Source organism: Sturnus vulgaris, chromosome 3 (assembly GCF_052056855.1).
Source record: "Sturnus vulgaris isolate bStuVul1 chromosome 3, bStuVul1.hap1, whole genome shotgun sequence".
Classification (NCBI taxonomy): Eukaryota; Metazoa; Chordata; class Aves; order Passeriformes; family Sturnidae; genus Sturnus; species Sturnus vulgaris.
The window spans coordinates 91,349,206-91,828,123 of record NC_142245.1 but is presented as its reverse complement, the minus strand read 5'-3'; the positions used below and the strand labels follow the sequence as shown (position 1 = coordinate 91,828,123).

The 478,918-nt window shown below is 38.5% G+C and overlaps 6 protein-coding genes across 10 annotated transcripts; all 6 read left to right on the top strand.

The window, feature by feature from the left end:
- The first annotated feature begins 3,329 nt into the window (after nt 1–3,329).
- LOC106849090 (elongin-A-like) lies at nt 3,330–62,424 on the top strand. 3 transcript variants are annotated; one of them, XM_088162274.1, is made up of 12 exons: nt 3,330–3,384; nt 10,420–10,476; nt 12,147–12,259; nt 13,330–14,032; nt 15,424–15,523; nt 16,349–16,522; nt 17,065–17,162; nt 17,923–18,103; nt 18,435–18,558; nt 20,192–20,310; nt 20,430–20,568; nt 21,126–21,270. In XM_088162274.1, the coding sequence occupies exons 1-11, from the start codon at nt 3,358–3,360 to the stop codon at nt 20,489–20,491; spliced, it is 1,758 nt and encodes a 585-aa protein (XP_088018400.1). In that variant the 5' UTR covers nt 3,330–3,357; the 3' UTR covers nt 20,492–20,568; nt 21,126–21,270. The 3 variants fall into 3 exon arrangements, with proteins under 3 accessions (XP_088018400.1, XP_088018399.1, XP_088018398.1); XM_088162273.1 differs by lacking the exons at nt 3,330–3,384; nt 21,126–21,270 and adding exons at nt 3,826–3,921; nt 62,313–62,424; XM_088162272.1 differs by lacking the exon at nt 3,330–3,384 and adding an exon at nt 3,826–3,921 and having other exon boundaries at nt 21,126–21,271.
- Nucleotides 47,121–116,654, top strand: LRRC1 (leucine rich repeat containing 1). Its single transcript, XM_014869498.2, has 14 exons — nt 47,121–47,316; nt 62,313–62,430; nt 76,704–76,782; nt 79,931–80,020; nt 93,495–93,551; nt 95,160–95,223; nt 95,954–96,028; nt 97,762–97,906; nt 100,509–100,627; nt 101,614–101,697; nt 110,708–110,823; nt 111,783–111,955; nt 113,475–113,611; nt 115,434–116,654. The coding sequence occupies exons 1-14, from the start codon at nt 47,158–47,160 to the stop codon at nt 115,590–115,592; spliced, it is 1,575 nt and encodes a 524-aa protein (XP_014724984.1). The 5' UTR covers nt 47,121–47,157; the 3' UTR covers nt 115,593–116,654.
- A 3,489-nt stretch (nt 116,655–120,143) lies between these two features.
- Nucleotides 120,144–146,108, top strand: LOC148224479 (uncharacterized). Its single transcript, XM_088162271.1, is given in 7 exon segments — nt 120,144–125,307; nt 125,309–125,537; nt 127,585–127,821; nt 128,366–128,455; nt 129,118–129,195; nt 130,916–131,011; nt 144,002–146,108. Coding segments are annotated over 7 exon segments (1,137 nt in total). The 5' UTR covers nt 120,144–125,053; the 3' UTR covers nt 144,155–146,108.
- Nucleotides 146,109–146,553: 445 nt separating this feature from the next.
- On the top strand, nt 146,554–254,573 carry MLIP (muscular LMNA interacting protein). 3 transcript variants are annotated; one of them, XM_088162269.1, is made up of 14 exons: nt 146,554–147,332; nt 194,088–194,246; nt 196,134–196,493; nt 202,444–204,069; nt 209,302–209,370; nt 218,840–218,905; nt 218,988–219,071; nt 219,167–219,226; nt 220,917–220,961; nt 223,468–223,512; nt 229,366–229,491; nt 244,577–244,630; nt 252,149–252,183; nt 254,256–254,573. In XM_088162269.1, exons 3-13 carry the CDS (start codon nt 196,209–196,211, stop codon nt 252,173–252,175), a joined length of 2,487 nt encoding a protein of 828 aa, XP_088018395.1. In that variant the 5' UTR covers nt 146,554–147,332; nt 194,088–194,246; nt 196,134–196,208; the 3' UTR covers nt 252,176–252,183; nt 254,256–254,573. The 3 variants fall into 3 exon arrangements, with proteins under 3 accessions (XP_088018395.1, XP_088018394.1, XP_088018396.1); XM_088162268.1 differs by lacking the exon at nt 146,554–147,332 and adding an exon at nt 177,789–178,220; XM_088162270.1 differs by lacking the exon at nt 146,554–147,332 and adding an exon at nt 184,166–184,332.
- A 4,220-nt stretch (nt 254,574–258,793) lies between these two features.
- TINAG (tubulointerstitial nephritis antigen) lies at nt 258,794–296,374 on the top strand. Its single transcript, XM_014869499.2, has 11 exons — nt 258,794–259,274; nt 264,291–264,354; nt 265,402–265,491; nt 267,042–267,156; nt 272,720–272,843; nt 274,534–274,684; nt 280,051–280,231; nt 280,676–280,721; nt 284,699–284,804; nt 294,423–294,468; nt 295,582–296,374. The coding sequence occupies exons 1-11, from the start codon at nt 258,905–258,907 to the stop codon at nt 295,696–295,698; spliced, it is 1,410 nt and encodes a 469-aa protein (XP_014724985.2). The 5' UTR covers nt 258,794–258,904; the 3' UTR covers nt 295,699–296,374.
- Nucleotides 296,375–425,308: 128,934 nt separating this feature from the next.
- SACK1B (scaffolding CK1 anchoring protein B) lies at nt 425,309–475,953 on the top strand. The gene is made up of 4 exons (XM_014869482.2): nt 425,309–425,780; nt 456,153–456,317; nt 464,375–464,499; nt 466,524–475,953. The coding sequence occupies exons 1-4, from the start codon at nt 425,337–425,339 to the stop codon at nt 468,886–468,888; spliced, it is 3,099 nt and encodes a 1,032-aa protein (XP_014724968.2). The 5' UTR covers nt 425,309–425,336; the 3' UTR covers nt 468,889–475,953.
- The last annotated feature ends 2,965 nt before the right edge of the window (nt 475,954–478,918 follow it).

Here is a 478,918-nt window from a genome sequence, read left to right as displayed (position 1 = left end):
GCTTTCAAAGATTATGGCTCACCTCCTGATACATTCTCACAGATGTGAACTTTGATCTTCTGCCTCTCAAGTGTGTATCCTAACTTGGGGGTTATACTGAACACTGGAATAATTTATCCTTGCCAGGCAACCTCAGCAATAATATAAACCTCCACATCCCAGGAGAATTTCATCCCGTGGGAGAGATAAAAACAGTGCAAGTGTCTGCATGGGAAGGGAAGAGTACTGGGGGAAATGGAAGTCTGAGAAGAGGAAATTTTTCTCTTGGCTGTGCTTTGTATAACATTTAATCATACAGATTTGTTTGGCTGCCTTCAGACTCAGATGGGCTTTTACAACAACTGCTGCAAAGTAACACTTTTCATTTTGAACCAAAGGCCATCACTGCGTGGGTGGAGCTACAAAACATCACAAGGTAAGAATGCAAAAAACAGAATAGCAAATTAGAGTCAGTAAAATGTGTGAAATAAGAATAAAGGAGAGGGACATAAGGCTCAGCCTTCCCAATAACAACAAGGTAATCAGCTTTCCTTTTGAAAAATAGGGCCACAGCTATGAAAAACTACGGACAAAGCCTCATTTTCATAGAATCATGGAATGAATACCAAAGATCACCTGGTCCCACCTTTCTTGACAAAACCATTGTCTTGACAACATGGCCCAGGCAAATCTTACAAGTGTCCAACCTTGAGGAATCTACCACTTAGTTCCCTGGGGAGATTATATTCTCATTGTGAAAAATTTTCCTCTTGTGTCAAATCATAATCTCCTCAGGAGTAATTTGTAGCCATCTCCTTCATCTTTTCATCGTGAACCATAGTTACTTAGTGTTCCCTTTTCTAACAGCTCATGCTCAGACTTCTATAAATTTTCATAATTTTAAGATGCCCTAAAAGGCCAACTTTTTAAAGAGAAAAATTATATCTTTCTTTTGTTATTTTTCAGTTAGTTGTTTGGTTTTTTTATAAAGGGGACAATTGTCCTCCAGAATGAACATACTATAATGGTGTGTAGAAAATATTTTTCTAATTTTCATATCTTTAAAATTTGCTATCATATTGTAAAATAAATTTAATTTTTATTCAGTCTCTAACAATGTGTTTCCAACATCCTTATAAAATTCACTGTTGAAAAACAACAGAAACACCAATGGAGAAGCATCCTTACTGAAAAGAGTTCTAATTTCCAAAAAATACTGAACATGTTTTGAGCTAGGCTGTATAGAGAAAACCATCTTGTGGGGATTGAGTCAACATCTCAGTGTACTAAATCTAAAATAGTCAAACATCTCATATAGTTCTGAAACTTTGGTTCTATGTTAGGACAAGACCCACAAGACAAGCCTTTAGGCAGTTATAACCATATTTCCCAATCCATGCACGATCATTACTGCACTGTTTCTGGAAATGGAAAGCCTTATGTTTGAAGTCAACATGCTCTGATTTGTTGGTGGAACTCAAGTGTCACACCCGTGGCCATGTGGAGATGTACCTTGGTCAACTAAAGATGTTAACAAAACTCAGGCTCAGCTCTAGTCTGTGTATGCCAAATACCATACACCTCAAACCCCAAATTGAGTTCTCTATGATAAATAGTTATGAAAAATATCTTCAAATGCACTAATCTGAATGTATTGTATAATCATACCAGTAATGCCTTTAGGAAGGGTAAAATTCCTTATCATGAAAGCATACTGGATTTCAGTGAGACCTGCAGTCTTTTCAAAAAAGAGATGGAAAAGAAATGTGTTTCTTTTTAAAGCTGCTGAATAAATGTAAAAACATTGCTAGGAACAAACACATAGTGGCTCTGAGGAGCTGTGTTCAGCAAGGCACCCACTCCCAGTGGGTCATTCAGACCTCCCCCTGTACTTGATCATTTGCTCCCACTTCCTTGCCTAGTTTTGCCCACTCAAGCCTCATTGATCCATCCCCTGATATTCTCACCAGGCTCTTCTCCTGAGCTCAAACAAAGCCTTTTCCTCTTCCTGGTTTCAATCTTTCCTTGGAAACTCACTAAGCACTGGCAGTAGGGCATAGGGACGTCCTTAAAAGTGAGAAGAGAGTTTGCAAGCCTTCAGCAGAGCTGAAGTACAGAGCTGGGTACAACACTCTCCTTGAGCATGTACTGTCAGAACAACTTTTGGAGCTATATTTGTGTGTATGTCAACCCCACGTCTTCCTAACAGGAGTCACACATCAATGCCAGACAAACAAATCCTTGCAATAATCAGCATTGGCTGCAGTTTTGAAGGACTGAGTAGACTTCGAATTCTTTCCTCTTGACAGTTATGACAAGCAATACAGAAAATGCTTCAGTTATGTCTGGCCTAAAAATATTTTTATTGTTTTAGGGAAACTTTTGAGATTTTACATATTGTCTTTGCTGTCATGAATCACAATCTTTCAGAATAATCGGGCAGCAAGAACATCTTCCTCATCCCAGGAAATCCAGTAGTTTGATAATTAGGCTTTCAAACAACACATGGGAATTCCAGCTTCAATCACATAATCTATATGACAAACCTGACCTTTAATTTCCCTACTCAATAATGACTTTAATCATAATGCTGGTGTGGGCTGAATTTTTCTGAAGACTTCTTCTGCATAAATACCATTTTGTATAAATAATGTTGTACTATTTGGGCCAGAAAACTGAAGAGTAACTAGTTGTGAATGGCCTGTTTTAAGGTAGAGGTGATGAAGTCTCTACATACTGTGAAGATGAGTTACTTATTTCTGTAAAATGAAAACATGACTATGGTAACTGGAGAGACAGTCTGCATCAGGGACCTGGATTTATTTTTTCCATTTCCAACCTGAGTGCTCTACTGTATTGCCCTATAATCTATTTTGGTTTCTCTACTGATGAATTTGCTATAAAGTGTGCCAAGCTGTAATAAGATCTATATTGCAAGAGCAGTAATCCTAACATGCAAACTTTTGCCTACTTAAAATTCCGTTGTAGTTCAGACTGGTTGCACTTTTTTTTAACACCTCCCTCAAACACCACTTTAAAGAGTGAAAGGTGTTCTGTGTAGCTATTTTTATTACATCCACAGTAACGTCACAGGAAATTCTGCAAACACACATTTTTAGGACGGACTTATTCAGCTTGGGAGTCTTACAAGCACACGCTCAGCCCCAGCAAGCTCCATGGCACACATCTCGTTTCAGGTGTGCAGTACACACAGCAGTAAAGCCTGATTCCCTTGATTCCCTGTCGTAAGCTTTTTAGGTAATCCATGGGAGAGCCCTGCTGAAAGCTGGAAAGTTGCAGGGCCCAAAAGGGCTCAGTCCCCTTAAAAAAAAAAAAAAAAAAAAAGGGCAGCCTCGCTGCCACGCACAGTCACCAGGGATGCCACAGGCCTCGGGGTTACTGCAGGTAACAGGACAGATGTTCACCAGCAAGTGACACTGTCCGTGTCCCAGCTGCCGCCCGGGGCCGCTCCCGAGGCTGGCACGGCCGCCCCGATGGCCCTGGCAGGGGCACAGCGCGGGCCGCGGCGTTCCCTGGGCAAGCCGCTCCCTGCCCCAGCTCCACGGGCTCACCACAGCTTCGCTGTGCTGGCTCGGTACCGCAGTGAGCGTTCGAATGGACTCCAGCGGGGCAGAGAAAAGCATCCAGTCCGCGCTACTATTGCTGGTAGCTGGGCAGCGAACGACCAGCCCGGCCGGGACGAACGGCCAATGGCGGAGCGGGCGCGGATACAAAAATGCGGAGCGGCGGCGGCGGGGCAGCCCCGGTGGCGGTGCCGAGGCTGAGAAGGGGCGGAGCGGCGGTGCCGGTACCGGTGGTGCCATGGCGGAGAAGGGGCGGAGCGGTGGTGCTGGCGGTGCCATGGCGGAGAAAGGGCGGAGCGGTGCGCGCAGGGTGCTGGAGCTGCAGGAGAGGCTGCGCTGTGCGCGGGAGCCTGCCGAGGTAGCCGGCTCGGCGGCCGAGCGGGGCCGCTGCTGGGCTGTTCTTTCTGTACTCATAAGAGTTTTTCTGTGTGAAATTAGTGCCTCTGCTTGGTTTTTGCGGCACACATCAAAGAGCAGCGGGGGCTGTCACGCCCTGCCTTGTTGTTCTTCTGGTTCAAGAAGGACTAAGCTGTTCTTCTAAAACAACCCCTGTAGGGTGGCCAGGCTGCTCAGTAGCTGCGAGGAGTAGCTAAGGGACACCTGAAGCAGGCAGAGATGAGTGGGGAGTGCGGTCAGAGCAGATGCTGTGGCTGCGCCGGGCACTGGAGGCGCAGAGAGGACACCCCGAGACTGTGGGACAGGGGGACCAAGGCACAGAGGGGACATCCCCCGGGGCTGTGGGAGCCGAGGGGACATCCCCCGGGGCTGTGGGACAGAGGGACTAAGGCACTCCCCGCTCTCTGAGCAGCAGCCGGCACTCCCGAGGAAATGAAAGCAAAGTAGCATATGCCAAATTGGTCTCAGTGTTTTACGAAATAAATTATATTTGACTGAAGAAGGTGTATTCAAAACAGTGATGCGGTTTTTTCTTTGATTTCTTTTTTAGGAGGATTGTATTTGCTTTGAAAATACAGGACACTTTCACCTTTATGGGTTTCAAAGGCATTAAAACTTGATATAAGTTTGTGGTTGGAGGCAGAGGGCAGCAGTAAAAATGGCACTGTATTTAGTAGTTGATGAAAAGCTTAGCTGTTACTCATGTCTGCACTGTGTTTTCAAAGTATGTATGTGTGCATATAGAAGAAATACTGATTTTAAAATTCAATAATGGTTTCTCTTCTTGAATGCTTGTGATGCAGACAATATTTGTCTAAAATGCAAATATCTGTGCAGGTGCTTCTTTGGAAGTTTTAATTTACAGTTCAATGAACCTAAGATCTCTTCCTGTGCTACAGAAATGATCAGCTATTACAGAGTCTGAATTTGTACTTGGGATTAGTGTGGATACGCTATTTGAACAAGAGGTAGCAAAGGAGAAGAAAAGAAACTATTCTAGAGGTAATTAGTTTTAAGTGATCTCAAACCAGTAAGTTTCAAAGCATTCTACTAAAGTGAAAAATGAGAACAACTCTGGCTGACTTTCTTCGATAAGGGAGGAGATAGAATGTTTTTATGTAGCATAGCTGCAAGTAGGTGCTGCATAAAATGGAGCTAATGGTGGTGCTGTAGCACTTCTGTCCCTGGTAAAACTGTCTAGTGAAATAGAAGTATTTATGTGTAATAGGGCCAAAGGAGGGGCAGAGAAAGTGAGAAACTGATAGCTGTAAATTGGCAGTCATGAAAGGTACTCCTAACAGAAGTTGAATCTAATAAGAGAAATTATGTGGTTAGTATCTTTATAGGCAAAGAGGAGAGTTCTAGAAATGTTTGAAAAGAATTACGAGTCAATATTACAGATGTATATGTAGGTAAGCGTTGTTGTTGTCAAATACTTCTGTTCCATACTGAGAATAATATTTGTCTTTGGACTTTTTAATATTCCTCAAAAGTTTTTGATAACCATGCAGAACATCAATTGTCCATTTCAAAAGCTTCTTAATGTGTGAGGTTTGATAGCTACCTACTGGTTTTCAGAGAATTGACAAAGGAAAGAACAGGTATTGAATGGTGCTTATGGTTCTAGGGAAGGTACAACAAAAAAGTACTGTGCTACTGTGTAAAAGGCCAGTAAAATGGTCTTCGTTGGCATTGATCAAAAAGGAACACACTGAGCAACTGCATGATGTTAAGATGGAACTGATGTATAATTAAAGGTTGGTGCCATGATCCATACCACTCAGTGAGATGTTACATAGATATGTTCTGCCAAATTTATCTCAATTTGTATTTGGCTGACGCTCATTGTCATAAATACATGCAAGCTTCAAAGCATTTGACTTGCTTCTGTATGATGTTGATTAGAGTAGCAGTGTCACCAGCCCGATATAATACATAAAACTGATTTCAGTTGCGCTTGCCAAAAATAAGTGCCAGACCTCATCAGGAAGCAATGTTGGGTTATGGGTTTGTGGTGGTTTTTTTGGGGGGTAGGAAGGTGATTATGCATCTTTTTATGACTTGATGCTACTGAAATCTTCCTTAATTTAGAAGACAGCAAGCATTGTAGGGAAATGCTTCACATACTGAAGTAATTTGTATCAAATGAAGAGAGTTCCTTCTAGAAACCAAGTTTGATCATGTGGTATGCTACATTCATTTGAGCAACACATGTTTTGCCATGGCTCAGTGGAAAGTCACAGCTAGGAGCTATGAATATAGGTCACTCAGGATAGGAGACTGTATTTTGGAAAGCATTGACTCAGAAAATGATTTGGAGTTCTGATGTATTACCAGTTGAGCATGAAATTGCAGTAGAGTGCTGTGGCTTATAGAGTAAATGCTACCTCTGGGTAGCTTAGCAGGGTTATGTTATTATTGCTATATAGCATTAGAGGGACAATTACAGGAATATTATGTCCTGGTCTGAGGATTTTTTTAAAAAACAACACTGGCCAAGCTGGAAAGATAATAAGGTAGCCAGAGAATGGCTGTAGCTCTGGCTAGCATAACTTAATGAAACTAAAGAGCCAAGGTAAAGTGTGTGGTTAGTATTTCCATTTATTTCTGTGTTGTGTAAGATGATCTGAATGATCATCTCCTTTATGATGATCTCTTTTAGTGTAATGAGATGATCTCCTTTAGTGTAATTAACAGATCATTAGATTGAGTAGCTGGAAAAAAAAACTAGGTAATTGTTTTAGGTTAACTGTTTTGTTTGGGTTTTTTTTTGTTTTGTTTGGGTTTTTTGTTAGCTGAGGGCATAGGGATTATTTGCTTGGGACAGAGTTGGGTTTTTCTAAGGTGTTTTCCTCAAAGTCCTGGTGCTCTTTCAAATGAGTTTTCTAGCTCAGCTGGAAGTTATTGACTTGATAGAATTTCATGGGATTTGCTATAGAAGAGAAAAAAGCTAAAGAATGATAGAGAAATGCAGCTATTGAGCAAGGAAGGAGAGAAAACAGGAGTTACTGTGGAGAAATGTTGTCAGTCCCCTGAGGACAGATGGTCTGGGAACCTTTTAATGGGTTCCATCCTTCCTGAGGTTCCAGGCTTGGACAGGAAAATAAGAGGAGACTGTACAACACTTGTTTAAAGGACGATGGAGCAACACTGGTATAGTGGGAAATGACCAAACCCAGTGCACCTGGCAGCCGTTGTTACCACTTTGCTTTCAGTTTTGGCTGTGGAAGATTGTTTGCTTACATGCTTTTTTCCCATTGCTCGCTACCACTGGTCTCTGCTTTCCAAATTCCAGCCTTTCTCTTCTTCCCTGCATCTCTACTTGCCTTTGTTCCTACTGTCATCTTTGCTTTTGTCTCACACCACTCTGTGGGTGCCAGCTTTCAGTTTGTGCAAAAGCCTTTGCCTGTTTATATTGCATGAAGACCTAGGTCTTGTTTTTTCTTGGAATGTATTTTATGGAAAAAACCCCAGTTCTAAAGGGTTTTGATCATTCTTTATATATCAGTATTTAGGAATTATGTAGACTAGTCTAGGAATTGTATATGAAGGTGACTTTTCTTCAAAATTTTTTAATGAATTTGGCAGTCTTTTTTAAAGTTGATAAAGTTTTTCCATGAGGATATAGCTGGTAGTGGTATATGAGGTAAAATAGTCTGAAAACCAGTGGGGGGTAGCATATGTATTGTGTGTGTATGGAAGGTCTTCTATAAAGAAATTACCAGATCCAGTCCAGTTTGATAAGAGCCAGATAGGCCACAAATGCTATGGTGAAAGAAATGGTTAGAGAAAGATCCTTCAGTAGTTAGTCTTTGTTTTGTTTTTGAAGTCCTGCTCAGAACAGACTTTATCATTTTGCCTTATTTTATGCAATAATTATAATGGTATACTAACATAGGTATCGTGACAACAAAATTTGTGTTTCTAGCAAGATCTGGTTTTGGTGACAGACTTTACTGTGTCTTGTGCTTAACAGTACACCTTTCTTCAAAGCCCAATGGATACTGGAGCTTGGTATTTGTGCTTTGTCTTTGGTAATCAGAAATCTCTAGCAAACAGGATAAATATAAAGTTTCTCTGCTGCTACAGATGCTTGCCACAAATTATATTTGCTTATTTTCTGATTGTGTCTGTAATCAAGTTTGGTTCTAAATCCCAAGAACCTGGAGATGTGTGATTCCTCCTGGGAGGCTGGATGTGGCCATTTACTTTGTTGAGTTACAGAATGGAGTCTTGTACTCGTCCTGTGTATGCAGAGCTGCTGATTCCCCTGCAGCATGAGCTGTTCCCTGCTTATAAGTGGTTGGTATCACTTCTAAAAACCTTATCAGTGTGTCTGATCAATTTTTTTCCTATTTTTAAAAGATGAAACTGTTATTTGTCTTAATTTTCCAAGTGTGATATACATTTCAAATGAGCAGTGTGGTCTGTAGTTTAGAAAACTTTGAAAGTTTTGTTTTTCACTAAAATGTGTTGACTGCTTTTGAACATGCTTGTTATCTAGATACTTTTGTAATTTAGCCTGTTGGTTTGAAATTGTATGAATAGTAATTGCCTGCTTCCTGAATTTTTTTCTTCTGGAGTAAACTTGACTTTATGAGTTAACTTAGTCCAAAATCTATCAAGAGGAACTATTCAAAACCCCTATTCTCTGTATCTTGATGAAAACATCCGTTAGTATTCTTCCAAAAATAGTTTTGTCTCTCGCAAAATAAATGGGATTTATTCCCAGAGGTTTGCACTGCTTGATTATCTAGGCATGTTAAATATCACAATATAATGCATCAGCAGTGGGTTACTTCCTTTTACATTGAAAAATAAATTAAATCAATGAGGATGTATGTTCTTCTAATTAAATAAAAGTGAACTAACTTGACAGTAATAATCTCATGCATTAGAAACTATGTTAACATTGTGAGCAATTGCTGTTTTTCTTGGGGGAGTGCCTTATTTTCAAATAAGCAGAACTTCATCTGGCTTTTGTGCTGGTTCTGAAATCTTGGTGAGGAAGCTGTTTTTGTTTTAGCCATTTTGTAGCTAGCTGAACTTTTTGGGAGAGATTTGATTTGTTATCTCTGGTCCTTGCTGTATATCTTACCTTCTCTCACATTTTCCCAGGCTGTGAAGCATTTCTTCTGTGCTTGTCTAGACTTGGAAGCACTGTTTCAGGGTGGATGATTTACAGAAGAACTATAAGCCAGGAGTGTAGATAGAGCCCACTGAAAACAATGAAAATCAGTGTCAAGTGTGGGATTCCACTACTCTAATGCATTATAGGAACAATGAAACTTAGAGCAACAGTAGAGCAATATATCCCTGGAGTCTATTTTGTAAATTGTTTCCTTGAGCTTGCTGCTAATTTTTAGTACCTCTTCCACCTCCTGTAATGTCATTTCAGAAGCAGTATCTAATATAATAAATGACAGTTCATTGGTTATTTAAGTCAATACAGCTGTTATTGTTGTCAGAAGATTTCTGGGTAGCGTGTTTTGTGTTCCTGCTGTTACACCGAGAAGTGTCAATGATCTGAAACACTTGACTGGTATTTCAGGATTTGTGAAAGCCCTCTGAAATGCTGCTATTTCAGTTGTACATTAATTCTGTTGTCTCTATAACATAGCTTCATGTGTGTGGTTGGGAATGTTTTAGTGGCAGCACTAAATTGGAGAGTGCTGTTCTTAAACGATGACAAATTTGCTGTGTATGATTAGCTGCATGACTCTGGGGTGATATATACCCATTGCCAAATAAATTGGGTTCTATTGCTGTTGAAATGTATACTTTGTTATTAAAACACTTCTCATAAGAAGATGAGCATTTTGTATGTGGAAAAATCTTTCCTGCTTTTATGGAAGTGTCGAGTTTTATAACAGGTGTAAGCTTTGACAGTGCAAAAGAAAACAGTTCTAGCTCGAGCTTGTTTTGTTAGAATTCAAGTTGCAGTTATGTTTTCAAAACCTTATTTTGTGCAGTCTGGGCTCACACCAGCTCTATTGTCCTTTCTTGGCCTGGATTGATGAAGTAGTGCTGCTGACTGTCAGGCTTGCTAATTTTTGCTTGGTGACTTTGCATAATGCAGCTTTTGTACTGGTTCTGTGGCAAATGAGGGCCACTGCTGCAGGATGAGTAGTCATATATATATGTAGCCTCTACTAGTGTGTTATTGATTTTTACTGTAATCTCTGTAGCAGTAAATTCAAACTATGTACTGGATTTTCTGTTACTGAAATTGAGGAGTTGGCAGGAGTGTACTGGTTCACAGTACAGACTGCAAACACTGCCCTGATGTGCAGTAAACGAGTGCTTACGTTTTCCAGGAGTTACTGGATGTTCCTTTTAACCCTTTTAATCCTCTTAACTATTGTGTATTTTTGGATGAAGCATGTGAATGAGGATGAGAAGAACAGAGAAAGATTTCCAAGTATTTGTTTAAAACAATAAATCTAATGTTTCCTTCCAGATTATAAAAACACTTAAAGTACTACAAGGTTTGGATTTATCGCTGGATATTTTAGAGGTAAGTGATCAATAATAATACATTAAACTCTTCTATAGTGAATTACTTTGTAAATGTCAAGAGTATGTATTTGTAGAAGTGGTAAATATGTTGCATTTTATAATTTTGAACTTGTATCCTATTTGGTTAGATTCATTTTCCAAAAGCTGGTCATCCAACTTGATAAATGCAGTATTATGTCAACAATGGTAGTACTGAGCAGGAAACTGAGCATGTCGAGGACACTTTGCTAATCAGGTTGGCTTATTTTCACGTAAAACTGCCTTCAATCAATGCTTAAAGCAAATATGGGTGAACCATTCTTTAGGTCAATTGTCTAACTCTTCTATCTCTCATTAGCAGCTCAAAGTTAATTTCTTTCATTTAAAGAGCAGGAATCCCAAATAATTATTCCTGTGACTTTTATCCTCCTCCAAGCTGCATCCTATCAAATTCTATATTAGATATTCTCACAATGGTCTGTGAAGCTTCCAGCTATTGTAAGCAATGTGTCTGTATTTTGAAAAGAAGAAAAATAGGTTTTGTTTGAAGAGTAAGAAGAAAAATACGGTTGCCAAGATATTTGGATGGTCTATTCAGGTAAAGGCATTTGCCTGCCTAGACACAGACAGACTTCTACTGAAATGAAGCAATATTTATTTTGTTTTCCAATAAAAACACATAATCTCATATTGCAATTAGTTGTTTAAAATGTTTAGTTGCAGATGATTCATGTTCACAGAAATTTTGCATGCTTTATAATGGGACAGACTTTGATGGAAGCCTTCAAGTCAAATAGAGGAAAGTGATACCTTACAGTGGAGGGCTCCACATATTTTTAATGCATTTGAAGAACATAAATAGCTTTATGAAGTAGTCCCACCAGATTTCTTCCATCTGTTTGCAATAACTGACTTACCAGGTTGCTTAAATTATATATGAGCTAAATATACTTGAAGTGAATGTAAGGAAGCCCTTTCTAGAGGCTGAGCTGATTATGTGGCAGTAACGTGTATAGCTCAGACTTCACAGGAGCATAATTTCACTAGTTAGCAAGAGCTTTGACAGGTTGCAGTGAACCTAGTGAATTCCATATTTTGCATGCATCTTAAAAGTAGGGGTTTGTGAATCAGAGATGCTTACTGATAATACAGGATTAAAATCACCTGTGATTCTACAAACACTCAAAGTCTGCAAGATATTTTTGCTTAAACAAAATGCACTAGAGTGAGACTTGAAGACACACTGATATTGTGAAAACAACTGCTGCTCTGACTCTTCAACCTTGTTACTACTGGTTGAAAAGCATTTTATATTACACCATGCTAACATATATGCTCTCTGATATGCTCAAATGAACTTTATAAGCCTAAAGGATATTTGAATTGATGTGTTTGCTGGGCTTAAGCATTTGAGAGAAATGAAATTCCTGAAATATGTACATTTAATGGAGGAAAATTACTTATCTTAGTTTTATGAATTAAGCCTGCATTTTCCCGCCCATATTTGGTTATAAATAACTACCTCCTTCAATTTTGTTTGGAATCTAAAGAGGGAATTTATTCTTTGGCTGCCATAGGACTTCCCTGAATACTAGGCTAATACTCCTTCGTAGCAATTTTAGAGGAGGTTTTATTTGGGATGAGAGTTGTGATTTATTCTGCCTGTCTTTCTTGTGCTATCTTCAACAGGAAACTGGCATAGACAAAACAGTTAACAGTTTTAGGGAACATGCCACTGCTGGGAATGTAGTTAAAAGCCTGTTAAAACAATGGAAAAAGCTTATTTGTCCAGAAAGTAAAAGGTAGGTGTGAACTTTTTTCCTTAAAGTTAGTTATATACTGGAGTGTAGTTTTAAAACACCGATTGGAAACTTTGGAAGGTGTTTGGAGTGACAAATGTACATTGAATTGGAATGTGAATTGAATGCAAGAAATGAGAATGCAGTTGTAAAATAGGAGAAAGCAATCAAACTATTATTGGTCAAGTATCCAGTCAGCACTCTGCCTTCAGCTGCTTTTTGTGACTGGCACAAGTTCTTAGGTCCCAGCTGGTGCAAACGGAACTAAACCATGATGGGCACTGCTCTGCACTTCAGGAAATTGGGAAACTTGCTCTTTATTCGCAGAGGTGGTGGTTAAATGAGGCAGCTCTCCAGTGATGTGGTTGCATAAAGGCTTTTTTTGTAATGTTCTTGTGTAATGAGAGGGCCTTCCAACATTGGAGGAGGCACAGTGAAGAGATGCAGTTTCTTCTGAGACTGGAGCAGCCACCACTGCCATGGCCAGGCCCACTCTGCTTTAGATGTTTTTTGGAGTTCCAATATTTCCAGACAGTTGAGCCAGGAAACCCGAAGGAATAGTTTGACTAAATAGTGCATTTTAAATCTGAAGTTGTTCAAACAACAGGAAAGTAAAATACTAGAACCTGTGATAAGGAAATCATAAATGCTGACTTGTTAATCTGTATCATCTTCAGAGCATGTTGTAAATTTTTGTCTCCTAGTTATTTCAAGCACCATGTCTTTGTTACAGGGCATGTAGGGAAGCTTTGTGAAAAGTGGTATCCAGCACATTATCAGCAGATAATACTGCCAGGTTTGTTTTCCTGCTAAGGGTTATGTCCCTACTCCCCACTTGTTTTCCTGTCAATTCTTGTTTCAATATTTAGCAGTGCTGAATCCAAGAGCTCTGTGATTCTTTTCTGATAATGGAAGAATAAGAACATAGTGCAGAACTAAGTTCTGGGTTTTGTGAAACTATGATACATGGTGTGATTTTATGCTTTTAGTTTTACTAATATTGGAAAAGCAGATTGTTAAGTAAGAATTTAGCATCAGCTGCAGAATGAGATGTGATTTTTTTATCATTGCAGTGATCACAGAGGAAGAAAAAATAATGAAAAGGAAAAACGTAAGAGAAAATCTTCTGTTTCCAAGGAGACTAAGCCTTCAGAGAAGCCTGAAACATCTGTACTGGCCTTTAGAAGTTCCAGTAGTGCTCCCCTTTCTACAAAATTGAATAAGGAGCATATAGGTAGTGAAAAGACCCATCAAAGTACAAATTCAGAGTCTCTGAAAGAATGTGATAATAAAGAATGGAGCAGCAGTGGTTCTAAGCATGCTCCCCAGGATACCTGTTCTCAGGCTAAAGAAAGTGAGTTCAAAGAGAGCACCTCCACAGAGAGCAAGAAAATTTCAGAAAAGCCGCATTCCTCTGCAGCTGATGAAGGCTTATTGCCCCTGAAGGAAAAGCCTAGTAAGGATGCTTCCAAACAGAGAAATCCTAAATGCATTAAGAAACCAAAACAAAATCTTGTCATGAAAAACCAAGCCAAATCATCTAGTGATGAGGAATTTGAACCCCCTACTATGTCTTTTGAATCTTATCTTACATATGATGAGGTTACCAACAAAAGAAAGAGAAAGGCTTGTTCTACAGGTGCACAGCCAAAAAAGTGCAGTGAACAGAAAAGCAGCTCATTACCACAAAAGACTTCAAAACTTTCTCAAGCAAAAGAGAGAGTTGAAGACATAAAAAAATGTGAGAGTGGTCAATCAGAAACTCCCAGTAAAAAGGTAAACCACTACAGAGTTGAGATAAATTGCAGACAAGCAAGTGCCTTGGCCTTTTAATTTCAGTGAAATTTATGTGTATTTATTTTAAGGAACAGATTGCATGACTGATGTATCAGCTTCATTGCAATTGACAATAATTGCAATAATGGGGGAAAAAGAGATACAGTTTGCAATTCAATTACTTGCATTTTTAGCATTATTTTCAATATACAATAGTGTTTGATCCTTGCCAACTAATCTGCATTTGACTTGCAAAATGCAAAGGCAGTTCCTTTTGGAAAGATGTCCACCTTCTTTCTTTCTTGGCCATCCTAGTTTGTGGCTGCTGCATCTCTTTGTGTATACACACTCCTTTGTCAGATGCTGTTGCTCTTTAATAGTGAATGTTCAAGTTTGCAGTGGAACTGAGGATTCTTTAAATACATTGAAATAAACCACAATATTGCATATAAAACTAGATTGTGCATATTCTTAATCTGAGGTGTCCTAGTCCCTTGAAATGCAAAAAACTTAAGTAGCTCCTCTGAGAAAATGTGCATGCAAAAATATGTATTAATTAGACCTTTTAAATGAAGACTTTTTGTGCACTGAAAATCAGAGTTATCTTCAGATTTATATCTTCACTGTGATATCAAAGCTTTAGGCTTTTTTGAGTATGGAAGATCTGTGATCTGAATGTTGTATCTTCTGTCCTAGATGGAGAAATATTAATGTAGAGGCTTATGTATGATTCTCTAACATAAACTCTTTGAGGAAAACCTCAGATATTCAAGCAGTTGTGAAAAGTTACTGTAGATATTTAAATGAAGTGCAGGGAATGCAAGTTTTGGCCTGTAAGTGCCTGACTTGCAATTGGTGGATACCTGAGACCAAATTTACATGTTGCACCAGATCCATTTGTAGGAACCCATACTTAACAGGCTCCTGCATCTTTAAATCCATTTTTAGAGGATTAGCTGTGAACGCTTTAGGCTAAATGGCTTACTGAGTGTGATTTTGGAGACTTGATAGGACCAGGTATAAAGCTGTTTTTTGTCTTTTAGAATTATGCTTTTGTCATGCAGTTTTGCCTCATTCACTGCATGCCTCAATAGTGATTTATCTGAAAGCCCATTAGCTCTGCATGTCTACTCTGTTCTTTAATCTTTCTACGTGCTAATTGCAGATGTCCCTAAGCTCCTTTTGTGGTATAGTCTTGGTAAGTGGAATATGAAAGGATATACTGAAAAGTAATCCTGTGAGTAAATTTTAGTGTAGAAAAACAAGAATTCTAGTTATCCTAGTTAATTTTGGGATTTGCATAAATGTTTGGGGGTTTATTGTAGCTTATTTTAAGCCTGGTTAACCCCAAATTTATAATATTGAAGCAATCTTTCCTTGACCATGCACAGGCCAAAGTAGTATCCCTCCAAGAGCTTCTTAATACTCCACTACCTAAAACTCTGCCAGGCATCTCGGAATCATCTCCCTCGTGTGCTGCAGACTTTACAGGTAAGTAATACACAAGGCTGATGAATGTGAAATAGTGCAGGTTTTTACAGCTCTGTGTAGAAATGTTTTATCTCCTTTTCCTATAAGCTGTATTAGCTCATCAGTCCATGGCAAAGAAAGGCCTCAGTTTCTCATCTGTAGAAATCATGTTGAAGCTGAAGGGAGTTATAAGGCCATCCTTCTTATGGCTTGCTGAGGAGGGTTACCTCAGACTTAGAGAAGGCATAAATCAAGTGGCAGTTCTACAGGTTCCGTTTGTCTTTACTCATGTCTGTACCTTAGAACAGGCAAAGCCTTAGCAGAAATTATCTTAGGTAAAACAAATATGAGACACTAAGTCTAGCTTTGGCATAGGAACCACTAGCATCCTTATAGGTAGGTGACGTTAAGTACCGGTGGTTCCACTAGCAGCTCTTCTAATGTTTCAGTGGTTTCCTACCACTGGGATCTTGAAACATTGCTGCTACATTGCAGCAATTGGTGAAACATTGCAGCTTCTGGCTTCTCTAAGATAACTCAGGAGGATTAGCAAGGTTCTGTACATGGTTAACAGAGCAATCGAGGTGTGAATGCAACTCATGCAGTCTAGAGGTAAATGACGCAAGACTGGTTTGAGTTGGTGCAGCTCACTTGCAGTATACGTCTTGGACTTAAATGATAGTCGATGGACTTTTGCAATTTGGAATACATGTAAGAGTCCCATGCTGTAATGCAGTAACTTTGTATTAAGAAAATACTTGTATATGTAAGTGAAAGTAATGTATGTTTGTCTCAGAGCTGAAATGTTTAAAGCATTGTGACACCTGCCTGATGTTTTGCTTGCAGTGTCCATGGCAGCTGTTGCAGAAGCACCCCAGCAAGTCGGTGAGATGGTTGAATTCACAGGACAGAGACTGAACTCTAAAATGCAGGTTTACTCTGGCTCTAAGGCAGTCTGCCTTTCGAAGATGCTTACACTGTATGAGCAGTGTGTCCGCATGCTTCACAACAATATTGAGTGTGAGTACTTCAGAGGATTTGTAGCACTTGTGACTCTTAGGATATGAGATTTTTTTTTCTCCATGCCAACCACTGGCCTACTAAAATATATTGCCCTCCCTACAAATGGTGGCTTGGAGCAGGTTGAAAGGCACTTGCAGAAATGGATTGATAACCGTGCTAAAATGTAGATTTGTTTTGAAAGCTTACAGTTTTTAAAGATCCAAGTTTACTTAAAATAATGTCTTATAAATGATAAACTAAAAATTCTGCCCCTCCTCCCATGTTTGTTGTGATCAAGACATTCTTTTCTTCCTTGCATAGGCAGAGGAGGAAGTGATGCATATCAGTAAAGACGGGGCAATGACTATCCAAAGATGCTTTATCCATCCTCAAGTATAACTGCTAGTCAGTATGGAATTGCTGATTTATAAATATTTTCATAGCCTGACATAGGATGTTATGCTGGTGCTTGCTAAAATTAACTTTTTATTTTTAAACTGAGTGGTGTTACCCATTGGGTAAAATAAGTGAGATACTGAAAGTACTGTCCTCTTTTGTAGTGCTACAAGAAGCAGGAGGCGTGCCTTTTGAAATTCTTGAGCCTGTGCTAACACGTTGCACACCAGAGCAGTTGTTTCGAATAGAGAAAAGTAATCTGGTAAATTCCGCCTTGTTAAATGTGGGGAACTACAGAGTTCCACAACTCCACGGGCTGCACTGCTTTTCTGTCTTGCATACTGATTTCTTTGAATTCAGCTGCCCTTATCAAGTCTCCCTTTCTCAAGTTTAAAACATTCAGGAGAATTACTACTGATGACTAACTGAAAGACAGTGTATATAGAAGAGTATTTCTGTTTCTAAAAATAAGAAAGAAAGAAAATAAGAAAAAAAAAGAAATAAAACCAAAATGACCATAGTATTTACCACTGAAATAGCTGGGAAAGTCAGAACCAACTGTGTTCAAGTTACAAACTATTAGGCCTGCAAAGTGTATCGGTCAGGAAGTAGCTGGGGTGAGATTTCATGTGTGTGGTAGATTTATCTACACTGTCAGGACCCGAGCTGCATGATGCACTTGGGCATTGCAGTCCTTTGTAGGGCAAGTTAGCCTTTTCTCTGTGTGCTTCAAGTTGAGAGCCAGAGTGGCCTGAGCCTGTGCTATGAACACAAGTCTAGCCTGTTATCATGGCTCACTGACTCCAGCTCTGCTGCTTGAAGCTGTGTGATTTCCAGGCTGTGGTCAGTGTCCCTGCATGGTATTGCCACAGTGTGGGTACCTGGGTCAGCACGTGTGGTGGGATTTGTTCTGTACCTTCTTCGACCACAAGTTTGGGTTGTGTCTGTAGGCTCAGAGAACAGGTACTCTTGAAAATGTTATTTCTAAATCTCTGGTATAAGATATCTTGTGTTCAAATTAGATGTTTATAAAAGAGACTGACCCCTTGTGGAAGAAACACTGCCAAAGAGACTTTAAAAATGAGAGCCTTCTGGAATATGAGTCTTGGCGTGAAATGTACTGGAGACTGTTTAATCAGAGAGAAGAAAAACTGAAGATCCTTACAAAAAATATTCTTTCAGCTCAGTCTGAGAAACCAAAAGGTAAAATCTGTGGTTAGCTCTTCCATTTACAAAACCCAATCTCTCTGCTGTTCTTTATAATGTTTGGTTTATTGATTTGTTTGCAGTGAGTGCCAATGCTATACTTTCAGGAGAAATCATCAAGAATCAACACTGTTACTCTTAAATTAAAATTCACTTAAAAAATAAACACATGCATTAATACAATATGTTGGTGTATCCTGCAAATATTATGCATTACACAAATCTTACCTTACTGGTTGGACTAAAGATTCTAAGCAGCAATGCAAAGAGTTTTGGACATAAAGGACATGAAAAGTTATGTATCCTCTGCTCCTTACTTCTATATTAGGCAGGCAAGTAAAAATGACTTACGTGACTGGTGCAGCAAAACCACCCAGGAACATTTGCCGACACCAAGAAATCCATGGGAGAGCAGGACCTGTCATCCAGCTTCATCCCACAGAGACATGCAAGTAAGTGCTATGTACTATGCTTTTAATTTGAATGTGTCTTTGTCAGTTCAAAATCGTGCTTGCAAAATAGTTTTAAAGTTCTAAATAACTCTGTTTACTTTACTTTTTTTGAAGTGGCTAGTAGCTAGAAACAAAGATGCCTTTTAAGTCTTGTGTACACCTCTGCCATGTGTGCATTGTCATTGCACATTTCTCAAAAGTGCCAGTGAATTCACCCTCCCAGCTGGAGTGTAAGTGGACGCTGCTGCTTTTCTCCAGATTGCACTAAAGCTGCTTGGCATCCTAGGGCAATTCCACTGCTGATGTTTTGGGTCTATAAACCTGCCTAGTAGCCTCACATGTTCCCCTACTTAGATAGAATCCCAGTCAGCTGCCTGGTGTGATACAGCTGACCAGAATGAACCTCAGGAACTTTTCATACTTTTCTTTTTTTTCCCCTGTGAACTTCAGAAGCTTAGTTGAACAGCCTTGGTGCTCGAGGTGGTTGTAAGTAAGGGTTAGAAAGGGCAGTCTGGATGTAAGAATTTTCTTAAACTCATCTTTTACACCAGATAAATTTTCATTACTGTGCCTTTAGCTGGTGAAATTTGGAAGGTTCTTTCCATACTGTTGCTATTGCCAATGAGAAGATAGACCCCCACCAAGGCAGTAGCTTAAGGCACTTTGAGTTGCACTTTTGCTTTCAACTGCTCTATGGAAGTTTGATTCTGCATTGTGACAGGCCTGCCTTCCTAGTTTAGGTGCTTCAAGTACAGTAGCATACAAGTACCTCTGTCCTTTGTGCTCCAGTAATCTCTGGACTAGTAGCTGAATGATGTAGATCAAACCTTGCATGATTTTTTTTTTCTGAGACATGAAAGAAGCCGTAAGAGGGTAATTGGTTTTCCTTCTTGAAAACCAAAGGGTTTGTTTAGGCACAGTGAGTTAAACTTCACTGCTTTGACCTACTGTTTTTTTAAGCTGCAGAATTTGTAGAGCTGAAATTCTCACTTGAGAAGCTGGTCTTGCAGGAGCTAAAAGCTCCTGCTAGGATTTGCTTGCAGACATGCAGATCCTTAGGAGGCTGCTGTTTTCAGTCATTGTGATGAGTGAGTACTGAGTGCTGGCAGAATCCTCAGTGACTGGCTCTGTATCTGCATCTGCCTCAGTCCTTGTCCTGTTGATTGAGGATTCCAACATGATGTTTAGTTAGTTATTGTGCCTTTTGCTAGTCAGTCACAGAGGTTTTGTTTTTAAACATTTGCCATAATTTTCTGTCAATGAACTAGTTAGCAGTTCAGCTGTGTTCAAAGAGGAAAATAAACACTAGGTGCAAACTAGAGCACAGGACAGTATAAATCACAGTGGTGTTGCTGGCCATTTTGATTTGTCAAACTCTGATCATTTAATTTTAAAGACTAATAAGAGACATGAAGTTTTATAAATGTAACATTTGTACAAGAATTTAAATGGTAAAGATGGTAATCTGTGTGATCCCCTCTAGCCTGAGTTATCCTATGACTTTGAAATGTATTAACTCTTAAATGTATCCAATCAGGCTGTTTTGGTTTTTTTTCTTCAAAATAAGCCAGAGCAAATACTAGCTTGATATTTAATGCTAACTTTTTTCTTACTTGCTTGCTTGTTTTAAAAGAACAGGGATTCCAGAAATGAGAGACAGAAATAATACATCATCAAATCTGATACTTGCTGGCAACAGGAGAAGTTCTAGCTCAGGTGTCATGATTCAAGATGGAAAGAAGCCTACTAAAAGTAAGTGGCATTTTTCTAAGATGATCAATTTAATTGTTTTAACCTTCTACCTATAATACCAGTTTAAGTTGCTCAGAGCTCTAATCCTAACTGATTTCTTTGTTTTGTTGTTAATGAAGAAATAGCACCAATCATGAAGAAAACTTTGAAAGCACTGAGGAGTAGAGTTGGACAACGATAAAATGAGGCTGTGCATTTGAAGCTTATTTGACCTGATTGCGTGTATATTATGCTACAGTGAATGAAAATAATGCTCCTGTAAGCACTGTTAATTTGCTTCAGTTAAAATAGTCTTGAAAAATTGCATGAGTGAATAATTAGCAATAAATATGGAAACCTCCAAGTCCTTTCATACTGCTGCTTTCTTACTTGAATTAAAATAAGGTCAGTACACAATAATCATATTATATGAACCTTTTATAGGTGATGTGTTTATCAGTTTAAGCTGGTGAAAGGTCTGGGGCATGAGTTTTGTTAGGAATGGCTGAGGGAATAGGGGTGGTTTAGTCTGGAGAAAAGGAGGCTGAAGGGAAGACCTTAATGTTCTCTACAGGTACCTGAAAGGAGGTTGTACATGGGTGGGGGTTGATCTCTCCTCCCAAGTTATGGAACAAGAGAAAATGGCCTCAAGTTGCACCAGTGAAGGTTTAGATTGGATATTAGGAAAAATTTCTTCACTGAAAGAGTTGTCATTGGAACAGGCTGTCCTGGGAAGTGGCTGCGTTGTCATCCCTAGAGATATTTAAAAGATGTGTAGATGTGGCATTTGAGGATCAGAGTGCTGGATTAACAGCTGGACATTGATTATCTTCAAGGTCTTTTCCAACTCAATTCTGTGATTGTATATGAGTGTGGAGATGAAAGAAAACGTGGACTATACTCTGATCTACTGCTCTGTCATGAAGAGACCCAGCTCACAACCTCACAGCCAGTTGTCCTAAAGTAAAGAAGCTATTTGGTCTTGGATAGCTGTCCTTTCAAGAGTTATGGACTGCTGCAATTTGAGGTTGGTCTATGAATGGGTTTAGCTTTAGAAATGAGATGTCTCTGTAGTTTCTTCTAAACCAGTTCATTTGCATGAATTGTAAGCCTGAGTTTGCCTTGAAGCCATGGCTTAGGAATGGAGGAACTCTATCAATTGCACTCAGTAGTTGCAAGTATTTCTTCCTTTGTACTTCGATAGGATTTGGCATCTTAGAACTCCTCATGAAACACAGAGTAAGGTTGTCATGAAACCTTTGAGTTGATGTCCCTTACTCAGAACACCTTATGTGTGAATTTCTTCACCATCCTATATATTAGACATTACAGGTAGATTACAAAAATGCTGCTACTAAAAAATGGCTTTTACAGCCCTTAACATGATCACTCATACATAACAGCTTGTGCAAATGCCCTGTTTATACAGGGATTTGAAGTCAGCAGGTGTGCTGGTGTGTTGTGTTTTTTCTCTATGCATTATAATTGCACTAAAAAGAATGGTAGTTGAAAACATGCATGTTGAACTGGAAAGCGTGGAGGAAGCTTTCACTGTTTCTGGACTCAAAACAAACGTTAACTTGTAGGAGAGGTAATGCAGCATCTGTCATATATACCCGAGCAGTCCATCCCAGAAGCATTCTTTACAAGATTCAAATCTGGCTGAATGATCAATGTACCACTCCTTGCTGCTAATCAGTTGATGGCAGAAGCTCAATTCAGATGAATGTTTCTATCAAGTGTGGTATCCTTTTGTGTAAGAAAAGACAGAGTCATTGGTTTGGCTCTGGCATTTGAGAACACAGCTGTAGCCATCCAGAATAGATATAGATGATAGGAATATCCACTTTGGAGTCTGAAGGATAAATAGTAGTTTTAACTAGTAGACTTATATTGTTGATTGTCACTAACTTTTCCTATCCTTGACAATGGTAACAGAGTTATGTGGAGGGCAAATTTGCCTTCAAGATTAGGTGGTTTTCATTTCTTCTTATCACTTTCATTTCAAAGGCTCTAGATATAGGTCTTGTAAGAGATGTGCAGAGGGTGCTCATGGAATCAGATTGTAAAGTAGTTGGTACTATGCACACTTTAAGCTAGGGTTTTTCTTTTGCTTGTACTGTGGTCTGTTCCTATGGACTAGTGCCTACCTGAGGCTGCAGTATGCTGGGTTGCTCTGGGAATGCATCTTTGTGAGGAATCTTGTTTTTGTGCTTTGACACTGCTTGATGATACATTACAAATCAGTCATGGAGGCAAATTCAAAGCTGACTTCAAAAGCATACCCTTTTAATTTGAAGTAGAACACTAATGTAGATGCTTCTGCAGTCTCCTGCCTTCCATCCCTGTATACAGTTACTCCAGTATAGAGGAACTATTGCTAGATATGTGTTCATGGCATCTGACATACCTAAGAGTACACGTGGTATTGGAGTATATTGGCCTGAGGCAAATGACTTTCCTTCTGGTGGATGGGTGAAAGATGTTTGGTTGGTTTTGTTGCATATTTCCTAGGTTGGCTACCACATCTCATCAGAGGAGACCTCTGATCCTTCTTGGATAAGAGACTATTTTCACAGAAAGACTGAATGTTACAAGTGTATGATGGTGTTCTGTTCCCTAAAATCCAATTGCAGCTCCTGGTCCTCCTGCAGTATCTCTGGAGCCTTTTATCCCAGCAACATAATGCTTTTCCCTCTAGGTGATAAGCAACTTCCATAGTAATTTCTGGAACACTGAATAAGTAATGGGAAAAAAATATGGGCACAAAAGGAACGTCCTGCTGTTGTGGAAAAGACCACAAATGCATAATATTTCTTTTCTTCTTGAGCTTTTTTCTTCTTTCAAGCGTAGAAACCACTTTCCATTTCCCAGCAATGTTTGTTTCATAGCATTCAGGAACGTTCCCATCCTGTTAGTGGCTGGGCCCAAGAAGAAAGCTTGGCCTGACTGCTTTACCACTTAAAAAAGGAGGATGCATGATGTTGCCATCTAAACAGTCCCTGTGGTAGGAGAATGAAAACAGTTTTGAGGTGAAGTGTTCAATCTTGAGACCCTGCTCAGAAGGCTTGTGAATTCCAGGAGCTAAGCTCTTCCTGGGGACCTTGTAGGCCTTTAAATGTTAGCTTGTCTTGGACCGTGGCCAGAATGGGCTGTAGGGTTTGGCATGATCCTTCTGGAAGAATTTGTAGACATCAGTGCAGTGCCCTATGCATGCTGTTGTCAGTTGTTTCTGTTCAGGCTCTGAGCTGCTGCTAAAGCAAGGCACAGCTGGGATCCCTGTGAGCAGGGAGGTTGTTACAGCTCTGAGCATGATGCCAGTGGCTGTGTGGTACCTGGGGATGTCTGAGGATTTCTGGTAGTTACAGAGGGAAAAGAAATCCCCTCACACAGTGCAGATCTTGCCGTCTGAAAGCTTGGCAAAATGTCTGTGAACAGGTTTAGTGTGGTGAAAAATATTGATACCCTGATAGATAAGAAGACTTCTATATACTGCTTTTGGGGGAAAAAAACAACCAAACAGAACACCACTTGACAAAGAACCTAAATCACCCAGTGAGAGTTACCTCATTCTTTTATTTATTTCCTTTCCCTGCCCTTCCTGTTAAGACAGGAGAGATTTTTTGAGTGGGTGATTGAAGGCCTTGGTTAGACACCTTACTTTCTCCTATTTCAGCCAGCCCCACCATTGAACAGAGGAGAAATTTATCAAGATGGATTTCCTGCAGTTGTAACTAGTTACTGCCCGTGGAGGAACAAGTCTCTCCTGGGTCACCACCATGGTAGAAAGGATCTTGGGTTTGTTTATTTACAGGACGAATGTATAGGGATTTTTTTTCTATTTGTTTTTTCTTTCTCACTATTTTCCATATGAGCAGTTCTTCCCTCCAGCCTCCAAAACATTTCCTTTCCAATCTGCTGAAGCAGTTGGAGGGGAAAAAGAATGGTGTTGGATTCTTCTGATCAATCATATTTGATCCAGTCTAGGGACTGGGTTCAGCATTTCTTGATGTGATCATTTGCCTTTGGTTTTCAATGGGCTCAGTTTTGGGTACCATTGTTTAGCAGTGAAACCTTTCAGGAAAGGGATGGAATCACACCTGCAGTTGTGCTTCTTGACATGAGAAGGAGAACAGGTTGTTCTTCCTGCTTAATGGAAGTCATGTGCAATGTATCTGCCTGCACTCTTACAAATTCTAGTAAACATTTGAAATGTGCTTTATTCAGTTCTGTTTTGCACATGTGAGTTGCATCCTTATGCAGCTATCGTGTCTTCTTCCTCTCTAAACTTTTTCACAGAGCTGAATTATGTTTTATTCTGTGGTACAGAATTCCTTTCATTACATGTCTTGGGTTGGTTTTAAAACTTCAACCCTAAATGTTAGCAAAAAAGGGGCTCTGTGACAGCACACATTATAGAGACAGAATTGCAGGCTTTTCAAAAGATAAACATAATTTGTAGAGAGTTTGGATCTAAAACAACAAAATAGCAAATGAAAAGCATTTCCAAATGTGTAAAGGAATGGACTAATCCCAGAAGACTTGAGGAGATTGTTTCCACACATGGACATACCAAGTCCAACTCTCTGGTGACCTGGAGATGAAACATCCTGGAATCTGAGGTCTAACAGTCCTGTGCATTTAACCCTACTCAGCTTCCTCACCGGTGTGCCTAGACAAAAATTATACTAGAAATAGAGCTTGGAAGTGCTAGGTTTTCTAGAAAAAAAAATACATGATGAGACTGTCATAGTTTTTCAGAAATGAAGTATCAAAAAATCAGGAAATTGCCAACTACTTAAAGGCATAGAAATCTAGTTTCAGAATCCAAGTGTTTATCTTAATTGCTGAAGATAAAACGAATTGAGGTCAGAATAGTGCGAGAGGTTGCAGTTTTGTTATTTCCCCCCCCTCAAATTGCAGAACTTTAAAAATCCTGCTTTAAATGTGAAGCTACAAAGTCATGAATGTAATCTTTGTAGCTTAAGCCCTAAATGGTATGCTTGCTGTGGGAAGTGCTGGAGGAAGCCTTCAGCAGCATATGTTATGTGAACTCTGTTTACAGAGAAGTTGCCTCTTTTTATCCCTGATGACAGGCCTAAAAATGGCACTTGCTGAGGGACACGACCAAACAACTTTGGAAAATCTTCTGTAGCTGTCCTCCTACAGAACTGTAAATAGGTATCCAAGCAGTAGACAAAGCTTTTTATGGCATCTCCAGGCTCTATCCCTTTGTGTTTATGGAGTTGCTGAGGCTGCAGAAAGGAGATGCTGCTTCAGGAGCAGGAAAATTAACTGCTCAGGCAGAAATAAAGAGGAGCAAACTACTGCTGGCCTCTGGAAGGAGGAAGGAGTCTAACCTGCAAGAGGAGGGAAAAGCTGCTGAGACCAGATTGGGAAGCAGTATTCCCTCTTTTCAGGTTGCTGACCTCTCTGAGAGGCAAATATTGAAGCACTCTTCCTTATGCTATCTAGCTCTGTGTATTACATAAGTTTCCTTCACCAGACAAGGCACTTTTGCTACTTACAGCTCTTCACAATGCTCAGTTCTCAGCTTTTCTCTCCCAAGGATGTGCTATAGCCAGCTCTCTGCAAAACACATTTTCCTGCAGTTATCTGTGTTGATGTGCTTTTTAATACTTTCAGACCTTTCAGTCTGAAAGTTAGGTAATTAATCTGTCTGAAATTTTAGATAAATAAAAACACTAAAGTGATGTATTAAAGTGTAACTTTTTGGAGCATTAGTATCATGCTTGAGCAGTGCTGACAGCTGAGTTCTGGGCTTAGGTATTTAGAAAAGCATGAAGAGAATGAAATGTTTTAAAGAAGTCCCAAAGTCTTAGGCACAAAACAGCTTCTCCAGGTTTCCAGAAAGCCTGAGACTTGAATTTGCTTGTGCAGCTGAGGGATGGAAGATCACAGGCCCTGACCAGAGGTAGCAATCCCTCTATAGGAAAGGAGAAAAATATTCTATGTGGCTCTGGAAAGGCAAAATCAATATACTAGGCACTTCATTATAACAAGGAAGTCTTTGTGCCAGAAAGTTTTGTTGTGATCTGGATGTTGATCACCAGCTGATTAATTAGCTGGCATAATTTCAAATTCCTTTATTTGATAAGGTGCAATATCTATCACTTTTCCTTGTTAAACTTCATATGGTTGGTGATTGCCCAGCTGTCTGATTTGTCTGTGTTTCTCTGCAGAGCTTCTCTGCCCTCAAGGGAGTCAACAGCTCCCCTCAATTTAGCGTCATCTGCAAACTTGCTCAGTATCCCTCCCTGTCCTGCATCCCAGTCATTTATGAAGATGTGGAAGAGCACAGGGCCTAGGATGCAGCCCAGTGGAACCTCATTAGTGACAGGTGTCCAGTCTGGTGTCACCCCAGTCACCTTCACCCTTTGTGCCTGACCCATGGACCAGTTGCTCACCCATCACATGATGTGTTTATTCAGCGGTGTACTGGATATTTTGTCCAGAAGGATCTGGTGAGAGATAGTATCAAAAGCTTTGCTGAAATCCAAGATTACATCAACTTGCTTCTTGCTTCCCTTGATCACCAAGGTGGGTTACTTTGTTATAAAAGGAAATTGGTTTGACGAGCAGAGTTTTCTCCTTATGAAGCTGCAGTGCTGGCTGTCAGTGATGACTGTGTCATCCTTGAGACGTTTTTTGATAACTTTGAGAATAATATTCTGCATAATTTTGCCAGTTATAGAAGAGACTGACAGGCCTGTTTTCCTGTAGTTTCCAAGTTCATCCTTCTTGCACTTCTTGAAAGTTAGGCCAACATTTGCCAGCTTCCAGCCAGCTGGAACTTCTCCAGCTTCCCAAGACCATTCAAAAGTCATTGAGAGATCTTGTGGTGACATCAGCCAACTCTTTAAGTATTCTTGGGTGAGTTCTGTTAGGCCCCATAGACTTATAGGGATCCATCTGGAACAGCAGATCCCGTGTAAATTCAGGGTTGACTGGGATCATAAAAGGTTTTAGTGGTCTTAAGAAGCTAAAATTTATCATTCTCAGCAAGGTATGGGTCTCTAAGAGGGGACATGGCCATGGTGTGTATTGAATGCCTTTTCCAGAAGTTTCCTGATCTGGAGAGCTGTAGTAAGCTGTATGTGTGTTTGCTCTGCTGTTGGTACAGCAACATGCTCTTCATTACTGAGAGCTTGAATCTCTTTGACTTGCCTAGCAAGAGGAGCATAGCAGAGTTTCCTCAAGAAAACCTCACAGTTTGATTTACTATGAAGTTATTTAATCATTCAGTGTTATCAAAACTTTCAAGACTGTGTATCTTGTTACTCTATAATTTGTATCAAGAGCTTTGTGGAAGAACTCATGCATAATGTATGAAGTGTTTTTCTAGATTGTTTAAATAAGACTGAGCTATATTTTACATTTAAGTTAGTGTTAAGCATTGAAAACATGGTATAATTTTCTCAAAATTATGGTACTTACAGCACAGACAAGATTTTTCTGAAGATTTAAGGGAAAAACCAAGGATGTAACAGACCATGCTTTTGCTGCTGCTGTGATCAGCAGCAGCTGTTTACATTCTTCTTAATTCTTGGTAGTTAAAACCCACTGAGATGTTTGTTCTGGTCAGTGAGAATACAGCCATTCTTGTTCACCAGTATTTTTCTCATTGCTCTGCAACAGGAAGCTTCATCTCTTATCCCTTGTTTATAATAACGTGTTGAATTATTTTGAGAATATTTTTTTCTAGGAGTGAATTGCTATAATCCTCAAAAAATGACCATTTCCTATGGCACTACTGTTTCCCTTTTGCTTGGGTGCTGACTCTTCCTGGATGCCTATCCATTATTCCCTGCTTTCTCTGTCAGCATGCTGCTGCTGGGGAAGTTAGGGCTCTTGCCTGTGGGGAGAAAGCAAAGAGCTGCCCTTTTCCTTACTGTGCTCTGAGATCCTGCTTACCTAAGTTTAAAGGTTATTCAGTCTTTTTAGGTAGTTATCAGGTAACAGAATGTGTCAAGAATTCTGACAGCAGAAGGCTAACAGTGTCACCACACAGTCCTGAGGGTGGAAAGGAGTCGGGTGGGTGCCGTGCATCTCATGTGCTGTGCTCTTCTTGGGGCGTGGCTCCTGACCCTTCTTGTCCATCCTTTTTGGTGTCTGCTCCATGGCCCAGGAAGGATTGTCACAGAGGGTTTACAGTGCTACAACAAAGCTGCAAGAACCAGGTTCCTGTTTCCCCCTGAAGCTGGGTACAGTTGGATTCTGTAACTCCTCTGCGCAATGATGAAAATTATCGTTGGGTCATTTCCACCTTAACAGCCCCTTTCTGAAAATGTTGGTGTGCAGCCTTATTTCTTCAAGATAGATGCCAAGCCACAAGCATGGAAAATCTGAAAAATCAGGGAAACCACAGAGAGGTCAAGAATAATAAATTTTTTTCATTCTGTCATCCAAAATGCTAGTGTAGCTCTGTGCCTTGACAGCTTTCCCAGTAACATTGAGTAAAGCAAGTTTTGGTTCCACCTTTTTTTTTTTTTTTTTTTTTTTTTTTAATCCAAAGTATGTTGGCGTCCTTACCTGCCCTCTCACTCCTAACCTCCTCTGTTCACCCAGATCCTGTGGTCTGTCTTTGTGCCTCCTCTTTTTATCATAACCCTTCCTCCTCTAGCTCCTGATGTAATATAGCAATGCTACACAAGGAAGTGTCTCTGTGAGAAGCCCTAGTGTGTATACTCTGCCTTCTCTTGTGTTGCACATGCATATTTTTCTTTTCTTGTTTTTAGGGATGTTACTATAGTTCTAACATGAAAACCATTCCCTGTTCCTCATTACAGGTAATTCCATAAATGTATTTCCAGTGGCGTTTTTTATTTTTCATAGCATTCCAACAGGAAATTAAAGATTCCTTGTTTCAGAAATGCAGCTGTTCCTTGCTAATGTATCCCAAAATAATCTCCAAAATGAGGATGTGTTTGCTGTCTTCAAGTGTTTGCTCATACTTTTCAATCTGCTAAATTTGTTTTCTTTGCACTTTGACTTGCTGATTTGTTGTTAAGTGTGAAATAAGTGCTTTTGTTCCTGAAAGCAGGTGCTTCAAATTCAGGCTTAGAAAGTTCAATTTTAGTTCCTGTGGTTGAAAATGGGACTTTAAAAAAGAAAAAAGAGAGCTTTCTCTTTGCCCAAAACCTGCCTTGCTCTCAGGTATGGCTTGTCTGCAGATCTGCTTACAGCCTCATATGATGAATGGAACATGCTGTCCTCTGCTCACCTAACCCTGGCTCCTATGCCTTTTTGGCAGGTTTAAAAAAAGACTGCATTTTTTTCCTGGTTTTCAGAGAGGAAGAATATTTTGCTATTTTATCTAGTGGAGACAAGATACTTCAAAGCAGTAGTAACTATGTTTGGTCTCCATACAAGACCACACATGGCTTTCCTGGCCTCAGTGTAGCAGCCTACAAAGACCAGAGAGCAATGTCTGTTCTTGCATTTTTTGCAATTTAATCAGGTGTTACTTATCCCTGTTAAATAAGAGGACGTGTAGAGGGAAGACTTCCTCAAATGACTTGTAAGAGCAGCATCATTTTCCATCTGGGTTATATAAAATAAATCTTCTTGTCACACCTGTCCCTGCAGTACAGGCCAGTGACTGGCAGCATGACTGTAGCAGGCAGCAAACCTCCAGGTTTCATTCAGGAGGAGCCAGCAATTCCCTTGAGTGTGCTGCTAATGGCCTGCCACTTTCCACTACAGAAAACTAAGCATGAAAAGTTGAAGGAGAGTGACATTAGTTTCAAGATATGCCATAACTTATTTGTGTACAGACTATGAGGCTCATTGCTTCTCTTCATGGGGAGCTTCATTAGCGCTTTATACTCATCCTCCTTTTACCTGCTCTAAATAGAGCAAGTTGTCAGGTCATCGAAAATCTCTTGCTTTTATGAGATAAAGCTTACCTCAAAGTGGGTGTTTCAGAAGGTTAGAGAAACCCAGTGCTAGCAGGACAGAGAGGTGGTAATGCTTATTTTAGGGGAATATTAGTAGGAATCATCCTGTTATATCCACTGAAGACCCCTGGACTTTGATTGGAGAATAAATCTGAGTGGAGATGTTGACCCTAAGCACTGCAGGGGAGGGCATGCGCCTTGAACTCGGGAAAACTAATTTTCCATTGCTTGGATAATCCCTTCAGAATCTGGTTTTTGAGCATCAGGGCAACATCCTATCTCCTTATTAATGGCTCTGTAGTGCCTGTGGTGGAGTGGAAAGGGTGTCAGCAGCTGTGCAAAGGCTGTTTCTGTAACCGGTCAGCACCGTCAGCTGTGAAGCTGAACCATTTAAATCTGTGCTAATATGCAGCACTTGGGATTTATTCTAGCAAATTATGCTGGAACTGGAGAAACACAGGAATGGCAATATGCACTCAGTCAGATGAATTGCAATATTCACAGTCCACTAAGTCAAATAAAAAATCCACTATCATTAAAATGGAAAACCAAAAGTCTGTGATATACATCTGTTATTTTTCAATATGTTAAGCATAGCTTGTGTCCATTCGGAGTTCAAAATTGTAAGCTAATCTGGTGAATGTATGGATGAATCTCATCAAAACACGGTACATGTTGCCTCACTATTTTTAAACCTCACCACGATATAGCCAGCAATTCTGTTCTATATTTTCTGGGTTATCTTACAGACAACTGAGTTAGATCCAGATCACTGGCTCAGGATGATACAGACGATGTTGTAGCATCCAGTTTGTATTAAATGTGAATAGGGATTTATTAATTTATATTTTTATTTATAATATTTGTATTTATATTATTTTATTAGTTTTTTTATATTTTTACTTTAGGAGATGTAGAGGATGAGCCATAGGTGCTACATAACTTTCTGAATGTTTTTAGCTGAAAAGAAGTTTTCATACCATACAAAGTGGAAGGGGGGGAGTATTTAGTCACCTCCACAGGCATCTAGGGTTGATTCTTATATTAATAATGGCTCTCTGAGCTTTGTACTATTGGAAAAATAAAAATACATATTTGCTGTTGTGTTTTTACTTACAGTACTTACACATTTTTTTTTCCTCCCTGAAGTAGAAAGGATGACAATATTTTTGCCTTTATGCCTCTCAGATGAAAACAGGCACTTTGAGAGCAAATTAGACACATGAGCGGGAAGTAATGTGGTTGTTTTGTCATTTTCAGCCTGCCTACTGTGAGGTTTCTGTCTGATGGGCTGGTGAAAGGAATGCACGGATGAGTTGTCACGGTGTAATCTGTCAATATAATAATTTGTCAACGTATAATCTAAAGCAGCCTCTGGAGAAATAAGTACATGCTTTCGTGGTTGCATTCATAATGAATTCAATGAAATGCAGATACCTTGTATAAAGTCTGGATCATCTAGCCATAAAACGATGCTAATTGAAAAGATCTTTCAAATTTCAGGATGAAGTTCTTGGGAACTGGTAGGACTCTATGTAAAAAACATGTCACAGTGCTGTTTAAGGAAGAAAAGCACCTTCTGGTATTGGTATTCAGTTGTTTTGCCAGGTCTCTTATGTTTCAGCACAGGATGCAACACCTCTCAGAGTTCCAAGCCACTTTCCCCCCTCCCTGTCCCTGCCTGCTGCCTGTAATTTAGGTGAGCCTCATGAGCTCCTCTATTAAGTTTATATAATTAAAATAACCTTTGTGAAGGAACAAAGAGTAATTCAGTTTGACTGGGAACTTTGACTTGATTTTGCTTAGTGCACTGTTTTCCTCAACACAAAGTAAAATCAAGTGAGTAGCTGAGTTTGACACTAATGGTCCAGAAAATATATAAGATACTAGAGATACAAAGAGCACTAAGAGTAATGGGGAGAAAAATAACTGGAATTTCTCACTCATGTTCTTTGCTTCCACATTACAATGTGTGAAAGACAGCAGAAGCTTATATGCTGTCAGCCAGCAAGCATGGCCACCCCAAATACCACCTATCATAAAGGAACTTTTTAATACAGGGTCCAGAAATCCATGGTGGGATTCTCATTCTGCTCTTCATAAACCCCAAGCCAGAGGAGAAAAATGTCTTAGAATTCTAGAAGAGTCAGTCTGTGAACCCTATAGCTCTCCTTCAAAGAAAGTAAATTCCTGGTACTGCCCAGCACACTTTTTGCTCATCATTTTATTTTTATGAGCTCTAAATATAGTTCCCAAATGAAAAAACTGTAAAATTTTCAGGTCTAAGATAGAGCAATGTGAACTGATCAAAACTGGCATTGATATAGTCACTCTTTCCTCCTTTGCTGTATGTTCCTGGCACCTTCTTTGCACCAAGCTGAGTGTTTTTCTGACTAAGCTGTGAGCCAAATTGGTAAAAATAGACTCCCAAACTGCTGACCAAACATTTCTGCCTCCTTTCTTCAATCAGATCTAATGCTCATGTACTATATGCTGTGTTGATTCAGCATTCAAAACCAATGAAATAAAAAACGGTCTGTTTCTTTGTATTTCTCATACTGATTTGGTGATTTAGTTTCCCACAAGATCAGCAAGCTTGATCTTACCCCATAGCTGCACCAAGGCACAGGAGAACTTTGGGAAGGGGAGGCAAAGGACAAGAGCTTTTCCCCCCCTTTTCCCCCCCTTTTCCCCCCCTTTTCCCCCCCTTTTCCCCCCCTTTTCCCCCCCTTTTCCCCCCCTTTTCCCCCCCTTTTCCCCCCCTTTTCCCCCCCTTTTCCCCCCCTTTTCCCCCCCTTTTCCCCCCCTTTTCCCCCCCTTTTCCCCCCCTTTTCCCCCCCTTTTCCCCCCTCTATCAAAAGCCTCTAACTAGAGAGGTTTAGGGTGAAGATTGGTTCAGGATGGCCAAAATTGACCTGAAGCCCTCTGAGAAATGGTCCATCCTGTGGTCAGCTGCAAGAGCACTGGCAAAGTCTAAGAGAATTGTCTTGCTGGGAAGTTTCAGGGCTAAACCGTCTCTTTAGCTGATCACAAGGGCACTGGGTTCAGTTTCTGACATAATGGTATAAGCATAAAGTAACTCACTGTCTAAGTGGTTTAAGCTTAGACTGAAAGTGTAACCTCAGAGTCTAAAATCATGCAACTGATGAAAAGTGTATTGAATTGGTACTTGTCCCATGGAATTGGGAACTGGAACAGTTCAGAGAGCAGATTCAGCTACTAAGAATGGCTGGATTGGATTCCAGTTGGATCAGTTTGCATGAACTGTCTATGATATGCCTGCATGAGCATTAGTGCTGGCTGGCACAGGAGAGAGAGCAGGGGAGAGGAGGACAAGGCTATAGTAACATAGGCTTAAATTGTAATGACATTTTGTACTGGAGTGAACTAGAAGCAGGTTTTGTCTGTCCAGGTGAGGAGACTTAAGCAGTGCAACTGCAATCAGCCTAGACCAGAAAAAAACAGTGAGACAAAAAGGTGGAGACTGCACCATGCACTCCATGTTGAAAGGGATTGGTGGAAGATGGGAGAAGGTCTGGGGTGTTCTTTCCCCCTCTCTTTAAGTAGTTGGCTTTGTTGGTTCAGAGTTGTATGAAGCGCTACCTGAAAAATCTTCAAGGGATTACTCTGGGGCATGCAGATACAGTCCAGGGTGGCATTTGAACAAATCAGTGTTTGAGGAAGGTAAGGGTTTTTCTTCTTGCTGGCCTTACCCAGCTCATCCGGGAAACTCAGCACAGTTTTGCAATTCTCAGCTGCTACATTCAGTGCTAAATGAAATTCAGTGCCTAATGTTGAGTGAGATGTTTCTTATAGAAGACAGTGATATTATACGTGTTATACAGGCTATTCCCCAGGGGAATTAATGGCCTGCAAATGTGCAAAAGCTTCAATGGCCCATTTTCTTTAGCTGTTACTTTACTTTTTTTCATGTTTTCATTCTGCTTCTCCTATGTTCTGTACAAGGCACAATATTCTTGTCCTAAAATGTAATATTGAGTTGTGCTATTGCACTTTCATGGCAGGAAAGCGTGAATTTGATCTATTATTATTTTAGTTCTTCTCCTACACTGTGTATTTAGAATTTAGATTAATTACTGCAATTGATCTTTAAATATTCTTGTAACATAGGAACTAGGTGTAAATATTCAAATTGGTGCATCTAAGGCTAAATTACTAAAAGCATGGTGTGTGACACTTGCTGTACTGATTGGTTCCAAAGGGACTGGCTAGGTGCTGAGGGTTTCTAAAACTCACAGCTGTGATTACTCTCTGTAACTAGAGACCTAGAGACCAACCTAGAAACATGATGGGAGTGGGTAGCTTGCATTTTTTTATTTTTACTTGTTTTTTCTTAAATATAAATATCAGCATAAGCCTATGATGATAGGGAAGCAGAGAAAGAAAGGTGAAACAATATTCTTGGTATTACTGAGTGGTTGGAGGTTGCCTCAGTTTGCTACAACCTTGAGCCCTGTAATTAAGTAGAATTCACCCCAGCATAGAGGATTTCTGTAAAAGCCTTTGCTCCACACATGACCTACTTCAGGTTTCTGTGAAGGGCAGAAATTTGGCATAACTGGTGAGTTTCTATTCCAGATATAAACCCTTGATGGAAATCCCAGTTATAACATTCAGCCACTGGATGTCCTCATTTTCAAAGGTTCATCAGCTGGAAAGCCACGTGTTGTTGACAGTTTGCAGAGCATTGCATAAAAATATTCTTGCATTAAAATATTCTGTGTATATTGGGTGTTGCTAAACTCCAAGCTTACCACACATGTAGCAATAGACTCAGTTTCACTTATCAAGGCATTTGAACTACTACTGGATGAAGAACATGTTTCTCAATCCTCTCTTTCTTTTATTTTCTCTTATTTTCTTGGTTTTTTGGGACTTTTTAAATTACTTAAGACTAATTTTTGTAACACCTTGCTTTGCAGGACTTGCATTCCTAAACACTGAGAAGTGCACTATACTTCTTCCTTTTTCCAGTACTACATTTGCAGGAATTTACTGCAGTTTTTACTGTGGCTTTGGACAGCAGCTTGGTTTTTCAAAGTTCTTGTGAATTCTCAAGGGTACATCCCTCTGCTTGCAGGAGTCTTGATTGTCTGATCCCACAAAGACTTTGCTGGGGTTAGGTAATCACATTGTTTGTGTAGCTATACCTGCCCAGACAGCTTAACTTTGTTTCCTCTGAAAATCACTGAATGGTTTTGATTGGAAGTGACCTCAAAGATCCTCTAGTTGTAATGCTCCTGCCATGGACAGGGACACATTCCACTAGACCAGGTTGCTCAGAGCCCCATCCCACCTGGCCTGCTTTCTCCTGCAGCTCATGAGCAGTCATCACCCACCTTTCCTTTGCTGCAGGCTCCCCTGCCTGCACCATCACAGAGGGTGTTTCTCAGCCCAAGTTTTCCCTGCAGCTAAAGCTCTCATCCAGTCTCATTCTTGCAGCTCTAATGGCATCATCCTCATTGCCAAACATTCCTGCCTTCTGATTATGATTTGACATTGCTTGTCAGACACCCTCCAACAACTTATAAAAATATGAGCTGGCAGAAAGATTGACAATGGACTGTCTGTAGTGCACATTTTTCATTTGTTCATGAAATGTGGAAAACACATTCATGAAAATCTGTACTGCTGACTTTTTTCAGTTTGAAATTTTAAGAAAAAAGGTATATTCTCTTAGCTTTCTGCCTTTTATTTCTTTAAACTGCTCTTAAACCACATTCTATCAAGGCAGCAGCTTGTGCTCTCTAAACACTTGTTTGAGTTTGTGAAAGCAGGTTTTACTGTGAGTGGAAGACAAATTAGAAAAAAAATTAAGGTTAGGCTTCTTTCCTCCATTAGGGAAACTCACCTTCTGGTATAAATGGACACACTTACACTAGATACCTCGCTTCATATACCAGGATGGTAGTTTTGTTCTTACCAGGCTCATGTATGGGACACATCTCCAGCAGGAGTCAGCCTCTGTAGTTGCTGAAGTTTCCTAAGATGACTGATGCCAGGTCAGGGTTATCTCCTCAATCAGTGGTTCAGCATGGGGTGAGTACTTCAGAAAAAGAGGTGAACATCTTATGTTTTAACATGTACCTCTGGAGGACTGGTAGATCCTCATGAAAAGTTGCTCACCCCCTATGCATTGTCATGCACACTGCGGAAAGGGAGGCATGCCCAGAGCTGCTCAGGTGGGCAGAAACCTGGGGTGCTCCTGATTAGGAGTCTAAGTCCTGGGATTTGCTCCAGCTAAGTAACTGTGCTGACTTCTGGACTCTGGAACAAGCCTAATGTTCGTGTGAAAGATTCAGAAGCTGAAAGAGAGAAAACCACCATGGGCACAATGACACAATGGATGGCACAATTTTTGTCACAATTCTGTTACCATATCAGGGAGAAGAGCCAAGGGTGGTAGGAACAGATTGCTCTGCAGACACAATGAGGAGCAAAGAGCAGCTTCTGAAGAAGATGTATGTTGCAGGAGTTCTCCAATCCCAGAGCTGCCAGCAGCTGAGGAGCCAGGAAATGGTTGACTGGAAATGAGCTCTCTCTACTCTTGGAGACTACCTTGGCTGTGGGAGTGAGTCAAAAGTCATGTCCCTGCCCTAGAAACTGTGATACTACTCTGAAATTTGCTCACCTTAGGCTAAATGATCACCTCTCCGAAAACACAGCTTCTAAACTGTTGAGAAACTGGTGTCAGCCCACAGACTGCTCAGCCTTCTCCCTGTAGGAGAAGACTTACTGATCCCTTTCTGTCATTCTGAAGGGAATTATGGGGCATGTGAACAGTGGTGGCAAATACACATGAAGAAATGGGATTGGAGTCCAACATCTATGTACTGAGGTTGGACACTTCTACTTTTCACTCTGCTGCTCATGGTCATCCCTGGAGAGCTGAAGCCTGCTGTGATTTTGCAGGGATCTACCTACTCTTTCCTCTTGTGGCTTTTGAAGAGCTCTTTGGAAAATGTCTGGTGCTGCTTTTAGAGACTGTAAAACTGGAGATTTAACTTGGAGTGATGAAAAGAGATTAAAGATTTTGCAAGCAGCAAACCCTAGGTTTATAGCAAACACAGAGGATTTTGCTTCCTCAGTACAAAAGCCCTGATGTAGCTCAAAATCAATAATTGATCTATTTCCATTTACAGATACATCTGCATTTATTCAGCCTAGGAAACCTTATTCCTGGGTGCATATTTTCCTTTTAAGCAGCTTGTTCTGAGGCTGCCTACAAATGTATCTGTTCATCAAGTGGGCAACACTCAGTCCCTTCTAGAAATGAGTCAGGGACATTTTTTTCTACAGGAAGCTAAGAGTAGGACTTACAAGACAGATGGAAGCTACTGAACTGTTACACAGCTTGTTGGGGAAGCACAGAGCTCTTTAAAGCTGAGGCTGCAGCCAGGATTTACCTCTTGAGAAGTGCCAGCAATCCCCAAAATAAGTAGTTTGCATGGGCTACAAATCTGCTTCAAAATAAGCAGCATGGATGCAGCTGGTAAGGCTGAACTCCAAATAAACCCTTTTTATTTCAGCTATAATATGGGATGGCACTGAGCAAACATATTGTGACTCTCCCCTGTTCAGTGCTCTGTATCCCAGATCGCTGACTGTGCAGCCACACCAAGGTGTGGGTCACACATCTGAAGTCCTTACATAGATAAAAATTCCTGCTATGTTAACAACAGATCTGCAAGGAATTGAGATTTTTCTTTAGCTGGTTAATGAATCAGTGTCTTGTTCCAGCTGGATGCTGGATGCAGCACCTGGACAGCCTAGGCAGCATGACACAGTCCATGGAGGATTTGTGGGATTTTTAGCTGCTAAATACTAGGCTTGTTACATGCACATGTTGCTGGGTCTTTGTGCACTGATTTTTATTTTTTTTTCCAAAGGAATCTTGGACAAGTTTCATGGTTGTGGCAGCAAAAAGCCCATTGGTGGCAGGAGGCTGAGATCACTGCTTTCTGGTAAAAAGGCTCTTTTTCTTCCAAAGCAAATGGTCCCAGCAGCAAAACTACTGTGCATCTTTTCAAGATACACATAGTGTATTGTCTGCTAAGTGTATTCTTAGAACCAGATGATCATTTTAGAAGAAACTTTCTTAAAATACATGAATCTGAGCCAGACATGTAAGGCAGAAGACATTGTCTTGACAGCTGGAGGTTGGGGAGATTGCAAGCAAGTAGAAACTAGATCTTACAGGAGGAAATACTGGGCCAGCTAATGATGGAGATGATAATCTCTTCCCATTGCTCCTGATGACAGGACGAAAGGTGCCCTTCTGCTTCCTAGGGAGGTTTCCAAACTAAAGAAAGGGTCTTTGTTTTTGGTGAGGGGGATTTTGGCTGAGGAAACTTAAGAGAGAAGCAAAGATAGGAAATCTGCAGCAGCTTGGCAATTAAAAATACAGCATCAAGCTTCCCACCTTCCAGAAAATAAATGATGTGATCTCGTGGTGGTGCTGTAGGAGATGCTCAGGGAGGAAGTAGGAGATTCAAAAGAATCAAGGGAAAACTGTATCATGCAGCTACATTTGTATTAGGCCAAACACATTTATCCTGGGATCAGATTCTTGCTGAGATTTTGCTTGTGGGCAGCTTGTCCTTCCTGCTGGGAAGAGAAACAGGGTGAGCCACAAGATGATCATGGCTGTGTTGGGAAAGTTGGAGGAAAAGCGACATATAGGAAAGGGGGCCCTCAGTGGGGTCTGTTTCTTTGGGGTAGCCCATATCCCAGCAACACTTCTACCTGGGGACAACCCTATCTGTACAGCTCCTAAACCTCAAAGCACTGATGTATCTGGACAGCCTTAAAACAAGGAAGGCCATGGTAAGGAGGGGGGGAAGTCAAGCCTCTGCCACAAGCAAAGAGCCTGGCACCATGCACAGCAAAGTGGTACAGACAGCTAGGCTGCAAAATTACAGCCAAAATTACAAGCTGCTGCTTGCCAACTGTGTGGCTGGAAGAAGCATGCCAGAGACTGGGTTTCCCTCTCACCCTCGTCTGGCTTCCTGTCAGCCTACGCCTCTGCACAGTGTCTGGATGAAACGCTAAAAACTGGAAATAGAAGTACAGACTTAAAAACTTGAATAAAATGGCCAGGCTAAGGATCTGTGTTTCTGAGATGGTTGAAAAACTAGTGGGCATTTCACAATTAAAGCTGAGCAGTATCCACAGTGCTTCCATGCCAGAATTCCCACAATGGGTAAGACAAGACGTATATTGTACCTCTGGTGCCAGCTGGAAGAAGCCTATTTCTTGAAGCACCAGGCTTTTTTCTGCTCCACATATTTTCAAGTCATCTCATTTCACATTTGCAGCCATCTCAGATCTTCTCACAATCAAATTAATTTCAATACTTTCTTCCAACACAAAACAGTCTTAACTGAGCACATGGTACCTTGGAAAACCTATTCTCTCATAAAGTGACCAAGGATAGGATGGAGTAGTTTTGTGTGATGGGACCTACAGTCATCATCTAACTGAGCTTCTGGCTGGTGGAAGTTCCTTGGAGTTAGGAGTTGGCTGAAGGGTCACACTCCAGCCCGCTTTACTTTCCATTTACTCCTTCTGTTTGCCTGCAGAGCTTCGGAGAGGTGCCTGCATGGACTTCCTAGTTCACCACTGTATGTTTGCCAAGTGTTTACTTGACCTAAATTCTTTTGAAAACCATCATTTGTGACAACTTAGCACAGGCAGCACAGGCTTTACAGAAGTGGGTAGCTGATTAATAAGCACTGTGACCTGGACTCACAAGCTCTGGCATTTTATCAACAGTACAGGCAGGTGGTTTTTTTCAATTTTATTTCTTTTTTAATGCTATTGATTTCTTAAACTATATATTTTTTTTCTAACTGTAAGATTGAGCTGTTGTATATATGTCCTAAATTGCTAGCTCACCTTTCAGTCCTCAGCATAACATCTCTCCAGAAAGGGATTTAATTCTGAAGACAGTTGTGATTCTCGCTGAGTAGCTACATCATACCAGGTAACTCACTGGATTCAGATGTCTGCTTTTAATGTCAGTTATTATTGTGACATGATTAAAGGCAGAAAAATATTTTACCTGCTGCAGCTACTTGCTATAACTTTTCCTTTTGGTATTCCAAATAATTACTGGTTATATTTTATTTATCTATGGTCTGATTCCTTAAATAAGCAACTTTCACAGTTTAGTTCCTCTTGCTCTAAGGAGAAATGTCAGAAATTTCTTCATTCTTTTTCCTGAAGATCAGCAACACTTTTATAACATGGTATTTTATAATTTAAATTTAAAAAAATCTTCTGTGTTAAATTCATTGAAGTACAGCTGTCCAATTAACATGCATTTAAATGAGCTAATATAGGGAAGTAGTGAAGGGTAGACTTAACATGAAACTTGCATTTCTGAATGCTAAATGTGGAACTGTGTGTGTGCAATTGTTGATAATACCCCTTTGACTATTATAAGGGCATTAAATTCCCTTCCAGCTGAGAGGAAGAAAATAAGAAACCACACATGAAAAGAAAGGTTTAAAAAATTATGAGCCAGTCAAAATACTTTTAATTGCTGTAAAATTTACATTAGCTCTAGTACTAGCTGCTTCTTCCTTCTCTCTGTAAAACATGCTCCAGGTCCCTCAATAAGTCCACAAAATGATGGGCTGTAAGAATGCTCCTGATACAGGTTCTTGACATGCCAAGTGCTGTTCTGTGTTGCACTGGTGGGAATCACCAGCTCAGCTTCCCCAAGAGAGGTGTGACCTGACCCTCGCAATGCTGAAAGCCCATGGGAAGCTGAGGGTGCTCTCATCATTCAGCCAGTAGAGATCATGAAATGAAGGTGAGGCTTAATGCCAACCCTCAGGCTGGGTGATAGGCAGGGTGACCTGTCTACCTTGTGCTGGTATCTGCCTTTTTACTTCATGCCAAATCCAGCAGTGTGGTTGTTTCTGCTGGCCGTAGGAAATAGAGTACCAAACCGTGTCCAGTCAAGGATTATTTAGCTACATCATGATGTTGATATGAAAAAATAAACATAGACCTGAATTAATGTCTCTACTTGTTCTCTTCATGATGGTTGGAGAAGCAAAATTTGCTGTAAGAAGTTGTACTGAACCAGCTGAAAACACCAAATACCTGAAAATATGGTTTGGACCCAGAATCTATCCATCAGCTAATACAGCCAGCCCAGCAATTTGGAGGGGGGAAAAATAAAGAAGGAAAAAGCCCATGCCAGCTGCCAGAATGTCTTTTCCTTATTTGCACGAACACATCTATTTGTTCTTCTGGCCAAAGAAGATGAGGAGTGTCAGCCCTTGAGAGCTGGTATGAAATATGAAACTACTAGATACAATGCAACCCCATATGACTGGCCACTCCTTACAAACCAAACTGAAGCAAGCAGGATTAAATCACAGTAATACCTCATGTGATTACAGCTCATTGTGTTCAAATAAAAGCTGACGTTAACATGAATGATTTGTTTGGTGGTGGGGGTGGAGAGGATAGGAGATGCTACAGCTTCTGTTCACAGTGATTGCTATTTAGAACACTGTAAAACCACAGTGAATGTGTTAAATGTGCTGCCACGAGTGCGTGCTGCTTCAGCTTGGTATTATGGCTATAATAATTCATGGTGGCTCTTAGACGTGCCTTTGTATTAGTAATACATTATGTGATTCTGCATCAGTTATTCTAGACATACAAAAACCTTGCAGATGTGGTGGTTCCTGTGATGATTAAACCATAATTTGTAACTGTAGCTGTGTAATCAGTGTGGGAACACTTCATAGTCACATCTACCTGTTGTTTTAACAGCCCTCCTCTAAACAATTTACGTAGAAACCAAGAGCAAATGAGACCAGAGTCCTCAGCCAGCAAAAGTGAGCAAAGAGAAGCATGTCAATGCTAATTACCTCCAGCGCCCTGCGAGGCTGGCTCTCGGCAGCTCTGCAGGCTGTAATAGTTACTGTGGGTTCAGTAGGACTCCTGTTTAATTTGCTCAGAGGTGCTGACAACTAATCTTCCAGCAGAAAGCCAGTGCTAGTTAAATTATTTTCCCCAAAACTCGTCCTGTTAGGTATAATCCTTGGCTCTTTCTGTCTTCATACTTTTCTTGTTTTGCCCTGGATTCTCTGTGCTATATAACTGTATCTCTTTATAGCAAGGCTTAGAAATGTGGGGGAAGGAAGAAGTGTTGAATGCAGAAAGAGCATTGCTTGGCCTGCTTTATTTTTATCTGCGTGTTTTTTTTGTTTTGTTTTGTTTTGTTTTTTTAGTTATTAATTGTACTTTTCCTAGTGTTAATTTAACTGGATTTTGAACTATAAGCTGTAGGAATTACTTAAACTATGGTGATGCAAAATCTATTTCTATCTATTCTTTGTTTTCTCTGTATCTCACAGTGTACATTACTAATACATTCTGATTATTCTGAATATTATTGCTTTTCTTGTAGCAGCACTAGCCTCCTTTGCACTCACTCAAGCCCATAGATATCCTTGCTCTAGGCCTTTTTATATGAATCTCAACTTGAAACTTGGCGTTGTTTGCTTGAATTGCCTTTTGACAAGCCAGAAAGCAATTCTGTCTGAGCTGTGCTGAGGAGGGAGGGCTGCAGCATGACCTTGCTCTTGCTTCTTTCAAACCATAACTTCCAGGAACACTCCTGAGATCAGTCCAGCCTTATCTGCATTTCACATTTCATTGTCTGAGTTCTTTATAAGTCACAGAGACCTAATTTTTTGTTCAGGATCACACAGGGTGATGGTATCTAGTAAGAGAAATTGAGTTTTTCAGCACTGAAGCTCTTGGCTATATGCCCAGACCAGGCTGGTAGTGACTGAAGGATAGCTCTTTGTTTGATGGACTGTAAGACATTAATTTTTTGGTTATGACCAGTCTCCCAGGTTTAACTATGAAGTGACTGTGTGTATAACTGGTACCCCTGGTGTCATTCCCAACAGAGAGCCCTGGAAGCACTGAACTGTTCAGCAGGGTGATCTCCTGCACTGAACACAGCTCTGCTGGCAATGTCATGCAGGAGAGTTTGCTCACCTCCTGCTCTGTATGTCCAGCTGCAACCTTTGTTTATGAGCACCTTAAAACCATTTAAGAATGGGGGCAACAGTGACTGCCACAAACCCTGATGTGGGTTGCCTGATCACAGTGTGAATAGCAGGAAGATATGTGAACTGTGATATCACAGTGAGAGCAGACTGAATCTGTTCCTTCCAAATCAGAGATGGTAGAAGTTTGACCTCTTGTCTGCACAAGCTGAAGAAAGCAGACGGCTGGGAAAGAAGCACAAAACTTCGAGACTAGCACACCCTTAATTCCTTCTGCATGTGAGTCACACCTTAGCTTGCTATGGAAATGTGTAATGCAGGACTGCTTCTATCAGAGAGGGCAATACTGCTCCGACCCCCGGGGGGCACAGTTGCCCCAAGTAATAAGGTTGTCAGGTATGTGTTAGTATGAATCCTGGCAACTTGTCCTCCTCCTCTTTCTCACAACTTGCATGCCTGGCTATAACTTCTAGTTACTGTATTGTATCACAATTCTCTTTTCTCACACTTTTTCCAAGACCTCTTCCACCGAAACTTGTCCCAATATGGGGTCTCTTCTTCATTTACGGAAGGTTTTTATTGCTGCTACTTCCTAGTGCAGAAGAGCCACAGACACCATGACTTATTATACTGACCAAAGCTGAACAAGTTTGCTTGCTTGGGAGGCTGCTTTCTGCTGTGAGAATACTATTTCCTCAAGAATGGCACTGGTTTGCCTTTTGACTTCCTCAATGCCTATTTCCACACCATAGCTTCAGGCTATATCTTCACCTCTGCAGCGGGCCAGGGGCACTAGCACTGATTTAATGTCCTAAGCTTCCCAGATCTATGACAGTAGCTGTCCACTTTAGAGAAGGGAAAGATCTTTATCCTTATATTAAGTGTCAGCTGGTGAAGGCAGATCTCATAAATAAGTATTAAACTTTCTTGCCATCAGTCTGTCCCCTGGACTCCCTGACACTCATGGGAAGCGTACTAACAGTTTGAATCATTCTTCATTAAAGTACACAGACTCACCCGATTGTCAGTCACCCTTCTGTTACTGCCTAGACTTGTCACAGTGAGGCCTAGTCATGAGACACATGACAACATCTGCAGAAGTGACATCTCATGTCAGACTTTGTGTCCACATCATGCAAGCAAGGTTTCAGCTGTTTACAAGCATCCAAGACAATCAGTGTAGTGCTGGGATCTGAAGTCCTCTTTGTCTGGAGGGCACACTGGGCATTTCTCCCAAATGCCAGAGAGGACGGTGGGACAGAGAGCAGCATAAGATGGTGCGGGAACCTTTCCACTGAGGCCACTGCTAGAGCTCTTGTCTGTTTTCAGACTCAGCTGTGGGACAATGTGGATGCTTCCAGACAAGCAGAAGGTGAACATGAGGTCCTGAGGTGCCAATGACCAGTATGTTTTCTTGAACTGGAGTTCAGGAGTCAATGCGTCCATCCTTTGGTTTGGCAATTAAGCAAGTCACATTGTTCTCCATCTTCAAATACTTTGATTTATCTGATCCCCATGATGGAGTCCTTTGTAGCACTGCATGTGCTAGGTAAACTGCGGGCAGTCAGCTGCAGCCCTCCCTTGTTCATGTGCCCTGCTGCGTGGCTCCTCTGTGGTCTCACTTCTTTAGAGGGTTCCCTAGGAAAAGAGGTACTATGGTCACTGAATTCAAGCAAAGCAATCTTTGCAGCAAATTGGTTGGTCACAGAGACTTGTGAACAGTTTGAGCCTTTTATCTGCCTCAATATTTCAGTTGATCTCTGCTGAGCCTCCACGTCCCCTGCATTTGGTTCAATACATTCAGTGTCAAATCTTGGGTTGGAGCTGCCATGAGAAGATTGATTTTCTGAACCTAGCTCCTCTGCCTGGCATCAGGGAGGACCAGTCTCAGCAGCAGCTGCAAGAAGTGCATCTGAAGTGCCTGGCTGGGACCCACTAACTCTGACGGAGATGGTCCTCCTCCTCTCCACCTCTAAAATCTTCTGGGCAGCTTCCTGCATCCCTGTCCTTGCCAAGCTCTGCCAACACACAACAGGTTGGTTTGATTTTCTCCTGTCAAAGTTATCTAATCTTTGGCTGTGGGACTGGGAAGGCTTGGGAGTGCTGGTGTGTGCTGCCCTGTTTCCAAGCACACGTGAACACATTATGAATGCTCTTTTGTACTGAATATATTGATAGAAGGAAGAAACTATTGGTTCTGACAGCTATTTTTTAAGGTATTTATAAGAAAAAGTTAACACTTTTAAAGTTTCTTGTTTTGTAGGTCTGCAAAGAGTAACAGTATGCTAGCACCTAAAATGTCCTTTTTAAAATAAAAAATAGACAGATCACTCCAATTCCCACAAAAATTTAAGAAGTGCAGCTTATAAGATTTATCTGCTGATTTAAGAAGAACTCAACAATAAATATGTTGTAGCTTTGTAAGATTAAGGATGGTTGGTATCATGCAGGAATTGAAGAACAGATATGACTACAATAAACTCCCCCTCTCCCCTATATTGGGTGTATATATCTGCACCCAATTATAATTATGCAAGAAATTAGCAATATTTCAAGAACAGCTCTGATGTTAACTGCCTGTTTTCAAAAGTTTCTTGTGTTGCTGTGAAGATTACAAAATTGCTATTATGCAACCAGAAAGACCAGATCCTTTAAGACTGTTTTGCCATCAGAGCTCAGGAGCACATCACCCCACTCACAGGGGTGTGGAGTGGTACTGCCGGAGCCCAGCGCCGGTGGACACGGGCAGAGGACTGCCGGAGTATTTGTCTTTGCTAACCCTTGTGACCTTACAATTGTTCTTTTGAAAGTGGATAAAAAAAACCCAAAAAAAACGTATTTCAGAAAGCCTTCAGGACAGTGTATATATATATATGTATATTGTTTTTCTCCTTAATGTTAGATCAATGCAATTTGAGAGGGAAAACATTACTCACGGCCACGTACCTAGAGTGCGTTCCATATATTTTATTGTGTTTCTTTCCAGTGTTCTAACAATTGAAAAGAGACTGTGAGCGTGGTGTGCGCACGCTCCCGCTCGGTGTTCCCGGGCGCTTCAGGTAGGGATCGGCATGTCCCAGAGTCGGTAAAGGAGCGTCCCAAACCGCTCCCCGGCACTCCCGGTGCTTGCGGACACCGCCGGTGCGACAGCAGCTGCCGCACGCCGCGGGGGCGATGGCAGAGCCCGCCCGAGGCGGCTGCGGGCCCGGCCGCTGCCGGGGGAGCCGCGCCCGGGAGCCCCCCGGGCGGAGCGGTGCGGTGCGAGCCCCGCTGCCCGGGCTGCACGTCACGCTTCCAGCCGAGCAAGCTCCGGGCCGCCGCCGCTCTTTTTTCCCTTTTGGCAGAAAGTTGTGCGGGCGCCCGCCGCCGGCTGCCCGGGGCGAGGCGGCGCCGGGGCGGGCGCGGGGGGGGGGGGGGGGGTTGTGCGAGCGGCGGGCCGGGTCCGGGCCCGGGGCGGGGCAGGGCGGCAGGGCCCGGCCCCGCTGATGTCAGCCGGGACGGGGGAGGAGAGGAGGGGGAGCGGGAGCGGCCGCCCGTGTTCCGGGTCAGGCGCGGGAATGCGCGGCGGCGGCCGGCAGCGCTGCGCTCGGCGCCCCGCGATGCCCCTGCGGGGAGGGCAGCGGCCCGCCGGGAGGCACTAGGGGGACGCCCCCGGTTCCGCCCTGCTCCGGCTCCCGCCCATTGTTCTCCCGGAGCCGCCGCGCTCGCCCGGGGTTGCTTCCCGCCGGCGGCGGCGGCGCGCTGGATGCGGCTTGCGGCCGCTGGCTCGCCGGGACCCGCGCTGCGCGGCGGCGGAGCGGACAGCGGCTCCCGCGGCCGGCGGCGAGGAGGGGGCGGCGGTGAGCGGCGGCGCCCGCCCCGCGGCCCCCGGCGGCGGGGCGATGTTCCACTGCATCCCCCTGTGGCGGTGCAACCGCCATGTGGAGTCCATCGACAAGCGGCATTGCTCGCTGGCCGCCGTGCCCGAGGAGATCTACCGCTACAGCCGCAGCCTGGAGGAGCTCCTGCTGGACGCCAACCAGCTCCGCGAGCTGCCCAAGGTGAGCGGGAATGGGAGCGGGGGGCCAGGTGAGCTGCGACGGCAGGTGCCCGCCGAGCTCCCCGCTCCAGCGCCCGCACCGAGGCGGCGCTGGGGGGCTCCTGGGAACGCCGGTCTGTGGTAGCAGCCCCTGGAGTTAAAGGAAGAGCGGAGTCTGAGGTTAGCGTTTCCCCGGAGTTAGTCGGGAAATGAGCTTTCACGAGCCAAACCTGGAGATCCGCGTTCTGCGGCAGGACAGGTCCTGTTGGAGGGCAGGGAGGTTGGTGCCCGAATCGCAGGACATGATTATGTGTATATTGTGATTAACATGCGCGTCATCGGAATTACGAGACCTTGGAGGGTATTCAGCCCTCCCCTTTTTTCTCCTTTCGGTAGATAGAATCTGTTCCGTACATGGGAAAACCAAAACCCTCCAGCAGATAACCGCGTTCCCGTTTCTGCCTTCTACTCTTGGAAACTTCTTTGTGCAAAACACGAGAGACGAATAAGCCTTTTCTGTGTCTTAGTCTAAGTCCCACACAGTTGTCATGTTTTGCTTCTCACTTGAAGCATGTAGTCAGAATTTTATGCGTACTGTATTTTTGGTATTATTGTCAAAGGTGAATTCACTTTAAATTCAACATGGTTTTGAGACCTTGAGGTGGTACCTGCCTCTGTGCCTCTCCAGGTGGCACTTAGAGATTTTGCCAGAGGGACTCCATCAGAGTGATTCCAGCAAGGGACTGCGGCTCCACAGATGCAGAGTGAGTAGGAGGCATGCTTGACTTCTGATTTGAGGACCCACGGGCTTTTTCCCCGTGTTTGTTCTTTAAACTTTGGACAACTCAGAAGCCTTTGTGACTTGTGGTTGGTAGAGTTTGACACGGGAAGTGTTACCTGGAAGCTACATCTTAAAACTGTGTGGACTCTTACTAACTTGGAATCCAAGAAACTGAATTCACTAGCCAGAAAATTTCTCAAAAGCACCTTTGTTTGTACCTGAATCAAAGTTGCTCTGTTCATACCCAGACTTAAACAGCCTTACTTTTTCGTTTTTGAAATTCAGTGCACTCACATACACTCTCTTTTTTCAACTCTACATAGTAAGAGTAATCGTGGTGGCTTCTGTCCTTCAGACAGTAGTAAAAATACTCAGTTGAACTGACGTGTTAAATTTGGCTTTTTCTTTTGAAAAACTTAGGCACAAGTTTGCATCTTGTTGTGACTGAACTCTTTATCCTTCTGAAGTAGAGCAAAACTGGTTTACATAGCGTGTGTGTGGGTGCTATTTTTACTTCCAGCAGTTTTTGCTGGCTTTGTGCACAGACCAAGCTCAGGAGTCCCTTTGTACTAGACCTTTCTTCTTAGAGTTGGCTTTCAGGCTTGTACACATCATATTACAGGGGTATTTAATGCACGTTTGACTAAAATCCTGTTGAAACCCATGGCTCTCTGATTTTTAAAAAAATTATAAATCCACCACCAACTGGTTGCTCTGTTCAAATATTAAGGATTATCTCTGTTCATGGTGTTATATGATACTAATTTCTGTAAATAGAGTGCAACTGTTTATTGTTTCTCTTCTATTCCTTGAACCGTAATATATGAAATAGCCTGTTTTTGCCCTGTGATGCTGAAAAAGACCACTTCATCTCATTAGTTACATGTGACTGTGCATTACATCCCATACATATAAGAAATAGCTGAGAGGGGGTTAAAAAACTCCGAAAACCAGCCTAGGTTCCTTGGCATTATGGTGGAATCCAGCAAAAGTTGAAGTTAGAAGGGTTTTTTTGTCTTTTTTTTTTTTTTTAATGTGCATGGATCATGTTACAGGAGTGGCTAAATATACTGTAGGAATATATTTGTGGGTTTTTAGCTGGACTAGGAGGAATCTGATGAAATACAACCACAGAAACATACTTTTATCTGTCCTAAGTACTTTGTGCCTTGTCAGCAATGCAGGGAGGCGTTTTTATTGGGGCTTCCTGCACGAACCTATGAACTTTCCTTGTCAGTTCCTTATTAATGATTTCTCATAGATGGAATATAGCACCATCACCTTATGAAAGTGTTGACTCTGCAGAATTTTGAGGTACAAAAATAGAGCTGCAGCCCTGAACATGAAATTAATATACTGAAGGTGAAACTGTTGGGAAGAGCCCATCAGTTCAACTTTTCTACCAGCAGGTAGTTCTAAAAGTTGTCCTCTATGAATCTGCCTGAGGGGAATCATGGAAGATCTCTCAGTGGAAGGTAGCTACGGCATACATTGCTCGTTCCTGTTACATTGAAAGGATGGTGTCAGTGCAAAGTACAGCTACAGAATTGGAAATCAGTGCAAAAAGCTGGGGTAGACCATACCTCTGGTAGAGAAAACGTGGGGGAAATCGTAAGAGTGTGTAATTAACAAACTGTTAGGTCAGCATAGATAAAAGTGGTCATTACATCCTTAATTTAGTGTAATTCATTATACTAATCTGACCTTACTTCCATTAAGTTTCTTCTCTACATACATAAAGGCAGTAACACAAAATCAAGCTAGATTTGGGCTCAGTTGAGGCCTAAACAAGTCAGGAGAATTGTGTAACTCACAGTGGATGGTTATTTAGGTGTTTTGCAGTGCTTGATGAAGTCCTGAAGTTCACAGTGATATGTGCCAATTCCTGGTGAATCACCTGTGGGCTGTGCTGATGCCATAATATAATCCCTTAACACTGATAAGGTGTTTGTGTTGCTGAGATGGTTGTGTTGCCCGTAGGAAATTGCTGCTGTAAAACCTCACCTTGGCACAGTGAAGGAGAATCGCCCTGTAAACCCTGTCACTTCGCAGCAGAAGTTGCAGTGATGGAGGAGGAAACCCCAACTCTGCTGCTCAGCTCTTCATTGTGCACACAGGTGGTTCAGACACGTTTTCCCAGTGTGTGCAACTGTGGTCTGAAAAGTCTATTGCAGCAGGCTGGAGGTCTTGTCATGCTTCTCGGAAATCGAGTAGATATTGCTGAGTTCTTTTACCAGCTTTACCATGGCTACAAGTCAGACAATGATGATAACTTTATTTCTTGACATCCTCTTTCCATTTTTTTTTTTCATCCCTTCAAATGTAAAGCTTTCTGAGGGAGATAAATATCAGCAAGTGACATGATGAAATATGTGGACCTGCTGCATTTCTCTCAAGCTGATGAGGCAATTTGTGTTGGATGCACACACTTACCCCCTTCCCCCCTGGTTCTCTCTGCCCTCATTTCTATCAAGTAACAACAAAAGGTGTGGTTTGGTTGGTTTGATCCAATAAAAGAATATACTCTTAATACATCATAAAATCACAATTTTGAGATACAGAAGTAGTCCTAGGCTTTGTTTAATTTGAAGTCTTTCCTAGCATACTTAAAACATCTTATTCTAGAATAAGCCAGTAGAACGTGGCATGTTAAGGTGTTGAAAAAACCCAATAAAAAAAACACACATAAAAATCCTTTCAAAATACAGAGGACAACTTAGAGAATTACTTTAGCATCTTGAAGGAAAATGACTAGCAGAAGGACCCAGCACTATTGCTGAATTGTGTGTTATGAGAGTCATGTGAAGTATCCTCAGAAGAAACAAGAAGTACACTTGCATCATGTTGAGGGAATTACTTTGCTAGTTTAATTTTTTTCTATAAGCTGACCAAAATGTATGGTAGAATTCTTCACCTTTTTCTAAAGGGAGAGGGTAGGAAGAGTTCATCTGGAAAACAACTGAAATGTCTTGAGAAGCAGAGAGAGGTGGATGGCATTGTCCCCCATTATTTCTTCTCTTCCCCATGTTTGCTTCCTTGTGCATTAATATGTGGATCAGAAGAACTGTTTCTCTGACCCCCTTTTCCCTACAAATACCTTTTTTCACCAAGCTGTCAGAATTTCAAGAATACAAGGTAATAATTTTTGTTTGTAGAGTAATTTAAAGGTTTCTTATGTAATTTTGCTGCTGCACATTTCGTTTCCCATGTCAGTAAGTGAATCTTTGTCGAGGTTTCCTTAGTGGCTCTGCTGGATCCCTGGGTCCTTTCTTTGCTCCATTCCCCGGTTATGTGATGCAGAACTTATGCTTATTTTGACAGCGACTTTTTTCTGTCCTTAAGCACTGGTGTCTCAGACTCCTCACCCTGCATATTCATACTTTCCCATCCTCCCCCATCCTTCGTGTTCCAGGATCTTGCTTATTTCCTCCAACCTAAAGAGCTCTGTCTGCCGTCTGTTTCTGATGTTCTGCTTCCTCTCCTGCCCCTTCTGTGCTGGGTTCTTGACTGCCCTTGCAAACATCTCTTTTCTTTGTACTTTGCTCTTTTCCCTTCCTTTCTGTTGCCTCCCAGGTTCCCTCCTCTGCTCTTGCCCTTCTTGCAGGATAAGCCAGCCTGGTGGGATGTGCTGGAGGAGCAAGCTGTATACTATTAATCTGCTGGTGGTTTTCTACAATAATGAAGTCTCTCTGAAGCCTTTCTCAGCAGATGTGCTGTTTTCCCACAGAACAACAATTTCTAGCTGTCAGCATGCTTCTCACTACTTCTGTTTTACAAGACAAATTAAAGAGCTGCACCCTTTGGTCTGAAAAGGATGGGCTATGTATAGACTTGGTGGTAAAGTGTAGCTCTTAACTTGCTTAAATAATTCCTTCTCCTGTGTTGGAGGATCCCAAGTGCCTTCTGTTGATTATTTCGTGTATCTGATTTTATTGGAAAAAAAAGTAAGTGGTTGCCAGTGTGTGTAGAGCAACTTAAAAATGTAGTTTGTGTGGTTTTTTTCTAAACCTGTAGCATTTTTATTTTCTTTGGGAGTGAAAACTTGAAGAATTTTTCAGCTCAAGCTGTAATGTGTAGTATGTAATTTGCTGCACGTCAAAAACTATTCTTCACTGAAGAGCAGGCTTTCTGGCAAATTGCTTTGATAGAAGAAAATAACACATTCTACGTGATGCATTTCAATAGCTTTTCTAATGAAAAGCACCAGATAAAAATAAAAATGCTTTCAGTTCTATAGATTAGTCTGTAGTTGATGAAATGTTGTTTTCTTCTCCCGTATATTAGAATTTAAGGGCAAATACATCCTGTCAGCTTAATTTCTCTGTGACTCAAATTTGCAGTACAAAACCGGATCCCTGCATATTTCTTTTTCCAGTGATAAAAAAAAAAAAATCGTAGGAACCCTTGAATGCAGTATTATATTTTTGCCTTTGTATTAAATCACAGCATTGTTTGCATTGGTGGGTGGTGGAAATAGCTTATAACTCTTGTTTTGCTGCTGTTTTGTCTTGCTGCTGCTCAGTTCTTTAACTCAAAGCGTAAAGACCACTTTCCCATGATACTTCTAGCAGATGTTGTTTATGGAAAAACTCCAGTGGCAAAAAAAATTCAAAATTTTTTTTCTATGCACTTAGTTTAGCCTAAAAGTCTGAGGATCCTTTTTTTTTCTTTGGGGAATAATTTTTATGCAGTATTTGTAAACCTAATGTCGTGCTGCTCTGAATCATTTCATATCTCTGAGCTTACAAATTGTATCTGTCATATGTAATTTTTCTTCTTGGTGTTACATACTTAAGCTTCTCTGTAGAGTTACTAGATAGGTGTGAGACCTTTTTCCCAAAAGACCTGGTAAAACCCTGGCCTCTTCCTGTGCCCCAGTTTATTTGTTAGAGATGCTGCTGGTCTGCTGCTTCTTGGCATTCAGCACTGTCGGTATCTGCTATGTGTGGTGTTGAAATACCAAAATCATGTCAAAGCTCTTTAAGAAACTGTCCCTCTGTTCTTCCCATACCACACCTCTGTTTCAAGAAAAAAACCTGTTCTGGGTTGAATTTCACTGTTCTATCATTGTTTCTATCATTATGCAGCCATAAGTCTGAAAGACACTTGTTTGGTCAGTGGCCAGTAATCTGTGGGAAGACATGATTATCATACTATACCTCTCTTTAAATTTGTGTTTATGGCTGCTTAAGTTGTACATATATAGGAACTTTATTTCCTTTTTTTGAGTGCATAGATCTCCTTGGGTTTGGAGAGATGTGGTGGGATCTCTCATGTTGCTGGAGTGCTGCAGTGGATGAGCACAGGCTCTTTAAGGAGAGACCAGGAAGACAAGGATGAGGAGTTGCCCTTCTGATGAGAGAGCAGCAGGGATATATGAAGTTTTGCTTTGGGATGGATGATGGGCCAGCTGAGAGCAGGTTGGGATTAGTGGATAACATTGTTTTGGGTGTCTGCTGTAGACTGCTTGATCAGGATGAAGAAGTAGATGATGCCTTCTTCAGATAACTGGAAGAAGCCTCTTGTTTGCGGGCTCAGGTCCTCACATGGGTCTTGAAGGACGTGACAGCTGGAAGGACAACACAGCAGGACATAAGCAATCCAGGAGTTTTCTGAAGTGCTTTGATGGCTTCCTAGAACAGGTGCTCAAGGATTTAATGGACAGAGGTGATCTGTTGGACCTCATACTTGAAAAGGCAGGTTGAGATGCGAAGATCAGGGTTGCAGTAGCTGTAGTGACTGTGTTCTCCTTGGCTATAGTGACCATGAGGTGGTGGAGTTCAGGGCTCTGAGAGAAAGGAACAGGACAATAAACAGCATCTTGAGAAAACAAACTTTGGTAAGTTTAGGGTTCTGCTTGGAAGAGGTTGGCAAAAAAGATGTTTATTCTTGGAGCAGGACAGAGAGAGGCTGGAGAAACGGGCAGAGAGGAATCTCATGAAGTTGTGTAAAGAGAACTACACCTGCACCTGGAGAGAAATAACCCAATTCTTCAGTACAGGCTGAGGGCCAACCATCTGGAAAACAGTTTTCCAGTAAAAGACCGTGGGAAGCCTGGTGGACAAGTTGACTGTCAGCCAGGAATGCTCCTTCAAGACAGAGAGAGCCAACAGTATCCTGGGCTGTGTAACACAAAGCATTGCCAGCAGGTGATCCTTGTCCTCTGGCTAGCATTGGGGAAACACATCTGGAGTGCTTTGTCTAGTGCTGGGTATCCCAAAAGAAGAGGCATGGACATACACTGTAGGGGAGCATTTCTCAGGAGAGAAGGCTAAAAGAGCCAGAATAGTTCAGCCTTGAGAAGAAGAAGGCTCATGGTTGTATATAAATATGTGTAATCAGCATGAAACCTTGCTTGGGGTGCCCCGTGTTATTATAAGAGGCAGTGGGTAAAGGCTGTTTTTTTTTTTTTTTTTTACTGTTCGGGTGGTGAAACACTGGCATAGATTGTCCGGAGAGATTGTGCAGTCTGTGTTCATGAAGATGCTGGAAACCTGACTGGACGTGGTCCTAGGTGACCCATGCTTTGAGTAGGGGGTGCACTAGGTGATTTCTAGAGTCCCTTCCAACCTCAGCTGTTTTATGATTCTGTAGAGGGCATATCAGAGATTTTGCCTATCTTTAACTCGGGTGTTTCTAATAATACAGATTGCATTGTTGTGGTTTTCACGGTTTATTCTCCCTCAAATGTTTAATTGTTTTACTTTTTACATTGATAGTGTCATGGTGGTTTTGCACATCTTGTTGTAAATCCTTAAAGAAATATCACTGTATGATTTGAACGATCATGTATTTACAGTTAGTGTCAGAGAGGGAACTGTGCCGCTGGGTGAAGCTGAAGCAGACTGTATGCACACAGTAAAAGTAGTTTTATTGAAAGTTTAAGAATTTTTTTAGCATGACAAATGCTATTTAAAATACTTGCTAAGAGAACCTATGACTTTACACTTCAGTATCTTGAGAATGTTACCTTTTGTAACATGTTGTGAGTATAGTCAGTTATTACTGTCATGCAGTATGTGCTTGAATTATTAAAATCCATAATGGTTTGTAGAAAAGCAACATTGGATCCTTATATTAACATGCCTCCAAACATAGAGCTGTGTGTTGAAGGCTACAAAGAGGTTTGCTACCAGATACATATATCTAGGTTTTCTCCTCCTAGTTTCCAGATTTTTCTGTATGGCTTCAGACTTTAAGAAATACTTTACCTTTTGACATCAAATATGGAAGACCACAGTCTGAGGAGCAGAGGAAGAACTAAGTCTGCTGTTTCTAAACTAAGGAAAGTCGTTGTCTTCCCTGTTAGTGTTCCTGCAATTGTTCAGAAGACTTTTGAAGTCTATTTGGTTTGAAACATTTTCTAATGGCAGTTTTTTGTAGTAAAATCTCAGCTCTACTGATTTTTGACCTGAGTTGAAAGAAAGTAATTAAATAGTTTGTCTCGATACCTTTAACTTTTTTTTGTAAGGTGTATACTTTTGTAGTAAACTGGTAGCATTCCCTTCTCTTTGTGATGCACATAGGTGAGACAAGGTTTGTGGGCAGAGATTATACATCTGTACCTCTAAAATAAATTTTATGATTATACATAGAGTTATTTTTCTAATTATATCAGTTGGTCTGAAAAAAAAAGACATTACCTCCTGCCAACAGTCTTGTATACTGGAAAAACTCATGCTAGAAATTCATTAGAGAGATTAATGTGGGCTTTGGTTGTATTTTTTTCTTCAAATGGCAAATGCATTTAACTGCAGTGAGTCTTTATTTTCATTGTAGTAGATGTTTTTTCTGACCTCTCTTAAAGGCAGAGGTAGTCCCTCTTACCACTGTGCTCTAACAAACAGCTCTAGCATGGAGTGCTCTTTAACCTTTTTTGCTTCTGCTTAATTGACATAAAAGAGAAAGTAAATCCTGCCAGGAACAGTAGGAGACAACCTGGTCAGTACACTGCTTGGTAGCACAGCATTTTGATTCAGTGCTGCAGTGTATTGGTTTTTGAGATAGTCCCCTATTTATCTTTTAAAAAGGATGGTAACAACTGAGAGTAGGACCTGCAATTGGCCCATCCTTGTCAGTGATTCAGAAAATGGCAGATGCTTTGAAAATAGGGTGTCAGAAGTGTAGTAGGTTGATGCTGAATACAGCTTCAGTGTGGCATTGGTATCATTTTTTTTGCTCTATTTTCTGTAGGCTTTCCCCCACAGCCCTTCGTGCCTGGCTGATCTTCCTGTTAGGCTTTCATTTCAAGTACCCATTGGAGGGAGAGACAGCAGTTGCAGCATCAGGTTCTGTTTAGGATATGTGCCCATGAACTGTGATCTTTCATTAATATTTTTCTCTCGTGAAATCTAGTAATTTTATTAATGTTTTGTCTGGACTCCTGCTTAAATGTCCGTCTCCATGATGTCTTTCACTGATATTCATGATGACAAAGTTGGTGGTAGAATGTTGTGAGACCAAAGGACAGCTTGAATATGCTCTGCATACATGGTTGGGTGTGTGAAACAATATTTCATCATGCCAAATACGTTCTGTTTTTTCTCGTGGCACGTGTGAAGACAGAATTAGAGACCTCAGCTGCATGGAGTAGTTGTCCATCTGCCAGCTTTCCACAAAACAGGCAGGCAGAGGTTTGTGTGCTGCTGTCCATCACCAGCTGCTGCTGCATCTCTTCATGGCTCCAGAGGAAATCCATCAGCTGCTTCTTTGATGCAGATCATCAGATCCATAATGACCCTCCTGTGCTGCATTGTGAATTCGTCCCTGCCCTCAGAAATTGTTTCAGTATCTCAGGGAGTATTTTATTTGAAAATTAAAGCATATTGTGCCCAAAGGGTCACGTGAAATCCGTATTTGTGAAACCCTGTTGCCATTGCCAGCTGTCCTTACTTGCAGGTGAAAGCAGACAGAGTGACTTGAGGGGTCCTGATGCTGCTAACAGGCTTTGTAGGAGATGCCAAACTGATAATGCCCATGTTAGGCTTTACTGGAGTCCGATGAGATGTCTTTTCACACTTCATGAATCCAGAGTGGGATTCAGCTTCCTCAGCATTTTATTGTGCAGCTAGTTTGGATGTGCTTTTACAGAAAAGGTGTCTGTTTTCTGTGCTCTTGCTGGTTTTCCTCAGCACTCCCACCTGTGCTACTGGCAGAAGTCTCTGGGTTGGATTTTAGGACAGTGGTTGCATCCTAGAAAGAGGATTTTGCTCACAAGTTAGTTGTGGATTTTGACTGAGGGTAAATGTCTTGAGGCTTGAGTGGAGTGCAGGCTGCTTTACAACTTGCTGAGAGCTCCAGACTGGTATGCCCAATGGCTGGCTGGAGTAGAAGTGATGTTTGAAATTCCACCAGTTTGTGAGTGTAGGGCACGGAGTGTTCTGTCTTCTTGGAATCCTTAGCACTGAGTGACCTCTGTTGATAGTCTGTCACAGGCCATTCTGTTGATGACTTCCACAGAGGGGGGCGGAGAGGAATGAGGAAAAGCTTGCCCTTCTCTCTCTGCCTTGGCTCTTCAGGCAGATGGGGAATGTGCATGTATTGCTTGTGCCAGAGCCTGGTTATTAAACCCATTCCGAGGAAGCAGAATGCTTGAATTTAGTGGTGCTCCTTCATTATGGGATATAATCCTTGTTTTCCTCATGGTGTCCTGACCACCAAGCAGTGTGTTCACCTGACGTGTTTTGGGCTTCCTCTGCTCTCACTGAAGCCAGGCAACAATGCAGACAAAAAAGTAACTTCTAGGGGATAAAAGCAGGGGACTAGGGACCTTGTTGGGGAACAACTGTGTTCCAAGGTTATTTCATGGATTTGATGCCTTATCTCTTGTTCACTGCTTTGCTTACCAAAATTACCTCTTCTGCTTCGGTTTGCCTATAGAAGAGCCTCAAAAAAAGATCTTTCTGAAGCAGTATAAAAAGTGTGGGGAAGGATTGTCTGTAATTTCCCTTATCCAATGACTGAAGGAAGACACATAGCTGGGGACTGGAAGTAAACAATTGAAATGGTGCCTCCATTGATTTTTGTTTACAGTGTAGGAGAAGAAAATGGAGCCTGAAGTAAGGTTTTGAAACAAGAATGAATTTAGGAGTTAAACGGTGTTTAAATTACTACGTGCCACTTCTTGATTCTAAAACACAGGTAGCCTTTAGTTGGTCATTTGTAAGTTTGGAAGATGAGTGAAATAAATACAGATGTACTTAAGAAATAGAACCTAACAACATACTCTGTCTTATAGCTTACTTAATTCTTTTTAATATAATGATGTGATTGCCCGAAGAAGCCTAAAAAGCTGAGGCAGCATGGGTGTGTGGAAAATCCATATTGGCATCTAAGGGAAATGTGACATAAGAGCAAACGCTTACAAGTTCTTAATCTTGTCAGCAACAGCTCAAGTGCCTGCAAAAAAACCAAAAAGAAACCTGAAGCAAAAAACCTCATCCTATCTCGTGTGTGTGTAACTGTGAAACAAGTTAATTTGCAATTTTCTTTCTCCTTTACATCTCATTCTAATTTCTACTGCTTAAGCTAGCCCATCGTGAGAATTAGGCAGCGGATTCGTAAAGGTTCTAATTTTAATTCTCTTTGCTGCTAGTAGTAGCCTTTTTATGGAAATGTTTTGCTTAACACAGTAAAGATTTAGTTATGCTACCTGTGCCAGATGAGTTTGGAGTGTGACATGTCTCTAGCACTGCTAAGGCTCTAGCAGCTCAGATGTTGCTGAAATGTTGCTCCTCCCCTTAAACAGCATTAGCTGCAAATACGTCTTTGTTCCCTCCTATGTGTTTTACTTCAATTGTTTATTGTTTTCATGTATTTCCATTTATGCTTTTTTATTCCCATCAGCTAAGGTGCTGAATTTTCAGGGAAAATTCTCAGGCATTAATATTTTTTGTTTCAGGAGAGAACTGTTGAAAGAAATCCAGAGACGTGTTGTCTTGGCCCCTTGAACAGAAGAAAATATCCTACTAGTTTGGCTTAATTCTCTCTTTTTTTTTTTTTTTTCCTAGAATTGAGTGCCAGTTGTAGTGGTATTCTTAAAAAGAAAGAAGGTATAAAAAATGAGGGCTGTGGGATCACACTATCTGTTTATAGTTTTCAGTGAGTCATACACGTATCTGTTAATTTTTTTTCTTCCATTGCCTGACATCGACCCAGTTTTGTCAGAATGAAGTTTTTTTTTAAAATTATATGTCCGGGTGAGAGAGGCTTCGTTAGTTTTACAGTGAGAGAAGGGATCTGTTTAAGATGTATATTCTTAGAAAATCCATATAATAGAAACCTCTATAAATTCTTTCATAGCAGGAAAAGCTTCAATTGAGGGTCAGGAACTGTTACTAAATAGCAGGTTGTAGGCTACTTCAGTGCTTATGCTCATGGCATTATTTTCCTCATTGAGGCACTATTAATTAGGCTGGCTAAACTAAGCAGCATTAGAAGTGTTGCCAAGATACTCATAGAGGCATTGGGTCTGTAATCAAAACCAGCTATTAGAGCGTGCTGGGTGGATATGCTGCTCTGGCCAGCAACCCCACTGCACTTTGGATTCTGTTAGAGATGATCAAATAGAGGCAGAACTGTGTTAGATACATCAAATTAGGAACTTGTTTCTTGTTGGCATGTATTTAAAAAATTGCAGATATTCCTACACATATATATGTGTGTATATATAATATATTTACGTTTGTTGAACTCTCCTGAGTAAGCTTTTAATTCTCTTTGTTCCCTGTGGCCTTTTTGAAAGGTAAAACATATATGGCCAAAAGGAGTTGCTTGCCTCTCCAGCAGTGCTTCAGAGCACTAATGATGTGTCTTAGATAAAGGAAGAACACTTACTGCAATGGGAGTAGGATGCACTAAACATGCAAGAGTGATTGAGTTCTGTAGTTTAAAGGAAAAAAAAAGCAAACGAGAAGTTCAAAGAAATGCCATTCATGTAACTGCAGTTTGATTTTATCTAGGAAATGGTGTCATTCATTAAAAATTGTTATGCAGATGGAAAATAAAGCTTTCAGTTAATTTTTGTTTTAAGTAGTAGTCAGCTAAAGAAACAGGAATGTCTTTAAATATTGTGTAATACTGCTTGTTGCACAGGTGCTCTGCACATTTACTAAATATGTACTGCATTGATACATGGTACTGGAGGGCCCCTCAAACCTTCCTGGGAATATCCAGCTCTTAAAAGGCTTTTGATTTCTGTCTTTGCTCACTTGCCATTGAGTATGTGTCAGGGACAACTGTTGCTCAGGATAAGATTTGTAGTAGAACATCAATATTTATAACTGTCATATAGTTCAGCAGCTACACATTGCTTTGAGGAACACATTTTGGCAAGTATTTATTTTGGAGTGTTAGGACAGATTGGGATCTCTTCTGCAGAGCATACTCCTGCTATGTTTTCACAAAAGTGTCTTTAAGTGCTTTTCTAAGCTTCTGATGGATTCTTGGTTTAGTCATTAGTAAATATTTAGAGAAAGGACTACATTTGTTTTAAGGTAAGAATGGTAATGATATGAAAATGCACTTACGGATCTTTTGAGGACAATGAAGGATGAAAAAGCATTTATGACTATTTTAATTGGAATATAAGTTTTTAAGGAGCTAGAAATATGGAATTATAGAGTATTTTGCCTTCCTCTTAAGATTTCAACTCTGTTATAAAGCACTTTTAATATGGGGAGGGTGGAAGAGTGCCATTCTGACTCAAAAATGCCTTTGAAATTCCACATTCAGATCTGGTGCATCTTTTACTCTCGAGTGTTTATAAACTTTTTAAAGCTCTATCCTTCTTATCCCCTAAAAGGAGCCCATGTTTTTGAGGCAAACCACATTAGTTTCAGTTGTGTTTTATTTTTCTGTGACACAGTGTATATTGAAAGATTGATGCAGAAATGCAAAACTTTGCACTTAAAAACCTGATCTATGATCTTGACCACAAGACACTCAAAATAAGATTGAAAACCTGTACTGTAAAACAGATTCATGAAACTGCTTTTGTCTTGTGTCCTAGTAAGATGCCTTACTGCCCCTTTTAAAGTCATATCTGAATGACGTTTAGAGCACGTACTCTATCACGTAAATAAAATAAAAGCTCAAAGAGGTGCTAATTTCCTAGAAGAGACTGCAGGTGATTAAATGTAAGTGGCTGTCCCAAATTTACAAATATCTTCCAGTTATCCTAAGGGGGCAAAACCGTGGGGGTTCACACGTGCTGAGAGTGGGTGAGATGCACGCGTTTGTCTGCTGGGTAAAATTCCCTGTGCACTCTGGGGGCACAAAACTCACTCAAAATTGGAGGAGTCTGTTCAGTTTTGATCAAGATGACCTTTATGTAAAGTTATTTCATTCTGCACAAATCCTCACCCTTTGCAGTCACTCTCCTTGAAAGGCCTGCCTGGAAGAAAGTTGCAATAAAAGCTCCACAACTTTCTTAGGAGTGCCTACATCTCAAGAGGTTTTAAATGAGCATTTTTCTCTTTCAGTCACCAGCTGCTCCCAGTGCCTGGGGTTGACCTGACTTTCAGCTTGGCCTGTTTGATTGTTATTTTGTCTTGGGGGCTGCCAGACCCCCTGAGCCCTTAGCTGGGGTCAGGGAATGTTATCATCCTGTCTGCATTGTGTTCTCACGCTGGACAGGGCTGGGCTAGGTTTTTCCTCAAGCAAAGAAGACCTGAAATCCTGCCCAACTTTCATTAGTCCTTCTGAAACTGGGCCATAGAACAGAGGGTGTTTGAGGCTGGAAAGAAAGCCTTCCTGAGGGAGGCTGGTTCTGTAACCTACCTTGTGAGCCCCTCTTTGTCATTTTTCTGGATCTTGTTCTTTAGAAGTGTCCCTCTGCATTAACTTCCTAATGAGCCCTGGTGTGTAATTAGGATGCTTTTAATTACTCTGCTTGGTAGTCTTGCCCCATTAATGAATGACTTGAAGGTGGCACTCTGGATTTTGCTACTGTCTATCTGCAATGATCTAAAGATTGTAACAGCAAGCTTTACAGATTTTTTTTTTTAACATAAATTTTCATTATAGCTAAAGCACAGTTATAGTTTGTTTGCATGTGAAAATTAAAACAAAATGTTCATTCTGATACAGGTGTGAAGGAGATCTGCTTAACTAATGCCATGCAATAGCTTTAATTACCTCACATTTTGAAAGTGATTCCAGTTATTCCTCATCATTTATCATGCCTATATGTGAGTTATATGACTATTTTCTGAAATGTAATTTTTTCTTTCTTTCAGCCTTTCTTCCAGCTTGTGAAGTTACGGAAACTTGGACTTAGTGATAATGAAATCCAGCGGCTCCCTCCAGAAATAGCGAATTTCATGCAGCTGGTGGAACTTGATTTGTCTCGAAATGGTAAGCTCCAAAGTTAATTTGTTCAATTCTATACTGTCCTATGACATGGTCTAGAAAACTGGCTTAGTCGGGCTTTTCTGTCTCAGAAATTGTTATCTATGTCCTACAGACCACTTTTTTGTCTAATTCATGGATTTACCTCTAGTTCTCGATGGGAAGGAAGGAAAGAGCAGAGGGGAGCTTGTGGTGGAAATGCAGTAATAAAATAATGCTCGACTGTAGTTCCATGTTTCTGAGAGCCTGTTGTATTTTCCAATTTAAAAACTGCTTTATGTGGTAGTTTTATATGTGTATCTGCCACAATGTTGACTTCTTTTCCCAGGCTCTCTGAAATGCCTGACATTTAGAGATGGGGAAAAAAACAGAAAAAAAGAAAAAAAAAGAAGTTGAAAAAAATAAAGCTGCTTTCTGTCCTAAAAAAGGACTGCCTGTGGGTTAGAAGTCCAGTTTTTTATCTCTGCTCTGCTCTTTACCTGAGATTAGCAAGAGGCAGAGTGCTGGTATTTCTAGTTCTACTTTTGGAAGAAGAATCAGTCTGTCAGCTGCTGAGATAAATTCAGAAAAGAATGCTGGGAGAAACTATCTTCTAAAATGTGTTGTTGGAAACAACATGGGTTTATTATTTGCTTGCAATGCTTGCTGTGTATATTGTTGTGCACTGTGATGGAGTGAAAACACTCTTTTTTTCTGTGGCCTGGTGAACTTATTAGTTCTACAAGAAGTTCAGGGGCTGGTGGGTCACCTTTAAGCAGCCTTATGACCCAGTGATCTAAAAACAGTGAATCTGTGTTAGCAAATTAGAGCAACTGTCAGCTATTTTTGCCTCCTTATATGCAGTGGATGTGCACAAAATGCTCTCTCAGCTGTGATGGCAGGGGTGGGAGTGATCAAGATTGTGTAACCTTGTAAATAAATGAGGGTTGTAATTGACTATTCAAGAAAATAAACAGTGTAACATGGAGCTTTTTTTTTTCATGTTTAACTTCACATGGACTCTTTGTGACTGAAGAATATTGTTGGTACTTCACCTTTCTATAGTATATTTCCTGTATTTGTTTGGTGTTTTAAATTCTGTCTTTATCTGATAATATAATTGATGAAGCGTGACGAGTCTCCAGGCAATTGCTGGAAAATTTCTATGAACCATGTAATTTTATGCACATTTGGAAAACCTTTTAAGAGAAGAAGAATGGAAAAAAAACAGAGACTGAAGAGACAGATTAGTTAAAACATTTTAGAAATACATGAACATTAGTTGATGTGGTGTTTGGCTACTGAGTTTGGCCGAGTTGGGTACTGTCAGTGACAGACTATACAAAAAGAAACCCTCTGTTAGCTTAGTAATTCTCTTTGCAAATGAATAACTAGTTGGAAAAGAGCTGGTGGATCAGAGCCATGTGAGCTCTTGTCAGCCTGACTTGGAAGTTGGCTTGAGAGCTCAACTGTAACAAGAGCAGATGGTGTGAATGTTTATGGCTGGGGTAGATGTGTGTGTCATTAGAAGTTACTGCATAGGGAAGTATTTTTTCCAGTGATGTGTTGAACTAATGCAGGTGGCAGGGAGCAGTTGCTTTCCTGTATCCAAGGTTCAGTGTTAATTATCCATTTTATTGCATTGCTTTCTTTTCTCTGTGGTTCATTGCAGAAGGTGATTGATACCATTTCCCTCTGCTTAATTATGTCACGATTGTGTCTCTGCATGACTTGATTATTCAAATTAAAAATGCACCATGCAATGTGGTGCAGGTGGGGTGTGGCAGAAGATAACTAGTCTTACTTTCCAGATTTTGGCCATTTTATGATTTTCTCATGGTTCTCCGAATCAAAAGGCAAAACATGCACCATCTGGGATGCTGCAGGAAGAATTCTTGGAAAAGATTTTTTGAGATTTTCAGTATTTTAATTTATTAGCTTTGTATTTTGAACCCACCTTCCAGTATGTCTTATTCTAAACCTGCCACAGGTTTGTCCTATTCAGTGGTTTGCACTCCAAAAGGTTTTGTTTTTCTGACTGCCCAAAACTACTAAGGGAAAAAAAAGGGAACTCTTCGAATTCCTTTCAGGCAGAGAAAAACAGCCCTGCTTTTCAAAATGCAGTGTGCTGCATGAATAGGAAAGTATGATGGTGACATCTGGGCTTGGGAAATAAGAGATCATTGTTCTGTGTTTTTTGTTGTTCTAGTTGTCTGGTTTGGTGCACTAATTGCCTTCAGTTCTGGCCATTCTGTTTTCTCAAGAGCTTAAAAATGCAGATCTAAATTCATTTAATGTTCTCTGTATAGGAATACAGGAATCTCTCATCATAGAAGGAGGAAAGGATTTTGAATAAACAGAGTACTTCCATTTCTGCCATAATAAAATGGTAACATGTATTCCTTTCTCCTACTTTATAACCCTTTGGCCAGCATTTGATCTTTGAAGCCATGTGAGGTGGTGGGTATGTCATACAGGTGGACTTGGGTGCTCTTCCCAGCTGCAGTGGCCAGCTGGGCTTGGAGCAGCCATGAGGTTTGAATGTAGAGGAGGGATCAGTCTCTCCTGATCTTTGGAGGTAGCTCTCTGTGCCTGTGCCAGGCAGTGTTAAGCACTGTGTGAGTAGCCCTGTTTTGTAGATGCTTGGGAAGGGTCCATAGGGAAACTCTGAAATGTGTCTCTCTTAAATTCTAAGGTGTTTTAAAATGCCCGAAGACATGCTGGTATACATGTTAAAAATTTGCTACAGTAATTAATTCTTTAAGCAGTTTCTTGGTTAATGAATGAATCTAGAACTACAAAAAACCTTCAAAGAAATAAAACTAGAAAATCTTGAGCAGATGTAAATTTGATGCTCTCTGTGTATGTGAGAGAAGTCTGGGGAGGGTAAGGATAGCCTCAGTGGTGCAGAAGAAAAAGGATTTGGAAAGGCTAGCAGCCATACATTCTTAAACTTTTCCTGGAGTATTTGCATGTTGATGCTATTTCTCATTTCCTGGAAGGCCCATGTGTTCATGCAGATTTTCCTAGGAAGCATCCCTACTGTGCTTTTCTAGTCTGGCTGAGGCTGTTGTTTGCACTAAGGTTGAAAGGATGAATCAAGGACTGGAATATAAGAGGGCAGAGAAGCTGTGCTAAGAAAACAGCATAGTGATGGTGAGCACTTTGAAGGTTATTTGGTTATAATCCAGTTTATATCTGCCTCTTGGTATCAAGTTGTTCAAAAAGCTCATTTACTCATTCTAAGGCTAAAGGGAACAGACTCGTAGAATTTCAATAGTGGATGCCTGAGCTTTTGACTTGCTGGCAAAGCATGTCTGAAACTTAAGAGTGTTCCCTGAGGAATCTTCTGAGATAGATACTCACCTGCTGTGTGTCTGAAGCTACTGCTGGTTCCCTCAGACTCCCCAAGGTTGATTAAATCTTTTCTTATATGATAAAGAAATCTTTTCTCTATGATTCTCATATCATGGATGAATTCTGTGAAGATACTGAGTCAGTGAAGCATTCTTGCTTGATGACCTTAAAGTTTGGGCAGGGCTCAGGTGCTTTGCATTGAGCTCCAGTGCAAGTCTTTGCACTGCATGACAGAGGGGGAGATTCTGCTCTAAGCACAGTCAGAAGTGCCTGTGTGCCATTTTTTTTCCCCACAGCACTTGGGTATTCTCTCAGGTAAGTCCTGAAAGACCCATAAGTGATTCATAAAGTGCAGTCTCCAGTGATAGGAAGATGTGCTTAAATTTCTGCAGTTCTTTCCTGGTGTCTTGACTGGCACTTAATTAATTTTCCCGTTCTTCCAAAGGCATGCTCTGTGTTTCAGATCCCTGTGAGTTGTAGCAGGTTTGCTACCCATGCTGCTCATCCCTTAAGAGATTTCTTTCAGTGACTCCATCCCCCCTTTTCTTCTTGCACAACCCCTGGAGGCCAAATTCTTAAAGCTTAGGGCCCTGCCATCCCGGGTTCATAAAAATGTTAATGGTTTTCTTGTTCTGTAGCTTCTTCTAGACAGGAGGGGCAATGCATAAAGTTTCTGTAGTTAATTTAATGCATGCTGATATGCAGGATTATGTATACTATGTACATATGCTGTGTTCTTTTAGAGGTGGTGCAATCCTTTTTAGTATTCCTCTTCTCCAAGAAGAGGGGTTTTGTATGCCTTTGACAAATATTAAATGCTCTAAATTCCAGTGATGTGTTTTTGTCATGGTATTGCATGTTCCTTAAAGTGCCCTGAAGGTGTTAATTTAACTGTTGTATTCTTATTTGAAAGAAATTTCTATCCTGCACGCATTTTCTTTTAACAGGTGTGCTGTGGAAGCTGGTTTTATTATTCCTAACACCATACACCTTTCACAGCCATTGACAAATTGTCAGCAGCTTGTTTCATTCAGCTCTTTTAGCATAAAAGGAAAACCACTGTGAGATGGGATACTAGGCATTAGTACTGGCTTTCCTATCCTTCCCAGCTTCAGGAGTGCCATTTGAACTGTCCTGCTGTCCCCTCCTTTCTCTGATACTGCCTGACCCTGTTGCTTTTGTAGGAGAGGAGCTACTTGCACTGCTGTTATCTACCTGCTGTCTATTTGTTATCAAAGCCTAGCAGGCTTTTCTGCTGCTCCTCTTGCTTCCATTGAATGTGTGTACCAAGGACTTGGTCATGCAATCCCATAGCAGTGGTAGTTGTTCTGTGCTGGCAGTTTTGCATGGACTGTCTGTAGTGACTTTCCAGCTGGCAGCAGGTAATGGGACTCACATGTTGTGGAAGACTCAGATGTCCTTTGGAAATGGTCTGTGACCTTGCAGTTTGGTGTTTGTTATGTCCAAGTGCCGAGACTCAAAACTCTGGAAAAGATGCTGTGAGTGCAATGGCAGAATTAAATGGTTTTTTTATATTATTGGTAGATAGACTATTCCAGTTCTGTTTGCTGATTCAGCTCCCAGTGGAGCTAAGAGCCATTACTTTGTGATCTGAGGAGTGATGGATTTTGCTGTGGCATCTGTTGAGGAAATCTGTGTGTGGGCACATCTTGTTAAGCTATATTTGGCTCTGCATGATGCTTGATACCAAAATCTCAACAAGGTTCTTTACTATGATATCCAGTAAGAATAATACTGTTTGTTTAATGTGTACAATTCATATTTCATACCCACCATAGAGATGAATTCATGCTACATGATGTATTAGTTGCTACCCATTTTTGTAGTTTCTGGTTAAACTGACCTTATTGCTGTATTGATAATGTGGTTGTTCTGGATGGAAGTCTTGCTACATCAGGATATTCTTGTTTCAAAATCCTCTCTCCACACAGGTGCCATATCTGTCATTTATAGGAAAATAATTACAAATTTAAACAAAGATAAATATTCTGCTTTAGGATTACTGTAACAGTAGAGATGGTTCCTCACAAGCATGTCGACAGTCACTACACTATATAAGGAAAGACTATGCTGCTGCTATGCAAGGTCTGAGCAGGGTCCAAGACTTTGGAAGTCAGTCTCTAGAAGATTGGTGTCCCAAGTGCTCCATGAGCCTCATTCTTAAGTTTTCTTTGCCTCCAAAATGGATCACAGTTGAAAATTTAGAAACTTATATTTTCTTTTGTCTTCAGCTCTCAGAGTGCTTGAAGAACTCTACAACATTGGTATTGAACTGTTCTGCTTTCAGCTGCAGGTGGTTGGATATTTCTGCTTTTTATTTGAAGTGTTCATTCTTTTTAGCCACTTTACAACCTAATTGAAAGTCTCTTTAGAGATCTTGGTCATCCTCAGGACACCACATGCATCATGTGATAGGTAGATTTTATTCAACAAGTTCTTAGACGGCCAGGTGAGTAGGCGGAAGCTTTCCTGCAGTGTGCATCAGTCCATTCTGCTGAAGGGCAGTGTAGAATGTGCATTGCTCTCTGAGAGTCAGCTCACTTGTTCATATCAGTGCTTTCCCTTTTTAATTTAGCCATCTGCTCTCCAGGGTGTGCCTGTCATCTGTACTGTAGGATTGCTTCCCTTCTGCCCACAAAGTGAGAGAGTGTTCCCCTCTTCTTCTCCCCCGCTTGAAAGCAGGATAACCAGTATTTTTTCAAATGAGAAATTCTGACGGAGAAAAGGCTTCAACACTTGTTTCAGTTCAGCCTGGGCTGGTGATCCAGCTATTTTACAGAGAAGAGAGAAGCTAAGTAGGGAGAAGCCTACTCAGTTTGAGTCTTTTCCATCCCACAGCCTCCCATGGACTCTGCTGTCTTGTCTGGCAGCTGCTGCTGTTGCTTTATGCTCTTGCCTATCTGGCTGTCCACCTCTGCCTCTGCTGTACTTCCACAGCATCTGAGCAGAGCCTTCCTCCATGAAATCCTCTTCTCTGCCTGCCACCAGCTGCCTTGACATGAATGTGCTGATACAGGTCTGGTGCCAAATAGCAAAACTTAGAATGTTGAGAAATAGATGGAAATTGATGCTTTTTTGTTCAGTGGACAAGGAAAAAACCCCAAGCCAGCAACCTGTGCTGGAAGACAGTATAGTTGACAAGTGGATCTATCTTGTTAACATATGCAGTTTCTGGATCTTGCTTGTTTGCTTTCTGAACTGATTTGTGTCCAAGTGAGGGCTTACAGAGAAACAAGAATTGCTCTCCTGCTCATGTTTAGACATGTCTTATCTGATACGAGAAAGCATCCTGTGAATGCAGTTGCTGCAACCCTGGTGTGTACACCTGAAAGTGATGGAACATCCCACCAGAGACTTGTGTTTTGTACGGTGGTAGAGTAACTTAAACTTCAGTCTGTGTCTGAACAGTGACTGGTTTTTGGTTTTGTGGGAATTTTGGGAATTTTTTTTTGGTATAAATGAAAGAAAGCAGACTTGGAAATAAGAGAATTTTTTGCTCCTTTGGATGATTGCTTGCTAACAGTTGTGTTGCATGTTTGAGTTTTGATGTTTGGATTGGAGTTTTTTTGACACAACTAATTTCTTGTGACATATCTTTTCCTTTTCTTTGTATTATCTCCCATTTCTCCCTTAGTTTAAAATTTGTACTTAAAAACATTGTCACTTGAATGTCTTACATGTGAAGTTTAGGGGTCGATGTACAAAGGAGCATATTAAGGAAGAAAGAAACACTTACTGCAAGTTACTTTTGGACTCTGGAGCTATGCAGAGTGCCTCAGACATGTAGAAATTCTTACTTTCTTTTAAGAAGTGATGTAAAAGTGAATCTGATTTGTGAATCTATGTCACTAAAATTAACTTCATGTCAGTACATTGGAGGAAGAGGAGAGCCTTATATGCAGCAGGAGAAGTGAGGTGAGAAATTACTGGACCACGTCCTTGCACAGGGCTTCTCATCAAGAAGGAAGAAGCAGCAAGTGCTGACTGTGATTGAGAAAAGGAAGATTAATGAAATCTCATGATGGAATAATTTAATTTGAGAAGTCTAGAAGATGTTATTTTAAAATGGATTGCAGAAAAGTGGATTTTCCCATCATGGCATGTTCTGCCAGATTTAACTGTTCTTTCTGATGAGACTTTGCTAATGTACTTATGTGTGCATGTAGCAATAGTGTCTTCATGCAAATTCAAGGGAAAGCTATGGAGAGGAGCAGGCTAAGTTGGAGGCAGAAACCTTAGGCCTGCCTCAAGTCAGCTAGAGTGTTAAACATCAGACAGTACATATAGGAGTGGCATAAAATAAAGACTTAATTTTCTAGATAATCTAGAATAACGATCATAAAATGGTAATCTGCTGACAGAAATTACTAGCTCTTGTATTCACAGATTTGCTTGGGTTTTGGTTTCTATTTTACTGAGAATGAAAGATGACATGACAGTGAAGTTCCTGAAGAATTAATCTGGAATAAATCTGGAACTTTGCTGTTAAAACACTTCTCTCATCCACAGCTTTGTAGATAGAATACTAATTTTCACATTTTTTACCTTCTTACTTCTCTGACTGAAAGCTTTTAATTCTGTTATCCTTGAGGTCCAAGGTGGAAATTCTTATAAAAATATCTCCATTAACTCTTCTGTTTAACTCTTGACTGGCATGTATAAGTAAAAGGGAATACAGAAATTTGTTGTCGAATTTGGAGTCTTCCACTTAATTCACCTGGAACTATTATTTCCTTCTGATCTGGTCTTCCAGCTCTCCCCTCTCTCTTCCCCCCGCCCTTCTTTTTTCCTCCTGTTTCAAATTTACAGCTCCTGATGTCTGTTTCTGCTGCTTCCTGCAGCTGAGGATAATCTGTTGAATTACCTCATGCTATCTCTTAAAAAACCCAGCTTGTTCTTAGTCCCCGCACAGTTCTCTTTCAAGTAGCACATCTAATATATATGTAGGCATGAAATACTGTTTTGAGAGGACTTTTTTCCCTGCTGCTTTTGTCGTTTGGAAAAGAAATGTTTCCAGAAGCAGTGAGGACGAGAGATGAGACATGTCTCTTCGGTTTCTTGTTAATTATTCAGTAGGGGATTTACTTGAGAAAATGCAACCTGAACCTGTTGGTGAATTTTCCTTAAAGCTTTAAAGACAGGTCTTAAGAGAGCTTTATCTCTTCTTGTGTGTTGTATATCCTCAGCCTCAGAGCCTGAAGAGGAAAATGTTACAGCATGTTCGAGAGCCACTTAATAGACTTAGCAAGAACCGTGTGACTCCTGTCACACTGTGCCCCAAAAATTGCAGCACTTCATTGAAAGAGGTTGATGACTTCTGACTTTAGGGCTAGTGGCAAAACCTCCCGCTTTTAAAGAAAGGGAAACCCCTCTGATCATTGTGAATGTCACGATCTCAGTATGGAAATGGAGGGAGAGGATGAGTAACCTTCTTCCATCCCTTCCCCCCTGCAGGATCAGACCCTTGGGAGCCGCATTTGGCTGCTTTTGGAGGGTAGAGAGATATGGTGGGGACACCTGTGACACAGCAGCATGCTCAGCTGGGCTTTCCGTCTGGAGAGCCCGTCAAAAAAACAAACAAATGCTTGCAGCACAAATTCCTACTTAAAAGGTATTTGACAAAGTGGGCAGTTTCCTTCCATGTTTAGCAGGGGGAGAAGAGTTGGAGAGCAGGGCTGGAAAACTGAGCTTTTCCAAGGGCTCAGAGATCCCTCTGAGAAGGTGGCTGGCACAGACCAACTTCCCTGGAAGTGACAATAGAACCTTTAGGCTCCTAAATCACTTGAGCATTGCAGTGCTTAATGCTTCAATGGACCTTTTGTGTGTGTGGGTGTATGTGTACATACTGTAGTTGATAATGTATATTATATATGTGAAAAGAGGAGGATGAAATATAATCAGTGCATTGAATTGGATGAATGAGACCTGATTTGCTGCTGCTTATCTCTCCTGAGGGAGAATGCTGCATGGATTCACAGTTTTTGAGTCGACAACGGACTTCCTTGGCTTTAAATTCTGAGTGAACGAATCAACTGCTGAATTACACTTACGAATTACTACTAGTCACTAAGCAGTTAAAGGTGTTCTGTCTTATGTAAAAGTGCTGTATATACCTCTTGGTGGACTTTCCACTTTTTTCCAGGTAAATCAGGTCTGTTCAGCTGACTTTGGCTGAGGTGTATGCAGTGTGCCAGCTCCAGTGCTCTGTGCTGCCTTCATAGGTGGAAAATATGACTGCATCCAGTAGTTGCTGCCTGAAAGACTCTTGAGCATGGCAAACTCTCCCTTAGGAATGTGGTGCATCTCTCATATCTGAGACTTCATCAAAGTTCTTGCAAAAATGCTTTTTACTTTTATCTTTTACTTGAGAGTCACTGTTTGAGTAGCTCTGGTATGGCAGCCCTGTCACAGCCTAGTACTTTCCTGGCCATTGCTGTTGTGATATTGATTAGGTGTTGGAAATTATGCTCAATATTGCATGATGTATAAGGGATGCTGGCTGTACTGTAGCCTTTGTGTAGATGGAATATTATCCGGTCTTGAAATTTAATATAGAATGCTGGAAAAATGTGTGATACAAAAATTATATCAGTTTAAAAATTACCCTCCCAGCCATTAGAGGAGGGAAAGTGGGGGAATGTGGTTTGACTGATGTAACTGTTGTAAAAATCTTCTCCTCCAAGAAAACGGGGGGGGGGGTGGAGGGGGGGGTGGAGGGAAGAAAGGATTATAATCAAGCAGAAGGATTTTTAGAAGTAATTTCCTCATCTAAACAGTAGAGAATTCCTTAGTGTCAAACTCATTTCTAAAGTTACTTGTACATGGCTTGCTAAATTGTTAGCAATTTATTGTGCAAACTGTAACAATTAATACCTGAAGAGGTGTTTTGAATGGAGAAGGTGACACATGCCCTCCTGTATACATGACTGCTGAGCTTGATTTTGACTCAGTGCTGCTGCCACAATTTCTTTTCTACTGTCAGGGTATCTGTACTGTCAGACGTCACAGGGCTTATGTTTGGTTTATGGCTTTATTATTAGCAGTGCTGCACAATCTGCATGCCAGAACATCTGGGGCATCGTGTAAGTGCAAAGCATTCATCAGAGTGTAGCATTAGAAGAATCCTACATATTTAAGGAGGATTTGAGCTGGTTATCCAGCAGTGGCAAGAAAAGTATTCAACCTTACTGTTGCTGGTATTGGCAGGTATGTATATGTTAATGTCTCTAACAAAATTGAATAGTCAACACTAATGGTGAAAGCTCTTAATCCATCAAGAGACATAAGGACTTCTTGATATATTTTAATATCCTCTCCTGCATTCTAATTGATTATGTTAGTGGTTTTATTATGTACCATTATCTTCTCTGCTACAATTATCACTCCATTTTTTTGTCATCTAGTAAAATGCACCTCTTCTTTTCTCTTCTGAATTAATTTATGCAATACAATGTTATACTAGTCTTCACATGTAGTGATAAAGTATCTTCTCATAACTTGTGTTTTGCTTGAGAAATCTTTGTAAGATTCTTGGCAATGAAAATGAGTTACATTTCAACCTTTTTGAATTCAGTAAATGTATAATGATCCTAAATTCAGAGAGCTGCACTGATTTTTGTCCATCCTTTGTCCAGATAGGCAGAGGAGAGAAATAAATAGTGAAAAAGTGCTAAACGAGGGGGAGGAAAACAGACTTTACAGAATCAGAGAATGGGTGATATTGGAAAGGATCACAGTGGGTCATTGATCCAACCTCCCTACTCAAGCAGCATTATCCTAGACCACATTGCCCAGACAGGTTGTGGAGTCTTCTCCCTGGAGATATACAAGAATCAGCTGGATGCAATCCTGTGTAATCTGTTTCAGTGCTTGGTCACCTGCACAGTAAAATGTTTTTCCTTATAGTCAGGTGGAACTTCCTGTGCATCAGTTTCCATCTGTTGCCTTTTGTCCTATTGCTTGGCACCACCAAGAAGAGACTGGAAACATCCTCTTGACACCCTCCCTTGAGATACTGATAGACATTGATGAGTTCCTGTCTCAGTTGTCTCTTCTTGAGGTGAACAGGGCCAGCTCCCTCAGCCTTTCCTGGTAAGAGAAGTGCTTCTATTCCTTAAATATCTTTGTTGCCCTCTGTTGGATCTGTTTTAGGAGCTCCCTGTCTCATACTGGGGAGCCCAGAATGTGACACAGCTCTCCAGGTGTGGACTTAGAGCTCAGTGAGTTCTCTGTCCACCTCACTGTCCATTCGGGATCAGTCTGCACCTCCTGAGTTTTCCTACAAGGTTATTGTGGAAGACAGTGTCAAAAGCCTTGCTAAAGTCCAAAGAGACAATATCCATTGCTCTTCCCTCATCCATCCAGATAGCTTTTTCATCATAGAAGGTGTTAAATTTGATCAGGTGTGAATCCATGCTGACTGTTCCTGCTCACCTTTGTGTCATCCATTTGGAGGGGTTGAGGTGAAGCTGGCAGGCCAATAGTGCCTTGGGTCTCCCTTCTTGCCTTTTTTGTAGACAGGGCTGGCATTTGCTTCTGTCCAGTCCTCAGACACTTCTCTTCATCCTGTGACCTTTGAGAGATGATGTTGAGTGGCCTGGCTGTGGTGTCCACCAGCTCCTTCAGCACATGTGAACGGGTACCAACAGGGCCATGGACTTGTGGAAGTCAACTCTGCCTAGGTGGTCTCTAACCCAGTCCTTCAACCATGGAAAAGTCTTCTGACATTGCTTTACTCCCATCTCCTTGGTCAGAGATTATGTGAAAAAAAACCCAAAAAAATGGAATTTCTCTTGTTTTCCCTGTGTCTGTTTGCATTTCTTATTGAAGTGTTTTGCTCATGGTGTGACTTCATAGTTTGGGAAAGCACATTTTATTTCCAGAACAGATTCAGTAATTTGCAAATGCATTCAAACTAAGCAGTGCCTGTTCTATGTTTTTGCAAATGGAATCATATATTGGAATATTTTTTTCTTAGCTTGGATACTTGTTGGCTTTTACAGATAGTATCCAAGACTGTTAAAACAGAAAAAGCATGTCAAAATAGTTTTGCTGAGAAGGCATATTTTCTGGTTTTGTAGTACATCATACAGACATACAAGAGAAACTATTTTGCAGTGTGGCAATGAAAATATATTTTGTTGGAGGAAATCAGTCACGTGGTTAGTTTTAGAAACTTCTGCATGAGGATTTATCTTCTGCTTTATGTGTTGTATTGTTATGTGTATGTATCTTTTTCCTCAAACAAATTGGGATAGTTCTTACTTCAGCTTTACTTTTTATTGTTTGCTTGTTGGCTTGTTTTTAATCAGTGAGAATGATTGTCATGCTAAAGCATGTGTCTCTGAAAGGGTTGTGTGTGATCATAAATGCATTTTAAAATTTGTGGATGCTGACTTTTTTGCAAAGAAATAAGTAATTCTCAGTCCTCAGAAGCTTTGAAATAGAGATGTCCCTTTAAGAATGTTTCCAGCTAGTTCCCAGGGAAGAATAGCAAGGATAGTGGATGACACAATCTTTACTTGCTGTTGGTTAGCCAAGTTCAGTGTCAGTATTTCCTGTAAGGCAAGATAAAAGTTCTGGTGTTTATTTGACTAGATTTAGATGAGATTTTAGGAAGAAATTAGCTGCTGTGAGGGTGATGAGGCACTGGAACAGATTGCCCAGAGAAGCTGTGGATGTCCCCCATTCCTGGAAGTCTTCAAAGTTGTGTTTGATGGGGCTTTGAGCAACCTGGTTTAGTGGAAGGTGTCCCTGCCCATGGCAGGGGGGTGGGACTTGGTGATGCTTCCCAACTCAGGACAAAATCACAGAATGGTTTGAGTTGGGAAGTATTCAAAATAGATGCTTTTGGTGAGATTAACTGGCAAGAGATGAGCCTGGTGAGCAGGTACACTTTCCTCTTTTCTACCCTTCTTTCTCCATCACATCTCTGTAGGGGAGAAAATCTGAACAAAACACGTAGGTAGTCAATTCTGAGTTACTCAGCTATGTAGGAAAATAACTAATTTCCCTATTTTTTTCAATATATTTAGATCATACATGGCTGCTGAGGTCAGTGGAAATAGCTGAAAACTTTGAAATAGAAGTCTGATCTTTCCTTAAAAATTTGCCTTTTTTTAAAAATTACTTTCAAAATCAATCATAAAGATTAATTTTGACATTCAAGAAAACCAAAATATTTGTTCAATTTTTGCTGGATCTCAGTGACAGCAAACAGGTACTTGATCAGAAGACTGACAATCTATTTGTGGATATTCAGTTTGCTGTAAGTGCCAGAAGACAATTTTATTTCTAAGACGTACTTGACTTGAGTAGATAAATGTGCTATATTGAAGTTCCTTGAAAAAAGCCCACCAGTTTTCATGAACAAATATCTGTTTTCTTCCTTGCAGTCTGAAATGGTGTAGCGGCACTTATTTGCAACCTGTCAGAGTGAATATAATTTCAGAATTGGCTATGGTGTAAGGGAGGATGTTTCTGCTCAATTGGTGTATGAAACAGGTGGAGAGACTTGCACATTCTCTTCTTCCTTCCACTGTTTTCCATTCTCATGTACTTTATTCCACTACAGAATGTGGACATGTATTGATAATTCACCAGAAGTTCAGATTATTATTGGCTCTTTAGGATAGCCCTAGCACATTGGTTGTCTTATTCTTTTGATGGGCAGAGTCTGATAAAGATCAGCCCAAGGACAGGTGAGTAGTAGGAACATGGAGCAGGAGGGGAAAATGAGGTGTGAAAAAGCACAAAATGGGTCTGCTTCTAAGTTCTGTACTACCGTCTTGCATGTTGAAATGTCGTGAAAGATACCAAGATAAGTCCTTGCAGTAGCGAGTTACTTACTGTCATTATGCAATAATTTCAGTGCAGATGCAGTACAATTGCTGACGATTTTTTCCTTTTTTTTTCTTCTGCAGATATTCCTGAGATACCAGAAAGCATCTCATTCTGCAGAGCACTACAGGTAGCAGATTTCAGTGGCAATCCACTGACTAGGTAACTTCACCTTCTTCTACTACATAGCAGAATTGCAATCTTGCTATAACAATTACAATTTTAAATAAGCCCTTAAAAATTGTGACCTAGACTCTGTGTAATATTGCCAACTGTGTTTGTGTCTGACAGAGACTGCAGCAAAAGTTCAGATTTAAAAAGTCATGTGCATCTTTCTTTGGGTGGGGATGAAATTTGTTAGCCAACCAGAAAAATCTGATTTGGTAAATCTGATTGTCTATAAAATTATTTTCATTCCTTTTCTGAAATGCTTAGGAAAACCATGTTCATCCTTGGGAAAGATACAGCAGTGGGTAGAGCGAATGAATTGGCACAAACCCAGGTGCCTGACGATTTGGAATAGACTTTAGATCAGCTGCTGCAGATAATGGCTTTTACTAATGATTAAAGCTTGGACTAGCATTTCATCACTCTCCTGTCAATTGGGACACCGTGACATGCAGTAACATGAGGCAGAAATGCACTGTGATTGTCGGTGGCTGCTGTGTCTGCTGCCAGCCTGTGTTCTGATGAGCTGAGATTTGGAGGTTACACATATTTTTAGTATGGAAGAGGAGTCTTACTTACGTTTCTCTGTTCAATTTGCTGAAGAATTTGGAATTTATCTAGTAAAGTGAGGGTGGAGATGGCAAGAGGTGATTTGCTAGTTAAAGTCTTTCCATACTATTTGGAGAACTATTTCTTGAACCAGCCATTGCTACAGAGCTCCATTGTGATGCTGAGCAAGTCGCACAAGCCAGAGTGCTCACAGTGGGTGCTCACTGACCTGCTTTGCTTTGTACTGAGATGGTCAGATACTCGCAGGGTTAGCTGGCTGGCTGGGCTGCTGCAGTGTAACAAACAGGACTCTGTAAGAGCTTAAGGCACTCCAGTGGTTTTGCAAGACTGCTTCTCCCACGTGTGCAGCTCAGATTCTTCAGAGGTGTGCTTTGAATATTGCCCATAGTGCCTCCTAAGTTCTCTGCAAGTCACATCGCTGAGCATTAAAGGGACACTTGTGATCTTAATCCCCGTGGCTCTGTAGCCTATTTATATAGTGAGGATAATAATACCACAAAAATCCAGCAAAGCAAACTGAGGCTGAACTGATGTTTAGATACACAAGTGGTGAGGGTCACTGAGCAGCTTTTTTCCAGGCATCAGTTGCAGTGTATAAAGCTCAGATCTGTGTCATGTGGTATTGAAATCAGAAGTGTCAGTAGTAGTGTTCTAGTTATCCTTCTTCATTCTATGTGCTCAATAAGGCCTGAGTAATGTGTTTCCTTAAACACTACCTGTAATGCACAGCCACAGCTTGGTGGAATACACAGAGTTTTTCTGTGGTGTTGAAATAGATCTCATAACTCTTCGTTGATAATTTAAGGGAATTCTAAAAACTCTTGATAAAGTGGTTCCAAAGCATATGCATGTCCTGGAAAATATCACTCCAAGCAGTTTAATAAGTTAGAAAGCACACATTCCAGGAACTGTTTATGTGTGGTTGCCAGGTATTTCTGCGATGAGATCCAGAATTTCAGTTTTACCTGTATAATAGCATGTAAGTTTTTGCAGAGATTTGCCCAGGCAGAGTGGGAAAGTCAAATAGTTATTTTTGTGTAATGTTCTCGAACTTTTTTTTAGCCATTGATTCTTTTCCTTATTTCCTCTAAGCTTAAAAGCCAGTTGGAGATCTTTGCAATCAATGTCCTACCACCAATACAGTATGTTGCCTCGTCAAACTTAAATCACTGATGAAACTGAGCATTAAAGGTAGCTGGCAGACCATTTTCCCAGCTGTTTTCAGATTATTTCAGGTTTATATATTACTTATATCAGTAAAAAGCAGATGCATTTATTTATAGATCTCTATACATATGTATAGATTTATTATAGATATGGTAGTCCTGCTGCCTGCTATAGAGAGAATAGAATAGTTCTAGTTGGAAGGGACCTACAATAATCATTGAGTTAGGGAAACATCAGGGCTGAGCAAAAGATAATCAAACCATTTAACTCCACTCTTAAACCTGTTAGAGTCTAAATGGTAATGAATGGTTCCAGTGAAGCTCACATTTTGAAGATATTGAGCATCTTCTGTTAATAAGGTCCAGAGTATGAAGCAGTGCAGTACAGAATTGGTCACACGAAAAATCCCTCTTGCCCCACACTGTAATTTGCCTTTTTCCTTCTCCTCATCCCCCCTGTGCAGAGTTGTATTTGCCTGCTGGTGTGTCTCCATTTGGCAAGTTGCCTGCAGGTCATACTGTGTGCCTTGAGCTGCGTGATGGGGAGAGCAGGAACCAAACCAAATGCTACAGCTTGATCTTAGGTTGCAGGCCCTGGGGGTCAAGCAGAAGTTGGGTGACTGGGCCAGTAGCTTCTGCTTCTTGACCTAATTGGCCACTTTACCTCATCCTGTCTCTTGTGCAACTGCAAACTGAGCTGCTTGGTGTTGCCAGTGAGCAGCAAGTGGCACAGGAGCCCCTCAGGGTGGGGGAATGAGGAGCCACGCCTTGCAGAAGACCAGCTGGGTGATGGACCTAAAGGCTTTGGGAACTTAGAAGTGTTCTGCATATGATTGCATTTTATAGTGTAAGAAGGGGAGATTAACATGCTGTTGTGTTGTGTTGTGAGCCAGTAAATGAAATGCTGTAACAGCAGAACATTGTCTTCATAGTGAACAGCATGTTTCTCCAAAAAAACAGCAGTTGAAGAGCAGACTGGCAGCTAATATAAAATGGCCTTGCTATTAGCATGTATGTAACTGGAGCCTGAATAAAAATAAAATTTAATCATTTTACCATTTGCTTATATGGAAAAATAATAATAAAAAAGTTTGTGGGTTTTTTTTTAAATGTGATTGATTTTGTTTTTCAGTTTTGTGAAAATGCTTAAAATGTTCTCAAGCCCTGTAGTGTTTTGAAGTTGCAAATTGGGTGTAGGGAAGAGAGTGGTATATCACCTGTTCTTTGACACAGAATAAACTTTAAAGACTCTAAATCATGGGTGTTTATTTAATGATTCTTAGAATTTTCTGAGTCATGCTGGAATCTGGGCATTCCTTCCTCTGTGTGTATTTGCTAAATAAAGTCTTGCTCACATGCATGAGAATACTTCTGGAAGTCCTTGATTTGAATTAATATCTTCACAGGTTGCCCGAAAGCTTTCCTGAATTGCAGAATCTAACGTGTCTTTCAGTAAATGATATCTCTCTGCAAGCACTACCTGAAAACATTGGGAAGTAAGTTCTTTGCACTTTATTACTTTTAATTTTTTTCTTTATTTTTGCACTTATTGTATGAATGACTCGCATAATGATATTTAATACACCTATAAAATTATTTACAAGTCTACCCTTACTTTTTTCTATTTTCCAAGTTGGAAGGATCTGTTTTAAAAAACCCTGAAACATGGCATTTTCACTTGACATTAGCAGGTTAATGCAAAAGCTCTAGTGTGTATGTGTGTAGTTCAATTCTCTTCTTTAGGATTTAAAATAACTTGGAATTTTAGGTGCAGAATTAATTCGATGTTTTGTCATGCTGATCTGACCTTTTGCTTTCCTAAGTAGACCATTGATCCATTATTGTGAACATGTCAGATGGCTTGCAGCTTAGCTCAAAACCAGGCAATTGCTGGCACAAGAACAGATGGGTAAAAGCTGGCTGTGATCAGGATGGAAATTTAGAAGCTTCCTAACGAGCTATGGGAGCAGCCTGGTTTTGAAAAAACTTCAGTGGGAGCTGTGGAGATGAAAACTCATGGAACAGCTCTTAAGATGACGTTTTATATGTTTTTAAGATGTTTGTTCACTCTGGAAGGTAGATCAGTGTTGCAAGGACAGACTTCCAAAGTGGAAACATGAAAAGTGAAGTGACCACCGTTTATGTGTCTCCTTTTGATTGAAATAAACATCCACACTTGCGGATGGGAAATCTCTTTCCCCCTTAGTGGAGAGATGGGTGTCTCTTCCAGTTTGAAGGAGAAGTAGTAGTTCCCTGTCTCCAGACTTAAATATATGAGTATCACTGTGCTGATTCAGCTCAAAAGCTCATCTAGCCCAGCTTCCTTCTGCCATTGCCATAAGTAGATGCCTGATGAGGGTTTAGAAGAGCAATGCGTGTGTGTGTTATGACTCTTTTTTCCATCCCCTGATTGTTTCTGGTTCAGAGGATTTCCTGAGCTTTGGATTTTGGTTTGTCTAATTGATAACCCATAATGAATTTCTGTTTTGTGTACTTGTCCATTTTCTCCTTGAGCACGTGTAAACATCTTCAGTATTCTACCCTGGCAAACAGCTGCGCACAACTATTACCATTTTTACTGGTTTGTTGTTCAGTAAAATCCAGGTGTTTCTAAACAGAGGAGTCCTGCAGAAAGGATCTTAAATCATAAGAGCTCCTGCAATGTAGTCAAGTTCAGACTGGCATTACTTTAGCCACTTCCCATGAAAGCTCTCAGCTGGCACCATGCCAGCTGCAACAGAAGTGGAAAATATCTTCTGAAACCTCCCACAAGCACTAACAGGTACAGATAGTGTGTGCCCAGTGACTAGGGAAGAGTCTTACCAAAAGAATTGCATGGGCCAGGAGTTCTGTGATATTCTTCCTTCACTGTAAAAGTTGACAAAACTTTTCATGCAGCTTTTTCAGCACTGGCAGCTAAGAAAAGGCTTGTTGAGGCTTGACATTTACTGAAAATCAAGGGCAAAAATTTGGGATCCTTCCTGATTCTGAAAATAAATACAAGAAACATGACAAGCATGATTCCCAAAAGCATGGTGTGGATTGCTGCTTTGCAGACAGTAGCTGTGGGAAGGTTGTTGGCTTCCCTGAGAGCTCACTGGCTGTGGTGGCTCTGGCTTATCATTCTTGTTCTGCCTCTCATTTGGTAGTGTGAGAGATGAGAGCCTCTGATTTGGAGCAGGTGGCTGCAAACAAGTACGGTTAAAATGGGGATACCAGAATTTGTAGAGATGTTGATATGTGGAGTCGTGCAAGAAAGAAAGGTAAAATTTTGCTTCCTACTGATCCTAAGCAGTTCATGGAAATGTTGTGATACTGTTTCAGCGTGAGCTCTTGCATAACAGAGCAATGCAACCCATCCTCTTTTAAAGTCAGTATCTGATCCTTGATATTGAAACTAAAAAGCTGTGGTCCTCACTTGTGTTAGGAAGAGCTACAAGCTTGTCTTGGTGAGTTCTTCTGGAAGGATAGACTTTTATTCAAGTCTGACAGGCCTGCTTTGATCTGGGCAGTATTGCCACATTAGCTGTTTGGAATATGAATATTGTATTTCTACAAAATCACTTTAATCTCATTAATACAATTTTTTATTACCAGGTTTATATTTTAAGAAGCAGAGACAGATGTGTGGGGCTGTTGGTTTTGCCTCATCAGGTATTCAAAATAGGTGGGAATATGTTGGGAAGTCAACAGGAAGTTGAACTGTTATGGATCATTTCTGAGAGTGAATTTTACTGATGTTTTTAGTATTAAATTTATAAGTAAGACTTTTTTTTTTCTGGCTATCAACAAGTGCAACTTTCCTATTTTAGTTGGCAAAATTTTCATCATTTACTGCAAGTGAATTTGATGGTGCTGCCACTCAACTTTTATTTGGTAAAAGCAGTGAAATGCTCTGTTGCTTTTCCAAAGGTAAAACCCACAAACTTGTTATGTTTTTCCCTCTTTTGTTCTTTTTATCTGCTGGGACCTCATTCCCCCAGTGCTGGGAGTTGAAAAATAATGCTAATTTTGTTTTTCTGGCTCAGCAGACTAAGTAAGATTGTATAAGGTGTTTGGATATGTTTGCAAATGCCATATTGGAGTTTCAAAATGCTTTGGATAATAATGCATGTTGTTATTTGATAGAATAGGCAGGACCAATGTGCTCTATATGAGATCTGCCAAATAGTGAGCAAACAAATATATACTGGTATTTATTCTTCTATAGTTGGACTTGTTTGTGGGAAAATTTCAAGTTCCTGTGCTTGCTGCAGATCTTCTGGCCACTAGAATATGTGGAACCTTGGGGAAGTGCATCTAATTGCTTACAGTCTTATAGTGCTGTCTAGGAAACTGCCTAATACAGCCAGTGAAATCTCTAACTCATTTTCACATAACACAGAGACCTACTTACAATCTTGTGATGATGGAGATTTGCCTTACTGTCTTAAATGGAGAAAGCAGCAAAAGCAGTGGCAAATCTTTTACAAACAGCAGTACTTTAATGTTCATAAGAAAGTTCTTACTAATGGCAGGTAATAGACTTGAGTTGAACCCTTAGTGGAAGTGTGTCTTCCTTGTGAAGTCAGATATCCAGTCTGTTTTTCCCATGGTCTGATGTAAGAGTGCCAGAGTTCAGCTTCACTGTTCCAGGCCAGTGTCTGTACTTGTTCAAACTACTAATATGTAGAGTTCCATCAGTACTTTTACTGTGCTGTTAAGCATTCTTCTGTGCAGATCTTTTATATTTTTATTTTCCTTTGTATTGCCAAAAAGAGTATTTTAAAGTGTTTTCAACTGGATGTTTGAAGAACATAGGCAGGGCCTTCTCTGGGCCTTTTGTCGTTCCTCTTGCTTATGCATAGCCATGCTCAGAGTATGTCAACTTTTCTTATGCTGTGTGACCACTTCAGTCTGCTTTTCTGGAGCTGTTACATGTGCTGTTTTTTCTTGCTGGATTAAACCTACTTCTTGTAAGCTCATGTATTGTTTCAGGGCTTTCTAGAAAGATATGTCACAGGATTAGATAACAGACTAGATATCCTAATATTACCAGTGCTGCTCTTTGCGTTTTTCTGTGATTTGTGTTCTCTTAACTCATGATTTGGTTGCTATCTAGAGTACAACCGTGAATGCTAATGCATGGGAGATACTTAAGCTGATAATTAGGTGGGTGCAGCTTGGAGCAGGACTTGTCCTGTTGGCTAGTTGAACCATTTGGAGAAACAAGTTACACCATTTAAGCTTTGAGTAGGAGTGTCTTTTACAGCCTTTCTCAGTCTAATGAGAGCAAGTCTAATTTCCTTGCCTATTCTACAGGGCCTCTGTGTCTAGAGCTGCCTAACAAGCAGGCATAACCTGTTCCTCCCAGCGTGGGTAACATTTAGGAATTTCTCCTTGCTTCTAGGATTATTTTTCTTCAATACTTCCTTGTTCATATAACACCCAAAAGACAGGGCATGACTTTTTCCTGAAATTGAAAAAGCAGAGTATTTGTACGTAAGGATATTTGAATAAATTAGGATGTTTGTGAGGCTTCCTAGGGCATGTCTTATAATAATAGCATGAATATTCTAATGCCCAGCACCTTTCTTGTCCATATGTGTTCATTCTGTAGTGTTGGCTTCAGGCACTGTAATTACCACTTACTGGTAAAAATGGCTTTTTACCAGTAAAGATTGATGATTTTAGACATGTTCATAGTGGTTTTATGGGTTAATGTCTAGAAAGAGAAGAGAGATTGTGTCAGTTTGTGTATTTATTTATTTGTGGTTCTTAGGCTTGAATAAGACCCAAGTACCTTCTTTGGAGAGCCTTTTATGTGTCTCTAATGTTTAATCTAGCATTGGACTCTCAGAGCAGTGCTTTATGAGGAGTTGGCCTTAGCTGAAAAAACAGTCCTTTCAGCATGAAATACATATGTGAAGAAGACAGTTATCCGTCATGTTCTGTAGGGGTAGCAAAATCGGCTAAATTCTTAAACACATGAAGCAAAAGGCAGAGCTTCACTAGTGTGCTTTAAATTATGATTTGAGACCTGGTGCCCACTGGCACACCAGATACCTAACTCATACCCAGCTTTCACCATTTTTTCAGCAGTCTTGTCTGTGCCTGGGAAAGATAAAGATTACCAGATTACCTTTTTTTTTTCTTTTTTTTTTTTTTTAATAAGCTTTAAAATAAGAGATTATTCATGACTGGCAGGTAGAGTATTTTGGAAGTTCCCTACATGGCAGATGAAAAAAGCTTTCCTCTGCCATATGCAATCTTTATTCCTCCCCTCAAAAATACACATATGGTCTCCTACTTGGACGTGATTTCAAAATCCTGAGGATTCAACAAAAGGTCACAGAAATACAATGATTTGTAGTATCCTCATCATTCACAGTTTCCGCCTCCCCCCAGCCCCTTTTTTTAAAGACAACTGCACAATCTGTGATGCAAGAAAGTAGCATAGCTTTATTTTAGCTTCAGGAACTTTTGATGTGGGGAGGGGTGAATTTCTTTAGATGTGAAGGATATTCTGATGCTGATGACTGATGAGTCTGGTTTACCCCCAAGCTGCAAGCAGGCTGAATGGATCTGTGGAACCTTACTACTGAAAGGGAATTACCAGGTAAGCAGAGATATTTTCCTCTTAACATTTGCAGCTAGCAGGTAGAATGCTGAAATAGGCGTTTCATTATGAAAGCAAACATAATGAAAAGAATAGAACAAACGTTGCTGTGCTTAGGAGCATTGTTTTGCAGAGAGATTTGTTACAGGCGTGTTTTTCAACAGTTATGGAACCACAAATACCCAGAGATTTTGTGTTAGTCACAGAGGGTCATGGTTTTGCATATATATATGTTTAATTCCAGAGGTTTCAAAGTTTCAGCAGCTTCTGAAACAAAATCTCTAATATTGATCATGGAAGAAGTAGCTGGAGAATAAAAGATCTTCAAAGGCGGGGGTGACCTGCTCCATATAGATGGTCCAGGAGCAGATCAGAATGGCATACTAATCCTTAGAATGGATTCCTGGGCCAGCCCATGGCTGGTTTTCTTTATGTATGCCTGGATGTTTCAAGTGCAGCTTATGCATTTGGTAGCATCACGAAGAACAGAAAATGTTCTTAATATTGTGTGGAACAAGACAATTTAATTCTCTTTTCAGGTTTAGCATAATAATGTCTCATTAACATAAGAGTCTTACATGATACAACAGAAGTGATGGGGAAGCTTATCTCACAAATACGTAGAAGGAGGACTATATGTAGGTGGTCTGCTGGGCTGATATAAATAGTATTAAAAACTCCTACTGTGGCTTAACTGAATTTAGCATGGCAAGAAATATTTACAGAGTTTGAGTAGGTAGAGCATTCAGTGTTAATCACAGCTGGTTGGTAAATGACAAAACTGAATGTGAAGAACTCGGAAGTTTATTTCAGGAACACTAGCAATGTAATAGTGAATGCAGTGCCATCTGGCCTTTAAATAAGAGATGTTGCATCCTATATGTTACACAAGAAAAATATATTTAGCAGTATTTTTAAAAAGTGAAATAATTCCATTTTTATTGAAGTCGTTGAAGATTGATGTTGCATGAGTGGAACAGGAGATGTTTTAAAAGCTACAATTTGCTGTAATAGTGAATTGGATTAGCCTTTCCAATCCGTTTCAGTAACCTTGATAAGCAAATAAGAACAACTTAGACTGTACTATCTCTGTAACACATTTAGGGAATTTTGTGGCCATAAAATGTAGAACTATATTTTTAAAACTTGAATGTGTGACTTGTGCTATTGGCCATCTATTGAGGGCCTTCCCTCAGTGACTGATAACATAATGCCTTTTTATCCTGTTTTTACTTGTGGAAGATACGTAGCTTTTTATGAGCCAATTAATGGTATTGACAATTCATTTCAATTAAATGACTATGCAAATGCACTTTCTCTGACTTTCAGTGTTCTTGCTGTTTCAATCCAGAATGAAAAAATCACCAACTTCAGTTTTTTTGGTCTCTATTTAAAATAAAAAAAAAAATTTCATCAAAACCAAATCTAGTTACTTTGCTTTCTTGTTGCTTTGCCAGCTTCTCTTACGTTCTGAGGTAGAACTGCAGGACTTCATGTATGTGAAGATGTGAAGATCAGTTTGTTTTAAAATAAGGAACTGTCCTTAATTAGGAAATTAATACTTCCTGTAATTTCTGGCTCATGTAAGAATTTCTGGCATTCAGTACCTAAGAGTTTGCATAAATCATTCTCCCCTGTTTCATGGTGTGGGCAGAAGGTCTCTTTCAGTTCTGTCAGATTAGTTTTACAAAAGTTCATCAGTGCTCTTTTTTATCATCCACTTTGTAAAACAAGTTTCTATGAGCAAAAGGTAACCAAGGCAAGACTATTGTACTATTTGTAGGTTACCATATAATGGATATGAATTCCAAGGTTCTTTCATGGTAACTTTGTCTAATTATATCCCAGTATTATGCAATCGTTGGAAGCAAAATAAGCATATAGTGTTGAACCTTTAAAAAAGGTGAGAAAAGTGCATGCCTGGAGCATATAGATGACCAAGTCTGTGGTTATGTATTAAGAGACTCTTAGTAATTTCTGGAAGCATAATCCTTCCTTATGCCACCGATACTGCTTTTGTCACATTGGAAATGTCATTACAGCAAAAATCCACATGGAGCTGGTTATTCAGACACAGGGAAGATAGGCTGCTGGCAGGTAGAGCAACTGGGTGAAATAAGGCAGATTCAGGGAAGAACTGGAGTGGTAGTTAACTCTGGAAAGGGGTACATGCTACAGGAGCTCTTGAAACAATCCAGTTTTAAGCACTTAATTTGATATAATGGTTTGGGTTGGTTGGAAGGGACCTTCAGAAATCATCTAATCCAACCCTTCCATTGTGGGCAGAAACATCTTTCATTAGATATGATTGCTCAAAAAGCCCTATTGTATCTGACTTCGGCTTCTAGGGAGAAGGCATCTGCAACTTCTCTGGGTGTCTTGTTACAGTGTCTCACTGCCCTCATTGTAAAAAATTTCTTCTCCAAACTGAAAAATGCCAACTCTCTTAGCCCTTCCTCACAGAATAGATACTCTCACCATTTTTGTGGCCCTCCTCTGGATCTGCTCCACAGGGCTGTGCCTTTCCTGTGCTGGGGCCCCTGGAACTGGATGCAGTGTTCCAGGTGGGGTCTCACTAGTGTGGAATAGAATCACTTCCCTCAACCTGCTGCCTGCACTTTTTTTATCCAGACCAGGATGATGTGGTTGATGTGGCCGTGGGAGTTTGGACATTTGGTCTTTTCAGAGTCTGTGTGTAGTTGAGGTAACAGTCAAGAGAGGAGAAGATGAAGGGTTTTTGGGACTCGGAATAGGAGCCTATTCCAAAGGTATATACTGTACCTTCAAATAGAGTCTGAGTAAGTGGTATTTTGAAAGCTGGCTGGTTATTGATTAACCCTGTCATTTTCTTGGGGAATAAAAGCTGCTGAACATCAGGCTCTCAGTGCATTGTTGATCTGCAGCTGGAAGCCTTGTGGGATGGGAATAGCTTACTCGGATCCTGTCACATGAGTGTGGCATCACCTCACTGGTGTGTCCTGGGCCAGGGTCATACACCTTACTGGTAGTTTCATTTGGCCAGTGGGGATGGGTGGTAATATATTTAAATATGGCTAGTTTCATCCAGTTTTATGCCATTGTCAGAGTAACACAGCTAACTTATCTCTTGGAAGACCCTTGAATAGACAGAAAAACCATGTGCTTTTCTGCACAAAAAAAAAAAAAAAAAAGACAGTAAATCACCTCGTTTAGACTCCTTTTCTTCCCAGTTTAGTGTCATGATGAATGTTTCAAAGTGTATGTGCTGTATACCTAGGCAGGGTGTCTAAGTACCAGTAATCTTCAGATGCTGGCCCAGTGAACTGAAGTCCTTTGGAACTGGTCCACTGGTCCAAATGTGGAATTAATCTCTCATTTCTGTGTGTTGGACTGTGTCCTTGGACTGTGTTCTGGAGTCATTGCTGCTGCTGCATGAAAAGTGTAATACCAGATCATATTCAGAATCTATACTGTGTTCTCACCTTACCTGTCTTTATTGTCCAGGACCTTCGGTTGTTCTGTCTAAATTCGGGGGCTATGCCCATTGTCCTGTCTTACCCTTCTTTTTGCAGTTTTACAGATATGAGGGAAAATTACATCTGGGATTTTGTATTCCCCTAACCAGCTGAAACTTGCTGGAAGGGATGCAGATTGGGCCATGGATTTCTGCAGATGCTTTAGATCTTCATCTCTTCCAACTTTGCTTCCTTATTTCCCAAGGCCTGTACTCTTGTCTTGCTGGCTCAGCTGTGTGCTGCTTTTGACATGAGGTCAAAAAGTGTAGCTTTTATTACTCAAGAGAAGGGCATTGTTCAGTTTCTATTGACTGAGCATCTTTAGCTTTTATATCAGTTCTTTTTGTCATCTATCTTTTGTTTTCTCCTAGCTTTTCCCACATTTCTCTTTCCACTTTTGTAATTTTAGCTCTTTCTTTTTTTTTCTTTTCTATCTTTTCTTCCCCTTCTTCCCCTTCTTCCCCATCTTCCCCTTCTTCCCCTTCTTCCCCTTCTTCCCTTCCCACAAGGAAATAGCATATGTCTTATCTTGCTTAGTGCTTCTCTCAGAAGCCTTTGCTGGTCTCTGCCAAGGGCTTGGAGCTCCTAGTCTTTTTGCAGGGACTGGATAGAAGTGGGGTGTATTATGTTGTCTATTGTTACTCTTGAGGCTGACTTTCTGTACTCATAGATAGAGGAATATGCTGCAACTGTCTCTGAAGGTTGAAGTTCTAGGATAAACTCATATCAGTTTTGTATTTTATAACTTAAAAAAATAAAATACATTTAATGTGTGCTGTACACTGAAAATAAAATTTCATCCAGAGTAACTAAGGAACGTCTGTCTTTTTTTCTTTTTTTTTTTTTTAACTTCAGTGATGCCTTTTAACCTACTGCAGTGAATCTCTGTTGTTTAGAGAGTCATCTATCTGTGAAAAGGTTGTTTTGTGGAACATGGTGGTGCTGATAATCTCGTTGTAATCAAGCCAAACTGACTTGCTGTGGAAGAAAAAGAATAACAGGCTTTGTTTCTGGTTTTAGTGGATGGTTCTAGTCTAACCTTTGTTTTAGAGTAGACTGCTGCAGTTGATGAAGGAATATTTGTGGTATTCCCTCTCTGTAGATTGTGTTGAATTGTGCATTTCTCTTTCAAAACCTGACGGGAATGATCAGGAAGGACACTTTCAGCATTTTTGTCTTCTTTGTCACTATTAGTTTTGTTCTCAGTTATTGATTTCACATTCTCTGTTCTTCTAGCTCACACAATGAATATCAATATCTACAGTTACTGTAGTTAGAGTGCTGAAAAAGTGTATCTGGTTTATACTGAAACTGACATTTTTAGCCGTGTTGTACCTTTAAATTCAACTTGGTTACAGCCGTACACCAGAAATCATCTGGAATGCTGAGTTGGAAAACTTGTAATTATTTCAGTTAATTTCATCCTCTGCCTGGTTTGTCTATTTCCTTGTGCTCAGTAATTTCCCACACATGCTCAGTATTTGAGGTCTATGTGGTAGCTTTTGTAGTGAGAATTATTACAGTATTAATTATTTCTATAAGCTGTGGTGAAATAGTATTTTTGATAGTGCTTTTTTTTTTGTATGTTTGCTTTTTGTTGGATTTTTTTTCTCTTTTTGCTGTTGTTTTGTTTTCTTTCTCCTTTAGAATATAAATTACATTTGCTTGTGCATTTTCTGTTGGATTTTTCTGTTTGTTGTAAAGCAGCCTGCGATGCTCTGTGGTGCGTTTGTATTTCTCCATGCAGTTGGTGAACAGCTGCTGATGGATCTTTCTTTAGTCTAAGTAAATTAGATTGCTATTGCCTTTGTGTTTTATGATAACTTCCCATGACTGATTTTTCTCTACAACATGTAGACTATAATTAGGGGAAGATTCTGAAATCAGTAAGGTATGGCTTGCTTTATTTCTTTTCAGGGACTTTAGAAATACTGGACTGACAGTGCACCTGAAAAATTGAGGGCATAGGGAAAAAAGAAATTATTCCATTTAGTATATTGTGAATAATAGCTATTTGTAGCTGAGAAGAGGAAGGATTGCACTTTCTGGAGAGAGTGTTATTAAATCAGAAAAGATAGTTGAAAAATAACAAGTCATATAATTTTTCTTACAAAAGACTTTAAATTGTGTTTCTTAACAAAACTTAAAATCAGAAAAATGTTAGCACATACACAATTTGTCAAGAACCTGCTGGTAAATGTAAGGATGAGCTATACCTCTGCTTTTTAATGTATTGGAGAGTAGTGGTTCAGTACATTAGCATGTTTTTTATATGATACTATTTTATTTGATAGCTGTCACATTTTAGGTTGCAGCACGTATGTTTGCTGAGAGCCATTTCTGTAACTAGTCAAGACTTAAGAATAATAATTCACAAATTTCTTTTCATTTTCTGACCTTTCTATCAAATGGGTCCATCTTAAACATAGTATTTCACTATAATGATGCAGCTTTGCTGGTTTAAACTTCATAGACTTAGGTCTCTGTATTGGTGGGAAGCTTAATTTTGATTATTGGGGTCTGCTTATAAGGATTTGGACTCAAGACCTTGGAAGAAGTAGAAAGGATAAAGGAGTGTGGGGCAGTACATATTCTTTTGTTCCTGGGTAGAGTTAGGGTTGTGAGCATGCTGTGGGTGAGAATAACTGTAGAATAAATAAAGCATTTCTCCCTCAGAGAGCTCTGTCCTTAGAGATGAAAACATGATCTGGCAGGTAGCTGACTGCCACAAGAAAGGTACCTAGGCTGGGACTGTGGTGGGCCAAGTCACTCTGCAAAGATGCTCACAAGGGCACAGCTGCCAGTGAGTGCTCACAGTGCTGCAGCACTGCTGCCTTCCTTGCTCCTTCTTGGCAGCTGTACCTGCCCAGGTGTTTTAAGGGGATTTATTGTGTTGGATTGGGGATCTGTATTACTCTGCTTGCCAGGTTATTTTTAAGCAGGATCAGTTTCTTGAGCTGATTCACTGTCCTGCCCCAGTCTAATGATATGGTGGTGGTTAAGATGGTGGTTCCAAAGTTTTTGCTATTGAATGCGCTTTTCTGACAAAGATTTGTTCAGCCACAGCCAAAGTGGTGACTGAGGTAAGAAAAGAAATTAAGAGATTGCACCATTTTACTCTTCAACACTTCAACATGATGGAGAGGGAGATAAGTAGATGCAGGCTGATGTGTAAACACAAGATTACAAAGCAGCTTGGAGATGTCTGCACCCCTTTTCTATTCTCCTGATAAAAATGAATCATGGACCTCACCTAATATAAGCTTGAAGAGAAAGTGGAACACTCAAAGGAAGGTTGAAATATGTTTCTAGAAAACCTGTAAACACAAACATAATGGCAGTCTGTGGGTGGCAATGTGAGCAAGATCAGACTCACATTCCTTTTGAAGAGGAGCGTTTCTCATCACCCCTTTCCTCTCCCGCTCCACTTGTTTGGCTTCCGTGAGGATGTTGGATACCATGTCCCATCTTGTTTTATACAGTGTTAAAATTTTCATGTGTGTGTTTTCTTTTGTGTTACGGGAGTGATGGCTTGCTTATTTCTGACAGTGATTTTGAGTAGCAGTAGCAGAGTTATTCTGACTTATCTTTTAATTGAATTTGTAATTGACTTCTTCTAAAGTATCTTGGCCTATATGATATATTTAAACTATACTTCTGGAGGAATACAGAACCCGTTTTGTAAAATGGTTATTTTAAATGTCCTTTAAGTGTGTTTTAAATAGAAAATGTGCTTATTTTAAAAGCTGGAAAGGGCTGCTAAGACCATAATCAAAGCTCCTGTGAGATTTCATTCACTGTTTTTTGAACACAGTATGAAACAGGTGCATGAGATAAGGGTTTATTTTTCAGCTGCCATCAAAAGTCAGTCCATTAAAAAACTTCTTTTTAATTAGTCATTACATCAGTTCTGTTGATTTTCTCTGCTTAGATAACTGTATTGAAATTGCAATGTGAAGATTTTTATTTTTTTGTGCGGTTTAAGTTTTATCAGCTGCTTTTTTACTGGAGCTAACTAATTATTCTGTAATTTGGTAAGCTGGTATTGGTTGAGATGAGAAAATATTTCAATTTATGTAGTTTGAATGCATGGACTTCTTTGTTTGGGTTTTTTCCCCTAAAGTGTACAATTTAGAATTAACATCTATTTCAGATTCAGTGGAATTCTTGTTTTATATCTAGATTTTATTCAAGGCCTGGTACACTGTCCCCCTTCCCTGCACACCAGGACAGAACATAATTCTGTTGTCAAAAACTTACTTGCAGTCACTGTATCTGATTTTCATTTTTCCCTGGGATGGTGGAGGATTAGAGCAGATTATAGTGTTGGGATAATGTCTGGCTCCTTGTGCTCCATTTAGTCATAAATAAACCCCTGAGAAATCTGAATGTTGCTATGGTGATGCGAGTAAAAGCCTGGGATATGGAGTAAGTGAGCCGCTTAGCAGCATAATGTCACTTAGAGTAATGAGCACGCTGTCATTAGCACAGTGATGGGTTTACCTGGTGCTCTGTAACTTTGGTAGCCCATGCCAGATTCCAAAGGCAAGTAAATAAAAGCAGTTCAGATGTAATATAATATAATATACTCTGTTTAGTAACTTGCATCTACAAACCCTTTAACAAATGGAAATTTGTGTTTTGTCTATTTACTTTCTAGCTTTCATCTGTTGAAGTATCACCGAGAGACAAGCAAAAACTTAGTCTTTCTATTCTGCCTTTCACAGGATCATCTGCTCTAACTAAAACAACAAAAAATCAGTTTATAGCAACTGTTTTTAAACTGTGTAAATGCACACTTTTCTTCTTAAAATGTGGAGTATAAAAAGTAAGATGTATTAAAATGTGGTTTTTTGGTTTCTTTTTTTTTTTTTTCAGTCTTTATAACCTGGCTTCACTGGAACTGAGAGAAAATTTGCTGACATATTTACCTGAGTAAGTCATATTTGCATGTGTTTCATTATATTAGCGTAAAGTGTTCTTATTCTTAAAAGCTGCTAACATGAAACTGAGTGACAGCTACAAAAAGTAATCAAAGCCATCTGACAGCATGAGATACAGCCTTCCTTTAGCAACATCTAGTTGTATTTATTACCTCTAGTTGTACTTGTTCAGTAGCAGGAGCCTGCAGTCTGCATGGATTGGCTTTGTTCTATAAAAATTATTCTGTATGAAATACAGCAGCACCAAACATGTCCTGCATGCATTGGACAAGCCCATCTGCAGTGGGAGTGGTGATTTGGGTTGTTGATGAAATTTTGTAACTGTGAAAGTAAGGCACTAAGATCTCCAAGATTTTCACTCTAGACCTTTATAGCATTTAAATAAGTGTTTGTATTCAGGGCTGGGTAACCAAAAGCTTCTAAATCCTGGAGATGAAACCCTTGTTAGCAAACTAGGCCTACTGATATCTGAAGTCTGACTTCGCCCACTGGGATTTTTGGAGAAAAACTTTATCTAGATGTCTCTGCACTGTCTGTATTGTGGCAGAGGAATTGGTGGTCTTTTGTTAGACCAGTTTGGTATTTTTTACTTTGGCGATCCTTTCTGTCTGCCTAGAAGCAGCCTCTTCTTTCTCTAGTGAAGGAGTTTCCTTCCTTCACTATTGGGTTGCTTCTTGTAAGAGTTTTGGTGACTTCTGTTCTGCTTATTGAGATAATATAATACTGTAAAAGAATTACTGTACTGTAAAAGAATTAACCTGTTTTAATCAGAATCTCTTCCACAGTTGCTTTGGGGTAATTTTTTCCTGTCAGTCTACCCAGTGCCTTGGTTGTGGCTATTCATAGCAGTGAGCCACAAGACACTTTAATGTCAGTGGTCAGAAGATAGGAATTGCCAGTAAAGTTTGGCCATGCAGTGTCAGTATGAAGCTATCAAAAATGTTGACAGTTTTATTGCTCCTGGAAAATTCTGGCTGTCAGTAATGTAGCTGACAATTCTAATTCTCTCTGGTTTTTGTGCTACTGAAGCTTTGGGGTAACTAAGCAAGAGCTCTATGACAGCCTGATTTTGAAGGATGGCCCTCTCTTGTCTGTTGGTTCAAACTTTTTTTTACATCATTTTGTGCTTCCCTCTGTTAGCAGCCTCAAAAACTTAAGTGTTGCAGAAATTGATGGATTGTATTGTGAAGATAAGTGATGGATATTGAGTCTTGAGTTGCATAGTTATCACTATGGGGAATTTTTATCCAGTTTGCATAACTAAATTTCCCCTAAAAATAAATCTAACTAACTGTACTAAAGTATGTGGCATTTGCTACCCCCGAGGACTTTTATTTTTATTTAAAAAGAAAAGAAAAGTAATTATTTGTATGTCTATACTAAGCTTTAAGTTTCAAGGGCATAGAGTTACACTGACAAACCAAGGTATTTTTTCAGTAAGATATTACTGCAAACAGTCTGTGCCTGGTAAAATAACTGTCTGTCTATAGTACATTGTAATTTGAAATTCAAGTTTCAGTAAAATGAGCTTATTCAAATACATGGGGTTTCTGTTGCTTTAGTCTAATGTGGTTTTGTTTTGATTTATCTCATCTCACAGATCACTTGCCCAGCTGCAGCGACTAGAAGAACTTGATTTAGGAAACAATGAACTTTATCATTTGGTAAGAGAACATACCACTGAAACTGCACATTGGTGTTTTATGCATCATTTAGATTAAATAGGTTGTAGGATGTCCAAAATAGAAGAAAGAAAAATGTTTGGAGGAAGAGTCTTTTTATAGGTACAGATGAATTTTGACAATGAGCTGGTGCTTTCGTATCTGCTCAGTCTTGTTCAGTACAGTATCACTTTATTCAAAAACTGCAGTTGATCTCTAGAAAATGAGAATGCAGCACAGCTTTTTTTATGGAAATAAAGAGGAGTGGAAGGACACGAAATCTTGTCTGTGCTTGCAGTTACAATGACCATGTGGACTTTTGTCAGGAGCTGGATGGGCTAATAAGCACAGGTGAAAGTTCATGGTGAGAGTAGGAATCTTTGGGAAAGGGCTTAGGCAAAACTGTTGAAGACTAAGAGGTCTACCAAAAATATATCTGTCATCTTCCTTAAGGTGATTCAGGTAAATGTTGGATGGATATTCAGTAGATCAAGTGTGTGCAGTCAATTTGTTAGTGCATTCCAGGAAAGAATGGTAGCTTATTAAACTATAGCAATTAATTTGTATGATGGAGTTCCCAAATGCTTACAGTCACCCTTGCTACTTCTAGCCAAGGTACCTCTAAATAGTGCTTGCAGTAAGAATTAGTTTACTTAGACTGTAATTGTGGGGTGGCCATTTTTTTTACTTGAAGCTCCTATGCTACTTAACTTTACTGCTTTTTGTGTTGTAGCCAGAAACGATTGGTGCACTTTTCAATCTTAAAGACCTTTGGTTGGATGGAAACCAATTAGCTGAAATACCTCAGGTAAAAATGAGCTCTACTGATACTGTTTTGAAGACGTTTTTGAAAGAAAACATTTTCATTCATTTCTACAGGGAAGTGCTTTTAAATGGCATATTTTTCTCAATATACTTTGCCTGGGTTTGGTTTTGGGTGTGTATGGGTTTTCTCTTAATAAATTCCTCTGCAAGGGATTGGCCATGATATTGTATGTTGTCAGAAATTTTCTTTTAAGCATTTTGACAGAGGAATTGTTTCCTAATAGGCACATTGTTCCTATTTGTTTTGTTTGTAGGATGACACATCCTGTGTTTATAGTTCTTGCCCTAAGATCAGGGAGCCATTAGTTGTCTGAGTTAACCCTCACCTTGTGTATCTATCTGAATTGCAGTTTTGAATATGAATCCTTTTTTTTTTCATTTTTAGTAGTCGTCTTCATCCATTTAAGTGTGGTGTTTGGAAGAAGTACAATATGGAAGTGTTACCATAAATAGAAATTTTGATTTATGCAGGCAAATCCCCATCTGACATCAGTCACGGAATGATGGAACTTAGCATTTAAAGCTTATAACACTCTAAATTCCCTTTCTTAAGAACTTTGTAACATGTAGGATGGTTCCTCTTCCTTTTCCCTTACAGCCAAGTCAAAATCTGTTTTCTTCTGTTCCTCCTGCAGTTTGCTGTTACTTGCTATATGGATCTCATTGTCAACTGCATGTCTTGTAAATCAGTTACAGTGTAGTGGGTTTAATTGGCTTTGTTTTTTGTTGGTTTGACTAATAAGTAGAGATGATCATTCATAAAAGGTCAAGTATGACTTTAGCAGCCATTTTTATTGAAACTGGTCATTATTGTCCAATGTCCAAAGGATGAACTTGTAGGATAAAGGGTTTGTGTTTAATGAAAGATCGTTTTGAGAGGCAGACATGTCAAAAGTTAAAGAACTGATCTTGTAAGTTAGTATCAAGGCCATTGCTGTATGAAAATTTCATATATTTAAAAGTAAAAGGCACTTCTTCCTCAGCTGTTCTGTTCTCTGAAAGATGATTTGGATGACTAAAACGAAATCTGTCCCCAGGTGTGTATAGAGATGTCTTTGTGCATGGGAAATGGGGGGGTGCTCTGTTAGCTAACAGAGGCAAAGGTGTTTCTCTGTGTAGTGATTGGATTGCCATGATAAAAACTTAAGTAGTCATTAATAATAGTAGATGATGGCAGTATAGCTTGGCAGTTCAAATATACTTGCTAGAGCAACACCCCCAATTCCTATTTCTACATTTGTTGTAGTTGGGAGATGTGAAGATATGAAATCCCTAGATGTCGTGGCATGTTGCTGTAGCAGCCAGGAGAGACTAATCCTAATTTGCCTAGGGTTGATTGGGAGGGGTAGACTTTAATTATGCAGTGGTTGATAATCTGCCATTCTGAACAAAACAGCTCTGCAGTCTTTACTTAAGGAGAACTCCAAGTTTGGCTGGTGCTTGCCTGGGTGTGCTCAGCACAGCTTGCCTGACTGCTGAAGCCAGTTTAATATTTAAAATAAGAAACCGTGACTGAATCACTTGGTTAGTTTATATATGTAAAATGTAATAATTATGTACCTTTTTTCTGCTTTTAGAGGTCATACAAAGAATGGCCAATTAAGAGGTCATACAGATAATTGTTTTTCTTTGTGGAATTTCATTGTGATGGTACATTTTTCAAAGTGCTTTCTTACGTGTATGGGCATGACTTAAATTTTTTTCCTTGTATCGCAGGAAGTAGGAAACCTGAAAAACCTGCTTTGTCTGGATGTTTCTGAAAATAAATTGGAATGCCTTCCTGAAGAAATTAGTGGTCTGACTTCTTTAACAGACTTGCTTGTTTCTCAGAATTTACTTCAGGTCTTACCTGATGGCATTGGTGAGTACAAAGTGAATGCTATCACACAAAACTATTTAATCCACTGTAACTGGAAGTCATTTGAGTTTTTGAAGTTTTTTGTGCAAGTGATGAGCTTGTCTCATGTTGGTTTTTATTCCTTTTACTTAGTAACAAATGCATAGCTCTATTAATGCTGCATTTTAATTGTCTGCATAATGACTCCCTCATCATCCTATTTCAGTCTTCACTTGATACCTCCCAAACAGCATAAGTTAATATGTGCCTTCAGTTCCCAATGTATCTATTTCACCATCAGAACTCTTTAACATTGTAAAATTTTAGCTTGTAACATGCTGTGGGTCACTTGATAAGACTGGCTGAAAGTATCACTACAAAAAAATACAGAATTTTGAATGACAATGTGCATTTATCTTTAACTGGACAATGTGATTAATCCTCTGCTGAGCATAGTGGAAGACTATTTGCCTTGCAGCCCATTAGTCCTTGCCTTGAGGATTTAAACTACAACCTGTCTGTGTCTGGCCCCTTAGATTGGGTTCAGTAACTGAAGAATGTTTCCTGAAGCATTACCAATGCCTTTTTTAAGGTGTATGATTTTTACCCATGCAGTAGTTGTGACAAGTAGACAAACAAGCATTTTTTTTTTCTACTCATCAGCTGTTTTTATGGAAAGTTCCGTGTTGTAGGAGTGTGCCTTCTCCATGAGAGGACTTTTTTTTTTTCTTTAACCATCCCCCCCAAAATAAAGGTGTAGGGGAAGGAGGACTCGTGAATATGATTTAACTATATCTAACATTTGGAAAAGAGTGGTCAGATCTTCCCCCTTCCTATATATTCTATATAAGACTAAGAAAAGTTTATCTAGAACTAAGACTTGGGAGAGTGGGGTGACAGCTGTGGGTCCTACAGCTGCCTAATATGTGCTTGACAGGGAATTGTAGTAGCCTTCTCTGACCTGTGCTGGCCAGTACAGTTGTTGTACATCAGAAACAGCTGTAGCTTCTGAAAGTCAGCAGCCTGTGCACCTTGTTGGCAGAAGTGAACCTTGCTGGTCCCTGTGGATGCTCCTGGGCATTGCCCAGCTGATCACTGAACCCTTGGTGGGGTTGGTGGATCTGTAGAGCTCTTGAAGCAGGGCTCTCATCAGCACCAGAGGCTCAGCTCAGCTGTGGCCGTGTCTCACCCAGTCTCCAGAGCTCTGATGGGGCTCCAGCACCCCCGGGCAGGCTGTGCCACTGCTGCACCACCTCCCACTGGGGAAGCTGCCTCTGATGTCCAGATGGGATCTCCCACACTGCGATTCAGCCATTGCTGCCTCACCTGCCCCTGCAGAGAAGAGTTTGGCTCTGTCATGTCTGTAACTGCCCTGCAAGTGGTTCTGGGCAGTTCCTAGATGCCTCCTCAGGTGTCTCTTGGTGGGAGTCAACAAAGCCAGCTCCTTCAGCCTCAGCTCCCATGTGCTCTGGCCACTTTGATAGCTTCCTACTGGAAGCTGGAAGAGGGGAGTTGAGGAGGAAGACAGAACATCACATGAAACTGAGAATGATTTTACAGGTGTGGTTTCACTAATTGCAGATTGATAGGCTATAGCAACTTCCATTGATCTGTTAGCTATAATTCTAATGGAGTCTAGTTGGTGTTTGTTTCTGATGAGGGCTCACTGCTATTTAGTATTCAACCTAGTGCTCACCATGGTATCCATGTCCTTTCCAGCAGGGCTCTTGTCTAGCTGTATATTTCATTTCCCAGCCTGTGCTGGTGCACAAGTTTATTCTGTCTGGGTGCAGAGCTCTGCACTTCTCTGTGCTAAACCTCAGGTTCCTGTTTAGGTTGCTGTCCTTTGGTATATCAGACATCTCTTCATGGTTTAGCATCATCAGTGAATTTGATACTCCAGTCTATTACAACTGTTTTGGACCACACAGGGATGGCAGGGAGGTATCAGCAGCTAGTGTTGTCTCCTGAATTCTCCATCTTGGGCTCTGCCTGAGTCAACTTTTGCACCAAAGACCATTGTGATACGAAGGAATAGAACAAAGTGAGTCTTCTGCCCTGAAACGGTATTTTGTTCTTCATGAGAAAATCACCTTCAAAGAAGTTTGATTTTCATCTAAAGAATAAACTTGGATTTCATGTCTGACTAATTAGGTCTTTGTTAAAAAAAAAGAGACCTTGATCCTGTTTTGCTTTGAGCTATCACTTCAGTGCAAGAAGTTCTCACTGTGGCTGATTAGGTGTAGGTGATCTTCTGAACATTCCTGTATTAATAAACATTGTATAATTGAGGAATAAACTGGTAATTTTCACTTTTTTATAGGCATTTGGGTAGACACATCCTTGATATTTATGTGGGACATCATTCAGATTGTAACTTTACTACAATTTATTATGCTTAAATGTTGGAAATGAATATTTATATTGAGTATGAATTCAGTGATATTAAAACTTGCAAAAATAGTGCAAGCACTAAGTGAAGCAGTGCTTGGGTTCTTTTATTTTACCTAAAAAATTATTTCATTATTTTAGACAATTTCTGGAAGTTTTGCAGCAGTAAAAATTTATATAATTAAAGGTATTGGAGGATACTAGACTAAAAATCCATGTTGCTTTTTCTGTGCAGGAAAATTGCGGAGGCTCTCCATTTTGAAAGTTGATCAGAACAAACTAATTCAGCTAACTGATTCCATTGGAGACTGTGAAAGCCTTACTGAACTAGTTCTCACAGAAAACCAACTGCAGGTATGCATGGTCATGGCTGCTCAAATGGCAGGCAGTAATAAGACCTGCTGTTAAGTGCTGAATCACTTAGCTCATTAGGTTACTCACCCTTGCCACTGCTAAGTAGTGCATTTTCTTTAAATGCATCTTATTTCTTACCTGTTAAATGAATGCTGGAGATCAAGTTGTGTGTAGTAACAATCCGCCCTTCAAATGCTTAAGCAATTACATGTTCACTCTTGAGTCTTTCATGATCAGTAATAGAACTGGAGCGTGTGCAGCTATCACTTACTTCATTGTGTTTTTTATGCTGGGGTTTGTGCTGTATTGCATTATTGCCAGTTTTTGCTGTGTATTATCTGGATCAGTCTTGCTCAAACTGAATAAAAATCTTGAGCACTGCAGAACTTGTACTGTTCCTTGCTCTGCTGATCTGCTCTAGCCAGGTATTGAATATGCTATGTGGTCAATTAAAATAAAATCTCAGAATTCCTTCTGTTAGGTGTTTCCTTCCATTATTTTGAATCTTCATGTGACGCTGACACTTGAAGAGTAGCTGTTTGTAAATAAACTAAGTTTGAGCATTTCTTAAGCTCAGTTGGTACTTGGTTGAGTTAGAAACTTAAAACTGTTAAGAGGATGCCTCTTCAACAGTCAATTCATAGCACCTGAGTTAGGTGATATCTAACTGAGAAGCAATTTTGGGAGTGTAAAGTTAGCTTATACATCCTACCTACATGCATTCTGTCCACAACTGTTGTGTGTCTATTGTCCTAGTGCAGAGATAATTAATGACTGAATTTGTGTTAGAAACTGACATTCCTAGACACTTGTTCTGCAATATAAACTTTTGGATCTTCTTTGGAAAGTCTGGTAGTAAATGAGGATTAACTACACCTCAGTTTTGAAAGTGGATCAGACTGTTAATTAATTTTAAAGTGAGTTAAGTGGTGTTCCCTGACTGTGTATTTATGAATTCTGTTTGTATATTATTTTTGTTGTCACAGTCATTGCCGAAGAGCATTGGAAGACTAAAGAAGCTGAACAATTTGAATGCTGATAGAAACAAATTAACATCTTTGCCCAAAGAGGTAAGTTTTGTGCAGATGAGATTGTAGAAACAGAAAACTCTTGATTTCAAATGCCTACAAGAAACAGCAGGCAACTTCGGTCCAGTGGGTGTTCTTTCCAAACTGATCACAACCAGAAACTTGTCCACTAGATCTAAACTATAGTAATTTGGTGGCTTGGAAGTGCAAAACATCTTTGTAGTTGAACAGAAAAGCTTTTATCTACTTAGCTTTTAACTAACTTGAGTCTAATTAGCTTTTAACTGGTAATTCCAAGTGTAGATGTCAGGTCCTGCACTATTTGAAGACACAGTGCTCTGGTAGGCTGAATGCAGCACCAGTGTGTCTCTTCTGCGTGTAGTATGAAAGTGCTGCCACTCTCTTCCTCACCTTACTCTTGTGACCAATATCAAAGGGAAAGTTTCATATTCTGAAAAGTGGCTCAGTGACTGTCTTGACAGTCTTTTTGGTTTTGGAGATCTCTGGACTGCTTTTGCCCTTAAATATAAGGTCCTGATGTGACCAAGATACCTCAAATTTTGCAGCTATGAACACTAGAACTTCTTGTCTATTGAAACAGTACGTGGAATGAAATGAGGCTAGAGCTTGTGTTGTGCAACTAAATATAATGAAGGCATTATAAGTTTAGTTCAGCAATAAATTGAGGAAAGAAGTCGGGAAAGCAGCATCCTGTGATTAGAACATGGGGCTATGAGTTGGTTCTGTTTGTACTACTTTTTCTCTGTAATTTTTATCCAAGTAATTCTACCTCTTAGTTTTCCTATCTAACATGTGGGTCTGAGCTTTTGTTCTCCACTTTCAGTCACCTAAGGAGCAGGAGGGTTATGTACTCAAGTGACAGCCAATGGATGGAAATTGAGAGGAGTATCAGCTCTGGCTCACTTCCTTATGGAGCTTGGACAGCTCAGGAAGGAGGTATGAGAAGGAAGTGAAGTGGCAAGGAGATGGGGGAGAGCTGATTGTCTGAAGAAGAGGGATCAAGCAGGGGCAGAGGATGCTGCTGTGGCACTGGCAGCAACAATTCCAGTGTCTTGGGTCTGAGCTGCCACAGGCCAGTCACCTAATCGAGGGAAGGTGAGGGGGGGAGACATGTGAGTACTGCAGCTTTTCTAGCAAAACAATGTCTTCTCTGCTGTGGTGCTTCTGGTTCTGAACAGAGAATTGTGACAGGGCTTACCCAGACAAGTTGTGTGATGCAACCTAGCAAGAGGCAAGACCCGGGGAAAACTATTCAGATTGGTATTTGATAGCAGCTTTCATCATCAGATATGCTGAGTTGGAAGGAACCCATCAGGAATCCACCTCCTGGCCCTGCACAGGACACCTCAAGAGTCACCCCGTGTACCTGAGAGCACTGTACAAACACTTGTGAACTTAGGCTGGTGCTGTGACCACTTTCCTGGAGAGCCTGTTCCAATGCCCAACAACCCTCAGTGGAAAATCTTCTTCTAATATCCAGCCTAAACCTCCCCTGGCACAACTTCAGGCCATTCCCTCAGGTCCTGTCACTGTCAGCACAGAGAAGAGATCAAGGTCTGTCCTTCCTCTTCCCCTCACAAGAAGCTGTAACTGCACTGAGGTCTCCCCTCAGTCTCCTCCAGGCTGAACAGACCAAGTGCCCTCAGCTGCTCCTCATGCAGCTTCCCCTCAAGGCCCTTCACCGTCTTTGTTACCCTCTTTTAGATGCTCTCTAATAGCTTAATATCTTTCTGATCTTGTGCTCATTCAGCAGAAGACTTTCTTTGCTGAAATACCTGTTCTTGAGACTTGTGCAATTTTATGCCTGCTCCACCTTTGAGCAGAATTGTTCTGAGTTTTGCATGGAAGGTTTTACTGTTACAGTTTATTTCCAGATTGGCCATTAATAGCTTGTCTAGTGTGTAAGCACTTTTCTCAGTTATTGGAGGTGGTGCATAAGGGAAGTCAGTGTGGCTTGGAAGAAGCCAGGACAGGAGCAGGCAAGAGGAGAAGGCTCAGCTGCAGAAGCTGGTAAAGCAGAGTGAATATGGAGCGTGTCTGTTTTGGGGTATAGTGGGGTCAGGAGCTCAGTGCAGAACAATAGAGGGATTAATACTGAGCAGGATACTGAAGACTTGGAACCAGCAACATTTTTCAGAGGTGGAATGTGTTGTTAAGTCAGTGAAGGTGTTGGGGGATATCCAAGGGTGAAGTGAAAAATGAGAATGTGTCTAGAGAGCATCAGTGCACATGAGAGAGGGAGTGGGACACCTGCACAGAAGTGAAAGGAAGACAGGGATGAGCCTGTTTGGAGAAGGCAAAGAATGAGGAAATGGAAGGTAGTGTCTGGAGTGAGGTGAGCTGGAGAGTTGTAAAAGTCCAGGAAATAAAAATGGGAGAGGATGGTTCCCAAGGGAACTTGCAGGGAAACAGAGGAATCAGAGCTCTTTGGCTTCCTATCAATTGACTTTGAAATATAATTTTAATTTTTCCTTTAAAGGTGTCTACACCAATGTGTCTGTCTCATTAGAACAAATGCTTTGAAATTACATGTAATGTAACATTTTATGTTCTGCTCTGCAGATATTTTATTTTTTATTATTTAATTTTAAAGAAAGTCAGCCCTTCTGTTACTGCAGGGTCATCTCACCCTAGACCGGTGCATTTGAATTCCAATCTGGTAATGTTACAATTTGAAGGCATAAACAACTGATGGCAATGGTATGCCTCAAAAATACTGTTAATATGCATATATTGCAGAAACTACTGTCTAGCTAACAAGACTTCTCAATTTCAGTTTTTCAAATTTCTGTTTGTATTCCCTGGGCTTAGGCTGTGCAGTATACATTTTTCCCTGAGTTTTTTTAGAGTGCCTTCTTACATTGCTGAAGTGGTAGTTTCAAAAACAAGGGAATCTGTTGCTCTCTGCCCATGTTCCATCTGTTGCTGGAGCTTTATTTTCTTGGTATAGTATTTTTCTTAACCAGCAGCATTTTGCTTTAAACCAAACATGAAGATTTCCTAGTACAGGTTTTCTGTTTAAAATTCAGAGGAATTAAGTGAACAGTTGCATTTCACAGCTCTAAAAGAAAATTATTCTACATAAACAGAGTGCACAGGTGTAACAAGTACTGTTTGCTGTTATGCAAAGCATCCACAGGAGCCATTTTAGGGGGCTGATAATGGCAAAGATTCCAATTCTGAGTTTCTCTTTGGATGGCAGGGAGGAACAATGTGGCATCTTGGGTGAAATGTTCGATTTCCATTTTTGTTCTCATTGTTACTGACTTGATAAAAAAAATACAAAATGCATTGGTAGTGCACTTAGGGAAGACAGAAAAATGTGTCACCCTTTTTCTGTGCTGGAAGGCTCTGCTTGACACTGAGAAAGCATACTATGTTTTCTGTTTATTTTCATTCTAAATTGGCTAACTAAGTTTCAAAGCCAGGCACAAGCTTCTGACAGAAGTAATTTTCAACACCCTTCCTGTTTTGTGTTGCTTAGAGATATTTCTTGAGACAGTATGGCCAAGACTGGAGTCTTGGATGCATCAAAATTAGTGCTTGAACACTGGTTCCCCCTTCACAGAAGCCAAGTTAGATGCAGCAGTATCACTGCAGATATTTTTCCTCAGTATCTTTCCCCCTTTTCCTTTACATGTTTTTCTTACCTCTTCCATTCTTTCTCTGCCTTACAAAGTGCTAAAGCAGCTGTGCATATGTGGTCTTCATCCTGACAAAAAATGGATGTGGGAGAGGCTGTTACTGGTTTCTGCTGGAGAGGGATAAAAAACCAGTTTTGTAATGTGTGTAGAAAAAAGTGGAATTCAGTTAGGGAGAAGAGTACACGTACTCAATACTGTATCTGCTTGGTGTCACTGTCGTTTCACCCAGAATTATTCCCATAGCAGAGACCACTTTTATAGATAGGATGCTGGAAATTATGTGCCTGCTCTAACGTAGCCTAGTTAGATAATCTCTGAGTTTTAGCTTTTCTGTGGTGATGTGTGGGTTTTTTGGTGTTTTTTGGGGAAGGGGGTATAGAAGGATGTTGATTTGGTTTTGATTTGTCAACAGTTTAAGAGAATTGGATTTTGAGTCAGTGTGTTAAACCATTACATTGCAAGATTGCTTCAAGGCACACTTGTAAAACCATTCTTTATCTTTTGGTGTAAAATTTCTTTGCTTGGGATTATTGAGGAGTTTGTATGCAAATATACCTTCAAAGTTTCCTGGTTCAAAGGTTCTATTGTGTGCTGATAAAGGTAAAATGTGGAAGAACTGAATGTATGACCAAGGCTTGAGTCACTGACAGATTTAATCTTCAGTATCTCGTTTTGCAGCTTAGTCCCTCTCTGACTGAAGTGGTGAAACAAACTTCAGCAAGAACTGAGAATGTCTAAACCTGTTCATAGTTAGAAATGTTTTTCCCCTTAAACTTGAAAGACCTGTCTGGTGACTCTTTGGTATTGAAATCCCACCCTGGCACAGGAACGCTGATGAAACTGGTGTGTTGATTTTGGCACTTGCATAAATAACCTCCTTGGAATGTTTTCCAGTTTATATGCTTTTGTTAATGAGTCTTTACAACCTGCAGAGATCTGGCAATGTGTCCTTTCTGTCTCTGAGGTATACTGTGAGAATTATTACTCCATTAGATAAAACTACAGGGATTTTTTTTGGCAATAACTGTGCTTTTTAAATTTTATTTTGTTAAAACAAGTTGGGACCACTTAATTCTTTCTGTTTTTAACTTTTGATATCCTGTCCCTTTTCTCATTTGTGTAGAAGTATGTGTGTCTCAGAGGAAAGGAAAGGGCACTAAGGAAAAGTACAGGAAAACTTGTCTTGAGTCAGAGGGCTGAGAAGCTGTTTTGGTGAGCTCCTCTCCTACTATTCACCAGTGGTGCAGGAGGTGTTGAAGTGAGTTTGCTGAAGATTTTCCTAGCCAATTTAAAGTTAATAATAACAACAGAATAATAGTTAATGAGTTGGGTGGTTTTTTTCCACCTCTAAAAGTATTCTGTGCTTGCAGTTAAAGAATTAGTATACTTTATTTGGACCCAAGGAAAATTCTGAAAATTTATTTACTTTGAAAACCCAAGCAGAATTTTGGATATGACACGCTGGAAAAGATTTTACAACACAAGAGGAACTGTGTTTAAATTGCCACTATATTTTTCAGGCTTGTATAATAAGTCTGTGAGAGTTCTTGACGCTGTTTTTGAGAGTTGAATAAAAGAGACACGTCACTGGACTTTTAGCTATTGACATGACAACTGAAGACTAATCATTACAGTATTTGTCATAATGTCATCTTTTTGCATTGCTTATAGCTGTGTGAAAGATGCTAACTGATAAAGGACAGCAGAATTGATTCATAGCTTTTGAGTAGTAAACAGATCTGCTTTAGAGTCATTAGAAACACCAGTAGAGAAGCATTCTGATAAGACTTGCAGTTCTGGAGGACTGTCTAAAATGGATTAGTAGTGGGTATATGAATGGTGAAAAATCAGGAGGGTGAAGTGCTAAATGCTGGTGCTAAGTGCTAAATGATGAGAACATAGAGGGGAGTTTCAGCAGCCAATCTGGCATCCTGTCTATGTTTGTCCAAGCCTTACTGCTTCTCCAGAATGAGGAAGCTGTTAGAAAAATGAGCCTCAGAGTGAGATAGAAGAAAAGAGCTATAAGAACATCCATTAAAGGGTTTAAAGGGTTAAAGTTTGGTGTGGAATCCAGAGGCAGCCTAGTGACAATCATACTCTGTCAAGCCCACCTGAATGCAAATACACAGTTTTGTTCCATCTTCATAGTATCAATGGTCTTAAAATTAGCACTTCATAGTTATGACCGTTTATTGTCTGAGTGTGGGCTTTGTTTTTGTGGTTTTCCTTTTGGTTTTTATCTAGGCTCACTGTTCTTTGGACTTGGTGTGATGTGACAAGTCAATAACCCTTAAGTTAAAAGCTGCTAAAATGAACTTACTTTCAGGAGTATGACTTAGCCGTGCACAACTCATGTGAGATCTTGTCCTGATGTCCTGCTCGATACAGAGGAGTGTGAGGACTTCTTTAAGCCTCCAGTCCTTGGAACAGTTACTCCCGTGCCTAGAACTAAGCACATGCTTGTCCTCATTAAGTGAAGTCTGTGCTGGAAATGAAGTGTGTGCCCATCTGGTGAATGGGCTTGTGGTCTCAGCCGTGTCCTTGGTGCATATGTGCAGGTTTGGCAGTTTGTTGTGAGCATGTGACCCGTGGAAAGCATGGATGGCTCTTCCTCGGTTGACCACTCTGAGCCAAACCAGTGATGTTCTGGTACCGTGTGGTGGCCACAGCAGTGTTTTCCTTTCCACGTGCCATGTAGTGTGTGCACTTTGCCTCTGTGGTACAGCTTCGTGCTTAGGTTTTCAAACATTGGATCTGATGTCTTTCTGTACTGCTGGAGGGGTGCCATCTTCATTTGAAATTACAAAGATTTTAGTTGATTCCTAACTGTCATCTTGTCCTTTTTTTCTTTGTGGTATCTCACTTGATGCTGCTCATTAAATGCTGTCTGCATTTTTCTAAAAACAGTTTCATTAAAAAAATTCAGTGTGTCTTTTTTATCTACCCTACTACCCTATTAAAATAAAAGGTGTTCACTACCTTTGAATGAAACAAAACCTTTGAACAGCAGCCTGTTGACTGATAGAGAGCAAAGTTAAATTAACAGAAGTTTAAATGATTTAAGAATTCCAACCCTCTTTGGCAGAAGAAGAATGCATGTTATGTCTCCATTTGTTGGCATGCTGTTGTCCAGTATGGATAAAGAAAAATAAATTGAACATCTCTTGTATTTTCTTAATTGTTAGCCGCTTGGAAAATTATGGGTCAGGTAAATTGATAACCCTGTAAGTATTCTTCTGTCCATGGTTCTACTATTACCTTCCATTAAACTGCTTTAAATGCATGATGACTCAGGCTGTCCCTGTTCCACTGCTGCATTTTTCCATTGTCAAAAGTAGAGAAGTTTTGGTCTCATCAGGGCTGCATGGCTTGACTTTGTTTGTTTGGCTAACCTGTTTGGATCTCCATGCTCCAAGACTGAGTAAAGCAAACTTCATTCATGGAAAGGGAACACTTTATGTACACTGAGGACATCACTTGCCAGCTCATCAGCATTCCCTAATTGTAATTTTTGCTTTTCACAGCTCCTCACCTTAGAAACACCAATTAGACACTTAGTGTGTATATATTTTTTTTAATATCACACTGTGTTCTGTGAATATGTGAAGGCACATTATTTAAGAATTTATACACGCTTTAAAAGGAATAACAGAATTCTTGACTCAAGAAATGTTTGCTTACTATTTGAGTCTGTTTTCTAAGGGCTTTGATTCACAAGCTAAAATGGCTTGCTAGGTTTGTGCTTCTGTTGTACACACAGGGCTGGGAAAACTGATGATCTTGTGAAATAGCTGCATCTTAAGAGTGCAGTGATTAAAGGGAAATACCACAGATTTTATTTTGTCAAGAATGTAGCACTTTAACTTTCTGCTGTAAACAGCTTGTGAATCAGAAGCCTTGAGCAGCTGATTCCTGTTTTCTTCCATTAAAAAGCATTTGTGATACAAAGGAAGGTGAGTGGGATGTAAATGCTCCATTTGTTTTATTTTGTGAGTCATAGTTGTATCATTTAAAAGTGGCTTTTTCCTTAGTAAATAATGTAGGTTAAATCAACACTGTTTTTCCTTTGACTAGTTAAAATATTTTGTGCTATTTGTCTGTAATCTCAGTCCTGGGTTTGGACTGAATTGGGGGTTTTGCAAAGACACAACTGACAGTTAGCAAGAACATAATAATTTCATCTTAAATTTTGGGGACTACAAGGTATAGTTATTCTGGCTATAGTGTGAGAGGAGAACCTTCTTAGATGTATGTCACTATAGACGTCCTCTAATTTTGGAACTGAGATTTTCCACTGTGTTTAGTTTGGACTTCATCATTAGATTCTAAGTCCAGTTAACTCGAAAGCTTCAAATGGCACTGGGATATTTTGCCTCTATTATTTGGAGTAAGAAAAGAAAAATGTTTTTTTCCCTTCTAACGGTGAGTTTTGTAACTGGCAAACAAACAACAGTGCTTTTTGAAACTGTACAATAAGCGAACAAAGGTAAGTTTCCTTTGTTAATAGGAACAAAGAATGACTTGAAGCAGCTTTTGAGTTGCTACAACTAATAATCTTCCTGTTTATAGAAGTTCCCTCTGGAACATAAAGTTGGAATGAGTTTTTTTTAAATCAAATGTGGGGGATTTATTTTTTGAAAGCAACTACTTTTGGTGCAAAATGTAAATTTTTCAAGGTAAAACTGAAAAATCCCATCTCTGCACCAAAAAACTAATTAGCTTGAGAATGCAAATGCTTATATTTGGGTAAATTGATAGAGAGAGAGGATATTAGATTAAAATAGATTAAAGAAGGCCAGTTCATGTGGGAATTGTGTTTAAATGAAGTGCTTCTAATGAATCAAGGTATCAAACATTTTACTCAGTCTTCTGCTTCTAGGGAACTCTTCATTAATCTTTGTGGACTCAACAAATTTTGGGATTTGATTGGTGTATTTAGCATTTTGCCTTGCTTCGAGCCCCATTGCACTTGCTTGGCTGTAAAGTTGCCATGAGGAAATAATGAATTAATATGTAAAATGTAGAGCTAGAAAAAATTAGTGTAGGGGTTTTTTTTGTGAATGTTGGGCACAGCATAGCTTCTGTTTGGTTATTGGTTTCTTCCAGGTGTGGAAGGCTCTGAAAGATAGCTAGAAAGTGACCTATATGTAAAGATCTCCATTATTTGCAGATATAGATGGTCAAGAGACTGTTCCTTGCTTCAGGTCAGACTTCTTCTAAGCTAACACTTGTTTGCAGTCTGTACCTCTGGGGGAAGTGTGTGGCAGGCATTGTAGCTTGGATGTGCTGTGACACACTCTGTGACCCGTACTGCATGCCTTTGTTACACTGTGGTACTGCAACAAAACCAGACTTGCTTTTTCTTTATCCCCTCTTCTCAAATGTAGGTTGGGGGCTGCTGCAGTCTTAACGTCTTTTCTGTACGTGACAACAGATTATCTCGAATTCCCTCTGAGATTTCACAGGCCACTGAACTTCATGTCCTGGATGTTGCTGGAAACAGGCAAGAGATTTTTGTATTTTCATGTTCTTTTGCTGTATTTGCTTAATTCTTTCTGATAGCAAAAGATACTATGTCTAAGAACAGAGTAATAAAAAAACAGTTTTGACATTTGTGTTAGTGTTACTGTTGAAATTGTCAAAGTAGTCTTCTCCCTGGGCCAAAAGTAGCATAAATTGTGTGTTGTCAGGAGTGTGGTTTTTGGATTACTTTGACCCGGAGGAAGAGATTGGATTTTATAAAAAAAACCCTCTGGATTCATGTATTTTTGAATTAAAACTGAGAATCTAGGCAATAAATAGAGCTTCAGGTGAAGCTACCGAGCTGTAATGTCAAGTGCCACCAATACGGAGTGTTTTATGTTCACAGTACAATGTGAGTAACAAGGAAACCCACTTTGAGACCTTGCAGCTTCTCATGAATCTTAGTGCTTCAAACATCAGCGTGGAAAAATGAGCAGATTAAAGCATAAACCAGCAAATTGTTCAGTTTCTTAGTAGGAAGTTAAATTAAAAAAAAAAAAAAACAAAATGGAAGAAAAGTGAATGGCATCTCATCTATGCAATATAATTATCTCACAGGAACTTATGTATTTCTGTTCTGGCCACTGTTTACATGTAAAGCTCCTGATGGGAAGCAGCTGCCTGCCTTCCAGGGCACTTTACTGCAGTAGAGAAAACTTAGCATAGTTCTACCTGTTATTCAGCTTCAGAGGATTATAAAGTTAGAATGAAGATAAGCTGCAGATTGGTTGGGGGTTTTTTTGTTGTTGTTTTGGTTTGTTTTGGTTTTGTTTTTTTTTTTAAAGAACGGAGTAGTTGGAATTGATGACTTCTATTAGAGGCATTAATTTCAATCCTGTTTGTTCCAACTGAGTGATGTACAGTTGAGATGACTTTATGACCATCTATTAAGTCTCCCAGGGATTGCCCTGACTTTTTTACTTTGCTTTTTTGAACTAGGCTGACGTATCTTCCCATTTCACTGACTACCTTAAAGCTGAAGGCTTTGTGGTTGTCTGATAACCAGTCCCAACCTCTGCTGACATTTCAGACTGACACAGACCCTGAAACAGGAGAAAAGATTTTAACATGTGTATTGCTTCCTCAAATGCCTTCTGAGCCTGGTTGCCAAGGTAAGTGCCTAGAGTCAACTTTTCATTATGTATAGAAGTATTACTTCATTGTTTACTGAGCTGTCCCATAAAGGTTTATAGAACATACATAAGCTATAGTGAGCAAAGTAACAAAGTTCTGGTTGAATTTTCAAAATTAAACTTTTTTTTTTTTCTATTATCCTATTAGTCTTCAGAAGACTTGGCACTGAGTGTTATTGAAAATGCAGCGACAGCAGCTGCAATAAATAAAATACAGATCTGGAAGAAAAGAAATTACTCATTACACTATTTTGAGGCTTGCCAGTGGGCCACCGTAGTGGTGTCGATATTTGTGTACATTGATTATACAACTTATATATATATATATATATATATGGAAAAATGGTGGTATTCCAACTGTAGTCTCTTTACCAACAAAATAAATTGCATAGCAAATAGTAAACAGTGGAATTTTTAGCAAGCTAATTTTCTTTCAGGCAAAGGTGCCATACAGTAACTTTATTATATTCATTATCTAGTGTAGAATTGCAGTATAAGTTGCTTTTACCTTTTGTGATGAAACTTGCCTCTGGGCCAGGTGGAACCATAAACTCTTTTGTTGGCTGTGTTGCTACTCCAGTAACTTCTGGGTGGTTTTTTGTCCTCAAGATTTTAGAGCTGTGTGTGAGTATTCAAGGGTATTCATCTGAGCTAATATTTAAATTTCTGCTGTAATGACTGGAGAGTAATTTATCCCATCTAAGAATGGACTTTTATAAGGAAATCACGTGGATTCTTCTCCACTTAATACAAAGGGGCCTGAGGAGAAAAGTTCAGCTTTTCTGTGGCTGTCTGTATTCTGTGTACCCAGACTTAATTCCAGTGCTTCAATGATATATGGCTGAAGCAAATAGAAGCCATTAAAACAGCAGGAGTGTAGAAATGTCTCTGTTTTCAGCTCCTGGATTTTAAGAATAGTTAAGAATTAAAATAAATATATTAATTAACCCCTTTAGAATTGAAGAGGATTAAGCTAGCTCAAGAAGAGTAACAGATGTTGACTTTCTCTAAAGGCCTTACTACTAGAAATTAGATTTCCTCCTCTCCACAAGAATCTCACAGCTTCAAGGGTAGAAGGCTTGGAATTTAGATTGTTGGATGTGTATACCTAGCAATACTGAAAGGATGAGGTTAGTAAAAGCAAATGATCCTATGTTATGGAATGCTACTTAGGGAACTGTCAGCTGACAGCCATGTTCCACAAGAAAAGTGTGTATAATGGCAAGTATATTGAATTATGTAGCCAGTACTCCAAAACTCTGAAACAGTTCCAAGTACAGAAATACCTAATTTATACAGAAACCATTTAGTGCATGTACTTGGTAACAGAAAACGAATCCAAGTTCTGTTTTCTTGCAAAAACAGTAGAAATAGCTGCTTGTAAGTATTGGATGAATGATTCTTCAGATAGTGCAATTATGAACAATATAGCATGTTGATTGTCTGATTTCATGGCAAGTTGCTGGGAATCTTGAGTTACATTTTCCTGTTCTAACAGATAACCTGCCACGATGTGGTGCATTGGAGAGTTTGGTAAATGAAATGTCAGATGAAACTTGGAATGAGCGGGCAGTGAACAGAGTCAGTGCAATTCGCTTCTTAGAAGATGAAAAAGATGAAGAAGAAAATGAAATGGTATGTTTCCCGAGCCTTTGGATACCTCCAAACACTGTGACATTATTAAAGAAGTATAAAAAGTCTCTGAGCATTCTTGCTGTAAATATTTCAGCTTGGATTGCATGCTTTGTGTGTACATCTGGAGAAGAAACTGTTTGTGTTGGCTGCTGCAGCTTTTTATGTTGACTTTAAATGCCTTTGTTTTTCTGCTTTGAGTATAACTTTTATATTCTGATGCAGGACAGTCTTCTGTTTTGATTTGTTTTCCTCTGTCTTCTCAAGATGTTTTCTTTCCAGAAAGAAGATAGGATCTTTCTCTGCATCTGTGAAGCTTTACTGCCTGAAAATATATAGAGTCTAATTTAGGATTCCAACACTCTAGCATGTGTCTCCATGAAGTTTGCTATTGTTTGTCTCTTTAATTTCTTTTTCCAATCTCTTTCATGCTCTCTCATTATTTTTTTTTTAACTCCACCATTTGCATTGAACCAACCATAGTGTCCATAAAAAGTAGGAATGTTGCTCATTAGTTTCCCACTTAAACAAAGGATGTGGGAACATCTGTCACTGTACTTATAAGACCTCTCCATTAAGTTGGGCTCTGCATATCCTGAAGATCAATACACAACATGATCTGTAGTTTTACTAGCTTTTATTAACAATTAAAACTCCTGGTAAAGTTTAACACTGCTTCAGTCACGTTTTCAATGTGCTCCTCTGATGCTCTAAAACATTGCTGGTGGTCCTCATTAGATCTCAGCTTGAGATACTTCAGGGCACTGTCAGGATTGTTGTAGTTTAAAAAGTTACCATAAAAACTCTTACTTAGTTTGGAAATGAACAAGTAAGGTAGTTGCTTACTCCAAAGCAGCAGAAACAAAATGTTTCTTACCAGGCATGATTCACTGACTGATGGGGAGTTCAGAATGATGCTGCTGAACAACCGTGCCATCCCAAGAATGTCCACAGAGTAATAAGGGCTCAGGTATTGAAGATAAATGCTTGATTTGCCTGATTTGAGGCAAGAACCTTCCTAGGGGAAAAAAGCTCATGATCTTACTGAAGAAGAAGAAAGGCAGATTTGTGAAGCAGTCTTGACCAAAGCACCCACTTGTGGGTCGTCAGTTCTGCTGTGCTCTGCACAGTTTACATGCATGTCACTAAAAAGTAATTGCATGTATATTTGTATTATGGATATATTGTATTTGTGGTGTTCTGTTGGTCTCCAGCCTGGATGCTAACTGGAGTTTTTGTGAATCCTATTTCTCTTGTAAAGGTTTCAGCACAATGATATACATTCTTCTGTCTAAGTTGGGACAGAAGTACTCCCTCTTCCACTCAAGGTGCTTGTTCTCAATTAACTGGAGAACCAGACTGTGTGGTGGGGCTGAAAGGCAAATGGAGCTCCACACAAACACTCTTTAAAACTGTAGAGAGATCTTATGGGATTCTTTGAAAATCAGATGAATGTTTTAAGTGTGATCTTAAATCACTTGTATGGTTCTGGGGAGAAAAAAATCCCCAAGTATAGTTATGAAAGAATCTTCACTTCATAACTTGTAATTGTACTTCACTTGAGTGGCTTTCAGATTAGTAGTCCAAAAGAGGAGAAAATTTGTTCTTAGAGAACTTCTTGAAACCTCTTTCCCTATCTTCATAAACAAACAGCTTTTAAAGTCATGCTCAGCACAGAGCATGGTAGTTTGAAAAGGAAAGGGGGGGAAAAAAGGAAAAGAATTGATACTTAATATCTGGTATATGAATGCTGAAGCCTTGAAAGTGTATGTTGTTTTTGCAGAGAGACAAAGGCAAAACCACTCATTGCGCTGTTTATTTTTAGAGAACACTTCTAAGGCGAGCCACTCCACACCCTGGAGAATTAAAGAACATGAAAAAGACAGTGGAGAATTTACGGAATGATATGAATGCTGCTAAAGGACTGGATTCAAACAAAAACGAGGTCAATAATGCCATTGACAGAGTGACCACTTCCGTGTAGAGTTTCATCTCCAGGTTTTACCTCCTGTGTCTTCCCCTGCTGTTGAAATGTTCCTGTCGTCTCCTGGGACCTCACTGAGCCCCTTTTTGTTTTTAACCAGAACCTGATTCATCGTCTCCATACACATGAAAAGTGCGGCCTGCTGGAAGAAAGTGCCTTATTTCATCCAGGCAGTGAACCAATAATTTCCAAATCAATATTGTAATTTTAATAGTCCTAGGCTTTTTTAAGTGTAATACACTACTGTATGCAGAATACAATATTTTTGTCTTAAACACAGGGGAAATAATGCTTTTCTTTTCCAGAGTGCTGGGATATCATCTTCCCAGTGGCTGGATGTGCTGGTGAGAAATATAGTTTTGTGGGAAATCGATACACTTTTTTATTTTTTTGGCAGCTCAGATGGTGTAAATTTTAAATTTTTGTATAGGACTTTCATAACAAGATGATGTATTTCATTTTTAAGAGAAAATTTATCTAGAGCGGTACATATTTTAGTATTTGTGGATGAGAACAAGTTTCATGGACAACTGTATTCATTTGTTTGTACCACCCATTGTGCCTTATTGTGTCTGGTATATCATATTAGTCTTAAATATAGCAATTCTCAAGGAAAGTGAGTAGATTTGATCTCCTGCTTTAGATATGTTTTTCTTTTTGGACAGTAATTTGTTGGGAATTTTACAGCAGAGAACTTATGTTTATATTATGGGATCTTAGGTTGTGAAGCACAAATGTTAGTTTTGTTGTAAACAGAATTAAGATTAAATGACCAAACAGCTATTGTTTATTACATAATGCACTCACACTTTAACTTAGTTGTAATGAAACATCTTGGTTTGGATGCCTTGTTGCATTGCAGTCACTAGAAGTTCATGCTTCCATTGTTTTTTTTTTAATGTGCCATCTGTAAAATAACTTGAAAAACAGCACGATAGACTTTCAGAAGCACAGTATGAAATTAGTTTTATGTATTACACGAGAAAGCATGATTCTTTAAAGTGCTTTGGTGGTTTTATAAAACTTTATAAAACCATAATAAAAACATCTTTAAAAGCTTCAGTAGATGTGATGTATCATTAAAACAGCAATTAAAGTATTTATGCATCAATGCTATCATTGTTACTGTGTTGCACTTCACTTGTCCAATGCTGATTTCAAGGCCTTACTAAATCTGTGGATTCTGGTTTGTTTATAAAGGTAAGTGTTAACTGAGTTGAATTCAGTAAATAACAATTTTGCAAAAGCCCGTAAAGACTGATGTTGATGTCTCTGGGTTCTGTATGTTCTGTATGAGCTTATAAAGACCACTGGCTGGTTCAGTGCAGGGACTTAAGGTGCAGATCAAAAATGTCACATGTTTAGTGTTATATAATGCAATAAACCCAAATTTCAACAAAATGAAAGCCCTGAAGTTCTATGTGGCTAACCATGGCCCTTCTACTGAACATTTTTTTCCAGTAAGGGTTCGTTGTATGAGGCTGTCTGGGAGAAGATAGAAAAGGAGGAGATCTGCAAAGTCATAATAACTTGTGTTCAAATTAATACCTACGATATGTGATAATATTTTTAGTTTAACTCTTAAATTTTTAATCAACTCTTTTACAAAAGAGACTGCTGTCTTTTTTATACTGAGCAAGTAGGTGTTTCAAGCCACCTACAAGTATTCAAATCTAACTTGGCAAAACACATTAGTTTTCATTTCTCTTCCCAAAGATTCCTCATTTAAACGTCAAGACATGGTTTTGCAGGAAGGTGCTGGAGGTTTCTAGGTGTTAAGTTAGTTCAGTAGTAGTACAGTTTTATTGTTTCCAGGGAAGAGTTGTCCTGGTTATTCTTGGTAAGCTGCTGTTAAAATAAAACCAAAAATAAAATCAGGTTTTGGTACAGCTGACTCTGGCTTTGGGTAGAATTTTCTTTTTAAAATACTTACTGGAATCGACACAAGAAAAGTTTAAAAATATAGGAAACCCTGTACCCAGAGTCTAAGTAAACAGCAGCAAACCCATTTGAGATGAAAAGAAGTTCCTAAAAAAGACAGTTCCTAAAAAAGCCAAAGGCAGCAAGACTCTGTGATGCCAGTTTTTCATTTGGAGGCTGTGGCATGTTTTGTTTTTAATGTCTGCTCCATCAGCAAGATGAATATGTAAAGCCTGGATTTAGGTCTTCCCTCACCTGCCACCAGATGAAAATAATTAATTACCCTTGTGCACCTCCTGCTTCAGTCAGAACAAGATGTAAATCTTGTTTCAGCTCTGTGATACGTGCTGTGTCACTTGGCCCTTGCTTGTCGTGCATTCCAGCAGGCTCGTGGACACTGCTGCAGCCCACAAACTCACCACAAGGCAAGCACTACTTGCTGCATCCACTTTGGCACAAAGTAACTGGTCAGCAGTCAGTATTTTTTACTTTGGTGATTTGAATTTTTTTTTTCTTTTTGTAATAGTGGAAGGAATATTTGTTGTTCTCTGGCTACAGATAAATAAGTGGGTGATCCAGGCTGGTTGCCTTCATTTGGGACAGTTTCACATTCTTGCACCCAAGGGTGGCTGGTATTGTCTCCTTGTGGTCATCTCAGTCAAAGATGGGTGATATGAATTGCATATTGAAGGTGTTTGCCTCCACTCAGTTGTCAAAGAAAATTAATTGAGCTCAGACTAGAATCCAACAGTTGCTTAATGAGAGTTTATAGAAGCTGAAGTCCATCATCAGACCAACCTGCTACTGTCCGCAGAGGAGTGTTGGCATTCCTTGCTTTTCACTGCCATCTCTCTTCACTTTGTTAACCTGTGTAGTGGAAATCTGGATTTTTGCTATGTTTTTTCATCCAGTGTCTGGGGAGAGATAAAGGAGGAGGTGTATTTTTCAGGCTTCTACAGTAATACTGTGTAGCACTGTATCTCATTAAGGTCTTTTGTTTATGCTTCTTGGTGGGGCAGTATGAGGTTCTGCTCTGCTGCAGGTGGTTCAGCAGTGTATGTGAGGTAGTGTAGTGTTGGAGTCTGGCAATAAGTGTAATTTCCAGGGTACACCTTGGGGTATGGCAACAACTGCTGGTGGTATGGATTAAGAGCAGATTAAGTGTTGTTTTTCGGGGCTGAACAAGATGCTTGGATTTGTGCTGTGCAGACAGAGACAAGTGGCTCCTCTCTCTCTCCTCCTAATGCTGGTTCAGATCGACTTGCATGCCATTCTGTTTGATCAAACCTCCATCAGCCTAGACCTCAGAAATCCCTCTCATCTCCTGAGTGATCCACGTGTGTGCCATTTTATAGAGTGGTTGAAGTACCCTTCTCCTCCCAACAGCATTGATAACATTGCAGCCAGTTTTAACTGTTTTATAGCCAGAGTTGATGACACACATTCTGATGAAGCAGTGTCTGTCCTTGAAAGCAGGAGCCCTGTCTTCCCAGTCTCTTTTTTTTCTCTTGCTGATGCTGTGAGGAGCCTGAGTAGGGAATACGATTATGACTTTTTACTCTATAAACTTCTCCTAGTTTGTCTTTTGAGGGGTGAGTTTAATGCAAAGAGGCTATAAAATTTGCATGCTGTTTTATTAGCTATAAACAGGTAACCAGGGAAAATCAACTGACCATAATGGTGGAGTGGGTTTAATATTAACCTGCCAGTTACTGCATACAAGTTCTCTTTATCCAAAGTCACAATTCGTAGTCTTAAAAGAACAAGAAGAAAAAAGGCACTCTTGTGCATCCATAGTTATTGTAGCAATGGATTTTTCCATCCCCTTTGTGTTGCTTCAGACTTTTCCCACAACTTCCATGTAATTTATGTGCTGAGATTATTTTTCTGGCTTAAGTTCCATATATTTGATAATCAGCATATTGCAGGAAAGTGTGTACTGAAAGCTTGCATAATGCTGTTCATCCCAGCAAGTGACTTGTTTGTGTCCTGCTCAGCCTGCTTCTGGTCTAGCACTGATGCTTTACTAGTGCTGGGTGAGCAGCTTTTTGCTGATTAGCTACTCAACAGGTTTCACTACTTGGAACTTGTTACTTCAGCTTTTAAGAGAGAGTGATGCTAGAAATTTAATTTTATTGGAAGTGCATCTTTTAGTATATTGTTTGATACTATTCAGGTTTGCTGTAAATGTCTGCCTGCCACTGAGACAGAAGCACACAATTTATCAGAAATGTCTAGACCTTTTGCTAATGGAAAATTCACCATCATTCTTTGCCTTGACTCCAGAAAATAAAATTACTTTAGTTTTTCAATTGACTTGATAAGAGTGTTTCCCTTCTTCAGTTTCTGACAAATACACAGATCTGTTTCTGTGCTTGAGTGGCTATCAGGGAATATGACAAAAGCTGGTCTTGACTATCAGTAATTGTTTTGTGTGGTCCCTTTCTCCTGAAGCAATTGTGAAATTTTCAGAGGGACAGTGCCTCTGTCTTTTATTTTCAAGTCAGGACTATAATCATTATTCCACCAGCTGAATGAAGAATGTGTTGTTTTTTTTCAAAGTGAGTAGCACATGCCTGGTTTGAGGAGAACTCTATGAGATGCTTTGCAGGAGCCATCTTGTCTCCTCTTCTGGTGGGTATTGGAGACACTGTTTTATTCCCTCTTGTGCAGTTCTTGTGGGCTGGTCAGTCATGGGTTCCACCAGAGCAGAATACTTGGAGGAAGGAGCTCAGTGAGTGTAGCTGGACTGTGTGCTAACTTCAGGTGTGAGGGTTCATGGCAGTCTGATTTTGAATTTGTAACCTGTTCAGGGTGTTTGCCTCTAAATACTGTTGTTATTAGTCCATGAACTCTGAGATCTTAACAAGTAGCTTATCTTTTTTCAGGAGAAAACCTCCCCTGAAAATACAGCATCACTATTGTCCTTGGAGAGAACTGTGTGTGGCTCCTCAATGGTGTTTCAGAGAAGGGTTTTAGCAAACCTTCCTTGACATTAAAACCAGGAAGTGGACACCTGATGTACAGTAACCTTTGACACTGTTTCTCTGATGTGCTCATCTGTTGCTGGGGAATGTTGTCTTGGCTGAAATCTCTGATGTGCAGCTGGTGGTAGCAGCCAAACACAAAATGTTAGCAACATTCACTGCAGAAGACCAGTGCTGACTGCAGTAACTTTCCTCAAGATCCACAGATGCACAGAGCTTGGAAATACCACTGAAACATCAGCAGCTTGGATATCAGTTTGTAAGCATCCCCAGTATAATGCAGAGAAAGTTTTAGTTAGACACAAAACTAATTAAATGCTTCAAAGTCCTATCTTCTTTTCTTCCTGAAGCAAACTTGGGCAAGTTGTGGGAATGTGCTTGTGCTGGAAACAGTGTGATTCTATGATCACTCTGAGTAACTTGCCAGTTTTACTCAATTCCAAAATAAATGGGCTGCTTTAAATCATTCTAAAGTTGCTCATAGGCGATAGGGTTGTCCCATATTTCTGGAACATTAAACATCATGATTATAAACATGAGTGAATTTCTTTATAGTTTGTTAATGGCATCCTGGACTTCCACTAAGCAACTTAAAACCAAAATCCAAACAAACTAATAAAACCGGTTTGTTTGAATATTACTGATGACTTTTCTTCATTTTCTTCATTCAGAAGGGGAGAAAACTTCAACTCTGAAGAGCATTTGCATAGTGGATGTTTTTAGGATAGGCTACAGCAATTTTTTAAAATTGTGCTTTCAGGAAGTTTTTAAAGTTCTATCTGGGTAGTCAATACTTGAGTATCTGAGTTTGAAATTAAGTAGTGTGTTTACTGCCAGCAAAGTATATGAAGCTTGCTTCCATAGTCGGTTCAGGCAGCTTTTACACTGCCTCTTCTCTAGTGGAAGCCTTTGTTTCAGCAGCAATTTGTTCAGCTTTTGTTTCATGTGAATTGCACACTTTCTTCTAAGCTTTTTCAGAAACAGTCTTCTGTACTTTAAAAAGAGAATGAGTCTGAGATGATTTTTGATTAGTAGAATGTGTTATGTATAGTTGTACTTTGAAGCAGAAAAGTGTGTATGTTATAGGAAATGCATCTTTAAAACCATTTTTCTCTCCCATAATTGTGCTATTTAAGCAAATCATCTTTTAAGTAGGAAAATAGGTGAGAATGTGTGTTTGGGGTTTTGAGTTGAATTGTAGTAGCAGGTGTATAACCATTGAAATGTTCTAGGTAACTGGATTCTACTTGCCCGTGGAGACCAGCCTGTGGCTGTAAGCAGGGTGTTTCACTGTCACTGGGATTTCAGTATGGTCCTTCAGAGACACGAGTGGCTTTCATATCTTGGCTTTTATTGTTTATTGTTTTGGAGTTTCTTTCACTTACCAGCATGTTTTAGGGTGATACCTAGCATTTGCACACCTTTGTTTCCTGAGGAAATTCATTCTCTAGGGCACTTATTAGTGAGATCTTATCAGAATAGATACCTTGTGCTTTATGAGAACAATTCGTCCTCTTGACTGCAGGGGTATGATACAGAGCAGTAGTTCTGTTCTGGAGAGGCTGCCTTTGAAAAGATGAAAAACATGTTGAAAGGAGGTAAAAACGTCACTTGACTTGCTGGTGAATAACTGAAGCAAAATGATCTGTTACCAATCCGTTAGGCTCATTAACAGTGAAGGGAGAAGAAAAATGTGTTTCCATGGAACATAATAACTGCTAGGCTGATAAATATTTTCTCTATCCAAACACTTCTGCTTTTACAAAACAGCGGTGTTACACCGCCCACATACCCATGGAGCTTAAAGCCCTAAATCCAGAATTTGCCTTCTTTATTTCATTGCAGTTACTTTTAAGAAAATATAAAACTATGTGTATCTCACTTTGTGTTTGCTGATAATGACTGAAACCAATAACGTTTTTAGTCTTTTTGGGTCTTAGCTTCCCCACATATGAAACACAAGGGTTTCCAAACTCTGCCTATGTAGTAAGACCAATTATAATCTGTAAAATTCTCTTAAGGAGAACTGATTCTTTTTTCCTCATATAGGATATTTACCTGTAGCCTCCTATCTCAAAGCATGGTCCTATAATATTTAATATAATGAGAATGAGCTAATTAATTACTGGAAGTTTTTTAAGAGAGCTTCATTTATGAAATCTACCATCTGTTACCTGAATGACCTTGAGGGGTAATGGAAGCTTCTTGCCTATCTAAAGCAATTTCCATTAATACATCAGAATAAGGGATTGGTTTTATTTTTGGCAGGGAAAAAAATCCAGTAAAAAAAACCAGACTGAGAGGTTTAATTCACTGTCTTATTTCCACCCCTCTTTCTTTTCTTTCATCAAAAATGATCAAGTTGTGAAAAACAATTGATGACTAAGATTTGTTTGCAAAATAATTTTAGCATGCACTCACATCAGTGGCATTCACTAGCTTGGTTTCTCCATTTACTTTGTGGAAGTATAATTCATGTGGTGTTTTTCATATAGCAGGTACATGCAAATGTAGACTTGAAGGCATTTCTAGTTGTTTCATTTTGTTTCATCTTTTGCTCTTGATACAACCAAATCATGAAACTGCTTTCATAAAAATAATGCTATCCACAGTACTGTGTAGACCTGGTGAAAATTCTCTGCTAGAATTGTTCTGTTGTTTCTATTTTACTTTGTAGTACTGTAGATCATGACTATTAAAGACTAAATTTTCTTGGGTTACAGGTGTTAAACAGGTAAAGCACCCTGCCATAGGGGAAGGCAGACAGGGAGCAGGGGTGCCCTGTAGCTCTGTGTTCCCAGCGGAACTGCAGGGGACACAGGTATGTAAAATGTACTGATGTTCATCACCGTGCTCCTTTGCATACAGGAGGCTGCCACTGCAGCTGAGTGTATGCCTAAAATGATGAAGGGATTGTCAGCATAAGCCTAATTTGAAATCTCTGTTACTTTGAGAGAATAGACTTTTACTGGTTTTACAGAATTTGGCAGGCTGAGTTTGAGAAGCTGTTGTTTAGGATTAGGGATCAGGGTCAAACAAGGATGAGATGTTTTCTTGGAAGAAGTTAAATGCTTCACTGTACCCAAATTTATTTTTAGAGTGAAATTGCTTTATGACTTCCTAATGGCCTTAAAAGTTGTCAAGGATTTAAGCTGTCTCTCGAAATACCCTGAACATTAAGAAATGTCACATTAGTTATTCTGAAATACCACAGTCCAAGCCAATAGCAAACAATTTCACTTAGTGTGCTGTTTATCTGTCTAATTAGAATTGCTATCCCCCTAGTTAATATTCACAGAAAGCAGAGTGCCTGTTTAAGGGTATCACATTTTCTTATTCAAGGATATCTGGAGATATCTTGCCTTGCATTTTGAATTGCCAGGAGGAAAGGGAGCCACTGCTGTGTTGTGATTGTTTGTACTGCTTTCCCATTGATCAACTAAATTGACAATCAACTCCAGTTTCCTGAGCAATGTGGTTTAGAATAATCAGAGATCAGGCTATTTATCAGCAAATAGCAATATCACCAAGTGTCAGTGCAGTTCAAAATGTGGTTTAACAGGAAATTTCCTGCAGGAAAAGGCAAATCACGCCTTCCTTGTATAATACAAATAATCTTGTGATGGGGTTATCATCTTTTCAAGGCTCACAGAAAGGTCTACAGTGTTTTCCAATGAGATGCTGGGATGCTGTCCATTTCCATTTCCTAGTGTTTCCAGCCGTCCTAAAACTGAAAGCAAATGAAGAATCCCAAGGGAATGACCTTCTTTGGCAGCTGCAGATGAATCAGTGTGTCCAGCATGAACAGTCTTCTCCTATTTCCTTGTCTTTATCCACCTTAGATCTAATAGAGATGGTGACATCTGGGTTGTTGGTGTGTTGCAGCATATCTCTGTGTGTTTGTGAACATAACCATTCTGCATTTAAAGAGGAAAATGGAAACTTAAAGAACTGTTAAATCTGAATCAAATACCTGTTAAAACATGTGAAAGTCACCATGTGCTTCTGACTGCTCCACCATAAGCTTGTTGAAAATTTTTTTTGTAAGCTCATTTTCTCCGTTGATGTATCTTATTTGTGGTGTCAGGCTGCTTTTTGCCATTGGATTTGTATGACTGTAATAAAATGCAGAAGTGAAATTTAAAGAAAGCTTCAAAGAAAGAAAAAGGTTACTTTGAAAAATTAGTTTTAAAATTCAGTGAAATTTAGTTATGTAGGGAGCTTTGACACAACTTGTCATGTATAATCTTCTGAGTGAGAAAGGTGGAGTATTTTCGATACAAATAAGTAATGGACATTTTGGGGTAACTGAACTATAATCACTTTGTAAATCAGCAATCCTTACAGGGTCAATTAAGTGTTGTGCTTTCTATTGGAACTATTCAACAAATGAAACATTTTATTTAATGAATAATGAAGAGAGGAATGACTCAATAGATTTTTTTAACTCCGGTCATGGGATGAGATGGTCACTAAAGGTCTAAGTACTCTTGTTTGTTTTCTTAATAGTACACTTTATTGAAGACTGTTGTTGATCATTAATTCTTCCTTACAATGCTGAAGGTAGGCTTGGTCCCATGCCCTTATAAGTCCTTAAAGGTTTCCACTATTCTCAGCAGCCTTTGCTTGCTCTTTGTATCACCAGTAGTGCCCATCAACTGGCAAAGTGTCTCTGTGGGGCTGAAGGTACTTTTAAAGGAAAAAAGGGAAACAAGTATTTGCAAGAATCTAAAATGCCTGACAGAACTTGCCAGGCAGCTTCTGTGCATACATACCTCAATCACTGTCTTAAAATCTATTCATTGCCTTTTTTTTAATGTCCTCTTTCTCTCAGGACTCTATTAAGTGGCTTCCCAAGTCTCCTAAACTGTACAGTGGCCATAACTGGAGCTCCCAGGGCTCTCGCTGGGCCTCGTTGAAAGGAAAGGAAGGTTTTCATGGTGGTAACCTGTACAAATTCAGCTCTGCTAATGGAAAATGGAGAGAAGGAAGGATCAGTCCTGAGCAAGAAGCAGAGGAACTCGAGGATCCTGATGATGTAAGTAGTCTTGAAACTGGGAGAGACAAAGTGTATCTATGAAGAGGTTTTAGCTGCTCACGCTGCTGTGCAGCAGAGCACTTTGGGTTTGTAGGACCTACACTGCTTATACTCTCATGTCCCTGCTTGTACAGAGCTAGGTTCAACGTTTTATTCCAATTAATCCATCCAACCCTCAAGCCTACGGTTCATCCTGCAGTTTGAGTAACCTGAGCAATGGTGAAACACATTTTTTACTTTACTCCTACTTATATCCCGTTACCAAGCTCCCTCCATCTTTTTCGGGTAAGTAGGTTGTTAGCAGCACTCAGAGCTCAGCACCTCCCTAGGCCTGGATGGTAGAAAAGTGAGGTTGCAGTGCTCCTCCACTGCATGTTAATTTTGGGTGGTGCTCTTCCAGGATCTGATGTCAGTGGGCCCCTGCCTGCTGTACTTCCTCCAGCCTGAGCCTGCCAGGTGTCTGTCACCTGTGCTGCAGCCTGGCTGTCCTCTTGGTCCTAGCCTGGGAAAAGCAGGTGGTGATTGCACTCTTGCAGCCTTTCCCTTTCAGGGCATTGCTCACTGTTCTTCCTGATGTTTGCTGGGATATGAGTGAGGAATCTGGGCTCCTGCTCCTTTTCCAGGACCTCTGCTTACTTCCTAGCCCCTGTGAGTGCTGCTGGTGTGCCCCTTCCTCCATCCACAGTCCTGGCTCTTGCTCATGGCCTTCTTCCCTGGCAGCCACAGCACTGCAGGTGTGTCCAGGTTAGTCAGCCTGGCACTGCAAAGAGAAATCTCTCTCAAGAGAAGAAAGGTAGTGAATGTTTTATATGAGTCAAAGCTAAGCTAATTCCCTTTTAAGTGAAAATGGGAAGCAATCATGCCTTATATGCTTTCTCTGGGATTGGCAGTGCTTCTTTCAATCCCAACCAAAAAGAGATTGTGGGAAAGCACCAATACAGATTGAAAAATAAAGTGTCCAGTGGGGTTCTGCACAGCTGTTCAAGGTAATGGCACTGCTTTTTATTTTGGTATTAAACTTCCAAGCTTAGGTAAACACTTACGGAGTTTATTTTCAGAGATGTTGATGTGTGTTTGCTGCATCCTTTTACTGCCAGCTGAAGATAGAAGGATTTGGGCAATATGAAGATTTTATTTTACCTTAACCCATCAAATTAAGGAGCAAAAATCAGCTAAATATAAATAAAGCATTCCTAAGATGTGAACAGAATTTGAGCATCATGTCTGAATTTAATTTAACCCTTTGCCAGGAATAACTGATAGCTGGAAAACATCATTACATTTTGCAGTCAAACTTGTCTGAAGCTTTAATTATTAGGTGGATGGATGTATTTTGATTGTGTAATTCTCTTTTCAAGCCCTTGTGGTTTAGCTAAACATAGGGTGACATTGTGAGCTCCCCAACTACATCTCAAATTAAGTTCACCCTAGAGCCAGGGCTTCAGAGTGGGCTTTAGTATGCATCACCTTTGAGGCTCCATTTCCAGAGAACTCCTAAATCACTTAAGTTTGCAGGTCTCCACTCCTTCCATTTGCAACTAAAGTCAATCGAAAGACTGAAGTGAAGTCTTAGATATGTAGATGTAAGGTAGGGGCTTGCCTTCCCTCTCCTCTCACACCTATGCTCCCAAAAATGGAATGTGAGTTTTGAGGAACTATGAGAAATGTTTTATTTTCTGTGCAGAAATATCTTTGCCTTGTGTGTGTGGTTCCTTCCCCCAGAACAGTGGATTCAGTGCTGCAGAGCTGGCAGAGGCTGCCCAAAATAGTCTTGTTCTCATGCTCTGCTATTGTCACGGGCATTGCAGGATTTGTGCACATATGGATATGTTGTGTTACACGTGCTTGTGAGTGCCAGAGAATCTAGTGAAAGGCTATACAAATCCCAGTCCTCTCCCTGAAAGTTCCAGTTTTGTCTTCAGTGAAATAAATTCTATCATACAGCAATGTGAGCGTGAGGAACAAATTCTTCTTAGCACGGGTAAGGTCTCTGTTTCAGATTTTCCTTGCTGTTTCTTTGTTTACCTTTTTTATCTTTAACCCTCAGGAACCTATTTCCAAGTTTTCTGGCAGCCTTTTTGGTAGCAATGATAGCATGAGAGATCAAAGAAGTACCAGAGCAACGCTACAAGAAAAGCACAAGCTGGCAATGAAAGGGAAGACTCTCCCAGGATCTATCCCCAAGGGGCAGCCACCAGTGTCAGCAGCAGGCAGCTTCCCCAGCGAGAGCGGCCGGGGCGCGGAGGAGCTGCGGGTGCTGGATGTGCCACAGCCCCCACTGAAGGTTTGGAGCTGCTGCAGGGGCTGGGCTTGCTGCTGGGGGGGCTCTGCATGTCTGTGGGACAGTCCCTGTGTCTCTGGGGAGCTCCTCTTGGGTGAGGCAGTTTATAAAAGATGCAAAGAAGGGGGGACACTGCATGGCAGATGTCATGAGGCTTACCTTAAAGGCAGTAAGCTGATGGTTGTCATTGCTCCCCATGACTTCTATGGAAAAAGAATTTAACTTTAAAACACCCCAACAAGGCCCACTTTCCTTGTAGCCATGCATCTCACTGTGTCTATCCAGCTTTGGTATTGTGAGGTCAAGTCAAAGGTACGTGCAGTTGAGCACTGAGCTGAGTCTTCGTTCAGTCCATGGTTTCAAAGCAGTGGTGGCAAGTCTTTGCATGTGCCAGTGTTGAAGTGTAGCACCATTTTCCTTTGGCCTGGACTCTCCAGGGGCATGTCTGCTGGTGTTCAGAATGGGAGGAAGATTTTCAATGCTCATATAATTAATAGGCAATATTTTTGATTAATCAGGTCACTTATCCATTATAATTCTTTTCCAGGTAACCATTACTGTGTGCAGTCAAATGGGGAGTCTTGGTATTAGCATTGCTGGTGGAAAGGGCTCATCTTCATGTAAAGAAAGTGATGAGGTGCATTTCATTATTCAAAATGTATCTAGTGATCATTAGGAGTAAACTGATGAGTAGTTCCTTGAGTTACTGTGTTTTGTTGTTTGCTTTCTGAGATTGTCTTTCATGTAACATTTCCATCTTTGTAAAGCTAACGAGGGTAAACATAGGTAGCTTATTTCCCAGATCTGGCATTAGATTTTGATGGGAAGCTCCAGAAGGGATGATTTGGGAGAGATACCCAAATGTAAACCAATGATTTTGAAGAGTCAACCTGATGGCTGAAACACTGTTGTTTAATTATGATTTTCTGCCTCAATATGGGAACACTCCCTTGGCAATCCACATGCCTCTCCCATCTCATTTGTTTATTCCCAGGAGCTAACTTGATCTAGAAGAAATATTTTGCACATCTTATCTATCTTTTAAATAAATCTTTGTTTTCCAGTCTGTTCCCCGTGGCACAGTGTAAACAATTACTGACTTTTATTCATTGTTTTATGTGTCAGCCATGGAGGTTTATTTTTTTTTTGTCTTCCTAATGTGCTAAGGCATTTAGTTTTTACTTTTATGGAGGCAACAGAACAATAAGTCTTGAAAATTAATTGCTTCCCATTTGCTTTTTGCATCTAAGAACAATGGGAGAAACTGTCACTTCTGAAACCTATGTTTTGTGTTACCAGGGGATCGTGATTGCACGGCTGCCAAAAGATGGTCCACCAGACCTGGCTGGGGTACAAGCAGGAGACAGAGTGGCTGAGGTAGCTGGGTTATTTGTCACTGTAGAGTGTGTTCTCTTGTTGTTGTCTTTAAATCAAATCACTTAGAGCTGTGGAACTTGAGATCCAGACCTAGGCTTGCCTCAGCTTTTTAGATACTTGCCATTATGAAGAAATGATAATAACATTAAATTGTTGTATTCCTTCTTATGTTCTGGTTGTCAGATCTTTATGTTCAAAGTGCTTAACAAAATACTATTCACTTAAATGAATGATTTACAAAGGTCTTAGTAAGTTGTTATGTAAGCATAAATGCAGTTGTACTTGATCCAAGACACTTCCTTGTGACATGGTATTAGATTTACTAGATGAGTTCATTGCAATTTTAACAAAGAAATATAAACTAAATGAGCTTGTTTCCCCAAGGTGATTTTTGGTAGGAAGAGAAAAGCTCAAAATAACTCCCCTGATAGAGGCTTACAGTGCCAAGTGCCAAGGGATAAATGTGTCTCTTGGGCTGCTCCACCTCAAGCCTCATCCTTCTTAGCAGAAGCCACTTTCTTGAGCTTCAGAATTTCCCAAGAACAATGGGGAAAAAATGGTCACATACCGTTTTGTGTTACACACTTTAGATGTACTGTTTGGTTTCTACGTACTGGGAATTTTGGAGTAGGAAGAGAGCCTCTACAAAATTATTTTGAGGTGAAACTGGTCCATATTTCTTTCAGCTCTTGTTCTCTTAAACTTTCATTTATACTTGGTTAAATTAATAGCTTTTACTCCAACATGGTCCATGCTGAATTAAGGTGGGATAGGGCAAGCAATATTGTATGTCTATTAAATTGTCAGGAATAATGATACAACCTGTACCAGCCAAAGACTTTAATGATAAATTAATCTACTAATTTTATAAAACTATGGTATGGAATTATTAATAGAGAGTGGTGTTCCATAATATGTAAATACTGTGTTAGTTTGACAGTTATTAAAAGGTTAATTGTAGATAAAAATGTGTTAATTTTACATATTTCTCTTTTATGAAAGGTATTGTAATAAATGGGAGAGAATGTAAATAATTCTCTACATATTTCACATTATGAGATCATTGGGGAAAAAACCTCAGGATTTTTAGTTGCTGTACCTTTACCTTCTGAGCAGATTTTTCTGGTCAAGTTAGTGTCTTAAAAGTCAACCCTATTGCTCAGCTTCCTCCATGAGACTATAATTAATTATTTATTTGGGGGAGTATTTGGAATATACTAGGTGTTAATGTCTGTTCACTTAATCAATAGTGAAACAAGTGAAAAAGAAGTTGTTTCTGTTACATCCTGTTCTGCCCTGCTGTTATTGTACAAGTTAGGATTTCTCCTTCTCCCACAAGATGGCAGAATCATTCATCTGTTTAAAGAATATAGAAAACAACTCTCTGCTTTTTGAATGTGTGTGTGACGAGAAGGAATTAATGAGGTGTGCTGTAGAAATAGCTGTTTTGACCACAGGACTAAGCTGTGTACAAAATAACATTTTTCTCTTGACACTATGTGTTACAACTTCTTATTCTTGAACTGATATTTTCAACAGTTCAAATATAAAATTCACCGAAAATGGGAAACAGCAAGAATTGCAATTTTATTTGCTTTTGTTTTACAACCACACGTAACAATAGGGCCAGGTGTTTGTACACTAACTTGAGAGGGAGGGGAACTCCTCTTCTTAAACAGCATTCTGAATAAAAATATATTTCTGGTGTTTTCTTTTAAAGGCAACCTTTGTTTCAGAGCCTGCTGCCCCTGATGCTGGTTCTACTGAAGCTTCCCCCAAGGGCAGCCCCTTACCGACAGTCAACCATGTCATAACAGTAAGTAGGATGGCCCCAGAAAATTACAAGTCACTCTTACCTAAGAATCTGGTGTTGTCTGTCATTAATGCTGGTAAAGACTGGCACAGAACTCCACACATATCAGAGACCCTACCAAGCATTTTCATGGCTGTCAGTGCTGCTGGGAAGTGGCTTCTGGAGGAGCTCTGCTCCTGGGTGAGCACCCACACAGCAGAGTGGAGCTTTTGAAGCACTGTGGTTTGGGGATTTTAGGTGGTGTCCATTCCCCCCAGTTTGAGTCATTATTCTGTTTCTGGACTCTGTCTCTAGCTAGTGGAAGGAACAGCATTTCCAGGATCCCTCTTTTAGAAGGGAGAGGGTGAACTGCAACCGGGATGTGACCATTTTCATGTTTTGGCTGGAGGGGAGCACTTGTGTCACAGGCTAAGACATGCCTGTATTTTAGGTGACTGATGAGAGTAAGCCTACTGCACATGTCACAGAAGGCAACAGCTGAGCCTGCAGGGGGCTTTTAGAAATCCGTTTTTTTAACTTCTCTAGCAAGTTCAGCTTTCTGAAGACCTGCCCTAATCTTGGTCATCTATGTGCACAACTGAAACTATGGCTTTACTAAGAAGATACAATAAGATCAAGATATCTGAATAATTAAGGTCAAAAAGCATCTTACGTGTATGGATCTTGAAGTATTAGGAAGCAACAACTGTTTCTCCTACAGCAAATGCCATGGGAATGCTTTGTTTGATTCCTCTTCTTTCAGTCTGTTTAAAATCTTTCTCTATGAATACCATTCACAACCGGGCTAATGGCAAACAAGGAAAGTATGTATAATATATAAAAGACTGTAATCAAAGACCATATCAGTTTTTATATGCCATTTAAAGAAGTAATGTGATTTGTTAGTTGACTGGAAAAGTCAGCAGATGGATCATGCAACTGTTTTTCTCTGATTTCCGGTGTTAGTCACTGTTTGACATGTTGAGCTAGAGTTTTTGTCCATGAGATAGACTAAGAAAGATTTTCCCTTCTACTAATTGCTTAAAGAAAATTATTTTGAGGCCTTTGGCCTCCAACATCATCTTATGAAACATTTAGACCGGTTTTATTTTCCAACTGAAAACACTTTCATCAATTTGTTTTTTTTTTTTTTGTCCAGTTTTACCTGGTAGCTGTTTCTTACAGTCTTTGTCAGCATTGCAGGAAGCACAAGGCTTCCTGTTAGAGGAACCACTGTTGAAAGGGTTTATTCATACATTGGTGGTGGCCTGGATCTATTGCAGTAGTATCTGACTTTCAGTATTTTCATCCAAAAAGAAGAAATTGCTGTATTTTTGTGTTGTATGCCTCCCTTTAAAGTTCTTCAGGTGTAGTGGGGGGAGGAGGCAGATTAGATTGAGATACTTAATTTAGAGCAGAGTACTCAGAGGGAGTCAACTGGCTGAATATGTTCCGAGTGTCAAAATCAACCAAGTTCTTTTGTGAAGAAACATTTGTATTTCTGGTTTTGTTTCTTTTTTGAAATCAAAATCTTTGTGCTGTAGGAAATGATACATGTTATTGCCTGTAACCTGGAGCAGCAGTCACCAGTTTTAGGGATTATGGGCTTGTGGGGAGTATTCTGCTGACATGGGACTGCTCAATTTCTCATCTGTTCTCACTTTGAAGTCCCTCTTATTCCTCAGTAACTGAAGAAAATCTTATTATCTGAAAAATGTTTAGAGCCTGGCTTGCCATGGAGGACTTGCTTTGCATGTTCAGATAAGCAGGTGGCAGTAGGACCTTAATGCAGAATCTTCTCCTGTGCTAGGAATATAGGAAGGTTCATTTCCTTTGTGTTTCTGGTCAGGTTTCAATAGAAGATGGTTGTGTCTAAACAAGGGAGGGAAGGATTGAAGTGTAATAACAGAGAGACCAGAGACTCCTATTACTATTCTGCAAAAACTGAGTATGTTCCAGATGGTGTCATCTTTCTTTTCCCTCTCTTCCATGTCATTATCCTGCCTTCCAGCAGATACTGTCTTCATCTGTTTATTTTTATTGAATTTTAAAAAACATCCTCTTTGCATATGCTCTCTGTGATAATATTTGTCTCATTCTTGCTAGCCACAGCCCACCCCACCTCTGAGCCTGCTGCTCTGGCATTACAACAGGCAACTCTGCTGCCAGGTTCAGGTTTCCTCTGTTTTCCACAGGCTTGCTCTAACTGCTTCTAAAATTCATTTAGAACTGCATTCTAACTGCTTCATTTAATTGTTAGCTCATGCAGCCAAACTCAATTTCAAACCCTTTGTGCCAGCTTTAAGATTTCATGACAGTGTGAATGACCAGCAATTAATTGGACAAACGAAATGTTCTTTCACAGTGAGTCATTGTTTTGCAAAGGAAAAATGAGAATCTTCCTTGGTTTTAATTATGATTGAGTATTTTGCTGACACATAGATAGAACTTTAATTATAGTAGATAGTTTTTATATACAGTATTTTATAGACTAGCCTCAGTTATGCTAATCATACCTCAAAAATATGAAAACATATTTTACTTTGTTTAATAGATATGGATATAGATATAGATATAAATATTTGAATTGAACTTAACAAAAAAAATCAGAGATATAAAAACATGTCCTTGCTGACTTTAACAGAAGGAACTTTAACTTGGATTCTGGAGTCTTCATTTCCAGTTCAGTTATTGTTTCCTATCCATCCTCTCAACATAGAGCCAACTCTTCACAACCTTTCTTCATCATAAATATTTTCATTCAGCCTCTGACTGAAATTCCCAGAGGATTTTGTCTGACTGAATGGAGAGAGTTGACAGGTTTCAGCATCTTTTATTATTTTATAACATGCATCATCATGCCATCTTCTTTGACTCATTTTTGGGGCTATCAACATAATAAGAATATTAGATACTTTGTAATATCAAGCCTTCAAAATATTTTAATCTAGTATTGTTAAATTGTTAGCATATTATTTGATTTAATTTTATGCCTTTTCCCTGGGAATTTGCTCAATTATATTTTTTCATGTAGTTCACCAGGAGTACAAGTGTCATTGATACTGGGATTTTCAAGACAGGCTAAAGTAAGAGCTACCAGTTAAAAGTGATTGTTCAAATAAATAAATAAATAAATAAATAAATAAATAAATGGTGAAGCTTACAGTACTGAAAAAATCTGAAGAACTTCTTCAGGCTAAAAAAGCCAAGTTTTTTGGCTGCTCTCTTAAAAATGCAGAGATACCAAGCATTCCCAAATCTGCCGAGAAAACAGACAAGTGTACTAGAACCTGTAAGGTATCAAAATGAAATCCTCTTGTGCCTCCAGAAAATTCATAAGCAGATACACCATCTTCCACACTATGCAGTTTCTGGTCTTCTGCCTTTGTCTCATATTGTTCATATGCAAGTCTTGAAAAATCTTACATGGATGAGAATCCCAGCAGATCTACCTTCTTCATTTCCAGCTGATAAAGACTTTTCAGGAAAAAAACTTGATCCACTTACATTAGTTAAAAATCCTCAAAAAACTTATTATCAAACCCTTTCTTTATTCATCTGAGCATGTTCTAAACATATCAGAAAATGGAAATCGTACAACATAAAATAAAACTTTTGTTTCTTTAGTCATTGTCTTACTTTGTTCAATTTTAAAAGCAAAGCCAGTGGAGTACTCAGGTCAGAGAAGCAGTGTAAAAGGAGATAACTAAAGTAAGATTCAGAATGCTCTTATCATGAACAAAGGCAGGTTTCTTCTTAAGTTTGTTTCAAACAGTAAAGACCTTGCTCACATCACAGTGTTTGACTGACCTATAGCACCATAAGATCTACTACTTCAAGTTTCTTATGAGGAACTGCTTTATCCCTTCTCCAAAACATTTTCATGACTCTTTTAATCTTGTCAGGTAAGGGTGTTGGTGTTTTTATGTTATTTTGTTTTCTATTCTGACAAGCTAAGTTAGTTTTAGAAGTCAGGAATCTAAGTCTCCAATGCCTTGCATCTTATGCAGGTTTACATGTTTGCAAAAGAGCCTGTGAGCCTTGTTGGTTTAGCTAACCTTAGTCATTGTGTGAGCTTCAGTGGAGTGTGAGCACCCATGTTCTGTGTGATTGCCTTCTCCATTTCATCTCCTCGTTTGCTTCTGCTTTTATCTGAGCAACTGAGTATTTCTGAGTCACGATGAAAGATGGAAGATAAAAGGTGTGTTTTGTAGACACTCTGTTTGCCTCCATAGTGTAGTGGTTAGGAAACTTATTTTGTGAATTTGAAATTAAGTTCCTGTTCTCAACAAATGTTTCTGTTTGCACAGTGTATCTTTTCCCACTCTTCCTTTTAAGTAGTTTTCTCACAGCATTCAGTCAAAACTGACTCATTTCAACCTCTAAGTTCTTGGATTTTTCAAAGCTTATAATTAACCCTGCTAAATAGGAAAAACCTTTTAAAAAGACAGGACATTAATTGATATTTCCAAGTTACCATATTAAAATACCTCCAAGTTAGAGAAAATCTACAAAGTGAGCCCATTGTATGGTAGGCAATATAAGCACTGCAGACAATACAAGCAAAAACATACAAAAGACAGAATCAAGCAAGGCACCTTGAACTGTGCTGTAGGATATTATTTGTACATATTATTTGAGAATAAAAGAGAGTAAGTATTTAAAGAGCTACACAAATGATAAGCAATGTGTCCCCTTGTGAAAGGCATCCTCGTGGACTCTGGGAGTACTGCAGGGGAAGAGACTGTGCTGAATTCCTGCAAGCTTTCAGACAGCCACTGCCTTTCACAGGGCTGATGAGTTTTCTTCAAAAAATCAAAGGGTTGGCAACTTGGACCATGGGTAGCACTGTTTATGGGGGCAATGCCTTTTAGTTCTCCCAATGTGGTCAGAGCAATGCATTTTCTTCAATGTTTTCATAGCATCAGGCCATGAATGATTACACACTTATATGAAAATCTGTAAATCAGGTTCCAGTGTCAGGGAAGTCACTGAGTGGAAGTCATCCAGTGGTACATTAGAAGATGAAAGAAATGGAGCAAGGACGATTTTTCATACACAATTTGAGTCGTACAAAAGCCTTTTGTGCTTGACAGCATTGCAGATATGACATGATGAGGATTGATCTTCCATTTTTGTTGTGAATTTGACAGAGCTCCATCTTTCTTGCCTTGTGCATTGCCCTTGGGAGGCACTTGGCAGAAAGCAACAACAGAAAGGAGCTTTGCTCTAAATGCAACATGACCAAATGTTATATATACTGCATGCTGAAAGACAGATGAAACATGCAAGATGTTCTATTGCTATTCCAAGAAGTAGAGAAAATACTCAGTTTTAAAACCAAGCTGTAAAATACATCAATATCTGGAAAATTCACACAGAGGAAATTTCCATAGAATCATAGAGTGGTTTGGGTCGGAATGGACCTTTAAAGGCCATCTTGTACTCCACTTGTAGTGACCAGGGACATCTTCCACTAGACCAGATTGCTCAGAGCCCTGTCCAACCTGTCCTTGAATATTTCCAGGAATAGGCATCCACACCTCTCTGAGCAACCTATTCCAGTATTTTACTGCTTGTCTGGTCTGTTGATTTCCAGGAAATCATACTGAGCTGAATTAGATTTTGGAGTAAATCACTGTGCACAGTGTGGGAAGAGGAACAGGGAAGAGGGATGGGCTGGTGGGGTAGCCCCAGGTCAGGGCCCACACCAGGCTGCTGCACACAAAACTCAGGCAGCATTTTCAAAAGCATGGTGCCAGAGCTCCTCTGTCAGTGCTTGAGAGTAGTGTGGCTGTTCAAAGGGCAAGGAGGAGCTGAATTATGTGCTGCCCTCTTCCAACTCCTAGTAATAAAAGATGTCATGAGCTGGTTGCTCCCTGAGTGTAGCAGCACAGGTCACATAGATTTCCTTGTGCAGAGATCTGTAGCCAAGTGTAAATGAGTTGCTTCATCCATGCCTCACCAAAGATTTATCTTCCCCAGAGTGTAGGAGAGGTTTATCCCTCTCTCCATCCAACATCACAATTTCTGGAGTTTGGCCAGAGGTCAAATACAGCAGTAAAACAGCATTGTAAAGTGCTGGGGAAAGGGATGCAGCCAGGGATTTCCATGACCAGGAGAGCTGAGGGTGCACCATTAAACCCATGCTTGTTGAAACGTCCCCGATGTGCTATAAAGGGGGAGCTGTGCTCAATGCCTAGATGGGGTTTCCAGATTTGTGTGTGTTCAGGCACACAGCTGTGCATCAGCTGGTTTCTGTCCCACAGCCCTCGACCCTGCCCCAGCTGCTGTCCCGGCTGCACCCTGGCTTCTGTGCCCACTCCTGCCTGGAGGTGGGATTGCTTGTGAGTAGAACTCACAAGGAACTAATTTGATCTCTTTCTCTGTCTTTGACTTGTATTTCCTTGATTCCTATTGGGGAAAGTTGCTTTTATCTATTGTTGCTGACATCTCTTCAATTAAGAATGCCATTGGATGCCAGTTTGTTGTGAATTGTGCAGCAACAGATCTGCCCCTTCTCTGCTGTTCTGATGAATGCATTTTTACATCCTCTTTTTAAAATTTTTGTTTAAAATTCCAGCAGTGCAATATTTTTTAGGCATGAGTAATTACCCTACTTTGTTAGATTCGATTTAGACAGCTTCTTCTCTGAATACAGCCATTATCCAATGTGATCTTTTGCATCTAGCAAAGGACTGTTTTCATTGTTTAGTGAGAAATCTACATTTCCTGCTCAGGTCTAAAAAATTACTTCCATCTCCAGTGATGACAAAACAGGTAAGACTAAGTATGAAATCATAACATTATTCATGAGGTTTACATAATCCCTGCACATGCTCTCAACTGTGTTGATAATTTTGTTTTCCCCTGTTTTCCCCAATTAAGGGTACCATCCTTAGCACTGGAGTCAGTGAAGATCAGCTGTAAAGTCAGATTTTAAAAATATGCATTATTTAGATATACAGAGCTGAGCTAGGCAGGCATTCCTATTACAGGTATTTTCTAGCTGAAGAATATTTTCTTTAAAAATTTACCTGTTGGAACTAGAGTTAAAAGTATGTCTGGTTTTCATCCTAAAAAAGGTCAATCCAAATTCTTTTTGCCTGCCCTTATTCCATCAAACTTTGGCCTTTCATGTGTTGTTTCATCTTCTGATTTGCAGCCTCTGTGCCCAGCAGCTGGCCTTGCTGCCAGCTGTGATTTGCCCTGTTGCTGCTGGTTATGCCTTTGATGTGAAGCTTGGGTTGTAGCTGTGACTGTTGCCTTGAGAACTTCCCTCTCCAGCTAATATTGGAGTATGGACCTGTGGGCTGGGAGAGGCCAGGGAAAGGGAATGGCTTATAAAAGAAAAAAAAAAGATGATGGGGTTTGATCTGTTCAGTTTTAGTTTTGAAAAAATTATAAAAAGACATAAGGAACTGTCTTTTATGAAGTGTTCTGCAATGTTTTGGACAAACATTTTGATTAGAAGTAGGTAAGGAAAGCATATGTGCACATCTGGAAGTTAAAAATTATTGGATGGTGACCTGTTGGCAAGACATCTCATTTATCATGTTTTCTTTTAAAAACTGCTTTCAAGCATCACAGCTAGTTGTGGGTTTGTTCCTATCCTGTTTCAGTATGAAAGAATTTTTGCAGCCAACACTGCAGCTGAATTGCCCAAAGTTGTTTAGATGGCTTTATTTTACTTCTTCCTGCAGAGGACCAGGAGTGCACAGGCAGCCCCCTGTCTGTGCTCCAGCTGAAGGACTCCAAGCTTCAATGTAGGCTGTTAATCCCATTAAATGAGAGTGTCTGAAATAATCTGATTTTTAGTTATGAGTGATTAAAATAAAACTGAATTTTATTTGGTGTAGAAAGTCTTAGTGGTTATGTTAAAAAAAGTGACACAACCAAGGTAATGGAAGAAGTTTCCACAGTGAATCCGCTGGTTTTAATACAGGACATCTCCATTTTAAAGTTTACTTTTTAGGCACTGAAAATATAATTTCAGGGGAAAATGGATAAACAGTAACTTTTTTCAAGTAATTAATTATGCATTTTTCTGAAAAAGTATTCTATGTATTTTGACAATTTGAGATTGAATAGTAGTTCCCCTATTATTTAAATAATGATATTTAAAGCATGATGATGGAAATTGAGTAGGAGGACTTTGCAATTTCAGCATAAGTATTTTGAACAAGTTCAAACACTGCTGAGTAACACCCAGTGGAGAAAACAATGGAATAATAGAAAATCTAGATAATTTGTCCCCCTGGCATCAATTTTGTTTGGAGAATTACCTACAGAAGATGGAAGTTTCACACTTTCCCACATACCTTAGACAAGCAACTCAGATGCCTGTACTGGAAGGGTTTTCCTTATTGCCATCCTAAATGTCTCTGTCTTGCCCTGTCTGTAATGGGCAGTGGAAGTAGTTTGCTTTCTCTTTGCTGTGCCATTTTTACACATAGGAAATCTGTTTTCCTATCTTTCCTCGATCATGCTGCACCAGGAAATGTACATTCAAATATAAATAGTAAAGAAAATAGTAAAGAAAAGCTCCAAGAGCAAGACTTGCCTATTTAATAGGGTAATGCTGAGGTCAGTGAAGATAAGCAGGGAAATATGAAAATGAAAATAAAATCTTTCCAGGATTCTGGGAAGAGAAACACTGGGTTTGAGAAAAGGATGTAACAAAACATGATGCAAGTTTAGAGTTGGTGAGTTTTGTTAGTTTCTTTTGTTTGTGGCTTGTTTGTTTGTTTGTTTTTATTGTTTTTGGTTTGTTTTGTTTTTAACAAAACTGAAAGAGTAAAGGAAGCTGAAAAAGCTTATATTATGGTGTTCCTGAAGCTTGGGTGAATGTGAAGGCAGTGATAGAGAGTGCTGGGTTCTTAGGGGATGATTTAGGTGAAATGGTTAGGCCACTGTGGTTAGAAATCTGATGTGTGTTTCTTACATCTATTTTTTGTTGGTTTTGGTTTATAGAGGAGCTTAATTGATAACTTTTACTGCAAGGAGAGGCAGACTAGAGGCCCAAGCCTCTTTTCATTGAATTTGATCTTGTACAAAATGCATGCTCTATTGCTTAGTTGCGTGTGCAATTGCATAATTGGCACAAGCCTCAACTGAGAGTTGTTCTTTCATTGGTACCTATGATTCAGATTTGAGGAAATCAGCTCCTCAGCATCCCATCATGGAGAGAGGCACAGAGGAGGATGACTGGTTGCAGGAGAAGGAGCAGTGATGGTTTAGGAACAGTAGTGGCATGGATTCACATGGAGTTTCAGAGGGAGAGTGGGCAGGGAGATGTGTGGAAAGCAGAGGGACAGAGAATACAGCTGGACTTGGACCAGGACATTTGATTTGATAGAAAGACTCAACAGTTTGTCTCCAAATCAGCATGAGTTGGTGTGTGTGTGTGTGCTTTCACCTGCCTGGAGAGGGTACAGAGGGGCTGCTTTCCTTTTACCTGCAGCAACATGAAAGATTAGATGTAAGATTTCCCCAACACCATGTATTTTCTGTAGCAGTTAACACAATTACCACAGAAATGCTGAAGGAGCACTTTTCATCAATTAAATTTACTTTATAATTTTTAGACCTAGTTCCATCATAATATTTGAAAGATAGTATGCCAGCAATCATGAAATGTTTGAAGAAAATCTCTTTTAGAGAATTAGTTTTGGTTTTTGGGAACTGGGGAGTAGGAGCCATGCTGAAAAAGAGTACTTAAAAAGCTGACATTCAAAATGGCTAAGGTCTTTCCTTCAAAAGGACAAATAGATACTGGTGACTCTGCATTGCTAATGAAATACATGTCAGTCATGGGAAGGTGTGCACATGTCTATTCCAGAACAGCACACTACACAAAGAAAGGTCTTCCTTGAGCTTTGAACTGACAGCTCAATGAAATGCAAAGCCTGGTCCTGGATGTGACTGTAGGTAACTTAGGGCATAGACCTCTGCAGTAGCTCTTGAGGTGTCAGAATTTCATTATGTGACCCAGTAAACCACCTGTATGTATAGATGTGCATTTGCTGTACTGCAAAGCAGCTGGCTGCTGGCTGGTGTTAAGCAAGAAGCATCTTTCAGCAAAGAACAGAACTGTCCAGTGCAAGGAAAGTTATAAATAATGCCATCTGTGAGTGACCAAAGCAAATCTTCCTCAGAGTTGTAGCTTGGCCAGTGCTTAGGATCTCTATAGGTTATTTAAAGCTAGCAAATGTGTCCTTCTTAGTTTAAGCAGAACAAAAAGAAGGGGGGAAAAAGGTGTATAATTGGGTGCTCAGTACACCAGGGTATACACTAAATTTACACATGGTTTTAAGATTAGTTTACATCTACCAGGGGTGAGATTCAGCTCTGCACTTTGGTGTCTATGTGTAGTGTGCTGTGAGCCAGGGGGAGTCGGAGCTAATCTCAGGGGAGCCTGGGGAATAATTCATTTTACTTCAATGCAGAAACCTGGCTGAAAGTGCAACAGCCACAAAGCATCTATATGCTTGTATCATTTCCTAAATCAAATAATGTACAGCAGGGAAATAATATATAAACAATTGAATTGTGTGGTGTCAACATTAAATGTTCTCAAGAAGTAGAAGTAGCTGATAAATAAGAAGTACTAACTAAAATTCTCACACTGCTTGTAGAAGATGGCCACTTTATTTATTGCACATTATCATCTTGCCTGTTTGTTAGATATATTGACTCACCCTTACATGTTTTCATTACATGTTAAACCATTTTTGGAAAGCAGTAAAAAGGAGGATGATTTTGTGCATCAGAGTAAAATTTGTAATAATCCATTCATTGATAAAAACAATTACTGATACATTATTTGACTATACATAAGAGCCTGCCACTGTGTTTTTCCCTCAGTTACAGCATTTAAATTAATTTTAAAGCATTGCAATATAATTCTCAAAGAACACAAAGTTATTGTCCAAAAAATATGAATCAAATCTATGTATGCATATTTTACTGACAAATTTAAACATTGATATTTTCTCTTAATGTTTCTCTTAAATATATTTTGTCAGTAAAGAAGCCCAAATATGCAATTTTTCAAAGATCAATAATTGATATGATTTATGCTTCCTAATTAATCCTTTATTGCTTTCAGGGGGTGAATTGAATGAATAATGATTACTTGTCTTTATTTTTAAAAAATATTTTAATCTTTTTTTTCACCTATAGAATATAGAAGGTTCTTTAAAAGATTAGCTAATGAGAGGAAAGGGCAATTTATCTTAATTTTGCTTTATCAATAGCTTTTTAGCATAAAATAAAAAATGAAAGGAAGGCCAAGGGGAATAATCTTTTCTTTATTGGATGTGGTAAGAAACATAGAGGCAAAGGATAAGGAAAATTCTGAGTTACTTAAAGCCTTCTTTGCCTCAGTCTAAAGACTGTTCTCTGGGTGCCAGTCCCCTAAGCTGTAACACAATGATAGGGAGTAGAATGAACCCCCCTAATCCAAGGGGAAATGTTCAACACCTACTGCACACCTGAGACACACACAGGTCCATGGGGCCAGGTGGAATCCAGCCAAGGTGCTGAGAGAGCTGCTGAAGTGCTCACCAAGGCTCTTTCATCATCTGTTGGCAGCCATGGCTAACTGGGAAGGTCCCAGTTGATGGAAGTTGGCAAATGTGATTCCCATCTAGAAGAGGGGCTGGAAGGAGGATCCAGGGAACTTCAGCTTGACTGACCTAATCTTCCATGACAAAGTGACCCACTTAGATGTTGTCTACCCAGAATTTAGTAAAGCCTTTGAGTTAATTTCCCAGTGCATTCTCCTGGAGAACCTGGCTGCTCATGGTTTGGACAGGGACACTTTTGCTGGGTGAAAAACTGTCTGGATGGCCAGGCCCAGAGGATGGTGGTGAATGGTGCTGCATTCAGCTGGTGGCTGGTCACTGGTGGTGTTTCCCAGGACTCAGTACTGGGGCCAGTCCTCCTTCATATCTTTAGCAATGGTCTGGATGAGGGGACTAAGTGCACCCTCAATAGGTTTGCTGGTGACACCAGGCTAGGTGTGAATGTTGATCTGCTGGAGGGTAGGAAGCTCTGCAGAGGAATTTGGACAGGCTGGATTGATGGTCCAAGGGCAACTGTGTGATGTTCAGTGAGGCCAGGTGTCAGGTTCTGCCCTTCAGTCACAACAACCCCACACAGAGCTACAGGCTGGGGACAGAGTGTCTGGAAAGCTGCCTGGTGGAAAAGGACCCTGGGGTCTTGGTTTACATTTGGCTGAACATGAGCCAGTGTGTGTGCCCAGGTGGCCAGGAAGGCTCATAGATCCTGGCCTGTGTCAGCAATAGTGTGGCCAGCAGGAGCAGGGCAGGGATTGTCCCCCTGTACTCAGCACTGCTGAGGCCACAGCTCGAGTGCTGTGTCCAGTTCTGGGCCCTCACTGTGAGAAAGACACTGAGGGGCTGGAGCGAGTCCAGGGAAGGGCAATGGAGCTGGGGAAGGGTCTGGAGCACAAGTCCTGTGAGGAGCAGCTGAGGGAGCTGGGGGTGTTCAGCCTGGAGAAAAGGAGGCTCAGGGGAGACCTCATCACTCTCTACAAGTGCCTGAAAGGAGGTTATACCCAGGTGAGGGTTGGTCTTTTCTGCCATGTAACAAGGGACAGGGCAAGAGCAAATGGTCTGAACTTGTGCCAGGGTAGGTTTATATTGGATATTAGAAAAAAATTCTTTATAGGAAGAGTGTTCAAGCATGGGAACACATTGCCCAGGGAAGTGGCTGAGTCATCATCCTGGAGGTATTTAAAATACATGTAGTTGTGGCACTTAGGGACATGGTTTAGTGGTGGACTTGGCAGTGCTGGGTTAGTAGTTGGACTTGATGATGTTAAAGATCTTTTCCAACCTAAACAATTCTGCAATTCTCTATGCTGTTATATCTCTTACATACTTTTTCTCATCACCTGTTACCCCTGTCCCTTTAAAATATTCCCATTAAACACTTCCCTGCTTTGACCTGATTCTTTTCTCTGAAATCTTTCACATCTTGCTGAAGATACCTCGGATAATCCTCACACGCCCCTCCACTTCTGATGAAGATGCTGACCAGCTGCCCCCAGACCCTGATGACTTTGAGCCCGAGGAGCCTGACAGCACAGAAGGCCATGCCTATTCAGACTGTCTGAGCAGTGCTTTTTATCCTCCCTAATAAAGTACTTGTCTGGCAGGAGTTCATGGGTGGTTTTCTTTCCCATTGTTTGATTACATTTAATGTAGTACTTGAACCGCTATGCCTTATTTATAGTGAAAACCATTACATGGAGGATGGATTTGAGAGCAGAAACCTGTTTGTGTTTCTTTGCCTTGAACTTTCCTTTGGCAAGAACTTGTGAACCTGAAATGAAATGCACTGGATCAAGTTATGTGAATGTCACCACATGTTTCAGTAGCCACTTGTAAAGGTGCCCTGCAACACCTAAATGTAGTGGAGAAAAAAGCAGGTGATTTTTATTCAGAAGGTATTTTACCCATTTGGAAACACACTGAAAACAATTGTATAGTTGGGTGGGATTTTTTAAATCTTGTGTCCATGTTTTGTCTATACAGCTCATCCTTCTATCTTTCCCCAGGTTCCTTTGATTTGTCCCTTTAAATGTCATTTTCTATGAGAATTAAAGAGAAAATTCTGTCTTTAAATAGTGCTGGGTTTTTTTTACCCACTAAGAAATGTTATCTGTGTTGGAATTCTGTATCTAATTCTATTGTAATAAAGAACAGTTTCTCCAGTTATAGCAGTAATGTCAATGTATATTGGATTTGAAAAGGACCTGTAAATTGTATTTTATTAGGTCTAAATGCAGGAGGCAGCTTATGCAACTGTGTACCTGAGAGTGAAGCAAGAAGCAATTCCTAATGCATGAGGAACTGTCTGAAACATATTTTTTTCGTGACTTGCATATAAGTGGAACACTTTTAATTTGCCTTACTGCAGTATGCCTGTATTTCACATGTATATGTGTGTGTGTGTGGGGTAAGCATTCAAGAGCAAATTGTCCTGTACAATAGTTTTTGATCCTTTAATTCTCTTCACTGCTATTCAGGCTTCTAATGCATTTTAAACTGTTTAAGAAGAACTGTTTGGGAATGTTCTTTATTTGAGATTCCATAGTGCTGCCTTAATTCAGAGGTGGGGTTTTCTGGCCCTGCTAGACTTGAGTGCCATGACTTTCTTTTCATGTACATTAAGTGTGCATTGATGTTTTTTTACGATGTTTATAAATTTATTTTCTTCTAAGTGTAATGTAGCACAACCCAGTGACCTGGTAAATCCTCATCTTTTATTCACATTCTTGAGAAAGATTTCTCAGGTGATCATTCATATATAACTTCAATGAATGCTTGCAGCTGGCTTTTACAGAATTAGAAAGTTCCCAGGAGGGTATGGCTGTCACAAGGTAAACAATATCTCCTTGTCCAAAGTAAACAAAAGGGATATTTTATTTTGAAAAGATGGATTTGTACTAACACTATGATATCAAGTCAATGGCATCCACTTTTATTTTTAATTGTCTTGTACATCTGCATTTTAATTGATGATAGCAATAGGAATATGAAGCTAAATTCATTCATTTGCAAAATGAACATTATCTTAGAATCTGCTATGACTAATACTAAAATCTATATAATGTGCTTAAACATAGGCTTAAATTATATTGATAAATGAAATGATATTTAAAATATTTGTTTCCCATCTCTTTTCTTCCTCCAAAATATATAGGGTTCTTCCACCATGGCTTAATGTTTGATCAATGCATGTTGCAAAAATATCAGTCTCAGAACCCACAAATGTTTTGGCACTCTGGCTAGTAATGTACTATTTACTACTAGTTTGTGTCTTACTAGACTGCAGAAAAACCAAACCAACAAACCCTCAGCTGTTATAAATCAGCCCTAGATTGAAGAACAAGTTGCAGTTGAAAGCTAGTAAAATAAGAATTCTGTTGAGAACTTGGTATTTTCTTCCTTTTTACTTCCCATGCACAAGTGTTTGTTTTAGATTTTTCATTCGATCTTGGAAATCGAAACATTTGCTATCAAAATGACAAGCTTTTAACCAAATGCTGTCACCATTCAGATAACTTTTAAGCACTGAGATTTTTATCTCTCCTTTTTCACGGATTTTCAACAAGGCAAATTTCGTATTGCAGTGTTGAGAATTTTGCTGTGAGTATAAACTTAAGATGGCAACACTATGGACATGCAGCTATACAAAATATATTAGTCAAAGCCTATGCTTATTTGAGTTTTCATTAAGAAAAAAAAGTGGCAGTTGATTATGTTTTGCTTTTGCTCTGTGAAACAGAGGCAGAAGTAAAGGTCAGATGCTGGTGTCTTTATCAGCACTGAGTAATGTCTATTTTGAGGTTTGGCTGTTTGATAAGAATGGGCAGAGACAGAAGGTGGAGAGGCTCAGTGGGAGTTGGTTTGTTCATGACAGCTCATATCCTGTGCCCTCACTTCCTGCTGACCTGGGAGGTGACTAGAAAAAGCTACTGCCTGGCTATGGAGCAGTCACTTGTTTTCTGTGGGGAACGGGCTTCTCCTCATTCTCAGCTGCCACATTATTTAAAAGACAGCTACAAAGGTATATAATGCTGTATTAATGTATTTCATTAGCCCCATCCCATCACTGTTACATCCATTGTTGTGGAGGAAGGCATGGCAAACAGTAGCAATCAATATGGGGTGGAAGATTTTTTTTTTTTTTTGGTATAACTAATCTATTGATGTATATTTTACAGCCCAGGATAATTTGGTTTGCTGGGATATAGCAGTAATATTCAGGGACATCATGTATACAGCTGGAACGATGGATATCTGACAGAAAAGAAGTCTGTTTTTCCATTCCTATCTGTACTCCTGGGAGACAGTAAATGTAGGACATTGCCAGCACAAGGACAGTCCACTTTCAAACAACTGACTTAAAAGACCTGCAAAGAGAAGAACGCACGTACAGCTTCCATGGACTGCCATGTCAAAAAAGGCTCTGAGCTCTTGGAATCAATTTATTGTAATGTTGAAATAACCTTCTTTGTTTTCATCCTCAAACATAAACAAACTTCGTTTGGCGAGTATTTGTCAAGGAGCCTTTTGCTCCCTGTCCATGACATGCACGACTCTGCCTCCCCGTGCACAAAGCAGAGCCTTGTGGTGCCTGTGCTGTTTTCCTTTCTCCACGCCTGCTATCTCCTGCTCTGTGAGTGTTTGCAGAGCCAGCAGGGTGGACCAGGGAGTGACAGCAGCAGCTGTCGGGTGCTGCAGCAGGAATGTGGACCCATCTCTCTTAAGGATCAGCTTCCCACCCTTGGCTCCCGGCTGCCTGGAAGGTAAGCCTGCTTCATATGCTGTCTCTGCAGGGATGCTGCCACGGAATACCAGCTGGAAATGCTGCTGGGTCCTGTCGTTTCCAGGCGTGTGCATGTGACCTGGGGTGACACAGGGAATGCTTGCTGGCAGGGCACGATGGGGCTGAGAGAAGGGTGAGCACCAGAAATAACCTGGACAGTTCAGCTTGTGCCATCTGCTGGACTGGCCGTAACAAGTAGTGAGACAGTCTACTGAGTTTTGTGCTTGTTGTTCCTTTCAACTTTTTGATTGAAGTGTGGGACAGTAATGCTCTTTTAGAGCTTTAAAAATCACTGTGAGAGTAATTTCTGTAATAGTCTTGGGGTTTTTAACTGGTGTGACTTAAGTAGATGGTTTTCAACTTAGTATAGTCTCATTGACCACATCAGGGGTGGAATTAATGCTTCTCTTGAATTGTTATGATGTGTCTGAGCAAATAAAAGCCACAGGCTTAGGAGAGCAGTAGTGCAAATGTGTGACGTGTGGTGCAGCCACTGGCTGGCAGCCCTGGGCTACTGCTGAGCCAGGCTGAAAATGAAAATGTTCAAATTTAAAGAATTGCAGGAGCCACAAGAGTGAAAACACGGCTGAGAGTAACACACAGACATCATGATACTCGCTTGCTTCCTTCTCCAGGAATAGCAGATCAAATGAACACAGAAAACACATCTCTTTAAATGCCTAATTTATACAATACTGTTTTTTGGGATATTCAGCACTTGCATCTTATGAGAAAGCCCACAGCCCTCTCCTCCATCAGCTTCTTCTCTTGGCCTCTTTTTTCTCTTCTCCTGCTCTGAGAAGAGAAACAGGTGTCAAGAGATGAGTAACTGTAATAAAAAGAAGCGATTGGAAATAGCACAGCAATTTAGGCAATGTCTAGAACATGCTTTTTACTTAGCACCTGTTTGCTATGTTTCCCCTTGCGAAGTAAAAGAGGAAATATACAGTTACTAACAGTGTCTCAGAAAGTTCTTGGAATAGAATAACCATTATTTCTCTTTAGGAATAAGAAATGTACTCTCATGGTTATATAAAACCGAATTCTCAGATGGTTAGGATCATGGTCTTTCCTTGGGTTTGGTGATGAAATGCCATGCTGAGCAAGGTGTGGTAGATAATAAGGTGATGTCAGCTTTTCTATGCTATCTCCAGGGTCTTTATATAATAGCATTCAGGCTACAGAAGAGCTCTGCATCCAGTGTTTCCTAGGCTCTTTGATTTTAGTGTGATGGCATGAAGTTTGGTGTCATACTCTCTAGCATTCATAGCCTTTTTGTCATATTCCCATCTCCAATGCAGTTTGCTCCAACTGCCTTGCAGTTGCACAGTGAACAGCATGATGCATTCAGAATATAAATTTCCATTCATGAGAAGTGGAGGTTCTCAAGTGAATGCTGTTAGATGCTGTTACAAGAACGTTAATGGTAAACCCACTTGTTAAACACTATCATCAGCATCTTATTAATTATTATCTTATTTATTTATCAATTAAATTACTGAGTACAGTTCACTCCATAATCAATTCTTTGTATCTTTCTGTAGTGATTGTTTTTGATATCAGAGAGTGAGCTGACACATAAAAATAGTATTAGACCCTTCAAATAAAGACTATAAATGGGATTAAAGATTAAGTTTTAGGGTAGTTAGGATGAGTGCTAAGTTACACAGCATAAACACCAGATAAAAATCTGCCATTGCTTGCTTGTATACATCTTGAGCACTGCATTGCTGGTTTCCTGCACCACTGAGAGCCTGCTCTTTTCCTGCCGTGGATATCTGTTCCCAAGGAGGAAGTGACTCCCCTGGGAGCTGCTGTCTGGAAGCCTGCAGACATCCAGGGTCTCCCAGCTACCAGAGGGACAGGGCTGGGAAGGCACCGAGCCACGCAGCTGAATGTGCTCACCTGGGGTGCTCCTGTCCTTTTCTGTCATTTAAAACCATTGCAAATGGACAGATTAAGGGGACTGGAGTGGCTTCAGGCTCTTCACCTATAGTGCAGGAATGGTCAGTAATGTATGCAGCAGCATAGCTGCTGTTTGGAGCCCACTAAAGACCTCCTTTGAGGTTTTTAAATGGTGCAAAGCCATTATGAAGTCCCTTGCCACAGGGATGTTTCAGCCTCACAAAAAAGATTATGGAGATATGAACTTACTACTGTTTGCCTTCCCACTGAAGAGTGGAGAACTGCAGCTTTCCTCTGGTATTATGACACTTTTGCTCCTTTTGTCCCAGCATTTCCAGGAGACACAGTGGGGTGTATTTTTACTTAATGACGTTAAGCTCATATTTATGCCCTCTGCTACAGCAGCCCTTGCATATTTTACCAGCTTTTTGCATTTGCCTTGCCAGATTTACACTTCTGATGGTTGTCTTACACTTCTAAAAACACAGGTAAGAGAAAGGCTAAAGAAAAACGATTGTCACTGAAGTAACTTTGTGTTTGTTCTGAACAATGTTTCAAAACAGGAACAGTCTAAGTTTTTATCAGCTTTTCATATATAAGGTATATAGACTGTTGGGAGATGACTGGCTACCTTTTCTTCCTATCCAAGGCCCTAAAGATCATGGGAGTATGGCATCTATCAAGAAATAGGAAGAAAGGAGTGTGCCTAGTTAGGGCTGTTGAAAAATGCTGGATGAAAAAGCGTTCAATATTTATTTATTCATTTATCCTATCTGCTTATTTATCTATTTTATGAGAGTCCTCTTTTACCAGTGTGTTGACAGGAAGAGGTGGAAAGGATGTGTGTTTACTAGGGATTTAGTGAGATGCTTAAACAACCAGCTTTACAGCATGTCTAATGAGCCACAGATTAGCAGAGAGCACATTCTTGTTTAACAGCAGCAAACATTTTCTGTGTTACTCTCTGAATTCATGCTTTGCCTTCCCTTGCTGGTACATGCAGAGCCAGTCCTGTGTGTGAATCAAACCTTAGACAACATGATGTGGATGTGGCAACAGAAGGGTGTGTTGTAAGCCTTGGCATCCTCAGCAGAGCCACTGAGAGGTTCCTCCAGCCCTGCAGTTTCTAATATTGGCCTCCTGACTTTATCACTGTGAACCAGAGCCAGGTTGTTCTTCAAGAGTCAGCTCACAAACTCCACAACCACCCTCGTATGGCTGTCAGCTCCGTGTTGGTTGTTCATTTCTTCCCAGTGCCTGCTAGAAGTTTAGAAATTCTTCCTGCATTTCAAAAGTGCAAGATATCATTCTGATATTAGGATAGCAGAGTACTCTCTGCTTGAGGGAATGTAGGGATAGCTCCTGTATAGTCCCAAACACTCCACAGGGTGTATGGTGAAACACTATTTTAAAGTGTTTTTCTATATTCTTTTGTCTTGACTGGCACATGTGGTGCCAGTGAATTATATTTGTTATTTTGTGTGCTTAATAATCTCTGTGAACACAGGTTGATGCTACTGAGAGTTGCTGCTACTGAAACATAGCTATTAATTTTCATGGACTTTTTCAGTATGAGCTTTTGGGATAGAGGGGAAAAAGGAGAGAGTGAATGGGGCTGGTAACCAAAATCCATCCTGAACAATTTGCTGTGATACCAAACCAATGTTTATTGTTATCAGAGGCAGCTGTCTGCCTTCTCTCCACACTTCTATTTGTGGATTTTCGGTGGCTATAAATGGAAACACACGCTGACCAGAAATCACCACAGCACTCCTGATACTTTTCTCTCCTTACTCCAAAAGTACAGGGATATCTAACATGTAGTCAGGTTGAATCACTTCTGCTCAGGGTATTTGGTGGTTTTCATTCCCCTGGGAAATGGAGTTAGAAAAACATGAAAGCAAAGCCTCAGGAAGAGAAGCTTTAGAGGAAAAACAAATGGTAAGATATGTTGACAGATCTTGATATTTTAAATTTTTTTAATGTAATTGTAAGCACGTAAAAGAAATAATCTGTTGTACTTTATTGTAATATTTCCAGTCTTCCTTTAACCACTGACCTTGAAGATTAAAATTTCATTTGTGTATATTAAATTAATTATGACAGTACATTTCTGTGGAAATTATGGAAATTTGTGAATGCATTTTGTGTACATGTGAAATGCAAAAACTGAAATCTGGTTAAACTTTGCTTTGTTGTCATAACCCAAACTGAGAGCTAATACCAGTGGTTTTCTTGTATTTTTTCTTAAGGGGCTGTATCTTTGTACATTATATTCCATAACTTTAGATTGGTAAATGGCAGAAGAAATTGTTTGTGTCTGGAATGAGTCTGAAACTTACTGAAAAGAGGTGTGACCAAAACAAATTATTAAGATAAAGTGAAAACAGTCAAAACACAACTTATTCCTAATTAGCTGAAGCTTGCAATGCAATTTATAATTTGCCTGGCATTAATGAGACTTTTTTCTTGATATCACAAAAAAGGCAGCTTATTCTTGGCTTTGCAAATCTGTGAAGAAAAGTGGTCATCACTCTTGCTAAGAAACAAATTAGCACTGAATATTTTAGCACTTAAATGGTGGTGTTGCATTCATTTGGTTTCATAGTGGGCCAACTTTTACTTCTGTTTAATCACAATGTTGGCCTCTATCAGCCTCAGATAAGTTAGTTTTGGCAAGCTTGTGTGTTAGTTAAGTTTTCAATACAACTTCACCAAGGCAAGGTGCATTGGGTAGGAAATAAGGAAAGCAGTGAAACTGAAAGTAATGACATGGTCTTACAGTACTTCTTCTTTAAAAAAGCAGTATTTATCTAAAGAGCAATATCTGAAAGAACATTGCTAAGGCTTCAGCATTAAGTTCTAATGGGAATATTGTTTATTGTTTTAATTGTTAGTTTTCTCATTAATTAATTAATTCTTTAAACACTTACCTCATTTTCACTTTGTGGTTGATATATAAAATATGAGGAAAATTTTTCAAAATTTAAAAAAAAGTATAAAATCCACTTGATCTTCAGGGAAGGTTTCAAAGGAACCCTTTGGAATTTTGTTCGAACTCATGCATAGAGAAAATACATAGCAATGTAATCAGCCAGTGTGGTTATCTAATTGCAGACCATATCCTCATGCACAAGGAATTGAGCAGCCAACATTAAGTACGGCTTTTCCAAAATGCAGAGTGCTTCATTTGGAACACTAATGACCTTCTCTGTGTGCATCATTTACTAATTTTAAGAATAGCAAACAGGGACCCCACTGATGGGAGCTGTGCTAACGCCCATGTCGGTCACACACTGTTCAGTTATTTCAAAACTAAATCCTCCCAACACGTTTTGCTGAGAGTGTCCCTTAGCAGTGGCAGGTCACATTCTTGTGGATGCTCAGTGAGGGGACAGAGACCCCTTGGCTCAGGGGGTTCCACAGTGCTCTGTTGACAGTGGAGGAATGCCTCAGCTCTGTGCCTCTCCTCCCAGCCCTTTCCCTGTCCCCTTCCAGCTGAGCCCCAGCCTCCCTTATATCCCACTTCAAACTGTCTCTGCCTGTTTAGTCTTAATGCCTTTCTTTCTCTTTGATGGATTGATTTCTCTTTGCCTCCACAATTTTTTCCCTAGTTTTGTATGTCCTGGATTTTTATTGATTCTGCCCTTTACTCTTTGTTACATGCAGGTCAGGTCAACTGGCTGCATGGAAGCAGTGCCAGTCTGTGGTACAGATACCATTTGTACATGCTGTTATGGATGTCTGTTTACATATTTAATTTCAGTAGAGCATACACGTACACTATTTCATATTCTGCTTCCACCTCCTCTGCTTCCCTTTTGCACTTCACCTCAGTTGCAAACTCTGTTTTGCCACACCAGTGTCCTGATGAGTCTGCTTGTATTCCTGAATCATGAACAGTCTTGTAGGTGTAAGAGGTTCTTTTCAAGGACACAATGGCTTTCTCAAGTTCTCTCTGTGTTTCCAAGCTGCCTTCTATAGTATCCCACTTACCAGCTCCTGGATAGGCTGAAGTCAGTTTTCCTGAAGCCCAGGGTTTGTGTTTTGGTACTTGTCTTCCTCAGCTTCCCACAAGTTCTTATGCCTCAGTATTTCACAGTCACTACAGCCAAGGCTGCCACTGAGTATAACATCCACAGCCACTTCTTCCTTGTTTGTGAATAACAACTCCATCTGTGTATGACACTGCTTGGCTCATCCTGTGCCTGCATCAAGAAGCAGTCCTTGACACCCTGCAGAAATTGTCTGCTCTGCTTGTGCTGTGCCATTTTGTTTTCTGCAGGTGTCACAAAAGCTTAAGTCTCGTGAAAAAACCCAAACAAACAGGATGTGCAGTCCAGATACTTCCTTGAGTTGTTTAAAGAAATGGTGAGGAGCACTCTCCATTTCCTCAGCCCTTCCGTGCTGTCTGTAGCCCAGTCCCACTGTGATGTCACCCTCACTGACCTCTCCTCTGATTCTGACCCACAAGCACTCACCCAGCCCTCTTGTTTAACCTGTACAGATGTTTTCCACATTTTAGCTGCTGCTTCACAGAGATTTTCTTCTTTTCCCTGCCTTTCTGAAGAGCCTGTGTCCCTTGCAGCACTATAGCCATGTGAGCATCTGTTATTTCTGTAATGTTGCAGTTGTATGACCTATATGTATTTGTGTATCTAAGACCAATCTTGGATTTATATGCCTTGTTACAAATATTTTATAGATATTTTCAAAAGATCAAAGTCTTTATCATCCTGAAAATACTCCGATTGTAGCATGTCAATTGAATAGAGACCAGTTCAGAGTCTAACAGAGAAGACAACCTCACAGGCAGTTTTATGAAGTGGTATTGTACCTTAACATTCACTGTTTACTGTGGATGAGATAAAGATAAAATTCTCTACCACTGCAGGCTACTTCACGTAATATTTGTGAAATTTATTGTTAAAGAATTCTTGTCCTTGCTTCCTGGAGGAAGACTCCTCAGCAGCCAGAATCCTGAAGAGAGTCTTTGTGTGGAGATGCCTGTGAGAATGGAAGATAATGAAGGGCCCATTTTGTGAAGGGAAAATAGAATGCCTCACTATGAAATAGATTGGACTAAGTAGATGGACATACTTTTCCTTTTCATAGCTTTGATAGCTCAGAAGGACACAGTAATTCCAAAGTTTTCCTACTGAAATGATGGTTCACCTCAAGAGTCTCTTTTCATTCTGAAGTCCTCATCCTTTAATGTATATTGCCTTATTTGAATTCCTTTTAATTATATTTCACACTTGTCTGTCTCCTATTTGATCTGTTCTCTTCCCATGAAAAACAGCACATGAACTTTTGCATTTAAAATAATGTTTACAATGGTATGTTTAATGGGGAACATCTAACCTTTGTACTTTAGTTTGTATAGGAAGGGTTTTTCCTTACTTTCTTCTTACACAGAGTAGCAATAAAGAACAGTTCTATAGAGAAAAGAAATCAACCAAATGGAAATATGAATCAGAAGGGATGCCATGCACTCCTTGAAATGCACTAAGGTTAGGTTTTGAATGACAGGGTTGCAGGACTTCATTCAGAGATTTAGCATTTGCTTTTCACAAACACTATGTGGATACAGCTTATACAGAGCAAGGCAACTTGGATCAAGCCCACCCAAGTGAAAAAATTGTTAATCTTCATATTCTGGTAGCAACATCAGGAGTCCTGTCAATATCAGGCCTTCTCCACGGGAAGGGTGGGAAGTAGAGATTCCTTGAAGAAGGCAGCCTGTTTCCTGAAGTTTGCCACCTAAAGGAGCCCAGACAGAATGGAGGGTGCTGATAATGAGGTGATGGCAGGTGCTGCTTGCAGGTTTTGATGTTGATTTAACAGTGTGTAAACCAGGTGAGAAGCGAGTACGACATGGGAAGTGGTGTTTGAAAAGCAGGAGATAAGAGAGCTGGGTGGAGGCTGGAGGAGTGGGCAGGGCAGGAAAGGCTGGGTACAGCCATGGAAACTCTTGTGCCAGGTCACCCTGGCTCTGGTGCCATGAGGGCTGGTGTCAGAGATGGCAGCACTCCTTCTGTTGCTTCTTTGCCAGGAGCAGGACCCCGTGGGCAGTGCTCTGCCATGCTCCCTCTGGGTATGCACCAGGCAGGTCCTGCTGTGGCCAGAGAGGTGTGCTAAGGCCTCCATGGATCGCCACAAGGAAGGAAGAGGAGCCGAGGGAAGAGCGTTTCTTTGTGCAGATACAGGGAGTCAAACGCCCGGACAGTGGGATCATCTTTGGCACAGCAGAAATCTCCATGGCTGAGTAACCCCAGAGCAGCTGTGTCTGCTCGTAGGGATGAGCCCAGCCTGTGCCACACCAGCCCCTGAGCCTGGAAAGGTCCTGGGGAGACGTGGTTGCTGCTCCAGGGAAGAAACTTGGAGTCTCTGAGAGGGGCAGGTCTGTAGGTTCCTTGTGTATCAGGTGTCTAGTGTGAAATGTTACATAGTGATTCATGTCATTAGGAAAAATACACCATGAAATCAATATAAACAAAAATACTAAACTCAAAGCATGGACATGAGACACAGGAAAATATAATGATTTCATTATATTTGTTTAAATCACTTTGCTGTGAATTGTTGGCTTTTGTTTTTATGTACTTTTTATTATTTTGCCACTATAATTATGAATTGTATTCACTTTTTATGTATAAGGAAAATGCGGGCTTGTGCAAACATGAACAGACTTTACTGTTACCTGCTTGCTAAGAGTGTGACCTGACAACACGTTCGAGCTTTGTCCAAACCTGGTGGGGGCTTGTAGCCACTGCTACCCGAATGGTAGCCAACGTGTTGGGGCTTGCTCGGGCTTGTACCCCAGCACGGTAAGCAGGACATGACCCCACCAGAAGCTGCCGATAAAAGGGCAGGGACCAGGGGTAGGACGGACGTGTTTGGCGAAGCGCAGACTCCCCGTGTCCCCAGCGCTGTTTGCCAGTTCCTCATCAACCAATTAATAAATTGCCTTGTTGATTGACCTGCCCGATTGTGGTGAGTAAATTTATAACACTGGTGTCCTTGCAGAGCTCAGGGTGTCCACCCTCGTACGCATCCAGCCGGGATGGTGGTGTAGGATCACTAAGGTCACATCTTCCTTCTGGGAGAGGGGAGGTGCTGATCGCTGTGTGTGAGGATGGCAGGGATGCCGCGGGGAGGAGCACAGTGCTCCAGTGCTGCAGCCCAGAGCACAGAACATGCAGGTACATCAGCAGGTTGCACGCTATGAGCAAACCAATGGCACATACACACACAATCCTCTCCTCCTCCTCTCTGCCTGTTCTTTCCCCTGGCAAAGGACAGCCTGGTGGCTGCTGGACTGCCAATTTACGTTCAGGTGAGAGGTAAAGTGAGTTTTTGTTTAAGACCACTTTCTTCACTGGTTTATTTTGCACCTTGACTCTTCAACTTCTGTCTCCGGTAAGAACACCCCTACCCACAAAAGAAAGTCCTAAAAATACATTGCCTGCCTGAATCCTTTCGTCAGTTTGATAATTTGGTGCTGAAGTTTGAGTATCGTGCTCATCTCATGACATATGAAATTAAATAAACGCAAAAGTATAGAGTTAGAGAAGATTATATATATATATATATATTTAAATGATTCCTGTTTACCTAAGAGGGAGGTTGTAGCTCTTGCTGTAGAGGGTGTGTGTTAGCTCCTCTGGGAGATTTTGTCATGTCACTCTCAGCAGAGTTCAGGTGGGTGAGTTGACACACTTAAGTAATTTTGTGCTACTTTGTTCCAAGTTAAAGCAGCTTTGGAAAAAGCATAGCTTCAGAAGAGCCACTTTGAAATAATCCAGCACTTTGTAGATCAGGACTGAGGCTTTGTAGGTGCTACAGCAATAAGATCCTAACATGGTGGCAATTGCATCTTGCTGTAAAGGTGTAGGAAAGTGACCAAGGCAGAGCTTGAGCTAGATCAGCATTTCCTCTTGCATGCCTGGAGTTGCACACCTACTGTGTGGAGGCACGGATTATTTCAGCAACCAGTCACCCAGAAGGAGGAGGAGGGAATAAACTTGGAGCCTGCACATAGCAGCATATTTTTAGCACTGTTGATGTGATATTAAACAGGGCAAAAGAAAGTGGGAAACGCTGAATCTTGCTCTGCCCTTCTTTCTAATCCTGTCACTGAACATAAATGCAATGAGGCAAGAGCTGCCTTTTCTTTAGGCTAATGCCAGTCTTACAGAGGCACTGCTGGAACATTTGAGGTAGGCTTTGGTTGTATCAGTGGGAAAAGAGCCGTCTTGGAAAAGTGTCATCAGTGCATTTTTGGTTCGAGTTATGTGAAACAATACCACAGAAGATCACACAGGGGTTCAGAAGACGAGTGCAGCAGATTCCTGTAGGGTCTTGAACATTGTCGTAAAAGAAGCTTCTCATAAAAAAAGTAGCAATTGGCTGTGTTAATGTTTTGGGGTAACCCCTGTAACAGTTGGATCAATTGTTGCCACAAAGTCACACAGGGCAATTCAAATGGTTGAATTTTGGGTGAGGCATCAAGAAAAAGAGTGTTAGTATGGAGAAACAGCCCATGTTTATTAACAAAGCAGTTCTGGGAAACAGTTCTAGGCATGAAACTCTCTAGAAATCAGTTAAATGGAAAGATTTTTCTGTGGTATGCTATTGATTTGATACTTCCCTGAGTGATACCCAGGTATAACCTGAGAGTTATGACAAGTGAGAGACTATTTCCAGAAATAAGTTTGGCTATGGAGACTGTTATTTAGAAAAAACCTATTTCTTTCCAAAGATATTCCTCAGGAATGTGTGAGTTATGGGTGATGCTTGTGAAGATGTTCACTGTTCATTCCTGCTGCTCACACTGAAATTCAGAATGAATTCTTGCAAAAGCTCCTTTGTTAGAAGGATTAGGGCAGCACTGGAACAATCAGGGAATTTGTGGACTATCTACTCTTGGAAATTTTCTGGACTTAATCATATGAAATCATGGTCTTGCTTTGGCAGTAGTCTGAACTTGAATCCATATGCTGGAGTGGATGATTTTTGGAAATCCCTTCCAAACATTAATTTAATTTTCAAGCTACACTACAGCATTTGTCATGAAACATGCAAATAGCTTTTCCCATCTGTGAATCTCCTTTAACACATTTAGTGTGGATACACAATGAGACTTATCATTAAGGCATCCTCATTCCAACCTTTTAAGCCTAATGTTTTCAATTCACTTTTAATTCTGAAAGCACTAAGTAATAGAGTGGCAGCATTAAATCTTTTGCTTTTTATAAATTCCTGAAAATAGAGATTTTTGTGGTTTAACCCCAGACAGCAATTAAGTACCACACAATTGCACCCTCCTTCCCCTTCCCAACCCCACGCAGTGGAAGAGAATAGAAAAAAACCCAACAAACTTGTGGGTTGAGATAAGAACAATTTATTAATTGAAACAAAATGAAAGAATAATAGTCATTGTAATGACAATAATGAAACAGAGAAAGAGAGAGGAATAAAAGCTGACAAAAACATGTGATGCACAATAAAATTGCTCGTCACCTGCTGACCAATGCCCAGACTGTACCTGAACAGCAATCAGCTCCTCCTGACCAGATCCTCCCAGTTCATATACTGAGCACGGTGTTCCACTGTATGGCTCATGGCTTTGGGTGGCTCATGTCAGCTCTCTCGACCATGCTCACTCCCAGCTTCTTGTGTACCTGCTCAGCAAGGGAAATTGAAAAGTTCTTGATTTAGAATAAACACTAGTTAGGAAAAACTGAAACATCAGTGTGTTACTAAGAGCTGTATCCCAGCTGAAAGCAGACAAGCTACGTGACAATGCACAGAATAAAAAGAGTGAAGTGGTTAATGAAAGGGATGAAGAAGGCAGATGTTGATGAAGCTGGACTTGGAGGACAAGATCCATGTGGTGTCCCACCCTTAAGGGAAAGGGAGTACCCAAGATTCACAGATGCCTGTGGTCAAAAAGGAACGACAAGAGTCAGAGGGTCTACAAAAACTTGCAGTTTTATTAGTAAATTATATGCACAGCATGGAAACTGGAATGTTAATACCTTATGGCATAAACACACTGTGGTGGATTTTGAGTAAGGAGTAGGGTGAAAGAGGAAGGAGAGATTAAGAGAGGGAGAAAGAAGGAAAGAAAGATCACCAGTCCTGGCTCTAGCATCAATCCTCCTGAGGGAGTGTCCAGGGTTCTGGATCACATGTGTGCCTGCGTTTTGTGGGGGTATGTTTTTATTGATAATTTTTGTCTGTTCTGGAGCTAAGTGTCTCACTTTCTGTGCAAATTAGTTGTCATATGCAGTTCATTCTTCTAGATCCTTCTGGAAATGGGTTGGAGGGCATTGGGCATGTTTGATCGTCTTGATGCCCCTCTACTGCATCGGCCTTTTGTTGGCAGCTCATTCCTGCTTCTAGACCTCATTCCTGCTTCTAGACCTCATTCCTGCTTCTAGACCTCATTCCTTCTCTTGTGCTGGGCTGTGTTTGCTTATCTCCAGAAACCAGAACAAGGATGTTTATCCCAGAAAAGTGCTGCCCTACCTCAGCATGGCCTGCGTCTCCAGTCACATCAAGTGAGGTCTCGAGCCTCTCCAAGTGATGGTTGCTTATTTTCATCTCTCCTTGAGAAAATTCCACTGGCTGAGGAGAAGTGGGTATAGGGTAGCTTATATTTCACTTTTAAGCATTAAATCTGCTGCACTGATGTTTGCAAAGGCGGGCTGAAGAAATACAAGCAATGTGTGGAATGGGTTTGTGCTGCAGACAAATGATGAGGCAGTGGTGAGTACCTGCCACTTCCTAACAGGATGGAAATTGAGCAGTGCCTGGTGGTCCTTAGTTTCTAGGACCACCTGAACCCTTTCCTTCCTGTTGCTGCTCCTTTAGAGGGAAGCACTGCCCCAACCCCTAAGTTCTCTGTATCAAGGGAGCAGAGCTTCAACTCGATTGAGCATGAAGGACATGCAGGAAACCTTTCTGCATTTAATACTTCATTGTTGAGAGTTAACTGTGACCTTTTTTGAAAGGACTGATGGTGACTTATAGTACATATTGCAAAATACGTTCTGATGGAAATTGTACCATATTAATATCTTCCTTGTAACAAAGATCCATTCTTGAGGAAAATGAACGAAAGCAGATTTGCTGAACGTAGGTGAAAAATTAATTTTGCTTAACCACTTTTAATTTGTTTAGGTTTCTGAAAAGCAGAAAGTAACTGATTGAAGCTTTTAATACCTTGAATTGTATACAAATGAATGTATTCCTACCCCGGAACTGATAGAAATCCCCAAAGCAATTTCACATTTTTCCCTATGAGACAGAAAGTGAATAATTTCCATTGTCTCTGCTATATCATGTTTCTTGATCTTGAGGAACATTTGGAAACCAAACATGGGGAAATTATAGTGGTTTTTAAATTTTATGTTTTTAAATTATGTGAAATGAACCAACAGGATTTGCTTTAAACATTTAAAACTGAAGATTCAGGGAAGAGCCATCAACATTTTTCCCCTGTTGAATAGATTTAAAGTTGTTTTCATAGAAACTCCATGTATCTCATAAAATCTTACTGAAGGTACATATATTACCATTTTACTGCTTCTTAAAAATAAAACTGTTGGTGATGATTTTATATAACAAGAATGTTTGAAAAAGATAATTAGATTTTTCAGTCCCATCAAGAATGAAATGGTTTAGTATTCTTTAGAAAATGCACTTTGAAATATATCCAGATCAAACCCAAATTATCAATTGAGTGATAATCAGACGAAGAGTCATTCTTAGCAAAGCTCCTGAGCCAAAACTCAGCTCTTTCAGTCTGAAACAACAAAAGAAAAATGTAAAGTATTTGTATTTGAAATTCCAGCAGAGGAAAGGACATGATTTGTCTTTCTCTCTGCTTTTCTTTAATAAATCATGTTTTCACTAATATGATGGAACAGATCTCAGTTAAAAATACAGCAGTTTTCCTTATAGCAATCTTATTTACAATCTTTTAGGTGAATTGACACTGATACTTACATATTTAAAAAAATCCAAAGAAAATATCAGTGTCGGGAGAGAAGTAGCTATATCTAACAAGAAAGATTTTCTTTTTTTCATTTAATTTTATTCTTAATAGAAATATATTCTAGTTTACAGTGTCTTTTTCTGAGAAAGTGTATGTGCTGAAGGATTATAATGATAAATGATTCCTGTAATGACTTTCAGTTTTTTCCAGGTTTCTAAGGCTTAGAATTCTGTCAGGGCTGTGAGCCTCCAACCTTGCCAATGACTTGTGGTGACACAGTGCTGCATCGTTAATGGATTGCCTGGGGTTTTCAGAGGCTCCAGTGCACTTTAAAGTTTGGGAAATAGAATTATCAGAGCAAATTTAATTTTCACTTTGTTTTATTTTCTTTGTTTTATTCATAAGTGTTATGTTGAAAGTGTCAATAACAGGATTACAGGCTATTTCTTTGCTCTTCAATGGTGATTTTGCTTAGGAGTCACCATGACCAACTACATCAGGATACAATGGAATCTGAAAAAAAGAGTAGTTACCCCCAGTGCTATTATGAGTACAATATAGTTAAATAAAACCTAATATTTTATTCTTCTGTTTCCAATTGAATATTTCTTGCATTTTTTCAGAATATATGCTTCTTGACATATGCAGAAAATCTAAGTCAAATTGTTGAGATGTCCAAAGAAAAGGAAAGTTGGAATTTTCACCCTTCCACGTAATGGCAATCAAAGGGATGTGTCCAGAAAATGGTTCTGCATACTGCAAAGTGTATTCAGAAATTAACCCCTGACAGCAAGTGTGTGGGTAGCACTCTCCAAATTACTAGGGACAAATTAGACCAATTTCTTAAAAGCAGCTAAATTTGTAGATATTAGTCATTTTTAAGAAGTGTAAATGATCAGACCACGTCACTTCTAGGAGTATTGCCTCTGTGAAGTGCTCAAGTAATGCAGGTATGAGTGTCATGTAAAAGTGTGGAAACAATTTTCATGATCCTCTGGGCAGTGGAAGGGGTGTGAGATTGGGCATTGCAGAATTAGGATATGCTTTGACACATGCTGATGTAGATTTTCACAATATACTCTGGTGTAGCAATATTACATATTCCTCAAAATTCAAATCTTATTTGAAATACTGACCCCAGTATTCTGAAGGAATCTCTTTGCTTTTTCTATGTTGGAGTTTCTTGATAGGAAACTATTTAGAACAGAATTACTTATATGCTTTTATATTTATTGTGTATTGTGGTTTTCTTGTAAAACATTATTTGTCTATGAAATTGTATATTAGAATTTTCTAATGAATCTACTTGTGTTCTGTAGTTACTATTTCTCATACAAAATCTTACAGGTTTAGATGTTCCTTCATTAATGCAGGAGATAGTCGCCTTCTTTCAGGTTCCTTAAACAAGAACAATTTGTTCCAATGATGGAACTATATTTGAAATAATGGCTTTTGTCTAAACCATAAATAGTTACAGTAGTTACCTCCCGGAGCTATCTCAGGGTGGCAGTGGTTTGACAGTTGTTTGTCTTCCTTTGTTAAGTACAGAGATTGTTTTATATTGTAGCTACCCTATTTTTGATGTCTGTGAGAGGGTACAATTCTAGATGGATATCCAGCAGCTTACATGTGTAGTCCAAGAATTTATCAAATTTTCATCACATATAAGTGATTTAGAGGGCTAGTCGCTGACATGAAATATATTTTGGTCCCTTCAAGAGCAGATAGCCGCTTTCAAGCAATGTGTGAGTGAGCAGATGATGATTTTCCAGTAAATCTGTTGTTACTTACATGTGTATATCTTCTTGCAAACAGACTGTATTATATGTAAAATGATGATTTATGTGACATGTCTGAAACACTGCCCTACAGTAGAACAGGTGCCAAACAATGAGGAACTGGTTTTTTTTGTATTTGCAGGCGTGGGACATGCAGGCATGGGACAGAATTTACTGCATAAAGTGTGAAGGGAGTTGATAAGATGTTTTGTAAAACCAGCTTTCACTTTTGAAGCAGAATGCAAAGGTATTTTTAGCATTATTGGATGCTTCTGAGTTGAGTGCACCAGGTTTTGCTCTCAAAAGAAGAGACCAGGACTTGTTCAGGGTGTGGCTGTGCCTGCTTCTGAGAGAATCAGGCTATTCTGGGAAGTATCCTAGCTGACTTTTTTTTTAATCTGGGAAGTGGAGGAAATTATGAGAGGGATTTTAGTACTCCAGCTTAGTGAACATAAAATGAATCAGATAATATTTGAATTCCAAATTATTGTTTTGGAAACCAGTGGAGAATCTAAATCATTGCTTAAGTATTAGTAGTATTTGTGTCATCATTAGCATTACTAATATTGTAATTTTCTATGATGTATGTTGCAATTTCACCCACGAATCTTCTACATCAGGGCCTTTTAGCTCAAGGTTAGGAGTAACCAATGACTACTTGTCTGCAGAACACACTGCACATGCTATTGTGCACTAAATTCTTCATATTAATTCTTTGTAAACATCTTTCAAGTTCAGACGTATGTTTTAAGCTGTTATTGAATATGTGGAAAAAGCATGAATTCGAGTGATCGTGAAGCAATCTTCAGAAGACTGTGACCAACTTATTTTTTACCATCTGGTGCATGAATAAACATCCCAAACTGTTACATTCTTGAATTCCACAAATTCTCTCATTAAATGTGTGTAATTTAAAATATGTAGATTTCATAAACAGAACGTTATTTCCATAGTCTACAATGGTTTTGTGCTGGAAAATGAGGCATGTTTTAAAGTAGTCTTAATGAAGTTTAAAAACTATAATTATATAATAAATTTAAAATGTTTTCTGTGTGGCTGCTTTCATTTCAGAGGAATGAACATTTCTGACAGAAAAATCATCAGAAAGTACATTTATGTCTATTAGCTGTATGCTGAAATCAGTTGTTTAGAATTCTGCTGAAGTGACTGGTTAGGTATTATGTGGAATGGCAACTACTCATGGTGTTTGGGGCTATTAACCCACAAAGAAATGAAAGGCACTTTTAAGATAGACACAGAACAATGAATTATATCACTGTCAAGTTTATTTGCACCAGCCAGTTACTTTTCAAATCTGTTTTACTGTGTTATCACCTCTTAATTTCTCAATTTTGGCTCATTATTGTGGTGTGTCATCCCTACCTGCCTTCCTCCAGCTGAACAGCAACACTCCACTATCAGAAACGCCTTTGGTGCCTGGTTTTGTAATGTGGCTTTTCCTGAGCACTGCGTGCTGCCTGTCAGGGGATGTGGTCTGTGATACCTGAGCATATAATAAATAAATAATAAATAAATAATAAATAATAAATCCAAGTCTGGTGTTGGCTGTGAGATGAACATCCAGGTGGATGCTGAGCTGAGCCGAGGCAGTAACAGCTTTGGATAAGCAACAGTGGTAACATGGGTGCCTAAAGGATGTTTTATCCCCATATTTAGGCAGATGTGAGTTTATAGATGTGGAAGAGGGATGAACAGTGAATGGGGGAGGAGTAAGGGTTGAAAAGTTGAACCTGGGAGAACTTTTGAAGCATAAGTGCTATTTTGAGTTACTAGATCAGTTATGGTAGGGAGCTTCAGCACCTCATTGTTTCCTGAAGCAATGGGACTTAGCAAAATCATTCTACTCTTTGCTGTATATGTCAGTAAAATCCGTGCTGCAGGGAAAAGTACTGGTGAAGTAAGAAGTGAGTGAATCTGGGGACTCTTTGCCTTAACTGGTGCTATGGCAAAATGTGGCATGCACCACAAACCTTTTTAGTACTGCACCCCATAGGCATGGTTGTAATAGACACTTTAGACAAGACTTGAAAATAAAGCTGATAGTAAGACAGGAGAGGCAGGGAGTCCTAAAAATTATCAAAAGAAGGTGAAGAAAAAGTAATAAGTCTGAAATGGAAGAAATGAAAGAGAAGGGAATAAAGGTAATTATTTTGAAAAATGAAGTAAAAAAATACTACAAGATGGTGGGAGTGAGAATTAAATGGATATGTGTGAATTAAAAAAAGTTCAAGAAACATGGAAATAGAGATGGAGAATGAAAAAAAGGGGATGTGTTGGGCTGAATTTTCAGCAAGTTTATTTTTTAATAATTGATGTGTGACTAGGTGTATTTTATTTTTCAATGTAATAGTTCCACCATTTGTACCTGCTATTAAGTTTCCTCACACTTTTGTTGAGTAATTGTGTAGAATTCACTGATTACTTGGGAGAACACCTGTAAATTGCTTCTAAGTATGGCTCAACAGCAGAACTCCCTCTGCTAATATATTTATAGCAACCCTTCACATTGGTGAAGTGATTCTCCCAACATCTGTTATTTCCCCACTAGACACTAATAAGTCTCTTCCATGAAAAAGTTTAGTTGTGTTTTTCTCACGTATTACAGGATAAGGGATACAGTATGGAGACTAAAACCTTGTTGCTGTTGCATTTTTCTTGCTGGCTTCATCAGCACAGCTTTCCACGTGGGTTGATGCTGATACTAGGGAAAACTCTTTTCCTTCTGTACCAACACGTTTTGCCATTGATTTCCATACCCAAGCCTCACTGAACCGTAAACAAGATTTCCCTCCTTGCCCTCCGGCACTTCACATAAAGCACTCGACTGCACCTGCAACTCAGTCTTAACCAATTGTTTTGTGCTGATCTATAGAAATAGATGTAGATAGGCATAGAGAAGTCTTTTATATCCTGGGACTGCTGAATAACTAGAAGATACATTTCTGCTCAGAAAGCTGGGATGATACTTTGCACCGTACCTTCAAGTGAGAATACTTCAGCTCTTTGCTTGATTTATTTTTCTATTATTATTTCTATGCTTAATATGTCTCCAGCATTGCATACAATCCCCCTTTGCTGCTACTCTTTCAGTGACGTGGTTGCCTTTTCACTCGACAGCACTAGGCAATGTGTCACATTTTTGGTTGACCTCTTGTTTCCTGTATTTCCTGAAGTGTTTACAGGATTTGTGGCACTCCTGCTTGCTGCACTCCAGGCATGTGAGGCAGCTGTTAAGGAAGCAGCTCCAGCCTGGCAGGAGCTTTGGGCATTATAACAAGAATTAACCTTTTACAGTTTTGCAGTGCTCTCCAGTTCCATGGTTGGTTCTTTATTTGAGTCTAGAGATAGCCTTGTATTTTTTCTGCATTAGGAAGCCTGAAGTAATATCAGATAACATAAATTAGATTGTGCAGTTGCCCTTGTTGTTTGTGGGCTGTTACAAGGTTGTATTTTGGTTCCTTTATTTTCATTTTGGTTGTCTTCTATCACTTACAGGAACAACAGACTGACTGCTATTAATTTCTGACATATTATTTATTTTTTTGGCATCTGGTTGGCACCTGTTGCTCTCTGATAAGTACTTAGGGCTACGACTTTGTGTGGATCTGTGCACACACTTCATTAGCAGCACTTCTCCACTGATTTTGTTTGGATTGCTTCTGTGATTTAATATCCATAGGGACCGGAGTTTGCAGTTGAAAAATTTGATAACTCCGTGGAAATGATTGTTGTAAGCACTGTGTGTCTGGCTGCTAATACTGAGATAAATGTAAGCACTGACTGTATTTCCCTTTAGGAAAAGCACTTGCACTGTTAATTGCTTGTGCTCAACTTCATGTGGCTCCTTTTCTACAAATGCAGCCAGTTTTGATTATATACCATTTCATTTTGATTGGAAAAAAAACAGCAACAAGGCCCCAGACACTTCAAATTTTTTTTTTTAAAGCTTACCACCAGAGAAGGCAGGTTTTTCCAGACAGCTGGCTTGCATACTGATATAGTCCTTGTTCCTGCCTGTTATTATGGGCTCTCTATACAGTCTTGGATGCAATAAACATAGGTAAAGTTTGGGGGAAACCCCTAAAACACACACAAACCTTTTTTTGTTGAAAGGATTTTCTTGAAAACACATGTAACTATTTCCTGGTTTTAACAGCATTTCAATATTTCTGTTGGGGTGTGTGTGTCTCTATGTCTATTTCTCTCTTTCTACCCGTTTTGAAATAATTAATTTACACTGTTTGTACTGGAAGATAACAGTAATTCATTTTTCTCTGAAGTATAATGGGATGAAGGGAATGGTAGTTACTTAGTGCAAAAAATATTTATGATTCCTGTGTTTGTTTGGATTTTTCACTTTCTTTTTTTCTATAGAGTGGATTTAAAAGTGCTCAAAAGAAATTGACTTAGCATAACATTATAGTTTTTATTCCCTAACATAGTTCTTTCAGTCATGTAGGAGATGTATTTAATATAAAGGATATGTATCTCCTTCAGATTGCCATAAGAGTTCATATTTGGTATTGCATAGCAGCAGTGACTGCTGAAATATAGTAGTTAGACTGATGGATAATTTAAAAGTAAAAGGAAAGTGGGATGTTTGGACAGACGGAAAAAGAATGTCATATGTAAAGTATTTTTTATCACAAACAGGTCAGAGCAAATTTTGTGTTGCAATCATAGCTCACTATTGAACTCCAAAATATTATTGGGAAATCCCCATGTGTCTGATTCTTTAGAAAATAGTTAAGGTGTTTAAGAAGAGGGTTTTGAGCCATAGTTTGGTGTTTCACTGCCATAAAAAAAGGGACAAGGGACAATGTAGTAAAAAGCTTATCTCTTACTGTTTGTGTTCTCCCCTAAAAAGATAGAGGTAAAAATTCAATTAGCAGCATTAGTCACAAGCTAAGATTTGAGTTTTCCAGAAAAACACTCTGCAGTCAAATTCTGCTGCTATTCTTAGCAATTTTTTGACTTTGCTTGAAAGGATGGAAGATGAGACCACTGCTGATGAGTCACCTTGATGACAGAATGGATGATATCAAGTAGGTGTTTGGCTCCAACACGAACTCTCCTCACTAGTAAATATCTCTACTGAAGTAATGTATCAGGAATGGAGGATTGGACCAAGCACAAATATTTGGAAGTAATGTGAAAGCAAGTAAGGTGATGGGTTGCATTTTTTGTTTGTGCTTCTGGTGCTTCCTGGTGCAAAATGGAGGCTTAACCTGCATTTGTTAATCCTGGAAGCAAATAGTATGAGTGAGGGAGGACTATAATATTCCTTGCTTAGCTCACTGCTGTAGGAACAGTGTTGGCAATATGAGGTCAGAAAAAAAGAATGGATGACTGGATTGGAGGTCCAGTCCAGCTAGCTCAGTGTCCTGTCCTCGACGGTTACTTGAGGCTCATGTTTATGGAAAAAATAGGCAGAGTGAAAAGGATAGATATCCCTGTGTCTTCCTGCTCCCCCTGAGCTTAGTGTAAGTAAGTGGATCTGTTCATCGTGGATGTATTTTCTTGGGTTTTGATCTGTTTTTCTTTTTGGCATCTGAAATTTCCTGATGCAGCAAGTTTCATAATAATCGTGTTATATGAACCACCACTTTTGTTTGTTTGATAAATTCATATGGTAACTCATGGCAATTTTGTTCTTATCCCAAGAATTCATGACATTGTAGTAGAAACAGCTTTTTACAGATCGGTTTTTCCCTACAATATTGTAGTAGTCATTGTCTTGTTCTAAGTACCCACTGGCTCATATTTGCAGGGAATCTTGTGAATGAATGGTCCAACTAATGTTGCTTAGACAGGAATTATATCCCCTCTTTAAGATGTCTGTAATGTGCATCTGAGTGAGAAACTGTAGTGGGTTTAGGTTTTTTTATATCAGAAAAAAATGAGACTATGATTAATCTGACTCATACTAAACATTTATCCTTGAGTAGGATGGACTGCATCTCAGAAGTGCAAATTCTGCTCTATTGCATGTAAAGAGAACGTGGCTTAGATGTAGATTTCTCTTCTGGACACCTTCGGTAAGATGAATATTGCTTTTGGGGAGGTCATTCACAGAAGAAGAAATATACAGTATCCTGGAAAAAAGCTGCTTTATGAAATCATTCACCATGTAGTAGGCTGGTAAAAATACATTTTACTTGCTGTCCTTCCTCAGACACTCTTTGGGCAGGTGGTAGCTAGACCCTTTGGGCACTAGCTAAGGTGCTTTTGCAGTACAGAAGGAAATGGCAAGGAGATTTTATACAATGAATACTCTTAAGGCAGAGGTTTTTTTCTAAATGCCTGACGCCATGGCGTGCCCACACTTATTTTTGATGAAATTGTCTGTAACCTCAAGAGAGCCCATTCCTTGGATGATGTGTTTCATTTAGATTGTAAAGAGGGCTCCCAGCAGAGTGTTTCTTCAAAGGTCACCCAGAACATTGTGATTAATGCTATCTTGTGTCTGTTTGGCAGCTAGCAAAAGGGAGGAAAAGAGAACATACAAAAAAAGCAAGACAGGGTGAAAAAAACACTTTGCTCCTTTAAGTAAAGCAAGGTGGCAGGTAAGCACATGGTGTGGAGTGGGTTGAGGAATAAGAGATGATTGCAAGGCCAAGGGAAGAGGAGAGCTGGTCTCTGCACCTGGGAGATAGTGAGCCTCAGCTTGCAGGGCCCTTGGTGGTATGCCTTTAACTGAGAGCTTGCCATCTTAAATCCATTCCAAAAATCTGATCTCCCTGATGGCTGAGGAATCTGTTGCTGCCATACTGAACCTTGGCACAAACATGTTGCCTTGCAATTGATGTTGCCCTTCTGATGTCAAGTCTCTCCTGATCCTGATGCCAAATCCATAGAGTTTGATTCCACTAGGTAATTGGAAATTATATTTTAATTTTAACATTTTCCAATAGGAAAATATGACAGAAAAATTTATTCAAAGTCATAAACCCTATAAGCCTATAAGTAAGTTTCAAGAACCTCTATCATTTGATTTACCCCGGTTATGCAGTTTCTGTAACTAACAGCAAATGGGATTTAGTTCCTAATTGTGCTTTCTGGCATTCTAGCACTATACTTTCTTCAAAAAAAACAAAAAAGACCTTCGGACTTATTTCTTGGCTATTCTGGCATTCCAGCACTCATTCCCACAAAAATTTCAGGTAATATTTTAATACAGAAATTGTAAAGAAAGTGTCAGAGAACTGTTTTAAGTTTATTCAAGACCTATGCTATGAACTTTGGATGTGGAAGGCAGGCTACAGGTGTTTGAGACCTACAGAAGATTTCAATATTTTACTTGCTAGTCTTCAAAAATAATTGAAGAGGAGAGAGTGGGTAGACCCCAGGTTACAGTCATTTTCTCCTACTAATTTGGAGTCTGACCTTGCTTCAATTACCTGATTTTCATTCCCAAAAATCAGAAATTTAGAAAATCTTATTTTAGCTAACAGAGCTAATCAACAGGCTGTTAATCATCTCTCCTGAATTTAGTCAGCTGCAATTACATCTGAAGAGGTTGTCCAGGTTCCTGTTGCAGTCAACAAGGATGTGGGGACTTCTTGGGCATTATTCTCTGATGTAGTTTAGATGCCTATCTTCACTCTAAGAAGTGTCTAGTCTCTCTCCTTTGGCCATAATGGAGCCTTGAACAAGCTCATATGTAGATTTGATTAAATACCTATGTTTCCTTTACTGTCTGTACAGGAAATGTCCCTTTAAGATTGCAAAAACTTTGATTTTTCATATTATTGCGATGCTAATTTTTGTCTGTCAATCCATTTAATTCATTGTTCAGAGTTGTATTTGATGTGGAACAGAGGTATCAGCAGGCACACCAAAACTTTAGATGTGAATTTCAAGATATACACAAGTGAAAATGCAGGGAAAATGTAGACTGAAATCTGGGCACAGTCCCAAGAAACAGCCGTCGACATTCCTGCTCCTGTGGAATGTGTTAGGCTATATTAAGAACCACTGTTTTTGATTGATAGCAGAGGGGATTCCAGTCTGAAAGAGTATTTTCAGCATGTTAAGTATGTCAGGCATTTATTATCTTACACACTCTTGTCTTTTCTTCATGTTTTCTGAAGCTATTTTTTCCCACAGCCTCTTTTAATATTCTACTACACTGTATATTCTTTCTAGTATATTGGATGAGCTAACAAGGCTCTGCTCGTGTTTCTCTCTTGAACAATAAAGGATCAAATGGTCAGAAGAGCATTCAATTTGTACTGTTAATTATGTGAATTTAAGTACAGCATTTGCCAGGTTGTGATAACCATAACTCCTTCCTCTTAGGGAATCTTGCCATTTAGACATCACCACTGCACTGGGATTGATCCACAAGGCTTGTAGATTCCTTTATTGAATTGTCAAGGAGACTAGTCCTGGAAGGTTACTCTCCTTGCTGTGTTTGTGAATTCAGGATTCTGATTTAGTCGCTGATTCAGGAAAGAAAAAATTGTGAAGGGACATCACATGCCCTGAGAGAGGGCAATCACACCCACCGAAAAAAAATGGCTGTAGGATAAATGCAATTATCTGTATTTTCCTTGGCAACTCTATTGTGTTTTGGAAAAATATAATTAAGAAATGTGGAGAAAAAAATCTACTCATGTGATAATTTCCATACACTTAATAAAAGCTTTTCACCTAGTATTAATTTGTCAAAAGGAAATGGAAATTATTTAACTAGTATGCTTTCACTGATCATCACAGATACAATCCCTGTATCTTCCTTCAAATAATCAAGGAAAGCTTCACTTAGACTGCTGAGAATTTTTCGGTGCCTTTGTCATGAAAGTGCAATACAGAAATATGTGGAAATATCCCACTTCCATTACTTGAATTCTGGTTAATTTTAGAGTGTAAATACTCTGTTGAGTATGAATTAAAGCAGTACAATTATGCAGGAACTCTGCAAAAATTCTTGCAAGAATTAACTGAAATTATAGCAACAGATGAACCAGTTGATTGTTCTCATCTAGTTTTCCATTTCTGTTAGAGAATCATAATGCAGAAAAATACAGTTCTAGGAAAAAACACGCCTTGCAATATAAAATCTTTATAGACAAACGTCTTTTCTCATTTAAACAAGAGTAACTTTACAAAGGACACTTTGTCTACAAATAAAGAAGGACATTTGTAGGAAGAGAAAGGGTTATATGTCACCTGGTAAACCTTATTAATATACATAGCCAAGCTGTGCTGCATCACCAAGAGAGATGCACTCAATAACAAAAAAATAATCAAACTTGTTTTTTGCAACAGTGAGCTGAAGTCTGATACATATGTACCTATAGACACATAGTGACACAGATGGAAATGAAATCCGTGATATTTATCAAAGACAGTGACCATGGTACCCATAGCAGGTAAACCCACTTAGTACCTGTATGACTAAACCAGATACTCTGACTCATTGCACCTGGTGTCAGATTAACCTAATTTCCTTTGTGCTTGCACTTATTGGACTGAAATCAAAAGTCATTGGAAGTAGTTTTTTAAAATTATTTTTTCTTAGGCTTTGTACAGAGAAAACTTAATTCTCCAGGGAAAAATTCTACATTGCCTAAGGTAAAGCCAAAATCTGGACAATTGAACTAAGGAAACAAAGAACACTTGCAGACAGGGTTTTGGGCTGGATGGGAGCTGGAAAGGGTGCTGCTCTTTTCCTCAGTCACATTTCTCACTGGATTGCAGCCTCTTCAAATCAAGCTGGCTTAACTGAACAATTGCCTGAAGTTCAGTTGTATGAAGTGGAAATAAGTATGTATAAAACTATTAGCCTCAGTCTGCTTTAATTAGAATTTACTAGAGAAAAAAAATCAGTTTTACTGAAATGTTATGTGGAGTTGTTTCAGGCTCTCTAGAAGATTCTGTACCTCCATTTGACCCCAGACATGCATGAGACCATGGAGCTGTCTGCCTTCTTTTTGTTGTGGGCCCCCACCCCGCATTTGTAAAAAAATGTTTTACGTTTGCTTAATTTACAGACCCAGAGGAGTGTATTGGAAGGACATCTTAAGTTTTATCTCCCCACCACCAACCCACTGTTCTAAAGATACTGTAAATCTTGAGAAGGTAACATATCAGCCCTGAGATAGAGCACTCCAATATTCTGGCATGTAGATTAGTCCAAGAGACAGTACAATATTATGGCATGTAGATTATTTTCAGTCCATTTAATCTAAAACTAATTTGTTCTCTTCATATTTATTTTCCAGATTTGTACCACAATTTGTACCAATTTTGAGCTAGAGATGACAGAAGATAAAATAAATTATATGGCTCTTACTGACCATACTTGCCAGGTAGCTTACTACAGTGCAGGGCAAGGAAGAAGTCTCCTTTTCCAGGGCTGAGATGCAAAGCTTTTCCCACCCAGAGTAGGATTCAGATATAATTCAAACATCTCAGTTGAAATTCTGGAAAAGCGATTTTTAGTTCCCTTCAAGTCTTGGGCTTTCAATGTTTTCTTATATGAAAATTTCCCAAGCACATCTATTTCAGCTTCAGTGGCTTCATTTTACTGTATGCTCTGAGTATTTTGGTGCTGATCTGAAGCCATATCTCTATCACAAATGCAGAAGGCAGAAGTTATTTTGGTAAGTCCTTTGACCCTATGAATTTGGTCTGAGCCCCCCCCCACCAAACAGATCCACTGGGTGGTCATTTCTGTTTAATACAAAGGGAAAGGGAAACAAAAAATCGTTGTTCTCTTTTAAAAGGCATCCTACTGGAGTGGGGTAGGGGAATGTGGGTGCCTCCAGCATCCTGGAGATCCAGTCTTTGAATAATTTCTCTAAATCAATGTTAAGATGCATCGCAGCCCCCAAATCTCACCCTCTATTAATAACGTCCCTTAACTATTGGTGGGCAAAAAGCAATCAAAAATACTGAATATTTTCTGAATATAAAGCAGTGTAATGGAAGAGGGAATGAGTATTACCTCTTTCAAGAATGGTTTCTTGCCTGGTGGTTGGGAAATATATGGGTTTAAGTTTCTTTAGGCAGACTTTATTTAGAAAGCTGGTTTGAAAAGGAAAAACAACTGCCTATATTACACACCTGCGCTTGTTTGGTAGTGTAAACATCTTTATATTGCCAGCCTCTACGTAGTGTAATAGAAAGAATATTTGAGCATTTCAAATACTTATAACTAGCTTATGTAGGATGCAAATTGGATACTAAATAATATTTAGGAAGGAATTTAGAGATGGGTTATATGCTAATGGAAAACATTATAACAAAAAAATAATAGTCCTTACTATAGACTTATGATAATATTTTATATAGGAAATACTTTTTCGAGCCTTACCTATTTTCCTTTGCTATTAAAAGCTTGATCACTGAAGTTTGGCACATAATTTGCATTACTGTCCTGAGAGGTTGCTTCAGAGTGCTAGATGGCACTGGAAAATGTCTCCTGTCCCCAGCTGAAAATATCTTCCTGCTCGTTTTTTTTCCCCACTGGTTCTGTAGTGTAGACCAGTGAAGCCACAGGGAGATACAAGGAGTACTGGCAGTTCTCATCAGCTGAAGAAGAAACCCACAGTCCCTTAATATTCCTTCAGTTGAGTTTTACCTCTTTAATGAACTCCTCCTCAGATACTTCAGAATTTTTTATGCTTTCCTGAAGCTGCAGGATTCATTCTTTACTATTACACAATTTTAGCTCTTTTTAAACTTTGCTCCATCATTATTGTGATGCTTTCTCATAGGCACAGTGGTGTCAGATTTTTTTGTTTTGCTTACTATTACCAACATATCTAGACAGCTTTAAAGAAAAAGAAGAGACCTACAATAGTTTATATGATGTTGAAGTGCTGCTCTGCAGCAGTGTGTTCTACAGGAATGGTGCAATATGGTATGCAGTGTTTTGTGTGGAATGATGCATCAACAGATAGTGTAGATGATAAGAAGTCTGAAGTTGATCACTAGGTGATCTCTGGTTTAACCAAGACCTGTGTTAACGAACAAAGCTTTGTTTTACTTAAGAGATTCTCCACCCCAAAGGAACTAATATCGTTATGCCTTTGTGGCTAGAAAGCTATTTGCTACTTTCTTTGTCATGTTTCAGGTATAGTTTAGAATTTGCCTACACGTTGTGGGGACTGTATTAAAGAATATGGTATCATTAGCTTTCCCCTTCCTCAGTGTCATGTCCTTGTCAATTTTAGAGCTATTTGTTTTAATTTAAAATGGTGTTTCACTGCAGTACTTACTGCATTGATCAAGTATGTTTTTGGGAATGCTTTTAGAGATTTAGGGTTTGAAAAGATGCAGTGATGTTTATACATATTTCTGTACATTTAAGCATGAAAGTTGTTCTTTTTGAAGATAATGGACAGACAGATCCCTGAGGCTATTGTCTTTATACCATTGGTTTTCTCTGTCACTAGAAATGAACTTGGCTGGCTGTCATAAAAAAACTTCACTTCCATAACAGGCAGACAAATGTAATTGCTTTTGTAGCATTGCATACCATCAGCTCAAGGGCTCTTAGTGTGTTTTATTACAGTTGCAGTTGACTGATGGAGATTAACCTCATGCTAATTATGTAAATGGAAAACCTTCTGTCTCAGATGGTGCTTACTACAAGGATTACTGATGTAATTTATTCATAGAAACAACAAGATTTTTTTTAGTTGCTTAGAAGCCATTTTAAAATCTAAAACTAATTCATTACTTCTGACCATCTATAATCTTTATGGTGCACTTGCAGTTATATAAGATATACTACTCCTGAATTTGAGATATTTTCATAATATAAAAGCTATTAGAATATCCAACTGCAATCACTGTCAGTCTTTTACAATATCTACATTGACAGAACCTTAGTTTGCTCATAATGTTTGAAAGTTTATTTCTTATTCATCAGCATCTTAAATTAGACAGCCTCAGTATCTCAGCTCTCTGCAGCAGGGCATGTTGATTAGTGTTTCTAGAAAGATTTGGCATAAGTTAGGTTGATGCTGGCAGAGAGAGGTGGGTAGCATATGTAGTGCATCATCACTATACGTTTTCAGTGTTGACAGGAACAGAAGCAAGCTGACATAACACATCTTGATAAGTAATACTGCTATTACCAGTGTCACTTTTATCACCAGCTATGCAAAACATTGGCCTAGGACTGATTTGATGTGAAAATAACATTGGCATGTATTGACATATATATCATATTGATTTTGTCATGACATTCCTTGGAAGGAGTAAGATTATTGTATATTGCTTCAGTTTACTTGTTAGCATTGCCCTTAATATCTCCTTCAGAAGGCAGTAGTTATTTTTATGCCTTTTTTCCCCCCTAGTGACAAAGATAGCATTCATTGGTTTGGATATGAAATGCTTATAGGTAACATTTTTGTATGAGAGCCTGTCATACAATTAATTTCATTGCCAACAATTCAAGTAGTGAACAGATTCAATGCCATTCCAAATTTTTTTAATTTTTTTTTCAGAATACAAATCCATTTTTGATATTTCCATCAAAATTCGATGTCTGGAACAGCATACTTTTTCTGTTAAAAATGGAATTTTACTATTACTTATGTAATGATCTATGCATCTTTAAGATGTGCCAATAATTTGATTGCAATTTAAAGTTGATTGGAGGTTGCTAACTTCTGAATGTGAATGACTGGTATCAAAATGCTAGGCTGATCTAGCGGAGGTAGTCTGGAAAACAACTGCTGCAAATTGCATAACCCTCCAAAGCACAGGAATTTTAGGGTGATATAACTGGCATGGACTCTGAATGGGTGGTGGGAACCTGAGCTGTGAGGTATTTACTTGCACAAGTTCATGATAACTTAGCACTCTAGATCTCAGTGGAGAAGGTTTGGCCATAGACTTTTATTTTCACCATGTAGGTACTGTGGAAAGGTACAAAAAGTGTGGGGTTTTGTCTAGGGCACAAACAGCTCAGTATAGCACATTTGAACAAAAAAGATCTTTTGTGAGAACTGAGAGGTGCTTGCTGGAACCTGAGTCATGAGAGGTGGTTTTAGGCATCCAACTTGGTGGGGAATTTTTTTTCATGAGCTAAGTAGCTAATAGTTATTATGAAGTTGTTTATTGTAGAAGCACATCAGTTATAAAGGCAAAAACAAAGCAGATCAATGGCAAAAAGCAATGACATAAAAGCAAGTGGCATAAAGTAAAAGGCAATGACAAAATGTAGTGGCAAAATGCCTCAGCTTTCTCTAATGCATGTTTTTTAATAGAAACTTTGTAACAAGCTAAGACACAAACTTGGACCACTACTTTTTAACTTATTCTTAGCACACTAGGCTATGTATCAACGACGTACATGGCCTATCTTGTTTTAACTGAAAAATGTAAGTAATATTCTTAATTATAACTTTATTATGTCTGAAATTAGGTTCTTGGAGCTTCCACGGAATTTCTAGTGTTTTGGATTATGTTTTTTAACTTTTATTAGAACATGTACTGCTACTCTGGCATTTAAAACTTTTTACTTGCTAAAAGCACTAAAAACTTACTCTATTTATTTACTTACTATATCTGTTTACTTACTCATTTCATCCACTCACTCATTCATTTTATCCACTTGCTTGCTTACTTATGCTAAAACTTAAACTTTCACTTCTGACTTATGTGTGAGCAGCTTAACATACTTCAATCCATCCAAAGGTTTTAAATCAATCCCTGCACTCTGATTTCTCTCTGACGAATTCAGAGAGACTCCTGACTCACTGACTCCAGCAAAGTGGATCGTGGCTCTTGGTCCTGCGTTGCCTTTGCAGGACTCATCTGCAGGTGCTGTGCAGTGTTTGGTCCATGCACGATGGCACATTCCCTCCAAAGCTTGGAGGGCCGTGTTTGAAGGACAGGAGGCACCTCCATGCTGTGGCCACTTTGGTGTGGAGGATGAGTCATTTGGTTAGCACAGAGCCGTGCTCTGCTTATTAAATTCGGTGACGTGTTACACAATTAGCCTGTATTTGTGCGGCTGGTGACCCAGACTGGCTCAGGTCTCCCGAGCTCTGGAGCTTAGGAAGGGATAATTTGGATCTCTCTGTAGTAATCACCCAAGAAAATGATGACCCTGGAGTGGTGAAGCTGCCTCGGGGAGCCATCAGGAGAAGCTGACTGTAGGAAAGAGCCCGAGCCCCGGCGCTTGGAATCGGTAAGGATGGGACACGGAGCCACGGGGGAGCAGCTCGCCCTGCTCGGCATTCTCAGCTGTGACTCTTTCCAAATTTAGGCTTCTGAACTGGGGATCAGTTTCTTACGAGAAGGAGACTATAAGAGCTGCCACACGGATCAGCAGGGTCCTGGCTGTGCAGTGCCCTGTCCCAGGCTGTGCCTGGAGCTGGCACCCCGAGAAACGGGCCAGCACTATGGGCTGAGCTCGCATCTCTCCATTTGCCAGGCAATTACAACACTGCTTCATTAGGCACAGAGTACGGCAGTGAGTTTCTCCTAATGAAAGTCTTTCATGTTGTTTAACTAATTGAATATTCACTGGGCCAGAGCGGGGGACCTAAATTGTCCTTTCCATTCCCGTGTCCTGAACAACAGCTAATCTTTAGCTGCTTCTGCATAGCCCTAAATATTAATTATTTATATGGATTTTTTTGGTGGAATTTCTATGTATTTGTTAAATGAATCCCTCTTTGTTGCCTTATACTAACCTAGTATTTTAACTTTTTTTCCTTAAATATTCTTATTGTGGGTTTCCTCCTCACAATGATTCAGTTTTCCTCAGAAAATGTCAAGAAGCTTTTAATTATTCTCTGCATTTTGAACAGAATTTAATTGAGTGTTTGAAAATCTCTTACATTTGATGTCAAAATCTAACAGCAAACCAATTCTTGGTGACTTTTTTGTGCACCTTCCTTTGCTACTACATAAGTAAATTACTTTCTTTGCATATTCCTCAAAGATATCATGCCTCTATTTTATTTTATTTAAGATTTCATTTTTCAATAATTATATTGTCATTTTATAATATTAATAATTAGGAAAAAGCTTTTGCTAGCACTTATTGAACTAGCTCTTATTAGGCTCTCAAAAGTTGTGTTTGATTATTTAGTGAGTGCATTTTTACAATTCCTGGAAAAGCGTGCAGTCAGTGAAGCTTTACCAGAGGGTTTATCTTACTGATCAGTTGCAATGATGGATACAATACATAAGAATTCTTTCCCAGAATATACTTTCTAAGAGTCTATTTGTGTACCAGATATTTTAAAGTGGTGACAAACAGCAAAGAAAAAAAAAGAAACAAAAAAGAAGTTAAATATCTTAGAAGTGATGTAGAATTCAATGTTGCTGGCTAAGAAATACTGCAAAAGAGTTTTTCATGATGTTTCAGGCTAGTTTGACCAGGTGTGAAAGGCCACACGACTGCAAATGCTCTACTAACATATTCAAATGAGTTATCCCCTGTTAGCAGAGATGCATTCTCATGCTGTCCAGGGAAGAAGTAATGGTAGGCTATTAAATAAATCCACTTGCACCACAGTAGGTTTTTTTATTTTTTTATTTTTTTTTGCAGCTGTGGACGTCCTTAGATGATTGGTTTACTATCTGTACCTCCACTGACAGATAATAACCTTTAAAAATAGTCTTGCAATCAGGTGCACATGCTCCAAGAGAGATAAACTACGTTTGGATGAGAAAACAACTTCTGAAGTGTGCCACATGGGTAATTAGGGTTGAAACAAGCTAATAATTTAGAATTTGGTCTTCTGAAGTGATACAGCACAATTCTTTTGGAACGGTTCCTTTCATTAGTCTTCATGGAATGAAGTATATTTTTAAGTAGCAGATGTAATTGTATGAAAGCCTATTTTATTTTTATTTTCATGTGATCTGAAAAGAATAAAAAAATCTTGCTCAAGTCTAAATTTTTTGATTTAAAAAAATTCCATTAAAATCTCTACAGTTTCATGTGAGCAAGGCCTGGTGTATTGTAATAGGACAAGCATATAGTCTGCTGACCTAGCTATTTGCAAAAGCAAATCCCAAATTCTTGACACTTCACCTCTGCCCACATAGCATTCTCCTGTCTTTCATTTTACAAACACACACACGCACAAAGACATGCACTTTCTACAGAAACCATGCCAAAGCCTCTTAATCCTGAATGCTCTATTGAATGTTTGAGGTTCTAATAAATTGGAGTGAAAATGCAATGACTAAGAAATTGTTTGTGTCATATGTAGGGGACAAAGAGTTCTTAAGCAGACCTGATTTTGTTTTTGTAGCACAAATCACTCTCTATAAACCTTTTTTGCTGTTGAATTTAACCAAGAACAGCTGTGGGTCAGTACAGCCTTAATCTTGTGTTTATTTAGCATTAGTGAGGAGCCAAAACAAATGTCTGCCCATTGCTTCAAATCTGTGACCGTGTGCATTTCTCATATGTGTTGTTTTGGAAGAAGAATAAAGGCTGATGACAGATCAGATGTGCAGATCCTTCACTTGCAGCCTTCTGGCTTGTTTGTGACCATCAGATGCTGCAGTGGCTCTTGGCTGCTTGCAAAAGGCAAGTTCCAGTGAGTGCTGCAGAACAAAACCTGCCACCTCACAGTTACCTAAAGCTCCTTTCTTGCTCCTCAAATCCTTCTTCCAGGGCCTTAGAGTCAGGATTTTTGAGTCAAATGCTTCCCAACTCTGGAAAATTGTAACAGCATTATAACACTCAAAAACTGAGTCTGACAATTTTGACTAGGAAAAGACTTTATGAGAAGAAAGGTTTAAACCTTTGGCAATCTGTTTTCTGATGCTAATGGTGGAAGACCTCTTTCAAAGCCTATGCTGAAAAACACATTTGAGAAAGAGACATCTGAAAATAATCTGGTAGCTGGGTCATTCATCAGCACTGTAGGAAACATGGGGTGAGTTTCCTTCTTGTCATTCAAAGAGAGACATATTCAAAAGCAGTTCTGTCTATCCATTCTGGTGCTTCCACTAATGATTCCCTCCTGGATTCAAGGCACCATCCAGATAAAATGAATGAAGCCAAATATGTTCTGTTAAAAGGTTTTGTTCAAGAGAACTGGCTTTTTTAATGTGGAAGAAAATACCTAAATGAAAAATTCCTGGTCCAGTGCAGAACTGCAAAGGAGATGGGATTTCCTATGTACCAGCATATAGAGGCTGTTGAGGCAGTGTGCAACAAAACACAGCATCTAACTTCTACTGAAATTAAAAGCAACCTTTTAAATTAATGGAATTTCATCATCTGCTAGTATATTTGGTAATTTTCTGAAATAATCTTTCTTGGAAAGCAGAGAAAAATAATTTTTTGGTACAAGAGGGCTTTTAAGTTACTTCCAAAAATAGCTTCATCAATTTCCTTAACCTTTAAATTCTTTTCTCCATGCCAGTTTCTGGCTACTTAACAAACAAGACCTAATAGGTAGGGCAGAGGCAAAGTCAGAGACTGGGGCTGTGAGACAAATACTGCATGAGGGAACAACTTTTTGGGAGAACCCATGTCACTGATTACACTTGCTTAAAGAGTCAGAGAATGGGTGTTTTATGGAGGAGGACTGGACCTTTGGGTATATCTGCCTTTTGCTTGTTCCTGAGCTGTCCCCTTGATCTGTAGTCTCTGCTATAATCAAAACCTCACCTTTTTGGGTAGCCGTGGCAAGACTGAGCTCCTCATCCCTTTTTACCTGAACAAAGAGCTATAGTCAATAGGAGCATAAAGTCTAACACTATGAAAAAGAATTTGACAAAAGTAGTACAGCAATGCCTTTTTTTGTAAAAACTGAGTTAAGAATATTTTAAAATAATCTAAAGATTTAGTGAAAAGTGTGGATAATTAATATTTTATTGGATTGCCAATACATTGCTGTTAGGATGGTCTTGATACATGACCTTGAGTTTTAGTGTTTTTAAAATGTTTTAAAATTTGAGACTAGGTGTGCTTCTGTGTTATGGAAGCTAATTAAGCTGTTCAGAAGACATTGATTATGAACCTTTCACAGATTGCATGGTGCCTTGTGCAGGCAGATAGGAGAGCTTTATTAAAAATGCTTGTCATTTCTTAATATTGTTCACAGGACATATAATCTCTGGGATAAAGAATACTTGCAAGAGTCATTTGCTGATGCAGAACAAGGACTTTTATTAAGTCCAAATCTGTTTATTATCTGTAAATCTTCTAACTTGTCAAAACACTGGATGAAAAAGTAATGCATGAGTGATAGGGTTTTTTCTGTTGAATTTAATGAAGGATGCACATTTGATGTCTAGTTTAATGATTTCTGCTCTTGAAAATAAAAACTATGACTGATATCTCGAATTAACAAACTGATAACTGGAATGCTTTCATTTTTTTAAACTTTATATTAACCTCCTATTTTACTTAATTTGAATTTAAATTTCAATCTTCTTCTAAGATATATTTCTTCCCTTTTCAGAGCTAAGACCAAGTTCAGAAACTCAGAATCATACTAATTTTTACTCAGTTCTTGGGTAAAATTTGACTTATTTCAAGTAACCTTGAGGAAAAAAAGGTCCAAAGCAATAAAAAAAAAAATCACTATTTCTTCTGAAATCTTGCATGATTCTCCTCAATCTGTACATTTTAGAGCACTGCACTAAGCAAGCAATGTTTTCCCTGAATCTCACCTCTGCATTTAGGAGACTGCAGATTCATCTTCCACTAAGGCAAAAGGAGCAAAGGTCTCTTTGAATGGCTACAAAATGTTGGACTGTAAAACCCAGTTTGAAGAAGATGTCATGTGTCTTTAGAAAATAGAAAACACAGTACAAGAGAACTTTGACTTATGAATGCTCCTAACATCACCAAAATGCTAAAAGTCTTTGACAGGAGGAGAGAAAGAATCCATCCCATGTAATGCATGTCAGGAATGTCACTTAATGCACAACTTGAGGGTAATGAGTTCTCCCTGGTGATGAGGATGGTTTAAGAATCTGTATGAAATATACTAGACTTACTGCCAGGGTCAGCCTTGATTGTACTGAGTTTATTTTGGAGTATTATAGGAAATATGGGCTTTGAACTATTTTAAAGTGATTAAAATATTTATAAAATCTCTGGTATTGTAGATCTGCCAGTAAATTAATTCAATTACTTCTTTAATCTAAAGCTATGATTATTGCATTCATGCCTTCCTCCAATTTCTTAGAATGAAGATACAACATGATGGTACAAATACATAGGAATTAAGTACTGAATCTACATTGTTTCTTACTACATGCAAAAGTGTTTTCCATTGCATTGTCACCTATATTCTAATATTAGGAACTTCTGAAGAAAGTATCAGTAGACAGCATGTAGATTTTTGTTCATCTCAATTAGGTCCCCTCCCCTTTTTTATAGTATTTTCATCCTCTGATCTTTTTAGGTAGTTCCTAGCATCTATGGAAAGAGTGTTTACACATTTTCAACTGAAACAACAAGTATTCTTTATAACACTGTCTGGTTTTGCTTAAATTTGGAAGACTCTTCTTTAGAACCCTGACATTAGTACCATACTTGGTCATAAAGTGTTTTCTCACTACCCAGATTTGTTGGCTAAAGAAATTATGCTTGTTCTTGGTGCAAAATGTACAGTCTGCTGTTCTCCTACAGTTCTTCTATTCTTTCTCCTACACTCTAAAATATCTGAGGAATGGAACATGACTGTATTTAGTGAATTATTATGCCAAAGTGGAAAACAAATAATTTTTTAATGAGACAAAGTCGAGTTTGTATATATATATAGGGTAAAATTATAGAATAAGTAAAAAAATAAAGTTATTTAATTGGAGCAAGTGTAGTTAGTCTTCCCAACAGACAAAGTCATATGAAAATGACCCCAGCACTGTTAGACATGCAGTATTCTTTATATCAGGGAAAGCTCAAGTTAAATGTTTAAAGACAGCTGCTTTTTAATGATTGGCACAGAGAAGAAAACAAGATTCTAAGTTTATTATCATTCCCTCCTGTGAACGTGCAGAAGAAGCCAACAGCCATTCAGCTTTACCTTATTGTTTGCTAGCAGCTGAGTGCCAGAATAATTACTCTTTGTAGCCAGCATTCTTCTGGGCCCACACAGACCTACTCAGAAAATAGCTCATTAAAAGGACCTCTGAAAATCCTTGCTGAGAAGGGGAAAATATGACCTTCAGTTTTATCACAGACATTTTGCTGCTGCTTTTTCAATATTCATTTTTTATTTATCTTCCAACTGTGTTCTACATACTACAGGCAGCAGTCTGGAGAAGGAGGCATCTGAATTATCAGCCCTCTGAGTTTTATTAGTAGGGGACAGGTAAGAATGCTTGTAGATGAGCTTCTATTGATTATTCGTTAAATGCCTGGCAGAGATGACTGTGAAGGGTGCAGCTTCTGATGGGAAGCCAATTGCTGATAATACAAGATGAAATAATCAGTTTCTTAGAGTTTAAAATATTAACTGCCTTCCCCTCTGTGTGCTTTGCTTAAAAGCTGAAAATTTAGCAGCTGATATTTCCGAACTACTCTGTGCATCCCTAATGTACCATCAGGGAGGCCTCTGTTCTCTTCTTTATGAAAAGGAGCTGAGGAATATGGGCTAGAATAGTATTACAAGACTTTCATTGCTTTCTTCTCGAATGACAGTAGGAAAAAACTGGTGACAGATTAACTGGAAGCCTGGTCATATTTGAGTAGATAAAGACTAAGGCTTTAATTTGCCTGTGTTGAAATCTATTACAGCACCGCTTTTCTTTTTTTTAAATACCCTTTTCTAATTGATAAAAAAAACTTGTTAAATCCAGAGGCCAGATGGCTTTTTGAATCTTGAAAAACATTTTTGAGAGTGTGTTACAATCATTTAGTGAGATAACTCCAAAATATGGAAAATGTTCTATTATTGGCATGTGGGTGGCAGCTGTGTGGTCTTTTGAAAATTTAACAAAACTCTTTCTTAATATTCTTAGGATCCCTGCTCCAAAAGTATAGTTCCTCAGCAATACCAGTTCCCAGATGCAAGTTGTAGCAGTTTAGGAAAAGAGATATCTATTGAAAATGTGATTCTTATTTTAAAATAATGGCAATAGCAGAGTCCAAACACAGGAAAGACCTTTATAGAATCTGTGCAGCTAGAAGCCAATCACATCAGCCTTTACTTTCCTCCTGCCAGATGAGTTGTTTTTAAATGGAAATTTACTTTCCAGTTAAACAGAACTTGTCCAAAACATTATAACTCTCAAAATCTCTTACTTTTTATAGTTTTAAAAAATGAAAATATTTTAATAAACTAAATTGAAAAAGCGATCAAAAACTTAAATGTAATTTTAACAAGTTTTGGTTTAGTGGAGAACAGACAGCAGTAATAAAAGAGGAAAATTAGAGGAAGAGGAAACTTCTAGGAAATCAGAAAATCAAAATGAGGAAGCACCTGTCAGTGGAGACATTAATGTAGTAGCTGCAGGTCGTGTATGAGGATATCAGTGCATTTTGGTGTTTTGATGACAGCAGGTGGAGCTGGTTGGTTGTATCAGGGGCAGGAGGTAATGACAGGATCTGTTAACCTGGGGCATGGGAATGGGCACACTAAATCTTACAGAGGTAACTGCAGTCTCTGAGTGGGGAGTGTTGGAAACTCTCCTTGTATCCTCTCCTGGAAAGAATTTTCTTTGCTCCCAGTGCTGGCAGTGAGAACGAATTTGAACCTGAAGCTGTAGTCCTTTCGGTTTGAGGACAATTTTTCTTAGAATAAATGCTACCATTACCAGATGACCACGGTAAAAAGGGCCATAGTTGGTCTTTTCTTCCTGTCAGACTTGGATGACTGGGGTGCTCACACTGTGTTGAAGTGTTTTGCATACTGTTATACCTGGGGAAATAGAGAGAAAATGCTGTTGTGAAACAAATGTTGTTGTGTTTGCGAAAATATTGCTAAAGCGCTCTTGCTAACAGCAGGTGTGCCCTGAAGCACTGAGAGCCCTGACATCCAGCATATCCTCATAAGGGTCCGTGAAGGATTTCACACACTGTTAACCTGGAGAAGTTTGAAGTGTAACTCATCTGCTAAAGTCAGGCTGTAGCAGCTCCTCCTCCTTCAGTTGCACCTAAGCAAACCAGCAAGGCAGTGCTTCAAAACTGAGCAGAAACCTTGCACAGGTGGGAAATGCTCGATCTCATCTGCTGCATCCAAATCACTACCAAACCTCAAAGGTGGTTAGACCAGATACCTTGTGCAACTCATGCAAGCTAGAGAAACACATATAGAGATGAAAAATTTTGTAGTTACTCTAATTGAAAAATTAGCAGTCTAATCACAGAGTTATAATGTTGTTAATTCCCTTTTCCCTGACAGGAACAAGTTGAAGGAAGCCCTTCTCAAAAACAGCATTTATATGAGCCTTTCTGCTATTCAAGATATTATAATTATGCTAATGAGGCTGTTGTTATTAAAGCAGATCATTTTCCACAGGGTGCATTTGGTTACTCAAGCAGCTTTCTCAAACCCTCATGCACTAGCTCATGCCCAGCTGGAGCCACAGCTGGCAGGACAGCCCTTTGTGCAGAAGTAGAGTGGGATTCAACTTGTTCATTGCTGATCCCAGTGGTCTTGGGCTGACACTTGTTATTCTGAATTTATCATTTATTTTGTATTCAACTGGACCACTAATCCCCTGAGTTGATCAATTTGGGAAATACTTTTGTGCACTACCTCTTACACTTGCCCTCTCTTCAATCTATTTTCTCTTAGCATGTCCTCATGGTATTGTTCACTCAAGTGCACACAAATTCGCACATATATGGGACTTCTATTAGGATGTAGTCTAGGTACAGACATACTCACTCCTAAAGTCCAAATGGTCCTATTATTGCAGCTCATTCCCAATGATCACACAGTTGAAAGCAACCTGGACAACTTTCTCATTTCTACCACTTTTAATTTCTATGCATTGTTGTGGAAGCTGCCAGCATCTCCAGTTGTTAGCAGGATGGTAGATTGTGCTGATGGTGGGGCTTACCCTGTGCTTTGGGCACAGCTGCTTGAAGCTACTTAACAGTTAACAGTTTACTTGTTCCTCTCATTGGCCAGCACATCCCATATCTAAATTTCTTGTGTTTGATATGTTTTATGTATGCCAGATACTGGTTCTTTGCTTGTTCTGTTAATACCAGCGCACAAGGTTGCACTCTTGTCGTGAGGAACAACTTATTATTAAGGATTTGTGGTTATAACCCTAGGGCTCCTATTCCACTCTTGTACTTTCAAGGCTTCTGCTGTTATCTTGTGCCTATACTTTTGGCAGCATATTTTAAAATCTCTTGTTTTTCTTTAACAGCCTTCAAGCTATGATAGCATGACATGTAGTATTAGCACATATGTATCCTTTTTCTGGAGTAATTCTGTACAAAATTAATGATCTGCTAGGAGGTTAGCTCAGTTGGTTAAAGCATATGCTAAGAATGCCAAGGTTGTGGGTTCAATCCCTGGCTACTTAAGAGTTGGACTCATTGATCCTTATGGGACCCTTCCAACTCATTCTATCAATAAGAGGGTGTAGTTTTCAACACATGGAGGGATATGTGCAGGCACGGCTGTGATGCTGGGCACCACCTGCTTCCAAAAGGCATTGCTTGCAAAATGTCACTGGTGTGTTACCAAACTTGCTCTACAATGTGTTTTCCAAAGGAGAGGTGCAGAGATGCTCACCTGTGGTGGCAGCACCACTGGGCTTGGCTCTCCTCTGGTGTTGTGGGCAGAACTGGCAGTGCTCAGTGTGTGGTGGCAGAACCTCTCTGCAGGTGAGCTCACCTCTGTGGGGAGGGAGCTGCTCTGGCTGAAATCCCTCTGGCCCCCAACTGTTCAGTCATTTCGTGACACCAAAAGGCAAATGGATGATGTGTGATACTATAAAATTGAAGTTCCTTGCTAGCATCATCCCACAAGACTGATGTCTCAGCTCTGACAGGTGTAAGTAGGGATTTATTTATCCTCCCAGTGCTTGATTTGAAAACTACACCCTCTTATTGATAGGCACAGCTTTTGGGAAAAGACAATAAAGGGAATGATGTCATATAGATTAATGAGAATGTGCTTCAAGGTTGCTGTGAAGGAGGCAGCAGCATTTTGGGATTCTCTTACAGGGCTGAAACTGCAAGAAACTCTTATAGGAAAAAGAATAAATTCTAACTTTCAGTTTCTCACTGACTAATCAGGACGAAATTGTTCAAAAATGGACTGGAAAATTTGGATCTGTTTTGCCTCACTGCTATACTAATGTGACTAACCTGTGTGCAGAATTTTTGGTTGGGCAGAGGTTCATGACATTGCATAAGCATATATTATGTATAACAGTTTTTAAATGTATTTGTTAATGTGCTAGTATAGCTGTTCTACATATGAAGGCAGAAGTTCTATGACCTTGTAAGGATTCCAGTTTCAAGGCAGACATTTTTCTTTATCTACAGGCACTAGATTTGATCTGAAGTCTCCCATTTCCTAAGGAGTCTTCTGACAATGAACAATATAAAAATATTTAATAAGCAGCCCATGTGCATGTTAGCACCACTTTTCTGATTTGTTTTGATTTTTAAAAAATTGTCTTTTGTAATCAGCCTTCAAACTTTTTCAGTCTACTTTTGTCAGTCCTTGACTGCCTTCTATGAAATTCTAGATACCAAGCCTGGCCACACTAGTGCAAAATCAGCCACAATATTTCAGCTTAATTTCTGGTTGATTCACACAGCAAAATGAACACAGGACAGCCAGAAGGAAGTGGTGATTACCTGCTGAGGGAGAAGCTAGGGGCAGTCTGGCTATGGGGCTGCCCAGCTGTGGTTTTGTGCACGGGTGATGGACTAGAGCAGCTTGGGATGTTACAACACAGTGTTTTAGCTTGGCAGATGTTGCTTCTTAGGATGTTTCAGAGACTGGAAGAACATAAGGGGTATAAGGATGTCAGTGATTCTATAAATATGATTTAAAGAGCCAGGTCATCTTAGACCCAGGGTCTAATATTTTATGACCATTTCGTCACACTGCATTTAATTAAGTCAAGTAAGCATAACAGGCAAGATATTTTACTTGCCCTTAGAAAAAGAAGGAAATTAAACATTATTTTTTACTTTCTTTTCATCAAATTTAGCTGCATATGTGTAGAGCAGTATCAAAGAACAATTACAATTGTATAAAGTCTGCTGGGCTGAAGAGCTTATTAAAATCATGTTTGAAAAAACCCACTTAATCTGAATGAGCTCTTGCATTTTGAATAATAGATTACAATTTTTTACTATTATTCATTTGCTCTTTCTAGTGCTTTATACACATCACACATCCATTTTCAAAAGATACTTGTCTGCATTTGAGTGTGTGTTGATGTAATGAAAGAAGCAGAAATGATTTGCTGAAGGTGATAAAATGGGCACATCATAAAGCTTGGGGAAGCTTCTGGACCACAGCTGTCCTTGGGAACTTTGGCACAAACTTCATCTTGACTGTAATTTCATTCTGGATTTTTGGAATGGGTTTAGCTTTTTCCTCTGAAGTTTCACAGAGAGAAAGTTGCTGATCATCTGCTGCTGTTTGTAAAAGGTTTTAGAAAAGCCAGAGCTCATATTACACAATAAACAGCTAATCCATATTAGGTTACTGTGATAGCTATAATAAATCAGGATATGAAGAGAGGCTGAAAATTCTTACATGTCATTAACTGATAATTCCATCTGACTAGATTTTTCTCTGTTCTGAGGAGGAGACAATGTCTCTTTGTGGTTTGACTTTAGTGTGAACATAGAAAAGAAATTTAAGGAGAGATTACAGAAGTAGGGCTGTGTTTTTGGATGGCTCCTCCCCCCGGCTGTGTGAATGGTGTTATCTGTGCTCTCTCGGATGTCAGAGCTATATTTATCACTCAAGAATTGTGGGCATGTGAATTTGTGCTCTGACCAAAACAGTGCTTCAGTCAACATGTTTCTATTACACGATGTACACATTTATTATTTTGCTATAACAAATTACTCATAATTTCCTTTTCTGTCCTTTAAACAAATAAATATCTTCAAAGGAAGAACTAGATGCTTCAAGAATGAGGTTTTCTCAGGGTGTTGTTTTATTAATGGAATGACTTACATTAGCAAATCAGTGGAAGAAATGGTAACGTGAACCAGCATATTGAATTTCATTTTAGCAATCTGTATTCCAGAAGGAAGTCCTGAGAAGCAATCGTTCCTCAATGGAACCTCAATTTAAATTACAAAATAGGGAGTATGCTGAATGCATATAGAGCATATGAGAGATTAAATAGAAGTGTTTGTTTGTGTTCATAAGGTAACCAAGACAATAAAAATAGGCTCTACAAGTAAGGACTATAGAAGCTGTGGTAATGAAAACAATAATTAATATAATTAAAGTTACTATCCCCAGGGCAGCTGTAAATTGATGGTATTAATTATGCAACAAACCTGTTTGTAAATTGATGACATAGGAGCTCATGGGAGTCATCTAGAATAAATTTTTCGTTTTGAAGCTTTTGGGCAGTATATTATGCAACTGCCAACAGCCACCAACAGATATTCAAAGGTTATTTATATTAAACTCTATGATTTGTATTCTTCAAAGAACTAATTAATTTGAAGGCTGAAATTATAAACAATCAGTTATTTCATGTGCATAAGATTGATTATATAATGTAAACCAGAGTTCCTTAGTATTGAATTCAATAGATGTCATAGTTGGTATTTTTCTGCCCCTGTAACTGCACTGATTAAAGTGAATTCCAGCAGCAGGGAATGTATAGTATTGAATTACCTCTGCTGTTAGTACTGATTGTGGAGAAAAGATGATAAGAAGTTTAATCTATTTTTACATAGATATTTGAATTTGAAGCTTTTTTCTTTATTATTTGCCTCTACGTATCAGAGTGGTTATTAAGAGACGTTATGAAGTGCTGGAAGTCCAGCCTGTTCATTTCTTTTCAGTTCTTCAAGGTTAGAAACATCAGTCAGAAATAGAGATGGCAAATGACATGAGTATATGAAACAAGGTGCAAAAATCTTTTTTCTACCTTAAAAAAGGAAGTAGTATGTAACAGCTCCTTCTGCTTCACATTGTTCAATTAAAATTGAAATTTTAAAATGTCAAAGTATTTTTACTTATTTAAAAAAAATCTATAAAATGAAAATAAGCACTTAATTTAAAGTAAAAAATATTTCTCTTTTGTTTTTCCTCAGTGGAAATGTTTGTGTTTTCTGGCTAGTCATGTGATATTTGCTTGCCTAGGTTTCTGTGAAGCAGCTTAGATTGCATGACCAGTTTTACCAGCTGGAAGTTCCTGTTTCTCAAATGCTGTGAGTGAAACCAAGAGGAGCACAGTCCTGTCACTGCTTAGTGCAGTATCTAGCAACTTAAAACTGTCTGAAATGCAGTAATTGTATTTGCTTGTGTATGCTTTCTAAACTTGAAGAAAATAATATACACTGGGGGAATATAAATAATGCCATGATTTAATGGCATCTCCCACCTGAAAAAATTATTCTTTGTCCATTTTTATGTATTTTCCAATCATAGTTTCAGCTTGCAAGCAATTTTGGTGATTATTTCCACAATGTCTTTAGGCCAAATACAGCAAGGTTTTCTTTGTGTGTTTTGTAATTTTTCCACCAAAGCAATAAAATTGGAAGTGCAGGATAAGACACATACAAAATAAGGTGTTATCAAGATATCTCCATTACTATGCAACAGCCTGGAGCCTCTAGTCTGATTTCTTGTTTGTTTTTCCTCGTTACAAATATGTAGATAAAACTGTGGGAGTTTAGCAATGCTGCCACATTATATTGGAATTTGCCATAAATCCATTTGTTTGGGCTTGCTATTTTCACACTTATTCCCTCTCTTCCTTTTTCTTTTATAAGGAATATTTTGCCCTCTGACTCAAGAATGTCCAGCGATACAGAACAGCTGCTGTAAAGTGTCAAAATGAGAGAATGACTAGAGGGTGAGGCAGAGGGGGAAAATGTTTTGAAAGACAACCAAGGTAGCCAAAGTCATCAGCTGCACTTCCTAACTAGAGAGAGAAGATGAAAGCAGAACTACAGGTCTTCAGGAAAGCAAAGGCCATGTCTTGCTGATTTTAGTGTATGGAACAGAGTGGTGTAAGGCTGCAGTGGATTGTGTCAGCTGTACAGAAATCACTAATGCTAATATGATGGTTGCTCCTGCCTGTGTGCAGGTATCCTGCACCTGGGAGGCACCTTTGGGTGCACAGGGGCTCGGCTGGAGGCTGCACCCCTGGCTGTGTTGTAGGGACTGGCAGCTGCTCCCTAGTGAGAGCATCCTTGAGTACTGATGGCACTCTGCTGGCTTTTGTCAGGTGCAAGGAGTAAGTGTTTCATGTGCTGGCTAATAATATTTAAAGATGGTGCTGCTCTTTTTTGAAAAGCAATGATCAGACTCAAGTACCTTAGCTCCTGAGAGGAGGACAGAGCTGTTGTTTCTCCTTCACATAAAATAACAGCCCCAGCTCCTGGCATGGTGCAGCCTTTAGCTGTGGCTCTTTCACTGTGGATTCAGGCCATGCATTATATATTCCAGTGCTTGGTCACTTGTGTGAAAAGGAGGGGGAAGTAAAAGTAGGAGAGCACCTACTACTTGCATACCTCGATGGGTCTGAGAGAACACAGTTCTTCCAAACTGTAGAGGAAAGAGGAGTTGACAGCATTTCTACAAATAACCTGCCTCTGTTTTGCCCAAGCACTCCAGGAGGCAGCTGTTAGTAGAAGTAACTAATACTTGCCTAGAATTTTTTAAAACTGGAAATTTGTGTCCATCATTTTAATGTTCCAACCACAAGATGATCAAGTAATATAAACCATAATTCCACTCTGTTCCATAATTGCTATTTACTTATGGATGCAAATTACAAAGAAGCATAATGAAAGTCATAGCTTTTCAATTTGTATCACTTTAAACAAGCAAGAAAGCAAAAAAAAAAAAGAGAAAAAAGCTGAAGCAATAATCCTGTTTTCCTGTATGATTCAATACAGTTCAAACCTCTCTGAATTAGAGTTCATTGAAAAGACAATTAGCAGTCATAAGATTTACATCAGATGATATAACAAAGCAAAATCAATGTACTCCACAGTTTTGAATCAGAAAAAAGAATTTTTTTCCACCACAAGTGGTGGAAAAGTCAACATGCCAGGTTCAGTGGTTTGGGGCATGGTTCCCTCTATTTACCTTGTGAAGCATGTGCAGCTCCTCTTCCTGATATCTGGCAAAGCAACTGAGAGTTTTACAATGATGTGGACTTCTTTTCCCTGTTCTATCTCCTGTGAAGGGGGTTCAAGTGATCAGAGAGCACTCGGATTAAATTGAACATTTAGGTGAAATGGCCTTTGTTAGTCTCTCTTGTCTTTGGTGCATTCGGGCTCTATATACACTGTCCTACTGAGAGGGCAATAGGGGAAGGGAGAAATAAGCACACAGACAAGCAATTAGTTGGTGTATGTGGCTGGAAAGCCCAAAGAAAATGGAGATGGTAGTTAAATCACAATTTATTTCAGATATTGCTCAGAATTAACTGCATTTGCATTCAGAAATGTGAACTTTCTTTTTTTTTTTTTTTTTCCCAGAGCAAAGGTTTTTCCAATTTGGTTTTTGTTAAGCAAATACTCTAGGGGCTATAATTTGCCCAGATACAGTGGTATAATTGAATTCTTGTCTTACTAAAGTGGAGTTAAACAAAGATAAAAACAGCCTTGAAGTGGATTGAATATGGTTTTCTGATTTTGTTATGGAAAATTGAAACAATAGCAAGCTATTAAACAAAAGTTCTCCTGTCTGCTGTGCTACACCTCTAGAATATAGAGAATGTTGATGAGTATAACTAAGGCAGCATTTTATCTGTTAAATAAGGCTTTAATACACAATTAGCCAATTAAAAGACCTCACCAAAACAATGACCAGTAGACTTAATAATAGACATGTAAGTTATGTAGATTAACTAGTCCATGTTATTCATATTGTCTCTGATAAAAATAATCTTTATTTGGATATAGAAGTTGAACTAATTTTGTGTTTTGTAGGTCTCTTCTCAAGAATCTGGAACCAAACCATTGACCTTCACATTTGTACCATCCATTGGACGACTTCCAACTCATTTTGAGGTTGTGGATATCTCTAAGTTTCTTGTGACAATTCCAGAGGAACCAAAGGATCTGAGCAACCAAAAAATTGTAAATAAGGTAGATTTGTGTTTGCATTACTTTTTTCACTTCTTCTAAAGATACAATTTTATTTTGAGCATTGCTGAACTGAAGCTCTTTCCCTTGAATGGTTTCTTGGCTTGTGCTTGGTTTAATTACCAAGATGTGGAATCATTGTGCAAGAGAAGGCCAGTTCAATAGGTCTGCTCTATAGCTTGCTTTGCCTTTGGCAGATTTTATATTGGAAGGAAACCCTTGATCACCTCAATTCTATCCTCTGTCAGTCATACAATGGCAGATAAGGGGGACTCCTTCTAGATCTTCATAATAGCAAGGGTGGTGTGCAAGGAGTGTTATCACATGGAAATTGACCAGGAGTTGTTCACTGGATCCTGATTTCAGCAAATGCCAGTGCTGTGGCTTCCTGTGGCATCAAAGTGGAAGTGAGCTTCTGATTTTTGAAAACTTGTCCCTGTGATTTGCTCCAATGGTGAAGCCAGCAGCACAGCATTCCTGGCTATTCCTTTCCTGCCTCACAACACTTAATGCCCTCTTATTTTATTCCATGCTGCTTGAAAGGCTACCACAATCCTCAGGTTAATGTTAATGCTTATGGCAATTCTGCTTTTGTGTAACAGCTCCTTCCCTGGGACGTTGCTGGGGCTGCAGTTCTGGGTGCTTTTCCATGTAATAAGGAGTTCACACCCTCTGACCCGAATATGTTCCAGCATTTCAGTGTCCTATCTGTTAGGTCTGGGCACAGGATGGATGTATTTGAAGAGACATTCACTGGAATATTATCCACGGGGAGCTTAACTCATTAGTTACATTTACAGCTGCTCAGTATTGGTTTTGTTATAAGTAATGCCCAGGATAAAGGAGACTCAGGTCTTCCTGATTCCATCCATCCTCTGTGTTTCTCTGTGGACAGAGGAAACTTTTCTGCCAGTTGATGCAGTTGTGAGGCCTTCATAGCACAGATTAGCCCCTCTTCTAAAATGTCTAGAACCTGAATAATATTTCAACAACCAATACCAGATAATCAGAAGAACACTGTCAAACTCATAATGGTGATATCCCCCTTTGTGGTCCAGTATTTCTTCAAAGAACTGAACTCCAGGGCTCATGGAGCTGCAAGTGAAGTGGAAATTTGTAATTACTGTGTTCCTCAAGCAGCATTCAAATATGAGCCCCATCTGGAGGTTTCCTCTAGCAGTACACAATATATCTATTCATTTACCTGATTCTTTCTCTGTGGGAAATATGATTCACAATAGAAGTTTTGATATTGAATGATTTAATATGTATCATATGTGCAGTCTGCACGGTTCCTGCTTTCATCCAAAGCATGCTTGAGAAGTGACATACTGGATGTGGAAATTGCAGAAAATACGAAGGACAATTGTGGTCTGTGTTGCAAAGCTTGAACATACAGTAAAGCTCTCTGACCTCTGAGTCTGTTTGCTCTCTTCAGACAATGCCTTGTCTTAAGGGCCTTTGTTTCTTCATTAATATGTATAGGTTTTGTCCCAGATTTGTCTGTCACACTCCTCTGAGGAGCATTGTCTGCTCCGTGGATCCCGCGCTCAGGATGCCTTCCCATCGTGTCTGGTGTAGTGTGGTCTGACAGCTCATTCGGCTTGACTGCACCCTCCTCTCGGCTCCTGGGCCAGCACTGTGCTCAGAGCTCCCTGCTGCTCTGTGAGCTGCTGGGAGGGCAGTCCCACAGCATTGGCTGGGGGCTGGAAGCTGGGATTCCCTGGGGAAGTGGCTTCGACCGTGTACTCATCCCTAAATTCTTCATTTGCCTACTGCGCTTTTGGTAGTGCAGAGACAACCACTACCTAAAGCCAAAATTGCTTCACATTTTGGGGGATGCAAATAAAATGCAGTTAATTGGGATCTTTTGCCTTGTATCTTTTGCAGTCTGAGGCAGTCTCTGATGAGCTGGTCTTAAAGAGTGGGGCCAAACAAGACTGTGTCTGTACAGACAGCACCCGAATGGCTTTCCAGTCCCTGGGGTGTAATTCAAGCAAAGGAGAAATGCAAGAGAATGACCTTTTTAAGGCTGAGTTTATCCTGATTACGGACTCTGGGGATGAAGATGAAGTAGCTGCTGCCTCAAACAACGCTCCTCAGCCTTCCAATGGCTACAGTCCCATCAGTGCTCAGCTGCTGACCACATCCCATGTTTCCCCTGGCACCAGAGCAGGGAAACCTCCTGGCGATGGGCACCTTCCAGGTGTTGCACTTTCCCACAGTACTACTGATCCACAAAAACATCAGGTAACAAGCTCTTTAGACTCTAGAGATAACCTTTGCTTTCTAAATCTTTCAGGATCTGGAGCCAGTTTTGTACAGCAGCTTGGTCAATTTGTTCTTTAATTTAACATTTTCATTGGCCATTTCTGTAACATTTGGACCTTAAGGAGCTGGCCCAACCCTTCTGACTCTGCCTCTCCATATGATTCTGGTGTGTGAGTGGAGCAGATGAGGCAGATCTGTTCTTTCCTTTAAAAGCAGCTCATCATGACAGCAAGTTAATCAGGAGATGTTAGATTCCTAGTCTAAATTGGGTAAGGTCATTGAAATCAATGGAGCCTAAAGATCACTTGAATTATTTGCATCAGACTTCCCAGAACTAGATTCTTTTTTCTCCTCAGCAGTTCTTGAAGTCCTTTTTGCAAGAGAAAGAGCCTGTAAAAATCCTATTATTCTGGTTGTTGGTTGGTACACCTGACTTTGCAAAGGTGCAAAGAACTAATGAAGATGAAATTTCTGTTTTATGTGGATCTTTATAGGTGCATTTATTGAATTACTAAATTTTAAGTTATCCTTGGGACATTTCCAAAAAGGGTCTTTTCAAAATGTTTCATTTGCAAAATGCATCAATCCAAACTACTGAATGAAAAGTTAATGTTAATTAACTTTAAATTAAAAGTAAAAGTTAATTCTTCCATCTTGGGAAGAACACTGATCTATATTGAAGGGTGTATATGCAATGGAAAATTCCACCTTTAGCAAAACAGCAAATCCTTCTCACATGAAATAAATTCAGGCTTTTCCTTTGACCTTGACTGGGTTACCATCACTTGAAAATGCAATTCATCGTTGATAATTTAAAAACAAATATTAAGTATGGCTACTTTGTTTCTGAAAATGAATAGGATTTCGTATCTTGTGTTGAAATACTTTTGCCACTCAATTTTTAATCAAATTCAGTGTCAATTTTTGATTGAAGACATTGTGAATAAGAAATCCACTCTGGTTTGGGATTCACAGCGATATGAAATGTTCATTTCTTCAGAGAAAATCCCAGTAAATCAGTGAGAATTTTCCATGAAGAAAGTTAAAGCCATAGGTAAGCATACATAGAGGAAGCAGCCTGTAAGAGAATACTTGTTCTGAGGAAATAAAAATTTACTTTAGCAATGTTCAGGCTTTCTTGGGTATTTTTTAAAAAAGCTTTTACTGAAATTGGGTGAATTTTGGAGTACTATACAGAAGAGTACCTATATTGGATCTTTCTTAAGCTTCTGGTGACTTGAGAAATAAAGAGGGGTTTGGCTGGTGAGATAACTGAAAATAAAGATTGCACAGAACAAGAAATTATGCCCAACTTTGCTCAATATTCACCTGAACAGGAAGAGAGGCAGTACATAATATGGGTAATTGCATATCTTGTCATTATTCTTTAGTCACAAGTTTTCAAGACTGTACTTCCTCAGTCTTCATTATCTCAGTATCTTTAGCCATTTCTATTGCTTCATTAAAAGGTGTTTTTACTAAGCTGCCTTTCAGTGTTGTTCTGGTTCTAAAGTGTTTCCTCAGGCATCACTCTTTCTGACTTGTTATCTGATGAAGGATCATCACTTCTGAAATGAAGGAAAAACTACAAAAAGATTAAAGAGATGCATGGTTTATCTGTTGGTACATTTCCTTTTTACAAAGGATTCTATATATGGGCTACCTTTTCAGTTCTTGAATTCTAAGGGCACTATCATGTTCCTTTTAAGAGTGATTGCATATAACATTATGTTAACTTAAAAGCGTAATTAGATGATGAGTTTCCTGTCAGATGTGAAAAAAGCAAGGATCAGTATTGGGGACCACTGTGTTGCAGAAGGATTCACTCTAACTGACCCAGAGGGCTCATTCAGCTTCATTCATTTCTGACTGGTTAAACAAAAGGAAAAAAAGGAAAGCATTTAAAAAAAATGGCAATTTATGTTCTGTGAGACATAGAGGTCCTAACTGATGTTGGAAAATGCTGTGCTATATTCAACATCTGAAAAAAATAGTCTGTTATTGTGGTCACTGTTTGAACTTTTTGGTAATAGTTTAATGTTTATGTATTGTGTTGAGGGTTTTTTTTTGTTTGTTTGTTTGTTTTAATGTTTAAGAGAATCTAGCCATGTAAGAGAGAGTCAGACTGACTCCTGCCTTTGGGAGTTTACCCTTTGGGTTGAGAGGGATATCTGCTTCCCTGAATATCAGGGCACGAGCTCAGCTTGGAGAAAATTCTTGACTCGCTGTGGGGGATCAGTAACCAGGAGGACTTTCAGTTACTCAGAGTCACTTGATGTTCCTCTGTCCTTTGAGTGCCATCTGGTTTGGCTTTTCCAGACAAATAAGTCAGGAGTCCCTACAAACTCCTGCCATTGCTTGGGCAGTGCATCTTCCTTGTTGGGAGAAAGTGGACTGCTCTAAATAGCATTTATATTAATTGGATCTCAGCTCACAGTCTGATTTACTCTGTTGTCTCCAGGGATTTTTTCAAGTTTTCCACAGTTTCAGTGTTTCCTTCTGACTTTCTGGTTCTCAGGTTGCAGTCTTTCTGGGTAATTTGTTTTTATTTTTTCCAATATATAAGCAGAATCTGCTGAGATCAAAGCATGGTTAACTGGGCCCAGGATCAGGTCTAAATTGAAGACATAATTCACTCAGACGTGATTACTTCCTTTTGGGCTCTCAGTTTGCACACTCTTTCCCTTTTCCAGTTTGACCAGCACATCGGTCTTGCTGGTATAACTAACCACATCTTTTGTGCCCTTCCAAAACAATGTGACCTCAACCAGAATGACAATTTGCCTTATGTCCAGCTCAGTTTTGCCATTTTAAATGTGCTGGAGGTCTCCTGGGCAAGGCTCAATACTAGTATTATGTCCACTTTGATAATTCTGGAATAATTAACTGCAAGGCATCAAGATATTTTTCAAGTGCCTTTGTCCCTTTGTGCTAACGTAACCTTGCCACCTATTTCAACTTTCTTCATACATTTTTGGGACATGTATATGTGAGGAGCTCACGAGAAGAGAAAAAGGCTTGCAGTTGAATCAGAGACCAAAGAAACAGAAATCCACTTTGGTCACTCACTTCTGCATTAATCCAATTCACCTACAGGACGGTTTTAAACCAGTAGAGAAACTGAACAGAAAAAAAATCCACTGCCTGAGGGAAGTTATTATACCTTGCCTGGCACTGTTGAGGCTGCAACTGTAAAGCCATGCTCGGTTTGGAGGCCAGCAACCCTCAAATCCAAGAGAGATGTGAGGAAGGGAATAGAGTCCAGCACAAAAGTGTAAATGTGTCTGGGGCACATGTGAGCTGAGGCTGAAGGAGCTGGCTTTGTTGACTCCCACCAAGAGACACCTGAGGAAGCATCTAGGAACTGCCCAGAACCACTTGCAGGGCAGTTACAGACATGACAGAGCCAAACTCTTCTCTGCAGGGGCAGGTGAGGCAGCAATGGCTGAAATCGCAGTGTGGGAGATCCCATCTGGACATCAGAGGCAGCTTCCCCAGTGGGAGGTGGTGCAGCAGTGGCACAGCCTGCCCGGGGGTGCTGGAGCCCCATCAGAGCTCTGGAGACTGGGTGAGACACGGCCACAGCTGAGCTGAGCCTCTGGTGCTGATGAGAGCCCTGCTTTGTGCCAGAGGCTGGACTAGACAACCTCTGGAAGTCACTTCCACCCCACTTTGATTATGATTTCCTGATCCTGTAAATAAGAGCTTGATCATCTATAGATGTGGTTATTAAAACTGTATTGCAATGGCGAAATCATTTCTGAAGACTTGATTAATGGCTCAATTAGCTCAGCACGTAAATGTTCAGTGGTATTTAAACTAGATAATAATACTGCAAAATGTCTTTATTTTACTTGCAGGAGCATATTTGTTATCTGCTACCATGGACATTTTTGTAGCTGCTTATAAATCTTATTAAGTTTCAACTAATTAGAAGTCACTGCACATCCCGTGCTTTTATTATAAAGTTTCATATTTGTTCCTCACTTTCTTTTAATCTGTTGTTTTTATAAGGCAAAATTTATCTATTCTATTTTGAAATATAGGTTTCATACCCCAGCTCTGTTTTGGTAGCCTATTAACTTCCAGAATTCATTACTAAATTCATGAGGCTGCTCCAGATTATCAGATTTATTACCACACTGCTTTTCATCTCATTAAATAATTTTATCTTTCATGATATATTTAAAAATAATTTTTCATAATGATTAAATACTGGTAAATTATTTTCAATTTCCAGTATTTTTGCATCTTCTTAATTAGCAGCATTTTCAACAGGAGTCCTAATTTCTCAGTCAGATAGAATATATATACAATGATATAAGCAACATGATTTTTTATATTCCAGTATTTACCCTGTATACATCCATTGACTTTCCACTTTGAAATGGGATACCTTAACACATAAAACACAAGAAGCAATGGGAAGTTAGTGTTGTTGTAAAGTCATTTGGAGGTTTTGTGTTTATTCCGGTAAATCAAAGCATTGACCTGGCTTTTCTGAAGTTACCTTATACATAAAGTGTCTTTGGTTTAAAAGGCTTGCTATTTATGGGATCTCTTAGGAGGGAGAGCTCACTGAATTTAAGTTATAAGGGCTAATAGGGTTTTGAAGTGTGTGTTTATCCCATATTTAGGCATAGTTTTGCCTTTGAAAGCTTTTAAGTGTTGCTCTTCTGTTGCAGCTTCTTCCAGCATGTGCTCTCACTTGAAAATTAGTTGTTTTGTTCTTATTTTTGTTTTGTGATATATCAATACTATATTACATAATCATAATCATCGTCACCATCATCATAATTCCTCTCTATTATGGGTAAGACATGTATTAAAAATATAATTCATAGGCTGAGCCACAGCCATGAGCAAATTGTGTGTTAAACTGAACAGTATAATTGTCTTTTATAGAGCTGCATAATATTTTCAGAGTATCTAACAGTAGTTGAATAGGTGTTCTTATATTTACATCAAGTTTGATGAAATTGGAGTCAATTTCCCTGCTTTCAAATTGCTTAGTCAAATGTTAGGTGACAATTTGTATCCTTTTGGTTTTGCAGTTGAGTTTAATCACTATTTCATACTGATATGTTTTATTCATATTGTGTATACCTCAGTTTTTAATTTCAGCATTATAATAACTTGGAAGATTTTGAGAGAATTTCTTTCTTTAGAAGCATGAAACTGTATAACAGGTTGATAATATACTTGTATGCTCTAATTAGTTTTGACAAATCCTAATTAGGATAGACCCAAGAAAAAAGACACTCATGAAAGAGCTCATTACTGTTTTGTTAGTGTATCGAAAGACTGTGGAGAAGGGGATAAGGACTCTTCCATGCCTGCAGACTGTCAAATGCTCTGTTCTGTGAATGACAGGAGAAGTGAAAGGCAGACTGGATGTCTGATTTAAGTAATTCCAGGCAAATTTCTCATTCTGATATCACAGTGCTGCAGAAGGGGTTGTTTACTGCACAAGAAAGAGAATACTTGAATCCTATTTTCAAAAAGGCTGCTTTCCACTGAACTGGCAAAGTGAGATGGGACACTATTGCAATTTTCTTACCTTCCATTGCGTTTATATAATGTGGATGGCATCACATGATTCCAGACACTCATGGCACTACTGTCTTGGGTTTTGCCTAAAATGAAAAATATTGTAGCCTTGAATCTTGTTTATATCAAAAAAACCAGAGGTGTCATAAACCCGAAGTACCACATAGCTTTTCTGCCTCAGTCACCTTCCTTGTGAGGACCTTATCCACCAGGCTTTGTGTCCAAGCTTAAAACAGCCCTATGCCTTTAACCCACACAGCAGTACTAATGGAAACCCTATACGCATGACCACACGACTGAAATATGGGGTGTTTAACAGTTCCACAAGTTCCACCTATTTTAACAATTCTGTTTCTGTTTTTTTTTTTTTCCTCTCCAGTTAATTTCTACTCTTTCCACCTCTGATCATCTTTCCTCTAAATCACCTGCTGTCCACTTAATTTCTCCAATTAATCAGAAAGTAGCGTGTGGTGCCATGGTTAACATGAATCAAGCCTCTTCGCTGGAAGATTCCTGTAACAACTGGCAGTCAGCAAGTGGGTTTTCTAAGCAAGACTCATCTCTCTACTTTCAGTCTGCTTCCCATAGTTCACCTCCCTCAATATCTAAAATATCCTCTTCTGCATCAAAGAGTTGGCATTCTACTCCTCGATTGTCTGATAATCTACAAACAGCAAGTCTCTATAGCCCTGGCTGTGTTTGCAAAATGGGAGGCTTCACCACATCCTCTGTTCCAGCAAGGAGTCCAAGTCTTTCCTCCAATCCTCCACGTTCAACTGAAATTCAAGGATCTTTAGCTCAGTCTATCTCCCCCAGTTCTTCCAAAAGATTGGATGCTTTGTCTCCTCTCCCTGTACATATAGTAACACATTCATTATCTCCTAGCCCTAAACCTTTGTCTCCACCCTCTCTTTATGGGTCCTCTTCGACCATATGTAGTATAAATGAGCCTTACACACAAACATTATCCAGAGGAAATTCAGCCAAGTCAGGAGTCAAATCCCCTCTGCCAACCAGACTGACTCTCTTAACTGCTATTTTAAGATCAGGCTCCTCTCAGCGGAGGCCACTTTCTCCTGCTTCTTGTCCCACATTTTCCCCTAGCTCCCTTAATTCCTCAACACTTGCAATAGATCAAAAGTTCAAAACAACTCCCCCAACCCCCAAGAAATCATTTTCAAGCCCTCCTATAAGGCCAGATTCTTCCAGCAAGGAGGATTGGCTTTCAGGATGGGCTCAGCATCTACCTTTACCTTCCAAGCCTCATCCCACCCCTCGAGCGAGGTCCCTTTCTCCTAAAAATCACCTTCCCATTCAATTACGTTCTCCAGACTGCCGAAATTCTTTGTCATCCCCTGTCTCCTCCCATAGAAAATCAGTTGCCTCTCCAGATTTGCAGTCTTCACTGTCTCCTCCTTGTGCCCCAGCTCCCTCTTCCTTTGCATACTCCACCTCTCCTTCTCCAGAAGGGCTGAGCTATTCTGCCTCCAGGTCCCAGGCACCTCAGAAGTCTCAGAGAGTGAGCACTTACTCGCCCATCTTCACTTGCCGGTCATATCCTTTGCTTTCTTCTACCAGTGTTAGTGATGCATTGTCTCCTCCCCTAGAAAAACACTCATCTCCTTCCCCAAGTCTTTTGCACTCACCTTCTGGATCTAAATCAGATTCACCCCAAACATTTGTTCATGATATCAGTGCCTCCTCTCCTACCCCGTCTAGCATCTCAAAGCAGTGGTCTCTCCCACGGCCTCACTCTACCCCACTGGTTCCACAAACTGGCAATATTTATTCCCATCCACTGCGATTTAATCCTCCACTGGTGCAAGAAAATTTTAGATTTAACTCCTCCCCTCCAAGACCTGAGAATTCTGCCATCTCATCAGTGTTAAAGTGCAGATCTCCCATCTCAGACAAGTCACCAGGCACACTGTCATCAAGACCCAGAGAGCTGACTTCACCACAGTCTTTTTCCCTGCCTTCTGACCATGAAAACATCAAACCCAAGGTATTCTTGATGCATGCTTATTTTATAATAGTTCTTTGTCCCTATAAGAAAAAATCTCATCCATGTTGCAGAATACTAGTAAAATATATGGGATGTGGAAAAAATGTGGAAAAGGAACATATTTTGTATCAATGATGAAGACAGTGAAAATGAAATCCTACCCTTCAAATTGCTACCACCATTTTTTGTATTATGGAGAAGATGTTGTAGGAATCCTTTAGGATAAAAAGAAGATACTTTATTCTTAAGTAAGATGATTTACTATTAAAGATGGATTTGTGTCCAGCTGCTCTGATATACATTTTGTGCACATATTTGTGAAGCTTGACTAAAATCCTGGTGTATCAAAAATCAACCATGAAGCTGTTCTGGTCACTCCATTCTAAATAAATCCGTATGTGATCCCAGGGAAAGTAATAGAAATGTGGTGATCTTAGATCCAGGGCTGAGCAAGGAGCAGTTTAATCTAATCGATGTGAACTAGGTGTTCCACTGATAAGTGATTCCCAAGCACCCCATCCTGCCTGTCCTCCTCATTTCCCAGGAGGCTTTCCTCACCCCAGCCACCCTGGGACTAGCCCAGAGGCAATAATGAGCTCAGCCTGAGCAGAGTTTGTGGCCAAGGGCCAGAAAGGGAAGACGATGACAGTCTTCTGCTTCTTCCGTTTCTTTTGTACTCCTCTGATCTTGGTGTGCTAGACAGAGGATGAGGGGGAAAGAAAACTTCCTACAGCCAGACCTACTGCAAATGCAAAAGTCTCACACCTGGCAGATCAGCCATGGTCCTGCTGTTTGTCATCCACCCAAAGACAGGAGAGTCATCACAGAGTGAGAATAACAGTGATGGCAATTCCTGCGGGAGGGCTTGGGAACCAGGCACACTGGAGATGGAAAGGAAAGGAAAGGAAAGGAAAGGAAAGGAAAGGAAAGGAAAGGAAAGGAAAGGAAAGGAAAGGAAAGGAAAGGAAAGGAAAGGAAAGGAAAGGAAAGGAAAGGAAAGGAAAGGAAATCTAAAAACATGCAGCAAGTAGGTGAAAAGAAGAGGAACTACTATGCAAGAAGGAGGCGTTAATTGCAGAAGGTACCAGAGCTGCAGGAGGCTTTCCAGCCTCTTTTATCTTATCTTGGCACTCTTGTGCTTCCCTTGTGCTTTGTTCCCTTCCTCTAACTCATATCTGAGCTCTGTCCATCACACAAAGTCTGTGATAATTTATTGATTTATTTGCTCACAGCACAAAATTACAGCCTGGCCTGCCAGATCAAGTTGTGTCAGATGTGCTCCGAACAGCTTGGCCATGGCAGGGGTGACTAAGATGTTAATTGGAAATGAGAGGTTAAAATCAGCACAAAGTAGCAATTGTCATGAATGGTTCTTTAAAAATCCAAACAAGTCAAGAGGAACCATTGTGCTGAGCAAAGCTGTAGAGTGTTGTCACACCCTGTCAGCATTAGTTAATGAAACAAAAAGATATATGAAATTGTAGAAATTCCAAGAAAAAAATCCCCTGAGACCAAACTGTAAGGCATGACCAAGCCTGCAGATTGCAAAACAGTTGCAGTTCCTGATAGCTGGTGCATTGAGCACTGTGAGATCTCTGGCTGTAAGGAAATTCTCTGTTTGTGACACAGAGCTATTGCCTGGGTTTATATTTGCAGAGGTTGTTATACTGTCTTTCCTACTGTCCCTTTTCCTACAAATTCTGCTTTATCATGCGATATGGTGGCACTTTTGAAGCTGCCTCACTATTCCATGGAGACTGGAAGAGTGTCCACCAGTACAACAGACTTGGACCATTAATCTGGTCTAATTTTTAATCATGTAGACAAAGCTGACTCAGCTGGAGAAATGGAAGACCTAAAATATCTAAATCTAATGCAGCTGGATATTCAGTGAAGGAAAGGTCTCTCATGGCTTTAAAATGTGAGCCTGAGACTTCATCTACTGTTTATAATACTGTTCATTCAACCCTCCTCCTGCTCGCACTTATTTCCATCCCTAGATCATTATAGCTCAATAAACTTTGCTGATGTGTTAATGGTAACAGGCTGTCCAGTGATATTCCAGCCTCAAATCTCAGTATATTTCCAGAGAAAAAAAAAAGTTTTTGAGGAGACACGACTTTAATATCCTAAGCAGCATTTAGGTCTCTTTAGTACTAATCAGCTCAACTTTATAACTAGACAAAAAGTAGATTGCTTCATCTGATGATTGTTAATGCATGACAAAATCTTTTCATGTATGAATGTGCTAAGTGAACATCGAGGGAAAAAGTCAAATCTAGAAGTGCTTGCCTTTGGTGTGTATAATTTGGCATGTGTAATTTTTCAACCTTAATGTTGCTTCAACAGTCATCGCAGCAACATTAAGACACACATTAAACCAACATCTCTTAAACCAGAATTCGGACATGCACCAATTAGTGCAAATCAAAAGATAACCTATTAGTCTGTTTTTACTGTTTGCATATGTATATATAAGCATGTGCTTTCCCTTGGTTTATATTTGTTAATGATTTTAAAATGGGAATGTTTTTGCAAAGTGAATATAAACATAAATCCACAGATCAGTGTGAAGTGTCAGCTTTGGATGACCACAGGAAATAAAAGCTCTCTCCCTAGACTTTGTAGATACTTTGATAGTGTCCTCACAGACCTAATATAGAAAAATGGACAGTGAGACAGAGTAGGGACAGATAAATTCTGCAGGAACAGTTGTTAGAATAACAACTTCTAGCTTTCTGGTTTGAAAAAACGTTGTAGTGGTTTCATAGGGTATCATTCTTCCATATTCTTTAATTTTTCCTATTTGAATGTAGCTCAGGAATGCATATAGGTCTGCCCAAATCAGGAAACAAACTGACTTCAGCAGCATGGAGCTCAGTACAGCTGCAAAACCTATCATAAAGCAGGAAAGATTATTCATGAGCAGCTCTATGCTACCATGCTTGGTCACTGATTTTAAACCTTTATAGCACGTCTAGCACATTTTGTAGTGACCCGTGGGTTCATTTAGGTATTGAAAGAAAAATTTAGAAAACATGAAATAATGTATAAAGAAACATAGTAATATAGATGAGAAACCGAATTAAAGGCTTTCCACTCATCTCAGACCTGCAAAAAGAGCACGTTGCTCATGGGTTCTGCAGTATTTGGAAGTCATGAAGCACATGAAAGCAGTATTGAAGCTTTTACATTTTAACAGTCTGTTATATCTTTGTTTAGTTTATATAATAGTACAACTGACCTCAAAGTGATCATAATTCTCTTTTCATATATGATGCACATTTCATCATATGTAAAAGCCCATTTGCTGGTGAAGATATTGTATTTCACATGTTCAATGATACAATTTTAGTTGGATATCAATTATAATCAAACAAGGATACATTTTGTAAATATGCCTATTTTAATATTTGGAATTTGGTCTTCCATCTCAGTGATCAGTATTTTATTTTAGTTTAAAATAAACATAAGTTTAGTTAGGCATACATTTTTTGTATATGCATAAATATATCTATGGAGCTATGCAGTGTTGCTGTCTAAATGTTCAAAGGTTAGGATTCAACTCAAATTACTTTTGACATTTGAAAGTTACATATCCAAGCACAATTTAGGTGATTCTATTACAGCTAGTGGAGAGAATATGGTGTATTTAGAAGATGATTTTATTTTACCTTTCTATTTGCCTATTTTGGAATGAGATGAATTCTGTAGAAATGTCTACGATTATAAAAAGCATTAGTGTTGACTGAAGAAACTGAATGGTAGACATTCAAGTTAGAATTACTATCCCATGCTCTAAACTAACCCTTCCACTAAAAAATAGAAAGAAGTTCAGTTCCAGCATTTGCATTCATCTGCTTTTCAATCTGTTCATTCAATATGATTGCTGTGATTACTGACTTCTTGAATGACTCATTCTGCAGTTTCTGACTGAGTCAAAACTCAAAAGCAAGCAACTCAAAAGTCAAAAGTAAACAATATTATGTATAGAAAGAAATAAAAGGTTGTGCCCTCCATTATTTCAAGACGGGTGTGTGGATAAATTTCTTATCTGAGTAAAAATTTTGCCCACTCTCCTGTCATCGAGACCTTTAGTAGATATAAAGAAAATAAAAAGTAAACAAAAGAATGACCCAAAATGCAGCATGCTGATTTAGACTGTGATCCCATAATCACCAGTATTTTCTGTTGCAGGTAATGGTACGTTAAAACCCTAGCCTGATTAACAAATAAGTTTATTTCTGGCTGACTGTCACAGAAATAAACAATGACTAACTTAAAAGTCTATTGTGTGAATTTATCACTTTTTTGTCACTTTTTAATACTATACTATAATATAACATAATAATTCTAGCAGTTCTAATTAAGAATCTTACCTCTTGAACTCCTATAAGTATAGAAGAATCTCATCAATCTTTTAAGAATTACTGAACTCAGCCTCTATATTTGCAAAGAAAATGTAAAAAGTATGGTTTATAAAGATTTAAAAATAACTGGGCAAACTAATATAGCCTAAAATAGAAATTATTTGAAAATAATATTTTTTAAGGTTGATCTTAGAATTTTCATACCCAAAACCATACATTTTTTATGGTTCAGATTGCCAGTTCTGTTAGCTTTGTTAGAGTGTGAAAGTTCCTATACTTATTTTGTTTGGGTGGTAGAGTTATTTATTCAGGAGATGAAAAGCTGCATGAAGATTTTAATGATCTCTCCACTCAAACCAGCAATTCAGCATTTAAGGATCATAATCAGTCTCATGAGAGCCAATCACAGAAATCTCTCTGATTTCATGGTTCAGGATCACACCACTCAGCAACAGTTGTTGAGGTGGATATACTGACAGAAGGAGCTGTGCATTTCCATATCAAATCACAAGAAAACTTGGAAAAAACAACCTCCCCTGCTATTCATTTAAGGATGGTAGTCAGCAAAAAGTGGTTAAACTTACTTTGGAAGCTATAAGGTAGAGGGAATTTGCTTTTCCCTACTTCATCCCTAAGAACAAAACACGTACATTACCTGACTTCAAAACCTTAACAGAACCACTAGATTTATTTTAAGAAATAGTTTTTCTAGGAAATACATGAACATTGTTTTGTTGCAACGTGTCTGCAAGAGGATTGTAATCGTCTTTCATTCTGTCCGTACCTTTCCCCTGTCTTCCCTCTCTCTCTCTTCTACCCTGTTTTACTTCCCTTCCTGCTTTCTGGTTTACCCTTTTAACAGTACAAGATCAAGACAAGCTACAAGGCATTTGCAGCAATCCCTACAAACACATTGCTTATGGAACAGAAGGTTAGTGTTTGCTCAAGGACATGGGCATTGCATTGTATATTTGGGACCATTCAGCTTCGTGTACAAGTTCTGACATTTCTGTTGGGGGATACTGCAGAATGTAAATTCTGGGAACTAACTACTCAGGATTATAATTCCAGCCATTTCTCAGGGTCATTCACTTTCACTGAAGATCAAAGACTTCACTAATCTGAATTTCTGAAAATCAATTTACTATTAAAAAAGAAAAAATCCCAGTGTCCTAAAGGACTTGCCTTTTATGGCAACATCTCAAAATCTGTTTTGTTATTAGAAAGTGTCTGAAGCTCTGTTGTTCTGGAACCTGACAATCAGTAGGTCTTGGTCAGTTAATGATTATTGGACAGCTGCTTATACCCTCAAATTTAACATCCCCAAATATGCAGTTTTGACCAGCTGTCTTATTAAATAGTGAGAACCATCCTGGCCATTGTTCTGACCTCTGTTAACTTCCATTCTTCCTGAGCACTGTAAGAGCTAGCCAGTGGGCCATTCCCAGTATGTAGTTTGTGGTAACAATCATTTTCTGTAGGAGAAGCAGATAGATTCAAACTCCAGACTTCAGTGCATTGATTTACTACCAAAGTCACAGTCAGTAAAGTCTTATTTAGATAATTCAACTTGGAAAGCCGATTGAAAATTTAAGCTTTGCAGGAAGGTATCTTGCTCTCTCAAAATACTCATGGATATTTCTTTTAAAAATATTTTTACCAAATTATATTTGCTCAAAAGAATAGCTAAGTTTAACAAAAAACTTTCTCTGATGATCATGAGCTAAGTGTCTTGCATGTATAAAGACTTACTTAATCATGCTAACATCCAGTTTGTAGCTTTATCAGAAAAGGCTTTCTGTTCAGGACATAGTTGAAGAACTTAGCCTCTGATAATTTTTTTAAGCATTCCTGACTACACGTCTAAATATTTATTCACACATACAGCTGATTTACAAAGCCTAAATTTATTAGTTTGGGTGAACTTAACTGTTTACAAAATCTGAAGATGGTAATTTTTTCCTAGAAATATTACTGATTGTGATCTAGTAATTATCAGTTAAATGCTATAGATCAGATTCTTTTTGAGAAAAAAGAGACATTCCTTTATTTTCCAATGTTCTTTTAATCATGAATGATTTTTTTTAATCCTTTGCATAAAACTTAATCCTTCCCTCACTTAAATCTTTAATGCACTAATGAAGGTTATGTTTGCTTTAGCTTACAATATGGTGCAATAGAAACGGCTCTGTAAAGGAAAATAGCTGATGCAGGAGATCCTACACCCCTACAGAATGTATTTTGGGAGGGTTTTGTTTGAGCAGAAAGCCTGTTAGCGGGTGGAAGAATTTGGTGGACTCCTGCAGTATCACTTCATGGTTGACTACACCTGAAAGGCACTGTTTGTGCACTCTGAGACTGCACCACTCTGCCAGCCAAGCCAGGTAGGTGACTCTGAGCAGGGGACTCACTCTAAGATCACACTCCTGATGTGAACTAGTGCCTTTATGTCAGCTGTCTGATTGCACTTTTTCGTAAGAAAATGGATTTCTTTTGATGGTATTGCTGCTGCTCTGTGGGGCATTGACTCACAACCTGCATGTTGCTTATCCCCAGTACAGAAAACTGATTTGTGCAATCTAATGCCAGCATCCCTATTTAAGAGTGTGCTGAGCTTTGCACCACTAATTAGTGGTTTGTCATCAATCCCATCTGTTTCTGTTCGGAGCCAGGATTATCAGAAAGGCGATCGAGCTGGATTCTCCTGTTCGGACTTGGATGTTTATTATATCCTATCAAAGAATTACAGAAAGCACAGCAGCACTTCTAGCTCCTTGCTAGAAGTAGGAAAAATGGCCACAGCTGAGACTGCTTCAAGGCCTTTTAAAGCTAAACACACCAGTAAAAGTTTTACACCTATATTATTTATACTTTTAACCCAAGAATAGATTCCCATGACCCTTAGAGTTACTTTGAACTGACCAATCCAAAGGTAACTACCTAAGTTCTGTGACGAAGAAGGAAGAGAAGAAGATGAACAAGAAGAAAGACACCACCCAAAATTCTCCATCTTGTCCCCTAGCTACCACTATACTGTAAAAGCTCAAATTTAAAACCCATCACCCAGTGAAAACACACACATCTAACTCACTACACATTTGTGATTTCTAACTTATTATTCATATTTACAAATCTTCTCCAAGGTTTCAGGTCCAGTGCAGTGTTTCCAGGGGGTCTGTGCCTGGAAGTACAGAAAGCTCAAAAACTCATTTCCTGAGATCTGACATCCATAGAAAAAGTAACGACTCAAAAGATATCTGTGTTTAGATAGACTTTTGGTTATCCACTTATTTACTGAAAATCATAGCTTTGGTGCATCCTTCAGTAGTGAAAGTAGTCATGTAGTACTAATAAGAAATCAATTCTCTGCTATAGGATTTGCCTTCAGGAGAGGCTCTTGGCTAAGTAATTTTGTAGTTGTATGTTTCAGCATTGCTTGAGCAGATGCTTTTTCCTACCTTGGGAATTCTGGATGACAGTCTCCTGTTGGTCTACAGCAGCAGCTAGTTGTAGTGCTTCTAAACTAGTCCCTTTGTGTTAGCTGATAAGAGTTTAGATTACGACTGCTATGAGAAAGCATGAAGTAGTCACATGGCACACTCAGGCCCCATTGTACCAAGCCTTAATATCCAAGTATTCTCCTCAAAAGTGTTGGGTGGGCAACTCATGATACGTTCTAGCTCAATGACAGTAATTATGTTGTTCCCATTTTATGCAATTTTTTTATACACAGCATTAAAAAGAGTGAGATTTAGGACAATAAGATTTTAACTGCATGAATGATGTTTTATTAACATTAAAATAATTTTTATATGATTGGAAATACAACATAATTTTAGATATATTTTTTAGCCTATGGTGCTAAAAAACTGTTTTGCTATGTAATTAAATTAGAAATGCACACTGTCAGAAGTCAACTTTTTCCCATTGTGTGAGTAATTATATTACTTAAATTAAGTGGTCATGAGAAATAAAATGAGTCAGAATTGTGTTGTGGATGATCTTAGTAACAATTCATCCACGGTATTAATTAGGTCCCATGACAGAAAACTGCCACTCATGTGCCATGTAAAGTGCAGTGATTTGTCTGCCTCTAAATTTTCTCTTGGTGTCTAACTTTTTCAAGTTTTCTTTTACGTTTGTGTAGATGCTTTAATTTAAACAGGCATTTTTCAACTTCTGCTTATGAAATCATTAGGCTGTCATCAGCTTAATATTTTTTCTAGAACAAAATCTTCTAATCCTCCAGTATTCTTCATCAAAGAATGTTGTTCAAGTATGTGCCCATGAGTAGAGACAAAAGGCTGAATGGCTACATATGCGTATACTTTGAGAAACCCAGAAGTGGCTTAACCTCATCAAATCTCCTCACTGGCAAACTTTCCAGTTGTTTGAGTTTGTATGACCCCAGTGTTTCTCACATCACCTGTTCTCTGCTCAGAAAAAGCACTATCCAGGATGTCTCTTGGAAGATTGGGCTGTAACTTCCTTCACAGCCAGGAGAATTTTTGAGGGACTTGTCCTCAGCATGGTCAGGCTCTGTCAGCGAGCAGCAAGAAGGGGTTGCTCTGCAGAGAGCCGAGATGGCAGCGAGGATGGCAGGATAATGTCCTTGCCAGTAAGGGCACAGCTCCACAGTGCCTGAGCAAGGATGGCAGAAATGCTGATAATGAGCTGATGATTACCAGGGTCAGTCAGCAGTGCCATCACAGCTGCACAAATCCAGAGCTTTGAAGCAGGTCCAAGACTGTGGTACTGAACTCTTCAGAGCAGTGGATGATAAGATCCACTGGCCAGAAGAGGAAGCTGAACAAGTTTAATCTAGGCATAAGGCAAAAATGTGACAGAAAACATTAATTAACCATTAAACTGAAATAGGCTTTTTATCACAAAAATTGAAAAATCAAGACAGGACAATTTTCTGGCTCCTCATATTCCAGATAGTCCTGTGGTTTAAAGACGTCATACTAGGTGAGCACAGTCATTTCTTCTTGCCTTATTAACACTAAGACTTATTAACACTAAGTGAGTCACCATTCTGCAGTCACTCACTCTTGTGTAGGTTCTACAGTTATATGGATATTTACAATTATATGGATGTGGTCACAGTCTAATTCAAAATTCCCTTCTGAATTGGGTAATATTTTAAAAAGTAATGTGTCTGTTATTTAGAGGTTGTATTTATCAAATATCTACTACAATGTCTTTCAGTCAAAATGGATAGATGAAGAGTTTATTTCCAGGAGCTACAGAAAAATTCATGACTTTAAATATCCCGTGTTAAGAATGAAAGGCAATAATTTGTGCAGTTGCAGAGTGACAAAAGGACCTCGTTTGTCTGTAATAGCCAAATGTGCCAATGTAGGAGCAGCCTATGAACTCCTTCTTTCTTTCAAGGGTCTTGAAAATAGTCTCTGAAAACAAGTTCAATTTAATCTTCCGTATTGTATAAAATTTGAGATGTAACCCAAAAACTGTTGTAGGCTTTAGATTTAGAAACCAAAAAAGTCTTCTCTTAAGAATTCAGTGGTCTTTGGTCTACAGCAAGGTCTATGCAGGGGAATATGGGTTTGCTGTATTTGTCCAGCTACTCATCCCCTCTACATACTGACTGGGGTGAATTTCCCATGTCTGAGCATCATTTTGGTGGAAAGGAAGCATGGGCATACAGGCTTGGTGCTGCAAATATTCTGCTCAGACTTCCCTCAACCTGAACTGGGGATGAAGTGTGGCACACTTGTTAAACCCAGGATGATGGAATGTGTCATGAAACAAACCTGCTTCACATCTGAGGCTTATCCCACACTTACCAAGTCTTCTGAAAAACATTAAGTATGACTGCCTATGGATGGAAGAGGTGCTAATGTTGTCTCATCTGGAATGCATTTATCAACTAATTACAAGCAGACAATAATTTCAATTCTAAGTAAATGTAGAAAAAGTAAACCAGTCTTTCCATATTTTGCTACACTTGGAAAACTCCAAAGACCTGGTAATTGCCTCCCATCACCTACAAAAACAGACAATAGACAGTGCAGCATATTCTCCTTGTGGAAGAAAAAAGTAGAAAAAGTATTTTCCTCTGCATACAGAAGGAAAAAGAGGGTATGTTCGGTTTTTTGTTTGTTTTATTTTGTTTTAAATGAGAAGAAAGAAATGCAACTGAGGAAATACGGCAACTTTCAGCTACATTGAAGATTCAGCTTTAAGTTCTTGCCTTGAATGATGCCTTAAGTTTTAGCTTTTGTATTTTCCAGATTCTGTACTGCATTATTATATAACTCTGAACTTCACATAAAAAGTTAGCAAGTTCTCTTCACAGTTTAGTTAGACAAAACAATCCTTTTGCAGCCTGAGAACCAAGAGCACTATTGCAGCTTCAGGCCCAAAAAGTGGAAACCACAGTGAATTGAGGAGAGCAAACTGAGAGGATGGGACTTCATAACCTGAAGCTGTAATTGGACAAATAACCCCAATATGTAAATGAACCAAAACTTATAGAAGTGTGAAAATGTGTGACCCGTTGTCTATCTTGGGTGTAGCCATGGCCAGGCTCTTGTACTGCCCAGGGTGTATCCTTTGAAGGCCTTTAATAAATATCTACTTTATTTCTTTGACCTTGTCTAGCATCTGTTCTAGGTAGCCTCTCAAGGCATCAGCTTTTCTATTATCAAAAATCCCTTGCTATAGGAACTGATCATGGCAAATGCAGATACAGGTTGCTCCTAGAAATCATACAACAGGAACCTGGAAGCCAATTTTTCTCACTCTCAGACGATTGACCTAACTGCTGGACAATTGGCTGTTATCAGGCATGTCAGAATTTTCTGGACCTGGAAAGCATTTCTGATAACACTTTGTTGAGAATATTTTGATAAAAATAGATTTTTATTTTCCTCAAATACTTCTGGTGTGCACTTACTAGGTGAATTTTTTGCATCCAGATTATGTGTTCACATCAAAGTGTTTCTCAAGGCTAGAGAAAAATACCTCATGGTAAGAAAGAAAGGCAATAATTTGTGCAGTTGTAGGACTACATAAAAGACCTAGTTTGTCTGTAATAATAATCAAATGGGCCAATGTAGGAGCAGCCTATGAGCTCACTCATTTTTCATGGTCTTGAAGTTTTCAGTATTAATTATTTCATAGGAAAGAAAATTGTCAGTATAATTTCAGTAAAATTTTCAGTATGATCCCCCAAAATCTTCAAGAAAGAAATTAAAGGAATCAATGGTATGTGAAGTTCCATTATACAGTGGGATTTTTTCACATGTGCTGAGGGCTTAAGAAAAGATAGTGATGGGAAAAATATGATCAGTCCAGGGTATTCACAATAAAGTAAGAAGAAAGCTATGTCAGATCTAGGTCACAAAATTATTTTTTCTCTTTCTATTGATATGGTCTATTGGTGAATGTTGCCCCTATGTTGCCTGGACCTTTCAGACTTCTAACAAAATACTGGAGATTGTGTTTGGATCATTTACCATTGTCCTTTCAGCTCTGATACTGTTTTAGCAATCAAGAAAGAAGAAAGAGGAGGGAAGGATTGTAGTCATCAGTGATGTCAATGGCATCACAAATGCATCACACCCCCAAAATTGCCTTTTTTAAAGAAAAAAAAATAGTGGTTCAGCAACTGGTTATTTCATTTAAATTGAAATTTTCATTATCTAAATTGCAATGTTCTTTTAAACTGTGGAACCACTGTTATTTCACATATAATCAAAAATTTGAATGTCTAAATAAGAATGTTCCACTTCTAATATTGTTAGACCATCAGCATAGGAAGTGAATCTTGAATACTGTTGATAGTACTAATCAGCAGTATGTAGATAGAAATTAATCATAACATTTTTTCATGGTAACACCAGTAATTTTGAAAAAAAAAGTAGTTGTACATTTTAATGTCTTTTTTTTTTCTATGTGGAAGCGTGAAAATAAAAAGAAGTCATGCCGGGAAAAAAAAGTGAGATGTGTTTTGAAAAGCTAACAACAGATTAAACAGAACCATTTATCATTCTAGAGGTGATAGGAATAGTTATAGAAAGTATAGTTTCCTGTTTCAATCATTCTATGGAGAACTCAACTGTTCAAATAAGAAAAAATGAAAAATAGGAAAAAAGAAAAAAGAAAGAAAAAAAGAGGTGAAAGAGTGAATGAAATTATATTAATTGCCTTGAAAAATAAAATTTTCTTTTCCTAAAGCTGCAGAAAGGGAGAACACTGCAGCTTTTTCTAGTGTGGCTCCTGCATGATGGTTGTATCTCAGAGAGACTGTGGAGAGCACAGACCTTGGTGCTGTGCTCACCCGAATTCCTTAGTCACTGAAGGCTCCAAAATGGAAAGATATTTGGGAACTCAGTTTCTGAAGCTGACAGATTCTTAAATTAGCCAGTTTTTGTTCTGAACAGAGACTTTTGGATGTAGCTGTAATTCCTCTGGAAAGACTCCGCCAAATCTTCAGGGCAGTTGTTTTTTACCCTTGATTTTTTTCACCCCCTATTCTAGCGAAGTGACTATGAAACAGAAACATGTAGGTTTTTTTCTTAACAATCCCTTTATTATGTTTATTATCTTACTGCTTTCTTGGGGATTTTGAGAAGCTTAGATATTTCCTCATTCCAAACTCATGATTGATTAATAGTTTTCCTTTTTCCTAACTCACATTCAAACTCATCATCCCTCTACATCAGGCTGCTTTCTCAATCCTGACCCTAATGGGTTTTGAAATGACTCTTCTACTTTATTTTATTGCTTATTGAACCAGGGGAACTCTATTTGAGTGCAGTGCTGAGCTTTTTAGCTGAGCCCTCCCCTTCAACAGGACTGTCTGTCTTTTTGAAACTCTAGCTTGGTGACAATGATGAGACTTCCAGGATGAGAAAGACTATTTATCTTTTCATGGGCTGTCTTGGGATAAGATTACATTAATTTATGTATATCAAAGGTTTATCACTTTTACTTTTTACCTTTTGAACTACAACTACTCTAAGGCCAACACATTTGTCAAGAGATAGAAAGGAAAAAATATTTGGAAAGCAACTATTTTTAATTTTATTAGAAGACATGGTGTTCCATAAATAAACTTTTGTGCAAGATCATTTGTGGGTGGTATAATAATATTAAAAGTAAATCGTCATTAATTTTTGCTTAGGTGTACGCAGATGTATGCTGCCAGTAGCTGGACAAGGAAAGGAATCAAATGTACTAGCAAAATAAAACTCAGAAATAAGTATGCTTCTCTACTTTTTTTTTTATTTTTTAAAGATTCTGACATTTCCGTCACAGCTCCACATATGTCACCTGTATGTATTTGGCAGCCCTCACACCCACCTCAGTGGGACCAGTCCATTCAAGCAGAATCTCACATACATGAAAAAGGGCTTTACTGGAATGCACTTTTTTTCTGTTATACTTACAAAAGAAAAAGAAAATGAAACCGTACAAAAACATAATGTGTTAAACAAAAAAACTCCACAAACCCTGCAGTTGCCTTCCCTGTAGTCCAGCTTCAGCAGACACATCAGCAGGCTTCCAGAGTAACTTTTGGTCTCAGCACGATGTCTATTTGAAAATCACTTCAAAGCAAAAATGGGTGATGGCAGGGAGAATGAGCTTCTCAGATGCTGGATGAAGATGAAAAGAGAACTGAGCAGTGGATTTTGGCTTTTGAGGGTGTTTTGTGACCCTTGCAAAGTGAAGGGATCGGCAAACTGATTTCCACTGTTTTCAAACCTGCTCCAAGTACTGGTATAGATAGGAAAGTGAGCAGTATAGCCAAACACAAGAAGCTTTGTTTTGTTTTGGAGAGATTGCATATCTGCTTAGTGTGAGATCAGAAATATAGAACATATTTTGCTTCATACATTTCTGATTTCAGGCTAAAACCCAAGAATGGCAAACAATGTTTTGTTGCAAGGTGAAATCACCATTCTCTTTAAACATTTTTAAACATTATTACAGAAAACATCTGCTGAAGGAAAAGAAAGGGCCTCCTGTGTGTTTGGGTCCCTGCCTTGTCTACCTGCTCACAGGTGGCAGCTCTCTGTTGGCACGCAGCAGGCAGCCCCCAGCACCCCAGGTGCACACTCACTGTGCCACATTTACTGTGAAGGAGGGGGCGTGGTTGAAGGAGAAGACAATTTGAACAGGTAGTTGCTGGTTTTGCAGAAGTGGAGATGATTCACCCTGCTTCAATACTCTTTTCCCTGTAAACCCATATCTACACTCTAAATCAGGTTTTGGTAACCTAAACAACATCACTAGGCCTGTAATTTCTTTTTCTCCCATCTCTTCATGGTGAAAGTGCCAGCTTTGGAAACAGTATTGGAAGGAGTGTATCTTTGCTTGGTTTTCAAAATTTTCAACTCGGTATCACACCAATACCTCTTCATTTGCAGGCGTTAGAAGAGCCAACCAAACCTGCTAGTGTGACTGAAGACACTGCTTTGGACACTCATTCAGAGGTAGTGATGCTATTTATCTTTCAGATCTGTATTTAAAACCAAAATGCAAAGTTTAATGGAGTGATCCATTCTCCCCTTTCAGATGTGCTCCCCTGCCCAGCTCAGACAACAAACAGAAGAGCTGTGTGCTGTCATTGATCAAGTCCTGCAGGACCCCTTGACCATGGTAACCCATCAGTATGTGAAATGGACTTACTCTCTTCCTTTCCTTTTGTCTCTTGTCATTAATATGTCCATTCTCTGTTGAAAATAATTTTCCAGCGCCGGTGTGAGTCTTCTCCAAGTTTCCTGCAGATGAGCACAGAGTCAGATGTTGGCAAGGTAGGTGAATAAGCCCACCTCTACAGCAAGGGCTCTTTTAAAGTAATTATAAAGGCAGGCAAAATCAGTACGTAGTAGAGATTTCTGCAACAGTAAAACCAATGGCAACTCAGAGCTGCAGCTGAGAAATGCAACATCAAAAACATTGGTGGTTAAAAAAGCATGGAAAGACAGAACTGGAGTCAGTGCAGTCTTTGCTGCAGGAGGCTTTCCTGAAGTCAGAAGGAGATATATTATGAGAGGGAAAGAGTGTATTAAGGCTTCAGAGGCTAAAAATCTCTCATGCCTTGCCTGCCATATGGCAGGGTCTCTGGCCTTCTCCCAGACTTCATCTCATCCATGTGTCCTTACTGCAAAGGAACCAATGTTTCTAGCTTTGATGGCTGAAAGCATCTTTCAGAACACAGTTTTTTTTTTCCAAGTTCATGATTATTTTCAAATAATGAGAGTATTAAATTAATAGTTGGACTTGCTTTGAAGTTCTGATTTCAAGTGTCACCACTCCCAGAAGGAAGATGTCTACAACATCTCTTTCTCCTGGATAACTAAGAAATAGGTAGTGAGAGGCAGGGTTAATTTTCTATTTCTAAACTCCTGGCTTCATTAAGTTATACTGATGTGCTTTCTGGGTTCAGAAGGGTGGCTAACCAAGGGAAGAAGGTCTTGTATTCAGTTGGATCCAGGTAAATTTAAGTTACTTGTCATAGCTGTAGGAAAGTGAAAATGGCAGAAATCCAATTAAAAATGGGAGGAAAGGAATTTCTGGCAGATGAACACATCAAAAAGTTAATCCATTCAAAATATCCTGCTGCATGTCCAGTCCACCATGCAAGAATAAGGCACAGGTCCAGCATTTCTCATTGGCTGTATTGAATATACAGTTCAAATTTAATTTCCGTTTTTGAAAGTGCTTCTGTCAATCAGCATGCAGCAGTGAATTGGACTCCAAGAGGCTGAAGGACAGAAATGTGATAGCAGGAGAAGGATGGGCAGACAGTGTTATTGAGTGTGTTTTCCAATGCCTGAAAAATCTGGAGTGCTTAAAATGCTGCTACCAAGCTGAGTTAGAGTATCCAAAAACCACTTCCTTGGGCAATTGAGAATGGAAGGCATCTTTTAGCAGTCATGAAATAAAATAAAGGGGGGGAAAAGGTGAGCTTAACAGGATAGAGACCAAGCTAAAAGTGGTGAGGATCTCAAGATGAGGTCAAAAAGTGCTTAACAGAGGGTAATAGAAGGTCATAGACATGGAAGAAAAAAGAGACCTGATAAGTAAATGCTTTAGAATTGTTATAGGTTAGTCAAATTAAAGCAAATTCTTGCAAATGAAAGCATGGAGAGGTAATTTTTTGTATTTTGTGAGTGAATACAACTTCAATTTCATGGGGCAATGATACCTATGGGTATCTAATAATAAGAATTTTGTTATGAAAATTCCCATATTAAATGCCATCCTCAATAGAGCAGGATCAATATTTTTGATCAGTAAAATTAAGTAGTATTTTCTGCAATAAACATACAAGCAAAACTTAATTATGCTTTAGTCTCATGTATGGTGTGAATCTTTCTGGAAAACTTAAGTTTTCCTGAATTTGAGCAATTAATAAATTCTCAGTGTTGAAAATCTCTTGGAGTTACTGTTCAGAATAACTCAACATACTGATTATATGTCTATTTGTCTTTTTACAAGATGTCAACGACACTGCAGAGAGCAGCTGGGCGTGAAACCAGATATGTAAGTACTTTTATAATTGCTCTATATTTTGCATGCAAAAATGTTTACTTTGTCTGCTCCTAAACAATCCTGGGGGAGTCTACATGTGATATCAGATGTTGACTAGCATAGACAAGTACATAAATTACTGGTTGTAATGTAGTTCCATATAGTGCTGGCATTTGAGACTTGAGGTGTCTTCCCACTGTACTAAATCCATCCAGACTGGAATCTCTTCACTGCTGTGTCTATTGATAATTTTACCTGTGTGAATATGACATTAAAATTGATTTCTTCACACGCTTCTTTATTGCTGTTTCTTTCAAGCCTGGGGCAAGGATTCAGCTGTTTGGTAAACAGATTGTTTGTTATGGGTACTGAAGGGTGCTTTTCTTTGGACCCAGCCTGCACTGTAGAGGACTTGCATTGGTAGAAGTCCTGTAGTTCTTGCTTGTCCTTCAGAATCTGGGATTAATTCAAACTTTTCTGTCCAAGATACAGAGCTGGCTGAAAACCCACAATTTAGATGAATGAAAGCTGTTTTGTCACATATACACACACTCCAATATATGATGAAAATATCTGTATTGAGTCATTCATTCAATTATTGGAACATTAAACCCAATTAACATTTTAATTCTCTCTAGCATACACAGTTACTACAGGTTCCACATTTTACTTGCAACTCATTTAGTCATGTGATGAGAAATCTCAGCTTACTATTCATCATTCAGCATTTCTATTGAACCTCAAATCAAAGCTGTGCTGGCAAAGCAACAGAGGTCTCCCAGTCTTATGCCAGCACAATGCTTGACTGATCAATTCAATTTTGCTTCCAGAATGTGGCAGAATGCATATTTTATTGCATACTGTGATTTTTGCTTGACAGATTGTGCTGGCTCATACTAATTAGGAAGACTATCAGAGGAGAGCTTTTTAATGAAATAAAAGAATGTACTTCAGAGGTAGTCTTTGAGAACAGAGTGTATTTAATAACACTCCAGTGCAAATCTCCAGCTTCCAAAGCTGGAATATGGACATATACCATAAATTCAGGCATCCAGCTTAGGGAAGCCTAGAGATGGCATGGAAAATCACCATCACAAACACTTTTTTTCTATTTCCACCGGAATTTTCCAGATGAATGAAACAAACCGATATTTAAAACTATGTTTGGGAATAACACAGAGGTTTATTGGAAGGCTAATCTTTCCTATAAATTGTAAGGTGTGTTGAATTTTTTGTGTGTCAGGAGATAGACTGGAGTCCCCAGGCTGGGCTGTGGTGCCTGAACTTGATGGGTCCAGGCTCTCCTGTACTCTGCCATTGCTCTACTCTGCAGAGTCTCCTGAGAGATGTATCAGGTGTCTATAAAAGCATAGGTGCATCACAGCTCTTTCCTCCTCTCTTGCTCTGCTTCTTTAGTAGGATATAAAAAGGCTGTTTCTGGCCCAGTTGATAATCCAGGTGATAGTTTGTCCTCTGGCCATGAGATAAAGGGCACACAGAAGTGGTTTTCCGTAGTTATCATATTTCTGTATTTACAATATCTAGTATTGAGATGCTTGTCAAAATGTTGCTTTGAGGACATTTTTGGTTAAAAGAGGAGCTTAATTTTGTTTATGAGTAATGCTGAAGCATTATTTATAACCACCACATATAAAGGTATGTGTATGCACACATGGTAATATTGGTAATTGCTTTTATAGGTTATATAGAGCAGTAGGTTATAGAAGTATGTTGAAATAACTGCCATTTAACAATTAAAGTATTGTAAATTTGCCTTGGCCTCAGCTATATTTTATCTTCTCATGAACTTCAGAAGCTTTTAAGGATGTAAATAATTGTACAAACAGCAAAGGAGTATATAAAAAGAGAGCTAACTTCAGTTTATACCAGCTGACAACTAAGTACTACAGATGTAATTTAACAACTTTTAAAACTGTATGGTCTTTGACATGATTCCATTCACCATTTAATAATAATTCATCTCTGTTGGCTTTAGGGATGATATTTCTGATTTTTAATAATAGTACAATTATGGTCTAGATAGGAATTTCTCATAACTGATCTGAAAAATGAATGTCCACATTATTGACATGTGTGCTTAAGTAGGATTGTTCTGGTTCTCCTACTGTGAAGTGAGAAAAGGCTGAGAAGGTACTCAACACAGTACTATTCATAATGTTAATAACTTTGAGGCTGCAAATTAACAGACAATGGCAGCCTCAGAAAAATAAGATCTATAATATCTATAATATAATATTTCAATATTACATCAAGATGAAAATGGGAAATTTTATTTCACTTGGAAAAAAGAATCCCTAAAATCTTGACAGCATTTGATTATATCTAGAAGTAAACTGAAAATGAGAATATTTTATATTCTCTCATACCTCTGCATCAGTGGGAAAAGCTTCTGTAGCTAAGCTAAGCCTAGTGCTGTACCTGGATTTTTTTCTGTCATCATCATTATAATCACAAAGATATTGCATGTAATACTGTATATATTCATCTTTTTTTGCAGGCCAATCTTTACAAATCGGTGCCTATGGTAACTGAGAGTCAGCTGGTATGTATAGCACAGCAGTGATACACTGTTTTTCAAAATTTGCACAAGCACAAAATTTTATTAATTATTTGCTTTCCTAGTCCTTTGAAAAAAAAAACTGCAGTAAATATTGTTTGAACCCTGAATGCTTTTACAAAACTGCATTGCTTCTACAGAGTTGTATTGGGTTTTATTTCTGCACTGAATACACACCTGTTTTAAGTAGCTATAAATCCTGATACTGGTTGTAAACCCATGGGCCAAATGCCAAACTACAGAGTTGTGCTGAATCTTGAGGTGTATGACAGCAGTAGAGTCAACTGCTGGTTCTTGGACTCTTTTAATATTTCACTTGGACAATTTGGTCTAAATGCAAAAAGATTCTAGCATCTGTTTCTTCTTACACTCTGTTTTACATCAAAGCTGCTTTAATGAGTGAAAAGCAAGGGTAAGATCAAGTAAGAAAGGGAGATTATATATCAGATGTTCATTTTAGCTCTAATCACAATTTCATCTTGTTGGAGCCAAAATTTCTGAAGAAGAGTCAGAAGAGAAATTGTGGAGCCGGCCCAAGTAGCGGTGACCACTAATGAATGCTTAGGAAAAAAAGGAGATGTAGATGAGAATTTTTTCCCTTGTATTTCAACTAATGCAATCTTAGGGACTTCCTGAATCAATTTCTTCTCCTAGCAATCTTTGATTATATCTTCTTTCATTATTTTTTCCAGTTACTTTTTGAATTTTGTTATATTTTGGTCTTTTTAACATTCTCTAGCAATAGGCTTTACTTTTAAATTATGCGTGGTGCAAAATACTACTTTATTCCTTTGTTTTAAACCTATGACTTGACCTCAGTTCTTGTACTAAAATAGCAAATAACTTTTCTTTCTTCACTTTCTAAATAACATCAATTTTTTTCTAGGTATTAACAATAATACCTAGACCTAACACTACCAGTCATCTCTGTTTCATGGAAAAAGAATTAAAAATTGCCTGGTCACTCTTTGAAAAGTATGGGTACTGTCCCATATCACTGATGATCCTTCTTGCCCTTTTCTATATCTTTTTCAGGTTTTGTTTTTGAGATTGAGAGACTGAAATCATAAACTGCTCTTGGTATAGCTCTAAATACAGAACTTTCTATTTACATGAGGATGTGATAAGGTTCTTTATTGCTATTTCTATTCCCTTCTTAACAATTTATAGTGCTTTATTTAGTTCTTTTTACTCTTCATGAGCAGCAAGCCAATGTTTGCACCGAACTGTACACAATAAAGTCAAGATATATTTCCTGAGTAGTGAGAACTGGTTTCTCAGCTAATGAGCTCATTGGTGCATGAGCATGACCACATTAAGGATGTAGTTTAGGTTTTTTTTGTGGTGAAATGTATCAATGCTGAATTTAGTTATGTTTCACCTGCCTTTTATCATTCATTCACTCAGTATTGTAAGAGCTCTCTGTAACTCTCTGCACCAATATTTTTAGTGCAAAATACTGCACTAAAAATATTTAGGGGATTAGTATTACCTAATTAGTATTACCAGCAAACTTTGTCATCTTACCAGACATTCTTTCCTATCTGATCTGCATCCATAATTCAAAGCCCAGATTCCCAAGCATATCTCTGAGGAACTCTGTGACTTGTTCCAACCCTGCTGCTGTGGACAGGGACACCTTTAACTAGAACATGTTGCTCAGAGTTCCATCCAACTTGATGAGGGTTGGAGCATCCACAACAGGTTGTTCTCTGGACAACCTGTTCCAGTGCCTCACCATTCTCTCAGTAAATAATTTCTTCCTAATACCTGATCTAAACCTGCCCTCTTTCAGTTTCAAGCAAATCCCCCTTGTTCTGTCACAGGTGGAATGGGGTTGCAACAGGCACCTGACCCACCAATTTCAGCAAAATCTCAGAGGCAACCAGTGTCATAATAACAGGGGGGAAAATTAGAGATTAATATGTCCATACATCCTCCAATGTTCAGTCTTCTGACTTTTCAGACAAATTTTATTCAAGGCTCATTTTCATTCAAAATACCTTCTGTTCCTGAGGGAGGATGGCCCTGTCCATGCTGCCTATAGAGAGGCACTTTGGCCCAGCCTGTGGCTTATTTCCAGTTGTGTACTTGCTGACCTGGCCAGACCCATGCCAGAGAATGCCTTGGCTCTGGATCACTATCAGTCATTATGGCCAGCTCTGGAATTTGTGCTTTGGCCCTGTGCAATTTGCTGGAAGTTCTGTACACATACAATGGCAGCCCAGTGCTACCATAACAGCTTTTACCATTTTTTGATGTTGATGTAGGAAGACCAATAGTTTCTTTGGCAAAACTTAGTTTTAGATTGTTTCTCAGCATGTCAGCTGTGACATTTGTCATCAAATAAAGAGTTCAAGTTCTTAGTTTCGGATCAAAGATTTTATGTAGTTTGTCAGGGTGCTAATAAAGTGCTTGGAATTCTGGTTGCTGGCTGATATCTGTCACTCTGTTAGCAGAGTCTGACATAAACATATGACTCAGTCAGCACTTGAGTACATGATGTTATTTAGAAAATGTTTCCTTAAAAGCATTTCTGCAGCATGCTTTTGGAAGAGTTTTCTTACAAAAGGAGAGCAGCTTATCCTTGATGATTTCAGGTATCACAATGGGCTTTTAATTGCATGGTAACATGGTGTGGAGGAGTGCCAGGAGGCCGCATATCCTTTGCATAATAATGACTTGATAACAATAGTACCTTTCTTTTTAAATTTATATTTACCTTTATGTTGAAACCCAGACATGTTACGGATGCTTTTCGGAAGTGTTGATAGAAAAATAAGTATCTTTTGGTCAATCCTACAAAGATATAGTCATTAACTACGGACTATAAATTCATTAAAAAAGCACTGCATGTTTGAAAAAGTTGATCTTTGTAATGAAAACGTTTTTGATACAGCTTGACAGTTACTACTCTTTAAAAAAAATTAGTATCACTGCATGGCTGATATTGTTGCTTTCAGTTGAATGTTTTTCTTACTTGATGAGACAAATGAAAGGGCCCAATCTGTGGAGAGGGGGGAGAGTAGAAGACACAAATCTAAGGGAAGATGTTTTGCTCCCTGGGCCCTGCTCTACCCAGGTGTTCTCCTGCCTGCCTCTGCTGCCTTCACCTCAGACCCAGGGCTGTGCTCTGTCCTTTCCCAGGGCAGAAGCAGAGCACAAAACACCCTCTGCCCCCTTCCCTCCAAAGGACATCCCTCTTGCCTTGTCCTTGCTGGATGCCTGCAGATCTTGCTTTAAAGTGGTCCATGACTCAGTTTACGTCCTACATCCAGCAATCTCAGCTGCATCATTTTAAGCTTACTTTCATAGAATCTTCTCTTTTCCCACACTGGCTGATAAAGTGTATTGCTCTTATAAATAGACAGAATGATTTTATTAAGTATGCATGTTTATTTTATAAATAAATCTAATAGTGAATCAGGTTTCTTCTCTGCATTTTTATACCTGGCTGGATACTGAGGATGGGGAGCTGTGACAACACTTATTTCTCAGTCCCAGCTGGGCAAGCTGCCCCTCTGTGCTGCAACCACAGAACGGCAACAGCAGTCATGTTGTTACCTACATAATTTGTGAGAGACCATTTATTTTCTATGTCATAACAGAGGAGAATACAATTGACTCATTTACAAGTTTAAATTTAAATTCAATCACATATTGAACTTGACTACTTTTAAAATTCCAGTGAGAAAGTACACTTTTTCTTCCTTTTTTTTGGCTCACTGAACATGTCTATTTTAAATTATCCCTTAACCTCCATTTAGAGTTTATGCCACAATCCATCTTGTCCTATTTTACTGTAAGAATTAAAAAAAAATCACAGATATACTAAATTGAGAAGTTAATAGTCAAATTTTTTGGTTGACTGGTTGCTAACCAAGGAATTTTTTCTTGATTAAATAATCCAATTTGTCTGAAATGATGGGTATCACATATCCGTGCTGATCAGATCCTCTAAAATGTACTTTTCCAGCTGAACCCTTAAAGATACTGTCCCTGTGTCACCGAGGTGAGTGGCTCTAGTGCTGGCATGCCTGGCAGTGGAGCGCTGCAGTGGGGTGCACAGAGCAGCTTCCCGAGCCAGGGGAACCTCAGAGGGACTGGAGAGGAAAACTGGCTGGATGGCCAAGCTCAGAGATTGGTGGTGAATGGATCCAATCTGGCTGGTGGCCCATCACAAGGGGTGTCCCCAAGGCTCAGTATTGAAGCCTGTTCAGCTTAGTGTCTTTATTGATGATCTCTGTGAAAGGATTTAACACACTCTCTGTCAGTTTGCAGGTTGAGTGCTGATCTTCTGGGTGGGAGGATTCTGTGCAGAGGGATCTGGACAGGCTGGGTGCATGGGCTGAGGCCAATTGTATGAGGTTCAACAAGGCCAAGCGCTGGGTCCTGCCCTTCAGCCACAACCCCAGGAAGTGCCCAGGCTATGGGAGGAGTGGCTGGAAAGTGCCCAGTGCAAAAGGACCTGGTGTGCTGGTCAGCAGCAGCAGAGCATGAGCCAGCAGTGAGCCCAGGTGGCCAGGAAGGCTCATAGACCCTGGCCTGTGTCAGCAATAGTGTGGCCAGCAGGAGCAGGGCAGGGATTGTCCCCCTGTACTCAGCACTGCTGAGGCCACAGCTCGAGTGCTGTGTCCAGTTCTGGGCCCTCACTGTGAGAAAGACACTGAGGGGCTGGAGCGAGTCCAGGGAAGGGCAATGGAGCTGGGGAAGGGTCTGGAGCACAAGTCCTGTGAGGAGCAGCTGAGGGAGCTGGGGGTGTTCAGCCTGGAGAAAAGGAGGCTCAGGGGAGACCTCATCACTCTCTACAAGTGCCTGAAAGGAGGTTGTAGTGAGGTAGTGATAGGACAAGAGGAAACAGCCTCAAGTCATGTCAGGGAAGGTTTATACTGGACATTAAGAAAAATTTCTTCGGGCTGCACAGGGAAGTGGTTGAATCCCCATCCCTGGAGGAATTTAAAAGATGTGTAGATATGGCTCTTTGTGATATAATTTACTGGTGGACTTGGCAGTGGTAGGTCAAGTAGAACTCTGTTATCTTAGAGATTTTTTCCAATCCAAGCAATTCTATTCTACATTTGTATCATTTACAGTACCTGAAATCAATAGCATGTCTCCACTTTCGGTACTCTGTCTTAAAATTTCCACTCATTGGACATAATATTCTGCAGGTATTTAAGAGATGTGTAGATGGAGAGCACAGGTGCATGGTTTAGTTGTGAACTTGGCAGTACTAGGTTTTTGGTTGGACTCAATGATTGCAAAGCTCTTTTCCAGCCTATGTGTGATACAGTGACTCAGTGACTCTATAGAATGCAGCATGCAATCACTGGTATTATTTCCCAGTAAGACTTTTCCTAACATGCTTCTGCCTGGGTGTAAGTTGACAGTATCATGGATTGTCCTTCCTTGTTTCACAGTTACTCTTTTGAGGAGCCCAGTGTGAAAGCAGATGTGTGGCTGTGCATAAAGTGTGACTTGAACTTATCAAGGTGCAGCTGAGCAGCCAGAAAAAAATAACAGCCAGCAAAACCCACAAACCGTGGTCTGACAGCTCAGTAGGTATTTTTGTCAGTAATAAACACATGGCAATGATGAAGTTCTGTGCCTAAAAGCAGCTCTTGGCACTTTTGCCCACAATCTGTATTAGAAGTAGTCCAGGCAGCATGACACCTGAATAATTTTGGTGGTGAAACATGTCATTAAGAAAATACTTTAAAACACAGTCTGTACAACCCCTCCAGAATTGACTTGTCTAACAAATATTCTGTAAAATGGTACGGTATTTTATGTGATTCTTCTTCCATCTCTTTTCTCCTGGGTGTGCTATGGGTCAAGACAAAACCTGGTGTCATTCGTCCTGTGCTGGTGAAAGGAAAGAGTGCACAGCAAAAGGAGGAGCCCTATCAGCCCAATCCTTTTAAAAAGTACCTCGAAGAAATCAGTGATCAAAATATTGAGCAGGTGAGTAGCTCTCACTCTGAAGGATTTTGTAACCTCAGCTAGTTTCCTTAAAGATGAAGGAGTAAACATAGATCCTTTTTTTGTCCTGTTTATTTTGGGTTGTTTTTTTTTAAAGTTAGATGATTCCCCAAGGGGCACCTGGCTCCTAAAGGAAAGTCTTCAAGCTGAGATGTGCAGCTGGCTTTCTACAGGACCATTTTTTTCTGGTGATGCAAAAACCTATACGTTGAGGAGAGGACCTTTTTGTGAAGTCTGTGAGAAACACTGTAAAAAAGAGGGTTGAAGTCCTCTGCTTCCCTGTCAAACAGATGTCTAGATCATATCTACTAGAAAGTGCTTCCTTCATTTGGGGCCCAGACCTGAATCCTGTCTGAAGAGAAATGACAGCAAGGATTGGGCAAAGTTCACAAGTTCCTCTCCAAGGGAGATTGCAGAGAAGCCCCAGTGTGTTTCTGTTTCACTTCCAGTGCTCCCCCAGGCCCATATCTCCCCCAGGTCTATATCCATGTCCCTCCACAGACTGAGGGAACAGTTCTACCACATGTGATGGTGGGGCAGCAAAGATGCTGTCTTCTCCCACAGCCCTCTGCTGTGAAGCCATAGGATCAGTTGGTAAAAACACACCTTGAGCTGTGCTGACCTGTATGAGGCATTATCTCAGAGAAACTCCAGATAAATGGCTGAGACAACCTTTCCTCATGCATTTGTGTTTGTGTCCACTAATGAGAAAAAACCTTAAATATGATAAAGAATCTGAATGTCTCTGTAAGGTTTGTACAGGGACATTGTACATCCTATCCAGTATGTTCCAAATCTTTCATCTGGAGGGAAGTAAAGTAAAGAGGTCTGACAATACTCCTCTTGTCAGACATAATGTGAATAAAGTACCTTACTAATTGAATTTCTCTTACTCCCGTGCCTCTCTACTCACATTGGACATTTTAGCAATGGCAACCCTCTCTTCTTCCTTTTAAAACAGAATTTAATTAAGAATTTAATTTTAGCTCTTTCCATTCCTCTCACAGCTCTGACTTGATGTAGAAAAATCCAAGAACTCCTCAAGAGTACTGCAGCAGTACAGAGGAAAATATTTGGGGTATGAGTGGATTCCAGCAACACATATGGGTGGCATCAGAAGGTTTCCATAGAATGTAGTATTATATAAAATATAAGAAAAAATGAACAAAAATAGTGATTTACAATTTGACTTTGAACTTTTGAGGTTAAAACTGAGTATTTGAGTTCAGTGACTACAGGTGAGTTGATAGTTATTAATGCTTTAACTTACTGAAAGCCTTCTGATGCCAAAGAATTGTGCTGCCATTTTCCTGGGATGAAAGAGCAGGAAAGTCATCTGGACTTGTTGCTAGAGAGCTTTTACCCTGGGCCACCTCAGCAGAGCCTTTCTGCAAAGGGGCAGTTCAGGGCTTTCTTAGGGCTGGACACTGATTATGCTGGCTATAGTTTTACAGATGAAAGGATTAGGTAATCACCAAACTTCATCTTTTCAGACAAATACAAAGCTGGGGTTATTACCAGAGCTTGAAGCATTATGACATTTGAAACTAACTGTGGAAACCAAGTAACTTACACTTTATAAATTACTTCTGGCAAATATTACTGAAATACTGACAGCATAATGAGTCCAACGTTGTTATTACAACAGAAGGCAAAATTATTTTATATAAAAGCTACATATTGAAATGAATAAAAAAAATACTGCACTGTCTTTAATAGATGAAAAAGTTAATGTCACAATGAATAGGTTCAGTTTTACTTCCTTTATTTAAACAAATTATGTTGTATGCTTTATAGTACTTATAAATTGGTATTTTATAAATTGGTTCTAAGATAAGTAATGTTACAAGTTGCTGTAAAGTACTTGTTATTTTAGAAAATCTTTATTAAGACATATTTGTTATGAAAAAAGAAGTAGTGACTTGTATTCAGCTGGATTCACTTAACAGAAACTGGTTTTGTTTGTGTGAGAAATGGCTGTATGATTCCCATCGTGGTCTCATAGAACAATTAATAGTACAATAATATGCAATCTAGGGAAAATATTAAAGTGCTGAACAAGACAGCATATGCTCTTGACTTCAGCTCCTGCCTCCCTGAGTAGGTTCTTGGTGCTGATATTATATCCCTTGTGAGTGGAGGAGACTTGGATGTCCAAGTGAGGATGTGCACAATCTTACACCACCTGCAAAACTTTCCTGAGGGATTTTAGTGCCTGTAGGAGAGCTGCAGCACTGACTGTGTAACTGGGCTTGGTGCCAAGACAGCAGCTTGAAAATTGCTCTGGTTGTCTCTAACCATGGGGTTTTTAGCCTGTAAAGACTAATGACTCATTCTTCCCCTTCACCTGCTCTCAGTAAAAGCATTTTTGGCTGCACGGAGGCTGACTTCCAAAGAGAGGGAGTTCTTCCTACCAATATTCCCCCCAAATTGGATAAACTTACTGCTTTCATGGGATATAAGAGCTGGGAATTAAAACTAGGAGTCTGGGAGCTAGGCATTCTGCTCTCTGTGAAAGAGCCAGTGCTAATCTGTTCTCAGATAAGAACTTAGCAGGCATTGACTGTGGCTGTGGGCCAAAGTGCTCATACTGTTACAGATTTTCCCTGCTTTTCTTTGAAGATTTTCCCAGTCATGCTGGGAGGTTCAGCTCTTATATTTCTATTCTCTCCCTCTCTCTGAGTTTTCTTTTCCCTTCTTTCTAATACCATTGCCAACAACAACCTCTTTAGGTAACGTTGCTGCCTCTCCTTCATGCAGCCCATCTTGAAAGAACAGAGCCTTTCAGACTACATCTTTGAGGAGGTTAGAGAGTAGATGAGATCCCAGATGGCCTCAGCTTTATTAATTTATCTCTTCTGATTTTTCTTAGACATCTGCAGTACCTCCCTGCCCTGCCAAACGTCTCAGTGTGACACTGAGCACTGGTGACTATGTGGGTGACATTCAGTTTGAGACATAATGATGCAGCCAGCTGTAACTGCTGCCTTTCAGCTTCACATCCCTCTGTTGAACACACTGTGTTTTCTGCACTCCAGAGGGTAGCTTGTTTGCTCTTCATTTCATTAAAAAATGTTGCTGTGCCTTTTTGAGGTCCATTGCCTTTAAAAATAAACAGTAGTTTTTTCCTTTAACAGGTAGATGACCTCATGCAGATAATCCAAAGTAATTAACAGAGAAAAAACCGCCTAAATTAGTAAAGATCATATGGAAAGGATGTAGTTCAGCTTACAGATATCTTTCATCATCTGTGTACCTGTGTTCTGGGTAGACTGTATATAGATTTACACTCATGTGCCAATAAAATTTATAAACAAAGGAAAAACCCCGATTTATTTTGGACTTTTTTTCATGTTAGCCTATGCTGCCACCTTTCCCGCCCCCCGAGGGTCTGTGCAACTGGTATTACTGTTACCTAGTGGATATCCACACCTCAAACACTTTTTACAGACAGAGTGTAATATAGAGGTTCCAATCCAAAAGTATTAAGATTCCCTCATTTTAATATGCCTTTACTGGAGATTGTATTGTTCCCATCATAAGAAATAATTTTTTCCTCTTAGTACATTTCAGTAGCATCCCAGGAATTTTCTAAGTATGTTCTACTTCGTTCAGAAAAGAACCATGAAATACATTGGAACTGGATATAACTCTGTAGCAGTACTGATATGTCAGCTTTATGAAGATTTTAATTTTAAATTGGAGAAGCACAATTTTTTTGGAGGAAGATTAAGCGCTTTGTTACATAATTATATAAAATGACTCATAACGAATGTTAGACAATTTATGTGCTTGCAAACATTTATTAGCAATAATATTTACAAACCCCTTTGCCATTTAAAAAATAAATTACTTTGGGTAACAGAAGAAGAAAGATAAGGATAAACTGAAGAGATATTTGCTACATTTAGTGTGAACCTGTGTGACCAGTTTGCAAAGGTTTATCATTAACAGAAGCAGGACTGGTGCCTTTGAAGAGGCATGGCAGGAGGCAAGGCTGGTGTGAAGTGGCTGGGCTGCTGCCAGGCTCTGCTCTGCTGTTTGCTCACGCTCACTCTTTTGGTGGGTGATGCTTTAGCTTCTGCTGGAACTAATCACAGCTCTTGTCACAAATTTTCTGGTTCTTTGGCTCAAAGGCACAGCACAGTGGAGTTCCTGGTCTAGACAGCCAGCCAGCTGAGGGAAAATCCAGGATGTATTGTGTCAACAGCCTTGACAAAATCTAAGTGCAAGATGTGCACCAAACCCTGTGTATGCCTCCTTGACTCTTTCCCAAATCTTTTGAAAACCTATTTTTAAAAAGGATTTTATCCTTTTAGGTGCAAAAAGAGCTTACATATTGGGTGTTCTTAACCAGAAACACTATTAACTACTGACATCTTCGAGCAGCAAAAAATACTGTGTATTCACATTCACTGGTTTAACACTTAAATGTCACAAATGTCTTGTTGAAGTCTTGCTAGAAACCCTGGAGTGCTCCTGCTCATATACAGATACAGCCATTGTCTGTACCTTTCAGGCACTGTTTTTACATTGATTTTACTCCTGTTTCATTAAATGTCCCAAACATGATCATTTTATCCTAGCACAGGATCCTTCAGGGATTTCCTTTTCTGTCCTTTGAGCACCAGTTGAGCTGCAGGAGGGAGATGCACTGGACCCCAGTCAAAGTATAACTGGTTTAATGGGAGGGACATCTACTGCAGGTTTTTGTGTGTGCACTTGCATGCCAATGAAAGTGCCTAGTGTAGATCGATTTTATTGGCATGAAAGTTCAGTACCTTTCCTGGTTAACCATCAAGACCTAAGGGACATAAAAAGCTGCAAGACAAGCACTTTGCTTTCTGCCCAAACTTCTTTTTTTTTGCACCCATTAATTTGTTTCTAATTACTTTTTTTTTTCATAGAAGATTGGTCTCTTATACCTCTGTATCCAACTAAACTGATCCCTCCAGCTAAGTCCCATTTGTGTTCTCCATCCTTCTCCCCCACAGACTGTCCAAACCCTGGACCTTTCAGGCACTTCTCTTCTGTCATATGTGATGTTCATGAAAATCCTTATAGCCCTTACTGACACAAATTTTGTACAATAAAGTGAGTATCAAGTATAGTGTGATTCAAGATCTTTGTAGGCTGTTATCCTTTTAATTTTTGGCAGAATAAGCTGAGTCATGAGGATTCAGTGCTGGCAAGTGCTGTGGGAGATGCATCTCAGGCGAGCCTGAGTGTCCATCTTCCCTGGAGATAATACAGCTTTTCCTTTCCTTGACACAGCTTGTGTTGGGTGTTGCTTTCTCTAGACCAGCTAGGACAGGCTCCCACCACTGTTCATTCAAACTATTTCTTCTCTAAATCAGGTATAATCGATTTCGTCCTTCATGCTTAGATTAGTTTTAACATTTACTCACAATAAAGTAATAGGGTATTACTTTTTTTTTTTTTTGGAGATTGAGCAAAGGGAGACTAATCTGAGAGAAATACAGACTTTTCCAGTGGTTCTCTCTGTCATCCTGACAAACAGTTTTCTCTTGCCAGTACAAAGTGAATGATGTTATTGCTGACATTTTTGTCTTCTTTGAAACAGCATTGGAGACGTTGGACAAAAATCTCTGTAGTCCAAGGTGTGTGGGTAACAGGGCTGGCTAATGAGCTTTGTAAGGTGAAAATTGTGTCCTATGCCTTAACTGATCTGTTTGATGAGCAGCTGACACGAGGTGTTTATAGTATCTCAAGAGAGCCCCCGCCCTAGAAAAGCATCAGCTGTGGAAGTTCATAAAAGATGCTCTTTGGAATCTCTCAGATGCATCTCTTCTATTTCCTCTAACAGAGAATCTGGCTGAAAATGATCAAATCTTGTTTCTAGAAGAGACTATCCCACTCTGAGATGTAGAGTGTACTTTGTTTGGGATGCAAGAGGTTAAAATGTAAGCATTGGGTGCTGTTTCTTTAGGCTATGTCATGGTTTCCTCTTCAGGGGAAGTACCAGGGTGAATTATGTGTCATTAGTTTCAGGCACGCTTGACAGAGAGTCAAGGCTGCTTTGGAAAAATGTATAATTTCTGCAGACAATACATGTTGACCAGCTGTCAGACTCAAGAAATACCTGGAAATGCCTTTCTCTCTCCATACTAGAAGCATAGTTTAGGTTAATAGGCAATGTCAATAGTGTTTGATATTGGTCCCTCCATCCTGTGGGATTTACAGAAATTACAATTTTACCCACCAGAACTAAAACTAAACTAAAATGAAACCTTCCATTCTGTCTTTGAGACAGCTTGAACAAAAACAACTTTTCATGTCTGAGAGACTGGTTTAAACAGAACAAAATTCTGCTTAAATTTTTACTAAACTGGGATAACATATTTACTTAGGCAGAAAAGATTTTACAATCAAATATTTTTAACAAGTTCCCTAGTTCATTGAAGGCATTCACACAAACAAATACTTCATATGACCAATAAAATAATTTTTTATAATGAAAATGGCTATTTACTGTTACTAATGAGAGCTAATGAATGCTAAAAAATCAGAAATTTGAATAGAAAAGTGAATAAGTCAGGAAAAAGGTGTCTGAAGATAACTAAGATAGTGTAATTTTTTGGTATGTCATGTCAGCTGTTCTTTGGCAAACAGAATAATCAGATGTCAATGCTGGGCTATTTTAATATAAACAGGTTTTTTCACCCTAAAAGCAAATATTCTTCAGTTAGAATTTTTTAATGCTTCTGTTTTGGTCTATAATACTAACATTCGTTGATAACCAAAGGAAGATTAATTTTGATTTTGTTCTCATGATCAATATTTAACATTTGAATCAGTATGCTGATAAAATTCATAACACTATTTCCTGTACCACCCAACTGGAGTCTGAGCTATTAATGTTTTAAAAAGGAAATTATTCAATTTATTGTCGTAAATACTTTCAGTAGCAGAAATAGCACAGCAGACACGGGTGTTGAAATTTCAAACAGTTAGACCATTCTGTAAACAACATCCCAACGGCGTGGGAATTTCATTCTGTTCTCTACTAAACCTGGACTATTTTCTCTGTTAGTTCTCTGGAGCATCCCCTTTCCACTTCTTATCCTTTAGGATAAGGAATAATATGCAATGACTCACTTGCTGTCCTCCAGCCACACAGTAAACACGTGGTCAGTGTCCACAGGGTAAATCTATGGAATGTTTAATTTCTAATTACATGTTGTGTTTTGCTTCACCTTCCACTAGAGGGCAAAACTTGCTGGTATAAATTGTTATAACCATTCTTAATATGTTAAAAATACAGTATTGAAAAGGGACAGGAGGTCACAGTGAATGAAATTATTCTCCTCCTGCACTATTGTTAAAAAATTACCTTAAACAAGTATTTCCTCAGAAATGGGAAATGGAAACAACCAAAATGATTGCCTATGCCTTATATTAGGGAGACTGGATATGGCGAGGACCTAAAATCAGGATCATGTCATGTGTTGGCCCGGGGTGTAAGATAATATCAGCAGTATTGGTCTGAAATGCTTATTGAAAAGGCACCGTGTTGTTTAGGCAGGCTTGACTTGGTGCCTGATTGGTTTTTTTGAAGTACATGAACTTCCATAGGTGATGAAATTTCACAGATCAAGCTGAAAGATACACTGGGCAGTTTTTGTGGATTATAGATGTTTGAAGTGATGAAATACATAACCTGTGTCCCAAATCATTTTACAATGTGGTTTTAAGATTTGATAGGAGGAGTCAGTGGGAACCAAGGTGTTGTGTCTCCCTCCTCTCATTTGTGCACAGGCTATGCCTGAAATTAAAATGTTGTCCACTACTGCTAATTGTGTTGTACCACTAATGCTGATTCTGTTCTTACCTTGCCTTCCCCACTCTATTGCCCAGCTACCAGGTTCTGCTGCTCTTATTTAAACTCCTTGGGCTCAAATAATTATGAGTTAAAAGTTTTATTATCAAGAAATCTTTTACTTTTGATTGCAATAAAACAACTCAGGAGAAAGGAATTATATACAAGTATTGCAGTGATGGAGAGTCTGAGGAAATGTGGAGCTGTGTGGTTTACTCCAAAGCATGGTCCTGATGGGAATCCCTCCAGTCTTTAAGGGAGAACTGTGTAGGGTGGAAGAGCACAACCCTGCACCTGGGGTACTCTGTCCAGTTCTGGTCTCCACAATTCAAAAAAGATGCAGACAGACTGGTGAGAGTCCAAAGAAGGGCCACAGCTTTGACCAAAGGACTGAGAAGAGGAACCTACCCTATGAGGAAAGGCTGAAGGAGTCAGGTCTTTTCTTCCTGGAGAAGGGAAGGCTCGGGGAGGACCTCCTCACAAGATCCCAGTACTTTAAAAATAATTATGGAGAGGACAGAGGCTTTCTCTTCTAATGGAGCCACATGGAGAAGACAAGGTACAACAGGTTCAATCAGCAGAAGGAGAGGATTCATCTTGTTATACAAAAGACTTATTTTGTGAGAGGGACCAATCACTGGAACAACCTCTGTAGGGATGTGTAGAGTCCCCACCACAGGTGGTTTTCGAGATGTGTTTGGACAGGGTGCTAGGTAACCTCACCTGGGCTCTCTTTCCCTCAAAAGGGTGAGCTCTTCCAATCTGTGCTGTTCTAAGATTCTGTGATTTCTAGGAGGCACGATAGATAGATAGATTAGATAGATAGATAGATAGATAGATAGATAGATAGATAGATAGATAGATAGATAGATAGATAGATAGATAGATAGATAGATAGATAGATGTAAATACCTGTCAGGGCAGTGACCACTAGATTTTAGAAAATCAGCTATTTTTTAAAAGAGAAAGGAATGACCTGCCCAAGCAAAGAGGCAAAAAATGAGTGGGTGTAGCTCCCTCAGCCTCCAAGTCCCTAGTGACTTTCAAACTTTTCTTTCTGTCAGCAATGAACACCTCTGTAAAAATCTCCCTGTTTGTTAAATATTTAGTAGTACAGCCTTGAAGATGGATTGGAACTGCCTTTTTGCAAGCAGTGTGAGAAGTGTTAAAAAATTACCATTTCTATCTGGTCAGGCATTACTTATAACAGTAGCAGAAGACAAGTTCTCTTTAATGTCCAACTTTATGCTCAAGCCAATCTAATTTTTTTCCTAAATGATCTAAATGGAATTTTCTTGAAACCACTAAAGTCATGCTGAAACCACCATAGTCATGCTGAAAGTGTCAACTTTTCATAATCACTTGCAGGTCCCCACACTCATAGATAAGTAGAATATTTAAAGGGGATCTTTATTATTTTTAAAATGAAATCTCTGGTGTTTACTTCATCATCCAATCTCCTAATCATTGGAGTTTGTATTTGATTAATAGCAGCATAGTGAGAACTGACATTCTGTGAATACAGCAGCCTTTCAAGGTTGCCATGGAAAAACACTTTTCTCCCAGACATCATCCCAACAGCTTTTATTTTCTAGAAGACAGTTCCTTTCACTCTTTTGAACTTTGATATTTAAATGTTGCACTTGTGTAGGTGTATCGTGGTTGATCAATCTACTATCTGTGATCCAGAAAAATTGCTTTGGTGTAGAAAAAGGTATCAGAGGAAAACAAGTCAGTTCATTAGTGCTGAGCTACAAATTGGACTTCCAAGTTGGGAAAATATTAATGATTAATATTGTTGTGTCTTCTTTGTATGTTATTTTTATGTCATTTTGGGGATTAATGATTTATTTTTATGATATCATATTTAGATGAAATTTCTATCACTTTTGACTTGGTTTGACAATGCCTTCAGAAAATGCATCCAGAGCTCCTGCTCAGCTCGTCTTTAAAGAAAGGTGTTTCACTTGAAGCACTTTTTAGAAAGATCCAAACTTTCTAAACATAATAAATTGCTTTCTTCAAAGCCATTGAATTAGAACAGAACTTAAAGGTATCTTAGGCTCAACAGGAGACATGCACTTAATGTGGAGGTGTCCTCAGTCTGGCAGCACCTGGAACGACCTCAGCTCTGGAGGCTGATGGAATGTCACGTTTCTCTGGAGATAGCTCTTCCAATGAAAGAGAAAATAATTGATTCCTGTGTCACTGCTTTTGGCCTGGGCAGTTAGACAAGTTTGAGAACCTTTCTGTCCTGTTTCCAATGGGAGAAGCTGCTGATAAATGCTGACCCTGGCATTTTGGTGTGCTTCTGTTCATTTATAAAAATGTGTGCGCAACGCAGTAGGATCAAGCCCCAGCAGGAGCGTGCTTCCCAGGGAACACACCCGGGAGTGTTCAAGTTTCCTCTTGAAACATAGTTACAGCCACTTCTCTTTCTTTCTGCCTTTTCCTTTATACAGGCTGTCTCTGCTGGGACAGATTAAACCAGTTTTAAGCACCAAATAGCTCTTTAAGATGCTTTGTCTTCGTTCTTAGAAGTTTCTACATAATAAAAAATTTGAGTTCATCCTTATATCTGACTTTCTAGGTCTTCTGCAGAGTGGGTTTCAGTCCGACTTTTTAATACAATAAACATTCCCGAATATAATAGAAATTCTGGTCCTGGCTAACAGCTCGCTTCTGAGAATAGAAGCAACCCAGAGGTAAAGGCTGTTATTAACAGCATTAGCAGAAACATGCAATTGAGTAAAGAATACCAAACCAGATTTGGTGTGTATGAAACCTGTATGAGAAACCAAAATGATACTTGTGCACTTTTTTTTTGAAGATAGTGTAAAAGCAAGGCCTGAAGGAAAAAGAAAATACAAGGATTTTCAAGTTTGTCAGGATGTTTTACTGCATAAGTCTAAAGGCACATAGTAAATCTATATTGCTATTGCTCTTTCTACTTTTCCTTTTCATATAGGTAGAGGATTCAAAAGAATTTGGTGCTTAAGGACTGAATCTTTCAAGTAGTTTTTATACTGTGTCATTTCAAAGAGACTAGAGAGATTATAATCATAAATTGCCCCTTTACATTATATTATTTTCTTTCCCCTTAGTTGAAAGTATTCCTTGCTCTACTGCTATGGGTATTTTGCCATTTATTGGTAGAGTATTTAATGTTCATTATCACTCAGATAAAGTGGAGATACATAAAACTGTTTCATGAAATTATTTGCTTGTTGTACATGTACATAAATAATGGTTTTAGTCTTTGAGAAATCAGCCATTTTTTCTATTGTGAAGGAATGTATCTATGTTTAATAAGGGTCTAGAGTACCTAATTTGTTTTCAAAGGGGATTAAAAACTTGACAAAGTAGTGTAAATGTGAATGTTCTCTGGTTACTATAGTAGAAATATTCTTACTTCTTATGTATGTTATGTCTCATTGGCTCCAGTTTTAAGATGGTGCCTCAATTAGCAAAGGTTGCAGACCCTCCAGAGAGCGACTTAGATTTATGAAAAACGTCTTAGGCTGAGAACAGTTCAGAAAGCATTATATTAGTTCAGAGGCAGCTGTGATTCATAGCACAATAAAGATCAACTGACCTTTTAAAGGCAAATATGTCTTGCTGATTACAGAACTAAATGAACAAAGGTCTAATGAAGATATTATATAACCACATTTTTCTAAGCCTTGTCTTAGTCTGTAAAAGGTTATTTTGGGCGGATATATAATTTCTCTTTGAAATTACATGCTGCTAGTACTTATATATTGTAAAGATACTCTACTCCTCAGTACAATTTTGCAACCACAAATGCAGATTTGTCTATTTTGCTCTTTCACTGTTCTTAGAAATAATAAAGAAAAAATGCCACATTAAGAGAAATCTGAGTAACATTGGGAAAAGTTAAAAACTGTTGATTAACCTTGTAAGAGTATGCAGAATTCTGTAACTGTCAAAGGAAAAAAGACTAGTCATTATAAAAGTAATATTCATCTCCTACCATCAACAGACATAATATTTTCACATTTGCATGGGAGATAGGGCTTTTTGCCAGCTGCTTTGACCTGAAGATGAAAGAATGCCAGTGACAGAGTTTGATGAGGTCTCACTGAGACTGCACACCCATAAAAAGTACAAAGTCCTGTGGTATACTGAACAGCCAAGGAAAAGAGCAGTCTGAGTTTTCTCAGACTGCTCAAAGGAAAACAGAAAGCTAAAAGAATTGATAACAATGTTAATACCTGGTCTTGTGACAGGAGTGATGTGTGAGAAACATGGTGTTTTGGTGAAAGCTTGTTTACAGGAGGTGTTTTCTTCCTTGGACCAACGAGTTTGACTTTGTCCTCGGTTCTGCAATCTAGTGTTTATAAGGAATGTAGTGTTACAATAAAGTCGTCCTTTTCATATCTTGAAAGGAGACCAATGTCGCTGTGTTTTGCCGTTCTATAGCTAATCTTACAGCTAACAGCGACAAAGTCCTAGCGCCATTCACACCTCAGATCTGGTGGACACAAGCACATTCCTATATGACTCTAAGGGGTGATAGTCACACAATGCCCAGCAAGAAAGGACTAATCCAACCTCATTCTTCCTACTTCATATTCTGGTACTTTTAAGTTGACTGTGTCGTGTGCAGTCATAACCACAAAAAATCATATTTTTATGGAAAAATCGGGCAGGAAAGAACAAGATTTTGGTTAAACACAGGACAGGCATGGGACGTTTTCTACAGCAAGGCAGCCACATTTTGGCTTACACTGACATTTGATGGAAATAACACAGATAATCAGCCTCCAGATCTTTGGGATAAAGTCACCCAGGCCAAAACATTTGTTTGCTTTGCAGCTGGCAGAGGAATTGTATGATTGATATGAATTGTATGATTTTGGGCAAGATCCAAACACCTTACTTTCAGGGACCTGCAAGACTAAGTGTTATTTCAGCAGACAAAGGGTACAGCACTTGGCTCATGTGTTCCATATTCACTAAAGTACTACTTACAGTTCTTTATAAATGAGCCAAATGTGATTTCCTTAAGACTATACCCACCTGACTAGTAGAATGTATGAACTCTTCTATGATAACTTCAAGGGGTTTTGGTCAGAGAAGCCTTGTTAAATACTTTTTTTCATTATTAATTGGTGAATGTCTTGCCTTCTTTTAATTAAATCTCTCCAAAATAATTAAGAGTGACTCTTCAGAAAATAAAAATAATTTTCCTCTATATGGAGACTGTCACACAGTTTGACTCTTCACTTTGAAAAGAGGATGCTATCAAAAAAGGGAAGCAAATATATTTCTTGGACAAAAAGAAGGTAACTACTTTTGTCAGGTCTAAGGACGGACTTGAGACCTCATATTCAAGAAAAAAGGTAAGGCAGAATCAGGACTCAGAGGGGCATTTCAGATTAACAGAGCAGGCAGTGAATACCAGCAAGAAAGGCCAGGATGAGATAACACAATAGAATTGCGTTTTTCATTGATTTTTTTCTCTGTGCAATTTGAGAAAAAGAGTTGTTGCATTCTCAGGTCACTGCCTGACTAGGGAATTTTTCTTTCTTATGAGCAGTGGAGAATTCTTCTCAGAGGGCTTAGCTGTACATCAGAAAGTGAGCAGAATATGAATAATACTTCCCTTCTTCTCTTTGTGCTTGACCCTTCTTAATTTGCCTGGGATACAGAATATGCCATATTCTGATGAGGCAATGAATATCTCAAGTCTAGGGTTTCTTTCAATGGAATACACTTGCCAAGATGCCACAAATGTTGCTAGAACTTTGTACCTGTGTGTCATCCAGGACTGCCCAGCCTCAGTAGTCATGGGAGGCTGGGTTTGGAAGTGGAATTTCTGTTCCATGCAGAGCATCAAACACCTCCTGTGTGTGCTGCAGCAGGGGCTGGTGTAAGGTCTGGGGGATGCCTTGGCCTGACTCACATTGGGAGCCACAGCAGTGTCAGAGGGTGTTGCCACTGAGAGGATCTAGGTACCTAACCCCTTCCTTACCCTTCTTTTGCCTGAATTTATTCCTCTGTAGAAATCTATTGAATAAATAATCTTGTTGCCTAAAGTTATTGCTTTGCCTTTTCATTTTGGGGAATAACAATCACAAAAAAAGAAGTTAAATGGTTCAAAGCTTTTATTGTTGCTAAAGTAGATTCCTTCTCTGGAAAGGAATCAGGGCAAATTTACAAAGGAAGAGAGAAATATATAACACATCCACAAAGTAATTGCAGAAAATTAGAGCATATTCTACTTCAGCATATTTCTTTGTGTACAAGGGACAGTTTAGTAGATCAGTTTTTCTTCTCAAAAAGCAAGGTGTAAAAATCAATTTTCTTAGAAGAGCGATATTTTTAAGCAACACATAATTTGCTGATTTAATATTTGATCTAAATGCCAAAACAAATTAATGCCTTTGATACACTGAAAAGAGCAGGCTTCTTCCAATCTTTTGGAATTCTCAAACACACAAATCTCAAAACTTTCAGCAACCTTTTATTTAAAGAGGATGTCTCTGTGTCACTCTAGAAGAAAATGTCACAAGCTTATGATCTTAACATTGCCTTTATAAACTCCAGCTGATCTATTTACCTGCATTCTAATTAAAATCTCATTGAAGTTGGTATGGTTCTTCACTTGAGTCACAGCCATCAAACTTCACTACTTAGACGCAAGATATATAATAATCAAAATGATGGAAAGTTGCCAAGATTGAAAACAGTTTTCTGCACATACTGTTATGCAGCTTTTTTTTTTTGTGAAATATTTGTATGATTTATATCTATGAAATTTCAGATTAAGGAAAGCGCTTTTGGAGATTTGAGAAGATGGATATTCAAAGTGATGGAAATATGGTTGCAATTTTAGATAACTTTATATGCATTATCTTATACTAAATGTATCATAAAGTAGGCTCTTTTGCTGTGATTTTTACTTGAGATGCCTCTTTGAAATTTGAAAGGGATTTATCCCTTTCACACCCTTTTAATTATAGGAATATAGTATAACAGAAAAAAGGCCATACCTTGACATAGATTTTAATACAGACAAGGAGTAATAAGAGTCTGCTGAGCACAGATCTCCTGGTCTTGCTATCCTTAATATGTCTGAGGGTATTTGTTTTAATTTTAAATTTTAGTGATGTTTTATACAGAAATTGAACTGATAATGGATTTCTTTTTCCCGTGTTTAACCTCATGCTCTCTCCAACCTGTGACATCTTGGCTCGGCAGCCCAGTCTTCCCATGGTGCCTATTCCAGAAAATGAGATGCTCGTCTCCAAGGAGGTAATCCGTTGACATTTAATGGATTTTAGCATTTGCATGCTAGCTTTATCTTTTATTTGCATAGCTCGTGTAAGGTTGATCAGTAAAAATGTGCTGAGCTTCCAAACCTGCTTTTTTTTCCAGTGCAGAAACTTCATAAACATTAATTTTTCTTAATGATCAATGAAGAAAAAAACCCAAAGCTGTTTTGCCAACTGTGTTTTTTATGTGAATTTGAAATAACAGTAACATTTATGCTTCAGGTTCCTGATATGTGCTGTTGGGATGTTAGCAATTGAGAATGGTTAAATTATGCTGTTTGTTAAATTATCCAACCATATTTAACTAACACATTCCACAATTTTCACTGATATAGCTTCTGTTTTAAATACTAGGTACTACAACAGCTACCAGAAGCACTTAGGGTAATTAGTTATTGAGAATTTCATACAAGACAGTCAGAAAAGAAAAAAACGTAATTCAAGTCTGCCCAGTATCAAAATTCAGTGCCAGATTTTTTTCCCTTTGAAGAAGGATATAAATTTTCTTGAAGTCTAAATTCAGTGGCCAATTCCCTTCTACATTTATATGTCTAAACTCTAGGACCATAGTGGTTACTAACCTAGACAATTCATTCAGTGAGAGGAGAAGCAATCTATTAGTCATTATCAATTTTCTCTTGAGACAGAGTATATAGAAAATTAAAAAGATTCACCTGGCACTGGCAAGTCCTTTTATCCAACAAGATCATGAGCATGAAGATGAATTATAGATTCAATGTTGAAATAAACAGATGTAATTCAATTAATTATCACACTCTTTACTCTGGCTTTTGAGTGTAATAGCACATTGCTCATTACAGGACGTTTTCAATACTATTTTAGAAATTCACCTATGAAGGCATAACTTCGTACCAATAATTGCAGTATGAGAATGTTTATGACACAAGAATGAATTTTTTACTGCCAAGACCTCTTTTACCATGTGCATTCTCATAATTATTTCACAAGTTTTTTAATGAATGTAAAAAAAATACATAGGAATGTGGGCTGGTTTTGCATTAATTGTCACATCGATAGGGAAAGGAGAGGGCATCCATGTAAATAATTACATATTTATAAAGAGTTTATTTTTATTTTATTATTTTAAAATATTAGATTCTAGTTTTTCTGAAATCAGCAACATGGTAATTTAAATAAATGAAAAGGATGTTTGCCAATCATTTCTACCAAATGAGTAACTTCCTTTTAATCTTGAAAAATATTGTGAGAGTTTTGGGGTCAAGCCCTTCGCATTTTGGAAGTGCATGATTTGCCTGAATTCTGAATTTGTTGACAACATATCAATATATCCTCAGAGTTTATCTCAGTTTCCACTGAAAAAAAAAAAAAGGGGAAGAAGATAAAATGCAAAGAAGTTGATATCTCACATGTTAGATCAACAAGTGGATCAACAGACTGTGGTTCTGCTCCAGGAGAATATAGGCATGACCATAGTCTCTTATCCTCATGTGCAAACCTGGCCTCTCTGCACAGGGTGTCAGAGACTGGGAGCTATTTCATATTTCTTTTTGTTTGAATCTTCACCACAGCCCTCCAAAACTCCTCCTTTGTTCCTTGCCTTTGACATTTCTGCTTGTTTCTACACCATCAATCCCCTTTCCTCTCTCTCCCAGGAGCCTCTTCTTGATTCTCTCAAAAGCAGGTGTCTGCTATGGAACTATTCAAAGAAAGACCCAAAATGCCCTCACAAAGGGAACTTAGACGAAGAATACCTTTCAGATCTTCCCAGATAGATTGTTTTTTTCCATCTCAGCTGTAAAGTTTCGGAAATATTGAAGTAATGGTATATCATTAGAAGGCAGTGAGAGAGACTACATAGTTCTGAGGATAAGTTTATTTTTGAGATTAAGCAGATTTGCAATACACCAGGAACTCTAAAACATGATGTAAACACATACGTGTATACATGTGTATTTGTATAAGTGTGTGTGTATATATTTGCAGTCTCTGATGATGCAGATGATTTTCCTGTATTTGAAAATAGAAGGAAGCAAACAGCTAGATCCTTGTCTCTCATCCTTCTACTTTATAATTTGCACATTGAGGAAGAATTTTGCAAAATCTAATGGAAAGACAGATACTTTCAAAGAGAATTCTCTAAGAGACAAGACACATAATTTAACTGATGCATTATTAAGATAAATTCAGTAAGTGAAGGATATTATACTGACATAGTAAAGTCAGTCACAAAAGAAGTGCAAAATTCCTTTGGTTAGAGGACAACTTGGTCTGTTCTAAGGCAGGTAAAATATATTAGAACTGTCTTCTAAAAGTCCCCTTACATTTTAAACAAGCACTTTAAACAGAATTTCTATCTATAATTTTTAAAAAAAAGATTAAATGTACTACAACAGTGGGAGAATTTGTCCCATGACCTGTAGAACAGCTGTATCTGATGAAGCTGTGGTTGCATTTGTAAGGACGAATGACAATCTATGGGAAAGAAGAAGATTTATAAGTGCTGTTATCAGTACCTTTTGTATTTCTTTTGATTAATGTCTTATTAGATAACTTATAATAAGACAAATAATTAGCTTTAAAGTTAAAAAAGAAGTGTCAGATACCATTTTCTACAGCTGAGCAAGCAGTCTATTTGTGCTGGTTCCCTGGGGCCTGTCACTAAATGTGTACTTTGCAACTATGACTATGCAAGTGGACTCCAGTCCATGTAGAAATTTCAGGAAAAATTGTGTCAGGCTCACTACAAGTTACTCAGGAAGTAACATCAAGAGATGACACATTTACTGTTTTCTCTATTACAAATCAGAGAAGAAATTTTTCGTACAACTGTTCAGCTCACTGGTACAGAGCAAAGGATCTAATATTTTCCCCAATTTTTAATCTCATTTTTAGCAGGAGGAGCTGACCAGGGCACATCATGTTGGCCACGTGAAGGCTGAGCAATCTCTTTGTATGTTTAATGGGTGTCAGAGAGGACACAAATGCATCTAGAGATGACCCCCTTTTCTCATTCTCAGTCAAGAAGGACTGAACAAAGGCATCTGTTTCCCTTGAGATCTATGGCTGGAAATGGAAGTGTACAGCTTTGATATCCAGAAGGAAAACAACATTTATGATGTCTTGGAGACTGACAGGGGAGCAACACAGAACTAGGTGCAGTTTACATTATTTTGGACAGCCTTGTTAGCTGATCTGAGGGTAGTGGCTTCTTGGAAATAAGTTATTGTCAAGCTGTCTCTGAAAAACAACCACATTTTCACCATTTTCTCTTTTATGTGGTTGGGTTTTCAGAATTGTATGTTTTAATGCTTTCCTTTTCCAGTGCATTAAGAAAAGCAAGGTAAGTCTTGGTTGATGATTTTTAAAATCACATCATCTTTCAGGCACCTGCATTGTTCATTTTATTTGGGAACCTATCTTGACTCTAGGAACTGTGTATACTGAATTTCCACTTTATGAGTTTCATAACCCACAAATCCCCACCTAATTTAATGTCTTTTTTTTTTATCAGTGAATTCTGTTTGGATGATGAACTGATTAGGAAAAAATCTGCCAAGTCATAAGCCCAATATTACTTACTGCTATCATAAGACCCTTAGATCACTCTCTTATATTATCTAAATTATTATCTGCCCTCTTTATCTAAAATTGTATACAGGCTCATACTTAACTTCTCTTGCAATGTTCCTCTTTCAGAATGAGAAAGTAAGTGTGATTTTTGCAATTCCGAAAAAACCAAATGGATGGACAGATGCTCTGTGAAATGTAAACACCTCTAGGAAGGAGTGAGAGAGGAACTGAGGGAAATGTGCTGGTAGTTTCTACTTATTATTTTCCTCAAAGCAAAGTATTCACTGGAAATAAAAATTAATAAAAACAAACAAAAAAATAACAAAACCAAAAAAGGAGGTATCTTTGTATTCAGAAGAATAGCATTCATGTAATTTTAGCATCATTCTGCTATGGCATGTACCAAGTAAGACCTGTGACTTCCCTGTGAAAATAAGAAAATAAATAAGCTGTATTCTCCTTCTTGTGAAATCCTCCTGAACAACCAGTGCATTTTAAATTGAGGAGGTCTGAAGGATACTCTTTGAAACACAAGCAAGTAATATGCCAATAATTCCTGATATGTACTGTCTTCTTTTCAAGCAAAGCGTGTTTGCCCAGGCTATGATGTATGAATGGTGTTATAATCAGTCTCAGAATTTTACTGAGTCAGAACTTTTAGAGAGATTGTGGGGCACATATACCTGTATAATTGGAAAAAAATGATTGCGTGCAGGGGCTAAAAATATGTCCTCATTATCCTTATTCATCTGTGATTTACAAAATCCCAAGTCTACAACTACAATTACAATTACTAATAAATGACTAATTACAGTTACCATTACAGTTACTTCAGTCCCACGTAATCTTTTGCTGCAGTTGAGTAATTACTCAGTTTTATCTGTTTATTGTTTATGAAAGATCTGCAATATTTACTTGAGAAATCAATAGTATTTCTAAAGTCAACATTCATAAAAAGACCCCATGAGAGAAAGCTGATTCTATCGACTTCAGTGGCAACAGGATTTTACTGACTTTTGTGCAAACTAACAAAAGTTCTTGAAATTTGAAATTCTGTGAAAACATCAATAGGGTCCAAAGTTCTGTTATACACTGCTCTTAGTCCTTATTTACTTAAGGAGTGTTTCTGCTCAGAAGTCAACAATAGTATTAATCATTGATAGATTCTACATATACGAGGAAAACATACCCATTTTATGAAAGTGTCCTTGTATTAAAGAATTTATGTAAAGGGTTTTGCCTCCGACAAAAGCTCCAACCTAAATGGCATTATCACAGCAAAGTGATGTTCTTCCAGTTAAACACCCTCCTCACTGTACCCTGAATTATTCTGTAATGATTCAGTTCTTGCATACTGCCCAATACCTTTTCAACTTGTAAAGAAGATTACAACCTGTGAAAGCAAGGACAGGGATGTGATAGATACCTAATGGAAGTAGAGGAAACTCTACTAGAAACACTCCCACTCAAAGGTCAACTTTATGCAAGCACCTACTTTTCCCATTTGGCACTGGGATAGATCTTTCCAGACATGTTGCATGAAAAAGACAGTGTTGCTCCTTGTGCTTTCCTAGGAGGCAGAATCATGGGCTCTTCATGTGTCACAGCACGGATGTACTATTCACGTTTTGCTTTCAGTCTTGCACAAGTTTGCAGCCCTGTTCCCCAGACAGTGAGAGACCTGGCATACACTGGTATGGCAGAGCATTGCTGCCCATTTCTCTCTGGAGTTGTGGTCTCACCACCTTAGTTTATTTTGACCACACTAAGGAATGCAACCCTAAGCTCTCTCCATAGACTTAGAGCAGTGCATTTAACTGAAAATTTAATGACCCTGAAAATGAACATTAAAAGTAGGAATAACTACTGCTTTTACTAAATGAATAAGATTTTCAGATGTTAGCTGTGACAAATTCCTGAACATCTAAATTGAATAGGCCACTAAAACAGTAAACTGTTGTCTTCTGATGCTTATAAATAGAAAGGTCCAAACAATGCACAATTCTAAATTCTCAAATAAAAACTTCAAATATCAACAGAAAAACTATAAAGTTACTTTACAGCTGAACATTGCTTTGATTTTTTTTCTTTAAGATTTTACATGTTCAACCGGAAATTTATCTTACAATAAGTATTTAGGCAATACTTTAATCATCTTCAATTATATCTTCTTGTTTTAAGCAAAAGCTTTCAGTTACAGCCTACTAACTTGAAATGGCATATTAGATCACCATGCTGCAACAAGTAAAAAGCATTATATGCATTAATAGAATTTTATTTGTAGGGTGATTGCACAAAAATAATTCCTGTAAATATTTTAGTTTTCAAGTTTACCTTTAAAAGTCTGAAAGTGTACTAATATAAGATAAAATTTGAAATATCAGGATATGATTCAAACTGCAATTTGTGTCTAATTCTACCTGGCATTAAGAAACAGCTGTTATTATTGGTCCCCTCCAAAGAATGGCAGGAGTTCTGAGAAATAGAACTTGTCATGAATAGCTAGTCAGAACATAGCTGTAGGCTGAAGAAGGCTTGTTAAAATTATTCAATACTTTAGTAATGAATAAATAATTAGAATAATAAAATCGGATTAAAATTAGCTATAGTGTTTGATCACTCTTATGATATAAAATATTTTTCCTTATGGGTAATTCAAATTTTCCCACTTGCTGCCTTGCTTTTTTTCACCATGCAAACCTGAGTTAAATCGTTCTTAATAGCTGGAAAGGGAAAATAGATACCCCTTAATCTACTCTTTAGGTTAAACAAGTGCTATCTGTAGCCACCCCTCATCTGTCACACATCTTTCCCAGAAATCAACAAATACTTGTAACCATCCTGATAGTTGTCCTTTGATTTCCTCTGCTTACTTGACAAAGCAAAAAACTATTTGTATTGTGAGGGCTCAAAAATGGAAACTATGTTCCACATGCAGCCTCGTTAGTGCCCAGCAGAGGGGAATAACTTCCTTCAACCTGCTGGTTATGCTCCAATTAATGCAACTGTATATGAGGTTATCCTTCATCACAACGAGGCTGGACTGATGCACATTCAGTGCTGTCACCTAGCCCTCATGTCCCTCTCGGCAGAGCTGCTTCCCAGGCGGTCAGTCTGTCAGTCTGTCAGTCTGTCGGTCTGTCAGTCTGTCAGTCACAGTCCTGTGCCATTGCTTGGGTTGTTCACTTCTTCCATCCCTCCTTGTCCCCTGCTCCATGCAGGGGATTTTAGTATTTGCCTTTGCTCATTAATTTTCTGCTAGCCTGTTCCTCCAGTCTGGCAAAGTCCCCCAGAATGGAGTCGTACCCTTGGCAAACCAGTCTCCCTCACCCTCCAAATTAAGAACATCCACAGATTTTCTGGACATACAGGCTCTTCAGATCTCTGATGGAGACATCACCCTAGCATCCTCTGAAATACCACCTAGAGCAGAGATTTTGAACTGTTGAATACTGTATTTTTATACCAGTGTCCCAGATAGATAATGATCCACCCTGTAGTCTATCCTACTCCTTGGTTTGGGTGCCAGGCTATTACAGGAGACTGGCAAAATCCTTGCTAAGGGGGAGGCAATTAACACCTATGCCACATGAATGCAAGGGTGGCCGCATGCTCTGTCCTCCCAGCTGTGGTTCAAAAAAGAAGTGAAAGTGGAAAACCCATGTGAATCTGAAATGTTCTCTGATGTGCAATTAATCAAGGTGATGCTTGTCTGTTAGAATTTGCTATGTGCAGAAGAATTCCTCAAGAATGTCAATGCACGAAAAATAATTCTTGATTCAGTAAGCAGAGTTGTAAATTAAGAGTGCAACAAACCAGTAATTAAAAAAAGAGAACTGCTGTATGAAGTTTTTCACCAGTTTTTGCAACTGTTCCTGCAAAACATGTTGCAGTTTTTATTCTCCTCTTCACTTTGTTTTTGCTTTTTATTTTCTTTTTTCTATAGGTTTCCAATGAAAGAGGTTCTGTTTAGATATTATGGTGAGTATCACTATATAAACAAAATTTATTACAGTCACAATTTGAATATGTAACTACTTCGGTGTCACTTTATCATTTTATTTGAAAAGATGATAGGATGCTTTAGCTACATAATTCAGTTTTTGGATAATAAGATGGCTATATTTGGTGAATGATTTTCTATGAATAATTATCAATTCAGAATAACACCAATTCTTAGCATGACAGAATAAAGTCACAATAGAATGAATTTTAAGTGGGGTGCAATCAAATGGTTGGAAGAAATTGAGGTATACTCTGGAATTAGATTGTGAAAGGATATCAGGGAAATAAGATGAATTTTAAAATATTTGACCACATAACCACATACTACCATTAAATGGATTATCTGCTAGAGTTAAAAAATACCACATTGCAAATAATGTACTATGCTTGAGAGCTGGTTTAATGTAGTACGTAGCAAGAGAGGTCAGCAAATAAGTGGTACTCAAAAGGCTGAAAGGTTCAATGCCTTTTTTTTCTCTTTCCTTGTTTCAGTCTTCACAAAAAAAAAGAGATTAATTATCATTAAAAGTTTATTTCAATTTTTATTAAGAATTTGAGAGTAGGATCATGGAGAGAAATGGAAAATAACACCTGAAGAAATACTGAAGTAAATGGGAGTATTCAGGATGGAACAGCCTAATGAAATTTAAATTACTTAACCTAAGCAATTTCTCAAACACTAGTGATTAGCAGGATGTGTAAGTTCCCAGAAAACTGGAGAAAGGTAAACACAATGTTCTGTCTAAGCAAAAGAGGAAAGGAAAATTTAAAGAATCACATAAAATTCAGTCCTAACAGCATTTCCAAGGCACTGGAACAAAGTATTAAACAACACATTTGTGAGCATCTAGAGAATGATAAGAAGATAAGATTATTTGCACAGGGACACGTCAGAAACAAATCCTATCAAGTTGATCTCATTTCCTTCTGTGACAGCAAAGCAGATATAAGGATGAGTTTTATGCAGTGTATCTTCAGTGTAGTCTCACATGACATCCCTAAGCAAGCAAAGCGGATACGGATTAAATTAAATTCACATAAGGTAGATAGGTATTTGATTGAAAAGCAGGACTCTGAGAAGAGTTATTTGCTGCCTATGTGGGAGAACGAGTCACAGACTTCCAGAATGCTATCTTCTAGCTCTAACACTATAAAACTTTACCATTAATTACTTTCTCAATGACATGGACAATAAGCTTGCCCAATTTACAGATAATGCCCACTTGGGAGGACTTGCAAGCAGCATGGAAGCCAAGATTTTAATTAAAAAAATTTCCTTACATTACAAGAATGCCTTGAAATAAATATGATACAATTTATTAAAGAAAAATATGAAGAAATATGAAGGGTACAGACAGAAAAGGAATTACAATAATACTTCAGGTGAGAATCTGAGGATAATAGGGGAGGAAAAACTGAGTGGAAGAGGTGATGCTTTCAGGGAGATGTTGAAAGGAATGCTTAAAATATGATGAAGACAATTACTCTTTTTTTTCAGTATTAGGGCAAAATCAGTGGTATAGGATGTGGGAAACAAATGGGAGATTCATAAAAGTGTAAAGGCTTCAGCATCTTCACACAGAAGATAAGAAATAAGGACAGAGTAGAGGCACAGCAGTTTCTCTCTTCATGATGGACTATTATAAAGGGATATTAGTCACTTTTCCATCTTTCCTATGAGTAGGAGAAAAAGAAATGGGTCTAAATTTCAAGGAGAGAGATTTAGTTTGAATTTGAACAGTTACAGCTCTGTGAAAATTTAAGTCCTAAAAGCAGTTTGCCTCAGGCTGCTGCAGACAGGCAAGCTTCTGACAAGGTAAATCTGATCTGCCAGCTCTCATCTTCTCCCACAACTATAGGACAAAGGAGGTGGCTGGATATATCTTTAGGGTTGGGGTTTTTTTTCTGTGAAACTATGAATTCTGTTTGTTAGCTAGATCATCAGGTCGTATAAATTAGGAAAACTAAGTGACCTCAGTGTGTGTTATGAATCTTACTAATCTGTATTTTTGACAAATTGTGTTCATGCAAAAATCCTTCTTTTGCAGCCCCAAATTAGGATCAAGAGCTAAAACCGAGTTTTGAAGCCTGTTTCTATATTAAGAAGGAATCCACAGTACCCGTCTTAAAGCATCAATTAAAAAAATATTGCTTCCGGTATGCTAGTTGCAAGGCAGTAATAACAATCAAATATTCTTTCAAGAAATAATCATATATATGAGCATAATTAACCCCAGAGATACACATTGAATGTGCCATTTCTTGAAGTGCTTGCTGGTTTAAGAGATGCTCAATATAACACAGCATATTTTCTTTAGAAATAATATAAATGTTGAAATTAAATAAAGGTGTATTTTTATTGCAAAGTTGTTTTTGTGATTCTTGTTTTTACTCCTGTAAATCTGGCTCCATGGGTTTCAAATAGCTGAGAACAAATGCCAGCATTGCTGGGAAAGGAATGCTCCCGTGTGCTTAAACTTGGTCACATTTTGCCACCACATAGACACTTTCATTTTGTGAAGTAGTCCAGGGATTATTCACGTTTGTGTCAGCACCCACAGCAGTCAGCAGTGAGCATGCACAGTGATTTTCCCCTGCCATGCAATATTTCATAGCCCTTTTGACCGTGCCAGGTGCAGAGTGCAGGCAGAATTACCGTCTGCACTCCTGGCACACCTGGAAGAAACATCGCTTCCCAGTTTATGCTGCTGGGTTTTTGATCTTGTGCTGCTTGGGAAGTTCCTATTCAGGTATGAGCCACAATGCTGCTACCTGTTCTGCAAGTCCTTGTGAAACACCATTTAGGAGAGCACCTGCAGTGGTATGACTACATGGGCACTGTGCTGGTTCATGCACAGGGTCCCCCACTCTCCACAAGCTTCACTGGACTGAGCCCAGAGTGGGCTGACCTTGACACAGGGCAAGAGCATGGCTGGCAAGAAGAAGGAGATGGCACCTGCTTTCTTGGGGTTGACCAAGTGATGCAGTTGGCACAGGAAATATGCATGGTCAATTGCTGTGGTGAGTAGAGCAAAAAGGCTGTGAGGCCATAGCAACTTCAATGATAATAATAATGATAATAATAACGTAAACCATGTGATGTATATATATAACACCTACAAAGTAATTTCCTTTTACCTGCAGTTGTTGGCTCTGAACTCTTTGATATTCATGTGTGTGCATCTCTGTGTGTGAGGAATGGAATTTCTTTGGCATGCACAATTTGGGTCAGTTGCTCTTCCTCTATCTCTGACCCTAAATCTGTTGATTCAAATATCTGATGAATTGGGAAACGGTGTCAGAGATTGTGAATAACAAGGCACACTGTGACAGGGCTCAGACATCTGATGAAATTTGTCACTTAAGGGACCATTATTCTGAGTTACATGTAACTTGGATTAGCGTGATAAGACTTGAGAAAAGCAGCCCTGAAATTTTGAATTAAAAGTGGCACTGCTTGCTACCACACCAACAACCCACAGCAGTGTGCTGCCAGGTTCTTGCCAAACAGTATGAAGGCACCCCCATTCCTTTGCCTACTCCAAACATACAAAGACTAAATTGACAGTGAGAAAATAACTTTAACACACAACTTGTCTCTGCATAAACACATCTAGGTGCTAGTCATTCACAATTTGGGAGGATGAATCCTATTCTGCCATTAGTACAAGGTAGAGAGAATACACTGTAGGATAATACTTTTGTTGAAGCAGTTTTGCCTTGAAAACTTTCACTGCGTTGCAGCCAGTAATAAAAAAAGAGTAGTAAGCATAAAGTATTGTGGCCATTAGAAACCTAACATACTATGCTAGGAGTCACCAGTTAAATTTCCATTTGAATTCAACAAAAGGGATGGACGGTATCACTACAGAGTTTAAACTGGAGATAAGCAATTACATGGATCCTCTGATGCATTGAGTTGTGCCTCCTGGCAAGTGACTGACCTGGGGTCTGGCATTGTGAATTCTTCCTTAACTTCATTTTCCTGGCATAAGGTCATAGTACTGCAATTCGCCCTGCACAAGGCTTGACTCCACTCTGCTTGTGGCAGCCAGGAGAAGGGAATATGTCATGGCTGTCTGATGGAGTGGGCTCTGCTGTCCATCCTGGGAGTCACCTTCAGCACCAAGTCTTGCCAAACACTGCTATCCTACCCCTCTCTGAAGGTGATGAGACTTTTATGATGCCCAGTAGGCTCAGTCAGACAAATTAGGACAGCTTTTGAAAAAAAGCCTGTGAAACAAACTCGGTCCATCTTTAAAGAGATTCTTGGACATTTTAATATTTTTTTCTGTTTTTTGCTTTTAATTTGTTACTTTATCAATCATTCAGTGGTATTAATATTAGAATTTCTACCAAATCTGTGGTGTTTCCTGAAGCTCAAGTGTAAACATCAAGAACTGCTGAAAGTGGAACTAGACAAACATTTTTGCACTTAACTGTGCCAACTAGAAGTAGTACTAGGACCCTAACTCAAAGTCTTAGGGCAGCTGTTACGCTTGGAACAGACTAAACTTTAACAGAGAAAAAGGATCACGTAGAGCTTTTTCTAAATTGTTACAGATAATTCAGTGCATGCTTTCACACAGTGAAGGCAGAGCTGCTTGGCTTACAGAGGAAAATACTAAAAAAAAAAATCAATTTACTGAAGCAAAAATGGAATAGTTTTGTGAATTCTTTGAAGGTATGAACAGAAGCCATCAAATGGGAAAAATGGGTTATATTAACTTTGCTGCAAAACAAAGGTGCTTAGAACACAGGTTGATTTTTGCATTCCTTTAAAAGAAATCTAACTCCTGTGTAAATGAGCTGAAATTATTTCCAAGCAAATTCCTTGCCTTTATCATCAGCAGGTCTTTTGAGTTAAAAAGATATATGCCTGTTCACTTAATCTGACTGACAGACATTTACCACTTATTCTTTCTTATGCTTCCAGAGCAAGGAGATAACTAGATAAAAGCATTTCTGAAGATTTGTAATACAAAGGAGATTTGAATTTCGCTAATGTCAGTGCAAATCAGAGGTCATTCTCTTGGGGCTGACAGAGCTGCACAGATGTAAGGAAAAGGAATGAGTTATAATTTCACTGTTTCCATGAATATATCCTTTCTCATCTTCCGTATATTTGTTGCATCATTGCAGTCAGTGACAGAATTATTACGAACAAAACAATAAAAAAAATGCAGAGCAAATGTGAAGGCTAATATTTATGTACTATTAATGTGATGGACAATGATTGCCTGTTGCTGACCTTCGTCTTTCTGTTATCTTTCATACAGAAGATTGCCTGCAAGAGAGAAAAATAAAAATTGAGTGGTCAGATGTAATTTTCCCTCATCTGCAGCTCCTTAGTTGTGACAAGGACAGTGTAGGAGGCAGGTCCAATAAAAGCACTGCTGGCAAGAAATTTTATTGAAGACTTCAGTATTTGGATTACAAGCCCAAATATATAAACATGCACACACTTTGCCTCCTAATGTCTCCACCATTCATGGCAATGCATCCCCACTGACTGTGCTTTCAAAAGTAGCTGCCTTTTGACGCTGAGCCTTCCCAAAGGGAAAAATCCCCTTAATTCCCTAGAAAACAACCCACCATTAACTTCTCCAGGCTCCTCTCACTTACTAATAAATGGAGACAGGAGGATGACTGGTTTTTATCTCTGCTTGTTCAGCTTTGGAGACTTAAATTGTCTTGTTCAGATTTGAAATTTTGCGTGGGGTTTTTTATTTCAATTAAGTCTTATGTGCTATCTCTGATAGGAGCTTCAAAGTTCTTCGGTACTTTTTTCTGAATCTTTTTTTGGCAACAGTACCATGTATACTTCTTTAAGCCCTCTGTTCAAAAACCTGGAGATTACAGACCAAGTAGTAAAGGCTGTTAGACTTATCCTTGATATCTGCTTTTTTGTTTCTTGTGGATATATAAATACAGCCATTTACTTTGTAAATAGTAATGAGCCCTTATCTGTGGGTATTTATTATGTTAATTAGAATGACCAACAAGTTAATTTTGACTACAGAAATGCAAACCTTAAAAGAATACTTTTGAGTAATAGTCTATACCAAATATCACCTGATTTTTTCCTGAATTTGCCCATAGTAAAACAAGTGAAAAAAGTGAAGCATATAAGGCTAAGCTAGATCACTGGAAATACAATTGAAATGAGGGATGCAGAATAATTTTACTGCAGTGATGTCACTCTGCTTATCAGAAAGGAAAATTTAGATGAGCTACAATCTAAATTTAAAGATTTTCTAATCGTGTGGAAAACATGCTGGTTGTAGAGACACGAAAAGAAGGAGAGCTTCCTTTGACACCATGCACTCATTCCTCACATTGTTTTGATTTTAGAAGTCTGAAGTTTAGAACTAAAATACTGGATCATGCATATTTTGTTTATGTTGAAACTTTGCTGTAAACTTTCTCACTTGCAAGAGATCGCACCAAAGTTTCATAATGATGAATACATAGTTGTGGCTCTATTTCCAGTATGTCTGTATCTTGGGCAAATAAATCAGTTTACAACATATCTGACTAATAATTAACACATGCAGAGTCTTCCTAGAAAACTGTAGTCTGCAGCTTTCTGTTCAGATTTCTTTCTGATTGCTAACTGGAGGTATTACATCTAAAGTAAATGAACATTTGCTGAGAAAGACAAGAAGCCTCAAAAAAGGCTTCTAGAGGCACAAGAATGTGGCAAAAAATTCAGATATTGCTGTTATATTGCATTGCCAGTGAAGTTTCGATGGCAAAGCATCTTGATTCTAGAAGAAATTTCCCCCAAGGACTTTATGCTGTTGAAGACAGTGGTTCTGCTAAGTGGAACAGGATTAAAAGGAGTGTGTACCATGGAAATTCCTGCAGGATACGAGGCTGTTGCACAGGAAGAGATGATGACTGCAGCTTTACCATTGTCTCCAGAGGAGCTGTGTGCTACTGTGACCAGCACTGCACCTCGGGCTCTCCTGGGCCCGTGGACTGCTGTCCTGACTACTGGGATGTCTGCAACCACCCTGTGGAGCCCACCAGGTCAGAGGAGCCTTGGCCACCTCCAGCATGGGGTACGTAGAGAGAAAATGCTCAGTTGGCTTTAGTGCATCACTACAGTGAAAATATATGTAGAAGTAGAATTACTGATCAGTCTCTAGAGTGTATGCATCCTGAAAGTGTGACTAAAGACATAGTGGACAAAGACACTGAGTATGAAAATGGAGTGAGAACTATACTTGATGTCATTTTTTTGTCTCTAGGACAATAGCATTGATTTGATTGTATTTCTCTTGGACAGAACCTCTGTTTTACTTGAAACTTCTCAGAAATACCTCACAGGGTCAAAATTAGTGTAAACTGAAACATTTCGATAGCGTTTCACAGATTAACATGAAATGAACAGCAAGCTCGAAATATTTGTATACATCAGTACAAACAAATCATCAACAAAATTGAGGGTTATCCTGAATGATACTGCCCCGAGATGTTCTGCATTCTTTTGATGCAGCACAGCTTTCCTGTGGGACACTGTTTTTCTGGCTACAGCTCAGGTGCAGGACTAAATGAAGGCATGTGCTCTGGAAAAGAAGTAGGTGAAGGGATGTGTTTAGAACAAGGATTTGTGGCATATTTTAGTTTCTTACTAGTTAGTCTGCAGAGGAAATCCCTCCAGGACTACACTAAACTTAGTCTAATTATTTTTAGTACTAAAGATTGCAACAAAACAAAACAAAAAAACAAGAGAAAAAGAATTTCAGAGAGCTGGTCCTCTCTTGGCTTTGGATAGGCCAAATCTCTGCTGGTGAAGAAAATTGGGTATTGTGGATTTTAAGACTATGTAACTTCTTACTGTCTGTACATCAAATTTGGCCAAAGATGCAGAGAATATGGCTAAAGAGGTAGAGAATGTAGCAAAGTTTCAAAAGCCTAAAATAAACAAAATCCTACTGTGACATTTTAAAATTAACTGTCTTTTTGCAATAACCTTGCTGCTTGCAGTTCAGCACTCAGAACACAAGCTCTTCAGGAGACTGTGCTCTTAGGCACGCAGCCAAAACCTGATAAGTGGGAGTGACAGAAATGCTGCAAAGCAAATTTGATTTCCCAAAGTGTTTCTAACCATTTAAAAGAATGTTCTCAGGCTCTATGTAAATAAATACATTGTTTTCATTCTATTTGGTGCAGTGGTGTGTATTATTTTCGACATGGGGTTTTTGTTGCAAGTTCTACGTAAACATGTAGTTGTATTTCTGCCCAGAGCTGAGCTGATGAGTCTACTTTGGCAAACTTCTCATGGAACTGAATCAATACAAAACCTGCAACAGTTTGCCATGTGGTCACTGCCACAAGTCTAACTCTAAAAGGTAGAACTATAACAGAAGGTTTAGATAAGGCAATAGGTGAGGGTAAATATTTTTACTGCCTTCTTGAAATCAAATTTTTTGCATTTGTGTTTACTGTTTTGTAATTCCTAACATACCTGCCAGGGGTAGTAATTACATTTACAGTACCTTTACTTGTCCTGTAGATGATCTTACAATAAATTTTAATATGTTATCTCACAAAAAATCCTGGTTCTCTGATCTTCAAAGTGATGGAAAGTCTGCAATTTTAAAAAATCTCTTTATTGGATATTCATTATGTGAGTAATTTAGAGGGTAAAAGGCGAATAATAAAGCAAAAATAAAGCAGGGGAAAAAAGTAACAAACTTAACCATCTCTAAAGAATCTTTCTAGAACTGGAATATCTGAGGAATTGGAGTGAAAAAAAGGAGAAGCAAATAGGACTAAATGCCTGAAGATTAAGAAAATTAGGAAGCATAATTAAAAATTATGTAAGCATGTTAGCTGACTTTTAGCAACTGAGACTATATTTCTACCTTAGGCTAAGAATTATTTAAGCACTTGAAGACCACATATGCCAAAGTACCCTTTACCTGGAAGAACTGGATCTTTTGGTTGCCAGAGGTTTTGCTCTCAGAGCCTCCTGAGTTGTAGTTCTTTAAATAAACCAATAAACGGAAGTGTTTTACATGGGCTGGAATGTACAGCAATAAAAGTGCTCAGTGATTTATTTCTGGATCCCCCCATATTCACTGGCAGTGTACAGCAGAAACAAGCTACACTGGGACTTCTTCCATGGGTGTGCACTGTGCTGGGGGTCACTATTGATTTAAATGTGTGGAACTGCTTTGACTCTGCCTTTATAAATCCAGCCTTCAGTTTTACTTCTATGGCTTTCATGTGTTTCATGTTACAGAACAAACTGCACATTACTGCCTTAGATGCCAAATAGAATTTCAGGGTGTTTTTATTATAGTAGTATTTAAAATTTTGTTGTTAGAAGAACTTTTTGAGTTTTATCTCAGGATTTTACTTATTCTTTATTTTATCTCTGTGTCAGTTATTCTGATGTTACAAAAAGCCCTGTCAAAATTCACACACTGGGTCTCACCCCACTGGTGGTGTAAATGTGATATCCAGTGAGTTTTATGATTGCTTTTACATGACAGATGTGATCTGACCTACAAGGGAATAAACCTGAAGATATTTCACTGGCAGAAGTACTCACACCCATGCAGGAGACAAATTAAATAAGAACCATTAAGGGTATATCAATGTTAGACTGTGAAGGAAGTCTCAATTTCTCAAATTCTCTTCTTTGCATTATCGATTTTCATATCATAAAACCCCATTCACAAAGTCGTCAATCTGCATCTTCAAATTAATTAATTTCCCACTTAATGCATTAATATTCCACCGAATACATTCAGAGCTAGAGAACCTCGCTGTATTGTCTTCTGTCTTTTATCTTAGATATCTCTGTTGTCTCACTGATGCCTCAGACAGTACTCCTGACCCACAAAATATTAATTTGGCTAGGCCAAAGAAACTGCATGGTGTTAATCTTCAATTCCCTAAGCATACATCATTAAAAAGCTGCTTCTGTACTACTCCAGGTTTGCATTTTATCTTGGGCACAGGCAGTGAGCCCTGCCAGCAGAGCTCCAATGAGGGTCTGTTCCATCTCTCAAATGCTGCATCAATACTTCCTTCTCTTGATATTTTTGAAATAAATTGTTTGGTCCTCCTTCCAACTACTGTCTGATGCTGATCTTGTGACATACTGTGACAAACTGTGGCACTTTGGTAATTTGCTTTGAGTATCCTGTGAAAAATACCTCAGCTCTTAGCTGAAGCTGGATTGGAGCAGGCACTTTGGGCTCAGACTGCCTTGGTGAGATCTATTTTACCTTTGCTATCTCCCATGGCCTGCTGAATTAACAACAGGGAAATAAAGACATTTATAATTAATACATCACCTCCACTTCACTTCTGCCCTTGGTTATGAAATTATGTAGGGCTTGGAGTGTGTGTTTCTGTCCTGGCAAGGAAGGAGGCCTCCACGTGTGTGTGTGTGTGTGTATGTGTGTGTGTGTGTGTGTGTGTGTGTTGGAACCCTGGATACTGAGAATTTTGGACTTTCTGTGCTGTCAGGCACTGACCCACAGGAGGGCACTGCTTTTCACCTGAGGCCGTGGAGAAGGCTTCCAAAACTGAGTGATAGAAATAGAATCACTGGTGTGTAGTTTGAATAGAAATGTGTAATACCACAGGATGGAAATTTTGGAATTTGGGATTTTAAAATATAGCAATATATGGAAAGCAAGATGGACGTTTTAAGGTGGAGGTTTCTTTCTTCTTCACCTTCTTCACGGGTCTAGTTGGAATCTTGTTTAATTGGAGAGAAAATTCTGTGGTATGTGTGTATTTGGGCAGACAAACTGCAGCCCTGGCCGTGAGAGGGGCATGGCCTCGCTCACACTCGTGCTGGGGGGAAAAGCGTGGTACCATGCAAATTTGCAAGTCAACACTGTATTAAAGCTTCTTGAACACAGAGGAAAAGGGAGTCCAAGCCCTCTCAGCAGGGCAAGAAACACGGTGTCTATGGGCTCACTTGTCAGAACAGGCTAGAAAACACAGACCTGAGTGAGAAATGTACAATGTTTGTTATTGTCTCAATCCAACGCCCTGTGCAGGCATTATTCCACTGAAGCTTTGACAATCAAATGCACTGATGAAACAATTTATGTGGAAGATATTGAAACACACCCAAAATCTTTTCTGAATGAAGTGTTATCAAATAAAAAAAAAAAAAGAGAGGGATGTATTTTGTTGGAGAACTCATCACTCAATTTACATTTTATAGTGGGTTTTGAAGGGTGCATGAAACATACATTAGCCTTGGAGTTCAATTGATTTGTCTGTTTTTCAAAGAATTAATCTGGCAAGGAAAAAGAATTTATTACAATAGATTTGGAGTATTCACTACTTTTTTGAATTCTATACCTGTAAAAACTTATTTCTATTTTAATTGCCAATTAGAAATCTGTGGACACACTGCTAGAGGCCTAGGAAAATTACAGCCAGGGAAATAATTCCCAGGCTGAAGTCTCTCCTGGTTCTCTCAGATCCTTTTCCAAGCTGATAGTATGTTCAGTTCCGGCAGGGAGTTTTTCCCAGGACGATAGTTTTGTCAAAACAGAATGGAATTAATAACATAGATTAACACCTGGTGCTGACCATGGGACCCGTCCTGAAGTACTGTCCCAGAGGCGTTTTCCCAGTTATCCAATGAACTACTGTCTTGTCTTAGTTCAGCGAGACACCCTATAACTATGAACTGCCTTCTCAAGACAATGCCTTCTTTTCCCCGAGGAGGTCTGTGTTGCTATCATTGCTTTCTCTAGCGCAGTAGTGACAGAAACTAATTTTTGTTAGAAATATTTTCTTTTTACTACTAGAAAATAACTTCATTTGAATATTTTTTTATTTATATGTAAGAGTTCAGAGTTTTGAATCTGATGCTGAATTTATTTACTATGAATGATAATATATTTTCTAAAAAGGTAAAATACATTAAACTGCCTTCAGTAGTTTGAAGAAACTGGAACCATATTACTGAGTTTCAGCTAAATAATTCAAGCATACTGCATAAAACCAATTAATACAATAGTAGTAAAAGTTTTAAGTATTTCACTTGAAGAATTATTTTATTTTCACACATCTATATGTTATGTTGGCAGGTTGTTATAAAGATGGCCGATATTACGGAGAAGGAACAATAATTAAAGACAACTGCAATTCCTGGTAATGTTTCAGAGAACAGCAAATTGAATTTTATCTAGCATATGTCATGAAACAGGAATTAAGGTAGAGAGCACTTTTAAATTCATATTAAACATGTAATCAAATCGAAATGGCTGCAAAAGTAGTGCTAAGTATTAAGGTTTTATGGAGATAGATTACAGTCAACTTAGAAGAACAGCAAAAGAAACTGGATTTTCTAATCAATATATGAATATGAGACTATTAAAATCTCCTCCTCACTGGCCTAATTCTGTTTCTGCTCAGTCAAACCTAAATTGAAGTGGTTTCAGTCTAGATCTGGGTATTGACCTGAATACAGTTCAAACAAATATTATTAAACTTTATGGAATCCTTCCTCCTTGTTTGTTTGCTTTTTTTTGGAAGGGGTTTCGTTTTTTGTTTTTTGGTTTTTTGTTTGTTGGTTTTTTTTCCTAAGTAATGAGAACTTACATTAACATGCAAGGAAAGGATATATACACACACATACATATGTATATTTATGTGGAAAGGGGTGAATTGTTTGAGCACCCCTTTCTCTGCCTTGGGACAGAAGCAGACAGTGCAGGCAGGGGAACTTTGCTGTCAGACTCTCCAAAAACCAGCCCTACACTGGAGGGACTGGAATCCCAGAGCTCCAGCCCCACCCAAAGAGGGTTGGAACTTCCACTGCTCTGACTTTAGCCCAGGGTCCTTGGAGCACGATACTGGGGGCCTCAAAACCCTTTCTGGGTTTCCAGAGTAAACCTTCCTCAAAACATCACATTTTTTCAGGAATTAACATCAACATTACAGTCCCTGGTTTAGTCTCACAAAGATGGAAGCAAAATTTTTCAGATATGACCTTTCCCACAAACTGTAAACCTTCTCACCTTGCTCCAACTCATTAGATGGTGAAGCAGGAAGAAATGATGCAATGTTTTCATAAACACTCTTGACAATTATATTGTTCACACCTTTTTCCCCCTCCATCTGCCTTCTGCTGTTAAAGTGCACATTTTTCCTTTGATAATTATTTTATTTTGTTTAATGATATTCTTGTCCTTTCAGCAAATGTTCCAATGGTCTCTGGAAATGTTCAACAGACATATGTCTTGTTCGCCAAGACTTAATTCAGAGCATCAATTCTGGAGATTATGGGTGAGGACCCTTTTATTTTTATGTTTTGTTATGCATCACAGTATTGCTCATTCTATGTGCAAATTACAAGATATGCACTCTTCCACACCCCTTCTTTCTCCAAATACATTACAGCAATTTGCCAGTGTGTGCATTTGTGAAACTTTCCTAAATCATTAGCAGATTATAAAGCTTTAAATGGAAAGATACTGAACATCTCATGCTGGTAAGAGTTACTGTAAACATCCATCTAAAATACTGTCCAAATTTAGAACAATTTCTTTTTTCTCAAAACATAATTTGCATCATCTTCCCCTGTTCTTCACTGTGTTTATTACTTGGGATAGATATTTAAAGTAATTTTTTCTGCTCCCTTGAGAGCACTGTTCCATGTAAAACTATTCTAGGTGCCACTGGAAGAGGAGGAGGTGGATGCAATGGGGATCAAGTTATCAGAACTTTGGGGGCTTGGTGTTTTTCTTGCTAACAATCTCATTCCCCTGACTAGTGCACAGGGATTAAGGGACCCCAGTACTGGATCTGTGCCTTGGAGCCTACTGGCTATTCACAGACAGAGATACAGGGGAGATACCTCCCTAGGATCTGGGGTGCCAAATTCACTAATGAAGCCTTTCCAGATTTCAGGCTGCCATGAGTGCTGAAACATTTTGTACTTCATGGGAGACATTTAAACCAACTGAAGTATGATAAACAACCAAATTAGGCCCCTGGAGCCCAAACCTGTCTCTTGGTAGTGGTGACCAATGAGATTTGTCACAGGGTGACAGGTGAGATATGACTCAACTTCTCCATGTGCTTGCACTTTTCACTGACCACAGGGAGACCAAGAGCAATGAGGCTTCTTTGGGCAGCATGAATCCCACTCCTTGTTCTTCATACAAAAGCAAGAATGGAAGGGGTAAAGAGAATGCTTGTTCCCCTGCCCTAATCCAGTAGGAAATTTCAGTGTGTTCCAAATGTGCTGAAAAGGTGTTTATTTTTGTGTTGTGCATATAGTTTGCACATCAACACTACAATCTGACTCGAGTACACCTGAGAGTAGGGAATACTTAGAGAACCATGGGGAGCCCTTTCTCTCACTATTGGGGCAGAAGATGTCAGCTGGGCTTTTTGCTGGGTTCAACAGCATCTCTCTTGTGGTGCATCAGAGCTTGAAGGTGCACTATACCTCACTACACGAGGCTGCAAGCTCTCTGTGGGAATCTGGGTTGGAGCACGATTTGAGCATAACTTCAAGAGAACAGTAATATTTTGACTGAGTGTCTCATTTTCCAGTACTGCTCTGGAATATTGCACACTCATGTCCTGCAGGCTGGTGTGATGCTGACCCCAAATCACCACTATTCATGGACTGCTGTGCTGTTCCATCCTGCAGTGAAAAAAAGCCCATAGTAAATATTTTCTCATGCATATTGAGTGCAAGTTTTTGAAATGCAGTTTCAAGGATTTATTTCTGGATGCTTTTGCTAGTTGTACTCTTAAATGAGCAATGTGTTAATATGAGTGGTATCTCTTACCTGGGTTTTTTTTGGTTTTCGTTTGTGAGGAAGATGGAAAGCTGACAACTACAGTCAGTTCTGGGGAATGACAGTGGAAGAAGGTTTCAAAAAGCGCCTGGGCACCTTCCCTCCATCTCAGTCTTTGCTGAATATGAGAGAAGCTCCTGTAAGTGTCATGCACGCTTGTTAATTTTTTAATAACTTTATCACATGGAAAAATAAATGTGGACAATTATAAGAGTATGATTCAGGTTTTTGTCACTAAATGTTTCCATGTTGAATATGATGTTCCTGGAACAATTCTAAAATTCATAGAATGCCTGGCCCTATTGACAGAAACCAAATATGAAGGAACAAGAGAAAATCCTAATCACAGTGAAGCTCTGCAGAAATATTAACTTATTATTGTACACTTATTTAAGAAGGCTCCATATTAATTCTCTACATTTGCTAGTCTTTGCACAAACATTGAGTAGCTGTAACCACAAAAAATACATCTGGGCACAGTTTATTAAGGCTAACAGCTGAGATTAAGCAGCAATCTTTGACAGAAGTTGTGAAAGCCTTTTTGGGTTTTGAATAAATGGACAGCAAAATTATGGGAATCACTGCAAAATGAAATGGTTCTCTACTACCAGCTTTCTAAACTCCTTGGCCATGGCTATTTTCATGACAGCTAAATTAAATTTCCTATCATTTATTTATGCTGAAATTAGTTCTGCATCAAAGCAAATATACTTTAAGTCATGTATGTAGGTTAAACAATTTAAGAAAAAATACAAGTTAATGAATTGAGAGTGATTTTTCCAACGCCTTGGATCAGTTACTTAGTTTCCTTCCTAGAGTACACAAATTATGGAATTCATAGAGCAAAACCCCCCCCCCTAACTAGCTCACCAGAGTGAAATTAGAAGTATAGAAAGTATATTAGATAGATATTAAAAAGTATAAATATATAGATCCAAGGTTTGCAAAAGTGTTAAGTATAACAGGTGTTTATCTTTTCCTTCAATATAGTTCAGGCAGGTGATGCCATTTGATTATCTATTAGAAGTCAATTGTTAATGATTATTTATGTGTTGTGATGTTTCTACAATCAAAACAAAACTTTCCAAACAATATTAATATTAAATATTATAAGAGCAGCTCTTTAACGAAAGCTTTCAGGTGCACAAGATATCTTTGTGCCTGCCCGATATGGGATTTCCAGAAATTTTATAAGTTTAATTAATTAATATATCTAGCAAGTACATCCTATGCCAGACCAGTTGCCCTGGTAGCCACCCTTGGGCCTGCCCCTTAGAGTATCTCCAAGGGGTTCTCAGCCCTGTATTTTTTATGACTCTTGTGTGCTGATGCAAAACAGGGTTTTCTCACTAGAAATTCTTGTCTTAAAAATAAGACTATTTATTTAAACAGAATTTCAAGAAGGTGGCATAAATGTGTGAGAAAGGGTAATCTACTAGTCTGAAGTGTGAGAAAGCATGAAAAATTTTATAGCTGTATATTAAAAATCTACAAAGCTAAATATATATATATATAAAGCTAAAAATCTTTAGGCCTCAGTGGTGCAAGGATTTCCACATGATAGAAGGCCCTGTGGTGACAGCAGTGCAGAGCTGCCACTTGAATGGGTTTTGGGGAAAGGGGACATGACCTCTGCAAGAATTTGAGCAGTCCTAACCCTTTTGCTTGATTCAGACCATTCTTTGTTAGACACAATGTCAGCTCCCTGCAGCAGCATGGGGAGGCATTGGGCTCAGACCCAAATTGGCCAACTCAGTCAAAACTGACAACACTCTGAAGGGTTGCCAGAGCAAGAAGTGGACAGGAATTAAGCTTTGGAGTTTTGCCTTTAGGACTTTCTGGACTACTTTTTGCAGCCAAAGAAGGATCATTTCACTTGAAGATGGCAGGTCAAAATAAGACAATGGCATAAAAGAATTTAATCCAATATTTAGTAGGTGTCTGCCTTAAGTTACTAGTGAACTGCACTGAGGCTCGAAGGAGTTGGACTGTTTTGTTGTTTTTGGCATTTTCCTTGAGGGATACAGTATGAAGCTTATATAGCACAGGCAAAAAAAGGATGTCATGTACTCAGCCCAGAGACTGATATCTCCATTGCTGGGTGGGACAAATCCCACCTAGGAAAACAGGAAAGTGAAGAAATTTTAAGAAATTCTTTATGATATTTCCTTTCCTCCATTCAGTTTGTAGCAGTTGTTTACTCAGTAGTCCTGCATTATATCCAGCTTATTGAATCATTGTGATTAAGCTTCCTGTAGAGACTTCCACTGCTACTTTTCTTACAGCCTTTGATCCACAGATACATTTCTCAGCCATATTTTTTCTGTCTGCTGTTTTATGAAATCTCTGGGCCACAACTCAACTTCCTTTGGCACTGACAGACACCCAAAGAAATTCAATGCATTTTTCTTCAGAAATCCAACTAGACACATTCATGCATTTAGTCATGAGACTTCCCTACATCCTGGAATCATATACCTATCACAGAATTCTAGGAAATATTTTTATTTACAAAATCTAAAAATATAAAATAATACTCTCCATATGATTTTCTCAATTTCTGCAAAATTCTTAGGGAAATCACAAACTTCCTGAAGTTGCTCATAGAGCTGTTAAAAGTTCTGCTATTAATAAAAGACTGTATCTGCTCAACAAAGGGATGCTTTTGTCTGGAAGTGAAGTTTGACACGATGGTGCATTAGAATACCCAAAAGACAATGTTATGGAGCAAGAATTAAATCCGAACTGAGGACTCTCTGTTGCACAGTGTGGCTGGATCTGAGTATAGACCAACAGCTAAATGCACTAAACTGTTTGACTCCTGACAAAGCTGAAGCTCCTCCATCTGAGAAGGCATTTTCACTGCAGGAGACAGTCATTCTTGAAGTTTCATGTAGCACAAGAATAATTGCAACACCTTTAAAACCATTGTGATGCACTTTTGGTGTATTCTGTCAGCACAAGTCCTGGCAAGAGATACATTGCAATGGTAAGGTCTGCACCCCCAGCAAAAAGGTCCTCACCTAAGTGCCATCTTACAAGAAAATGAAATACATGATTCACTAATAAGGCACCATTTTTTCACTAAATATTAAGAAAGTCATGAAAACAAGGGGAAAGTAGACAGAGTACACCCTCTGTTCCACTGGTATATGGCTTTTTGCAGTAAAAACCCTCAGCAGTTGTCGTTCTCTTGAAAATTGAAGGTCATTCGTGCCCATTCAGTCTTTACAAAGCAAGTGATCTCCAGAATCTTTTTGCTATGTTGAAAAAAATTAAAAATTGCTTTCCCTCAGGGAAACTATTTCCACATTTGCAAATTTAGTTATCTTTGGTCTTGTTTCTCTTATTTGTCATCCATCTTTTCTGAAGAAGCCATTGCTGAAATTCGAGTGCTCTTTTATATCCTCTTACCTTCCTGCTTTGTCCAGGCTGCTAACTTCACTGCAGAGGGTACACACAAAGGTTTAAAAATAGTCCACCAGTCATTTTGCTGATTGCCTTGTGCTGTCTGATGCTGGTCCATGGAGCATACATTGAGAAACAGTTGTCTAGACTTGATATTTGCCACAGACCAGCAGCACTTCTCAATATCAGGGTAGCAATTTTTTCAGAAAAAAAGCCAGTATTTCTGGCTACAGATCAGTCCTGCATTTCTAAATGACAAGGCTGAGGGTTAATGAGGAATTTGCTCTGGGATTTACATTATAAGGCTAACAAATACATTTGCAGAAGGTTAGGAATACACAAAGTAATACATTGTCAAGACTGGAGATCTATTTAGAACTTTACTTTTCTCAAATGCCTCATTTGTAACCAAGCATCGTTATCAGCATTGTAAGCAGCCATTACCCGCATAATTGTGCTAAACATTTGCCAAATTTTTCTTTTTTACTGGTTGGTAGTGAACAGTCTCATGATATAAAAGAAATTCTATTTGTCTGGGTTTTCTCCTGTGTGTTTCATCTTAAAAGTAAATCTTGAGCTAGTGCTTACTCACTAATAGTGAATATAATGATAATTCATTGAGTTATTCTTTAAATTAGCTGCTGCTTCCTGAGTGTCACTTGATGTTGCAAGTTCCATGTATATAAAACTCAGAAAAAACAGTCTTTTGAAAGTCTTTGAAAATGATTAATCAAAATATTGAGATTCATATTTTAGCAAGGTTTAAAAAATTACTGACCTTGTACGGGTGGAGGTGAGACTTTCAAATCATTGAAGTGACCTAACAGCTTGCAGTATTCCTTAATGGATTCAGGACTCTCAGCTTGCATCTGACCTGATCAGCCTAGAACCACTGGGTCTGGGAATAAACACAGACTGTATCAATTTACCTTTTGGGCTGTATCCCAGCCTAATGTTAGATGTAAACCTGAGGTACAAGCTTCCCTTTTCCTCACCCGCTTTTTCTCAGCTGAGGATTTTCTGTGGCAAATCCAGGTGTACAAGCTAGATGGAGGTGCTGCTGTTTCACAATGCACACAACAAAGTGATCTTGATACAGGCAAAGGGCTAAAATTTGGTTCTCAAAGAGTCCTCAAATAAGAGTCCTCAAATAGTTTGAAAGAACTGGCCTCAAATGTTTAAATCATCTTAGCAAAATTTATGTTTTATGATTATAAATCATATAAACAATTTAGAAAAATGTTTTAGCAGGGGTACCAAGAATTAGAAGATAAGTAAATTGAAGTAAAATAAAGGAATTTAAACAGGACAAAAGCCATTGTGCTTCATCATTTCAGCCTGCTGATGAGAAAAGAAGCATCAGTGAGTGTTTTGCTTAGGAACAGATTATCTTATTTTGTATATTGTATTTCCTTCTGGAACTGTGGTTATCAACAATTTTTTGAAACAGATAGATTGCATGGCCTAATATTGCAATTCTCTGTGGCCATTCCTATTTCATTGTGCAGCATAATCCATCATTCCATGAAGTTCAACAATAAAAAAAAAGGTCAATGATTTTGATATGTTGAACACATAGCAGATTATTAGCAGTTGTACCAGATGGCTATTGCATATGCAAATATTTGTTCAAAGCTTGGAGGACTTTGGAGGGGGTCATAAATTAAGGGTGAGAGATGAAGGTGCCAGAAATGGCTGTCAAATTGCTTTAGAGAGCAGACCATGAATTTTCATGAATTCACTATCAGATTAAAAAGAAGAAGATAAATCACTGATTTTTATTCTAGAAAGGGAATAATTGCTTCAGATTGAATAACCTCTATGTACAAGACAAATCAATGATACACTGTATTGATTCCTCTCCCACAATGACTAAAATTTCCTACCTACAGCCATGTGTCCGGGAGAACAGGGTAACAGGTATTTAGCTTCACTGCTATTTGTAGCAGAGGGCTTTTCTTTCCAAAAATGCCAGCTGGATCATACTTAGCAAATTCCATAGAGAATTATTGCTTGAGATAAAAATCAGAGAGGAACTGGTCAGGTTATTCAGGTTGGTAGTCTTGAAGCAGCTTTTCAGCCCAGCTAATAGAGTGCCAGAACCCTCCTGCTCCCAGGGGTCTGCAGCACCCAGCCATGGGGAAACCACCACAGAGCTGCTCGGGAAGTCACAGGGGCCAATGCTTTAGGTTCCCTCAGTCTAAAAATTAAGAATTTTACAAGCAAAATTATGGTAAGATTTATGATAAAAATAAGACATTAAGCATACGAAGATATTCTACATTTTGTTTTAGGGAAAGTCACTTCCAGAAGAAAAGTTTCCTGCAATTTTTTCAGCCACTTATGAGTGGCCTGAGTGGATTCACGATCCTTTGGATCAGCAGAACTGTGGAGCATCCTGGGCTTTTTCAACCGCAAGTAATAATTCTTTTTACTCCCTTTGAAGGTATCAGTGATATTAGATGTGTGATGAAAATTTTAGTGGTTAGTAACAAAATAATACCAGCTGACTTTTCATCTTTTATCACCAAATAGGAACATTTAAAATTACTACAACTTTCCCTCTATATTGTCCCAAAATCTTTAAAAGTCAATCTAAGCTGCAGCATTTTGCTTTTCATAAAATTGTGATCAATCTTCATGACTTAATTTGGCCAGTGGGTCCTCACAGGTGCAGGTTTCTGCAACTGCTTCTTTAAGTCACAGCAGTGAGAGAATGAGAGTTTAGGCCAGTTAATCCTAGCTCCCTGAAAAAAACAGACTGAACATGCTTTTTTCTGATCTGTCTTATGCACTGCAGTTTTAAAAAGAGAAAACCAAGAGCTCTTTTGACAGATTACTGCAGAGATGAACAGAGATCACTGAGGGAAAGACTTTGCAGATATTTTGTCTAATTTTTCCTTTCCATAAACAAGCCGTTTTATTTTAATTCACATAATTATTTTCAAAGCAATGTATTGTGAGATGCCTTCACATATTGTTTAGGTTTAACATTTGTTGTTAAACATATTAAACAACCATAATGTTGTTTAACCTTTTCAGTCTAAATTTTCAAGACTAATTGTTGCTCAGTGAACAGACAAGCACTGCTGTATAATTTTTTCTAAGTGTGAATAATTTCTGTAAGTATTCCAAATCTTTACAATAAAAGGCTTCTATACCTATGAAAATAAATTCATTATCATGGGACATCTCACAAAAGCAAAAAATACAGATGTCACCTGATACCAGGAAATTTTCTTTTCTGAAGTCTCCCTCAGAGTTCACCAAAGTTAGTGTTGATTTTAATCACGATTTAGATTTCAAGAGAATTTTTTAAAATTTATTTTAAAATTCAAAAATGTGGGGCTGAAAGTAATACAAATGTAATTTAATCACCAGTAATGACTGGCAGTGAGGCTTAATAATTGTTTCGTTGTCATTCGATAAATAAAGTAGTTCACACACAACTTAGTTAACCTAGTCTGCCTTTAAATCTGTTCATAAATATATAAGTACTAAGAATTGTGATTGTCTGATTGAATTCAGATAAGGTATCTATGTCTGAGGAATAATTTTGTGTAATAAGGGAAGGAGGTACAACGAGTCCTAGATTTACACTTCAATATGAACATCTCCAAATATTCTCTGTAATAAAACCAATATATACTTTCAGTCTTGAATTTTCTTCTTCAGAGGACTATTTTTCCCCCCCTCAAATGAAGGGAAGAAAGGTAGAAAAGAAAACCAAGAGATTTGGAGATTCAGCTGCAGAAAGCTGGAAAGTATTTGTTTCTTCTGCTGAAGACAACCAGATGTGAATATGAATTTACAAACATGACAGAGGCAATTATGCAAATGTCTCATCTGATGCTTAGATATTTGAGACTTTATAATAGCCAGTAAATCTAAGAATTTGTCATATAACAGCAAAGTTACTCATAATGCTTTGCAGTTGCACCATCCTCTCTCACAAAAGTCTGGACAGATTATATCAGTATTGTTTAGTGAAGATATCTGCACAGACAGAAAACATTGAGGTTGTATTTCTGTCCCTCTTTCACAAAATGAAATGCAAAGTTGTAAGCAATTATTTGTTTTTGATAACAGAAAATTTATTTTCAAACAGGTGTTGCAGCAGATAGAATAGCAATTCAATCAAAGGGTCAGATCACAGACAACCTTTCTGCTCAGAACTTGATCTCTTGTGATACCAGGAATCAGCATGGATGCAATGGTGGAAGTATTGATGGTGCCTGGAGATATCTGAAAACACATGGGTAAATATTTTATCTGGCTGTTTAGATTATTTTAAATTGGACCTGTTGCTTAAGTTGCAATAAGACAATACTGTAAATGTTCTTAAAACTTCTGTGTTTCTTGGGATATAGGCTCTTCATTTGAAACAACCTCGAGTAAGCAGCCAGTTGCATGAGACAATATGGTGAATATTCAAAAGGATCAAATATCTCTTCTCTATAAAATAACTTGCAATTCTCTCATCCCAAGGTTGTTCCAGAGTGCAACACTATTAAGGACTGTACCTAGATCCTTCTTCCTTCAGATCAGACTAAGCAGAGTTAAGAGCTATCAAATTCCCCATGAACAGCTAGAAACTTTAAATGGGATATAATAATTTATGGAATCACAAAGTTATTTTGGTTGGAATTTTGGAGGTGACCTGGTTTAACATTCTGCTCAATACATGACTTTGAAATTAGATCAGGCTGTTTAGGCTGTGTCCCTGGACACATTTTGAGTACCTTCAAGGATGGAGCTTCCACAACCTTTCTCGCAGCAGGTCAGTTTGTTTGGCTCATGGTAAAACAGTTTTTTCTTATATCAGCATTTCCTTGGTAGGACTTGTGACTGGTACCTTCCAGCTTTTCACTGCTTTTCAAGAGTTTTGTTCTGTCTCCTCTGTACCTCTCCTTCTGTATTTGAAGACAGGAATGGTTTCCTCTTTTGGCTTTCTCTTCTCCAAACTGAACAAGTCCAACTGCCTCAGCTCCAGTCCACTAAGAGCCTTCCACTGGACTTGCTCAGTTTGTCAGTGTCTTTCCCAGGGAACACATAAGTGAAAAATACAGCTCCATCTGCTGAGTAGTAATTTGAGGGAAATATCAATTTTTCACAATATTTTTGTTATGTTCTCAGTACCGCAGCCCAGTATTGCCTGTCCACACTTGCCAAGAGGGCTCACTGCTCACTTACATTCAACTTTCTGTTTCTCAGGACCTCGTGTCCTTTTCTGTGAAACGACTTTCTACACTGGCAGTACCCTGCCAGTACCTCAGCAGTTCTGGCTCAGAGGTAGGATTTGCCATCTGTCTTTGCTGAAATTCAGGATATTTCTGTCAGGTTCATTTCTTCAGCCTATTAATGCTGTTCTGAACAGCAGCCATGCATACTAATCACACCCTAAAAGTTTTACATTCTCCACAAACTTGCTCAGTGTACCTTACATCTGGATTAATAATCTGCCCAGATACATTGCTTTTGTGTTGTCTCCTGGGGAATGCCATTAATAAACAGACACCAGTCACTTTGACCTGTCAACCTTTCAACATTCCAGTCCACAACTGACATTCTAAGCAATTTACCTAATCCAATAAGCTAGAGGAACACCACAGAAACCTATGCTGAAAATGTCATTAAAGACAAGGTAAATGATAGGTACTGCTTTCCATATTCTCTATGGAGCAAGTCATTTCATTATGGTCAGACTGTCTCATCATATCATCATTATCTGTCATGGTAAATCTGCACATTCTGCTTTCAGTCAACTCCTTGAAGTCTGTATGCCTGGAAATGACTTCCAAGAGAATTTCAATAAATACATTTTAGATACCATATAATTAAATCCTGCTGTTTCTCACATTACCAGATTTTTTTTGTCCTTTCTGTTCCATACCAAAATCTATTTCCTGTCTTGCTTTCAGACAATCTCATCCCTTACTCTGATATATCTGAAACTGACAGACAGAGAGATCTCAGGTGTTCTCTCGGTCAGCTTTTAATTTTATTTATAAACAAACAAACAAACTATGTCAAGAGCAAAAGAATGTCAGATATGATGTGTCATAGTTGACATGGCACTCTGGGGATCCAGGAGAAGACCTGTCACTATACAAGTGATAACTCTGCTTTCTGAAGTGTATCAAGCTATTTCTGATATGACAAGGATTTTGTATTGTTATGGGGAGAGTTTACTTTGAGAGTTCCTCTGTCTTTTTCTCTCAGAGTTTCAACACTAAACTGGCTTTCATTTAAGGTTTTATGCAAGAGATCCTTCAGCTGAGTGATTCTACCCAGAAAAGGCCCCTCAGCACCTTTCCCTAAGGGAAAAGGCTTCATTCATGAAGAAATGAAGGTTTTAACTTGGCATTTTAATTATAACTACTTTTTAGCTGCAAAAATTTTCTGTAACTAAAAGAGCAGTCTCATTTTACACAGTAGCTCATGTTTTTGGGAGAGCAATTGCAACTGTTTCTCTCTGGATTGTTTTCTTGCCTGTTAAAAACAGGAGCACAAGAATTGCTGGTGTAGATAAGAGAAGCGAGAATAATTTTTATGAGCATTATCTCCACAACAGTTGCAGCATGTTATTTTTAGAGAAAAACTGTAAAGAATGCAGCAATAGGAACAATCTCCTAGTTTTCTATTCCCTGTGACTGTTACCCCTGTACTGGCACAATTACCATGAGCTCTATATTAATAAAATTCTTCCTATACCAGAATGTAGTATTATTTTGACTTTAGCACTGTGGTTAGTGACATGGCCTGTTATGCAGAAGCAATTTAAGTATAAAAGAGTTATTTATTTTAAAAAGAAAAGCAAGGCAGGCTGAAGCTCTACAAGGCACTTTATTATGAACCTAGCTGTACCCTCGCAGGAGCTTGTTCTGGTGTGAATGCAATAACATTGTTTGACCTGACTGAATAGCAGTGTGACAGTGCTGTGCTGAGCAGACTTTCTGACTGATGTGAGCCTGGAAACATCAAGCCACAGCACCGGAGCTCACACAGCACATTCGTGAAATGCCTTTTCACCTCCACACTCCCGAGTACTTGCTTATTGCTCACCCTCATGTTATTCACCAGCCTCTTGCAGCTGATCATCTCAGTAAAGAATCTGAAGGGCAGTAGTGAAAATCATCATGAATTTTTTGAAACTATCTAAATCTCCCACAAATCTTAGCAATCCAGGATTATTTTCTTAGTCATTTTTTATGCTTTTTATGTTGCCATGGAGCTAGCTCCAACAAGTACAACATCACTGTGCTATGGCAGACTTTTGCTTGCTACCCATTTTTATCCCTGATCGTTGATTTCTCATCAAAGTACCATGCATGAAAGTATCCCTACTTACCTATTTTTATAAACATTTCTAAATTCTGCTTTTCTTTCCTCAAGTTCAAATGATATTTCAAAACGAATTCCAACATTTCCAGACAAAAATAAACACATTAAGGTAAATATCCAAGCATCTTTAGAACAGATACTGAAAGAACACAAGAACAGCGCTTCTGGGTCTGAGCAAGAGTCCATATAGCCCAATGTTAAGTCTCTGACAGTAGCCAAGAGCAAATAATATCAAGAACAACAACAAAAAAGCCCCAAACTATTTTCATGCACTAGACTCATAATTTAATCAGTTTTGTAGCTAAACCACATAATCCATAACCTTTTACCTGTGACAACAACAAAAAAAATTTGGAAATTTATGGCATACAAGTCAGAAGTGTCTCTTGAATGAGCCGTGTCAAATAGTCCTTGATTCCTCACACTTTCAGGTGACTTATTTTTAGGAATTGTTATATTGCAATCATTGTTTCATTATCTCCATACCCTGCAATAGGGAGAAAACACATTGATTTTCTACAGGGCCTTGTAAATTATCACAGCAAGAATTCAGTGCTGTTTAAAGTTTCTGCTGTTTTGATTGCTGGAGTGTGCTTAGCTCAGGTTTTTGACAAATGTTCAGAAAAATCAAGTGCTGACCTAAACTATCCCCAGTGAAGTAAAAAAAATTTCCATAAAGATCAATGAAGCTAGGCCAGTGCTGAGACTTGACTTTTCAGAATCACTAAAGGCCCAATTAACAGTGAAATCTGCTGTAAGTGGAGCTGAAAATATCACTTTCTCTTTGTCTTCCTCCATTAATTAAAGAATAAATATGTATTCTATTACTAATTATCATTAGTTTTAAATATTTCAGTTACAAGTCATAATTTGGGAGAAATAAGTGCTCTTTGAAAGCATCTATTTTAACTAACAAGGAAAACAAAAAGATTATATTCATCAAGAATGAGGAAGAAACACTTCATTTGCAGGTGGTGTAAAAATTAGACATGAATGTAAATAGCGCTAATCACAATAGGACTTAATCTGATTTTTACCTTGGGCTTTTGGCAGTTGCAGGGTATGAGAAAGATGTTATTGTTATTAACCAACCTGCTAATAACAGATTTCATTAGATTGCTAATGAATGCTAATTTTCATTAGATTGAACACACAAATGTGACTTCAAATTAATTTTGTCAAGAATGTATGAACACACTACAGAAGTTTCCTGATCAGCCCTGGATCCTCATTGCTTCAACATTTTTTTGTATATATATATATATATATTTGTGCATATAAACATATTCACATCTATTTTTATTTTTCTTCTATGAATCTTTTAGAAGTGTCTTCTCCTCAAAGCATTTTTAATGTTTACAGTTGTGTTGATGCTTCAGCACGTACAAAATCATGATTCAGCAGAAAGCTGTTCAATTGTGTTAATTAAGGCTGCAGAAACTGTGATTGGTGAAAAGATTCAAAAACGGCTCTTATTTCAGAGTAAGAGATTTTATCTGGATTACCATGCAGCTCCAGTGTGCTACTGTGTGTATGTGGTCTACTTTGGGCAGAAAGAAAAAGACATTCTCAGATTTTCTATCACTAAATGCTAATGGTAAAATTCTATGTCTTATTCTAAACAGCTGAAACATATATGGGCTTATCTTGTAAACTCCTGATAGCTAAGTATGCATAGGCAAGCATAGTTATATTCCATATTGTGTAGAAATAGTTTCCAGCTCCGCGGGTTCAGAAAGTCCAGTATAATTGATGAGCTACTTAAATACAAATGCTTTTTATAGGATTAACTATTTTAAAGAATTCTGCTTCAGCAAAATATTTAATTATGCTCTGTAAAAGAAAGGCTCTCACAGACTTGCATGGCATTAATGCAGAAATGTCTAACAGTATTCCACATATTCCATTTCACAAGCCGTTTTTGATAAATGAAGCTCATTTGACAAGATTGGTAATTTATTGATCTTTTTCAGTGTGAAGTTTCATGCATCATTGATGAGATGAATGTACCAGGTGACAAGTGCTAAATACATTTTTTACCCTATCTCTCTTTGGAGAAGGGTAGGGAGAGGACTACTGTAATGGAAACTTAATCATAAATATCATGTATATCAATTGAAGAAAATGACATCCAGTTGAAGATATGCCCGCTGAAGATTCACATTTCTGAGGAATATTACTTGAAATACAACAGCTAAAGAATAATTAAAAGCTTGAAGTAAAATGGAAAAAATGTTTAAGCAAGCTTCTTGACATCACTTTTTTTTAAATACCTGAACAGGATTGTGTCGTATGCTTGTTATCCATCATTTTGGAACAAACACCTGGGGCCAGCAGCTGAAAATCAGTGTTATGTGTCAAGTGAACCTGGAAAAAACCATACAAATGGGCCATGTCCCAATGCTTATGAAAGATCCAATCAGTTATACCGGTGTGCCTCTCACTACAGGGTGTCCTCAAAAGTAAGTTCATGACATTCATCTGTTGTCTCAACAATTTTACTCCTTTGGAGTTTGAATATTATCAGGCATATTAAAATATGTTCACTTAACTTCAAGAGTACAGATGTGAATCTTCCTTTATTTTGCCCTTGAATTTTCCTAAGAGTTGAAATTCTTTATATTTTCTCAGTTGTGCATTATATCTTTAAAGCTGATACTTTGTGGTCCCATAGAAATTCGAAAAGAAAGTATGCAGTCATAACAGTGCAGTTGATCTTCTTAAACATGTTTCTGAAGGTTTAGTTAATTTGGTAAACCAAATATTGTCCAGCAGAAATACAAATGCAAAGGTATATTTATACTATATGTATGTGCACACAATGATAAATTAGTACAAGTTTTAATTTTATTTAATGAATGTTATCTTCCCTTGCTCCCTCTCTTGCTGCTCTCACCTCCTGTCAGGAAACTGATATAATGGAAGAAATCAAGAACAGAGGACCAGTCCAAGGTATGGTAAGTTTAAAGGTTGGTAACATTATTGAAATAATTAGACTGTACAATGAGCTTGTGTCAAAATATTAGACAATGCAAATTACATGCCAGAGTGAAGAAACCAGTCATATGCACTGTAGTTCATGCAGACACATTTGGTGGGTAAACAGTGGCCCTACAGGCAGCATGACTGCATCAGAGCCTATAAAGAGTAAAATGACCTTGAGCTGGATACACTGAAAATTTGTGCAAAATCTGTGTGCAGCAAATCTCTGTGCCTTTTTTCATGACAGTTCTTTGGTCATTGGTGAAATAGCAATCTGTGGCTGTGCAGGTGGAAGTAAATGTTAGCCAAACTCTGTTCTGTAGGGCTGGGGTTGATTCCCCCACTGGCTAAGGTTAACCCACCAGACCTGCTCTTCTCTGAAGACAATGCTGAACTATATGGGCCTTCCCACAAATCATTCAGTATTGAAATATCCCAGAATTTCTCATTTCAGAGCCTAGATGCTCTTGTTGATGGCTATCAGTTTTGAATTTTTCTGCTGAACTCTGCAATGAAGATCCCTGACCTCTCAGAGGTCAGAAATAGACTTCAGCACTGAGTAGGGACCTGCAATTTTTTTTTTAACCTTGGATACTGTCTGTTTGTGTCCATGAATGGTACTGGCAGCAGCTGAAAATGCAGATTCCTGCTCACAGCCCAGGCCAGTGTAATTAGAGAGATTGATGGATGTGGAGCTTGGGATGATGAAGAAAGTGCAGGATCTCCACCTGTCTTGGATGGCTGGCTCACGCAAAACCAAAGAATTTTACTTCAGGGGACTTCTGCATTTCTACTGCCTTTAATTATATAAGGAATTATCATAATCTTCAATTTATTATTCAAATGGCTTTGGTTATTAGATAGAATTAATTTTGGTGCATCATGGAGTTGAAATTACTTTTTAGAGCTCTTTATGTGGGCAGTTGCAATTAATCTGAAGCTCAGACTTAACAACATCAACATCATCAATCCTTTTTTTTGTTCTGTCCAAGTTTGTTTGCTCAAGGAAAATATTATTTCCCACACTGCATTTGATGTAGATGCAAACCCAGTCATTTCTGCTGTGAAAGAAAATGATAAAAATTAGGATCCTCAAGACAGAGTTTCAGACCTCAAATATAGCATTCATAGTCTGTGTATACACACATTTTGCTGGATTAATCTGCTAGTACTAAATATTGCACATTAAATAATCACTATTCAGACATTTGTTAGGATTTAGCCACTCAAGAATTCATATAATTTTCAAAAAATTTTAATGCTTTTTGTGTATCAGGTTAAGGTAATGCTGTTTGTAGAAAAATCAAGATCTACATAATGGCATATAACCGAGAATATGCATCACTGAGTGAAATCACTTGCTGTTTTTTCTTTTGGCTATAATATGAGTTTTAAATTAATCACAGTTATGACTCTGTAATTTGTCACTGATCCTCTTTTCTATCTTCCCATATTACAAATGCAGCCAGGGAAAAAGTCTAATTTTAAAACCGTGTCATACTTTTTTCTGCAAATGATCTTCAAATACTGAAGGAGGTTTTCCATTATTCATTCACTTGTCATTCCTGAAGAACTTACAAAATGCTTAAGGACAGTCTTATCTAATGTACTAAATAATGTTTAATAGCTGGGAATTCAAGATTCTTTCAAGATCATGATGAATGGACTTTGATTTTTGGACATATTCAAAGTTAAGAAAAAAGTATGTTTTTTTAATGACTGTGAAGCAGTAGTCTTAGGAATGTAATTGAAGATTTTATGTTATACAGCTTTCAAATTTGAATGACAATTTTTCTCTGACCTACGTCATTGTCTTACATGGTACAGAAACTGAGCAATTAGCATTTTTGGATTCAAAGATGAAATACTAGATTTTTTTAAGAAATCCATTTTCAAGTAAACAAAGTGAAATTTCACCAATTCTTTGAAAACCTTCAGATAGACAATATAATATTGCCCATTCATCTATTGTTTCATGGACTTTAGGAAATACTCTGACAGTTGTAATGCTGATGTAGGAAAATTATCCTCTGACACGTTAGTCAGTCTCGATTAAAAGAAAGGCTCATACATTGTTGGCAATACAGTAGAGTTCTGACCCCACAAAACTTCCAATTCCAGCTGTTATGATCTTGGGAAAAAATTTAGATTTGCTAACACAAGAAAATGATCTGTAGAAAGCATTTGGCTATATTAATTTATTGAGCTAAACTGCCTGCTTTGGTGGCAACTACTTTTAATTTCTTGTGTCTTTGTATGATTACAAAGAGACAAAAATTCCTATTTAAGAATTTTACTCACAGGAATCTATAGTGGAATCAATCTTTTAATCTGCTGCATCTATAAGCATGATCTGACAAGCTCAGCATGACTGAAGTTGCTCATGCATGAGCTATAGTCAACCTTATGAAAATCACTGCCTTTTCTGATTCATTAATAATTAATCCATTCATTTTGGGAAATGCAAAATCTCTCCTATGTGAGAGGGAACAAAATTAAGTGGTGGACTGTGATCACCTTGTCCTGTCCAAGTCACAGTCTGTATCAGGACAAAGTCACAGAATAAATAAAAATATCTCAGTGCTAGATCTAGAATTATCATCATCTTTGTCCATCCTGTACTTCATGCACCCAGACCACTCTAACTCCAGAGACCATTGTTTAGCTCCTGATTGCAAGGTATCGCATATACATAGCTATATAAATTTACACATGTGCAAATGTATGTATACACATGTGCAGCTGTGTGCAATGTATACATAATATATAATCATGGGTAAAATTCTATCATATAACCTAAAGTTATTCTTCAAAAATTTCTACTTCATTTCAATGGAAAAAATTTAGATATGATATCACTTCACAGACAAGAATGTGTCTCATTTGGGGCACAATATTCTCCTCTGCACTTACAGTTGAAGGCAGCGACATTGAAGGAAACAGTTGGGCTGACTCTATTATTAATACATGGCTCCACAGCTGGTGTCACAGCTAAAATCTTGGGGGTTTTTGACAATGGAACGATGGGATCACCTTTCTCAGAGAGGAAGGAGAGTCTTTGCTCAGGAGCCGCAGGTCTCATTGGCAGAGCTTCAACCAAATGTAATGGGGAAGGGGCACAATATCAGGGGCTTGTCTGTGTGTCCAAATGGCCTCCTCTCACCATGTTTTGAGAGCTCTCGCTCATCCCCTAAAATTTTTGGCTGTTTTATATTTTCAGCCAAATATGATAGAGGTTGTTGTAAGAATAGTTATTTGCTTCAAGTTTATGAAAATATTCAGGTAGGAAAAAGAAATTTGTAAGTATGCCAGACAGAAAAAAATGGCAGCATTAGCTCAACTTACATGATACTGCAGGTACATGCTATAAATGGTCCAACCACATAAAAAATGGTTAGTAAATCTTGTACTTTATGGGATTCCCATGGTGTAAGACTTTAGGAAATTAGATTTTAAAGTCTCATGTTCCAAGCTGTGTGGCAGTTAAAATCATAAGCTAAAAATAAAATGGAATGAAGTTTACATTTAATGCTTCTAATTCACTGGAATCTAAAGGTAATGTAGACCTGAAAAGTATTTTCATTTCTCTGGATCTGATAGCCCACCATAAGCAAATGGTACTAAGGTGGCAGAACATATGTAGAAAAGAAACCCGCAACTATCTTAATAAACAAATTAATGATGCTCCCAAGAAATAAAAAATAGGCATAAAATGCAACTTATAATCTTTATTCTCTTGCATAAAATTTTCTGTTCATCAGCTCTTTCACCTTATATTTTTATGAAAAAGAGGAGTGATTTTTCCCACACTTTTAACTATCAGTCACAATTTATACATATACAAACAATCTAGTTTTCAACAAGAATTTCACTGGTAAAATGCAAGGAGCAGTGAATAACAGAAGTAATGTTTGCTGACTGTGGTGATTTTTCCTATTGTTTTTCAGCTATAATGAAAGTGTATGAAGATTTTTTCCTTTACAAAGGGGGAATATATCGACACTCTCAACAAGCAGGATCTAAATGGAAAACTCATTCAGTCAAACTCCTTGGGTGAGTAAAGCAAATTCTTTTATCGTATTTCTCTGCCAGTCATGAGTGTAATAAAATGTCAATGACCACTTTGGAACCCAAAGATTTGACTGCCACAGATGGAACACTGCTAGCTCTCAATATAAAACTGATGTTTCATTTTTGCCTTGTTTATGAATTTTAGAGAGTATTGAAAAGTCACGTAGACCCATCACCTTTTAATCTACTCTTACATTTGTTCAAAAACTTCATATATAATGTTTACAGAATAAGCCATTGAACCCCATATAAATACAGTTAAAACCTGCATACACATACACACACACACACACACGCATATATATATATACACACCATATAAAAATACTTGGTTGCGTATTCACAAATATTCCAAGTATTTATCAAGTTGTAAACAAAGTTTATATAATTTTCTTCAAATATGCCATCAAACAGAATGCAAATAGAAACACAAAAATTGACAGTGACCTCCCAAAATGGCATAACTAGATGGCACAGCAGTCTGGGCTCTCTGTGCCCTGAATAGAAACCAACTGCTGCTGAGATGCTGCCGATTTTATTTGGGAAACTGTTTCAGAAGCATGTGCGTAGTAGACTAGTGGATTTCCTCTCAAATGTAGACCAGGGCCACTGTGTTAAGAAGACAAGTATCTAACAATGCATATACTTGAATTACTTAGCACACCATGAGGCTTTATTCTTTAACATGGAGGGAATATGCAAGGATGAATTTATTAATTCAGCAAGCGAATACACAGAAAAATGACTGTAGAATCTCAAGCAAATATTCATTTTATTGGTGGTCTAGAATATCATATAAAAGATGATTCAATGTGTTCTAGGAAGATTACTGAGAGTATTTTCAACAAGTACGTCAAGAACATAAAATTTTGAAATAAGGTGCATTTTGTGCTTATGATCTTAGTGAAGACGTCTTCATGAAGGGCCTGGGAATGCCTATAGTTGTGGAAACTGCTGGATATGGATTACAAGAGTGTGCTTGATAGTGGCATAGAAGCCAAGAGAAGCAGTAGGTTTATGTAAGATCATCTTTGATACTGCTGCAAAAAGTATTGACTCAGGTTGATAGAGGAAAAATTCCCAAAGTAGGACAGACCCTGATCTCTGCTCTGTGGTGACAGTGACAGGACCTAAGGCAACGGCCTGAAGTTGTGCCAAGGGAGGTTTAGGTTGGATATCAGGAAAAGGTTCTTCACCCAGAGGGTGCTTGGGCACTGGAACAGCTCCCCAGGGCAGTGGTCACAGCACCAGCCTGACAGAGTTCAAGAAGTGTTTGGACAGAGCTCTTGGGAACATGGGGTGACTCTTGGGGTGTTCTGTGTGGGGCCAGGAGTTGGACTCGATGATCCTTGTGGGTCCCTTGCAAGTCAGTATATTCTGTGATTCAGTATTTCTATGCTCAAGTGGATGCTGATGTAAATGGAAACTGACAGGCTATGCAAAGAAAACATAGCAATCCTTAGGCAAGGGGCCACTCTGAGCAAAATCTGAATCCCTTGACTGAGACACAGGATTGTGCTAAAAAGTCACTGCTAAATACAGAATAGGAGGAAAGATGTGTAGTCTGATGTACTGGAAAAGGATGTAAGAAGTGAAGGAAAAGACGAAAATTGAAGATGATATATAGGAAACCTCAGACTTGTTCAGTGTTTAATATGTGGGGAATGCATTTACTTAATAAAACATTTACTTAATTTGAATATTGCTGAAGGATCCAATGGATCCAACAATATAAAGAGTTACCAATCCTTGAATTGTCTAATGTATAAACGTTGTGGCCTCCAAGATTGTGCCATATGAAAATATTTTCAGAGCTGTCTAACTGCAAAAATGGAATTAGATCTTGACAAGTTGGAGGCTGTTTGAGCCTTAACCTAGGTGTTTCTAGCAATGATAAGTCCAGCCATAAAATGTGATTCTGCATCATGAACTCTAAATTACTTCTCTGTATAGATTTTAATGTCTTCAGGATTAAGCCATCACTTTTTTAATATAATTTCTTGGTTTCAATGAACTTAAATGCAAAATACGTGTTGTGGGTGTAAGTTCTTTGTCACTTATATATAGCTTAGAAACAAAGGAAAATTTAGACTACTTGACCTCAATAAAAAACTCACAAGAATCTCATTATAGTTGCACTTCAGATAAAAATACTGATTAATATTTGCGTTTTGCTTAGCTGAGATGGCTCCTGGAGAGACAAAAAGGAGCAGAGACATGCTGATAGATAGGATAAAAAATACAGTTTTGTGTGGGTTGATGCTTATTTTAGGTTCATTTTAATTTATAATCCCTTCCATAAAAGAAATTCAATACTTTTAAAAGTCATAATAACGACTGACCCTATTAAGCTGATTTTTGTAATATCTCAGAAACATTTTTGAAAATGCCTTAAATTGCCCATGAATTGTGCAACATATAAGGCAACAGAGTGATAAAATGTGAATATATTTTGGTGAAACTTGCAAGAGCTATTTGTACAAAACTAGAAATGCACACATAAACTGCCTAATTGATCATTGGGCCAGAAAAATTTTAAATGTTTAGACTGGCTTCCCTTGTTCTGCAATGTGAAATTGCAAGTTATTGTCTATCATTCAAAGGCTTATTTATAAAATCAGCTGTGACAAGACTGGGAGTCTATCTCCAGTGAGGTACTATGTGACCTCAGGTTCAGGGTGAGAACATGAAAAGGTGGAACAGCATGGAAGGAGGAGAGGAAAACGTGGAACAGCCAGGTGGAGGCTGTTGTGGGAAGCAGAGTGTCTGGGTTTGGTCACAGTCTCTCTTGTGAAATAGGACTTTCAGCAATCTGAATGCAGGATGGACCCACTAATACTTAGAGAGAGCAGGATCTCTCAGGCAGTTTCTGTGTCAGTATTCCAGACAAAGGGAGGTAAGCAGAAAAAGTGAGTAATGGAGACTGGGATACACACAGCTAAGTTTTGACATAGAAAAGTTAAATTCTGAAGTATCTAAAGGTGAGCTGAATTGCTTTGTTGGATCTGATTTCTCCTTGAAGACTATAAAAGAATCTGTGGGATAACATCACGCTTAAATAGCTAACATGAAAAATTCTAGATTAGATTAGAGAAATTCCACATGCAATGGCATCATAAAGTTGCTTAAAACCAAAATCAATGGTGCGTTATATTCATAGTAGAGCAGTATTTACAGAATGCCTTTGCATATGTATGTGTGTATGTACATATATGCATTTGTGGATCCATACATAGACAATTACAGCTCTTAATGATACCAGAATGAAAATTAGCTAAAGAGGCACAACGAAACTGCACATGGCAAGTGGGACTAAGGAGGACAAATTATTGGGAGGACAAACTCTCCTATTTTAAGAAGGCTGATGACTGAAAAATAACACATGGAACTGTCATTTTTATCTCAAGGTCTCTTAATAAAAAAGACTAAATTCACATAAAAGATGAACTTAGTGGTAAATTTCTTTCACATCTGTACATTTAAGCTAGGATTCCTGATCAAACCTGTCATATTTATTCTATACCAGATTCTCTGAAAATTTTAATTTTTTGTTGGTTTTTCGGTTTTTTTTTGGTTTTTTTTTTTTTTTTTTTTTTTTTTTTTTTAATTGGTTGGTTAGCTGGGTTTTTAAAATTTTATTTCCTCTTCTTTTTAGTCTTCTGATTTTCTTAGTTCCATCTAGGAAAAGAAATGTAATGTCCATATGAAAAGAAAACCTGGGGCAGATTTGTTGGTATAAAATGCCATGGTCCATTTGGTAAGGAAAGTACAGTTCAGACAAGGAAGTACATTGGATGGAGTAGCTGTGGTTCTAGTTCAAACAAATCTCTTTTCAAAGTTAGTGAAGTTAAGTATCCATCATGACTGTTTGCAGCTTGTTCAGATAAATCTCTCAGACTTTTATTTCTGAATCACTTTAGTATCAATGCCAGGCTACAATATATGATCCACACCTCACTAAAAAGCTGCAGATGCTGAAGCCATGTCACTGAAAAATCCAGGAGGGTCTCAAAACCCCGTGCCTTTGGCTGCAATTAAATCTATGGACTATCACTTTAAGGCTTGGAGGAAACAAGAAAATATTATTAAAAGCCTTGATAAAATCTTTCATGAACAAGATAGATGCTTGGAAGGAGCTCAGAATGACAAAAGGCTTTAATAAGAGGACAATGAGATGTGCATTAGCTGGAAACACATTTCCCCTCTATTTTAATTGTCAGTTCACTGAAAGATTTAAGTGGAATAATGCAGCAGATTAAATGGCTTAGCCAACTACTAAACTGAAACTTCTATGCACTGAAAAAGACATTGGTTGAACGTTTAACACAAAAAGCCATACTAATGGAGATAAAATTGATATGTGAGGCAAAGAGCTTGTGGTTTATTGTTGAGGAGACAGCCAGACAGAGCAACAGCATTCTAAGATTTAATACATAATTAAATGATTCACCTATCCGAAGTCCAAAGTCCAAACTCTTGACTACTCTTAGTGACACCTGGGGTTTTGTTTTTCTCTGTATTTTTCTCTTTAGTTGCCCTCACTCCAGCTTACACTCAGAGTAACTAAAACCAAGTAACATCTTAAACCACCAAAAGTCATAACACAAACTGCTTTTTTCCTGAATAAAGAAGCCTGGGTTTGAGTTCCCTCTTTTCTTTCACGGGAAAAAAACAATTACTTTTTCATTGTCAGACAATCAACATCAGGTATTATAATTAAAAATTAAACAGCAAGACTCAAACATTTTACAGCAAAGAGAAACACATGAGGAGATCAAGGGGAAAAGACAGTGTCTGATGATTCATGCAGTTAAATTCATGAGACTGTCACCCACACAATTCCTTACAGTAGATCTATGGGATCTGTGGGAGTGATTTAACTCTTGGCTCACTGACTCAATTTGACTCATCTCTTATGCTGAAAAGTCTATGCAAAACTATTCTTTCAAATTCCAGCAACCATTTTCTCAGAAGCTTTATCTTGTGGTGAACATTAGTCAGTGCCTAACCTTCTTATTTGAATACAAGATTAAGAATTAAACTTTTGTCTAATTGAGTAAATAAAATCGCTAGTTTTTGAAGTGTATTAGGCTTTTGTGATCCAGCACTAAGAATAGGTCATGACCCACAATAGTTACACCTTTTTTCTCTGGTAGCATTATGACAATTATACAACTAAATCCGGGTAAGAAACTGAGATGAGAAGTTTTGGACTGCATATATTTCTGTCCAGCAAGCAGTTTAAATCCTTGGTTAATGCAAAGCATTGATTTCTACTAATAACTACTAATTTGCAGAAATTAGCTCGAGATAAAAGATCTGCCATTACTCTTTATTTTTAAGGCCATATTTGTTTTCAGTTCATATACTTGGTCTTAAGGAGTCAGTTTGTATAATATTATTTAGCACACGTTTCAGAAGTCTTCACTGTATTTGCTGTCAAGAGCATTTTACCTACAAAAGTGAGTGTAAACACACTTGAAACGAGTTTCTCTTATCTGCCAAAACACTTCCGTTTTGAAGCCACTGCTGACAACCCTTTTTATTCTTCTTTCCCATTTTTAATTATTTTATTCAATGATTAATTATCAGCTTACTTCTATCTTCATAGCTTTCTTTATACTTCTCTTGTGGAGTCCACCTTCAATTTAGTGGTGTAGTTTATTGAAAAACAAACTAGGAAATGTTCAGATTAGACCAATTTCCATTCTCTGTAACATTACTGAAATATAGGTTTTTACCTATCAGGCAAAGCTGTGTATTCAGGGCCTGCTCCTACAGAGTTAATATCATGGGAAAGTTATTACTGAAAAGGGCAGCAGAGGTGCCTCTACTGTATAAAATTTGACACAACATTATGAAAATCATTTTATAAAGGGCCACAAGCACTCATCCTTTTATTTGAAAGAGCAACAGAATTCTTTTTACAGAGTCATTTGGAGCACATTTCCTTGGAGTAAATGGAAACGCATTGCTTAGTTTTTTTCCTGAAGGGCGTCTGAATGCTGTTTCATGAAATTACTTTTTTTTATTTAAGGTTATTTTTGATTGAAGATTTTGATAGTTTCTTTTGGAAAAGCTACAAGGAATATTTCTCACAGAATATTTTTGCCAGAGAGAAGAAAACTCTTTTAAAAGTAATTTTCAGTAATTGATAGACAGAACTTCTTAATGATTTCTTAAAATCTCTTATTTTTCTTCTAAATAAAAATAGAAAGTTTGGATATGAAATGGTGTCATGATTTAAGCCCGGCTGAAAATTAAGCAGTCACTCACTCAACTCCATCTCTTCCCCCACACATCCCAGTGTAATCTGGAATGAAATCAAAATAAAACTTGTAGATTGAGATAAGAACAGTCTAATAATCAAAATTAATGTAAAGTACAAATAATAATGGCAAGTGATAATAAAAAGGGACAAAGAAGTGCTGTACAATGCAATTGCTCACCACCTGCTGACAGACACCACAACCCCCTTCCTGAACCCAGACTGGACACGTTTCTGGGTAACTTCCCCCTGTTTATGTATTGGGCATGAGCTCTGTGGTGTGGAATATCCTTTGGGTCACTTCTGGCCACCTGTCCCAGCTAGGATCCCTCCTAGTTTTTTTTTGTATTCCTCTTCACTATTAGAGCATGGGACAAAAGGAAAAAAAGTCCTTACTTAGCAAAACCCAAAACATCAGTGTATTATCAACATCATGATCATCCAAAATCCAAATCAGAGTACTGTAACAGCTACTGAGAAAAACATAGCTCTCTTCTAGCTGAAACCAGGACATAAGATTGAAAGGTTTTCCTAAAAATACCAGTGGTAGGGACAATAGTGATCTAAAACTTTCCAAAAATAACCCTGAGAAATTTCCTGTCTGTCCAAGTCCAATGAGATCCATCATCTCTTTGCTTTTAAAATGTCATTCATTTGGAGTAAATGTTAAGCTGGAAGAATCACAAAAGCAAAAAATAAGAATGTGATTAGATTATTTTGGTAATCTTCTAGAAAATACAATATTGTTCTTTAATGGATGTTGCTCAGGAATGTGTCAACTCACTTTAAAGTCTTTGTCAATTCCTCTTGGGAACTAATTCCACTGTTTAGTACCTTTGTTAAACTCCTTCAGGATTAGACCTTTTTTGTTTGTTTGGTTAGTTGGTTTTGGGGTTTTTTTTGTTTAATTTGGGTTTTGAAGATTTTGAGGGACCAATCAGCACTTTCTCTGAGCTGCTACTCTGCATGAAAAATTATCTGGAATGCTATATAGAGTAAACTGGATGCAGCCATCACTACTGTCACTAGAGGTCAAGTACAGGATGTGGAAAGAGAGACGTGGTGGGACCACCAAAATGTATCAGGAGAGTCTGTTCTATCTTCTTTTTACCCACTCTTTGCAAAGAAGAAGACAACAAATATATCCGCCCTGAGCCCTCTCTCCTGAGGGCTGAACAAAGCTCCCTCAGCCTCTCCTCATACATCCTGTGCTCCAGACCCCAAACATCTCAGTGGACTCCTGTTGGTCTTGTTCCAACCTGTTAAAGCCTTTCCTGTGTGGGGAAGCTCAAGACTAGGCACTGGACACAAAATGGCAGTCCCAAAAAGGGAAATCAGTCACTTCTCTTGACCTGCTGGCTGCACTCTATATTTTAATTGAATATACTTTTATTTAGAGTATTTGATGAATACCCATAGACATTGATTAATGATAAAGCAGTTCTTTCTCAACTTTAAATAAAATGCATATGTCAAGTGCCTATGTATCTATGATGACACAAACCCAGGGAAACTAAATTAATGGATAAGTTATAGACAAGGATAAAAAAAGGGTCCTTTTCTATCTCGGCTTCTAAGTCTTCTTTCATTTAGAAACATTTCTGAGAATCAATAAATTCCTATCAATGTATGAAACTAGAAGTCGACTCTTTTAGAAAATAACAAACGTTTGAAAACATTTAATCGCAGGAATGGAACTCTGTAGGAACTGGTCATCATCATGCTCAAGCAAGTGGGAGAAATTATGTGTAGTTTGAAATGCAGGAATACATGAATATAAATTCAATGCAATTTTTCTCTGTCTTCGAGACTGATGTAAATATTAGAATTTCACATTGCAGCTAATGTAATTTTTTTTAGTAAAATGGCCATGAGTAAAGGAGTAAATCTGAACCTGACATGAAATTCAAAAGCCTATAACTTTTTAAATTTATGATCATGAGATATTCTATCTGAAATATATTTGGCAAAGAAATGGCAATTATTGATAATCCCTGAGCATTCATGTGGTAATGAAAATAAAATGCATCATGAGGCCTCTTTAAAAAAAATAAATTGCATTCCAGGGTCATTATGGCAAACATTGTTTTTATGATTCCTTGAATTTAATGATCAGTACAATTTGTGCTTGCAGCTACAATCCACACTTCATCTCTCTGTTAGTCACCAATTTGTCTTCCTTTTCTTCTTCCCTATGGCTGAAAGTGCAGGTGTTCCATGTAAATGATGGTCCACTGTTAACCAAGGACAGTTGATGCCACTGTCGCTGTTCAAATAAAAGGATGACAGGAAAATCCCAATTTCCCCATTCAGAGTGTGGGATTTCTCATCATATTTTTGCTGGTTGCCTTTGAAAATGACTGGAGCACTGCAGATACAGCTCAAACATGCAGTGTTGATGGGACATACACCAGTAAACACCAGTAAAAAAAGGGCATTTGATATATCCTAGGACTAACTTTACATTGGGGAAAACCATCTAAAAGTTCACATCTTTGGTTTTCTGTTTATTTTTGCCCTTTTATAGGCACCCAAGCATCACGAGCTGTGAATAGTAACTAGACAAGCATTTGTTGCATAAATTCAAAACAAGACAGAGCACTTTAAGCTCCAGCAGAAAAACCACGTGTACTTAACTACCTAAGGTGTGCAGTGCAATCTTGCTCACTGAAATACATCCAGGTGATTGGGTTGGAACTTCTGCCCTGTGTATAAAGTGAGGTCTGAAAATCAGAGTACTAAGCAGTTCAGCTACAGCTATACTCCTATGAAAATCCTACCACTTGGCAGGTGGGAAAAATTTATTGTACGATTTTATAGATATTTCCACAAAATTTAGCATGCCCTCAAAGATGACAAAAACATCAAACCCCCCACACCATGCAATAAAACAGATTAAGGCTGTCAGCAGTTCAATTTGATCTGAGAAAAGCTAGGAATATTTTCAGTCCCAACTCACCAGCTATTTCTGTAAAGGTGCTGGAGACTTTTAACAAAAATATTCCTAGGGATCTTCAGCTGAGTTGAAGAAATATTGTTCACATTAGTTTCAATACTCCTACACAGTTCAGCAGGAAAGCTCACCAGAAGAGAAACTCTGTCAATGAAAACAGGTTTTCGCAACGAAAAACTAAAACTAGATTTGTGTTAAGTTTTTGTAATAACTAATGGGAATTTGACTTGTGGTTCGCAGGTCAGCAGGTAACCTCACTTGAATCATCAGCGTTTGTTACTCATGCTTTGTTCTGATACTGGCAATTACGACAACTACCTAAGACATGCTTTTGTTTTCTGATTGCTTGTTTCATCAAAGTACCATTCTTTTCTAAAAGGTGGGGAGCATTACGCGACAAAAATGGACAGAAACAGAAGTTCTGGGTAAGTGAATACTTAGGACAGTATTTTGAAGCAGAAGAAAAAATATCTCAACAACACAGATCATCTAAAATAGATTTCTTTACTCTCATTCACTCTCCCTGCATCTATTTTTCTCCTTTAACTTAAAGTGTCTTGCATAAGTCTCTCTCTGGCAACTTTAATCATGCTGACCCTCAAACTATAGCATCACCTACCTCAATTTCAAAGCCTGTTTCATCCCACCTATACCTGTGTTTTTTCCTACACTGCCTTTTCTGTTTCAAATCTTATCCTATTTTTCAATTGTTATTAAAAATTTCTATGAAGTGTCAGTTCCTTTTGATGCCTGCAAATGAAAGTCAGTAAAATTAATCAATAGTACTTTAAAAAGTATTTGGAAAAGACAAATTTTCTGTTTAAACAGGTTTGGCAATTGATATCCAGCCATCAGAAGAAGCCCCCAATACTAAAACCAATTAAACTAAGAACAGTTCCTTTAAGTTATTTAGAGTAGGTCAAATTTTATCACTTGGATTATGACTAACAGCTCAAACCATTATTCCTGCATTAATCAGAAGGTATTTTGCTGTTTACATAGCTGATGGCAGGGCTTATGGTAGGTAGTTTCACTGGTATCAAAGCCAAAACCTACTGAGATTTCATCAGAAAATAAGTTGCCCAATATGTCAATAGCTACCTGAATAAAACTTCATTTTTAAAAAGTCAGCTTTTATATAAACATACATATATCTATATACATCTTTGATGTGTTTTTAACAGGTTAGTTGTAATTGGAATTCTGACCATTGTTGTTTCAATAACCACTTGTACTAGCAAAGAGTTGAATATTCATTTAATGATTTCTGCTTCAATTTATCAAACTGTCTTGTAGAAATACTATTCCATTTTTACTAACCCTGATTTTGGAACTGAAATTTTGATCAAACCAAAAAAGGAACAAATTATAAGAAATCAGAAAAAGATACATGCTAATTCTCAGTGCACCCAATTTGAGAAACTTTGTTTTTTAAAAAGAAAGCTAACACAAAAGATTTTGCATTTTGCACCTTGCATTTTTAAATAATATTTTTAAATGAAAACCACTATTTTTTTTTCTGCTTTGTTTACTTTTAGATTGCTGCAAATTCCTGGGGAAAATCCTGGGGAGAAAATGGTTATTTTAGGATTCTACGTGGACAAAATGAGTGTGATATTGAGCAGCTGATATTAGCTACTTCAGGACAGCCATAGTTTATCTGTATCATATTCTGCTTGATGTATCTATTCTCTCCATTGTTGTATATTGAGTCTTTATGGGGAAATAATAAAATCTGCTCTCTAAGTTACCTTTCTATTAGCCCTCATGAGGTCTTCCTGGAACACACTGCAGACATCACAGCACTCTTGGATCTCACCTAGCACAAGCACCCCTTTAGTCTAAAAGCATGTTGTATCCAGGGCTACTGGAAACCTTGATGTCTCACAGAGCAGGAAGTTCCCTCCTGATTGAAAAATGCCTGAAAAATGGACTTATATTGTTAGCATTAATCTCTTTTCAATAAATACTCTAATCAGAAATTATTTCAGAAATATTATGTCCTCTTCCAAAAAAAATTGGCTCAGACAGGTCACGGTCATATGGGATAGTAAATTCCAAAGACAAAGTTCTGATCCTGTAGCTGAAGAATTCTTTCCTATCTGCCTTACTTACAACAAAGTAGATAAGTTGTATCTATGTATCAATATCTCATCCAGGAAATTAATTTTTTTCTAGTAGATCTCAGAAAAGTGATGCATTTGGTATAATACAAAAATTGCTTGCAGTGAAAGACTGTATTCCTGTTCCTGCAACCACAACCGAAATTGTACAATTTTAATAATGTTTTAATTGAAATAAAATAAAGAAGAAAATGTAATTTCTCCTCAATTCAGTCTAGACTAGACTAATTCCTGAACTGTTTGCCTTCCAGTCCCTGTTTAACCTGAGAACAGGAACGTGCCAAGATTCCCAAAAGCCTGTTGCAAACAGAAGAAGATGCAAAAAACATTCTGTTGTTTGTCTCAACTGACATATCTGTAATCCAGGCACAGTCCGTGGTGTTGGTGATCAGGACCATGAGTGCAAATGAGACACCCAGAACTCCTAAGCTTCCATAGCTACTTCTGTCTAAAGAAACAGCTTTATGACCCACATCCCCTCCTATAAGCATTGCTGCAAATCCTGACAAGCTTGAAGTCTATTTTACTTATTTGCTAATTAAACTATCAATACGGAAACTATTGACATAAGAAGAAATTAAATACTTTCTAGCCCTTTCAGTTTCAATTAATTCAAAGGCCAAATGCCAACTGGAATAAAATTATCTGTGAAAGAAAACATGGAACATTAAATTAGTGGGGGGAAAAAGCTGCCATGACGTATCAGTGAAGAAAGAATTTCAAGGTATACCTTCAGTGTATTTAATAATCATTCTTTCTAGAATAAGAACCTGTTTTCTAATGTCATCAGCAAGTTCATTCAAGAATTTTTCATGGCAGTGGTATATGACAAATGCCCATGCCTCTGAAATAATCTCTCTTAAACTAAAGTTGGGTGACAATTTATGTTTCATCACTTAAAGGAGCTATTGTTAAAATGTCAGTACCACACTGACATCCTTCTGTGGCTTTTAGTGTCATATAGTAAACTGAATTTAGACACAAAAACACCTTTATCACTTGAAATTTGTAGCAAATTGTAACACAAGCAATTTCAGAAGACCTTAATGCTCTGAGAGATATAACTCTTCTAGTTTTAGTGAGCAAAGCCAGTACTTGAGAGGAAAGTGTACTGAATCATCTGCACACCTATTTCCCAACCCCTTGTTATGTATTGATTCTATAAATGCCAAGATTTCAGAAGAGTATAATTTAACTTTGGAGTGAATGACACTGTAAAAACATGTTCAGTACACTGGGGGGATAATTTATTTCAGCTTCAAATTGGTTTGCACCGCTATGGCTTTTACTTTTGCCAGTGGCTGTTGCTGCTCCTGATTACCTTATGAGACCCTAAGATCTGGTCCGTAATGTTAGGCTTCTTATTTAAGATGGTTGCTTTGTCCTGGATGCCCAGAGTGGGATTCCTCAAGGAGAGCTTCCCATAGGCATGCTGAAATTAGGGAGGCTTCACAGCTTCAAGCTGGCAGCCAGCACTGGGACCCAAAACTGCAAAGCTTTATGTGGAACTTAAGAGCAACATTTTTATAGGAACACAACCTGAAACAAAAGGAAAGAGAACTCCCAGGGACATAAGGAATTTGCATCTATAGCAGGGATGAGACAAGCACTGAGAGCAACAAGGGAAGCGACAAGGGAATGACAGTAGCAGGGATCATGAAAAGTTACCAGACTAAGAAAAACCCTGAAGAGAGGAGCTACATTTCTAGAAATCAGAGTAAGAGAATGATATGTTTGTAAATTTTCAGCATAATTTTTTACTAGAATTGTGACAGGAACTTGCACTTGGGCACTTAGTGCTATACCTACCATTTGGAAACTGTTGCTTATAAGAACTTACATCTTGGCACACATTCCTCACTGCAAGGACCAAGCCTTTATCAGGATGGAGACTATCTTTGACTCAGTTAACAGCAAACTGTAACATTGCTTTATTCTAAAGTTCTCCTGCATCCCCTCAGTGAAGATACACCTGTATCCAGTTATAATGTTTATTTCCAGACAATGTGGAGTCTCCCAGCTCCTGAAATTTTCTTGGTCCCATGTTGTTCAGCAGCCACCCCGAGCCAAGGATAGGGGCAGAGGTCAGTGGGTGATGGCTACAGACCAAGCACCTTTGACTCAAATAACTTTTAGTTAGGGCATATTAGAGACAGAATGAATGTCATGACAAGAATATATTTTCTCTTTTCTTTGTAAGTCTAGCTGTCAATACAGTGAATGTTATTGCTTCATCTATAACAATTTATTGTTTTGTCTGGAAATTTTCATCATGGAGCAGCACTGCGCAAAGCTTTTCCTACAGAAGGCAGCTGAGGAAGAAGCCTGAGGCAGGAGGTCAGACTCTGCTCATCATTCAAATCTTCTGTGCTTGAAAGGTTTTGGGGTTCTTGAAGCTCTGGACAGCCTCAGGTTCTGTATGAAATATTTTAGACTTAGCTGGACGTTTCATTCAGCTTTTCCAACAGCGACAGCCACACAAACACATAGATAGGAACTCATTAATTTAAACTACTACCTTAATATAAGCACAACCGCAACTCCATTGCAAAATTCTGGGGAGTATAATCTTTTATTTCTCACTGCAGCAAAATGAGCATAAAATCACAAAAGTACAGTTTATTATGTTTATCAAATCATGATACACAGCCCAATGTGTCATCAAAGAAAAATTTCTGGAAAACTTGTGAGCAGAAGACAAATATTTAGCCCTAGCGTGCTGTACTGTCATACTGTGAAGGACTCAGCTGTTGGTCCAAATTCACCAGCAATATTGCTATTGCATGTGGTTGTAATACTGTTCTCACTCAGCATAACAGAATTGGAAAAGACTTCTAAGATCATCAAGTCCAACCATTAACCTAGCACTGCCAGATCCCTAGCATGCACCCTTAAGTGGCACATCTGCAGCTCACTGAAATACTTCTGGGAATAGGGACTCAACCACTTCCTTGGGTAGACTTTTCCAAGTCCTGAAAACCCTTTCTGTGAAGAAATTATTCCTAATATCTAATATTAGAAATTATTCCTAATATCCAATCTAAACCTCCCCTGGCACAACTGAGGCCATTTCCTCTTGTCCTGTCACTTGGCAGAACAGACAAATCCCCCACTTTTCGATAAGGTGCCCCTCCAACCTCCTTTTCTTCGGGCTAAACAAATCCAGTTTCCTCAGCCTTTTAAGACTTGTGCTCCAGCCAAAGTACTTCTCTTCATCAAGAAAACAGCAAAACTGGACAATCAAGGTTTTAGAAACTGCGTGTCTTCTTTTTTAAACTACAGAAGAAGATTTTCAAGAGCACTGTGTTCTACTAGCTAGCAGGATCCACTACCTGTGAAAAAGTATATTAAAAGTGTGACCTCAATAGAACCCAAATTGCTGGTCTGTGAAAGTCTTAACATTAGAAGAAAGGCAAAAAGGCTAGAAGAAGAGGGAGAGAAGTGGTTTAATAAATCTTTCTGGTTTCCACAAGGTATGGAAGTAAAAAGTAATTGTACTTTTGTCTAGGAAACAAAATTCAGCAAGTTTTGCTGGGCTTCAGCTCAGTCTAAAGCAAAAAATAAGGCCATAGGAGAGATTTTTTCAGGAAGTCTGGGCCAAGCTTTTACCAAGTCTAAAGCAACAATATGTTTCAACTGGAATCATCATCTTGTAACAGTTCCACTCCACTCAGTCTGGTGTGAAGCTCACCCCTGTTTCACTCTGATTTCCATCTTGGAAAACTAATCTAAATCAAAATGGACTGTTACAGGAGATTATCTCAACTGCACTGAAGGTATGCACCAGAATTAAAAAAAAAAGGCATCTTTGATGTCTAGCAAATATAGATCCTGACAAATTTCATACAACACTGGTACAAACAAAAAGTACTAGAGCACCACAGTGACATTTTAAAGGTAAATAACTGCATAATGATTCATCCAACAAGAAAAGACAGAGGGAAAAAGTACAACTAATCACTCATTTTTCTAAGTCCTGAAGAATTTATTGTTCCATTAAACAGGAAACCTTCCTTTGAGTGAAGTTTGGATGAACAGATGGCATTTCACTAATTGGCTACTTTTAATGTGGATTTTCCTTCACTGTTCTGATGCTTCTCTGTCCATCATGGTGTGCTGCATTTTAATGTGTTTGCATTTCTTGTGTTACCTTTGTTATTACTGGCATGCTAATGTTTGGGACACTGAAGGTGATATTTAAACAAAGTTTCAGGCAAGCCATCTGTGTATACTTAAGAACTTGGGTTCCCATAAGTTTCCATGGTATTTTGGAAAGGCTGCTGGAATTTACTTCAGGAGAGCAGAAGAACAAGAAATGTAATGTAATTTCTGTGTACTGAATTTTCTCAATGGACAGACCACCCAAGTGCTAATAGCAGAAAGGGAAAGAATATAAAGTGGTCAAAACCTCAGCTTTGATTTTCCACTCTTTCATAGAATCATAGGATCATAGAACCATCAAGGCTGGCAGAGACCTTTAAGATCATCGAGTCCAACTGACAACCCAGCACCACCACTGTAACCCCTAAATCACCAAACCATATCACCCAGAGTGAGATCCAGCTGCTTCTTAAACACCTCCAGGGCTGGTGACTCCACCAACTCCCCAGGCAACATAACAGTGAAAATTTTTTGTAATATCTAATCTGAATCTCCTCTGTTTCAGTTTAAAGCAATTTCCCTTGTCCTCTCTCTGCAGACACAGTAGAAGAGATCAGCCTCCAACCACAACCTCCTTTCAGGTAGTGTAGAGAGCAGTGAGGTCCCTCATGAGACTCCTCAACATTTAAAAATCCCAGCTCCATCAGCCACTCCTCATAAGACATGTTTTCTCGACCTTTCCTTCATCTAAGTGGGCCAATTTTTCACAAAAGGAGATCAGGTTCGTCAAGCAAGACCTGCCTTTAAAAATCACATTAGCTGGGCTTTATCCCCTGGTTGTCCTGCCTGTGCTGTGGGATGGCACTCAGGATGATTGTAGTGGTTTTGGTTTGCCAATCTGAGTCTCTGTCCTGGCCAATGCACCAATTCATGTAGTGGGTCTAGCACTGGCCAAATCACCAGTGCACCCACTAGAATTATTTACTCATTTTCTGCTGCGAGATAAGGATTAGGAGGAGAGGAAAGCAGGCTCAACTTTAAAGGGAATAAAGAAAACATTATTAACAGAACTAAAGGAACAAAATAAGAAATCAGTTTAAACCTTCAGAACACTTCTCATTCTCTCAACTCTTCTTTCCTTTCCCACTGACAATGTAAAGAGACAGAATCTGGAGCTTTCAGTCAGTTTACCACCTCTAAAATAGTCTTTTTTCATTTCACTTCGAGAGAGGAGTCTCTCTTGCCATGCCATGGAGAATTCTCCACAGGGAACAGTTCCTTGTAGTTTTAATTTTTACAAACAGCAGCCGCCCAGAAATCTTCAATCGTGAAGTCCCACCCCATGCCTTGCAGCCTGCCCACAGCTGCTTTCATGGGCCATGTCATTGGGGTGCTATTTTAAGGATGAGTTGTTCTAGCATTGTCCTGGTTACACCTGGAGGAAAGCAAACTCAGAGAGATTTTTCTCCAAGAGAACTTCCTCTGTGAGTTGATGGGACCAATTGGAGGCTGGTTTGGTTATTGACAGCTTGAGAAACCAATTGGAGATAGTTAGTTTGCTCTGTGAAAACACATTTTGAGGGAGGTAACCTGGAAAGAAACTCTCTTCCAGCAGCAGTGCAGGTAACACCGGCCTGTCCTGGCTCCACTGCAGGGCTGTGGGCCTGGCACGGGGCAGGGCCAGGACCCCTGTGTGGGGAGCTGGCATGGCCCGGAAGGGAGAGGGGTGGCCATGGGCAGGGCTGGGCCCCCTGTGTGGGGAGCTGGCAGGAGGGAGGGGTGGCCATGGGCAGGGCTGGGCCCCCTGTCTGGGGAGCTGGCATGGCCTGGCACAGAGGAGGGCTGGCCATGGACAGTGATGCTGTAGGTGAGACCCAGGGAGGCTGAGTGAGGTCCCAGCTGTTCCCCCTCCTTCCCTTTTCCAGCACGGCCTGAGTTTCCTGAGATCCTAGCACAAGTCCAGCATTGCAGCCTTACATTCCCCCCCATGAAATCTTAACTCTTTAGTGCTCAGATAAGACTTGCAGACCTTCGACCTTCCTTTGAATGAGAGGGAAGAAAAAGGAGATACTCCAAAGTCAGTGAAGCAAGAGCTAAGTTTCTTTAGACTAAAGGAGAATGAGGAGATGCTGTGAAGATGGCTGAAAATCCTTTTGTGAAGTTGTAGGGATGAACTGATATTGCACTGAAAATTCCTATAAACCATGGATAAAAGACATGGGGGGTTGGAGTGTTCCATTTGATACATCATTTGACCAAAAAGCACCTGTGTTGAGAATCTTGCCCCTAGGAAAGAAGGGGAATCTCAGTTTTCTGAGGATGAAGCATGAACAGAGAGAAAAGAGATGAAGAGAACTTTTGCTTTGGAACAGTTCAGTCTTAAAAGTAATACCCCATGAGTTTGACATGGCCCACAAGCACAGCTCTGGGAAGGCTGTGAAGTTGGGAGGAGTGCCACGATTGCAGGTTCCTGGGTAGCTGCTACTCATGACAGTGAAGTCAAAAGAAAACTGTTTCCTTCCCCTTTTGGGAAAGACAAGAGGAAGCTCCTTTCTCTGAAGTGAACTGAATAAGATTATTTAAGTGGGGAACTGACTGAAGTGTCTTTGTATGTTGTTAAGATGGAATGGGAAGAGGGAGGAGGGAGTGGTCTGAAGATCTTATTCTGAATTTACTGTTTACTTTTTTTTCTTGGTGTAGTTAATAAATTTCTTTTTATACACTTTGTCCTGGGGTACAATGCAAAAATGTGTATTCTATCACCATCTGTTAAAATGTGGGAGGGGTGGTGATCCTTATCTCTGTGGGAGATATCCTCTGCTGATGTGCCATCTGATAAGATCGGGGGATGATCATCGTTATCTATTCACAACCCATCCTTCCTCCAGAAGATATATTCTGTTAATGGGCCATTAAGTCCTATTGTGTGACTGATAAGATTGCATCATCCCATTGGGAGATGCCCCAACCAGGGGCAGGAGCCAAGGCTTTCCTACCTAGATAAAAAACTGGGGTTTGGGACCCGAGGGCAGACCTTTCTACTGGATCCCAGAGGAAAGTCGGACCTTTTCCACATCATCGCTGGATCTTCAGAGGAAAACTGCACCTTCTACAGGAGCACTGCTTCAACAGAACCACATCCGTCATCCAGGAGGACTGCAGCCACCATTTATAGGGACTGCTACCAACACCCTGACTGACAGGGTGTCAGGTTGTATTTCTGACTGTGTTGGTGGTTGTTTCTTTTATATTATTGCATGTATTTTATTTTTTTCACATTTCTCCTATTAAATTGTATTACTGACTTGGAGTCTCGCACGGGTTTTACTTTCAAACCAACACAACTTTTAAGTTTTAGGCCTGCCTTGCTTTTACTCCTGGTTCTGTCTCACAAATAAAAATGAAATGAAAAATGAATAAACTGGCAAATCAAAACTACAACAAGCATAAAAGCAAAAGTTCTCTTCATCCATCTCTGGGAACAGAGGTTTTCTCCTATCCCCGTGGCAGGGTTTCTCATCTCTCTCGTCCCTCTCTGTCTAAGCTTCTCATTGGATCACAGAGACTGCAACATCTGCTTACTTCAACACTAGTGCTTCTGCTCATGTCTGTGGTCAGAATGCTAAATCCCCCAATGCATTCCATGAATTACAGGGAAAAAACAAAGTGTGATATATCAAATACATCTTCACCATAGCTTTTCAAAAGAATTTCAGCTCAGAATTAAGGCATCTCCTCAATCCCCTCCCAACTAGGACCTGACTCCTTCCTCACTGAACTCGGTGTCTCCATGCTGTTTTCTCTACTGTTTTACTCTTTCCTTTTTCTGATGTGGGAGAGAATTGGTGTTCATAGGTTCATTTCTTCTCAAGCTTTATCAATTGAAACAGTTTTTATAGAGTTCTGCAGTGCTGGAAGTTTGATCTCATCCAGGTTCTGTGTCGGGGAAATCACCCGCCGCGTCTCTCTGTTAGTCACATAGTCCCTGCCGACACCGTGAGAGTCGTGCTGGCTGCCAATGCCACCCCGCGCCTTCTCTTCATGTGGGGTGCCAAAATAAAAAAGAAGCTGCTGCAGCTGCTTTTATCCTTCTATCTGCAGCATGGCAGGCTAAAAGCAGCTGAGCAAACAAAGTTCATTGCAAGCCACATATAGTGCTGCCCCAGCCACACGAATTTGGCTGAGCAGTCACGACTGTGTGCCTGCTCCTGGCCTCAGGGCTGTCCCCACGCTGGCCATGGTGCCACTCCTGGTGCTGGTCCTGGCCACATGGTCACCCTGGCACCGGTATAGGCCCCCCGGCCGTGCCATGGGAAAAGGACCAGCGGCTTCGCTGGGAAGGGGTCCCAGCCACCCTGCCAGAACAGGGCCTGGCAGCTTCCTGGGAAGGAGCCAGTGCTGCAGGAGAGACTGGTCTGGCCCAGCCTGCCAAGCCACACGAGCCACACCGGGCTGGCCCAGCCAGGACCCAGTCACCTGTTCAAAGGCCAGAAGCAAGAGCTCCTCACAGGCTTGCCCATTCTTAAATGTATTTTCATAGAGGCTTATTTAGCTCTTTGAAGTGGTTTAACTGGGTGTCAATCTTCAAAACTAGCCAGCTGATTGGTTCTTCAAAACTAGCCAGCTAATTGGTGTTCCCGCCCAGTTTAACCAAACCACTACGATCTCTTCCATAACCTCACCTGGAATAGAATTCAGGTTGGCAGGTCTGTAGTTCCCTGATCATCCTTCCAACTCTTCTTGATGGGCATTACATTTGCTAATTACCAGAAAACTGGAATTTTTCCAGTTAACCAGGTCTCTTGATAGAAGATCAAGCGTGGTTTGGCAATGTTTTTCAGCAGATCTGTCATTACTTTGGAGTGGATTCCATCAGGGCACATAGAATTTTAGCCTGAATGTGCATGCCAGCTTCCCTTCTATGCATGGCAGTGATGTTCAGTCCTCCCTGGGGTCCTGTGTTGACTCAGTGTATAGCTCTAACAGCAGAGGCTTTTATGTCATGATCTCACCCTAAAATAAGGCAAATTATTAGTCATTGGAAGAAATTTGAAAAACTGAGCATGTAGAAAAAGATGTTAAGAAAAGCATTTGGTTTAAGCCTGAAACTACATGCTGATGTTGGTAAAGCAAGGTGATTGAAGAGTTCAGGTTGGTGGTCCAGAACACTATCATGTATGTGTGGCTTTTTGCTTACAACTTCCTCTGTGTGAGATACTCTTGAGTTTTTACATGTGTAAGTACAGCTTCAGGGAGAGCTAAGGATATTTGGGAAGTGGGTGCTGCAGAAAACAAACTGGGATCACACTAATGGTCATGACAGCAGCTGCAGCACGTGCATGCACGTCTGGATACATGGATCTGTGTGTTTGAATAAATACAGAGATTTTTTTATCATAACACTGTCTTGGGTCCAGAGCTCTTCTGCAGGAGATCTTCAAATCACAATGACAGGTAATTCAGGTAGTCAGGGTGTTCAGAACTGTACAAATTTCGGGGAATAGAAGGAAGTTTTCTTTCTAAAGGCATCTTTCTCAGTAAGTCTAAAGTGTTCAGAAGAGAAGAATTTCCTTTGCTGAGAATCCTGACCGACAAATTAGGGCTGTGTAGCTCTTTCCTGATTTTTTTTTTTAAATACTCTTCATAAAGCAATACATTTTTAGCCAAAGGGCAAGAACTTTAACATTTTTTATCACACAGAAAGCTCTGCAAAAGCATCACACCCTTCAGTATCAGGAAATAAAAAAGGACAGACAACAAGGAGGCATTCCTGGTGCATGTCCCACAGCCCTGCCAGGCACACAGCCTGGTAGCATACCCTACCAAAAAGAGTACTAGTGTCAGAAATGGTACTACTTCACACCAAAACTGCTCCTGCACAAGTCAGCTGAGGAGTAAGAAAGGCTTTGAATGGTCTGTTTCTAAAACAGAACATAGCACTGGCTGTGAAAGGTAAAACTTGTGAATTTATGTGAAAAACATGGTAACAGAATTCTGCTCAACTGCAGGGAATCATGTGAGATGAGCTATCTGGGAAGTTTTTGTTCCTGAGGCTGGGAGTTGTGTCTTCTGGGTGTGGTCCCTAAAATTCCCCTGATGTCACCAGGGAGTCATTGTGACACCTGTGACAACTGTGCTTTCGGTTGCTTAGGGCAGGCCTGAAGGGCCAGAGTGCCTGGCCTCCTCCACCAGGGACAGACATCCCGTTGTGTGCTTTCTAAGGACACAGAGAAGATTTGCTGGACAAGGACACTGGCAGGGCCTGGGGCATGTCTGTGCCTCTCTGGGGAGGAGTGAACATCATCAGTGGGACTGCCACATTTGTTTCACTGAACTGCAGGGGACAAGGAGCCAAACTCCAGGGTGGTCCCACAGCACCTGGCACCAAACACACCAGGAGAAGCTAAGGAGGATGGATCACGATGTGGATGAAGCTCTAAGGTCTGAGCAGGATGTCCCAGCATCAGGGAGGAGCGAACGCCGTCAGCGAGGACGCCGGGTTTCTTTCAGTGAACCACAGACATCAAGGAGCCGATCCCCACAGAGGTCCTACAGCACCTGGCACCAAACACTGCGGGAGAAGCTGAGGAGGATGGAACGTGATGAGGGACGAGCTCTAAGGCCCGAAGGGGACATCCCAAGCTCCTCGGGGTGGAGTGAGCGCCATCAGCGGGGGCGCCGGATTTCTTTCACTGAACCATAGGTGGCAAGGAACCGATCCCCATGGAGGTCCCGCAGCCATGCTGGGCACAAGCCTGGCAGCTCACCCTACCAACAAGGGAAGTACTGTATGCCCTGTTACCAGTGTCAGGAATGATAATACTTTAGACAACAACAGCCCCTACTCACAATTGCAAAAATAAAGTCAAATCCAATGCTCAAGCCTGGGGCCAAGGATCTATTCTCCATCATAAAATGTATCTGAAAATCTAAAGGCACCCTTGCAAGGCCTTTTCAGGTTAAGAAGATAGCAAACATGAAACTTGAGCGCCGGTTTTGTCATCATATTCTATTTTACGTTGTTCTATAAAATATGGTACTGAATATTTTGTATAGGACTACATTTATTCCCTATATTGTGTTTCCACAGTGTTATCAACTGAAGATATTACCACTTTTTCTCCTTTCTGCCCTGATATCAACACCACCAGTGGCTTATTAGAAAAAGCTCTTGTCCTTCCATATCTGTTTCCTCATGCTTCATTCGAAGTATCACCCAGAATAGCTTTTCCTGTTTTTTACCATTCTTCTCATAAGGTGGCAGTGAAAAGTGAAGTCAATTTACAATTACTCTGTCTCGCACTACCTATAATGCCAATCCAAATCTAATGCCTAGCAGCAAGCCTCTGAAAATCTTTCTCTTCTCCTGCTTCCTTAGAGACTTTAAAAATAACTCCCAAAGCCTTCAAAGAGAAATTTGCTCTTGTGTTTTGCCCTGTACAAAGCCCCAGGTTTAATGCCCAGAGTGGCAATATAGGATATAGGCCCTTCAGACCATGGCCAAAGACTACCAAAGTCATCAACAAACTGTGTTGTGCCAAGAGCTGTCACTTTGAAGTAAGAGGAGTCTTCTCAAAAGGCAGGTGTTTAAATACATTAATTACTGGACAAAACCCCCCTGTATTCAATTTTTGTATTTAACTGCAGTTGGCCTCCACTTTGTACACTCCTCGTGCAACTCCATGACTAGTACCACCACAGAACAGAAGCTTTAAGATGCTGCTCTGAAGGAATAGAGATGAAGATCAAGCTGCCAGCTTCTGGGTCACAGATTTGATGTGCAGCAAGTTGCTTCAATTATAAATTATGACCTGCCAACCAACAGGGAAAACTATGGTCACCTGCAACACATGCTGTGATAACAGAGCCAATGATTTTAGAGAGATTTTTCACTCACTGCAGCCCTCATAATTTTGTTTAGCTTGTTAGCTGTCTATGCAATCATTAATAAAATCCCTAAAAGGGGGAAAAATTAGGATATGGAGACCTCATGGATGATCAACTTCCATGAAGCAACTTCCAGCCTGGAGGCAGCAGTCTGAGCCCCTCCTCACAGGAGCTGCTCTAGTACCGTCATTGTTTTTGTGAACCTTTGCTGGAGGCTCTCCAGTATCTCCATCTCTCCTTGTGTTGGGGAGCCCAGCACTGCCCAGAGTACTCCAGGCCTGGCCTTACCAGCACAAAGCAGAGGGGGAGGATCACATCCCCCCCTCCTACCTGCAAAGCTTGCTGAGGAGTAAGAAATGCCTTGAGATTGTTTATTTCTAAAACAGAGCAGCATGCTGGGTATGAATGTGAAACCTGTGAATTTATATTAAAAAATGGGACAAGAAACACTCCTTTTACGTATGTCTTCTTAAATAGAAAGTACTGAACTCTTGTGGTGTCATAATTTATTCACCAGCTTCTTTTCCCATCCAGAAATGCATGCAGAAACCCAGAAAAGCAGTGTCAACACACTGAGCATGCACAGAAATTATTCTATGGATGGACTTCAGTGAGACTGATGATGGGACTTCAGTCCTAGCTGAACTGGGAAAAAAACATAGCTTTAACTTTTTTTTTTTAAGCATCTTTTTCTTCAAGCCCTTGAAGCACTTTTGAGTAGTGCTTCTCAGTACTCATGTTGTTCTGAAAGGATTCACTTATATTGCCTTAGAGCAGTGCCTTAGAACAGTACCAGTTTGGGCAATAGTATTTGTCTTTATTCAGAGGGGTCAAGCTCTCTATCAGAAGAAACTGTAACAACCTCTAAAGTTTGTGCACATCTACACATGTGAAAGCTTTCTCTAGGGGAATGCTTTAAAAATTTGTGTCAGTATTGATCAAAAAAGTTCATAACTTTGTCTATTTTTTTGAAAAAAAAATTCTTCATCTCTTCATTTTACGTCCATCAGAGCAGAATTTACCAACTTCCCATATGTATATAGCATCTTTGAAATATGATGCAACTCCTAAGGAAGCAGGAGCACTGTGTCATGTTTTAAACCTAGACAGAAATTAGGGTACCATGCAGCCATTCGCTCATCCTGCCCCTCCCACTCCCCCACCTCAGTGGGATGGGGAGGAGAATCAGAAAAAGGTAAAACCTATGGGTTGAGATAAGAACAGTTTAATTATTGAAATAATAATGGCAATAACAACAATAATAACAATAACAATATTGATAGTAAGGGAGATAACAAAAAGAGAGGAGTAAAATCCAATAAAGAGAACTGATGCAAAATGCAACTGCTCTCTACCCAGTGGCCAATGCCTATTTAGTCCCCAAGCAGTGATTGGCACCTTCTGATAACTGGCCTCAGTTAGTAAACTGAACATGATGTTCCATGTTGTCAAATAACTCTTTGGTCAGTTTGGATCAGGTACCGTGGTTATTCTCCATATCAGCTTTTTGTGCAGCTCCTCACTGACAGAGCACGACACACAGAAAAGTCTTTGACTTTATGCTAACACTGTTCAGCAATAATTAAAGCATTAATGTGTTATCAACATTATTCTCATGATAAATCCAAAACACAGTACGCCAGCTACCAGAAAGAATATGTCCCAGCTGAAAGCAGGACACACTACAACAATATGGCTCAAATAATGTCAAATTGTAATTGTTGAAAAATTAAACTGTTCCTGACCCTTCTCTGAACAAGTAGACTTCTCTGGATGTCAGTGTGCCTTCCTTGGGCGGACCTGCTCTCCTGTAATCCTCTCCACCCCTCTCAGGGTTAGGTAATTGAACAGAATTGCCAGAGATGCAGTAAAACTTTGGACCATTCCAGGAGTGAGGTAAGGAAGGAAGCCCAATCCCTTTCTGTTAATTTGATTTCCAGGACTGATATTCACTCTGAATAGGATGAAGCATTGCCTTTGCTGAGAACCTGAGCCAGAACAACTTGACCCTTGCTTTAGTGCCTCTTTGAGTTGTAGAGGCTGGGCCCCCATTTCCATTTGTGTTTTGCATTGACTAGGTCTGTTGCACTCCAGGTCTTTTGTGTTAAAACAACTTTTGGAAGTTGGGGAGTGGTGCATCTGGCAGTATAGACAGAGCTAACAGACCCAGAGGCATCCCAAACCATTACCACATTGGTCAGACAGTCTTTTTTTTATTCAAGTACACTTTCAAATCATCTGCTTTCAACACAGAGAAAGTCTTTGTGAGTCATTGATTGTCTTTTTCTTCCTCCACAATGCTGTTTCTCTTGCTTCTGTATTTAGAAACAAATGGGCTGTCTGTAGTAAACTCAGTCATCATTGATATTCAATACCAGACATACAGCTAAGGTTTTTTGAAAGTGCTTAAGAAAGCTTCAAGTCAAGTTCTACTGATGCACAAGAAAGTTGTGTGAATTATTTATGAGTGCTCATGAAAAGCCCACTTATGGGTATTAGAAAACTGATTTGTGTTCATAAAACTCCGCTCTTTGAAGACACAATGTAACTTAAAAGAGCTTCTTAATGGAGTCTAGCTAGAACCAAAATCAATATTTCATTTATCCTAAAGAGAGCCTTTGCTTTCCAGAAGGTACAAAAATAGTGACTAGAACAAGGATTTGAGAGTGTTTGCCTAATAACATCATGCAATCCTTCATCCACTAGAATTATCACGTGATATCACTAATTTTCTTTACTTTTCACTTTACACTGTCCTTCCTTTTGATATCCACAAATTGATAAATATTTTCCAGCTCATAATTAAGCATCTGATTTAAACTTACAGATACACAATTTTGTGTATGATTTTACATACAGGTTCTTGTATTAGTGGTGGAAATTTAGATTGAGTTGTTCCATACTAGGGGAGTTGAACCTCAGATCTCCTGTGATTCACCAGAATAACTGTCATCTTCCATAGACAATGGCAGGTAACCATTTATTTTGTATTCCTGTGGGAAGGGGTATGTAGGACTGGTTAAAATGAGGGATAGTAAAGGAAATTTGTCCACATAATGTCAATTGTGCATATAAAACTCCTTGTGGATTATGTGTCATCCCTGTTTACCAGGTGCACACAAGACACATACTTTTTCTTTACTCCTACTTTGACATTCCTAAGCATAGTAAATCCATATGTCTTAGATTCTTCTACCTCTTTACTTCTGGTCTTTACTTGCCAGATACATACTTCTGGAAATTATGACTGCTCCTTTTGGAAATTCTCGTCCTGAGAAGGAGTGAGACTGATTTCAATGCACATGTAGTGTGCATTCACCTAAGCTGTGTGAGGTTTAGAGAGAAGATGGACATACGGAGAATCCATAGTGATTCACAAGGTCCTGAGTGTGATCTACAAGGTTGGAATTGTTTATTACACGAGACTGACAAAAATAAATTGTTTAATGTTATAACCATTCAGAAAAAAAAAGAAAAATCTCATGCAGAATTTCAGTTTCCAGGAGAAATGAAACTTTACACAAATTGTATGGAATGAATTATAATAAAAAAAAAAAGAGAAATATTTTCTGAGTCTAGAATAGCACTTTGTTCCCTTTGCAATTTCTTATGTTAAATACCACATGAACAAACCCCACAGTGGTAACAAGACACAGAGATTTAACTTCCTTTTATTTTTTCAGACAGATAAAGCTCTTTACCACAAAGAGGTATAGAGGGTCTTTCAAAATGGTTAATATAGACTTTTTGAGTACCAGAAAACGTTGATGTCTTTCCAAAATGTACTTGTAGCTACATTTCCATTTCCTTTACCCTCCACAGAGGTGCAGGCATTATATTTCAAGCTGGGGTTTCTATTTTTAGAATGACTATTTTTAGTAATTTTTTTTCTATTATTATATTATTATATTTCTATTTTTTCTATTTCTATTCTATTTCTATCTTTTTTCTATTTTTTCTCTATTTTTTCTATTTAGTCTTTTCTTTTCTATTTTTAGAATGAATAAGTTTCATTAGCAGTTTCTCCAAGCTGGCTGTCATTCTGTCTGAGCCAAATGGAACTGAGTGAGTGAAGTCATTGCATTCATCTGTTTCTTTGCATGTTCGTCATTTAAAATGGTGCTGGTTTGTTGGGCTTTATTTAGCTTGACTGCAGCTTGCACTCCACATAGCAATAATGGAAAGACAAGAATGAGTGCAATGTTTCAAAGTAAAAGCAACATTCACCCATTGCATTCTTACTCAGTTATGTCTTGCAAAAACCCTACAGTTAATATTTGTAAGTCAGATCTCATAGAATCAAGAGATAAGTGTAAATGAATTATCAATTTTAAAATATTGGAGATTTTTTTCAGTTTCAAAGACTTTGGGTTTACATATAGACCATGTACTTAAAACCCCTTCTCTCTAGATGTGTAAATTTTGTAATAAATTTAAAAATGGTAAAAAGTATCAAAAACCCTCCCAAGGACACTTAGCTACAGGAACATAAAACTCTTGCTAAGTCTCCAGGATGTGGAGTATAAAATGCAAAACCATGTATCACTCCAGGTGTGCACAATTCTTATATGCATATTTACTTCTTAGATTCAATAAAGATAGTATTCTTAGTGAATATGGTATGCTCATTAGAAAATATTGTAATAGGCTGGGGAAAGTTGAATTCTGTCAGTATTTATTGGAATTTCCATTTATTCTATTATTAAAAGACTGAATAAATAGGATTTAAAAATATATTTTTGCCTATTTTGAATTTTATCACATTGTCTTTTCTTCAAGATGAATTAAAGACGATGCACCACTACTAGAAGTACTCAGATGCTTGGATCTTCTTACTGAAGTAAGAAAGGGCTTTTTTAATCACCATGATCCTATCTTCTCTATAAAAATATAATACTGTCCCATAAAAATATAATAATCAATTAGAGTTGAGAGTTTCATTCCCAACTCACTGTAATAGAATGATCCTGTGACAGCTGACTTTAGGTGGCAAGGTGAGTTACATTTCAGTTTAGAAGCTTAATGTATAGTCCAGTTATCAGCCTGAAAACCTTGGAATTCATTTCTGTCAGTGCTCTTTGTGTCATCTGTGGAAGGTTTTGCATTCTTCTGCACTTTCCTTCCCCGTGTATAGAAAGAAACACTTATTCTCTTACCTCATAGTGCACAGATATATCCCTGCTCATAATAGTCCTGATATATTTGAGAGAGCTCATATAAGTCTGAATGATTCTGCTGTCTTCCAATCGAGCATAATTTTTCTCATTATTGTAATTTTGACTAAGTAGAAAATAATACTGTAAATATAAATCCAATAGCTCTGACATATAGGAAAAAGAGGTGTTTCTCGTTTAATATATATTTTATTATTAAACATTTGACACTTCTGTTTCATCTTATATTCAGGTCTTACAATTCACACTTATGAAATATTCATCAAAATGAATGAAACAGGGGATTGCCAAAAGGCACTAAGTGACTCATAATGATGTATTTCCTTTAACTTTCAAAATTCATAGTTAGGAATATAAATAGAAAGTCCTGAAACATGAGGACATGTTACCTGGAACATTTGTACTGGTTCAAATAGATTTTGTCGCTCATAAAGGTAATATTATGTGCCTTGGAGGGATATATACCTATATGTATTTTAGCTATGTATTTTTGAGAATTTATTGTTTGATAGTTTTAGATGTAGAGCTGGATGTCTATGTTCCCAAGTGGATTTCTTAATTCTGGTTATTAAATGTATCAAATTGCCATATGTCAAGTATATAATCTTCAAAATGTCTTGAAGATATTAAAAGATTTTGATGAGTAAACTTTCATAACGTACACAAACATGAATGTGATTTCAAAATGGAGGAAAAAGTGAAGAAAAGTGACTTTCCTGTCACCCAGCAGTTTGGTAGAAAATAGGTAATTCTGCTGTATTTAAATGGACAGGTACATTGTCAGTAGAACACCCCTGGAATTCATCTGGCAATTAAAATAAAAATTGTTATACCTTATAATGAATTTTTAATGTTCAATTGAAATTAGGGTCGTGTTTTCTTAAATAGTCCTGACTTCTCTAAAACACCATTCTCCTGTAGCAGATTTTACCTCGGTTTTTTAAGTAATGGGCTTGAATCCCTCCTTAATAACTTATTGCCAACTGTAGCCTTTTTTAATGATAGAAGATCCACAAAGGTATTCATTAAATATGTGGGAACTTATTTTACTTCCTGTTAGGGTTGGAGATCTCCTTATTGCACAACAGGGGAAAATTATTAAAAATGCCTTGAGATATTTCATTGAGTATTTGCTGGACCTCACACATCCTTTAAGAGCAATTTAAGAAGCACTCCCCTCCTCACACCCCAAAAAATAATCTAAAGAAAAAAATTAAGTGTCCATAATTCTATTCCCATCGAGTCCACCTGCATAGATATTTTTGTGAGTTTCTGACAAAAGAGCAAGTGGCCAAGACACAGCTCACTGAGGTGCTACCTGGAATGTTAGCATTTTCGTTTAAATAATAAACCACCACACAGTAATTCTGTGGACAGAAGCCTACTTCTAGGTGAGGCTTAACCAGCTTCCTTTCTCCTTTTATTATACTGTTTTAATCACTTCCCATCCTACCAGTCAGGCATTTACAGAAAAATCCCAGAGTCATTTTAGACACCTGAGCAAAGTTCTGTCCAGTAGGCTTCTCTCAAATCTAATTTTCTTTTTCCACCCACACACAACTTCAGTCACAATGTTCTTTTTGCAAGCTCTGTTAATCCATTTACATATAGTTACCCTTCTTACTGCATTTTCCCCCAGCCTTCCTTAGTTCTGAATTTACTACATCGCTGCTGATCACTCTCTGCTTGTGAAGTCCAGTTGTGCAGTAAAAAGTGCACTGTGAACTGACCTGCTTATTGCCCTACAGTATTTATTAAGGTTCATTCCTGTGCTTGAGCCATTAATCTAGTGCAGTAGTTTCTAGAACACTAAAATCACTCATTCCTTGTACTCTGAGTTGTTTCCCCACCTTTCTTCTAAGAGAATGGTTCATAAAGTCTGTTCAGATGTGTGAGTGTGAGGTTTCCAAATGGTGTAAGGCTGGTCTGTGTTTCTATGTGGGCACAGGTCTGTGTAGCTGAAGCATTTACTAGTGTGCATTAGCAGTGCTGCTGCTTCTCCCTTAACAGTTGAGTCAGCTCTGAAAAATATTTTGATTTAGCTCTTTGAAGTTTTCTTGCATCTGATCTGTTAGATCTGAATCATGACTGTGAAAGTACAGGTGTCTCTCTTCCAGGTTGTATCTGGAAGGAACTTAAAGGGTGTTTTTGAAATGTTTGTCTTTTCTCACTGACATGACCATTACTAGTCACTGCATTTCCTTCTTTCCTGTTCATTGATGTCTGACTTGTACTGCTGCACCTGTTGCAAGTTCCCTAAGGATCCCAAATATCCGAGTTTTATCTCTCTTTTGCTTTTGCCAAGGAACTGTCCGGGCTGGTAACAGTAAGCAAAAGACACCTCTTTTACAGAGCACTTGTTGGAAAGTACTCCTAAGCTAACCTGAGCATGCTAGGACACATTGGCTGCTCTGAAAAGTACTACTGGGTAATGTCAGAACCTTTTCCTTTAGATTATCTCAAAGTCAGTGTCCTGCAAGACAGTTTATTGCAAGTATAAAGAATGCAGTTTAAAAACTAAATACTGGCATCTGCCTGGCTGGGAGGTGGCAGCACTTTCTTCATTCAGCTGGTGGCTCCTGTTCCTGAGGCTCCAATTACAACATCCTAATGGTATTAAAACCACAAAAAAGGAAACTTTTGTTCTCTCTTCTTACACTGAGAAGTTTGACTTTACTGCAGATAATATTCCTCTCCTTTCCAATAATGGGTAATATAAAAGATAAATATTTTCACAGGGCATTCCCCCCCACTCGCAGCTTAGTAACAATTATATTATTTCTTTATAAAGGGCGTATTTGACAATCAATTATATAAAAAAGAATGTTTCTGAATATAATAAAATTAATAGGAGGAGAAAGTATACTAAGAGGAATCACTGGGTATATACTGTTTCTTATGCTCCTTCCTAATGTACCTGTACGGAAACCTGCCAGACAAGATGCTGCATTAGGCAATCTACTGGGTCCATTAAGAATGTTGAAAAAAAAGCATATGGGATTGCTGTGATCTTCCATTATCCATTTTCTGTGGCTAAGAGAAGTGCATACATTCATCCTGAGCACCGTTTTATTTTTGTACCTATGAAGGCTGGATTATTCTTTTGAATAAAAAACGTGAGAGGGAAAATTTCATTGGCTTGGATTATGCCATTTTCTGCAGCATGAAATATAAGTCAAATTATGTCAGTGAATAATAGTCTAAAGGTTTTGAAAAAATATGGAACACTATTCTTCCTAATTAAAAAACAAAACAACGTGAAGCTCTTTGTTTCTGTAATGAACTTGCCATGAGGACAAACACATTAGAGGAACAGAAACAGAATTCACAGTCAAAAAGCAGTAGCTGCCTGCATGCTATTGAGATAACAAAACGTTTCCAGATGAGTATCCATACTTCTTTGTAGAATACAGATCCATTAGGCAAGCAGAATTTACAGCTCATTCCAGCCTATGTATACTTCCAGTAAAAAAAAAGCAAAATATGATGTCAAACCAAGGGTGTCACAGATGGCCTTAGTCCAGCACAGGAAGAAGCTCAAGTGGGACTGACAGTAATAGAGAATATCACTTTAGACCTCAAGGATACTTAATCAAGTAAAAATATTTTTTGAAAACATTTGGGATGACAGTATGATTGACTGTATAAGCCCTATACTGTACTGCATGAGAAATGTTGTCAAACTTTCAGGACCACAAACTGGGTTATGCTAAAAGGACAGAATTGAGCAGTTTGGAATATATGCTGTCTATCAAGAAATTAATGTTGAATTTTAAAATATGCATAAGATATCAGTAAAGCACACATATTTTACCAGGAAACAAGTATTTCCTCTAATGACACTGACACAAGTTATCCAATGTAGCCCACTGGTTTTAACCTGTATGCTCTTTTTTTTAGAATTTTTCTCAGAATCACAGGAAATGAGACAGGAATCAGAACTCCCCAGTTTACTCCCCGGGTTGAGACAAGACTGGCTGTATCTAAACTATTCCTGACAGATGTCTGGTAAGTTCTTAGAGCTTGCAGAGGAAGATGTAGTACATTACTGCTAAGCAATTTACTCTGGTACTTACCAGTCCTTCCCATTAGATATTTTTCCACCTGCCTGATGTACACTTCCACTGCTGCAATTCTAGTCCATATTACTTGTTTCATTCTCAGCAGACATGAAAAAAGCTTTTCCCCATCCTCTTTGTTTCAGCAGCTTTTTAAGCTTGGCATTATGTTTCCCCACAGATTTCTCCTGAAATCACATTTTTAGTTTTCCATATTTACTGTCTAATAATTCTTACAGACTCATCTTTTTGATTCTGTAACGTCCAAACTGGAAATGGTACTCCAGGGAAGGTCATATCAGTGCTGAGAAGAGCAGAATGATTACTTCCTGTGATTAATTTTAAACAATTCTATCTTTCAGTATTTCAGTAACATTATTTAATTATGATTTATTATTTTTTTTGCAAACAGTAATTCTTTAAATTCTTATTTGCACTGATATGACATGTCATTGACTGCTATGTATGCTTGATTTTGATTGTCACTATTTCCTGTCTAGAAAGGGTTTTTTGTAAGTCTTTTTTCCTATTGTTTGTCTTGGTATTTTTGCTTATTTGTTTGTTTTTAGTTTTACTTTTGTTTTGATTGTTGCTGTTTGCTTTTGTTTCTTTCGTCAAGATCCTTGATTCTAATATTCCAATTACAGTAAGCTCACAACTACACATTGCTTGCACATTTAATGCATTGTATTTTGTTCAGGTTCCTAATGAAAATATTAAAGAATATGGAACCATAAAACCCCCCGTAGTACTTATATTCTTTAACTTTCGACATATTAATTTTTTTCCTCCAATGACTTATCCATTTTGTGAGAAGCTAATCAGGAGTGTGCTTTTGGAGAAAGCCAAGTGCAAGTCTGGTTGGACAGGGTCAAAAGTCCTATTCAATTCAAAATATTTGCTTTCACCCAACTCAGATTTGCTGTCATGTCAAAAAATTTAATTGGTTCTTCAGGATTTCTTTTTGACAAACCCATATTGATTGTGACTTACCAGTTTGATGTCTTCTGGATGACAACTTTTTCAAGTTGTTTCTTTCTAATATTGCTTTGAAAATTGAAGTTACAATTATTGCAGAAGCTTTTACGTCTCTCCTATTGTTTGGTCTCCCTTTTTCTCCAGGAATGAAACACTGCATGATGTTATGATTAATATCTGCCATATTGCCAATTTTCCAGAATTTCTCAGAACTGAAGAAAACGTTATTCTCTGGCTGTGTCTTAACTTCCTGGATCTAAAGATATGTCCTACTTGCCTGTTGTAAAGTCTTACTCTCTTTCTTCAGTGAATCAGGAGTTAGAAACCTGCCATTAACGTCAAAGCCTATCTGTCAGATGATGGTGCTAGCACTTTTTCCTTTTTGTTTTTTTTCTGAGGGCTTCTTCCACTTGATCTTGTTAATTTAGAGGCCAGTAATAGACCATACCTGATGGCAATATTCTTGGGTTTTTTCCTTCTATTATTGTGTAGAGATTTAATGAGTTAAATGTCATTTTACTTTGGATTCAGTGAAAGTGCATATATCTTTTATATAAAATTCTACCCCAAACTTCTTAATAAATGTCATTATTCACCAGCATTCATATTATATAAATGATCGACTGAGTGATAGTTTTGGTGCTGAAATAATGTTGCTTATATTCTTTATGTGTTACATATACACATTTTTATTCTTGTTACTTTGCTAGTAGTTCTCTTTTCAGTGTAGGTGCATCTAAAATCTTGCTGATACTTCTGCATCTTTCTCTACCTAACCAATTCCCCTTTCACTAGAGATTTTTATGGTCATTATATTGATAAGCTCCTGGTCTTCCTTGAAACTCATTAACCTACAACCATTCAAGTTCTCCCACTTCTTGATCAGTCTTATAGGACACACCTATCACACCAGATGATCTTCCTGATATTTTTTTTTGGCAGAAAAAAGAAAGACAAATTGTGTGAAATGTGGCCAGGATACAGTCTGAGGAATCTCCGTCTGTCAGACAGAAGGCATTTTGACAATACAGCAGTACCCAGCCAATTTACTTCTTCCTCCTGGAGTCTTTGCAAACTTGAATGTTTGCTTCATGGGTTATTGTTTAAGGATCAGTACACAGAAAAAATTAAATACATGTCCTCAAAAATACTGTAAAGGAATTGAAGGTAGCCTAATAAGCCCTCATAGAACATCGTGAACCACATTGGAAGTGTTTTAATGAAAGTCTGTATTGTATATGGAGCTGGAGGGGGAGAATAATTTTTTCTCAGTAAATTATGAATCCAGATCCACAGACAACGTTAAATTATTTTTTTAGACCAAAGAGTGCTAGAAACAATATTCTAGCCAACAGTTCAAATCCCTACGCATAAGATTTAATTTTTGAAAATATAGAAAGTCAAAAGAATAACCAACAAATGTGTAATAACTGAATGGATAGTTCATTAACCATGTGTCCGTTTGAGGGAGGGACGGTTGGGTTTGCTTCCCGAGGGGAGTCTTTTGGAAATTTTCTCCCAGATTTTCCGTAAACCAGGACACCATGATTTACTCTCAGCTAGAACTGGTGTTTTTATCAGTTGTACCAGTTATAACTCATGGTATAAGAGATACCAGTTTTTTACAAAGAATATAATTTGTTGTTGGTTTGATTTTGTTTTCTGATTGTAAAAAGGCTGACTGAGATAATTTGCATCAAAAATCCCTCAAGAAAAGTACCAATAACAAATAAAATTTATTTTAATTTTGTTTTCCAAGGGATGTTTTAGTCTCTAAACTTATGGAAAATACCTTTAGGACTTCTCTGTAATTTTATACTATAAAAATAAAGTTTTATATTTGAGAGATGATTAGTGTTTCTTCATTACAAATGCATTAAAGTAAATGCAGTAAATTTTTGGTTTAGAGAGCAAAATGGTGTAAACAAAATGTAACACAACCAATGGTCTGATTGTATTTAGCTCCTCACTGCAAAATAAGAGCAAAAGCATAAAATAAGACAGCAGATCCAATTACAAATTTTTATGTTGTAACCAATAACACAGAATATAACCAAGAAAAGTGCATAGAAGAGCTGCTTATAACTAATGAAGAACACAATGTAAAATATCCATTGATGTTATAGCATAGAGAAAATATGCTCCATTATTGGAAATAGAAGTCACTGAAGTAATAATTTCAAACAAGCTAATCTATGTCTTAAAACCCGTGGGATCTGCCATGCTTTCATTGATGCCAAGGTCAAAGATAAGGGCTGTGCTCAGCAGGCATGCATCAAAAGTACAAATTACTGCAGCCACTTAGTGGAGTGATTTCTGAATAACTAGTGCCATCACTGTGAGGTAGGTCAAAACAATTATCATTTTGAGCCCCTCGGATAGTTGTTATATTACTAAGTATGTCTTATATATCTAAGTGTCAGACTCAAAAGCATACTCAAGACTTAGAGGAAAAACAAGCAAGGAATATGAATCAGTGAATTAGTGGTTAAATCTCTTAGATGGTAAAGTTGTCTTGCATACAGGTCGAGCTCCCAAAGCCATTTCTGTTTCTTGTTTCTTACCCACTGCTAATGTGAAATGTATCCCAAAGAGAGGATCAGAGCTCCCTTTTTCCTGTTTCCTCCCCCTGTTATCACTGCCACCCACTTCTAATTCTCCAGAACAGGAGCTGTAGTTGGGAGCACAGATGTCTGACTCCAGAAACTTCTTGAGACCAGCTGTAGCCCCCTGAGTGCTCTTGCCTTCTTTACCCAACAAGAAGGATGAAATATGTACATCTTCCTATAAAAAGCCTACACACTTCCACTCCAGGAAAGCCAGGTAACAAGGTATTATGAAGTGTTAGTGCCCGAATCCTGAGTCTAATAGGGAAATCTGGATATAGAAGCTGTCCATGCACTGCAGGGAGTTGAAAAGCATTGATTTGTTATAAGCTCTTAGGGCAACATCTCAATTTTACAAGTAATGTTAATCAGGAAACTGTTTGGGGAAAGAGTTGAATTGTTATTAAAAGTCACTGAAGCATAAGTAATTTAATTTAGTTTACTCAATCAATAAAAAGACTTCTGACTAACTACAGGGTTTTGCCACAAGCCCTTACAATGGTTACAAGCTGTGGTAATTTCTTTGTGTCTTTCCAAATTGTAAAGGCAGAGTGATGACTTTTTTCCACATCACAGAGAGGAATGAGGCAAGAGACCAAAATTAGTACAGGATTTCAGCTGAATTTGGAGTTAGGCTCCAAAACTGATCCTGAAAATGTCTTGTCATTTTTGGCTGCTGCTGGACACTGATGGTCCTAGATAAAACAAAAACACTGACTTCTTTTGTCAAACAAAACTGCTGAACCTTTTAACCACCAGTTAGGTTTGTTTCTGGCCACTTGAGTATGGCCTTCGCTGACAGGAGAAAGGGGTTGGGTGCCCAGATCCCAGCCCTCATCCTGCTCTCCCGCTGTGAGAAGGGGCTCTCCACCATGGCCACTAGGTCACCAATCTCAGCTGCTGCCAGGGCACTACATGTTACAGACATTCATAGGACTGGCATTCAGAACAAACTGAGTGGTGTCTCCACTGGAGCAGGGAATGTTGACCTGACTGTAAGAGAAAGGTCATAACAGTTTGAACAGTCATTAAAAAAATAGCAACCCCAAAATAAAAACCCTATTCCTTCAGTTTTGTATCTCATCTGGCAACTTTTTCAGTCACTGGCCACTGGGTTCTATTCTGGCACATTGTTGTCCTGGGTCTCAAGGGAGACAAAAAAAAATCTGCAATCTGTGAACTTCCATTTCTATCTATAACATAAGGAAACTCTTAGTATTTCAGAGGCATTATATGTAGCTAAGTTTAATAAAGCTGGTGGGGTGTTTTTATACATATTATATATATGTGTGTGGTTGAGGGAAGACCACTGTCAATAGGAATGGAATGGAATGGAATGGAATGGAATGGAATGGAATGGAATGGAATGGAATGGAATGGAATGGAATGGAATGGAATGGAATGGAATGGAGAGGGGTGAGAGCATGGGATGGCTGATAGTCACAGAGCAATGTAATTTAGCAAAGCAGATAAAGCAGTAGAGACTAACCTACTCAGCTCAGGGAGCTGCTGGCAGCTTGCTTACCTCATGCTGAATGCTGCTCAATGTTTAATCAGTCAGGATATAACTCCCCTGACTGTATTTGGGGAATCAAGGGAAGAAATACTGAAAACATATTTTGCTACATTAATTTTAAGGCTCAATTCTGACACTTCTTTAATACTGTCAAATGTGACTTCTATGCATCAGCTGAACAATAAAGCACTGCTATTCAGTCTCAGTGTATTTTTTGACAGACTTACAAACTGAAAAGGGAGTGAAAATAAGGATTCAGTTATAGGACTGGCCAAGCCATCAGCATACAGGCAATGGAGTAGTTCTCCTGTTAGCATGCTCCAGCAGGGTGTTTTGGGAACATCAGTTTTAGGAATATGGTTGCACTGGTCAAGTCTCGTGTGCTGAGCATGCAGGCAATGCTGTTGGCTCTTCTTAGGTTTGCACTTCCTACTCTGAAACCCTACATTTTACTCTCTCTTTGTTGGAGTCCTGTACACAAAATACTGCGAGGGGTACTAGAAAACTCTCTAACAGCAGCCCAGTCGGAGAGGAGCTCCCACTCATGTTCACGCTCACAGAGAGGAAAGAAAGTGATCCATTAGTCATGGGACATAAAAGAATGAATGGAGAATGGAAAATGCCTTCATTTAATTCTAAAATTAAAACTCTGGATAACTTTGTTTCACCTCTGATTAATTTAAAACTTCGATTAACCAGGCCTGGCTTTCTTTAATAGAAACCAGAAATGTAAATAAGGTGGCAAGTCAAATGAGTCAATGTGGTTTCTTAAGTTGAGGTCTTTACAGATCCTGGCAAAAGAAATGTTTATGCAGATTCCAGCCAATATATTCCTATCCCAGTAAATTCTGATTCCTTCACCTTTATGTCCTCTCTGATTCTACTGACTACTTTGTCTCACAAATGGAAGAGACACATCTAGTTAAATCATGAATACTCTCACCCTGTGTCTCAGTGCTCTTCCTCCCCCTCCAAAAAGAAAAGACCAAAGGCTTTTCATTTAAAGGCTACAAAGATCCTAGGTGAAATCCCAGTGTTATTGAAGGCAATGTCAAAACTCCCACTGAGTCCAATCAAGTCAGGTTTTCACTGCTCGGTTTTGTAAAGCTGATGAGTAAGAGGACGTGGGATATGGGTATATAAAAGTCACAACTCACAGAATGTGAATCATGCACTGTAAGAGATGAGCTTTTATAATACAAGAAATAGGTCATCCTGGGAAAATAAGAGTTACAAATCTAAAGCTGATAAAAGTGAAGTGTTTTTATCTCACTCATAGTCACTTTTGGAACATTGCAGCACATATTTCTCATTGCTGAGTGAAGTGCTTAGATTAACCCAACATAAACCACTGAATAAAATTTGGTTTAATTTAAAAGAGGCTATGCAGTAAAAAATAAGAAAACTATAAATGTCTATGACCAATAAAAGAAGACAAAGTAAAATAAAAAAACAGATGAGCTTTGGCAAGATATTTAATTGCAATCACACACTTCTAAAAGCCAGGGAAAGGACAATTATTGCAATACTTTCTCCTAAGGTATTCCTATTTGCCGTCTTAACTGAAGGATATCATACAGAAGAGATTCCATAAGTTCTGTTGAAAATAACTGTTGATGTGAGAAGAGATGATTCTGTGAAATTAGTCTGTGCATTATATGCCCCAGCAATAGCCACGAGAGTTTAACACTGAGTAATCTCATGTCTGCCCTTGAGGACAGGAACTGCACTCTGTGCCCTGCCTCTTTGCAGAGTGGCAGCAGCTTAAAGAAAAAAACAAATTTACTTGAGGCAAGCAAAAAGCCAAGTCCTTATCCGATGACTTAGAAAGTAAATTACAAAGAATGAACAAGATGGGAGTGGGGGGCAGAGTAGGTGACCAGAGGTTCCTTCTGACCTGAATTATCTTTTTCTACTGTGAAAACACAAGAAGCTGAAAACTCAAAATACACAAGATCTCAACCTGTTTTCAGTGCAGGAAGGGATTTCTCTGATGCAAGAACCTAGCTTGATAATCCTGCTCCTTACATCCTCTCTGCAGAACATCCTTGTTCATCTGCTAGCTGGTACTGCTGCTCTTGTTCAGCTACCTAGCACTTGTGAAAAGTTTAGTGGTTGCTCTTCAGGTTATCTGAAAATTAGTGAGAGTCTCCTTCCCTTAATGCTAATTCCTGTGTCCATATAAACCCTTTTCTCCTAGGAAAACAACTGAGTTGAAGCTACAAATCCACGGCTGCAGTATTTTGGAAATTATATATCTGGGAGGTATATTCTTTCTTTACAGTGGTCTTTCTGTCTGCTGGCTTTTACAGGCACAGTTAATGGCTCATGAATTTATATATTTTTTAAAGGTACCTTGTCACAATATATTATTGGTCTCCAGATCGATGCCTTTGAGAGGCTGACTTGTAATACGTTAATAAATTCACAGCGTTGAAAGACAGATATTTGGGTTTTGGACAAAAAAAACCCCCCCCAAATAAAAATAACAGCAGCAACAAAAAAAACCAATAATAACAAAACATTTTCATTGAAAATATCACATTTTTTAAAAACTTGAAAATTCCAGCATCTTTCAAAAGTCATTGATGAATCCACATTATAATGTGTCAGTTACTTTAATCAGTGATTTCATCTATTTAATAGCAACTCTCAATTTTCTTTTCCCATTCTTGCTGGATTTCTTTCATCCTGGAAGAGGAAGAAAAAAATACTTTATCTCTGTTTTACCTTCACTTAGAAGCTAAGATGTTTTTCCAAATTGGGCACTCCAGTGCTTGTTCTTGCCTTTTGACCTTCTACAAAGGAAGTTCCAGCACCGGGATTTTACCTAAAGACTTTGGGCCAGATCCTGGAACACAGAGCTTGTAATAGCAGACTTATTATATAACTGATTCAGCTTTGATTTAGTTCAGAGTGTCTGGCTTTTAATTGCATAGAAATCCATAAGCCAGGAGGGAAGGGAAAAGAATCATTGTGACTCATCTAAAGGCTTAGATAGCAATCATTTTTGTGGATCTTCTCCACATGAAATTAACCTTTGCAAACATGAATTGATATAATCCTCTTGCCATAGTAAGTCCTCCTCTTTTAACCCAGGGAGAGCCTTATCAGGTTATGGACAGCACCTCCACTGCAGATAAATTCAGTAATTGAAGCTACTGACCACAGTTATTTAATTGTTTAAGAAAGAAAATCGAAGAAGAGCCAACATGAAAGAGAACATAATAAAAATGTCTCATTTTGGTATTTCTGCTTTAAGAACATTGATGGAGAATGTTCCTTTAGGATGGCTCCCTCCTGCAGTAGGACTGAAATAATTTATTTCATAAATTTTACAATCCTTCTTCTATGTATTATTTCCACTGAAACCTGGTCACTTCTGTCTTGCTTTGATGACTTTTTGTCACTCTTTATTAATTTCCTTTTAATTTTTCAGCACTACAGAAGGTGAGATACTGATATCAGCTAAAACTACAGCCATTGAACACATTTCTGATATAACTGCATGCATCTGATATATACTTAAAAAAATAGGAATCTTATTAATTGTAAAAGAAATGATAAAGCTCAAATTTCTGTAAAATTCTATTATATCAGACACTGAAATGAAAACTAATAATTTAATAATTTTTTTTAATGACTTATTTTATCTTTCTCTGCAAAGAATGAAACTTTGCCCTCTAAGTGTCTGTAACCTCTGAACTAACACCAGACCTTTTTGATGTTCTAGTGGTTTTTTGTTTGGTTGCTGTTTTAGACATTTTCACAGAAAATTTACCCAAATTTGGGTAAATATTAGGGGCTTTGTATGTTTTCACATGCAATATATAAATGCAGGCGCAATTATCATTCACTGAGGGGTCTCAAATATCCTTGAAGCTTGGGCAGAGTGTTTACTATTTTTTGTGGTTTTTTTTAAATTAAAATGTTTGCACAGTCCTGTTTTAATGTTTATGACATGCTGGTAATCATACTGTAATATGTAGGTGTCATTTTCAATTTTTTTCTCTGTTACAATTGGACGAATTTTTCATGGGAGTTACTGTTTTTACATTTGAGGTGAAAAGTTACCTGTATCAAAGCCTTTGCAAATTGTCTGAGTCCATCTAAAACTATAAATGCAATCTTCAACTTTTATCCATGTTGAACAGTAGAACTGAATCAAATATTACTTCGAGATCTGGAAGCTTCATCTTTAGACTCCTATTTTCCTGTATCTTGAATTTGGAGGCAGAATATATTATCTTTTAGAGGTTTGATCTTTTAACCCATGGTAACCAGTTCATGCAAGAATTGAAGTTTGGTCTCTAAATGACCTATGTCAGATATATGTAAACTGTGTAAGCATATTACATATGAAATCTGAACATGAGCTCCTGAAACCTTCACAGGTATAAAAGCAGTGTCCAAAATTTGAATAGGTATTCAAAATGTAAACATTTACCTCATCAGAAACCTGCATTTTCGGGGCTGACTGTAATAAACCAACTTCTCTGTTTTCTTTTTCTCCTCCGCTTCTTTTTAAAACTCTGTTTTAGTGTATATTTTTTGTTAGGTGTATCTTGAAAGCAAGGCCAGTTCTATAAAAACACCTTTCTTCCTGTCACTGGAGTTCCAGGACTCCCCATGATTGTCAGTAAATACACTGAAGCCCAATCTAGCAGAGATTTAAGGAAGGCAATGAGCGTGGGCAAATTGTTGTTTTCTAAGGTTCTGCCAGTCATCGCTGCCTTAACAAAATGAATATATTATCTCGTTCCTTTACAATTGCCCTTTTCCTCATGTGCATTGCATTTTAGATGTTTATACATTTAAAGGCCAAATTGTGCCTTGACATGCAGCTCGTACAGCTGTGACCTGTGAGATCGTGCGTTATGACACTTTTACAACTGTTTGCCTCACTCGCTGAAGAATGATGACAAAAAGAGTCACCACTTCGAGGCAAAATCTTGCATTAAAAAAACCCCAAATCTCACAGTGTGCAGACAACTCAGCACTGGTATTTGGTTACCCATCAGAGAGCATTCAGAGAAAAGCAGCAGTGCTGCCTGACTCTGTGTCTGTGCCAAAGGACACAGCACCATGGGAAGCAGAGGCAACCTCCCCTGAAAGATTATATCACAGGATAAAAATCTAATTCCAGTGGCAGAAGCAGAAGGCCAGTCAAAGTAATATATGCTTTCAACTTCAGTTTGTTTACAGTGACATAGAAGTCAGGATGAGATGTTTTCTGAAATTCCCATGGCAGACTGGTAAGCATAATGAAACATCAAAACACCAAACAGGGGATTGAGCCATGAAAAAAGGGTTGTGAGTGCCAGCTTTCCATCTGGAACTGATATAGACATGGCCAGGCAGTTGGTGGGAATAATTCATGTCTCCCAGCCCATCCAATGGGTGAGCACAGCACATGAAGGCACGATGGAAAGGCACAAATGAGGACATGAATAAGGCTCCTGAATAATACACCGGGCACTGATTGCAGGTTACACTCCCTGAACACACTTGACAGACAAATGCCTGAGCTTTGCAAACAGGAGACATTTTCAACTTGTTGAGAATATTAAGGATTGAAATGTCTTTGTGCTCTTATGCCTTACAGCAAGGGCTAAAAAAATCATATACAACTGGGAAATCTGTATAATTTTCTCTGAAAGATCTTACTTAATCTATAAAAGGCTTTTTTACAATTTCTAGACAAAATGAAGCACCACTGTATGCTGAAAGTAATTCTTACATGCATTGTGCTCCTCAGTCAAGTCTTGTGTCTAATTAAGAGTTGCTGTTTTAATGTTTTAGTGTTAATGTGCCACTAGGGATGCTATGATCACTTCATAAATTTTCTTCACTGTTCTCAATAGTATCCTTTTCTATATTTCTACTTAAAGTATTTTTTTATAATGCAAGATTTTCCATTCGACTAAAATGAATTAAAATTCAAGATATTTGTTTACATTTTTGTACTTTATGACTATAGAACACACTTTAAGGGTTGTATTATAGTGACAAACTTCTAGTCTGTTTTTCACCAAGGACATGTCTGCCATCAAGTATCTTGGTATTAGAACCAGTGCTTTGTGCCCTCTTTTGTAACCCTAGAGAAGAGAAAAGTAAGTCTCAAAAGAACAAGCTAATAATGAATATATGGGAAACAAAGATAATTCAATTTTTCAGGAAAACAGATGCTACTTTGTACGTCTGATTTCCTAATGCAATAAAAGCAAGTGGAAAAAAGATTGCAAGCAATAAAAATCAATTATATCAGATTCTTAAACAGACCAGGATCTGTCAAATATTCTTTGATGACTGGTGACCTGGAAATCCTATAGGCTATTTTATCTCCATTGGTTTATTTGCATAGTACTGGAAATAAAATATCTGTGTCCTAATTCAGCTTCTCTATATTGTTCCTGTTTGTGCTTCTGGGTCTGCAATAAGCCACTGCATTTTACAGTAATATATAAAAGAAAATCCAGATCCTTAGGCATGTCTGGTTACTCTATATTATGTCAAAACAAAGCAGGTGTGTGGGCTGATTATTTTTTCTGGATAATTTATTTATAAAACCTGTCAAACCAGGAAAAATACTCAGTTTGCTTTTTTGGGGTGGGGTTTAGAGTATTCAGAAAACAAATTTGCACAGATTTGACATTCAGACAATCAGGAAATGAAAAGATAAATAAATTGAATGAAGCATAAAAAACATGTCATTCTTTTAAAATGTCATGATACTGGAAAAAAACTGTAGGTCATTCCAAAGACTGGGATCTCACGTTCTTAAAAATAACTGGATTATTTATTTGGGCTGTCAACCTGACTGATGATCTGCACAAAACCTTGTAGTAAAATTTTCATTAAACCTTTTATCATCAATTCAATCGTTTTTCAGAAAACTATATTGATTTAATTCTTCTTTTGTAGATGAAATTGTTCTTAGAGAGATGCATTGAGATGAAAATATTTGTTGTTTTATTTTAAAGAATGACACTTTTAAGTGGGATTATCCTTTCAAAATCACTTAATTTATTGCTATTCTCTTATTTTATCTTTCTGTTTCCTTGTGACAGTATGTAATAGCATATCAATCAGTAGTAATTCACAATAAGGTAAAAGTATTGTTGGGATTTATCATGTCTCAAATTTTAAACGGAAGCTGATACTTAAAACTGGTTGGAACTACTGATTTTCTAGAAGTTAATGTCTCCTGTGTTCTTGTGAGAAAACACTTTGGCTTTTCAAACCCAAAAGGAGATAAACTGAAAATATACCAATTGCATCACCACCAACTTTCAAAACCTTTATTTTTTGGGGGGAGGATTTTTTAATTTTTAGAGTGAAAACAGTTCAGTGTTTGTTTCACTTCCTTTGAGATAATGGGAGCACTCATGCCATGTACCATTAAGCCCCTGAGTTATAAATCTGGTCTCTCTTTCTCTCAATATAGTTTATGGACAGGCATATTTAACTTCAGTCAGTAACAAGACACATTTGATATTCTCTAAAATTCTTCTATCTCACTACTCACTGAAAAGAGATCTTAGGATAAAAGTTTAGGGGTGTAAACTGAAATGCTTAATGTAGACAGAATAAGTACCATCTTCATCCAGTATTGACAAATATCTAGCCAAAATACTTTTAACAATTAGTAAATAAAAAGAATAATTATATTATGCCATAGTATATGTTGGATACATAAATATTAGGAGATGTTTTATAGAGACAGTGCAGTGGAGTCCTGGAGTAGACAAATTTCTTGTTGCTGTTTAAGAGTAGCACAAATAAAAACCAGTAGTGCTGGTCAGAAAATAGAATCACAAATTACAATCAGCTGGGGAAGTTATCTTAAACACGTTCAGTGGCACCAATATCTGCTTTTAAGCTGTATTGTGGCTTTTGATGTTTCACAGGCACAATACACATTCAAATGCACTGCTAAGTAATGCTTTGCCAGGCAAAGGCCACACATTCTCTTTCAGAGTAGAGATAGTCACCAATGTATCTGTTTCAAAAAGAACTAATTTAATGTTTACATTTTTTGTATACTTTTGAGTGGGTGATTCCACTCTTCCAGTTTGATGTGCCAATGTAAACTGTGAGTTGTCAGAGAGAGGATGTCAAACCAGCTCACACCTTGGTTATTATGCTTTAGAGTCATGAACAGAATCTTTATACCACATGATGGTTTCCACCTGTACCCACTGGATTTCCCTGCTAGCTGTTTCTCAGTAGATGTTTTCTTGAATCATGGTAGTTTATATGAAAATGTGGAAGTATTTATTTCTTCTTGGTGTAACACCATATTTGGAGCCTTTTTTGACAGGCACTGAATTGTTTTGTGAGGAAATAATGAAATCTGTCTAATTATTTAACAGATCCATCAATGATTCTACAAGTGTGTACTTTTCATGTTTAAGAATAAGAAAATTAGTTTATTACCATTTTAACATACTGTTCTTTATAGCACAAGACGGACGTGTATCGATTTGTAATTTAGGAAAAAATTTACTCCTTGTCAAACATCTGAAATATGTGCCTTGTAAAGTGTAGTATAGGCATCTCTTTTAAACATGTTTGAAAACCAGAAACCATACATTATAGTATTATCAGATTAAATGGTTACTATTGTGTAGACAAGCATTTTGACCAATATCTAGTGGAATTAAATGCTTTCAAACATGCCATCATAGCTCCACAGGATTATCTTGACAGTATCTTTTAATTCTTCTGTATGTTCAACATGTCCATTTGTAAACCATTGCATTTTGTAAGCATTGATAACACTGAAAATGATCCCCACAGAAATTCTGAGTGCTTTGAAGCCACTAAGTGCTTTTAAGCTTAGGAGCCATATTAACTAATATTTTCTTCCATATCTAACATCTTATTGAGGATACAGTGATTGCTGGTTAATGTATATTTTCTGCAGTGATGGCTGCTTTTCAACCATAATCATAATTGTGTCTTTTCTGACCAGCAAGACTGACAGGTAAAGTCAAGATATGAATAATATGTCTCAATCCCAATTTAAACAGATGGTCATGGTTTATAGGAGAGGTGTGAGATTGAATCAGGAAACAAAAAGCGAATAATTATTACATACAGTCAAGGCAGTGGAAAAAGACTGTAGGTGTGGCTGTTAGATTGCAAAAGAAAGGAAAAAGAGGAAAAGGTGGTTTATCCCATTTCAGAAATAAACACGATACTGGGATCAGTATAATGTCTTAATTAATGGCCTAGATGAATGAAAGGGTTGCCCTCTTGGCAAGTTTGTGGGCAACACCAAGTTAGAGGGAATAGTCAATAAGTGGAGGCTGGAGAAATGGGCTGACAGGGACCCATGTCCTGCAGCTAGGTAGGGATAACCCCCACAGCACAGAAGGATGGGGAGCAGCTTTGTGGGAAAGGGCTGGTGGGTTGTAAGGAAAGCCTGAGCCAGCAGTGAGCCCTGGCAGCACATATGACCAACAGCACTGGGGGCTACACCAGCAGGTCTACAGGATGATCCTTTCCCTCTGCTCAGCATTAACACCCTTTTGTGATTCCTACCACAATTTCTCAGTAATCTTTAGCACTCTGATTTTGCTGTACTAACAAAAACCTCACATTTTTAGCACTTAATTTAAGTGTTAAAATTTTCCTTTCTTGGTAAATCCTTGTCCAGAATTCTGATACATTGATTGAGTTTCGGATTAGAGGTTTTTTTGCCTCTGTGCCATTACACTGTGACTCTGTATTTAGTTCTGAATTGGCTTATGTCCCTTTGTATTCAGTCTCTGTTCTGCAGTCTGACAGCTGTCAAGAACTCTTATTTTTTTTCAGTGTTTTGACTATTTGTGTTCATTTCTTTGCTTTTTGTTTCCTGATTTTGCCTCCTACCACCTCTCCTATAAAACATCACCACCTGCTCAGATTGGAAGTGATCTCTCATGAACCACCAAATTTGGGCTCAGTCTGGCTGTTCAAGCAACAGGTTCAGGATAAAGTCCAAAATGTATGAACAGAGAGATGAACTTCCCTAGCCAAGATATTCCTTAAAAAAGTGACAGATGATACTGCTAATTAAAATGGAAAACAAAAAGCTAGGAATTTGGATGAGGCTTCAATATCCTTACCTCTCTTTCAGTTACTAACAGTTTCTGAGATGGCTTAGGTACAGCTCTCTTACATTGCAGTTCACTCCTTTTAAAGCACAAAGCAAACAATGTTCCATCCTTGCTGGGAAAGGGAAAGATGACAGCAGACCAGGATTTTCTAGTAATTGCTTAGAAATTCAGCTGTTTAAAAGTAGTTAAATTTAACATAATTCAGGCTATGTTTCCATAGTTTTAACTGGAAATTACTCCTATGAAAAATTCACACGGTTAAAGAATGCAATATAAACTAGTACATAGCTGTGTAGTATTGCTGTATCTAGAGGCAAAATCTAATCCTAAATACTGTCCTAAATACTTTTGCAAGATTTGATTATTTTCTTGTTCTGAAAGGTACGTGTCCTGTAGAAATTAAACTTCACAGCATAGTGGAGCAAGACATTGCACAGCAGCAGCTTCTAAAGTTATGGGAACATTTACAAATATATCTTTTGAGATTTCCATCTTCCACCTTTTCTTTAGAGAGTCACACAAAGCAGTAACAATTTTTAATTTTTAAATCTTGCTTGATGTTGGCTGTCTAGTCCAGTGGAAGCTGCATTCCACCTCCATTTTTGTGGTTTGTGTACAAGGCAGTGATTTGCTCTGCTGTAGTGGATTGTGTGGAAAGCTTCCTGGCTAAAACCTTGTTATTAGTATTCAATAATTGATAAGTAGTCCAAAAGTACTAGAGATAGCTTTCAAATAGAGGAACCAATTACGTACTAGTAACACAGTAGTACTCATCTTTGAGTAAAGTACCTTTGAAAGGCTGCATCTAGACAGAGTGTTTTGGATACACCAGGCTGACCAGACTGTTTCTAGACAGCCTCAAGATAGAATATGAGTGACTCTTCCAAAGTGTTTGAATGAGAAGAACATGGATACTGATAGTGTAGATGTAGGAAAGAAAATAAAACAGAAAAAAAAATTTGAAAAAATCCTGGCAGAAAAGTCCCATCAGCTACTTACCACTCACTGTAGCTACTTACAACACAGTTGCTCAAACCATACCTTCATACTATTCTGTACAGATGTCACACAGTTTTACCTGTTGATGCTATTTTGCTAATATTACTCAGCTGTTTACAAACTTTAGAAGTTTGAAAGAAACCTTGAAAGAAAAGAGCTGCAGTTACACCTGTGATGGATGAAGCACTTCAGGGCCAGGAGGGACTGCTGTGATCAGCTAGGCTGACTCCTGAGCCCTCAGCACATGGCAGGTACCAGACTATGAGGCAGCCCCAGTACTCAGTGCAAATGCAAAGTAGCCCAAAAAAACAACAGACCTCTCCTGATTCATCAACAAGAGCACTGGGTTTGGGTGTATTGAGCATTGTTAAGAACAATAGGACAGAGACAGCAGAGAGAAATAAGAGATGGGGTTTTGGTACATAGTGACCTTCCTTTTTTAAGGCTCTGTGATCAGTGGTACCTGGAGGCTGCAGACAGGAGCATCAGAGTAGCCACAGCAGTGACATAGAGCAGTCCCCAGCCAGGCTGATGCCGAGCCTGCTCTGCACCCTCTGCAGGCTGAATCATCCAGCCAGGAGCAAAGCTTATACGGGAATGGATTGAGTTTATAACAGATGGTTTTAGACCCTGTGGAGAAGGAGAACACATCACATTTCACACACTGCCTGCTATGTCATGTAGCTGGAAAATGACAGCTGTTTAGGTTGTAAAATGCCCATTTGAAAATAGACCAGACTGGTATCAATCACAATAGATAATTTCCTTCATTCTTCAAGTAGACAATGCACTATAGAGAGAGTTCAAATTTAACTGAAGTCTTATCCAATTTAGTTTTATATATTAGCCAAACAATCATTTTTTAACAGTCTTCCAAAGACACAAATCTAGCTAAAGGATAAAGGACCAGTTGAATATTGCTCTGTTTTTCTGCAAGATAGAGTTTTCTGCCTTATTTTTAACACGAACACAAGGCAACAGCTATTTTATCTTTGCCCTGTATTTCGTATCTGTAAAATTATTTGACAGCAGTGTATCAAGATGAATCCATAATCTCATCTCAACTACAACATCTAGAAAACTGAAGAGCTAGACTTAAAAATGCATAGTAGATTTTCTTTTGAGGCAGTATAAGGGATTTAAATTACAGTGTCCCACTTAATAAATTTCTGAGGTATGTCAATTTCTTTTGTATTTCTAATGCTTCTCATTTCACTTAAATTTATTAGGAAAAAAGTTATGTTTATAATTTCTTTTTAACAATAAACTAAATATATATAAAAAGTCAACAATTTAAAAAATCTTAGAATATAAAAGTTCATAAATTCAAACTTTCAACTGTTTTGGGGGAATAGGGAGATAATTTTCATCTGAAAATAGAAAACAATACATATGCAAGCTTCCTCCATCTCAAACTAATCAGAACATTGCCTGCCTCTTGTCTTCAAAGCAATCAATTAACCACCAGACTTCATCACAAATAATTGATACATATTAAATATGGTGGTCAGAATACAGATTAGAAGCTTTTATCAAAACTCATGTTAGTGTTGCACTGAAAGCGGAGCTTTTCTCTTAATAAAGCATTTCAGTCAATATCTGAATATGCAATAGGCATAGGAGTTTTGAATACTGATGACCAGAGTATTTACTAAAATTTGTTGGAAGGCTTATTACCTACTGAGACAGTGTTAATTTAATATGCCCCAATTCTTGCTGGAAACTTGAAACAAGCAAGGGGCCAGATCCAAAGAAAGGCTTTTAGTAATTAAAATAGAACTTAAAGTATTAAAGAATTAATGTCTAAAATTATGTTGCTAAATAATATCTCATGAGCTGCTTAATTTAGAATGTACATTTTTTACACCAAAGTGAATTAAATTCTCCAGTGTTCATAGATGTATACATGCTCAGACCAAGACTTGTTTAAGAAATCAGTCCCATTGGACATTATAAACTTAATGAACCCAAATTCTTAAGGGCCCAAATTCATTCAGCACACTCACAGAACCAGAACCCTTCCCTCCCAGCACCACCAGTCTTCCTCTGTGCACAGCATAATGTTACAACTTTGCCCAGAGAGGTTCCAGGTGCTCAGCCAGCAGTCACCACCTCTTGCACATGTGGGGCATTTGCTGATGGAGAAGGTTGGATCTAACTAAAGCAGGAAAAGCTGAGGACCTGTTCATCCCCTCCCATCCAGATAATTACACACACTACTTGGAAACTGGAGCATCTCTGACTAGTTCTTTCAAAGAGTTGTTGATGGTACTTATAGTTTTGACTGGCTTAGGGAATTCCAGAAGTCAAGTTCATGTGGATTTTATGCAGGCAACACTTCACTTTTTGGCCCAGCTCCAGAACCAGGCAACAGCTCAGGTGTATCACAGACAAGCATTTCTTAGCTACAGGAATGTCAGCATGATCGAGGAAAAGACTTTGCCTTGGTCTCTCATACTATGAACAAGAGATCTCACACTGTTTTTGAACAAGGGTGAAGATTTTGCACTTAAAATACTTAAAAACCTGGATCAATTCCCAGAGCTTAACTGGAAGTGAGGAAAATGAGTACAAACCAATGGGCTTCCAAACAGTGTATTTCAAACCACAATAACAGTGTGGCTTTTCTTTTCCTCCTTTGTCTCAGGGGAATGAGATCTTTTGGCCATATAGACAATTTGGGGTGAATTTCATGTTTATTATCTTTATCATGGACTTATGGCCATATGATTTAAAAAGCTATCAATTAAGATTGACTCTAAATTTGGATAAGTAAGCTCCATTTCACATTGTGATCTATATATACTGCAGCCAGTATATACCAGACAGTCCTGCTGAAATTAGTGCTTTAGCTCCATATTCATCTCACCAATGACAAAAATGGCAATGTTTATTATTATTACTATTATTTATGCTAATTATTATTATTCCTGAAGTTCACATAATGTTTAATTTAATATAATTTAGAGTGGTTTTACACTCAGCTGGGGCAGACAAATCCATTTAGTTAGAATAGCACATTGTCATGTATAACAGATCTCGTGAAGCTTCTGGTTCATTATCAACTCCACACCATTAAATTACAATTGAAATGGGTCAGGCTAAACAAATAAGCAAAGAAAGTGCAAAACCACATATTGTGTGAGAATTGTGGTAACAGGTCATTAGTAGCGCACAGTGAACATTTCATTATTTTGATACAAAATAAGAAGCTTAAGCTGTGTCAATTAACAAGAAACTACATGGATTTTCAGGATTTTGCTACATGGAAAAAACCTTGCTTAAATTTTTCACCTTCCTCATTCCTCTCAGCACTGGTCAGTGAACATACTGCTTTGCACAAAATGACCTTAAAGGTGACCTTAAAAGAATATTAAATCAAAAGCTAAAATCCACCTGATACAATTTGGAAGGTTTTTTGAAAATAAAGGGTAACATCCTTTTGTTTCCCTCTCCAAAACATTGTAGAAGCTGACCTTGACAATTACAGCCTACAGAAAACACTTGTGAAATTGAGAGCAGTTGGAAGCAATGCAGGACAACGACATGAAATGAAGAGATATGTTTTTCTTTACATACAGTGCTATTTGCATCATACTTTTCTTCAGTTTCTTCAAATCACTCATGAACTGCAATGCAGCAAATTGATAGAACCACTGACACTGTCTTTTCACCTCATAGCAATGCCCATGAAATGGAAAGAGGATTCAGAGGCAAGCTTGCAATGTCCTTTGACTGAAAACTGATCTGATAGCTGACTAATTAGCCTTTTAAAAATGGATTTAGGGAATGAAAGCAAAGGTCCTCATAAAACATGAGTCAAAGCTATTCTATTCTATTCTATTCTATTCTATTCTATTCTATTCTATTCTATTCTATTCTATTCTATTCTATTCTATTCCTCCATCTTTCTAAGTTGACAGACATGCTTATAAAAGAGCAATGAGTATTAAAATTTGTATCTGTGCAGAGCAATGATTGTGAGGTGAAAAGTGTTGTTATTTGTACTCAAGACTTACAACTTTCTGAGAAATGGGCTAAGCAGAAGCTTTTACTCGTTCACTAATTGTAACTACATTACTGTAAGAAATTACTGGGATAAAGATTTAATGGAGAGTATGATTCAAAATGAATGCAGCCAGATTTTCCCAGGTACTTTGCAAACTTTAGAGAGAATTTATTTAATATTTTTTCCTTCTTTTAGCTGCTGATGTGAGATAATCCTTGGAGTTAATAGAACACACATTCAAAGGGATTCAACAGAAATAGTCCTGTCACATCTGCCTCATTATCATCTCTGCTTCTGAAGCACCTGATGTCTGATTTATGTTCTAGGTGGAGAATTTCAGTGTTAAATTAAATGGAATTTTAGTGAACACCATAACAGAATCAATGCCTGTGTCAGTTCTTATAGTCATAGTAATCATCTCATAAGAAACTGCCAACAGTTTTAACTGTGAGCTTGTCACGGTCTTTCATTCAAACAAAAGCAATTAGCTGTTGGCATGCATTCTGTTTGTAAACTGACATGATAATGATTCATTCCATTGATGTTAATGAAACCTGCCTTGTAAAAATAATTTGATGGAAGACTCTCAGCTGTCATTCCACCCTTCCCATAAATCTTGTGCAGTTTGTGCCATCATGAACATGATGATCTTAGGTATCATGAAGTAAAATAATTTATGCAAAAAACCCCCCAACCTAGATTATAAGCAGAGGTTTTTACAACCCTAGGTTGTATTACTGTATTCCTAATCAGCTGCAGGGTTCAGGCACTGAATCAGGTCTCAATGGTGTTTTTGCTGTGCTGGCAACCATGTGAAATATCTGAACCTCCATCCAAATTTTTCTGTTTCATTGACACCTGATCAGTGAACCATAGAATGGTTTGGATTGCAAGAGGCTTGGGAAGTCATCTAGTTTCAACCTTAGTGCCACAGGCAGGAACACACTGCACATATGTGAGAGGCGGATCCCCCAGCAGCTGGGCTCAGACATGTAGTGTGAGCTGGAGCTGTCCCTGTCCCAGCCTCCCCAGCTGGTGACACACAGACGTGCAGGCTCCAGAGGCTGCAGCCATGCTCCAGTTGCTGGCACTGACCATCTGGTCATGACCACTGACCACTGACCACTGACCACTGGTCATGACTTCCTAGGTAAGTAGGAAGAAGTAAGAAACAAGGAAAGTACATGGCAATAAAGGGAGGGTGAAGAAAGAAGCTGAAACACTAGGATAATTTGAATTTTTTTTCACAAGAAAAAGTTGTTATGATAGCAAGGTTTTCCTGGCTGTTGTGATAGAGTGGTTGATGTATAGAGTTAGAAAACTGAGATCACTAGGAATGGGCAGCAGAAGTGTCAGAGTCACCACAGTGTTTTCTACACCATGCTATATAATACAACAATGTGGAAAGTACTTGTGGGAAATACTTTTGGTAAATCACTAGAAAAGCCTGTAGATGACCACAATCCTGGGAAAAGGCAAGCTCATGCCACACAGACAGGTGGTCCTGATGGCTAATTTCCTAGAAGACTAAGTCCCCATGATCATTAATTTTTGTTACAGTCATATCTGAAAAGTCAAATTGTCCACGGAGAGGAAAATACAGAGCTACTCAGAAGTATAGTCATTGTCTTCAAATACAAAGAAAGCTGATTAAAATTTATCAGAAAAAGACAACAATCTTAAAATCTAGGACAAGATTTCTTTATCTAGGCAAACAGGTCTTTTGCATCTGTCCCTGCCTGCATGACCCATGTATGGGACAGGAGTAGCAAATAACATGAGTTCCAAAGAATGAAACTTCAGTAATTTTGAAATTGCTATGTGTTACTATAGTTGCTATTGTTTATGTGGGAACTTAAAATACTATTTATCTAGGTTTCTTTCATTGGTTACATAGATTCATAGTTTTGTGTAAAGCATAACACTGCACTGAATACATTTTTTTGCATCATTTTGCCAGCACCCTTTCATTATATCAATATTTGCTCTTCTGTACGGTTGTTTTTTTCAAGGGCCATTACTCTTGGTTACAGCAGCCTAGAAGCTTATCTTGATAAGCATATTAGAACTAGCTTATCTTGATAGGCATATGTGTATTAAGCATAATCAAGGCCTGCAAAAACACTCTATTTTTTCTTTCTTTCTTTCTATTTTTTATTACTTACAGAAGTAACAACTAAAGTATCAGTTTCTTGCTTCCAAAGGCATTCAGAATTAAATTTCTAAATACAAAAGAGACCAAAATTAATTTATTATGAATATATTACCCATGCCAAGTATGCCTGTGGGATAAATGAATAGTTCAGATTGGGTGTGGATAAATGGCAGGTGGAGTTAATCAGAAGCAAATAGAAAAGTCCTTAAACATTTGAAGTTCCCCAGTCCAGGCACAAGTCTCCAATGGTATTTATAGAATTCAAACATCTGTTTGCTAGTCAGCTTTGAGAAATGACACTTGAGGGTCTGTAGAACCTACTTCTAGTCAAGAAAACTTGTGTTTGTGTCCGTAGTCTAACTCTAAAGGAAAACAATTTGGGATTAAGCAAAAATGGGGAGCTGCTAGGGAAGTAGAATGTATTCATGTACACTACACAGTTAAAGACTTGTGGAGAATCCAAGAAATTATGGTGAACCAGAAAACTCCAAGGCATCATGACTTATAACCAAATTGAGTTTAAAACCTCAGGTACTTTTGAGAAAAAATGAGACTGTTACATGCAGTCACATAATTTCTGTTGCGTGAGTGTAAAAATATTGAAGGAAGTCTGAGATCATTCAAAAACAGTGGGTTAGAAGCTAATGTGATAAACTAAAGAAATCTCATTAGGAAATATGCACCTTAAAAGCTTGTAATCGCTAGACATCACCTCTAATACAAGCTGCTAACAACCTAAGTATCACAGTATTGTAAACAATCATCAGGTAGGCATGCAGCAAGGGAAACTGCCTCTGTGAATGGCTCCACAATATCAAGTAGTAGCAGTTGACTGCAATCCTGAGAGCAGATCTGTGTGTGAGTATTACTATTCACAAAACAGGATCCAAGGGGAATAATTTCAGAACTTGTGCAGCTACAAATAATGGTTCAACCATTCGTGTCAGGGTTCGAAGAGACGATGACAAGTGTGACACTTCTGAGCTCTGGGAATGCCCATTCTGACTATATTCTATACCATGAAATAAGACTGATGGAAAAACACAGGGTATCAACACAAATAACACATTATTAGGCCATGCTTTATACTCAGGTTCACATCTCCAGTGTGGAGGTGAACCTTTTGTGCTCTCCAGGACACCTGCCTTTATGCAGGTTTTATACAGCTAGTTACTATTTCCCATCAGAGCTTAGACTCTTAAAGGGTATTGTGGGCAGACCCATCGTGTCTGCAACACCTTGCTCCCCTACACTCCTGGCTGGACACATCAGAGTTTTCACCTTTGCACCAGTGCCCTTCTCAACCTTGTGCTGCATCACTCCTGCAGCTGCATGACAAGCTGCTGCCTTTCTGCTCTCGTGTGCTCTGTGTCCCATGGTGCATGGCATGGTGCTCCTCCTGATGGTCTCTCTGCCTTCTCCAAGGACTCCCTGGCACTTCATCTGGCTCCAGCCTCTCCAAGCTTTCCTGGCACTGTGGCCGGGACAGCCACACTTGAAGTCACCCTGCCTTCCTCCTTCAATCTCCTTTCCGTGCTTTCTGCATATTGCCTGGGACTACCTGTATAGAGACCTGTCCTTCAGAATAGAATAGAATAGAATGTGTATATGAACATTTATATATATATATATACACATACTTATGCATACATACATATATACATATATGAGAGTATATATATATATACTCTCATATATATACCTATATATATCTATATTAATGAGTAAAGGGCATTAATGCAGAGATAAATGTGGCAGCTGTTGCTTTGGAAAAGAGTATAAAACTCTTTTGCTGGTTCCCTGCTATGCCCAGCAGTTTCCTGTATCAGTTAAATTGGGGTATGAGATCACCCATTCCTGCACAAAATACACGAGAGGAAGCCAAAGAAGAAATAGTGCTCAATGAGCTTTGCTTTTAATGAGAATAAGAACTCGCACAAACCAAAAAATTATCCTCCTTGTTTCATAGTTGTGTTCACTTGGGAAATCATGTGGAATAAACTCATCTGTGCATAACTTTCTGCAAAGAAACCCGCAGAGTATCTTGTCCTTTGCCAAGAACACGTGGAGTAGTGTTGGAGTTAGTAAGTCAGGAGTTTCTCTGAATTAGTTTCTTCAATGAACTCCCAGTTTTCCCATTTTACTTTCCATATCCCCCGCACACTTGTGACTGAAATAGAAGGAAGGTTATTTGGACACACATGTATCTGGCTTTCAACATCAGTTTTGCTTGGGTGACATTTAAAAATGGGTTGTACTGGCTCATATAATTTCTCCTTGGGGCCTGCTCTGTTCCAGCAGTTCTGGTATGTGTATAAACATGAATTTGTATCCTTTGATAACTTCCTGAATTAGAACAGCGCTTGTGGGTCGTCACAGCAGAAAGAGCAGCAGGGAAATACTTCGGGCCAGCAGGCACATACATGCCATGTATTGACTACTAAAGTAGGTGCTTGTGTGTCACAAGTAAAGGTTTTCAGTAATGTCCCTTTGCTTGCTGTAGTCACTCTCTTGTTTTCTGCTGTGCCTTAGAAAATGCTTCATCTGCTGCATTCTCTTTTGACAGCTCTAATAAGTTGAAGGGAGAAAAAGTAAGCAGGAAAAACAGTTAGGCCAAAAGGGTTATCAGGCACCCAAATGGGGAAGCGGTTGAGTGACCATCTGTGAGTGTATTTAAAAGACATTAGATATGGCAATTATGGATGTGGTTTAGTGGTGGGCTTGGCAGTGCTGGGTTAATGACTGGACTTGATCTTAGAGGCCTTTTCCAACCTAAGTCATTCTTTTTCTTAACTGCCTCTGAGCTGGGATTCAGGTAAGCCATAAAAGACCTGCTTTACTTTCCTTCTTTTACTTGACTTCTTGTGGCTTCAGGAAGAAGACAGTTCTCCAACTCTTCCTGCTTTGTTGTCTCTAAGTGGCTGGCTCTCCACCAAGGTTACCTGGCAACTTCTCTGTTTATTCCTACAAAAAATAATGAGATCCCTCTGCAATATTGCAGCTAATGTGCCTGAAATTCCATTTCTCTTGGAGGTATTTAGAATTGATGAAATCTCTGTATGATATAGTTCTAGAAAGAATTCAGAGTTTCCATATTTTGTATCTGTCTCTTCTGCTCTAGAATTCACCATATTACTTACCAATAAGTAATACACTGTGAATTTTTTCTCAAGACCTATATTAAAATAGTCACAGAAAAAGTAAATCAGTCCAAAAGTGCACATTTTATGAATAATTACGGGCAACTGTAATTATCAGCTACTAAGGCAAGATTTCAAAACTAATATAATCATCGTTGCTACTTTTTACCGTTTTCTCCAGCAAATGCATAGACAAACTTAAGGATCCACTCTTCCCAAGAAATATTTCTGTTTGAAAGGAATGATATAGGTGAAGGAGGAGGTTCCAAAACAGTGCTGAGTTTTAAAACTGAGAGAGACTGTTAACATTTCAACAGTCTAACTCCTTCATATGTAGCTTTTTTTTTGTCATTTATAAATTACTAGCTTTGTTTACTAGCACTATGATAAAATTCCTAGACTAGTGTGGCTCTGTTTTATTTAATTAAAGTAGTCTCTCTACTTTCTTATCTACGTCTTAATGTTAACACAAGACAACTCAATCAGGGATGTGTTGTGCTTCAATTGTTCGTCATTAAGGGAGTGGGATAGTATCTAAATTTGTTTCCCTTCATTGCTTTGACCTCATCTTGTGAAGACTCACTGGAAGATGATGTCTATATTCACCTTTCTGTTGTCCCTTAAATTTAAGAAATTGAATTGAAGATGGACTACTTTGATTAAATTCCCACATCAATGTAGAAGATTTTGAAGAGCATCTGGTTTTAGAGTGCATTAGGGAATAAAAGTATAATGGGACAAGCTGAGCCTGTGTAATTATACAACACAAAAATTGCCTGTAGAATTGTCTTATCTTGGTTACCCATTGTAAAAGTTGCCACAAACCCTGATCTTTCAAAGGCAATGACTCCTCTAGAGTGTCCTTGTCCATCTTTGTGGAGGCTGAAAGCCTCCAGAGAAAGAGCCTGCCTCTCTCCCATGGAGAGAATGCCCTTATGCACTCCCTTCTCATAATGGTTATCATGTTTCCCCTAGCATTCCTGTTTCACGTAAAATGTTTGCAGCCTGTTGGTCCTTCCCCCTTCCCCCCTGCCCCTGTACCCTCAGATGATTCATTAATTGTTCTATCCCGACCCCTGGCTCTCCTATATCAACCCCTCTCCCTCCGTCCCTTGGAGCCGTTTCGTCCCTGGACCCTTCGAGAAGGAATAAACTCCGCCTTGGATCACCACACGTGGCTCCCGTCCCTGTCTCCACCGTCGGCAGAAGCGGGGCTCACACAAGAGAGCTGAGATCCCTCTCCTCCCGAGAGCAGGAACGTGTCTGTGACCACCAGGACGCTTCCCTAAGGACGCTGCTCTGGAATGTCGCGGCACCAGCGCTCCCCGCGCCCACGGCTCCTTCCCGCCGGTGCCGCTCCGCCGGGATACACCTTAGTGATGGCTCCTGCTAGGATACAACCCTTGCACCCTGAAATATTTCGGATCTTGCTATAAGATAAGCAACTGGCTAAATATTCATTTATCCAGGCATGCATTCTAGTTTGTAATAGTTGTTACATTAGCACAACAAATAAATGGACAACATATGACCATGGGTTGCATATATGAAGATATATTGATATCCATTAAGAAATATTGTATTTATTTGTGAATTGCCCTTCAGGAAACTGTTGTTTATTTCTTTTATCCACATTTACATAAGCCTTGCCATAATAAAGTGCTGTGATCTATATAGCAAATATATTTCACTGCCTGCAGAGGAAAAAGTATAAATTAAGTGAAAATACCATTTCCCTTGAAGTTTTCTTTTATACAGGATTTCAAATACAGAGCCTAGTAGAATGAATTCACACTGGATGAACACTACAGTGTTGCTTGTTCAAACAATACTAAGCATGATAAAACACAATTTAGCATCATCCAAACACAGAGTAAAGATTCCCTTGCTTCTTAAATCTGGAATACTTATCATTTAATAAATAAAAATTGATTAACCTACTCTGTCGCTTGTTTTTTCTGAAAACATTGGGGTCTGTTTTGACAGAAAATAGGTGACTGTGAGAGTCTGGAGGTGTAGCTGTGAAGGGACCTCAGTCCCAGCTCAGGTGTGGAGTGTGACTGACAGGGGGCTCCTGGAGGTACAGAAAAGGACATTTCATTAACAAAATATCCTGTCTTTTTAATAGATTGAGTTAATGTATTGAATCATGACTCATTCTGAAATGAACAGATGCCTTTTAGTTACTAACCTCAGAGGGGCAAGGTTTCTGCTGTTTCTGCTGTTGCCAAGTAGTGAGAATCTAGACAGTGTAGTTCATCCATTCAATAAAGATTTTGTCTGGAAAGGTGGGTGAAGAAATTAAATGGAAAAACAGAGTAGGAAGAGAAAGAGAGACAGAGAGAGATAGAGATGGAGGAAAATGCAATCTGCAGAACCTATAAACACAGAGTTCTCTTGTGCCTCGCTTGTTCTTTATTTTTCTCTATCAATTGCAGAGTACATTCCTGTTGCAAGAATGCCCTTCTGGAGTCACTCTAGAAATGTTTATCTAGAAAAGCTTATCTTTCAGCTAAAAGCTTATCTTCCAGGCTAAAAGATAAGTACTGACAAAAATACAGTTTAGTGAATAGAAAGTATGTGTTACAGCAATATGTTACAGCAAATGCATATTGCAATACAAAAAGAATGATCTTAAATAAAACCATGAAATTGATGTTTGCGTCCCAACTTTTGTGAATTTTAAATGACACAAAGATATGTATGAATAATACCCTTTGTTCTTAGAATAATGTAATATCCTGAGTTGAAGGGACTCACAAGGGTCCGCTAGTCTGACTCCTGGCCCTGCTCCAGACACCTCAAAAATCCCAACATGTGCCTGGGGGCATTGTCCAAATGCTTCTTGAACTCTGTCAGGCTGGTGCTGTGACCACTGCCCTGGGGAGCTGTTCCAGTGCCCAAGCACCCTCTGGGTGAAGAATCTTTTCCTGATATCCAACCTTAACCTCCCTTGGCACAACTTCAGGCCATTCCCTCAGGTCCTGTCACTGTCACTACAGAGCAGAGATCAGGGTCTACCTCTCCTCTTCCCCTTATGAGGAAGTTGTTGCTTAAGATTGCCAGTATTTTTGTGCTTTTTTTGAACACTGGTTCTGATAGTGTTACTGCTCCTTACTCCAGTTTAGTGGGGAAGATTTCAAGTACATTCTGTATAGGAACCTTAACACATAGGTGTATAGGAAAGGAAAGTAGTGCATTTTCATTCAGACAGCACATTCTCTATTTAATAGAAAGATGTCAAATTGTAATACCTAATAATACTAATAATCTACTTTCTGATCAAAATGTTTTGTCACAATTTCTTTGTGCTCTTGAATCTTAATGCTTACAGCTTTTCTCTTTTTTGAAAGCTACAGGCATCAAACTGACAATTCAAGCTAGAATGCTAATTTTGTTTCAATATTATTTTAATAAAAATTACAGTAAGTAGATATAAACAAGCAGCATAATTGTCTGCACTGTATTTCTTACTTTAAAGGGGCCCTTGTACAGTCAAATGGATGATGGATTTAAAAAAGGAGCAGCTTAAAACATAATTTTAAACTCCCATAGAACTGAAGTCTGTATAGAATTTAGGGGTTACCTATATGCAAGGCATAAGTAATAATGTTTGTGTAAGTCTCTTAATATTTCCCATTTGTAAAAGTACAAGCAGTCTTAGAAACATGTGACTATTGTCCCCTCTGTCTGTACAGATGTGCTCACATTCACTGTGACTGTAGGACACAGCAAGGATCAGGCTGTAAGGTCTGGTGTACTGGGCTGCCACAAAGTCTCCCAGTAAGCATTAAAAAAATGCTGACCTATTTACCACGGTGGCAAGAGCAAACATCCTGTGTGAAATTCTACTGTTATCAGTGTTGATAATAAGACTCCCACTGACTCAAATAGGGCTGGATTTCATTTCTCCTAGGCTTAATTTTCAGTTAGTCTGCCTGATGAACTGTTGGCTCGTAATTAAGGCCTTAAGGGGGAGGGGGTTATGGAAAGAGTTAAAGTAGCTATTTCTGTTTGTCTCTGTAAAGTTTTATAGGACTGTGATTCTTCATAATTATAAACTCTTCTGAATCTTTCCTGGGAAGATGGGAAGCAAGGCAGAAATGTGGGTGAGAGACTAGACATTGGGTTTGCCTTTGTTCCTTTACTGTTTACTTTAACATTTTTCTCTTAGACTTCTTAGGGGGTGGTGGGTCACGGTTCTGCACGTAGCTTTTTTGAAAATCTGGGTTCTAAAGGATGAACTTGCTGCAGATTTTGTGTCTCATGTAGGAAAAAATTATTTCTTCTGGTATCCTTGAAACGTACAACACAAGAAATCATATACCACTTCTGAATCATTTGAAAATGTATTTTCTTATTATCAAAAAATAGTGGCATCTTCAATTGGCCGTTTTTTAAGTTACTGCTTAGGTGTTTTTTCTCTGAATAGCAGTACAAGCTGCGATTTCATGCCAATCAACATTGCCTTCCTCAGAAAGCAGCAGCAGAAAAGGAGACTGCAGTTTAACATTTGTTCAGTGTCTCTTCCATGCCTCTGCAAATTCTTCCTTCTTCCTTTCCTTTTCATGAAATTCTTCTTGGTTCTTTGGGGATCTTAGAAGGAAGCTGTACATGAGCCCAACACAGGGAGAAGATAACTTATGGGAGAGAAGGTTGTTTTCTCTGAGAGTGAAACCTGTTGCTGGGTAAGCACAGGAGAATTCCTGTAAACAAGAAAGAGAAAGCTCATCCATAGGCAACCTGAAACGTGCAGGAAAGAGAGGTTGGATTTCTTGTCTGAGTAGATAAATAACATGATAACTTTAGTGGGGTTTTGGTTAGTCCTTAGTTGGTATTTAGCTCATTTAACAGGACTGGGAAAGTCTCACAGCAACAATTGTAACTAAATTCTAGACATATCTCTGTAGTAACTGTAAATACTGATTTCAAAGGGTGTGCAACCAAAAAATTTGTCATTGTTCATGTAATTTTATGAAATCTCTTTGCCATAATGTGCTGCACCAAGTAAATAAAATACTCATCCCAGAAACCAGAACATTCTTCAAACATTTCCCACCTTGCATTTTTTGTTAAATACTCGCCACTTGTAAAAATAACACAGTTTAAAAAAAAAGCTTTTTCTTCATCTAAACATCTAATCTATACAATTTTTTTTGAATGACAACAGGAGTTTTCTGGTTTGGTTTGGTTTGATTTTTTTCCCCTGAAGGAAGAATCTGTCAATTGTAATGTTATTTTCTAACTGTTTTTGCTGATAAACATTAATTTATTCCTCCTCTCCTTATTTTTGCAAACCGGCCAGAGATTAAACAGATATACAGGAGATGGCAGAAGCTGCACACAAAATTTGGATGGTGTGCTTGGCATCCTCTAAAACACTTGGTGGAGCAGATGAGAGTTTAAAGAGAGTGCTCTAATTAGTATTGGTCAGAGACAGATTCAGAAGCAGTTTGAAAACTGGAAATAGAGGAAATCATTAGGAAACTTGGGTTCAAGAAATGGAACTCTAAGAAAATGAGTTGCCATCATTGAGATCACCTTTGAGATCAACTTAGAGTGATATTTTGTTCCCTTCCTGCATATTTCTGAATTGAGACTGTTGCTTTCACTTGAAAACTTCACATAATATATCTCAGAATTTACCAATATTAAGCACTATGGGCATTGTTTCAAATAGCTCTAGGGGTGTTTTAAAAACACAGACAAAGTACCTGATAGCAGAGTGGACATTTAGGACAAAGAAAGACATGGGATTTTTTTGGCAAATAGTGAACCAGAATCCATATATAAACAAAGAAAACATCCAAGTATATGTAGGAGATGGGAAGAAGTTTGTACAAGGAGGGAAGTGGGAAGCTCCTGCAAAGTCCATGGTGATGTTCTAAGCAGATAAGGAATGGCAATTAACAATAATATGGTCACATCCAAATCAAAAGTATTATGCCAAAGGGGTCCAGTGAAATGAAGCAGATACATGGTCATAGCCAAAAAATGACTTTTAAAGTAATTTAAATATCTGCAGCTTTATTGGAAGTTGAAACACAAATGTTTCTGTAAAAAGGTTATATACTACCAACACTCTTAGCTGTCCTCCAAGGCTCTTGGCAGTGAAGCTCAGCATTGCATGTGAAAAACAGATTTCTTGAACACCATGTCTAGCACAGTTTTATTCAGAAAAAACATTTGCTTCCTTTCCTTCCTTCTTTCATTATATTAGAAAATAAGGAACATTTTCCCCCATTATTTTTCTATTATGTATATTCCTGTTTCATAAGGAAACCAAATTGTCTGTGGATGGCTTTGGTGTGTGCTTCACTTTGTCATCAGTTATTGAATCAGTAACTAGCAAATATATTTTATCTGAAAAGTCCTAGATTCTTTCAAGTAATGTTCCAGTAATAACTTCTGTAAACTAACCAGCTAACTGTGTTACTGTTTCACAGAACAGTGGGTCATCGTTAAAATCACCCTTTGAAGCTCCTGTTGAATTATGTTGGGTCAAATTGGTTTCAAAGGCCATACTATTTTGTATGACTTATTTTCTCCCTTGAAGTTTGTTTTTTACCCTGAAGATCTTAAAGAGAAGCACCTTCATTTCTGATCTGAGATCTATGCTACTTTCTAACTTTGTCTGTTATCTTCTCTTTTGTGCTGTAAATTGTTATGGAAGTAAAAAAAAAGAAGAAAAAAATAAAAAGAAACTAATCCCTTGATAGATTTAACTGGAAAGTTCAGTGGATAGTTAATGGAAAGAAATCACCTGGTTTGACATATAAGATATCTATATTGTGTGAAATGACTTTGATGTGTTTGGTTTTTTTAACTGAAAGCTGTTTAAGAGCTAATGTTAGGTTTCCTACAAAATACTTATGAGAATGGATGTCTGGATGTCAAGTATTTTGACAGGACACTTTGTGAAGCCTTTTAATGAGGGACACACAACTCCTACTGTTGTATCAAAAATACAAAAAATTTAAAGAAAATGAAAAAAGTTTACCCAGAAAAATAAAATTCCTCAAGTGTATTTGGGAGATAAACACAGGAGTGCAAAAAAACACATAAAATAAGAGTATGCCTCAGGAGCAGTTTCATGCTTATTCATGTAGTATTTTCTTCTCTGGCCATCCTCTCAGATATGGTAGAACAAAAGGCAGCACAAAGTTTATTGTATTTCAGAATGTTGATTTGTGTCACTAAAAACATTAATGCTATCATTTTTGTTGAAGTTGGTGGCTTTCCGTGACTCATTGTGTCAAAGCAGAAATAACATGGATTAATCCTTTCATCTAATCTGACAGTCAACAGCTCTTTGCTCTACCAGCCACCACAGACCTTGGCCTTGCTCATAAATCTTTTGTTCTTAAACACATATCTATTTTCCAGGCATAGTTTTCAGCAGGTATCTGCAAGGGCTCCATTATACCTGAAACTTTGTCTCTTACCTGCTTTTCCTTAAAATACCCATTCTTCTTCAGCTCTACCCCTACTTTTCAGAACACAGGGAAATTGAACACGTGTCAGGTGATAGCTCTTGTGTGAATAGTTTATATCTACTAAGTGTTAACATGCAGATTTACATTTTTGGGTAGCTGCCTCAGTTTTCATCACAGTCTTTACTTCATTGTGTTACTTGTTCCAACTACCTTTCCTGTTATTGCTCTGTTTTCTGGCTTCTCCAGTTGCTTTGTTCATCAGCTCAAATTCAAATAATGCTACTTATGAGATATCACTCCTTATTTGATTAAACACCATGTAATCAAAACCACAGACCTTGGATAAAATTAATTGTATTGATGATTGACTCCATTATTTTCTCAAAATTTAGCAGGAAAGAAATAATTTTCATGAAGTGAGTCATTTAAGTCAGGAAACTAGTTCGTGATAAATAGATAGTGAGAAAGCAGTATCTGCAAGAAATAAGAAATTTGTTTTATGCCACATGGGGAATTTAAACAATGACTCAGATTTAGAGGAGAGGTGGGGCTCTGAATGCCCACTTGGGCATGAGTGGGTCTAAATCTGCTGCTAGGGAAATGTGGTTGTACAGAATAAAATACCTCACTTTCTGTTAGAAATGTCTCAGATTAAAAATATCAGAAAGAAAAATGATTTTTTGATTAACCTTTATCATGTTTCTTCTGATAATGCATTTCTGACATCTCCAACTTTCTTTGAAATGTTGTATGATGTTTTATATTCTCTCCTGAAATGTACTCTGTGAACATTTGTTACAAACTCCTTTGTTACTATGGAAGCTGAAGGCTGTAGAAACCTATTCTTCTTCATCTTTCCCTTCTTTTTCTCTTACCATTTCAGATGTCTTGACCTTAGAGAGGATTGCTTTTACACTTAACATCACGAATAGATTAATGCCAGCTAGGTTTTAGTAGCTAGTGAAAGATAAAGTATCCATAAAAAGAGACATTGTTGGTTCAGATCTATCAACCTCCATTTGGATGGTGAATTCTACAATGAAACCTAAAGAATGAAATTAATCAATGTATTAGTATATATATGTCATAAAAATGTCTTATGCCTCTGCCAGCTGGTAACATCCTAAAGTCTTCTGCCTAAAACGTAACACCCCAGAACAGAGTAGGAGAAAGACTGTGGGCGTATTTTTTGACTATGAGCTGCTAATAACCAGTAGTCTTTCTGACTGCTGAGGCACATGGGAATTCTCTCAAGTACTTTCAGGTAAAATCTAGGCTGTTAGGTGTTGAAGTAACTTGGTTTCCAACACCTCTTTCACAAAGAGCTATAAAAAAATTTAATCTCCGATATTACTTGAACCCCTCCAGAAGATCTTTGGGAGTTCAGGTATGATTTATCTGGTTTTAGCAGGACTTCTAATAGTAAGTGCACTGGAATCATGACCACCAAACTCATGACACTACAGCATGGAATTACTTCTGGAGAAAGAATTAATTTCTCAAGCCCTATGGTAGTGAATTGAGTTTGTGCAGCCACAAACTCAATGGGTGGTGAGTGGCTACAGGAGTGGCTTCTGTGAGATGCTGCCAAAAACTTCTTCCATGTCCAGCAGAACCAATCCTAGCTGGCTCCAAGGTGGACATGCTGAGGTCAAGGCTGGGCCAATCAGAAATTATGGTTATGCCTCAGTGATAGCATAGTTAAGAAGAGAAATAAAGTGATTGCACAGTTGTAATTGCAACCAGAGAAGGGGGGAGTGAGAATATATGAGAGGAAGAGCTCTGCAGACACCAAGGTGAGTGCAGAAGGAGGGGCAGGAGATACTCCAGGTGCCAGGGTGCTGAGGGAGGAGGTCAAGCTAGGAAGAAGGGAGGGATGGGGGAAAGGTATTTTTAAGGTTTATTTGACTACTCTTTATTCTGCTCTGATTTTGTTAGTAATAAATCCAATTAATATCTCTAATTCTCTGTTTTGCTCATGACAGTATTTGATGAGTGACCTTTCCTGGTCCTTATGAACCCATGAACCCTTCAATGTATCTTCTCTCTCCTGTCCTGCTGCTAGATCGTTTTACCTCTCTGATGCTAGGTACTAGAAGTGAAATAGGGATAGCCAAAAATTCAGCGTGAGTTTTTCCATGAACTTCAGAGTTGGTACAGGAAAACCAAAAATGACTAATGCAAGATTTTTTCTTTTGTGAGGACAGAAGGGCATATCTGCTGTTAATAGCTTGGATAAGATATATAAGCAGACTATAAAAGTACCAAAATAGCATGCAGGTTTAAAATCCTGACCTGCAGGTACCAAGTTTGCTTGTATTCACTAGGGTTTGAACATTCTAGTTTTTGTTTGATTTAAATAATTTCAGAAAATAATTTAGAGACATAAATAACAGTTAGGTGTCAAATTTATTAAAAATCAGTGGGAATCATTCTCCTTCTTTCTATCTGAATATTTTGAATCTTCCCTTTTTTTAGGTGTATCCATAATAGTATGGTAAGACTATGTTGAAGAACTGCATAAGGACATAAAAAATGGCAACAAAAGTAGAATTCAAGTTCCTCTTCAAATCTGAACTAACCTCAGACTTCAATTGCATGACATATGCAATATTTATTTAGTAAATATAATGTACTAATGTATTAATTAAATCCTTCCACTGTATCACTATTAATAAATACAGAATAAATTATTAGCAAAAAGAATCTCTGATAACTAATTTTTAATTACTTTATTTGACAATTTTCTGACAGAGAAAGTTCTGAGCTAATTTGCATGTGTGCTTAAATATTCAAGGAAAATCAGCAGCTAACTCGATGTACCTAGATTTTAGTATGTGAAGGCCTTCATGAAGAATCCTTTGCCTGTTGGGAAAATGACTCACTTCAACTGTTTGATTAACTAACATAAACGCAATGGAATTTTAGCTGCAGAAAGGATAATGCCAGTCACTTGGCATTGAAAGAATAAAATTCTTAGCATAAAGCTGTATCCCTTCTACTCACTGTACTCTCTTGTGTGGTTTGAGCTGCTGCTTTCCTCTGCTTTTTTTAAGAACTGTGCTTTAAAATAGTCTATTTCCAGTCAGATGTAGTATTTGAAACCAGCATCAGTAAGACATTACAGATTTAAGTTTCCACATGCAAAGGGACTTTTCTTAGTATTGAGCTCATGACAACTTGTCCAAGTACATTAATGGCCATGGGTAACAAAATCAACAACACTTTTCATAAAGAACCTAATTAATGCAAAAAAATCTAACAAACTACGAGAAACCAAAGTGTCAAATTAAATAGCTTTAACATTAAATTTTTTTTTTCTTGATTATAGTCTGCGTGAGGCACCTAAGCTCCTTCTGTGATCAAGAGAGAGAAAAGAGGATCTGAGAGATGCACAAAGTACATGACATTAATCTTCTGGAAGTGTCTTTGAGGTAATTCCACTTAGATTGGAAGTTTAACTATTAGATTGATGCAATGACTTCAAATTAATCTCATGCTACTAAACAGGCTGTGTACAGGAATTCCCATGGTGTTTCAGTGACAAGACTTAGTCTACTCAAATACAGACTAAACTTCACATGGCTGTTATAATTAGTGTAAGAGATGCTCGAAGTCAGGGCTGCCATGTCAAAGAGAGATTCAGGAGCCTCACCTGAATGCCAGGTAGGTTTGGGTGGAATAGGACTTTACCTGTGCAAAGTGAATCCAATGAGGGAGCTCTACTGAAGGTACCCACTAGCAGTGCCCAGGGACTCAAACACACGATTCAAGAGGAATGTAGGACCTTAAACTGCTGTCACAATGAAGTGGCACTTCTCTAAAACAGGGAAGGAAAGCTGGCACTTAAATCCTGCCCTAACCTGGCCTCCAGTCCCTGGGGCAACAGATGGCCACTGGGACCAGCACTTTCCACTGGAACCAGAGCTGGACTTGCTGCTGAACATGAATGAAAATTGATATTACTGATTGTAGCTCCATTGGTTTATCTTTGTGTGTCGTGTCTTTAGGTCTATGGGTATTTTAATAATAAATAGGTTCTAATAGGAACTAAATAAGTTCTATTTCTGCTAAGACTGAATTAAGTTTCTTACTGTTTTATGCTCTTCCTTGTATTTTCAGATAAAACAGAATTTAACATGAAATGTTGACCCTAGTCCAAACACCTGAACGTGTAAGAATCAGGAAATAATGCATATTAATTTGAATAATATACTTATTATTTCTTGGCAGGTCAGTAACTATGAGGTCTGTAATTAACACCTCTTCTCTTTCAGGAGCATGCGACTCTGCTGACTTCTTTCATCAAAAGGTTTGTGTGCTAGTTATTTGGCACTTGCTGTTTTGTGTCACCACAGAATAAAAAGTACTCAAAGCATTAATTCTTCCACAACTATTGGTAGAAATGAACATTAAACCTATTGCAAAGAAGTGTCCTTTATTTTTTAGGTGTGCAAAGAGCTAAAATGATGCAATTTGATGTAGTTCAAGCAGTTATTTCTCAGATTGATAGGTCTTTTTTTGAAAGAGACAACCTACTGAAATTGGTGGACTTATGAGAAAGAGGTCCTCCAGGTCTGGGATGCACAATCTCCATGTATGACACTCTTCATGTCTCCTAATATCCTTAATAAATTCAATAAAATCAACAATATTCATCCACTTCAAGTATCTGTAATTGAAAATGCAACTTTCTTTCTCCCTTCATACAAATTTTGAAACTAAAAAAGATGAATGAGTGGGTTAAAGGAGCTCTTCATAACCTAAACTTATGAAGAACTTACTCTCTTGAAAAATATTGAAAGGTTATGATTGACTTAGCCATTTAAATTGTTGTTGTCCACTCCTATCACCATACCCACAAGAGCAACAGATATCTTAGTTTAAAAAATCATCTCAGTTACATGCATAAATGACATCTTTTTTCATTTCATTCATCTCTCCTGGAAATGGCTGGTTGATACCTGCTGGCCATGCACAGAACTCTGATTTTGCTCCTTGAAGTTCCACAAGCTCTGCTGCAATTCTGCTTTATTCAGTTGTAGCCATTCTGATGAGAACTTTCTTCTTAACTGAGTATGGGGCTGCAGAGATGACCCTGTCATGCACATGGTGCAACATCACCTTGACCCATTCCCAATGAGGAGTAGTGTTGATTACTTAAAAATCGAGAGCAATTAAACATTTTTGACCTTTGATCAAGGAAGGAGCAATCATGTAATGGAATTACATGATTGACTAAGTGACCTTTTTCTGATATCAAAAATAGAATATGGAAGATATTGTTACTTTTCCTCTTCAAAAAGAAATTGTATGAAAAGCAGAGTCCATAATAGGCCCAATGTCTACTTCTCAGTGGTCTGATTGTCATGTGTGTAGTTCTGACCAAGCTATAGAGATAAAAAGGGTAATAGCAGTCTGGGTGGTTGTCAGGCTGCATAGAAATTCTTTATACTAAGATATGTGGCCAAGTTGCAACATCATTGTTATTATAAATTATAATAATAATTATAAACAGAATTTTCATCTGCTGATCATCAATTTTTGGGTGAATGCTCCAAATAAGGCTTGCATTTTATTTTCTTGTTTCTGTAAATTTTAAACAGGAACACAATATTAATGCAGAAATGACTGTTTATATGTTTTTTTCCATATCTATAGGAAGACATATATGCTCAAAAATACCCATGCTCTTGGTTGCACCTTGGATTTATGAAATACTTAGAGCTATTATGGCTGAAGGTGGTGTAACTGACTGATATTCAGCCAGTGTAAAAGCAATGCTGATGTAACTGAGACAAAAAGTCACATATTCTGTATAGACTCCAGTAAGAACGATGTCATTGCATGGTCTTAAAGAGAAGGAAACAAAGTGTGGAAGCAGCCCAGGTTTTTCAATTCTTCTCCTAGAGGGATGATTTGGACTTGCAGGACCAAGTGCAGCCTAAGGCAGAGAAAAACCCCAAAACCTTGTTTGTTTTTTGGAGAAACAGATGCTTGCTTGATGCCAATCTGCCATGAAAATGTGTTTTTTTTCAATTCATACCCATCCTTTTTATACCTGTTTTAAGAACAGTTGTACGGGTTTTATTTCCACTCAAACAGTACTGATGAATCCCTGTATGCTCTAGTTCTCTTCTCTGTAGTGACAAGACACTTGCACACAGCTTCAAGGACAAGCAACAGGGCAACCTCTCTTTCAGGTTGCTATAACATTATACTGAGGTCCTGGCTATGTTCTTCTCTGCTTTCCATCTTATATCCTTAACGATTTTGTGTTTGTGGGGATCTCCTGTCCAGCTTCTTCCAATTTGGTAAAAGGCAAGCAGACCTTCTGCTCTACCAAAAGCTTAATGGGAATCACTGTGATCACACAGGTCTATACAAAACCAGGCTCTGATGTGGCCCTTAGGGAAAGTGGAGTAGCACAGCTTGCCACAGCCAAACTTCCTTCCCTTATCCAAACAGCCTGGATCTGTCCAGGCTGTATAATGGACATAATCCTTTGTTCATTGGGTTCCTCAGATTTTCCTGGGCATTGTCTGACGGTTGCTACAGCCTAAAAACAAGCCTTGCCTTGCCTGGGGGACTGCTGGGAATGAATCAATATGGATGGTAGGAGCAGTACTGAGCTGGTCCCAGACAGCTGCTATTTTTAGCAGTTTTCACATGCCTTTGAGTCTCCTGCAGGTCCTTTGCTCTCTTTTGCCTCCAGGCTGGCCCATACTATTAGGTGCTTCAATTCCTTTGTGAAAGGATATGTGCAGAGGAGACGTAGCTGTGATTTTATTATTATAAAACTCTGATTTTCTTTTTTAATTCTTCCTATTTATCTTGTAAGCCATTTAGTTTAGTCCTGTTGCTTCTTACAAACTAAGATTCATTTGTTGCCCCCAAGATATTGTGACAAATAATGAACAATCCAACTCTACTCAGCTCCTCCAAATCTCTGCTGTTTGTGATTTTCTGGATCTTTATCACAATCTTTTTTTTGCCTTCTGCCAATGAGTTTTCATCTTTTTAGTAACTCTTCAAGGTCTCTCACATCTTCAGATATTATTTTTACCCTTTTGATTTATACTGTTAATATAGATGGTCAGGATTGTACTGATTCTTTAAAATGTGTGGGAACATTCACAAACTGACAGAAAATAATGACATTTCTGTTTTGCTCTCACTTCTTAATAGCCCTGAAAATCAGCTTAACTGGTTCTAATATTTACTGAGGATTTGACCTTCCTCCACTTGACCTCTAGAATATAATCACTTTCTAATTATTTCTATTCTGTACTTTTTACATGAAATTTATGATGTTCTACCTTGATTTGTCTTTTTTTTTCTTTAGTTCTGTTGGGATCTTTAGTCATATCTTGCTCAGACGCTTCTTGCAGCTGATAGTATTTGATGTTTCAGGAAAGGTTGTTTATTGTAGTAGTTTGAGAAATAGTCACAGCATGTATTGAAGGACTCAGTAAAGAAAAAAATTCAGATTTCTCTGCCTAGATATCAAAATTCTGGGAAATAACACTTGAGGATAATTTGAAATGGTTTAATTATTTGACTTTGCCATTTTTTTAAATCCTCAAGTGGACCAATAAAATTATTTTCAAAGTGCACTGCATCTATTTTCTTGTAGTACCAGTCCATCACATATTAAAGACTGAAACCTAACATCATTAATTTTCCTTTTTTTTTAGTAACTCTCATCTCTTCCTTTTGTATTTTACTGCATTGAATTGTAACTTTTTTTCTTTCCCTATGTATGCAAATTTCAGACTTCCTGCCAAGAGCTGAAAATATTTCACAGTGGAGAGTGAAGAAAGGAATGCCTGCAGCAAATCTTTTGGGTGGTTTGCTTTGCCTCTCACATGTTCACAAAAAACTATACAATATCCAATGGAGAGAAACTACCCCTTGCATCGTATTTATTAGATATATGTTGGTAACAATTATTCTTACATCTACCTGTGTTTTCTTCATGTTTATAAACTCTGTTGATGTGCATATGTTGATGTGCCACAATTGATAATTATGAATTTGTGATTCGTTTTAATGGTTGTGGTTTCGTTTCCTAACTTCCAGCACTTCTGCAAGACCAGAATGCTGTATTCAAAACCTCCTGCAGGTACAGCTCAATAGGATATCTTGATTTGCCACTGTAATGGTTCAGATAAGAGCAGGATTGAAGGAATTAAATTGGGAAAATAGATGTTGCAGGTAAACCCAAACATTGTTAATGCTCAAACATGATCTGCCAATATCAAAACTTTGGGTTTAATTTCCAAGACTTACCTCCTGTTGGGCCAGAAGGATAAGGAAGTGGGTAGTTTTGGATATAAGTCTGGGTGATATCAAAGTTGTAAGAAACAAAATTTGTGGCTATGTCATATCAAAGATGAAGATTTACTTATTCCAAGAATGAAGTTAGACAACCTAAGCCAGGCAGGTAGGGAGCTTTTGGAGGGTCTACCTCAGGTCTCTGCTCACGTAACTGAAGCTCACGTAAATAAAGCTTTCCTAATGCCTGAGGTTTCAAAACAGATCAAGCAACCTCTGGTTTGGATTGTAATTAATAGAGGTCACTTAACCTTTCCCAGTACAAGAAGAACCTGCTGCAGTGAGAGATAATGAGTAAAGCACTCTTGTACTGACCACGCTTTTAAAGGAAGAAGAGGAACACAGAGAAAAGGAGCCCTTTCTGCTAGACTACCTCTTCAAATCAAAGAGTGTTACCACTTACTGTTCCTAAGTATTCCTCAGCAAGAGCTGTCTGCTGGGAAATGGCCCTAGCTTGCTTGGAAGCATTTGTGACTCTGAGATTGAAGTGACTTGGGATTCATTCTGGGGTTTTTGCAAGACTGAGCCCTTATTTCTCCTTCTCTTTCTGGCTAAATGCTATCTTCACTGGGTGAAGTTCAAGGTAAGAGGTTGTTTTCTCAGTATCTAAGTGGTACTGAGACCTGCACGCTATATCATCTTTAATAAAATTTTATTTTCATAGATAATGAAACTATGTAGATAAAATTATTTTGCTTGTTTCTGTTCAGAATCTTTGTACACAATAGCTGCAATCCGACTGGAATTCCTTATCTGCAGGATTAACTTTTCTGAAAACTTTTAAGACAAGCCCTAATAGACAGATTTTACTTGTATGTATGTATGTGTATGTATATATATATAAATATATATACACATACATATATATATATACACTATATGCATAAGTACTAATTTCCACTCTGCCTCATCCCAGTTTCCCCAAAGGGTCTTATATGACTGCTATAGCAGGATAAAAAGACATCCATATCTGCTTCCAGTCTAGACCAGCAGAGTTCAGTAGCCAGTATATGGAGGCCTGGAATTAGCCAAGACAGGAAATTTCAAAGACAGTCTGTCTGCAACATTTATTGGCCAGTCACCTGCTGATAGAAGGTACCCATTTGATTTATAGGGCTATAAATATCTTCTCTTTCATAAAATCAAAAACATATTGTTGGTGTTTTTTTCCCCAAAATATATATCAGGAAGTCTTACTCTCTTCCCTAGTAATAAATAAATGGCCTTAAAACTATCATCCAGAAGTGAGAATTCTCTCTTTTGTCCGAAATTATTCACATCCACTTTTTCCACTCCCCAGGTACAGCTGTTGCTGTGGTGTGAGCTTCCAGCTGCACAGGACAAGGTTTCCTCCTGAAGCTCTGCCACATCTCCCTGTAAGGATCCAGCCTCTGAGGGGAAGTGCTGTAAATGCAGAAAGAATTTGGGAACCAGAGAGCATCAGACTGTAGGCTGATTATATGTAGGGTATTTGCATTCCAGAATTTTTGCTGGAGCACAGGCTTGGCAGGCACCTGAGGAAAGGGGAGCAGCAGTGTCACACAGGGAAGTGTGGCTCTGGTTAGCCCCGTTTAAAACATCCTGCTGTCTTCTCTAGTCCAGACCAGCTCCTCTGGTGCCACTCATCCCAATGCAGTCGGAGTAGCAGTATCCTGTAGCTGTTCTGGTCTCGAAGGAGACAGTCCTGACCTTGCCAAGAGGTCCCAGAGCCAGGAAGATGGTTTGAGTTTGTTCCTAATGGGAGCTGTGAGGAGAACAGGAAGGGGGAGCACTGGTCCTATGCCCGAGAAGAGCACAAAGGAGGAAACTGATGTATAAAAGAGGGAAGAAAACATTCTCTGTCTTTGCCTCTCCTCTAGATATAACCATAGTCTTCCACAGAAATCTGTCTCTGAAATTACACAGAATCCTCTCTTCTGCCCAGATGCTTGGATGTGCCTGGACCTTTCCTGTCTCTTGCTCAGCATCCCACATTCTCTTGCCCAGGTCTCCTCTGCCATCCTGCTTTTAAGAGTGATCTGCTGTGTCAGTTCTTCCTCTCTTCACTCAAAACTGCTCAAATCGTCTCTCTCCCAGCCCTCTCTTTGACCACCCATATACAAGTATGGTCCTTTCAGTGTCCCTCCTTCCTCCAGTTTTGCTATCCTCTCTAAACAAATTAGTAACAATTGGAGATTTAGCCATTTTCAAACTAGGAAGTCACTCTGTAGAATGTATACACAATATTTAACTTTAATCATTCTTCATATGATTTACAAAGAAATTTAAACAGTATTTAAGTTTTTGTTTTGTTTTGTAAATGCTGGCATAGTCATTATTTTTGTACTCCATTCAAAATAGCCTCCTAAAAATGTAAACTGACTAAAAAGAGGGGAAAAGTGTGATGCAAATTGAGAGATACATGCAAAGAAACACCCTCACAGATTAAAACCTTAGTGTTATATTATTCTTCTGTTGAACCAGCAATGAAACTTAAAGTCAGTCTAAACTTGAAATTGAATTTCCTCTGTAATGTAGTTACCAATGAAAAACTAGCATGCATCAGAGGGAAGAAACTAATTTTTTTCTTTTATCTCTATTTCCATGTCTCTGGCATTTTAAAAAACAGGCATATTTTTCCTACAGGACTCAGAACATTTTGATTTTTCGAGTTACCTATGGAATTCTGCCTTGTGAGATGCAAAATGAACAGGGGAAATCACAAGATGTGATAGAAGTTCCCATAGCGTCCATTCTGATTAACAGTGTGTTCCTGAAGGATCCCCAGGAGTGGAGAAAGGCCCTTGTTAAATGAGTCAACAGTTTCTGTGGAAATGGAAAATAACCACTCTCTGAAGCTTCCTTTAAAAAAAAGCCCCAAAATATTTAGGCTGATTTTATAAATTATGTTACATTTGGTACATTTTTCCAGACTGTAAACTTGATGGCTTTCTATACTAATAATGACTAGCAGTGTTGTTAGTCAAATTCTTTTAATGCATTTGGGCAGATTTATTAGCTTAGCTTGTTAAAGAGACGTGGATCACTCTAGTCCACTCGTGTACGTGACCACACTTAGCTAATCACATTTAGACATCTTGTTGTCTTTTTGCATGTAGTGCTGCTTAGTCATAATCTGAGTTATTTTTCACTTTGAATGTCTATTGATGGATAAAAACATTACTTTTAAACAGCAAATTTATTTGCAAACTGCAATTACACAACCTAATCTGTAACACAGCTGTGAAAACATTCAGGAGTCAATTGGCCAACGAGTCTTCTTTCAAATGTCAGTGTCCTACCTGACAGTTGTGAGTCCTTTGGAAAATTCAGGTCACTGAGTACTCAAAATCAAGCTTCAAATGCAAAACAATCCGAAATCATGGATGGATTTTATATCTGACTTTTTGCAATTGTTTGAAATTCTGCAAGATATATGCTAGCGTGAATGGAAACCAATTTGTTCTTAAGCAAAAATCCCAGAACAAGTATAAATATTAAATATTTTATGTTCAATTTAAACCATATCTTTTCTATTGAAATAATTCAATAAAAATATATATAAAAAAAAATTCAGTGATTTTGTCCTTTGGAAAAAAAGTAGCTAAGCATGAAGGCTTGAACTTCGGTCTCACTTTGATGTGCCCTTTCAGCTTATAATAAATTTTTAGCTTCAATGAAATAGGACATAATTCCTGCTCCCTTCAATGGGCTGGGACATTGTCTGTGAGACAGAACTAAATCCTTTCGTTCTGCCAGATGAGAAAAGCACTGTATTTTTCTATTACGAAAGAAGATATTGTCAGAAATACCCTACTCTCTTCTTCAGAAACAGATTAATCTAGCATCCAGCACCCTTGAGAACCGCAGCCTTGTTGCTGAAATAAAAATAGTGGGCAGCTTGGATTCACCATAACTTTCAGAGCATGGTTCTCTGGAATGGCTTCACATAGTTCTGGCCAGGTGGAAATATTGGAAACAGTGGATATAATTTATAAGACTAAAACCAAAACAACCAACAAAAAACCCCAAAACAAACAAACAAACGAAAAAACAAACAAACAAACAAAAAACCCCCCAAAAAACAAAAAAAACCCCACCAAAACAACATTCAAATTTCATTTGTCTCTGCAGCCTTACTAGATGATCTCCTGATATTTTTGAGCAGTTCATATTCAGACTCCTGCCGTGTAACACACAGCATAACTCGTATTTCTGCAGCATTTATTTTAATCAGAACTTGTGGAATGAAGACCCACCCAAACTAGAAAACTGCATGAATGTTCAGCTCTTATTCACACATATTTTGCTGCAAAAAAAATTAACTGAACAAATGAACTCTGATTTGCAACTCACCTCTTACATACAGTTGAGAAAGAGAAATCAAGAAATTGTCATTAGCAAATCTCCACTGATATTGATCACCACAGGTTTGATAATGAAAGCAGTATGTTTTATCACAATCACTGCATTTAGTTCCTCTGGCAAGGTTTTGGTAGTCATACAAATGAAAATAAATGTTTATTGAGTAGTTATTGAGATGATGAGTCTTTTATTTTGAGCCATAGCCTTCACTTGGAGAGGATCTGGCATGGGAATAAGCTCTCTTATATCAATATAAATAATTGATATTGATCAAGGGACTGTGGAAATAAAATAAAAACTAATGCTTTAGAGTATTTGAAAGACTGAATTATGTCACCAGAGAATGCCAGGCCTGAAAATTAGTTATCAACTGTGAGTAAAATGACAAAATAAGTGGATCTGAATCCACATTAATAGAAGGCTAGTGGATGACAATATAATTAATACAAATCACCTAGTACTAAGCATCTCTATATTGAAAGCATGTTCTCTCAAAGAACTAAATGTTAGTGCAATGGTGCTGGTTTATTTCACTTGGGCTTATGTAAAAACACCTTAATTTCATTGCATGGCTTTTTAATGAACAGGCTAAAACAATTTGAAGCTGATAGGATATATGTTGATTAGATACTTTGCTTATTCACTCTACAGTTCTAAGGAAATAATTATGCTTTGACAGGTTCTTTGTTCTTGGCTAAAGATTAGTGAATATTTTTACCAACATCCTCAGTGTGAACTTCTCAGCTCATTGTTTCTCTATAACCAGACTCATGGCCAGGATCTTTTATTTGATATAGCATTATCAGATGCTGTCTCTTGGCATTTTTTTTACTATTAAACAATGAAAATGTATGACCTAATTTTATTAAATAATAATGAGAACACATCACACATATGTCTAGGGGGAAAATGAGCCTGAATTCCTCCACCTGCAAGAGCAAACTGCAAGAAGATCAAAGACAGGGCTTTGACCTGGCCACAAGGGATTCCCTGGCTGCCCCGTGTTGGTCCTAAACCTCCTTAATAAGCTCCTCTCTCCCTCTCCTCCTCCAGTGCTGACAGCATTTTGTGGACAAAAATTAAAATAAACATTTTTAATTTTAGGAGAGCAGCCTGTGGATGTTGTGAACTGAACTGCCACAGACAGTTTGGGACCAGTTATTTTCTTAATTGACTTGTAATACTGATCAATTAAACTTTGTGGCTGAAGGAAGCAGATCACTGTCAGACACTTTGGCTATATATGTTCTGCTAAATATAATGTGCAAAAAGCAATATAAAAAGCTGTCCTTTGGTCCTGCATGCAAATGGCACATCATTCATGGCTTGTGTCCTTAGAGCTAAACATTCTCCACCACTGTGCATGCAGCAGGGAATACACCAGCAATTGTGCAGTGTGGGTAATCACCTGCTGGTGCTTGATATCGTGTTCAGATCTATCTAATACTCTTGGCTCTGGATGTTGACTAAGCAAAGCTCACTAAGGTGATTAAAGACAGCTAAAATCCCATTTATTAGATCAGTTAAAAACATCATTGACAATCTTTGGAAACACATAGGCTGATGGATGAATAAAGAACAATCCATGATATAACTGTAAATTATGAATACTGGCTAGTCAGAAAATGGTCTTATTTCTGTCAACAGATGGTCTTGCTCTTAACAAAGCAGTCAGTCACCTATATCTGTGTTCACATGAAACAAGAAATCAGAAATGTTCAGGAAGACAACATTCTGTGTAAAATACTGACATTTTTCTGAAAAAGATGAGACTCAAAAACCCACACCCAAAAAGATGTTTATCTCTGCTTTAAGGCAGCAGATCCAGTCTTACAAGTTTTTTTTACAAGGCTAATAGAATCCATGATAACAAGCTCAATCACGACTAGGATACAGGCCAAAGCTCATGGCCTTGCTGAGGAATCGCAGAGTTCACACTTGGGGAAGTAGTTACATTGTTCAGAGATATAAAATCACTCAGTCTTAACTGAGTCCTTTTCTTTGACACAGGACCAACGCTGATAGACAAAGATACTGCAGTCAGAAGCAGGTTGAGAGTCATGAGTCATTCAAAATCCGAGTTCTCTGTGAAGAGCCAGAGCACCATGTTCTGCCCAAAACGTGACCAATCCAAGCGTGAGCCGTGACAGCACTGCTGGCTCCCAGGAATTCCTCATGGGATACAACTAACAAACAATTAACAAAACAGTTCCCATGAAATCAAATAGAATATATTAATTTTGGCATATGTACATGACTTTTATATTAGAAATAGCAGGACCAGTACTAAAGGAAGAGATACAGTCACTGGAAGTTTCAGAACTCAGTTCTTCTGAGTGTGTTAACTAAATTGTACATATTAACCACACCTTCCCCATTCCTTCCTCTCCCATGCATTATGACATATGACATAGAGAACTGTCCATAAAATGCATAACAAAAAGGACTTGATACTAAAAGTCTGAGCCCTGCGTGTTCCTACATAAAAGTACCCGTGTCTTGAGCAAAAGCTGGATAAACAGGACTTTTGAAGCTATGAGGAGAGAATGTGCTAAATGTACTCACAGGATAATTAATGTTGTTGCTATTATCTGTATTTTTGTTTTATCTATTTTTTTTTAATTCTCTGTTACTCTGACAACTGAGTGATGGCCATGTATACTTAAAACTCATTGATTAATAAGAAAAGTTCATTTCAAAAAGATCTAAAGACCTAAACATATACCTTTGTGCAAATGAGAAAGCTGTCATTATGGTACCATTGAAATAAAAAAAAGAGATACTAATACTGGATGAAATGGATGTGAAGGTATTGTTAAGTCATAGGTTTCATGAAAAGGTAATGAATAAAAAAAAAAAGAAAGAACTTGAGAAGCCATCAAGGTAATAGAAAATCTCTCAAAGGAGAGTTGATGGGAACGGAAGGAGTTTTATATAAGGGATTTATGTACATAATTCTGTATATTGATTCTGAACTGTATGAGACCTTGAGCAGAAGAGGATCTGTGGAAGATCAATGACTTGCATTGAAGTGAGAAACTTATTTCATGTCAGTGATCCCCTCTGGTCTGCAACTCTGTATCACAGTGGAACTATTGGAGTCCACAGCTCACATTTTTCCTGGTAGCATTCCTAGAGAGCACAAGCATTATGAACCTCTTTAGGAGTTAACACAACTCTGTCGACTGACATAGAATTTATGACCATGGTTCACCTCAGATTTGGGCTCATTTCATCCCTAGTGCTTTTCCTCTACTTCTCTACGATGCTACTGTGTTGAGCAGAGTATGAAAGAGAATAGTTAATCACAATTTTCCTGAGGCATTAATAAGTTGGAGATTTCTCTGAGCAGTTACTAATTCCCAGCATCCAGGTTTCATATTCCTGTAAAGGTTTGAAAAGGTTCTGTGGCACATTTTGATTATGAAATGAAAGCTGTGTTCCTGTACTACACACAATGAGACACATGGATATTCTACTAAAAGCACAGAATACAGAGAAGCTGAGACTGTTGCTTCTGAGGATTAGCATTATGTGATGGCTTCCACTTGGATAAAATATGTATCTATATCTGCACTCATGCTTGTTTATTTGCAGATATAGTGAGAACTGGTTTAGCACTGTAGCATATCAATGAAAACTCTTTGCTCCTGCAAGCTGGAACTAGTAAGACACACCTTGAGTGGCATGAGAGACTAGTAGGCGAGCAACATGCCTTTCACACATTAATATGCATGGCATACGTTTGCATTATGTTGAGCATAGGGTACATATGTCTTGAAGGTCAAGGTCCTGCTCAGGAAGCAAGTCTTATAATTTGGAAATACAGTTTTGGGTAAGGGACCATAATATAGACTACTCTTCATCTAATTGTCCTGAACATGCTGGTTAATTATGTGTGGGAAGAACTTCCAAGTAATTTGAAGAGTATCATTAAGGAAAAACAGACAAAGTGAGGCACCCTGTGCCAACACTGCTAGAGCTGGCTCTTCCTTAAACACCTCCTACACACTTGATGCTGGCAGAACCATTACAGCTTGCACATTCCACCCCTACTGTGAGCTTCATGTCAGATTAACAGCTGTTGACAACAAGCCATAGAATTTATAAAGGGTGTGAATTATCTCTCACTTAGAGTTTCTGCACAAACATTTACCTAATACAACTTAATCTATGTTTTCCAAAAAATTGTACTTGTATTTCAGCTCTTCCTGGGGTCTACAATAATGCTATTTTCAGGCTCCTAAAAATTAAATAGAGAGCTAATACAAGGAAAAAAGAGCATTCTTTCTTTAAATCTCATCCTCACCCTATTCCAATCTCATATTTTTCTTTCGAAAACAAAGAATTAATAGAAAAAGACTACTATTTTATAGAACCTCATACCTAATAGTTACTTCACTGTTTAAGATACGACCTAAACTCAAAATGATATTCCAAAGTTTTTTTTAAATTCTGTGATAATTTCAGAATAATGTGCATGATAGTTCTCTTTTTGTCTTTGCCAAAAGTTTATTAAGAGGATTTTTTATTATATGCTGCAGTTTCTAAGATTTCTGATAAGCCAGTTTTTAAATGGGTTAACACAGAGATCTAAAATATGATCCACTTTCTTATCAACGTTTTAATATATTTTATTGTATTTTATTTTATTATATTTTATTGTATTTTCCCCACACACATCCAAACCATTCTTTTAAATTATCGAATTAAATTGTTTAAATAAGTTTTCCAAATGAAGGATGATAATTTCTGACAGTTTTGAAAAGTAATTGAACTGAAATAGAAAGTTTTAAGGAAAGATTAGACTAGAACTTGTCAGGAATAGTCTAGCCTATAGCTATTGTGTTAGTCTTAGAAAAAAGGTGTTACATGTAACTTTGAGGTTGAAGGTCCATGCAATAGTACCTTTTAATGATTTTTTATTTTATTATAAGCAACCTTTGGCTAATGGTATCACAAACTTACCTTAAGCTACTCAAGTATACCTTAAACTCAAGTATAATATGTGAGGCTGTTCATTCTCAAAAGATCAAAGAAATATTTTAAATGTTTTCCTCAAATTGTTCTGGTTTTTTGTTTGTTTTGGTTTGCTTTTTCCTTGGTTTGTTTCTTTTTTTTTAAGGGAACATTTGAATCTTGGAAAAGAAACAGTTTTGTCATAGAAAGCTTTATCTTAAAATTAAATCTTGCTTTGTCAGAAAAAATTAATTCATTCTAAAATACATTTTGCAACTAAATACATTGTCATGAGAAACCTGACATATCTCAAGTACTTGTCACGTGTAAACCTTCTGGGAAATCTTGATACTTTACAAGCATTAATTCATTATCTCTAAAATACAGTCTTTTGGCAAATATTGCCTCATCTGTAAACATGGGAAAATTGGTGTGCAGCACAACTAGAACATCAACATTATGCAAAAGTTATGGTTTAGCTGTTAATAGCACCCTTGAGTCCCTGAAACAGAAGAAATTTTCCCCATCCTACTAATCGGGATTACAGTTATCTTTTCTTTCTCCAGATAGCTCTTGAATGCTAAGCCTTTCCAGACCCCATATGACCACCATTAATGAGTGTACAAAGTAAAACCACCAGGGATCTACACCTGCAGCAGGGATTGTCTTCCATGGCACTGCAAGAACATTGTAATCAGCAAATTTTGTCCAATGCACTCTCTGATGAATGGATCCCTAATAAAATGGCATAAACAACTAATTTTACCACAGGAAAGCTGTAGGCAAATTACAGGACGTGGACACTAATTAGAACTTGTATATTTTGTTTTTATTTTAGCCCATTACATATTTTGCCCATTTATCTTATTTAACATTTACAGGTCTGGCTATGGGAGGTAAATGTAAAGTAACTCTCTAATTTACATGCGTCAAACACCGAATGAGACCCAGAACAGAAAATATTTTAAATTATTAGGAATATATTGATTGGGAAAGGAACAGAAGATCCTGTGAAAACATTAGGTGTTTATCCTACATTATGCTCCAGTCAAGAAGGGTTTATAAACATAAAATGAATCAGTAAGCTGCTCTCATATGAGGAATGGAGGTGGAGGCTTAGATAATCTAACATTTGTAGAGATAATCCAAAGGAATTATTTTCCCCTGTACACAGTCAATATTTTTCATCTCTATACATATTAAGTATGCAAATGCTACTTTAAAACTATCCTATTTCTTTCATTCTCCTTATTAGATATCTATCTATATTTATTTAAAACCTCTTGTTTGACCTTTTTTAAAATGAGCATGAGAATTACTGCTTCTGTTTCACAAATGCATGCAAATTAAACATAGATAATCCAAATTACACCCTGGTGAAATAATTTGGAGCTATGTATGGTCACCTTGCTTCTGAAATATAGGAAGCAGCAATCATTGTATTAGTAATGAAAATCTTGAACCAAATGAGTGAGTAAATATGAGCTATTTGTAAAGATTCTCTCCCAAATGCAGGAGAGGAAGCTCAGATCCGTCTCCCCACTGAAATCTCTATGGGCATTGCTCATACATGTAATCTGAGCAAGAAAACATTTATTAAAGACCTCCCTGTCTTCACAATCATCAATAACAGGAGTCTGGGGTGGGAGAGGGGTGTCCCGTTAAGTACAACGCCAGTTTTTTGGCATCTCTGATGTAACTCAAATGAAACTTGAGCAAGGCAAGCCCAGTATTATCCATAGGTACCTTAGGGATATTGAGACAGCAGCAAAACCTGCTTAACCTGCTTGCTTTCCCATACTCCTAGGCTTTACCTAGCTGCCTTATGCCAACCTCCTGCTTAATTGTTTGATTTAATTGTTTCTCATAGAATAATTGGCTTTATTCTAACCACATCAACAGCTGTTATACCGCTCTGGTTTTTTTCTTGCTTTCATTTATAGTCACCTCATTTTGTTTGTTTGCTTTTGACATTGGAGGGGTTTTAACTCATCCTATCCTTAATTTAGTGCCCTAGTATTTCTCCATTCTCTGTGTCATAGAAAGAGATTAGGAAAGCCAGAAGGTTTCATGAGATGAAATTAGCTGAGATTCTTTCAGTTCTGTCTTTCCATTATGTTGAAAGAAGACAGGATCCACAACCTACAAGTATTGTTTGTCTTTCAGATCCTAAACCAAGAAAAGTGACAGAAATAATGGGATAGGTCAAATTGCTCCTTTGAAAGGATGGGCACTGCAACAGCAATAAAGCTGCTAGGAAGCATTGCAGGCAAGTACTCAGCCCTCCTTTTGTCCTGACAAGTATGAAATGAATAAGCATGAAAACCTAAACATTTCTGTAATTTCTGTGATTCACTCTTTCATGAACATCTGCAGCCATAGCAGTGATTAAATTTAAAAACCCAAACAGTGAAAAGCAATACTGTGCTGACAAAACACTGTTTTTAGGATGCCTCTCTAAAAAACTCCTTCATGCAAGTGGTGGTTCCTCTCATGTCACATCCCATTTCACAAATCCAATTCCACTGACCTTTGTTCAAAAACAAGAAAAACAAACACTTTCCTTTCATGCATCCCAGTGAGTACAGCACAGCACTGCTTTTTTTGAAGGATATCTCTTAACTTGTTAGAACTTGATTGTGAAAAGGCACACAGTGTTGCATGTACTTACCTGTTAACTGCTAAATAAAAGTCTTAATTGCTATATTTCCAGCTTTTCTTTCACTTCCCAGGAGTCATAGCCTGTGTTTTAGCTGCTTAGCAGCAAGCTGTTATTCTGATCACATTTTATCCTATCAGGACTTTCTCCCTTTCCTCCTCAGTTTGCAAACAATTCAATTACTGACGTGACCATTTGCCAGCTTTTACTGATACTCAGTGGAAATCCCGTTATTTTCACTCTCTGGCTCACACAGTATGACTGCCAGAGTCTGCATCCCAAATACCTGGTGCACAGGGATGTACTTGCAGAGGAGCTGGGCAGTGTCCAAGCCTGTGGTAAATTCCTGTGTGCTGGAATCCACAGCTCAGTGTTTGATGCTCCGTGCAAAGCTTCTGCCCATGTCAGCACAAAAAAAATATTTGACTCTTTAGCTCATATCTGTCTCTACTGGAAGCTTTAGCTAGAAAGGTAAGCTGCAAATTTCTCAGTGAGGTAGACATATGTTCTTCCTACTATTCCAGTGCTAGCCTTACAAGATCAGTGGCTCTGGCCTGGAAAGTCTTGATTTCTGGGTGTTTTCCAGGCATCTTGATTGTAGTTTGATCAAGCTCATTAAAAGCCTGCATATGCTCAGTTTCGGGTGATTTCAGTGTGGCTCATGCGGTGCTGACACTGATTTGCCACCGGGCTGGCTACCCCCGGCCCACAGCCAGGGGACAATACTCACATCCCAGCCACAACTCTGACAATGCCAGACTTTACAAATAAACAGAAGTTTGGGACAGAGTACAATGTCTGACTGCAATGGGAGAATGATCCCAAAAGATGGAGAGAGAGACGATGCCTCTGACACAGAAGAATCAAGGCTTGAACCCAGAAAAAAAAGTCCCTAGTTCAGAGTTGTATAAACTTCCCTTTAGTAAAGTTAAACAGACACCCAGGTAACTCTCACCTTTCACAAGGACCTGAAGGAGCAACTGATTCTTGGTTGCAGAAAGGCACTTTGCTACATTCAGGGCACAGCACCTTTCCCACTCTTGTGTTGCTCCTTCCTCACAGAGTTGCCTTTTACTGAGTGCTGGGCAATTGAACTGCTAATCCAGTTCATCCAGACCCAGCTGCATCCTGGGCTACATCAAAAGCACTGGCAGCCACCAGTTTGAGTGAATGTTTCTCCCCATCTCCTCTGGGGAGACCCTCCCTAGAGTGCTGTGTCCAGCTCTGGGGTCCCCAGAAAGACATGGGCCATTTGGAGCAGATATAGAGCTGTGGAAAGATAGGTTGTAAAGATAGTGCAGAAGACAATTTTTCTCAATGAATTACAGCTGTACTGATTGTCAAGAAGTGGAGACAGCCTTGCATGCCCAATGAGGATGGGTGTTATAAAAGAGTGGGCTAGCTAGTTGACTGTTGTAGTTGGAGCTTGAGAACTGGAGTCTGCTGGCTGTGTAGAGGAAGGGACATGTGATTGTGCAAGGGACAGACAAGGTAAGAAGAGGTTGTGTGAGGAACAGAGTTAGGTGGCCAGGTAAGGGACAGCTTGGGGTTAGCCAGTAATGCAGAAGGAAGAAGGAAACTTTGCAGAGAGGAGTCAGAGCTGTGTGGAGTACCTGCGAAGACAGGAGTCAGTACTGTGTGGAGCTGCCTGAGAGAAGACATGAAAAGTTTTTAATAAATAACTGGTGATGATGCCAGTTGTGTCCATCTCAACATAATTACTACATAGAACTGGACCAGAAAGATAATTGGAGTCCTTCCATGGAGACATGTTGAGAGACTTGTGGATGTTCAGCATGGAGGACAGAAGGCTCCAGGGAGACCTTAGAGTAGCCTTCCTTCCTGAAAGGGGCTTGAAACAAACATGGGGCTAAACATTTTAGCAGGGCCTGTTGCAATAGGACAAGGGGTAATAGTTTTAAACTAAAAAAGGGTAGATTCCAACTACATATAAAGAAGACATCTTTTACAATCTGGGTGGTGAGGCAATAGAATAAGTTTTCCAGAGAGGTGGTAGATACCCCATCCCTGAAAATGTACAAGGTTGGGTTTGATGGATCTCTGAGCAACCTGTGTTAGTTGAAGTTGTCCCTGCTAATTGCAGGAGGGTTGGACTAGATGATCTTTAGGACTCCCTTCCACCCTAATCCATTCTATAGCTTTGATTCTAAGTCTGGCCTCAGGTCTCTTGTCTGCAGGAGGGAATTCAGAAGCACAGCCTGTCTCCTAGTTCCATTCAGCAGGTTCTGAGGAGAGCTGGTTGGCTTAGATGGGCCTTGTAGGGCACATGAGAGCCAAGTGGGATGCAGCCTTTCTAGAGAGAGAATTTTTACTAGAAGGAGCTGGATACAGAGTATGTTCAAAAGCTTACTCTTTTCTGTTAATAAACTAAGAAAGACATCTAAGTAAAATGGTATTTTCTCACTTTTATCTCCCATTTTGGGTCAATATGGTCCTATCACTGTGACATATGGTCATATTAGGTTGTGTGCACAGGTGGGAATGAAGAGGCAAGACTGGTTTGAACCAGGACTGTTTGTCACTTTGGAGGCATAAAAAAACCCCCCCACAAATCCCTCAGAAAACAAAACAAATACAAGTTGCCACTTTGCCTCTATGGCCTTAATAGCTGATCTGTAGCATAGAATTCACTTGCAAACAGAATTTTTCTTCTGAAGGCCTACTCCTCAATTTTCCCATATCTGTGGCCTCACACTTCAAATTTATTTTCATTATGGAAATATTCATTTTTATTTTTTGTATTTGTTGAATATCCTACTCACTACTAGCTCCATAAAAATATTTTTGTGGAGTTCTGCAGTATGGCAGTAATGGGGCCAATTTATGAAATGTTGATGTTTCCTCCTGCCAGACTGCTTAGCTCAGTACTTTTGCTGTACTTGTCAGCCATTCCAAATACAGGTAATTAGGGGCTATGGACATAATTTTCATTGACTCTTGTGTCCTATGTTGTGCCTTCCTCTACAGGTGTGATGAGTTGCTGTGGTCTTAAAGGAAGCAGGGAAGAAGAAATGCACTTTGTTAAACCAAATAAGACACTTGTGAGTTATGGTAAAGGTACCTACAAATTAGTGTGTTGTGGATTCATCCCTGAACAGATCTCACCTCCCTGAACAACGCAGTGTGTGTTGTGAAATTTCCTGTTTCATGCTGTTTAGAGTTTTTCAGTTTTAAGGTGGGGTTGGGGGGAGGATTGCCATGATAATAGTGGTTACATCTTTTACTGCAAATATTTTTTGAATGTGCTGGTTATAACCTTGATGAAGCAATCCAATCCAGGACTGTGTCGCCAGATCTGAACATGCATTTAGGAAGGATGTTGCTCATACTCTGAGAAAACTCAGATCATTTTATTATAGTCATCTGAGTAATTACTTGAGAATTCAGGATTCAGAGATGGATCCTCATGAAAAATCTTTTTTGACTTTGTGCCACTGGTTCAGATTCAGGCTTCACTAACTGGTAAACCATCAAGTTTAAATTAGGATCATTGGAGCCTGTCTTGTTCTGTCCTCCAGCCAAACATATGCTTTACTTAACTTACCACACTCTTCCCAGCTCCTAGGCCAGTTTTTCATGTATTTTGATCTGTTTTGATCTGCCTGTGAACAGCAACACAGTGCACATTGTTTTACCAGACCTCAACCTCTGCTAGTACATTTTTACAATGTCCTCAAAGGAAAATAGAGGACATAACTCCTAGCTTCAGGTTAGGTTGCTTAGAATCATGGAATGGCTTGGGCTCGAAGAGACCTCAAGGATCATCTCATTCCACCCCCCCTGCCATGGGCAGGGACACGTCCCACAGCACCAGGCTGATCAGAGCCCTATCCCAACTGGCCTGGAACACTGCCAGGGATGGGGCATCCACAGCTTCTCTGGACAACTGTGAGTAACTCTCCTTCTCTTAGGTTATGTTCCTCTGTGCAACTGGATGTTTCAGGAGAGGAAAAGACAGAGCCATCTGGACTTGGTTATAGCTATAAAAATAAAACGAAAATGTATCTCTTTATTGGAAAGAGCATGGCAAATTTTGAGGCTACAAATTCAATAAATTAGAAAACTGCTAACAAATACATTTTGTTCAGATTCTGTTTGTAATAAATTTAAAGAAAGCCTGAAAGTTATTTTTTAAGCACATACATTATAATGGCATTAGCATAGGCAAAAAACTTCAAACAATTTCTCTCTACATGATGAAATACAGAAAATGAATAATAGAATGAATATTTGTATCAGGGAAAATGAAAATATTTTCAACAAAAAAGGGATTTTTTTAACATGAAGTTGTAAAATAAAATATTTCTACTAATTTTGAGAAGAAAGGTATTCTCCATTTCAACCAAAGGTTGAAGCGTTGATACAAAAAGTGTATTAATTTCTAAAGTTTGACAACTTCCTATGGCTATAGGACTTCTATTATCACAATGGATCGTTTTTAACAATAGAATTTGAGCTGTCTCCAACTGATGATTACTGGTAAAGGTAGGGACAAGACCTGCATCCAGTGTCCTTTATGCTGAGCTATGTAGAGGAAATGAATACTGTCAAATGTGTTATATCTATTATAGATGTGTGTTAGAAATACTTGTTACTATGGCCTAAGATAGACAGGTGCTGCTCTCACCACCACAAATATTTCTCATGACATGAGTTTTATGTTTAAGATGTTGCATATCAGACAAGTGTACTTTTTATAACATATATTCTATACATAGAAATTTTTTTTTTCACTTCTAGTGATAGTAATAAGTCATCTCTTGATGCAAATATTGGTTTCAACTAAATGTGACCTTTTGAAAACAGTTTTACTCTTGAAAACAACTTTACAGCCAAGGTTTGATTTGTTTGCTCTGGGGCCAATTCAAATGATCATTTTGCACAGCATGCACATTAGTTCACTCCCCAGGTCCAGCTTATAGCAATACAATTATTTCCCTTGATGAAGAAACCTTTGTTCAAAAAAGAGGAAAGTTTGCTGACATCTGAGTCAGGTCTTTTATTCTTATATGTCACATCCCAATTTACCCATGACATACCTTTTATGTATAACAAAATAGCTAAATGTGGCAGATTGTGAAGCAACCATTCCATTATTCACCTGTTTGTCTCTTTGTGCAACATCTTCTATGGAGGACAGAGCGTGCAGCTCTTCACACCCTCTTTTCCCAGACCACTGCAGGGAATTTGCTAGGCTTTGTGAGAAAATCAGCAAGCCTGCTGTGAAGTTATCCTGGGAATTCCATTAGGCGAAGCTGAAAAGTGCAAAAGCTGTCAATCAGTGTATTTACCAGTTTCTCTTCTTTGTCTAAGACTGATGCTGTTAGAGAAGACAAAAGATTTTTGTGATGAAACAAAAAACCATCATGCCTAATGCACAATTTAATTAAGATGTCTTATTTTTCTAATTTTTTGTCAACTCCTATACTCTGAGTTGCCATAATGCCTGATATGCAATACAAAATTAATTTATACATAGTTCCTAACATAAAGGGCACATACAATATTTGTATTTCCAGAAGAATTCTCACCCAATATCTCCTCCTTCACCCAAATTTTTCAAGATATATTTGTGGTTATATATGTTTAAGTGATATCCACCTGCCTAATGGAAATTCACATTTAAAAATGTTACAACTTCAGCCTGTTCTTACAGTACTTCTTATTGAGAAATTTGATGTAACCCTTCAAGTCTGAACATTAAGTCCTCTTGACAGAGGTGTTAAGTCTCTCACTCAATTATGCAGTTATTCTTATCCCAATTCTTGTTCAAGTAATTTATTTCACTCTTCCTACCCTGTTCTATTGCTTTCTGCCCATTTATTATCCCACCTCCCCTTGCTGAATTGTAAGAGTAGACAGTGTAACTATGAAAAGCATGTATTTTTTTTTCTTCCAGCCATGACACAAAATGTTTACTTGTCCTGACATTTCTGTCCTTCCATTTTTTTCCAGGTGCATTTACTAGAAATAAATCCCAGCTCCTGTCTCTTGGCAAAAAATAAAAATATTCAGGAAGGACAGCAGTGCTTGAACCTGCTGACATTAGGTTTTGTGGGAATGGATAATGCTGGGTATTTTTTTCCTGCAACCTTAAAGGGAAAAAATAATTTTAACCATCTATTTCTATCCTTTGTATTTATTTCTTGCATTTTTCCCAGTTCAAGGTAAGTCTCCGGTTTTAGAATTTCGTCCACTAACAGAGACATATTAGGTGTTCTTAACTTTAAAAATTTTGCATTTGATCAGCTTTCAGCTTTGAAGAGAAGTTGTACTGCACATGACACTGTCTTACTTTAATAAAAACAAAAGTCTGACGTATGTACCTCTCAAGTTTAAAATTATTTTTGAAAGATAGCTTAATCACAGGAGACACTTTTCAGTTATGGCTGCATACCTTTTCATGTAGAAAATGCACTTAGAATCATCTTTATCAGGCCAAAACACCTTTCCCACTTCATCTAATTCTCTGCGAAACTTTCTGTTGAAACAGAAGGAAAAAATAGGAAGATGGTACTTTCTGTCAAAGTAGCACTTTAACCTATGGTAGTACGGTGTCTCCTATGGACTGTTAATATAATATGACAGAATTTTACTCATCTGAAAAGGACCCAAAGGGCAGGAATAAATAAAATGAACAAAGGATTAAAGAAATTTTGACTGTTTGCTTCATGACTTTTCTGAGTCTCTTAACTCAGAAATCTTTTGTCTGTGTGGATTTTAATAGGACCAAACTGGATAACTTTTCCCATAACTTCTATAAAGTATTAATTTGGAAATGATTCCTACAACTGTTACATTAAAGAGACAAACTGAAAATCGAGTAATTGCTATACCTTGAGTTTCCATAGTGCTAAAAGTAACAAGTGTCTGATGCTAATAGAAAATTTTAGACATTATCGTATTGGTTATAATAATTTTATTTTTAGATTATTGTATTACTTTCAGATTTATAGTAATCAAGTCAATGGCTTTCTCACATATATCCAGCTCAGTTGTTCATCACCTTACTGCACGTGGTTTAAATTGACAGTCTTTGTTACTTTGCAAACCCTTTCCTAACTGAGAAGCTGAGCTTGTTCAGCAGAGTGAAGGTGAGGGAAGTTCCTACAGCAGGTGGCAACTACTTGAAGGGCAGTGACAAAGATGCCAGTGCCTAAGTCTTCTCAGCAGTGGCAATCAGTATGACAAGAAGGTCAAACAGGGAACCTGGAGAGGTGCATGGCAGAAATGAAAACACACACGGCACAACAGAACCAACCAAGGAAAAAACCACTGGGAGACAAAGCAACATTAAAACAGATACTCCCATCCTTGGAGGCTTTCAAAACTCAGACGTGAATGACTGTAGTGTTAGTGACTGTGCTGCTTTGAGCAAAAGGTTGGATTATATTACCTGGAAGTCACTTTCAAATATTTCCATGATCTAAGGTCTCTGTGTAATTTCTGCCTCACTAAACAGCCCAAAAAAGAAAGGGATCTCTGCATTAATACCAACACTGGAATATGCTGAGAAAAATCCCAGAATCTCCCTCTGCCATTTCTAGCTCCACTGATATTGTTAAAAACTGAATGTGCAACTCTGCACAAGTGAAACGCTGCAGTTCATTTTACACTGATTTCTGTAGCTGCAGTGCTGCTCTTCCCACTAACTACAGAGGCTTTTGAAGTGATGTCTATGAAAATGACAGTCTCTCCCAAAATTCTACCCCATCTACCACACTATCAAACTGGGTGAGCTTATTCCATTTAACAACAAAAGTCTTCAGTAGATTAATTCTGAAAAATTTTTCAGGCACTTTTACAGGACATTTTGGCTGCCTGTTTGAGAGATTGGAGCTTCAGAATCAATCATTAATGAACCAACTTAGGTTTGTTTTTTTAAACTTGTGTAAATCGGCAGATAAGACCTTTGAACTTTCAAAGTATTGCAAATTTATTGTGGCTTTTTTCCTTTTTAAAAACAAATGTTTGCACTAGACATATTGAACACCCTAAGTTAAGCAAAAATACAAAATGATGGCATAAAAGAGCAAAATTCTTCAAAGAAAAAACAAATACCTGCAAATATTCCCAGCTTAGCTGGGAAGTCATGCCTTAGAAATTACCAAAGTGGCTTTTCCACAGCTCATTTTAGAGCTGACATCAGTGTGGGCCTCTTCTTAGATGGTGCTGTTGTCCTTTTTAGTTTTGTTTTCTAATATCAAAATATGTCAAGTGCCAAGACCTGGCAGGGTTGTTTGGTTTTTTTCGTTCTTACATTAAAAATTTCTAAGTCCAACTCAAAAGCCTGAGACAATGTAACAGGACTTTAAAAGCCATAAATTCAAATAATAAGTTTCTCTGAGTACCAATTTGTGAGGACAAGTTGTCTGATGTGTATTGAAATCCATATGTATTCTAACAAAGTAAAATCGACATCTTACAGTGTAGTATTTATTTCAAAGCATTTTTTGACATAATGAATTATCCATCATAAAAAATTAAGAAAATTTGCATTAATTTAACTTGAGATTCCAAACATAACTGGAGGACATGAAACTCAGAAGAAACAGACATTGGCAAAGTATTAAAAAATAGCCTTTAAAGAGTTGGATTGAAGAGGTTACAAATGGTATTGGGGAAAATAGAGAAAACCTGAATACTCAAGAGGAAACAATCTCTAGCATATTTTAAAAAAAGAATGTAAAATGTGGTCTATTACTTAAAAAAAAAAAGCTAGAATGAAAACAGAGTGAAAGAATGAACCTCTTGAAGTAATCAATTAAATATTTCATTTTAACTTAGAGGTTTTTTAGAGATAAAAGCATGTGCTACAAGTTAAAAAATCTCAAGCATGATAATATTCTTTGGAATTAAGTCTCAGAGGTGTAAAACTCCTTTCAGCTTTCCCTTTGAACTTTGCCAGCTAAGGACTTAACTGAAACTTCATTTTATTGCTTTTGGTTTGTACAAGGATAATTAAATACTTTTGCAGTAAATAAATTTTACAGAGCCCTGGAGAATACAACAGTAGTTGCTCAGACTGCAATATTTTGCTCTGAAGCTGAAGGGTGAAAATATTTATTCTGCAATCACCTTTTTTTCAGTGAATGCCTTCTCTCTTTCCACCTCCTCTGTCTCTCTCCTCTTCCTCACACATCCACATCACCCAAGTGGTGTTGAGTGTGTAGCTACATCAAGAGAACAGAGAACAATTGTCTTTCTGATTCCAGTGAATCCAAGGGCTGGAAATGCTATGGAAGTAATTCACACTTCCAGTTTGGCTAAATTACTTGTCCTAGCTGCCACTAGCAAAATCTCTGCATAGTTCAGAAGGATACAGCCTCAGTCTCAGATGCAGATTTAAATCCCCAGATTTGAAGAACAGATTTGAAGATAAATTCTTGCCTTTAATAGATGCTTAACTAGGATCATCTTACACTGGTCTAGGTGTCTTACCTGAAGAAAAAATAATATAAAATGTGAAGACGATGCTATTTGAATATCATCAGGACAATAAAGAGTTTGGGATATGCCTTGCATCTCACACGGGAGTGAAATTCCAGACACAAAGACTTCACAGCAAATAAATATTATTTAATGGCCTGCTGATGAGTTTAATACCCCAGCAGTTACATCAGCACAGAAGTGACTAGGTGGGTCCTCCTAGTGGAAATGAAAGCCAGATGCTTTCATGGTATGTATTATATGTTAGTCACTGTGTGCAGCTTCTAAGCCAGGAGAATCTCTTCTGGGCGCACAACATTTGCCTTTGACTTGGATTCACAGTGTCCTGTTCCAGCATAGAGCTCAGTTCTAAAGTTAAGAACAGATTTTCTATTTTAAAAATTGCATTTTAAAGGAGCATAAGTCACAAAGAATATCACATAATCACAGACCAGGTTTGAAGGGACAAGAGGGGGTCAGCTAGAGCACAGTGCAGAGGATTGCATCCAGATAGTTCTTGGATATCTCCACTGAGGGAGACTCCAAAACTTCTCTGGGCAACCTGTACCATTGCTTGGTCACCTGCACTGTGACATCCTTCCTCGTATTCAGCTGGAGCTTCCTGTGCATCAGTTTCTGCCCCTTGTTCCATCACTTGGCACCACCAAGACCCTGGCTGCATTGTCTTATCTTCATACTCAGATAATGATAGAAATTGATGATGTCCTCTCTCAGTCGTCTCTTCCTGAGGCTGAACAAGCCCAGTTCCCTCAGCCTTTCCCATAAGAGAAATGCTCTGATCCCTAAAACATTTTGCTCTGCTTGACCTGCTCCATGTCTCTCTCATCCTGAGGAGCCCAGAACTGGACCCAGCACTCCAGATGTGGCCTCACCAGGGCTGAGTAGAGGGGCAGGATCATTCCCTGACCTGCTGGCAATGTTTTTCCTAATGCACCCCAGGATACTGCCAGCCCTCTGGGCACACTGCTGCCACAGGGACACTTGTCCATCTGGACCCTCAGGTCCTTCTCCACAGAGCTGCTTTCCAGCAGGTCAGCCCCCAGCCTGTGCTGGTGCCTGGCATTATTCTTCCCCAGGTGCAGGACCCTGCATTTGCCTTTGTTGAGTTTCAGACCGTTCTCTGCCCATCTCTCCAGCCTGTCCTGGTCCCTCTGAAGGGCTGCCAGCCCTCTGGGGTATCAGCTGCTCCTCCCAGCTTTGTGTCATCAGCAAACTTGCTGAGGAGGCCTCTGCTCCTTCATCCAAGCCATTGATGAAAAAGTAAACAATACTGAGCCCAGTATTTTTGGTATATCTACATGTGTGATGTACCAAACAAAGGCTAGTTATGAGCATGTTATAACAGACAAAGCATGGATTACATGGATTGCCAAAAATAGGCTGCAGGAAATGAACTTTGACAATACTTCTAAAATGAAACAAAACTAAATATAGACGTTAAGAAAAAGATGCTTTAGTAATGGCTAAATAATATTTTAGAAATCTGTCACAGTCAAAAAGACGATGGTATCAGAGAGTTTTGAATTTAGTCACATTCATTTAATGGGCGTATCCAAATTCGTGTGTTCATAATTGAACAATAGAGAACAACAGAAAGTTTACACTGATATGCAGCAAATAAAGCTCTATGCTCGATTATACATCATTGGTGAATTTATGAACTAAGTGCCTCATGCAAATTCCATTAAAATCAAAAAGAAATTTAAATTAGGTCCCTACAGGGCACTTAATAATTTTTTTTCAATTAACATTTCCAATATGCAAAGCAGAGGGAAATAAGCTTTACTTTCATGTTTTCAAGACACTCTGAAGGATGTAGTTAAGTCTTCTTTTCTTGCTGAAAAGCAATTTCATCCTGTAGATATTTCCACAGAGTTATTTCAATAGGTCGTTCATCACAAAAAAAGCCTGAAACAGTTTCAACATGCAATAAAGTCCTGTTAGGGTCCTTTCTCAAATGTCCAGCTCCCAGTTTAGTCTCTGAACCAAATATAAAACTTCGTTATTAGCATGAACACTTCAGAGCTCTTTGTTGCAAAACCCCTTTGTTTTTTAACAGTAAATCTGACACTACTGTGGTTAGACTGTTGTATTGCTCAGCAAACATCTAGAGCCATTTCACCATGTCTTTGAAAGGCAAATGTATTTTCATGGTAGGACACTGTGCACTTGTGTAGAGGTGTACTTGCACTCTCCTCTTTTGTTTCCTTAAACTTCTCTTACAAAGGCACAGATATGTTGGAATATAGTATGGATACAGAAGAGACCAAATACCCTGTAATATAAGAACAGGCAAACACATTTTAGAATAGGGTTTATAAATGCCAGGAAGCTCATCTCATACTAAAATTTAGAGCAGAACTTCATATGTAGAACAGGTGAATTTACATAATAAAGCAACTTATGCTTCATCAGTGTAGACAGGGTATAAAATTTTATTGAAATACTGAGAACACAAAAAAATTCAATTGCTGTACATGCATTTAATAAACATTTAATTTAAATGGAGGTTCAGGAAAGATTAAATACAATTCATTTAGATAATGAATAATGTCATGGTGAAGGTCCAAGGGTAATCTTTATGAGAGATCCCTATGCTAAATCCACTCCTTCAGAACGTTGAGTTATAGACAGCCTTCAAGGCATTTTGATGACATCTCTAACATCAATGATGCCAGTATACAGTCTCCAATGACCAATGCACATGAGCACTGGCCCAATGAGCACTTAATTAGAAAATATGGACTCAAAATATCTCTCAGAGCATAATTGACCAGAGACACATTATTAAAATGTCAAAAGCAAGGTACAATATATTTATGTGTATGTGCAAGCTCTATTTAGAAACAATTTTTTATTGCATATAAAAAAGTAAAAGTTGCAGTTAAAGTCAACAGATGCTGATCCTGAAGATACAGTTGAAAGTATTCTAAAAGTTTCTGAGTTTCTGGTTTAGATCACTTGACTGACACCTCAACCTGATAGAAACCTCTGACCTTAAACAACTTCTGTACTGCTTTTCTTACCAAAAAAAAAAAAAAAAAAAAAAAAAAAAGAGTTAATTTGAGTTTTGTGGGACTGAATGAATTAATGTTTGTGAAACACTCTGACACCCTAAAGGAAATGAATAATTCTGCCTTACAGAAGTGTTTGAATAATGTGAGGCAAATAAGGTCATGGGGTATACAGTGAACAGTGAGAAGCAAATACAATATACAACTTCTCACTGTTGGAGCACTATCTCTCTTCATGCTTAATGAAACAAGTGACCTATGCAACTAAAGTGTCACTACATTCAGCAAAAGATGGCTGAATTAAGATTTGGGTACTTGACTCTGCAACCTTAATAATGTTCTATTGTTTGCAAGATTATTTGTGTTTTAAAGACATCAGTCATTACAACATCTAGGCAACACCAATGAAGTACAAACATCAAATCTTTCATTACAGAGGAACTTGCTCACTTTCATCACAAGAGGAAATAATCCACAGCACAGTGTATCCCCCAGCATGCTCCCAGGAGCAGCTCTCTCACTAGTAAGGCACCTAGAGAAAGTGGTCTGGTTTTGAATGCTCCATCAGGTTCAAGGACAAGCTTATCTCCAGCAGCAGAATGCTCTACAGGGATGCTCTGCCTTCAGCCTCATCGGGGTTGAAGCATTTGTGACTTCCAGTGTCAGCATCCAACACAACAGCTGCAGGAGGAAAGCAATGTAAGGGAGGAAGCTGGAGAAGGTGAACAGACACACTATTCAGGCAAGCAGGCATTTTAGGGCTTCATACTGAATCCAGTGTTCCATGAGTAGCCACTTCAGAGCAGATTAAGATACAGCCTATTTTCTTCCATCCATGGCAGCTGCTGGGTCACTGAGCAGAAGCTCAGTGAGTAAGAAGCTGTATCTTCTGCAGAGCTTTCAGATTTCATTGGAGTCAGCGTCCATTTCTGTGGTACTTAATGCCATGATTTGCTTCAGCAAAAGTTTGACTGACACTAACCAGATGAGGCAGGATTTCTGAAGAAAAGAAATACACATATTTATTTTCTTTTTTTTTTTTTTTTTTTTTTTGTGAAGAAGCTCTTTAGACCACTCCACTACAAAATGTTAATCAGAATACACTGTGAGAAAGACTCCTGGCCAGGCAGACCTGCTGGGTCTGTCCCCGAGGAAGGAAGTCACAGGAGGGCTTTGCAGACATGTGCCCACAACTGGCTAGTGTGACTACAAAGTGACCCTCTGCTTCATAGTGCCAGGGAGGGAGGGAGGGAGGAAGGAAGGAAGGAAGGAAGGAAGGAAGGAAGGAAGGAAGGAAGGAAGGAAGGAAGGAAGGAAGGAAGGAAGGAAGGAAGGAAGGAAGGAAGGAAGGAAGGAAGGAAGGAAGGAAGGAAGGAAGGAAGGAAGGAAGGAAGGAAATTGAAAATCATTTTGCTTCCAGTAGAGCTGTGCCTGAGCCAGACACACAGTAGCCAGGTGAGAAATCAACACTTTCCCAGGTGGTCCTAAAGGCCGATTACAGGCTGTGACAGAGGAAGATCACTGAGAGAACTCACCTTTCTATTTCGGTGAGGATGACTTTAGGTAAAGAGCAATACAGATGTTCAGCTTACTGCATTTGTTTTTATTTGACTTTTTCCAGAAAAGACTCTCTGCCATGGAGATTACCCTGCTGCTTACTGCTACAACTCCACCAGGATCTGAGGAATACAAAGCTGCTCATCTCTTATTTGAACAATGAAATGTCTGCCTAACTCCAACACTATCTTTTTCTCATCAGTCTCTTGTAAAACTCCTTCAGGATGTATATAACTTGGCTTTTGGAGCTATTTTAGATATGTAAACAGGTATCCTTTTATAATTTTTTTTCTGTTGAATTTCTATGAAAAATAAGGGTAAATTTATATTTCTCTGGACTATACCTGACCCTGTGTCTAATAACCAAGGCTATTTGGGAGGATTAACTACAAAACAATAACATTTTTTTATCCTACTGTTTATTACTTCAAAATGAATGATAAAAAATGACCAAAATTTCAATTATATTTATTGTCTTTTGAACAACTTTTCTTTTTATTTTAACATTTGGGATACCGTAAGTGTAATATAAGAACCAGTATTATTTCACTTTTGTCGACCCTTACACACATGTCCTTGAGGGATGATAGCTGCAACATGGTATCTCATGTGAATTGTATCTGCCTGAAACCCTGGGACACTGATGTTTCTAGTGAAAAGCAAACATAGAGATGAGTTTTTTTCCCTGATTAAAGGTTGAAGGAGCAACAGAAATTCTTTTTAACACAGGAAGCATTACAATGCAAGGCCAGTTTATTTTGCTGTGTTATAATTTATTTTTTGACTCCAAGTGGTAAATGCTTAACCAGAAATGCAATAAATATTAGTATATATTAGTATATTTTGTAGTTTGCCAAGATTTCTTCAGAAGAAAAAAAAAAAAGCCAAACCAAACTCAAGGCAAAACAAGGCATTCCTGCCATTGCTGAAATACTTCATTCTCCTACTGCCAATTTATTAAATTTTTCTACTGGTAACACAAAAGTTTCAACTTAGATCCCAGTACACCCATTGAAGTCGAGAGGAATGCTCCTGAAGATGCCAGTGGGAAGCAGTGATTTCAAACATCAGTTGCTGATGAAGATTGAAGATGAAGCTGACATGAAGTCGGTGATGAAAGCAAGGAGAGGGGTACATGATGACATACCCTCCCACACCTGTGCACTGGGAAGTCCCACAGAACAGGTGAACAAGTGCTGGGTGAGCAGAGCGATGCTGTCTCATTTCTCCCTCTGCGCTCCACATCAAACTGTGCTGGGTCTGCACCAGCCTGACAGCTCAGCTGCTCCTGGAACAATTCCACAGATGCCTTGACATGCATTTCCAGGAAGACATTAACTTTACAAACCTTCCTCCTGCTAGCAGTACAGAAAAGATTTTATGGTGACTGCTTTGGACATCTTCTAGAAGTCTACAAGGGGTCCATACTTGGTTTTGTTATGAATAGTGCAAGAAATCTGAAGTTATCAGGTCCTAATAAAAGTCACTGGGCTTTACCTCATGTCTACCACATTATGGCTAATCCATAAGTAACTTGAAGATAATGAAAGAGTATTAGCCTTTGTTGAACATTCAGGGTGCTACAAGTCTGGCTGAATGGTCTCATCTAAAATGAAATATCATTCTTGTGCAAACTAAAATGTCAACATCATTTGCAAAATTAAATGCAAAACATTGATTCCTATTTTGCTGGCACAAAAGCTTAAATTAATTAAAAAGCCCCCCAAACTTACAGAAGCAAGCCCTGATTTTCTTGTATTTCCTATTTCTGAAATAAGAGTACTAAAATTATCCATTAAGATTATACTAGGCAGCTAGGTACTGCATAAATTGAAAAAAGATATTTCCTCACCTGCAAAAGTGTAACTCTAAGGGAGAATGAAGGGAGAGAGTCTTCCCTCCTCTAAAGGGAGGACTTTCTTCCTCATAGCCTCATCACAAGAACTATTTTTTTTCAAATTCACAGATATGAAGGACTGCATATAAGAGATATTGCAAAGTCTGTATCCTAGTCCTTTTAAGTAACATTTTGAAAAGTTTTGACCACTTTCAAATTTTATATTCTTTATTTAACTTTGAAGTATTTTATCTTTCTCATCACAAAAAGGCAAATCCTTGGAGGTGGCATGTCTCTCAGCCTTTTCCCTGTACCTCACTGGAAACAGAAAGTTGAGGCAAGAAAATATTATTGAGATGTTAGCTTTTTAAAAACCCCCAATTTTTTTTAATGGTCATTTGGGATTTTTTTCTCTCCCTCTCCATTTTTTTTTCTTTTTTTTCTTTTTCTTTTTTTTTTTTTTTGTTTGTTTTTTTGATGGTGGTGGTGGTTTTCGTTTGTTTGTTTGTTCTGTTGTTGTTGTTGCAGTTGCTTGGTTGGCTGGTTAGTTGGTTGGTTTTTTTGTCACAGAGCTGCAGGATTAAGGATAACCTGAGCTGGGTTATAGGATTTACTAGCCTGCTGATGAAGCTTTTGGAGCTTTCATGGTATATAAGGCAAAAAGAAAATGAGCAAAGAGCAAACAAGAACCTCTAGCCAATGCAGGAGACTTCTGAAGAAGCCTGCACAATTTCCAAACCCTCAGCTTAGATCTAGAACAAACATGAGACTGTACAGCAAGCAGTTTTCACTCCTTTTCTGTTTGTTTCTTGAAAGACAAAGGGTCAGAAAGAGAATGAGGAAAACCAGCCATGTACTTGGGGTTGATGCAAACAGACTGACTAACCAAAAATTACAGAAATTATAAATATCTTATTCCATAACTGGTTCTTGTACATTAAAATATGCTCTCATATTTTTATAATGTTTTCATAATTAATTTAATTTTGTATCTTAAAAATCATAAATAGTAGAAATTCAGTCCTGAATTAGATTTTATTAACTTGATAACAACAAAATCTTTCAGTCTTTACTCAGCGGATGAAGGAACATATTTTGTTTGATTTAAATACTACAAGCAAGAAGTTTTCATGGAACTTCAACTGTCACATTGTTTTGTCTATAAAAGTCCCTCATTCTCATTTTGCTGTGGAAAAAATTAATTGTCAGTAGTGGTTAAAATAGTACAATAGGCATAGTATGACAACAACAACAATAATAACAAGATTATATCATAATATATAGTCAGACTATATAACAGCACTACTCCATTTGGTTTGTGGGTTTGATTTTAAATGTAGAAAATTGTATTAGCATAAAAATAAAGTTGATTAATAGTCAAAATGACCAAAGGTAGAGCTGTATCTTCAATACAAGTATTTAATGTAGTTTTATTCCTCACAGTTTCTTTCTGAACAGCCATTGTAATCTATTATATTTTCACTACTGGATGAATTTGTGAGACTTTCCGTGTGTGCCAATGTGAGACAGCTGACTCTCAAATCCAGTTTCCTAAAACAGAGACCAATGCTGCATGATGGAGAATATGTTAGTCTAGTCAAAGGACAAAAGGCAATCAGAGGAGCACACAGATCTTTAACAAAGCAAGACATATTAAAAAGAATGAAACTAACTCAGCTGTGTTAGTCATACAATTGTGTTTCAATAATAGATATCTTGCTGGGTCAGACCTAACAGCTATAGCACTATAATAATGCACAGATACCACTGAGATTAGGTACCTAAATACTTCTTTCTGTCAACTGAAATAACAGATTGCATAAATTGTCAGCTTTTATTTTGGCAATTTTCTGCTTTTTATCTTTTTTCAAGCTCGCAAACTGTTATAATGGAAAAGGTGGAGTTGTCCTGTTGGCTTTAATTTTATTTTTCCCTTTAAATTTGCCTTCTTTAACTGTGATACTGCAGGAAGGAGTTTTTAATGCTTGGCACTCTGTCAGAAAGGTAAACATCATTTTCCTGAGAAAACCCAGAGCCCTAAAGGCTCTAGCTGTGTACGCAGCCAAGACATTTCTTTTCAAGAGGGCTTAAGTATGAGGATGATCATCAGGTATGAGAAAATGCAATTGGAAAAGTCCCAATGTTACAGAAATATTTTTCCCATGTTGTAACATGAATGTGAAGATTCTTTGCCTAAGTACTGAGTTGCACACGAGCACACTGTGAGACAGCCACCCTCAAGGCATAATACAGCTGAAGGTGCTGGGAGTGAACTCCCCACAAGAGTCATGATTTACTGCTGACCACACCCACAGCATTTATAAAATGTCAGTACAGCACATCTTGGTGTGGGAGAGAAAAATGCAGCCAAGAAATATTTCCTTCAAGAGCTCTTTTCCAGGGTTAATGTTTGCTGTACGTTTTCACTGAGCTTGAGTGCTCTTTCCCTTTCAAATCAGAATTTTCATGGTAACAGCGTTTGCAAACCAGCTGCTGTATACAACTCCTCCAGAGGGATTTTGAGGAAGGATTCCAAGTCCTTCTCTCTTTATGTATTTATATATATGAAAGCAATTATAGTATTTGTGGATAAGAAAGAGTTGGAACTGCTTGCATCTAGATGCCTTTTATTATCTACAGGGAAAAAAACCTGGGTAGGTATCAAGGCCTCATTATGCCATATGACTCTTTCTTTGACACTAGGGCTAATACATGAGGGACTGTGGTATTGGCAAGAGATCTCACTGTCAAAAGGAGACATCCCATAAAGAAGACACATGGAGTCTTCTAATTCTGCTGGCAGAAGATTGTATTAGAGCTACATGTGCCATGATCTGTGGGGTGGCAGGAACGACAGACAGCCAAGAGGTCCCATGGGAGAATAGCATCACTTCAGTTATTACTTTTTAAACCATTTCTGGAGGGTAGCAGTTTTTCCTGCTAACAGCCTGATGGATGAACTGGTGAAAGGAATCAATACTTTGTGGTGTATTTCTCACAAAAGAAACACCTGGCCTACAATGGACACCTCCAAAGTACTATCTGCAAGAGGCTGGACCTTTTAAAACAAAAAATGTAGTGGGAAAGTTGATAGCTGAGGAGCAGAGGAGCATTTTCTACTTACTGAGCAAGTTTGTTCCTCTGTCAGAAATAACCATTGTGTTTTACAGGTATCCAGCGAGGATCTGTACAAACATGTTCCCAACGTGTAGAGTCACACCCTGCTGCACAGGGTGTGCAGCATGAATCACAGAGGGAAACACAGTTTGAAAGTTTGCCCTAGATTTTTTTTTTTTGTATAGTGCAGATGTCCCAAAGTAGGTGAAAAAATAATGTGCAAACTTTACTTGGAAACAACCCAAGGATCAGATTTCCTTTTTTTCTGCAATGTCCAGCTTCTCAGGAAACATTGCCTTTGGGGTGTTACTCAGACAATTAGTAAATCCCAAGACAAACTTTGTAATATCATAAAGTGCTTATTTAGCACTCTGTCAAGGAAAAAGTATCAGCAGATGACCCACCTTCTACAACAGAGACTACAAAAATGAGCTAAAAGATAAAATATTAAACATTAAAAATGGAAAAGAAAAAATTAATTATGAATCACACAGAATTATATTTTAGCAACTTTGGAGTTAGCCTGTAAGCACTACACTCAGAATTCTGCTGGGATGCTTCTGATGAAAATGAAGCTTGTGCTTTTGTTCAAATTTAGATATTTTTGAGAAATAGGTTTAAAGCAAAATTACTTTTACACTTGGTTCACTGCCAGACACATATATTTGCAATTACATACTGATTTTATCTATTTGTTGAGCAGCTGTTCAATAAATGACTCTGGCTTTGGTCTGTCTTCATCCTGTGTTTCAGAAGAAAGAAATCAAATATTGCTGATAAACCTGGCCACGAGTGCTCTGCCAAGGGGAATAAATATACCAGTAAATGCCAAATCTCTTTTTAGATGACAAAACAGAAAGGTGACATGATTTGCCCAAAGGTAAAAAGCAGAAAGGAAAATGGTTGCTGTTCTCCTGGTTCATGTGAGTTTGTCTGATTCCCAGTCATGTGTATGGCTTGGAATGGTACCAAACATGGTGACTCCTTTAACTCACACCTTGAGAACAAATTGTGCAATTCTGCAAGGACAGACAAATGCAAATAACCTCTGGCAGTGATTGAGGCTGGGGTCTGGCTGCCTGAGGGGCAGATTTTCTGAGGAGACCCTGGTGGTTCTGGGGGACACTGAGATGAGCCCGTTCCTGAAGTGAGTCCTGGCAGCTGGAATGACCAACAGCACCTGGCTGTGTTAGCAGAGCATGGCCAGTAGATCAGGGACAGGTTTATCCCTCTCCATTTAGCACTCATTAGACCACATCTAAAACATGCATTCAGCATTGTGTCCTCCTAAAACACCAAACACTGATCAGCTGCAATTATTTTGGGAAAGTGCACCAAGACCATCAGTGCTGGAGCACTTGCTTTTGAGAGAGATGGGCTTGTCCATGCAGGAGAAGACAGAGCTCCAGGGAAGACCTACAGGGAAGTTATTTGGAAGGCAGAGTCAGGATTTTCCCAGTGGCGTATCACAGGAGGTTGAGAGCAAATTCAAAGCTGAAATTGGAAGTTTGGAGTGGATAGAAGGAGATATTTTGTCACAATAAGGATAGCCCAGCAAGAGAGCAAGCTGCCCAGAAAATGTTTGTGCAGTCTCATGCCTCTGAAGTTTTCAGACTCATCTGGGTAAAGCCCTGAGCAACTTGTTCTTACCACATCTGATCCTGGTTTGAGCAGGAAGCCTGACTAGAGACCCCCTGAGTTTCCCTCACACCTGAATTGTTCTGTGATCCTCTGACATTATCTTGACTAGTCACACCTCGAGTTAACATTTTGTACTGGCAATAATTCTAGAATAACTCACCTATAGCATGGAGCATCCATGGTTTGCACAGTATTCTTGAATGTTTTTTCACATTTTTGGATTGACAGGAGTGAAAATAAAAACTTAAAAATATGAACTAGTAGCTGTAAATATTGTTCAGGAAAAAGAATATTTTCCAACTGTTAATATTAGAAAAAATACATAATTAAGACTGACCTAATGTTCCTAATAAACAGTAATTGAAGTATTTCATTACTAGTACTTTAGGGGTACCTTTCTCACGTTACCTAGTACACCTGTTGGGTCTCTGCTGTAGAAAAACAACACTGTTGAAACCACAGTAAAAACACAAGCTTAGTGACTGTGTTGAGTTCAGTAACATCCAGTTACAAAATACACCAGGGATTGCATCACATAATTGTGGGTCCAGTATTGGTAATATCTATTTCTCTAAATGCTCAACTATGTTGGCATTGTTTTGGAGGACACACCATTTCTAATAATTTTGTTGTTGTTGTTGTTTTAATTGAAGCAGCACATATAACACGTATAAAGGGATGTCAAAAACCTTATGGATAGCATGAAGTGACGATTCAAGGGTAACATTGAAATTTTTTTGATAGAAATATGTTTCATTTTCATGCAATCTAAAGCTGCTTCTAACCCTAATGTCTCTTTTCAGAGAAAATACCTTCAAATTTCTGTAGCTGGCAGAAAAGGGCTTGAATTTGTGCATTTCTGTCAATCTTAATTTCATACTGCTCAGGCTTCTAGTTCTAAAAACTCACAGGTACAGTCCTCTTCAGAGATATAGTCCATGATGCCATGAATAAGCAAAGGTGAACTCTTCTGGTACAATTTTTTAGTTGGAGATTCTGACACGGATGATCCATAAACTCTGTACTTCCAGGCTCTTCTGTGACGCATGAAACCCTTATGCCATGCTGAAAAGAGTGGCTCACTACTAAATCTAGAATTTAAAATATATCTTCTCACACATCTACTCAGGGTAACTGCATGACTTTCAACCACTGTAACTGTGTGTAACCCTATGCAATTCTGGAAATGGCTGTTGATTCTGAATTCATTTATCTGTAAGATAACACACAATAGTTTAAATCAGAAGCTCAACTTCTTCATGCAATTACCTCTCATTGTCTTTGTTTGTTTTTTTTTTTTTATTTTTGTGGGTGTTCCAGAAAGCTATTAACACTGGTATAAAGAGGGATTAATTCACAATGGCAGTGACTGACATAGAAGGCTGCTCCTAAGCTAGGGCTTTTGTCTTTTCACTAGAAGCTCCTTTGTATTTCTTGTATCAAGCTATTGCACACTTTACTGCTTAAGCCTTTATCTCTTCTGATCCTACTCCAGTGCTTACATCTACCTGCTTTTGCTGCTATTCAGTCAGCTGAGTAAAAAAGTCACTGGTGAATACACAATTTTGGCTAAGCACAGATCTAAAAGTAACTTGCTTCCAAAATGCTTAAATTAGTTATAGGGGATTGTAAACTTTGAGAATCTAAAAATGAAAAGAATGAGTCTTAAAACTATTATTATTTCAAGTGATTCATCTCAGAATCAACCTGATATTTACAAGCAGATTAATTGTTGGTTTTCTGTTCCTTTTCCAAAAATTCCAATGTCAATTCAAAGCCTAGAGATAAACTTGTAAATTAGTATGTTTGCTTGTTTTCCAATTGCAAGAAGACAGCAGCTTGACATATGTCTAAATTTAACTCCTTTCCTTACGTATAAGCATAATGCCAAATTCATCTAAATGTGAATGATTAAGAGGATGCTCTGAATCTCGAAGCAAGGAGATGGCACATTCTCTGTAGTACCTAAAGGCAAATATACCACCACTGTCACCTTATGCTGGGGCTGTCTGAGGCTATTGAGGAAGCACCACATCTCCATATGTCAGAAGATGCAGATAAAGAGCCAGCAGCACAGTTCATAGAGAAGCCCCAAGCCTCTATACTGCCCCTGACATGACAGAGTACCACAGCACACACCTCTGCAGGCAGATAGAGCTCATATTCCAGGATCCAGAATGGCAAATTCTGAGTCTGAAAGCTAAAACATCATGGGTTTTTATCTGCCTTCCACCCAACACACTGACAAGCACAGGATGCTTGAATGCAGATATTTCTTCTGAGCAGTCAAAGAGAAGAAAAATAGCAAAAGATCTTGAAATAAAACTGTGTGACACTTAAACATATTTTTGTTTTACACCAAGAAAGATCTGCATTACATCTGACACTTTTATTGGCCCAGGTTGTCATGCTGTTATTAGAATTGTTTCTATTCCTTGTCATCCCCTTTGTCTGTGTCTCTTTCAAGCGTAGAACACTGTGCTTAACCAAAGAGTGATTGGGTGCTGATATAAAAACATCTATGATAATCAAAACCTTTCTGCACTTCTCTGTCATGTGACAATCTAGCACTCTGTTTGCCTGCCTTCCTGCCAGCATTGTCTGGAATTTTGGAATGTGTCAGGTCTCCTTATAGTATAATTGAATATATCAAACATTGCATTTGGCAATAAAACCACCTGCAACTGTGTAGCTTAATATTTTCTTATTGGTAATTAAATATTCTACAATTAGAAATAAAACAGGTACTAAACACGTCCTGATTAATGAATAAGGGGTATATTTTTTTAGGTATCCATAATCCAAACCACCGAAGTGCAATAGTATCAAGTGGCCAAATCCATGCCTAAGATGCATGGCCATGTCTCTATGCATGCTTTTTTAAATACCCAATGTAACTTGCTGTGTATCAGAATAACACATAGAGGCCAACAGTGGAATTTCAGCTTGGGGGGGACAAGCTCTATACAGCAGGGAGCAGGGTACAATTTCTAGATACTGAAACCTTTTAAGAACAGCAGGAAAGTTTCAATTCACTGGTCTTAGCAAGATTTCCATTCCTGAGAAGGATTAAAAGGAGCATTGATATCTTACAGCTTTAGATTTATGTTTACTGAAGTAATCTTGCAAGGGTTAGCCATATGCCCATGGACATAGGAGGGGGCAGAGAGATGCTCAGAAGTCAATGCAAACCACTGTAAGCCATTAGTTTGATCAGCATACAAAATGACTCACAGTCTTACATTTTTTAATGACTTGAACCAGATTTTGGCCTTGGGTGTATTTGGATTTAAGCTATTTGTCTCTGTTCATACAATTTTTTAGAGAGTTGAGTGTCAAGGTGAGCTTTTATTAAGTATTAATAGTAGCCATATGCATGCTATAGTGGAGATCTTCATCAAAGCTTAGAGGTATGCATCAAAGGAAACTCTCTTTCCTGTTGTCATGCATGTCAGACACATTGCTAGAATGGGAAATCTCCTTGGGAATGAGGCTAGAGAGACAAAACTAAGGTGCTTGATGAAAAAGAGATGAAAAGGAAGAAAAAATCCCCCTTTGTTATTTAGATACCTGTTGTGATTTTGTTCAAAGCAGCAGTTTACCCATAGTTCCTTGGATTTTTTAAAATGTGATATTTTTTTATCCAAGAGAAATACAAGCACATCAGAGTGACCCATACTTATATGGGAACTTACAGCACTGCCAGCATTTCATTCTGTATGAACAGTCAGCTATGCAGCAGATGACATGCAAAATTTGTAAATGTAAAGCAGTTAAGTCTGCACATATATGTGTGTGCTGGCCATGTGAACAGTCCTGTTAGAATCAGCTCAGCTGCCTGGAGCCTGGAGGTGTCAGAGAATGGTGCCTGGAGCAGTGAAGTACAGTAATTGTGCTTGCAATGGAGATTACAATTGGAATGTTATGCCCGCTGAAGTTCACACACTTTTGGGAAAAGAAATTGCATAGAAGGAAATGGTTCAAAGAAATGGCAAGAGATTTCTTTTTAATAAGAAGTTATAAAGAGAGTAAAGAACATTAGGACCTGAAAACACTCAGAGGTTATAAACAAATAACACATTATCAGTATGGTGTTAGACCTCCCAAGAGACCATTTCTCCTAAACTCTCGTTTCCTGTTTGCCTGCTGATGTGCTGACAGCACTGAGAGCAAATAGATGCTGCACCTCAGCCAAGCAGATGTGTCCTTACACAGTTACCATGTGAAAATTACTCTCTGGCCTCCTTCACAAAATGCTGTGCTCCAGTTTCAATCTGCATGAACCTCCTGGGAGGTGTAGGCCAGGTGCATCAGCCTCACTGTCCACAGATTAACTACAAAAGAAAAACGGAGAAGCATATTTGACCTTTAGCAGAAAAATGGGGGGAAAATGGCAGAAAAGGAAATTTAGACATTTTGCCAGAAGAATCCAGCCAAAAGTATATATGGAAGAAGATTACAGAGGAGAAGAAAAATTAGATTTCTTGGCATGTTTAAAATCAACCATGATGGTTTTACTGATAAAACTACTTGTGAGGAGCAATCTACACTGCTGGAAGGTGAAAAAAAGACCTGGTAATTTTTTACCATTTGCATATCTTTGACGCTTATTTGGGTTACTTCAAACAAATTTTAGGCATCAACAAAATCTATTGTTCATTCTGACACTGCAGATAAGAACAGAACTTATCAACTTGAGCCTCTGAAGACCCATTTGCTGGTATGGAGAAGGTGTTTCTTTCTGAAAGCTACAATGGCTGCTAAGAATTGGTAGCTTATATCACTAAATGAAAACCAGGTATTTATAACAACAATAACAATAACAACAAATTTAAGAAGTGGTTACTGCTGTTGTTAAACTTCTAGGAAACTCAGCTGCATGTGTATTTCCATATCCTGTTTGAACTGGATCCGATGCCTTGGGTTTTAGCTTTTAGATTTTTCAGATTCTCTGCTGCTTGGTGTGTAACTCTGAAACTTCATGTTAGGTGTTAGTAAGTTCTCTTCACAGGGTAGGTAGACAAAACAATCCTTTCCCAGCTAGAGAATCAAGGACAACTGGTACCCAAAAAAGCATAAACAACGGTGAAGGAAAGGGGAAAAGCCAGGGGGCTGAGACTTCATAGCCTGGGGCTGTGGTTGGACAACTGACCCCAATATGGGGATGAACCAAAACTTATAAAAGTGTAAAAACTCTTGGATTTGATTTGGGTGTAGCCCTGGCCGGGCTCTTGCACTGCCCAAGGTATATTCTCTCAATAAATAATGACTTTCTCTCTTTTGCTCTGTCCTAGTCTCTGTTCCAGGTCAGAATTCCAGGTATCAGATCCATATGGGGCTTCAAAAATCAGGTAAAAAGTAGTAGAGGGATTGAAAGTAATAACTTTGACTGTCTTTATGTTCCACTATCTTTAGATGACTTCTTATCCTTAAGGACACTGTACAAGTGACAAGTGTAATCTTCCCTAATAAAACTCAGTCTGCTACAAATGGCTGTTTGGAAGGGCAGGATAGAGGTGTATGAATCAGACTGACTCGGAATCAGACAACCTCAGATGAACAGCCAAGTGCAGCCAGAACAAATGAACCACTTCTCAGCTCTCATTTTAGCAGAAGTCTGTTCTTTCAGCAGCAGCTGATGGCTGATGGCAAATAAATCTGTTTGTGTCATGCAGATTCTTCACAATTGTTTTCCTTTCTCTGAAATAGAGATTATTTCACATTCATCCTAGGCATTCCAAGAAAACATCAGTATTTACATTAAATTGTCTTCAATGAATATAATAATATTGCATAAATAGCTCAAGTGCAAGGTGAGTTCTCATTAAAGCATTAGAGCCCTCCCAAAGTTTTGTGGCAGCCTACATCAGAAGACGTGGCAAGTTGAAACATTTTTTCCTCGTGCTTGGTTTGTTCTGCATTTGCATTCCTACCTCAAATACACCAAGTGCCTAGGGCTTTCCTCCAATGATGAGGGCTCTTCAGCCATTTTAAGGATTTCTGTGGTCTCTGGAGACTTCCTACTTGAGGCTAGAAGTGAGAAAGCAGATATGAATTCCACATTCAAACCTGGGGGTTGAGAGGTAGCTAAACTATGGTGCAATTTCCTACTGTGTGAATGAGAGAGGCTGGGCAGAATATTCAAACCCAGCCTGTGGCTGCTGCTGTAGTCTAAAGCTTATATAGACTTAGTGCCACTGCAGTCTTCCCCAGGAAAGGACATATCATCTGCCAAAAAGATCATCTATTAGAAAGTAGGTGGATTTGGCTTTATTTTCACACTGGCATAGAAGATAAGGAAGTTCCATTTTCCACCTCAGTCTGATGACAGAGGGATGTCTGTTCAGGAATAAAAGTCAAGATCAGATAGAGCTGACAGCAATTATATCGAAAGCTATTGTCATCTGCCTGTGTAATAAAATCATTTTCCTGACATTCTTCCTTTTTGTTATTTCTGTTCACCACAGCAAAGTAGAAATAATAAATTTTCAGACATTTTTAAAAATAGGAAAAAATTAGAAAGACATATTTGTTGGAAATTGTTTCAAGAATTTGCTTCTGCTGAAATATTAAAGTCCCAATTGTGAAGGGAAAGGGAGGTGAGAGAAGTCAGATTTCAGCTGCTGAGATCTGAAAATATTTTCATGTTCTGAATAAAACATGAAAATACTAACATTCAGGCAGGTAATTTTTTTAAACTATCTTCAAAATTCAACAAGTCTTTCAAATAGGTCTACAGTAAATATCAGGATTTTAATTTATTTTTTTTAAGAAGTGAGTTATTATTGATCACAGCTTGTAATATCTTCATGTATAAAGCATTTTGCATGTTCTTCCATATAAGTAAATATTTACATAACTGGACGAGTTTTGTAACTTCTTATTTCCCCTCTGTTTCTAAACTGAGATGGATATAAAGCATCTAAGCTAGCACAGTAAAGCATACATGTTCCAAAAAATGATTGTAGTTTTAATTGGTAGTCAGAAAATTAGTTGCAGTAATTTCTAATAGTCAACTTGATAGGTGTAACCTATCTGAAATTTTGCAAAAATATGCCAAATTGGTTTTCTTGTCAAGTAACTGAGCATATAAAAAATATTTACAAAGTCAAAAGTAACTTTGGATATTTATTTATTATAGCATTTTAAAGATGATTATATCGCAGAGGCTGACAAATCAACATCAAGAAAAGTTTAGTTTTCCAACCATCTGCTTTGTGTTACTCCTGCCATAAAAAGCACTCTAACCACAGAAGTCTGGATTAACTGTCGCTGCTTACTTCCCATAGGATGTGCATGTGATAGGCACACCTATTTTTTTCTCTGTGAGTAGTGCCATTAGGAGATGATTTCAGGCAAAGGCAAGCTCATAATTATTTTTAACAGAAACACAGTATTTCTGTCAGAAATGATTGAGCTGTCTTCCTTACCTGCTAGCATCTGAGTAGTTTCTTGAGGAACAGATGGCTTTAAAAATAATTATATGAGTTCAGGGTATATGATCTTAAGAAACAGAACAGACAAGTACAGGATTAAAATACCAAAAAAGCCCACCAATATGCAGAATCAATTTGCACTTTGTTGCAGTTTTTCCAAAGTATTTGTAGTGAATTGTGAGCAGTACTGTACTAATATGAAACATGTTTTCTTTGTTCCAAAGAACCTACAGCCCTAATATAGCATGTCAAAACACAGGATTAAAGGCCAAACTAAGTAAAGGTGTGAGATTAATACTGTGGATTATAAAGAAGAGAGTTAGCTTGGAGATATGTGTTTGAGGATAGCAGAGAGAGAGAAGAGGACCTGCTAGATGAAAGCAGAAAAGATGTCTAGCAGGATAGAAGGAAGGAAGCAAAGCAGATAAAAGCAGCAGGAAAATTAAAGGATTGGGAAGAACAAAAAACCAAGAAAGATAAAAGCAGGGGCGAGGTGATGAGATATGCAAAATTCTACTCAGACACTTATAAAATTAAAAACACACCCTGATGTGTACAAAACTTATCCACGCCTTCTTTTCACACACAGATCACTTAACACTACCTGATAGTCCCATAGATATGCACTCCATTTTACTAATATAAAGGCATATAGAATCCACATCCGATTAACTTTCAGTCTAAATCAGATACAACCCTCAGCTGAGCAGCAATTTATATACACACTGAACTTATTAACATGAGATATAATATTGATTATTAGCAGGGCTATACATTGTCCTGAAGCTTGGTATGTAAATAACTACGTGTTGAGACCTCTAATGTGTGTGCTTCCCACTTTATTTCCAATCTAGAGCCATTACTAAGAACCTAGCTGTCATTAAAAAATGTAAGAATGCAGTGCTGGTACACAGCTTGACACAGCACATGTAAGTGTCATCCTGTGAGGTCTTTGGGTGGTTAGAGAAGTGCTGTGATAAAGTTAGAGAGTGGTGTTTGAGAGGCACTGCTTTCAGGTATACTCAAGGCTGCAGATATTCATGTTCGGGTAAGAGTCTTCTTTTTAGTTTAGTAGTCAAACCCACCTTGCTCTGAGGGCCAAGTGGTGGCAGGATACCAACAGGAAAGGAAAAACAACAGTGGACTTGGAGACTGCAGAGACATCTCATGGTGTTATCTTGCTGTGTTGGATGGATGCCTGGGAGGAGGCTGTGACCCCATGGGAAGCCTGTGGAGAGAGGAGTTCACACTGGAGCAGCCTGTCCTTGAAGGACTGCACCCTATGGGAGTGACCCATGGTGAAGTTTGAGGAGGACTGCTGAGTGTGGGATGGACTCACCTTGGAGAGTCTATCACCTGTGGGAGTGACCCCACACTGGAGTGGGGGAAGGATTCCTCTCCCTGAGCAGCAGCAGAAACAACCTGTGATGAACTGACTGTAACCTCCTTCCCAGTCTCCCTGCACTGCTGGGGGAGGAGATCCAGCTGGGAAGAGGGAGGGGTGGGGGAAGACGTTTTTAAGGTCTTACTTGACTTCTCATTATCTTGCTCTGATTTTGTTAATAATAAATTCAATTAATATCTCTAATTTGAACCTATTTTGCCCCAATAGTATTTGGTGCTTAGTTGTGGCTATCAGTCCCCCTTTCAGCCATTATATCTACATGTATGTCTCTCTGCTTAGATGACACATGTACACCCACATGAATGTGTGCTTGTCTTAACATTCACCACACTCATTCACATAAGCTTTCAAGTCCTTTTTCAGATTTTCCTGCACATCTATGCAGCCAGAATACTGAACTCTTGCTCAAGGCTACTTCTAGTGAGTTGACTTCCCTCAAAATTGGGTCCTGTCATTGGTCACCAGAGATAAGAGTTCAGTGCCTGCCCTTCTGCTTCCCCTCATGAGGAAGTATATGGGTTTACTCTGGCTGGACACCAAAGCCTCTCTGTCACTCCCCTGTGCAACTGGACAGGGGAGAGAAAATATAATGAAGGGGCTCGCCAGGGTCTTGAAAGCTTATTTAAATGAATGTGGTGAATGTTAAGACAAGCACACATTCATGTGGGTGTACATGTGTCATCTAAGCAGAGAGACATACATGTAGATATAATGGCTGAAAGGGGGACTGATAGCCACAACTAAGCACCTACAGATTTTAATCCTAGGAGCATTTAATCAGATGCTTACAGCTCCAAGACCTCCATTTGCACTGATAGTGCATGTATGGTTTGCAGCAGGGTAATGTCCTACTTCCAAAGTTTTTTCCTGATCTTCTGTATCCATGTAATTTAATAGAGAATAAGATTGCATGAAAAGGTAACATCTCTCCCAAAAGATTCCTGCCTTGTTTAAAATACCTATTTTGTGGCTGCCAGAGTAAGAAAAATGAAGTGTAAATAGAGATGATTAGCTTCTCATACCCTGACATATTTCATAGATCTTGATCAATACTTACAGTGTATAATTAATCTAATAAATCCTGCCACACTTGACCTGGGTTTGCACTTCTCTCCAAGACATACAAATACAGCAGTATCCTCAATGTCATTGTCCTGCTGACTCACTACCAAATAAAATTATCTTGTTGGATGAGTCTGCACAGGTGAAGTAGGGTAGATGGTTGGCTGTTCCAGCCTTATGGACCCTTGGCTTATTTCCAGACATTTTGCTACAGGGAGGGCTTAAAATGTGGTCGGTCTGGTTTATGTCTTCCGTGCACTGAAAACAAGGTGTCAGTGCTCCAAAATGTTGCTGTGTTTTCCCCAGCTTTAGAACTTTTCTAGCAATTGTAGGAGGGTGTCTATCACACTGATTAAAAGTACTGTCAAGCTGCTGCTTCCCTTCGTTACGTGCATCCACTCAGTTACCACTACACCAGTGGCAAGGGAGATAACATCATATCCTTGTTCTCTCTCCTATCCCAGATTTTTACAATCAGTTTGGCAATCAGTTTGATGGTGAATAAGTTACGTTTAACTGGCCTGAATAAGAATTTTGGCAGTAGACATTGGGAGGAACTAATCCAGGAGCAAAAGGGCTCTTATTTCAGCCAGTGTCATATACTGGTTCCATTGGACAGCCTCACTGCTGATTTGGAAGGTTTGATTATGACCATAATATCTATTTGGAGATCAAGAAAATAGATGTGGCAGATAACTCCATGTCCAAGCAGGCAGCAGATCCAGAATCATGAGATGTGTTTTGCAGAAACTTCAAAATTGGTCTAATGACTGACCACAGTGAAGAATTTGGTTCTAGAGGGAAGAAAAGGAGTGATTTCATTCTAGCATTTCTAAAAATTGCCTTAATAAAAGTTAAAAAGTGAGTTCAGACAATTTCAGATTCAGACGGTTGCTCCTCTTTGAGGAAATAATTTCTTGAAGGACTTGTGGTACCTTTTTAGTGAATGGTTACAGTACTAAAAATGACAAATACATCTAAAAACCATTGACACTGCAGCCTGCACTTCCATCCTGCATGTTCAACAGGTTTCATGTAAATGCCTGAGAACAGAAATTTATAGGTTTCTTTTAAGTAGTGTTTTACCATCTCTCATTACCCATCTCTTCTCTGTGCTCTGTCAGAAGATTTGACTAGCATTGCATCATTTTGCTCAAGTAGTATCTTGTCATTGGGTTAGTATCTGGAATAACATGTGGATTAAAAGCTGCATAAAAGGCTAATAAATAAAATTATGCTGTCTGTAGCAAAACAATGTTCACTTTAACATGCTGTTAAAATGTTCTTGTTTATGTGCCAACATCATGAGATCTGTGATTTCAGTAGAAGTCACCTACGGTTGCAATTCAGTACTTTTGACTTTTTTTGTACCCTTTTTTATGAACCAAAGTTCAATTAAGTTTATTGGTATCACAGAATCTAGGTATATTTTAGCTACTGTACAGTTCTGCAATTCTCAAGTTTATTTTTAGTTGAACTTTATGGCTTTTAGATTTTAAGGGCAGTTATAAGTATATTAAGCAAGCCTATATAATACAATTGGCAGGGGAAAAATTGTGAATACCGAGGATTTAAAATAAAAGAATCTGACAGATAATATTTCTTTGCCTTGTATATGCAATTTCTATTTAACTCAGGTTCTATTTTAATAACCTATGAGAATGTCATGTTTTCTCTTTCAAATATACAATTGTTATAACTGAAGGTATTTGCCAATTTACTTTTAGAAAAACTATTAAAATAGGTGAAATTATATCTCAGTCAAAAGACTATAATTTCAATTTAGTAATTTTCAGCTTAAATTTATTACCAGTGTGTTTAACTTTACTTCAAAATTTTGGTATTTTTTAAGATATTCTGTGTTCTTGGAGGCAGCAAAGTCTTCAGCACATCAGTGAAGACATTTTAAAACTTTATTAATGTCTATGTTTGACTATAAGGATGCTCTAAAATATTCTATGTAAGTTGAATTTCTTTTCCTGATTGGAGTGACTTACACAATGTCTCATAAAAAATGTAATATGTCCTGGAAGCCCTTGTTCACAACTATGAAATTGTTAGTATTCAATTGATATTACTGAAGTTAAAACTCCTGTTGTTTGTACATGAATTTTTACCCTGTTGTCTCCCTGGCATTAGTGGCTGCAGGACAGAATTTCAGGTTAGGAATATATTTACACTGCTGTTTTTTCTGTGACTGCAGATGGTGCAGATGAGCAAGGCTGCAAAATCCACCAGGAAAGCTGAACAAATAGTTTAGAAGTCAACAAAGACACACTGCTTGATGCTGCTGCCCTGCACTGTGAGAAGCTGAGTGCCAATACCCATCTCATCCCTTAAAACTAGCTTAGATGGAGCTTTGCAGTCTGCAGCCAGCCCTCAGAGGGTGCATGTTAGGTCTAGCCTGGGAGGCAGTACAAATGATTCAGGAACTAACTCGCCCATGAGCTTAGTGAAATGACAAACCATCCCAGTGCAACAGTGACAGGAGCTCCTGTGACTGCAGCTTCCCAAACAGAGTTAAGGTTCACCAAAAAAAAGCAGCAGAGGAAGCATTAGACCATTTCACAGGTGTTAGACTGAAACTGCAAATCTCTGCATACTGAAAACCAAACCAGTTATTTATAATATATGACCTAACTGCAATGAGATTGATCTGACATTGATGCTCAGATTAATAGTGTTCAATAGATTTCAGCTAGTACTCCAAATAATTTATTTCTTTAGTTTAATTAGTGGATTAATTTACACAATTCCAAATAAACATATTCCATTTACATTGCCAGTCTTTTGCAATCATACTTTATAGAGACCTTATTACAGTCAGCCATCTATCTCTGTGACTTTGATGAGCATCTACCTTCCTCCTTGACCTGTAATATTAAAAATTATGGATTTGTGGGAATTATATTCTTTGTCTAAAAATATTTAACAGAGATTTTTTCTTCTGGTTCATTTCATAATACTGAAAGCACAAAACTTAGAAAGCATGGACGGTCGTTTCAGAGCCCAAGGAAAATGGTACCTAGCTGTTTTCTGATTTCAGAGAAAAGCTACACCAAGTGTTGTATGTGCCAACTTTACATAATTCCATCAAACAGCAATGTCAACTGGAAAACACTGTCTGCCAGAAGTATTCTTTCCCTGTTCTTTACTTCATACAAATTTCACTTGCAAATTAAACCTATTTCTTAATGGACTAGCAATATCCAAACACAATTTCAGCCTAATACAAGCAGTGAAGGTCAAGTATGTTACTGACAATTTAAAACTGAAACAAAAAGTCTTTTAGCCTCACACAGTCATTGAAGCATTCACTGATTTACCTTTGTAGGTATATGAAATATCACTCATTTATTGTATCCAAAACAATATGTCTTTTCACATCTCATCAAAGTGTCAGCAGAGAGCACTTCTTATCACTTTTATCACCATTTATAAAAATGGTTCTAAACTCCTAAAGACATCTAGGAGCCTTTGGACAACTTTTCCTTCAAATATTTTAGGCTTTGATTAATATCCTTGAGCTTAAACAGGCTGCCAATTTAGAGATGTTTCTTCCATCTTAAATTGAGCTTGTTTCTTGGTTTGCAATATTGAGCAAAATGGAATTTAAGGCTACTCAGTATTTACACAAGAGAGCACAAGCTAGGGAACAAGTGAGGCTCTGATTTCACCATTCCTAATACCAGCCATGCATGACCACATCCCTGAACAAGGCAGACTCGCCCTGGTGCACCAATTTGATGCCAGCTACAGGGAGACAGATGATAACTTAGGATGAATTAAATTCCACACATTATGGGATCTGCTTATCAAATACCAGTCTTTTCATTTCTACATCATAATGGTCAACTAAAGCAAAGTTTCACAAATCTCTGCTCTTAAGAACAGCCCTTATTTGCATTGATTTAATTTGAAGTCGATGGGAATGTCCACCTTGCTTAGTCAGGTAATGTCTTGATATCCTTGCGACCTTGTAAGAACTAAGAAAACAAAAAAGATCTCAAATTTTTTTATTTTCTAAATAACAAATAGAAGCACTTCAGCACTGCAAAATCATCACAAACAAATCTTTGAATAAATATAAAACATTTATGTAATATTTGATATTCCTTTTATTTAAGCCCTCTTTCAGCTTTTAAGTGGGATAAAATTGAGATTTTTTTTTAATGTGCACTAGATTTTGAACCATTTTCCAAAACTCCTGAATTCCCAAAGTGTTCATTTCACAATAGGAAAAGGCTATATGGATAATGGGCTGAATATAGTACCAGCTGGTCATCTGCTGACACTTACATACAGGCTGAGTTTACCCATTGGTGGAGATCATCAATTGCTGTTAATTAATTAAGTTATTAGCAGCAGCCAAGTAGAAAGCTTGATACTGGTGCAGAATGACCAGACCTGCTGGCAATACAAAATGTTTCAACAAGCCTGTGCTTAGCAGTTGGTGAATTAAGCTTTCTGTCAACACATTAAGAATGTAGTTGTACAGCTATAGATCTGTACAGTCTTATTTTAACGACAAAAACCTGTGCCACAGTGTATTTCAGAAACTAGACACAAGTGCAGAAATTTAAAGCAGCTGACAAAGAAAGGGAAGCAGTCACACAGAAATTAAATCTTTATCATTTTACTAAAGCTCTGTCAAAAGGCTTGGATTGCAATAATCAGCCCAGATCTCCAGGACTAAGAACATTCCACGGCACAGTGGTGGCTCCAGTGGCTCTAAATATTTTTCCAAGTTCTATCTTGTTTACAAATTACTTTTCTTTGGCAAAATCATTAAGAATAGGTCAATGTTAAGTTCCAACAGCCTAATATTCCAGAAATGAACTCCAAGTTCCACCATGTCCTATATGTCAAAAACTAGGACACAATTAGTGTTTCTGACCCTGGCAAGGCATCAAGGTAGCTCTGATGGCTGCAAAACAGCCAACAGGGAACAGTACCAATCACACTAAATTATTCTGGTATTTTAAACAAAGTACAAGAAACAGATATGTTACTATGTATCTAATACATAGTATGATGTTCCCTTTTATTAAATTACCATTCTTGAAAGAAGGCAGCAAAGTCCTTCATCCTGCTTTTCCTGAAGTTGTATACTTCAATATAGCCCCTGTCCTGCTAAGCTGTCAAAAGCACCATGTAGCCAAGAGTATTTGGAGAAGGAACAAATAAAACTAGGATTATTTTACATAGAAACACAATATTATGTTACAAAGAAAGAAAGAATAAGAAATTGTAAGAAAGGTTTAAGTCATTGGTAGACATGCTACATATGTACAAAATTTAATGGAAAGCGTGAGTGAAATAAAAATACGGATAAAAGTCACAAAACACACATTTATCCACCTAAAAGACCTTTACAGATGTAAAATAAACATGTGGAATGGCAAGATGTAAGAATGACAGACACAGATTTAATATGGCTACTAGTACAGAATTGTAAGAAGAAGAAATGTAAGGGAAATAAAGGAAAGTAAAACTGGTAACATCTGAAAGTGATAAATCATTTTTTAAAAGTACCACAATAAGAAGATGCAGGGCTTCTTGCTGCTTATCTTGAAAGGAAATAAGGAAGCTAATAACTGAATGAAAATACTTTAACTTAAGCTTGCATTCAGTTCCTGAATTCATGAGATAATTTTTTTCTTGATGCTTTCAGTTGCAAGAATATGTTGCTATCACTTTTCCTTGCAATAAAATATTTTCTGTGAACAGATATGCCATGGAGAAGACTGCTTCCAGGCAAATTGTAAAAGCTGCAAAAAAGTATCAGCGTCCTCTATAGCAGTAGGATGTTTACATCCGAAAAAAATTGATTCTGTTCAAGTGCCAACATAATTAAGCAAGTCAAGATTAGACTAGTTGGACAATAGTTATCAACAGATCATCTTCTTTCAGATCAGTTACTTTGGTTTCCATTAAAGGTCCCAAAACATTAAAACATAGGAATACTAACTAATTCAGAAAGGATTCTCCATTTACCCGTGCATTTCCTTAGCAGGAATTTTCCAATATACTGCTTCAATAATAAAAAAAAGAAAAAAGAAAAAAAGAAAAAGTTGTCCTTTTCCCCCCTTTCATTAGTAGATTTCTGTACTTTATTGTGACTACACTTCACTACTGAGGACTTAAAACGTGCCAGCAAGTATCTATCTATCTACAAATCCTGGATTTTGGGCAGACCTTAAAAAAGTGGAAGAGATCATTCCATAAGATGGAGCCATACATAAAACATACGTAAGGAGTTTGACGTGGGACACATATTTACTAAAAAAAAAAAAAAAAGCATTACAACAAAATTGCTCTTCAAGAGTCGTTCATAAGGAATAAGTAGCCTTGTTTTTGATTCCTAGGAACAAATGGATTTTCAGCTATCAGAGAGTTACTTTTCAGAATGCCTGAGACCTTTCTTTATCTATCCTATGCACAGGTTCTGGTCTCGCTACTGATATGCTCGACATGAAAAACAAACGAGAGAAGATGACCTTGACAGGACTCTGAGCACCTGTAATGGTAGAAAGGGGCATGATTTCTGGGACTGATGGAAAACTGGAAGGCAGGGATACAGATGCTCTGTTGTGACAAAACAGGGGTAAACAAAGTGGCATCAGTCATGATTAGGGTAAGCAGGCACCTATATTTCTCTGGGCAGCATACCTTGTTTGCAGAATGAGACAAGTGAGCTGGCTCACAAACAAGGTAACTATTGCCATTAAGTTGCTGTGTATGAGCTAATTCACCCCTCTGAAAATTTGGGCTTGTTAGTAGAGGTGTGTCACCATGCTGATATAAAGACACCACTTACCTGACAGTACAGGAACTGTTCTTGCATTTCCTAATATGCACAGCATCATGTGGACATTTCAGCTCAAGTGGTACTCCCTTAGTATCTCTAAAACCCACTCCACACAAATGCATGTCCTAAATTATCAGAGCATGATCCCTTCCAAAGCCTAGATCAGATGTGAAGGACCATTTTCCTCTTCTGGCAAGGCCTATTGCAGCACTCAGTGTACCCCATCTCTCAGATACGGAGCTAATAAATCCATTTGCTAAACACCCAATCACAGTCTCTCCAGGCAGAGACACAGCTACAATACTGCTCTTAAAGTTGATCAGGTTGATTAACGCTGTGCTTTGAAGATAAAGAGTGTGGTAAAAGTATTTTGTGCTTTGAAAATGAACAATGAAACATCTCGTGTTCAGCATCCAAAATTAGGGAATGTTTTTGACAAATCTGACCTTAATCTTTACATGTCTCAATTTCTCACTTATAAAATGAGGATAATAGTGGCACTTAATTTTGTATAAAACCATAGATTAAGTAATTTTATGAAGCACTTGCATGACATGGTAAGAGCACAGCACAATAATCCATGAAGATATTAGATAATATTGAATTTGATGCAGAATCTGCCTGTTGGATGTTGAGTAAGATCTGATATCAAATACCTGAGGAAGAAGAAATAAGGAATAACTACCCCTTTACCCCTTTAATAAGGCAGGATTTCCAAATATGAAGAAACAATACTGATACAATCATGTAATTAAAAGCTATCTGATAATGTGTATACATAAAAAGGGCAGATTGAAATTTGCACAGGAAGCCTTTTTTTTTAAACATTCCTCACATTTAAAGCACCTCACTTTCCAATGACTCTTTTGGCATGGCTTATCCCTGTAGGCAAATTTATTTTAATTATATGAAGATTTTATCGCATGAAATACTTTAAAAGATTGAAAGTTCTGGTCTTCACAATGTCAATAAAACTATTTTGATTGTCCTTTTTATTTTCTGTGTGTATTTCTGATTTCTTTGTAAGCATTTTTCTAATTTATTACTTTCATTATTGTTGCTGAAAACTTACCAAGAAGTTCAGCAGTTCATTACATAATGCATGAAGCAGGTAGAATCAATTAAATTGATGGAAAAATAGAATTCTGACACTATTGAAAGAACACCTTTCATTCAAAAAAGATCCAACTGGTATCGAAAAGCTGTAAATGTGATTTGTTGTTTAATACAACACTCTTATGAATTTATGTGTCCAACTTTTTGTCTAAGGGTAAATAAAGTGAGTTTCCAAGAGAAGGAATTTTTTGTAGGTCATTCCATAAATTGTAAAATTATTTTTGACAGAAAATAATAAGCATTGTGTGTTTAGCAATTTGCATTTCAAATGCAAGGTATGTCTCTTCAGTCTTAAATTTTCCTGTTAAGACATACCAGGTATCTGTTTGTTAGCTTTGCTTGCTTGTTCTTTAAATCCCCAACTCTTCCTACAAAATCCTACAAAACCAAGCAGTATAAAATGTAAACACATTTCCTTCAGAAGAAAAGGAACAGATGGAACTGTACCTGCTGTTTCATGAACTATTGGCAAGGCTTACCCAAAACTTTGTATGGTGATGGAGGAAATGATGAAGGATAAGATATTATACCTGTATTGATTGGAACACTCTTTCTATTTAAGAATGTTAAATGCAGACTGTAATACATATGAATTCAGACTTATTTAAGTTTACCAGCACTAAAAGTAATTTAACATCAGGCATTCTAACACAGTCGGGGTACAACATCTGAAATATAAAGTTGTCCAATGTTAATACATAATAAATGTCCAGATAAAGAAAAATACTGACTTTAATTCATGACAATCTTTTCTGCATTAACATATTTATTTCTCCTCTTAATACCTAATCTTAACTTGAAGAAGAGCTATATTCAAAGTTTGAGCACCAGCATATTCTGGACAAATATATTTAGTTCTATGCATAAATTACTTACTTTTTCTTATTAAATAAATCATCACTTCTATCTAATTTTCTTTTTAATCCTTAATTTTCAATAAATAAGCTATACACCTCATTTTTGTGTTACATTTGCTGTCTGTATATTTTAAGCTCCATATGGAATATTTGTATTTTCATCTGTATTTCCATTTATTGTGATGCCAGAAATTCATTGGAGTAATCTGCTCAGTTCCACTGACAGCTCTCCTCAAAGCAGCCAGTCATTCATCTGCATTTCTCAGCATCCTGGTTAATACATGTCCAGTAAGCACTATCTAAATAGTTTCCAGTTGCTGTTATGAATAATAACACTGAACTAGAACTTTAATTTTACACTACACAGAATTAAATGTTGTACAAATCTCCTTTCTCCCTATCTTCATATTTCTATTCTCAAAGCTAAGATCACCCTTGCTGCCAGGCATTTTCAGAAACTTCTCAAGGCTTCTTCTATGGATAGTGTGACTCCTATATGTCTGCTGACAACATGATCATCTCCACTGTGTTATTTTCTACCTGGTAATGGAGAAAGAACAATTCATTAAAACTCATAGTCACTCAGGCACTTTTTACCATAAATATTCTTGATTATTGCACATTGTTTGTTGTATCTGGCTTTCTTCCATGCCCAATATGAAATCAAATCAAATCAAAACAAACAGACACTCTACAGAGCTACTTCTGCACTTTATTAGGCTATGGAGGAACATTTTGCAATAGTAATGAACAAACTCAAAGAAGAAAGGAGAATTTTTTTTTTCAGGAATAGCAGGTTTTATTGGGAAGCTGCAGAATGACAAGAAAAAACTCTGACAGTGAAAGACATTGCTGAGAAGGTATATTAAAACAGTATGTATGTGTACATTCAGTCAGAAGCGAGATGACAGAGGATGGTATTAAATTATTTGCCTATGAACTAGCCCTTAAGGAATACTCCTATTCTTATCACATCTCAATTACTTATATTGGTATTTCTCACTAATCCTTTTGTCTCTCACTCTGTCCTACTTCTGACATGGCCAGTAGTTTCCCAAACTCAGACCATGTTTCATTACGACCCTCCTTCAAAAAAAACCTACTTCTACTATGAATAATACAGCAATTAAATGGCTAACATAACTGCCAACTTGGAGGTTATTGATCAAAATCTAATTGTTGTTGTTTACTTGTCTTCCAGCTCCACTGTTCTTTTATTGCTTCCTATACCAGGATAATAACAACTGGACATGACCTTGCATTTGTAGCTCTTCCTGTGGGTGTGCACACGTTGCATTCTGGCTCATGCTGTAGAAGGTCACCAGCCCTTCACGCCTCTGAGGTCACCGGAAACCTTCCTTACTCACTGCAGTCTGCACCAGCCTCCTCTGGTGAGCTCTGCTCACATCTCTGCTGAAATTTGTGCTGCTTTTTAAAAATCTGAACTAAAGCTGACTGAGGCAAGTTGAATTGGGAGCATTTTCTATGATTTCACTGTAAATCACAGTAAATAAAAACTGAAATGTCTGAAATGTAGCTGAGAGGATCAGAGCCAACAGAGAACCAAAGTACCTGAGAACCTTTTGATCTGATCCTCATATGGGATGTGAGAGGATGAAATCAAGGCTTCTGGAGATTGATCAGGTATGAGATCTCATAAGATCTCATAAGATCTCACACCTAACTCAGAAGTTATGAGTTAGGTGTGAAAGTGCACATAAGGGCCAAGATCCTTGTATACACAAGCACAGAGCAACTGGCACACTAGAGTTTTAAAAAGGAAAATTAAGATTCTCTGGAGCCAATTTAGAATAACAGTTGAGAAGAGCTTATTTGATGAGCAATTTTCAACAGTCTAAAATCCTGTGCTAGTCATTAAAACCCCTTGTAATAGTTTAAATCATATTGGCTACTTCATTCAGGAATTCCTTGGGCTTTGATAAAGAAATGAAAGGATAGTATTTACTTCATTTGGATAAGATTTTTAGAGTGGCTAATATTTTTATGATAGTCTGCCTCATTCCAGCATGCCATACATTCATAGTTCAGAATGGCTGAACTTTAGATATTTTCTATCTTCTAAATACTTTCTTTGTTTCTTTATAAATTACTCCACTTAAAAACAAGTTTAATTCCTGGCAAGGGCAACTTCCAATTTCCATTTTCACTCAGTTACTCCCTAGTCTATGCATATTTTGACTTGAGTTGAACCACCCTCATTTATTTACTAGTCAGATTAAGATTTTTACTTAAATGTTAATGTATTTGTTTGATCAAAATGAATTGTGAGCACATGACATCTCATAATTTATAAACATATGATGACAGCTCAAACCCACCTCTAGGCCTTCATCACACAGGTTTTCCATTTCAGGTAGCTGAAGGGAATGGAAAGAATTCACAAATATTTGAATTTATGAGTATATTTTGTCCAAGATACTGTTCAAGGTTCTGATTACTTCAGATTAACAATCATATATCACAGACAACTCAAAGCATTATTCTAAACACTGAAACACAATCTCTTGCAGCCATATCAATGTTATTGATAAAGTACAAAAACTTTTCATCTTGTTTGTTTGTAAACATTTGACATAGAGCTTCTCTCTGATGTCAGATAGCTCACCAGTTACCAGAAAAATCTGACAGTATTTGTTTTGCCTGAAGTTTCATAAGTGATAGTCATGTGTCCTGCATACATAAGGAACGCACTTAGCCATGACACAATTATGGTTCCAGACCTAAGCTGGTGTTTAGAAATATTATGTATTTATTGGTTTCAGGATTTCAAGACAGACCTTAAAGACATTAATAGCTGAAGACTCCAGTGTTAGGAGTGAACAGTCTCCATTGCTCTTGCTGTTTTAACTTCATGGCCAATTTAAGTACCAGAGAAGTTAGCCATTCCATTATTGATAATATCTCTAGACACAGTCAGATAATAACATTATTTCATAACCTCAAGCTATTATTTCTCACTGTTTCTCAGTTGATTATCACACGAATTGGCAAACCTCCTCAGTTTAATAGAAGTAACTTCCGCAGTGCTCTTTTGTGTTGTTAATGTAAAACTGTTAAACTTATAAACCCAAAATTTTGATTATCATCAAGTAATTTCAGTTAAAGACTGGGGATTATAATATAACACACAATAGAGATGCATAAAGAAATAATACTTTCAAAAAACTCAGCTAAGAATTTTACCATTCTAAAGATGGAATAACATCTGCCAGAATTACAGCTGTTAAAGGAAGGAAAATAAGGAGAGAATCACAATATCACAGAAAAATTCTGATGGAAAGGGTTTCTGGAAGTCATTCAGTTCAACCTCCTGCTTCAAGTCAGTTTAACTGAAAATTTAAATTAGGATGTCCAAGGACTTGTTCAGTCATGTTTTGAAAATCTCCAGAGGTGGATCCCTGCCGTCCAGGAAGCACATCCCAGTGCTTAGCCACCCCCACAGTGAAGAATTTCCTGGTGCCCAATTAGAATCTCTCTTGCTGCAACCGGTGATTCTTGCATCTTGTTATCTCGTTGTCACAGAGAGCACTGCCTTAGTGCCATTACAATGTATTCCCTTCCTCCCACAGCCTCCTAGCAAGAAACATATTGAAACAAGAGACTGTACTTTATCTGCGTGGGAATTCAGATATGTTGGGTTTTGAGCACACTTTGGGGATAACAGTGATGGAGATCCATCATCCCCAACTCTCATGTGCCTCTGAAAGAGCTAAGAGATGAAGATGGAAGACCACAAACTCACACAAATACTTTTTTCTAACCAATTTCTGTCAAAGACATGATGTTGAATTAGATGGATCCAGTATAGCTACTCCTGTACCTGGATATTGCTTCTCTTCTGTAGTTGAAACATCTCCAGTTTAACCCAGAGCAGTTGTTCACAAATCGTACTTGTATTTGAAGTTTGCGGTGTCTATTCCACATTGGAAGATTGAAAATGAAGATTGAATATCTCCATATTTGGAGATAAAAGATTTCATCTATTCTTAAAAAACTGGATCACAGATGTTCTTAGTTTATCATGGTCACCACAGCACTACTACATTAACACCTTAATAAATGCAGAATAAATTATATTTGTTTAATTAAATTTACATGTAAATTAACAATTTCACACTGATTATAAAGCACCAAATTAATGGGAAAACATTTGCTGAGCTCATAATGCTCACAAGTGAACTCCAGCATTTGCTATGTACCATTCAGACAATACACATTCCCTAATTATACTGCATTTTTGTTTTCTGGACAGGTATGTTGTGGACACTGAGGAAAACCTTGTGTTTGGGAATGGAATATTTCTGGCACTTGTTTACCAATTATGCCATTGGTAATAACTTCCTCGGCTGTAACTTCATTAGCGGTTTGGGAATCTACCTAGGAAAAACTAAATCTGCCACTTCTAGCAGCTGCATTCAGACTTATGATGGTGGTACTTTAGATTATTAATATAATTTCCTTCACTCTTGAGACTTCAATGTGATTTTTTTACATGATATAGGCCACTCTATTCCTTGGTTTATTTTTCCCTTCTACTTCTGCCACTACTTCTTTTGATGGCCTCCCAAGAGGACTCCCAAGGGCACTCTGAGACCTTTAATCCTCCCCAAGTTTTAGAATAAGAAAAGGTTTACAAGAAAGATGGGCTCGGGTGTATAAGGTTCATGAGGACCAGGAGCATCCAAGAAAACACTAGGGTAACATTGAAGACTCCAAGTAACCAGCTCCTAGGAAAACTAGCTCCAGGCACTTCTGGGATTGCAAGGAGACAAAGACCTTTCATCCTTTTGCCAACCTCACCTCCAAACAGAGAGGTAAATACCAGGCCAAAACTGGGTCCTTGTAAGCACCAACTCACTGCCACAGTGGTTACAGCTTTGAAAATAAACCATGTGCAAATCAAGCAACGATTTGTTCCCTCTAGCTCTATTTCATTTTTCTCTATGAATTTATTTACAGGACTCACCTCTTTTCTCAGTCAGAGGAAACCTAGGAGCTTTGAATTCTCCTTTTGACTCAAAGACCATTATAGCAAGAATCTACATGAAGGGAGGAGATGCCATCCAGAGGGACCTTGAGAATCTTGAGACATGGGCCAATGCAAAGTCCATGAATTTCAACCCAAAGAAATGCAAGGTCTTACACCTGGGTCATGGTAATCCCAGGCACCACTAGAGGCTGGGCAGAGAAGGGATTGGGAACAGCCCTGTGGAGAAGGACTTGGGGGTGATGGTTGATGAAAACTCAACACAAGACTCCAGTGAGTGCTCACAGCCCAGAAAGCCAAGAGTGTCCTGGGCTGCATTCACAGCAGCATGGCCAGCAGGGTGAGAGAGGTGATTCTACACTTCTACTCCATGCTCGTGAGACCCCACCTGTAGTGCTGCACCCAGTTCAGTGTCCCCAGCATAAAAAGGACATGGAACTGTGGGAGCAAGTCCAGAAGAGGCCATGAAGTTGAGGGGGAAGGTTTTTGTGGAGACCCTCACTACAGCCTTTCAGCATCTGAAGGGGCCTACAGTGAAGCTGGAGACAAACTCTGTCAGAAACTGTAGACAGAACAAGGAGATACAAACTGAAAGAGCAACTCATCCCTGACAGTGTCCAAGGCCAGGCTGGACAAGGCTTTGAGCAACGTGGTCTAGTGAGAGGTGTTCCTGCCCATGACAAGCCATGTCCATGGCTTTGGACTAGATCTTTAAGGCCCATTCCAACACCTTAACATTCCATGATTCTATAAACCCGCTGTAGCCGTTTTGGGGTTTTGGTGATGGCCAAAGATCCAGATGCAAGATCTGGATCTGCAGATCATTAAAACATTAAGATCAACAGCAGACAGCTTGCCATTCCATAAGGGACTTATTCTCCCTTCCTACATGGGGATGAACATTCATGGGCTCTGTAATGAGGAGAAACAGCTTAAACAATAAGAGATATTTTCCTTTACTAATGAATAAACAGCAAACTGGACTTTAATGTACTCAAAATCTCGGACCAACTGGTGTGTGGCTGTGTTAAATAATTTGATTCTTATATACAATGTGAATTTGTATATAGTAGTTTCTATAATATTAAATGAATATAATTTTAAAAAATAATACTGTAGGTTTACCTTCTACTAAATTAGTATAGGATTTTCATTTTCACATTACCCTAAAGTATGTCTGATTTGAAGACACAAGTTCATTCATCCCTAGCCTCTAAATCCTTAAGTCCTGAATCTGAATCACAAAATATATGGTTAAGATTTCAAACTCTGGCAGTGCACCATCCCTTGGGAAGATCTGATGAGGAGAACAGGCTACGTCCAGTAAGGAAGACACCTCAGAAAGTTCACTAGTAAAGTGAGCAAGTGGAGAGCAAGATACAAGAAAGTGTTCCAATCAAATGAAAAATAAGATGCATTTAACTTTTTGCTTTATTTTTCTGTCAAAATTTGGATTACTGCCTGCTTGTAGTGGTAATAGTACAGTGAGTGCTATTTCCAAAGTAAGTCAAAGGTGGATGTTAAAGTAACAGCAAATGAGCAAAGAAAATATAATTACAAGAATCATCCTGAAGTATGTGTCTTGAAAGCTAAAACAACGTTTGCATCTGGGCAGAAAAATGTCCAGGACACAGAATAACAAGAGCACTTAAAATCTCAGAAGACATAAAATCTCAGAAAAACCTACTGCCCATTGTGCAGTCCTCTTCCCCAAGGGCAGGGGTGGAGTCATATTTAATGGCATACACTGATATCTCAAGCCTGTAAGAAGACCAAGAGGAGCTACCTCTCTGACCCATAGAAAAGGAAGTTAATTCCAAGTAAGAAATCTGTGCTTCCACAATTTCTTTATGCATTGGCTTTAGCATGCTCTGAAGGAATATAAGAACAGCTGCATGAATTCAGAACAAAGGTCTGTGTAGCCCTGTATCTGTCCTTTGCAGATACACGCCCACATGCAGACTAGTGGCAAAGAGGAAAGTGAGAGGAACGAATTATAGGAGCAGAGAATACTCTGTCAACTTCCATCAGTTTAGAACTTCTTGTCTTGGAACTGCCTGAGAGAGAGATACTGGCTTCATATTAAAGCTGACCTCAGAGGAGCTTCCTCCTCCGTATTCAGGCCTGTTGTACATTGGAGTTACGTGTCATGCAATGAACCACACCAGGAAGCCTCAATCACCATTCCAGCCTGAATGTGAAGAGTCCCAGACTGCGTGACTCTTCCTCAGATGGCAACTCTTCTTCACCTTCGATCACCTCTCTCACTCTGCTCTTTTACCCTCTCTCTCTGCTACTTACATTGCAGGCAGAAAATAAAGACGGGTGGATTTCTATTTATTTACTTATGTCTCAAAAACAATGTACTTTGCATAACTTTATTCATCTCTTACCATAAATTTCTCAAAGGAAACACACAGATTCTCTTCACACAACTGAACTTCTTGAAGTAATTTCAGGAGGCTTGTACAAGCCTCCAACACAGGACTTGACCTATAACAAAAATCTACCATATAGTATGTAGCACATATAATCAGGCCTCAATATATGGGTTAGGAATCCTCTCAGTTAAAGACCTTGGCTTCAATACTTTGTATTATGACTACTGGCCTTTTCTTGATAGAAGCTGTGAAAGTAAATTGCAAACTAGCCAGTGACTGGACATTGCCAAGTATTTCCTTAATATTACAAGGACCAAATTAATGTATTCTTGATTAAAAAATATGATACCAAATAGAGTAGGTTATGACTATTTAATTTGAAAAAGATGTACCGGGAGTAGGATGCCTGCTTTTCCATATTAATTTGCAGTTTTTCTGTCTTGTTTTTCTCTCTGCTACTTTATGAAAAGTGTGGATTTTGTACCACTACCCATCAAGATTTGTATAAATGCAGCACAGTTCTTTTTATATTCATATCTGTAAAAGCACATTTCCTCTAATTTTAAGATTAGTGTGTTGGGTCTCTGTGTTTATGCTTTAGATTAGATGGCCATTGATTTCTAAATAGTATGAATCTTCAGGACTGTATTCTTTCTTCATCTGTTAAAATCTAATAAAAGCCCAACTCATAGGTATCATGAATTGTATAAACATCCACTGCTTCCAAGTCAATGTTTCCTTTAGTAAATCTAAATGAAATCTTAGTAAGCATGCAGTAGTAATATAAATATAATTCATATAAGTATTTATCCTTAATAATCATCCATATAATAAATCTTTGGACTGTGCCATTCCATATGTGCTAATAATCTTTTATCTTTTGCTTGCATTCAGCTAGACTTGTATAGGGCAAGATGATCTGTTAATACAGAAAAAAAAGTCTCAGAACTGGAAATGGATGGGAGTATCAGGGATGATCAGCACCATCATCTCACCTGAGTACCCCAAGTATCCAGGTCACTTAAGACAATCATTCTAAAGATGGTGCCATCAAATACATTGAGTTGATCCTTTTATCCCATGTAGTTTATGAAACAGCTATGTCTAAGAACTTCTGTAGTTTTGAGGCTTTATGAATTGGTTGGATTAGAGTAAAACAATTCCAAACAATAGAATGCTTCAACTGATCCTGCCCAATGCTACATTTACAATGGCAAAAGGAAAAGCTGTTTAGGCGAATGAGGGCTGCCCAATTTCTGCAGTCCCTTCCCCTCATACTGCTGCAGTTCCACAACTCTAGGAGCAAGAATACTGAAGCACATACTCTGCCTCATACTTTTACAATACAGTTTTATACTTATTGTTTAAGAATTTGTCCTACTGCTTATTAAGCTAGCTCATACCATCTGCTTCCACCGATGCCTGTGGCTGCAAGACACAGAAGTTTGCTGCTACCTGCTAGGTAAAAACATTCTTTATTTTGACAGCTAACAGTTTCCAAAATGCATTTACCCAAGTTAGGTTTTATGAAGTGTCTGGTCTAGTATAGCTACTGGAGGGCTTCAATTGATAAATTGTAAGGGAGCAGAAAAAAACCTTTTCTTGTACAGATACTAATGAGGTAAAAAAAACCTAGGTACTTTCCTCCATGCAAATTTCCTTATTTAGAAAGCTATGATTGGACTCATTAGAGCTTTTTGTTCATGCTAAGCCTATACTCAACCACTTCTCTAGAAGACACAGGCTTGTAAATATTGTGTAATAAAAGTCCAATCAATTCAGTCAAGATCAAAAAGAAGCTTTGTGACCATTCACCTTCCTCCTGTTTCATAAATAATTTTAGAAAATAGATCTGCTCTTTTAAAAATTTAGGTAGGCTCACCTCCTTCTGGAAAAGTTTCCACAGAAACTGGTTCTCTTTCCTGACTACATATTTTCATGGGATAAAAAGTGCTGTGTACTAACTATAAAGTTCTGTGCACATTTAAAAATACTATTTTTAAACCAGTTTTCACCCTTTTTTCCCATCAGAACCACAGAAATTCTTTCTTGAGTGTGAGAAGAGTCTAATCTTTTAATCCAGATGCTCCTTTGTCTGTAAAGGGTAGTCTATGAGTATATTAACACCAACTATTCTCTCTTGTGCATTACACTACCTGAATTAACTGCACAGATAAAAATCTCACCCTGATGGCCAGATTTATACACTTTTATATATATATATATATATATACAATTATTGCTGTGCAGATATTGCATATTTTTACTGTTTTCTTCTCAGAATACATAACCGAAATGTCACAGTATAGGATACATGCGGCACTTGCTATTAGGCAGTAAAGGTTAGGAAAATGAGTTTGTGCTTAAAGCCAGACTGGATGAGTTATTGCTGATAAAGCCTAATTATCAGGGTTATACTGCATTGTCTTAAACGCCTTAAAAAAGAGCTGCCTGCAGTTAGGCAGCAGAGTACGATGTGGACAAAGTCTACAAAACGTCTAAAATTACAAAAACCCCCTCAGTGCGCTTGTTATGCACATGGGATGTGCTGATCTGTTGGTGGTTGCAAGATCCTGCTGAAGAGGTGATGGTGTTTCCAAAGAGCCTTTCCGAGAGGGCTCTGCAAGCTTTCAACACGTGGATTGCCATGCTGCGCGCCCAGCCTGCTGCCGGCGAGAAGAATGAAGCAAGAAGGCCCAGGTGCATTGCGGCCAGGACGGGGGGCTCTACCTTCAGGTCCGTTTCTCTCACCCGAAACATCAAGAGCAAAAGAAGAGCCTTTTCAAAGCAACTGAGCTATGGAAAAGGGGCTTATCCATATATCCGGTCTCAAACGGGTATCGCTCCCTTGCCGTGACTTGCTCCGCCGGAGTTAACCTGGAAACCGTGACTCGAGGCTGACGAGTTTATTTTTTTCTTGAAGCCAACGTTTACTTTGAGTTTAATCTCCCACGAGTTTAAGCTCCCGGGCCCGCCGCGGGGCAGCCGATGCCTTGGCTCGGGTCGCCCCCGCCCCGCGGGCTCCCGCGGCTGCCGGCCGGGCCGGCGGGCAGGGCGAGGCCGGCAGGGCAGCGCGGGATGGGCCGGGCTGGGCCGGGGCTGGGGGCCCGGGGAAGGCGCTGCCCTTCGCTCGGCGGGAGAGGGCCGGGCTTCCCCAGTTCAGACAAGTCCTCGCCCCGCTCCCAAGGCGGCGGTTTGGTGCGACACCGTCCTGACATGTTGTAACTGGTTTCCACACCCACCGCGCCTGAGAGCGACGGGAAGTACCTGCGATGAGCGCTGCGCCGCCGTGACTCGCCGCCGCCGCGCTCGCAGCAGCCGGGTAGAGCCGCCCCGCCGCTCCAGAGGCGAGACCCCACGCGGGGCACCGGCGCAGTAAGTGGGTCTCCCCTCAGTCTCCCCTCAGTCTCCCCCGGGACGGGGCAGGGCAGGGCTGGGCAGTGTCTCGTCCTGCCAACATCCCGCTCGGCGCCGCGGGGCGTTGGAAGCGGGGCCGCGCGGGTCGCGGAGCGCGGGCGGCAGCGGCGGGGCAGCGCTGGCTCCGGCTGTGAGGGCGGGCGGGGTCCGGTCCGGCCCGGGCGCGGCCCCCGCGGCTCCCCCGCCGCGCTCCCTCCCGGGGCCGCCGGGCCGGGGCCGCCGCACGTGCGGTGTCGCCCAGCGGAGCGCCCGCTGCCCTTGTTTTGCCCGGAAAGTTAACTTTCTGGTTGAACGAACAAAGCCACCTCCCCCCAAAAAGCCCGCCGCAAAACAAGCAGACAAACAAACAAAAACAGAAAGAGAAAAGAAGAAAAAGCAAAGAGAAAGAGAAAAGCAGTAGGAACGCTTGCGGTGTTGGATTTCAGTTGGATTTGATGCCGTTTGTATTCACAAAAAATGCAATTTCATTAACAATTAAATAATTGCCTGTCACTGCTTAATGTAAGGTAATTATTATTTATTCTTGATGCAATTCTTAAATAGAAAGGTTGGTGGAAGGCATAAAACGCCTGTTTGTTCTGTTAAAGGTTGGTCATGCCAGGCCCTTAAGCCGTGGGGAGGCTTAAGCCTATGGCCCATGGCTAGAGACGCTCAGGTGGATGCCCCAAAAGCCATACCTGAAACTGTGCAGCAGCTTGCAACAAGCTGTTCCCCTGGTTTAAATTTCCTGGCAAGGTTGAAACTTTGTGCAGAAACTGTCAAAGTAATCACATTTCTATTGGAAAAGAGATAAGGACATCCTGAGGAGAGCACCATGGCCAGGCCCTGACCAAGGACCGGCTGTGCGAGCCTGAGGTTAGAGCTGCTCCCTAAAGTTGCTGAATAGGATAGTTTTCAAATCCTGTGAATATTACTATGGCAGGGAAGTTCCTTGTCTCTGGTGCTAGTCTGGAACCCCCGTAGAATGTTGCATAATTTTCCTTAGTGGACATTTGTCATCTGCTGCATTTGCGAAGTCTGGGATACTCTCGAAATCTTTCTATATAAAGGCAGTTACTTCTTTGTCATAGAAAAAGGTCTTTTCTTACTGGGTTCCTGATAATGGCGTTAGAAAGGTCTGAGAATGTTATTAATAGAAGAACAAGATGATCACATCAATGCAGGATTCAGAATTTGTGTTCTTCAGCAGAAGATCCAGTTTTAGCAGCTCCATGGCACTTATTAAAAAAGTTTTAAGTGACTGATCCCTATGTTCAAGCAGAGAAGATGACTGATATGCTGATATGCTTGTCTGATAAGACAAGGTTATTTCTCAGAGGATGAACGACAACTTTCCTGGTGCTGGTAAAATTTGTGATCATGTACATAAAGTGTGATAAAGATCTGTAAGCCTCCAGAGATGGGCCTCATTCTGCACAACCTTGCTAATGTGAATGGTGACCTGAGGAGGACCTTTGAAGAATCAAGTTTGTTATGCAGAAATCACAATACGTTGTTGAAGAAGACACCAAAAAGTTTATTAAGAATTTTGTGCAAACCTCTACTTCTTTATCCAGAATTATATGGTCTCATTGGTTCATTTTCTGCACAGTAGCTCTTACCTTCTAAGGAGAAAAATACCTGTGTCAAGATATGTAGAGCTTTTGTCAAGTATACCTGAAGCCATTGTTTTAATTTGGGAGTTCTCCTTTGTTTCATATGAATGTGTCTCATGCTGATGTCCTTAATTTCAAAAACCAGCATTAAAATTTTTTCATTTGTCTCAAGTGTTCTGCGATTTATTTCCATGCTGGCAAATTTTACATTTACTTTCTTAAATTAATGTGCACTGCTCTAAGGTTCCTTTATAAACAGCACTTGTAAATCAAACATCAACTTCAAAGACATTCACTGTAAAATGACTATTCTTGTTTGGAAGATGCTGCACCAGAAGTCTCACCTTTCCACGGTTATTTATATGTACATCCTGCTTTCAGCATAAGTCTTGAGTGTAAGTTGCTGTATTTGACCTATGCCACAATTAATTCATTATGTTCAATGAAAAGTTAAGCAATATATAGTACACTATTGTGAAAAACAAATGAAAGAACTAAACCAAATTAAAGAAATGCATGTGAGGCAGAACACACGTGGTTTTGCTTTTTATTTGTTCATAACATTCAATAATTGATATTGCACAATGTTACATATTAGGTATAGTCCTATTACTTTAAGTTATTTTCAAAGGACAGAATGAGAAGAAGGAAAAATCAATCCAGACAGGCTTTTGAAATAAACACATCTTTCTCAACTGTGTATATGCAGTCAGTGGAAAAATTTCTGTTGAAGTATATCCATTCCAAAGTAGTAAAAATTTTAGAAAAATCTTTCACTTGCCTTTGTAAAATTGTATTTATTCTTATATGTCATAATAAGACTGACTTTTAAGACTGACTGTGTAACTACAGTGACTATGCAGAATGACTTGTCCTGGAGGGCCCTAAAAGAGGAGTGTATTGGAATCTCAATGAAGTCATCTGTGTTACTGTTCAGACTTGAAAACAACTCAGCTGAGTTACCTGCATTTTGTACTCATGGTTGTTCTTCTTTCTGTATCTAAATTGTCTTGAAAACCTGGTCCAGATGATTGGGCTGGTTCTGATGTGACTGTTTTAATTTTACAGTATTAAGAGTTTAATCTTTGAGTCTGTCTGTTTTGCCTGTACTGTGTGCTTAGTTCTCCGTCACCTTCTGCTACAGGCTGTATCTGCATCTGTGAGAAGGGAAATGGTATCACTCCTATTTTATAATATTTCATTTCTTCTTGTGAGAGCAGTGTGGAATGAAGGCCTGAGTAGCTGTCAGAGGAATACATGTAGTTCTTAGTTGGGGGGAGAGCAGTCAGATCCCTTTCGTGTTCTGCTTTCCAGTTCACCACAAAGAGCTACTCTTGAAGCAGCCAGGAACACTCCTTTCCCCCAGGCTCGAAAGCAGTCCTATCTGGGAAGATCTGCCCTGCTACTTGGCTGAGAGACAGGATTCAAATGGAATTATTCCATATGACATGCTGATGCCAGCTTCAGATCTGGATTTTTATTTCTTGGTCTTTTTTAACCTCCAACTTCCCAAGTTCTTTATAAATCTTGGTTTAATTGAACATTTAATTGGTTTTTGAAGTATCAGTAGTTATGGAGATTTTAATTTTAATTCCTTTAGTTAATATAGCTAATTTGCATTTCCTTTCAGGAAGATTTAAACTGTTCCCAACAGAAAGTGGAAAGCAATTGCACTGCTTGCAAAAATATCTGGAAGGTCTTGATGGGAAGAAGAAATTAAGTTACATTTATATGCCAGTAAATGAAATCAGAACTCCATATGACTATTTGCTATTATACTACTATACTATTAATTAGGCTTGTAGGGAAACCCAATGTTAACTTTCAAGCTATCAAGCTTTTTCTAACTATTCTGCCTTCGTTGGATGTTCTTCCTACTTCTGCAGGGTTTCTCTTCAGCTTCATGCCCTAGGCCTAGAAGATGTGCTACCATATTTCTATTTTACATGGCTATGCTGATGCTGCTGTCATGAAACACCTTTCCCCCCCCTGCCCTTTTTTTTGGTGAATTATTGAGGGTTGCGGAAATGTGAAGGAAGAAACATTGGATATTTGTTCTCCCTCTTTCTTAAATCTCCAATGCACAGCACAAAGCAACCCACTCAGACCTTTTTAGATTAAATTTAAAAAGTATAAGAAGGAATTTATAAAACATCAGCAGCAAACAACTTGTTATTAATGTTTTGAAAAAAAAAAAAAGATTAAAGCAGCCGCTCCTTTTGGCAGAAGGAATGAACAGGGTGGAAGCTAGACATCAAATTGCTGATTCAGAGTATGATCCCAGATGTGGGAGGATAAATCTTTCTGGAGTTCCTCATAACTCACTGAAATGAGGTAGGCTGGTCCTGCTTGGGAGCAACAAATGGATTAGATCAGCATGGGAGAACAGATAGATAAAGAGAAGTACCTGCATGATTGTGGTTTTGAAGAAGCCAAAGAAAAGAGATCCATTGCAGAGACAGTAATGTATCAAAAAGCAGGAAATTTAATTGGTTTCTGAAGCATGTCTTTGGACAGTCAGTTGTTGCAAAGGGGGTTTTGAAACTCAACCTGTGATAGTGTATTGGAATATGCACTGGGTATGCATTGGTGTTACTCATGTGGATATTTGGTGTACTATGGGCTCTGACATAGCTTGTAATATCAGAACTTCCTAAAATCACTGAATTATGTGTTTAGTTTACTTTATGTAAAAGCTCTTTGTCTATCTCTGAAATATAATATTATATATTTAATATTTATCTATCTCTTTAATATTTAATTTTTGGCAATAGTAGTCCCTGAGGCTCTTCAAAATATTTTAAATGCTTGGAAGATGCTAGAAAAACTTAAAGAAACGTTACTAAAAAAGTATTTCAGTTAATAACTCTGTGCTTGTCAAAGATATCTAGAAATATTGTTTTCTTATTTTCTCTTTGCAGATACATTTCATCAGCTCATGAATGGACATTTAAAAGACTTTACACAAAATACATGCGATAATGGAAACTTCATCTTTGCTGTCCTCCTTACACGATGAATGCAGATCAGACAACTATATTGAACCTCATTACAAGGAATGGTACCGAATAGCTATTGATGCCCTGATTGAAGGAGGCTTAGAAGCCTACAAAGAATTTCTTTCCAAAGAGAGATGCTCAGAGTTCCTAGCAGATGAGGAAATTGATTATATTTTGAACAATGTTCACAAACTTCCCCAAAACACAGTTTATTCCTCTAACCATGCCATTGATGACACCTCTTCTTCGGGAACTTACTGGCCCATTGAATCAGATGTGGAAGCTCCAAATCTTGACTTAGGTTGGCCCTATCTGATGCCTGGAATTTCTGGTGGCACAAATATTGATCTGCTTTTTCATCCACCTCGAGCACAGCCTTACACCATAAAGGAAACTGTTCGGAAGATGATACGAGATGCAAGAAAGGTAAACATCAAAAATAATATTGGGGGAAAAGTGGCAATAATAATAATAATAATAATAATAATAATAATAATAATAATAATAATAATAATAATAATAATAATCTAGTTGGTGTTTTATTACAAGGCGGTTTTTATTTTTATTTTTGTCCTGGCAGGAAAAAATTATCTAGTTGATCACAATTCAGTTGGAAAGGTTTTCCCAGACTGAGATCAGTCCTTTGGTGTCACATGCACACGTGTTATTAACCTTCATTCTGAGGGATCAAGGGTTAATTTGAGGGATTAATTAATACTACCATTATAATGAATAATTACTGTAGTTGGTATTAGCTACATTATGGGTTATTTTTCAGAAATAACTGAAAAATTACTGTTTTACTCTAATGCTGAACAGTGCATGAGAAATTTGTAAATAATCAGCTCATCTTTTGTTTAACCTCAGTTGAATATACATTAAGTGATACAATTCCGTATAACCTCAGGATTTATACTGATGTTTCTCTCTTGCATCAGTGGAGGCATTCATTGCTTTGGCATGGCAGACGGGTATAAGAAAACAACACCTCAGTGTTCATCCAACTCATGTACTTTGAGAGTCAGGTTTTGCGATTTTGGCATGTCCTTGCAGAGATCAAACTCAGAATGAAAATAACAAACTAGACCTAGGCAACAAGGAAATAGATTTTACTTGTATATCTTGCCTTTATTTCTGATTACTGAGTAGAAAATTTGGACATTTTTCCAGATGTAATTGTCTCCACTTGGGAGCACTTCTATCTTGAGTTTCCTGCAGCACACCCAGCTTACACCTTAGTGACAGTGTTGTATGTACAAACCACATTTGCTCTCAGTGTGTCAGTTCAAAAATTCAAGTTTTAAATTTTTAAAACAATGCCATTTAAAAATCAGTAAAAAGTATTAGCGTGCAGATCTGTTTGACATGGGGTCATAATACCTCTTTAAAACGTATGACAAAATTACAGAAGTATTTTCTGGCAAATATGTCACACTCTCTAATTTTCCCCATGAAATACAATTGTGTTTTGCATGACTCTATGAGCTTTAAATTGGTAGAATGGGCTCTGTCTCACATACATCTGTAAGCACTTCGGTGGCTGAAATATGCGTGTAAATGTGTGCAATAGAAACGGACTGAACAGGGTGGGGCAGGGAAGGACTGCGTCTTTTTACAATGTCTCTGCTATATTTAGATAAAGCATATAATTTGTTTCCATAATAGAGTTATCACTAGGCCTTTTATCCTACAGTTTATAATTTAGAATGACTATGTTCATAGAAGAGTTAATTAATTCTCTCTTTATCCCTTTCTGAGTGAGATTTGGTGTTTTCTGTTTTGGTATGTAGTGAGACTTGACCGTGAACTGCCCAGAATACTCTGTCAACAGGAGCTCCTGACCTAGCATGTATCCGCTGTAAGGGAAACAAGCAAAACACTGTTAACTCTGTTGCGAAAACTGGGTCAGTTTTGCTTCAAGGTCTTGAAATGCCAAGAAGTTACACCATTCGCCCTTAGTTGCTCCTTGAATGCAGAAAAAAATTAGGTGTGCTTCTTTCTTTGCTTTGGAAGTAGGTTGAATACATAGTATGTTGGCTCCCTGATGTGCTTTTGTTGCTTCCACTTTATAAAAAGGATGTTTTATGTGTGTCACTGTCAAATCTGACAGCTGAAATGTTTGTTTAGTTGATCAGCACAACTTCAACATCAAGAACCGTAACACTTTTGGTACAGTGATATAGATTGGTTGCTTCAGGGACCAGCAATTAAATCTGAGAGACATAGTGTTGTTCAGCCTCTTTTGTCTGCAGATACATGGAAAAGTTTAAAGTATTTCTAAGTAAGGTAAGGTATTTAAATCATGCTTAGAGTAGGTAAGCCCTTTGTTAACAGCTTAGTGCACTTCTCCTAAGCCACTTAAAAAATGTAGTTATATTAAACAGGGTTCTTTGTTATGTAGTAGTGGAGATGTGTAGTCTTGAGACTATTCAAAGGCAATAGGATATTGTTACACATGAAAAACAGAAACCTGTAAAGAATAAATCAGCAAATCATGGTCAGCCAACACAGCTCTAAGCAAAATCTATGGGAATTTCAGCAAACTTACGTGTGAAAATAAACAGGTTGTTGGAGATGGTTATATTCATACCACTTATATTTAAGCACCAAACCTGAGTGTCTGAGTTCAGGCATTGATTTCCCTGGGTTACCTGAGAACTCCGTGTAGTAGGAAACCAGCTGCTACAAGGGCAAGGCAAAGAATGTTTCTGCACTGATTCACTCCATGAAGGAACCCATTTGATGTGTATTTATATGCATAAACTATCACAAAAATTGATGAAGGAAACTGAGCCACTTGAAACCTAGATGCTTTTGAATATTGGGATATTTATAAGGATAAGGTGACACTATTAATGGACTTATTCTTGACCTCTTTCATGCTTGATGCATCACAGTGTCACTCCTTAAAATGATTATTATGTATGTTAATTTTGACCTTAAGAAGATGTTGTAAACAACATTAAGCAACTTGCTTGCTGACTGACTTTTTCCTGACTAAAGAGGAAAATCATTTGTAAGGCTATGCTACACTAGACCAAAACCAGTGACTATAGGAAAGTGTTGTAATAAAATCTTGTCACATATTTCTTGAATGCACAAGAAGCATAAAAATTATAGACATCGCCTTCATTATAATTTACAGGGGATATAATAATGGAAATCTTACAGAAAAGGATCAATACTGTTAAATCCTAGAAAAATGAGCTAACCATTTTAATGAGATGAATCCATGCTTGTGATACATGTTTCTGAAATTTTGTTAAGAGCAGGGAAGCTCAATTGTACACAGCATGGCATTACATTGCCACCTATATACTACCACACTTCTGTGGGATAGATGTGATGTTAGAGAGTGCCTTGGGTCAAACCAAGATGTCAACAAGATGGGCTTACGGGTGGTGTAACTAGACCTCATCTCTAAATGATACAGCTTGCCAACCACCCTCCTCTGTCAACATAACCTGTGTTCACACAAGGAGGCTGTTTGGCGTGACTGTGTCAACTGGGGAGACACAAGTCTTTTTCACATGTTGATATAACCATATGAGGAAAAAACACTGCAAGGTCTGTCTGACCTTAATGATAGTGACTTTTGTAAACAAGCTGGTAGCCTTATTTCTCTTATGTTTTGAGGCTTCTACCTTTAATCAGTGTCAGGTTTCCGGCTTCTCTGAGGCTTGAGGTGCTCCTAGAGCCTGACTCATCACGACTGGGATGTCTGAACAGCAACTGATAGTGTTTAGCAGTTTTTAATGAGATTATTCATCTGGGAAATGCTATCAAGGTCATTACTCATCTCTGTCAGGTTATAGGGGGTTGAGGCTGGTTAACGTGAAACTTCGTTCTTTTAGTACACTGTAACACAGAGACTTCAATAATGAAGGAAGTGTTCTCTCCCTCTGTGACTTTTCGTAAGAGTTGCCTCAAAACCATCAGTTATGAGGCTTCTACATGTGTGCAAGAAACCTCTTGTACTATTTTCTCAGGAGTGATTGACAGGGTGAGGCAACAGGGAAGGGACAAGGCACCAAAGGGACCTTCTGGCAGTGTGTTTTTCTCTTTTCCAGTAACTAGATTCCTCTGCCGACCATGGAGATGCTCTTCCTGGAGAGAATTAAAACCTGTTTTGTAAAAAAGCCATGTTGTTTAGACAACCCAAGGGTTACTGGTTTGTAGCACACACCAGAAAACTCTTAAAGACTTTCCTGACGTACTTTTGGGATTTATGATGGAATATATGAGGTTGCACATTATTCAAAAATAATGCAATAATGCAATACTTTTCACTGATTTGATTTTATTTTATTCAAATAGACTAGCAGTCGTAAGCCTGAGTTCATGAAGTCAGTGATATTTGTAAGAATTTTTTAAAAATGTAATTGCTTAGAAGCTTAAATAAAAATTTGAATGGTTAGTGTATTATAATTTTGGAAAATAAAAAAGGCAGTTGTTTTTGCTGAAATACTCGTGATTGGTGTTTTTAATGAAAAAAGTTGCAAAGCATGGACCCTTCGGAAAGAATTACGTTTTACACTGTGAATCAGTGTAACTTGTTATTAGTCTTGCTGGACAGACTGTAGTAAGCACTTAGTCAAAAATGTCTTCCTTTGAATTCTTGTGAGAGAGGGTTATGTACAAAATGTAATGCCTGCATTGTTTTCTAAAGCAGCGGATCTTGTCAAAAACAGTTGACTCTTTTACAAATATATAAAAAGAAAAATATTTTCTTTTACTTTCAGTTTTGTTTTTTTTAATTTTATGGTGTATTGTTTCAGGCAAGAGTGAAAGGTTTGTGTTACAGAAAAAAATGATTCACTATTAATTCATTGTTATTTGCTATAAATTATTGTTCATTATTGTTAATTATTCACTATTATTTACTGTTAATCTCAATTGGTCATGTGTATAGTAAAATAATAATAGTCTAGTGCTGGCTGCAGTCTGATATGAAAGAAAATCAATTTCTTATATACTTACATGAAGAGTAATGTTTCTATACAGAAAATAACCTGTAGAATATGGATGTGTTGAGCAATCTTTTATTTCTCTTTCACCAATACTCTTTGCCAACTATTTTAAATATAATTTGAACACAGACTGGAACAATGATAATGAATCGTGCTTGTGGCAGTGCTTGTCTTAGCTCACTAACTGCATCATTTCAAGCAGGTGAGAGAGGGACTGCACCTTTTTGTATGTAAAAACCAGAGCAATCTGCTGAATTCAGGGAGAAAGAATAGATAAATGCAGTAGTTGTCTCTCTCAGACATTTTCTGTATTATCTCTAAAGTGTCAGATAATCAGTGGATATAATTTTTTAAAATGAGAGTAACACATAGAAATACTCAGTTTCCGGCTGAAAACATATAGGCAGCATTTTCCCTGCCAAGATATTCTGCCCCACAAGGATTTCATCTGGTGCCTTTTGGTTCAGCTGCTTTGCTGAAGGGTGAATTCATCATTAACTTCCTCTCAGCTTCTGTTAAAAGACTTCCTGATGGTTGAAAATCCGCATGGCAGTCATGTATGGTTTCCAGGTGGAACATAGTTTTTAGTTTGTGATAGATTTATTTCAGCAAGTGAGATCACGTTCCATTTTTTCTAATCGCACAGAGCACATGTGAGTACAGAGTACAGAGTACATGCCATGTGTTGGAAGAGGACTTTTCTTGCTCTTGCTGCTACTGTGTGACCCAGTATCAATTTTTTGTTACCACAAAGCAGTGCTGCTCACAACAAGGAATTATTTCAGGCATTTTCTCTGTTTGGATTCAGAGCCTTCACAATATTCTACCTGCCTGTCCTCTTCTGTCCCTGCTGTCCTGCCCCCCCTCCCATGTAGGGGTAGTCCCAGAGCAGCATTAGCAGTGCACTCACAGTGCAGGCAGAGAGGACTGCCATCGATGGGACACATCTGCAAGCAATTTTTTAATCTGGAAAACCTGGACTTTTGTGAAATCCAGTTCTTCATGCTCTAAACATGAAAGCCACATTTTTCCTCGTAGTGCTCCTGTTACGTGGGAAGGAATTCAAAACTGAAGAGCAAGCAGAGGGTAGAGCCTGAGGAGTGGGAATCTTTGAGAACATAATTTTTAATTAGTTTTGGTAGTTTTTATTCACAGGTTTCTATCTTTGAAAGACTTTTGACATCTTCAATACTTGTAATTAAATAATTTATAAGTATTGCCATTTTTATGTCAGAACTGTGCTAATGTGTTATCAAAATACCACACTTCCATGATGAATTTAAAAATGGAATAGGGAAGATTAAAGGCCAGATATTGCAGGCAGCTGTATTTCTTTATTAATGTCTTTCTCATTCACATACATATGAGAGGTAAGCATACACATATTCTTTGTAGCAATTCCTTTCATTAAAACATTTTTTCTCATTGACATAAATCTCTGTCAGTCAAAACAAAAGTGCCATTAAGAAGTCATTTATGCTTTTTTGCACATTCAGTAGATTAAAGTGTTCTTTATCATATTCAACAATAACTTTGCACTACATTATGCTAAAGCAATTATGGATCAAAATATGCTATAAATACAAACCCGTTGATTTAAAATAATTTTGCCTAGGCAGAATGCTTCTTTCAGGGCCCAGATTAGTGTATTTGGGTTTTGTCCCTCTCCTTTTCTTGCTTGTCCAAAAAAAAATGGAGTGATCTCCATTTTTCTGGTTTTCTTTTCCAGCAGGAAACAATCTTGTCTGAAGAACTACAGCCTTAATCACTTAACATTCATAAATCCAGAAGAGTTTTTTCATCTTTTGCAGTTTTAGCATAGCTTTTGAACTCATGATAGCTTTCCAGCACAGACAGTGATGCTCTGAGGGGAACACATTTAGGATAATTTTAAACTTTGAATTTGTTATATATATCAGAATTTGGAAACTGAAATACTATATTATCTGTGGTAGAATTTTAAGTGAGCATAGTTCGGTGTGCAGATACCTGCAGTACTAAAGCAGTATTTGTGTAACACAGTGTGATAGAATCTACGTAGAAGGTATGTAGAAAAGTTCAAAATTTCCCATTCTTCTGTTTGGAAGGAGTGGGATTGCATGCCAGTGACTTAAATGTATTAAGTTTCCTCATATATCAGATCTGAGTACAGGTATCTACTTCACTTGTAATTATTTCAGAACAACTTGCTTAATGCTGCATTATTTTCCTCGAGGAGTATTCCAGTATAGATGACAGAAGAGTCAAAGTACACTTTGTTATTTGCCTCTCTAAAAGAAGTGCAGACCTTGCCCTAGATAGCTGTGTAGTCACGCCTTCCATTTTAGCCTGTTGATAAAGTGTGTCTATAACCGTTTTCTAATACAGATGCAATAAAATTGCAAGAGAAGTTAAAGTCCACATTTTTAGAAATGCTGTCAGCCTCAGAGGGCTTTTGTTCTGTTAAACTCTGCTCTAATTTACCTTTGGAAGGAAGGAAGCATTGGCCATCACAACCATAACAGGGTGTAACTGGTGCTGAGCTTGCTGCTTTAGTGTAGGATCTGCAGACATCCATAAAATGACTCACCTCAATAGACCTGTTCAAAATAAATAATTGCAAGATCTGGCCACGGCTTGCTTGATCAACAGTTAATAATTTTTCAGTATACAGTCCACTGATCAGTAAGCCAGCTGAATTTATAGTAGTGCTATTTGCATTACAAATACAGAATTATAAGCAACCAAACTATGTCTCTGCTTTCCTTGCCCTTGTTTGTTATTTTTTCCCATATCTTAGGTGTTTGTTTTCTGAAGCAATAAACATTATGATATTTCACTGCATGTCTGTATATCATACACGTAACTGGTGTTGTAATCTGTTCCTGATTGGTGCCAGCTAGTACAGACACACCACTACTACAGTATAAACAGTAGATTCAGTATTTGTGTGCTCTCCTTTATCCTTAGCCAGCAAAAAACATAACCAAAATGTGTGTGGTTTTGTAAATGAGACTCCTGAGACACATTGAACATTAAATGAATATAAATCACAATTTATTTTTAAAGACAGAGTTATGAACCAAAAGTGTGAGAATATTATACATTAGCAAACAGTACTCAGAGCAAGTAGGGGCCATTTTTTATTTTCTTGCCTCTGTGGTTTTAGTTTTTGATAAAAGTTACTGTTGTGCATTTGTAATTATGCAGACTAATTCCTGATGAACATCAGTGCTTCCCTGATAAAATTTGCAAACCGTACCTGTGTAATGCTTACTTTTCAAATACATTTGTAAAAGCAAGAAGCATTTCTTAGCTGCAGATAAGGAGGGTGTGACGTATACAGTGTTCTCATACCTTATCTAGGAGCAGGTTATCTTAACCAGTTCTGTCTCTTGGTCTGGAGTGCTTGTGCTGACTGCCCACAAGATGTACGGTGTGAGGAAACAGAACAGATTCCTCAGAAACAGGGTCCGTGGTGACCCCTGCTTTCCCCAGCAAGGAGTGTGGGCATGTGGCTGCCTTCAGAAAGCTTCTTGGTGCATCTTTCATCCAGGGATTTTTGCTAACTGCAGCACCAGATCCCCTCAGGCCTTTTCACTTCTGCCAGTGATCCTGCTGTCAGAGACGAAGCTGGGTGATAGGATAATATGAGAAGCTATGCACTGTATCTCTTAGAGATGAAAAGAAAACGTTGAGATCTGCATCACCCACTAGCAATCAGGCTTGAACAGTAGCACAGGACTGTGTGTTCAGGTAGCCAAATAGGTGTGCCTTCAGTTCAAACAGCAGATATAACATCTCAGCCTTATTTTCATGCTGTTTCCCGGAGCTGCAGGCTCTCTTTGCCAAGAAGGCTGCACTTCAGCTCAATAAATTCCCTTTATGGCTTAAGCACTAGGTAAAGCATTAAGACATCACCTTTGAATTCAGGTGAATCTGAGTGGCATCAGCCCACAGAAGGCATTGTAGTTAGTGTTTTTCTTTAGGCTTTTGATGCTTGATAAGGAAAAAATAATATTGAGGATGAGATCAATATAACCAGCACAGAAGAAAATTGTGATTACCAGTGGGATCTTTCCCAAAGAATGTCCACTAAGCAACTAAGCTCTTCTTGAGCTGTGCAGAACACCCTGCTAGTGGGCTGTGCCTTCTGATTAGAGACATCAGAGGCAGCAAACAGAAGTTACAGTGTCAAGCCAGCAAAACTGATTTGTTCCAAATACCAGGAGATGCTGCTTGTCAGAGCAACTCGGTTTCCCTGCAGCATGACAGAGCACAGTAATATCTGAAGCTGTCTGCTGTTCTGATAATTTCCTGTCACTGAGTAATGGTGGATTAGCACAGGCATGCAATAATTGCCTGAAAAGTCATTCTTTAGGGTGTGGGGTTTTTTTTAAATGATAGGCAGGCCTATGTGGCTGCACAGAATATGCTGATAGAGATCAATAGCCTTTGTTTGCTGAGGATGGGCCTAAAAATACAGCCATCTACAGGTCTAACTTTTACAGCAGTATGTACTCTAACAAGTCTACAGACAGTTGCTTTAAAATGTAACCAAAACTATGTTATCTTGCTCAAAGGATATATTTTTGAAATGAGAAGACTAAGTATAGAGATGAAACTGGGAACTATGATTCTTCTATATGTTTATTTATTTGCTATTACCTTATTTCATGTTTCAACATAACATGGCACCAGTAACATCACTGTGTTTTCTAATGGATTTTATGATGCACAAAATGATTGCAGTAATGTTATCATCTATTCTGTTAATGAATTCTAGATTACTGAATGTCAGTAAGCTGCTTGTGCCAGAAACCTCATTAGCCAGGCGATTTGATTTCTTACACATAAGTTTAATGATGAAAGTTCAGTCCAGATCTGAAGTGCCATGTTATATTTCAATCACCCGTTACCGGATTTCTGTCCCAAGTAAAGGCTTTGTCCTTCATCTTGAAGCTAGAGGAGTTAAACAGTGTCGTTGCAATGAAGCTCTTCTTTGTACATGCCAGAGCCTTTCAAAGCTCCTGATGCTTTTTGGAGGAAGGAGAGCAAAGGAAGGAAAAGATGCGCTATTCTTTGGTGTTGGGAAAGAGACTTGTCAGAGGAGCAGGGATCCTGTCAGTCCTTTTAGTTCATTCTAATTAGAAACCAGTGCAGCAACTAAACACTGTTCAGACTTTCTGAGGGATCATAATTCTGGAGTCTGCACCCAGGGTGAAAATGCTGTCAGCTTGAGGTTACTGGAGTCTTTGAACATCATGTGGAAGGGGACAGCTTAAGACATGCAGAGATCTTTGAACCAGCTGGGCTCTACTCTGTGATGGTGAGCATTCATAAGAAGTTACTCCCTGACAATCTGTATCAAAGGGGTGGGAGTAAAGCATGAAGGTTGTGCATATTTGCATATACTTACAGTATAACAGGAACCCATCATACATACATTTTTGGTCGTAGTTCCTCTTTCCCTCTCTCTTTACACCCCTCTTCAGCTCTGTCCCTTGGACGGCCTTATCTCCTCTTGTCCTTTCTTAATTCACTGTGCACATCAGACAGAGGTGAACATTTGCTGCCTGCTCTAGACACTTCTGGCACCTTTCTGGAAAGCAGTTCCAGGTGGGACATCTGGGAATAAAATCTCCCTCTTAGGTCAGTGAAGAAATGTGGCTGGAGGCTGCCAGTCAGCATACCTGAAGACAGTGCTTGCAGTATGGTGTTTGTGTCTTTTTCCCTCCTCTGTCACTCCCAGTAAGAACTTGTAAAACACCAACATGATGTTAGAAACACAGCAATGCTTTTGAATTACTAGTCAAATAAATTTTATTGCCAGGTTTCTAATTTTTATTATAAATTGCAGATCTGACATTAAATATTGTGAAGGTATATTTTCTGAACAGGACTATCTTACTGATGTTTTTGGTTTAGAAATCGAGCAATTATGTATCAGAAATGACAGTAGGCTATTTAATTACAACCATGATTTGTATACACAATTGCTTTTCATCTCATTTTATCAAACAATACATCTAATAAAACTTGACAATAATTTTTTGGGGGGATATTTAGTAAAGGGCAGAGACACAAAAATATAATATCTGCTCAGTGAAGACACTTTTTTTTTTCTTCAAGCAAAATTAGATCTGTAACTCTGGGAGGATTTAAATACTGTAATTTGTGTACATGAGAGGTTATATTAATTTAACATGCATATGTTTTCAGGATTGATGCCTAGGGATATGGCCATATGTCATTAAGGATCTGATTTTGAATGTTTAATTAATCCCTTTCTCTTAAATCATGCCACAGTACATTTGTAGTCCAAAATAAGCTACATCTTCGGGTGATTGCATCCACTGTGAGCAATTAAAAAAATAATAATATGTGTCCAAGCAGATTGCTGTAATTCTTTTATTCTCAATAAAAACTGTGTTGAATAACTGAATTTCTAAAAGCCAAGCAAAGCCATGAAACCGGTGGAATGTTTTCCTTTCCCCAGATGCTGTTCCATCCCTTTACTGATCCCTGCATTCAGGCCCAGGTCTTGCAGATGTGGGATGGATGTTATAGAGGATAGGCTGGTCCCTTCTAAAGAAATACGGGAGCAAGACTTAATTTATCAGGTTAATACATAAAGAGCAAGAACAGATTTTGCCAATATAGAGTATCTATCAAAGAACAACTTATTCTGTAGTTTCCTATAAATAGCCTCAACAAAAATGATTAGGTCCTCTGCTAGCAAACCATAACAGTTTATATGTGGGATACAGCCTTTATTATATTCTGCCACATTACACACTGAGCTTAAGTACACTGCAAAGAAAATTCCAGGGAAAAATTTCTCAGTTTGTACTCTTAAGGCTTTAAAAATGATTGCAAAATGTATTGCAAAAAGCAGATGTGCACTTTTTCATGCATGCTGGCATGCAAGTAAGAAAAACAAAAAAAAATCAGTAAGAAACGAACATCTGGAATTTAGTTATTGTGGAAGAACTGGCCAAAATAGTTTATGGATTTTGCTTTAAAATGCTCCATATTCTTAAATTGAAACAAAACAGTTACCTTGAGAAATGGACAGTTATGTCATGTTGATATAAAATGGTGTGTACATAGGCAGGTCTGCCTATTTTGAATTTTCATAGTGGTGTTTCAAAAAATTCTAGGGATCAGAATTTCATAGTCTGCTAAATCTTGCGCAGAGACATTGTTCATACTGTCTGAGGAGATTATTTGCTAAATTTAATTATACAAAGTAGTCCTTTGACATATAAAATAAAAGAAGAAAACATTTCAGTTTAATGTGTTACTGTCTAGTTTATAACTCAGATATCTATTTTTAAGGTAGTAGACTGCACATAACAAAAACACAGATAATTTGAAAAGGGAAAATATATAATAACAGTATTTTAATGCAGGCACTAAAGTTACAAAGCTGAGTACTTTATCTGAAAGACTCATTAGAAGATACTTACTGTCAGACTTTTTTTCCATGGAATGTAATAAGTTTGAAAATACCACAAAAAGCTAGGTGTTTAAAGATTTGGGGAGATTTCCAGCTAAGTACATTTGCTGAAACATTCTAGGACCACGGTTATAGTTACCTGTTGTTGCCACACTGAATGAGAAACAAAAACTGTGGCATTTTAATTCCACATACAGAAATCTTTCTGACTTCTTTTAAAGAAGTAACAGTGGCATTGTTGACCTTCCATTTCACACTGATGTTCACACAGACTTTCTAGTTCTAAAAACTCAAATGGAACTTAGTCAGAGCTGCTTGTTGTCATACAGCATGTGTGGGGATTCACAATATATATAGTGCATGCAAAAATAAACAGACGTTGGTTTAAGCATAATTTTTCCTTACTCGGTAGATCTAAATCTGGGCAGTTTCTTTGATCAGTCTTGGTGGAATCTATGTAAAGAATCTAAAATTTTCCCTAAAGAAAATAAATCCCTGATACGGTACTAAACCCCGTTTTTTTCAATGCCTATTGGAGGCATTGCTGTCCTAACAGTGGAGAAGGTTCTGAAAATTATGGTTCCAACAGCTATGAATAAAGCAATTACATTGTAAGTAATAAGCATTAAACTATTCTGGTTTTGTTTTTAAATTGCTGATCTGTGGCTCTAAATTGGATTTTGGCCTGAAACAGTAAAAATGCAAAGCATCCTCTTTGGATCAATTTTATGCTTATAAAATATATAAAATAAATAAGAGAAATCATTTTACCTGTTTAAAAAAAAAGAAGTCAAAACTGACATTAAATATTTTTAAATAATCTGTATTAATAGATTACAAAATATTAATATAAATAAATGCACACAACACACACGTACACACACACACACACACTGGAATTTCACTGAAAAGCTTGCTGTCAGCAGCTGCCACAGGCTAAAATGCAGAACACCTGTGAATATGATATATGCCAAAAATCTTTCATTGTAATTATGAACATAGTTAACTAAATTAATGCATTATGAAAATGGAGAATGGCATTTCACGTAGGACTACTTAATTAATTTCAAAGTCATGGTTGGCTCTTGAAGGTCAACAGGTTGTCCAGGAAGGATTTTAGTGGTAACAAACCATTACACTCTTTTTTCCTTCCATTCTCAAATTTGTTCAAAACCACAAAACCGAGAAAATCTCAATTTAAATGTTTCATTTGTTTTGGGGTTGTGAGATATTCCTCGGTGTTTCACAGAATCTGCAGTTTTTGCTTCCTTGCTTTTTTTTAGGCGTGCTTTGGGGTTCTCTGTGCCTGGGAATTTGGAGTGGCTCTGCACTGTGTCTAGTGAGAATTCCTATGCTCCAGGGTCATTCCCCTCAAAATCCCAGTGGCAGGCCTTTAGTCATGTGCTCATTCATAGAGATATGATCTTCTCCAAAGACTAGCAGTTATTCTGGTATTTTGATGAATGCTATTTTTTTGTATAAGGCAGTTTTCTGTACTCCTTGATTATATGCCACTGCTTTTACTGTGTTCATATGTCCTCTTCATGAGCCTTGTTATTGCTTTCCTTTTCAGATATGCTTTTCTAATTGATTTTACTGGAAGTTGTTTTGAAAAAGAGCTGGGTAAACATGAGCCTGTGATCAGTGTTTGCAGCTTTTAAAAACTCGTAGCTTGTTTGGCCTCTCCCTATTCATCTTTGTAGCTGTTTCTTACTGCAGAATCAGCAGAGACTGATAAAACTGAGAGATTCACAGGTTCTGAGGTCAGAAGGGACTGTAATGATAATGACATCTGACTCCCTGCACAACACAATCCTGACAGTGTTGCATCTTCAAAGCGCTGATAGAATAAATCTGACCTTAAAACAGGTGGGTGCTAGTCTTACCATCAACACTTCTGGGCATCTAATTCATAATTACCCAGGAGATAAGGTTTTTTTGGACAATCACTTTTCTCTAAATGATGGAATTTGCTTGAGGAAGCCCAGGTTGCAAGCCCAGACCAAGCCTGCTTGAGCTTTCTGCTTGTGTATCTCATCCCTCAACATGACAGTCAGCCGAAAGAGAAGGTGCAGAGAATTCTAAATGCAGGACTGGAGGGAGAGGTGAGGCTCGGGCTCTTCCGTAGCTGCAGGGGTTGCTTTCATAGGGACCTTGGGGTGCTCAGCCTCTCCACAAGCCCCGGCTGTTGGTCTCTAAGAATCTACTCACACAGCAGGGGTCACCAGGACCTGCGAGGAGCAGGGTGTCTTCACCTCCTCAGAGCATCAGCTTGGCGTGGCCAGACTGTTCCCAGTGGTAAAACTCGTTAGCAATGGGCTGACTCAGGTGTCCCTGCACAGGACAGCAGCGTGACACACACACACACACGTGCCCTGTGCGTGTTCAGTTTCCCAAATAAAAATAGATCTATTTTTATAATATATCTAAAATCTTATTTTATTATTTTATATCCAAAAATATTTATATTTTTATTTATTAATATATATTATTTAGATATATATGTTATTCTTGCATTCATGAAATGGTTTGCGCTTTACAGAGGAAAAGCTTTCTGTGTGCATTTAAGTGTTAATTTAAGAGGAATTCTAAAATATGCTTATTTTTCCTAGTAATTCTTCCAGAGTCTTTTATGACAGAGAAGTAGTAGAAATAGATTTCAGTAGGTTTCTGGTTTTTAGTTGGTCCAGGGATGATTCGGGAGATTGTAAATAACATAATTCTATTAAAGATATATTTGTATGCTAATATCTTCTAGAACTGGATAAAATGGAAGTGATTTATATGTTTTTCTTGTTCCCTGCATTTGTCTCCATTCAAAGGTCTTTTACATCCTTTTAAAAATACGGGGGTTTTGGTACGTTTTTATTTTTGCTGAATATAAAAAATTTCTGATTAAATATATCGGTCTAGGACTTGGAAGACTTGTATACAATTTCCTTGTAGAACACAGACTTCTCACCTAAAAATATGAACATAATCTCAGAGTGATTTGTGAATGCATATTGATAGTTTGGGGGACTTGTGCTAGGGGTAGGAAACGCAGTTTCAAGAGCTTATGCTGAAATCTGCCTTTTTCAAGTGCTTCCAATGGTCTAAAACTTTATATTTTGCATCAACCTTTTGTGTGTTTGTTCTGTCCATGAGATTGTTTGTTTGCTTTAGAGCATTCAAGCAGAAATATTTCAGTAATATCCAAATATGAAATAGAGTGGTTTGCTTCCCCATTATCTGTCCATACTCTGATGTTACTTTTTTTTCTCCCTATGTTCTACTATGCATCAGTGAGAAACAAGAAAATAACTTTTTGTTATTCACTTGAAACAGTGTCAGTGCAACAATTTAGGTTTCATTTCAGCAAATGCTCAGTCACTCACAGAAGTGTCATGAAAGTCTTACCTCTGCATACCTGACTCTTGTTTAATAGCAAAAATTGTTCCTGTGTCAGTGAAAATTATGTATATTGCATTTCTAAGATAGAAAAGAGACTGTAGTATCTTTTAATTACCAACTGCTGGTCACAGTAAACCAAAAATCATAATAGACTTGCACCAACATCTGAAAGCAGATTCAGAATTACAGGGAAAGACTCTGAAGAGCAGGAAAAGTTGTACATCTTTTTAAGTGAGCAAGAAAAAAGGATAAAAACTGTCCTGTTACTACATCTGAAATGATTGCTCTTTTTTTTGTTTTGTCAATACAGTGCTGGTTTGAAACTTTTTGTCTTAAGGAAAGAAGCAAATAATAAAATGTGGTATTTTCAGTCAGTGTGTGTGCACATGTGTGCAGTCCTTTACAAGCACATGTGCACACTGTGCTACAGAAAGTTGGGATTCCATGGATGCACACATGCACAGGGAGCACAGCTGTCTGGGATGCAGAAGCTTTCTGGCATGAACTTGTAGTGGGCAGGTTACTCAAGGGAAGATGTTTCCTGGGACCTGAGAGGTACTTTGTAAGAATAAATATTTATTTGGAAGGCACTATTTTGCATCAAAAAGCAACATTTTACAACGTGTTCTTTGAATAAAATGTTCACCTCTCCTCCACAGACGTATATTGCATGTTCTCGTCTCCATCCTTACTTCAAACAACTAAAGTTATCTAGTATATTTAGCTATTAGCATGCTTGGCACATTTTCCAGCAGAGCAAATTTGCCAACAGAACATGGCTTAATGTAAATCCGTGGGTGGTTTGGTCAGTGGTGTTTCTGCTTTTGCTCCTTATTATTAGAAGGTTCTGCTTTTGGTGGCAAAAGAAGTGAATTTTCCTCTCTGCCCCTCATGTTTCCTGGCATATATACCCTTGAGGTACACAGATAATCAATGCAGGAATGTTTTGTGGCTGCAGGGGATTCACTGGCACAAATAGGCAGCAAATCTTGCCGAGAAAGGTACTGAAGAGCTGCAGTAGGTGCCCCTGAGACTGATTTTCTTCTTCCTCCATTCTTAAATTCAGGTATCTGCTGTGATATCTTGTAGAATACCACCTTGCTCTAGCAGGAGTTCTGCATTTCTTGCAGATGTTCAGCAGGCTTCCTGATTAGGTCTCTGATTATCATTACCCAAATGGAAGTTAGGTGTGTGTGTGTGTGTGTGTGTGTGTGTGTGTGTGTATGTGTGTGTGTGAGTGTGAGTGTGAGTGAACTGGCATGCAATGCACATTAGGAGGAATATTTTGTAGAAAGGGTAATGCTGTCACATACATGAGGCTGTACAGTGGAAGACTTGTCATAGCATGTTTCTCTTTTGCCCATTAAAAAGAACCCTATTACTTGCCATTAACTTGGTCAGTAGCTCAATTAAGTATAAAGGGTTCAGTTACTTGCACAGTGATAACTCATTTATTTGAATAATTGTTCATTTTAATGATTCTTAAATGAGTGCTTCATTATGCATCCTATCCTTTTGAGAATGAGAAAAATGAGAGGAGCAGACCATAGTGCCCAACTGTGGCTGAGGCAGATGGAATCTGGATCGTGGAAGGAAGTCTTGCAGCCTGACTGACTGTGTGTTTGCTCTTCCCCAGATGTGTCCTGGAAGTGGCCTAGGGCTCTGATCTAAGAAAACATTATGTATACACTTAATAAATTTGTAACCATTGAAAATAGACTTTTACATTTAAACGGAAAGAGTAGTTGATAGCAAAGATGGAGTATTATAAATACCTGATCAGACTTTATCACAAGGATCAGATAATCTTTCCTCTGATTTTGTATAATTGCAGTATCAAATTGCAAGTGAAGAATTAATACTTGTATGGTCTTGTATGGTGGAAGAGCTGTATGCAGATCAATGAAATTATGCTACCTGCATTTACAAAATAATAGTGTCACCAAGATAATTCTAAAGCTGTATTGCTTCTTGCTTGACAGAGATGGTTAATCAAAAGTCAGCTCACATACAGGCAAAAGATCAGCAAAAACTTGGCAGAAACGAATAAGAAAGAAATGTTCCTTTAAATGTTTTTCACCTGTGTCTTTGAATTCCATTTCTTATCCCTTAACTTGCAACTCCCTCAAATACCTCACTGCCTGTGCAAGATTCATGCTCGAATTGTCAGGTTTCACTTAAAAAGCTTCTAAGAGATTTAAAAATTGAAATAATTTTTATAAATACAATATTTTTTAAAGCGTAGCATTGGTACTGAAGTTATAACTTTTTAATAATAATTTTACTTGTAATTCTTTTATTGTTTTGTTTTTTAAGTGCTACATTGGATTTGGGAATTAAATTCTGTTTAGTACCTGATTTAGTTCCAATTCACTATTAACTCCACTGGGGCTGCAAGAATTACAGCATTACTTATCTCCTTCATTTCAGTTTGCTTCATGGGAGGTTTGAGCAGGGTTTTTATAATTGCTTCCCTACTATTTCAGACATCTTGCTCCATATGTTACTGTGCATAAAAATTTGAATCTGTTTTCTTCCTGAAAAGCTGCACATAATTACTTATTAATAAGACTAATCTTTTCTTATCTTTAGGACATTCTGCCGATGTTTTCAGACTAGTCTGCAATTATTTTTTCCTTTTTCCTTCCTATCTGTAATAAATAATCTAGCATGCCAGGGTAATAGATTTCACCTGAGGACCTGAACATGATTTGCAGACAACAATTAATTAATTAGTTTCAAAACCTGTCTTTAAAATAGGTGAAATTGAAATGCAGTCTGCCAGCACACAGTCATTAGCAATATGTTGCACAAGTAGCTGTGGCTGCTTTGTGAGCAGGTGGTGCAATCTGCTTCTCATGAGTTTCAGGGAAGGTTCCTGCTCAATTGGCAGCATGTTTAAAAAAGTAAATAGTTTAGATCATCTGATTGGATTTTTTTACTGGCATTCAGATGTAACTATGTGCCGTATGAACTCATGCAGGCATACTTTATGTCTGTGATACATGTTTAAAGAAGATTGATCTGACATAATGGCTGTTGCTTTTTTTGCAATATTAATGTTACCACAGGTATTGTCCAGGCATTCTATTTCTACTTATTAATGCATTTTACTCTGTCATGTAGCTAAACTAGAAAAATTTTAAAGGTGAACAGAGAATCTGGCAGAGCTAGACCCTACATTATTCATCCTTTCTAATTTATACCAGAGGATCACTGGCTTTCCTTTATACTGACCCATCACTGACCTGTGACCAGTAATTTTAAACAGCCTGCATTCTGTATATTTCTGGTTTAACTCTAACCATATTACTGCTTGAGTTGACCTCCTTAAACATATTTAAGTACATCTATAGAATTTGAAATTAATGGCATTGAAACAAATAGTAGTTGTAGCAGGAATCAAAAGCTTTTTTGTGACTATCATAAGAGTATAGTCATAAAATGTGGAAGAAAAAGGGGGGTATTTTTAAGCTTGTACAAAATGCATAGGAGCCCGTTTTAACCCCACATTCAATATCCAATATCAGTTTTTTTTCAGTCTCAAACTTAAATGAGTTTGGAGTTCCTCCCTGAAAGAGGGGAGAAGGGGCAGGAAGGGAGAAAGAAAGAAAAAATTAAGGGAGTGAAGTGGTAGGGGGGAAATAGAGGGAAAAAGGAAGTAAGGTAAAGGCAGTCACAGTAGGAAGGGAAGGGGGAACAGAAATAGGCCATAATAATCTATAAATTATAATGGGTTTGCTTCCCCTTTTGTGACAGCAATATGAAAATCTTGAATATCATTGGGCTTTACAGGTGCTAGAAATAAATGCAATCAAAATATTTTCGTTGGACAAGTACTTTAAACATCTAGCTGATAACCAGTCCTTAAGTGTGTATACCTCATGTGTCTATTACTGACTCTCAATCACATGCATGAAGCTGAATACAAAAGCTTTATTTCAAAAAGGGATAAAATAAGCAATATTTGTAAAGATGTTTTCCCATTTACCCTTCCCTACACATGTGATTAGCCTTCATTTTTGTATTAATTGACTCTTGTGTTGGTTTTCCTTTCAGAAGTCAGGCTGAGCAACCAGTTTGCGGCATCATGCTGTTTTTTAAATTTTGGCCATAATAATTTCCCTGATACTCAAAAGTTTAATTTAAAAAGACCAACAGCAAAATTATTTTGCTGTCTTGCATGTCAACCATCCAGGTCTGCTAATTGCAGCTGCAACAAATATTACTCTATTGCAGTAGACAGTAATGTTCCTTCTTAACCTTCTTAAAGACAAAGAAATTATGCCACTACTTTTTCCAAAGACTAACAGGAGCCTCTGTTGCAGCTTCCTTTCTTCACTTTGGTACTACCTTCTCTGGACCATGAACTAGAGGAGGTTTCTAACCAGAATTGGTCCTAGTCTCAGTTAGGGTTCTACTGATGTATAACAATGTCTTCTGCAAAGACTCCCAATTTTTTTCTCCTCTTTTTCTTCTACATTTATCTCTGAAACACTTTTTCTACCAGTATTTCTTATGCAGACTATCTTTTGGAAGGAGTTTTGCATGTCTATAGAGGATTAACCTTCAACAATTAATGATATAATTAGGACTTGTTTCTCAGCAAGGTCATTAAGTCAATTATATAATCAGGTCATGCTCATTGGTCTGCAGCCTTTCACTGATTTGAAATCTGGTTATTTAACTTTTTTTTTGGTTGTTTGGTTTGTTTGGTTTGGTTTTGTTTTTTTGATTGGGCACCGCCTACAAAAATAGATCTGTTTTCTCTTGGATGCAATGTCTTCCATGTCAGAAAATATTAGTCCTTGCATGAATCTGTGATGCAAAGTCACCCTGGTTTAAGACTCATGGACTTAACAGTGTACAGCTACAAGTCCTCCACAACTGTATGCTTTTATTTTTCCGCTTGCTAAAGATGTTGACAGATCATCCATGTGGACTGTGCTTACCATACTGCATATAAGCATTCCAGAGTCTATCTTTCCAAGTCATAAGCCACTCTGAAACACATCGGGTTTGTCTACTGACTTGAATACAGCAAAATTTTCTTTGCATAGAAATGCAAAAATAAGCTTTCCTGCTTTTGAGACACTTATTTTCATCTAACTCCACTCTTTTCCAGCATCTACTATGGAGTCAGTCAGCACTGTTTCTGCCCCTGTATTATATACCTGCCTTTCTTTTTGGATTCTCTTCCGTGCAAATTGTACCTGTTGTACCTACTTATTCTTGTAAGCAAGAGCAAGAGATTTCAAACAGTATTATACAATTGAACTATGTACTTATGTTTTCTGGATTTTTTTGTCTGATACATATACACATTAGTAGAAGCATTGGAACCCATGCAGTATATTTTAAATATGTAGCTTATTTATAAAATACAAATATTAGATATTCAGCTCTTCCCATTTCATTTCGTTTCAGAAACAAGTTTATTATTAAGGTCTCAAAGACGACAAACAGTACACAGCTCTTGCAAAAGTAAACTTAAAAGCAAAATTATCCTTCTTGGTCTAGAAAAGTTTGTCTCAATCATCTCTTATTCCTATAAATCTGTCTCTGATGAAGAGAATTTTTCATTGTTTTCAAGTGACTAATTAACAAAGGCCAACAAAGTTCTTTTAAGAAATGCTTTTGTTATAGATTAAAGTTTACAGCCTGCAAATGCTCATTCATATTGTGGGGTTTTATATATTGTCTAGCGTGTTTCAATATATAAACTCTCAGGAAGAGAAGCTTAGTGTTGAAAACGGATACTGGACTCTTGAGGAAACCAAGTGAATCAGTGGGAAGGCAGATTGACTTGGAACATCTCCATTCCCAATCTAAGAAGCCCCACCAAAATATACTGTTAAAAGTGGAAAACCCCCAAAATATTCCCTAGAATTATTATCTAGATTACCTGAAATCTCATACATACACTTTGACTCTCTGATAAGGAGTCAATTATTTTAATACTTCTTGAAAGAAATCACAGGAAGAGCCCTTACAAGTATTAATGTCCAATCTAGTTTACCATGACATGAGGAGCATTTTTAAGCAGGAGTAGTTTGAAAGAATAATTTTAGTACATTTTAAAAAATGTTTTTGTCCCTTTGCCTTCCCCTATTCCCCCTGAATTTGAGGTGTCCCTTTCCCTTGTTCTCACGTGTGAGATAATAATTTCAGGTATTGACAGAGGTTTTAACCTTGCAGTGGTCAACTCATACTGCTGGGACTTTTAAATAAAATAATTAAGGCTTATGTGCACACTGTTGTGCACTGTTTTTGTGCAATCACTAAAAACTGCACACAGGAATAAGTGCTTCCACTTATAAACAAATTTAAAATAAAAAGTATAACATTATAATATTAATTCAAGTAGCCAAAACATTCACTAATATTAAGGGATCCTGTGAGAACCTACATATTGAAGCTGTTAATAATCTTTTAAATAAATAAACAAAAAATTCTGAAGCAACAAGTCTTTGAAACTGATCATAGAGAAAGCCAGAGGCTAGAGAAGTACCTTTCATTTTTGTCATGAATTTCCAAAGTGGTATAGCAGAGTCGTAGGCCGTCAGAAATTCTGGCATTTCCTTTCTGTTTGCTTTCCTTAGAAAAATCTTGGCAGCTTCTCAACATAACAACTGAATATGAACATTCTGAAGAACTAAATACAAATATTAGAATATTGCTGCCCAGCCAGCTGCAGCCCACATGGCACTGGGAATACAGCAGCAATATCAATGGCAAGAGAAGAAAGTGCAGAGAAAGGTCCCTAATGAGTTCTCTCCATCTTGCCAAGGATTTTCTGTGCTGCATTATGTTCTTTTCTGTAGGACGTCTGCCTGCTTCTGTTCTCAGTGACAGAACACAACTTGCTTGCTAAATACCAAGAGCATTTTAGTCGTTGATGGGAGCACTGCAAGCAGGAAGGAAGGTGTTAAAATTGAGCATTGTGAACGTTTGTTGTTTTAATAATGCATGACAGATTTTTGCAGATTTAGGTAAATATTTTCTTGTCTATGGTGTGCCAGCACTGAGCAGCAGCTGTTTCTTTGCAGATGCTTCATTCTAAGGATTAGGTTTATAAATGCTCTTTGGAAAGCCCCCATGAAGAATCCCTGGAATATCCCTTTCCTTCTTCTCCTTGCCATGACTTGCTGACACTCAATTCTGCACGTGTGGAAGTAAATCTTCATAGGAATTACTGCCTCTGCTGCTGGCTGGAGTGAGGTGATGTCTCCTGTAATTTGGTCAGCTCACGATGAGTTCTTATTAATACTTCAGCCAGAATAACAACTGCCAAACCCATAAATAAAGATCACATTTATAGAATTAATGTAGCTCACTCCCATAATTTTTGCAAGATAAAATTCCCAGTTGTGTGAATTTCAAGAGGTAACAGAGAAGGCGTCACTTTAAGGTGGTGTATGTATGACTTGCTAGCTTGGCCTGCAATAGCTCACTCAAAGGTAATGCAGAAGGCTTCTATACATTCACTTTTCGGAGAAAAGAGTCTTATTTTAGAGAACTTTACTTTTATTTTGGTTTTAGTTTCACCCGTCAAAAGAGTAATGCTGGTCTTTTCTTCAGAGATATTAAGCTATACAAAAGTTACTAAATTGAGCAAAAAGCAGAATTCTCGTATAGTTTTAAGAATATTGTTCATTGTAAAAAATTGATCTTCCCAATGTTTTTCAAAGTAAAATGATATCCCTCTTCAGAGCTCCTTCTTTTACTGTCATATTACTCTTTGCTGACAGAACATTTTCCCCTGTTATTGATAGCTAGCAAGTTCCCCTACTGCACATCTTTTGTGTGTGTTTCTTGGACAGATAAGACAGATAAGGCTTTACCATGTGCGCTACACAGGTAAACACTTAAAACTATTTGTATTGTTGCCTTACGTGGTTACCTGCCTTCATAATTTTCTAATAGTTTGCATTGGTTTTTCTTTTTGTATTGCAGGAGACAGCTAAAAGTTTAGTTTATGTTTTCTGGACAGTGAACTTACATGATTTTTTGTTAGTGTTGAACTTCTCTGACATCCTGCTGCAGAGAGAAGCTGTTGAGGTTATTGAAGTCTGCTAATGTATATGTTGGAAGTTAATTTTTATTCCGTATAAACCTAGTTTTTAGTTTAAAAATCTTAGGTTTTGTAGGTGATATATGACATGATAAAATGAAGCTTGGTGATCAGAACAGAAGTGTACTTGGTTCTGAGAACCTGTGTTTTTCTATCCTCAGAGTAAATGGTAGAAATACTTTGGAGCAGCAGGAGGAAAAAGGATGAAAGGGTTAGGAGAGCTGATTCTGAGGTGGTGTAGCTGCCTGTAATAATGAAGTGCCAGACTTCACCCTGTAGTTAATTAAATTGCTTTTAAAGAATGCAATAATGAAAGAACATTTCTGAGTACACTGCAGAGTTATTGTCTATCGCTCTGTCTGTGTAGACCCAAATTAAATATATTAAATAAGATCTCAGGGGGTCAATTATGATGATAGTACAAGTACTGACAATGCAACAAGTAGTGACATTAATTTCATGAATGTTGCATAGGTATAAATCATCTCAGTATTTGTTCCATTATAGTGCCACAGAAATTGTAGGAGAATAGATAATACTCAGATGGTTGATTACTATTTATATGACTGTATTAGGCTGTATTTACGGCAAGCTCTCCTCATTATATTACACTTTGGCACTTTATTGCAAGACTTCTCATCTGTTACTGTATTGTGAGACCACAGCAATTCATCCAGCACAAATGGTTTCAAAGTAGACATTGCAATAAGAGGATGTGTTGTGCAAAGCATTTCAGGGCTGTCTTCAATTTTGCAAATCAATACCAAATTAATGAACTTTTGTCTTAGAAGCACTCTGGTGTGAGCAACAGTGCCAGAAAGTAAGTATAACAGATGATTTATTAGGGAGCTATTAATATGAATTGCAGAAATCATAAACTGGATCTAAACCCTCAACCATAAAACCCAACATAATAAAATTGAAAAAAAACCTCACAATAATTTGTGGGACATATTACATAGCCTACTAGAGGGAAGGTTGTCTGCATTGATCACCAAATTTGTCTCTTATGATGCCAGAAACTCACCAGTCAATTTGCTGCCTGCCTCTTGTTCCTAACAGTGTGGTACAAGCACTGTATCCTCCTTCTGCACTGCTGCAATTGCCTGATCTCTGAGAAAGACCAGACTCAGATAGCACTGAGCCTATACCTCAAGGACATCATCCTCAAAACAGAGATTTGCAAAAAAGGGACTGGAGTAACTGAGAAAAGGTCAATGAAAATAGAATTAATAATTCTGTCAGAGATGTGGTTCTTTGTTCTTGGGGTGAGAAGGGGTGCTGACATTTAAAAGCACTGCACAGCAGTATGGATTTTTGTCATGTAATGCCCAAAGTAAGCCCCATGTAGGTTACAAGAAATCAATACTCTTGTAGTTTAGGGTAGGGTTTCAGCACTATTCCTTACTAGGTTATTGATATTGGTATGTGTCTCTAGTAAAGGCTGCCCTAAGGAAGCAGATTTAGTAGAGGAGTCCTGTATTTTTATTGTTTATAGCAAAGGAGTTGCTAAATGACACACACTGCAATATATAACCTAGAGAATCATAATTCATATTTGTGGAAGAATTTGTAATGCTGAGATAATGAAACTGTCAAGGGTTCACAAAATAGACTTACTGAGTGCTAGCAGTAAAGACCTTTTTTTGCACATACCTATTAAAAGGTTGATTTTGATATCCTAAAACTCAATGAACATTAAAGTCCACTTATTTCTTCTTAACCAAAAATGGAAGAAGTAAAGCAGAAAAACTCCTTTATTACTCAGTGTTCTCTTTTTATAGTCTCTTTATAGTTTTCTTTAGGCCTCACAGCAAAGTTTATAATTACTACCAAACATGGCAAAATTTGTTTTCACTTTGACAATGATGGGAGTGAAGATCTCTGAATCATTGAGTTGCAGCTTTTGGTCACTTGGAAGTCTCCAGCCCAGCCTCCTGCTTAAAGCATGGCTAGTTGTAGTACCTGAAAAGGTTCCCCAAGGCTTTATCCATCTGGGTCTTGAAAATCTCCAAAGATGGAAACTGGACTGCTCTGGGCAACCTGCTCTACTGCTGGGGTGTCCTTGTGGGAATAAGGGGGTTTCCCTATATCCTGGGAGAACTGTTCTTGTTTTAGTTTGACTTTTGTCCTGCCACCACTGTAGGACAAAGAACCTGACATTGACCCTTGAGAACTTCTCTGTAAAGTACTGGGAACTGCTGTAAGATTCCCTGAAGCCATCTTTGCTCCAGGCTGAACAACCCAGCTCCTTCACGTTGTCTGCACAGGGCAGCTGCCCTCTTGGTGGCCTCTCCTGGACACGCTCAGGAGATGTTTAATGCTAAGTGTTAACTGTTGGGATTGGCAACTTCTTTCTTGATAAGCTTCTGAATAGAGTTCGTTTCTGAAGGTGAAAACCATCTATGCAAATACAATGCACATGGATGGTCCCAAACTAGCAGTAACTTACCCTGTAGCATAATAGGTGCCACAGAACTGAACATTGGCCTCCATTTACTCCTCCATGGTGTCATATTATCCACTCTGTTGCCATGTTACCATGTACTTAATCTCCTGTTTAGCAAAGATATGCAGGATGTTTCAGCTATAGCTGAAACAAACAGCTACAGCTGTTTTTTTTAACCTTCAAAACAAGTGTGTATGTGGCTTTTGTGAACCTTGTCACTGGTACTTTGTGTAGGAGTCGGTCACCGAAATTGAAGATTATTAAGAATTTTGAAAGAATGAAAAGAACTCTGTATTAAAGTGATGATAGTTTAGAGATATTGAGCTTTAAAATGGCACTCTCCTCACCAGTATGCAAATTAAATAAATCAGCTTACTGAAAAATATAGTGTAGAATATTTGCATTAAAAATAATGCTATTCAACAAAATTATACTTTCCTGTCTGTATTTACATGTGCTTTAAATGCCAAAGCAGACTGTGTAGTTTACTTTCCTGTTGCAAAGCATAGTCTTAGTGTCAAGACAGTAAGAAGAATAATAGCATATGGGTCTACTGCTGCCTTTAGTTAAGTTGAGCATTCTGTCAGATTTATTAGGAGTAATTTTGTGCTTATTGACTTCAGCAGGTTTTCTTCTTCTGTAAGGATGTCATTGAAAGCAAATTTTAAACTTAAAAAGCATTCATCACTTTAAAAAAGGAAAGAGTGGGTAGATAAGATAAAAATACTAGTAGTGACAATAAAAGATTATTTAAGTTTAATTTTGGGCAAAGAAAACTAGCATAAAAACTATTTTCTGCACTGTCTTCGCTTTTAGTTGATCATTGAAATGTACTCTTCTATCTAATACCCAGGTGATGGTAGTTCCCTCTTGCTGTGCATAATTTCAGTGCTATGTGATACTATGCACGGCAAGTGTCTGCTCTACCAACTATTTTCTCCTCCCTAAAGGTGTAACATACTTGCTTAGCTGCTCCCAAATGAGGATCATTTTTGATCAGGGTGATAATCAGTTTGACAAGATTTGTAATTTCTCCCAGAATTCTATTGTTTTCAGAAAACTGCTGTACCCATCCAGTTTTCTTGTAATGGTTGGAAGGCCACTATATTTGCTTCAAAAGCATAAGTTGTCCCTTTTAAAAAGATCTTTGCAGTATGGAAAACAAATATGCTTTGGAAAAAAAATGGCAGTTTGTAAGGAGGCCTCCTGTATGACACTAGAACTTTCTGCCTTGAGGAGATCTTCTTAACTCAGGGGTATTGTTATGCCCGAAAGAAACAGAATTTATGGAATGGGCAATTTTCCGATGTATTTCTGCAGTTTGAATTATATCAGTTTTTCTTTCTTGCTGGAATTCACTGTTGTGTTAAGTACCAGGGTGGAAATTAGCACTGCAATTGCAAAAAACAAATGTAAAAACACAGTAGTGAAATCTTTTCTTCCGAAGTGATGCAGCAAGTAACTAATCCTGCAGCTGTTGTTGCAGCTTTAATTAAGGGTAGGTACACAACGTAGAATACCTCACTGAAGTAATTTCCTAATCTTGGTCTCCTTAATTGAACAAAACCTGGGACCCTGAATACCATATTTACTTTGTCTTTTCCCATGTGCAGTACTCCTTTCTGCTGCAAAGTAGGCAAGCTGGGGAAATGTACACACACCGCTATTAAAAGGAGAAAAAAAAAGGAAGTTTAATACATTTAAAGGCCAGACTACTCCATGACCTTTATGGAATCCACTCTTTCTGAATCAAAACCTGTAGTTTATGGTCAAACATCTGTTTTGGTTTATGGAAATCAGTATGCAGAAATTATCTTATCATTGTTAATGACTTTTAATATATTGTATGTATCATATGCATTATTCAAATTTGTTACTGTTCTCCAGCAGCCGAGCCTGATTATGTTTGTGTTTAATAGATCAATTAAGTGTTGCTAAGAGTAAATGGGCAGCCTAATGGGGACATTCAAGAGTCACCTCTGGTTTGTAGGGAATGCACAAATGGATGCCCATTTGGTTTTCAGGTCATGACTGTGGCTTTGCATCTATGTACTCAAATTCTAGTAATGACTTTTCAGACAGCACGAGCTTCAGGATTCAAAATATAATCCCTATTCCAACACTGGAAGCGAAACCTACATTTTCCTTCAAGACTACTTGATGCTTTGCAGAATTACTCCAGATTTAATAAGCTAAATGGTTTAAGAACAATTCTACTAGTGAAGAGGGTCCCCTCTTCATTCCCAAGTGAAGAAATATCTGCACAGTAGCGCACATGCATCCTTCTTATGTCACCAACTTACTAGCCTGCTTGCTTATGTGTTTATGCCTCTACCTTCCTCTTCATAGAAATAGATTTGGCCATTCTAGTCAGTGTTGGTTTTTAGTTTTTATTATACGTTCTTGTGAGTTCTTTTCTGCATCTTTCCAGTTAGTGGTCTTTTCAACCACAAAATGCTGCAAACATGTAAATATCTTAGGTATCTGCCCTAGGAAAGTGTTGGAATAATTTTTGAGGGCTGTGCTGTGGGTTTTGAATATTTCATGTACTTGTATCAGTGTACACTAACGCATCCATTCAGGATTTTTCTCTTACATTTAAATTGATCCTAGAATGCAATGAGCACCTATTTCTTGAAGATCTGAAGAAAAGGAAAGCCTAGAAAAAAATTAGGAAGTTTAGAGGGAGGAGGAAACAGGTAATAAAACAGACTATTTGAGAACAGATTATTTTTTGGTCTTTTTACCTACCATACTTGATCTGTCTTGGCAGTTTTCTTCTCAGATGCAAGTGAAACAAGATGGATGGATGAATAAATAGGGTGAATAATTTGTTCAGGTAGCCCTGTGTATCTCAGAAACAAGACCAAGCAGCAGGTGCAGTCTGAAAGTGATGAGATCCTTGGAGTCAAGATATACATTTGTGTTTTCAGTCCTTAGATACAGAAATATATTCTGTACTGAAGAAAACCACATTTTAAGTTTTACTTTCAAAAAGTCAGTAAAGAAAATGAGGTAGTGCATTGGCATATTACCAAAGATTTTTGAAAGAACGGAATTCTTTGTGCTAGTCAGCTCCTCTCTGACTAGTGGATTTGTAAAGAGTATTTATTGACAGGTGACATGTAATGAAGAGGCCAAGTTAGTTCCTTTTCTCTTATTCAGGAGTTACCTTTTTACCTTATCTAATTGTTTTAATTGTTATTTTATTTTTATTTTATGTAGGTTCTCCCTCTTTTATATTTCTAGTGTTTTAAATATGTTTGGCACAAATTAAATGTTGGTAGCTGGTGTTCAGCATGCTGATCTTGAGCCAAGCTCTCATGAGCTGAGGAGGCTTTGTCCCAGTAAGAGAGCCTCTAGCTCTTAAGTGTCTGCTTATTAGCTGCTTCAAGCTCTTGAGCCATTAGCTTTAGAGAAAATGATGAAAGTTTGAGAAACCCCATGTACAAAAATTTTCTCTGAGTTTTTTTTTATGCATACTGTAATTTTATTTTGAAAGTTTTTCCACAGCATTCATATTGCTGCTTTTCCCTCCCTTTCTCTTTTACTGGGTTTCCTTTTCCTCATAAAACCAGTCACACATCCATGTCATGGTTTAACCTCGGCCAGCAACAAAGTTCTATACACCCACTTGGTCATTCAACCCCTGAGTGGGATGGAGGAGAGAACTGGAAAGAAGTAAACCCTTGTGGGTTGAGATAAGAACATTTTAATAATCGAAGCAAAGTAAAATATAATAATAATATAAGGATACTATTGGTAGTTACAACAATAACTGTGAGTAAAAGGAGAGAGAGAGAGCGAGAGAGAGGGAGAGAGAAGTAAAACCCAAGAAAGCCAAGTGATGCACAATACAATTGCTCACCACTCACTGACCAATGCCCAGACAGTCCCTGAGCAGTGACTGGTCCCTCCCAGCCAACTCTCCTCAGTTTACACACTGACCATGACATTCTGCAGTATGGAATATCCCTTTGGCCAGTTTGGGTCAGCTGTCCTAATTGTGCTTCCTCCTGGTTTCTTATGCACCTGCTCACTCACTGGCAGAGCATGGAACACTGAAAAGTCCTTGATTTAGAGTACACCCTGCTCAGCAACAAATAAAACATCAGTGTGTTATCAACATTATTCTTATAGTAAATCCCAACTACAGCATGGTACCATCTATTAGGAACAAAATCAACTTGATTCCAGACAAAACCAAGACAACCCACAACACCACATTTTGCTGGACTTTGGTACTTGTGACAAACGTCACACAGGTGATCACTTGATTTCTCAGAAAGAAGATCTGGTGGTCTTGAAAGTCTTCAGGTTAAGTGGAACAGCATAGAAAATAGAACATTTTAATGTGTAAAAAAATAATAGTGTATTAGCTGCTCAGCGCAGGCTTCAGTGAATCATTACATATATATATATATATGAGTTTATACAATACAATAATTTATGTCTTTCTTGTTTGATTCAGGTCATTGCCATTGTTATGGATATGTTTACGGATGTGGATATTTTTAGAGAAATCGTGGAAGCATCTGCTAGAGGGATTGCAGTGTATATCCTGCTTGATGAATCGAACTTCAGTCACTTTCTGAAGATGACAGAGAAACAAGGCTGTCAAGTTCAGAGGCTCAGGGTAAGGCATCCTATCTTCCTTTGCCTGAACGTTCACTACTTACTCCTCCACAGCTCACTGAAAAGTGATTATTATTGAAAAGGTGGTTATTGAATACTGATTTTTTAAATTAACAACCAGGTGTAAACAGCTAAGCTCTCAGCAGAACTTTCTCTACAGATATATATATTTTTAAAAGCATGTTCTTCAAGTGTCAAAACAAGAGCATTGCGTAGAATGACAGACATAGTTTTCATATATAATTTATAAAATAATTTTCCATTATTGTGTATTGAGGATTACAGCATGTTTGAAAAACTAAGCTTCGTTTTTTCCTTACTCTTATAGTTGCCTGCAAATAAAGTCATAAAACTGAGATAAATTAATAAGTTGTGTATTTCATTTTATGATTTCTTCTTTAATGTTATGCATTAAAATACTTTAAGAGGCCCAGGATTCTATTTTATCAGTGTTTTCCTGAAAATACATATTTTCATGTCTATGCTTCATCCTATTGCTTTTACACATTAAATATGCAATTTTATCCTGTAAGAGAGATAACAAGATGACATTTACATTTTCACGAGATGTCCTGCTCTGCCCAAATGTTTATCAGGGGTTAGAATATAATGAGCTGCACTGAACTGACATAAGTGCATCATAAATACTTCTAGATTTACTCTACTCTTGACAGTACCGAAGAAGTTCCAAGGATGTTGTCAGAGTCTCCTTGCAAAGTTCTGAGCGCTGCCTTAGCTCATAGTTCCATTTGAAATTCCTTGCCTCTGTAGCTAGTTAAGCTATGTTCATGCCAGTCAAAAGTATTATAAAAGCTCTTTTTAGCAGCACCTATTTTAAGAACCCAGTCCAGCAATTGGGTAGAGATGTGGTGTATTTGTGAGGATTATGAGGACTTTTTGGTAGATGTTTGGAGCAAATTCTATTTTATACCCATTTTTACTCTGGAGTGTTGACTTAGGTCCTCAGAAGTATTCCCACTCTACTTTCCATGCTTGTTTCTTGTATATTAGTGTGGGATTGCTTTCTGGTGGCCTAATACACAGAGCTGTGGGAACTTCTGGAAAAAAACACCAAGACCGTGGTGTTTTATAAACACTGGTAGTGATTGCCTTCATCAAGTCAGTATTTGGCAATACTTTCATACTCTGGAACTTGAGATACCACCATTTGCTGTTTACTTGGGTTAATTATGCCATAGAGGTTGCCAAAAATGGTCTATGTCTCTATATGTCATGAGCTTTGTCCTTCCAAAATAAAAAAAAACTAGGATTGTGCCTTTCAAGTGATGTCTCAAAAATGCCATATGTATTTTGAAATTAATTCCATGCAGTGCGTATCCACAGCTGTTTCAAAAGCTTACCTCCTTTGGATTCAAGGTTGTCTTTTTAAGGCACTTTTATAGACTTTGAGGTATTTATACTGTGGTTGAAAGAATTAATATACATAGATTAGAGTGGATTTTGTATGGATTAGTGTGGATTGGAGAAGTTTGTCTGTAGCCTCTTCAGTGACATTGTGTTTTATACATTTCTGGTTTTTGGTGGGAGAAATAAAATACATCTTTATTCTGCAAGGTTAACTTAGAATACTTTGAGTTTTATCAGAAAATAAAAAAATGTATGCCAAAGAGCTCAGCAGTAATCCTGTCGTGTGCTGAGTTTCCAGTTTAGCTTGTAATAAAGCTGTTCAAATTAATGGTCTTCTCGTCCATGGGCTACTCCCAGTGAATGTTGCTCTGAGAATAGCAGTTTATTACTCCTGCATTAACTCCTGTGCCTTTTTAGAGGATAAAAGTGGAATGCAGGTGACTATGAAAGAACAGCCAGTATTTGTACGATGTTTTCTCCCTTTCCCTTTTTCACATCACTCAAGGATCACAAAAAAGTTAAACATCTTCAACTTCTTGTGCTCTTGGCTTCTGGTTTTGCCCTTCTGTTCAGTGAAGGCAAGAAGGGAACAGAGTTGTGTGAGTCTATTCCTTTTCCCGAAGATGTAGCACCAGCAGCATTGGTTTTGTTATTGTCTGCCATGATTTGGTTCAGTCTTGTTGGATGATGCTTCTTAGTCTATACACTCGTGATGAGTTTAGTGCAAAGCTTTTCAGACTCAACACCTCTGTCTTTTTTCTCTCCCTTTGAATAAGTAAAGAAAACTGAGATGCAGTAATGAACAAAACTGTATTTTTAAATTCAGATTTACAATTAAGTAGTCTTCTGTATGGAAATGAAAGAAGATTTTGTTCATAAATCTTCATTAAATGTCTGTACAGACAGTTTTTCTCATCTGTAGGCTGACTCCAAATTTAGGGCATGTTTCCTTCTTTATTGAAACATGTAACTGAAAAAATGGATGTACGATATGTTCAGTTGTTATTTTGTGAATTCCATATAGGAAACTATGAAATCAGGGGGTTACTAGGATTATTTTTAGTCTTTCTTGCAGCATCTTTTCCTGTAGGTTGTTTTTTACTTAATATTCTTATATTAATACTTACTATACTTAATCTTGACATCATATCCATCAATGGAGCTCAAATAATTCCTTTCCTGTACTTTCCCATATCTCTTTTTCAGTTTCATTAGGTTTCTGACTGCTCTACATTTGTCCTCAGTAATTAATGTGTTTCTTTTTTTTTTTCTCTACCTAAGCTTCTTTGATTAACTTTGTCACTGCTCTGACTTGCTTGGTCAGCAATTCCTTTGCATTGAAAGATGAAGAGTTGTTTTTTTTTTCCCCAGGTGATTTTTCAGAAACCAATAGTTAAATTTTTTTTTCTTTTTTTTTCTGCTAGTGACAGGTATTTTATTTGATATGAGGGGAGACATGGTGGAGGTTCTATGCTCTGGAGAAACCTCTTTTTTTATTCTTCTGCTAATGATGAAGAATCATTTTGCTACAAGAGGATATTGAAAACAATTGGCAGGACCTGTTTATTACCTGATAATCTCATCAGCATTTTTAATGAATTGCGGGAAATTGAAACCACTAATTGATTTTAATTTCCTTCTGTGAAGTCTACTCCCAGATATGCATGTTTAAATACACAGTAGGAGCTGCTCTTGAGACCTGCTTGCAGCCTGTTTTTTCTCATCAGCGTTACCAAAATCATCAAAAGTTTTCCACTACTTCCACATCTAAGGTAAATTTGGTTATTGAATAGCCACTCACAGCATGATGTTATATCTGTGAGTGAACTTCTGTGATAAGGACCAGACTCCAGTCAAGTCTTGAGTGGTCATTAAGTCATGTTCAAAGTCAGAATAGAAGCGAACTTGAAAACTACTTCGCATTTGTGCAGCACATACATGGTCAATAGCTACTTTTTAAACTGACAATCTGTCACAAGTGGAGTCATCCAGGGATCAGTTCTGGGCCCAAAGCTGCTTGATACCCTCATAAGTGATCTGGATGAGAGGATCAAGTGTACCCTGACAAAGTTTGCTGTGATACCAGGCAGAGTGAATAAGTGGGCACTTTGGAAGGGAGAGCCACCCTGCAGGAGGACCTGAATGAGCTGTAAGAGTGGGCTAACAAGACCCTTATGAAGTTCAGGAAGGATGAGGGTAAAGTTTTTCACCTGAGAAAGCATAATCCAAGAATGCAGCACAGGCTGGGATACAACCAGCTGGGGTTCTGCTGAAAGCAAGCTCAATGTGAGCGAGCAGTGTGCTGCTCCTGCAAGGAGAGCCTGCACTGTGCTGGGCTCATCAGCAACAGCATCACCAGCAGAGATTAACAAATCATTATCCCACTCTACTCAGCACTTGTAAGGGCACACTTGGAACAGTGTGTTCAGTTTTCATCCCCATTACTTAAAAAATATGTGGACAGGCTGGAGAAGGTCCAGATAAAGGCCACAAAGATGATCCAAGGACTGGGAAGCTGCCATGTGAGGGAAGGCTGAGAGAACTGAGTTTTTTCCAGCTTTTGAGAAGAGAAAGGGAGACCTTGTCACTGTGTTCTAGCATGGAAAGAGAGAGGCTACAAAGAGGATGGAGACTCATTTTTTTGCAAGGAGTCGCGTGGAATGAACGAAGTGTCTTGGGAACAAGTTACTCCTGGAGACATTCCAAGAGGAAACTTTGTCACAATAAGAAAAATCAGCTATTGAAATAATTTCCCTGGAGTAGTGGTGGATTCCTCAACACTGGACACTTTTAAGATTCAAGTGGGCGGGTGTTGGGCCATCTTGACCAGACTTTTGCAAAGAATGGATGGATCAGATGATCCTTGAGGTCCCTTCCAATCTGGTATTCTATCATTCTATAACCTGTTTTGTCTTACTAGGGAAGAGAGCACAGGATAATAAAAAAAATGTTAGTAATGAGGAACAATATGAGAAATGTGACTATTTTTCCTTTAAAACTGTTAGGCTAAATATTAGGTAGACATCCATTTTCTCCTTTATGCATATTCTTGACAGCAAGTACAGGGCAAGTAATGGAACACTGATAAAAGCAGTGCCTACAAATAAAAAGTGCTGAAATGAAATGTTTGAGACTAGTATACTCACCATACTTAGCTATCATATTGGAGAGATTTTACTAAGGAAAAGAAAGGTGTAGTGGTGAATAAAACCTCAAAATTTTAAATAATGGTTATGTGGCACTCTCTGGAATGAAAATGTAGAGAAAATATAGAGAAAATGTACATAAAAAGAAGTTAGAGCTTGTTTCTTGTTCATCACTGGGTGTCATTTAACTGGATAGCACTGATGACTATCCTTAAACTGCAGCCACTGGATGTTTTAAATGTTCCTAAGTGTCCTATAAACTCTTGGATAAGTTGGCTTCAAAACTCTCCATTCATAAATGAATGATTGCTTTAGCCACAGTGATGCTGTGATGAGTGGCACACTGCTTTTAGGAGAGTCTTGAGGATGAAACCAGGCAGGAGGGTGAAGCCCAGCATGTCATACTGTCAGATGGGGCTTGTAATTCAGTATGTGTGTTTACTGCTTCTAATCCCAAGTGGAATGCATTGTTGCTATATATCCTCAAATATGGTTTGGGTGGTTTGGGATTTTGGGTGATTATTAAACGTGTGCAGTCCTGGCACCTTAATTAGAGGGTTTGAAGCTGGTGAAGAATTCTGGATGAACTGTGCAGGAAAAGGAAGTATTATGTGAGAATGCTGAGCATGATCTCTGCCACCTGTCATGTTCCCATCTGGTAATGGATGACCTACCAGTGGAGGAAAAGAGTTCAGAGTCAGGGAATAGGGATGGAAAAGCTACAGGCAGAAAAATACTGAAGAGAAGGTAAACAAAAGGGAGAACAGAGTGACTACAATTTTTTTTTAAACCCCCCCAGGAATTTAATGTAAATAATTTTATTCCTTTTTTACATATGCCTACTTAAAAGTTATATTTCAACTTACATATACCTAAGGCAAAGCTTTTTTTTTTGTGTAGTATGGTAATTTGCAAGCCATTAGACTTGGTTGTGCCTCCAGCATGGATTCCCAAATGATATCCTGTCCAATACTGATCCGACCTTATCTAAGTAAGATTTAATGTGTTCAACTGGCATATCTTTAGGCCAACATTGTATAAGAATGTATAAGCTGCTCTCAAGTTACCTTTTTCAAATTATAATGACATAAATATGATTAAATATAATTAAATATAAGTCTGAAATACACATATAATTATGTGGTATATAGAACTGGGTAAAACAGTCATCAAAGCAAATGTAAATTTCATTATTAATTCACAAGATTTTATTAAAATAAAGGGTTACTATTATGGTTATCTTTAGAATGGGTAAATTTCAGTATTTTCTTTTTCAGGAATTACTGTTTCCATAGCTTTTATCTTTCAAATAAAAGCTTTTAATACAATTAGATAAAGCTTGAAAAGCTGCTGGTGAAAAAATTATTTTTTTCAAGGGGCTTGTTCAACAAAATCACTTTGGAAAAGCATGAAAATTTACTTTTATCAATAAGAAAACTTCTAATTGGCATGCAGAAAAAAATGGAACGTTAGGTTGGCAAAAGTAATTATCAGTTAGAGATGCAAATTTATGTTAACCTGGCATTCAGTAATGCAAATTGGGTTGCTGTTAATTCTTTTGTAGCTGTTTCTGAAAATAAATCTAAGTATCCACCTGTATTTTTGCTTTTAAAATTTTACAGCACTTCTAGGTAATACTTGTTTTGTTTATCTAATTAAGGGATAAACTTTATGTTTTATATTTTGCTAGACATATAGCTCACAAACAAAAGTAATTCTTAAATGCTTTGTACATTTTAAATTAATTGAATTTGTATTCAAAGCTTGACAAAAATGCAAAGCAAAAACTCACCTAATGGTGAATGAAGTTTAAAGAACTTTGATAGCTTGAGTTAAACTCTAATTTTCCAGCTCAGCACCTTTTAAGTGTAACTCTTGCTTCTGTGGTTTGATTTTTCATTCGATAAAAGTTTCAAGATACCAACACTGAAATAATACACTGATTTAGAAAGCGTGTGTTATTTGGAAGTGTGCTTTCATGTCATGGATATTTTCTCCTAAGTTTTTGAATTTTTTGTTTGGAAAGATGAAGTTCATTGGATTGTAGTAGATATTAACCTTAAAACTCCTACAGTCTCTATCTACTAGAACTTCATATGTTTTAGGCAAATGTAGAAGTGCTCCCATAGATAATGGAGGCTTATGTCACGGTGTTGAAAACTCAGTCATTCTTTATAGACTGGAATTTTAAATGAGTTTGTAAGTTTGAACATCTCTACAGCTTCCTGAGGATGGGAAGTGAAGAAAGAGATGCTGGTCTCTTCCCCCTGGTATCCAGGATGCATGGGAATGCTTCAACCTACCACAGGAGGTTTAGACTGGACATTAGGAAGCATTTCTTTACTGAGGGAGTTGTTAAACAGTGGAACAGGCTTCCTAGGGAAGTGATGGATGCTTTAAGCCTGTCAGTGCAAGAGAGGCATTTGGACAATGTCCTTAACAATTTGCCTTAACTTTTGCTCAGTCCTGAATTTGTCAGGGAGTTGGACTAGATGATCATTGTACATCCTTTCCATTTGAAATTGTCCCACCCCATCCCATCCCATCCTTTCATATTTATTTAATCCTCCTGATTTTGCTGGATTTACCACGTACACAGTCTTTCCCATTGGCTTCATGAGCAGCCCTTCCTCCTGTAGCTGACCTTCACAGAGCATGTCTGCCATGATCTGTAGCCTGCCCTTGTAGCAGTCCTGTGAAGCATGACATCCCTGTGCATTCCCAGGGCTTACTTTCCACCATTTCCATATGTACAGTGTATGTAATAATCGTGTAGATTCTTGTAGATTCTTACTGCCAATGCTAAATTATGGATTTTACTCCCACTGGAAAATTTAGGGTTGCTAGGAAAACTATTCCAAGGCTAGAAACTACAGTAGATATTGTGATCATGCACAGTTATATTCTAAGCTACTTTTATGTCTTTTGAAGCATTTTGAGTCTCATAGTTACATGAGGTAGATGCTTTTAGGTTGGTTTGCACTGAATATAAATTTTAGTTTTTCAATAAAATAAGCACCTTTTGTGTAACAATTTCTGTTAAATGCCTTTTTTTCTACATCCCCATAAGAACTTTTTGAAAATTATTATTAAATTAAATATTTATTTTATTATTGTTATAATTATTATTTATTTATTATTATTATTATTATTTTAAATGTTCTCTATGATTAGCTGAGAAACTTGGAAATCATATAAGCATGTGCATCAGCTGATGGAAATAATTTTTTTTCCAGTACAAAACCTCTTTCCCTTGTTGAAGATATCTTCTGCCAGAACCTCTTTTCTGAAGTCGTGGCTATGGAAAAGTGGAATTTTATTTTCTGTGGCCTAGGGAATCGAATCTCATCAGTCTTGAAGAAAAAACAGTAACTGACCATTTTCGGTCCCTAGGCTATAAGTTTGATCAGCATTTCATTTCCTGCAGAATTATTAATATGCACTAATGTAACTTTTCTCCTACTGTTCCTCTGAATTTTAGTCCCCTGGATGCTAAACATGGACTATAGTAGACAGAGTAAAGTGTTTTGATTGTCTTTTTCAGAATATGAGGGTGCGGACAGTGAGAGGACAAGATTACTATTCTAAAACAGGAGCAAAATTCCATGGAAAAATGGAACAAAAATTTATTCTTGTTGACTGTAAGAAAGTCCTATATGGTTCTTACAGGTAAGATCAATCACTGAAGTGTCTGTAACAAACTTGTCATCTCAGTATCGCTGCTATAGCACATTTGGAGGTCTTGTATTTGTGAAAATTCTTCCAGGGTAAATTTGATTATTTTTTCTGTAATTTTACAAGTTTTCATATGTACTTATTGCTAACTAGCTTAAGAAATCCTCTGTTCATTTTTCACAAATATGAAATAAAGGTATAGGTTCTGCTGCAGCTGGAGAATTGGAGAGTTGCTAAAGAGAAAAAAATCCTGATTTGTCTTATGTTGTCTGAATTATTCTTATTTAACATTCACTCCAGAAAAGTGAGTGTCAAAATTAGTTCCTCCATGTAATAATCTTCTAAAGCTAACATTAGAGACTGATTCTGTGGCACTCTAGTTAGATGATCAAATTCAAAATTGCCCATGTCTCTCTCTGTGTTTGGCTAAGTTTCTGTATTCTGTTTTCCTTTGTATTTCCGGTGTATATGTGCAAAACAGGCTGGAAGAACTTACAACCTTGCAGAGCTGGAAAAAACCTAAGTTAAAGCAGAGATGGTCTTAACTCACACATTATTAAATATTATCGTTCTTTTCATGCTACGCTTTTCTGCTTGGCCCAAGTGAGTTAGTTGCTGCCAGCATAGTGCCTGGGTGCCAGATCCACAGCCACTGCCTTTTATATTTCCACCACTGTAAGCTTTTGAAAATCTGACCTTTTATTTCCTCCAAGACTCAGCCAGCCCCAAATTCAGACTGACATGCATAAATGGTAGTGAGGTAAGTGACAAATTCATAAATTACTCAGGGAGAGCCTGCATGTTTTGACATCTACACCCAGTGTCATAGTCTGTGACAATGGGATAACTTTTCTCATTCCAATTTGGAAAACAACACTGCTTGAATACCTTATACCACAGGGGCTGGAATCATAAATTTCAGTGAAAATTAGGCCTTCTTTGTAAGAGAATCTAGTGATTTGTAACAGGAAAGAGAACTCTTTCTGAACTCTTTTGCTGAACTCAGTTTGAAGTTTAGGTTTTTTTTCAAATATTATATGTTATTCTTAATTGTGAGAATTAATAGGAGAAAATACTTACCAGCACGATTTCATTTTATCTTGATATTCTATAACTTCCTGGAAAATACAAAAGTAGTGCAAAAAAACTTAATCAGTAAGTTATTTCTATGAACAAAACTAACCTATTTTCTAACATCTAGAAGAAAATACAAGTAAGTAAATTCATTAATTTTCCCCTTTTTTCATGAAAATAAGATTGGAAAACAAATTTTTCTTTGTTGTAACCTACAAATCATGGTTTTTACTCCATGATATTAGTCTTGTACAACATCCTTAATGTACATGTTAATTTATTTTATCTCATTTTGTAGCTGTAAATTAATTGTAGCTACTTAGCTTTGAATATATGTTCAGTCTTTTACAGCAGAAAAGAGAAAAAAACATTATCAAAGCATTTTCATTGCCATTTAAAAAAATTTCATATCCAGTGCAGTATGCATGTTAAAAAATACAAAATTTTTTCAAATTCTGAGATGCATCTTTTTGAAAATGTTTAGAATTAAGTAAATTCAGAATTGCTGAAGCAGTCCTACATGTTATTTCAAATGTATTTTTTTCACAACATAATCACACAGTAAGATTCTCTGACTGATGAGTTAATACAGTGGGTATAGGTAAGTCCTGCCATAGACTTTGTAGAAGTGATTTTTTTCCATTGGGTATTTGTACTTTGCTGTTATACATTTGTCAGTCCTTTTTTAGAATACTTTTTATAAGGGCTATTATGAAGGGAGTTATAGACTCATTCCTGCCCCCACTGAAATCAGGAAAATATCCATCTGAATTTAACTGGTGTTAGATTAGGCCATATTACATGAATCATGCCCTCAACTTATTTATTTAGAAGGTATTTTTACAAAGCCAAGGTTTGTGTAAAAGCTTTCTTATCAAGAAAGATTAGTATAATACTTTAGCTCAAAAAGAACTCTATCTGACAGTCATTTGTTGTTCTTTCAGCTTTATGTGGTCATTTGAAAAAACCAACCTCAGTATGGTTCAAGTTATCACAGGACAGCTTGTTGAATCCTTTGATGAAGAGTTCAGGACGCTGTATGCCCGTTCTTCTGTGCCCAGCTCATTTGCCCCGGAATTGGTGCGGGTAAACAGTCGCAAGACTCTCTGGGATAATGATACGTACCAACATTCAGTGTCTTCCTTGGCCTCAGTTTCTAGCCAAAGAAACCTTTTTGGTAGGCAAGACAATGTTCTCCAGATAGATCCTGTTTGGAAATCTCGTGGAAGATATGCAGCAAATGAAATAGATAAATATGGCTTGAGAAATCAAGCCTATAATAAGCAACCATTTAATCCAGGTTTTAATGTTCAAAATCCAATCCAGCAGTATCAACCTAGTGAAAAAAATGAGCACTGGAAGAGACATAGTTATGCTGGGGAGAAGCCAGAAAGGACACCTTACCTCTTGCTCAACAGAGCTATTAACAGAGCAAACAATCAACCAAATACTTGGAAAAAGCCATCTGATAGCCTTAGTATTGTGTCATCATTACGAGGAGGATATGCAAATAACTACAATATTCCCCAGCAGAGTTTTGCTGATCAGTTCTCACGACCAAAGGTAAATCTTGCGGAGAGAAATTCAATAGTGCGGAGGTCTTTTAATGGGACAGATAATCATATCCGCCATCTGCAGCAGAGGATGCCAACCCTGGAGCACACAACAAAGTCATTCCTACGGAACTGGCGAATAAAGTCCTACTTGAATGATCAGACAGATTGTCCAGTAGAGTCAAATGGGTCAGCCTTGGGTGACAGATATGATAACTATGACACAGCTGAAAATATTAAAGCTCATGCACTGTACTCTCATTCTCGCTTGCGATCATCACTGGTGTTTCAGCCTACTTTACCTGAACAGCAGGAAGTAAGCAGCTGTGCAAGTTCATCAAATTCTACTATAATTGGGTCAGAGGGAAGTGCAACACCTAAAGGGACATCTAACCATGCTCCAAGTGTGGAAAATGGAACGGATCATATTATAGATGAGCTTAGCACAAACTTTCCTCTTAAATCAGATGTACCAAAAGCCCACAGAATTCAGGTTGCAGACAACACAAAACCTAGTGTGAATTCAAATGCAGCTGGTGACTCATCACTGTATTTGTACACAGCACTGTGTACAGACAAACAAGCAGAAAATTTGAAGAACCTTCAAAATGAAAATATGCTGAAAAGGAGAAGTTTTCCCATGTTTAATTCCAAGTCCGTATTGGATCCTGGTACCAACAAACATGCATCCAATTATGTTTACAGCACGTTGACTAGGCATAGACTTAAGCAGCCAATTAGTCCAAAACTTCCAGAAGACATGTTGAAGAGTGCTAAAAGTTTGCATAATGTGACCAACCACTCACCACAGGAAGAAAAGGACCTGAAAGGAGAGCTAAAGAGCCCAACTGCTAGCAAGGCAATCTCCATGGCAGCTCTCACTGAAGCTAGCAGGGAGGAGTGTAGTAAGGATTGCACATCAAAGAAGGAAAGTAAGAATTCCCCAAGTTTTCTGAAGAAAGGATCCCAGAAACTGCGGTCACTTCTTAATCTCACACCAGACAAGAAGGAAAACTTGTCAAAAAACAAAGGTCCTGCCTTTTACAGAATGTGTAGTAGTTCTGACACATTGGTTTCTGAAGATGAGAATCAAAAACCAAAGATTTCTGAAAATAAGACAGATTCTTCCCCAAGGAGAAAAAGAGATTCATCATCAAATTCTCAAGGTAGTTTGAACAGAAGTAAAGAAGATGTCGCCAGCAGTCCTACAAAGTCTCCAAAGTCTCCAAAGTCTCCAAAGTCACCAAAGTCTCCAAAACCTCCATCTGATGAGAGCAATAAAAAGTGTCCTCTCTTGTGCCCCCTTGAAAGTAAATTCATAGAAACTGCAGGAGATCCATCTACTCCAAGATTTAATACAGAACAGATTCAGTATCAAGATGCAAAGGAAATCTCCACAAATGCTACTTCTGAAAGTGCTCCTGTTTCTGCTCTCCAAAGAGCAAGTTCAATGACACCACAGCTGGCAAGCTCAAAGCACCAAGAAGAGCTGAGATCTCGTTTGAGTGAAAGGCGTGTTTATAGTCGTTTTGAGCCATTCTGTAAGATAGAAAATGCCAGCCAACCTGCAGGAAATGCAGCCAACAGCACTTCACATCTATCAGATATCAAAAGCAAAACCTTAGGGAATAACTATGGCAGGAGTAATCACATGCTCAGCTACAACTCTACTGCTTACCACCCATTGCAGCCTAATGAAAACAAGCTGAGAGGATTTATGCAAAAGTTTGGAAACTTCCTACACAAAAACAAGTAATGTTATAATTTTGTTGATTATATTGAAATACAGCAAGACTTGCAAAACTAGACATAATCTTAACTGGACAAAGACTCTGGCTAACTTTTGTAGAGTTTACTTGGATTTCTTCTTGGGTCTAGGACATTGGAATGAATGTACATATTTTTAAAAATAATTATTGCAGAATTATTATACTTAAATCTTTACAGAAATTCTGTGTCCAGAAAATGTCTCAAGGAAGTTGTTTATAGTGTCAATATTGTAAGATTAATTTTATACGTTTTCCTTGTGAAGAAAATACATTCTAGCATATTGTAAGATTAATAAACAAGGGGTGAAAAAGATGGGGGATGTTTTTAAACTTCAGATAATACTGTTTCTAAAGATTTGCCCTTCAAAAATAGGATAGCACTAGGAATAGTAAATCATATTTTTTCAGCATTTATATACACTTTCAAATGATAAACACAAGTGTTAATGCGTTGCATGTTACCTTTTTTTAATTTTTGGAAACCTCTTTTAGGTTTCATCTTGTTAATAATTTACCCCATAGGATCTATTGAACTGTTTGGGCAGATTGATCTATCTTACTTTATTGAGTTTTCTGTGTAATATGATATTTTTCTGAAGTATTTGGCATACAGATTTGAAAGTGACCTTAATCTAAGTTTTCATGGACTTGTTTACATGGTTAAACTAGAGTGAATGTAGTATGAACATTAAAAAAAACTATTTATAAAAAAGGTGCCTTGAACATTACCTACAACTAGTTTAAATTTCAATGGGTTAATTACATTTGTACAACATGCCAGTATTCTGTAATGTCTTTGTTAAAAAAGCTTTTTTATTACATTTTTCTATTTGGTGTTTAAAAAAAAATTCGGTGGACTTCCATTTCTCAGGTAAGTTTTTGAGCTTCACATGCAACAGTCTGTTTTAAATGTTGCCAGATATTTTTGCAACTATGGCTTTAATGGCCTTATGCCAGGATGACTATTAGAGCCCCACGAGGAAATAGGCAGCTAAAAGTGAGATTTGTAAAAATCATCACATTAAACAATAAGGCGCCTTTCCTAAGACAAAAAAAGTATCAGTGAAGGGTGATAGCAGAAAGTGTTAAACTTCAATGAAGGGATTGAGGCACCTAACTGCAGTCTAAGGGACACATTTGGTTTATCTGAGCCTCTGCATCATAAAAAAATTTCTCAAAAATAGGTGACTACAGGTTAATGCTTAGAAAAACACAGGTGTGGTGATGTGTTTGGGCAGCAGCATGGCATCCACTTCTCATCTGCAGTGCGCAGCCAGAACATTCAACTGCCTTACCCTGTCCTGGGTGTAAAGTTTGTGTCTTAGAAGACTCCATAACCATTTAGCTGTAAGATATTCTGTGAAAGTTTTGTTCCAAATTCAGATTTATTTGAAATTTCACTGCTAAAAGCTTAGAATTCTTATCCAGATCTTTGTGTTTCAGGACAGAGGTTTAGGAGAAAACTTCAGTCTTAGATCTGAAAGGTCCCACAGTGTCCTATGGAGGAGTCCACCATGAAAGTCTTAGCATCATTCTTTCGAAAGAAATACCAAAAAGGCAAAAATGCAAAAGGCAAAAATACAAAAGGCACAAATGAAGTTCATTTGTCTTACCTACCTGTGGCCCTGTGAATATATATTAAATGGAAATCTACTTCTCTGAAGAAGAGAAGAGAAGAGAAGAGAACCTGCTCTGGTTCCCATGAAGTCACCATAGTTACTGTCAGTGATTTCAGCGAAGCAGTGTCAGCTTTTTATTCAAGCTTTTTCTCAGGCAACTTTATTATAGCAGTAACAGTTTCATTGTGGGGATGGTAATTGTTTTTATGACTGACAAAGACTTGCATCTCAATCCTCTGCTGAAATTTTAGGTCTCTCCATTACCTGTGATCACAAAAGATTTTATAAATTTCTTGGTGAGCACTTTGTTCATTCCTTTGATGAAATACCATAGTTAGTATTTTTCCCAAACAAACGTTTATATTCTGTCCCAACAGAGGCAACATGTTCAGACCCAAGATAAGGAGTGTCTTAGTTCTCAAGGCATGTTTTCAGCATAGGCACAATGTACTTCCACAGCTATACAGAAAACAGCAATGCCATACTGCACTTTTAAAAATACTTAATGATTTTTTAGCCAATTGGACGTTTGTCCAGGTAGTACCTGAATTGAAGTATAGCTGGTGTGAAAAATGATGAGTATTTTTAGGAAGATCTTTAGTTTTCTTTCATACTCTAATGATCTCTGACATAATGCTTATAGGCAGAACTATATTTGGGACGGAAATGACAGAGAGAGAACAAGGGTCATGGGGAAAGTTCAGAAGTGACAGTGCTTTCTATATTGTAATAAACTTTGGGAAATTTGTACTCATGCAATTTGGAAATATTTTACTGTATTTTTCAAAGTAGATTGCTAATTAAAGAGTCCTGATAAGCAAGATACTTAATTTACCAAGTCATCTGTGTTTGTAGATATATACTGCTGTTTTTCACCTGCACAGAAGATTGAGCCTTCAGTGATGAGCCTGCTCATAGACTTGATAGTGCAAAAAAAAATCTCTGTAGAACTAGCTTTTTTTCATGTCCAATCTCTTCTCAGAGTTCCCACATATGAATGGTCTGTATTAAGGCTTGATCCAAGGTTAATTGAAGTGAATTCCATGGCCCTCAGGGGAAGTAGGATCAGACACTTAATGTACTGACATCACTATTTTAGGAATGTTACAAGACCCAGTGCTGCTTGGGGAGGATAAGGCTCTGCTTGACACCATGAGAAGACCATCTTAATGCTCTGCCTGCAGCTACAGCTTTGAAGGTTGGGAAGCACACTGGAGAGGTCCACAGGTGCTGCAAGGACCAAGTGTTGATTTGTTCCCTCCAGAGCCTCTGTTAGTGGGAAAATGCTCACCCAGTACTGTCTGATTTGCCTCATGTCTCCATGGGAACCCAGTTGTCCATAAAGTAAAAAGGAAAATATAGGGGGCAAAAAAGTCCTTATATCAGCAGAGAAAAAGAATGTGCAGATTTCTGAGGGAAAAGTTAGAGTTTGTATTTTTGAACTTCTTTTTCCCAAAGCTTGTCTGCCTTTCCAAAGAGATGCACTTTATTCAGTGTATCCTAAATGTGCATTGCACGTTACAAGTTCTAAAACCCACACACACCCAATGCACTCCCAGTTTTGTAAGGCGGTGGAGTAATAGCTGTTGCCATGCATGACGGTCTTTTGGCCACATGGCTTGGGAGTTGTGAAATCCATAAGAAATGCCAAGCCATTCCCGCATTAATAAAACTCCATTAGCACTGTCACGCATCTCTGAGGGCAGTTCTGTGGAAGCTGGGCAGAGCTGGGCAGTGTTGAGCGTGGCCCTCAGGAGCACTGCTGGGAGCAGAGGGCAGTGCAGCTGGGAAATGCAGGCTCCTCATGCAGTGCTCATTCAATTTGTGTCATAAATAAACAACCCCTACATACAGTCGTAATATACAGTGCATAAATGGCTTCATTTCTTCAGCCTCATCATAAACAGCTTCTGCCGCCTCTCAGATTGCAAAATTGTTGGTTGTTCTCTTATTAGTGACCTTGCACTGCCCTCTTTATTCCTGCTAACGCGAACTAGATGGGAAGAAAGATTATAAATCAAGAAAAAGTGAGTTGCCAGCTGTCTAATAAGTGAGGATAGCAGTATTTGTGACAAACCTTGAGAAAAACAAAAAGCTTATTAGGCACTAGATGTTTGTGCATAGGTGAAAAATTACTATTCAAAGACAACAACTGTTTGATAATTTTTCAGCTTTCTGAAATGTATTAAAAATGTTATGGTGTGTAAGACATCATAAAAAAATACCAAAATCTGTTGCAGGACAATGTAAAAATAAAATTTAAATTGACTCTACTAAGCTGTATGATAAATACCTGTTTTTTCATTTGTAGCATTATGTGGAGTAAGCTGTACAATCAACAAGTAGCTTTGCAGCTGTGTAATGCAGAGGTTACCATGGTAGTTAGTGCAATTTATTCCCCATATCAAGGTTGTATTGCATAGTACAGTACTTAGGGGTTTTTTGGTTTGTTTTCATTTAAGTCAGGAGAGTTAGAGCAACATAAAGGTGCAGTAGTTCATAGGTAATTGAAGCATATTTCTCCAATTTTGTCTTCATTTGCACAAGTACATATTCCATTAGCACCCCAGTGACAAAAGAGGAGACTGCAGTGCTCAAAAGACTGTCTTGCCATTTCATTCCTTATTTCAGAGAGGTGCTTAAAGATAGATTGCTGGGTACCTTTATATAGGGTCAGAAATCTTACTAATTTTCAGCTCTAAGAGTTACAATTAAGTCTACAATTTTCACATTTCACATGATGCCAAACATGTTGCATGTTCTGAGAATGCTTTTCTGTACTTGGAACCAGGATGGAAGAAAACATTTGCTCTTGGACAGCTCAGAACAGGGCTCCTTTACTGTTAAGCAAAGCTGGTAGTTCAGAGTTTTGCTTTTGTGATTTTGAATAATTTAGTAGTAAAACTTGTGCTGCAGACCCTTCACCAGCTCTGTTGCCCTTCTCTGGAGTCTCTCCAGCACCTCAATATCCTTCTTGTAGTGAGGGGCCCAGAATTAAACACAGTGTTCAAAGTGTGTCCTCACCAGTGCCAAGCACAGGGTGACAAATCCCTGACCTGATTCTGCTGGCCACACTATTGCTGATCCAGCCTGTCCAGGTCCCTCTGCAGAGCCTTCCTACCCTCCAGCAGATGAGCACTCCCAGTTCCCTTAGTGTCATCTGCAAACTGACTGAGGGTCTATGTGATCTCCTCATGCAGATCATAAAGATAAATATAAGATATATAAAGATATAATAAAGATACTAAGCATGCCTCACCCCAGAACTGAGCCCTTGGGAGCACTATTGTGCTGACTGCCAATGGGAGTCGATTCCATTCACCAACAGACCATACAGCCAGGTTTTTACCCAGTGAACAGTGCACCCATCCAAGCCATGAACATCCAGTTTCTCCAGGAGAATGCTGTGGGAAATGGTGTCCCTGGCATCAGATCAGAGGGGACAGGCCTGTAGTTTCCTGCCTCCTTCTCTGGTCCTTGTAGATTGATATCACATTTGCCAGCTTCCAGTCACCTGGGACCTTCCCAGTCAAGCAGGACTGCTGGTAAATTAAAGGGGCTCAGTGAGCACTTCTGCCAGCTCCCTCAGCACCCTTGGGTAGGCACGATCTGGCCCCATAGACATGTGCTTAAGTGATGTATCAGATATTTCACCATTTCCCCTTGGATTGTGGGGGTTTCATTCTGCTCCTCGTCCCCATCTTCCAACTCAGGGGGCTGGTACCCAGAGAACAACAGGTTTTACCAGTAAAGACTGAGTCAAAGAAAACATTAAGTACCTCAGTGTTTTCTTCTTCCTTTGTGACTATGCTTTCGCCCCCACATCCAAGAAAGTATGGAGATTCTCCTCAACATTCCTGTTGCTGATGTGTTTATGGAAGGCTTTTTAATTGTCTTCTCTGACAGTGACCAGGTTAAGTTCCAGATGGGCTTTGGCCCTTCTAATTTTCTCCCTGCAAAGCTTCATAATATCGTTGTGGTTGTCCTGAGTTGCCTGTCCCTTTTTCTAAAAGGAATAAATAATTTTTTTTCATATATATCTTTGTGTATTTCTCAAAATATCTCTATTTCTGGAGGAGAATTTAGTTTGCTGAAAATTACTTGGCATCCCACAGAAGCTTCTGTGAAGGCTATGCATCTTTCTTTCACCATATGTGTTAAAATACCTAAAAGTTCAATTGTTAAGTGCAAAAGATAGTTGGAGGGAAAACTAATAATTTCTGATGTGTGGGCCATGATACATGCTTATTTTGATAGTGTTGCTTCCGTATGTAAATACAGCTGGGAGAAATTGCTTTTCTCTCCAGAGCACACAGAATTTATGCCAGTTGAAGTGGAAATATTTGAAAGACTGAACAGCAGTGACAATATTTCATTGTGTTTGAGAAGTGAATGCAACGAAATAATTAGCATTCAAACACTGGACTCCTACATGGCTATGTATGTCCGTTCTTGCCTCATTTAACAATCAACGTACTCAAAATTCAGACTGATGGTCTACGGCTTCCCAAGCTCTTGAATATTACTCTGAAGAACTATTCCAATGAGGCACTAAAAACATGCTTATATTTTTAAACGAGGCCATCCCAGGATAAAGCATACCAGGCATACATATTTTGTTAGATTTTGGTATTAAAACTCTTAGTGCAAACCCAGCTGATGTGTTGTGGGTAATTATTGACTATGTACTTCTGTTTTTTGTTTGAGTCATGTCTGATTTTGACCCATGGCAACACCACATTTAGGCATCATGTCTGATATGTTTCTTTTAAACGTCACACATGCTGGTGTGAAAATATTAATCTGATTTCAGACTTTAGATTAATCTTCTTTAAAGCAGAGTGTGTGGATCTGTGATGATCCATAAGATCTCAAAAGAGGATTTGAATTACTAAAAAAAAAAAAAAAGACAAAACTAAAAAGCATTTGCAGGTATATTCACACACAGCAAAGGAAACAAGAAAAATCAGAAAATGAAATTACAAGTGAATATTCTTGATGTTTTACCAGTTGAATGTTTTACCAGTTGAAAACAAAAGGTAGTGCACCAACATGGCAGGAAACATAATAATTCGTTGCTCTTTGATTAAAAAAAATATGAGAGACACTAACCTACATGATGCAAAAGAAGCTTGAGGGATGCTACAAATACACAAGATCCAGAATGGATTTTCCTGGGCAATTTTGGGGGGTGAGGAGCATGGGAAAGGAATTCCATCAAGTTGGTTTCAGTTCTGACAGACATAAAGGACTGTGCTGGTTTCATTTAAAACTACTTGATATGTACATCCTTTTTTCCTAAGATGGAATTCCTGGATTACACAAAAGCTATGTTATGGGTATAGTGTGTATGTACAAATACAAACCAAAATTTGCCTTGAATAATTTATTACATTTATTTTTTACCAAATAAAATGTTTCTTTTAAAGCTCAGCTCATTTCTATGTTCGTTTTTTCACTGGCTCATACTGTTTATTAGCATTTCTCATTTCAAAATTTTAAGCATATTTTTAAAAATGCTGACATCACAAATGTTGAGTGAAATGTTACAAATTGAGGTCTTAAAGCTGCTTCGTGGTAGCATCACTGTTTGCAGAACTGTTGTACTTTCTATGGGACAAAGAGCTCACACAAGCCACAGACAAAGGACCAAAGCCAACATCAATAAAATAAAATGTCTGGAATAAAATATTGGTATAATATAATGAAAGTAATTTGGGATCAAAAATGTAGGGGAATAAAATTCACAGTGTTAGTATCCCATGTTTGCTTTCAGAGCCTTCTATCACTTCCTCGCTGTAATATTTTGGGTTTGTTTGCCTTCCTGTTAATTCTGCCTTGCTAGTATTGTCTGGTTCAATAGTGTTTTCTTTTTCCTCCTATCTCCACCTTAATTTCCTCTTCCCTATTTAAATTAAACATCCTTCAGAAAATCTGTTTGCCTATCTCTTGCAGTGTACTTGCTACTGAAAAAATAATTTCCAGCACATGGCTTGTGAGAATTACCTTCTTACAACTCCATGCATGAGTTGTACCATGGGAGCTCATGAGAAATTTATTTTAATCCTGAATATTTGCTCAGTGCCAACGAAAAAACAGTTAAAAAAATAGTAGCCTTTGCAAAGAGCTTATGGTCTATATTTGGACTTAATGGAGGACGGGAATGATGAGAAAGAGAGGAAGTTTGCACTTTTTCAGTTATAAAAGGTTATAAAATCTTGAGGTGATTTACCTCATATGAAGACTTTGATTGTTGGGGTTGTGGCGTGGTGTCTGCAGGCACCCATGCACATACCTGTGTGCATAATACTGAGCCTCTTGCTTGTACAGGAACTTCTACTTACATTGTAATTTAAATAAAACTCATCGTGGTTCATTGAGTTCAAGTCTTTTCTCAGTTCCCACACACAAAAGTCATTATAATAATTACTACCTCATCTCCTTTGCTTCTTTTTCCTCACTTAGGACAAATGTAAACTTACCCTGCCAGCAACTCTGTGTGCAGCATTTCAGCATCACTAAGGAAATATGTAAAAACCAAAATGCCTTTCATTTTAGGACATATCAATTGGATTGAGAAGGAAAGTATGCCTATATCCTAATGAGGATCAATGAATGTATGAGTAGGGGATTTCTGGCAGGAAAGTACTTGCATGCCAGTCATTACTGAAAGTTAAAATGTGACAAAACTTTTTTTGTCAAACCTTTTTTGAAAACAAAAATATTTAGAGTTTTGGCAGAATTACTTTATTATCCAAGAATTCCTTGTAGACGAGTAAAAGCTGTCATTCCCTTTTGGAATATGGGAAGCCCAAGGCTTCACTGTTCCTGAATGCCAGAGTAGCTGTGGGTGCAGACATGGATGTCTGCTTGTTTTACTTCCATTTGGTTCCACTGCCTTTACCAATAATATGGTGACTTGGAGAGTTTATTTGCAGGCGTGCAAATGCGATCTTGTTTAGCACAAGCACATTCCAAACTAAAATGTTGCTAAAGTCTGTATCCATAGGTTGGAGGCAATGATCTCAGAGGTCTTTTCCAACCTAACTGATTCTGTTATTCTATTAAGTGCCTGTAAAATTGCAGATCTTTATATATACTAAATGGCTTTTCCATATGCATCTCAAAAACTAAAAACTTTCACACTATATTTGTGATGCCTGTCTTTTTTTATCTTGCAGTAGTGACTACTAGTACTTGGGACACTATACTGTGATAACTATCAGTAAGTAGACCACCCTTAAAAAAAAAAAATAAAATATTAACCATTACTCTGTGTGCAGTGGCCAGTTTCAAATCAGTTAGCCATGGTCTTCACAACTGTTCTGTTCACTTTGCTCATCAAAACAAAAATATCTTAGTGGTTGCTAAGGTGGGACAGGCAGCTGGCTCTTAAGTCTGTTCAAGTCCATTTACACCAGAGTGATGCAGAGAGCTCAGCCTGTAAGTAGATAAATCAATGTGGCAGACAGGCCTTGGAGTCAGGATGTTCTCAGAAACTCCTCAGGATTGTTTTCCTAACTAAAAACGTTACAGCAATCAATGCAGGCCATAGGGAAGCAGGTGGTTACCAGATACTCGTTCTCATACCTCAAGATTCATATCCTCTGTTCCTCCTTCTCTGATAAGAACAAGGGTTTGGGGAAAAACAAAAAAAATGGAGGAAAAGAGATCTGGGAAGATCAGAAGCTTGTTTGACAGCAGATTTTTTTTATTATGCTGCGTAAAAAGCCTTTAGGAGGACAGCATCTGTCACTGGTAATTCGACAAATAAGTAACCTGCTGGGTTTTAGTGCCTCATTGACACCCATCTCAGGCTCATACAGTCCCTGCACTGCAAATTCTTAGTGGTGGGAGGAATATCCTGGAGCAATGTCCTTGTATACAGCCTATTTTCAGCCAGGTGATTCACAGTGGTGTCTTTGCCACTGTTCAAGGGATTGCACCATTGTCCAAGAGATTGTGTCATCATCCTTTGATGCTTCAAATGATTGGGCAGAGATAGGATCACACATCATGGATCAGAATAGTGTCCTTCTCACTTGCTGGGAAGACATCAGCTGTGAAAGGGAAGCTTGTTTTGCTCTGCAGATTTCAAGAACAGATGTTCCACAAATTAGCTCTTTTTTTTAAACTGAATTTCCTTTTTTTTTCATGCACAATGTGCAGACTTCAAGCAATAAAACTTCTCAAACAATAAAATGCTGAACTTTAGGAAATTATAAGCAGAATGAAGGTTTTTCCTGAAGCATTTTTGTCCTTTTTTTTTCCCCCACCCCCACCACAAATGTGGCCAGAGAGAACAAAATCCATGAAAGTAAGAGTAAACGAGAAGGCACCCTTATATCTCATACTTGCTCATACTTTTTTCATAACATGCCATCAGTGCTAGCTCTTG

Excerpts from the sequence above, each read along its gene's own strand:
- LOC106849090 (XM_088162273.1), top strand. The coding sequence starts at position 3,841 with ATGGCGGAGAAAGGGCGGAGCGGTGCGCGCAGGGTGCTGGAGCTGCAG. Across the intron at positions 12,260-13,329 it reads ATTTGTCCAGAAAGTAAAAG|TGATCACAGAGGAAGAAAAA; the intron begins GTAGGTGTGAAC and ends TTATCATTGCAG. Across the intron at positions 15,524-16,348 it reads GTGTGCTGCAGACTTTACAG|TGTCCATGGCAGCTGTTGCA; the intron begins GTAAGTAATACA and ends TTTTGCTTGCAG.
- LRRC1 (XM_014869498.2), top strand. The coding sequence starts at position 47,158 with ATGTTCCACTGCATCCCCCTGTGGCGGTGCAACCGCCATGTGGAGTCC. Across the intron at positions 100,628-101,613 it reads TCACAGAAAACCAACTGCAG|TCATTGCCGAAGAGCATTGG; the intron begins GTATGCATGGTC and ends TTGTTGTCACAG. Across the intron at positions 101,698-110,707 it reads TAACATCTTTGCCCAAAGAG|GTTGGGGGCTGCTGCAGTCT; the intron begins GTAAGTTTTGTG and ends TCTCAAATGTAG.
- MLIP (XM_088162269.1), top strand. The coding sequence starts at position 196,209 with ATGGCTTTCCAGTCCCTGGGGTGTAATTCAAGCAAAGGAGAAATGCAA. Across the intron at positions 196,494-202,443 it reads CTGATCCACAAAAACATCAG|TTAATTTCTACTCTTTCCAC; the intron begins GTAACAAGCTCT and ends TTTCCTCTCCAG. Across the intron at positions 204,070-209,301 it reads ATGAAAACATCAAACCCAAG|TACAAGATCAAGACAAGCTA; the intron begins GTATTCTTGATG and ends CCCTTTTAACAG.
- TINAG (XM_014869499.2), top strand. The coding sequence starts at position 258,905 with ATGTGGCAAAAAATTCAGATATTGCTGTTATATTGCATTGCCAGTGAA. Across the intron at positions 280,232-280,675 it reads ACTACAGGGTGTCCTCAAAA|GAAACTGATATAATGGAAGA; the intron begins GTAAGTTCATGA and ends ACCTCCTGTCAG. Across the intron at positions 284,805-294,422 it reads CATTCAGTCAAACTCCTTGG|GTGGGGAGCATTACGCGACA; the intron begins GTGAGTAAAGCA and ends CTTTTCTAAAAG.
- SACK1B (XM_014869482.2), top strand. The coding sequence starts at position 425,337 with ATGGAAACTTCATCTTTGCTGTCCTCCTTACACGATGAATGCAGATCA. Across the intron at positions 425,781-456,152 it reads TGATACGAGATGCAAGAAAG|GTCATTGCCATTGTTATGGA; the intron begins GTAAACATCAAA and ends TGTTTGATTCAG. Across the intron at positions 464,500-466,523 it reads GTCCTATATGGTTCTTACAG|CTTTATGTGGTCATTTGAAA; the intron begins GTAAGATCAATC and ends TTGTTCTTTCAG.